Source organism: Acipenser ruthenus, chromosome 4 (genome assembly GCF_902713425.1).
Source record: "Acipenser ruthenus chromosome 4, fAciRut3.2 maternal haplotype, whole genome shotgun sequence".
Classification (NCBI taxonomy): Eukaryota; Metazoa; Chordata; class Actinopteri; order Acipenseriformes; family Acipenseridae; genus Acipenser; species Acipenser ruthenus.
Window position 1 is genome coordinate 61,354,561 of NC_081192.1, and position 530,203 is coordinate 61,884,763.

General features: G+C 38.6%; 3 protein-coding genes across 4 annotated transcripts in view; 2 read left to right on the forward strand and 1 right to left on the reverse strand.

Annotated features, from left to right (window-relative positions):
- LOC117399781 (forkhead box protein F2-like) overlaps positions 1–1,591 on the forward strand; it is a 4,872-nt gene extending 3,281 nt beyond the window's left edge. The window contains exon 2 of the mRNA XM_033999154.3: positions 1–1,591. This exon is cut by the window's left edge and continues 294 nt beyond it. The gene's annotated coding sequence lies outside the window, so the exon portion shown is untranslated.
- Positions 1,592–61,851: 60,260 nt separating this feature from the next.
- LOC117399906 (forkhead box C1-A-like) lies at positions 61,852–63,996 on the forward strand. Its single transcript, XM_033999341.3, has one exon. It carries the CDS (start codon positions 62,122–62,124, stop codon positions 63,535–63,537), a length of 1,416 nt encoding a protein of 471 aa, XP_033855232.1. The 5' UTR covers positions 61,852–62,121; the 3' UTR covers positions 63,538–63,996.
- A 9,670-nt stretch (positions 63,997–73,666) lies between these two features.
- On the reverse strand, positions 73,667–486,634 carry gmds (GDP-mannose 4,6-dehydratase). Of its 2 annotated transcripts, XM_033999922.3 has the most exons (12): positions 486,415–486,634; positions 476,525–476,632; positions 418,889–418,933; positions 407,168–407,255; positions 402,784–402,893; positions 323,862–324,054; positions 322,985–323,089; positions 294,168–294,295; positions 142,102–142,220; positions 138,689–138,785; positions 74,651–74,719; positions 73,667–74,265 (listed from the first exon to the last, which is right to left on the reverse strand). In XM_033999922.3, exons 1-12 carry the CDS (start codon positions 486,511–486,513, stop codon positions 74,203–74,205), a joined length of 1,224 nt encoding a protein of 407 aa, XP_033855813.3. In that variant the 5' UTR covers positions 486,514–486,634; the 3' UTR covers positions 73,667–74,202. The 2 variants fall into 2 exon arrangements, with proteins under 2 accessions (XP_033855813.3, XP_033855814.3); XM_033999923.3 differs by lacking the exon at positions 476,525–476,632.
- Between the last annotated feature and the right edge of the window lie 43,569 nt (positions 486,635–530,203).

The following is a 530,203-nucleotide window of genomic DNA, read 5'->3' on the forward strand; positions in this document are numbered from 1 at the left end:
AAATCATCTACAGACACTTTTACTAGAAAGCGAACAACCACTCTTTAATATCAATATGAATGGTTTTATTAGTATAGGGTTTTCAAAACCCCGACAACATTCCTTTGACTGTTTTTGTAGCTGACATGAGCTACAATAGACAATGTGGCTATCTATTGCAGCTCTGGAAACATAATTTTGTTCTTGTCTGTATCCTTATTATATGAATAGGATTTCAATTGCTATACACATAAAAAAAAAAACTAAAACAAAAAAACACAACATATTCAATGTTTTTTTTTAATTATTATTATTATTTTTTATTTTTACACAACTGCAATATTTCACATTAACTGTTTAAAGTAATACCGTATTAAGTACAGGTTATAAGAAACATTTAAGTTCAAGAAAAACAACTATAGCCGCTAGAACTTTTTCTTTGCCTGCAAACCACAAAAGTCAATACAATGTTATGTAGCCATTTATTTTTATTTTTTCTGAAATAACTATAATGTATGTACGCCTACTCCTTTTCTGAGGTATATAGAATGTTTAGTTCCAATGATATATTTTTTTTGCGGATGACTAAGGGAAGGAAGGCCAGGTAGGTCACACATATACGCTCACACTACGTTTTTATTAAACAACATTTGGAAATATTTGCACTTATTGTATACTCGCTAAGTTTGCCAAAATATTCTGATGTAAAGTATTGCAATACAATCTATATGTTGAAAATGTATGTGTAGAATTAACATATGTAGAATTGCCTTAAGAATATGTTTATTTTAGTTAATATACATTCTAGCGTGTTTTTTAAACCACCGGCAAAATTAACAGGAAGCAAACATACAGATACAGGCCAATAAACGAACAAAAGGAAGAAAAAAAACTTTAAATTTTCGTGGTTTATATGGCAATAACAGCAACCCCAATATTATTCACTAAATCAACGCTGCTGTACAGGGCAAGTTAACTACCCTTTGGGTTAGGCTGCCAAAAAGCGCACAGCAATGCTTGTTAATAAACAATAAAACAAAAAAGTATTCGGTTTAGGCCATAACTGTGTTGTTTAATGGAGGGTAACAATTCAAATCACGTTGAAATAATCTTTAGCTAAACTATACTCTTCTTTAAAAAACCATTAAACCAATAGGAGTAAACAAATTAGCAAACAGAACAAGAATGTGTTATAATTAGCAACAACAAACTACTCTGTTACAACACATCTGGTTTTGTATTACAATGATCACCGTGGATGACGTTACGCAATCCCCTCCGCAGTATTGTTGAATCACACCTGGGAGAAAATATCAGTCGGGTTAATAAAAATCTGCTGCTGTCTAAATAAATAACACATTTCCAGTCTGTGTCAGATATTTAAAATACAAAAACTGCTTTCCTTATTGGAACACATTTTAAGTGTGTTTCAGTATCAGCAGGGGAATGCACTTTATTGTACCATAAATCTTAGATTTTCAAATTGTGCAAAATAAGCACTGGATTTCAAAACAGATTTCTACTAGTAGCCTATTAGCATTATTTTAAAAGGATGCATACAATTTGGTTTGTTGTAAACTTCTTGTGAAAATAATAAATAACCACTCTGAAATCTAAGATCTTTGTTATTACTTCTTAATAATAGTCTGCCATTTTTTCCATTCAGAATAAGTTGAAGTTATTGGCATGATTTGATGATTGGACCTCAAGTCCAAGTATTATATCAAATATTTAATACTGCAGAAGTCCTTTTAGCATCTAGCACCTTCTGTGATAAGGCGTACTATTGTAAGGATATATATAGTGGCCTAATATATATATATATATATATATATATATATATATATATATATATATATATATATATATATATATATATATATATTAGGCCACTATATTTTTTTCTTATTTCTGGGAAAATTAACAGATTAACAAATGTACTCAAATTAACTCTGTGGCCCTATTTTGAAGAGGAACATTTTTATTAAAGAATATTGTAACTTTTACTAGGGGAAAAAACATTTGTGTTAAAGGACATGATCTTTGTTAAAACTAAAACACTTGTTATTCCATGTAGTTAATAGTCACTGTGGGTCTTTGTTATAATCCAAAAATGGCCTATCGCAAAAAACCTGTGGTGCACAATAAAAAGAATGACATTTTAAAAAGAAAGAATGAAATGACTACACAAGTTGTGTTTCATAACGATATTGTTTATGTTTCTATTAATACTGTATAAGCTGGTACACAACTACACAGACACACATAATTACATCAAGGGCACTTCTTCTTCTTCTTCTTCTTCTTCTTCTTCTTCTTCTTCTTTTAAACTTTTCTTTTCAGGCTCCTAGCCAGTCTAACATACATTTTTAATGTCTCAGCTGCAAACTTTGCTTAACCACAGTCATGTGTTTACATTCTTGTTCCATGCGAGCCTGTGGTTGTGTATAATTTATATCCCAAACACTTAAATACAACCTGTTTACGCGAGCAAGTTAAAGCGCCATCTAGTGATTATTTAAAATTAGTTCCAGAAATCATTTCTATAGCACACAGGGCCTCATTTACGAAAGGGCACTAAGTGTAGCTGTAACATGCACCATAAATCTACATTTACTGTCACATTTACTGACAGAGAATGCATTAATTTAGGTGTACACTATTTAGTTCATTTACATACCATAGCGTGCACACTACATGTATTAATTTAATTAATGTCCAAGACTTAACCATGACCACCGTGATATAAAAAGCCCCAGCAGCCCAGGCGTATCTTTTGGTCAGTGGCTTATTGTGAAAGGTGGAGGTGGCTTACATTGACCACAATAAGGCAGAGGGAACGCAAACTAAAACTGCACACTGAGGAGTTAGAAACTATATTGGGGGAGGTTGTATTGAATTATAATACCTTGTTTGGTCCAGTGCTTTACTGAACCATTCTATTGTTTGTACTACTGTAATGAACTATAAAATAATATAACCTGTTATTTACAGGTAATTTTCACTGCTCTATATGAAAACTTTAATGCAAGTAATGCCTCCTTGATGCCAAATAGATTTCAGCCCAGAAAAATAGGTTTAAATACTGTGCCTGGTTTCCAAACTAACTAAGTATTGCTCACTTTAAGGTGCGCACTACAATTATTGCCCTTTATTATTTATTTCTTAGCAGACACCCTTATCCAGGGCAACGTACAATTGTTACAAGATATCACATTATTTTTACATACAACTACATTATTTTTTCACACATTATTTTTACATACAATTACCCATTTATACAGTTGGGTTTTTACTGGAGCAATCTTGGTAAAGTACCTTGCTCAAGGGTACAGCAGCAGTGTCCCCCACCTGGGATTGAACCCACGACCCTCCGGTCAAGAGCCCAGAGCCCTAACCACTACTCCACACTGCTGCCCTTTAGTATATATGGTGTCTCATTTAAATACATTATCAGTCATTACCTTACACTTGGATTATATAGTGCTTTCAAAAGTATCACAAAGCACTGTACAGTATATAGTGCAAAAAAAGAACAGACCTCCATACATGTGTATAGTATGTCACACATACAACTGCCACAATCAGACCATTTAAATAACCGATTTAAATAACAGTATACACACAATAATACAAAAGCAGCCATTCTAAAGTTACATTTAAACCTACTAAGATAAGAACGCCATTTATAAAATCACATATTCATTCTGATTACCATAATGTGGCACAATACAATCAGTGTGCGCCATAATATTCCCACTGCTTCGCACGTGAATGAATACAATTGCAATAGTAAATACAGAAATCATCATCGTGCACACTAATTGCAGTGATGGTGCACTATAATGTTTAGTGCCCTTTTGTAAATTAGGCCCACATGGCTCTATCCTCACTTTGTTTATGCGCTATTTAAAGCCCATCTTCCAGCGCGTAAATACCGCATAAACCAAATGACTAACAATATTGGAATCATATACATTTGACAGTGGATATAATAAACTCAGCGGACCACACGAACAACAAGAACCCCAAGATACGATTGCAGGCTTTTTATTTTTATTTTATTTTATTATTTGTAGCCGTTAGCAATAGCTTGAAAAAGTAGCACATACGACCATTTCCCTTCCCTTGTTTTTTTTGTGTCGCTTTAAATACCTACCTACCTGACACCTTACTCACAGGATACATTTTGCCAGTATATTGTCGAGTTGCTGTACTTAAATGTGTTCCATGTTCTTGTTTTCACCGTTTTCTTCTAGGTACACTATTAGTACATTTATATCACTCAACGTCTTTTTTTTCTTGTGGCCGCATTTTCCTGATTTTCAATGAACGCGTCTCTGTCTTCATCAGTTATATTATAAAATCTGTTTGTCATTTTTATTAAACTGCCAGTTTTGTGTGCTGTGGTAAAGTCACAAGAGTTATGCCTATGATCTGTACATAATAAACCTGTAAACACCCGGTAATTATTTTTTTATACACACACACACACACACACACACACACACACACACTTGGAACTTGGAACGTAACTGCAAATTTTGATGGCACCTGAATAAAATACGATTATGTTTTTTCTTTTAGTAACTGCTTAAAAAGGACAACCCGTTTTAATTTGTATTCATAATTTATTTCTTTATTGGTAAACAAATATATAACATCGTTACATTAATATATTTTACATGGTGCATAAATACAGTCAAAGGAAATACTTAATACTTAAAAAAAAAACATCTTTGCTCGATTTTTACAAGAATGGATATAAGACAGGTCAGTAGACAAAACATAACCGTGCTAGTTTGGTTTAATAACTAGCAAGGAACAACCGGTATGCACGAATGATCGCTTAAATTAACTTCCTGGGTTGTTTATTTGAAAAAAAAGATGCATACTAATTTAAATGTGAACAGAGCCCTCGGTATTTCTAGTACGGTGATACTGTTTGTTTAAATAGTGATCCATTAATCAGTTTTGCCATCATGACTCGGGGCTTAAACAATATGAGGTACATACCTCGCTCTTAGAAAATGGCTTAGTGCTTTGTTTCTTTCGGGATTTCTACATAACCCTTTTAAAGGTGCTGCCTATAAAACATTATCATACGTGAAAACAGAACTATACAAGTTAAAATGCAATGCTTCACATTTCAAACCCGTATGGGTTCCTAATATGAAGGAAAACCGCAAATGTGAGCAGGCTATACAGATACCATGGTTTTAGGGAAACGAAACTATCTACTGGTGGTCTATGTGACTTTTTGCATATATCTTTGAACCTGGTAAGACAAAAAAAAAAAAAAAAATTGCCTTTATATTTTCATTTAATAATAATAATAATAATAATAATAATAATAATAATAATAATAAATAATCGGTAAAGTTTACAAAGAGGCATGGATTAGCATTATTTAAAATTAATGACTACATATCGACATGATCTAAAAATTTAAGGCACTATTGGTCTGGGCTGTTTACACAGGTTCCCACTACTTCAGAGGCGTTATTGGGCTTGATCAGCTTCGATAAAGTATACAAGAGCTCCATCTTGTGGATCCATGGTTAGTTGCTACATACAATATGGTAGGCTACTCAGGGGCTAGTTTCTATATACCAATACGATGTCGTATCTGGCTAGTACGACGCCGGTACCACAATATACCAGTGGCCACTGGTACGTACTGAGAGTTCTTTAAACGATAGGATTCCTCAAAACACAATGCTCTGTCAATCGCACCATCGTAATGTATCAATCACAGTGAAATGAGAAGTTATCATGCAGTGCTCCAGACTGCGACTAAAATGGTTACAAATGCAAATGCAAATGCAAAAAAACAAAAAACAAAACAAAACAAAAAACATTTTGGCAACTGTTTTTTAGAGGTTAGGCACAAACATGCTGCATCTCCCTTTAAAAACAAGTGCCAATATTTATGAATGCGACATGACGTCGGTCTGTATAAAAACAAAAAAACTCATAACACATGTTTTAATAAACTGAAATGCGAGAAGGACGGGGTAACATTTTTATCGAATAAAAATGCTTGAAAGTGCAGAGGTGTGCTGTATTAACACCAGCAGAATACGGGAACCCATTTCTTGAAAAAAGTTGTGATGGTGACCAAACATGTTACTGTTGTGTAAAAAGTAGCTTAAAAGTGCATTTAAGAAACGCAGAACAAGAACAGCAACAAATACAAATACACTTAAGGTTTGTGTATTGCACACGTGCCATTAACAAAATGCCCTGGAAACTTTAAATAAAGAAAATAATTAATGAAAGGTTGTAATGCAGCAAAAAGCGCAAGAATTAAACAAACAATGAAAGGTTACCGTACCAAGCTGAAAAAAGTTGTCTTTCTGAACCAAAAAAACAACGTTATCTTTCGCCAGTCAAATCGTACAGTGTCTAAATAACGTTTTGAGTCAACACAAATTGATTTTTTCCGTCTGTTGCGTCTTGCATCCCAGATTAATAGATTTAGTTACATTGTTTACCGTCAGGAGTTTAAGTATGATTTAATTGCACAAGATTCCATAGTTAGACGATGAGCTGATAATATCTCTTCAGCCAAAGAAGCAGGAACAGTAATCTTATGTGAAACAGTATGTAGCGTGAGTTTTGTACTAAAGCAGGGTCAGCTGTTGCAGGGAAAGTTTATTTCTCAAACTGACCATTTAAAAAATGTGAAAGCAGAACACACAGAAATACTTGGGACTGTAATTAGGAAGTGTACTATGTACTGCATCTTACTTGATTGTACAAACAAACAAAACAAATATTTACTAAATTTAGCTCTCAGATTGTGCTAATGAAAATGTATGACAATGTGCTTGCTGTGGTGTATTTAATATGTAGATATAGCAGAACAAACTCACTAAAATTTAAACTTGTTTTTACTGAAAAATAAACGGTATGTAAATCATACAAGCTGTCTGTGTTACATGCTGTCAGATCAGGACTTGACTAACACTGAGCATGGGAGCTGCAGCACGCTATTCCCTATATTATAACTGAACACGATTACATTTGCGGTCACCATTTCAATATACAACATATGCAAAACATTTAAAATATAAATATGCTGAGTTCATTGCAGTCATCAGCTGCATAGATTAACCATTCAGCAGAATGAGGCAACAAACAAGTGAGTACAGACACAACAAACCTGGTTGTAGTGGGGTAGGTCTCGGTTTTCAACAGCAATTTAAGATTGCACATAGTTACTGGTACACCTGGTGATCACATAGAAATACTGGCACTTGAGATGAAAAGGTTGGAAACCACTGCAATATACGATACAGGTATCGTTTCTGTATAACGTTGCTCACACTACTTGGTCATATTACCTGTCGTATTTCACCGACACCAATGTACTTGGCGTATAAATACGCCAGGAGTACCACAGTCATTTCCCTCATTGAACATATGGATCACATTAGTTTACTGTAAAGCTACGTCTTAGTTGGTGCTTATCTTGGCGAGAGCCGAGCTCAAATCAGCATGAAGTTTTAACATCTACTCTCGTGTAATGGAAATCATGAAACAGTTCTGCTCTAATTTATGCTGTGTATTTAAGACTGAGAATTACAGCGACAGAGGGCATCAGAATATGTGTGCGTAGTATGTGTGACATTGTTTCTTTTTTATTATTATGTAGCTTGTTATTTTGTAATATTTACTAGTGATTAAGACTGTAGACTCCTTTCTGTTTTAACCGACATGTTAAGCGCTTTGACATGCTGTGGTATGAAAGACGCTTTAAATAACTAAATCGAAAATGTAAATTGATCAAGAAATTACACCGTGTAACCATTTTTTTTATTTTTTTTATTTTTTTGGTTCCTTGGTAGTAAGTGTTATTTCCTAATTGCTTATGCCTCAAAAGTATAGAAAATGGCTATTATTCCCCACAAACTTTGCTTTTGTGACTAGGACAGTGATATTTTGAAATGTACCTATTTTCCAGAACATTCCAGATAGATTCAGTGCTGAGTAAACTTGGAGTAACTTCTAGAACGTTCTAGAACTTTCCAGTAATATAAATAGTAGTATAAATACAGGGGCCTTAAGCCCACCAGTTCAGTTTAGTTCCAGCTGCCTAAGTGGATACATATCTGTATTTTTCTGAGATGGCATCAAGGTCATAGGAGACTTCAAAATGGTGGCATTCCTGATGGGTCTCCAAGGTGGTTTTACCTAGTTTCCCTGCTATCTTTGCCTTTGGGACAGCAGGGACACCAAGGCGCACTACCACAGGCCGGACTGGCCACAGCGGACCGAGTTCTCTGTGGGGAGGAACAACGTCAAGTGGGAGCCACTGGTGGACCACCGGAAGGTGCTGATGCCACCACTGCACATGAAATTGGGCCTTATGAAACAATTTGTCAGAGCTCTAGATAAGGAGTCGGCAGCCTTCAAGTACCTTCAAGACTTCTTCCCTAAGCTTTCTGAGGCAAAGGTCAAAGACGGTGTCTTCGTTGGACCACAGATAAAGAAGATCCTGGAGTGCAATGAATTCCCCAAGAAGCTCACTAGTAAGGAGAAAGTGGCTTGGAACAGCTTTGTCACAGTGGTTCGGGGCTTCCTGGGCAATCACAAGGCCAAAAAACTATGTGGAGCTGGTTGAAACTCTGGTGAAGAACTACGGCACAATGGGCTGTAGTATGTCCCTCAAAGTCCATATCCTTGATGCTCATCTTGATAAATTCAAGGAGAACATGGGAGCGTACTCGGAGGAGCAAGGCGAGCGCTTCCACCAGGATATACTGGACTTTGAACGCCGCTACCAAGGACAGTATAACGAGAACATGATGGGAGACTACATTTGGGGGCTGATTCGTGAAAGTGATTTACAGTATAATCGTAAATCTCGAAAGACTACTCACTTCTAAATCTTTTGTAGTCATTTTTGTATTACTTTATGTAAACGAAAAGACACAAATTCGCCTGTTTTCTCATTGGAAATAGGTAAATTTCAAAATATCACTTTCCTGGTCACAAAAGCAAAGTTTGTGGGGAATAATAGCCATTTTCTATACTTTTGAGGCATAAGCATAAATCTGTCTCCTAACACAACCCACAATTCCCCTTAATAATTAGGCTCATTATATATATGTGTCACATGTGTTCTAACATGTTTAATAATTATTTAGTGAAATATTAAATTCTACTTGTTAAGTAACTATGTCACACTTATGGTTGTAGCCGATTACTCCACCTGAAATTATCTCCAGAATAACTGTGACTCTCAGGTTCGAATTCAGTATGTGACCACTAGGGAGCAGACGAATGAAATAACCTACCCAGGAGAAGGACATACATGCAAGCAAAATTGTATATAACACATTTATTTTTAAAAAATAGGTTCTCAATGCAATGAAGACAATATGTAACAGATTTTCTAAAATAAAAAAAACACCCACTGATTGGCTAGAGTGTAAAGTAGCAAGCCAAATACAGAAGTAAAAAAAAAACGCCTGGCAGACACCAGTTGCTCCATATCAGTATCTTGTCTGCTCTGTAGAATACCAGTTATTTACCTTGCACTCAAGACAGCCCAGGAATTCCTGTCAGTAGTCACCATCTACCCCCACTAGATGCAGACAAAGAAAAATTAAAAAAACAAAGCACAAAATAGCAGTAAAATAATAAACATTCCTTTCTGTTGTTCCCTCAATTATTACCTGCCCTCTAATCACTTCCTAGCCTAGCCAATTGTACAAAATTGTTTAAAATGTATTTTAAAAAACAAGAGATCTTTTTCTATCATACACACCAATGCACAAACAGGCAGAAGTAAAAAAAAACAAAAAAAAAAAAACACCACTTCCTCAGAGCAGGAGAATAGGTAGTTAGCAGCACTGTATATAGTTAGAATCAATAACAATTAGAACATAACTTGCACACATCAATTAAAACAAGAGGGCTCTCTGTATCATACACACCAATGTACGAACAGGCAGGAATAAAATAAAAAAAACACTACTTCCTCACAGCAGAATAGGTAGTTAGCAGCAGTGTATGTAGTTAAAAACAATTAGAACATGACTTGCACACTGCAATTTACTTCCAGCTGCCGGTCCAGTCCAGGTAAGCCAATCAGCACAGTGTTCCTTCCTCAGTGCTTCTTACTGCCAGTGTTGCCTCGTCAGCTGGGTTTGCTCTACGTCTTCACCCGACTGCAATATCCCCTTATCTGCACCCCGTCAGCTCCGGTACTCAGTTTTTGTTTTGCCACGTTCCCGTCTCTCCTGCTCAGTCCTTCTATTCCGTGTTGCTCTCTCCGGTTCACTCCACTTTATTTGTCCTATCCACCCTGCTCGCTCCCCTCGGACAGTAGTCCACCTACTAGCCGTCTCCACTTATCTGTAGGTTTAAAATAAAATGGGTACGCTGTCTGACCAATGCCCAGTTTCTTCTTATCCTCTACTTGTAGCTAGTACTGTCGCACGCCAATGACCTCAGCGTCAATCACTTCCCCACTGCAAGCAACACTTGTGAAAGGTAAACAAAAAAAATAAAAACATAATCAAATCATAAGTGTTTACACACACACACACACACACACACATATAACAAAATGTGCAATAAATCAGAAATGTAATATTTAAAGTAAATAATTCTTAGTGCAAAAAAATAAATAAATCCACACGTGTGTACAAAATATTAACAGTGTGTTGCAGGGGTTCACAATTCATCGCCTTGTGACACATTCCCCGACTTTGTCCGATTCCCGTCCCGGGAATGACATCTGTGACTCAAGGTCTGGCAAAAAAGGAGGGCAATTCGGTCAGGGTACTCACTCTCGATAACGCACTGGGGGTCTTCTCCGAGTCTCTCTTTTAGAATGGCACACAACTTCCGCTTTTTCGTCAAGGATAGCAGCACCTGCGAGGCAATAGGAACTTCCAAACAACATCAATAAAGGGTTTAGTGCCTCCGGGGTTCGAGTCAGCTCGCCTGGGGTTCGGGTCAGCTCATCTGGGGCTCAGGTCCATCCCACTGGGGGGTCCTCTTGAGGCTGAAAAGTGCAATGCGCAGCCTATTTCGATGAATAGTTTTTATGGGTTTGTCTTTACCTTCCAGTCGAATCTGATAAGTCAGCATACCAGGTCGCGTTTGTCTGACAACATCCCACAGACGATGATCCCACCGATCTGCCAACTTCCCTCGTCCTGTTGTCGCGAACCAACACTCGCTCACCTGGCAGAAGAGGCAGGTCCTTGGTGCCATGGTTGTACCAGACCATATCGCGATTAGTTGCTTTTAGGGAGTGCTTACTTGCCTTATTATAGGCCAGAGCCAACCGCTCGTGGTGGGACTGTACCCATTTTTCTGTGGTCACTTCCTCTTGACCAACCCCGGTGCCTAAGGTCACCTCTACTGGAAGCCGTGCATTCCTGCCAAACATCAAATAAAAGGGGGTATATCTGGTGGCAGGATGTGCAGTGTTGTTGTAAGCCTGAACTCTCTCAGGTAAGTGCTGCACCCACCGACTCTGCTGCTCCACCTCTAAGGTACCCAGCATATTCAAGAGTGTCTGATTAAACCTTTTGCAAGTACCATTCCATTGAGGGTGGTAGGGTGTGGTACGACTTTTTCTGCAGCCGTAGTAATGACACAGCTCTGCCAACAAAGCCGACTCAAAATTGGGCCCCTGATCTGAATGAAACCGTTCAGGGCACCCAAATGGTTGGATAATGTGTTGCCACAAAGCTTTCACAGTGGTGCGTGCGGTCTGGTCATACGCTGGGATCGCCCAAGCATACCTGGTGAACAGATTAGTAGCAACTAAAATATACTGGAAGTTATCATTAGACCGAGTCAGGGTGAAAAAGTCTATAGCAATCACTTCTAAGGGAACTAGACAATAGGTGTTCTACCTTAAGCCCTGCCTTTCTGCAAGATACACCGCTTGCAAGCTGTCAACCACTGTGCCGCATCCTTCTCCATCCCAGGCCAGTAGAAACCGCATCACAACACAGACATTGTCTTATCAGCCCCCAGATGGCCTGACTTCTCATGGTAGGCCTCCCATGTCATCCGCCTCTGCTGTTGGGGGACAAGTACCTGACAATGCAACTCCTGGGTCCCTGGATCCTGAAAGTGACGCACAAGCACAAAGGTCCAGCCGCTTCCACTGGGCCAAGAGCCGGAGCACTTCTGGGGGTTTTTCCTTCTATTCTGCTATGGTGGGGACCTCCCTGTGCCCCACGTAGTGCCACACCCTCGACAGTATGGAGTCGGCCTGCTGAAGCCCTGCCCAACGTTTAGGATCCCATGAGGATTGTTGTACCCCAGCACAAACAGCTTCAACCGACAAAGTGGTCTCCACACTCGGTTCAGGCAATGCAGCACATTTCTCCTCCTGTAAAGTCAATCTGGATAGCTCATCAGTGTTTACATTAACCCTACCAGGTCGGTACTTGATCTCATACTAATAGTTTACAAGTTGGGTCTCCCAGCGCTGCTCAGTCACTCCTAAGAAGTTTGCAAATGCACCAGTGGATTATTATCAGTGTACACCATAAATTTACAGCCCCACAAATAATCCTTAAACTTTTCAGGTATGGCCCACTTAAGGGCCAATAGCTCAAGTTTAAAATAACTAGGATTAGAATCATTCTGCTCTGTAGGGTGGAGACTACGGCTAGCATAAGCCATGACCCTCTCCTGGCCATCCTGAACCTGAGCCAGCACCGCACCCAAACCTACCTTGCTAGCATCAGTGTACAGTATAAAAGGCTGTGCAAACTCAGCAAAAGCTAATAAGGGTGCTTCGGTCAAGTTTCATTTTAGCCCCTGGAATGCTTGCTCACATTCACCATTCCAGACAATGGGAACCACACGTTTACTCTTCTTTGGGACACCAGTTAGTAAGGCATGGAGTGGCTTTGCGATATCTGTAAAACCCTGAATAAAACACAGGTAATACCCCACGAACCCCAGGAATGATCTCACCTGCCGTACTGTCTGTGGTACAGCCCACCCCTGCACACTGGATACCTTCTCTGGGTCCGGAGAAACTCCTAACCACATGCCCCAAGAATTTAACTTGTTTCTGGAACAGCTGACACTTCCAAGGCTTCAGCTTCAGGCCATACTTGGATAGCCGCTCAAACACAGTCTCCAGGTCTCAGAAATGCGCTTCTAAGTCTATGGAATACACAATTACATCGTCCAAATACACCATTAGACTCTCAGTTACCAAACCTCCCAAACAATTCTGGATTAACCATTGGAATGTCGCTGGGGCGTTGCAGAGCCCGAAGGGCATTTGATTAAACTCATAAAGACCTAGTGGGGTGATGAAGGCAGTCTTCTCCCGATCACGGGGGTCAACCTCCACCTGCCAATACCCGCTAGCCAAATCGAGAGTAGAATAGCAGGTTGCTTTGGAGAGGGTGGTCAACACCTCCTCTATTCTGGGCAAGGGATAGGCGTCCTTATGTGTTACCACATTTAACTTGCAGTAGTCAACACAGAACCTCCAAGAATGATCTTTTTTCTGACCAGCACGATAGGCGTGGCACATGGACTTGTACTGCCCTGTATGACCCCAATCTGCAACATCCCTTCCAACAAGGAGTGCATTTCATTATACAGGGTTTGCGGTATAGGCCGGTAATGCTCACGGATAGGGGCAGCCTCCCCTATATTTATCTGGTCGCATATCACCCCAGTACACCCATAATCATTATCATGAGCCACAAAGCCACCCTTCCATTTCTCAAGATGAGAACACAGCTCCCCCTGCTTGGCTCCAGTGAGCCCTACTCCCCCCAAAGCTAAGGCTTTTAAAGCATCTGGCTGACCTGTCTGTAGGCTGACCTGTTGCACCCCTACTTCCAGTACACCAGGATTTATTTCAGTCAACACCAAGTCCTTAGGCCCCTGTACTTCCAAGGAGTCACACATCAGGGTTGCTATATGCTGGTAACGGCATAGAGAAATGGGAAATATATTTGAATTTCTCACCCTTACTGGAATATGTCCTCACTGCACTGCCCCTATTGTCCGGGTGGCACACACAGCACCTGCCCCATCAAGTGGTTCCACCAATGCACACTGGCCCCCTTTTACTCCAGAGGGGACCCGGGCCCACAGCACCACCTCACTCTAGACTGGTACTCTTACCAGGTGTCGACACTCCACATACTACAGCACTGGCAGTCTGCGCCTGGACACGCTGGAAATCAATGAAGGCAGTCTCCCAGGTCCTACGGAGAGTCTTCTCTCGCTGTGTAGACAAGAAATTAGCTTTTGCCAGGGGGTTAGAAAACAGGACGTCCCAACAAGCAGCAATGACATCATTCTGCCCTCAGTCTTTAGCTATCACAACCCCTATCTTAGGAAGTTTAACATCCCCGACTTGTACGTCCAGCAATGCATAACTTGCATAGGGGAGTTCCAGACCATTAGCAGCCCTCTATGTTAACCAATTTACATCTCCTCTTGAACCCAACCCCCTCTCGGGAAACAATCTACAGTAATAACTTTCAGTCATCAGAGAGACTTGTGATCCTGTGTCAAGTAAACAACGTACATGTTTCCCTGCAAAAAGTACATCCACTTGAGCACATGGCCCAACAAAACTAGTTTGCTCTACCTGAGGAGGGCCCAAGGTAGGGTGCTTAGTCACTCGACCCACAGTGACCGACCTTTCTAGTTTAAAGGCTGTGACAAAGCATTTCTAGCATTGCAATACCGGGCTATATGTCCCCCTCCCCCACATTTATTACATAAAGGGCGGCCTTGAATGTCCCATTGATATGTTGGTCTCCTGGCTGCAGCTAGGTGGCAATTCTCTCTTCTCACCTCTGGTGTCTCATCTTGCACTCTCACCTGCTCAGGTGCCTCTTGTGGTCTATATCCCAAGGTCAGTGGTGGGGGTGCTGGAGGTGCATAAGCTGGTCTTAACTCTCTACTGAGGGCCTTACCTAGGTCATGGATCTCTTCTCTAAGCGCCTTCTTCCAGTCCACCTTCTTGGCTGCTGGCAGCTTTTTCCAGTCATCAATGGCAGAGCATGCATCGGCCACCACTCACCTTGCTGGTTTTCTTCATGGCACAGAGCTTCTTGCCACAACACGTTGAAAGTGAGATCATCATCTCAGCCCACCTGACGTCGCAGCTCTTGACGAAGTCCCCCCCCCTCTCAGGCCCAAAAGGAATTGATCCTTTAGGATCCAGTCTGTGTCCGCAAAGGCGTCCGGGTCCTGTTGTTTCAGCTGCTGTAGTAGCTCCCGTAACCTCAGGGTAAATGCTCGAACTGCCTCTCCCGGTTTCTGCCTGCACTCAAAAAAAAATACAGCGTAATAGTGCCACAGAAGTCTTGTCACCAAACAGTTCCTTCAAATATTTAAAAATACTTTCAGGGGTGGACCTTTCTGCATTTTCTAAAATTATTACTTCACGTCTGGCCTCACCTTCCAATGCCCCATATAACAAAGTCACATTGTTGTTCCACTGACCAGATCTGAGCCTTCAGCATAGCTTGCATCTGGGCTTGCCATTCCCCAAACGTCATATCAGAACCAGACCCTTGAAACTTTAGAACTCAACGGCCCCTAGGAAAAATGGTGCAGCCATTCCAGTAGGCCTTGCCTGTGCCCCCTCCCCAGGCATGCTGTCCACAATCTACTCCTTCTTAAACTGGTCACAATTCCTGCTGACTGTGCCAGGAAAGGAGGTGCGTGTCACACTTACATTTGTAGCCGATTACGAAGACAAACCCGTGCACCTGCCTAAATCCAAAGAAAAATGAGCATAGTGAAGTTAGCAAGCGGTTTGCAGTTTGCAGTTCACTATTCCAGCTCACTATTCCAGCCTGCAGTTCGCTATTCCAGCTTGCTATTCATTTTTCCAGCTTGCTATTCGTTTCTACAGCTTACTATTGATTTTTACAGCTTGCTATTCCATTTTTTTTGCATTTTTGCAAATAAAAAAAAAACATTAATGTGGAGTTTTACTGCGGTTTGATATTTGCTTTTTTGCCTTCAATTTTCGAATTGTAGATAAAAAAACTGAAAAATGAAAAGAACAAACAATATTTTCAGTTTTCCAATTTCTGAAAACAGTAAAAAAAATAAAAAAAATGAATTGGGGGAAAATGTAATGCGCTGATATCTATAAAGCACATGGTAAAATAAATCTATGGTGCAAATATTAGGAACACTTGATTTTGCTTAAGTTTACAATTATTGTGCACAGAAATAAATATACATCGTGTATAGCTAGTTAGTAACTTGCCTGTCACTGCGGCTGCAGACCGCGCAGCCCCCTGATCAGTCACTGGCAGCTCAAACCGCTGTTTCCACACCAGACAGCCAATAAGAAGGCTCCCTGACTGCTTGCAGGAATCACAAGCTTTCCTATTGGCAAAATGCACAGGATCTGAGGGCACCAGTTAACTACTCACTATCTGCAGCGCCCAATCATAAGAAAAGTAGACACATCTAGGATAACAATATAAAAACATATATAATATATTGTCCTTGATCTACGGGAGGCTTTTTAGGTTTGCTACAGCCCACATCACCATGGAACGTAGTTCCGCCCGGGGTATTTGCACTGCCTACTTCCTGACCATCTTGCTATTTATTGCTGTGGTACCTATAGCGACGCTGCTGTGAATAGCGAACAGAATAGCTGACTGGCTTTTTTGACCTACTTCCCGACCACCTAGGACCACCAAACTTGGTATCTGAGATGTACTCGAGGTCACCTACAACTATAAATAGGTTTTATCTTAACTTGCTGCATCTTATCTTGTATTTATTTTATACCTTGCACATCCCGTAAACTTACTGCATTTAAATATTGTTCTTGTATTGCCCTTTAACACTTGTAAGTTGTCTTGGATGAAGGTGTTGGCCAAATAATAATAATAATATTAATAATAATAATAATAATAATAATAATAATAATAATAATAATAATAATAATAATAATAATAATAATAATAATAATAATATTTTTAAACCACTGAGGTCAACCATAAGTTATGCAAATCTATACATAAAACCAGTTTGTCTTCAGGAAGACAAGCACTTTAAAACCTGTATACAACAAAAAAAAAAAAAATGAAAAAAAACTTGTGCAAATAAATGTTACGGATAATTATGTTAATACCATATCTATTTGACCAGCTAAGCAAATACATTATTAATAATAATAATAATAATAATAATAATAATAATAATAATAATAATAATAATAATAATAATAATAACTTAAAGAAGGAGCTTCAATTACATGAAAGATCGTAATGACTAAAAACTTGCCCAAACCTATCGGTTATATTCATGGAATCAGTATATTACATAGGTGGGGCAGGAAGAATAGAGCCAGGGGGAGCTACACTACAAACTACACAGCAAACAACAAAGTGCAACCAAATTGTTCATAAACTGAAATGCCTATATTTAAATGCAAGAAGCATTAGAAATACATTTCTAGAATTAGAAGCCGTCAATGTGGATAGCTATGATATTATAGGGATAACAGAATCCTGGTTAACTCCAAATGATGGAGGTGAGTTTAACATGGAAGGATATAGGTTAGTTAGGAAAGATAGACATGATAAAAGAGGGCCAGGGGTCACAATGTACAATAAAAACGACTTAGAATGGGAAAGACTGGAAAGTAATGGTAACAACAATGAATCAATATGGATTAAATTAAACAAAATCAAATCTAAAGGCTTAATATTGGGAGTCTCTTATGGCCCCCAAGTTCTGATGAATCACTAAATGAAAACTTATATCCAGGCATCAAAAAAATAAGTAAGGAAGGGGACACCCTGATTATAGGAGAGTTTAACTTCCCAAACATAAACTGGGCTCACGTGACTTCAGACAACAGTTCAGACATGGGAATGATAGAGTTAGTGTAAGATTGTTTGTTATCACAAATGGTGACTGCCCTGACTAGATACCATTCATGTCTACATTTGGTATTAACAAACAAAGAAGCAAGGATACACAACTTACAAGTAATAGAACCACTAGGAATAAGTGACCATAATATGACAGTTTGTGGCAAATAAATCAAGGGCAGTACATAAATCAAAGACAATGGTTTACAATTTCAGGAGAGCAGATTACAAAGGAATGTGTCAGGAGCTTCTAAATACTGACTGGGATAGAATACTAATAGATAATGAAGTTGAATACAATTGGATTACATTTAGGGATAGTGTGTTAGAAATGCAGGATACATTTATTCCAAAAATGAGAAAAGGTAAACTTAAGAAAAATAAACCACGATGGGTAAATCGATTTATTAAGATGGGTATTAAAAATTTACAGCCTCACAAATACATTACAGAGGCCTGTAGTGAGCTTAAAAAGCAGACTAGGAGAGTGAAAAGGGAATTAGAGACACAAGTGGCATCAGATAGTAAACTTAATCCAAAAGGGTTTTTTTCAATATGTTAATGCTAAAAGGAAACTGAAAGAGGAAGTCAGTAGATTACGTGACAGCAGTGGTAATTTAGTGACTAAAGACAACCAAATCGCAGCATACTTAATCAATATTTTGTACAACTATTTACAAAGGAGGATTTATGCAATATACCAAGTTTAACAGAATGTACACAAACATCATTACCAGAGTTTGTTATAGAAGAGAATGAAGCACTAAGGGAGCTAGCAGTGCTCAAAACAAACAAATCCTCAGGGCACGATGGAATCTGTCCAGGAGTCCTTATGGAAACTAGAGAACAGATTTTTAAACCAATATGTTATATATTCAATAAATCTATAAATAATGGAGCCATCCCACTGGACTGGAAAATTGGCAATGTTGTTCCTATATTTAAAAAGGGAGATAAATTTGACTCTGGTAACTAAAGACCAATAAGTTTAACATCATATGTAAAGTCATGTAAACTATAATAAGAACTAAAATGGAGGAATATTTATATAGTAACAACATATTATAAGTGACAGCCAAAATGGTTTTAGGAAGGGTAGATCTTGTTAAATTTACTAGATTTCTTTCAGGAGGTGACTACTAGAGTGGACAAGGATAGTGCGTATGACATCATCTACTTTTGACAAAGTTCAGGACGAAAGACTATACCTAAAGATTAAATCAGGAAGAATAAATGGTAAAGTAGCAGCATGGATTCATAACTGGTTACAAGATAGGAAGCAGAGACATAATTAGAGGCCTGGCTTCAAACTGGAGTAATGTAACAAGTGGGGTACCACAGGGATCAGTATTGGCACCATTGCTATTCTTCATCTATATAAATGACTTGGACCAAGACATAATCAATAAACTAATTTGCAGATGACACACAACTGGGAGGGGTAGCCAACTCCCAATCAGCAACTTTAATAATACAAAGAGATTTAGACAAGATTCAAGCTTGGGCTGACACATGGCAGATGAAATTTAATGTGAATAAATGCAAAGTCTTGCACATAGGGCTCAAAAACATTACAGGCAAGTACAGCATGAATAGTAACGAAACAGAGGAGGCTCTGTATGAAAAGGACTTGGGAGTAGTAGTGGATGAATCTCTTAAGCCAACTAGACAGTGAGGAGAAGCTATAAAAAAGGTAAGTAGAATTATAGGTTTCATAGTCAAGCCAGTTGAATTCAAATCTAGAGAAGTTATATTAAAATTATACAATGTACTGGTATGACCACACTATTGTGTATATTGTGTCCAGTTGTGGTCTCCATATCATAAGAAAGACATTAAGGCAATGGAGAGAGTAGAAGAGAGCAACATGATTAATTCCAGGATTGAAGGGCATGTCATATGACGACAAACTGAAAGAGAAGAATCTGTATAGCCTAAAAAGAAGGAGAGCCAGAGGCAACTTAATAGAGGTATTTAAAATTGTCAAGGGGTTTAACAAAGTAACTGTCCCACATGTACTTGCGTGTGTGTGTAATGCACGTGGTAATTGGGTCCCTGTGTTACTGTTGCAATACTCCTCTTCCCCAGGGCTCTGGAACATTATTCTGATATAAGAATTTAAAAAAAAAGAATAGAGGTGCTTGTATATAACGATTTGATAGTGGATTTTACTGTAACAATTTTTAAGTAATAGTCATTGGTTTCGCATTCTAATAGAAAAAAAGTCAGCTTGCTATTCGTTGCAGCGCCCCTATAGGTGGCACAACAATATGGTACCGAAATGTATGTGACGTCAAGTACATCTCACATACCAAGTTTGGTGGTCCTAGGTGGTCGGGAAGTAGGTCAAAAAAGCCAGTTAGCTATTGAGTTAGCTATTTGCTGCAGCCCCCCTATAGGTGGCACAGCAATATGAATAGTATCAAAATTTAGGTGACCTCGAGTACATCTCACATGCCAAGTTTGGTGGTCCTTGGTGGTCAGGAAGTAAGTCAAAAAAGCCAGTTAGCTATTCCGTTCACTATTCACAGCAGCATCGCTATAGGTGCCACAACAATGAATAGCAATCTGGAAACACTAATAGCAAGATGGTCAGGAAGTAGGCAGTGTAAATATCCCGGGCAGAACTCCCTAGATCAAGGATAATACATTATATATGTCTACTTTTTTGTGATTGGGCGCTGCAGATAGTGAGTAGTTTATTGGTGCCCTCAAATCCTGTGCATTTAGCCAATAGGAAAGCTTGTGATTCCTGGAAGCAGACAGGGAGCCTTCTTATTGGCTGCTGGTGTGGAAACAGCGGTAAGAGCTGCCAGTGACTGATCAGGGGGCTGCGCGGTCTGCAGCCTCAGTGACAGGCTAGTTACTAACTAGCTTCACTAATGTAGAAAAATGACAGTGCCACGGTAAACTTTCATGAGAACAGTTATGTCACAAGGAAGGTCTTATGTTTATGGTCAAGATTCAGCTTAAATGTTTGACAAGGACACAGTTCAAAATAGTTTTGATTTCATTATGTTCAATCAGTACACATGGCTTACATTTTTCAGTTAAAATAAACAACTTTAACCAGCAGGAAAATGAATGGAATGATCTGTGTCAGCAACAATCACCGCCCCCCCCCCCCCCCCCCTTCTTACATAAAATAAATAAATAAATACAAAAATACTAAAACATTGAGTGGACCATATTTAATATATAGATTTAAAAAATTTGATATTCACAAATCTGTGCTAGACTGTTGTTGAGTTCCTTAAAAACAGTCAAAAGAAAATTCATGCAAACACAACTGTATTATTTCCATATGTATGCATAAAAACATAGTTTATATACCATTTTTTAAACTGTGTTTTAACCAAACATTCCGACTTTGCTGGTGATAACTTAATGATAATGAGATATTTGCATTTTGTAATGTAGGGAGTAATTAGTTTTCTTTCTATTCATGTGAAATTATCATACTTCAGTAGTATTGCTTTAAAAATATACACATAGACGGATTGAGCACTTGTTTGTTATAAAATCGTATATATATATATACTGTATATATATATATATATATATATATATATATATATATATATATATATATATATATATATAGTAATTTTGATTATTGTGTAAAAATAGACTATATTAAAGTACATACATTAGTAAGTATAACATATATCCCAGTCTGGATTTGGTTATTATGTAATGTAAAGTTATTACAAAACTGATTACTTAGTTGTAAATGTGTTGCACTATTATCCTATGTCTTGTTACGGTTTTGACTTTAAATGGTATAACATATAAAAGCATTCCGAGGATGCCAAATGGGCCACATTGTAAGAAAACCACAATAAAACGCACCCTACACGATCATTGATTTGACCCATCAGTATTACAATAGCTAACATTAGCAGCTTCTAAAGTAGTGAGTGCAAGAAGCAGGGGGACAGGTAAATTGAGACAAGTAAAACACAATTATTAAATATTATAAAATTATTGAATCAATAGTTTTTCAGAATAACAGAAACCTGTTTTTACTTTAATGAAGTATATATTGTATCGTAAACCAATGCTGCCATGTCAAGTATTTTGAACTGCTATTTATGCCTACCTTAAAGAACATTTACCATTAAGAACATTTTTGGTTATTTCTGTTTGTTTAGCAGTTACCTTCTTTACCACGTCGGTTCCCGGGCTCAGTATGATGAACACATACAACTAATCGTAAAAACGTACCACTACATTTGTCAAAACAACCTTCTGAGAATTTTGCCCTCTGTGATCATTTTAACAAATACCTTTTTAAGAGTTGTTCAGTTCTAAAAACACTTGACCCATCTTTAATTCTAACAGTATTAACACCAAAATACTGCTTTTATTTAAATGATTAATAAAGGGCCCACTGTTATGGAAATCAAACTTTCAACAGTGCATGTACATTTGTTTTTAATGCCTGTAAAAATAATGATTTAAATGATGGTGACATTTCGCTCTACCGCCGTTTAGACTAATTGAAAAGACCCCTACATGTGTTATGTTGGCTACATTTTGATAAGACAAATACAGTAACTTGTTTAAATATAGTGCATTTACTCTTCAATAAACAAAACTGTGCAACAGTGCCCTCTGCAGGTACATGAGCAGACAATATTTTTTCAAAATAATGTTTAATTAATAAAAATAAAAATGCCATAACCTATTTTGATATTTTATTTTGCAGGCCTAGTATTTAGAATTTTAAGAAACATTACTATATGTACCTACCATGAAACAGAGTGAATCCCAAGGGATTAGAAAGCCTTATTAGATGCTTTTGATTTTAAATTTACAAATGCCATTTAAATAGTTTTTTTGCCTGCAGGAGCCCCAAATCCTCTGTCCAGAGTGCTGAAATTCGATTTTCGCCTCCAAGACTGCTGAATTCACATGTTTAAATTCTTCAATTACGTTTAGTCACAGTATTATCCTTTACAAAATTACTAAAGTGAATAAATACATGATTCAAATGACTTCCTTGTCTGCTGGTTGGTGTACGTGAAGACAACACTTTGTACATTGCTGTGACATGGGAGAGTAAACATCAGTCCCAAGATTCTTTCTGTTGGCACTGGATGGCATGGCTTGAGAAGAAAGCAATCTAGTAAATACACGGTATGCAGAGATATTATCAGCATCTGCCATGCTCCTTTGGGACTTGGCCAGCATTTTGATTGTAGCTGCTTCACTCAACCTTTTAATATTGAAGTAACTGTAGAGCTATATGGATACGAAAATTGTACTATTCATTTTAAAAATTGGTCTAGAACTATCAATAATAGGCATCCATTACAGAAAAGAAAACAGTTTACCCTCTTCCATGAGCATTTGGATATTTTTTATTAAAGGGGTTATTTAACCCTCCCTCAATGGCAATAATAGGGTTCACACAAAAGGCGGAAAGGTATGCAAATGCATCCCAAGAACATAAACGCAGTTAACATAATTTAAAGCAAAAAACCACTTCTCCAGACTGTCGCTGATAAAACCACAGAAATCTCAGCAGCAAGCCGCTCAATTATAATACAGCCTTAGCTTGAATTGAATCAGGCTGTTGGAAAGTATGTTAATGCAAAATGTATTTTTTACATTTTTTACCAGACGCATTGTGTTTCATGTACAGTGAAGCTATTCTGATGGTTGCATTGCAGAGTAGGAGGGTGTGGTAGGGCTGAGGCCCTGAACATGGAAAGGCGAGTTTGGCGGCAGGATCCTCACGACTGTGTGTGTTAATCAGGGTGAGTGTTGGAAAACATGGAACAAGAATTGCGTAGTAGTTTGCTATGCATGTGGACTGGCACAGCTACACTCATATTGTTTTCTGAAAAGCAACTGACACTGGTGATAATAGACTGCTAGTTCCAAAATGCATGTACTGCTGAAAATTGATGAGGGCCAGAGTCATAGATTCTGGGCCTACAGCTCACTTATTTATTGACTGCAAGCAGGAAATATATAACAACACTATGGGCTGGAAAGTGCCCAGGCACTAAGGAGATTTTTAGACTGCAATGCTTCATCAGACAATGAATAGTAGTGCTACTAGACTGCCAGGACCCCAAGTAGGGAAGAGAGTCACGGAGGATTCACTCTAAAGAGATAACAGAGCGTTGGACCCGAAGGGGCCGCAGTGCTTTAAAGATGACTGGAGAACACATCTAGCCTAATTTAGCAAAAAGCCAGAAAGGTCAAATGCAAGTTCAGAGTTAGTTACACTACAAGCTACACACACGACACTACTCACACGGCACATGGACCCTGAAACAGCTATAAATCAGCCGGGTGTAGTTTTGGGTGATTGGCCCACGATCAGGACGGGGGGGCGGGGGGGGGGCGGGTGCGATATTGGACTACAGAGAAACCCGTTTGCCCAGCCTGAATCCCCTGCACAGGACCAGGACGAAGTGGACGGATGGAGGCTGTTTCTACTTTTGGCCCAGATAGTGTGAGTGGGATCTTGGACCAGGACTTTAGCTTGAACCAATAATCATGTACATTTGTGAGTGAAATAAATGTTTTTTGGGGTTTTTTTTTTGCAGTTTTGGTACATTAGTCAAAAATAATTGACAGCTGAATTATTGGTGTACGGACTGCTGGGAGTTAAGCACGAAACAGTACCTCTGAACTCTTTTGTAGTGGTTTTTGGTATATTAGTAATTAAGTAAAAAAAATAATTGACTGCTGAACTCCTTTGTAGTGGTTATGTGTTATTTGTTGTTTGTATTGTTTAGTGTTGTGTTTTGTAGGGAGTCTGATTAACTCCAAATATGTCAGAAGATAATGTTGAGGGACATCAAGTTGATGACTAGAGAATATGGGGTTTAAACTATGTTTTAAAACATGGCAAAGTGGAGCCTATGTACAGAACAGTAATTAACTTGTTAGTGTAATAGGTCAGGAGTGTGTGTCTCAAAAAAAAAAATTGCGAAAGGAAGTAAAAAGATTGGAAAATGTTACTGGGGCATCGATGGCTGAGAGACAGCTGACAGCAACCCAGCAAATGGAGTTGAGCAAAGAGAATGCAGCACAATTAAGGCAGCTGCAGGACATGGCTAAATAAAACAGCCAAAGTAGAGAGCAATTTGAAAAAGGCTCAGAAATCCTATCAAGAGCAATGGAAGGTGTTAGAGCAAAGACAGACAGGTAGTGAAGGAAGTGAGGGGAGTAAAGAAAAAGACACAGGGAAAGCAAGACTGGTAGAGATAGGGACACACCTTTGAACTAAAACAATAACACAAATATACAAAGCAACAATTAAATGGTTTGTTCAGGATTATATTGATAAACATGAGGAGCATTTTGTTTTTCTGATAGAGGGTTAACTAGAAAAGAAAGTGGCAGGATTGTTTTGGGAATCCATGCAGGGTCTGTCTCATTGTCTTGCAGATTCAGGTAGAAAAAAAGCTAGCATACCACATATGGGCATAGAGAGAATGTACAGAGAGAGTGAGAAGAGATCACTGTTTGTTAGATTGTTTGAAAAAACTTTTAGAAAGAAAACAAATGTTTTGTGGAGATCTATAAATCTGAAACAAATTAAATGATTGACTTGGAAATATTTTATTAAACATATTTTCATGAATGAATGTTAAGTGTTTGTTTGCGTGTGGGTTTTATGTTGTTAAGGCACGGGTGAATTTAATATCACCTATGAATCATTATATTTGAGACCACAGATCACATGAGTGATAGAGGTTTGTGGCAAAGTGGTTTGCAGTGCGCAGGTTTGGGGGTGATGCAGTGCTCAAGACAATGATAGACAACAAAGTACTGGTGAAATGGAGGTTTATTTTTGTAATCCAAAGTCTGATTACAAAACAGTAAACAATAATGATAACAGACAATACAAAATGGATTGCGTATTGCTCTGTTTATTCCACGGGTTGGCCCCAAAATAATAGTCTGAATTGCCTGGCCATCCAGTCCAGGCACTCTGTTCCCTTTACATAGTGCCCTCACAGATCAGGAGGGAGATTTATCACCAAGAATCATTCTGTCTCTGTCACAAAGTTGTATTATTGATTTACCTAAAAAGGACAGGGGAAAGAGCCAAATGGAGTGCTGCATGCATTTTTGACTGTCACAATGTTTTTTGCTAATATTAGTCATTACGTTGTTATCATTGAAGTAATTATGGCTTTCCTTCAGAGGAGGATAGTGCAGATTACACTGTGAAAATTTAGAGTATAATTATGCGTAAATTTAATTTTGTTTAAAACAATTTAAGGAAAATTTAAAGGTATTCTCGAAGTATCAGAAGATACGTGTTGGTGTCAGATCCATGGGTTTTGTGTTTATCACAATTAATGTTTTATGGAGCTTCTTGTGATTTTTCAGTAGGTCAAACGCAGTAGCGGCATAAACAGGAGAGGTGATGATAAGTAGAGTAATGTGATAATTGAACCACATATAAGATCAAAAATGAAATGGGAGTGTTGAGGGATTGGCAGTGCAGTACAGGACTGCAGGCTTGGTGGATTGTGGTACTGGTATGAGCCAGTCTGTTGGTTAGTGTTTGTTTGTCTGTAAATATAGGGTATAAATACCCTCTTGTGGAAGTACAGCACAGGACACTGAGCTAATGGCAATATTGTGATGCGTAACAAAATAAAGCCAACCTTTCACTAATTAATACAGAACGAACAGCCGCAGTAGCAAAAGTAATGCTGCAATCACAAAATAAAAATGTATCGATCACGATTGGCCATGGGGAAACGCCAGTGTAAATTAATTACATAAAGAACACATTCACTGTCTTAAGCATGAAGCACCTTAGTGCCCTGGTTGGCATGGAGCAGTGATCCCACATCCTCTGCCACCCAAAGAGCTCTGGGTTGGTGGAGCTTGTGGACCACATTCTAAAAGGAAGCATCACAAACAGGTGCTGCAATATGATTATTGCGGGACAGCATGTCTGACCCAGGTGCTCATCAAGGTCAGGTTTACTTACACACACATTTTCTTTTTCTTATTGGACTATTTTTATAATAGGTCCTGATTTATTTTGATCTGCGAAATTGCATGCTGTTATTATTGGCAGCAAGAATAGGCAATACTCTTATTTCTGTATGCGCTATTGAGAAACATTGAATAATTTTCTTTGTAAACTTTCTTTTCAACTCTTATTGTGATATGTGCTCTGGACGTCTTGCCAAGAAGGGAGAGATCAATGTATGACTAACATCTTACAGAATTGTTCTCAACCAGGTAACATCATGTAGCATGTGGACAACATACTGTTGCAGCAGGAACTGTGGAGAAGCACAACCTGTTGCTGGAGGAGGTCCTGGATCTCATGGAGTACGCTGCCCTGAAATTAAACCTAAAGAAAGATACATTTATGAAATCATCTGTTTGCTTCCTAGGAGTACATGTGGAAGCTGGAGGACGCACACTTGACCCAGAAAAGAAAAAGTTGATTCAAAATCTTCCCCGCCCACACACAGTCACCGCACTTAGATTATTTATTTATTTCTTAGCAGACGCCCTTATCCAGGGCAACTTACAATTGTTACAAGATATCACATTATTTTTACATACAATTATCCACTTATACAGTTGGGTTTCTACTGGAGCAATCTAGGTAAAGTACCTTGCTCAAGGGTACAGCAGCAGTGTCCCCCCACCGGGGATTGAACCCACGACCCTCCGGTCAAGAGTCCAGAGCCCTAACCACTACTCCACACTGCTGTCCTTTTGGGCATACACACATAGGGTCTCCTTTCAAATTTAAAGAAAAAAAATGGGGGGGTTGGAAGGCCGATTGGAAAGGTCCATAGAGATAGTGGACAAACTGGGAGAAACCAATTTGAAATTGGCAATACAAAAATGAGGGAGTGAAAACTGGCTTGGAAACTAGTCTCACTGATAAGCAAACCTAAATGCACCTAAGTGCACTGATGCAGTTAGTTTAGAGTGGTAATTGTGAGCAAGAAGGAGATGTTTTAGATATAGAGATTTGGAGTTACTTTCGGAGTACAGACGTTGGAACTGATATTTTATACTATGTTCACAATATGGGGTGGACATAGGCTCTGAGAAAAATACAAGACAGAATTAAGACATTCTAGTGGCGATTCTTAGAATTTCAATAACATTATTAATGAAGATGAAAAAAAGAAAATTCAAGGAGAGAATTAACCCTTTTGAATTTTGAAATGAAATCAGATATTACACCGTGTAACAATTTTTTTTTTTTTTTTTTGTTCCTGGGTAGTAAGTGTTATTTCCTAATTGCTTATGCCTCAAAAGTATAGAAAATGGCTATTATTCCCCACAAACTTTGCTTTTGTGACCAGGACAGTGATATTTTGAAATTTACCTATTTTCCAGAACATTCCAGATAGATTCAGTGCTGAGTAAACTTGGAGTAACTTCTAGAACTTTCTAGAACTTTCCAGTAATATAAATAGTAGTATAAACACAGGGGCCTTAAGCCCACCAGTTCAGTTTAGTTCCAGCTGCCTAAGTGGATACATATCTGCATTTTTCTGAGATGGCATCAAGGTCATAGGAGACTTCAAAATTGTGGCATTCCTGATGGGTCTCCAAGGCGGTTTTACCAAGTTTCCCTGCTATCTTTGCCTTTGGGACAGCAGGGACAAGGCAAGCGGACTGAGTTCTCTGTGGGGAGGAACAACGTCAAGTGGGAGCCACTGGTGGACCCCCGGAAGGTGCTGATGCCACCACTGCACATCAAATTGGGCCTTATGAAACAATTTGTCAGAGCTCTAGATAAGGAGTCGGCAGCCTTCAAGTACCTTCAAGACTTCTTCCCTAAGCTGTCTGAGGCAAAGGTCAAAGCCGGTGTCTTCGTCGGACCACAGATAAAGAAGATCCTGGAGTGCAATGAATTCCCCAAGAAGCTCACTAGTAACGAGAAAGCGGCTTGGAACAGCTTTGTCGCAGTGGTTCGGGGCTTCCTGGGCAATCACAAGGCCGAAAACTATGTGGAGCTGGTTGAGACTCTGGTGAAGAACTACGGCACAATGGGCTGTAGGATGTCCCTCAAAGTCCATATCCTTGATGCTCATCTTGATAAATTCATGGAGAACATGGGAGCGTACTCGGAGGAGCAAGGCGTGCGCTTCCACCAGGATATACTGGACTTTGAACGCCGCTACCGAGGACTGTATAACGAGAACATGATGGGAGACTACATTTGGGGGCTGATTTGTGAAAGTGATTTACAGTATAATCGTAAATCTCGAAAACTACTCACTTCTAAATCTTTTGTAGTCATTTTTGTATTACTTTAGTATAAATACATGTTAATTTGGATTCATATGTTGTTTTTTTCTGACTTTTATGTGAACGAAAAGACACAAATTCACCTGTTTTCTCATTGGAAATAGGTACATTTCAAAATATCACTGTCCTGGTCACAAAAGCAAAGTTTGTGGGGAATAATAGCCATTTTCTATACTTTTGAGGCATAAGCAATTAGGAAATAACACTTACTACCCAGGAACAAAAATTGTGTTACATAGTGTTATCAAAAGAATAAATACTGCACTTGTTCTCCACAGGTCCTGAGATAACATTGATGGCGTTTATGTGGATTGGAAGCACGGTGCTGTTCATCGGAACTGAGTGGACCATTCCAGAATTGTTCAGGCAGCCAGTTCCAGTACGCTTGTCCATGATATATGTAGTAACCAAGCTCTACCATGTATCTGGAACAAAAGTGTAAGTTGCTGAGAGACTATCATGAGGAAGTATCTGAAACCACAAAGGACATTTATACATATGGGGAACCATTTCGGTCTGCATATCAAAAGAAGAAAAAAGGTTTATGATGGCGTTAAAGTGACATTTTTGGGGACTGTTAATTTAACTATATAGTGGAGCAGTTTAACACTTTGAATGGCATCTTACAGAAGGTGGCTAACCAGTCAGTTAATATACCTGATAATGAAACTACGTATTATAAACATGGGGTACAGATTTATGAGTAATATAAAGGATTGGTTAAAAGATTTGGCTCAGTTTAATATACCAAAGGTAATATGTCAGAGATCGTGGAGTGCAGAGATAGGAAGGTATCATGTAATCCATTATTAATTACACTTAGTGAAATAATGAAAACTGCAAGGGTGATACCATTGTCCTCTAGAGACACTGGCAGTATAGAATTTGTGTTAGTTCATGACACTTAAAGGTGACATTGTTAAGACATTGTATCTACCATCCATCTTAGGGAGGCAAAATGGTCAATGACTTACAATGGATCATTTGGAGTGTTGGTAAGGACATAATACTGTATTAATGTGTACCTGTAAGGTAATGGAACAGCCTGTGTTAAAAGAAAGTACCAGATGTGATGACAATAGGAACTCAGATGGAAGCTGTTAGCACACAATGTGAAAGACAATTGCCATGGTGGAAAGATGGCTTAATCTGCCAGAGGTGCAATGATTAAAGCTAGTAGTGTGGTTTCGATCAAGAAGATGGGGATCCATGGCTGGAACATAGGGTTCATTCTAAGAGTACTGCTGTTTAAAGATATTGGGATGGTACAAGGCGGAAAAGTACTTACAGACCCAACACTGCATCGCGTAACTAAAGAATAGGACAGGTGGGTGAAACTGGGAGGCATAGATTGCTGTAGGGAATTAAGTATGTGAGTAATTTGCACTTGTTCCATGCGGGGTGATCCACTCTCTAGAAACAGGGCAGTAAACCGTACTATTGAGGTAAAATCACTATGAAAGTATGTAGAGGGGGCAAAAGCCTGAAGTAGTACTGGGATTACTTTGAATATGGGAGACAATTGTGTCCAGTTACTAATGTTTCTTTCTGTATACAGGCTGAACATGAAATTATCATGATGTTTAGGGGATTATGTATGTTGATGATTGCAACATTTCTGTCAACTGTTTTAATGTTCTGTTATTTGAAGTGTCTAATTAAGGGCTATCACTCAGAACTGAAGTATATTAGACTCCAGAGAATGATTGAATATGTGCCACTAACATCCACAAAGACAAGCAGAATAGACAGAGTTGAGGGTTGTGAGACTTCAATTTTTTTCTTTTTTATTAGCTTGAAATGCATGAACACGTTTAGAGTAGATACCTCACACATAGTATAAAGATGTAGTTTGAGTGAAGTTTGAATAAGAGTGCTTGGGGTAGCTCAGCAACACTGATGCCAGGTACGAACCAGTGAGGAGGACATCTGAGGGCTCGGGATCATGTGATCAACCCCCTCCATCTTATATTTTAAAAATAGGGTATGTTGGAAAACATGGAACAAGAATTGTGTAGCAGTTTGCTATGCATGTGGACTGGCAGAGCTACACTCCTGTTATTTTCTGAAAAGCGACTGACACTGGAGATAGCAGACTGCTAGTTCCAAAATGCATGTACTGCTGACAATTGATGAGGGCCAGAGTCATAGATTCTGGGCCTACAGCTCACTTGCCCAGCATTGACTGCAAGCAGGCAATAAATAGCAGCACTATGGGCTGGAAAGTGCCCAGGGACTAAGGTTTTTAGAATGCAAGGCTTCAGCAGACAATGAATAGCAGTGCTACTGAACTTCCAGGTGCCATTATTAAGATTTATTGTATTATTTTGTATTTGTATTATGATTTCTGTAAATATATATGACGGTGAGATGCCACTGCCATTATTGTTTTGTATTATTATAAATTACCTTGTGAGAATGCATGACTGTCAGCTACTGATTATTTAACTGGCTGGCAGTCACGCACAGTAAACCTGCGCAGACTATGGCCAAGGGGTAATAAGATAATTAAAAGTTAGTTAACCCCTTGGCCAGAATATAAAAGACATGCAGTTTGGCTGCACGGGGAAGGGTGTTCGAGAGTGGAGAATGAGTGTGGAGATGAGGTCATTATTTAACTAACACTTGCTAAACATGCTGGGTCTAAACCGGCACGATACTTGTTATTGTTTGTTTGTTTTGGCCAACGTGCCTTTTGCTTTGTTTTTTTTGTTTTGTTTAAATCTTTTGTTTTATTATTTAATAAAACACAGAGTGCCATAGCAGCAGTGTGGAGTAGTGGTTAGGGCTCTGGACTCTTGACCGGAGGGTTGTGGGTTCAGTCCCTGGTAAGGGATACTGCTGCTGTACCCTTGAGCAAGGAACTTTACCTAGATTGCTCCAGTAAAAACCCAACTGTATAAATGGGTGATTGTATGTAAAAATAATGTGATACCTTGTAACAATTGTAAATCGCCCTGGATAAGGGTGTCTGCTAAGAAATTAAAAATAATAATCTGAGTTTCGCCCTGCAGTTATCTGTGTTTCGGTTTAATTTCTCTAGTCTGACGTCACCCTTGCAACCATCCTTGTCACAAGCCCCCAGAATATGGGTTAGTGTAGGGCCCCACATCCTTTAATCCGGCCCTGCTTTGGTAGTCTTCTTCATTGCATTTTTATAGCACATCATTTATTTATTTTAAACAGATGAATGTCAATGTTTGAAGTCCAAATACATTTCTTTTGGGATGGGTAAAACCATACATTTGTGTGCTTTTTCTTTTGCATTACTTGCAGTACTCAACACATGCCTAGATTTAAAAAGTAAGCGGTATACATCCCCACGTGTTGCTACAACTGTTTAAATAACATACATGTAATGTTTCTTTTAATTTTTACAATTCTAAGTTTAAAGTCTGTTTCAAAGGCATTTTAAAGATGTCAGCTCTAATGCACTCGGGTTTGAGATCAGCGGAGGAAGAGTGATTCAAAAAAATAAAATACAAGCGCTCTGGCTTTGTGTTCCATGTGACATCATGGGTCGCTATTGCTATGTTACCTGTTTGGCAATGTGGGCAATCATCCTTACACTTAAAGTGACCAATCGTCCTGTTTTGGATGGGACAGTCCCACTTTTGGAATACTTGTCCTAGTGTCCCCATTGGGATGCTCATTTCGTCCCGTTTTTTTTCCAGAGCATCACCGCGCCGGTAACAGAATATTGTATTTTATTGTATCTTCATGCAGGCTGCTGTGTTACTGCAATAGATAAGTTGTTGTGACTAAAGGGAAGGTTGAACTAAACAGTGGCAGTACAGCATCGTGCAAACCTGGATAATTACTGAAGGGTGTAATGTTAGGTTTGTTTATTTCTCAAAAATAATAATTCCAGTCCTTCAATAAAAACAGTTTAATTCTGAGACAAAAAGGAAATCCAATGATACACAGTACAGAACGTAACCACATATGAACTGCACGGACAAATCTTCAAACAAAACAATACCGATATTGTAGGTTTAACCCTACAGGACCTTTCAGTGCCGCCAGGTGAGCTTGATGAAAGAGTAACAAATCAACTTGTGCATAATAAAGGGGTTCTCAGCCCTAGGTAACAACCGCTCTCTAGATAATAAAATAACCAGTTTCTTATCTTGTCTATGTGATAGAAGCAGGCACCAGACCAAGGTGTCTGTGGTAACAATACTTACAAAACAAAAGGTCCTTTGAACCATTGAAATAACTCAATCTTATCCAGGCAGACCTTTTGGCTGTGTGCGAGGGGAGGGATAATTAAGGAACAAGAGAACTGTAAAATGATTAATACAGTATATAAAATCTTACAACAGTCAACATTCGTATTTGCAATCAATCACAGAGAATTGCTGGTAGGTTTATCCACTGAATGTTGCTAAAACGAGCTGGAGGCTACTTGTCTGATTCATCACTCTCGCTGCCTGAAGAGGTTAGACTAGGGTAGTCTAACATTAACATCTCAGACAGGTATCATTGTATTGTGTTGGAATTATTCTCTTCATCCATAATATTTGTATATTTGATTGCAAACCACTTTGTTTCGTGTGTAGCTATGAACAACAATTGTGGAAATCAACGCTGTCATGTCACTGTATATGTGTACAATGCAGTCCACTGAATCTTGTCTTGGTTTGAACACTTAAAATGCATTAAAATAGCCAATCACAACAATAGAAGGGGCTGTAAAATATGACAAAATTATTTTGAAACTTATTTTCTATTGAAATAAGTCTATATAAACTTTCACCACAGATGCCCTCTAAGAAACGTATTGTAGCGAACAGGCAGTGCGTCTCCTCATCCCAGCATGTTGCTGCCCTCTGGCTGCAGCCAGAACCTTCATTTGCACGCCGCAGGAACTGCATTCTGGGACCTAATTAGCATATATCTGGAGCGGGGCATTCTGGGACTGAGCAACTGGACTTTCTATAGGATCCGAAGGGCAAGTGGACTGTTCTGTTCCCCTTTTCGGACGTTAACCCTTGTGTTATTGTTTGCCCTTGTGTGTACCACCATCCTGTCCTGTCTGGGGTAAGTATGATGTGTTATCATATAATGTGTGTGTGAGTCATTTGGTGTGACTCCCTTGTCTCTCCACACTGTGTATTGAATTTCCTGATCTGTGTTATGCTTTGCAGTTGTATGGGTTGGATGAATAAAAGTTGGGGTGCAGGATGCTGAAGCTTGCTCCTGGAAGATGTTTTCCCCCCTGGTGGATAGCGAGTTTACATCCAAGAACATGCCCACTCCTCAGTGGCAGTCAAAGCTTCTAGCCAAGAGCATGCACGCTCTTCAGCAGCAGTAAGAGAACCCATCCGAAAGCATGCACGCTCTCCACCGGCAGCCAATGCCTCCAGCCAGGAGCACGCTCGCTCCCCACCAGCAGTTAGTGCTCCCATCACACTTGCTCGCCAGTCACAGCCAGTCACAGCTTATCTCTACAGAAGTCACCTCTGTGCTGTAGAGCTGGGTCAGGGGGTTGATGGTTCGGGACGGCATCAAGCCTCCCTCTGCCCCGGTCAAGCCCCTTTCTATGCCCGGCCCCCAGCTCCGATTCCTCAAGGCAGGCAAGTACAACGGCTCCTCTGAGTGGGAGATGTACTTTACCAAGTTCAGTGATTGCCAAGGTGAATAGGTGGTCTATGCTGGAGAAAGCAGCCCACCTAGTTGCCATACTAGAGGGCCATGCCGAGCAAGCCTTGCACTGCACCACACTACACCGCCGGTTTGGGATAAGCCCACCCACACTTGAATTGAGGGATCGATTGTATGTCCGGAAATGAGAGCCAAGGGAAAAACCATAAGCCCTAGCCGCAAACATTGAGTACCTATCCCGGCAGGCATTCCAGGACTGGCCCTGGACATTTTCATTCATGGGTACGCACCCAGTGAGCTCCTCCACCACATCCATCCAGCACGACCCGCCAGCCTGGCGTAGGTGCTTGATCAAGCAGAAGAGAAGGAAGCCGTGATCATGGAAGAAGCCCGGTCACACAGCCGCCAAGCTGTGCAGAGCTTACTTTGGACCCCGACAGCGGTACTGAGACTGAGGACCAGCCGACTGCCCAGAAGGAAGAGGCGGTGGAAAGACGGGTGTGGCGGCGGAACAAGAAATCCACTGGGAGACAACCAATTCCAGTCACTTCCGGAACCGCCCCCTCAACCTAGCAGCCATCGGAAAACGACAAGGAGGACTCACCAACCCCCCCCCCCCCGCCCCGCCCCGCCCCGCCCCGCCCCACTTGCTTGCAGTAGTGGGGCGACTGGGACAAGGGCTTTGTTCCGGGCACTGGTAGATACTGGGTCCACCGTCAGCCTGGTGAGGCCTTGGATCCTACCAGCTGACGGCGGCAATCCCAGTGACTGGCAGCCCACAGCCACATGGATATAAACTGTGACCGGAGACGTGGCCCCGATCCGCAGCAAGCAGACCCTCCATGTCCAAATAGGGAACTGCTTTCTGAAGCACCTGTTCTGGCCCGCAGAGATTGGGGATCTCTGGGCTGGACTTACTGCGGAGGCACAACTCGACCTTACCAAGCCTACAATGGAAGTTGGAAACCAGAGGCTCCAGCTCGGCATGGCACTGGGGACCAGCCTGGCCACCACCACATCACCACCCTGTCACAGAGCCCCGCTCATATCATATTTCCTACTTGCCTTGGCCAGCCACAAGCCGCATCGCACCACCCCAACACTTCACTGGGGCACTCGACCAATACATTGTCTTGCTTCCGCAGGGAGGCGGCTGCCCTCTTCTTCCTCACTTGGGGGCAGACTTAGAAGACGCCATCGAAGAGCTTTGGCAGCGGAACCGAGAAGGGCTCACTGTCGAGGAGCAACAGCGTCTGCAGTCCCTCCTGGTTAAGTTCCGGGACATCTTCTTGGCGACACCCCAGGACTGTGGTTGGACCGAGACTTCCACCATTGGCAGCTCTTGGTTCCCTGGAGCCTGAGGGATATCGTGCTGCAAGCCATGCAAGGTGTCCCCGGCATCGGACACTTTGTCATGGCCAAGACACTGGCTCGCCTCCGCTCCCGATTCTATTGGGGCTGCTGTCGGGCCAATGTGGAGATGCACTGCTGCCGTTGTGACGTTTGCACTGCGAAGAAGGGCCCGCTGGACCACGGCTATGCTGCAACTCTTCCAAGTGTGGGGTCCTATGGAGAGAGTGGGGGTGGATGTGATGGATTATTTCACCAAGTAGCCCGAAGCATATACCCTCCCAGACCAGTGCTCCTGCCTGCACTGACGCAATCCTGGAGGGGATGTTCACCCATTTCGGTCCGCCAGAGCTGCATAGCGACCAAGGGCAGAATTTTGAGACCAAGGTGCTCCAGGAGGTCCGCCACCACCTGGGGATCCAGAAGACCCGCTCGACTTCACTCCACTACGAGAATGACAGGCTCATCCAGCGTTTCAATCGGACCCTGGAGACACAGCAGGCAATCCTGACCTCCAGTCACCAGATAGACTGGGACCTCCACTTACGCTTGTACTCATGTCCTACCAGACGGCGACCCAGGAGTCCACAGGCTGCACTCCCACCACTCTGATGTTTGGCCACGAACTCCGAATCCCTGTGGAGCTGGTGCCCCACAGCAGCCGGAAGTCCCAGGCTTCCTAGGACCGGAGTACATGGCCAATCTACAACAGAGGCTGAAGGCTGCCCATGAGTTTGCCAGTTAGCACCTGGATGGGGCCGGAGCACTCCATAAATAGGCATCTGATGTCTGAGCAAGGGGATGGGAGTTCAGAGGCGGCAACCTGGTCTGGGTCTACCACCCCCGGAGGGGGTTCAGCCCGAAGCTGCAGAGTGTGTGGGAGGGACCCTGCTAAGTACTGGAGAGGATCTCAGAGGTCGTCTATCGGGTGCATCTGCGCCACCTTGCCCGGGCATTGCCGGGCTCCAACTTCAACCAGAAAGGCTCCCGCTCGCCACCAGCTGAACCTTCTTCCACCCAGCAGCTTCCCTATGGTCTGCCTACCTCAGTTTCCTTGCCGAGTCCTCCCAGTGGCCAGCCTCCCTGGGCAGAGGCCCACCACGCTACTTGGGGATGGACTCATCACCCTCTCTTCGGTCGAGAGCATCCTGTCAGGGGGCCGGCCACTACGCTGGGCGGGGGAGGCTCCAGCCAATGAACTGTCTCAGGTCCGTAAGAGCTGCCAGGCCACGGAATTTGGGGAACCAGCGATGCTCCCATTGCAGATCCTGTTGTCCAGCCAGCGCCACTACGCTGGGACCCTTATACACCACTGAGGAGGGTTCTGTTTCTCCAATCGCCGGCTGCCGACGCAGTTTCTGTTCCCTGGAGACCAGAGTGGGCCATGCTGCAGATGGATCATCTCTCTTACCCTGCCGGGTCGGTAGGCATACAAGTGGGGCAGTGTAGCGAACAGGCAGTGTGTCTCCCCATCCCAGCATGCTGCTGCCCTCTGGTGGCAGCCGAAACCTTCATTAGCATGCTGCAGGAACTGCACCCTGGGACCTAATTTGCATATGGCTGGAGTGGGGCATGCTGGGACCAAGCAACTGGACTGGTCTGTTCCCCTTTTTGGATGTTAACCCTTGTATTATTGTCTCCCATTGTGTTATTGTTTTCCCTTGTGTCTACCACCATTCTGTCCTGTCCAGGGTAAGTGTGATGTGTTACCGTATAGTGTGTGTGAGTCATTTGGCGTGACCCTCTCTGTCCCCAGTGTTTGTGAAATGTCCTGACCTGTGTTATGCTCTGCAGATGTATGGGTTTGTGACAAGCAGGGTGTAGTGGTGACGTCAGACCCAGAAGAAACACACAGTACAGCGAAGGGAAATGTAAATTGCGCCATTGCGTGTTTAATACTGACCAAAATAAAAGGTTGTAAACAAAAAAAACAGCACACGGCACAAAATAAATAGATGAACAAAACGACAAAACAGTGCACAAACAGACAAACAAACACAGTGAGTCAGAGAAACTTTACTTTTCTTGTCTTTACTTTTTGTCCTTCCTCACACCCGTTCTCCACTCACCGAACACACAACCCCGAGTGAGTGCTTTGTGCATCTATATATACTGTTGTGCCGGGATTCAATTACTAATTAATTATTCACTTGAATCCCAGCACATGAACTAATCTGTGAAAACCCTGTGCACATATTATCACATATTATTAAATACTTTAAATGCACGTGAAGTGAAGTGCAATCCCTGTGCCTAAATACAATTATACATTTTAAATAACTCGTGCTGCACACACCCATTTATATCCCGTGCAGCAATATCTATACACCAACATTAACACACCACACGCAACATATAATACAGAAATGCACACAGAGGCAGGTCACATTGCCACAGGGTTGGATGAATAAAAATTGTTTGATTGAACTCTGTTGACTCTGTCATCACTTCCGGGTAGAACGCACATGTAGCAGTATTGTTACAGTATGTTAGTGAATAATAAAATATAATTTGTGAACTAGTTGTTTTCACATTTGTCAAATTCATGTTGTAAAAATATTTTAAAAGTTTCAGAACATTTTTATGTTTCTTTTAAGTATACGTTTTATGTTGTTTTTAACAGTAATTAAATACAATAGTTTCAGGTCTCCATGTGACCATTTAAATGTATTTAAATTAATAGCTGAGTACTGTATATGATACAAATAGTTTAAAACAATAATAAAAAAAGGATCAGGTCCTCATTTAATTTGACCTTTCATCTTTAAAAATACCTAAATAAGCTGACTTAGAGGCAGGATAAATCTCTTTTTAATTTGGCGACCCCTTATTTGTATTTATGTATTATAGAAGTAGTATATTTTATCCTGCAGTTTAAGAAAAAATAGAGACAGTAGAGTACTTGTATTTAAGATTAATTCTATCTGTTGCATAAAGTGTGATAACTAAATAAGGTATTTTACTTTATCACTGTTATTAGTTTAATAGAAAAAAAACAACACATTGGCTCAAATTACTGTGGGGCTGGGGGTGGAGTCGATCCTTTTAAGTTTCTTCAAATAGTTCCATTTCCAAATGTCCCTTTTAATATGTTTCAAGGACAGGTATCACTTAAAACAGAAAGGAACCTGTTAAATACATGTTAATTGTATCAAAAGATAGGATAATTAACACATTTCATCACCTTTAAGGTTTCACCACATAATATAAAATGTATGAGTCTTATTTAATAGTAGAAGGTGGCTGGAAAGAAAATCCTAGTATCTATTAATCACGGCACACTAATGATCCATGCAGAAACTGCAATGGGAAACAAATAGGCCTATACAGAACAATACCATGTCATATTAAATTGAAAGAAATTAAATATTTTGAAAAAAATAGATTCTATGAAGTAACTATTTAATAAATAGAAATATTGTGATATGGAATGTTTTCATACAGGAAGGGGCTGGTTTGCAGATTGGACACTGGAGGATATCATAGATAGAGATAGACAAAGAGACGGAGATAGAGATAGAGATAGAGAGATAAAGAGATAGAGATAGACAAAGAGATAGAGATAGAGATAGACAAAGAGATAGAGATAAATATAGAGAAAGAGACAGAGAAAGAGATAGACAAAGAGATAGAGAAAGAGATATAGAGATAGCAAGAGATAGAGATAGATAGAGATAGAGAAAGAGAAAGAGAAAGAAAGAGATAGAGATAGAGATAGACAGAGATAGAGAAAGAGAAGGAGACGATGCAGTTTCTTAGGCAAAAAAAGGACTAGATTAGCAGCAGTAATTAGCAATAAAATTTTTTTTTTGTGAATTGAGAATCTCGGAATTTGATATTATTGAATTGCTACTATCTAATGTAATAAATATACTTGTTGTGTAGAAATTAAATTACAACAACTAAGATAATTTATTCACAAAAACATTTTTTGAAAGTAAAAGATTCCACTCTGAATATCACTGTGGGTCTCTGCATTCACTTTCAATATGATATTAGATCAAACATTGTCAAAGTGAAAATAAAAACCCTAGAGCTTCCCTGTAGCCTGGAAGTTGGAAGTTACTCACAATATTTCAATACTGTCCCAGTTTAAGGACTTAAAAATGTGGCCACCTTACTTACACTATCAATAAAAATAGTAATTATTATTATTATTGATTTGTTTCTTTGTTTGTTTACTGTACAAACATTACAATGTCTGCAAACAAGCAAAACCAGCTTTGTAAAACATATAAATGCATTCATTTTATCTGAACATTAGACTCAATGAAGTCTAATTTATCAGACAGATTTTTTAAACGTTGCTTCAGTACCAGTGTAGTGTTATTTTGAGGTATGTGGGTAAAAAGTGGTACGCAGCACACTGCGCTTGCTCGTGCATACCTAAACAACTTCTAAATAACTTCTGCTAAGAAAACACGGAAGTGCCCATTCAAATCTGGTACGTTATGCTTTTTTAATTGAATTTATCATATTTTTGCACCATATTAAGTGAATATTTGTCATATGCAATACATTGGGTCTTGTACATTTTTTTTTTACTTCTGCAACTTTGCGGTGGACTTCTCATTTTGTCTTGTTCGTCGTGAATTTTTTTTTTCTTCTTTTTAGAGAAATTGATTGACTGTTTCCAGTTTAAGTTTGCAAAAAAATAATGTATAATTAACGGTTTGCAAAAAAAATATGTATAATTAATGGTAAATGTACCTCTGTTTGACAATAGGAAAACACATCACATCGCAACTGATTGCATCCGCACCAAAATCTCACAGCGTACCACTTTCTAACATTGTACGGGTCAAGTTTTGGTACGCGTACCACATTGTGATGATGTACCACTTTTTAACACTACACCGATAACTTATAACACTCAAGAAAAGTTAAGTGCTGAACTAGTAAAAACTTTTTAAAACATGCACACATTTTGACGTCTTCAGCATAAGACTAAAGTCAAAAGGTTTGTTGTTTTATGAAGTTTTTACTACCTCTACAGCTTTTTGATATGGAAGACACAAATAATAACGAGACAAGAGTAATTAATTAATCGGCATCCTGCCTGGGTTAAAAAAAAAAAAAAAAAACACCACAGAGAGCAGTGAATTTATGTACAACGTTGTACTGTATTAATTAGGCTACAGTTATTATTGTTTACAGTTGTCTGTCTGCTGCATTTTGTACTGTTGTGGCTCAGAATTTCACAAAAAAAATTACAATTTAGATTCCTCCCATCAAATCTTTTTTTTTAATTTACTGAATTGTGTTTTGTGTCTATTTTATGAAGTTTTTGTTACATATTTTGTTACAGGTTTAATAACAACACTTCGGTTGAATCCAAACCTTTTATTTAAACAGTATGTAATTGTGAAAAAGAATCGATCTGTAATGACTTTTTTTTACCATTCAATTGAACACACAGAGCGTATTTTTTTGGCTTACTCCAACACTCACTCTTCTTTTCCGGCCTATCTCGATCCCCAAGTGCCCGGTCTTGCAGTGACGCCTTCTGGCAGGATTTAAATCACTTTTATGCCATACATTACCATACTGGTTTTAACCTTCTCCAGGGTCCTACACTCTCCCCCAGTTTAATAAATGTTGTCCCATTTGGACACAATATCACTAGCCTGATGGTAACTATTTACCAATTATTACAGTTAAGCTGCCTTTCCTAGGTAGAGCCATTGCTTGTGTTGCAGGATAAAAAATCACAAACTTACAAAACACATATTTTGTTGTAGGCCTGGTGGCTGATTAGTTCCACTAGCGCCTCTGTACTAAATGCTAACAACATCTAACAGTAATGTAATGATAGAATATTTTTAAAGTAACACATTTCCATATAGTAGGACATGCAAGCTCTCCATTCTTATGTAATCCCCATCTTGAGTTACTGGTTTCAATAAACACTGATGTGATTAACCCTGAGATAACTATCTAATCAATTTCACTACATTTACATTTCTTTTCACAACAAGACTAGGTACCCTTTTTTATATATATATTATTGTATCGAGTAGTGGTTAGGGCTCTGCACTCTTGACCGGAGGGTTGTGGGTTCAATCCCAGGTGGGGGACACTGCTGCTGTACCCTTGAGCAAGGTACTTTACCTAGATTGCTCCAGTAAAAACCCAACTGTATAAATGGGTAATTGTATGTAAAAATAATGTGATCTTGTAACAATTATAAGTTGCCCTGGATAAAGGTGTCTGCTAAGAAATAAATAATAATAATATACTATTGACAAGATTTGAGTGATGTGGGTAAAGATTCAATGTCCACAACAGCAGGCATATTTACAAATAGTCCTGTTTTTATTTAGAAATTATCCCCTTTACCATCAATGGCACTGGGGAATCCAACTGTTGCTTTTGCAGTTCCAAACAATAATAAAACAATAAACAATAAATACACGTCCAGGGTACAGGTCCGTCAAGGGTGCAGATCCGTGCTCCGTGGTGCTGTATTACGTTTGCAGTGCTGTGATAGTACAGGTGCTCAGGGTGGTAGTGCTGGCTCAGTAGGTTCAGCTCCAGTGGTCTCCATCTGCCAAATTACAACACAAAACAACAAAAACAAGCAGCGCTCCAGGGTCTTTACTGTACATCAGCTTAAGTTGCTTTACTCATGTAGCTGCGTCCCCTTTATACTGCTATACTCCCTGTGTTCACACAGCTGATCACAATAGAGCCGCTGTCCTTACAAAGGTACCACCTGTCAGGACACTGCACTCTGATTGGTTATCATATTATTGTTACTAAAACAATGAATAATCCTCTCCCTACACAGAAACCCTAAATCTAAGGTCAGTATCCTATACTGCAGCCATTACACATCTAAAGTAGTTCATGTTTGGTATGTTTGTTACTTTAAAAAAAAGTGACCGGAGGTGCTGACTTCCTCAGTTGTCCTGACAGGAACATTTCGTGGTACCTTTGTAGGCACTGCCAATAGAGCCGGTCAGCAGTCTTACAGCCGCCTTCCGGTTCCGTCCTACCATCGAGTCGATCCATCCCTGTGAAGGCGTTCCACCAACCTTACTTAGCACCCTTCCTGGTCGGGAAATAGATTTGCAGTTCAGATTCCTTCTCTCCTGTTCACAATTATATGTGTACATGTATAATAGGTTTATAATAAATAAATATGCAGTAAAAAAAATTAGAAAATAATACAAGGATAGTACACCGCGCTTTCTTATGGGTTTTTTTTTTGCATGTATATAATGCTATCTCGTTTTTATTTTCTTTCTCGTAGTTTTTTAATTAAATTTGCTTCAACACAAACTAAAACTAAAAACCCAGTTTAACAAAGCTGTACGATAGCAGCAGTTGCGCAAGGCCAAATTGGAACTTCTCTGGCTAAAAGAAAACTACAGGGAAACACATACTGTCTGAAAGGTACTACCAAAATAGAGTGAGAAAAAGGTGAGACTTATTTTTCTTTTTCCATGGAAACTGCCCCATTGTCACTTATCTATACAGCACCATAGTTTTTGGTCTCCAGCAACTTTTTTGTTCATTCTCCTTTCCCAAGAAGTTTTAACCAGGATGTGATTTGACAAGGGGGATGGAGGAGGGGGGAAGGGGCTCTTTCTCTGGCTGTGCTTTTTTTATCAGGCTCTGTACTTTCAACTTTCATAACCCCTCAGCTCCAAGCTAGTGCCCTGTCACTTTTTAATGCCAGTTTGGTTTGGACTATGTGGTACTTTAGCCTCACCAAAGTGGCCATAAGCAATGCTCAAATGCATGACAAATGCAATTTCAAAAATCTGCCAAAAACCCCAAATCCGTAGATACCAAAATGTTTTGCTTGATTCTTGTAGATCTTATGAACACCTATCCAAAAATATATTTTGATTTTTTTGGGAACCAGCAAATACACCGACAAGGCTGTTTTTTTTTTTTTTTTTTTTTTTTTTTTTTTTTTTTTTATTTAGTCGTTGCCAATTATTTTTTATTATTTTCTCCCCAATTTGGAATGGATAATTATTTTTAGGCTCAGCTCACCGCTATCACCCCTGCGCTGACTCGGGAGGGCGAAGACGAACACATGGTGTCCTCCGAAGCGTGTGCCGTCAGCCGAGCGCTTTATTTCACACTGCGAATCACCATGCAGCCACCCAAGAGCTACAGCGTCAGAGGACAACACAGCTCTCGGGCAGCTTACAGGCAAACCTGCAGGCGCCCGGCTAGACTACGGTGAGCCGAGGACACCCTGGCCGACCTAACCCTCCCTCTCCCTGGGCGGCGCTTCTCATTGAGAGCCGCTCCCTGGAAGCTCCCGTCCTCGGTTGGCAAAGGAATAGCCTGGACTCGAACTTGCGACGTCCAGACTATAGGGCACATCCTGCACTCCACGTGGAGCGCCTTTACTGGATGCGCCACTCGGGAGCCCGACAAGGCTGTTTTTAAGGGGAGTAAAGCCAATGAATCTCAAGATTGACTTTGTTGTCATTGCTATGCTCAAAACACTCTTTTTTCAAGCTCTTGAATGTGTACGAAGAGCAAATAGACCAGCGCTGAATCTTTAAAAAATAGTAAAGTTAGAAAAATGAAAAGAAGCAACTAGAATTTTTTTTTTTAAACAATTGTGAGACAGAAAACAAGTAATGTGTTTTGGTTGAACTATGTGTCTCCACCTTTAAATGAAAGGTTTGAATGAATGTACATTTGCATTTGGACAATTACGGTTCCCATATATTGACTGAGGGTTGACCTTTATGTAGGGGAGCCAGGAAGTGAGAATGAGAGAGAAACATGAGTGAGACTTGTAAGCAAGACTAAACAGCTGCACTGTCCCTTTTGCTCTGTACACCTCCTCATACCATGTACTCTCCTGGGACAGGGAGAGCCCTGCTGCTGGTCCTTACATGGATGTGTGTAGCTGGGACACTCAACAGGAGATGCGCTGTTAGGCATCCAATTGAGCAGTTACGGTCGGCCGGCGCTGAGTTGAGTAAGTTTAGCATGGTTGGTTGGTATGGAACATAAAATATCACAGGGCAGTTAAAAATATCTACATTCCATGCTCAGTTATTCTAGAGGTAAAAATATACTTCATACAGGAGCAAGTTATCAAGGAGGTTATTGTCCTGAGTGCTTTTTAAAAAAAAATATTTATTTTTTGGATTGATTGTAATGTTGTTATTGCCTTTTAGCTATTGAGGATAATATAATACTAATAATAAAAGCCTGAAATGACTATAACTGCATTTGCATGGTGGCAGATGTTGTATGTATCAGCATGGTGTATCTTTACTATAAGCTTTCCTACTGTTTTGTAGTTTGTAGTCCCTGCTGTAGTCTCCATTTAACACACCCAAATATTAAACTTTCTCTTCAAAGGACTACTTGCTCCCCAAATATTACCCCAGGAAGCCATTAATAATTTATCTCAGGATCTCAATATTACCTTTCCCAGGATCTCGAGAAAACAGAAGTCATTACTTCAGTTTTTCTGGGATCATTTAGCTCAGGATTTTGACAGTACAAGTTGTTTTGCAGAGATCATGAGATAAATTATCTTGTGATCTTGACATAACAAAGAATATTTTTTCAATGGCCTCAACGTGCATTTTATTTAAGAAATCCTGTGTATTAGATAAAACTAATAAAAAATGACAAAATAAATAAATAAATACATAAATAAATAAACCCTGAAAACTGGGAATCTCAAATGTATCTGGGTCACTAATGGAATGACTAACCAAGCTTTAGTTTATTTTGTTTACTCTGTTCTGCTCTATCCTCTCCATTTAAGTGCTGCATTTACTTTTGATTGGGGATACTAATCCCACAATGCCTTGCTACAACTTCAAGAAAGTGCTTTGTCCGCCCACAAATTCATATAAATTTAAGGGATATAGTTACAGATTTTACTTTAAAGTAGCAGTCCTTCACTCAGATATAAGTTATATTATTCATGACTAAAGTCACACTGCTTTCTTTGGTAGACCATACTTGAATTTCAACGTTGCTAACATACCCTTCCTCTGAGAAACTTAAGAAAAAGTTAAGCTATTACTGTAACAGCCTTCTTTTGCTCATTTCACTTTGTCATGGTAAAATCTGTAATACAACTATCATTGTTATGATATTCATTACTCTGATATCCGCTAATTCATTTTTATAAGAAATATATTGCCAAAGGTGAACTTCTCAGTTCGGTTAAATAGAAATTTAGCACAACAAAACGTCATAACATTAATGTGAAAATCCTCACTAATTCCTACAATGTTTATTTAAAAAAAAAAAAAAAAAAAACCCCACTTATTTCCATGTACTTTAATCTGTCAAATGCATGATAAAGGAAAATGCAATTCTCTCCCTCCACCCCTGGAGGGCAGCAACATAAAGTTATTTGTTGCATTTGCTCCAACAAGGGACAGATAAAGAAATGCAGAATAACTGTGATGAGGCTTATTGCCCCACCAGACCCATTACTTATTATAGAGATAGGTATTCCTGTATCCTCCCCTCTTTACATAATATTTTAATGAAAAAACTGTCCATCACAAGATTTAATAATAATAATAATAATAATAATAATAATAATAATAATAATAACTTTAATTTGATATAGCACCCTTCACACCAAGGTGTCTCAAGGTGTTACACAAATATATTAAAAACAGGTCAAATAGAAATAAAAAACAATTCCTAAGATCATAAAACATTAAGTTTTAGCAATAAGTCCACAGGATCACTTTAAAAAAGCTGCTGAGAACAAATGTGTCTTACTGATGTGGAGTCTCAAATGCAGCCAGGCACAGAATTCCAGAGAGAAGGGGCAGCACAGCTAAAACTACACCCCCCAAGAGCAACACATCTTGGAATCAAAGGCTTTAGAAGTCCAGAGTTTGATGATCTAAGCTGTCTTCCAGGAATGTAAGGGCTGAGAAGGTCCATAATGTAACTAGGACCCTGACCTTGCAAAGTCTTATATGTCAGCAACAGAATCTTGAAGGCAACATGAGAATGAACAGGAAGCCAGTGCAAACACATAAGGACCAGGGTGATATGTTCTGCCCGCCTAGTGCCTGTTAAGACCCTTGCCGCTGCTTTTTGCACCATCTGAAGACGATTCAGAGAACGAGTAAGAAGACCATCAAAAAGAGCATTGCAGTAATCCAATCGAGAGGTTACAAAGGCATGCATGAGGATCTCTGCATCCCTGGGAGACAGAAAACGACAAACAGAGATTTTCTTTACGTGATAAAACCCTTCCTTAACCACAGTAGAAATATGGTTTTCAGATGATAGCCCAGGGTCTAAGTGGACAGCTAAACTGCAGACAACCAAAGAGGCACCAACAGTGAAGTCACCAAAAGAGCAAGAAAACCTAAGAAAAGAATAGAGCTGGGTTTTAGATCCCATTACCAACAGCTCAGTTTAGCTTGCATTTAATTTCAGATGTGATTTAATTGTAATTTAATTGAAGCTGTGATATAATTTCTATGTGATGTAATTGCTCAAGGCATCAGCGGCATTCATTCATTTTTGATTGATAGTTCATCATCCAGTGATCATATCGACAACACAAAATTACAACTGCATTCTATTATTTCTATAATAATATAATTTTATTGACATCATGATGAGTCAAAGGGAAATGTTGGATATGTTTGTCACAGCAGGTAGAAACTAAACAGAGCGACAAGGGGTTGTGTGGTCCAATGGTTAAAGAAAAGTGACTTGTAACCAGGAGGTCCCCGGTTCGAATCCCAGCTTAGCTCCTTGTGCTCTGTCTTTCGGGTGAGACGTTGTTGTAAATGACTCTGCAGCTGATGCATAGTTCACACCAGGGGTGAAATTCTCAACAAAAAAGTGCAGGTACTCATATGCACAGCTGGGTGTAAACATTTAAAAAATGTAGACAATTTGAGTGCCAATGAATAAATACTTTAAAAATGTATACAAATTGGCACACAATACATTTATAAATATTAAATAAGCCTTAAAAAATAACTGATCAATTATAACCAATTCACCATAAACAATGAAACTGAAAATACTGAAAGCGTTGTACCCTCTGCTTGTATCACTCAATCATGTACTGTAATAAAACGCTTGTTAAACCTTAAATTACAAGCATTAAGAAATATTACACTATGAAGTAACTGCTGTAGAGAGGGAGTTTTGTTTCAAAATATCCTAAGAAAGGGATAGTGTATCCTAAAAAAGTGTAGAAAAAAACAACTGTGCTATGAAAAAATGATACAAAAAGGTATAAATCAAACAATGCACAATAAGGGCTAAAATACCCCTCACATGTATTATGTAACAGGCACTACTACTATTAATGATGCCATTTTAATCTCCATAGTATTCTCTGAAGTTGTCCCCATAATTTCCAGACCCTGGGTACTCAGCTACAACAGGACCTGGCCATGCTACAATATAATAGCCTTGGATTAGAACATATATCCCTGTCTCTTTTATTTATTTTGTACTTATTACTTATCTTACAATAATATGTTCTGTGTGCTTCTCTGTTGTGTTTCTGTGTAGATTAATTACCACAATCTATTCCAGAAAAAAAGATTTTTCAGGCAGAAACAGTATAAAAGTAGACTTTTTTTTATTTGTATTTTATCCACAAGAAATAAAGTGGCAAAAACCTTTTTTATTACTGTGGTTTACTTATGCCTTTTTTTAGATGTACACACAAGTGAAAACTCAAGTTTAACTTAAATAAAATGTTTAAGAAAAGGGGGCATTATACAAAGAAAAAACACCTCACTGTTTTGATTGTTGTTTATAACAGTCCTCATAACAGAAAACATTAGGATCAAAACAAAATAAAACATTGATTGTTATGCTTAACATGTACCTTACAAGTTGGGCCCCGTGTTTGAAAAGTGTGAAGCACGCCTCCATCTCCCGATTCTGACTCGTTTACCAAGGTGCTGCTTATTAATGTCTTATAAATATATAATATATACTTTATAACTATGTTATGGAGTGTCAATAATGCATTATATATGGTTTATAACCATACAATAGCCATAGACAGGATTATGTTTTAAACATCCCAAAGTACAATAGGTGGTGAAAAACTGTCCCCTTTATAAAAATGTAATTCCGTCTAAGGCTATTGCATGGTTAAACATCCCGAAGTAGAATAGGTGGCTAGAAACTGTCCCCTTTATAAAACTGTAATTCTGTCTATGGCTATTGCATGGTTATAAACTATCTACACTGTTTTATTAACACTCTATAACATACTTATTAAGCATATATTATATATTTATAAAACATTAATAAGCAGCACCTTAATATAAAGTGTTACCATTATTTCTAATATTTATTAACTATGTAATTTATGGCGAACACTGACGTGGATTTTTGATTTCAAATTCATGTGCAGCAATGTTCGTTTCAGATATTTCAGATAGTTTCTCTGACACACTAAAGAAAATAATTGTTACATCATAATAATGATAATTACTCCATACCACTGTTTTCACGTTCTACTGCTAAAGTCTTCTCTCGTTGATCAACCAATGAGCACTGACACAAAGCGAAATGGGCAGAGATTTGTGACTCATGCTAAAATGAAATCTGATCAGAATGAAAGCTTGGCCAATCAACATGCAGTGATTGTACTGACGTTAATGGTGGCCAATAGCACCTAACAGAAACTGAAGCAGTATGAGGAAACAATGCAAGCAGCACTAACTGTGATGAATGAAAGCGCATTTGAGAAACGCTGAGCTAGTGGACTGTGTGAGTGGATGGAATGCATCCGCGTTGGATGAAAAGCAGATGAAATAAGTCCCGGTACCCAGTACTGGCATTAAAATAAGTCCCGTACAGAGTACCGGTGAGTACCAGCAGAATTTCACCCCTGGTTCACACACCCTAGTCGCTGTAAATCGCCTTGGATAAAGGCATCTGTTAAGTAAACAAATAATAAAAAGAGGGATTCACTTGCAGAAGAAACTCTTAACATTGCTTATGCCCAGGTACAATTATTTATGCATGCTCTAAAGAAAAGGTACCATAGATTTGAAAACGAGATTCAGGATCATGTGTAGGTCTGTGTAGGGCGTTTTCGGGTTTACATAGCAGCTTTATAACCTTATAGTTATCTTTTTCACAGTGGATCAGAAGAAAATAACATTTAAGGTGGTACACTACAGTATTAGATACATTCTGGTAGGCAATGTTATACATGAAAATCAATGCACTACATTACTTTTTTCGAGTTCCTTATAAACCAGTGCCGTGCTTTAAAAATACTTACATTGCACATTTTGTACAATTTATTTTAAGAATAAGAACAATGTTGACAAAGCGCAGCACGCTATCTCATTGTAAACTGGCCCAATTACTGCCTGTTTTTCCTCATTCATGATGCTATTTGGGACAGTGAATGTGCAATGTCGACACAACTTTGCCCCCCCAGAATTCTTCTGAAGTGACACCCCTGATGTTTGTTATAAACATTTGCAAATGATTTATTAAGAGATGCGTTTTCGAGACCCGAACAGTCGAAATATTATTATTAATTTCTTAGCAGATGCCCTTATCCAGGGTGACTTACAATTGTTACAAGATATCACATTATTTTTACATACAATTACCCATTTGGGTTGGGTTTTTACTGGAGCAATCTAGGTAAAGTACCTTGCTCAAGGGTACAGCAGCAGTGTCCCCCACCTGGGATTGAACCCACGATCCTCTGATCAAGAGTCCAGAGCCCTAACCACTACTCCACACTGCTGCCCTCTATATCACTACTCTCTCCCTCCATTGTGCAGCATGTGTACAAACAGGCAGTGTGTGCCGAGGTGGATGGGTGAGTCTGGACAGATAGACAGACAGACAGCTCCACCCACCCCACCCTCAGATTTTCATATCTTAAAAAATATATATTTACAATTTTCATCACAAAGCAGAGAAACGCTGTCATTTACAATCTCTGGCAAGTAAAATGTAAAAGATAAGGGGGGTGATCTAAGTATAGGCATTATTTTGCACTGCGCCCTATGTAAGCTTAAGAGCAATGCAAATTACTCAACACGCATAAATTTGATCCGCAGTTATGATAATGAGGGTCTCAGTGATCATATTGGTCTGTTTAGCGTACTTGCAGAGTTAGGCGGACAGAGAGCAGTAGGAGCCATATGACATTTTTAGAGCACGAAAATACAAGCCAAAAAATAATATATGTCAGACAAAGGGCAGAAAAGTCCTCTTGACGCACAGAAAAGAAAAGAAAAGTTTTCTGAGAATGAGCTGAGATTTCTTATGGCTGAGTCCACTCAGCATGAAACAAAGTTGTTTGGAAAAGCCTCAGCCAGCATCAGTTTATGTTAGTATCCTTAGGAAATCAGCTATTAGGTCTAGGATGACCTGCGGAGTCAGACCATAATGCTTAACTCTGCATCCCCCAGCATCCCAAACAAAGTGACCCTGGGATTGAATATGCAGGGTCGTCTTCGTCTTGCCCTTCTCCTCCGTACGTGTCTCTCCTCAAGAGCCAAGTGTCACCGCATCAGGAAGTGTACCACAGCAGCCATCCTGAAGCCAATGACAGGTCTCTGCAAGTGTGTGCTTTTATACTGCTCTTAATTACTCACTTACAATGGTTTGCACCTTGTAAGAAGAGGTGTAAAGCTTTTGGAGGGTCAGCAATTGCCTAAGTGCAAGGCAAAATCCTTACATCACATTATAATGATTGCGCCCGCTTAGTATCCAGATCCCGACAAATTCCATGCTCTTTTCTACGTTTGAATACATTTAAATACAATTTGAATGGATTAATGATGGCAATGTGCAAATTTAATAGCGGTGCAAAACGCCAGGTGAACACAATTCTTTATGTACGCCACATTTTTAGCGACCAGTAAAATCAGACTTTCCAGCAGGATTATGGGGGTTTTGCACCCGCAAATCACTTTGCTCATATCCATACATCACCCCGAATGTCTAGTCTGCACGTAGGCAAAATAAAATATCAGTTGTTATACTGTAGCCTTAATAATAAAACACATTTATAAAAAAAAGAGAAAAAAGAAAAAAGAAACAAACAAAAAAGAAAGAAAAAAGTGAAATACAGAAAGCTACTTTTAGGAACATTTTTCAAGCATGGTTGATATTTAAATAATTCATATGTGTGTTTGTAAGTCTTCTTATCTATTATTACAACTTTACCTTAACATAAAGAATGAATAGATGAATAAATAGTCTACGCAAAATGCCAGAATGACAGTTCAGAATGCCCAGGCATCTGGTTAGGAACAGGGAGATAACAACTAGTTCTGACCTCAGCACACACCAAGGAAAACTCCAGTTAGTGGACATATAATTTTGCTCCACATACTTTAAGGGACGCTTTTGAAATAAAGTACCTATTATCATCCTCTCAGAGTTTGTTCTAAGTGGCGTGCACCTGATCCACGAGCTTATCAAGACATGCCACAGAGACATTGATAGGCAGATATTGTATGCTGTACCTAAACAAAGGATTATCATACAAAAGATGAGTATACCTTTAGAGAATATTCCAGAACAGCTGGATATTTTCTAAATGTTCCACATTATGCCTGTCATCATTTTGGCAGTTTGGCAGCATGTATAGGCCAAGATTGTGACAAGCGATACCTTCTCTGGAGTACCTGTACCTAGAAGAACAGGAATTGTGAACTTTCTGGTTGGTTTTTTATAAGAGCACATTGGTTTGACTGGATTTACCTTTTCCATATAAACAGAGATAGCTAAAAATGTGCTGAGGTAATATGTGTCCCACAAGAGATCGGGTAATGTCACCCTCATTCTCTTTGAAGTTGTAGTGGACACACAGGATGACAACATGCTTTTCTGTCCCCTGAGGATGTTAACCTTTCATGAATGCTAAACTGTATTTTATTTGTGACAAAAGACTTAAGACTGAAGTAACTTTAAGAAACATATTTAACTTTAGGTAAAATCTATATGAATAGGACCTATTAAGTGCATTTCCACAGTCATGTGTGCTGAGCTAAAACTTTTATTACGGCATATTTACCATGGCTGTTTTATTATTACCTGTAATGTGATATTCTGTAATGTGATACTTTACAATGTGATATTTTGTAATGTGTTATTTTATACTGTGATATTTTGTAACAATTGTAAGTCACCTTGGATAAGGTTGTCTGCTAATTAATAAATTAATAAATTAATAATAATAATAATAATAATAATAATAATAATAATAATAATAATAATAATAATAATAATAATGCTTTCTAAGTATTTTGGTATTAATGATTAAAAGTAGCATGTATGTGTGGTTTTTACCATTAACACTGCATTAAAGTGATTATGTAGTTATTTGTTTTATTTAATTATCACATGTTATCACGTTAGAATAAACACATGTAGTTACTGTGAAACTAGTTTGATATTTTCCAAGTGAACACTATAAAACTCAATCACAAGGTGAAGCAGGTCCCCCTTTTGTAAACACGCAGTCCCAGAAAGTGTAGCCCTATTAGTGTTTATACAAGTTAGTGTTTAGGAACTGAATTTAAACTAGTACCGGTACATAAAAAATACAATTAACTTTAAAATATTGTTATAGCTAAACCCAGCTGCTGTTTTGAATAAGGAATTTAAATGAGCACAGAGGTATAGATCCATTTGTGTAATAAATTAAGCCTCAAGTCATAATTTTTGGTTACCCTGCGGTATAAGTGAAACAATTCATATTATAAAAGTCGTATTTAATACTTGTTTTTAGGCTCTTTACAAATGATTCACAAAATATGGTAAGGCTTTACCTACAGACAACTTATGGCAAAACATATTTTCAGAAAGCTAACTGGCAAACTAACTGTGGTCAAAATTTAACACAGTGCACTTATCCCATAGATGAAATGTGACCTATTTATTTAGAAAATTATAAAATTACTCAGATGCATTGTAATGTTTTAACTTCAAGTTGTACACCCAGTGGGCTGTGGATGATGAATGAGTGGGACAGCCTAAAATGTTTTATTTTATTTTTATTTTTTTGATTTGTCTTGACAATACAAGATTATAAAAGGCATAATGTATTGGTTGCAAATTAAATTAAATTAAATACGATTAATAGAATACGTGCTTTTTACTTTAATTAATGTGCTTAAATGTAGCCTATAGGCAACTGTAAACTTACATAGACCTACAATATTTTTCATGCATATGGCAATTATTCGAATAATGGGTTTAACTATTTCACTTCCCCAGTGCTACGTTATCTGCCTTATTTAACAAGTAGGTTATTCAATAACAAACGCTATTGAAATCTAACTGAAGCAGATTTTTTTTTTTTTTTTTTTTTTTTTTTTTTTACATTCAAAGAACCATACTATGATAATCTGTCAGATTCTGTTTAATTTTTGTAATATTATAGGGTAGGCTACTATAGCCTTAATTGTACATTATAACAAGCAGTAACCTCAACATTCCCGTTTATAAATAAATCGTAAATAAACGCCGTTTGGGTTTCTGTTTGGTATCTATTTGTTTATGGGATTTTAAAACGGTAGCGTCCCAGCTTTTTCCCAAATCAGCGACTACATTTTATTACGATGATTCAACCAGTATGACGAAATTTAAAAAAAAACAAACTTGACGAATGTTATTGCAAAGAGGTCACATTCTATATGCCGCCAACACCAAAGAAGATTGGGGATAATTAATGTCTTTACAGGCACCTTACAATGTTAAATGCAAAGACCACCGACTGTTTTCCAAACAGTTCAATTTAGACAGACGGTTTTTCGTTTCTTTCATTTGTTTATTTTAGCCCCCTGCGGCACATTTAAGGTCTTGCGATAGCAGAGGTCTCGGGAGAAATATAAATTCAATACTGAAACTTTTCGTTTGCCAGATTTAAAAATGCTTCTAGATTATTCAGTCGCCTCGTTTAACTTGTTGTCTGAGGAATTTAACCTAATTGTTGTTGCTGTTTCCATTTATTATTTTCAACCCAAGCAATGATGATGATGATGATGATGAATAATAATAATAATAATAATAATAATAATAATAATAATAATAATATGTATTTATTTATTTTGGAGGTGGTGGGCGTCTTTATGCGTTGAATGTGTTTATATATATATATATATATATATATATATATATATATACACACACACACACACACACACACACATTCACAGGTACAAATTAATTATTGCCACCCTACACTTAATATAAAATAATTTGAGATAATATGTTAATTACAAGCATTTAGTGAACATTTGAACATTTGCCATTAATTAATCTGATTCAACAAACAATCTTATATATATATATATATATATATATATATATATATATATATATATATATATATATATATATATATATATATATATATATAATTTAAAAAGCCCTTAGCCATTTCAAATATATGTTCACTACAAAAGTATTGGCACCTTTACATTAAAAGTCTGTAAAAATGTGAACTCATTAAAAATATATATTAATTGATTGAAAATAATTACACAATAAATAAACTGCATTATAAAGTCAATAGCCAGAAAAGGAGATCTTTATTTCCAACATCTGTTGAAGTAGAATGTTTTGGTAATACATCAGATGATGGTCAAGACAAAGGAGTTAGATTCGCGCTTGAGAAAAAAACACTAGTAGCAAACTACAACAAAGGAAATGGCTACAGAACAGTATCAAAGAAATATGGAATACCAAAATCCACAATCAGAGTAATAATCAAGAAGTACCACAGAACAAATTCAACTGAAACACAAAAGAAGAGGACGCCCGAACACCATTACGGGTAGATTAGAGAATCGTCCGAGCAGCTAAAACAAATCAAAGATTAACAGCCAAGCACCAAGAACGATGTACAAGCATCAGGCATAACAGATAACGAAAGAACTGGAAAAAAACATGAACACAATAGAGTTGGATGCACGTAGATCTCGCTGCAAACCACATTTCATGAAAATTCATAAAACAAACGAAATCTAAAATGTTTCTAGAAATAGGAACAGGAATCTGGAGCATTCTTAAACTCATTTCCCTGGTCCAATTATACTAAAATATAATTTTTCACCAAAAAAAATCGCAGGCTGGTTGGCAGACAGTTTATCTCCCGACATGAAAACGGCCCAAAGCATACGGCTAAGTCAATTATGTAATTCTTGAAGAAAGCGAAGATAAATGTTCTTGAAGCACCTTCGCACTTACCAGATCTCAATCCAACAGAAAATATTTGGGCTGGTCTGAAAAAAGCCGTAGCCAAGCACTGTGTATCCACTCTGTCTGAGCCAATCCGTCTGGTTTGGTGGTCTAGTGGTTAAAGAAAGGGGCTCCTTCCTTCGGATGAACGAGGGCTTGGTGGTCCAGTGGTTAAAGAAAGGGGTTCCTTCCTTCGGATGAACGAGGGCTTGGTGGTCCAGTGGTTAAAGAAAGGGGCTCCTTCCTTCGGATGAACGAGGGCTTGGTGGTCCAGTGGTTAAAGAAAGGGGCTCCTTCCTTCGGATGAGACGTCGATACTTTTTTCTTTTTTTTTTATAAACACTATTTGTTAATTACTAGAAATTGTGTATTTTTCTTTTTGTTTTATTATACACACACATATATATATATATACTTGTGTACATTTATTGTTATTTTGTCTATTTCAATTCTAAAAACATTTTCGTTAATATACACTTGGATAACTTATTAATCTTACAGAAGCCTACTTTTAAGCAACTTATCCCGACTTTGTACACCTTGTATGACACTTAAATATATCTAAATTGTTTAATTATAATAGAAGAAGAAGAAGAAGAAGAAGAAGAAGAAGAAGAAGAAGAAGAAGAAGAAGAAGAAGAAGAAGAATAATGTTATATTGACAAGTTGTGTAATAGTTTATATTATTTTACAGGGGACTTCGATTTCGTAAAAGTCGGGATACTTACAAAACTATTTCGTTGTAACAAATGTACCCTTTGATTTAGATAACGTTTTTATTTGATTTGTTCAAACATGACATATACATAAATAAATAAAATAAATACTCAGTCATGATAATAATAGCAAGTTAAATACAACATTACATTTTCAAAGATATTTTAATATTTTTTGAATGAAGCCGGTTGTTTTACGACAGAACAAAAAAAACGGGCTGATGAAGTCCACGAATTAGCCTGACCTGTCTCCTTTGCTAGTTTCCACTTTCAGAGACCCAGAGATGACTTTTCCTCTGCCTCTAGCTGTTTACACTACTGAGAACTCGACTTCTAACTTACAGTTTGTCCAGGCTTCACAGAAAAGCACTTTCACAAGCCCTGCAATGCATTCACTTTTTCGTGTGAAGTATGACGTATTAATACGTTTATTGTAGTATATTGATTGCAAAGGACACATTATTTTAATTATCTCAGTACTGATAAACGTTAATTTTATTAAATGAGAAATAAAATAATATTTAAAAAGTCAGCGATACCTGCAGTTGTATGTATGTTTTAGGCATTCATTTTATTTTTTGTTAGAAAACGAGTAATCGGATCTGTCAACGCGCCTAATATTTTAGCAATAGGCTAATTATTGTAAGAATTACTACAGTGTGGATATTGTTTCCTTTTAAAAGACATGAGCAATGCACATCCGAAATACTTACCGCTTATGATTTGCAATACAATGTAACAATATAACCTGGCACACATTTATAGTCACTTTTTAACATGAGTCTTGGCAGAGCAAGTTTTTTTCTACCTCACGTGCACATCAGGATTTATGTGTGCCGTTGATCTGAACACGTGGTTGTTGTGCTGAAAAAAATGTGATGGGAAGTTTCTAACAAATGTGATGCATTACATACATTCGTCATAGAAATACATCTTAATACATAAGCACCTGCAAAAGAACCAAAACACAATCCTATGATTGACTTGTGACATAAAATGATCAACGCCATGTTCGGTTAATGGGACGTATACTATAGAGAGGACACAGTTGTATTTAATATATTTAAATTAAAAATACTCAAACGAAAGGTAAACAAAATCCAATTTCTATGCATAATTAGTGTAGTATATGCTGTTTTATGTTTTACTTTTTCAATACATTGCATTGTTTAAAAAACCATTAACAGAATTACGCTTTGTATAGCTTTCTTGACTGGTAGTGTGAACTTAGTTTATAAACCATATATCAAGAAATACAGACAAACAGACCACCCTGAAACACATTGGCCCGTCCACAAATCCACATGGATTCGGAATTGGGCAGTAGAGGGCGCTGCTCGCACACTGAGAAACCCAGTTGTACAAGCAGGTGGATTGCAACTTCACTAAACCCGAGCACTTACTGCCCTTTCGACAATCTCACACTACATTATCATATTTTGTTGGAACCAAAGAAGCCGTGTTTTTTTTATTATTTTAACAACATCACTAAATCGTGTATTTTCGTAGTGTTTAAAGTTATCTATACTAAAACATGTGGTAGCCTAATCATTTTAATTTATATATATATATATATATATATATATATATATATATATATATATATATATATATATATATATATATAATATCTCATCTTCAGTTTTAGAAAACACACAAAAAAATAAAACATGCGAGTAAAACTTCAATCGAAAGTGGACAGGCACAGGTATATTTCATTCGTTTCCTTATCGGTATTAATAAAATTCAATTTTAGATTCAAATGAAATATTCAAACTATTATAACACCGCATTACGCTTGATCTTTTTAGTTTCGGCATTGTCAATTGGGGTTCTGTATTTAAAACTAGTATATTTAATTGAAGCTCGCCGAAAGAAAAAGAAAATGCTTAAATTAGTATGGCAGGTGACCTGTGCTGATTGATTTGCCTAACTTACAGCAACATGTTTATTTTCTGTTTGAACACTCATCGCTACCAACTTTCACATTGTCTCTGCATTTTGTGACAGTCGTTTCGCTCTAGCCAGTTAAAGCAAAATAAACACGAGTTCAAGAAAGAGCCAACGCTGGGGACAACATTTTAACCAGAAGCAGAACTGCTTCTTCATGTGTGTCCTATATGGAAATGTATCAGTCATTCCTAACACACTCCCTAAAGACTCGAATAAAACTATACACAGTTTGTAGTAAAGAACAAGAGTGTTTGCATGGCCACTAAACCATGGGAGAGACCAACATAAAATAACTGTACTATTGTTCTTGCAGTTTCTGCGCACTTTTTATTTAAATAGGCTATCAGTGTTTAAAAATATTATATGTTAATAATAACAAACCAAATGATGCTAATATAATAAATACTGTAAACAGTCTTTCACATTTTAAATATATTATGCATAAAATAATAGCCTATATTTCTCTATGACTCAATGAATCACATCACATATTCAATATACTTTTAGCTCACTGAAATAATGAATAACAACATATATCTTTGAATAGGGTGTGTTCTGACGTTTTTATTTCTCAGTTAATTGTGATTAAAGGATTAATATCCACACTGTAGTAATTCTTACAATAATTACCCTATTGCTAAAATATTAGGCGCGTTGACAGATCCGATTACTCGTTTTCTAACAAAAAATAAAATGAATGCCTAAAACATACATACAACTGCAGGTATCGCTGACTTTTTAAATATTATTTTATTTCTTATTTAATAAAATTAACGTTAATCAGTACTGAGATAATTAAAATAATGTATCCTTTGCAATTAATATACTACAAGAAACGTATTAATACGTCATACTTCACACGAAAAAGTGAATGCATTGCAGGGCTTGTGAAAGTGCTTTTCTGTGAAGCCTGGACAAACTGTAAGTTAGAAGTCGAGTTCTCAGTAGTGTAAACAGCTAGAGGCAGAGGAAAGGTCATCTCTGGGTCTCTGAAAGTGGAAACTAGCAAAGGAGACAGGTCAGGCTAATTCGTGGACTTCATCAGCCCGTTTTTGTTTTTTTTTTGTTCTGTCGTAAAACAATCGGCTTCATTCAAAAAATATTAAAATATCTTTGAAAATGTAATGTTGTATTTAACTTGCTATTATTATTATGACTGAGTATTTATTTTATTTATTTATGTATATGTCATGTTTGAACAAATCAAATAAAAACGTTATCTAAATCAAAAGGTAAATTTGTTACAACGAAATAGTTGTGTACTTTTACGAAACCTAAGTCCCCTGTAAAATAATATAAACTATTACACAACTTGTCAATATAACATTCTTCTTCTTCTTCTTCTTCTTCTTCTTCTTCTTCTATTATAATTAAACAATTTAGATATATTTAAGTGTCATACAAGGTGTACAAAGTCGGGATAAGTTGCTTAAAAAGTAGGCTTCTGTAAGATTAATAAGTAAACCAAGTATATATTAACGAAAATGTTTTTAGAATTGAGATAGACATAATAACAATAAATGTACACAATTATATATATATATATATATATATATATATATATATATATGTGTGTGTGTGTGTGTGTGTGTGTGTGTGTGTGTGTGTGTGTGTGTGTGTGTGTTGCTAGATATCCTTAACATTGTTAGACATCATGTTCAATTTATGCAAGAATGTTGTTGGGTGGATGCACAATAGAAATAAAAAATGGTTTACAATTTTATTTTAAAAATGCGACATGCAAGTAGCTTGCCCGATAAAATGCTCTTCTCGAAGAGCTGAACACATACTTGTCAGATTACACTACAATGAGTTATTAAAACATGTAATGCCCACTTACAAAGTATTTCCGATGCGTTTAAATTTGTAGTACAATATCAATTTCTAACCCTTTTTGGTTAGGTGCAGATCACAAGTGGTAGCATGTACATACATACATGCATAAATATACGTGTGTGTTTGTGTGTGTATGTATGTATGTATGTATGTGTGTGTATATATATATATATATATATATATATATATATATATATATATATATATATGTAAAGACCAGAAAACAGAAATTCAGAATAAAGGGATTTTAAATGACAGTGAACACCTCTCGACTATGGAGCTGTGAGAATAACACTTTCACTGCTGGAATGCTGGGAGCCGTTTGGTTTCTAAAAGAGAAAATCCACTTCACACATTCACAAACGTTCACACCTAATGTTTTTTGTACCAAATGATCTTAATTAACAGTCACTTGATTTCTATTTCCACCTACTGCTGTTTTCACCGAATGATTCTTGAAATATTTACGCCACCGTTTAAGGTTAATCAACCCTTTACGTTTACAATAATGTTTACCTATTTATCCTATATTACTAAAAGGTAAATATCACTAAAATGTAAACACATTAGACTAAAGGGTTATATTATAGTACTATTATTATAACGGTGTTGCATTACATGTAATATTATATAGGGTCAAATACATGTTAACAACTAACATCATAAAATGAGCAACATAAAAACGTGTGTTGGAAAGGTCGAACTGTTTTAAAGCCTCTCTCTCTCTCTCTCTCTCTCTCTCTCTCTCTCTCTCTCTATATATATATATATATATATATATATATATATATATATATATATGTGTGTGTGTGTGTGTGTGTGTGTGTGCGTGCGTTGCTAGATCTTAGAATTATTAGACTCATTAGATTTAAATAAAATATGTTATCTTTCCTTAAGTAGTAACTGAAATGGTGATTGCCTTTTAAAGAGCTGCTTGTACTTGACTGAAGGTCTCTTATTTTCTGACATTGGTGTGAGCTCAGTGGGTTGGGAGATTCTAACGCCTCCTCTTGTGTGTGTGGTCAGGAGAAGCAGTCACTGACAGACTCAGCCTTCAATTGGATGCCAGAGGCGAGGGGAGGAGGTACCCTTGCCAGCAAAACCAGAAACAAATGTAACTGCGTAAAAGAACTCCTATCTAGTGACGGATGCTCAAAGTTCAGAAGTTTTCAATGTACGATTAAGCAAGCAGAAGCGGCAAGTACCGAAATCAGACTTAGATCAAAAAATACGCTGACAAAACCGGAGTCTGATTTACATACAACCCAAAACACTGGAGGTGAAATAGTGCTACGAACTTTGGGAAGTTTGTTGATCGGGAGCAGTGTGGAACAGAAGAAATGCAGGCGCGCTATTCTGTATCGAGTCCTAACTCTTTGGGCGTAGTGCCCTACATTAGCAGCGATCAGAGCTATTACAGGGCCACGAGTGGTGGATACACTGGGATGCCGGCCCCAATGAGCATGTACTCCCATCCGGCCCACGACCAGTATCCAGCTAACATGGCCCGAGCCTATGGACCTTACACCCCGCAACCTCAGCCCAAGGACTTGGTTAAGCCTCCTTACAGCTACATCGCTCTCATCACCATGGCAATCCAGAACTCTCCAGACAAGAAGATCACCCTGAATGGGATCTATCAGTTCATTATGGAGAGATTTCCTTTCTACAGAGATAATAAGCAGGGTTGGCAGAATAGTATTAGGCATAACTTGTCTCTTAATGAGTGTTTTGTCAAAGTGCCCCGCGACGACAAGAAGCCTGGCAAGGGCAGCTACTGGACCCTGGACCCAGACTCTTACAACATGTTTGAAAACGGCAGCTTCTTAAGACGAAGGAGGCGGTTCAAGAGAAAGGACGCGTTAAAGGACAAGGAGGACAGGCAGATGAAGGACCCACTATCCCGACAGGCTCGCGATCAAGAGCAGTCCGCGCAGGGCTCCCAGCCGGTGAGGATTCAGGACATTAAGACTGAGAATGGGACTTCAACACCTCCACAGGCTGCCTCCCCTACCCTCAGCACAGTGCCAAAGACGGAGAGTCCCGACAGTAGCAGCAGCATGTCCACCGGGAGCCCCCGTAGCATCCCATCCAACAGATCAATTAACCTGGATACCTCTGATCATCACCATAGCCAGGCCCCTGTCCAGGGATTCAGCGTGGACAACATCATAACCCTCAGAGGGTCCCCCCAGGGCGCTACAGAACTCAATCCTACCCTGATCGCCTCCAGGACAGGTATTACACCTTGTTTATCGCTAAGCTACTCTCCTAGCCAAAGTTCTATCTACAGTTCGCCCTGCAGCCAAAATGCCAACTCCACTAATGCTAATACCAGTGGAACGACCTACCATTGCAACATGCAAGCGATGAGTTTATATGCTGGAGACCGGTCGGGCCACCTTGCCCCCACCACCACTATGGACGAAACACTGTCAGATTATTCTGTTACCACCACCACTTCATCATTGAACCAGGGCAGTCTAAGCTCAGGACAAGATGGGCACCACCCTCACCAAGGGCGCCTGGCTTCATGGTACCTTAACCAGGCAGGAGATCTGAGCCACTTGGCTAGCGCCACATACCCCGGACAACAACAGAACTTCCATTCAGTGCGAGAGATTTTTGAATCTCAAAGAATTGGCTTAAATAACTCGCCAGTGAATGGAAATAGTAGTTGTCAGATGTCCTTTCCTTCCAGTCAGTCACTCTACCGCACTTCAGGCGCTTTTGTGTATGACTGCAGCAAATTCTGACCAAAACACTTGCTTATTTCTTTGTTTCCTAAAGATTTTTACATACCGACGTAAAAAAAGACACCAAATATATTCAGACAGAAAAACATTTCTTGGTTTGTAAAGGACAGTGTTACTCCAAATAACACGTAAGTTTCTTCTTGTTTTTGAGAACTGTGTTTATAAGGTGTGTTTAAAAAAAAAAAAAAGTCAATCTTTCACGTACTTTTTTTTAAATGTAAGTAGCATATAGTAATTTATTTTTTAATTTTGTAATCGGGTGTTGTGGACCAAAAACCAAAAGCGTTCTAAATTGAACTGCCTGAACTATTAAAAAACAAAACAAAAAAAAATCTGTTCCATTATAAAAGACGGAACCTGTATAACGCCTTATCTTTTCGATTTTCTTTATATTTTGCTGAGAGTACTCTGAAGACATTGCATTGTTTGTTGATTAATAAATTGCCATTTTATTTGAAACGTAAGCAAGTCTGATTTCTTAGAACCTTCTCTAGACGTTAAACGTGTGGAGATAAACTTTTTTTTTGTTTTATATATATGTATAAGAATACCTGTACGAGTTATTTTCAACCCCATTGCACGACAGCCTTTTTATGCGCATTGCAAATACTTTTTTTTTGTATACCTTATATAGCTAAATCCGATATTATCACAAAGGATTAACATTTGGAAATATAAAAAGAGAAGGATTTGCAAAGATAAGTATATTTATTTAGTGGAGAGGTTTAATCCATGATTGATACATATCAAATAACACCGGAGCAATGAGCTTTAAACTACACGTTACACATCACCACAAACCAGTGTACTCACAAATGTCATGCTTTTGCTAGTTTAATTACTTTAATGTTTTTTTTGGAACAGTTTTTTCTGAGATTGTCGCAGTAAACAATTTACATAGTAAGGGACAGACACGTTTTCAGAATACTCTGTACTGCAAACTGTCAGGTTAATGTCGCCTTCTGTTTAAAGTTTCCTTTCAGATAAATATTTCTGCTAATCACCTAAAAATTCCCCAACACAACCCATGCGTTATATTAACTTTCAATAATTATATTAACATTTTGACCACCAATAAGTGTATTATTTTTCAGCTATAGCCTTTCTATGAAAATATATGTATTTTTATAGAATTATTAAATGTTTATGTATTTATTTAGATTTTAATTAATTAACTAAGTGATTATATTTGTAATTTTGCAGTAAATGTATATTAAAAGAGGTATACCCAAACACCATGGCATTTTCGCCTAACCTATAATAACGTTTGCTAAAGTAGGCCTGAAATTCATTACCATATTCCCAGGAAGCAATAATGGAATCATTTAGTCAAAAACATTATGTTGATGAATAGGCTACACTTTTTTTTTTGGGAAGACAAACTTTACAAAAAAGCTCCACTCAAACCTCTCCAGCATGTTTACAGTAAATAACATAAAATAATACATGTTTGTTTGTTTGTTTGTTTATACCTTTAATATTTTGCTTAGTTGTCCACAATGAATTATTGCATCGTTTGTGTTTAAATCGTATTCATATTAACTATTTCGAAATCATATTTAATTGCATTAATTTGCTTACTTATTTTAGTATTATTTTAAAGGTGAGTCATATGAATCTTTGGGTAATGGAATTTTCAACATCAGACTGTCTGAATTTTATTCGGGGGCCCAAATATTAGTTTAATCGTTTAATCGAGACTGGATCTGTTATGAATTTAAGTACATGTTTATAATTTACATAGGTAAATATGTCACATACATTAATTACAAGGACATCTGGGATAACTGAAGTCAACATTTACAGCTCCTTACCTGATATGGATCGTAGCGACTGCATTTGGTGTATTGGCAAAATGTATTGCAAACAATTCTATTTCATAGCTCTAAGGGTCTGTGCTCAATAATATGACCCAGTGACCAGGTTAAATTTATATATATATATATATATATATATATATATATATATATACGTTTTGTTTTATTATTATTATTGAGTTTCCCCGAATTATTTTTCTTTCTTTAGCTGCAATACTTAAAAAAAAGTTTAAGGTTTTTTTTTTTTGTATTATTTCTTTTTATTAAATGCTTTTAACCTAAGAACACAAATGTACATGCTCGTTAACTGCCGTGCATCTTTTCCCATACAATTTCTATTCCAAATAAACAGCATCTAGAAAACGTTTACCATATCGCATTCGCAAAATCTATACAGAATATAGACTACAGTTATAATATTATTTAATATGAAATTGTTTTAATACGTTTGATAACAAATCGAAATAATTTCATGTTTATCAATGTGACGGCAATGGAAAATATATTTATTGATTACAGTGAGAAAATATATTGCCTTAGCCTTTTTCTATTAACCAGATAGCCTACAACGTACTTTCTGCTATATGCTATTGCCATGCCATGAACAATACAACATATGACTAGGCCTGTACCTACAGCATTTCTATTTTTAAATACAGTAGTTTATATATATATATATATATATATATATATATATATATATATATATATATATATATATATATCACCACATAACTATAGACATCTGTAGGTCTAATTCGTTTGTTGAATTATAATATAGTATATAATATAGTCATATTTTACCTTCCCTGTCAAATTATATAGCCTCAAATATTCGGATAATCGCTTTAATAGGACAATATATAGCCTAATGTGTTCAATTCCCAGTTTACAACAAATACCAACAACATGTAATACACTATACGATGGACATGCGCATAGAAATATAAAACTCTTACAAACATATTACAATTCTGGCATTTGTTTAAAAAAAATCTGTTTGTGCAAGCATTTTATAAACACACGTTTAAATACATATGAAAACACATGCATAAATTACATTTGGGAATAACATTTTGCTTTTTATGCAATGTGGACGAATCACGCGCGTGTGCGAGGTGGCTATACTCAGTTTCTATACTTATAATTGTAATCAGGCTCATAAAAAGTAATCAAATTATTTCCCATGTAATAAACAAATGTCGTGTTGCCTAAGATTGATGGTGTTCATGTAGTAAGGCCGGGCCAGCTCAGGAAGGAATAAAATTCAATCAAAGTGCAGAATAATTTTTCATTAGACGGAAAAGGCAGAGAAGGAGACGGGGGTCAATGGGGAGGATGTCAGATTTCACAGCACTGTCAACAAAGTATAGAGCAGGGAAACTGGGTAGGAGTGCTCAAGTGGCAGAAGTGCTAGATAATTCCGAGTCATCAGTTAACCCAGCAGTGTAGGGGATGGGCATCATCCGGTACGCTACTTCGGATGTTTCGAGGCATGAGCACTGGATTCGTATTCGTCATCAGTTAAACGACATATACCCATGTCTGTTTTTATTTTTTTTATTTGTATAAATATTTGTATTACAGTAACCAATATAAAGTGAACTGAACGGTGTAAGGGTTTGCGGTATTTTATCGTAACTGTTGTATCTAAATGGGTAGTTTACACTAAGGTTGTGAGAAAACTGCAATACACACAGGAAAGTGCGAGGCTCAGTATGATGGAGCTGAGATTGTCCAAGTAAAAGGCCTGAAGGCCTGTGGCCTCATTTGAAGTTAGCAAATTACCAGACACTATTTTTGGTACACATCTGGTCATTTTGTAAAACTTGCAATATCCTTTCTATCTATATTTCTATCAGTCAGTCACTCAGTCAGTCAGATCATCAATCTTCCTCCCAATAATCGTACCACGACGATCAAGAGAAAGGCTATTGAGTGACAATCCACGAGTGTTTGCAAACACTTATTTAGCAGACTTTTTTAGGTTCGTGTTTTTTCCTACACAAATTCAACATAGCTCTTTAAACTGAAAAACGTTCACCGCAGTGGGCTAAAAAAAAAAAAAAAAAAACTGGTGTGCATATTTGCGTGCATGATGACATTAAATAACTGCAAAGTAAATATAGGGCCTCTATATATTGAATAGTATGATCACAGTTCTCAATTTTATTATTTCCAGATTAAGCTAAATTATTTAATACCTACATAATCTAACATGAAATAGAGTATATTTATTAAAACATTTTTAATAAGTCAGATTTACAAAACATAGTGTCCCTAAAAAAGTACAAATATCGGTTTTTTTTGTTTTAAATCCCTCCAACACAAATATAAAAATGTTTGGTATATAGCCTATTGAACGCGCAGTTTATTTTATTTTCCACGGGACCTGGCAATCTATTGAGAAGCAAAACAATCTCTCTCTCTCTCTCTCTCTCTCTCTCTTAATTTAACATTTGAAAAAGGAAAACTGCTGTGTAACCCCCCCCCCCCCCCCATAAAAGTAATGTAGGTACACAGAAATATAAATAATTGACAAACAAACAAAAACATCTATTGTATCAGGACGTTTCAAACTACAAGACCTTTAGCTGGATGGACACATTTAAGGTCAAATTTTATAGCTATACCCTACCAATTATAACAATTTTCTACTTTTTGTCTGTACCCTTCCCAATGTCACAACGAAATAAAAATTATAGATAGCAAATACAATAATTTAAATGTATTTAATTTTTATTTATGTGTTTTATATATGAATAATAACGCTTTGCTTCAATATTCATTAATATACTGAATAACAATAACATTCATACATCGATGGAAGTCTAGAATTGTAAACAAATAATGCACTCGTAACTTTGCTGTGCTTTGGCCTTGCTTTCCCAGAGTGCAACATCTTTGGATCTCCTGCCTCGAACTTTCACTGCTTCATTGACCTGCAGTGGTGAAAAATAAACTTCTACTGCAGAGGCTTGGCGCCCAGGTCTGATGGTAGCTGCGTACTAGGTTGGGTGGTCGACAATTTCGCCCCTAAATAAACACAACTTGGTTCGACCTGGGTGGGCACAACACAGTATTTGTTTCATGTACAGCGACCAGCACGCGAACACATCAGCACGGGAGGAATACCTGCAGTTTTTCACGTAGCCTACTCTTTTTTCAGTCAGAAATACAAGACTACCAAAGTAACTGGGGTTCCTGAATATTAAAATTACTTTTTTTTTTTTTTTTTTTTTAAAAACAGTGTTTTGAAAGCATTTCAACTACAAAGAGAAAAGGGAAAGGGACCCTTTGAGAGAAGACAGGAAAATCAGTTCATTTGTAATTAACTCATTTATTGCAGATGTGTCTAAACAAAACCAAACATCAAGGCTATTTTTCCCCATCAAACTCAGTCATTTTGGCTTAGTGTAGTTTTATTTACCAATGTGTGTTTATGCAAACAACACAGCACATAACATTACAGATAGGACTAATATACGGGTTTTGGTAGGAAGCTGTAAAACGTTCAATAGACTCCAGACAAGAACACGCAACAGACGTCCATAGACAAGAACATGGCTTATAATTTTAACACAATTTATCGATAGAAACAAACCAACTTCTATAAACCTAGCAAGAACCACCATTTGCAAGAAGCAGCAGTTTCATAAAAAAGTGGCAATTTGTCTTATGATACATGTTGTTCATCCGAGGTCTAACAAAAAAAGTGTTTTTCTTCATCGAACACGCTCTCTGTTCATTGACAGATACGATTGCACTCGGTTTCATGTGAGCATATATTTTTTTCAGTAAACACATTCTAGCATACTGTATGTAACAGTCCATTTGGCCAATCCGTTGTTTTAATTCAACGAAGCATTTTTCCTATTTCATCGAATTATCAACATGCCCCCCCCCCCTTGCTAAATAACTAACATATCTTATATCTTTTATCTTTTAAGATATATTTTTATATATAATATAGTTGCCTAATATATTCAACTTGAAATTCATTCATTTATCAAAAATGAGAAAAAAATGTTAAATGGAAAAAAAAAAAAACAGTGCTTGTGGCGATTTAATGATCAACTTTGTCTCGAGCGCAAAATGTAAAGGAAAAGCCGTTTTAAACATAAGATACAACTTTGAATCAAACATATATACATACATTTTGAGCTTCAGTAGCATACATTATGACAAAATATACCATAGGCCTGTAACAAATCTTAGAAAACATTCTGATAATAATTTAGGGAGAACACGTTTTCATTTAAAAATGCTTACTCGTGCAATTTGAGCCATTGTTTAAAACAATATTCAAAAACATTAATTAAAAATGACCAGTAGGCCCTAGGCCTACAAACAATGCATAGGAATGAAAGGGAAGCAAAAAAAAAGTGTTTTAATGGCCTATGGTTATTTTATGCTGATTATTATTATTATTATTATTATTATTATTATTATTATTATTATTATTATTATTATTATTAATAATAATAATAATTTATTTATTTATTTATTTATTTATTTATTTATTTATTTCTTAGCAGACGCCGTTATCCAGGGCGACTTACAATTGTTAGAAGATATCAGATTTTTTTTTTTACATACAATTACCCATTTATGCAGTTGGGTTTTTACTGGAGCAATCTATGTAAAGTACCTTGCTTAAGGGTACAGCAGCAGTGTCGCCCACTGGGGATTGAACCCACGACCCTCCGGTCAAGAGTAGAAAAATAAAAGCATTTTTCTTTTTTTCTCTTCTTTTTATTCTAATTGAAACTGCAGGTTTCTCAAAACGCGTGCTCAATTATTTAATGTATGTTCCCAGCTTTAAGGGTAAAACAAACAAAACAAGTTTTCAAACCAACATCATTCACTCCCAGTATCCAGCGGTTTTTAAACCTAAGTCATATTACGCCGTTTTTCAAAGTTTTCTTTGTTGATTGTGTAGCCAAGAACCAGGTTTCTTTCATTCTACACCCCTTTAAGTTACTTACAAAAACTATTTTTGATTTATCACCAATCACATATATCGCAGCATTTCATTATGTACCCAACAATTTGTATTTATATCATAAACAAAACATGTTCCGTCGTAATCGAGATATTCGTGATTTGAAGAGTTGATATTTAAGAAGATACATTAAAGTAGGCTATATTGTTAATCTAAACTAAAGCATTACAGTAATCGATGTTTATTTATTATGGAGCTACATTATTTTAAAAATCAAAACATACTTTTGTTCACGGTATTATGAAGCACATTTATTTTTAAATTAATGTATTTCCTCAAATTATGTACAATAATCTGCACTACCAGCGGCTTTGTATATTTGTGTTCCCGAGTAAATCAATTCCTCATCAATAACCGCTTAATTCAATGCCGCAAAAATGAAGACACAACAGCTGAGGAGATTTAAATTGTGTTGCTGCTGGTGCTTTTCTGTTCTCACCACAGTCTTGTACTGACAAGTCATAAGCCCCAAAATGGCCTGAAGACAAGACATGATGAATCGCAAGAAATAAGTCCATGTCTGGGTAGGATGCGTTTATTGTAGTTTGTCAGCCCTACACCCCTAAGTAATCAGAAGACGTTCCATTTAACATTTTACGGAATAAGCTATGGGTCGGTACCTCAAGGCATGTCTTGTGAAATTATTGTGAATTTTTTTCTTCATATGTTTGAATGCTTATATTTTTCCTGCTTTGACTATACTGATTTCTAGATTTAGCAATGGGTTATTTGTTTCCTTAGCTATAACATACCATTCTCACTCATATTATTATTATATTTAGTGTCGGTCTCAGTTGCTGTTTTTGAACTTCTAATCACTACAATCACAAGAATCTCGAACTATGATACTCCCAACATAACTGAGATGAAAAATTAAACATGTAACCAATAAACACACAAATATAGGCCATTTCTTTTCTAGTACATGCAACCTGCAACATTTGCTGTTATTTTAATAACATGTTCTGTACTTAGATTGTGTTAGTTAGTTTTTCACGCATGCTAAAATGAATTAAAACACAACTCTATCTCATTTTGCTTTCACTCCCAAGTTTTCGATTGCATGGGCCTAAGTATATATTTTATTTATTGATTTATTTATTTATTGCAATTTTTGCAATCTGTGAAGAACCTTTCCAAAATAAATCCACAATGCACAAAAAAGGAACGAAGCATTAAAGAAGCTGGAACGTTTTATTGTTTAGTTATCCGAAAAGCATGAGTCCTTGCAGTGACATTCTGCGGGATGGGATCATTTCTCTGTCATGGCAAACTCTTCAGTCGCGTTTCATTGTTTTCTTTTTCTTGTTTTGGTTGTGCATTTTTTAATATTTAAACCATGGCCTTTTACGGAGTGCCTAGCCTGGTATAGCCGATTAGGCCCATCTGCTGTGCTTTTACACCTGATCTAAATATAGAACAATTTTTAAAAAATAATGTAGAACGTGTAAACTATGTTAAAAATAAAAATCTTAAAAAAACCATACATATACATATATATCAGGCTTTCTGAATTCTGAATTATAGAAACATACTACTACTACTCATTATTATTATTAATAATAATAATAATAATAATAATAATAAAATACCAATTTAAATGTTGGTTTTGACCAGCACAATGTTAATTTCTAGTTAGGTATGTAAAACAAATGAATTTCAATATGATGAAATTTTAAATTCAACTCAAATGTCATCTCTGCCATAGTATGAAAAAAAGTTAAATACTAGAAAAACAATAAACTGGCTACTTTAAAGTCATTTCAGAAGTTTCAAACCCCTTAAAACAATTATTCTCAGCAACACATTGAATTGTAAGAAGGATTTGTAAAATAAAAAAGGTTGCGTTTTTCTGCACCAGACATATATCCAATACCTATTCAAATCCACAGAGTAAACATTTTCCCTGTTAGAAATGGTAGATCCCTTTATTACTGGAGGGACTTTGTTTTAACTGATTAAGTGTAGCCTACAAACCCCAATGTAAAAATGTGCATTTGGATGTAGAGTGTGCACCTGTATGGTACTGATCCAAGTGAAGTGGAAGCTGCTGTGGTTTTGCTCAGAGCCTGTCCAGGGTCAACCTCAAAGAGCCATCTGTTTCCAGTTAAACTGCACATAGACTCGGGCTCTGTCTGACCGTCGAACTGGGCCTTTAATTCACAAAGTGTCCTCTCAAAGCAAAGCAAACCTACCCTGTTCCCACTGTTTAAACCTGATCAAAAACCCACAACTTTCCATGTGGCTTTCCCTTGAAAAGAAAGCCCTCTTGTTTTTCAACAAAAATATGGAAACTGAACTTAGATTCTCGTCTACGTCCCAAATATTTCTCTTTTTATAGCCTTCTAAAATTGCAGTGCATTCCTTTAAGATTCCAACTACTTGTTTATATAGGATCTGGGATTGTGTAGCTTTGGGTGTATGGCTCACACTGTACAGTAATTCATAACGGATTAAAACAGTTCATAATGAGATTACAGGAGTTTAACATTTAGTTGGAATTTGTATACTTTGTTAGGTTTCATTAGTGTAAAATGCTGTTGTGTAAGTTATTGACCTCCCCACCCCAAAAAAACAGACTGGTTGATAGATGTTGAGTTATGTGCGCTCAGTTGTGTGTGCAAAATTATTATTATTATTATTATTATTATTATTATTATTATTATTATTATTATTATTATTATTATTATTATTATTATTATATGACAGACAATTAGAATTTAAAAGACACACAAATAAACAAAAGTGAATCTTTTCCTGTGTAGTTTTTTGGTAGTTAGACATGGGTTAATATAATAACAAAAGCAGTGTTCATTGCTATGCAGCGAGGTGTTTTACAAGCACAGACTTATTGTTTTATATTCTATCCTAAGGTGAGTCGGACTACTTCACATGTAACCTATCCAAACTCGTTCTAGCACTTCTGTGTATACATTTTCCTATGAGATAAAGTAGAGATTGCTGAGTGCAATATCCAGACCAAGGGAAACTGAAAAGCTCACAACCTTTGGATAACCTGGGACCCTTGGCACGAAAGACTCAAACAACATTGCTTTGCCTTGAGGTTTTACAATTTGCCCTTAAAACTACCTTCATAACATTTGCCCGTGTTGGTCTAATTATAGAAACTTTACATAACATGGTCTCGATTCTCTCAGATTTGACGCTGGAAACATAGAGGTTTTAATATTACCCGCTTCCAGATTATGGCACCAAACTGGAACTTTCTATAGACATAACCTGTTTAACAAGGTTTTAAAGAACTTAATTTACCTGGAAGATAACTCAATAACATTTGTTACAGATGTGCAGGAGACGCGTTTAATGTTTTAAATTCCAAAACACATTGACACAACACATTAATTCTACTGTGAAAAGAAAATTATCTAGAGAGTATTGCAAGGTAACCGAAAGGTATAGTATCTAAATCTGCATGTCAAAAAGTTCTGTCATCTGAAATGATTTAGCTGTGCATTATACAAAAAAGAACAAAACACAACAAATACAAAATCACATTTCTTACAAATCCCAGCCTTAATATAGAAAAAAGCAATCACAGAATTATGTCTTCTGGTCCAAGAATTATTATTGGTTTTGCACAATACTTACTCATTTTAAAAAGAAGATTTAAGATCATAGTAGTTTTTCCTCAACCAAGATAAACTAAACTATATTTTTTGAAACCCCACTTTAATACATTTGAAAATGAATAAATGATTTGAGAATCAGGATTACTTCTGTAACATATTGCAATTATGAAGTCCACGTAGAGTGGAGAAGAAGGAGGAGTGTGTATTCTGGTGGCGGTCTTCATTTTAGAAATGGTGATATTGTCAGGTATTATTAAGCATTTGGATTATTCTTCATGAGATCAACATCTGCATCTACCATCTCATTCACGAGCTCCTAGAGTAAGGGAAGAAAATGGACATGTTTTTTTTTTCTTAAAAAAAAAAAGTTATGACCTTAGATTAACTTAATCAGGGCTATAGAAATATTTTAAACTATGGTTGGGATGCACCAACAAGAAATACAATTCTAAAAATGACACGGCATACAGTATGTGCAACAAGAGGAAGAGAGACAACAGACAATGTGATTAATATACTTAAGCAGCATATTGTGCTGGTGTCAACTCTAAAGAAATCATCAGGAAGGTTTACAAGACAGGGACACTTTCTTTCAAGTTGCAGTATCATGGCACCCAAGACTGTCAATATGTATAAGTAATTGTTTTAACCTTTCAAGAATTATCAAGATACTATGTACACCTGACACAATTAGAACTTACTTCAAAAGAAACTTTGGCTTTCCACCCCAGCTTGTTGTTTGCCTTGCTGCAGTCCCCTTGCAGAAAATCCTTTAAAAGAAAAAACAATAATACAAATGTTATACAACTCAGAGGTACGACTATGTAATAATCATATACATTTCTGAAAAAAACAATGTTTTAAATATAATAAATTACTGAAAACAACTGAACAAATGGTGATCCCTGTATGGTTTGTTATTTTGTTTTCAAACAAACCAGTCCAAAATTGCTTCAGACTGCTATACCTTGAGTGTTATTACTGTGTGAATTGTTTTTCATTAGGCTATCCTGCTCTGGATGGCTATCATATATCCATCGGAGAAGGGTTGTGTGAATGGATAGGCTTAAAAGCATGTCACTCTTCTTAGTTAACCACCCCACTATCCAACAGCTGTTTAAGGATATGTGTAAGTTAGGGAGTCATTAAGAGTAGGCTTACATTATAAAAGTAATAATAGTAATACACTACTAAATAATAGAGAGAGAAGAAAACATGTTTAGGCTAGCATATTTTTGTATATATATATATATATATATATATATATATATATATATATATATATATATATATATACATATTTTTGTGTATATATATATATATATTTATAGATACATATTTTTGTGTGTGTATATATATATATATATATATATATATATATATATATATATATATATATATATATATATATATATATATATATATTATTACAAGTAAAAAAATATATATATAATTTTATTTTTTACTTGTAATAAATGGTGCAAATTTGAACTGAATTTTCCACTCATATAAATTAAACAATGCATTCTTTTCACTCATACAGTGCTAGGTAAAAGCTACAGGTAATTACAGTCTTTCCAAAATAACCCCAGGTCCAGGTAAGTGTGGATCACTATTTCCAAACCAGAGGTGGCACTGATGAGCAGATTGAAATCGTGCTCTTCAAGCTGACAGCTGGAATGGAGTAGTTTAATGTAATCGCTAATTCAAAAAAGCAAGACATACAAGTAGCTTTACACCAGTTTGTAAATGTTTGCAAACCAAGACTTTGAAAAGAATATGACACAGCCTGTGTGTGAATAAAAAGTACAACTTAAATCTGTTCAAAAAGTCAACACATAATGAGCTAAAATGTCACAATTGAGTTTTATCTATCTAGAATTCAGAATGAAAAACAGCTTTTGAAGACTTAATAATAATAAATTGTACAAGTATAACCCTGACCCAGTATTATATCATTATACCATACTTGTAGATCAGTGCATTGTTTTTTTTTTTTTTTTTTATTAATACAATGCTAAATAACCTAAATAAAGGAACAATGAATAAAGTAAAATAAAAACACTACTCATATACTTGTAACAACAAGAGCTATTGTTACAGGATGACTTTTGTTTAAGTCATTCAAACATATTTCTGGTCAGATTATGATCAGTCTGTGACAGAATACCAGGAAGTATGGGACATGCTTCTAAAGCATAATCCGATATAAACATAAATATCCTTTCCAACAAATTGCTTTGCTCTGACAACACGTGCTATGGTTGTTATGAGGTTTTCAAATATTGTATATGCTAAAAAGGTACTTGTGTAAATAGCCTGGCTCTTTGAAGCTCTGCAAGGATTCCTGTGGCTGGAGCAGAAGCAGATATGGGCTCTGAGACACTACACATTTGAGAAAAGTGCACCGGGAATGATGGTATTGTAAGGTTCACTGAAAACACTTCAATGCATTTGGTTTTAGTCTTGTTTTTTTCAGTTTAAGAATAAAGCAAAATGGCATGAATATAAATGTAACACACATTTAAAAATGAATCACTTAATTAGTTCAGCGAACAAAAGAAGACATATTATATAGCTGACAAAAAGAGATGAAATGTCTTCCTGACATTTAATGCCATTCAAATATATACACTAAGAAGAAAACATCAATAATTACAACTCCAAATTTGCAGTATATGCTGCTATCAACATATGTGTGTTCAAAGTTCAACTGTGTGCTATCTAGAATTGTATGGATGTACAGTTAGTCAAATAAATATTTACCACTATGTAAATGAAATAACATGAATCATCAAACTATTCAAACTATGATCAATCACATGCTTTCTTGGAGCAACTTCAAAAAACACAAACTGAATTTGTTTACTGGTAATTATTTTTTTCACTGTTTATGATGCCATGTTCTTAATCATCATTTATTATTGTTTTTTCCCTTGTGGATATTTGGCATGTTTGGTTACCGGCATATTTTCCCTTTGGGGCTGTCTCTGAGCAAGTCTAAGCTAGGTAGAATCTGTAATGATAAAAGTAGAAAATGACTTGCACTAGGTCATTTTAGAACACTGTGTAGTGGGTGGAAGAAATTATCAGTGCAGACAACAAGTGCGCCCCTAGTGGTCATTTATATACTGCCTTCATTACAGAAAATACACCTTGCTCAGGCTTGCTCAGGCTTGCTCAGAGACACTCAAAGGTATTTTGCAAGAGCCAACATATCGGCAGAATAAGAGAATAAACATTATAAGGGCTACATTTGTACCACCAATAGCACAGCAAAGGACATTAATACAGACAAAAATATATCAGAAATATCACCTTGCCTTAATTGTGAAAAACGGTTGATGGGAGTTTTTATTACTCTTGCCATTTTGTCATTAATGCAGGTTTTCCTTGGTTCAGCTTCATTCATTTCCATAAAGGAGGAAGCGACCTGTTTATTGTCTTTAATTGCTTAGAAACAGGTAGACAGCCATCACAAACACAGGAGTTAGTATTTTACAGTTACTTAATAATTTAGATATATTTACTTTACTGTCAAAATATTTTGATTCAAGGAAAGCTCTTATTCACTTAAAACAACTAACCCTTCAGTTGGCCAAAAAAATCTCAAAAGTAATAAATCTCCTGTTGTGCTGGAGGCTACCTGCAGGAACACACCTAGTAGTATATCATTATCCATGTGAAACAGAGTTCAACGTCTTCTTTTTTGACAGACACTGTTTTCAGATATATATATATATATATATATATATATATATATATATATATATATATATATATATATATATATATATATATATCCTTGCAGTTAAAAGTCCCTAACAATTAGTCTTGATAGTTCTAAAATATTTCCTCAGCTTTGAGAACCACAGGAACACGGTAAATGCCAACAATACAGTTTTCATATTGTAATTTTAATTACAGCTCCTTTACTGTTCTGACAACATACTTCAACAACACCCCTCTAGGGCAGCCTTTGCTGCTTGCTTCACTCACACACTACATCCCAATCACAATTCCCCCAGCGTATTTATTCACTTTCCTGTTGTTTTGTCTTAAAGACACAGTACCTCAAATGATATTAAAATTAGTTGTCACATATTACAGAAAAATCCCATTACCCATGTTAACATGGCATGGGTGTCTATAGTGTACCTGTATAGTTAACAAACTGGAAAGGCCTGCTTTTTGATTAATCTGATTGTACAGCCGTGGAAGATATATTAATCAGGCACTAAGGAATACAACCCTAACTACAATCTGCACTTGTAAAATAATAATAAAAAAAACTGCTGATTTATTGTAACATATTATCCACTAGAGATGATTTTTATAACAGTTGATTTTGAACTTCTGAAAAGCCATAATGCAATCCATTACAGATCTTGCCATTATATTCCTATTCCCCCTGAAGTCACACACCCACTCTCGTAGCAAATGCTCTTTTCCAGGAATGGCTGAACTCCCAGACAAACGTCCCTCAAAGGAAACATTTTCACAACTCACAAAAGAGGAATTATACACAAAGATGATTCGGATGTGGTTAAAAAAGGCAGTTAACATTGTTTCTGGAATTTCTATAGGCAAGACAATTAAAGACATTCGAAGACATCAAAAATACCCTGGAGAATCTTAACAATACTAAGACTTGACTGCCAAACTTTTGTTCTTTAAAAGAGATGAATAAAACAGATATGAGACAGATATATAATAAATAATCAAGTAATTTATAAACCGTCACAGAAACCCGAGATGGAATTGTTTTCCTGTAACTCACTGAAGCACATCTATTATTTTTTTTATAATACATGGATACCCTTGTGATGCTAATATTAAAGAAGACAAGGTTCAGCAGCACATTTGGGTTTTTTTTTTAAACGTAGTGTTTCAGTGCTGTACAGATATTCTATGTCGTTATCCGTTATCCTTGTTTTAATTTCCCATTCCTCTCCAGTTTCTCTGAGATACGAAGGTACCAGCATTACATCTTTTTTTTTTTTTTTTTTTTAACATATTCAGATTTTGTTGATCATTAACGAACATTTCTGTACTGTGGGTGTTGTCGAGTGATTTAAAACGAGACATTTTGTATTTGAATTGAAAGTGATGGTCTCGAGGAGTCGAATGGGTCAAAGTTCAAGTAAAATTATCACTTTTTGATGTCACTACTGTGGTATTATGCCTTTTTTTCGAATGGCTCAGGATGCAAATATAGCCTTCATCCATGTATTATATATATATATATATATATATATATATATATATATATATATATATATATATATATATACAGACGTGCTCAAATTTGTTGGTACCCTTACAGCTCATTGAAATAATGCTTCATTCCTCCTGAAAAGTGATGAAATTAAAAGCTATTTTATCATGTATACTTGCATGCCTTTGGTATGTCATAGAATAAAGCAAAGAAGCTGTGAAAAGAGATGAATTATTGCTTATTCTACAAAGATATTCTAAAATGGCCTGGACACATTTGTTGGTACCCCTTAGAAAAGATAATAAATAATTGGATTATAGTGATATTTCAAACTAATTAGTTTCTTTAATTAGTATCACACATGTCTCCAATCTTGTAATCAGTCATTCAGCCAATTTAAATGGAGAAAAGTAGTCACTGTGCTGTTTGGTATCATTGTGTACACCACACTGAACATGGACCAGAGAAAGCAAAGGAGAGAGTTGTCTGAGGAGATCAGAAAGAAAATAATAGACAAGCATGGTAAAGGTAAAGGCTACAAGACCATCTCCAAGCAGCTTGATGTTCCTGTGACAACAGTTGCAAATGTTATTAAGAAGTTTAAGGTCCATGGAACTGTAGCCAACCTCCCTGGGCGCGGCCGCAAGAGGAAAATCGACCCCAGATTGAACAGAAGGATAGTGCGAATGGTAGAAAAAGAACCAAGGATAACTGCCAAAGAGATACAAGCTGAACTCCAAGGTGAAGGTACGTCAGTTTCTGATTGCACCATCCGTCGCTTTTTGAGCGAAAGTGGCCTCCATGGAACAAGACCCAGGAGGACTCCACTTTTGAAAGAAAAACATAAAAAAGCCAGACTGGAATTTGCTAAAATGCATATTGACAAGCCACAATCCTTCTGGGAGAATGTCCTTTGGACAGATGAGTCATAACTGGAGCTTTTTGGCAAGTCACATCAGCTCTATGTTCAGACAAAAAAATGAAGCTTTCAAAGAAAAGAACACCATACCGACAATGAAACATGGAGGAGGCTCGGTTATGTTTTGGGGCTGCTTTGCTGCGCCTGGCACAGGGTGCCTTGAATCTGTGCAGGGCACAATGAAATCTCAAGACTATCAAGGCATTCTGGAGCGAAACGTACTGCCCAGTGTCAGAAAGCTCTGTCTCAGTCGCAGGTCATGGGTCCTCCAACAGGATAATGACCCAAAACACACAGCTAAAAGCACCCAAGAATGGATAAGAACAAAACATTGGACTATTCTGAAGTGGCCTTCTATGAGTCCTGATATGAATCCTATCGAACATCTATGGAAAGAGCTGAAACTTACAGTCTGGAGAAGGCACCCATCAAACCTGAGACAACTGGAGCAGTTTGCTCAGGAAGAGTGGGCCAAACTACCTGTTAACAGGTGCAGAAGTCTCATTGAGAGCTACAAAAAACGTTTGATTGCAGTGATTGCCTCTAAAGGTTGTGCAACAAAATATTAGGTTAGCAGTCCCATCATTTTTGTCCATGCCATTTTCATTTGTTTTATTATTTACAATATTATGTTGAATAAAAAATCAAAAGCAAAGTCTGATTTCTATTAAATATGGAATAAACAATGGTGGATGCCAATTACTTTTGTCAGTTTCAAGTTATTTCAGAGAAAATTGTGCATTCTTCGTTTTTTTGTGGAGGGGTACCAACAAATTTGAGCACGTCTGTATATAGTGCCGTGAAAAAGTATTTGCCCCCTGTCTGATTTTCTGCATTTTTGATATTTTTGACACTGAATGTTATCAGATCTTCAACCAACACCTAATATTAGATAAAAGGGACCCTGAGTGAACAAATAACACAGAAATTTGATACATATTTAATTTATTTATTAAAGAAAGTTATGCAACACCCAATTTATTACTGTCCAGAGTAATAAAATTATATGGTTATGCCTAATGTTTTTAGATGCCTAAAATTGGATTCTTCATCTTAAGTGGTAAAGGATTGCTAACATGGACATGTTAATCCCTTATGCTAGGCTTCAAGCTGGAAGTCTATGTTCTGACTAAAAGTCTAAGAGAAGCCTGAGAAAAATGTGAAGAATTAGTATGTAAATATTTAATCTCCTGAGCTCCTTTCCTGAATTTCTTTTTGCTGCATGTCTTTCATTCGCAGTTCCCTAATACACCAGGGAGCATTTCAGCACTGTATACAATTAAATATTCCTTTAATCTGTTAGTACCTAACTATGGAAACCATGAATGGTTGACGGTGAAGTAACGTAATCTTCAAAACCAGTGTGTAAAGTAAGGTCTTAAGTTATTTCATTATAATTACCCAGCATCTTTTCTTAGGCTTCTGAATTTGTAGTTGTTGAAGTTGTCAAGACTTTTACATCAAGGAAAACATTTAAGTATGATAGCAGATATTCTTCATGCATTAACAAAAATCATAGATAAATTGAAAATATGGTGGTAAGTGCAGAACAGCATTCCATTTGTACAATGATTACTTAACAGAGATGTACCACAACTTCTAAAAGCTGGTAGTCTTGGCAGTCACTATTGCACTGGTGTAAAATGAAGAACAAATATTCCACACAGTAATTTTGCATTGGTAGTGGATCACATTTGAGGGTAACAATGCACTTGTGAGACGCCTTGATTATTAAAATATTTTACCAAATTTTAAATAAGAGAATGTTAGGGATACCAAAATATTTACTGAATAAATGTCCTAAGCCAGTCACCAAAATTCATAGAATATTTTTTGGGGTACCGCTGCACTTATTCACCTGTATAGAAATCTAGGTAAGATAACTCCCCTCAAAACTGCAGACCACTCTTGAGTTCAGGAAACATAATGTTAACTTCTAAATTAGTCTAGGTCAGTAAAGATTACCTTGACTTGATTGAGTACACCCTCTCGAGACAACATTACCCACTGGCGAATTGAGAATGGCTGTTGTCGACTGACAATCCACCATCTTAAAAATGTTTACACATTTTATGCACAGTAATCTCAGTTTTCTTATGCTTTCCCAGTACGTATTTACCATGTTTTAGTATGGTTTGCTATGATTTACCATACCTCACTGATATTTACAATCCTTAACTATGTTTTGTTACTCTTTGCTATACTTTTATAAGAAATCCTCAATTCACCAGTCAACTTCATGCACACATATGCTACTACTTAAATACTCTTCATAGATGCTCATTAGAATATGCAGCAAGTTATAAACAGCCACTACCGCATTTACAAATGCTTTATAAATACAGTGCACTGATGGAATTTTATATGAAGTTCAGATTTTTACTGTGGGACGTATGTATCCTACAAAAAAATCCCTGGAGGTAACTGTGGGTTGCATGTCTGATGTCTGGTGACAGAAGATAAAAAGGAGTCTGTTGCACTGAATGGAAGGCTGAGCATGAATATGGAATTGATAACAGCCTTTCCCCACAATGTCCTGTTTTCAGGTCAGTGAAGCTCAGAATACCAGCAAAACTGTGTGAAGATAATAGTATTAAATGGGTGTCATGTATTTCACTGCTGCTTTCAAACTTTTGACTGGGAGCTCAAACTAGAAAAAAGATTTTTGAACTTCAACATTTTATTTAGTTGAAAGAAAGTACCAGCTTTACATCATCATCGCCAGTGGTCTGTGACAATAACAATCTAGAAAAAGGGATCAGAATTCATCTTATCCACATTCATCCTCGGTATGATCCACAAACCAGTACGGAGTGAAGCATTTTTGTAATACTTGCCATCACTCTCCAGGATGGGGAAAACTACTGACAATTAAAATGTCAACTTTGTTTTTTTCTTGCTGTTAAAAAAAAAATACAAATGTTTTGGCATGGAAGTTGGTGTTTCTGAAGGTTAGCAGCTAAAGTTACAGGAAACATGAGCCCTCGTTTGAACACACAGAACAGGTACAGGAGAGGATGGGTCTGTATTGACCTTTCCACCATTGTTTCTTCAATGCGGGTGATAAAACAGAAGTCGTTCCCCATGCTCACTCAACCCATAGCCTCTTTTAAGCAAAGCGTGTCTGACCATCTAGCTGTATCATGGATTTCTGCAACAGACTAAACTGTCACTTTCTGATGGGCTGAGGATTTAGCTAAGAAACTGTTTATGCTTGTTCTGCAAAACACATTACACTACCTAATAGACTGCAAATATAGTCTTAAATAAAATACACTTTTAACAGACATATCATCATTGAACAGGTTTGTCACTACTGATTACATGACCAATGCTACTGCTTGTGGCAGGGCTGAGGCCCTGCACGTGTAAATAATCTGTTTTTGTTTAGTTAGAAATAAAATGTGTTTAATTAGAAAATTATATTTGTGCTAGATATAGCAGGACTGAGAGGTTAAACTTTCCTCCCTGCCTAATTCAAATCCATGTGCAGCAGGTGGCCAGGTGTTCTGACTAATTGATTATCAATTAACCCTGGCCACAGGCCTTTACAAAGGAGCTAGAAAGCCAGTCCTATGTTCCGGTTCTTCGTTTACCAACGTGAGGACTCATGCCTGTGTGGATCAGATGTGTGACCGGCGTGTGTTTGACCGGGGTTGTGGTCCTCCTTTATAAACTAGGGGAGTAGCGCTCAACCACTGTTGGGTCGACTTTTATTTTCTAGTTGTTTTGCATTTTTGTATTTATTACACTGTGTTTGTGTATGTGCTCCAGCACTAGGACTACCATTGCTGGTACCCTAGTGGCAGCCAGATATCACTGAAACAACTGTAAATCTTGTCAATAAAACCTGGACGCCTGAGCGGTGTTTCAACTTCAACCTCTGTGTCTCTCCTGTCATGCAGCGGATGCCCACACACGTAACTACACCCCTGTAACACTGCTCCATAATAAAACAATGTTAATATCAAAGTCGCTATGCTACGGTACCAAAATAAACAACATTGGCATCGAGAGTTTTAGTTTTATGGTAGAGAATAAAAATGATGCAGGTAACAACATCATTGCAAGTGTTCATAGTGCATTACTGGACTTTGTTGTTTTCACCTGCATCCATCACACACCTGTTTCTACTGCCTCCGATTAAGGATTGCTACTGATTGATCTTCCCTGTCGGTGTGAGCGGCAGCATGTGCGGCAATCGTGCAAGAACATCGGGAAAGAACCCTGTCTGTTCTGGGGCTGTTCCTGTGTTGTTATGTTATGTTATTTTATTAGTTAGTTAGTTGTGTATTTGAAATATTTATAATTCTTCATTTGCTTTTATATGTCTGCTATGTCTTTCCATCTGCCATTTCCCTCTGTATCTTTCAATTTAAGACTAAGTTCCATATTGTTATATTTTGTTCAATTTCTTTAAGTTGCTTTGGTTAAAAGCATCTGCTAAATAATTAAATGATAATGAGTTACATTCATTTGAATAATTGAACTAAAATAATTTAAACTAAATAACTTACATTTGTTAATAATAATAATAATAATAATAATAATAATAATAATAATAATAATAATAATAATAATAATATAATTATTAACAAGATAAAACGCTGAATATGTATTTGTTTTAAATAGCAATACATAAATGAATACCATGACATCATTCTCAAATATCCATCAAAGTTAAATACTAATCATATTGTTAATAAACACAATATTATGTACCATATTTATTATCACGCTATATTTGTATAGAACAATACCTATTATCAACTGCACTTTTTATCTAGTCTCAGACACCTTCAGACACTGCTCCCCTTTTTCCTGTAATTATCAGTACTAGAGGCCCTTTTAAAGTGGCAGCCTAAGCAGCAAGTTAAGGAATGCATCACCCTTTTATGAAGTTTTTGATTTACATTTTCTCTAGTGTTTTCCAGGTGAAGGACAATGTGTGCAGTCCAGAGGCCTCTCGGACTGAAATAGTGCCAGTAATTACTCTTCTTTTATTTCTCTAGCCTTGCTCCTTTTGGCATCTAGATTGCATGGCTTCACCGGGGCACGCCTGGACCTCATTAGCTAGCAATTTCTTTGTCTTTATTACTGCTTCAGAGTAAAACAAACTAACCATTTTATTTAACTGGACTCGTGACCTGTACAATTACATTATATAGCCCACATTCTTGACACAGTAATAATTTTCTTTATATATATATATATATATATATATATATATATATCCAACATTCCATCTTAATAAAAAGTTTCTTGAAAAATACTATACCTCATGTACACAAATAAATCCTTACATCATCATTCTGAGATTTAATAAATAACTTTCCAAACCTTTTTCTCTTATCAGCCAGTTTTGTCACCCAGTGAATCCACCCGTAATTACAACTTCTGGCAGCCCTTCAAAGGTGACGGCTGATGGCTCTTAGCTGTTGCGCAATTGTAAACAGCCGTCTCTTCTGAGAGGAGTTGCTTTTTACTGCAGCCAGCTCTAATGGGACAGGGTTATATTAAAACAACCACAGCATAAAATAAAATTATAAGGGGTTAAGTGACTCTGGTGTTTTATTTAGAAAGTAAAATATAATCATGTGCAGTGCCACTATCAGCTTCAATAACAACATATTTAGCTGGCGTCCGCTCCTACAAGTAAGATTTGTGTTCTCCGAAAGTGTTCCTAGGCACTGTGAATGTATATGAATCTTATCTAAACCAAATACAGAGGCATAAAAGTAAAACATGCCTGTGGGAAAACTAATGAGGCTTTGGAAGTGGAAGGGTTAAAAAAAACTAAGGAAAAAAAAGAGAGAGTGGAAGCAATGAGTAGCATTAGCTCCTAATTTTTTTTTTAGAAAAGCAAGAAGTGGAACAGTTTTGGTACCAGGGGAATGAAAGAATGCTGCCGATTTTCGCACACGATTTAGATCTCCGCATTCGAGTGGCATGAGCGGGCATGCTCCAGCTCTTGGGTCAATGCTTATTTTTAGTGCACCATGTTATTTACTAGGGAGTTGCAAAGACACAGAGGAAGGCAAATGCATAAATAGCACATACTTGTAAAGAAAGAATAGCTTTCGAGTAAAATCTTAAGTGAAAATCAGATCAGATAGGCATTTCCTCTTCCACCACCAATCTGGAGAAGTTACTGCAACATTCTTATCTTATCAGCGCAATAATCTCACATTTCATCGTGCCCAAACAGGGAGAGAAACTCATAATAAAAATGTGATTTCACCCTCTTCCCTTCCTATGGCTCTATATCAGCACAAAATGAAGTAGAAAACAGGGCCCTGTTTAATGACAGGGGGTGATAAGAGACGAGAAGAAAACAGTGAGCTGTCTAGTCTGCTCAGGAAGTGGCGAATTAATGGTACTGTCCATCAGCGGGGGCCAACAGAATGCCGTCAGTCCGAAAACAATGCTTAAACTCTACTTCGGGGAAATTGAGTCAGTCAGCACTGGCTCTGACAGCCTAACTGACACAGGAGATAAAATGGCAAAAATAAAGCAAAAGCAAGCCGGGCTATGCGGCATACTGGTGTGAACATGGTACTTAACCCATTGTTGGCTCATTTATAATATTTCTTCCCATCACTGATCTGAAGGAACTAATCTGATACCACAGCTCCTGCCAAAAGTAGATGCACTAAAACTGTTTTGCGTGTGCCCATAATTTAAAACAAATGTTAACACAATTGCCCTGCTGTTTACAGCACTTCAACAGAGTATACACAAACCATGACATGGAAAGCCATAAGAATTAATTACTCAATCAAGATAAACTAGCATAAAAAGGTAGGAAAAACCATTAGGGATGGTAAGACTCTGTTAACCCCATCTCTTCAATATAAATGCAAATAAAATAGAGGCCTTCCCTTTGAAATATACCAGCTGTCTGCAGCTGGAGAACAGAAACAGCCACCAGAAGCTCTGCTCAGATGCTGCCATTATGGGTAGCTACAATCAGTGGCGACATTGAGTAATTGTTGTGGGATAAATAGAGTACAGTATAGCAAAGGTGCTTAAAGGGTTATATTTTAAGTTTGCTCCCACTAACAATTTCATAGGCAGTAACTTGTGATTATGTAGAACAAGGGAGGAGGAAAAAAGGTATGTAAATAACATATATTTAGCATTTCATAACAAATGGCAATTTAGAGTTTAATTAAAACCAAGCAAGTGTTTCCCAAGATATAGCTTCAATTAGCTCAGCCAATTAGGCATCAGTACATTGAAAAGGTAAGTTACAGCAAACAGCAAAGTTACAGAACAGAAAACAAATAATTTGAAAACAGGAGCTTTTGAAGTAACATCCAAATTATTTGAAGCTGGTTAACATTTTGTTTTCTTTTTAGTTAAAAAAAAAAAAAAAAAGGTTTTAACTTAGCACAGTGGTAAAGCTTTGTGAATATAACCCACCATTTGTAAATTACTTTTTAAAATCACTTTTCTAATAAATATCCATGCAACGTTTCCTCTGCTGCTTACGTCAGTCATGTGTATATGTGCATTTTTAAAATTGATTTCCCCCAGGCCCTCTTTAAAGGTCTACAGGGTTGAATGATTTAAAAGGAGATCACAGTAGTTACATTACACAAACATCATCTTTTGAACATACAACATAAAAGACACATCTTGTTTAAGTATTTGCCTACTTTTGAACTAAGTTTCTTTTTTTAGTAAAGCTCAACATCTAAGAATATCTCACCTGGTTAAAGCAAATGCAAGAACTAAGTGGTTGACTGGAAGAAACAACAAATATCCTGCAACCGGGAAGTTTAGTTCAAAGACCATAATTTAAATCATAATAAATCTGAATAGCATCTAAACAAAAGGAGTTAAAAATAATTCCACAGATGTTTAAAATAGAACATGTGATGATAGGAGGCTACAATATGATCATGTAGTCCTAAACACAGGTTTCATTAGTTTGCGTTGTCTCATGCTCACAAAGAAGTTTTTCACATACTGTAGCACAAGTGGAATACATTGTTAAAATAACACAGCTTGCTATGTCAGTTTACCAACTTAACAGAAATTGTTATCTTTTTCCTTTTTTTAAAACTGTAACTTTACTTCTGTACTACTTGCAAATGTTGTAAAATGGAAGGGCACACACACACACAGTTGTAGTCGTCAAATATTTACATACCCTAATGGAAATGTATAATTTCTAGAGATTTCTCGAAAACAAAGAATTTTAGGACAGATCTTTTGTAGCAAATGTTTTGCTTTTATGGATGAGGAAGAAAAAGTTACAAGAAATAGATGTCTACAATTATTTATTTCAGCAATTTGTTTACAAAACTCAAAAATGCTAATTTAAAAGTATTCATACCCTTTGATACTATGAAAGTATTGTCTAAAAGGTACTAAAAATTTCAATATGATGATGGAGAACCTAATTCTAGAAAAGTCTAAAAAATGCTGGCTTGTAGGTGCAAATTCTGAGAGAGTCATTACCAATAAGTCAATAAGGGAAAAAAATAAAGAGCTATCTGAAGACCTTAGGCAGAAAATTATTTATTGTCATAAAGCTGATTGTTTAATAGAGGTTTTTATTGCTTAAGGTGCCTCAACTACCTATTAATTTCATTTTCCTTGTCAGGGTATGAATACTTTTGAATTAGCATTAGCACAACTTTTGAATTAATTTTGTTTTTTTTTTACTTATTTATTTAAATGTTATACAATATATATATAAAGCATTTTTGAAAGACATACAAATATAAACAGTATAATAACAAAATACAAACAAATAAATGACAGGAAGTGTTTGATCTGATAGGGATTGGGGATCTGATGGGGATTTCTTCATCAGATCGTCTCAATGGAGCTCTATAGATTTACACTACAATCTCGCCACATCAGACCTGGGATAAATATTGATTTTATTTAAATATTTAAAATGTATGTTATATGATTCTAAATAATTAAACATTTTAAATACTGTTAATATTCAAATATTTAAATTTCTGTTTCAAATATATTTATAATTGTTTTACAATGACGTAAAACATAACACATTAAGTTTTATATGAACATCTATTTAGTATTATCACATTCATATTATCCAGTATTCAGCATGCATATTTACAATTTCAAAACAGCTATAACTTGAATCATAACATGATAGAACTACACTCATTAAAATGTCATCTGCTATGTTCAGTATAGTGTATTGTTTTCCACTGTGTGTTTTAAAGACTGTAACAGGATACCGTCAGGAATGAAACAAGAAAACATTAGGTTATTATTATAACCCTGGTTCCTTCAAATAGAAATCTGACCATTAATGGGTGATTACCTCCTAAAGACCCTGAAACCTGAATAGATATATCAAAGCTGCTCATCAGAGCCTGTGACACAGTCATGCCCACCCCGAGGACATATAAGGACTGCATGCACAGATCTCGTCATCATTTTTCCTTCAAGCCTGCTGCAATCATGAATGCAACGTCCTTGAAGGTTAATGGTTACATTTCTATTTCAGGGAACAAGGGCTATAATAATAACCTAACATGCCCTATAAAGAACCAAATGTAACCATTACCTAATGGGTGAGTATACCCAAGCCGTCGCAAGGCAATATTGCAGAATGACTGGAATGCTACAAGGCTAAGTCAAAGGCTACCTTGCGCGTTACCATTAGGAATCCCAGTACAAGTAGGTAGGGCTAAAAAAATGAGGGAGAAACTCACCTCTATGTTGTAAGGGTAGATGCGGAAGCCACCCTTTATACTCAAGTTCCAAAGCCAGGATTTTCAGTCTATAGAACCTCATAAAGGTAAACCATTGCATTGCAAATATCTTTGACCGATGCACCCTGGAATAAAGCCCAGGAAGTTGCCATGCTCCTGGTGGAATGGGCAGTGAGCTGGAGGGGGGCAAGATGGATTGCTCATAGGCAGTCCTAACCATATCTGTTATCCATTTGGATAGCCTCTGTTTAGACAGGGCTTGAACGTGGGACTTCGCCCCGTAACAGACAAAAAACTGTTTGGACTACCTCCAACTTTTTGTCCTGTAAACATAATACGTTAGTGCCTGCACAAGGCAGAGCGTATGGAGCTGCCACTCCATCAGACTGGAAAGGAGGTGAATCGAAAGTCTTCAATTCCACAGACTGTTTTTTTTGTCAAAAAAAGCAGGATTGGTACAAAGCATAACCTTTGTCCTGGCTTCTGCAAAAATGAAGCAGGCTTTCACAATTGAAAATGCCTGCATCTCACTCACCCGCTTTGCGGAGGTGATTGCAAACAAGAAAGCCGATTTTTAGAGCGCCCCAACCGAGGCTGGCTTTGTCCACCATGAGAGCACCTTTAGACAGTGGCAAGGCTGTCACTAGGCAGTCACAGTTCAACACAGGCTGAAAAACCATGCTGTTGAACCAGGCTTGGAGAGGGCGCATGCGCAGGAGACACAATGGAAGGGTCTGGGAAGCTGCTGCCATCAAGCCCAGAAGACTCTGGAACGTCACTACTGTAAGTATCCATTGAGCGGAAAAAACTCCAGACAGGCGGCTATTCTCTGCACTGACATCCGACAGAGTGGACAGCATGGACCTGGAGTCCAAGCACACTCCCAGATAGGAGGCTGTCTGTGAAGGTGTGAGCTGGCTCTTTGCACGATACACTGACAGGCCCAACCGATGAAGGTGTCCAGTGACAAGCTCCTTGTGGGCATCTACATGTGCTGGAGACTAGGCACAAATGAGCCAGTCATTCAGATAATTGAGCACTGATGCCTTTGAGTCTCAATGGGGCCAGAATAGCTTCCATGCACTTTGAAAAGATACAGGGAGAGAGGCCAAATGGCAGGACACGGAACTTGTACGCAGGTACCTCCTGTGCACTGGTCTTTGGGGATGTGGAAATAAGCATCCTTTAGGTCCACCGTCACCTGGCCTAACTGACTGCAACAGCTGTTACATGGTCAACATTTTGAACCTCCTTCGACTCAGATACAGTTTGACCTGTGATTGGAGGATTGGTCTGAGGCCACCATCCCGCTTGGGCAACAAGAAGTGCCTGGAGTAGAACCCTTCCATCAAGTGGAGAGGGTGTACCATGCAGGACCAAAAGGTATGCCCTGGTGTAATGGGGGCATCTAACAGCAGTGCTTTATCCACATCAGACACGCATGCCTGGGAAAGCCAAAGTTTACTTGCGACTATCAAAGCAGCCAAATTTTTGCCCGCAGCCTGCCCGTTCAATTTGGAGACACAGAGTGGGTTTTTGTTCACCAAACACAGCTCCTCCAGCTGCTGTGGTGAAGGTCTGTGGTTCTCCGAAAGCGACTTCAACAACCAGTACGCTGTTGTAGTTACCCAGCCTTGCGACGAACACAACGGTTGAGTAAGCATGCTTCACAATCACTTCCGAAACCTGATATTGTTTGTTAGGGCAGTGTGGCGTTCTTGCGTGTTGTTCCCGCACTGAAGCTGGCAGACAGGCAGGTGAGAGCCAGAATGGAGGCATGGAGACACAGGTGCAATGAAACACGCCAGCACGGTGCTCAGTATTTATTAACACATAAAACAAAGAAAAACCAAACAATAATGTCATATGACGCTACCAGCGATGGTAGCGCACAGAGGACGGTACAAGACTGTAAACGACACTAAAAATAAAACACAATACAACAAACTATAAATCAAAGGTGCCGTGAAAATGGCAGGCCTTGCAGCAACCTCTATGTTTTTATACTGATGCTCCGCTGAGACACGCCCACCTGCCTGCCGGAACAGCTGATTGCTTTCAGCTGCTGCTCCATGCAGACAAGTAATCGTCCCCGGCGGAGCGCCACAGCAGTTAAACAATTAATTGAATCAATTTACAACAAATAACGCAAAAATATACAATAAAACTACATAATTCCCATGTGCAGGGCTTCCGCCCTGCCACAGGCAGCTACCATCCTTGGTCAGGAGCGCTAGTTTAGGCGCCTGTACCAGTGTGGCAATTGAAGCCTCTACCAGTGGAAAGTGGGCCAAACCCAGCTTCTCCACGTCATGAAGGCTATACAATGCGTCCATCGACCGTGAAACAGCCGGAGCTGTAGCTGGGTGATCCCAGGAGGATTGTATCTCAAAAAGAAAATCTGGGTGCACTGGGTAGGGCAAGGGAGATGCAGCAGGCCCATCATCAAAAATTGACTGCCTCATCTCATCTATAGGCCAGGGCACTGCAAAACCACAGTGGCCCTCTTAATGAGTGGCAAAAGCTCTGCTGACAGCAAGGGCTTAACCGCAGGGGATATGCCGTCTTACTCCACCCCCTCAGAGGGGAACGCCAGCTCCTGTTCGCCCACTTCCTCAGAGGCAGCGATGGACAGCTTATCATCCTGCTACCAGTCTGTGCTTGTAGCCCCTTGGAGCCCCAAGGGCGCAGGGAGGGCAGGCGGAGCCACACGCTCATGCAGCAGCTCTGCAAGCACCGTTCCCTGATGGGGAACAGCTGCCCAGAGTTTCTCCAGCTGTTTTGAGTCTGCCGATCTTTTGGATCGGTGATTCTTTTTCTTCCTCTTCCTTGGAGAAGGAGAAGGAGAGGCAGAGGCGGATGAGGAAGACTGTGAAGATGACTTCCTATGTGGGTTTTTTCTTCAGGCATGTCGCTTACTCTCCCTTGACAGAGCTAAGTGGAGAGAATGCAACCACCGCTGTGACAGAGGGTGATGGTGAAGCGTGCTGTCCTGGTGTAATGGACACTGATCACTCTGTAGAGCTGTGAGACACAAGTTTCTCCAGCGTGCACAAAACCCGCACAAACTAGAGCTAGTGAGTGCCTCTTTGGCCTGCTCTGGCCCCAGGCAAGAAGAGCACCTGCCGTGCTTATCCTCAACTGGGAGACTGGCCTTGCATATGTCACAGGCATAAAACCCAGACATGATGCAAGCAGCAACGCAGTGTACAGTAGTGTGTAACTGCTGCCTCAGTCTGCTCAAGCAGCAATGCCTCTGTACAGTAATGTAACAGTAATGTATCAAGACCTGAACAGAGTCCTCTGGTATCGTGGTTGGGAACCGGTTTGGTGACTTTGCTCTGAGTTGGTGTGGTACAGCATGGTATCGGGAAGGAACCGGGCGGTACTGGGACAGTGCCAGGTCGGTCCAGTACCAGTTTGGTGCCTTAGCGCCGGGTTGGTATGGTACGGTACGGTACCGAGTTTGGAACTGGAATGTTACTGGTCGGTTCAGTACCTGTACGGTGCCTTAGCACCAGTTCGGTATGGTACCAAGGTTTGGACCGGTTGGTACGGTGCCCAAGCACCGGTTCGGTGCGGTACGGCACCCTCAGTACAGTACGTGAACAGGAGTGGTACCAGGGCGGTAACCGGTCGGTTCGGTACCTGTTCGGTACTGGTGTCGTAACCTTGTTCCCTTTTCGGTACGGGTACCGGGTCGGTGATTTACAGGTCTACTCGGTTTGTGTTACCGCAGGAAGCCGTATACAGGGATGCCCACCTGCATAAGCTTCTGGCAAACCCACACAGTCTGCATAAATACGAGACTGATGGAAGCCTGCTGTTAGAGCCCTAACAGTCTTCGTAATGGTGATGCAAGCAGTCACCAAGACAGCAACGAGATACTGTGGCAGAGACTGCAAGCAATCTCAGCCGAAGTGCGTATCTCGGTCAAAGCAGAGCTGCTGAACCCAGCAACTGTGCCCGTGTTTTTCTTCAAAAAAAGACAGAAAAATGCACAATAGAAAGAAACTAGAAAACAGTAATACAACAGTTACAGTTCAAATAATAATAGAATAGTTTAAAAACAAAACTTTTATTTTTAACTCCAGCCAGAACTAAGCAGCCTGTGAGGAGAGCACAAGTCAGCCGTCTCAGGTTGCTTGGCCCCCTGTGAAGGGGCGACACGAGCCGCTGGCTTCACGCGGGGCACAAGGCCGCTGCAGGACGTAACAAACAACAGGCTGTGTTCAAAAATTATGTGTAAATAGAAAACTAATACAACTGAACGTCACTAATAGTGAATATAAAATGCAGATACAAGTATTCATCTGTCAATGGCTCTCCCGTCACATTCAGTCCTCTGAAAGGAAAAATGACGACAAGATCTGTGTGTGCAGTCCGTATATGCCCTTGGGGGCAAGCATGACTGCGTCACAGGCTCAGCAGAGCAGCTTTGATATATCTATTCACGTTTCAGGGTCTTTAGGAGGTAAACACCCATTAGGTAATGGTTACATTTCGTACTTGATAGGGAAGCTGAAGTTTAAGTGCTGATGAGCACTTCTAATAGCCATAACCACACAGGAATAAACAAAGAAGGCACAGTGGCCAAAATAAAAGGTTTAAACAAAACAATACTAGCTACAAACACTAATGTCACGCTGGCCATTTGCCTTCATTGACCAACACCAAATACAGAGCACACAGTAAAACTCACCTACACAGCAACCCCCCTACAAAGGATTTTCTCCTCCTTAAATACCATTAATCATTCAATTAAGGCTCTAACCACATTCTAACATGTTTTATGGCAGGGGGGATTTTAACCCCCTCCCTGCCAAACCTATATTCCCAACACCCACACATTCTTTACATTTAGTGCTTTCTCCCTGCCACACACACCCCCTCATGTGCGCAGCACACATGGCCGCAATCGGCCACCTCCCGCCTTAAAACACCAACCTCCTCCCCCCTCATGTCCATCTTTTCCTGTCTGGATTCTTGTGGGTGGGTTGGAGGGTGGGTTGGTCCCAGCTGTGGTGGAGGTGGTCCCATCATCTCTTCATTCGACAAGGTGGTCCTGGGTCTTCTGTAAGGGGTGCCCATTTAACCCCTCCTGTGACACCTGGGCTTTTGTAAGGGGGTTCCCATTTAACCCCCTTGGTGTCCCCTGAGCTTCTGCGAGGAGGCGAAGGTTTAACCCCCTTTCTACCCCCTAAGCCTGAGTGACTCGTCCCCTTTTGGGAGTCTTCTACAACGCTGGCAGCGGTGTTGGGCCTTCCGGTGGTGGTGCAGTGCATTCCGACAGTGGCAACGCTGGGCACTCTGGTAGTGGCAAAGCTGCCAGCGGCGCGGGGTACTCTGGCAGTGTCAATGCTTTAACTACACTCAGAGGCGGTGCTGGCAATAGCGATGCTGGACCATCCGGATGTGCAGCAGGAGACGACAACGGCTCTTCCCCTTTTGGCACTGGAAATGGCAACGGCTCCTCCTTCTCTGGTCTTTCAGGCAGGTGGCAACTCCCCTTAATCCTGAAGGGGGCAACACACCGTAAGGTGCCCTAACTTTCCACAGGCGAGGCACCAACCTTGGTCCTCCAGGCCTGCAAAGTGGGCGTACAAACTACCGACCCAGGTGGCTTGGGAGACAGAGGGGCCCTTCTCAGGCTTTCGGGCAGGCAGTTGATCTTGAGTTTTTAGGCTTTTAGAGCTATTCATCAGGGGACTCGACCTCATCCCTGTGATATGCCTCCATGAAGCAGGGATCTTCTCAGGGGCACTCTCCCTTGAGGTGCCTAAACTCCCCGCAGGCTTCGCACCACAGAACCCCTTCAGCTTCTCGCCACCGTTGCTCAGCATGCCAGTCTTTATTTAGGTCCATGATGATTTAAAAAAAAATCTGCAGTCCTGCTCTGAGCCTCCTAGGGGGCGCTATCCCACTCTGACACCAAATTGTAAAAGTATAGCATCAGTAATGAGACTCAGAGCCATGTGGCTGGAGCCTAATTAACCATTATCCATTCAATTAAGGATCCAGCCACATTCTCACATGTTTTATGGCAGGGAGGATTTTAACCCCCACCCTGGCAAACCTATATTCCCAACACCCACACACTATTTACAATTAGGGCTTTCGCCCTGCCACAAAGACCATCAAGAATGTTTATGTGATTGTGTAACAAGCACTTACCCTGAGATGCACAGTAAGGTGAGGTAGATTTCACTGACGTGCAAACGTGTTGTTTAAAATACTTACAAGTGGCTTTGAATGTATTTGAGTGCATTGTCTGGTGTAAGGAAAAGCAAAGCAGCCTCAGAGCTAGGCAATGAGACATTGGTAACATAAGCAAGTACACGTGAGTGGACTTGAACTTGAACTGAAGACAGGCAGCCTATATATACCAAGTCCCCTTGATTGGCTTGTAACAGATGTTTGAGAATGTTTTCAAATAAGGAAACTATTAGTTTATACAATCTCAAAGTATTCCAATTACCCAGTGAAGAGACAAAAGCTATAAAGTGAGGAGTTAAACCATTCTGTTACTGTTTGACAATGACTGATCAAAGACACATTATTTGTTTGATTATAGGGTTCCCTTGAGATTTACTTAACTTTGGAAGTGTTATTTGTACAAAATTTGAAAATCATTTGAAAAGTTTAACCAATATTACAATTATTTCAAATAAATATTTGAGCACAGACAAAATATTTTATATTCAGAAATGAAATCTCAAATATAAATATATTTGTCTCAGGTCTGCTGCACAAATACCATTATGCCAGGATTCTGGTTAGTTTACCACTGCAAAAATCAGCTACAGAATACTAGTTGTAGTTTTAGACACTACACACTGGATAACTTTTACTATTCACTCAGCAATAATCGGTTTACAAACTGAGCTGTCTAATCTTCATCAATAAACTGATACGGAAGATAAGCAAGATAAATTATGAAAATAAATAAAATGCCCTCTATCACAGATTGGATACAGTAAAATATATGATTTGAGATGAGCTAGTACATAAATGGTTTTGATTATGAATCTTGCAGCTTAATAATTTTTCTCACACTTGATAAATTTACTGCCAAAAAGATGGCATATTGATTCACCATGGATTTATATACTTGTGATGCAAACTCCATGTCAAAAGATGGGTATCTTTGCCAGGCATGTGAGATGCACAAGAAGGCTACAGCACCAGTCTGGAAAGTTCCACTACTTCCACACAGAATGAGTAATACAGTAACATATCAAATGCCAATGCACAATTTCACAAATTTGGACAACCATATACATTCAATAGTTGTAGCAGTCTGACACTTTTAGTGGTTACATATCCTAGTCTACCTCACCTGGATACAGCAAATGTCAATGCTGATGGGCTGCCCAAATTATGTCATTCTGTAGATTCACCATGAATTTATAAACTTTAATGCAACCTCCATGTGAAAAGATGGATAGATTTGCTAAGAATGCAAGTTATGGGGGCTCGAGTGGTGCATCCAGTAAAGGCACTCTGTATGGAGTGCAGGATGCCCTATAGCCTGGACCCGAACCAGCAATTTCACTGCTGGCTGTGGACGGGAGTTCCCAGGTGGCGGCACATAATTGTCCGAGCGCCGCCCGGAGTGGGGAGGGCTTAGGTCGGCCAGGGTGTCCTCGGCTCACCACCACCAGCGACCCCTGTAGACTGGCTGGGCACCTGCAAGCCCAGAGCTGAGTGGTCCTCCGACGCTGTAGCGCTGAAGGTAGCTGCATGGCGGGCTTACAGAGTGAAAAAAAGTGGACGGCTGACGGCACACATTTTGGAGAACGTGTGTGCTCGTCTTCGTCTCTCCTGAGTCAGCGCGGGGGTTATAGCAGTGAGCCAGGCTTAAAAAGAATTGGGCATTTCAAATTGGGAGAAAATGGGGTAAAAAACAATTGGCGATTCCAAATTAAAAATCTAAATCAAAATAAAAGAATGCAAGATACAACAAGAACGCAAAATGTAATCAAATTCAAGCAAACTGCTTCTTAACAACAGGGTTTCATATTAAATTCACATGAAGTAAATTTGTTGATAAAAGTTTTTTTTTTTAATATTGCTAAATATTGTACTGTAGTATTGTGTGTTTTTATGTTATGGATGAACTACATAAATTCATCACTTAACATCAATGTCACAACACTGAAACATATGTTATTTGTTTACCAGACTTGTGACTAAATGGATGTTTTGCACCTACTGTAAATCAAGAACTATAAAGAGTTAAAAGCCATACTAGGAACCACCTCACTGGCCAAGGGTGTTGAGAGTGCATCCTTCAGCATTCTCCAAAAGAAGGAAGTCCAACCAGCAGCCTTTCACATGACATCATAAAAGCCTCATTTATCACCAGCCACCAAACATCGAGAAAATCATAACATCCTTTCAGGAAAATCATGTGGAAAATAATCATATTTGCTTTGATGAAAGCTTTCCGCATCAGAGTCCAAGTCCAGTGCTCTTTCTGTAACCCTTTGCAAGTGTTGTTTTTATGAACAAGTGCAGAGTTTGGCAGGCCACCGTGGAATGAGTACTTCATACTGCCTTCACAGAAAAAGGGTGGCACCCAGTCAGGGTACAAGGAACTCCTTTTTATTACTTACAACAGGCATAAAGATACTGGAAGACAACCACTCTGTATAAACAGTGTACCACTCCACACAATCTTCCTGCTGAAAATTCCAGTTGTAATTGGAAACACTGGTCACTTACTGGGTATTCAGGAAGTGTTTAAAAAGCAGTACAGTGCTCCCCCTTTATAAGGCGGCCCTTTATACTGTGGAACAGGTTATAAGGTGGTACGGTCATTGCTCCCATTTGGCCCATAATGCCATTACACTAACACTAGTATTCTCGCTATAAGGCGGAACGCAAATAGCATGGTCTCTTAACTATGGCTCCCGACTACAGTTACTTGAACCAGTTGTTCAACCACAGCCCAGGCCAGCATGACCAGTTAAAAATAATTGCCGGAGTGTCCTTCAGAGTTAATAATATGTGCCACTGCAAAAGCATATGCAAAGGCTATTGCAAGTATTCAAAGTATTTAAAGAACATCATAACATAAAACTAGCAAATAACTCCTTACAGTAGGTTTTAATTCTAATTATTGTACCTTTTTTAAAAAAAAAATATTTAAAAAAACACATCAAACAACAACTGTGTTAAAGATAACTTATGATGTTAAATACACACTATTTTGTTTTCTTTTTTCACCTTTAAAGCCATGTACCATGTTGGATTAAATTTTATTCCACAATCCCTTTTGCTACTTTTGGTCCTCTTTGAATGGGGATTACCAAAGTTGTGTCATAGCAGGTTGCTCTGTGTGAGAAAGGAAATGTTTGTCTTGCAGTGTCAGTTTCAAAGAAACAATAAATAAAATAAGAGAACACTAGATTACCGTAACTGCTCTATAAGAATAATAATGTAAAAATAAATACACAAAGATGATTTGCAATATTCAAAAGGTCAGAATAGTGCTGGCCGCTTTTGAATGTCCTTCACTCAAAAACTTTGCACACAGAGAAACTATCCATCCATCCATCCATTATCATTAACCGCTTACTCCTTTACAGGGTCGCGGTGAGCCGGAGCCTAACCCGGCATACACAGGGCGCAAGGCGAGACTACACCCTGGACGGGACGCCAGTCCATCGCAGGGCACCACATACACACTCACTCACACACTCACTCAATTTAGAGTACCAATCAACCTGGACAGCATGTCTTTGGACTGTGGGAGGAAACTGGAGTACCCGGAGAAAACCTACGCGAACACGGGGAGAACATGCAAACTTCACACAGACAGTACCCTAGGCCGGATTCGAACCTAGGACCCTTGCGCTATGAAGCAGCAGCGCTAACCACTACTATCACCGTGCCGCCCCAGACAGAGAAGCCTGATACATCATAATAAATCTTGCAAATTATTCCTGCTTGATGGATAGCATTTTTAAATATCCCCCTTTGTGAAGGTGTGGAGGGAAGGAAATTAGTCCCTGACGCAGTACAGAGCTGTTCATATGGTCGAATATACTTGCTTTAACCGAGGGGAAAATGTTGACTACAGTATGTGGATGGAAGCCAAAATGAAAGGAAGGGGAAGTCTAAAAAGCAGATCCAGAGCCAACACTAAGGAAGTTGCCCAAAGTCCTGGCACGAAAAGAAAGAGCTGGCAAGCAAACTAGAAAGACTGGTCAAGAGCTGTCTTTTAGGATCTGGTGTTGAACAGACATATGCCACACACTATTACATTGTGTGGTGCTCATACATATAGTATTGCCACTCTCAACAGAAACAAACTTGAAACCTGAGTATGGTTACCTTAAATACAGAAATCAACAACTGATTGAAAAGTAATTGCTTACTATATTGTAAATGTGGATTTGAAATCAAGCTTGAAAGTATGCAATAACAAGTAAAATACTTGAAAAGTAATGACATGTTTCTACACCTTATGCCATGCAAATAAATATATATATATATATATATATACTACCTTTTTAAGTACCTGAAATATCCTTTTCTTTTTTCTTATATATATATATATATATATATATACTGTATATATATATATATATATATATATATATATATATATAAAAAAAAAATATATATATATATATATATATATATATATATATATATATATATATATATATATATATATACCGTGCCTTGCGAAAGTATTCGGCCCCCTTGAACTTTGCGACCTTTTGCCACATTTCAGGCTTCAAACATAAAGATATGAAACTGTAATTTTTTGTGAAGAATCAACAACAAGTGGGACACAATCATGAAGTCGAACGAAATTTATTGGATATTTCAAACTTTTTTAACAAATAAAAAACTGAAAAATTGGGCGTGCAAAATTATTCAGGCCCCTTAAGTTAATACTTTGTAGTGCCACCTTTTGCTGCGATTACAGCTGTAAGTCGCTTGGGGTATGTCTCTATCAGTTTTGCACATCGAGAGACTGAAATTTTTGCCCATTCCTCCTTGCAAAACAGCTTGAGCTCAGTGAGGTTGGATGGAGAGCATTTGTGAACAGCAGTTTTCAGTTCTTTCCACAGATTCTCAATTGGATTCAGGTCTGGACTTTGACTTGGCCATTCTAACACCTGGATATGTTTATTTGTGAACCATTCCATTGTAGATTTTGCTTTATGTTTTGGATCATTGTCTTGTTGGAAGACAAATCTCCGTCCCAGTCTCAGGTCTTTTGCAGACTCAATCAGGTTCTTCCAGAATGGTCCTGTATTTGGCTCCATCCATCTTCCCATCAATTTTAACCATCTTCCCTGTCCCTGCTGAAGAAAAGCAGGCCCAAACCATGATGCTGCCACCACCATGTTTGACAGTGGGGATGGTGTGTTCAGGGTGATGAGCTGTGTTGCTTTTACGCCAAACATAACGTTTTGCATTGTTGCCAAAAAGTTCGATTTTGGTTTCATCTGACCAGAGCACCTTCTTCCACATGTTTGGTGTGTCTCCCAGGTGGCTTGTGGCAAACTGTAAACGACACTTTTTATGGATATCTTTAAGAAATGGCTTTCTTCTTGCCACTCTTCCATAAAGGCCAGATTTGTGCAGTATACGACTGATTGTTGTCCTATGGACAGAGTCTCCCACCTCAGCTGTAGATCTCTGCAGTTCATCCAAAGTGATCATGGGCCTCTTGGCTGCATCTCTGATCAGTCTTCTCCTTGTATGAGCTGAAAGTTTAGAGGGACGGCCAGGTCTTGGTAGATTTGTAGTGGTCTGATACTCCTTCCATTTCAATATTATCGCTTGCACAGTGCTCCTTGGGATGTTTAAAGCTTGGGAAATCTTTTTGTATCCAAATCCGGCTTTAAACTTCTCCACAACAGTATCTCGGACCTGCCTGGTGTGTTCCTTGTTCTTCATGATGCTCTCTGCGCTTTAAACGGACCTCTGAGACTATCACAGTGCAGGTGCATTTATACGGAGACTTGATTACACACAGGTGGATTCTATTTATCATCATTAGTCATTTAGGTCAACATTGGATCATTCAGAGATCCTCACTGAACTTCTGGAGAGAGTTTGCTGCACTGAAAGTAAAGGGGCTGAATAATTTTGCACGCCCAATTTTTCAGTTTTTTATTTGTTAAAAAAGTTTGAAATATCCAATAAATTTCGTTCCACTTCATGATTGTGTCCCACTTGTTGTTGATTCTTCACAAAAAATTACAGTTTCATATCTTTATGTTTGAAGCCTGAAATGTGGCAAAAGGTCGCAAAGTTCAAGGGGGCCGAATACTTTCGCAAGGCACTGTATATATACATATATATATATAAGAAAACAATATATATATACTATATATAATATATATATACTATATATAGTTTGAGAAAAAGGAAAACTGCTGTGTACCAAAATGATCAATAAGAAAAAAGAAAAAAGAGAAAAGGATATTTCAGGTACTTAAAAAGGTAGAATAATTGATTACAAATCAATTATAAGTCCTTCATCGGCTGAATACAAAAAAACTGCTTTAAGAAGTTGATAAAAAACAAACAAGTTGTCTTTTAAACAAAATTCCAGAATGTTGTTGATGATGATGATGATGATGATGACCTCAGAATAGAATGTTTAATGTAAAAACTGATAATTGATTTGTAATCAATTATTCTACCTTTTTAAGTACCTGAAATATCCTTTTCTCTTTTTTCTTTTATAAACTGCAAATAATCTTGTGCCTTTAATAATGGCTTTGATTCCCTTCAAAATGTGTGTTTAATATGGTTAGACTGGTCACACTGTGCTAGCTAATGGACTAATTGAGGTAGAAAGACATGCAACACAAACGTAAACATTATTTTCTACAATTCTCTGCATCTCTTATCAACCTCTGTTTTATAACTGGTCTGCTTCTAATGACTGGCACTCACTCGAAGTTAGACAGGCTACAGTGATCATAGTATGCATGTATTTGCTTACAGCAGAGAGGGGAGTATATTATGATTACTATATTAGGTTAAGGACAGACATTTTTATGTTTGCACCTCTGAGGTTCACCTCATTTTTACCTTATGCTGCCAAGACCTAGACATGCTCTGATTTTGCACGCAAGTTATGGCCAGCAGTGTGCTGTTACATCTGCGTTGCTATACAATTTATTTTAACGCAGGACGTTACAGAACCGGATGTCAGCATTGCTGAGGAGGACCATGATGCGATTTCGATCGCGGCCTCATGGGAAAGTACTTCCTTCAGAAGCAGCCCCTACCTCCCCTGACCATTCCTTTGGACCAGTGGTTGAGGAATTGCTGCAGTGTTCTTACCGAGAACACAAGGCGTCTCGAGAGGTAGCCTCAATGCTCCCCTTCTGTACTCTGGTAAGGGAGAGAATGAGACGCTGGCGCCGCCGTACTCACCAGGTTGTCCGGCGAATGGGTTAGCACAGTGGACCAAAAGGACGCGTATTCCACATCCCTATTCGTCCAGCGCACAGGAAGTATCTCCGCTTCACCTTTCAGGGGAGTGTCTGAGTTTTCCATGCTGCTATTCAGCCCCTCCTTAGCCCCCACACGTTTTCAAAGTGCATGGATGCCATCCTAGCACCCTTGCGGCTGTAAGGGATCAGGGTGATGAACTACCTCAATGACTGGTTGATTTGTCCAAGTCTCAGGAAGCAGCAGTGGCCCACACAGCCAGTTAATACCGGTGCAAAGTACGGTCTACTTGGGTCTCCGGTTGGATTGCCTTACGATGTGAGCCTACCTGTTAGACGACAGAGTAGCTGCCATTCACAACTGTCTGGCCCTGTTCAACAAGGGTTCACAGTATAATTGGTGTTGTGTCTGATGGCCGCAGCTTCATCAGCCACCCAACCAGGGTTACTCCACATGATCCAGGTGTGGCTCAGTGCCTTTTGGCTGCACCCCAAGCATGACAGAAACCGACGGCTGACCGTGTCTTGCCTATGCTGGGAAGCTCTACGCTGGTGGAGGCAAGCCACATAGGCAAGACACGGTCAAGCCACATTGTTCAATAAGACTTAACTAGTTATCAGTCTATGGGTTTGCATTATTTTGTTTAGTAATTTGCATAAAGGAGTACCGGTAGTGCTTGACGTAGATTAATGTATAAGAAACATTTCCCTACAAAACAAGCACTATTATATGGTGAAGAGGAAAAGGTCATTGTGTTTTTGGAGCTGTCCTGATGTATTCCTGGAAGAAAAGATGCTCCCAGACCATTTCTCATCGTTTTTGTATGGTGGTTAAATCTCTGGGCTTAGATGTGCTTGATACTCATTTTGCGCCCAGTCTCGACCAATGCACCTAGCCTTCTTATCCCATGATCCCCATGCCTGTGGACTAACCACTGGAGTCTGTCAGATAGCTTCCGAATGATTGAGGAGTCTCGACTAATACAGAATAGGAAGAATCTGTTTTTGCAGGAGTCAGAGTTGTGAAATTCCACGCTCAGGACAGAGAATTTAAATTTTCTGAAGGCAGTTAGTCTTTCCCTGTATATCTATCAGACTCCAGCCTTAAGCCTTGAAGCTTTTTATTCTTGAGCCAGCAAGGCCAGCAATTATTAGTCCACTGTGTAATGTTCTTTCAGTCATTATTGTGGGACATGAAATCATCAAAACTAGGGCTCAGAGCCAAAATCCCACGATGTAGTTATAGAGATTGCATAGCTCTTATCATCATACTTTTATTCAGAAAGTTCCACAGCTTACATTCTTTTGCTCAGACCAGATACAAGAATATGAATTTCCAGATCTACAGTATATACATGCAAACACATTTGAAAATCAAGTACATAAAGTTTGGTAGACAAGCAGCTGGTATATCTTTCAATACACACGCACGTAAAAATGCAATGTTGTAGACGTATAGTACATACGCCACTTTTAAATGAATAAAAATACTGCTGTAATGAGACTGGCAGTAACTCAGGCTAAAATCGTTTCCCACAAAAAAAAAAAAAACAGTGTTATGTTACACAGTAAAAGAGCACAGGCTTCAATTGCATTCTTGTTAAAGATATTTAGATATTCTAGCCTACATTTATTTTCAGCAATTATCTACAGTCAGCCTTGTGGATAGCAAACAAGGCTTTCTAGCTACTTGGTCCTGTTCTTTAAGCAACACATAACACATAAAACTGAGAATACACTAATAAACCCTCTCTAAAACAGTTGAAATTGGGTGTCTTGAACTTAGTAGGGCCCTGTGTTGCTTGTTGGGCGTCACTCTCTACTTAAAACACATTGTCCAAGGAAATGAAATTGTCATTTGATGACTGAAAGGCTTTTGCATTATTAATATACCTTTTTCCAATACAGGAATATACAAGGTTGATTGAAAACACTGGCACAGAGTACGGTTTGAGCAGTTTATTTCTGGATCTGAGGACACCAGATTTAAAAAGGTTGATTGAGTTCAGGGTATCTGCATCCACAGACTGCAGATTCACCAAATAGCCAGTGTTGGGCACGTTAATGAAAAAAGGTAACTTTACTGTTACTCGTTTCTTCAGAAAAAAAACAACTGATAATTACTTTCTATTTAATAAAAAAAACTAGCGTGTTATATTACTCGTTATATTTCTTTCTCTTGTCTTGCCCTGCGAAACAGTTGTTGTGAATATCGTTTACTATTTAACTGTATGTCTGGTAATTCATTTATTAAATGTGTCAAACAGGTTTTTAATATGTTTGTAGTATAACAAACAAACAACTCTTAACTGACTGGATATAGCAACTTGTAATCATTACAATACATGTGACTTTGTACAAGTCATAAGGAGTGAAAATAAAAAAAGAAACAAGTTACATAAAGGATTTTTATAAGAGAATTGCAAGCGTTAGTTGGGAAAAAACAGACATAATATATTGTGAACAAGGTGTGTTCTATAATTAATGTGGTAGCCGAATGTGTCTTCCAGAGAATTAATGCGGACAGCAGATTCAATGAAAAGGCAAGTTTAATTTTATCAAATAATCATTTTCAGCATCCAAAATAACAAACAAAAAGAAAACCTGACGGTCCCGGCACTAACTATACCTTTTCTTTTTGTCCCTTACTAACCCTGCAGAAGCTTGCCTTCCACATGTACAATAATGCAGTTGAAGTGGGTCTTCCGCAATAGTGCAGTATCTGTAGTTATTTACTACATAATACTGCAGACCTTTCTTTTGGCAGTCTCGGCCCTTCTGGCAGTATTCCACGGTCACACCCAGGTAAGTCATGTATCTTCAGCAGTGTGCATCTACACTCCCCACTATGTGTAATCCACTGAACTTTGCTTGTTCTTTCACACGTCTCGTCCACCAACAGGTATCACGGTAACTTCCCAGCCAGCGTTCCCTCCTGCTACTCAGGTGTCACTAAGGATTGTAGTTCTCTATTTTATATCCACAAGTGAGCTCTGCTCTCCCTTGATAATCTTCCTTTGAGATTTCTCTTTTAGGTGGAACAGTGCCACTCCTGGAACAGACAATTTACTTCAGCACTGAAGTAATTCACCCAGTATACTGCTGTACAATAATACAGCCACACCAAATAAAACAGTTTAAATTAAATGCAAATGTGTGGTCTTCTCTTTTACTTCATGCAGTTCTACAGTGTTCCCTTTTTATTTTTTATCAGCACAGTCCAAAGGGATAATATACTGCCTAAAACTAAATCAAAACAAACGTCTTGTATCACGTAGTTTCTAGGCCCGCTGTGCCAGCCTGTTTAATAACACAGGCCTTTGGTTCATGGTTAAAAACAAAACCCACTCACTTGTTGCACAGTGGTTGATACTCCTTAGTTTTACTTGATTCTCAACACGGGTACTTTGATGCAATTCCATTTCCTATTCACAATATCGCTGACCCAGTGTAGGCACTCTGCTTCAGCAAGATTAATTTTATCACCGTCCTGGCTACTCCGTCTGTTTACCACAACATGATGATATGCACTCCAGCGCTCCACAAACCAACACAGGTAAGTAATTTTTGTAACAATAATGAGAGCTGGTATTCACTGGCTCTACTCTTCAGGTAGACAAACAGGTTTCTTCGTTGACTGTTTAATAGTGTTGTTGCCATTCACGTTCTAAAGGAAACGACATGCTGATTCCCATTCATACTCCTTATAAGCATTCAGAGTTTTTTTTTTTTTTTTTTTTTTAATTCTGTTGCCTGCAACAAGTTCCTGAAATCGTGCCTCCTCTCAGCCCTAGACCATTAATAATCCATGAAATTACAGCCTATCTGTTCACCTGTTTCTCTCATCCCTGCAGACTTCTGGGAAATGAAGTTTTTATTTTCTGTTCTCTGGCTGCTATTAACAAACGTTTGAGTATGTATTTTATGATGTGAGGAGAACGTATCAGTAACCTCACGTTTTTTATTCCTTTCCCTCACATCATCCCGTATACTTTTACAGTATATAAAACATTGTGTTAGATACATTACTTAACAAAATAGATACACATGCATTTTGTAGATACATACTTATACATTAAGTATACTGTAGTATTTTTCGTATGCATGCAATTTGAGATTCTCAAAGCATAAATTCAGTCAAAGTATTTTAAACGTTTTGTTTATAAATATAAACGGTCCTTGCTGTATCGCATCAAAAGGAGCTTAGGTTACTGAAGAAGAAGCTGTTTATGTACCTGTCGGGATCTCTGTTATTACTTTTTTTTAGCTCCATACTCAAGCCAGTTGATCCTGATTGTGCGCACGCATGCAATGAAAACTGTGTTTAGGGTTTCCATGTGTTCAACGAAAATAGTAGTTGTCTTAGGGACTGCCGTAAGCCGAGTTGTTAGTATTGTCATGCTGACTGTAAATACAACAAAGAGCAGTCCACGTTAGCAATTACAACTGAACTGAAATGAAGCATTACACTTCAGCCATTAACACCAGACAGAAGGATATCTACATCATCATATGGAAGGAAACGTAAATGGATGGAGACACATATGGATCACATTAGTTTACTGTAAAGCTACGTCTTAGTTGGTGCTTATCTTGGCGAGAGCCGAGTTCAAATCAGCATGAAGTTTTAACATCTACTCTCGTGTAATGGAAATCATGAAGATCTGGATACGTCCAGTGACTGCTGTGAATAGTGCAGCTGGCAACAAGGGAAAGACCTTGTGACAGCCTGGAGAGACAGCTGACAGGAGGAAAGAGACCCCATTGGGGCTGGTAAGGGTTAGCTACCCTTGTCGGCAGAATCCAGCTCTGTGTTTACAGGATGCTGGAGACACCCGCCCAAGGCTTCTAAGAAATTAAAGAGAAAAATACCCCTAGAGTCTGCGAGAGCGGGGGCGGAAGATGACTCAACGTTGGACAACACGGTTAACGACTTAGGAACGGAAACGGATATGAGTATGGAGAGTACTTCACAAAAGACTAGTTCAAGATCTGCAGTTAACAAAGACATAGAACTCCAGGTTTGTGTCTGCGGCTGGAGCAAGGCGACAACGGTCAGGGGTTTGAAGATTCATCAAGGGAGAATGAAATGCTTGAGGAAGAAGGGACAAGGGCCTCGCATTGATCAGTACTTCTTACGAAGTCAGTCAAGTCAGTCGAATGAAATCCAGCGACAGGAAGCAAACCACAGTTCGCAGGATATCAGCACCCCTGTCATAGATGTGAGGAGGACTTGCATGGACACAGTTAGTGATGAACCTAATGATCCTTGTGAACCCGGTCAGACAAACCAGCATAAGAGAGAAAAGAACCTCAACGGGCACAAGCCTGGAGTTAAATGGCCAAGAGCTTGTGAGAAAACTGCATGGGACACAGTAAACACAGATCTCTGCGTTGCATTGGAAAGATTAAGTGGAACAGTTGAAAAGAAGCTGGATAAATTTGGGGACATCATCTACGCATATGGAAGTGAGAGGTTTGGAGTTGAAAAAAGGAAGGAAAAAGTACAAACTATTCCTGGAAAGTCTAGACGGCAGCAGGAGATTGAACGCTTAGTTAGAGAAAGGAGACAGCTGAGGAACCAATGGAGAAGAGCAGAACAAAGTCAGAAGGAGGGACTCAATCTCTTACAAAGGGTCATAAAAGATAAGCTTGCAACATTGCGCAGAGCTGAGCGCCTACGGAAACGCTACAAAAAGAAGGAGCGTGCGAGAGCTAACTTTTATAAAGACCCATTCAAATTTGTAAAGAAGTTATTCACCAGTGAGAAGAATGGCACACTAAAAGCATCTAAGGTTGAGCTGGAGAGATATTTGGAGGAAACACATACAGATTCAAAAAGGCAGGAGCCTATGTCAATTCCGTCAGACATCCCACCTATCAATCCACCAGAATACCAAATGGAGGACTGTGCACCTAAGTGGAAAGAAATAGAGCAAGCTGTGAAAAAAGCAAGGGCTTCATCATCTCCAGGGCCTAATGGAGTTCCGTACAGAGTGTACAAGAGTGCTTCAGGAGTTCTACGAATTCTGTGGAAATTGATGAAAGTGGCATGGGAAAAACAGGTTGTACCAAGAGCATGGCGCCGAGCAGGTGGAGTCTTTATACCTAAAGAAAAAGATTCTACAAGCATCAGTCAGTTTCGTCCCATTTCCCTATTAAACGTAGAAGGCAAGATTTTCTTCAGCATTATTGCTCAGAGATTGTCAGCTTACCTATTAAAGAACTGCTTCATTGACACTTCAATACAAAAAGCGGGCATTCCAGGTTTCCCAGGTTGCTTAGAACACATCAATGTGATCTGGCAACAAATTCAATCAGCTAAAAAGGAGAGGAAGGAGCTCCATGTGACATTCCTGGATTTGGCTAATGCATATGGTTCAGTGCCACATGAACTACTTTGGGCAGCATTTGATTTTTTCAGTGTACCGATGACAATAACAAATTTAGTGAAAGCCTATTTTGGAGATTTGCAATTCAGTTTTTCAACTTCAGAATTCAGCACTACATGGCAATGCCTAGAGGTTGGAATAATGGCAGGATGCACCATTTCTCCACTGGCTTTTACCATGGCAATGGAAGTAATCATTAGGGCATCAAAATGGGTAGTAGGAGGAGAGCGCTTGGCTTCTGGAATGCGACTACCACCAATTCGAGCATACATGGATGACATGACAACCATGACTACAACAGTAGCCTGCACTAATCGATTATTGGGCAAATTAACCAATAACATTGAATGGGCACGAATGCAATTCAAGCCCACTAAATCAAGGAGCATCTCTATAATTAAAGGCAAAGTAGTAGATAAAACATTCTTCATTAATGGTGAGGCAATACCAACAGTGTCTGAGAAGCCAGTGAAGAGTCTTGGGAGATGGTACGACGGGGATCTAAAGGACACAGTTCGTGTGGGAGAAGTTAGACAACAAGCAGTGGAAGGGTTGAAGAGCATAGACAGCTGCGCACTACCAGGTAAACTAAAACTCTGGTGCTTTCAGTTTGGTCTACTGCCGAGGTTGCTGTGGCCACTGACTGTGTACGAGGTTTCTTTGACAACAGTAGAGAAGCTGGAAGCTTTAATCAGTTCATACATCAGGAAATGGTTGGGAGTTCCACGCTGCCTCAGCAGAGTGGGACTTTATGGTAAAGGAATACTGCAGCTACCAGTCTCTGCTCTAACCGAGGAGTTTAAGTGCGCCAAGGTCAGACTGGAAATGACATTAGTAGAGTCACGCGATAAATGCGTAAGGGAGGCAGCACCTGTGTTGAAAACTGGAAGAAAGTGGGCGGCAAAGAAAGCTGTGGAAGATGCAAAGGCTGCCCTTCGAATTGGTGATATCATGGGGCAAGTTCAGCATGGAAGAGGGGGTCTTGGTTTCAGTTCAACTCCTCCTACATGGCACAAGGCGGCCCCAGCTCAAAGAAGGAAGCTGGTAGTCAACGAGGTGCAGAAGCAGGAGGAGAGGATGAGGTGTATAAAGGCCATTTCCCAGGCCAAACAGGGAGAATGGATGAGATGGGAGAGTGTGGAACAACGCAAGATTGGCTGGCAAGACCTATGGTCAATGGAACAGAGCAGGATCAGTTTCCTCATCAGGTCAACATATGATGTTCTCCCATCACCACAGAACCTAAACCTCTGGGTAGGAGAGGATCCCTCATGTCCTTTGTGTTCATCACCTGCAACATTAAGGCACATTTTGACAGGATGTAAGGTGGCTCTTAGCCAAGGACGGTTTACTTGGCGCCATGACCAGGTGCTGCGATGTTTGGCCTTAGCATTGGAAGACAAGCGTAACATGACCAATAAGTTGCCACCTGTTCCATCAAAACATTACACACAAAAGACAACATTCCTCCGCCCAGGAGAGCAACCACCAAGAAAAGGTGTTAAAACCAATCCTCGCCCAGGACAACTGGAAGCTGCTAGAGACTGGAATATGCTGGCAGATGTTGGTCAACGGCTTATTTTTCCACCTGAGATTGCCACCACTAACCTTCGACCAGATATTGTCTTGTGGCCTGGATCAGCACGCCTTGTTCACCTGGTAGAGTTAACAGTGCCATGGGAGGACGCTGTAGATGAGGCGTATGAGAGGAAGAAACTGCGGTATGCTCAACTAGCCACTGAAGCGGAACAGCGAGGATGGAGAGTTCGGGTTTACCCAGTGGAAGTGGGTTGTCGAGGATTTGTGGCACACTCTACAACCCGGTTTCTCAGAGACGTCGGATTCAGTGGCCAAGAGTTGCGTCGCACAGTGAAGAACTTATCTGAAGCAGCAGAGAGGAGCAGCAACTGGCTGTGGTTGAGACGGAAAGATTCTGGCTGGGGACAGGTAAGTAAGCTGGGCTGAGTTGAGTGGGGGACGGAGGGGGGTGATGCTGGGACGCCAGAATCACCGTCGAGCCCTCTTGAGGTGTCGTGGGCTAGTCGACGAAACACTGAGGATGGAAGGTGCCCACTTGAAAACCCCAGAGATGTACCCTACTTAGCTCAATCCAGACGGTTGTCATGCTGATGCGCTGGGGAGGCCGCACTTTGGTTGATCCCCGGAGCCAGCATCGCAGCCGTCGTGTGTGCTGATGCGCCAGGGAGGCAAAATAAGCTGATCCCTGGAGCCAGCATTACACTTCAGCCATTAACACCAGACAGAAGGATATCTACATCATCATATGGAAGGAAACGTAAATGGATGGAGACACATATGGATCACATTAGTTTACTGTAAAGCTACGTCTTAGTTGGTGCTTATCTTGGCGAGAGCCGAGTTCAAATCAGCATGAAGTTTTAACATCTACTCTCGTGTAATGGAAATCATGCTTTGGCTTAAAAAAAAGAAAAGACCACCAATGTAGGTGTATAACAGAGAAATGGTAACGAGACAAGCTTGTTTATTTTTTGCAGAAAGTAACTAATATTATTACTCCCATTAAACATCTAATGTGTTACATTACCTTGTTATTGACAAAAGTAATATTATTACAGTAAAGTGTTACTTAAATAATATGTTACCTCCAAACTGTGCAAATATGAAAACACTACTGGCTTTGTAAAAACACATTTGGGCCGAATTACATTATTTTTAAGAACCTTACCAAAAAAGCACTCTGACCTTCTAGTTGATCAATTCTGAGAAATTCCAGCAGCTTTCAAATTAAAAAGTAACCTCTTTGGTGTCATTGAATATACAACAAGTTTGCCATTTGTTTTAAAGTTAATAATGCACCAATATAAGTGCTCTTTAACTTCCCCACCAGTACCCTTTGCAGTGATTACATATAAGCAAACCTTCTTGTGAAATAGTCTTCCTCATGCACACTATGTATCCCGAACTTTAATGTTGGACTCCTTTATAAATGACTTGCTCCTCTTTTATTGCTGTTTGGAGTGATACAAATCATCCCCACTTTGCTCCAATGCACTTAATCTTTAAACACTGAATCCTAAATTCAGAAAAAAGGATTGAAACATGTACAAAAATATGCGCTCGAGGCACGTGAGGGACATAATGGACCTCAAGGCACAGATGGCCCAAGTTCTAGAGTTATTGACGCGGCAGCAGGCACCTGCTGTTCCGGCCGCAGCTCCGCCGCTGCCATTGCCTGCCCAAGTACCAGTTCCTGTCTCCCCCAGGGGAGCTCAGGGTGAGCGGGAATCGCCTACAGTGATGGCAGAGGAGGACGCACTTTCGATAGTGGCCTCCTGGGGTGAGGGCTCTTTCCCCACCGAGATGGAGGGAGAGGAGTCTGCGCTCTCTGCTGAGGCAGAGCCTAGTTTCGAAATTGCCTTGGAAGCTAGTGTGCCCCCGCTTTCGAGCTCCATGTCGGCACGGCGTGGACACTATCCTGGCCCCCTTGCGGTTGCAGGGGATCAGAGTATTTAACTACCACGACTATTAGTTGATTTGTTCCCAGTCACGAGAGGGAGCAGTGGCCCACACGGCGATTGTGACAGAGCATCTGGCGAAGCTGGGCCTTACCATCAACGATGCAAAGAGTCGGCTTACACCGGTACAGTGCACAACAACTTGGGGCTCCAGCTGGACTCAAGTGCGATGCATGCATACTTGTCAGACGACAGGGTAGCAGCTTTTCAAGATTGCCTCTCCCTGTTTCGGAAGGGATCGGAGGTTACCTAGTTGTTGTGTCAAAAAATATTGGGTCTCATGGCCGCTGCCATATCAGCCATTGAGCTGGGCTTACTTTGTATACGTCCGCTGCAAGTGTGGCTCAATGCATTCCACTTGCATCCAAGGCACGACAGACACTGTCGGCTGACAGTGTCTCGCTCGTATTCGGCAGCCCTGTGCTGGTGGAGGCGGACCTCTCACCTGCGCGAAGGCATGCGGATGGGAGCAGTGGTAAACCCTCAGGTGGTGACGACGGACACATCCAACTTGGGTTGGGGGGCAGTCTGGGAAGGCAGAGGAGTCAGTGGCACCTGGTCGGGCCGTTGGACATCCCTTCACATAAACATGCTGGAGCTGCAGGCGGTTTACCTTGCTCTCCAGAACTTTCTCCCAGTGCTCCAAGGGGCACATATGTTGGTCCGGCCTTTGGTCCCCGGGGTTGCACCGCATTGCTTACCGGCTCCTGACTTGGGCAAAACGGAACCTGCTGTTCCTACGGGTTACGCATCTTTCCGGAGTGGCGAACTGGGCAGCAGTCCTCCTCTTGAGGGAGGGTACACATCCGTCGGAGTGGCAGCTCCACCCTCAGGTGGTGGAACACATTTGGGAACGGTTCGGGAAGGCGCTGGTCGATGTCTTCACCTTGGCGGAGACGACACACTGCCCCTGTGGTATTCCCTCCACCGCTTAGGTGGTCCACTCAGAATTGACGCCCTAGCTCACGAGTGGCCCAGGGCACTCCTTTACGCGTTTCCACCAATACCGCTACTCCAGGCCTTCCTAGAGAAGGTCAGGTTACTGAAGGTGACAGTTCTCCTACTGGCCCCCAAGTGGCCCAGGAGAATCTGGTTTTCAACCCTGTGCCAGCTCCTATAAGGCCAGCCCCTCTTCACCTGGATCTCCTCAGTCAGGCGAAAGGCACTCTCTGGCAACCGGAACCAGGCAGGTTCCAATTATGGGTCTGGCCCATGAACGGGACCACTGGTCAGCCCTAGGGCTATCTGACACGGTCGAGGGCATGTTGCAGAATGCTAGGGCAGGCTCCACTAGGTCTTTACACAGCTATAAGTGGAAATATTTTCAGAACTGGTGTCTAAGTAGAGTTCATGACCCAGTATCTTGCCTTATGCCAGTTATCTTGCAGTTTCTGCAAGAACTGCTGGATGCCTGTAGGTCACCTTCTACTTTGAAGGTGTATTTGGCGACCATTGATTCTGTATCTCTGGGTGTGCATTTCTTGGCAACTCATTTTCTCAAGGGTGCTCGGCAATTATGCCCTCCATGGAGGGATGTTCTTCCCAAATGGAGCCTTGATATTGTACAGGAGGGTCTCGTGAAGGCCCCGTTTGAGCCCATACACTCCATAGAGTTGAAGTATCTGTCTTTGAAGACAGCCTTCCTCTTGGCTATCACCTCTGCAAAGCGGGTCAGTGAGCTACAGGCGCTGTCAGTTCACAGCTCCTGTATGCGCATTTGGGATGATGGCAACAGGGTGTCGCTACGTACAAACCCTGCTTTCCTCCCTAAGGTGATCACAGCCTTCCACGTGAACCAGATTTAACTCCCTCTGCCCAATGCAGGCATTGAGGTGGTATGTAGATAGGACAAGAGCTCTGCGTCATTCTTACCAGCTCTTTGTCTGTCACGGAATATGAACCCTAGGACAGGCCCTCTCGAAGCAGCGACTGTCACACTGGATTGCGGACACAGTCTCAACTGCATATGACAATGCCGGCTTGCCCCCACCTGGGAGGGTAGCCGCACACTCTACCAGAGGGTTGGCTACATCTTTGGCCCTCTTCAGAGGGTCCTCGCTATGTGATATTTGTACTGTGGCTAGCTGGGCTACGCTGCATACTTTCTCCAGGTTCTACCGCCTTAATGTGGTAGATCCTTCCCTGCGTTCATTAGGCACGAGGGTCTTTGAGGTTGCAAGCTCACACCACTAACTCTAGGGTTTTGCGGTTCTGATGCGCCCCTCACATGCTGCCGTTCCTTCTCCCTCGCGAGTGCTCTGGTATACTTTCCCATAAGTTGGTGGTCGTCTTCGAATTGAAAGGGAACGTTAGGTTACTTACCGTAACCCTGGTTCCCTGAAAGAGAAGACGACCACCAACCAGTGAGGTCACATCAGTTGCCCTCACGGGTTCGATGCAAAAGAGAAAATGGTCTCCGCGGGTTGACTGTTTAATCCCTCGGTAGGCAGGACCGAGGACATCACCCCACGGAGGGGCCTATCGGCAGCTCTGATATAAAATGCTCAGTGAATACCTACCTATGGCAGGCATATCCCATAAGTATGTTGGTGGTCGTCTTTTCTTTCAGGAAACAAGGGTTACGGTAAGTAACCTAACGTTCTGATCTATACAGAAAGTGATAGCTGAGTTGATATGCAGGTAAATTAGTTTTGATTCAGCAGTTTCTTACAAGATCCAGTCACCCATTGTATTGTACCATATTTTAAATGATGCTCTCCAGAATAGTTAATATACAGCCTTACCTACAACTGAATATGGCATCAGTATTTTTGTGAGTGGGTCATTTATCTCTGTATGTCCACATACTGCAGTTACTTTGTTTCATAAATAATGTATTTTACACAACACTGCTATTTGGAACAGTCGTCTTAGTGTTCAGAAACTAAAGAAAAACAAAAGCTTCTAGAGGTGATCCACTGCTTCAAGAAGCAGTGGATTGTTACCTCTGTTTGAAGACATTTGACAATTAAGAATTCAGGCGCATACAAAGTCAAACATATTTTTCAATTGTTTTCCAACAACATTATTTGTCTTTTAGTATGTAGCCAAAGCAGGATAATGTATACTTCAAAATAAATAAAAAAAATATGCAATTATGGACATTTTAGAGCAAGGTTTTATATTGGCACTAAAATAAAAATGTATAACAAAAAACATTACACAAGTTATATTTTAACCAGATACTATAGTTCATCCACACCACAAATTCACAAAGGTCTAATTGACCTGATTAATGTGACTGTAGTGAGTGCTTCTCTGTACTGTCTGTCACCTGAGCTGCCATGACCTTAGACCTGTGAAGTGTACATCATAGATATCTCCAAGGTCCAGGAGTGGACTTCGCTGAGGCCTTGCTGATGACCTGGTCATGGCTACGTCTACACACACACACACCCCTGGCTGATTAACTGCCATTAAGAAAGCTAAAGTCTGGTGTTCCCTAAACTCAGTAAAGGACTTTGGCAGGTACTAAATTGGTCCGCTAGCCTTGCTTGGACACTCTTGTGGAGCCTGATCTTGACATTCTCCTCCTTATCTGTACCATATGCTAATTTAGAAATGAAAATGCCTGCTTGCTCCTTCCTACCATTATGGAGTTCAATCACTTATTACACGCACACACACAATTCATGTGCCAGCAGCCAGATGTTATCATCATGGGCCTTCTTTATAAATTGCTGCTGAAACCTGAGCGGTTGATGAGGCTACATAAGCAGTTGTACCTTTGACCTTACTGCATTAAACTTGCCCAATCAATTTGGGCTTAGTATAAACACTATTTCCCAGAGTCCCTTATGGCTGTGGTGAGAAGAAGTTGACTAAGCCTAAACATTTCTTAGCTGCAATCTTGTCTTACAACACAGAGGGGATTTGAAGTGCATTGAGGGACTCGGAAAAACAGACGAACATGTGGAATGAATTAGTCCTGTGAGAAGAAAAATCTACACTGACAGTCCAATTAGAATACAAGCATTTATCAAATTTAGTAAATCTGAAAAAAGTAATTAATTATAATTAATTAATTAATTAATTAATTAATTCATAAGGAGTTATAAAACCCTAACACATTTTTAAAATGCTTGAAATTCACAAAATGAAATTGATACTCTAAAACCCAAGAAAAGGTTAACAACATTTAGATAGATACCATACAAATGTTCAAAACATTAGCACCAAATTGAATGCTATCTGCAGCACAATATGGGAAATGCAGTTTGCGTGTAGCCCATATACTGATGTAGACAAGCTTGGCAGCCAGGACCACATGTTATTAGAAACCACAGTGAAGTTTCAAAGCTCCACTCCGCATTTATAAGTTATTCTTATTCATTCATAAGCACTTTATCATTGCACATCAAAAAACACAGAACCTTTCACCTTTCAATATACATTATTAAAAAATATATATTCCAGGAAATAATTACATTGCAGCTAATTTATAATTAACTGACCTACTCAGGGAATCAGAGAATATATTTGAAAATAACTGGCTTCCAATCATGCTTTAAAATGTAAATTATTTTAAAATATTAGGAAACAATTTAGAAATTTGCATTCATATCTCTAGAACGCTATTGGAATAAAAAAAAAAAATATTTAAAAAAAAATACAAATATGGCCTGCCAAGATTTAAGAAACAATTGCTAACAATTTTTATAACAGGCCAAGAACAATAATATAACCATAACTGAACTGAAAGCATACTTAAAACGTTATTAAGTCTACAAGCTGCTGTGTAAAATGCTTTATCGACATATTTACTTTTCATTTGGTGTTGCATGCCTCAGTACGCATATAAACATGGATTAGCACAAACACATCACGACAATAACACTGATAAAAGTAAAAGTAAATATCCACTGTATTAAACTGCCTGCTGTGCTCATTGTTAATAGTTCACTGATACAATGTAACCACGCTTCATGTACTGCTCTGTATTAGCTACATACAGCAAGCCCTCTCTAGACTTGCATGGCACAGCTTTGAGTCACTGGCAGGTCATGCTGTAGCCTGAGGACGCAGCTTGGCAATTCCCCATTTTCACCTCGGCTGCAACCTTATCAAACCTCATCCCGAAACAGGGGTTAGGTTTCCGAAAGCCCCGCCTTTGACCCCCACAGCCTCTCCTGCAGAGTGCCTGACTACCACAGCACAGCTGCAGGGCTTTCCGAAACTGTAGACAAGAGGGGCCGTTTCCATGTAACTCTTCACAACAAACACAGAGGCTTTCAGTACAATCCTTTGCATCAAGACTGCATAATTTGCCAGAAAAACTTTTCTGCAATCTCCAGCAAACCGCCCTAAGCTTAAGAGTACAATGCAAACCACAGCAGTGTCAATCAACAGACAACAGTTTATTCCTCCAAGCAACCCATGGCCTTGCAAATATGTCAGTCTGTCTTATATTGGTGACAGTTTTATCACTTTCCATTGGCAAGATATCTGTTTCCCCAACAACTGTATGCAAAGTACAGAGGGCAAGCAAAAGTAAATGGCTGCCAAATAGCTAACACCATTCCAATTGAAACCTACTTATCCACCGTTCTTCCATTATACAACTTCAACGCATGCTGGCCACCAACATTATTGCCCATGTGATCACTGAAGGTATTTCTCTCTATTGCTTTACTCACTAGGCTTAAGCTGCTGTCTGTGTATACGTGTGTCTCACTACCTAATGTCACCTAAAATATTCTCCACTGTTAAAACACAGTAACCTCCATCAAGAACAGTGACTGGGTAAATGATAGGAGATTGTGGACAGGGGCAAGGTCAGCTTCCAAAAGAAGACAATAAGGGTCATGTTTATGATAAATAATAGGGGGTGAAAACTAAATTATTTTATTGAAAATGTGTTCTATTCTTATCACTTCAAACATCATGGAATGTCTCAACCAATTAATTCAAAACAGTGGCAATTAAGCAACAGAACTCAAAGAAGAGGTCCTCGCCTTAGGCTCTGGAATTTTACCAGACAGTAAAGCCCTCTTTTGAGGGTTCTATTGCTATTAGAAAACGGCTGCGTTAAAAAAATATACATCATTTAAAGTTTTTCTGTTTGTTTGTTTTTTCCGTTATTTTATGAGCATTAGTTTTTGTTGCTAATGAATACAAACATTTTCCTCAATATTCCATGAGTAATGCAATTTGCTCAGAATTCCACTTGTGGTCAGGCTTCAGTATTCCAGCGGTGGATTTCCAATGCCCTAAATAATAACCCAATAGTATAAAACATATCAAACATGTAACAGAATAAAAGTACCGGTAACATTATATTTTTCAATTAGAATTTGAATGTACGTTCATGTGTTTGCACAAGTTTCAGTATTTAAGTTACCGTTAGGTCTTAAAATATATTTGAAAAAGTTTATAAAAAATAAGTCATTAAAAATATCTAGTAGCCTACATGTGTTAAGGCTGATCATATTGTTTGTTCAGTAACTTGCTTACAGTGTGTGTAATAAAGTATATTCAAAGCCTCCTGGAAGAGGGCACAGTGCTGTTATGATTATATTCTGAAATAAAGTTGCTGAAAGTAATCAGTCTGCATCCAATGATTTCATTTCCACAACTTGTCATTCAAACTGGAAACCAGTTGCCATTGCTGTTGTGGTAACTGTATTATCACTCACAGCATTTATTTTAACTTGCTATACCAATTTTAAATAGATAGATTGAACATATAGGACAATGAGGAAGCAGACTTAGTCTACTAGGTGAGCCACTCACAGACCCCCCAGAACTCTCATTATACAATACTGTTGGTTTGAAGCTCTCTACCTCAATTAAGTACAAAGAAAAGACTAAGAAGGATCTAATGTTTAAATTCTAAATTACTTGAATGACCTTAAGTTCTTTTCACACTGTCCCTCTTTTGTGGTTTGGCTCAACCATTCATTTTTTTTCAAAATGTACAAAACTATACAGCTGGCCTCATATTATTGGTAGAAGTATACAAAGATACTGTATAGTTTTAAACCTTGCAAGGTGTCCAATATACAGTATGTGTGTTATGGCAAAAGTCAGAATCTGGCAAATCTTAAGTTTTAACGGGAACTGTCAGCATTTACCAAGTAAGGAGGTAAATGTCTGGAATTATGAAGAAATATATTGCGTTTCGGACATTTACCAAAGCTTATTGGTAAAGGCACTTGGTTATTCTTGAGATTTACCAGTAAATGTCAGAAGGAAAAAGTTATGTTTATTTTTGACATTTATCGCTTTACTCTGTAAATGTCGACATTTACCAGTAAATTTAAGATTTTACTGTAACATATGCACTAAACATATATATGGTAAGCCAAGTCATAAATCTAAAAAGAGACTTTGCCACAGGGTGTCTAGACTACATTGCTTGAGGTCTCTGTGAAATGCATAATCCCAGTTTTGTTTGGTTTTGTTTTTTTTAAACTACTTTCTAAAGTTCATACCAGAGCCTGTTTCAAATATGTCACCCACAGAATGTTGACATAAGATGTCTCAAGGATTTGAAATTTTGCAATCAAGGGTTGAGTGACCATGATGAGGTACTGCAAGTAATATCACTGAGACGCTTGCATTAAGATTCACAAATAAATAAGTTAACACGTGTGTGGGTTGTCTCTTGAAGGTTTGGGCAACATGTTCTGGCTACTCAAACTGATCAAAATTACATTATAATAAGATACACCACACAAATGACTAATTACCTTATAAATAATAATAAAAAACAATCTTACTCTTGAACTGCTATTAAAGAATTGTGCTGTATGTTCTATGAATATGATGACATCTGTACACAGGATACGATATATTGTAATTGGCTGATTTCTTATACGTGATTATTAATATTGAAAAAAGCTCAATGTAATATTGCTACCTGATTTTTTTTTTTCAGTCTACTTGCCAGATTGCTGTTAGTTGATCTTTTTATGTTTGTTTGAAGTACAACTTAGATGTTTTATTAGATTTAAACAAGCCAAGAAAAGCTGAGGATGAATTTTAATACAGATCTCCAAGTAAGTCAACATGTAGCAACAGGATGACACATTTCTTAAACCAGCTTTCCTAAACATTTAGCATGGGATATCATATATTATGTATATGGTATCCATGAAATCTGTTGGTATTCTATAATTAAAAAGCTCTTGCTGCAAGTCAGTTTCAGTGTCAATCTGCAAGACATCAGATCTGATGGACTTTCATAGAGGGATTATAGTATTCAAGGTCTTTAATGCAGATTCAAATGTGCCGCCAATAGGGAATCACTGATTGTGGCAGGTGTTCATCATTTTCTGTCAAACCCCTGTACATGTACTGTACAAACACAACAACTTACAGTACGTGCATGCGTGCACATATGAATTATTTGTATGTATATACAATAATGAATAGAGCTGTAGCTAGAGTGGGTCAAATGTCTAATTTCTACACTGGGTCAAATTTGTTATTAGGAGCTTTTGAAGCAATATAGTAAGGCAGAGGCAAAAGTGAGGGATACAATTTTGAGTTCTGTTTGACAGGTGCAGATGAAGGATGTGTGTTTGTTCACGGAAGGCAGTAAAATGACATTCACAATTAAGGAATGCATGTTATTTATCTGTTAATGGCAAAGTACTGTCACAAAACACATTGAAATGTAGCCAACAAGTTCAATGTAATCTCTCACTTTTAATATTCTATGAAATTAAAACAGATTTTGTCAATAAACTCAAAGAACCAGAACACGTGATTATGACACCTGTTGGCGCACAGTGAAGGGAAGCATATAGATGGTATCTTGAAAGGAAACCTTCAAAGTCAGCTTTAATTAATTCTAAGCAGAAAGTCAACCAACCTAATAGTAGGACATTTTAGATTGTTTGCCAGAATTGATCAAATATCATTCATTCAACCCCAGAAGTTTTTAAAATTGTAAATAAAAACTATCGCAGAGACTTAAAGAGTAAGTAGCGGGGTTCAGAAAAATATAGAAGTATACGTCCCCACGTGTTGCTACAGCTGTGTAAAAAATGAACCTGTAATTTTACTTTTCATTGTTAACATCCTGACAACTTTTTACACTTAGAACTTTAAAGTCTGTTTCAAAGCTCTTTTCAAAATGGCCGTTCTAGTGCACTGGGGTTTGAGATGTCTTCTAATCACTTGAAACACACTTTAATGTTATAAGTGTACAAAGTTGTCAGGATTTTAACAATGAAAATTAAAATTACAGATACATTATTAGTAACACCGTAGTAGTAACACCTGGGGGCGTATAATGCAACATTTTTTGGAACCCCGCTACTTACTCTTTAAACAAATACAGATTACTAAAATCTAGCAACGAAGTCCTTAAATTAGCTTTTGATAAAAAAATAAAAAAAATACAAAAAATGTTTTACTTGTATTTGAAAGTCAGGCACCTATTGCTGCCACAAATTAATGTGAGAAATGAACATGTGCAAAACTGAGGTACTTTACAAACTTTAGTTGGTATAGAAGTAAAATAATAACTGGTTCTTAAATGAAAAAAGAATAAAGCTGGTTCTTAAACGATTGCACCAAATTAAATGAATCTGTATCTATTTTAACTTTATTTCGTAAACATTTGCTTAGCTGATTAAACTTACACTGAGCTTGACAATGAGGCAGTGAACACTCAACAGTTATTTGCTTGCTGGCCAACATGTTGGCTTGCTTGTTCTCTAGAATTCACAAACAACATCTTGGTGTCTGTGCTGAAATGTGCAATAGTCTCCTCTCTTCTAGTCCTTGCACAACCCTAGCTCTTTTCTCCTCTGATTATTATTTCTGTCCATTAGGGAAAGTGGAAAATCAATTCATACATGTCAACCACATAAACTGATAATCCTAATGATATACTATTAGACTGATATTAGTAAGACTCCTGAGGAAGTTTGGCACACGTCAGTCAGGTATTGTGGTATTTAACTATGTTTCCATGTAGTATATTGTTCAATTGAAAAAAAAAAAAAAACATACAGCTATTTGAATGACAGTGAAGGACCAATAACTGACAGCAAGATCACATTTGATAGAAACAATATGCCTCCCAAATGATTGAAAATAAAGTCCTACTCTTCTCAAGCCTTTATGATTAATATTAAATAAAATATCATGTTTGCATGTATTTTGATCACATAAAGCAGTTGATTAAATACAACTTTATATACCTGTAGGTGAAATAGCAATATGTGGTTTGATTCAATTAACTACTGATTCCTTTATGTATTTTTCACTTCTATTCACAAGTTTGAAGCTTGTGATTTTGACCATCAGATATGACAAACTGTACATTTCTTATTTCTATTCCAGTTTTTCCTATTTGAAAATCTGTATCTTCTTCTGTTATATGTTACGGTGAAAGTCTGAATCTGGTAAATGCCTGGAGTTATGAAGAAATATATTGCTTTTCAGACATTTACCAAAGCTTATTGGTAAAGGCACTTGGTTATTCTTGAGATTTACTGGTAAATGTCAAGTTTTACTTGGTAAATGTTGACATTAACTGGTAAATGTTGAGATCTGCCAATATTTGGACTTTTACCGTAACATATATATTATAAATACAGATATGGCCAAAAGTTTTGCATCACCTAGAATTTTAGGACTGAGACAATGTAATAGAAAATGATACAGCAAAAGTCTACCGGAAGCTATAATAGTAGTACAGTATTTCATGTTAGATTTAAAAATGTCTATTTTTTTAATTTTTGTCAGTTTTTTCATTAAGTATATGGCAAACTATAAAGTGGTGTGTGATTCAATATGTTAACAGCAGGTTTCATTCAATTTTATGAAGCAAAATTAGTAAATTGTTTAGGGTGATGCAAAACTTATGTCCACACACACACACACACACATATATACATATATATATATATATATATATATATATATATATATATATATATATATATACACACACACACATATAGATATACATAGATAGGTGTCAGAATTATTGGCACCCCTAAAGATTCTTCTAAATAAAATCAAACAAAATTAAATCTGCATTAACATTCTACTTTAAGTTCATCTCAGTCTTATGGAACTGTATTGTGGCCTTCCATGGCTTCCTGTTTTACTGGGGTATAAAAATGAGGTAACACGCATATGAAATTCGTTTGTCATCCATCACCATGGGGAAAGGCAAAGAACTCACAAATGAAAAGAGACAAATGGTTGTTGACCTTTATAAATAAGGCAATGGGTACAAAGCAATAGCTAAAAAACTAAATATGCCACTTACCACTATTAGGGCAATAATTAAAAGTTCAAAACCACTGGAAAAGTGGTAAACTTGCCTGGTAGAGGACGCAAGTGTATCTTGCCCCCCACGCACAGAGAGGCAGATGGTTCGGGAGGCAAAGGGAAATCCAAGGGCCACAGTTGGTGAATTACAGAACTTGGTTGCATCTTGGGGTCACCAAGTCTCCAAATCTACAATTAGACGCCATCTCCATGCCAATAGACTATTTGGAAGGATTGCCAGAAAAAAGCCTTTATTGAGAGCAACCAACAAACGTAAGCACCTGGAGTTTGCTAAACGGCATTGGCATTTCGATTGGAACCGGGTACTATGGTCAGATGAGACGAAAATAGAGCTCTTTGGCCACGCACACCAGCGGTGGGTTTTGTGTCGAAAGAAGGATGCGTGTGCAGAAAAGAACCTCATACCTACTGTAAAATATGGTGGTGGATCTTTGATGTTATGGGGCTGTTTTGCTTCCACTGGTCCTGGGGCCCTTGTTAAGGTCAACGGCATCATGAACTCTACCCAGTACCAGGACATTTTAGCCAAAAACCTGGTTGGTTCTGCCAGGAGGCTGAAACTTGGCCACAAGTGGATCTTTGAGCAAGACAATGACCCCAAGCACACATCAAAAAAACCTGTGTTTTCAATTGAAGAGGGCAGTCCATAAGCACAGACCGAAGGATATCAAGGATCTGGAAAGATTCTGTATGGAGGAATGGTCTAAGATCCCTCCCAATGTGTTCTCCAATCTCACTAAACATTATAGAAAAAGACTCAGTGCTGTTATCCTTGCAAGGGGAGGGTGCACAAAGTACTGATAACAAGGGTGCCAATAATTGTGACACTTCATTTTTTTTGGAAATAAATGTATAATTTGAGAAATGTGTAATTTTGGTTGATTCCATTGAATCATTAATAAAGTCAAATATATTCCATTGTATTGTTGGAAAATTATAATATAGCTCAGTACTGGTATTATTTATTTTATACAGTCATTTTTGCTCATCTCTATCAAGGGTGCCAATAATTTTGGAGGCGATTGTGTGTGTGTGTGTATATATATATATATATATATATATATATATATATATATATATATATATATATATATATATATATATATATATATATATATATATAGTGGCAGACTAGGGGGAGGAGGGGTTAAAGGACTACATCTCCAAGAATGCCACAGAAGCGAGCCAGGAGGCAGTACACCTGGTTCCCATCAGGGTAATGAGGCCCTGCATAAAAGGGCTGTCTGGCAGGCTGAGGGAAGCCATGTGTTCCTGTGTGGTGTAATCAAAGTTAGTTTGTAAACCTTTTTGCTTGTGTTGTGCAAACCGGGTTAAAGTGTTTTGGACTGGTAAACGGCTTAAACGTCTACTATTTAGTTTAAGAAACTGCAAAAGTTTAGTTAATGCTCCAAGAAGAGTTAGATTTTGTTTTGTTTTTATTTATTTTTGTTATTGTAAATAATAAAAAAGCATAAACGCTCAGAAAACTTAAATCCTGTGTCTTAATGTATAAAAGGGGCTAATGAGCTTGAGTGAGCGTGGCTTTCTTACATTATATATATATATATACATATACATATACATATACATATACATATACATATACACACACACACACACACAGTACACCCTCGCTATAACGTCTTTCATTATAACGAAACTTCAGCTATAACGAATCTGGCCCCTGGACCCCAAATAAATAATAAAAAAAGATAATATTTTAATGTATGCGAGGTCTGTGAAGTGCAGGAATGCTTGCAGTAGTGATTGGCCGTGGAGTGGGATGAGGCGGGACTAATTGGGGCTAAAGACCAGTGACAGGGGGGAGTGTTTGTTGTTGTTGTGAAGCAGACAGAGAAGTGAATAAACAGACAGAGTAGTTCCACCCCGAGATTCCTTTTAAAAATTAATTCGTTTTTGCAGCGTAGGTCGTGGCCCACAGCGACGTGTTAATTGTTAGTTAACAATTGGCAGATTGTCTTTGATCATTTATTAGTGTAATAAATATCGAGATTGGACCTGAAACGACTTATAGCCTTAAGGATTGTTGTTACCATATACACACACTGTCAACATCCCGGTCTGTACGCACAGGATGCCACCTCCGCAGTGATGAAGTCAACTCTTTTGTCTTAAGAAGTGCACGCTGTGTAACTGCCTCTGAAACTAAAATAATTTTATGTTGCAACAAAGCTAGAAACTATACTGATTCTGTTGTGAATATAGATTGTCAAAAAGCACTCCATGCGGCAAAGCAAAATTGATTCAAGAAAGAACGAAAAAACAAAACTTGAGGATCTGATTAACTTTTCATGTCAAACTTTCCATGTCGTTTGATTTGGAATAAAAGCTCAGTTTGGTATTCTTGTATGTAAAAATAATGTGTAAAAAAATAATGTAATTGTATGTAAAAATAATGTGATATCTTGTAACAATTGTAAGTCGCCCTGGATAAGGGCGTCTGCTAAGAAATAAATAATAATAATAATAATAATAATAATAATAATAATAATAATAATAATAATAATAATAATAATGTAGGATTAAGATTTGGTGCACTTTGAAACGATTCATGTCAGATTGATTATGAATAAAAGTTTAGCTTCAATTCGGGATTTTTGCTTTTTGTACTGCATTTTAATTCTTTAATGAACTGGATAAAACAAAGGCAGAATACTGCAAACATGAAATGGACAGGTACATGTAATTCTACTTTTATTCACAATATCATCTCATTTAACTTACTCCAACAGTTTATCGTTCATTTTGATTGTCCCTTTGCTATAACTTATCCCTCGATATAATGAACAAAAGGCTTGGACCCAAACAGGTTAATTATAGTGAGGGTGTACTGTATGAGTGTGTGTATGTATATATTAATGCATCAGTTTAACCCTAACTCTGCATTCCCTCCCAGCCCCTTACAAGCAGTGGAAGGGGCAAGGCAGCACAAGCAACCACAGACAGCCATCATCAGTTAAGACCAACAACATACAACTCTCTGCAGATAACACAAGAGACATCCCATCTGCACTGTATAAGGATGGATATTTACAAAACGCACGTGTGTGCTATCTGCCAACATAGTCCTAAAACACTGGAGAATACAGAACATACTGGTATTACAGCACAAGGCATTGATCATGGCAGTGGAATTCACAGAGGTACAGTGTGATGTTGGTGCCACTGCTATGCATCTGTCTCCTATAAGCAGTGCCCACATATACATGACCCCCCAACACACTGGCATGGCAGTAGACCTCATACACCTAGTGGAACATGATGATGGATGTCTCTTGTGTTGTCTGCAGAGAGTATGTTGTTTGTCTTAACTGATGATGGCTGTCTGTGGTTGCTTGTGTTGCCTTGCCCCTTCCACTGCTTGTAAGGGAGTGGGAAGGAATGCAGAGTTAGGGTTAAAAACCCTAACATCGCATTTCCCTACCTTTGTCATTTTAATATCAACCCTAACTGATGCATTAACAAAGTTTTTTGCAAAGAATGTCCTTCCTTTTTGAGAATACATTTATAGCTAGAAAGCCTGTATATTCTATTATAGAGCACAAAAAGTAAAACTGACTATATTTGTAAACTATGTGTATATATGTCAAACACTTACACAGGTTTACACATAATACAAATGATTCGTTTTTCTTCACCAATTCACACAAAGTGTTTAGTGATTTTAGCCCCACCCCCCACCCAGTACCGACGCTACGATTTATTGCAGCACAACCTAAAGAAAACCTTTTGAAAATTAATACATCAGCAGCAAAATCTAATGCATTAATTTTTCAACAAAACATATTCTAGCATTATTTTAAGATGACTGTGACCAAGACAGTAATCACTCAAATAACAGTATATCAAGATTTTAATAAATCAATTGTGTAACAAGATGAATCAATTTGATTAATAACTCAATTTAATTAATATTGAAACATATTAATAGGTTCCAATTAGTCACAAAACGTATTCAAACGTATTAATCATAGGCATAAACTGGATTTTTAAATGAACGTTATCAAGTATAAAAGTTAGTACGAAAACATTTCTATAAAAAAACAAAAAAAAAAACCAAACACATGTGCATGTCAAAACCTAGCCCACACTACAAATGCATTTGTTACAACTCATAAGCGAAAACATCATTCTATGAACAAACTTAAAAAATTAATATCCCAAAAGCGTGTATTTTCTTTTTTTTGACCACCCGTTAGTAATACTCAAAGTTGATGGAGATTTTATTTTGACAAAAAATTGCAAGCAAAAACTAAAACATTAATATTATGGGTCAAATAAATAAACACAATTCACTATACAGTACAGACCATTGTAAATCGAGGCTATGTTTATTGTATTTTGCCAGTATTGCATGTACAGTTGTAATTTATCTATTAGAATACAGTGAATTAGCAGTACAGCTATGACCAAAAGTTTTGCATCTCCCTATATAATTAAATCATTCTGGTTCACGGAGTCGAATGAAGCCTGTGGAATAATGCTACGTTAACATACTGAATTGCATACCGCTTTGTAGTTTTCCATACTTAAGAAAAACTGTGACATTTAGAAATGTGACATTTCGAAACCAACATGCCTTAAATACTACTGTACAACTATTGTGGCTTCCGGTAGACTTTTGCGATATCGTTCTGTAGTTTCTCTGATTACATGATGTTACAAAAACATCTAAAATTATGTTAATCCCTCCCAGCATACTGTAATTAATTTCCTGCTGCACTATTTTAATATACTCGAGTGCATGCAAAGTGCAGTCGCCGTTGGTTAGCCACAGAACTGTATTATGGAGCAAAGCACTAAAAGTGAAGGACTTATGAATGGGAAGTTTTTTTGTTTTTTTTTACTTTCTAACAGTTCATGGCTAGAAAGACTCTTGCTTGTATCTGTTAGTTCCAGTATCACAGAATGCATCTAGTCTACTGTATCACCTCTGTGCCGTAAACATGCCTTCACTTCTCAAAATACACTTTCTAACAGGATTTCTGCAAGTCTGTGAATCAAGCTACATCATGTCAGCACAATACAGGGTGTCCCACTTGAAAGTAGCCCCGGCTTAAGTATTTCAGTTAGATGTTGGCATTCAATCCATGTCCACGTTGGGAGTGACACTGCTGTATAAGCTGAGTTTGTAATAACGAGGATTCCTACTTTCAGTGGGACACCCTTTATAACCAATGCTTTTGCAAAGTAGATAGCTACCGTTTTATTTTGAAATATATTGTTTACAATTAAGGAACATGTAACCGTTACTCAGTGAAACTTTGTTTTATTTAGTTATTTTCAAATTATAAAACATAATTTAATACCCTTTTAAAAGAAAACGTAAGAAAATATACTGTTTAATTTTAAATGCAGTGAGATGAATAATAAACTGACTCAGTTGTGATTGCGCAGTTGGTTCAAACAATTTAACAGCAAATGCTTTTTCAGCAAATTAGTTTTTCTGTATAATTCTGTGTAAATAAATATAAAACCATTAGTGATGAGCGATTAATCTAAAATACAGTTAATTTTCGATTATTAAATTAAACACCGAAACCGACAAAAGCGGCGGATATTAAATTATATAAATGTAGGGTCAGTCCATGTCAGATCAATCACCCTCGAAACCGAAGCGAAGGTTCATGGATGTTGATATAAATATGTATTTATAAGTGAGTTACCCAAAGTCATTTTATTTTTTACTGGGACTTTTACTTGCATGTATCTGTTATTGCTGACTCGGTTTCTCATTTTAGTTTGGTCAGTGAGGCAAGTCAAGAAATTACATTTTTTTAAAATAATAAACAAATGTTTTAAATAACTATTTCTTGTATTATGTTTAATTTAATAATTAGTAATCATAAAATGTTAAATACTCTATCCTGATTGGTCAAAATGGGTCACATGGGGGTGTTGATATAAAAGCATATCACCATGGGTCAGCACTTCTGCAAATCACTTGTAGATATCCACACACCACTAGAATTTTGAAGACGAAAAACACAGACATATTACAATTTATCGCAATAAACATGACTGAGGAGATTTATGTAAATGTTGACCTTTTGGGAAACCGAAGTGTACATGAGATATTGAATGAGTCTGAATCGGACACCAATAACTAATTACAGTAGTGAAAAAAGGTTAAAGTATTCAAATCAATTCAAAACTCGCCATTCTGATCACTCTGCTCTGTCTCCCTGAACTACAGCATTTTCGTATCCCTTGTTGAAAATAAACAGTTTAAAAAAATATGTTAAACTTTCAACTTTTTACAAAAGATTTGGGTCACTCTTAAAAGAGCCTTTGGTGGTTAAATGGATGTTTTGTTGCCGTTGCTCCTTGTCAGTGTGTTCTTCTCCTCTGGTCAGTCTGCCTGCCTGCCTGCTGCCACTGGACCCTCCTGTGCAGCTGTGCGATCGGATGCAAAATATTTAAAAATTCATGATAATGATAAGTAACCATACATATTAATGTCTTTCTCACCACTGTGAAGATGTATAACAAATCTGTATGGATCCTTCCTGTTACTTACCCCCAATAACAAAGGACGATTAAAAAAAAACATCACTCTCACCTGATACTGTTACAGGTCTTGTGAGGATGGGTCTGTGTGATTTAAAGGCAGACTCATTTGTGCTCTGTCATGATGAAAATGGGCAGTAATATTTTACTTTAAAATGTAATTTAATTGTTTCAGGTTGACATTCTTTCTAGTATTAAGTTATATTTAATGAATTAATTAAGCTGCCAGCCATATATTATTATTATTATTATTATTGACTTCAATATGTCTCATCTACTAGCTGCATAGCCAGCAAATAGAGTCATTGCAGCTACTTTTCACTGAATTAGCCTTTTTTTGTCTTTAGTGCCTAAAGCAAGCAGATTGCAAAGTAAGATAAGAGGCTGAGTAGTAGGGGTGGCATGTCATATTTAACATTCTTATTGGAGACAGACTGGTAATAAATCCTAGACACTAATAACACACCGAGTTATAATTGCAGTGCTAGGAAGAGCATGACCTCCAGAATCAAACATCACTTAGCTCAACAGGGACACCCACGTTTTCCTTCTAAAAAGCAAAACTGGTTTTCCCGTTGGCTTGTAATGAATCTCCTCCTAGCTGCTGATGAGTTGATAATACTGACATCAGCATAAGACACGTACTAACCTCTCGACTACAGAGCTTGCTCTTTAGTTGAATGGTAAGGCGTTTGTCATTTAACCTTGCCTCTCAATTAAAAAAAAAATGCTTTTGAGTGGGGTACAGTAGTCGTAAGGTGGACAGGTATGTCTTGTTCTGTAACTATGGGTTATGTCTTACCTGAAGCATGTACATGTATTGCTAAAAAGCTATACTTGCCCAAAACCTATAATGATACTCCATAGTTTTTACGCCACGTAGTGCTGTCTTTATTACATTATAAGAAATGTAATCTCATGTAGCTTAAGATCTGGCTGCTCAAACTGTGAAATTATTTCTGTTCTAAAAAAAAGAAAGAAAAAAAGGCTACACAGAAAATATGAACTTATTGTAAATCACTGCAATGAAGATTGTAAAGCTTAGGAGAAGGTGTGGAAGGTATGCTGTCTTTTAACACATCATTTGTCTTTTCGTTGCCCAAAGGTCAGATTACTGTCATAAAAGTTACTCATCAGTACTGTCTGTTAATAAGGCCAATCCTCCAGAATGAAGCAACAATTATACCTCAAATGATGCCCCCCCCCCCCAAAGCAAATACTTTTGTAACATGTTGAGGAAAAGGATGTGTAAAGCTCATTAACATTAAACAAAAAATGACAGGAACAATAAAAGATGACAAGGCGTTAGAAGATGACACAACGGAGCACCTGGGGTGTGATGTGGACCAAGACCAGAGGCATTGTGCCTCATTCCTAGAAACAAAATCCCTTTCTTGATTTATAAAACTGTGTAGGTATTAGTGCAACTGTACTGAGCTAAGACAAGGGATTTTTACCCATAGTAGTGATTTTTTATTTTATTTTGAAGTACATTTGCATTGCATTAGATCTATATTTGGGTATACATACCCACCATTTTAAAATGTACCTTGCAGGTCACACACACCACATTTCTGTATAGATTTCATCAATAGAAATAAAATTGTTTTTACGCGGTTAAAAAATATCAGTAAACAACAAAGATATGATGTATTTTGTGTGGTGTACATATGAAAAGGTAAACACACATGGCGACTGCCACTGAAAACGTTGAAGATGAAGTCGAAGACCCAATTAATTTTAGGGAACAGGTGCCACAACCCTACATTTTTGAACCACCGGTGAGGCAGCGGGATCCCACTGATCAACAGAGGCGGTGACTAAATGGGGATTGACAAGAAATATCTGTGGCAGATCGGCAACACTGCATGGTGAGTGTAATTTCCTAAATTGTAATGGGTTTGATTACACTATGTAACACAATTTTTGTTCCAGGGTAGTAAGTGTTATTTCCTAATTGCTTATGCCTCAAAAGTATAGAAAATGGCTATTATTCCCCACAAACTTTGCTTTTGTGACCAGGACAGTGATATTTTGAAATTTACCTATTTCCAATGAGAAAACGGGCGAATTTGTGTCTTTTCGTTCACATAAAGTCAGAAAAAAACAACATATGAATCCAAATTAACATGTATTTATACTAAAGTAATACAAAAATGACTACAAAAGATTTAGAAGTGAGTAGTTTTTCGAGATTTACGATTATACTGTAAATCACTTTCACGAATCAGCCCCCAAATGTAGTCTCCCATCATGTTCTCGTTATACTGTCCTTGGTAGCGGCATTCAAAGTCCAGTATATCCTGGTGGAAGCGCTCGCCTTGCTACTCCGAGTACGCTCCCATGTTCTATTGTGCCGTAGTTCTTCACCAGAGTCTCAACCAGCTCCACATAGTTTTCGGCCTTGTGATTGCCCAGGAAGCCCCAAACCACTGCGACAAAGCTGTTCCAAGCCGCTTTCTCCTTACTAGTGAGCTTCTTGGGGAATTCATTGCACTCCAGGATCTTCTTTATCTGTGGTCCAACGAAGACACCGACTTTGACCTTTGCCTCAGACAGCTTAGGGAAGAAGTCTTGAAGGTACTTGAAGGCTGCCGACTTCTTATCTAGAGCTCTGACAAATTGTTTCATAAGGCCCAATTTGATGTGCAGTGGTGGCATCAGCACCTTCCGGGAGTCCACCAGTGGCTCCCACTTGACGTTGTTCCTCCCCACAGAGAACTCGGTCCGCTGTGGCCAGTCCCGCCTGTGGTAGTGCGCCTTGGTGTCCCTGCTGTCCCAAAGGCCATTTCCTTGATGCTCATCTTGATAAATTCAAGGAGAACATGGGAGCGTACTCGGAGGAGCAAGGCGAGCGCTTCCACCAGGACATACTGGACTTTGAACGCCGCTACCAAGGACAGTATAACGAGAACATGATGGGAGACTACATTTGGGGGCTGATTCGTGAAAGTGATTTACAGTATAATCGTAAATCTCGAAAAACTACTCACTTCTAAATCTTTTGTAGTCATTTTTGTATTACTTTAGTATAAATACATGTTAATTTGGATTCATATGTTGTTTTTTTCTGACTTTATGTGAACGAAAAGACACAAATTCGCCCGTTTTCTCATTGGAAATAGGTAAATTTCAAAATATCACTGTCCTGGTCACAAAAGCAAAGTTTGTGGGGAATAATACCCATTTTCTACTTTTGAGGCATAAGCAATTAGGAAATAACACTTACTACCCAGGAACAAAAAAAAAAAAAAAATGTTACACGGTGTTACCAATAATATACGCTTCAGCATCTATACTCTGTATTTAGTTTAGCGATTGTCTGTTATAGCCTATAATACCCATTTTTGTCATTTTGTCTGTGATCACAGGCCACAGACTGAAAAAGAACAGCAGACCACTGTTAGTGACTGTCACAAAGATGGCCGGAGTGGGTGGCGTCAGACCAGATGCAGGAAATACACAGCATTTAATAACAGAACAGAAAATAAAAGGTTGGAACAGACAAAAACACAGGACACGGCACTGGAGCCAAAATAAACAGGTAAACAAAACGCACTAACATACAAAACAAGTGGACGAACGTTAAACAAGTACCGTGCTGGCACTTCCAGCACGCTGTAGCAATTGTTATTTTAAACTTTTATTTCTCCTTCTCTCTCTCACCCGTTCTCCACTCTCGAACACCCAACCCTGAGTGAATGCTACGTGTCTCTATATATACTGTTGTGCTGGGATTCAATTACTAATTAATTATTCACTTGAATCCCAGCATGTGAATTAATTCTGTGCAACCCCGTGCTCACATATTACATTTAACCAGCACGTGAAGTGATTTGTGCCCTCCTCGTGCCTAAATACAAATCTACCTTTTTAAATCACACGTGAAACACAGACCCGTTTATATCCCGTGTACCAATGACTATACACCAACATTAACACACGCACGCAACATACAACATATAACACACAAATGCACACAGGGGCGGGGCACATTGCCACAGTGACACTGTGAAATCTTTTCAAAGACGATAAATTACAAACATTACAATAATGTACAGTAGACATAAGGATTGATAAGATTGCATTATATAAAGCAGATAAGACAACTTCAGCAATGAATATGGAAAGATAAACATTTCTTTACTGACCACTACGTCAGTGGTACACATTTTCTAATGCAGTAAAGTTCGGATAGTTGTTTGTAATCCAGAAATACAGGTTATATTCCAATATGGTAATGACATAACAACTATTTACATGTTTTGTATCCTGATGATACACACACAATAATTAAAGTCTCTATATAATTTTAAAAGTGAGTGCCGATATTGATCGTAGGTTTCTGTCAAAAATAGTAATGTAACTGAAATACTTACTCTTTAGGTAAGCAAGGACATTAAGAAACCGACAACCGTCCACAAAACGATTTCCTCCGAGTGGGCGTTCAATAGCAGCGGTTTTGTCCCGGCCTGTGTTGTTTTAGGTGATACAAATTTCTCAGCAGCACGATAACTGCTGGATGAATCAGCTTTTCTGATAACCACTATCTTAAAAATTGCATCATAACTTCTTTGGAATCCTTTTGATACTTGAGCCCTTTTCAATCCACTCTTATCCACATGAGCACTGCAGCTAGTTTTATTCATATTAATTATTGTATACTGTACTTAATACGCACTTTCGCAACAGCCTTGACTTGTGAAGGTGAATTGTATTTTTCAATAGACGACAGAATTCTTTTGGTGAACGGATTTTGCGGTGAAGTCCTCTCTTTTGACTTGTACAAACCGCACCCAGAGCAAAATACGGCACTCTTTTTCCCTGGAAAGGCGTGCACCCCTGCACATGCAAGTATTCACCATATTATTATTACTATTATATATATATTTTTTATCTCACAAACCTGTAGGCCAGACATACAGGCCGAGACTTGTTTCCCTTTTGATACGTCACACGTGACCTGGTACAAAAAGGTTGTGTTCGTGGTAGGCGTGGTCCGTGATCCGTGATCCACATTAACCTCATTTTAGTGGCCTATAAAATGTTTTTTTTTGTTTTTTTTAAATAATAATGCTAATATTCTTAATAAACACTACTGCATCCATTTCAATGATAAAACCCTGCAAGACACACTTTAAGAACAGGTACATAGTGACTCAGGCAAAAAACTTCTGCGGCCTATACTTTTTTAAATTGTAAAATTGTTTATACTATGTTTAGAGCACACAGAGTTATTGAATGCTGCCAACTTTCTCTTGCATGGGCCCCGGATGCCACCAGAGGCAGTTTGTGGTGACATGACTTGACATAAAAGAGGGTGTGGTTGGGGATTTGTTGCCTAGATACCAACAGGGTCCCACAAAACATACCTGGTCACATCACTCACCTAAACTTTCTCTAATCCCTGACACTTTTCCAATGTTTACAGTTCAGAGAGCCAAAAAAAACTGTTAAATCCCTGAACACATAGAAACTGAATCTAGGATCAAGATAGCTATAGATCAAAGTTGTTTATTTTTATTTTTTTTCTGTTCCTCAATCTGTTGTTTGATAAACTTGATCTAGACTCTTTACAAATGCAGAGCCCCTTATCCTCACCTTTATCAGAGTGTGTGAAATGGCCTCATCATCTCTGTCCAGGTAGACAGAAAGGTGTATTTTACAATAAAAAGAAGCTCTGCAGCTTGCAGACAGTACTGCATCTCCTTAAAGAGTAAGTAGCAGGGTTCCAAAAAAGATAGCATTACACATCCCCACGAGCTGCTACAACTGTTTAAATAACGTACCTGTAATTTCTCTTTTCATTGTTAACCTTCTGACAACTTTTTACACTTATAACTTTAAAGTGTTTCAAAGCTCTTTTCAAAATGTCCGCTTTAGTGCACTGATAGTGTAAGGATTATTGACCACATTGTCAAACAGGTAACACAGCAATAGCGATCCATGATGTGGTACGGAACAGAAAAGACAGTGCACTATGTTTTTTTTTTCTTTTAATCGCTCTTTCTGCAGTGATTTAAAGAACATATCTGAAACCCCAGTGCATTAGAGCAGACATTTTGAAAAGAGCTTTGAAACAGACTTTAACATTATATAAGTGTATAAAGTTGTCAGGGTGTTAACAATGAAAAGAAAAATGACAAGTATGTTATTTAAACAGTTGTAGAAACATGTGGGAAAGTGTAACCCTGTATTTTTTGAAACCACGCTACTTACTCTTTAAGTAAACAGGTGATATGTGAATTGAAAGAATTCAGTAGGGAAATGGCAGTATTACTGGTATTACTGTTTTTATTTGTATTATTACTGGTATTATTGCCATTTGTGGCACGATTTATAAGTTTAAATGATTAAGTCATTTTGGTCGACTAAAGATCATTTTACAAATGTTATATGTTGAATGTTGAATGCACACTGTATTCCCTATTTTCAAGCACGTGCAAATGTGCAGGCCCATTTTCAGAGATTAATAAAATAATGTCAGCTTTTTGTGTGATATCAGTTTCATTCACATGGCCACTGATTTGATCATAAACAGGAATCAATATCTGCTCTTTTTATTGACAACGTAGTCTGAAACAAATTGACTTATTAGCCTGAAATTGTAAATTGCCTGTAAACACAATTGCTTTCTAAAACTCACAGCTGTGCATGAGACCACCTCAAAGAGCAGCTGACAGGTTAATAGTGAGTGTCACAGGAAGTGGGTGTTGCATGCTGTCTGGAGCTGGGCATGTAAATAAACAGATGATAATACCAACAATAAACTCAAAATAGTTTTTTTACTACAGTTAATGACTGATATGACAGCAATTGGGGCCCTGGGCTTTACCTTATGTTATTAACCTTAACCTAACTGTGCAGCATTAAGTACAGTACTGTATTAGCATTATTAGCTCCCTCCCTATCAGCACTAGCACTGGTTGCACTTCAGGGTTTCCTATTGACAAGGTTATCAGTCCAAGGAAGCACTTTATCCCCCAATTGTAAACAGAACCTCCCCAGCTCAAATGGGTGGGATTCTTTTTTTCATAGTAAGGTTGTGATATTAAGATTTTTGAACAAAGCCTTTGAAGGTAGGTGGCCCTTTCCTGTGACGAGAAGTCCCCATGTTTGGTGGTCAATTTCCTATGGCAACACCAATGCCACAGATATTAATTGGCTAGAATAAAATTTTAATTTTTTCACATACATTGTGCAGAGGTAATAATAATCAGTTAACTACAGTGCTGCAAGAACCAGTTGATTTAAAATTGTAAAGGGTTGACCAAATCACCAACACCTCTGATAACCTTTTTGTCCTTACAATGTACATTGCCTCAGGCGCAAGGATTAATTTAGATCAAAATCATGGACGTGCATCATCACCTTGTATCTTTAAGTGTAGGACATCACATAATCTCTTTTGTGTCTCACTGTTTTTTTCTTTTTTTATTATTATTTCTTCTCACATTAAAATGTATTTATTCAAACTGCAACACTTATCCTCAACTTGGTGGCTTTACGAGGGGAGAAGTTAATTATCAAATGGTATTCAGATTTGTGGCCAAAGTAAAACATTAAGCTGACGTCTCCACTGTTAGCCATTGCTGAGTAAGAAACTACTGTCCAGTTGTCATGGCAACATAATTGGTTACCCATACTGTCTGTGAAACTGAAGGCTCAGCAGCAGGAGTTTAATTAGACCACTTTCACAGACAACGGGCCAAATGCAACAATTAACCGGGTGAGTGGTTTGTTAAGTCGTCATCAATTTCACAGGTAGTCTTTCACTTACCACTTCAGTGGGCCTGTAGTACTTGAGATCAACCCTCACATGAATCACTCCTGTCTCATTGCAACGGCCAACTTCATTCTCGTTTTTACCTTCCCACCTAGAAAGAGGAAAACAGCAAATCAAAAATCCCTGTCTAAGTTTATCACTGTTATGGAACTTAGATACAAATCTACAATTCAGTTGGCAGGATTATTTTTTGAACTTTCAGAATAACATATTTTTATATAACGGATTCTGCGGAGTCAACGCCCAGGGGGCCTAAAGTTGTCGTTAAGGCAAAAGTGTGTGTGTGGGTGGGGGGGGGGGGGGGTGGGGGGGTGGGGTGGGGGGGGGGGGTTGTAAATTGCAGGCATTATTTACATTAGGTATATAGATTACATGCGAAAGAATCAAGAAGTGCAGTTCAAATATTTTCACAGAATAAACATTAAACTTTAAAGCTGAATTGTCTAGTGCAAAAAACACAAAACCACATTTGTATGTGAAAAACACGTGCCAGTTTTTTCTATTCACGTGAGCTGTGATATTTCCCCTCAGGCATTATTTTCTCAAGGGGGGGGGGGTCGTTCAAACCGGGGTGTTAACGCTACAGAATCTGGTATATTACATATTTCTGTAAAGAACAATATTTCACCAGTGGGAGGGTTCAGTGGATGGAATGTATTAATCAGTTTTACCTTAAATTAGGCTGCAAAAATGGGGGTCCCTCAAAAGACAAAATAACATCTCTTACAGTCTGAAGACAGCAAAGTTTTGCTGGCTGCACATCAAATGCTTTACAGTGACTTGCAGGTTAATAAAACTCATAACTATTTACCTGCTTGAAAAAATCCCTTCATTATTTAAGTTTAAAATAAGCTGATTTAATATCTTCAATAACATGCTTTTATCCTTTTAATAATAGGGGTAAAGCAGAGGGATAATAAAACCGGTCCTCCTTTTTTTGTATCAAAGATTAGCAGTAACACGATTGTTATTATTCCACGCTTTAGCTAGTCATGTACACACAAAGGAAAAGTACTGTGTAAACGTTATCAATTATATCAATAAAAACTATAACAGTTAGTGCTCTGAGCTTTTCTGTCAACACATGAGATTACCGTACATATATCCTCAACCCCTATTTGCCTATAATCAAGATACCTAACAAACCGATATTAGGAGCTATGAGTACATTATACCAGTCGCTATACAGCACAATAGTCATGTGACACATCTTTAAGGTCTTACAGAAAACAAGGGTGGAATGGCAATACCTTATCTATGTTACACACGCCTATGCATGGCCTTATCATTGTTATGTGGTCTTAAAACGTGTGTAACTAATATTCACATATTTAATAGATGTAGTAAAATTTTGAGGTAGAGTCAGTGCTGAAATGTAAAACAACACCATTTGCACATTGATTACGTTTTTTACACCACTTTCTTCTCCAACTGTATTAGAAACTAATCTCTGACCATAATTGATATGCCAAGATATAGATCGATAAAGTTCACAATCTAAAGAATGCTTACTTGCAATGTACACATTTTAGTGACTCTTTTAAACAACTATTTTCTGGAGAGGTGTTGTGGTGGCAAAGGCTTTTAAAGAAAAAAATAGATTTACCAGTATATTACTTTAAGTAAAAATACAGTTTATGAAGTCATTAAAATATATAAAAACAAAATACCTGAAACTTAAACATGTGTCAGAATATTGTTATATTGCTTTCTGCTGTTGAAGATAATGACACCATAATGCAATGGTATGAGAAAGTAAACATGACTGTTACTTAATATGGGGAATCTGTGATCTGAAGAAGCCTTTTGTGCAAAGGGAATCATTTTGCAAAATCAAGGTGACCTTAGGGCATTAAGAGTTAATCTGTTTGTCTATGTGTGCATTAGACATCAAAGGTGTGTTTTATACAGGTTTGGCTTTTGAATTCCAGGTGGATTACCACACAGCATTTGGTAGAAAAGACAATGAAGGTGATTCAAACAGGGCACAGTCTAAGGAGGAGGAGGAAGAAATGCCATGGGATATTAAAAACTTTATAAAACAGATTTCACTTTCAAAATGAGTTTCTTTAAGTTTATAGTGACAAAATGTAGTAATTGGTATAATTATCAAATATAGTTGTCAAACTAAATAGTGTTTTCAAAAATCTCAATATATATATATATATATATATATATATATATATATATATATATATATATATATATATATATATATGTGGCGGAGTGTCCCGCCCCTATGTATTTATTTATTATTATTTGTATTTGTTTGCGGCGCGGATAAAGGCGCCGCGTCTTTTGTTATTCTTTTTATAATTTAAAGCCCTATGAGGATGTGTGGCTGATCAGCTACTGATTATTTAACTAGCTGACAGTCACGCATCCTTACCAAACGCGTGCAGACTATGGCCGAGGGGTAATAAGATAATTAACAGCTAGTTAACCCCTCGGCCAGAGTATAAGAACCTGCAGCTGTCCGTGCTGCAGTGTTGAGTGTACAGAGGAGAGTACGGGGAGCGAAGAGAGCGAGGGAAAAAAAAAACTAGATTTAAAAACGACTGCTAAACGCGTATTTGTTTATTCGTTTGGCCCTCATGCCCTTTTGTTTTGTGTTGTTTGTTTAAATCTTTTGTTTTGGTTATTTAGTTAATAAAATCAGCTGAACGCCATTGCGTTCAGTTTCACCCGCCCATCCATTGTTTTGATTCAGTTACTTCCTGGTCCGTGACGTCACCACACCTCACCACTGCAAGCCATCTTGCCACTATATATATATATATATATATATATATATATATATATATATATATTTATGAGAGCCTACTGCCAATAGTAACAATGGTAGTGTAAATAGAATAGTAGTATGTTGGTGACCAGTCTGGAGCTAGATGCTCTGGGCACATTCACACTTAACAATCTACCCATAACCTTAAATAATAATACAAATAATTTGACCCCAAAGTTTTAACCTAATCCTTAACCTAAAGGTTACAATAAGATTGAAAAATGTAATTTCAGTTCTGATTAAAATATTACAACAGAAGCTTTTCAAAACGTTGCTAGAGCATTTAGCACTGAACAAATCCACAACTTTAGTACGTAAAATGGTAGGAGAAAAATCTGTAAACTTATTTCCAATATGAGCTTTTCATACAGTTTAAATTGATTTTTCGGATATTTTGTACAAGAAGCCAGTCACGCTTTCCTCAAATCATTGCACCATAATTTTTAGGAATGCAGCAATATACACTTGTCGACATTTCAAATTTCAAAGCCATTACTCAGCATCAGAGGAATTCGTAAGACCAATATACATCAATGCAATTATGAGACAAATCCCTTTATAATTGAAAATGGAACATGAGTCAGAGAAATGGCAAGCTCACCATTCATTGCAGCATACTTACACAATGTTTTTTCCAATGTGCTTGAATGCCTTTTCCACAAACTCTCGGACACTATGGACCTCTCCAGTCGCTATAACAAAGTCTTCCGGCTCATCCTGCTGCAGCATCAGCCACATAGCCTGCAGGGAAACAAAGCACATGATGGGCTGTGAATATTGGCAGTAACCACAGAACATAACCTGAGACCTCTGAGTGTACTCTGGACACTTCCTGTTTCTCTGTACTCAGGGACCAAATGACAATAGATCAGTCAACGTACAGTAGTCAGTGTTATGAATGCTGTTAAGTAAGTGCCAGTTTTACCCCATGATGCGAAACCATGAGTTGCTGTACTGCGGATCCAAATACAAAATTATATATAGAGAGCTCTTAGTTTAGTATGCATGTATTAAGCGAATACATACAAAAGTGAGACATTATACTAAAATAAGACAAATATGTTTTTAAGGGCATAGGTTATCTATTTGAAAATTACACCCCTTTTTTCATTGAAATACTGCACAAAGACTTATAATAAAAAAGAAACCAAGAAAATGTTCTGCCGATGAGTGCTTGTCCAGTTCCTGGTATATGATTCATCCCAAAACTTGGATCTTAAGCATCAATAACATGGCTGTGTAACCCATTCTATACATTCACCACTCTGCTTAAAAAAGGGTCTCCTACCCTTTGTCCTAAGTCTGTCTCTACTTAATTTTCAAATGTATCGTCATTGTCTCTGTGCTTTAAGTATTGGGTACAGTTAACTATGTCACCTCCTTTTAAGTTTTAAAAAACTTCAGTCAAGTCTCCCCTAATCCTTTTTTTATTCTATTCTATATAGATTTAGTTCCCTCAGGTTATCTACATAATACAAGAAAAAGCATCCCTTGCATTACAGCGAGCAGGTTATATGATATTTTAACAAGTATCTTCATAGTCAAGCTTTCACTCATGAGAATAAAAACAAATACCCTGTGTGGTGGGGTGCTCCGCCCCTGTGCGTATCTTTATGTTTTATGTGGGGTGTTATTGTGGTGTGTATGTATTGGTGCATGGGGTATAATGTGGGCTATGTAGCACAAGTGATTTAAAATGTATATTTGTATTTAGGCACAGGGAGTGCACAAAGTAGTTCATGTGCAGACTGTGCTGAGATTCAATTGAATGATTGATAAGCAATTGAGTCTCGGTACACCTGCATAAAAAAGTCAGTGTTTCACGGACACGGGGTTGGTGTTCAGGGAGAAAAAACGGGAGAAAGTCAGGAGAGAACTTAGGAAAAAAATAACAATTGGAGGACCAGCACGATACTTGCTGTGGGTTAGTTCACTGGATTTTGTTTGTCTGTTTGGCTATCGTGCCGTTTTGTTTGTTCAGTGTTTTGTTTTCTGTTTAAGCATTTTATTTTTACTAAACCGGCACAACAGCACATTCACTGTACCATTCTGTGTCCATACCCTTCCTGGTCTGACGTCACCACAAAGCCATCTTGTCACACATTGCAAAGAAGAAAATGTACAAAAAATGTATGCAACTGTCAGTAAATCTGCACTTCTCAAGGGCAGCTACAGAAAGCCTAACAGACTTGATAACACTTAATTTCATTACTAACATATTTACTCCCCCCCACCAAAAAAATAGAAGGAAATGCTGTGATTACACTTCCAACAGCCATACAAAAAAAATCCTTCAATCTGTAATTTTTCACCAACAAGCCTTATTTAACCAGGGTTAGTTGAAATAGCCAGTGAAGACAGTACACTTGAAAAACACAGATAAGCTCTGAAGATAAATCACAAATCCCCCTGCTTCTACCTGCAGCAGAAGAGGGATGAACTATATTTGTAAGCTTATAGGCGCAAAACTAAATTCTCCTTTTCCTTTGTTCACATTTGCGATAACATTTTACAAGAAACACCAATAGTGTAGCTAATATTTTCATCATGATTTTATGAAGTAACAACCATCTTTAATGTGTAAATATATATATATATATATATATATATATATATATATATATATATATATATATATATATATAACCAATATGGGGGCCTGCTGATTATAACAGTTTCCAGCAAAGATATTGAAGAACATGTTTCTCTGTATATCCTCTTTTGCTCCTTTTGGACTGATGCACTGGGTTTACAAATGCTACACTGGAGGATTACAGCCATTCCAGAAAGGGCCCTTATTACTTACTAGTATTTCATTTGATCTATGGGAAAGACTAAAAAAAGGAGATCCAAGTGCTTTTTTTTTTTTTTTTTTTAATTAAAGATAAACAACTACTTGATGTATCAGTCAAAAGTGATATAGGGAGAATTCATTCTGTAAATCTACCAAAGCAAAAGACCACGTGAAAAGAAGAGGACTACCAAGAATAATCCAAGGGTATCATTTTAGAGTTGCCAAGTACTATCAAATATGGACTACTTGATGTTTATTGCATCTATTTTTGGTCTCTGGACAGTTGAGCTAACTAGATCACTTTCAGAAATAGATTTCAATTTGTACACAAATAGCAGTCCCATGCTATTGCTATCCCGGCTCGCTAGAGAGTGGATTAAAATATGAAGACTAATTTGATAGCCTTATATACCTTGTGCTTAGGATATTGCTAGTATCAAAGAAAGTATTCTACTGAGGATTTTTTCTAAAAATAACTTAACATAGCTTCCTTTTAAATATACATCTGACAACTGCATCCATTCCATATGGCAGTGATTTTCAAATGCTGTTATTTAATATATGATATTTTCTTAGTATATGAAGGTGCCCTGATTGGATAGTAATTGTGCAGATGCATGAAGAATTTTATGTGAATCTAGCCAGGTAGAAGTACGTCATTTGGAAACTGGGTAACGTTTAACAGCCCAATTTATTTGGCTAAAAGAGCCATGTTTCACATTTAAACACGTTTTTTTGTGATCCTTTGAAAAATCCTACAGAACAGCAATTACATCAGGTATGTTTTTTGTCCCTATGTGAGTCAGCCCTGTGTGTTGCTGAGGTCCTTTTAACTCCTGTGTAACTGATCCAGACTAGGACACCACAGTAAGTAAAGGGAGTTATTTATGAGAGCGTGCTTGCAGTCAGACACTTTGGAGATATTGGCAGATTGTGCAGAAACTTCCCTGCATATTTATATCCACTCTGCTAATGAGTTAATAGGTTATTACATACGAATGAAAGAACTCTGTTCTGTACTGCTTGTTGGTGTGAGGGCCTTTGTTCCTCCACATAATACACTTTATTCAGCAGCAATTTTGTATCATTAATAAAACAAGCAGTGTAAAAAAACCTGTTCAAACTGGAAACAGGGAGACCCTTCTTATAAAAGTAAATCAAGAGGAAAACAGCAGCAGCTCTTGACAAATATAGCTCTCCAACACAGCGCTGCTTTAGTAATACTAAAAAAAGAAGACAAAAAAAAGACCACATAGTACAATCAATTGGCATCTTGTGAGATGTTACATTTCTTTACTGTAACACGCAGGGCTGTTTGCATTAACCTTTTAACATCACATTTAAAGAAAACAATTTTAGCAGGTCCCCAGATGCTTGTGGATACTCTGCAAATCAGATTAATAAAAGCTGTGGGACAGCTCAGTTTCTCATACTTAATACCACCTGAAATTGGTTCAGTTCAGGGCTCTGAGGTTGGCTCATGCAGAAAAATCAAAACACTGGGCAGTCTTCTGCAATGCAAGTTAATTCTTCATGACTTTGTACTGAAGTTTGGGGGTGGGGGTTATTATTTTCACTCTGAAAATTAAGACACAGCACAAAACCCCCCATGCTCCAATGACCCTCCCTTTATTTTTTTGGAAAGAAGAATCTATAGGAGAAAGCTGGAACTTCGACATGACCTTGACATTAATGGTGCTCCAGGGATGAGGCATGCTGGGTGGGACAACATGAGCAGCTGCCAGATTTTTCCTCCCTAGAGCACTACTTTCCAGCCACAACAGTGCGACCACTGTATTACGAGGGTGAAGGCAACCCAATGTGACGTCTCTGCCTTCATTTTTGGAAACTTACTTCTCATGGAAACTGCTTACTGCTTAATGATCATTTAAAAGCAAATAATTATGCATTACTGTACTTGCTTTAAATTAAAACAGTCTAGTGTTCTGTTCCAGAAGTGTGGGATGACCCATACACTAAAAATCTGTTACCTGATCCACTCCAGAATTGTTGCTTATAACATAGGACAAGGATAACCTATTGACCAAAAGGTCCATGTCTGTTTGGCTAGGAAAATAGATCATTTTGCTTAGCTGCAATGATGTCACTCATGTTCCACAAGCCCATGACAAATGCATTCTATTTTGTATTTAGGCAATCAATGAATTAATGACTGAAAGAAAAAGTTGGAGCCTAAAAGATTAGAATTATTATTAGAAGTAGTTTTTGGTGCCTTTTTCAGTGCTTGAGCTCACGTTTGAAATCTTTAATCTATACTGAGCATTTCTTGAGAAATAACAAACTAGCAAGTATCAACTTTATGAGACTGCTTGATTTAGTTTCCAACATTTTGTCCATCTTATAACAGTAATTATACCCCCAAAATTGAGAATTTAGGAGGACATAGCTTGAAGTTAGTAAAGACTCATAGGTAAAAACATTTGATCTATGTATAATTTCCAAAAATCGGAATGTATTTTGGGCAGTACTGACATTCATACCAGCAATGAGTCATCTTATACAAACAATAACAATAATTTTGTGCCTGCTTGTGGCAAGGTGCCCGCCCGTTTTATTATTTATGTATGATTGTTTTTGCTATTATTATTATTATTATTATTATTATTATTATTATTATTATAATTACATATATTGTGTTTGTGTGCGGGCGGATAACAGCCGTCCGACATTGTTATTTATTGTTTGAGACCGGCGGAAACTCAGGTATAGGCTTTGGGAGATGAATGGGCCTGACACCTTGGGAGATCTTCCATGCTTTTGTTGACTTCCATGCCAAGGCATGTCAAAGCTGTTATAGCTGCAGGAGGTAGCCCCTCTTTCTACTAGTACTGTACTCTACATATGTATAGACTGATTAACGTATAACAAATGGAGAGATATTAGATGTGTGTGTGTATCTTTAATGGCAGCTGCTTACAAGTCGACATATCCTGGAAGTTATTTAAGAATCAGAAACCTTATGTGTGTGTATATGAATGACTATTTGTCTAAAAAAAATGTATCCCCATAATGAACAGAAATATTTGAGCTACACAGTTATTAAAATGTATTTTAAAGGCTTAAACTGTCGAACAAGTTCATTTTTTAAAAGTTAGTTCACAGTATGCCCTTTGGGCTCACAACAAAACTGCAAGACTATCAGGGTACGCAAAACATCATTCATATTGTTATAGCCACAGGCTACCAGACTGCTTGAAATGTTAAGCCTGCAAAGAGCAGAGCGATTCCAGAGACGTGACTGAATCCATGCAAGTTTAACCTGTTTAAAAACGACATAAACTGTGTGTTAAAGTAATTGTAGCTAACAAAATAATTCCATAAATCTTATCAGTTTTTCACTCCCATTAGCTACAGGTCTCAAATGTGTAGTTTTTAATAAGTAGGAGCTATAGCAAACATATTTTTAAATTTTAAAACATTGCATCTGGTACTACACTAGGTTAAAGAAAGTTTGCTTTGCTTTCCAGTCTTTTCAGTCTTTTACTGGTTTACTTCCTTGGTCATTTCATCCCAGCAGTGTATTCTGGGTCGCAGCATGTTACTGGCTGAAAGCATGTCAGTAAATAAGGGAAGCAGCTGATTGGTTAATGACACAAAAGGAGCCAGTGAAGGGGTTAAATGACCCAGGAAGTGCAAAATACTCTACACTCAGATTTATTTAACCAAGTGTAGTACCCGACATCATGTTTCAAAATGAAAATACATGTTTGCTATAACATGTGTGTTCTTTAAAAACTGCACATTTCTGCCTTATTTAATGAATGAATGTGCATGGTGGAGAAAATATACAGAACTATTTGTTAGCTACCAATTTAATTAAGTGGTTTTTGAAAACACAGTGGTAGATTTTTTTTTAGCAGGTCTCCTTCCTAGCTGTGTTAATAGTTCACTTAGAGCATAGTGAGGCCCCCTGAGGTATGAAAAAAAAATAACTGCGCCTCCTGAATAAAAAAGTAGAAGGGATTTGATCAATATAGAGCAGTATGAGTTTCAGAAGTATTAATTCAAAAACAGTACAAATGGAAGCAGCTAAAATCATTTTTTTTGTCCTGTTAACTTTCTTATCTTAGTGGGTTTTAATGTAACTTCAAAATTGCTGCTTTTGTATTATTATGTGTATACTGTTATTTAAATGGTCTGATTGTTGCAGTTGTATGTGTGACATGCTATACAAATGTAGTGTGGTTTGTTCTTTTTTTCTGCTATGTACTGTACAGTGAATTGATACTTTTGTATAAAAAGCACTATATAAATGCAATAAATAAATAAACTCATTGCGCTTCCTGTGAAAAAACTTTACGGGTTTAGATACTAAGGTAGGGTTGTCGTGTTTCGAGACGCTGGCGTAGCTTGCATGGCTGCATACTGTGGTTTGCTTGTATTTCGCCGCACATTTGAGGCCTCGGTGCACCGCTGGACCTGCTCCATGTAAAGCCCAGTTTTAAATATGCTTCGCTATATTTTCGGCTTCTGCTTTTTGCTGGAACCTCCGCTGCTGCCCTCACTTCGGTTTGTGTTGTACGTTTTTCTCCCTTTGTCACGAAAAGATCCATTTCTCATTAAAGCTGTTTCTCACTGTAAGCGCGCTGCTGATACTGTTTTTAAGTTTACTTTGGGGGGTGGGGAGGGGGGAACCACGTAACGCACATGTGACGTATCACAGTTGCTAAGGAACATTAGCACGTTAAACAAAAGCTTTTTGCATTATTTTATTTTAGTTATTTTTAAATATAATACATTTAAATTATATAATAATTTGTAATTTTTTTCAAATCATCCAACCTCTCCAAAAAAAAAAAGACACACAGCTTGCGCCTCCCTTGACACGCCTCCCTTGGGAGGCGCACCCCATAGTTTGAGAACCGCTGACTTAGAGTAATGTCTGTTCACTTTGAGTAATGCCAGTATTCACTTGTTTATTTATTTTTAAATCCTTGCTTTTCTGCAGTCTGTTTAATGATGTAGCGTCATTACAAAAAATACCGTACATTTGTTTTAAAATATAATTGAATGTACCATTACTCAGTCTTGGCACTGGTGCCAAACTAATCTGACCGGGCTCTTTCCGTTGCTGAGCCAAAGTGCAGGCTGTCTGGTTAAGGGAAAGCTTAAAGCAATGAAATTTTGTGATGTCAACACTTACTCCTCCAGGCAGTTTCGTTCTGCAACAAGCAGTGAAATTAGTTTGCAACTGGAGAGCCACAACATGGTAATAGTACAATGCTGAAAAATCAGATACAACTGTTGTTCTGTTTTACAATAGAAGTACAAATGCACTGCATGAGGCAGCAATGGTAAGTAATGAATTTATGAAGAAAACAAAAGAAACCCTCATGATTCTGAAATGCTTTAATGATTAGATGGGGATCAAAGACTGATCTTCTAAATTCCATCTAAGCCCTCCCAATGACATCAGTTCAATGTTACCCAATAGGAATGGACAGAATTCTTCTCTTCTCTGTGCATCAAGACTCAGAGGCTCAATCAATAAGGTGTGGGGTAAAGCTGTGTACTCTTTCCCAGAGCTTGGCTGAGCAACACACTGTTCCTTTTACAACAGGCCCAAGCCTGGCCTCTCAGGCCCTTGACCTACCAATTCCTAGGCATTTCCTCTCTCTCTCTCTCTTACTCACTCACTCACTCACTCTCCCTCTCTCTCTCTTTCTTGAGTTCACAGTGTCCTAGGGCTGCAGGCTGGGAAAAAAGGCAGGGTGGGGGCAAGACTCAAGGTTTATTTATTGAATGGTTTACTGGTTTTAACAGAGAGGGAAAGATTTGTTTAAAGTTCCACAGAGTATAATTAATGGTTATTGACTAGTAAATGAAGAACAGGTGACACCCCAAATTAGAAGATAAATGATCTTCTGTTGTAGCGTGATAATGGCTTAGTAATTGCTACAGCCTTGCTGCCGTCCCATCGTAATGCTAGATCATGTCCACAGCACAAAGGCCCCTGTGTGAGAGGCATTGAGCCGTTCACCTACTTACCCAGCTGCACAGTTGATTTGGTCCATTTATTCTCTGATGGACTGCCCAACTGAGGCAAAAGTTCACCCGCTCTCACCTTCCTGTTCACATGCAGAGCCACGTGACCCCTGCAGGCAATATCCAGGCAACTGTCTCTGGTAACATGTACTGACTAAAATGTTCATTTAGAAACTGGGCTACCTATCTATTTTAATATAAATGCTACTGTATCAATATCCTCACGATGATATGTACAGTATTCGTTTACATAGCCATCTTGGGTTATCACATAATCTTAAACTTAAATATCTCAAATTACATAACATGTCAGACCTTACATGTTTAAGGGATATTAATTCCTTTATACTCCTTGGTCATGGAAACATATTCTGCCATCGGGGCTTAATCAAGAACATACAGTATGAATTGGACTGAACAAGAGGTTGCTTATTTCCGAGCAAGACCACTTTTGACCCAACACATATGTTGATGTAAAAGTTTCCTTTAGTGCAATTCATTTACAATATTCATGAGACATTAGTGGTTTAAACAAATGGATTAAACAGAAACAAACAATAATAATGTCAAGTCTTCAACAAACTGAGTTTTCAGGCTTCTACAAAAAACGAATAGACCAGACAGCTTGGTTTCAGGTAAAAAAATAAAAAATAACCTTTCAAAACAGACATGAGAATGTTATCTATGTATTTTGAAAAATCAAATCTTTTAATTTAATGCTCAGGATTGGAAATGTCATAATGATTCCACTGACTGAATATAATCGTGCCAACTAAGGGAAGCGAACACTTACATTGTGAGTGATTGCAGAGACCTTGGCAAGGGGCTCTGTTAAAGGAATTTCTGTAATTTACCATGACTGTGTAAATAATATATATCATATATATGCTTTAATGCTGTAGACATTGGTAATGCCCTAAAGTAAACACATAATCAAGCTTTGATTAGGGACAAAAAGAGATTGTATTATTAGGATAATCAGGCCTTCCTCTTTTTTGTTTTCAATCATGCCAGCATTGTTTCTTAATGTAGAAAACCTGCAGAACAAGTTTTAGTATGAATGACGGAGTACACCCCCTGTGTGTGAACATCTATAGTAGTAATGACTAATACAGCAACGCTAAGTGTGAAACAATTTTCTTACTGCACAAGAGTAGTACAGATTTAGAATCAGTTAAATACCTTCAAGCAATACTACATTCAAAATTCATTAAACAATCTAATTGAAACACATCCCATGAGATACCCTGCTGGTTTACAATCTTCACGTTTAAAGTGCATTGAGATAACAAAATAACCTAGTAAACCTGACCTAATATTTATAACCATCACCTTTCCTTTATGAAAGACGTACACATTATGTGTATTTGAGTTTCAGATGACTGGAAGTGTAGCAATGAATTAACTGCAAGGTGAGATTTCTTCACTAACAGCTTCAAATAATAGCTCCATAATCTGTGCATGTTTTATATAGGAATGTGAGATGAAATGATGGAAATATATATTAGTTGCATTTCACTTTTGTTTACATAATATCATCAAAAGTTCCTTTCACAGGGATAATAACAAGAACTAGACTCCTTCACATAAAACTGGGATTTGTTCTGCAGTAAATGTCATTCATTTCTTTTCAATATGTATTGTCTTTTATTATTTATTAATAAAGCACAATCCAAGATATTAACATACTTTCATCTGCTAAAAGAAGTTACATTCTGGAAGGAAATTCTACTTCATGTTCACTGGAGACAGGCAACGTGCAATGTTAAATATACAAAGAAAAAAACTTCCATGTACAAACATGCATATTTATTTATTTAAGAATATTTGATGACCACACTGTATATCTATTATTTCTTAATAGATTCATGTTGCAGTGTAGTGGGAAAATACTTTTTGAATCATACTTGTACAGTTTGTACAATGACAACTTTGTAAGGGACTGGTAAACAGTTTTATGCTATTTAAAGGTTTTCATAATTGCCAAACCATTCCAGATACCGTCGCTTTTTGGATGAGTTTTCTGAACCTACAGGGAAAATAAATAGTTTAGGCCAGGAATTTCCAAGGATGTAACTACTTTATTGCTGCAGTAACAAGATCTCAGACTTTCAAATCTGTCTTGCAGTATACAGCTATTGACAAAATTTTGTATCACCTAGCATTTTAGAACTGAGACATCATTTACAAAAAAAAACAAAAAACAAAAAAAATAAAAATAAAACTATATGAACATAATTTGGGTCTTTTATTTAACATCATGTAATCAAAGAAACAACAAAATGATATTGCAAAAGTCCCAAAGCCATAATAGTAGTACTGTATTTCATGTTAGGTTTTCATTTGTCAGTTTTTCATTAAGTATACGGAAAACTACAAAGCAGTATGTAATTCAATATGTTAACGTAACATTATTCAGCAGGTTTCATTCGACTTTATGAAGCAAAATTAGTTAATTCTATTAGGTGATGCAAAACCTTTGGCTGTAGCTATAGTTTTCCCTTTATAAAATCAACACATTGTTTGTAGCATTGATATAAGATGTCAATCAATAATTACCTACAAAAGTGAATAAATAAATACATAAATAAATAAATAATAATAAATCTGTGAAATACTTTATATGAATACTGATACTTCAAAACATGATGTTGTGGCCTTACATGGTCTATTAACTCATTATGCTGTTATATGTCACTCTCTACCCCTGGTAACGGCTGGATTTGTTTACCCCAAGTAAAAGTATTTCCTACATGTGAAGTCTACTTAAGATCTACAAGTTGAAGAGGTTCAGTGCATCCTCTACTGATAAATGTACAGGTAGAAGCACACCTAGCAAAACAACCTTCATATGGTTGAAAGCTTTAATACAAAATAATCTGATTTATTACAGAGTGAAATTAATCAAATGTAAAACTTCACAGTGAAATCAATTAGGGGAAAGACATCTTTAAAATTCCATTGTACTTTTTTGTTCTGTTGTAGTTATCCAATAACTTTTTTTTGGGACACCTTGAAAGATTATATGTGATGTATAACGCATACAGTAAGTGCCTATTAAAGTTAATGTGTATAATACAGAATCAGAGTAAGTAACAGAGTTCTAAAAGGTAACAGAGTAGGTAATAGAGTTCTAAAAGAAGGGTTGAGCTTTGACCCTAGTAGATTAACTGGGAAGCTCTGCATAATAATGAATTATTACTCCTTACGGAAACAAAATGCATAGCAATAAATTATAAAAAAATAAAATATGAATTAAAAGTATAGTGTATACTGCCAAAGGGTGAGATGATGATGAAAGCAATAATTCATCTGAAAAAAAAAGATAATTTCAGACTAAATCACTGGTGGCAGGGAGCAGCAAATAAACAATTACTGTAACACCATAGTACATTTTTTTGTTTTGTTTTTAGTTAGGCAATTTCCACAACTTCTCCATGAACACTACCAGTTGTTAACTGAGCTAACTAATCAGACTATGGCGGTGACTGATCTGTTTCCTTCAGGCATGGTCATATTTTTTTTTTCATTTTATTATAATTATTTATACTTAGTTGTTTTTTTTTTTTTTTTTTTTTTTTTTACATTTCCTTGTCTAATTCACAAAGATTTTAAAAGCAGTGTCAGATAAGCCACTGACTGACAGGTTCATAACTTCTTCTGAGGCATACTTAATCCAGATCTTTTGTTCACTATTTCTGTCCAATACTACATATTTAATTCATTTCCTCAGGTCCTGATGTAAATATCCCAGAATATGTAAAGCATTTCAGAAGGCACTAACGTGTGAGGCACCTTCTCAATAGCTTTTTATTCCCATTGTCTGCATCAATATCATCCTTACAGTCATATTTCAAATTATAACTTGCCAGAAAAACACTTCCTTGGATGACTACATTACAACTCTGGGAAGGCCAGTGGCAATATTTTTTGTATTGTTAAAAAGACTACTACTCCAGTAACAGATAATCTTTAAAATTAATGTATCTCTAATAAGCAATTACACACAGGGTGTGCAATAAAGCTAAATCAATGCACGCTTCAGGTGTGTTGTGAGGCATACTGGGAATGTAGTTAAGCAACTTCTGCAAAAACCTACAGCCACTGTAAGAAATTTCTCATAATTCCTGTGCTGTACTAAGCTTAAATAGGTATTTTATGAACTAGTAGCTGAGTATATCTTCTTGGCTCTTTCTCTTGTGTGTCCTTTCTAACAGAACTGTCATTTGGAAATTACCAAAAAAAAAAAACAGGACTGTCAAGTACAGTAGAGTGCAGAGAAGTCTTAACTATGGAAGAATAGTAAACAGACACCTTTTTTAAACTATAAGAGAGTAGTTGGATACTGTAGTATTACTACATACACTTCATCATGGGTGGCAGCAGTGGTGGCTGGTGGCCAACATTTTTGGGTGTTCACACCTCAGATGCAGGTAAGGGGGTGGAGTCCAGGGGGCCAAACATTAGAAATGTTTGAACTGTTTCCTCTAGTACACCGTCCGGGAAAGCTACCTGATATTCATCAAAACGGTCACTCTGCAGCAACTTTGCAGAGACAAGGTGCTTTTGAAGGCAAACCGTTCCTTTGCGTGAGAGATGATGATGTCACAAATTTGCAAGGCACCTATGTCATAATCTTTTGTGGTATTTGGGCCCCTTTGTCTTTTTGGCATTGGTGGCAGGTTCTCAGGGAGGCTGGATTCCATTGTTCTAGCAGATGCTTGGATGTTCTGAATGCTTTAAACAAACTGACTTACCCGTTCATTTGCATCAACAGATATAATATTCCCTGCCTGGAGTTTCCCATACAAAATATCCACCTTCATCATTATCTTTTGAAACAAGTACAGGAAGTACAGAAACTCTCTGTCCAAAAGGTTATGGCAAAAACCATTAGCTTCTCTGTGTCACTGTCAAAGTCTCCTGAATCACTAATTGTTTGAAAACACTCTAACAGGTGATTGCGCTGTTCAAACTCAATCCTCACTGCTCCACTACCAAAATTCCACCTTGTTTGAGGAGAAATTGGTATTTTCTTTAAAACTTCATCTAAAACAGCAGGTTTCTTTGGAGAGCGAGAGAAAAAACGTTGAACAACTAAAGAGGGTCTGGAATATAATTTGAGCCTCTGAAACCTGACTTCGTGTCCCATTATTATATTTAGATGATGGGCATAGCAATGGACATCATGTGCCTTTGGATATTTTTCCCTTACAAACATCTGGACCCCACTGGTCTTGCCACGCATTAAACTAGCTCCATCGTAGCTCTGTGCAATTACTTTAGCCTTTTCACTTTCTTCTGTGAATATGGCATTTAGCTGTTGCACAATGGCAGTGGAAATAGCTTCAGCATTTCCACGTTGCAACTCAGTAAACCCCAAATATCGCTCAACAACACGTCCATTGTTTTGGGAACAATGTACCTAAAAACTAGTACACTTTGGGAACTATTTGCAATGTCACTGGTTTCATCAACTTGAATAGCGACATAATCAGTCTTTTTCAGTTTTTTCACAATATTTTCCCTGCAAACCTCATGCAGTCTAGAAGTTCATTTTGAACTGTCTTAGAGGTGGCCTTCCTCAAGTGTGTTTCCATTGCCTGATCAAGCTTTGAAACAAAATCTACCAGCCCAAGAAACTTGGAAGATGTTGACGATTCATCATGTCCTATTCAAAAGGCCAATTCAAAAGCTCCACAGAACTTTATGCATTCAATGATGCGTGTATGTGTCGGTTTTTAGACACTTCATTGTGCTTCTTTATGGCATTTCGGTAAGCAGCGCTAAGCTGGATGGCAATATTCACTCTACCTAACATACCAAGACGCATTTCACATGTCTTATGTACTCTTGAGTTCTCATGTTTTTTTATTTTTTTATTTAGAGGAGAGATGTTGCAGGTCTGTAACTCCGGTTCTGGACCATGCTGCATCAGTGTCACCCCAAGCTTTAGAAAGCAAAACAGTGCATTGTTGTTTTCACTTGCACAACCCCATGGCCTAAGCTTATACCACGACTGGTTAAAAGTTTGAGTGTATGCCCGTCCTCTGTCACTATTCACCTGCACTAATGTTTTGGAGGTCCACTGGGTCCCAACCTTTTGATCTGCAGTTTATGCACTTCCTCCATTGTAGCAAAATTATTAGCAAGCAAAAATTCTACTGTATTAGGCTATGTCTTCTTTTTTTGATTAACTATATTAAAATATTAAAACCTGGCAATATATATAAAAAAAGAAACATTAAAAAACTGAAACACACCAAATGTATTCAAATTTAAATTTAAAAAGTTATCTCTGAATCTAAATCAATCCGAAGTTCAAAGAGCAAGAACAGGAAAAAATAAGATTTTTTTAGGAACCAGTAGATAATTTATAGACCTAATAAAAAACTGATCAGCTACAAAAAAACAGTAAAAAAAATAGTAAATTAAAAACAGCTAGAAAAAAAAGCCTGATGTAGCTATCAACAAGATAAAACAAAATATAAAATATACGGTACAGTATATTTAATAACTGATTACCCCAAACAGGCAGCAATGGTCGGTAATAACAAAAAAAAAAAGAAAGAAAAAAGAACAATTGCCTAACACAGCAAGATGTTACTGAGCTTAAAGGATACACAAGGACAGTTTTATTTTATTGTGTTATGTAACTGAGATGGATTTACCAGTGAGCAGGATGATGGGAAATGTAGTTCTGAGAGGTCCATGCAGGTACATGTGAAGCCATCTTGAGGCAAGGAATGCAATTTAAAAATTTAAAAACGTGGTCAATGTAACAAGAAAAAACAAAAAAACAATACACACACCTTACGTAAACAGTTGTAGCAACACATGGAAACATGTAACACAATAAAATAAAAAGGTCCTTATGTACCCTTTAAGTTAAAGCACTGCTGAAGAACAGCAGCCTCGGGAGAATGAGGGAAGGGACAGATGGCGCAAAATAAAAGCACATTAAAACTATGAAAAAAACGAAGTTGAAAAATAAGAGTATTCATAAACATTAATTTAAAGTTAGACGAAGTTAGATAAAGATTATTAGACTTGTGAATTTTATTTTAATATTTAAATAGCTTAAATGTTTTCTGTCTTTCTGCAAAGTAACACACCATGCAAGACTGAGAAGAGACAAAGTCGTGCTGCTCATATTTATAGTCTTTGTTGTCTTGGCACATGCACGCTGATCACCTGATCACCGTGTTCGCTAACCGGCTGTGCTTCATCCAGATATTTTTAAGCCAATCCTAGCCAGTCCTGGCTGCCGGCTGGCTGCACTGCAACTTTGGTTGCTCACATTTCTGAGCAAGCACAGCCCAGCTTCAGCCCATTAAACAGATGGGCCAGTGTCATGTGAGAGGGGGGAAACGAAACGCACATCACCCAGAAGAACTGAAGCGCAATTCATTAATAAGACTGGGGGTTCAGCGAGCAAGCGAACACTGTTAACCCGCCGTCCCTGGTTGGCAGTAAGGCCTAGTGGTTAAACATGAGGCTGGGGAGCTGGGAGACCCTGGGACTGAATACCAGCTCCATCCCTGCCTAACTGTTAAACCAGGGGAAGCCATTTTTCCTAGTTAGCCCACCCAGCTACAGCACTGCATATACTCCCTCTGGAAACAGATTAGGTTATCCTGAACAATTCTTAAGAAAAACACACTGGAACCACACTGCAATTATGAAAAACATACAATTGTACCGTCGTGATGAGAATATATGTAACTAGATAGTTTTAAAGCAGGACATCTGGAAAAAAAGTGAAAAGTGGTTTAATAGAGTTATTTAACTTTTGTATAAATCAAATCAAATGTGTGCCGGTTCTGACTTAATCTTTGACAACACGGTGAAAGTGATGTGTCAGTTGTTTATTAGTCCATCAACTTCACACAAATAAAGGCAAGGGAACAGAGACTTTGTTGTGTTAATGGCCTCTAATGCATGGGCTATATTTATAGAGTTCATTCGGCACCTGTCAAAACCACAATACAGCCTCATCCCTTTGCAGTGCTGCCAGTTTACTGTTATTATCCACAAAGGAAACATAATGAGCAACAGCATGCTTGGGAGTTGCCAGACCTGCACAATGGGGTTGTCTTATTTTTTTCTTTATTTTTTTTTTAAATGTTTCCTTTGGAGACTGTGCAACATTTAATTTTACAATTTGTAAATCATTTTAATGGGTATTCTGAACAACGTTTGTCACCTATACCCCAGGTTTGTTCCGAAGAATGGAATCTCAAAACTAGTCTTACACATGCTATTACTGTCCTTTGGCAGTTATCAGTATTATCAGATATGAAATTTTTTTTTTTTTATTTCAAGCTTTAAAAAAAACAATATATATATATATATATATATATATATATATATATATATATATATATATATATATATATATATATATAAAAATCAAGAATTTGGTTTTGGTTAAATGTCTCAGTCAATACAAACTATATCAATCTATATCACTGGAGCAGGTTGGTGTTATCTTGCTGCATTTTTTTTCTTTCTTAAAGTTGAGCTTAGACTTAATGGAAAGCAACAACCTGAATTCATACAAGCACTTGAAAGCAGACAAGAAAAAAAAAAAACAAGCACAAAATAGCAATCCATAAATGCCTAACTTTTAACTAACTAAGCAAACAAACTGACTACAAATTGTTCTCATAAAATGGGCTTTGCATTGCTACGTCTTCTGGATGCAAACTCACTTGGCATTCATTTGAGCTGAACACACATCCAGATCAATGACACTAAAATAAATCAGTATCTCACAGATCTTTGTTTTTTTTCAGTTAAAAAGATTAGCTGCAATTTCTCACCAAGTCTGCTTTGTAATAATCCCTGCCAGAAGGAAAATGTGTTCCTGTGCAATGGTCACAACCCCTCTGTAGTATAAGAGGAAGCTCGTTAGTTAAACCACAGCAAAACAAGCAACAGAAAACACCTTAAATGGTCAAATTAGTTTTGTTATTTCCCTATGCTAATAGACCACAATGTTTTTCAGATTCATTGCAGGTAGTGGAACAATGTCCTCATTATTATTTTTTTTCTCTTTGTCAAGTCGTGTCAAAATATTGCACTCTGGCAGAATAGGTTCTGCTTGTACAGCCACCACTACCGGTAATCTTAACAGGTTTGCCAGAGGCTAATTCTCCAGTCTACAGACAAATAGGGAAACATCAGTATGTCTGTCTGCTTGACAGTGTCATTCAAGAGCCTTGAACAGTGTCTCAACACTGTCAGAGATTTAGAGGGATTTACAGTGTGCCACATTGAAGTATTTACTTGGCTGCTCTCAGAGAAATGGAATTTCTCTTGATTCAAACACAAAATATGTAACCCCCAAGTATGACTGAAGCATGTCAATGTTTTAAAATATTCTATCACTAGTAAGATCAGGTCTCGACATGAAATTGTAATTGAATGTATTTTCTAAAATTACATTTTAAATCTTGAAAACTAGGTCTCTGTACCGATGAGTACTAAAATAAGCATTTATAATTGATTTGGGATATATATACTGAAGCACAATCAGGGGTCGGCAACTTTTCCATACACAGACACGCATGTCCGTGGCAAGAGTTATCAGTGTCTGTGGCGGTGAATACGTCTAACACGCACACACATGTAATTGTATATAACTTCCGTTTTGTTTACCCGTGTTTGGTGCTGACTGCTGTGCACAATGAAAACACAACCGTCTAAGTTTTACATCAATAGCTCATTGGGCACATACATAATGTTATTTACATTTTAAATAGTGAGCAGGCAGGTTTGTTGATTGTTTGAGTAGTACTGTTCTTTGGGTTAACAAAATACTGAGCTCAAGTCATGTGATTTCATAAAAACGCCGGGTGCTCAATGTTTGGTATTTGAGTTGAGTTAAAATTGCCAAAATGTTCCAGTGGTTTTGTACTTCTTAATTATTACCCTAATAGTGGTAAGTGCTACATTTCGATTTTTAGCTGTTGTTTTGTAACCATTGCCTGATTTATGAAGGTCAACAACCATTTGTCTCTTTTCATGTGTGAGTTCTTTGCCTTTCCCCATGGTGATGGATGACAAATGGATTTCATATGCATGTTACCTCATTTTTATACCCCAGTGAAACAGGAAGCCATGGAAGGTCACAACACAGTTCCTTAAGACTGAGATGAACTTAAAGAAGTAGAATGTTAATGCAGATTTAATTTTGTTTGATTTTATTTATAAGAATCTATAGGGGTGCCAATAATTATGACACGTATCTTTTTGAGATTTTTTTTTATTACTTGTTAATAAAAAACTTTTTCTCTGAGCAATTGTATTAGAATAAAAGAATATGGTTTTCCCATATATTTGAGCATAAAATATAGCTCATTACCTGTGTTGTTTATTTTATACAGCCGTTTTTGCTCATCTTTATCAAGGGTGCCAATAATTTTGGAGGTGACTGTATGTATGTATATATATATATATATATATATATATATATATATATATATATATATATATATATATATATACACACACTTACACACACACATACATATTGTAATACGACCTTATGGCTCGGGTTCATTTTCTGCCTTTCAGGGTTTTTTTTTATTATTAACAGAAATAAAAGAAACAAACAAAACAAAAACCTAACTCCAGCAAGGAGTGCTAAACTAAACTTTTTCTTCAAGGTTCTAACTAAATCGGACAACTAAGCCATTTACCAATGTCCAAACACTTTACAAACACACACAAAAAGGTTTACACACTACCCTTTCTTCCCCCTGACTTCTTTTCTCTTTCATGGACAGCCTCTTGCCTTCCCACAGACTGCAGACTGCCCTGAACAAACATTTTGTCCATGCTAGATGCCTGCCTGCTAATCCCCAGCAAGTGTCCCTCATTAATTACACCGTGTAACAATTATTATTATTTTTTTTTGTTCCTGGGTAGTAAGTGTTATTTCCTAATTGCTTATGGCTCAAAAGTATAGAAAATGGCTATTATTCCCCACAAACTTTGCTTTTGTGACCAGGACAGTGATATTTTGAAATTTACCTATTTTCCAGAACATTCCAGATAGATTCAGTGCTGAGTAAACTTGGAGTAACTTCTAGAACTTTCCAGTAATATAAATAGTAGTATAAATACAGGGGCCTTAAGCCCACCAGTTCAGTTTAGTTCCAGCTGCTTTTTCCAGCTTCTTCACCCGTCAAGATGGGCTCTGCTTCTGCCACAATGTGACCAGTCTGTTTGAGGCAATCGGAATCACCAGTAACCAGAATGAGTGGCGCCTCTTCATTGACAGCTCATCCAGGAGCCTCAAAGCCGTGCTGCTCCATAATGGTAACAAGTACCCGTCTCTTCCCTTGGCTCACTCGGTGCACCTCAAAGAGGATTACAATAGCATCAAGACCTTGCTGGACGCCTTGAAGTATGATGAGTACGGCTGGGCGGTCATAGGTGACTTCAAAATGGTGGCATTCTTGATGGGTCTCCAAGGCGGTTTTACCAAGTTTCCCTGCTATCTTTGCCTTTGGGACAGCAGGGACACCAAGGCGCACTACCACAGGCGGGACTGGCCACAGCGGACCGAGTTCTCTGTGGGGAGGAACAACGTCAAGTGGGAGCCACTGGTGGACCCCCGGAAGGTGCTGATGCCACCACTGCACATCAAATTGGGCCTTATGAAACAATTTGTCAGAGCTCTAGATAAGGAGTCGGCAGCCCTCAAGTACCTTCAAGACTTCTTCCCTAAGCTGTCTGAGGCAAAGGTCAAAGCCGGTGTCTTCGTCGGACCACAGATAAAGAAGATCCTGGAGGGCAATGAATTCCCCAAGAAGCTCACTAGTAAGGAGAAAGCGGCTTGGAACAGCTTTGTCGCAGTGGTTCGGGGCTTCCTGGGCAATCACAAGGCCGAAAACTATGTGGAGCTGTTTGAGACTCTGGTGAAGAACTACGGCACAATGGGCTGTAGGATGTCCCTCAAAGTCCATATCCTTGATGCCCATCTTGATAAATTCAAGGAGAACATGGGAGCGTACTCGGAGGAGAAAGGCGAGCGCTTCCACCAGGATATACTGGACTTTGAACATCGCTACCAAGGACAATATAACGAGAACATGATGGGAGACTACATTTGGGGGCTGATTCGTGAAAGTGATTTACAGTATAATCGTAAATCTCGAAAAACTACTCACTTCTAAATCTTTTGTAATCATTTTTGTATTTCTTTAGTATAAATACCTGTTAATTTGGATTCATATGTTGTTTTTTTCTGACTTTATGTGAACGAAAAGACACAAATTCACCCGTTTTCTCATTGGAAATAGGTAAATTTCAAAATATCACTGTCCTGGTCACAAAAGCAAAGTTTGTGGGGAATAATAGCCATTTTCTATACTTTTGAGGCATAAGCAATTAGGAAATAACACTTACTACCCAGGAACAAAAATTGTGTTACATAGTGTTATTAGAGCCAGGTGAAATGTATCCTGGTTCCCTCCCATGGCATTCTGGGGGATGTAGTCCTTTAACCCCTCCTGGACTACATTTTTGCTCCTCCTCCCACTAGTCTGCCACAATATATATATATATATATATATATATATATACACACACACACACACAGTTGTATCAAAGGTTTACATACCCCAATGGAAATGCATAACTTCTAGAAATATCTCGCAAACAAATAATTATTGGAAAAATCTTTTGTAGCAAAAGTTTTGCTTTTGTGGAAGAGAAAAAAAGTTGCAAGAAATAGATGTCTACAATTATTTAGTTCAGCAATTTTTTTTCAAAACTCCAAAAATGTTAATTGAAACCGCAGGCAGGACCTTCAGTATCGTCTTGGCCTACATCTACATCAGTATCACCCCATACCCCTCAAAATCTAAAAGGAGATCATCACAGAGTAGCCCACCATCATGGTTTAAGAAATACAACAAAATTATAAATGAATAGAAACAGGTAATAAACAATTGGATATATTAAATGAAAGGACTAATTTGCTGAGGGAATTTACCAGAATGTTGAAGGATAACCTTTTGCCCATAGTACAATACTGTCTTGGGGATCCTAGAGGTGGCAATAAGGTGAGCAGTAACTGCTAAGTGGATAAACAGAGGGCTCAAGTCTCGTGTGCGCCAAGAGAAATATGCAAATGTGTTGCTCACTACCCAACCAGATACCACCCACTACGAGAACCATAAAACAAATGCTATCATTCCAAAGCAAGTAAAATGTTGGCCGGGGTTATTACAAATTTTCATAGGATACGCCTCCATGCCCTGTACGTTTATGAAGGATTTTCACTCATCCGCACAATATTTCATAAGAGCCCCCATATTGGAAGGATGCAAACACATGTTACAAATACTTCAGTTCCAATTTGCATACAAGACTTGTATTAAGTCACATATGATTCTCAAATTCTGGAAATTGGCCCACTGCGACAGTGTTTTATTTGCTGTGTTTTAATAGCGTTTTTATTATTATTATTAACTGTGACATACCCTAATATTCTGCCTCACAGGTCCATCCTCTCTGAAAGTATCCATTCCCTATTTACATTTGCTTTACTCACCTTGCTTCTTTCATTGACTATGTTTAAGAAAGGGGTGGGAGAGCTTCCATTTTTCTTACAATTTTATTGAAAAGCTTGGGTTCTCTTTCTGGAGAATTCATTGAATGTTTTATGTGGTTACTGCATCATTCTGTGTTTATTTCCGTTACGCAATGCTGTGTTTTAGTTTACAAACCAGCAACTATAATCCAGCAAATAAGTAAGTTAGCTATAAAAGGAAGAAAAATGATACATGTAATAAAGCATTACTGAATTCCTTTGCATTGCAAAACATGTATCATTGTTTTTTTGTTATTAAATCCTCCTCCTCATCAAGAATGGTCCATTTCTACACCCAAGTTGTTTATTATTTAAAAATATAAAATGGCCATTATTTTGCAAGGTATAATGCTGATCCAAACACACATTTATTTCTTGACCTCAAGTTTTTTTTATTTGTATTTTTTATCTTCCTTTACCTTGGACCTGGTGGAACTAAAATTTAAAATCCACAGTCATGCAACAGTCCTCTCCTGTTTTTGACGGCTTTAGGTTGGCACATTACACGCACCACCGATTACTCTCAAACCTCCACCTCTTTACTTGTCAGTAAATAAAAATAACCATGTTCACAAGGCTTTATGCCTGGCATGCCGGTTTACATGTGAAAATCAGGCCCTTTCCTGGCCACTTCTTTCAGCATACATCCACAAACCATCTCATATCATTCACATGTATCTTTTCTGGGCACGAAACACAAAGTATAGAGTTTCCCAGGCCCCACCTAGTTAAACATTCTAAAACCAGATGGCTGTGATTTTTAGAAGGATATTTTTTTTTTCTTTTCAATGCTATTTTTTGCATCCATTGAAAGTTACAATGCACCCCCTTCCTCACAATTTTGACCAAGACGGCCCTAATTTGCAGAGATTGCTCCCTAAAATACTGCAGGGCTGGAACAAGGTTGCAGTTAGGGCAGTAAGGCAAAAACACACAGCAGCAGAGAGGGAGATAACAGATGTATATTGTTTCTTCTCAATCTTAACATCAATGCTTGAGCCAAATGCTAAAAATGAAAGGTAAATGATGACTAATAACTTCTTTGATACAAAAGGAGGATAATTCCAGCTGTTTGTTAGAGACCAGGATTCAACTGATAGGAATTAGGTGTCTTTGCAACAAAACATTTTGGTGGTCTTTGCCCAGTTTCCAGTTGACCGCTGTCCATATCACATATCACCACTGTATCTAGCAAAATTACAACACGACTAGTCATGGAATCTGACAGAGATGGTGAAAGGCTGAAACACACTTCAATGTGCTGAAGAGTTACACCAAGGTGCTACCACTTTATCTTTAATTTATGAATCTATCAATGAGATCATTAGGTCATATATCATAACCCTTGAAATAGAAATGTTATTCATTACCAATTGAGATTAGGATGACCAGGGTGCTGAATGAAGATATATGCATTTGCGCCCACCACCGTGCACACTTTACGCACTGTGCGTACCTTTGATTTGCAAAATGTTGTCTTCATAAGTGTGGACTCGCATGCAGCTGTTTTTACACCCAAAAAAATGTGAACAGCAATTTTGCTACACAGCTTGCCTGCCTCCTCTAAAACTTTCACTAACAACTACATCTCCCAGAACACAATGTTTTCAGTTACTAGGAAACTGTGCACAATAAAAACCTGCCCAACAAAACTTTATCCAATCTCTGGCTAGCTCTGTTGGGCAGAGCATGTGGAGCTTCCTCTCCCTGTCAGATTGAAAAGGTGGTGGATTAAAAGCCTCCAACTCCACTGATTGGTTTACATGAAAAGCAGAGATGCTTCTAGGGAGGAAAGCAGGGTCATCTGATCCAAAACATCAACTCCGTATTTTCTTGCGTTGTAAAACTCCACGGTCTCTGGTATTTATTTTCACTAGTCCCAATGCTAATTGACTGGCTGATTGAAAAACATTAGACTGTCAGTCATTCACTCAGGCAGAGAGTAGAGACTAATCTAATTACAGCTAAACACATTGCGGACTGGTAAATAAAAATAATAAAGTAGAATACCGCTCTGTATAATCACAATACAATTTTTTTCTGTGTGGCGGTCAATGTAACTGCTCCCGGGGCTTTTAGGTATAATTCAATATATCTCCTTTATTTCTGCACTCCCGCATTTCATGCTTTGTGAGAATATTTAATACATACAGACAGAAGGTACATGAACGCACAGCCCCATATGTGTTACACGACTGGAGAAAATTACATTTTAAAACCAAAAACCGCCAAAATGATTGCGGTCCTATGACGGACCAGGTCCAACATTACAATTTTCTCTTTCCGATCCGATGTCGGACCCTGTCCAAAAGACCAAAAAGACGTAAAGCACAGGTCTCTATCGTTTTTTCTCCGGAAAATGCAGAGAAAACCATTCAATGCCGAGTGAGACCGATAGAAGCCGAGAGAAGCTTGGAAAAAAAAGGGGGCGGATCTGAGCAATACACATAGCTCCGGCACCACAGAGATAACATGGCTATAAACAAACAAGATAGCTGCTTCTGCATCCAGCGCTCAAACAATATCACAGACATTTGCAGAGCTTTTTGAGATGTTATAGTAATAAAATAATGACTTGGATCACATTATTAAGGTGATTGGTGATAAAACGAGTGATCAGGAGATGATTTATCAGTATGCAAGACTATGAAGAGGTATGTGAAAAATACAGCAAACAAGGGGTGGGGTGGGGCTGGAGATGCAGTACTGAGTGTCCTGTTCATGTGCAGTGTCTTTTAAACCTTTTTTTACTGTGAAAAAAATACTTTTAAACAGCGCATGTGAAAATAAATTGGACCTGACACGGCTGAGGTGCGCTGAATAAATGGACTGCTAAGGGTTAAGAGTAGAGGGAGATTTCCACTTGTTAAAAAGGACCGGAAAAATTGCTGTAGGGCTGCTATGGGTCAAGTGATGGAGTCCAATCCACAAAACAGTCTGGAAAACTCCCCATTTAAACCCATACTAGACATTCTGAAAGGTTGCAATAACCTCATCCGAAAGACTAAGCTGGCTTAGTTGCAGCTGCTCAGGGGCCAGACCCACAGCTGCAGGCTCACTGGGTCAGGATGCCACAAGGTCTCCTGCACCTGACTGAGCAGGTCGTGACATGCAGGCATCTCCCAAGGCTGGCCATCCAGGAGTTGGACCAGTGCAGAGAACCAGATTCTCCTGGGCCAATTCAGGGCTACCAGGTGCACCTGAGCCTGTTCTTGTGTGATTTTCTCCTGGCACAGCAAAAGCTTGGGCCTTGGACTACTCGTGCATAGAAAACCAGAGGGGGCAGTGAGTGGATTCCTGGGTCACGAAGAGGTCTACTTTGTGTGCCTGAATCTCTCCCAGACGAGGTTGACAACCTCCGGGTGAAGACACCACTCCAAACGGTGGGTCTCACCTCTTAAGAGGAGGTTTGCTGTCCAGTTCCTCATGCCCGGCAGATGAACTGCCTTTAGGGACAGGAGGTTTTCATGGGCCCAGAGCAGAAGCTTGTGGTCGACATGATGGAGGTTGGGGGACCAGAGACCGCCTTGGTGATTTACCATGTTGTAGGGCAGCAGTGTGGAGTAGTGGTTAGGGCGCTGGACTCTTGACCAGAGGGTCGTGGGTTCAATCCCAGGTGGGGACACTGCTGCTGTACCCTTGAGCAAGGTACTTTACCTAGATTGCTCCAGTAAAAAAAAACAACTGTATAAATGGGTAATTGTATGTAAAAATATCTTGTAATAATTGTAAGTCGCCCTGGATAAGGGCGTCTGCTAAGAAATAAATAAATAAATAATAATAATAATAATAATAATAATAATAATAATAATAATAATAATAATAATAATAATAATAATAATAATAATGTTGTCTGTGCAAACCACCCAAGAAAAATGTATGCAGGTCCAGGTGTACTGCCCACAGTTCCAAAAGATTGATGTGGAGACTCTCCCATGGAGGTTTCCACACCACCCAGCCCAGGTTGGATGCGTCTGCAGTAATGAACTCTCCTTGTGGTGCTGCAGACAGCTGCTCCCAAGCACAGGTGAGCTGGGTGTTTCCACCATAAGAGGGTTTTCACACAGTGATAAGACACTGTGAGCAGGTTGTGTTGTTCTACAGCAGGTTGAAAAACTCTGCAATTGAACCAGGCCTGGAGAGTGTGCATGTGGAGGAGCCCCAAGGGAAGGATTTAGAAGCTGCTGCCATCAGGTCCAGAAGATTTTGGAAGGTGACAACCTTCAGTGCCACGTTGGGCTGGAACAGCTTCAAGCAGGCAGTTAGCCTCTGGACTGTTGTCCGACAAAGTGGCGATCATGGACCTGTACAAATACACCACCACCAGATAGATGGTTGTCTGGGAAGGTCAGCTGACTTTTGAGGCAGTTCAAACACTGAGAACCGAAGTCGTTGCTGGTGACCAGTGACCAGCTCTTTGTGTAACGCTGCCTGTTTGGGTGACTCAGCACATATTAGCGGGCCAGATAATTGAGAACTCTGATGCCTTTGAGTCTCAGAGAGGCCAGACGTCAACCATGGAGAGTCCAAATGGCAGGACGTGGAACTTGTAAGAGGTTCCCTGAAAAGCAACCTGCAAGTACTTCCTGTGGCCGGGTCTTATGGGGATGTGGAAACAGGCGTCCTTGAGGTCCACTGTGGTGAACTAGTCGCAAGGCTTCACTGTCTGCAATAGCACCATCTTGAATTTCCGTCACCTCAAAAATAGGTTGAGCTGTCTGAGGTCAAGGATCGGCCTGTGGCAGCCATCCTGGTTTGGCACCAGAAAGTACCTGGAGTAAAAACCCTCCCTCTTTCTGAGAGGGTGTACAATGGAGATGGCCTGTTTTTGTAACAGGGCTGACACCTCCTGAAACACTAAGATAGCATCTTGTGGATTCATGACTGTTGTTGTGGTCACATCCTGAAAGGGGGGTGGGGGGTGCATGTCGACCCTTGAGGCTTATGAGCTAGGGTCCTCTGTTTAAGAAGGTGGCGATCCACAGCAGGCCCGACCATGTGCCCTGGTGTAACTGGGGCATCAAGCAAAGATGAGGGAGCCAGAGCTGCCTCCGGGCAGCCACCAGTGCTGAGGTGTTCCTGCCCAAATCTTGCCAGCTGTATTTTGACGAGTTTAAGTGAGGGCCTGTGGTCCGCTGACAATGACTGCAGCAGCGTAGACTGGTAAGCTACCAGTAGGCTGCTGTAGTTGCTCAGGCACGTGGCAAATGCAGTAAGCAGCACTTCAGTGACGCGACATTGCTTGTTAGGGCAAGAGAGTCCTTAGAAAGCAACACCAGGTTGGGCATCTGGACCAGCGAGGCAAGGCCCAGCATCACCGCATCATGCACCCCATAAAGGTTGAAAATCGCTCGGGAGACAGCAGGGGCCTGTGGCCCCAGGACTGCACCTCCAGCAAAAAGTCTGCCAGTACCGGGGGCAGTCGTGACTCTGTCAAAGAGGGAATATCTGGATTCCATTTCCGGTGCACATAAGCTGCATAATCGGGGTCCCTCAAAGCCCTGTTTTGATCCTTTCTGTTCGCGGCACTTTATGTCCTCGGGAACAGGGACTCCATGCCTGATGAGGAGGGGGCTCTTTGAGCAGCTTTGACATATGTGCTCGTGTAAATCAGGCTACACAGAGGTATATCTCAATCGGTAATAGAATAATATTTCATACTTGTAAGGGAAACAGTACTATGAATATGTACATATGTAAAATTACATTATTAACAATAACATAAAATCGACTATTTTATTTTTTTTTTTTTTAAATGTGTCCAATTATTATTTTACCCCTGATTTTTTCCCTTCACCGCAGCAATTCCCCACATGGTTCAGTGGGCAACCTCCAATCCCACGACCAAGCCAGCTTCCTTTTTCATCTGGGAACTCGAAAGCAGATGTCAGCGAGCTACCAGCCTCTGAAGGACAGGGTTCGCTGTAGCGCGATGAGGAGAAACAGTTCATTGTGTCTTTGCCTCCCTAACCCTTTGGAGTCCCAGCGAAGACTGGCCTAATTTGCACTGCCAGGTTGCGAACCTGCACTGTATAGTGCGGCTGCGCCTCTTCAGGTGAGCCACTCGGGGACCCCTGCAATGGACTGTAACTATATATACTTTTCTCAGCCCTGGGTTTACTGCAGATTCATTTTTTCTCCAATCTTGTCTATTCAGCTAGATTTACCAATCTGTTAATTCATATCAATGTCAGTCTTAATCCCTTTGATACATAACAACACATATTTCGCTATTAATGTTTACAGGATGGTGGGGTGTTGGGGACCAGTAGCAAAGCTATACAGTGGGATACAGTTACACAAACACAAAGAAACAATAATTACTAAATAAATAGTACCTAAGCATGTGCTGCTGTATCTGTAATGTTTATATTTAATTATGTAACTGTACAAACCACCGATCTCCAAAATGACAACGTATCTAAAGTACCAAACCCTACAAATGGGCATGAGCTAGCATGCAAACAAGCATGAGTTAACATGTGCCAAATTAAGTGTTAAGAAAAAAGAGGAGACAAAAACATAAAAAAAGCTTGCAGGCAGGAATATAGATAATACAACTATCAGTCAAACTATAAATGGTGTAATTACAGTATGACATATTCAGCAATTATTAAATGAGCACCAGAAGCCCAACGGATGTCAACATGCACAATACAAAACTAATAAGGTTGTTACTAGTACAACTGTATTATTGAATAAAACCAAATAAAATGTGTGCCCATACAACAGTCAAATGGTAAATAGTACACACAAAACAAATAATTGTTCTCGTTCAAATTGTGCATGTCATCCGGAAATCAGTGATTTGATTTTTTCTTCTCAGAGTAATAGGGATTTGGAAATGTGCAGAGGATGCATCTACAGCTAAAGAGGAAGAGCTCCAAACCTGTGGTTGAAAACAAGATGGAATACTAACAGTTACAAGGCACAGGATGATGAGTGATGGCAAATAGTTGTCTCATTGACCAGGTTAATGGCTGCTATTTGGTGGAGGGCAAAAATGAACTGTAGCATTATTTTAATGCTACCCTGAATTTAAAAGTATAAATAAATAAGTGGCAACAAAAAAAGTCATTTGGCAAAAATGAGTGAAAGAATTCAGTGCAGTCTGGAATAGGCCATAGTAGGGGTTGCTCTGTGTTAAAATCATGCCTGCCTGCTTGCCCAACATGTTTTTTGTTTTATTTTATTATTTTTTTGCTGCAATTTGAAGTATGGGATATTAACATATTAAAGATGCTACTTACACAGCACGAATGACCCAACATGTAATGCTCCTTATTTAATGCCAACAAAGCAGACCAACCCTAGATCTACATTAAAAACCAAGTCACTCATATAAATGCTCCATTATTCACACAGCACACAACACAAATGTTTGGAAATACAGCACCAGTACATAATTGATCAAGCATCAATGTTATGTTCTTTGTCATGTGACTCAAACCACGACAGGATTTTGAAATAATGACAGAGGCCTAAGAAGTTGATTTAAGAGCAATTGATATTGGTTCATGTAGGGTACAAATTGCATACATATCACTATATGTCATTTTGGGTAGTCAACTTGTGTTGATTCTTTCCCAGTGTTTAAATGTTTAAGTTTAAATGAGATGAATGGAAATATGACAAGGCCTGAGAAGTTGCTTTAAGTAAATGGTGATTCTTATTGCTTCAGCTGCTGCTTGTATAAAAAGTGCCTTCTTTGCTTTAAAACATGGGTTAAAAAATAATTGCACTCAACCCAGTTAATAAAGGTCATGTTTTGGGTTCAGGAGAAGAACGTCTTTTGCCAGAGATAGGGTCAACTATTTTATCCACCTTCACCTTCAGCCACACTGAGCACCACACACTTACTGTTAATAAATAGATGGGGAGTAGCCAGGTTTCTTCCTTTGCAAAAGGTGAACTTGTGACATGAAGGCCCTGGGGCTATTAAATAGAATAGCTAACAATTTATAATGCAAGGTTTTAACATAAAATGACAACCTTGTCTTCTCTTTCTGGCACCTTTAACCTTGTCTCACTTATCAATGTTTTCAGGCATTGGCAAGTATCGAAGAGAATGACAACTTTCAATGACATACTGTACAAATAATGCTGGCTACAGAACTTTCAAAAATGGTAGTACAGTAGATGGCTCTGTAGTACTGACTAGCTCAAAAACATACCATTGTAAACTTTAAAGTGGTTAAGCTTACCCTGGTTTTCTTGTTACTCCACTCAAAGTCACTGTCGTATGTATTTCCAATTTCCACCATTTTAAGAAGTATCTCTTATGTTTAAAGGGAGCGTGGGGATGGACTAACAAAGAAATCAAACTACTTGTCACACTCAGTAAACAACCTATTTCAGCTGATACATACACAACATATGATCATTATTATTTGTATTTCATCCTGAGCTGAGGCATTTAAAATATAGGGTATGAAAATGATGCAGCACATAATGCTATCTACACCTTCTCTCCCATTTCTGCCTGCCCTTAAGCTTAGCTTAGGAACTCCTAAATCATTAGGAATCCCGAAGACCTCCTCGTCAACTGTCTTTCTACTCCAGCTGCTGCCTTTGCAGTGGTGTCCTGGAGGACAGACCGAGGTGACTGGTGAATTACCATCAAGGCAGTGCTTTTAATTTAAAAGCAATGATGGGGACTCAGGCCTCTGGCAGCTGCTCTGGACTCTGCATTCCCTCTCTGGGGGCTGTGTCTCTTGCAATTTCTCAGGAATGTTTAATTCTCTACCTCCCTATGCAGAGTCCCTGAGGAAGCCGGGGGTGAGGGGGATTTGGGGGGTGGGGGGGTCATGAATCTCTGTGACATCTACGGGAAGCTACTGGCTAACTAAATTAACATGAGATAACTCTGGCCCCTTCATACAAATACACAAATACAAGGGGAGAATTTCATTAAAAGTATCTGAGTTAATCCAATACCCTGAGCTGCAGAGTTTGGTTTTCAACTTGGCACTCAGGGTCAACACTAAGAGTTCACCAGTGTAAGGCTGAGGAAAACAAGACGCAGTGCATAAAATGCATACCTTGACCTCGTTCAACTTGAGATCTCACTATGATTATCAGATAAAAACCTTCCACCACCTCCTTTTTTGCAGAAAAGTGGCTAATTACCAAATAACTGGCAGGGTCATTTGTTTGTCACTTAATCTGCTGCTTTAGATTAGATGCATAAAGATACCCCCTGTTGGACAAGTTAACTCTGAATGCTGCTACAGAATAGGGGCTGTGGTGAACATATATCACCACTGCCTTAGATGTTGGAGTAATTTCCTTGTATATCAGGGGGGAACAAATCAATGCTGCATAACACTGTAAATGAACAGACAGACTCCTGTTACTTTATAGGAAGACAAGTGGGCTGCATATAGAGTAAAGACTCTGCTGACACCTTAGTTCACTTCAGCTGCAATCAGAGGGCTAAAGGAAACTCTTAAATTCCAATGCATGGGTATCAGTAAAGGTTCCTGTTAAACAGCTCTTCTTGGTTCTCTATGGTATTATAGATGAGGGTCATAGCAGGAGAACCGTGCAAGTATTCCTGAACATAAAGAGACAACAAGCTAAATTATTCACTATGGAATAATAATAATAATAATAATAATAATAATAATAATAATAATAATAATAATAATAATAATAATAATAATAAATCATAACTAGAACTGCCAGGCAGTTTTACGGCTCCCAAGCTCAGTACCAGTTTTGGCAAGCTGTAGCATTGCAGCACAAGTGTCAGCAACAGATCAGTTTTATGGAGCAATTTCAATTCAAAATATTGCATTAGTTCATTATCTCACAATGCTTTATAACTTTAAACACCATAATAACCATGACCCTATCTACACACTGTAAGAAGTTATAAGCTAATTTTACATTTAACCTTAAGGAGAGGTCAAAGGTCACAAAATATGGGTTCCTATCTGTGTTCTATAGTAACCATTAACCCATATACACTTTGTAAGGAGTTATAAGCTAGTTTTACATTTGACCAAAGATTTCAAAAGTTTTTTAAAGAAATGCATCAGGCGGCCATATTGGTTTACGCACAAACACAATTTTTGAAAAAAGTCAATTGTATTGACACAGGGATGATGCTTGTCAGCTTTGGAGTTAATCAAATAAACCATTTTTCAACTGAAGCGGTTTTAAATTGAAGAATGAAACATAGGTCTGGCTGCCATCTTGTTTTACGAAAGAACACAATTTTTGCCATATTTGAATTCCATTGTCCTCAGGATGATGCCTACCATGTTAAGAGTTAATTAATTAAACGTTTTGCAAACAGAAGCAGTTTGATGTTGGGGTGCGTTTTGGCGAATTTGGTGGCAGCCATTTTGATAGTAAAATTTATCGCAGCAAACTTCTGCTTCGCAAACTTGAAGCGGGTTTGGTTGATGATGACGTATGCAAAGTTTCAGATCAATCGGTTCACCGCTTGGAAGCCTAATAATATCATTCATGGTTTAGTAGCTTAAAACAGTGATGAAAGCATTACCCAAACTACAGCTATGGCCAAATGTTTTGCATCACCATATAGAATTAACACATTTTGCTTCATAAAGTCGAATGAAACCTGTTGAATAATGTTACGTTAACATATTGAATTAAATACCACTTGTAGTTTTCCAATAGAAGTAATGAAAAACTGACAACAATTGAAAAATGTGACATTTCGAAATCTAACATGAAATACTGTATTACTATTATGGCTTCTAGTAGAATTTTGCGATATTATTGTGTAGTTTCTTTGATTACACAATGTTAAATAAAAGATCAAAATGATGTGCATATAGTTAAAAAAAAAAAAAAAGATGTCTCAATCATAATATTTTAGGTGATGCAAAACTTTTGACCACAGCTGTGCGTAGTCATTGATGACTCTACAAGATCTGAATAGATGATGCTTTTTATATTCCATATTTCTGGAACATGTGTTTAAAACAAGAAGTTATTGACTGGTAATAGTTTCTTATTAATGTATTTCTTATTTCATGAATGAGTTCTTCACATGTCAAGCCTATAATTCTGCAGTGGAACAGTTTATGTTGTTTTTCCTCCTGTTTATTTATTTATTTTACAGTAATAAATCAACCATTATGTATTATTTCCTTTCTGGAGAATACTCCACCCTGGTACACCCTGGTAATGCCAGTCTCCTGTCCTAATTAAACCTCTATTTTGTTTTTCCTTTAAAATCCAAGGAACACATGCATTATCCATAGTTTGATTTGAGTGCAGCATTGTTACAAAAGGATATTGCTCATCATAGTGGCAATGCATTCCCAAGTACTTCACTACATCTGGCTGCCTGAGGTGCCTTAAGTCAAAGGAGGACTAGAAAACCTTGATGGAAACTGACGGTCAACTCCCACAAGTTACAGCAGCAGGGCACACATGTTTGTGTTTCTTTACCCACACATAAAGGCAGAAATACTTATTTCACCATTTATGGACTTCTGTCTTACAATTTTCAGAGACAGAAAGAGGTTTTCTGGTAAGACCTAACAGATGGAAAAGAAGAATGGAAATTTCAATAAAGTTCCACAAAAGAACATTTGTAGGCACGGGGTAATCTCTTTACATAAAAAAAGAGAGAGAAAAGTGAAAAATTTAATTTTGTTATATTTTGAAAAGGGAGCCAGAACGGTTCTGCATTCTTTTAAAAGTTGAATAAGGGATCGAGTTAAACTGCCTTTTCTCAACACTTCTACAAAGGCCCCCTTGGGCCTCATTTAGCTTGGATGACTATTTATATGACAGGTAAGGGAGTTGTTTGGGGATATTTAGTTACACTAGACCTCTGACCTCTGGGTTGAAAAAGCAAATGCAAAAGTGACAATGTGGATAATTGGCTGCTAAAGATAATGGCCTACTGATTGAGATCAATTACTTTTCAGAGACCTGAAGGTTCAAGTGAGCTGACACTAAAGCGCCCAGCTAAAACTGTAGACAATACAGTACAGGCTGTATAGGAGTAGGCATGCAGGCATACCAGAGTCAAGACTCTAATCTGTACTGGTGCTGAAGCTAGCAGAAACTTCTAAAGGTCTGCATCTCGTGATTAACTGAAATGTACTGCTGACTTAAGACATGGTGTTCATACTTGGGTTTAAAGATTAAGTAGCGGGGTTCTGAAAAATATAGTGTTACATGTCGCCACGTGTTTCTACAACTGTAAACAACATACCTATCATTTTTCTTTTCATGGATAACATCCTGACAACTTTTTACACTTATAACTTTAATGTCTGTTTCAAAACTATTTTCAAAATGGCCGCTTTAGTGCACTGACTGTGCAAGGATTATTGCCCACATTGTAAAACAGTCAACACAGCAATAACGATGTGGTACGTTTTGAAAAGAGATTTGAAACAGAAATAAAGTTATACAGTACAGTCTCGCTATAATGAACCTGTTGGGGTCCAAGCCTTTTGTTATTTATATCGAGGGGTTTGTTATAACGAAAGGACAATCAAAATGAACGATAAACTGTTGGAGTAACTTAAAGAGAAATATCCAGACCGCTTCTATTATTGTTATTAGCTATAACATCTAGATCAGCGGTTTTCAAACTGGGGTATGCAAGCTCTCGTCAGGAGGTATGCAAGAAAAATTCAGTAATGGTGGATAATGCTTTTTTTTTTTTTTTACCACATTTTAGTACTTTGCGACTTAACAATTGAATCAACAATGTTGAATCTCCTTTCAAATAAAACCACAGCAATACTGGTGAACGTTTTCCTTTCTGTTGGGCGAGGCAGCTGCTGACAGTGAGTGAGTGTTGAGCGCATACATGGCTAATTCACATATTTAAATAGCTGTGCGGTGGTTCTGCAGTCTGTGGGCTAAAAAAAAAAAAAACTCAAAGATTGTCATTGTATGATGTTGCTTCTTTTAAAAATGTGTAGTATTTACTCGGTACGTTTACTTTCTGAACTTTAAATGCTCAGTGTTAGTAGTTTAATCAGTTCAGTATTTTATCTACCTATGTTTTTAAATAACACTTACTGAGTTGAGCAGGCAGCTGGGCCGCCCTACTTAGACAGTGCAATCACTCACTTGTTCTGTGCTGGAGCTGGAGCGACACGACTGTTATCTTTACTTGCAATGCTTTTATGTGTTTTTTCATTATTCATGAATTTATTGAAGAACTCCTTTGTCATGTGAGTGCATTACCCTATGCCTCCATACCAGTAATTATTAATAAAAGCAAAATCACAATATTATTACTATTAAAAAAATAAATAAATAAATAAAAATCAAAATCCTTAAATCCTGGAATTGGGAAGTGTCCAGAATTGGGTCCCCTAACCCTGACCTGTTGAGTGTGTTCATATCATACGAGTCCCCATCAACAAGCTTTAATTGCCTTACAGCTGATTAACACAAACAGACTATTATTATTATTATTATTATTATTATTATTATTATTTATTTCTTAGCAGACGCCCTTATCCAGGGCGACTTACAATCGTAAGCAAAAACATTTCAAGCGTTACAATACAAGTAATACAATAAGAGCAAGAAATACAATAAAACAAGTAAAGTACAAGTTTGACAAACCACAATTCAATAATACAGCAGGTAATAGTGATAGCTAATATTACTTTGTGTGTGTGTGTGTGTGTATATATATATATATATACACTATAGACTATTGCACTAAACACTTTAATATGTAAGTTTTGCTTAAAGTAATTTTTGATTGCATGATATAAATATCCCTGTTCTACTTCCAACAGATTAGTTTTTGGAAATATTCACTTCAAAACAATGTGCTTATGTCCCTGCTCAAGTGTTCAACGATAAAATTTGAGTTATGTTTTTTTTTTTTAAATATCTATATTTGTAACTTTTTAAAATGTTTTTATGCAAACTGCCCCATCTGTATTCTCTCTACACTTCTGCACCTGTTGGAAGAAATGCATGACTTTTGTTGAGAATTGCTTTGTGATTTTGTTTTAAATTGGAACCTTAGTTTTGTTTTTCAAAAGCATAACCTGTTTTTGGACTCTTAATTTGGACTTGCTGCAGCATACTTATTGGAGTCTGGATTTTGAAATAATTGTACATAGCATTTTTAGTTGGTGCATTTGCACTGTTGCCAACTAATTTTATTTTATTTGGTTAATTTTTAACAGCAGTTTTCCATTTACAGTACCTACAGTACTTGGCTGAACTCTAGCCCATCCTCCTTCCCTATATGCCTTCTGAGCCGCAAATTGATACCCTTTTTTTTGTTTGTTTGTTTTTTAAATGACCCGCTTAAAGCTTTTTGTAACTTAAAGTTCTATTGGTTCATTTTTAAATACAGAATTACATACTGTATTGTTTAGTAATCAAGGCTTAGTTTTACTGAATCTGCCCGGCAACACATGACAAATCTGAAACCGAAATACAGTATTGGCTTGCGCTGCGGTCTAATTGTCCTCATTCTAACAAGCCGTTATCGGCTTCTGGTGTCTAGAGTTAAGAGGTTTTGCAAGTACTTAATCTAGTAATTAAAAAAGACCATTTTTTTCCTGTTTTCATAGGTATATTATGATGCTCAGATGGGGGTACACGGTAGACTAGATTATTTGGAAAGGCGTACGAGGCCTAAAAAGTTTGGAAACCACTGATCTAGATGGTACAGCACTATTGCAGTTGCCATAGCTACTGCGCGGACTGAATAGTGTATGATGGAGAACACATGTGTGTGTGTGTGTTCCATTTTTTGAAAGCGGTTGTACCACCCGCTACGAGATTCGGTGTAAAGTGAATATGGCGTTTTCATGCAAGTTGTGTTGTTGTTTTTTTTTTCACAAAGTTGAGCCAACACAGAGTAAGTATGACCTTGCTGTGCAACAAGGAACGTATGCATATCATACCATTAAACATAATCACAGTTTCAGAGCAATGGACTGTACTTTCAATTTAAATAACAAATTCAGCAACCCAAGCTTAAAGGGAAGTGATAGGCCTTGGATGTCCTGCTCACATCGTTCACAGCTGAAGTGAGAAAACTACTTAAAGAACTTGAAGAAACGGGGGTCGTGACACTTCAGTGCTATCTTAATGTCAAGAAATGCCTAAATGTGACAATTAACAATGATGCACTGTTTGCCGAAGTAATGTGGCAGATGGGATGAAGTAATCAAGCATTTTAGGGAATCCTCAGTACCACACGCATATATAGAACTGATCCTGTGCCTGCCTGGCTGTAATGCTTCAGTTGGTGTTTTCTGTCATGAATGACCTGGGACAGCAGAAAAATCCTGATACAAGGTTGAAACTGTGAAAGCCATTCCCATCGTTAAAACAAATGTCACTTGGCCCTGTCTTGAGTTCTTAAACAAACTGAGAAAGTACATTACAATCCTAAAACAGATACACTCATCAGAGAAATACAGCTATTAATCCAGCAAGCTTTTCTCACGCTGCCAGCATCAGGTATACTGGCAAGTACAATTTTTTATGTGTGCATCCCCAGACTTGGTTTACAAAATATGGTCACCTTCGTTTAACACTATATTCTTCGGAAACCCCGCTTACTCTTTAATGCATAGTGTAGGGTGAGAACAGTGGTCTAGCTACAATCAGGCCATGTACCTGTAGAGCAACTACTGAGACAAATTCAAAGAACCACCGATATTACATTCTGACTTCCAATTACAAACACAGATTGTCCCTATTAAATGTGAAAATATATTTGAGTTCAGCAGCATTAAATTCAGTTTGCATCTTGTGCCAAGGTTTGATTTACAATGTAATTAATAATAATAGAATCTAAATTATTTAAAGGGTTGTTCATTAGGTGCAAAAAAAGCAGCACTCTGCTGCTAAAGAGATTGTGTGAGAGACAGAGATTATGAGAGAGAGAAAGAAAGAAAGAAAGAAAGAAAGAGAGAGAGAGAGAGAAAGAAAGAAAGAGAGAGATTGTTCTAACTTTCTGTTCATACTGTATATCACAGATTTCTGATAACATCATTTAAACTGAGAGCATTTGTAAGCGTTGGTAGCTTGACTGGTTTCAGAGACATTTTAACGTGTTTCTCAGTACTGTTTGGTGTATGCATGGCAAAAATATTTCAAAGCCAAGAGGTACATCTCGATTGACAAGTGATGTCACTGCATTGAGAAACATTTTTTTTACTTATTGCACTAAATATTTATTGCACTCACACACAAATACTCCCCACCCAATGCATAACAATAATAACAAAGTTGTAGGCCAACACTTCTCTCAGCAGTCCTTATTTGGAATTCAATAAGTAAATAGCTTTTCACGGTTTACAAAACGTAGAGGCCTACTACACAGTTCAATACAACATTTCCACAAACCCATTCATTCAGTTCTAATTCATTATATTAGCAGTTCAAAAATAAAGATGCTATATTATTTTTTTTCTGAAATGACAAAAGTTTTGGACCGCTAATAATTAGTAGGAATTATCAATAATTAACTGCAATACCAATATAACTATTATACTTCCAGAAGTAGTATAGCATAAACAGAATCAGATGCAATGCATTGCATTTCAGAACAGATAAAGTATTATCAAACACTTTACACGTCAAGTTAGTCCTAACCATAATTTATGTGCAATTACGCTTTCCATCACATAAATTAAGTATTTCACAACTAAGAATGCACTAGTGCTTAATAATGTTAGTTAAATTAGCATTGACTATACATGACCAACTGAAAAACAACCACAGACAGAGACAGAGACAATGAACAGTTAAACAATTAATATTTTCCAGTAACAGCATATTTTCCCCAATTCAAGCATGGGTCCCATTAAGTGTAGGATTCTTTTAAAGGCCCAATGTATACAAATCTGTCAATGCCAATAACTGTGATCTGCAATAAATGCTGAAAGCAGAAATCTGGAGGTCTACTCTGTAAGGAACTTACAACTAAATTCAATAGAATATGAATACTTTGTTTCCTTATGGGTATACATTTTTATATTATACAATAATCTTGAGATCTAATCAATCGTAAACACGAGGAAGCAGAAGAAACTCCCGAGAGTAAATGCAAATCTTATCCAAAATACTCCCGAATAGCCAAACACAAAAATGCTATTTTATCTCCTATCAATCATTAGAAGTAATCTGCACTTGAAGCACCGTTTGTGAAATGTTTTCTATTGCGTCATGTTTCTAGTGTGTAACTTGAAGAAATTAATGTCTCACACCAGGAAAATAATCACTCAAAGTCAGGCTGTGCAATGCAGACACAACAGTAACTTAAGAAATAAGCCATATCCTGTTCAGTTCCTTTGTGCTTTTTTTCGATAAATATTCTGAAAATATTTAAACTTCTCACTGCCTTACATGTCTTAATAACAACATAAAAAACACAATAATACTTTAATCATCTAAAGCATTAACAAAAAAAAAGAAAAAAATTCCATTATTGCATTGTGGAACTACTTTTTGATAGATACATTTAATAAAAAGAGTATTACATCCAAGACCTTTTGTTTTCTTACACTGCTTTCTTCTGGAATGGGCCATTTTATAATGGCAAATTAACCCCTCCCTGATAGTACAAGGATAGTTGTATTATTAGAATGAAATAGATAGCAAAAATCTAGCACTTGGGGGTGAATAACTAGGACTGCACAGATACAGGGGGTGCTGAAAAGCCTCTTGCAATGTTGAAAGGTTACTAAGTCTGTCCTTAAAGAAAAGGAGTTGAAGAGTGTTAAGTGAGCAGCACTGAGTGTAAACATACAAGGAGACGTTCACCTGGGGCACAGAAACCTGGTGAGTCGGAGAGTCAGAGCAGGCCTTTTAAGGTATGGCAGCCATATCTGTGTAGGCATGTTGAATTGGTTTGTTTTTGATAGCGCTGATTTGTTACCAAGGTGGGCTGATAAACAGGACATTTTGTCTCTTCAATTTACTGCTAGAGGTAAAATGAGGTGTGTTTAGTTGTCCGGAATTAGAAAGTCTAAACAGCGAGTTAACAAAAAGAGTGAACGGCATTTGATTGCTTCTTTTGAATATTAACTTTTTCATCACAATACTATTGAATTATTTCATAAATATTTTTCTTTAGGTGTGAGGATGAGACCCTCAATGTAACATTGAATTGCTTTTTTTTGTGATTATTATCGTGACTGTTATTCTACTGGCGATAGAGCCGTGGTTTATTATGTATTGTGCATGGTGTTAATCAAGTATGTTTGATATATGACGGTGTATTGCTGTATTTAGATTAGGGAGCTTCCCTTAATGAAGTTGCCGTAGTTATACATGTGGAACAAGGGTTTTGTTACAGCCATATGTTCGGTAATCTTCCAATAGAATGGGTAATGCTAATTTTCAGTCTTTACTGGTAATAGTTAAGGACTAAAGAATAATAGTGACAGACAATAACAATAAGTAAACAATATAATATATCGATTGTGTTTGTAAAGAAGGACTGTATTCATGCAGGTTAAACAAATACATATAAATGAGAAGAAACATGTTAAACGTAAAATATACGAATATTTTACTGTAAAAGTATGCAGTTAAATAATAGTTTATTTTTGTATAAAATCAATTTGTAAAGTGTTTATTGAATAATTAATTCTGTTAGGAGTAGGCGGGGCTGGGGATTATAAAATTATTTGTCTTTTCTTAGGAGAGTGTATTATTAAATCAGTCGTGATCTTGTCTGGGGAATGTAAGTCATTGAAGGTACAACCTGCTAGACAATGGCAAGCCAAATTATCATTTAGATAGATATGTAAATCAATTTAAGATATCTCTTAATGTATTTAAAGATATCTCTAAATATTTTAAACCATTTTAAGATATCTAAAATACATCTAGAGATATCATAAATTGATTTACAGATCTCTAAATGGAGCTTTAAATGAGATATAAAATGCATTTTGAGATATCTTTAAATCATTTAACGATATCTGAAATTCAATTCAAGGTATCTTAAAATGACTTCCTGTTCATTTAGAGATATCTCTAAATAATTTTAGCTATCAAAATAACTTCCTGTTCATTAGAGGTGTCTCTAAATGGCACCACATACCTAACAGGATCTAAATCTGAAATGATGCTGTAAAATATAATCTGCACTCTTTATTGTAACAGTTTCAACGGTAATATTAAAATACTGATACGTTTAATACCGTCAGTAAGCACTTTAAATGACATTATCACAATACACTGCTGCAAACAGTCCACACATTTTGTAGTTGCTGCACAAGCCTATACAGTAATATATAGAACAGTGCCTTTTTCATACACATTAGAAAAAGCAGATATGACATCATTAGAGGACTGACCCAGTTATCATTTATCAAAGATTGCATATAGTTGATGTTTGTCAAAAAAAACAAACTTAGTTGCAGCTTTTCACACCAACTTCCCTGAAGGATTTAGAGGCAGCATTCATTGAGGAATAATCACTACCACCCACCCCCCGAGAACAATTTGAATCCCTGGTAGTCTTGACAGTGTCAGTAATACTGTTGATACCAGATTCTTCTGTAGAAGCAAATGCGCATATTTTAACTTGAGAAGTCAAGTTTCTGTAGTGCCTGTGTACACCAGGCAATATAAACGTACCGTACTACATTAAGTGCACAGAAGCCAAAATTGTGTTTTTTTTTAAAAATTAATTTTATTGTTTTAATATAAAGCATATTAATGAGAAGTTGAAACTGCTGACTTGGGCAAAACCACCACCACCCCTACCTGAATTGCCTAGCCAGACATTTCTAAAAACTCACCACCATGGCCAAACTAGCACTAAGAGAACTGCTGTGCTAGAAATGCATGAAGCATGTGATTTATTTCACTGCCTTTTGTGTATTTCTTTCGTGTGAAACTGAATTTTTATTATTTTTTGGGTTATATTCAATAAACAGATTGTGCCAAAATGAGAAAGCTTTTGATGCAGTTCAAAATATGTAATGTTAATTTCAAAAGGGTAAAAAAAAAACAAAAAAAAACGAAGATTAAAAGCCAAGTTATTTTAATATAGAGTATACTTTGTATATTATTACAATGTACTTCAGAATTAATGTCCGAAGCAGATAACTGACTGCAACAACAGTTAGGTGTTCTGAGAAGTTTACCAACATTAAACCAAATACATGTTTAGGTTATAGTTTGTAATGGATCTTTTTGCCGTAGAAAGTGAGTGTTAAGATTCTTAAGTTACTTTTTAGAATAAATTGCCCTCATGTTTTTTTTTTATATTACAGTCTAGTCTCTATGTATATTTTTATTAGCAATAATTGTTAGTAAGCTACTTGTTAACAGTTAAAAATATAACCCTTAAATTAAAAGAGAATGCCAGCTCTTGATAGGTTTATTTCTTCATTACCATTTTTTTAAACCTGTGGGTTAACCTACCATGAGATAAGTGCATCTGGACCTTTGAGTCAGCCTTTGCCTCAATCAGGCATACACACACATAACTTATCTTAGCAGCATAGTCACTAAGGCTTTCCGTATACAGCATGTTTTTTTTTTTTTTAAAGCTATGATGTCAATCAGCACTACCTGACAAAACAATCTGGCTTTGCAGTGAAGCAAATCCTATGCAAACCACCACAACGTTGCTATGCAAAAATCACAAATACCTTCTATTCTGTAAAAAAAGATTCAATATCAATCTGTATCAGTCAATTTGACCTCCAAATCCACTGGGATTTGTATGCCCCTACCTTGAATCTGCTTGTTCAGCAAATTAAATAGCAGACTAACTGCCACCCATTTGTTTCATTGCGGCTTGAACCAGGCTTGATGAGAGTTTTGATGATATATTGACATTTGTTTAAAATACAAGAGAGGCACATAGACACTTGTTTTTACAGCCATGTGGACACAGTTTGTACAGTAAATTACAGGAAACACTTTGTTTTACTCTGGAATAGCCTCCCCACAGTCTATCATTAGCTCAGTTTAAAAGGAAACTCAATAAGCACTTGTTCGGTAACCCACTTCATTTGTAAATATGACCCTCTGGAACTAATCCTGGTACTGTGTTTGCTTCAGGTTTCACCTGCATTCGGAAATGCGGTGTTTCATTTCAATCCACTGTGGTTAACGTTGTGTGTACAATGGAATTAATGTGTGTACTGTGACACGTGCCTGTTCACTCAGCATTTGCTAACAATAACTGCTAGAAACACCATTTAGAACCAAAGGCTTTCAGTAATGGACCAGACTTCTTAAGACAAAGATAAAACACAGACAGAAATTGTAAAACAGTCACCAGGTATAATGAATAGTAATAAGATATTTGGTTTACAGACAGCATGGTTTACTTGCTCCTATAATATGTAAGGTTAAGACACAGAATATGTAGCCTTTAATGGTTCTGGATTAGAATAGTGAAATTCATTACAGGCTTGAGTTTCAATTAAACAATCATCTTCCACTGTTTAATGAAGTTTATTTAGGTACTTAAATCCAATGCATAAACTGATGTTACACTTATTTTAATGACAAAATGTGACTATGCTTCCAACCATTTTGAACCAAATTCGCACCCATGTCATGCTTACTCAATTTAAATGTTAACTAAATATTCAGATACAGTAATATTGGGTTTGAACAAAAATTATAATATTCATCAGCTATAGAAAGTACAGTGTAGGCATGTCTTATTTTGTATATCAGTACATAAGGGTGGCCACCAGGTTACGAATGGCAACCCAAAAATACACTGGGGGATTTAAAGATGATGAATAATGACCTAATTGGCAAGTCTAAGCAGGTGAGTTAGTTTCATAATAAAGGAACCAAAATGGAGACAAAAATGGCTTCATAAATGGGTGCAAATTTGGTGCTAGATACCTCATATTGTGCCAGCAACATTAAAGTCTGGCGCCAGTAAACATGTTTAAATTATATATTTTATTATTCCTTAGCAATCATAGATGATGATAGTTTGTCATTGGGCCAGGACTACTCACATGACCCACCCACAGTCCTCCACATACACAGGAGAGAAGGTTTGTGTCGTGTGGGAAGTTTAACTGCAGAAACTGATTGCAAGCATGTCTTCGCAGCACACTTTTACCCAATTCTAACATTAAAAACTCTTGATTAGTGGGGAGGGGGACTTGATTGGGGGGGGGGGGGGGGGGGATTTTTCACCAGTGGGCTCTCTGTTGCTAAACTTTCAAAACAGTTTAGCCCCAATTTTCTAAATGATTTGCACCACTGATAAAAGGGCAGGTAAATACATTGGAGGTGCTTGTTAAAAACGTAGTTTATAATTAGTAATGACTATAACTTATCTTGCCCACTACTCAATTACCAATCATCTAAAGCATGTACATATTCAACACCAACCACAAGAAAATTAATGAGTGAATAAACAATAAGGCAAGTCAGCCATTCTAAATCTCTCACAGCACTGACAAAATAGACACCCTAATGTACTGCACAACATTATGTAATGTAACACCGCAGACAGAACACTCAAAGCACTTAACAGATGTACTGGTATTTATGTACTGTATACACATACAAATCAGATTACCCATAGCTGTTCTCTAGCGTGAATTGGTCAATATCCTCCTGAATTCAATCAGTCACCTTGTTTCCATGGACAGCCAACTTGAGTCGACTCGAGTGCGCTTGAATTGGTCTGAATTCTCCCAGAACTCGAGTTGATGAAAAAGGAGGCGTTTCCATGCTTTTCTGAGTTATCACGTGAGTTGGGGGGGGGGGGGGGGGGGGGGTCTACTCTAGCACGTACCCGGGTTATGTGGTTCATGGAAACGTGGTTTTATTGGACTGACCTGTAGAATCCAAACTGCCACAGGAAAATATTTATTCATCATATGGTCAACATTGCACTCCTGAACTAAAATACCAAGCCGATATTAAGTGTTTTTTAATACTGAGATTAAATTTAGAGTAAATATGTCACACTTCTGTTAGACTGTAGTGGATCAGCCTCTTTAGCTAAACAGCATTTATTTTTGACTATAAGACCGATGGTTTAAATGTCCCCGCTACACTACTGTGTAATAACTCAGTACTAACTGTCTGGACCCAGAGGTGCTTTCTAACACTGGGTTCTTTTAGTGAAAAACTGGCTGCTACTGTGAGCTCCTGAAAACTGAAAAACTTCTAGATCATATTATCAGTCTCCTCAGGTAATATGATACAGTATTTTAAGTCTAAATCCCAGAATTGCCAAATAACGAATGCAGTTGTATTTCCATTATACATTTTTCTTAAATGCTAGGGATTTTATATATTTGTGTGTGTAATCAAATGTTTGGATAAAACAAACAGAAAAAAAAAAAAAACATGTACACGGTTATACCTCATATGAGTGATTACTTTGTTATGCATGACATCTCAGACGTACTCAATAATAAAGGTGCCTCCCCTGGTTGAAAGTCAGTTTCTGCGACAATGGGCAGTACATCATGTGTCACAGATTCTGAAAGAGGCGTTGGCAAAACTGCTTAACTTACAAATGTTTTACAAGGAATAATCTCAAAAGAAGGACTGTATGGACCATTTGGAAAACAAAGACTCCTGTGTTAAACATTGAAGTATGGTCATCACTTGCCCCTCCAAAACAATGTAACACCTGCAGACTTGTCATATAAAATCTGTGCTGTCCTGGCTATTATACACCCCACACTCTGTTAACAGTGTCTTGGTAGGTTTGTCACATTTTTTGCCCAACCCTTGTACAATGTTAATGCTAAAGGCTATTTCAAGGTTGTTCTCTCCCATGGTACGATGGAAAAAAGATATTCAGAATTTTAGAAGGGTTTTTAATATATATATATATATATATATATATATATATATATATATATATATATATATATAACTAAAGTAGTAAATTGTACTATTTTGATCTAAAATAAAAAAATAATAAATAAAACTAAATCCCAAGTGTTGTTGAACATTGACCAACATCAGAGTAGGTCTGGAAGAACACACGTTACAGGGAGGGGGGAGGGGGGAGGAGGTGGTGTGGTGGTGGGGAGCTTGAGCTGAATGAACTTACTGTTACCCTTTATAAAAGAAGTCTTCTTTTCCTGATACTGTCTGGATTTGAAACATCTAATTTAATCCGTAGAAGGGCCCAGTCTTCCTTTTATTTCCTGTCTGTACTGGAGCAGTCGCCTGTTTCAATTATGGCCCTCTCCATCTCCTACAATATTCAAGCTCCAGCTGGCTCATTCCGCACTTCCTTGGAAGGTAAAATGCGCTAACTGTGCTGATCAGAGACTGATAGCTCATAAGGCCACAACATTTAATAGCTTGACCCGATAAGAAACAACCCTCCCCCTTGGTGGAAATAGAAAGAAGTGTAAATGTTCCCACAAAAAAAGAGAAAAAAAAGGTTTTGTGAAAGGAATTCCTGAATGAAATAATGAAAACAAATCTAAAAATCATGAATAATACATATGTACAGCAATGCTGGGGAATTGGCCGAGTTTTAGGAATTTGCATGTAAAATCCACTTCCTGCCTTTTTTGTTGATGGCCAAAATGATTTGGAGCATGTCACAGTACACTTATTTTGATGCAAGGCATTATGGGATACATGTTGCCTCCTTCTGTTTTAGTTCCTGCTCTGCTTAGTTGGGGGAAAGAAACAAAAGAAAAAAGAAAAAGAACATCAGTTACCGAGATGTAAACACTAGTCGATGTGGTTTTTAAGTTTCATGAAAACCAGAAATCTCTCCTTGTTTTTAGCAGATCGTTTAATTACAGTCAGGCCTTTACAGATTGAACCCTAGGGACCAGCTAAAAAGGCTTTTATTGCCCATGGTTTATTTACCATGGTTATCATCTACCTTTGGCTCTGGGGCAGTGTGGCAGGGTGAAAGCCCTAAATGTAAAAAGTGTGTGGGTGTTGGGAATAGGTTTGGCAGGAATGGGTTAATTTGTATCTCTGCCAGCAATCACAGGTGTGGCCATTCTCCAGTTAGTGCTAAACAGTGATAATTGGTGAGGCCATCTGTATAAAAAAACAACCAGAAATCCTTTGTTTGGGAAAGGGTGTAGATGAGTGTTTTTTCTATGTTTGTTTTTTTATCTTATCTTATCTGTGTGTTGCTGTGTGGTTTGCAAAGTTCAGAGAAGGCTCTGCCCAGCCTGGACAGTTTGTTTTGTGTTTTGTTTGAACTTTTTGTTTTGGCCCTTGTTCCTATTATTGTGTTATTTGTGCTTGTTATTAAAGGTGTGCAACAGTGCTAAACTGCAACTCCAAGGCTCTGAGTCTCTAGGGGCGCTTCCCACTTCTGACAACAAATGTAGCAGGGTAGCGTCAGAGAGAACTTTGTTGGAATGGCCAGTGTGCTATGCTCTATCTGTAAATAATGAACATTTGCCGCTAAATAACTTCCTTTTCATTTACAGATATCTCTAAATCATTTTAAAATATCTCAAAATAACTTCCTGTTCATTTAGAGATATCTTGAAATAACTTCTTGTTCATTTGGAGATCTCTCTAAATGGCCAGGAAGTGCATTCAGAAATGGCTTCCTGTTGATTTGAAGATATCTTCAAATGATTTAGAGATATCGCTAAATCAGCAGGAAGTTGTTTAGAGATATCTTTAAATGATTTAGAGACATCTCTAAATGAACAGGAAGTTATTTAGATAAGATGACCAGACATTCCGTTTTGGACGGGACAGTCACACTTTTGGAACACTGGGCCCAGTGTCCCCAGAACCTTTTCTTGGGACGCTCATTTCATCCCTTTTTCCCCCAGAGCATCGTCATGCTGGTAACAGAAATTACAGAATATTGTATTTTCATGCAGGCTGCTGTGTTTCTACCATATCTAACTTATTACAGTACAACACTTGATGTGACTAAAGACGGTTGAACGACCAGTGGCATTAAAAAGCAGCTGTACAACTGCAAATTTGAAGAATTACTGAACAGTCAACGTTTATATTTGCAACCAATCACAGAGAATTGTGGGTGATTTATCCACTGACTGCTGCTAAAATGATCTGGCGGCTATCCTCGTCTGACTCATCACTCTTGCTGTGTGAAGCGGTTAGACTACTGTAGTCTACAATAACCGCTCATACAGGTACTACTGTATTGTGTTGGAACTATTCTCTTAAACCATGATATTTGTATATCTGCGTGCAAACGACTTTGCTTCCTGTGTAGCTATAAGTGACAATTGCGGAAATCAACGCTGTCCTGTCACATGACCATGCCATGTTTACAACTCAAGTGAAGCTTGTCGTGGTTTGGACACTTCTTTGTGCATCACAATAGCCCATCACAATAGGAGGGCTGTAAAATATGACAAATGTATTTGGAAACATATTTTCTATTGGAATAAGCCTATATTCACTTTCATTTCACCACAGGTAACCCTCTAAGAAACATATGTTAGTGAATAATACAAAGTAATGTATTAACTACTTATTTTCACATCTGTGAAATTCATGTTCAGAACATTTCTTTAAGTATACATTTTATGTTTTTAGCAATAATGAAATACAATAGTTTCCCATTTCAGGTGCCCATTTAATTTCTTTAAAAAAATGTACATTGATAGTTGAGTACTGTATACGACACAAATAGCTTAAAACAAATAGAAAAAAAAGAATAACGCCCTTGTTTCATTTGACCTTTCTTCTTTAAAAAATATCTAAATAAGCTGCCTGAGGCAGGATAAATCTTTTTTAATTTGGTGACCCCTTATTTTTATTTCTGTGTTTTTTATCCTGCAAAGTTCAAGAAAAATAGACAATGGATTACTCATATTTAAGATTAATGCTATCTGTTGCATATGTGTGATAGCTATATAAGGTATTTTACTTTATCACAGCTATTAGTTTAATAGAAGAAAAACAACACATTGATAAAAAGAGGCAAATGTCAGGGCTCAAATTACTGGGGGGCTGGAGGGCTAGTTTTATTTTCAAATTTCCTATTTAACATGTTTTAAGCTGACAGGTATCATTTAAAACAGAAATGAGCGTGTTAAAAATGTGTTAATTGTATGATGACATTTCCTGCTTGTCTATGCAGTTTTTTAGGACCAATCAGTGATACGTTTTTCAGTACCAATCAATGATAATGAGAAAACAGCTCCTGACAATCTTCCCTGTGCATTTTACATAATATAAGCACAAGCATTAGCCTAAGGAAGATTAAATAGTATTCCTTTCGTAAGTAAAGAAGTGACAATATTTCATTTGATCAGAAAAGGAATATGATTTAAAATAAACAGCCAGGATCAGTAAATAAATTAGCCTTCATAAAATGCATAGTTATCTAATTTAGATTGTCAGAAGACTCTTTCTCATGATCAGTGATTGGTACTGAAAAATGGAATAGGCAGGACATTTCATCATGCAATTAACAAGTTTTTAACAGGTTCCTATCCGTTTTACATGATGTCTGTCAGCTTACAGCATGTTAAAGGGGGGATATGGAAATACAAGTATTTGGAGAAACTTAAAGGGTTTGCCTATGTGGATTACTATTTACCAGACTTAATAAATACTTCAGAAGGAAATTCCTTTTTCTGCAACCAGGCAGCTTCTAAACAAAATTCAGAAAAGCTGATTAGTGGGCTTCACTTGTTGCACACAGTCAAAAGATAGGATATTTAACACATTTCATCACCTAGTAATAGTTTAATAGTAGAAAGTGGCTAAAAAGTTCCTAGTAACTATTAATCATGGCACAGTAATGATCCAACCAGAAACTACAATAAAATACATTTATACAGAACAAATACCACGTCATATTAAATGGTAAGAAATTAAATATTTTGAAAAGGATTCTATAAAGTAACCCTTTATAAATTGAAATATTGTTTTCATACAGGAAGGGTCTGGTTTGCAGATTGGACACTGCTGGATAGCTAGAGATATAGAGCGAGATGGAAAGTGGAAATCAAAGAGAGAAGATGCAGTTTCTTAGGCAGTAAAGGGACTAGATTTGCAGCAGTAATCAGCAATAAAATAGAATCTCGGAATTTGGTATGTTTGAATTGCTACTGTGTAATGTATTGACTACCTGTTGTGTAGAAATTACATTACAAAGGCAATAAGATTTATTTATTCACAAACAATGTTTTTTGAAAGTAAAAGATTCCACTCTGAATATCACCATTAGTCTCTGCATTCACTTTCAATTTGATATTAAATCAAACTTTGCCAAAGTGAAAATAAAAACCTGAGAATTTCCTCGTAGCTTTGACGTTGGAAGTTCACAATATTTCCATACTGTCCCAGTTTAAGGACTTAAACCTTATATTTAGAGATGAAAATGAAAATGATGTTTTTTCGAGATATCTTCCAATGATTTAGAGATATCTCTAAATAAAAAGGAAATCACTTAGAGATATCTTCAAATGACTTAGAGATTTCTTTTTAAGATCTCTCTAAATTATAGTTTGGTATACCATGCTAGCAAAATCCACATGGTTTCCATAGCATTTAAATCAATTTGAGATATCTTTATTTCATTTTTAGATATCTCAAATTGATGTACAGATATCTTAAAAACTGCACAATTAAAGATATCTGTAATTCAGTTTTTGTGATATCTCAACATGACTTAGAGATAGCTTTAAATATTCTAAGATAACTTAAAATGCAATTTGAGATATCTCGAAATGATAATTTGGCTTGCCGTAAGTGGGAGGATATGTGGCAGGGCAAATCCCTGCCTGTAAAAAATGAGTTGGTGGTTGGCAGGGATAGGGTTAATTTCTGTCCCTGCCAGTAATTAGCAGGCAGGTATTTAACAGGAACCAAATGTTTGTACTGGGCAGTCTGTGTGAAGGCAAGAGGCTGCCGGGAAAGAGAACACAGTACTGTGTGAACCTGTGGGTTATAAGTGTTTGTTATTGCTAAACAGTTTAGCAATCCAGTTATAGTTAGTTGAAGAAAACAAAGTATAGTTTAGTACTCCATGTGGGAGCTAGATTTTGTTTTGTTTATGTGAAAATAAAAGTGCATGAAAGTGCTTAACTGCAAGTTCTGTGTCTGGGTCTGCTGCTTCAGGGTGCAAGCAAGCCAAGTACAGAGAGGCTACTTTAAATATATACTATATATATATATATATATATATATATATATATATATATATACACACACACATACACACTTAGAGTGCCTATAAAAAGTCTACACCCCCTTGAACTTTTTTCACATTTTGTTGTGTCAGTGCCTCAGAGTTTTATGCATTTAAATTGGGTTTTTTTTCCACTTATCTACACACCATACTCCACACTGTTAAGGGGAAAAAAATTATATATTAAAAATACAAAACTAAAAGATTATAATTGGATAAGTCTCCACCCCCCTGAGTTAATACTTGATGGAAGCAACTTTGGCAGCAATTACAGCTGTGAGTCTGTTGGGATAGGTCTCTACCAACTTTGCACACCTAGATTTGGCAATATTTGACCATTCTTCTTTACAAAACTGTTCAAGCTCTGTCATGTTCCTTGGGGAGCGTTGATGGACAGCAATCTTCAAGTCATGCCACAAATTTTCGATTGGATTTAGGTCGGAACTCTGACTGGGCCACTCAAGGACATTTACCTTTTTGTTCCTTAGCCACTCCAGTGTAGTTTTGGCTGTGTGCTATGGGTCGTTGTCATGCTGAAAGGTGAACTTCCATCCCAGTTTTAGCTTTCTTGCAGAGGGCAGCAGGTTTTCCTCAAGGACTTCTCTGTACTTTGCTCCATTCATGTTCCCTTCTATCCTGACAAGTGCCCAAGTCCCTGCTGATGAGAAACATCCCCATAACATGATGCTGCCACCACCATGCTTCACAGTAGGGATGATGTTCTTTGGGTGATGCGCTGTGTTGGGTTTGCGCCAAAAATAACGCTTTGCATTTAGGCCAGAAAGTTCCATTTTAGTTTTGTCAGACCACAAAACTTTTTGCCACATGGCTCCTGAGTGTTTTTTTTTGCATACTTCAAACAGGATTCAAGGTGGGCTTATACAGGCCATACAGGCCAGATTTGTGGAGTGCTTGGGATATTGTTGTCACATGCACACTTTGACCAGTCTTGGCCATAAAAGTCTCTAGCTCTTGCAAAGTTGCCATTGGCCTCTTGGTAGCCTCTCTGATCAGTCTCCTTCTTGCTCGGTCATCCAGTTTCGAGGGACGGACTGATCTAGGCAGGGTCTTGGTGGTGCCATACACCTTCCACTTCTTAATAAATCGTCTTGACCGTGCTCCAAGGGATATTCAAGGCCTTTGGTATTTTTTTTATACCCATCCCCTGATCTGTCCCTTTCAACAACTTGGTTGAGTCTTTGCTTTGAAATGCACTACCCAGCAGAGGGAACCACAGGAACTGCTAAATTTATCCTGAAATCATGTGAATCACTACAATTTAACACAGGTGTAGGCCACTTAACTTGGTGTGTAATTTTGAAGGCGATTGGTTACACCTGAGCTAATTTAGGATTGCTATTACAAGGGGGGTGGACACTTACCCAACCAAGCTATTTCAGTTTTTATTTTAAAATTAATTTTCTACAAATTTCTAGAATATTTTTTTCACTTGGAAGTTGTGAAAAAAAAATTAATGTATTTTAACTCCAGACTATAAGGCAACAAAAGGTGAAAATTTTGAAAGGGGGTGTAGACTTTCTATAGACTATCACCTGGCCTGATATATTTCGTTTAATTGACAGTAAAAGCCTTGTTTACTGCACCACAGAGGTTTCTTTCTCACTGTGAGACCTAAAGCCGAATTCAGCAGGAAAAGTGACATATTTCTCCAAAGCAAGAACAAACACAGCAAGGGGAAAAGATGCCAACATACCAAGAAGGACACACCCACTGCCGAGCTGCACTCTTACACAAATATTTAACAGTTTGAAGGTACAATTACTGTTCAAGTACTATAAATAATGGCTGCTGATTCTAATTGCTATTAATACCACGAGTATTATAATAAATCCCAAAAGCTGAACTCTGTTTGGTCAAGTTTCTGGGGGTTAGCCAAAGCAGTACAGTGGGTTTTAGTCACAGACAAGTCAAAAATTGTCCAAATGACTTGTTTAGTTCCAAAGTTAGATATGCTTACAATCTGGACGGAACAGGCTCAACCTGATTTTTTTAATACTGACAGAAACTTGGCTTAGGGAGACTATCCCTGACAGTACAGTTACTCTACCTGGTTATGCAGTACTAAAGGTGGGGGTGTATCCATTTATCGCAAGGAGAGATTCAATGTTAGAGCTGTTGTTGCTTTGTCCTGTCCTAAGCAGTATGAATTGTTGTTTGCAAAATAATTATTTCCAAATTCAAAACCTTTTATAATTTCAGCTTGGTATCGCCATTGGGGGCAATTTCCCCTTTTAAGAGTAAACAGTGTGGCGGGCCCCGCCCCTGTGCGTATTGTTGTGTTTTATGTTTTATGTGGCGTGTTAATGTTGTCTGTTATATGTATTATTGTAGTGACGCACAGAGTGTGGGTTATGTAGCACAGGTGATGTAAAATGTATAATTGTATTTAGGCACAGGGATTTCAGAATCACTTCAAGTGCAGATTAAAATGGGTATTTGTATCGGGGCATGGGAAGTGCAAAATTAGTCCACGTGCAGTCTGTGCTGAGATTCAAGTGAATGATTGAGTCTCGGCACAGCTGTATAAAAGAATGAATGTTTCACGCACATGGGGTTGGGTGTTCAGTGTGGATCAAACGGGAGAGAGGAGAAAGAATAATAAAAATAATATAAACAAATGGTATTCATGTGGGAGGACTCGCACGATACTTCTTTTGGGTTTCATCCATGGTCTGTTTTGGCCACCGTGCTGTTTTGTTTTGTATATCACTGTTTGTTTTCTTCAACTGTTTTATTTGTTCATTTATAATAAACCGGCACATCAGCACATTCCCTTCATTAAACTCTCAGTGCTGTGTGTTTCTTCCGGGTCTTACGTCAGAGGGATAACAGCGCTCCCACAGATGCAGGCCAGGAACGGTACTGCGGGTGAATAGTTTTTGAAGAACATTTTTTTGTGTTGTGTGTGGAAAATGGGAAGGAAAAGCTGCAGGACCAGCAGCACCAACAACAGCTCCAGGACGCCTTCCTATACCTTTGTAAAACAATGGAATGGATTTATTGACCCTGTACAAGGTGCTTCATAGTACCAGTAGCAGAGCAGTGGTGGTTTTAAGGTATGGTTACACCCTATACATATGTGTAGTTCTGTCTTCATGCAAGTCAGATTAAGTCATGACTATGACTATAATTAGGCTTGCTACTTTTCGATATTAATTGGTAAAGGTTGTTTAACGTCGAGTTCGACTGAAATAAATTTATATAGGATAAACGTTAGTACGACCACTATTTTTTCTTATGAAAAATAATCATTTAGAAATCATCTCTAGTCTGTGTATTTTTTATACTTGCTGTCTGTGCCTTCTCTGTTCCGCTCTGAATGGCTGGGGGTCACTGTCAGTCAACTCAGTGGTCGCTTAATAGGTCAGTGTAGTTTCACCATCAGTCATTTCATCCTGTCCTGACAGATCTCGTTGGCTGAAGCAGCTCTAGAATGCTCTCATTCGTTTAAATGACTGTCAATCATCAGACCGACAGTGCACTTTCAGCTGCAGTGCCTGTCATTCAAAGTGCCTACTTTGAAATTAACGGGTTGCGTGTTAAGGTGTAGGTAAGCTTTTGCTATTATAGGTATATACAGTGACAGTTACTAGTTTGATTTGAAAATGGGGTGCAAGAGGAAAACACTTAATGAGTATTGTGCACAATACCCTGATCGAGGGCTGAAGTCTCCGTGGCAGGACGAAGCGGGCCAGTCTGCCTTGCCTCCAGTGACTCTGAGTCCAGCTGTGCTTAAGCAGGAGAGGGATGGAGCTCAGAATAATGCGTTAGTTCTGTTCAACTATCTAATGTTTTGTTCTGTGCATTATTATTTTTACTTGTAAATGTATGTTATAAAGGTCTGTGTAATAAACTTTATATGCTGCGTTTTTACGGTTTATTTGAGACATTTTGTTTAATTTGTGTAGGAACTTTAGCTTTACAAGATATAGCTTTGCTGTGACCAAACATGTTGGTAACCATGGTTTTGTTGCATGTTGAATATGATAAAGGGGGTTTCTCTTTAAATGATACGTTTCTCAATGGCATAAAAAGTATTTTTTTTTTTAAAAGCATAAAGGTCAGTTTTCACCCATGGTCTGCTTGAATTGAAAAATAAAGATTGAAAAAAAAACATGAATTCTTTCAAAAATAAACGTTGATATTAATCGTCGATTTGTCAAAAAAAAAAAAAAAATCGAATAGTAGTAAGCCTAACTGATACAGGGCTGGTACTATAGAGAATGGATTGCACTGTGGATTTCCAAACTTCACTTTCATCCCATTATCCTGCCAGACTAATTTAATAATAGAAAACTTCAATTTAGGGATACAACGGTTATGATTTTTCCAAACCGAAACCGAACCGAAACTGACATTTTCATTAAAAACGACAGTTTTGGACATTGAAAAAGCATTGACAGTCTCAGCACTAAGCTGATTTATTTTTAGGTTTCTAAACTGGTTTGTTGATGAAAGGTGCTGGTGCTAGTACTAGCAGGCATACGCAAAAACTCAGCTGACGTACTCTAACTTAAACTTTTGATAAAAAAAAAAAAAAAAAAAAAAAATAATGCATCCAAAGAAGCAGGTAGTTTAAAAAAAAAAAGTCTGTTGCATAAACCTAATTTAGACTAAATAACAAATTAAATAATGATGCTAAACTGACAAACAGTCAAGTACAGAATTAGTGAAAAAAATGTAATGTGTGTTGAAGTCTTGAACCACTGTGCAGCTGGAATAAGCAGTAAACTGGGCAAAGCTGCAAAACAAGCAAAAGGGCTGCATGATACAGTAATCGTAGTGGTCGTAAGCAGTAGATGTTGATTTGCCAACCACCCACTGCAATAATGGAGTTACCAGCAAAAATTAGAAAAAAGAAAGTCTCTTAATACATTATTTTATTCTGTATATATACATTGGGCCCTATTTAGCAACGTTCGTAAACCCTTAAGGCAATCGCAAAACACTTTTGTGGACAGTTAGCGCACCAGAATCAGGCACACGTGTGGGCAAACAGACTTTGTCCACCTATGATATAGCAACCGTGTTTTAGTGCCCAACCAGGCAAGTCATCGTTAGAGCTGGACATGGGCTGAACTTTAGAGGAGTGTCCTAATTTACATACAAAGGTTGCGATTTAGCAAACCATCAACAATGTTTCAGTTGACTTGTGAAAACCAGGTCTAAACTGTGTGCAAATACACAGGTGGCAGCTGCGTTTCAGCGGGATGACAGTCTGAGAGGCTGGTTGATAGGGGACAGAGGGTATCCACTGAAGCGGTGGCTAGTGACACCGCTGCTCAACCCCATGACCCCTGCTGAACAGAGGTATAACCGTACCTTTAAATGTGCTTGTACTGTAATTGAGCGAACATCTGGAATCCCCCTCCCCCCATCACTCACTTGCTCAGTGAAACAGAAGTGAAACAGAAACAAAAATGTATGTAACTTTAATTTTGCTTATACATCACTTTTTAAAATTTCGGATTCACTCTCCTCCTCCAGGCTGCTAAAAAAAGTAGCCTTGCTTGAGGGGTTTGGTCGTCCTCCTCACTTGGGCTGTTGGACATTAAAAAAATTGTGCGTTTGTCTTCCTTCTTTTTGGTTTCAAAATACCCTCAGTTCGCTATCGCAGACGCACAGGTGCCCTTAAAGGGAATGTTGAATCCTTATTGGTTGTAACCTTACTCCCCCCCACTGTGCTTTGATTGGCTGGGCTCATGATTCACTATTTGATGTGCGTTAGTCCACGCATGAGACCCGACTTTTAAATGCACATATTTGCTAAATAGGGCCCATTGTATTGTATGAGTGATTCAATAACATTGTACTTCGCTTATTTGCCATAGTTAAAAACATGTGTGTAGTAATGCCGTTTCCCATTTTGCTGCGCAAATTCAGTCCATCTTTTTGGTTTCAAACTTTCATTTAGATTTTACTGAAAACTGATAGGACATTAAAAACAGCTGAACGAGTTGATTAAAAACTGAACCGATCATAAGCGACTTGCATCCCTACTCAAATTGACTCATTATTATAGCTTTACGTAACATGATCAAAATGAGCAGACCAAAACAGTGTGGCTTGTTACGGTTGAACAACAATGCATAATCTAGTTAGTGTCAGAGCCGCGCTTGGTCACTAATGAGATGGAGGTGCATTCTAAAGAGAAAGGTAATTTATGATCACTAACTTTTACATGGTTGCACTAAACAATTCCGGCATTGTCATTATCTTCAGGGAGCACAGAACTGAAGTAGATGTGTTTGCCTTTGAAGCACTGTACTGTCACACCATGGAAAGCTAAGGCTGATTTCTGAAAGTTGCATTGTGGTATTCATGTGTCTGCTGTGTTTACACTTGTATTCAGCAATAATGCGGAAGATGACAAGCTGTCTTGTTGTGACAACATGTACTTCAAGGAGCGTTCACAGTAGCCTTTTGTATTCTGGAATCAGGTTCTACAGGATGACAATTCTCACTACCTAACACTATTACTTGTACTACAGCTGCAATAACATAATCCACAGCCAATTCAAGTGACTTGTACAAGGTCAAAAACAGAAAGAATTCCATACATCCATGCTAAGGGATCATTTGTATGTTATGGCTCTAAGGATCTCCTTAGTAGATAAGCTGAAATAGAGAGCACTAGCCCCCATGACCGTAAGACCAGTAAAAAAATTACAGTGCTGTAGAAGAGTGGTTCCCCGGTTGTGGTGAGTTTGGGCACACAGTGGCCATCTGCCCCTCCCAGTATGAGAAAGAGGAGTGGGCTACCCGAACAAAATGGAACCAGGTGCCCTAGAGAAACCAGGAAGAGGAGAGTCCAGTCGGCATGCCGTGGGAGCAGAAGGACATGGAGTCTTCGGGACTTCGGGCTGGAGGAGCCAGACTGGGAACCATTAATGGCTCCGCTGTCAGGTGGGAAGCTGCCGGCATTGCCACCAGCAACATAAGAGTGGCAGGAGTATACCATCCCTGACAGCCTTACTACCTGTGGGCCCCTTGAAGCCTCCGTTTCTGGCCCAGGACTTTGTGCAGGACTTTTGGGCTTTTAAGGGGGAAATATGTGGCGGGGTGCCCTGCACCTGTGCCTATTTTTGTGTTATATGTTGTATGTGCCATGTTATTGTTGGTGCATATATTGGTGCATGGGATATAATGTGGGGTTAAGTAGCACAAGTAATTTAAAATGTAAGTATTTAGACACAAGGATTGCACAATCACTTCATGTGCAGTACGTGGGCGTGGGGACTGCACAAATGAGTTCACATGCTGGGATTCAAGTGAATGATTAATTAGTAATTGAATCCTGGCACAAATGTATATATATATATATATATAGAGGCACGGATTACTCACTCGGTTGTTGGGTGTTCAGGGCATGCTACTCATGCTGGAGGACCAGCATGATACTTGTTTGTTTGTTTCGTCCACTGTTTGTTACTATCTGTTCGTTTGGCCATTGTGCCATTTTGTTTGTTCAGTGTTTGTGTTTTGTTAAATCATTTTATTTATTAAAACGCGCAAGCAAGTGCATTCACATTTCACTCGCAGTGCTGTGTGTGTTTCTTCCGGGTCTGACGTCACCGCTCAGGCCAGCTTGCCACAGTGAGCTATACATTGTTGGAGATTTTAATTTAGATTGGGGTTCAAACAAAAGGTTTAAAGTACTGATATACTGTGGGGAACATGGTTTTAGACATTACAATTTTCCCTTTCCTGTCCGATGTTGGACCCTGTCCGACATCATCAAAAAGACGTAAAACACGGGTCTCCAGTCGTTTTTTCTCCAGAAGCAGCCGAGAAAACCATTCAATGGCCAAGTGAGACCAATAGAAGCCAAAAAAAAAAAGGGGCGGATCTGAGCAATACACATAGCCTCGGCACCACAGAGATAACATGGACATAAACAAACAAGATAGCTGCTTCTGCATCCCGCGCTCAAAGAACATCACAGACATTTTGCAGAGCTTTTTGAGATGTTATTGTAATGAAATAATGACTTGGATCACATTATTGAGGAGTTTGGTGATAAAACGAGTGATCAGGAGATGATTTATCGGTATGCACGACTATGAAGAGGTATGTGAAAAATACAGCGAACAAGGGGTGGGGTGGGGCTGGAGATGCAGTACTGAGTGTCCTGTTGATATGCAGTGCCTTTTAAACCTGTTTTACTGTGAAAAAAATACTTTTGAACAGTGCGTGTAAAATAAACTGCGCGTGTGAAAATAAATTGGACCTGACACGCCCGACACACCTGAATAAATGGACCGCAAAGGGTTAACATATCTACTAGGTGTAATTCTAAAGATCCTCAAAAAGCAATAACAATTGATCTTATTTTGACAAACACACCAAGAAAAGTCTGCTTAGCGGGCTTGGTATCTAGCTAATTGAGTGATGATGAGGTTATTTTTTTGCATCAGAAATTGTAAAATTCCTAAACTGAAACCCAGGATAACTGAGAGGAGACAACTTAAACATTTTAATGAGCAGGCTTTCCTACAGGACTTGAATATGCTGAATTGGAACAGAATAGAGCTTGTCCCATCAATTGGGACAAGCTCTAAAAACAACAACAACAAAAAAGAAAAAAAACCTCAGGTGCGTAGTCAGTGTTCTCCATGGATTACCATGGAGTTAATTGCTCTTTGAGTCCAGAGATCCAGCCTGGAAGAAGGCACAAATGAGTGATCATACTAAGAACTGGGTGCACTATATAAAACTTAGAAACCAGTGTACTTTGGTAACGAAAAAATGCAAGTCTAAATATTTTAATACTCTCCTAGAGGAAAACCTAAAAAATCCACAAAAATGTTGGTCTGTGGTTCGGGATATTGGTGGTACCAACAGAACTTAACACTGGAACTAAACAAGTTCAGGGTCTGGGAAATATTATTAATGCCTTCAACCAGTATTTTATACAAGCTAGTAATGCATTTAATGATAATTTAATGGAGGCAGTGTGGTCCAGTTCTTGTAACTAGAAGGTCACCTTTTTTCAAATCCCACCTCTGCCATTGACTGACACACTGTGTTACCCTGAGCAAGTCACTTAACCTCCTTGTGCTCCATCCTGTGGATGAGATGTTAAATCAATGTCCTATTGTAAGTGACTCTGCATATAATGCACAGTTCACAGCCTATCTCTGTAAAGCGCTTTGTGATGGTGGTCCACTATGACAGGCGCTATATAAAAATATAAAATGCAACAGGATGATCCACCTCAGCCCTCAATACATTTGTCTTCTTTTAATAGACAAGAAACGTCTGCTACTGTTAAATTTGATTAAGAATGTGACATCATCCACTGACTGTATGTGCATTATTACTAGGTTTGGATACTTCAAAGGAGGCTGGAGCTGATCAATTTAAGCCTTTCTTTCAAAAATTATTTAGTATCCTCTGACACATTTGTTTACTCTATCCTTAAATACTGGAACCATACCAACATTGTGGAAGCTTGCACATGTGGTACCAGTATATAAGGGAGGCTCTCAAATGGAGGTCGCCAATTACAGACCAATATCATTGTTACTTAATAATGAACCATAAATCACCTTTTTTTACGTAAAAAATATCTGAAGTATGTTTAAGCCTCATTACAAACCCACATTATTTCTGTAGTGCTTACAGTATATGGCAATTATTTGCTCTTGTCACTGACTGTTTTTCAAAGTGTTACAGTATGTTTCCTCATCCCCATCACTCTAATCTGGAATGATGGGAAAGTTGGTGAAAGTCAGGTTGCACAAAATTTGAAAGTATAAAAAACTCACAATGCTCTCTCTGTGGCAGAAACAGGAAATTGTTGCAGCAAAGGTCATACATTTTTACTTATACAAGTAAGAAATAAAAGAATTGTGACATCCCTGACGGACAAACTATATCAGACTATCATAGTATATTCCCTGGTGGACCCTGCAAATTGCTATGTGTCAGAAAGCAACAGTAGACAACCTATAGTCACAATCTGGTATAACTTAACCTTCACAGGACCTTGGAGGTGGGTGGCAGAACCCCATTACAATGTACATACTAGACTAAAATTAATCTCTATCTAAAAAATTAATATACTAACAGCCACAACAGAGACCACCAGTGCAATGTAATCATCTGTACAACTCAAATGTCTGCATTGTAAATACACTCCAGTGGCCAGTAAAACATTTTAATCACGTTTTTTTTTAAAGAGAGCAGTTTATATAAACTATATTAGGGTTTGTGAGAAAATGAACGAGGTAATTGTTCACATTCCAACAGTTTCAATATATAAACTATGTGACCATCAGCCATGAATACTCCAGCTGTTAACAATTTTTGTTGCAGATAATAATCAAGCTTCATGCAAAATAGCGTTCCTCCAATAGACATTGGGTTAGAGCGTCTCATGCTACATAACATCCATGACATTTAAAATAATAAAACAGTATCTTACAGTATATAAAAAATGAATTATGACAAAAAATAACCTATATTGCTAAAGTTAACTGTCTCATTAAAAAAATTGACATGTAAGATGTCTGAAGCCACCTAATACAACATAAAATCAATTAGTTTAATCTTTGCAAGATTTCTGGACTTACTGAACTTTCTGTAAGAGCTAGTTGGTCTTATATCGATAGCTAGCATGTATATGAATAAGCACCCCTTTGACTGTTTCCTTGTTGGAGTTGCTTTGTTTTCTAAAGTGAAGCCTCTGCAGTTTTTACTGCAGGTTTACGTGAGCATAATACTTAGATGCATCAACCTAATTAGTATTGTAACACTAAGTTTACTGTCCAGTTCTTGTATTTATTAGATTGTATATGGAATAACAGACAGAATCTGATTATTATTTTTTATTTTTTATTCCAGAGAAATTTTTGTTTAAGTCTGTGTGACTTCACTTTAGGGTCAAGCTAAAGTGAAACTACTGGTAGCCACGGAGTGTCTACATCACTTACTGGAACAAGCAACTCTAAGACAAATTAGAACTTCCGGAAACTTTGGTGAGGAGCTGACCTTTCAAAACAGCTCAAAGCTCTCAGGTTGTACAAAAACAAAAGAATAAAACGCAATATTTGAGCAACGTCACTCAATTATTCAGAATGATTGCAAAAAAATGTAATTTGACGGTACTGTAAAACTTTTCTTTGCAAATTGTTCCATCAGTTATTATTTTCAAATGTCTTGGTGCTTATTCACATCATGATGTAGGTGGTTAGTGACAAGCTCTGTGTGCTCGTGTGTCTGTGCTGGAGACTTGGCGCAAATCGTCCAGGTAGTTGAAGACCCTAATGCCTGAGTCTCAATGGGGCCATTATAGCCTCCATGCATTTCGTAAATACGCATGGCGCTAGGGAGAGACCGAACAGCAGAACACAGAACTGGTATACTATTCCCTGAAAAGCGACCCTCAGGTATTTCCTGTGCGCTGGTTTTATGGGGATGTAAAAATAGGCATCCCTTAGGTCCACCATGGTGAACCAATCGCCTAGCCTGATAGACTGCAACAGCCGTTGCAAAGTCAGCATCTTGAACCATCTCCGACTCGGGTACAAGTTTACCTGTCTGAGATCGAGGATTGGTCTGAGGCTGCATCCCATTTTGGCACCAGAAAGTACTTGGAATACAGCCCCCCGTTCTTGTTGTAGGGGTCTACTATGCAAATGGACCGCTTTAACAGCATAGCTGCTACCTCCTGAGTGGCAGCTTGTTGGTCCATGACAGTAGGTATTGTTACGCCCCGAAAGGAAGGTGGGCCATGTTGGAATTGATGAGAGTAACCAGTTTTAACAGTAGTGAGCACCCAGGCGTGCGTTAAAAGCACTAGCAGCATAAGCCTTCTTAAGACCTCTGACACCTTGCACTGCTTGTTTGGGCACACAGCATCTAGGACATCAAGGACAGGTTGGTTGGCTGAACAAGAGCTGCAATGGGTGCCCCTACTGGCGGAAATGGGGTCAGACCCAGTTTGTCCGCTTCGAACACTTTATAGAGAGAGTCCACCAAACAGGAAACAGCTGTAGCCGTAGCTGTAGCTGGGTGTCCCCATGTGGACTGCAGTTTGAATAGAAAATTCAGGTGAACCGGAGGGGCAGCGGAAGCAACAGTAGGCTGCTCATCATAAATACAGCACCTCTCTTCTTTTGCCACAAGCCAGGGTACCTGCAGAACTGGTATGAGAGGTATAAGCTCAGTTGATAAGGACAGCTGTGCCACCGGAAAGCTATCCGATTCCGCATCATGAGAAGCGACGATAGACAGCATATCAGCTTCCATATCATAAACCTCCATCTGCAAAGGTGCAGGTGGGGTGGGAGGAAGAGTAACCGATGGTACCGGTGGGGCTGAACGCTCTTGCAGCAGGTCAGCAAGGATAGCCTGGTGGCATGACACGGCTTCCCATATCTTATTCAACTGTCCCCTGTCTGTCGAACGTGAGTGGCAAGCTTTCTTCCTTCTCCACTTGGGAGGAGGTGAAGGAGAAGGGGAACTGTAGGAAGACACTGAGGAGGAAGATGAGGAGCATGGCTTCTCGACTGGACTCGCTCGAATGCCATGCGTCACACTGCTGTGACAAGGTCTTTGGTATAAAGCTTCAGGTGTCTTAAAGGGAAAACACCCAATTGTAATGGTTAATTTTCCCTACTTGAAAGGGAACAAGTATTTTGGAAAAAGCTGTTTTAATACATTTGTTTTGTTGTTAATCAAAACCAGTCTTGGGTCCTCAATCTGCCCTTGGCCTCGAGGCCGTCTTGAGGACATTTTTTCAGGTCTCGTCCTTGACCTTGCCCTAAGGGGTGTGGCCTCGGTTGTCCTCGGTTTGAGGACTTGGGAGTTGGGAGTTTCAAACTGGTCACGTGTAATTTCTCATAAGACTGGTTGCTATTTACTTGAAAAAAAATAAACAGTTTTCCCCAAATTAATGTGTGAGGGGCTTAATTAGATGTCATTTATCAGTTTTGTTTGAAAGTATTTGGCAGTTTACTGCAACGCACACAAGCTTTGCTCACTGTAGCTAATCAGCACACGATATGTAAAAAAAAAACGGCGATTGACACTGGGCATAACCAATTAACCTAAATCTTTATTTTGTCGCAGACTAAATATATGCTACTACATTCATGTATAAATATTTATATTCCTGCTATGGATATGCCACACTGGACTAGCAAACAACTGTGGTATAAAGTATTGCAGTTATTTGTATTATTTGTTTTTTGATAATGTCCGCTGAAACCAAAATTGTTACATTTGCGTGTTAAAAATAATCTCCATTGAAGCAAACAAATATAGTGCAAAATGTGTAAAATGCAAGAAGATAGTTGAGACCAAAGGGACTACATCTGGATTTAATAAGTATTTTGTTTAATCTCCTGTTATATAAAATGTATAAACATGGCTTCAATAAGTAGTCAACAGCTAAAAAAAAAACACGTCCACACATTAACCTTCGGAAGGATGGCAATATTGAAGGTATTTTGAAAAACAATTCCCGTGTAGTAATTCTGATATGACAAGGGATGTGCTCAGAGATAGCTGACATAGTTAATCTTCATAGTTAAATATTAGATGAAGGATTAGGATTGTTTTCATAGTACTACACAACAAGTAATATATTGAATATATATTCAAAATATGTTTGAAATTTGGCACGTCTTTTCTAGGTATTATTATTAATAATAATAATAATAATAATAATAATAATAATAATAATAATAATAATAATAATAATAATAATAATGAGCAAAGACGCCAGACCGTGGGGAATGCTTCACCTACATTAACACAGCACATTGTGCAGAACTACTTGGATGACATCAGTTCCCAAACACAAGGCACATTTTCAGGGACTGACCACCGTGGTTCAGCACAGGAACAAAATGGTTTACATAACAGTGTTGCCTTTGTTGGAAAATATATTCTAGCCACATCAGCTCCTGTTAAGAGGGTATTTAGTCAGAGTGGACTGCTAATATGATCGCACAGACCAAGAACGGGAGACAAGCTTTTCTCTTAGCTGGTGTTTTTAAAGTGCAACTGAAAGTAAAATACGTAAAACACAAGTTTTTCTTGTGTGCAACATCATGAGATTAGTTGCTGTGCTGTAAACTGTGATTACCCTTGTATATGATAAAGTGGTTCTGAATGAATGTCTAACTGGTCAACAGATAGTAAATAGTGAAATATGAACACAGGGTATGAAAATATGTTTTGCAAAATGACCTGTGAAGCATAAAAAAGTGAATAGGTATTTGTTGTGTAGTATCCCAGTTTTAAATAATTGAGTTAATATTGTTCAAACAGTGACTCCTGACTTATTGCTTATACGTTTTATTCGTTTTACATTAGATTTTATGACTGAATAAAGTGACAGATCAACTACCTTTGAAAACTTACTGCTAGGACTCTGCATCAGTATAGTTAAACTGAAAAAAGTTCCCAATTAATTTGGACCTAGTTTTCTACTCTGATGGAGTAAAGTGTTTACATTTACTGTGTTTTTCTGATTCTTTTCCAGAACACAATTGAAAAACTGTTTTGTAAAACGTATATATTTTTTGTTGCCAGTAACACATGAACTGAAATTGTTTCAACCTTTTTTTTTTTTTTAGTACCATTCTAATAGTATATTCTGTACCAGATGCGAACCTTATCTCAGTTTTGACCAGAAATGGACTGTTGTTCTTGGAAAACAGCTTTATAATTTACAGTTTACAATTGTATGAAGTTGATAAAAACTGTCTACATTTACCCCAACTTATCCCAATTAATAAAACTGCATGTTTGACTGTGGCCTTGTCTTTTAAAATTCTTGTCATTGACCTTGACTGGCCTTGACCTAAAAGGCTCCCGGCCTTGGCATCGGCTTGGCCTTGTGGCTCCTGGCCTCGACCTCGTGTGTCCCGGCCTTGAATCCAAGACTGATCAAAACCATAACCATACACATACTTTTCAAGTGTACAAGTCTAACCAATAGCTGTTTGTTACAGATCCCTGGGACGGGTTCAGTCTGAATATTGACAAATTAATGGCTCGGGAGGGTGGGAATAAGGAAATTCATAGATGGACAGCTATTGTGTAAACAGTGAAGCAGTGTAGCTGTGACCTTTTCATATTCCGAAGATTGCTAACTTTAACTACTATTTTTATTTTCTCCACATACATGCATCTGGGTCGAGATGAGGTTTATCAAGAGTCTGCAAGCTTGTGTTTAACATTCAAAATGACTGAGAGTAACTAATTAAAACTTTTAATTGGAACAGTGGTTTTGTGTGTCTACTCAGCAACATGACCTAAATGCCGTAGATCCTGAAAAACCAAATCGGGTTGTTGACAGTTAAGTTTGTGTGAGCCATAACCGTGGCTGTAGTAATCCCATTGTGGGACTGGTACAGTAGTTTAATATTAAACACACCGACGCATACATTGCACCGGAGTATTAGTCGCTCCCCCCTTTTATGGGCCCCTCAAAAATGCCTAAAAAATCGAGTTATACAACATTTTTTACGGTAAATATGTACAGTATAATTGTGCATGGTGTCACTGAGCAGTTAACGCTGTTCAAAACTTAATGTTAATAAATTAATCAATAACAGTCCAGAACCAAATAATAATCTATCAACATATGCTTTCAGTTAAAGTTCAGTGCACAGGGCACATTATTTATATTATTTAAAAATAGTATATCCTCAATTAGCTATTGTAAAAAAAGCTATTTCGATAAAGGTCACTAAGAAAATGATAATCTATATTTGGCACCATACTATAAAAACTAAATAAATATGCTTCATTATAGCCCTAAACGTATTTGTTAAAGGTGTAAAAGACAATGCACTATATGTGTACTTGCTGCTGTACAGTATGTGCCACTGATTACACAGAACGCCAGCAGCAATACACGTATGGGTTAGAGTCTAACCGTTAGACCAACCAATTCATGAAACAGTGTGGTTAAGATGTAAAGTTCTATGTAACTGATGACAAACAATGGATTTATTTACGTTTCTTCAAGAAGTGACCCAATGTGTTAATGAAAGCAATTATGGGGAAAAAAAGCAAAAGCATACAAACATCACATTGACTTTTTTTGTAACAGCTAAAGAAATTGACTCTTTTTGAACATCTGTTTCCAGTACTGTGTTGGTATGCAAACTATTGTCTATTGGAAGTGTGTTGTAGTAATGTTTGCCAGGGTTAAAGACTAGGTCAATTTGATCAAGAAGCTAAAATTAGCTCCTGTGTGTTTCCTGAAGAAAAAAAAAAACTGTTCCACCTTTGTTTTCCATTGAAATGCTGCTTAGTGCTCTTCTAAAAACGTTATTCCGAAGCTTGCTCTACTGTGCTTTTTAAACTAAACATTACTGGTAGATAAAATAAACCTTCATTAAACCTTCAGACAATTTGAAATTACACATTGAAAGCAATATTTACAAATTGATATCAGTATACTTTAATATTATGAGCCATATTGATATATTCAAATATGAGAGCTGAAGGTATTTCCTGTGAAATTTCATTCAATACGTGAAAAAGGGCAATTCTGTTTTTTTTTTTTTTCCTTCCTGAGCTATAACATGTAGAGTTTAAAGATCTAATACTCCTTCTCCACTGGCACATCCAACCGGTGAGGGCTTGGTACGGTATGGGTACGGGTGGTTCTCCACTGGCTATTTGTCGAGCCGAGTTAGAACCAAACTGTGACCTCATAAGACATCTGAATCTGGCTGCGAGCCGAGCCGAGCCAGGGGCGGGGTTAAGGATTTTCGTCATTATGTTGGATCAGTCAGAACACTCCAGAAAGAAAAACAACAAACATGATGGGAAGCGAGTATGATGAGAAAAAGTACAGCCTTGGGACACTGAGGAAGTGCATGATGTAGTTTCTCTGTGGGCAGATAGAAGTGTTTAAAATGAGAATTATGCCCGAATTTCTGACGATTTGAAGCAAATGGACATAAACCGTGGGTACGGTACACTTAACTAATACATTCAAAAACACAAAATTCTACCAGATTTCTCATCATTGACCTTTATTATATCAATATAAAGAAAAGTGAAAATAAAACAATTCTAAATTTATTTACAAAAATGTTGTAAAAAAAAAATACAACTACGGTTCTCATTGCACAAGTGCAGCTTTTTTTTTTTTAAGCACCCAAACAAAAAACAACTAGAAAAAACAACAACTATCCTTAAAACTGGATATCTTTGGCATATTTCCCCTTCAACAGAACTAACTGAACTTTAATAAGTCGATATAATCAGTAAAATTTGTGGATTACAAAGACATTCCTAAATATATTTACAAAATATAGCGATACAAGATATAGCTGTAGTGTTGTTCTATTAATTTTTGAACACCATTTGCGCATCTTTTAATTGTTAATTAATAACAATACTTAATAACAACTGTCTTTTGTTGCGTGCGTCAGTAGCACGCTCGGCTCTGTAGTGGAAAAACAACGCAGGCTCCCCTTAACCGCACTGTGAGGGCTCGGTACGGCCCTGGCACGGCTCGGGTGTACAGTGGAAAAACAACGCAGGCTCCCCTTAACCGCACTGTGAGGGCTCGGTACGGCCCTGGCACGGCTCGGTTGTGGAAAAGAGGCATAACTCATAAAATGTAACTACTGCTGCAATAAAAGCAAGAGAGTTACAGTTGGCTTTAAAAATGTAATCAGAAGGCTGGTTTCAAGGGGCAGGGCACTTCAGTTCTGGCAGCTGCATTTAGGGAGAGTAAACAAGCTCTCATTTGTAGGTAAGAATGCAGTTAACAGAAACTAAACTTTATTTTTTTTTTATAGAATTAAAAATTGCTGGAATTATCTTTGATCAAAAGCACCAGGATGCCTGACAACATCTAAATCACCAGAGTGCTGCTTGATGACAGTTCTGTCAACATTAGTGCTCTGTTGTCATTTCTATTCAGGATCAGTTGCTGCAGTATTTAATTATATGTGGATGTTTTCTTTTCTTTTTTATTAATATTACTGACACACTTTTCTACAAGATGTAGGAAAAAAACAGACAGAAAACAAAGGGTAAAAAAATGCACCGATAAGTCAACATAAGCCGCTCTTTAGGCTCTTGGGAATGTGGCAGTCATTTGAATGTAATGGTGGCTTATCAAAGTGCATCTAAATAGAAATGGCGCCCAAATTAGAGTGTGACAGGAAATGACAGACCCTTCACAAACACACACACACACACACAGTACATACAGAGGGCTCTAGTGAAGTGAGCAGCCCTAGTTCAACAACCCAGGCTGCAATTATCCAACAAAAGCAAAAACAATCTGAAGGATCTCATAGCACTGTGCGCAAAACAACAAACGGCCCTGTTCCTAATGACACCTTTGAGGTTAAGTGCAGGCGGACTGAGGAGATGTTATCACAGTCCCTGAACGTGTCTAAAGGCGTAGCTGGGATAACAATATAAGCAAATCCACAATCCCCACTCGGTGTGTCTTTTGTTATCTGCACTGGCATTTAAGCTGCCTTGGCAAAGCTTCAGCTGGAAGACAACTCAGTCTGACGCCTGCGATGTGAGAATGCATCCCAGCCCTCATTTAACAGTATTGCAAGTGTTTCCCACAGAAATCACAGCCTGCAAGCGCACACCAACCCCAGTTTTTGGAAGACTGAAATAAATGTTACTTGCTTCTCACAACAAAATTCACCAACACTATGTTCCTTTTTTATTTATTATGTATTACTGTATTAATTTATGAAGTCATTTTGACTGAGCATCATATCATTTGTATTATTAATCATGGGGTTTAAAATTATCATCATTACCATTATAATTATTACAGTATTACTGTGTGTTGCACTGTGTGAGCACATTGTTTGAATATTTAAGAATATCACTGGGTGCAAAATGAAATATACAATAATCAAACAGAGTGACATCCCCTTTGCTGTGGTATTTGATCCCTGTCAGGAATGCTCTTCTTGGCCATGTTAAGGAAACTGAATCTGATGTTGTTGTTGATGTTTGTTTTACTGGGAAGAAATGGGTATAAGCTTGTGTTTACAAGAAAGATGTAACCCTTTTGTAGAAATTGTCAAAATACTTAAACAACAGTAGTTTTAGAACATGTGCAGTAAATAACTCCTTTGGCTGCTTAGTAGAGGCTACAGTCGTAGTGCAGGATGATTTACAGATTTGGGTAAGTTAGCCAATGTAAGTTTATTACATAATTTTGGATGACAATGTTGATCATAGGCTCATAGTGGCTATTTAAAAATGCAACAAATATTATCAAAAAAACAACTGATAAAGCTCTAATGGTTTTGCCCATTATGTAGTGTTAGTATTGCATACTAGTTTTTGTCATTTTATACTTTAAGAAATTACCTGTAAGCACAGCAGCATCATAATTCAAATGTAGTCTTAGGGTAAATTATGGGATTTCAAATGTAATTTTAAAAGAAACTTGACCCCCTTATAAAAGTATGTTAATTGATCAGTGGTGGAAAGTGATTTCATAATTATAATTGAGTGTCTGCTCATCGGCAATCACTGGGTGTTTAAAGTCCCACTGGAAACTAACTCGCCATTACCAAAGTTTCTTAATGACGTATAGAAAGGACCGCAGTACTCCAATGGAGCGCCTAATTAAAAATAATAACATTATTTTTAATTATGTCAAATTTTTTAAAAAGGTAGATTTTTAGTACTGTTTGAATAACAAAAATAGTACAATGTATGGCAAAAGTAAACATCAGGACCCCACTCAGCTTATTAACAATGTACCTGTGTCCAGTCAATGGATAAATATCAAACTTTAATGTATATATACATTAATAATTTATTGTAATAAAGTCATTCAAGGGCACTATATAAGCTTGAGGATGGAAAATGCTTTATGCCCTGTGCTTTGATTTCACTGTGCAACCACTAGAGGTCTCGGCCTGACTGCAAGGGAGTCAGGAAAAAACGATATTGCCCAGAAGAACACAGGGTTTGGCTTGATGACCATGTAATTGATTTACTGTTGGCAGGTGGGCTTAAACCAAATAATTAAGAGCCCTTTAAAAAGGGACAGGTTCAACCCGTCTCTGAGAGGTGTATGGAAGGAGGGTACATATGTGTGAAGTTGGAGAGAAACTAAAGAGAGCAGATGCATTAGTGAAGAAGTTTAACATTTGTTTTTGTTATGGGTAAACGGCTAGCTGTCCCTTGGTCAGACAGGGCCACCTGACAAAAGCTAAGTTAGCACTCCTTGCCAGAGTTAGGCTTTTGTTTTGTTTGTTCGTTTTGTTATAACAAATCTACAAAAATAAAGAACGCCAAGAGTGTTGTTGAACTGCAATTCAAGTCTCCTACCTGTGTTTTACTACATGACCTACTACACCACAGGATTAGGTCATCACAACTTGGTGGCAGCGGTGGGATGAGAACACCCCATACAGACGTGGAGTATTAATTGCAGAAAACAAAAAACGTATTATGGAATACGTGGTAAAAGCACTGCTGCAAGCTATGGCTGCGCAGCAGGATACCAACCGACAGGTCACTGCCCAAGTAACTGCACAAGAAAAGACACCAGGAACAGATTGCTGTGCAGCAAGCGGCTACCCTGGTGTTACAAGAGCAGCACAACAGTTGTTGGCCCAGTTGGTAAGAGCACAGGAAGAGCGTTAAGACCTGACACAACAACTTCCTGCATGTGAGGCTTACCAACCCTTGATCAACCCCATAAGACCCAGCCACCTCTTGTCCAAAATAACCCAGCAAGATGATGTGGAAGCATACCTTCTGTCATTTGAAAGGATCACCAACAGAGAAGGTTGGCCCAAAAACCAATGGGCTGGAAGTCTGGCACCGTTCCTGATTGGTGACGCACAGAAAGCCTACTTTGACTTGGGCACCCCCACTGGTGAGGATTACGACCAACACAAGGCTGAGATTTTGGCAGGGGCAGGAGTGATGGCCGCCGTCAGAGCACAGCGGTTCCATGCTTGGACATATAATCTGGAGCGAGCTTCACACTTGCAAATATTGGATTTGGTGCATCTGGTTAAGCACTGGCTACAGCCGGATGTTAACTCGGCTAGCCGGGTTGTGGAGGTCCTTGTAATGGACCGGTTTTTGAGATCCTTATCCGGATCCCTCAAGAAGTGGGTAAGACAAGGTGACCCATCCTCCCTTGATGACTTTGTGACCTTGCTGGAGCGACAGATCACCTCAGAGGAACTGGCACGAGGCCCATCAGCAACGTTCCCCAGGAGCAACCAGCAAACACCTCCTCTGAAACAACACCCTGGACAGAACTAAAATCTAACTGAGGAGAGGGTTGCTGAAGAGCGGTCAAGGACCGTGAAGGGACTGGGGGAAAGAGGGGTGATGCAGGATTTGAATAGTGGTCAAATGTGAACCAGTACCTGAATTGTGTGTTACTGTCGTAATGAGTATGGCCATATTGCAGTACAGTGCCCAAATGAACAGACACCTATGGAATGCAATGTGGAGAATTATTAAGTATTGTAGGGTTAACCAGCATCATGGGTGCTGCTATAGGGGGCCACCAGTGCATGCTGCCTGTGAGTGTAAATGGGAAACCAGCCCAGGGTCTTGCAGATTCAGGCAGTGCTATTACCCTTATTGCACAAAGATTTGTGAAATACAGCCGACTGGATCAGGGTCTCAGGGAGACACTCATTGCTATCCTACCTGTCAGGTGAATCTAAGCTTTAATGGGGTAGAATGTAGTGTCCGAGTGGGGGTCTTATTAAAGCTGTATTGGTAAGGGAGAGTTCAGAGAGGGTTGGAAAAGGGGGGAGTACCCAGTGCAACTCTCAGGAAATAATAGATGAAACAGGTAGTAACACATAACCACGAGTGAACTAGAACTAGTGGTTATTAGAACAGTGGCGTATACCAGTCTCACAGTTTGGAAGGGAACAGGCAAATGATCCTGCTCTGGTCATGTCTGGAAAGATGTGGTTGAGGAAAATGGGGTACCAATAGAGGGAAAAACCAAAGGTGATGATGACTGTTTTATTGTCAAGAATGACCTGCAATGGGGAGGATGTGGAGGATGTGGTAGAACAACTCCTGGTGTCAGTCTGCTATAGGAATTTGGTGTTATGCCTGTCACAGTCATCTATTTGGAGCACATTTGGGAATTGAAAAAAAACACACACGTATTCTTAAAAGGTTCTTTTGGACTGGTGTGTATAAGGAAGTGGAAAAGTTCTGTAATGGTTGTCCTGACTGCCAAAGGACCAGTCCCTGCAATAAGTTCAGAGCTCCCCTAGTGCTGCTTCCCATTATAGATGTGTCATTCGAATGCATCGCTGCTGACCTGGTCGGGCCGCTGCCACAGTCAGCTCGGGGACATAAGCATGTGCTGGTAATACTAGATTACACCACCAGGTATCCGGAAGTGATTCCCCTGAGGAACACTGCATCTAAAACAATCGCTAAAGAGTTGGTGTAGGTGTTTCTCGTAATGGTATCCCTAAGGAGATCTTAGCCGACCAAGGTACCCCGTTTGTCTCTAATTTAATGAAGGAGCTGTGTGTCCTGTTAAGGGACACCCCAATAAGAACCTTGATTTATCATCCCCGAACTGATGGCTTTGTAGAAAGGTTCAATAAAACATTCAAATGTATGCTTAAGAAGGTTATCGCTAAAGACAGGAAAGACTGGCATATGCTGCTGCCTTATTTAATGTTCACCATAAGGGACGTCCCTCAGTCATCGACAGGTTTTTCTCCCTTTGAATTGTTGTATGTGAGATGGCCCCATGGTATACTGGACATCGCTAAAGAGATCTGGGAGGGATCAATTATTTGCACGGTGGCAAGGGCCTTACGGGGTAATTGAGGCAGTGGGGCCCGTAAATTACAAGGTTAACCAGCCGGACTGCAAAAGAAGAAGCAGATTTATCATATAAATCTGATAAAGCCCTGGAAAGATAGGGAGACGGTACTTGCTGCAGAGGAGGCAGAGACTGATGAGGTTAAACTCACAACTTCGAAAGTCAATATTGGCTCAGCTTTAGATTCAGTCCAATGCCAACAAGTCAAGAAGGTGATTGAAAGAAATCTCAATATATTTCCAGCATTACCAGGGAGAACAAACGTAATTAAACATAATATTGTAACTAAACCCGGGGTCAAAGTAAAGTTACGACCCTATCGAGTCCCTGAGGTCAAAAGAGCAGAGATAAAAGCAGAGCTAGAGAAGATGCTCCAACTAGGGGTGATTGAGGTATCGAGCAGTGATTGGACTAGTCCAATAGCATTGGTGCCAAAGCCCAATGGTACTTGCCGTTTTTGCAGTGATTTCCGTAAGGTTGAATTAAGTTTCACAATTTGACACCTACCCTATGCCTAGGGTAGACAAATTTATTGAAAAGCTAGGAAAAGCAAAATACTTGTCTACCCTGGTCCTCACCAAGGGTTACTGGCAAATACCCCTAACTGAGAGTGCCAAAGAAAACACAGCTTTTGTTACTACATCAGGGTTATACCAGTACAAGGTAATGCCATTTGGGCTGCATGGTGCACCGGCTACTTTCCAGCGCCTTATGGATAAGATCTTGAAAACTCATGCCAATTACGCGACAACCTTTCTAGATGATATAATGATTTCTAGTGAAACCTGGGAAGGGCATTTACAAAGGGTGGAAGCTGTCTTGGGTAGCCTCAGGACAGCCAGATTAACTGCAAACCCTGAAGAATGTCATGTGGGTCTAACAGAGGCTCACTATTTGGGTTATGTGGTAGGGAATGGACTAGTAAAGCCCCAGCTAAACAAAGTGGAGGCCATTAAGAACTGGCCTTGACCTGTTAATAAGAAGCAGGTTAGAGCCTTTCTAGGTATCGTGGGGTACTATAGGAGGTCAATTCCAAATTAACCCGCAGTAGGAGTCCAAACATGGTGAGGTGGACACATCAGGCAGATGAGGCATTCAGGGCCTTAGCAGATATTCACTATAAGGGCCCAATATTAGTTGTGCTTGACTTTAAACAGCACTTTATCCTTCAGACCGATGCCTCCGAGGTTGGTATTGGTGCAGTGTTGTCGCAGAAGGTAGACAAGGAAGAGCACCTCGTCTTGTATCTGAGTAGAAAGCTGCTTCCCAGAGAGCGTAATTGCGCTATTGTGGAAAGAGTGCCTGGCGATAAAGTGGGCCATACACTTCCTTAGATACTATCTTTTGGGGAGAGAGTTCACTCTGGTTACTGACCATGCACTCCTAAAATGGATGAAAACCAATCAGGTGAAAAACTCCAGTTACCAGGTGTTTTTTGTCCTTAAATAGGTTCTCTATTGAACATCGCAGTGGGAAGCGAAATGGTAATGCAGATTGTTTGTCATGGGTCAACTGTTTTTCAGACAGTTACGCTCCAACCCATGGGTTTGAGCTGAGGGGAGGAGTATGTAATAAAGTCATTCAAGGGCACTATATAAGCTTGAGGATGGAAAGATCTTTATGCCCTGTGATTTCACTGTGCAACCACTAGCGGTCTTGGCTTGACTACAAGGGAGTCATTAAAAAACTACATTGCCCAGAAGACCAAAGGTTTTGGCTTGATGGCCCACTTAATTGATTTATTGTTGGCAGGTGGGCTTAAACCAAGTAATTAAGAGCCCTTTAAAAAGGAACAGGTTCAACCTGTCTCTGAGAGGTGTATGGAAGGAGGGTACATGTGTGTGGAGTTGGAGAGAGAAGCTAAAGAGAGCAAACACATTATTGAAGAACTTAAGTTTAACATTTGTTTTTGTTAGCTGTCCCGTGGTTAGACAGGGCCACCTGACGAAAGCCAAGTTAGCGTTCCTTGCTGGAATAAGGCAAGAGTGTTGTTGAACTGCAATTCAAGTATCCTACCTGTGTTTTACTACAAGACCTACTACATCTCGGGGTCATGTCATGACAATATATATGGTGTGTGTGTGTGTGTGTGTGTGTGTGTGTGTGTGTGTGTGTGTGTGTGTGTATATCAGCAAGGATTTTATGTTCTTAACCTCTCATTTCTGACATTTCTCTTTAAGAGAATGTAGGACTTACAAATGTATTTCTGTATGAAATTTGACTTTCGCAATATTGTAGCTGAGAAGTGGAGGTTAAACATCAACAGAAAAAAAAAAACATTGTGAAAAACGACACCTTTGGGGGGAAAAGTGCAGTACCTCAGCTGACGCCTGCTAGTAACACTGTCAAACTGACACTGATTGCTGTCCGCAAAGGCAGGAAAATAGGAAGGAAGCTTGTGAAGATGACATAGCTGGAGAGAGTGAGGCCGTTGGCAACTCTAGCAGCACCAGGCACTGGCTGGCCCTACACAAAGAACGGAAAATTGCTGGCGCCACTCAGGCATCAGGTCTGGGTCACGCCACAGCTGAACACATGAAACACTATGCCATGATCGCGAAAGACTGGGAGATAGATGAGGGGTGGTATGAGCCCCTGCAAGCATCAATCATAAGGGAAGAGACCGAAGGCAGCCTCATGCTGGCTTTCACAGCCCAGGCTGCTCCACAGATTGACTTCTTTGTTAAGAGGGAGGCGCCAGAAAAACATGAAAGGCATCAAATGTCCTCCCTGCCTGGAGATGGAGAGCTCATCTAGGAGGTGTCAGAGTGAAACATGAGAGCTGCAGATGCACTCCGAGACAAAGAGGAGTAATTCACAATTTAACAGCTCGAATAGGAGTGCTTTAAAAAAAAAAAACTTGAAGGTGAGAGGTCTGTGAAACACGACACTAAATGAGCAACTTTGAGGACAGAAAGTGAGTGGTCTTGACTATTTTGTTTATCTCTTCACCTTGGAATGTTTAAAAAGCATACACACAGCACATAAAAAACAAACAAACTATTAAACATTTATTCCTTATAAAAGTTTACGAAGGTATTATTACAGTTTTACCATGCTTTTCCCATGGTTATATTATGTATATCCCATACTTTACCCTTGTTTGCCATGTTTATTAATATACTTTATTATACCTCACAATCATCAAATTGCTTCACCATGCTTTCACTATGCTTTTTAGGTAAACTTTTATAAGGGTTAGCACATGGAGTTCTGAAAACACAGAAAGCCAAACTCCAATTATTAAGAAAAATGAAATATTGTTAGAAATCCAGTTTACCAATCTTTTTTGTATATATCAAATGTTTAGACAACTCTCTTTTTTGCACATGTTTTTTTGTCATAGCTGATTGTCAATCCAAATGCAAACCATGGCATCAACATGCCCATACAGTACCTTTAAAATGTAAATGTGTGTATACAGCAACCCTAGTTTACATTTACTCTTGGAGAAGACAACATTCACAAACTTGCCTCATGTGCAGTCCAATGGATTCTGCTTGCCATAAATAGAAACTTTCTTTAGTCAATTTCACAAATGTGAATATGTATATGAAAATGCAATTTTATTTTATTTTAATAAACTGTATTTTTTGTGTAGCACCCACATTGATGAGCCCAATGTTGAAACCCTCCGAGTTTAAGTTAGTGGATCACACTTGTATTTACGCTTGAGGACAGTTTTGATTAAGCAAGGGGAAATGTAAAGTGTAATGTATCTCCTCCTAGTGGCTGCTGTAATAATAGTGACAAAACCATTAGACACATACTTCCCCTTTGACTAGAGAGATTGTTCTTTAGTAGAATAGTAGATGTTCGTTTTTTAACTGTGAGGTTAGCGGTTTGTGTCCAGCCCTTGCCTCTACATCCAATTCAATGCCATTACATTACATACATACAGTACATCTATTGCAGTGGACCACTGCAGTCCTAAACATGGCGTGCATTATGAATATTACCCATAATATTACCCAACACATACATTTATTGTACACATTTTAGGAGAATGTTAGCGTTATATGTGCGATGTACTTGTCATATTATATGGTGTTTATGATAGGGTTTTTTACAATAAAAGATATGCACATTTTAAAGGAGGTGCATTTTATACAAGAAATGCAACACCAAGGCCACTCAGTCATCCGTATGATATTCAGGGTGCATGTTAATACAATACCTACATGTTTGTTTGATTGGAAAACATTCACTACAAATGATACAAGAACATAAGAACAAGTTTACAAACGAGAGGAGGCCATTCGGCCATCTTGCTCGTTTGGTTGTTAGTAGCTTATTGATCCTCATCAAGCAGCTTCTTGAAGAATCCCAGGGTGTCGGCTTCAACTACATTACTGGGGAGTTGGTTCCAGACCCTCACAATTCTCTGTGTAAAAAAGTGCCTCCTATTTTCTGTTCTGAATGCCCCTTTATCTAATCTCCATTTGTGACCCCTGGTCCTTGTTTCTTTTTTCAGGTCGAAAAATTCCCCTGGGTCGACATTGTCAATACCTTTTAGAATTTTGAATGTTTGAATCAGATCACCACATAGACTTCTTTGTTCAAGACTGAACAGATTCATTTCTTTGAGCCTGTCTGTATACGACGTGCCTTTTAAACCCGAGATAGTTCTGGTCGCTCTTCTTTGCACTCTTTCTAGAGCAGCAATATCCTTTTTGTAACAAAGTGACCAGAACTGAACACAATATTCTAGATGAGGTCTTACTAATGCATTGTAAAGTTTTAACATTACTTCCCTTGATTTAAATTCAACACTTTTCCCTATATATCTAAGCTTCTTGTTAGCCTTTTTTATAGCTTCCCCACATTGTCTAGAGGAAGACATTTCTGAGTCAACATAAACTCCTAGGTCTTTTTCATAGATTCCTTCTTCAATTTCAGTATCTCCCATATGATATTTATAATGCACATTTGTATTGCCTGCATGCAGTACCTTACACTTTTCTTTATTAAATGTCATTTGCCATGTGTCTGCCCAGTTCTGAATGCTGTCTAGATCATTCTGAATGACCTTTGCTGCTGCAACAGTGTTTGCCACTCCTCCTATTTTTGTGTTGTCGGCAAATTTAACAAGTTTGCTTACTATACCAGAATCATAAATGTAAATTAGGAAGAGCAGAGGACCTAATATTGATCCCTGTGGTACACCACTGGTTACCTTGCTCCATTTTGAGGTTTCTCCTCTAATCAGTACTTTCTGTTTTTTACATGTTAACCACCCCCTAATCCATGTGCATGCATTTCCTTGAATCCCTACTGTGTTCAGTTTGAGAATTAATCTTTAATGCGGGACTTTGTCAAAAGCTTTCTGGAAATCTAAATAAACCATGTCATATGCTTTGCAATTATCCATTGTCGATGTTGCTTCCTCAAAAATATCAAGCAGGTTAGTTAGACACGATCTCCCTTTCCTAAAACCATGCTGACTGTCTCCCAGGATACTGTTACCATATAAGTAATTTTCCATTTTGGATCTTATTATAGTTTCCATAAGTTTACGTATAATAGAAGTCAGGCTTCTTGGTCTGTAGTTACCTGGTTTGGTTTTGTCTCCCTTTTTGTGGAAAGTATATACTTTATAACAGTTTGTAGTTTACTTGCATCTAGTAATAGTAAACCATTATTTAATCGCTGGCATCTGAAAAAAAAAGCTGGGTGGGTTGGTTATAATATTGGTTGGTTATAATATTATAATATAATATTGTAGCATGCACGGGGGGAGGCAGCAGCAGGTCTGGTAGGTGACGTAATCACACACGAAGATATAAGCCCGATATACACTCCTTGCAGCTCTTTTGTACAGCGGTATCGGCGCTATGCTTTATTGTGAGAGGTTCCGGGTTCACGCCCGCCCTCTGCCTGTGTGTGGATTGCCTTGCCCTCTGTGATGAGCTTGCCTGCGTTAACTGATTTCGCTACAATATTATTTTGCCATTTTCATAGAGCTGCAAAAAAAGCCTTATGAGATAGCAGTAGGAAATAGCAAGTTAAATCAATGCCATGCAACCTGGCAAAAAAGACAAAGCTCTCCTATGTAAACTAAAGACCTCCTGACTGAGTTCATGGCCTGCAGCAGAGCAGGATGAGTTTGGATCGTTACGTGCATTTTTTTCTCAATAACAAAAAGAAATATGCAAATTCCATTTTTCTTTTTCTTACCTGGAGGTTTTCAATTAAACCCCATTGGAAATGTACATTGTAATACCACTGCATGCAAATAACTCCCATAGTTTACAGAAGCCAAGTTCTAATTTTATGGATGATGAGAAATTAAGTTCTAGAAACTTTTTTTTTTGATCTGATGCCAGAAATGTTATTGTAGCTGGTCATCTGGTTTAGTTTTCCTTTACAGACAAATAGTGAAGTAAAACCGGCCTTTTTACATTTATTTTTTAATTAAGATGTTAGAGAAACCCTTATTGTGTTTTAGTAAAGGGCATTTGCTTTGTTTTGTTTTGCTATTTGTTTAAACTTTCCCCTTCCCACCCACGATATATTTATGGGCCTACAGCACTTCATTGCTAAGGCCTCAGGAGACGGGGGACTGGGGACGGGGGACAGGGGATGGCTAACCCAGTATCAGAGGTAACAGGCTAGGAGTTCCACAATATCTGGTCAGTCTACTCGTTGTTGGGGGTTAGACCATTGACTGGAGGGCCTCAGTAGTTATAACTCATTGCTTCGTGTATCAACAATGTTTTTCACTCTTCCCATCATTTAGACTAAGTGATACATTTACCCCATCTTGCAGGTTTAAAGAAGCAGCTTCAATTTTCCTGAGGCATGAAGAATCTACCTAAACGTGGGTTTCTTTTATTACTGACATTTTATAATCAGTTTAAAGTCATAGATAATCATGAAGTTTATATTTTTAGGGTATTTGTCAGATATCTCATTTTGCATACCATGTACAGATCCCCATTATTTTACTGTATTGCTATTGTTCTATTTATTTTTCTAACTTTTTGCTAACTTGCTTGCCCTTTGCCTCAAATCACTGTACTGCATCAAAGACCTTCAAACAGAACCATCGATATGATCTACACAACCATTAAAATGAAATGTCATAATTAGGCACTTTTGATTTTAAGTTTGGTCTTTGCAGTCATGCACACAACTACTATTAGTCCTGTTTTCACTTGAAAGAGCATCACCTGTATCGCATAAATCTATAACAAACTGCAGTATGTAACTTTTTTTAATAACGCTCGTGAAAAGAGTAAATGAAAAATAATGGCTACTGTACAGTGCAGTAATGAGAGCCAGCTGTTGCTAGATGTTACTGTACACTATTAGGACTTTAGTTCAGTGTACCTGAAGCACATGTTATTTAGGGCCTCCCTGTGTGCTGTGGAAAAGTTGGCAGACAGATACTAAATCCAGTTCTTTGACGTTGCAGTCTGCAACTAGCAAATCATGTTTTTTTTTTTTTGCTGATTAGCAGATGTAATTCTTTTCTAACACACAGTACATGTCTTGGCGGATTGTATAGAATTGTGCTGAGATGAATCTGCAGGTGTAAGTAGCAACCAGGATCTTTTTTTGGTGTTTTTAAATTGTGTATTTGATTCTCTGAGGTAGGGAGCTGTCAGAACTACACAGTCATATCCATGATACAACAATGCTACAACAAATCTTGAACAGAGTTATTAAACAATTCATATAACAAAGCAAAAATGTACACATCCACGTTTAGTTCCTAGCAATTCATTTAAAATTAAAAACAATAACAAATTAACTTTTTAACATCACATCAGGTACTACCACACAGTAATGTGTCACAAAATGGAACACTCAGACTTAAAAGATACAAACGTCCCAATGCCTTTTAAGAAATTGTCCATTCACTAACCCTACGGTTTTTGGACCACGTGGAGTCAGACATGACAGATCGGGGTCAATATTTAGCTAATGTGTTCTGTTGTTCTGTTGCTCTTAGGCTTCAACCACAACATGAATGATTTGAAATGAAACATAGTTTCTGGGTTTATATGGCAATAAAACCCTGATTAGTGGCCATTACTTCGGTAGTTGACCTTATCAGTTCCCGACATTTCCAGAACGGTCAAACATCAGAAGGCAGTCAGATTTTCAAAGTTCTATTGTTTAAGCTATCCAAAGTTAATTAGAACTAACATGGAAGGTTACATAACCATGCAAATTATTTATAGCTTATTACTTAAAGTAAAATACAATTTTAACAATATCGTCGATGAATTAAAAAAAATCCAGGTGTGTACTGTACTGTGCTAGTAATAGGCTATGTATTTTTAATGCAAGCTCAAGGATCTAATGGTATAGTGGGCTAGCGGATCCAAAGACTTTCAAGGGGTTAAAGGGTTAAATGCAAGAAGCGGTCCTCTGTAGATTGTGTGAAACCTTCCTGTTGGGAGTTCCTTTGAGAATGAGTGGGAAAGGAACAGTATTAATAGCTGATACTTTTTCTGAATTTCCCACAGGTCTGGGCAGGATCCACAGCACAGTTCAGAAAGGGTGACCTGGATCTACAGCAGACTTTGGAAACTAAGGGCCCCACACAGAGGAAACAGGAGGGCTTGAGACACAGACTCATGGTGAAGCCACAGGCTAAGATCCCCTGCTGTACGACTACCCTCTCGCATCCGAACTAAAAAGAGAAAGACGGCCTGAATCCACATCAGACACGTGAAACAAGTGGGGCCCCACGCAGAGGAAAACAGAGACACGTGATACAGGATAAAATGAAGATCCCAACCAAAATATCTTCATTCTAATTAACTATGTAAGGAAAGTGGGGGTGAAATATGACTTTGGAGGTGAAAAGGAAGTAAGTGTCAAAACACATTTTCATGGCAGGGAAGGGTTTTTCACCTAGGAGGGGGGTCAGATTTGAGAAATTAAATAAAAGGTATTGTGTATTACTTGACAATTATTTACTACTAGGCTACCAGGTCGTATACCATTTTTCATCAACCCTTCCTGAGTTGGGAAGCAGGGATTTCCTAGATTTTGGAATTTAAAGAGAAGCCACCCAGAACTGTATAACTTCCTGTTAATAAAGAAAGTACTGTAGTCATTCACTGGTAGTATCATCCTGTAGTAGAATCCACTTAAACTTTTCAATTTTTGTTATTAGAAACTCCTCAAAGGAATCTATCTATGCAAGGCCATAGCCAGCTATGTGGCACCCGAGGCATAGGCCTCGGTTAAAATCATACTAATTATTTATTTAGGCTCTCTTACACATTGCTTTGCCAGAAAATGAAATGCATTTCATCCCTCGTTGTGTGTATACATGAATTCAAGTCCCGCTGATATCTACAGCCTCTGTGCTCTTAAAAATCTTTTACTGTCACAGACTACAGCGACACCATATGGCTCAGTTCATACCACCATAGCCGTTTTAGTTAAACGTGGTCGAATGGCTTCAAAACGACCAAGGCTTGTTGGCAACTTTTTTGCAAGGCAAGGCAAAGTAATAATGTTGATTAGAAAAAAGTACTAATAACACCGTGTGACAAATTTTTTATTTTTTTTGGTTCCTGGGTAGTAAGTGTTATTTCCTAATTGCTTATGGCTCAAAAGTATAGAAAATGGCTATTATTCCCCACAAACTTTGCTTTTGTGACCAGGACAGTGATATTTTGAAATGTACCTATTTACAGCCGCTTATTCTGGATATTTTTATTTTCCCCGAGGCGCCCCGATAAAGCGGTGCTGTCTGTATACATAAATATGCCTATACATATAGGGCATTCTGCGGTGTCGCCACAGCTGGGTCCAGAGACCCAAACATTGGGCTCCATGAATAGACCAATACGCAGTGGAAATTGGGTGTATAAATGGTTTCGTGTTAAGTCAAGCAGTGTGCAGCTTGACATACTGTACACTTACATTGTGTCTATTTAATTATGTGAAGTCTCTGTATATAGTCCCCAATTCTCTCCTTTCGTGAGTGGCAGGTAGTGTATATAGACAGCTTTGATTGATGTGGTTAGTACTGTCTGTATTTCAATGTAATATTGGTATTTAAATTATATCTAGAGTTTGTTATTTTTTATTTATTTTTTTGCGATGAATGTACCTGACTTTAAATATGTTTTTTGCAGACTATTTTTATTAAAAAGTGAAACGAGACGATTAACTAACTTGTTTCTACTCCAGCAAATAATGTGCAGAATAAAGGCGGTGGAATAAAATTAATTGCTCTAAATTTTAAGGAACGCTCTTCTAATGCAAACACATAATTAATCATTGCAATTATTATTAATTAATTGAAGTAGGTGGGATACTTCAAGATTTATTTCAGACAGTGCTCTATGTTCAGAAAAGCTTGGTACAATACAAATATACAAATACAGCCTTGTCAGGGGTAAAGATTTTATCTGGGCCTATGTGAGAAATAATTGTGCACACAGACCCAGCAGGCAAGTGTTTCCCAAGATGCAACATAGTCAAAAGCTACTAAAACATTATATTACATTTAATATATCCTGTATAACAGATAGACTAATATTATAAAACGTACAAAGGTAAGGAAACAAATGTCGATGTACATAAAACACTTGATGATGTGTAGCATCCTCACCGGTGGTGTAGCTAGGGGGGTGGTTTTTGGTGTAAAAAGGGTTGTGGCTACCTGTGACAGAAATAAAACGATTCTTGGTGGTAAACCTCCCTCCTGACCTGTGAGGGCTCTAAGCAGCGAGAACAGAGTTCCCTGGACAGTTTTTTCCCAGGGTTCAAGGGAAGTCGACCAACTAGGAAGGGGGCGAGACTCCATTGCAATAACACATTGACCCGGAAGGGAAACGACGTGGCAGCCGCAGATTGGAGAGGCGGTTGCACTCGTTTACCAAGGGGTCATGTGTGACGGCATAAAAGGGTATGGAGAATCGCAATCTGTTCCTTCGCATTGGTCTGAAATACTAAGAACCGAGAAGGACTGTGAGAGACCCGTGAACTAAAAAGTGTATTGTGAGTGTAGTGTTTAGTTTGTTTGTAATTGTCTTGTATGTTACTAGACAGCTAACACAGTTCCGGAGCTGTCGCCAAGGGCCAGCACTAACCCGGAACAGCACTTCACCACTGTCACAAATATAAACTTGTATCACCCACCACAAGCACTACTGCACGCATCCAGGTCTGGTGATCGTGTATGGGACGGATATTGTTTATTATTTGGGACTGCATTTCCTCTGTTATTTACCCCATGCAGTACACATTGGTGTGTATTGCCGGGGATTATTGTTTCGTCGCCAGATCTGGAATATAAATAAAATTACACTTCTGCAGTCATTTCTAAAGAAAAATGCATTTGAGTACATTTTAAAACTTTTTTTTTTCCATTCAAACTAGGTAAAATATTAGACTCTCAACTGTTTAGAAAGATACAGACGTGCTCAAATTTGTTGGTACCCCTCCACAAAAAACGAAGAATGCACAATTTTCTCTGAAATAACTTGAAACTGACAAAAGTAATTGGCATCCACCAATGTTTATTCCATATTTAATAGAAATCAGACTTTGCTTTTGATTTTTTATTCAACATAATATTGTAAATAATAAAACAAATGAAAATGGCATGGACAAAAATGATGGGACTGCTAACCTAATATTTTGTTGCACAACCTTTAGAGGCAATCACTGCAATCAAATGTTTTCTGTAGCTCTCAATGAGACTTCTGCACCTGTTAACAGGTAGTTTGGCCCACTCTTCCTGAGCAAACTGCTCCAGCTGTCTCAGGTTTGATGGATGCCTTCTCCAGACTGCAAGTTTCAGCTCTTTCCATAGATGTTCGATAGGATTCAGATCAGGACTCATAGAAGGCCACTTCAGAATAGTCCAATGTTTTGTTCTTATCCATTCTTGGGTGCTTTTAGCTGTGTGTTTTGGGTCATTATCCTCTTGGAGGACCCATGACCTGCGACTGAGACAGAGCTTTCTGACACTGGGCAGTACGTTTCGCTCCAGAATGCCTTGATAGTCTTGAGATTTCATTGTGCCCTGTACTGATTCAAGGCACCCTGTGCCAGGCGCAGCAAAGCAGCCCCAAAACATAACCGAGCCTCCTCCATGTTTCACTGTAGGTATGGTGTTCTTTTCTTTGAAAGCTTCATTTTTTCTTCTGTGAACATAGAGCTGATGTGACTTGCCAAAAAGCTCCAGTTTTGACTCATCTGTCCAAAGGACATTCTCCCAGAAGGATTGTGGCTTGTCAATATGCATTTTAGCAAATTCCAGTCTGGCTTTTTTATGTTTTTCTTTCAAAAGTGGAGTCCTACTGGGTCTTCTTCCATGGAGCCCACTTTCGCTCAAAAAGCGACGGATGGTGTGATCAGAAACTGACGTACCTTCACCTTGGAGTTCAGCTTGTATCTCTTTGGCAGTTATCCTTGGTTCTTTTTCTACCATTCGCACTATCCTTCTGTTCAATCTGGGGTCGATTTTCCTCTTGCGGCCGCACCCAGGGTGGTTGGCTACAGTTCCATGGACCTTAAACTTCTTAATATTTGCAACTGTTGTCACAGGAACATCAAACTGCTTGGAGATGGTCTTGTAGCCTTTACCTTTACCACGCTTGTCTATTATTTTCTTTCTGATCTCCTCAGACAACTCTCTCCTTTGCTTTCTCTGGTCCATGTTCAGTGTGGTGCACACAATGATACCAAACAGAACAGTGACTACTATTCTCCATTTAAATAGGCTGAATGACTGATTACAAGATTGGAGACATGTGTGATACTAATTAAAGAAACTAATTAGTTTGAAATATCACTATAATCCAATTATTTATTATCTTTTCTAAGGGGTACCAACAAATATGTCCAGGCCATTTTAGAATATCTTTGTAGAATAAGCAATAATTCATCTCTTTTCACAGCTTCTTTGCTTTATTCTATGACATACCAAAGGCATGCAAGTATACATGATAAAATAGCTTTTAATTTCATCACTTTTCAGGAGGAATGAAGCATTATTTCAATGAGCTGTAAGGGTACCAACAAATTTGAGCACGTCTGTATAATACAGTATACTTTACGTCAATATTTGTCCTGATACACAAGCAGAAAGTCACGTTATGTCAGTCAGATCTCAAACAGGTAGAATGTTCACTGGAGCGGAAGGGTTAAGATGAAAGAGTTGCAGCTTGCTGCAATATTTCAAACCATAATGGGGATTTTGGATCAGAAACTAAAAGGCATCTTTTAAGAGATGAAAATTGATAAGATAAGAAGTACCAATATAAATCAGGTGCTTTTAGGCCATCCAAAATATGTTGATAAAATAACTTTTTTAATTTGATCCTTGGCTTTTTGTGTGACCATATACATTTTGAAAATATTGAATTTATATGTTTGAAGATGGACATAGATATTGTCAAAGGAAGCATAGCCAGCATGTATGTCAATTGGGGGACTACAATCATTTTAAGGACTTCTAATCTGCCCCATAGCAGAAGGGGAAAGTTATTCCAACTATCTAGTTTAATTTCAATGTTTTGAATTAAAGGTTTGAGATTAGTATTGACCATTTCTTTCATGTTATTTTGGATACTAACCCCTAAATAATTAAGACATGTTTTAGGCCATTTAAATGGGTATTTACTAAAATCAGAGTGAAAACAAGTTTTGGAAATTGGAAGAGCTTCAGATTTTGCCCAGGTAATTTCAGATCCTGACTTTATGCTATAGGAATTCACTAGGATTAACACGTTAGGAATACGTCATCTGCATAGAGCATCATTTTTGATTACTGTCTCCGTTGCCCAACTCCTTGACCATCATCAAATTGATACATTTGTCAAGTCAGTGGCTCAATTGCAATATTAAACATTAATGGTGAAAGAGGGCAACCCTGTTTTGTGCCATGTGTCATTTTAAAGGGCAAAGATATAGCATTCCCATTGTATACTGAAGCTTCTGGATTAGAATATAACATTTTAATCCAATTAAGAAAATTACAACCAAAGCCCATTTTATCTGCATCTAACAAAAGAGCCATTGCTGGGACCAGTGTATCTTTATGAATATCTAATACTGATAGTAGTTGTCTAATCAACAGCAAATCTATTAAAAAACAACAACTTTTGATCGTCATGAATAAGCTTACCGATATTTATGGTTAATCGATTAGTAAGGACTTTTGCTAGGATTTTACAATCTGTTTGCAATAAGGAAATTGGTCTGTAGCTTTGACATTCTTGTGGATCTTTATTAGGTTTAAGAAGTATTGATATGATTGCTGGAATGAACTTTGACTTCTTATGTGTTCCTGCCTTCATCCACAAGTGTGTGCACCTCATACTTTCATAATGTACTATGAGTAACAGCAATACATCTGTGTCACGTGCAGACACCACAATGGTATTACAACTTGCATTCACACAGTGAAGCACAAGCCTAGTGTCTGCCTCCTCATGGAAACCTTCAAGATGTGTGGCATTAATGTTAGGGTCATTGCTGGTCCCTGCTTTGATTAAATCCTGATTATACCTGTAAAAAACAACGTCAATGTGAGCATATCCTGAACCGGAATGGTAGACCGATCACGTAAAAGCATCTGCAAAGTCACTAAATGTTTTTGCATTATTTGGCCTCCCCAGAGCAATGACCAGTGCTTGCTCATCTATTATGTGTGTGGCACCATTGGGGTTTTCAATTGTTGCTGGACAATTGATGCCCTTGGTCAGCTCATCAACAAGCAGTGATTTCTGCCCAGTGCAGAGACTTCCATTCAACTCTGCTAACGACAGTGGGACCGGAAGAAGCTCATGCTTTAGTATTTCATCTAAATCAACACTTCTGCCTGCTCATATGCAATGACACGTCTTTGTAGGATGGACCTGTCTGCTTTTAATATTTTGCCTTTTTGATCAGATACTTTGGGAAAAAGTGAGAGGCTTGTTCTTTGGCAAGGGATCGGAGAACCTTTTTGGTGGACTTGCATTTTCAAATAGAATACGTCTGTCCCTAACAAATTCTTCAACCTGCCTCTGGCCAAAGTCTTTTCCTTTAAGAAGCACATTTGTTATGTCCATTGTTGCTTAATCTTTTGTCACAATGTTTTCCAGTGTCTCACCCTGCATTCTTTGTTCTATCAACATGCCAAATCTCTTAAAGAGTTGAGCAACTTGTTCTTCAGCTGCAGAGTCTTTGTGTCTACAGCTCATGCTTGCTTCCTTGTGAGTCAGGGAGTCATCTAAAGTCAAACTATAAAGTTGTCTTGTGTCAGTCGCAATTTGTGCTCGCAGGTTGACAGACAGAGCCCATCTACTCAATGCAGATACAGTCTTTGTTATTCCTACTACTCCTCCTCCTTTTTTGCCTGTTCCATTTAACCATTCCTGTCCCTGAGAAGTATCTGCCACATAGCTTGGACTGTGATTTTGTGTGCTCTTATTGTTTTCTCATAGCCTTTGCCAGCCAATTTATTTTCTGCTGTTTTCTGTTCTAGCAGGCCACTCTGAGTTCAGATGTCCTGTGGACTGCAAATGCTGGCCTATTGCCTTCATGAAGACCACCAAGTCTAGGGATCAGAAACTCTTGATAATCTACTTGCCCATTTAAGTTGCATCAACTTGCAGAACAAGGCTTCATCCACAGTAATAACTACATACTTCTCGCTGTACGTAAATGCCTAGATAATCAATATTTGTATGGCCGCCATTATTAAAACTACTTTGACCATACCTAGGAACCCCTTTAAGACATGTTCATATAGTTTTAATTTTAATTTTAATGGATTTGTGGATGCCTAAAATGTAGAAAAAGACACCTAGATCATCATTCTATTTCAGAAGTTATAAAGGTATACAGTACATCTGGCGGCCATTTAGTTTTTTCTGATATCTACATCATCATATGGAAGAAAACGCAAATGGATGGAGACACAGATGGATCACACTAGTTTATTGTAAAGCTACGTCTTAGTTGGTGCTTATCTTGGCGACAGCCGAGTTCAAATCAGCATGAAGTTTTAACATCTACTCTCATGTAATGGAAATCTTGAGGGTCAAGAACACACATTTCAGCTTGGTATGCAGCATTTTTGGATTCAACAGGTCAAAATCATTAGGAATCCATTGTATACCACATTTTAACACAAAATGCCCAATAACCCATTTTCCAGACCTCTTTTTAAGATTTGGGACCAGACTATTACCAGTCAACTCTGTTACATGATTAGAGTAACATCGTTTACTTAAGATAACTGTGTTGATCTATCTATCAATCTATATATATATATATATATTACAATGAACGCTTTTTCAAGAGTTTTAAATGGAGTCTGCTCAAAATATCTTTAAAAGAACATCACGTGACCGAAAATAAAAAAAAATAAATAGCCCTAGTTATAAGGTAAGCTCTGTGTTTTTGGTGAGATTTTTGTTGTTTTAAAAGTTAATTAAAAACCACAAATATCTTTATTTCCAGGTAGACTTGGATCAATGACACTGTTGCAGAAAAACAACGACGCTACCGTGCACACCGTGATGCAGCTACAGAATTACTTAATCAAACCCTTAATTGAACTAATAATTTGCCTAATCAGTGCATTTCAATTATTTCTTCAATGGATATTTCAAGTTACATATAAAATTGTATAAGGAACTTGAAATCTCCAACTGATAGCCCATAAATCACTGCACTCTGTCTACACTCTATTATAAGTCACTAATTTTTCAAAGAAATTAATTGTTACCCCAATATACATTGAAAATGGATCGCAGAACACGCAGGACAGCAAAGCAGTGTTTGGAATTACTGCAAAGTTTACCAAACAATGATTCTGATGCAGCAGAGACGGACAATGACGAATCTGGTTCAGAAGCAGACTGAGTTTGCAAACATTAATCTTCCAGCAGCAGTGACACCGAGGGCGCAGGAGAGCCTGTGGGAGAAGAAGAAATCCTGTGGCAGCCCCTGCAAGGACGCCAGCCACTTCACCTGCATCAGCCCCTTCACCTGATCCAGCCGCTACTTCACCTGAGGCAGCTGCTTATCCAGTGGTAGCACCAGCACCACCTGGCACTCAAGAGGCTGGTAATGATGTCACTGTTCGGAACACTATGAATCCTGGTGTTGAAGCTGCAGGTGAACATTGCAACATTGACCGCATTGAGTGCTTTTCGCTTATTCATTGACATACGCTTCACCAGAAGCCCACCGACAACTACAAGATGATTCCTGGTCAATGCCCTTGGAGGAATTAGTAGCTTTCACTGCACTAGTATATGCCCATGGAGCATTTGGTGCCAGAAGCCTGGATTAGCTGTGCCAAATGCGCAAAGACAGTCTGCGGTAAGTGCACTGCATATTTTGAAAAGCGCAGGATCTGTGTGATTTGTGCCAGCACTTAGACTTTGTCTGTGTATAAACGCATAGCTTCTGTTGTGTATATGTGTTTTGTTACGTAGGCAACATAAACTCATTCATTTAAACTTATTTTTATTCTTATTTATACTGTTTCAGTTGTACAGTTTTGTATGTATATGATACACCTGTATATACATAGTATTTAACTTTGTAAACGATTGTAAATAAAGCACATTGTTCAAATGTTTATTTATTCATGTAATTTCTATTATAGTATGTCTGTATATAAACGCACAGCTTCGGTTGCATATATGCGCTTTATTATGTAGTGTAACGTAGCGGGTTGTGAGAGACAGCAGGGAGGGGGTTAAAACCTCCCTGCGAGAGAGACGCACTGTTTTGATTTGTGTTGCTTTATTGTTTCATTTTATTTTCTTAATTGTATTATTGTTTAGTTTAATTGTTTTATTATTAATGATCATCCGCACCTGGGCATTGTTGGAGAATTAGACCCAGGTGCGGAGTTTAAAAGGAGAGCACGCAGTCTGCTCGGGGCTGCTAAGGAGAAGGAGGCAGAAAGGAGTGCTCTGCTTCCTGGCAGTCCCGAGGAAAAAGGTATAGTGCAAACCTGTGTGGTTAAGTTTTGTGGAACAGGGAAACGGCTTAGCCGTCCTGTGGTAGTTAGGTTCCTGCGTGTGTAGTTAGTGCTCAGAAAGAGCTAGGTGTTTATTTTGTGTTTTGTTTTATTGTGTTATTAAAAAAATAGCGCGTCAGCGCTGAAAATCCAATTTCTGTGTGCTGGGTCAGATTCTTAAAGGGGCAACGAACGCAAGTGAGTGCAATCTTTTCACAGTAGGCAATGTAAACACATTTATTAAAAAAAAATATTGATACTTATTTACATCATTTCAGTTGTACAGTTTTGTATGTATATGATATACCTGTATATACACAAATTTATTTTCAAATATTTGTTATTTCATTTTTTACCATATTTTGAGGTTGCGCGTTATGTATATAAACACATTTCTGTTCAAATGTCCATTTATTTACAATGCTTTGTTTGTGTAGATGCTTTATATGACGTTCCTGAATAAAACTATGACTTATATTCAATTGTTTGTCCTTTCATTATAATATTTATGTTGTTTTTAATACGCCGGTCAAATTGATCAGTCGTGGTTTTTCTAGGTATGACTATAAATGTGGTCGTTCTAGTGTTAAATGATAAACAACTCCTAATGGGGGCTCCTTTGTATTACGGCCTCTCGCTATGACACATCACGTGACCTCACTATCATCACTTTTTCACACACACACACAGAAACATGTGCATATGTTATCGCTCTTCCTCAGCTATGTTAACGATTGTAAACCACCTACAATTACTAGTATGATCTCTAACCCCTGAAAGGTGGTAATTCAGAATTGGTTGTAAGCTGTCAAACCTATTTCCCTTAGGTGAAATATGTCTTGGGCTCAATTAAGAGTCATTCACAATGGTTTATGAGCTGAAACTTGGCAAGGCACATTTGACATTTAACCCCTGACCCTTAAATATTTACCAGCTATTAAACTGGTAATTTAATATTATCCAATCATGTGCACAGCTCAAACGACTACATTAGGTAATTCGAGAACAGAGAATATACCTGTGTATAGGAAAACAAGTGAAACAGAATTGAGAGCTGAATACAGGATGGTTACAGACAGTATACTACTCTAGTACAGGAATCATTTATAAAGACTGCTCAGTAACAGTCTCTAAACACCACCAGTTCCTCTTGGTAGATGCACACAGGGTAGATTTTTCACACAGAGCCATATGGTTTCTCAGACTGTAGTATGTCTGCTCACATACTTAAGTATTTCTATGTAACAGAACTGTGTCACCTGAGACAGATGTATGGTCAGGCCAATGTGTCTCACAGAGGAGTAATGTGGAAAAAGCACCTCTATGCCATATAGGACAGGGATGGGTTTATATAAAATGTCAGGATAATGTCTTCAATTTTTAAGTCATTTTGAAAAATATAAGTTAACCCAGAATATTCTGCATTTACAAAAGCGAGTAATTTGTTTAAGATCTAAAGTCTTTTATTCTGTCATGCTCATTTTCAGTGTTCGTTCAGCTTTAATGTTTGCAAATGTAGCGCTGATAAAGTACTGGGATTTTTAAATTAAAGATACTAAAACAAAACCTGGAACTCCATACGCCACATTAGAAGCTTAAATAGAGGCTTGGATGAAACATCTGTTAAATGTACTTGATTCTGTTCATGTTAGCAATGGCGCTGGCAAACTTGGCTTTGGTCATATCCTCCCTATAGTTCAAATTAATAAGCATGTCAATGAAAACCAGTGACTAAAAACAGCTTTTTCATTTCCAAACCAGGACATTTAACATACAAAGTATCACCTGAATGAGTTTTTTAGCATAATGAACTTTGAAATAACCTACCATACACCTGTTAATTCAGCCACAGGGCAAACAGCTAAAAACTGCAGCTATTTCCATAGTTTGGTTGGAAATCAAGAGACATACGGGCTGACAGAATCTCTATATTCAATCCTTGGGGTTTCATTGACTCCAGAAACAGACAAGGGTCAGGTTAGAAGGCTCATAGGCTAACAGGCTGAGACCATAGAGCAAAAACTCAGAGCCAGGCAAGAGTTCAGTTAATTTATCCAGGCAATCTATTCCAGACGTGGTAAATGAAACATTATTGGATCCAGACCTGCAATGGCTTTGTATATATTACGTTACGAAGACCAACCTCACTTAAGTATCATTACCTTCCCTCCAGAAATATAGTTATTACTCAGACCTGTTCACAGAGTGTGCTTTACTCAGCTGGCATTCAACCGACTTTTGTTCTCCCTGCACCCCTCCTAATTCCCTTCTCCACTGTGGGAATTATTAAGCATAACAACTAACATGCTGACCGCAGAACACCCAAGTTGATCCTTCTGAAAAGGGATTTTCAAGCGCATACTGAACACAAAGTGCAGTCCCAAAGATAACGACACAATAAGCACTGGTAAATGTGTGAACTTAACAGGCAGGGCAAATGACCAGACTTGGCTCAAGAAATGCTGCTTAGCAGTGGTATCAATCAAAGAGGCAACTGCCAAGGTAGCTGGAAACGAGGTATTTTCTTTAAACAAAAAATAAAATCATTAAGTCACCAGCTTAAAAGTATTTGTTTTTCTTGCTGGTTGTCCTTTAATGACAGGGTCTGTGGCTTTTGTGAAAATATCATTATGGCTCTTATCACCCATTCAGCAGCCAAGCCTCTATCGCCAAAAAGAAGTCAACTTGTGGAGAGGAGTAGTACTGTGTTTACCTGACAGAGTGCTTAGCAGAATTCAGCATAGGGAACTGTCTCATCACTAATGTTTATCAAAACACCTGGACTTTTTTGTGTAAAAAAGTATCTACGGTTTCCATTAAAAATATTTAAAGAAAACCAGGTTTCCAATTAATCGAACTCTGCTACTTTGCAAATGCATGTTTATTACCTTCTCCTCTTAGAAAGTGGTACATTTAACATTGTTTTATTTGAGAGTCATGGAAATACAATATGTGGCTACTCTTTTTTTGCAAGCTGTTAAAAAAACACCTACATTAAACATAAATGAGTATATACCTCTGCTAAGGCTTAAGCTATATTCTCTCTTGGAAACTGATATGACAAGAAAGGTTCTACCTTAGATATGACAGTTATTCTCAGCTGGGAAACATCAAAGCGATCCCAAAATCTGTTTCTGAAGATTATTTTGCAGAGATGTTGAAACTCATAATTGTAGGTTGTTCTGTAGGTTATTATAACCAGGGGAAAGTTAAAGTTCTTTGAAAAATTAGATAAAACTAGTAAACTCCCACTCTAAATGAACTTTGATAAGTAATTAACACTGTTCTATGTATTTTTCAGAAGAAAAACAATGGGAATATGTTATAAATATATAGTATACATTTCATTAGTCGTTTTGAATGGTGTTATCTTTGCCACACTGTACAGCAGTCTTTCTTTACAGTACTTCTTCACTGTGAAAGTTAAGGACCTCCCTACTTGACAATCAGATATACACTCACAGCATTGACTATCTTTATAATTATTTAACAAATTGTCTGAACACTTCCTATCTGCTGCTGATTGACTGTTGAAATTCCAACCACAGATCGTATGCCACTGTAACCCCCGCTTGTGATCTTCATGTACATACAGCACTTGCTAGTTTATTTTTTAAACCAAAAAAAGTAGGGTTGCAACCTTTATAAAATAATTAATAAGTAACACTTTATTACTTGCAACTTTTTCTCCCCACAATGCCTTTCTAACATTTATTCCCCTGGTCCCACCCCAAGTTGTTGAAAATAAATACTAGTTTTCTCCAAAACTAAACATTCCTCAAATAAATACTAACGTCTGGTTGGGTGAACGTATCTTTGAAAACTGTAGGTTTATCTGCTTTCTAGTCTTATTTTCTGTCATATTTTTCAGAAATTATTCTGAAGCAAGATGCTCGACTTGCAGGTTATGCAACTACCATCACCAAGTACATTACTTCTCAAAATCTACTGCTACCAGGTCATGTGTCCTGTTTATACTGTATGGACAGGACAGGCTTCACTCCCAGCTGCGTGGTATAATCAAATTACAAATGTTACTATTTTCCGTCTCGCAAGCATTGAGGTGGCAAACCTATATACATGTGTGTCTCAAGCACCCTCGTCACCTATCAGACCACAGTCAGTCAAGAGGAATCTGAATAGGCTGGAAACATATTCACCATGGAGCAATCACAACTCCAAAGCTCTGGTATGTGGTATATTGTTAAGTAAAATCACATACTGCACATACATAGGTTTTTATTAAACAATGGGTTCTTAAGATAGCACAGTGACAGTGTAATAGATCTATTCAGTTTCCGTGGCAAATGTTAACACATTCTGTGAAAGAATGACTATTAGAAAGAAGGAATTCAACAAAGTAAACATTATTTTTTACTAGTGTGATGGAAATATTGTGAAAGGCAAAAATGTGATACAAGCTCCATCAACTTTTAAAATTAAACTGAAAAACTCCCTCATTTAGATTTTAAAAAATCTATTTATATTCTATAGATGAAAGGCAGAGAGGAGTGTCAAGCCAGTAACATCTAAATTGCAAGATACAACAAGACATGTACTCTACAGCAAGTATGTTCTTGACAGCAAGGTAAACTACTTTATTCCAGTCCCATGGTGCCCATAATTAATACAGATACTTTTATCTGGAAGGCAGGGTCCAAATGGCAAGGCCTAGTCACATACCAGTAGAATGCTTTCATCGCAAGAAGTCAACAGAGATATTTAGCCCCCATTAATACTGGCAAGGAACAGAAAAATAAAATAAAAAATCATGTGCTAACGTAACAGAGAAGCCTTTGGAGAACCCATAGAGTAATAGGACTGCTACACTCATCTTGTCACAAGGCCTCCATTAGTCACGGTCTCTGTGCATAGGTTTGCAACCTTTTTCTTGTTTCACTGTCATTGCTCTGCCAGCATGGGACATGCAAACCCATCTGACACAGCTCACTGCTTTTTCCTGGTTATTAATCTGGCTTTGGTTTCATTTACTAAATGAACACATATGGTTTTATCATTTTACTCATCCCCATTCTATTGCGCAATTGGCTTTTAGAGGTAATACTAGACTGCATTAAACACTCCACACCCCTTACATGCTTTTAAGTACATGTATTTTGAAAATTGAAATTTTCATACAAATGTAAAAAAAAAATCTTCAGAATAAGCATTATAAAAGTTGTTCTATTATTAAGAAGATCACAACCATTCCTTAAAAATAGATTTGGGCAACCTGAATATACAATTTGATGTAAGAAATGGAGGGGTTGTTTGATTTTTATACATTCCTAAAATGAAGTATTTTCTTTCTTTGTCTGATGCTGAGAAGTACATTAATGCTATTTGTTTTATCTAGAATATCTTATTTGTTGGGTTTCCGCGTCATGCCGTATCACACTTGCGGCTTGTTCAGAATGCAGCTGATAGGGTTCTCAGTAGAACATAACTGCTGTGTTGGTCTCACTCCACTGGCTTCCAGTCTGTTTCAGAATTGATTTTAAAATCTTACTATTGACATATAAAGCACTAAATGGTTTGGCACCAGATTACCTAAGAGAAAATCTGTCCCCATTTAAACCCCTGCACACTTTAAGGTCAGCTAACGTTGTTCTTTTGTGCCACCCAAAGGTAAGTTTGAAATGGACAGGAGAAAGTGCATGTAGTTACAATGCTCCTAGATTGTGGAACTCATTGCCCTTTTCTAGTTGAGATGCTGCTCCGGTCAATATTTTTAAGTCAAGATTAAAAACGTATTTTTATAGGTTAACCTTATTAACCTAACTTACACATAGAACTATTTTATTTGCTTATTTTTGCAATTTTGTGTTTTATCTATCATTCTTTTTCATTTCTGGTTTCCTTAATTTGTTTTATTTAGATTTGTTTTAAATTATTATTTAATGTTATTATTATTAGGGGTCCAAGCAACGAAGTTGCTGTGGAACCCTATTGTTATTGTTAAGATTATCTTTATTATTATTATTATTATTATTATTATTATTATTATTATTATTATTATTATTATTATTATTACTCTATTTTTTTCAACATTGTTTAAAAAAATAGTACATTTGTATGTTTTATAAGTATTATTTATTTTTAATATTTTTTGGGAGGCGTGGCTTATATGTGAAAAAATATAACACATCCCACAACCAAATATATTATATCATTGGGAAGGTCTACTTAATGTCTTTCTGTTGATATATTGGGTTTTAATTTCTGATTGACGGTTACCAAACTACAAGCGCTAACACAAAGTTGTCATATATTCACGCCCAAATAAGGCGGCAAAGGGTTAATGGCATTGGGAAGAAGACAGCATGGCAAGTCTGGCAAACTTATGATGCGGTGACGGGCACCTTCCTTAACCTCTTTAGAAGTTAGAGGAAAAGTTTTCTAAAAGTATCCTTTTTCACTTTCTGTATTAAACACATGACATTGTATTTTCATAAAAATGGTTTAAAAGATGCATATTTTTTAGAATGCATGACTTTTAAATAGACCCTTTGAGCAAATATAACATTACTTTGGTCTCTTTTATCACTTCAAGTGCCAAGATGAATAGTTTGACTTCTTCATTGAGATGCGCTATATGTATACCAAACACGTGTGGTGGCCAAAAAACCTATCTACATATTTTTTTTCAAAATACCTCCATATCCATTTCTTATTCATATGTAAAAAACTATTATTCTGCCAAGTTTCATACTTGCAGCAAAAAGTGCACAACTGTTTCACATATCCGCTGGACTATGCAAAAATATCCTATTTTAACCACTTGTACTAGGTTTGTGCATCTGTAATTTCTGCCCCCTATACAACTGTATTTCTATAAAGAAAAGAAAATAAAAAAAACACAGATGGACTTTGTAGTTACAGCAATAGGCAATGTTGGTACATGCTTGCATTACACGTTCTAATAGCAGTAGTATATATATTTGGCACATATATATATATATCCGGTACAGAATCAAACACAGTGATATTATTTTACTTGAACTCCACCTACAGTACAATTATATTAATCCATTTATCAAAACATACAGACGCAAGCAATTCTGGAGGTTGAATACATTAGGCTAATTTTCTTAATGAATGCCATGTGTTTTTTTCCAGTTACATGCTACACTGGTTTCTAAGACTGGAGCATCATTGTGTTCGCTGTGGGCAGCTTTGTAACTACAGTAATTGCTACTCAATACATTTAAGGGGGTTCATGCCTTCTTCCATGTTGTTAGATTTTTCAGTGGGGCCTATCACAGCAAGCTATGGTTGATAGTCTCTGAATTTCCTTTCCCTCAAGCCCATGTGCGAAATAGACATTTAGGGCAGCTTGATCAGGCATGTCATGGCTCATTGGCAGTGATTAATTGACCGACATGCTTTCACATTATCCTTTTTGACATCTAGACACAGCACTCGCCTTGGAAAGTTAAGAGTGGATGATGACAGTGCATCTGAGAAACGACAAGGCTCAAGTAACCTGTTGGTATTTTCAGTCACAACATTTCTAGACAACCGTGCTTTATAGTGTAGAACAGTAGGTGTTTAGAGCTGTTGATGAAGGCTCTACCAGCTGCAATGGGAGTTACTCTATGCATGCTGAGGTGAAAGCATTAGGTTATTATCATAACCCCGGTTCCCTGAAATACAAATGTAACCATTACCGTATGGGTGTTTACCTTTGAAATACCCGAAACCTGAAGAAGATACATCAGAGCTACTCGACAAGCCTGTGGCGCAGTCACGGTCCACCCCCGAGAACATAAAACCACTGCGCTCACAGACCTCAATTTTTCGTAATTCGTAATTTCGTAATTTTTCCTTCAAGTCTGCTGCAATCATGGACATTGCAACCTTGAAGGTTAATGGTTACATTTCTATTTCAGGGAACCAGGGTTACGATAATAAACTAAGGTTCCCTTTCAAGTACGAAACTTAACCATTACCATATGGGTGAGTGTACCAAAGCCCTCGCAAAGGCAAGATTGCAAAACAACTGGAATACTACAAGGCTAAGCAGAGAGGCTGCCCATGCATTACCATACGGAATCCCAGAAACACGTAGCTAGGGCTAAAAAATGGAGAGAGAAAATCACCTCTATGCCTGTGTTGTAAAGGACGACTGAGAAGCCACCCATAATACTCTAGTTCCAAAACCAGGACTTTGAGGATCCATGACATTAAGTCTGTAGAACCAAGTAAAAGGTATGGGGAGTAGCCCACACTGCCGCATTGCATATGTCCTTGATAGATGCACCCTGGAATAAAACCCACAAAGTTGCCATGACCCTGGTGGAATGGGCAGTGAGCTTTTCTGGAGGGGTCAAGTTGGCCAGTTCATAGGCAATCCTGACCATGTATGCTATCCATTTGGACAGCCCAAATGGCTGCCAGGTAGACCTTAACGAGGAGGGGGATTTCAACCTTGTCAAAAAGGACCTGCAAAAATTGCAGTATAAACTGCCATGGGATAGGTGGTTGGGTCGAACCCACGAGGCAGACACCACGTCTGAAAAACACCCCACTTGTACCCGTACTGGGAACGCGTGGACGATGCTCTGGCATACTGCAGGGTGTCAATGACCCTAGAAAGCCCCAGACGGCTCAAGTGCAGCTGTTCAGGGGCCAGACCCAGAGCTGCAGGCTTGATGGGTCAGGGCGACATAAGGTCCCCTGTGCCTGACTGAGCAGGTTGCTCAGGAGCTGCATTGGGTTGAAAACCAGTCTCCTGGGCCACTAAGGGGCTACTAGGAGCACCTTGGCCCAGTCCTGCCTGATTTTTTCCAGACACAGCGGGAGCACAGTGAATGATGCAAAGGCATATAACAGTTGCCTCGGCCATTGGTGTGCCAAGGCATCTATTGCCAGTGGGTCCCCGCCTCCTATTATGGAGAACTAGACGGGACAGTGGATTGATTCCTGGGAGGCAAAGAGATCTAATCTCTGCTCTCCCAAACCTCTCTGAAATGAGGCTCACCATCTTAGGTTGAAGCCCCCACTCTGAGGCGCTGGGGACTCTCTTTGAGAGGTCCGCCGACCAGTTTGTCATCCTGGGCAGATGTACTGCCCACAGTGACAAGAGGTCCTCGTGTGCCCACAAAGCTTGCGGGCCACCCGATGGAGACTGGCCGCCCTGGTGGGTGATGTAAGCCACCAATGTTGTGTTGTCTGTACAGACAAGCACAAGTCTCCCTTGAACCTCCTGCAAAAAATTCTGCATGGCCAGATAACCTGCAGCTCTAAAACATTGATGTGGAGACCCTGCCAAGGGGGGTTCCACAAACCTTGCGCACCTCTCCCATTCCACACAGCGACCCAGCCAGCCAGGATGCGTCCATGGTGAAGACCTCCCTTCTGGTGACACTGCCCAGCGCTACGCCGAGGCGTAGATGGGCAGGCTGTTTCCACCAAGAGAGCGCCTTTAGACAATGACAAGACATTGTCAGTAGGCAGTCGCTGTTCAACTTAGGCTGAAAAACCCTGCTGTTGAACCAGGTCTGCAGAGGGCGCATGCGCAGGAGACCCAATGGAAGAGTCTGGGAAGCTGCTGCCATCAAGCCCATAAGTCTCTGGAACGTCACTACCGTGAGCTCTCTGTTGAGCTGAAAGAGCGCCAAACAGGCGGCTATTCTCTGTACTCTGCCGTCCGACACAGTGGACACCACGGGGAGCTAGGGAGAAGCCAAATGGCAAGACACGGGACACATACTCTGTTCCCTGAAAAGTGAACTGCAGGTACTTCCTGTGCGTTGGTTTTATGGGGATGTGGAAAAAGGAGTCTTTGAGGTCCACCGTGGTGAACCAGTCGCAAGGCCTGATTAACTGCAACAGCTGAACCTCCTTCGACTCACATTAGGGGTAGAACAACTACTAATTTTATAGAGTCGAATAGTTAAGGGTAAACTAGTCGACTAGTTGGGATGTAGCACATAAAGAAAAAAAAAACAACACATCACTGTTTAATTTTTTTAAGTAGCTCTCTGATGCATCAGAGATTAATAATCTTATATAAAATCTCCTCTTTACCAGAAAAGATTTCTTTTATTTTGATGATTAAAACAGAGAGAACTGAAGTAAACATGTAGTTATGTAACAAACTAATTTGTGCGTCATTGTAAAACCAACCGGTAGAAAAGACCGGTAGTACTGCATGGCCATAGCGAAAAGCAACAAAGGCAACATGTAAAAAGAAAATCAAACGCATTGCTGTTTAACTACTGTTTTTTGTAGAATTATTTAGCCTATGATCAGAATTATTGAGTTATTATCATGAGTTCAGGCAATATGCTTATGTGTTACAGTAAACAACAGAAACACTCATATGCAATAGCATAGCCTACCATGGAAAATAATAAAAAAATAAATATATAAAAACTTACCCTGGTGATTTTAACTTGGGTAACAAAATCAAAGCCTTTCATATAAGAAACATTATATTGCTGGCATTAAACTTACAAACAAAATAAGTTTTTTTTCCAGCGTGTAGTAAACTGTCAATATCGATCTTTACACAGACTCATCAGATACATCATTCCTTGGTGTCAGTTCCTTTTCACTTGTTTTTAAATTAAGGAACACAAGGACATCAACATGAGCTGGGTGGAGACTTGATCCATGTTGGTTGACAGTATTTCCAGCAAGAGAAAATATTCTCTCGCTCGGAGTGCTCGTGCAGGGGGGAGCAAGATATTTTCTCGCTAAAGCTGCCAGACGGGGATATCGGTCTTTCCTTTTCTTCCACAGTAACGGGTTGTCCATTGTTGGAATGTGAGAGGTCAACTTGAGGTAATCATTTATTTTGCTGTCATCTCTTGATGACCGTGGTTTTCTTCCTTCCTCGATGTGACGTCCAAACATTTCTGCATAGTCCATTTCAATTTTAGACTTTTTTGTTTGAGGCTCCGCGTCTGCGGCAGCACTGTCTGAGGCATCACCATCACAGGGCCGGCAGGTGGCAGCAGCAGAATCACAGGATCTTGACTGGTTCAGATTCAGAACCAATTCTGAAAGATGATGTTTGGCTGCCTCTCTCACATCATTCTGTAGAAACTGCAGGTGCTTGAAATGTGGGTCCAACAGGCATGCATGATGGGAAGTGTTTCCGCAAGTCATTGCTGACCCAGTTTGAATCGTTTCGTTAGTTGCTTGCTGACTTCTGCCTAAAGACTTGTGTAGCTCCCATGTCACTGTCTGTTGGCTTGAGGTTGCTGTCCAATAAATTTATAATGACAGGGTAAATTAAAGAAAGCCCCACATGCTGTTCTGCACACATAATAGTGGTTGCTTTTGCCAGGGTCTTAGTACAGGTAACAACTGCTCTATCAGGTCCCAGGCGTTACTTTTCAACAACAGTGACTTGCGAGCGGCTGCTTTTGTGACAGTTTCATCAGTTAGGACAGTCTGAACAGCCAGTCGTTGCTCCAACATGAAGAACGTAGAGTTCCACCTTGTGGTGCAGTCGTTCAGAAGCTTATTTGTTTGTAGTCAGTGGAACTTGCTATTTTTTTTTAGCTCTCTAGTGGCCAATGCAGAGCGACTTAAACACCCCACAACCTGACTTGCTGCTTCTACTGCTTTGGAGATGTCAGGAAGACTTAAACCTGCCTTGATCGCTAATTGAAGTGTATGGCCGGAACAGCCCAGGTCATTCGGGAACTGATCTCAGATCTCCATTGCCAGATTCATATTGCTGGCATTGTCATGAACCGTACAAAAAACAGCAATGCCCCACTCCTGCACAATATTGTTCATACGTTGAACACAGAAATATTTACAGCAGTGTGTCTTTCAGACATAATTGCAGTTTGCAATACTTTAGACTTCAGCTGCCATGATTCCGCTATGTAATGTGCAGTTACAGTAATATAAGCATCCATTGTGACCGATGTCCAGAGATCAGTTGTGAGAGAAATGCTGTGTTTTAAGTTCTGCGGCAAGCTGGCTTTTTACGTTGTCATACTCACATTGAATTTGTTTTCAGACACTAGCGCGGGATGGAATTGTGTACCCGGGTTCAAAAAAATGGATTAGATCCTGGAATCCCAGCCCATGAATTGCTGAAATTGGACGTACATCTTTCACAATGAATGCTATTAGAATGCTATTGGACGCTTTGAAAATTCAAAAATTTTTGACTGCCTTTTCTGCGTGACTAGTTGACCATTTGGTGCTACCGTTAACTCACATACAGGTTGACCTGTCCGAGGTCAGGGATTGGTCTGAGGCCATCATCCTGCTTGGGCACTAGGAAGTACCTGGAGTAGAACCCTTCCTCCAACTGGAGAGGGTCTATCATGCGAATAGCTCAATAGCAGAGCTGCTACCTCCTGAGACACCACTGCAGCGTCCTATGGGTCCATGACTGAAGTTACAGTCAAGCCCCGAAAGGGAGGGGCACAGTGCTTGAACTGCAGTAAGTAGCCGGTCTGAACTGTACTGTTCCCAGATATCCATGGTGCACTGATGCCAATACTCCAGATGGCTCCCTGAGAAGGGGCCCTGGGCCTGTGGCAGCAAACTCCTAGGTCTGCTGCAAGGCTTGTAGCTTGGCCTGAGGCTTCTGTCTCTGCACTGGGTGGCAGAACCTATTAAAGCCTCCGCGGCGAGCAACCCTGGGCCGATTCTGAACACCACCTCTGGCAGCAGGCTGTGCCGGTCTTTTAGGCTGCAGGGGCCTAGGGTGCCAGTTTGCTGCTGGTTTGCGCACTGGGAGCGGACGCTTAGGAAGCAAGTGAACTAGCTCCTTCACGGATTCCCTCGTCCACTGCGGGATCAAACGTATGCCCTGGTGTAATAGGCACATCCAACAGCGGTGCTTTGTCACCATCAGGCATGTGTGCCTAGGAAATCCAAATCTGCCTACATGCAGCTACCAGTGCAGTCAGGTGCCTGCCTACAGCCTGCCTGTTAAGTTTTGACATATGGAGCAGGTTCTTATTAACAAGGCACAGCTCCTCCAGCTGTTGTAGTGACGGCCTCAGAAAATAGGACTGGTAGGCTATCAGACTACTATCACATGGGTGAAAGTGGCCAATGATCATTTTGACTGAAACTCCTAGGGCAAAATAAATCTTTTGTCCGGTGGTCTGGGGGCCACCTAGGCCCCCCAAAGCTCTGGGGTTGTACATGCTTTTAGATACTATGCCATTTTGGACCACTTTGCACTTGACTTTGTAGAAAAAGAAATTCAGAAATTACTTCATTTTAACAGATGTATCAACCTGATAAATCTCACACGAGGCTAGTTAACCAACATCGTTTTTGAAATGTTACTCATTAAACCTTTTACATGTGTGCCCAATTCACATAATAGACATTTTATAAAATCTCAGCTGCAAAACCATATACAATATTTGATTAACTCAATCAGATGTCGTAAATACAGGGTTCATACAGTTTTTCTGATACAAATTTCAAGGAATTTTCACTTACAGCTGCCAAAAAAAACACAGCAGAATTATTCAGATTTTTCTTCTATTTCGTCAGAAAGGGCTGGAGATCCTGTCTATTGAGCAGCTAAAAACTTTTATTGTATTCATTTCAATTGCACGTTATTACAATGCCTTAAAAGCAAGTATCAAAGTACTGAAACATTTTGCTGAAGTTTAATGATTCATAAAGTTCTGCAATTTGTCAAAGTTGTACTGAATTGTATTCTTTGATGATTTTCAAAGAAACATTTAATTACAGCATTTAATTATCTTATCTGTAGGTGTTAAGTTTTACTGAATTTTATCAATTTAATTATTTGTAAAGCTTTGTAATTTTGAATGCTTAATGTGATAGAATAGGTTACTAGCTATATATCATTTTGGCACAGTCATTTTTAGTACATTACACGGGCGAGGTGCGGCCAAAAAATACGGAAGGTTCACCAAATAATGTAGTTTTAGCTACATCAACATGCACAAGAGCTTTTAAATAGTACACCAAAACCAATAATATAAGTCTCCGACCCTGTGCGAAAAATCAAAATGATGTAATCTACAATTTTGCAACATGCATCTTTTTTTTTTTTTTTTTTTTCTTAGCAGACGCCCTTATCCAGGGCGACTTACAATTGTTACAAGATATCACATTATACATTATTTCACATTATACAGATATCACCTTATTTTTTTTTACACACAATTACCCATTTATACAGTTGGGTTTTTACTGGAGCAATCTAGGTAAAGTACCTTGCTCAAGGGTACAGCAGCATTGTACCCCACCTGGGATTGAACCCATGATCCTCCGGTCGAGAGTCCAGAGCCCTAACCGCTACTCCACACTGCTGCCCTTCTGAAACAAACAGCATGTTGTAAGACAGCCTCTGTAAGTTAGTAAACTTCTGTTATCTGATGCATTTGCTCTTCTGTCTTTCCAGAAAACAGCTCACTCAATTTTTTTACATTTTAGTACATTTATTATTGAACAGAGAAGATTAGTTCAGTGATTGTTGATCCCACCAAAGTTTTCGTACACTGTATTGTATGTACTCTGTGCACTACCATTGGTAGTGTCACTTGAGCTGGTCAGTGTGTTGATATGTAAATAAATCCAGTTCACCTGCGGGGTGTATCAGCTTCAACCTCCGTCTCGATCTCCTGCCTGTCACTCAGCAGCGAATGCACACGCCCACACGGCAGATGGCTACCCTGTCATAAGCATTAATACCCTGTATCTTTCTAAACAAGGGATTTAGGGGAGCTCCCTAATAAAAGCTGACTCTCAAAACAATAGTTGTGTGAATATAGTAATTGTTACAGCTGTCTAATTTATCTGACTTTTTACATATCTGCCCTTACTCTGGTCCCACTGCAGGCAGATGCGCGACAGACTTCTGTACTCCTTTTGAAGGTAAGTATTCCCTAAGTAAGACAGTTCAAAATACTTGCCATGTAAGAAGAAGTACTGGTTTACTAAAAAAAAAACTTCATTCTGAAGCAGATGCAAAGTTTTTTGTTTTTTTTTTGCTGAATAAAACAAATTTATATATTTAACTGTATAAATTTAGTTGCAGGACGGACCAGTCAAGAATTTTCTTGTTTTATACCATTAAAAAGATATTATTCCTCTAAGAAATTGTGTCTATGCTTGCTTCTAAATATGGTCCATTGAGTTAGGGGGCAAAGTCTGTCCATAATAAAAATAACTTAAAACAATAATGTAACTGCTGCTCCTGCAACAAAGTAATTTCTTGCTAGTTATAAAATTGCTTCAGATCAGGTACATTATTATATATATATTTAACAAGGGTTGACAGTGCACAGAATGACGGGGAGTAATATAAACAAAAATATTTTAATTACCTTACAATTTCAGGTATGTGCCTTTAAAAGTAAGATGACACTGGCTGTGAAAGGACTGCAACTCTATTGTCATTTTTTAACACAAATAAGCTTACTTGACTTGAAAAATGTCTTAAACAATGCAAGCAAATTCCTACTTGGTTTGACTGAATGAGTAGTACACAGCAAGCTCCAATATGAAAACTGAAAATATATTTCAATAATGAACAATGACAAGTTTTTTTAATTTTGAAATACCACTACTTCAAATTATTACTAGTGCTTAATAACAGTAACAACATTTTACTTAAAGTTGGTGTTGAACTTATACTCGTTAATGGCCTCTAAGCAACATGAACCTACTAACTTCTATATTTAAATAAATAAATAAATAAATATTGCAATGCTAGTTCTTACATGTGTCATAGGGATAAAACCCAGGCATGATGCAAGAAACAAGCAATGCAGTGTACAGTATACAGGTGCTGCCTCAATCTGCTTATAGACAGCAACCAGGCAGGTCAAAACCTGAACAAGACCAGTTTGGTACTGGATTGGGGGCGTGAGCACCAGTCCATCGCGGGCCGTGTAGGACTAGGTAGAAACCTGGTCGGTATTGGGTTGGTTCGGTGACTTTTGCACCGGGTCGGAACCGGGACGGCACCTGTTCGGAACTGGGATGGCACCGTGTTGGTTTGGGGACTTTACAACACTTTTTGTAAAACCCCATGATTTCGGACTACTGGTTTCTTTAAAATTCACCTTAAGGGGCCAACCAGTTTTCCAAGGCCTTGCAGTTGAGGTATGTCAACTGTGTACACAATTAAGTAATTAAAAATAAATAAATAAATAAAGACAGCGACAGGTCATAAAGATTGTCTTCTCCATCAAACAAACAACTGCAATCCCAGGTTTTAGTTTTAAAACAATAACCTTTTCCAGAGACTTTTGGAAAGAAATAAGATACAGTCCAGTTATTATTTTCACCTGCCAGAACAAGGCTGGGAACTCTACGTATACAAATAAAATTGATAAATATTTTCAAAAAATATATATACAATTCAATTTCTTGCAAATGTTTGCTGATTTAGTTAGCTAACAATTCCTATCTTTTTAAAAAAAATTCCAGCTTTTGTGTTTAAAACTATGTTCATAATTTACATGTGCAAAATAAATAATTATTATTATTATTATTTATTTCTTAGCAGACGCCCTTATCCAGGGCGACTTACAATCGTAAGCAAAAACATTTCAAGCGTTACAATACAAGTTTGAAGTGATTTGTACAGTATGTCTATTGATCTGTCTGCTACATACAGTACACATACGGTACTTACACTAAAATGTCAAATAAAGCATGCAATATTTATGTACTTTAGTGCACACATGTTGGTTTGTAATTAATACTGCAGAGCAGTTTACTGCTGGTCAAGTTTTTTTTTTTTTTTATGATGGCCATTTAAGGTTTAATTGCCCATGACACAGACATTTCTTGCTATTATATGCTTTTTATATCATATGTCAAAAACTTTTTTTTTTTAACTTTTGGCTTGCCTAATCATTTGGTGTCTTTGGCCCAGATTACCTTATGCCTGCCCCACGTCATTAAGCTAAATTCAAAGTGGGACCTGGGAAAAAACAACTTCGGATGTCAGTCAGTAGGTTTCTTGTCTCTGGTGTGATGAATTACCTCTGTATTTATCCTTCTTTTGGTGACAGACTGTCCAGAAAAAAAAGTACAAATGTTTTTTTATGGCTGTTACCAAGCCTTAAGCAAATACAAATCTGTGTGCTTGTTACTGATTCAGATTTTTTTTTTAATTCAAAATAAATATTATATATCTTAATTAATGTCAGCCTTAACCATACATTTTTTGGTCCAATTCTAAAAAGAATAATGCAGAGTGGGCCTCGTACAAAGGATGCTAAGAGGTAGCCTTGTGATGCATATAAAAGTATTACAAGTCACACTGCAAGCAACAGAACGCCATATGTAAAGAAAAGTTTTAAGCAAATAAAACGGTAAAAAATAGAAGATACTTGTTTTTATCTAATACAGTATCTACAGCATGTTATTTGGTTTCATTTCATGTTACATACAGCTACTGTAGCTTTTCTTGACTGAAGTCTCTGGAAGAATGAAGATTTTAACTAAAGTTTATGTTTTCCAGTTGGCATTTATGTTACCAGTAAGTTAAGGAATTGTTTAAAAATGTATTTATGTATTCATGCACAAGAGCTCTTGACAGATTTATAAGTATAGTTTCTACTGATTCTTGTTGAATCATATGAATACGACTATTGCCACCAATAATTTATTAATAATGTATTTATTTTTTAATCTGAATTAGTTCTGAATCATTAATTCCTGATACATTTTACTGTTCAGATATTCATATGAACTGTTTCTAAGTGTTACCAAATATAAATAGACAAAGTACACAGATAAAGAGTGGATTAAATGAGGAACATTTTTAAGATAACAAATTACCACCTAACACAGACAATCCTGCTGCTATTATGACAAGTATTTAACATACATACAGCTGATAAAATAATGCAAGTAAATGGCCAACACTTCGAAGGTCTCACATTTTCCAGTATAAAAGTTTGACACATTACTGTAAATGTGTATTTTAAAAGCTATTACATAAACAAATTGTACTGATAATCCTTGAATATATTTCAACACTCCACTTCTCGCATTCAACTTCAGGACAAGCAGCACTTGGTTACAGAATGGAGAATGAAAGCCAAAGTGTGAGACTTCTGGGAGTTTGATTAGTTTTACATCTTTGAACTGATGGCAATGCAGACTTGGTAAATTGTACTAAAATGCTTTTGTTAGATAAGGTTAAATTAAATAATATTTTCAGCTGGTAAGACATACAAGTACACACGTGTTTTATTCAGAATTCTGTCTTCAGTTTAGCTTAGTTTCCATGACAGTGTTTGATTAAAGAATTTATGAAGTATGTATTTTAGCTTATACAATGTAATAAGATCTACGAGTACTGAGTTTACACCCCCATGGTATTTGTGAATGCTACATGGTATTCACTTATTTTATTCTGCTAAGAATACAATAAGGGCCTGCCAGCTTTGTTGAAATCTCTCATGCATATCTGTACACAAGCTGTTTGTCCACATAAAAATGTGAGGCCCCATTTACTTTTCATTGAAAGATAAACTATCTCTTCCTTTTCTTGTGTTTACAGTGAAAAAGAAGTGACGAAAAAATATTATGGGACAAAAGAGAGCAATAGGTGAAGACAGAAATATTAAGCATAGAAGACGTGAACCTTCACCTTCACTTTGCCATGAAGACCACAGCCAGGCCTGTCACTTTATTCTGACAAATAGGAAATTTGAGCTCCACCATGGCCACAACATGGAAGTCCCTCAACTATAACATTTGCTTGTTATGACCTGAGTTATTTCATTTTTTATTCATCTTACTCTAGAGGCACGAGCCCCTGCAATTCATAAGAAACAGCACATAATTCATGTTAGCTTAACTATAGTTGAGGGTGATAGCTGCCTTGTAAAAGTATTAAGGCTGAAAGGGATTTCATTTCATATATATATATTAATGTACAGTCTATTATACTGTGCATGTATACATTTTTGTTTTTAATTAAACAGAAAAGTAGCTGCACATTTCAGTGTTCGGTATGCTATATTTTGCTGCTGTATTTCAATACTGTACAGCTACTTATATAGATCACTGTGTAACAATTTTTTTTTTTTTTTTTGGTTCCTGGGTAGTAAGTGTTATTTCCTAATTGCTTATGCCTCAAAAGTATAGAAAATGGCTATTATTCCTCACAAACTTTGCTTTTGTGACCAGGACAGTGATATTTTGAAATTTACCCGTTTTCCAGAACATTCCAGATAGATGCAGTGCTGAGTAAACTTGGAGTAACTTCTAGAACTTTCTAGAATTTTCCAGTAATATAAATAGTAGTATAAATACAGGGGCCTTAAGCCCACCAGTTCAGTTTAGTTCCAGCTGCCTAAGTGGATACATATCTGCATTTTTCTGAGATGGCATCAAGAGGCTGCAAGCATCCGGCAGACGCATTTTGCTATGTCTGCGGCCAATTTATCAAGACAAGAGTGAAAAAGTACTCCGTGGAAGCATCTGCTAAGATGTGTGAGGCCTACAAGGCATATTTCGGCATGCCTGTCAGGGATCAAGACAAACCCTGGGCACCTCATTTCACCTGCGAGCACTGCAAAAAAACTCTGAAGGTAAGATGGACAATTGTTGCTTGGAATTTTATGTTCTCTGTGGGGAGGAACAACGTCAAGTGGGAGCCACTGGTGGACCCCCGGAAGGTGCTGATGCCACCACTGCACATCAAATTGGGCCTTATGAAACAATTTGTCAGAGCTCTAGATAAGGAGTCGGCAGCCTTCAAGTACCTTCAAGTCTTCTTCCCTAAGCTGTCTGAGGCAAAGGTCAAAGCCGGTGTCTTCGTCAGACCACAGATAAAGAAGATCCTGGAGTGCAATGAATTCCCCAAGAAGCTCACTAGTAAGGAGAAAGCGGCTTGGAACAGCTTTGTCGCAGTGGTTCGGGGCTTCCTGGGCAATCACAAGGCCGAAAACTATATGGAGCTGGTTGAGACTCTGGTGAAGAACTACGGCACAATGGGCTGTAGGATGTCCCTCAAAGTCCATATCCTTGATGCTCATCTTGATAAATTCAAGGAGAACATGGGAGCGTACTCGGAGGAGCAAGGCGAGCGCTTCCACCAGGATATACTGGACTTTGAACGCCGCTACCAAGGACAGTATAACGAGAACATGATGGGAGACTACATTTGGGGGCTGATTTACAGTATAATCGTAAATCTCACTTCTAAATCTTTTGTGTCTTTATGTGAACGAAAAGACACAAATTCGCCCGTTTTCTCATTGGAAATAGGTAAATTTCAAAATATCACTTTCCTGGTCACAAAAGCAAAGTTTGTGGGGAATAATAGCCATTTTCTATACTTTTGAGGCATAAGCAATTAGGAAATAACACTTACTACCCAGGAACAAACCCAAAGTGGTGGTAGAAATCAGTTGTATGCTGTATGACTGTTACGTGTGAGTGATATTAACCAAAGTTATATTATCAGGAGCTTGTCTCTATTGACTAATTATATTCAATTCTGGCCAATTCAGTTCAGTATATGATGACACTGATATAAAGCAGGTTTGACTAAATTAAACTGTATTGAACATTTGTTTTTAAAGTTTCATGTTTTATGTATTTGTTATGGTGCAATAACTGATTCTCACAACAGGACGTTTATTGTGTAGTTCTTCACTGTTCAAGGAACATGGTGTCCCACTGACGTAACGCACAACTCACACTGCCTTACGGCATCGTACCTTAGCAACACGAGCACTACACACACTCACAACTCAAAACACAAGCAGGGTGCTGCTGAGCGCTTAACAACCGAACATAACAGTATTAACACTGCTAGTCTCTTTCCTATGTGGGGCCTAAGTTTTATTAAGGCTGTCGGAAACATTAGTTTTGTGTTTAGTCCTTGTCACAAAACCACCACAGTAGTTGGTACAGACTGGTCAGGAAGGCCAGGCCTGAACAGAATAAACAATGGTCTCTCAGGTCACAGCTAGGGTGGATTGAGAGCTCTGAGGGTACACAACAAGCACAAAATCCCCAAAACCAAAGATGAGACTGTAGTAGAAGGGTAGAAATAATACATTGTCCCTAGCATATTGAAGACAAATCCCCATGTTGTTTCCCAGATATCTCTTTAGTCATTAGCCAGCAATCCATCATTACGTGGCCATCGAGGAAAGGCTGACACCATAACTATTCCAATTATTGAATTACTTGTTCCCAGTGCAATGCCAGAAACTTGGAGAGAGTAGAAAATCTGATAAGAAAAAAATGCAAAAACAACACACAAAAATAAAGCTACACTGGCCAAGAGACATGAACCTAGATTCCTCCCCACTCCAGCCCAAGGAGGCAGGGTCTGCCAGCAAAACAGAGTCCTCATTGTTTTCAATGGAAGCTACAAGAAGCTGCTTTATATCGACACAGACCACAGACCCAGCGCCCTATGACTAGAAGGAGAGAGCTGGGCCGAAGGTGTGCCATCCGTCCACCCAAAAGCCCTTCTAATTTACAGGTCCGGTGCAGACAGTGATGGGGGGGCTGATGAATTATTTATTACTGGAAAGGGTTGCTTTATGTGGGATTTTTTGTTCTATTTCAACAGTGTTCTGACCAAGGATTGATCAGGCAATGGCTTCAAAGAGCCGCATTGACTTACTCAGTGATTTAGCAGACACATGCTGCATTCTAATAGGATATTTTTCCACACCTATATTCACTTGTTGCACAGTAATTTTGGGATAGAGGCCATTTTAAGACACATACACGCAAACAAAAGATAAGTATATTTGTCTGCTGATGTATTTTTTTAAATTTTATTAAGTTTGTATTACGCAACATGTCAGAACATCTTTGATCAAAAAAATCTATATTTGAATTTTTCTAGTATTTTAAATTTTGTAAACTAGATTCATTTTTAAAATGTTCTTTTCTTTATAGACAATGAATGAAAAAAAAAAAATGAAATTGGTGTATAGCCAATAAACAACGGAAAACACCAGAAAAACTGTAGAAATGGTTAATCAATTCACACTGACTTTACCCTTTTCCCATTTAAAAATAAAACCTACTACAAAAATAATAATAAATACATTTCCCACTGCTGTTGGGCAATGTCCCGCCTTCCTGACTTGTATCTATTGTTGATTCGTTCTGAACACTTTAAACCCGCCCCAACTACTGAGTGACAGCACATTCCTACATTTCTATTGGAGACTCCGCTTGCGAGATTTAAAACGGGATTACAATCAGGAATGGAGGTTTGTTAGCAGGATTTAAAGCTACAGTTAAGATTCAGAGGATTTAAAATAGAATTGTGGCGAAATGTAAAAAAATGCCTACACACAAAAACCCCAGAAGAATGTGCCCGTGACCATAGGGATTTCGTTGTGGAAGACAGCAAAGGAAAGAAGGTACAACTTAAGTGTGCAAGTACTGTCGAGTTACTATACATATTCTGACAGAAAAAAAAACACTCAAGCATTTTGGAAAGTAACCGAAAACACTAATTTCATACAGTATATCAAAAACAAATGCCCCAAAAAAAACAATTTACATAAAACTCGAAAATAGATTAAAAAAAATATGCACCGAAATTAACGCCTCACTCAGATATGAGCTTTTTAATAGACGCCGTCCTCGAATAAACGCCGCTCTCAATAAAGAAACGTAAATGTATTTTTTTTCTACTCCAGCTCAAAAAATAAAGAAACGTGCAACTCTGCCTATGTACGACACCCCCAAAGAGACTGCAACCTCAATACAGCATGTAATACAAACTAATGTACACCCACCTTAGTAAACAAATGTTATTTTATAGTACAGTCCCGACAGACAACCCAAGATGAACTACTTACAGCACAGCAGTCCTTCACATCCCTTTTTTCCCCAGCAGAGTTCAATGCCAACACAGCAGGGGATAAACCAAGGGCTGTCTGTTTACCTCGTCGTCAGCTTGGATGGTGAAAACTTAAACTCAGAGGAACTTAGAGCTTTGCCGGTCACTCTAAGCGCTATCCGAAAGCTGGCTGAAGATATCTTCTTGTAGGGGGTTTAGTTGTTTTGTTTTTTATTCAATTGGAATTTTACTCAGTCCTGTACAATTATATATATATATATATATATATAACTTACTTACTATCTATGAGAAGATTTAGTTTTGGTTTCTCTTACAGAGGAATTACAAACAAGCAGGTAAATTACAGTGAGAAAAAAAAATAACCAAGTAGGATATATTTTAGTTTTAACAGAAATCAAACTGATATTCAGAGGTGATATTTTTCATTTAAGAAAAACAACTTTTGCTCATGTTCCCTCTCCTCTTCTTGTCCCGCCCCATAGCAACCAATACACACTCCTGATTCGCTGGTACAGTACTCCCCTGACCTCCCAACTCCCACCTAATAGGCTCTCGTTAACTGTCAGTAAATGTACTGTATTCAAGCCCCCAAAACACACAAGAATATAGTGCTGCAGATCAGAGCCTCTCATGGTGCCATTTCTAAAATGCCTTAAATCATTTAATAAAATATTGCAGCGTTTGTAAAGCATAGTATTAAAGGCTGCCCTTGTATAATTGCCACCCTTGTTTAAGGGCCGCCGTCATTTTTATCAATTTAAAATAAACGCCGCAGCGCCAAATTGAAGTAATGCGGTGATTCTGTTGCAAACCACACGCAGGTCTCTGGAACAATGCGTTTGAAGTAGCTGTCTGCGTTTCAGTGGGTAACTACAGTAGAGTCAGTTTCACTTGTCCCACAGTCATGCTGTATAAACAGAACTTACAACTTTAAAGCAGACGGTTATGACAAACGATTTCTCTTGATTGACTACTCTGCACTTACATGGGTTTTGATTATCAAACCTGAGGAATAATGTGATATCTGTATAATGTGAAATAATGTATAATGTGATATCTTGTAACAATTGTAAGTCGCCCTGGATAAGGGCGTCTGCTAAGAAATAAATAATAATAATAATAATAATAATAATAATAATAATAATAATAATAATAATAGTATCTACAATCTGAAATCAGTATAGAAGTAGTATATTTTGAGTAACAACCCTCTACATATTTGTACTCCTTATGCCTTTTCCTTAATTCTGATACATCTTTTAAAAACAGCAGTACAAACATTTCAAGTTTTAAGGCAAAGACATTGATAGGATTTTCATACTTGGCCCCTTATATTATTTTACTTCATATAGAATGCATTAGATACACATTGTATAGCAAGTTATGAACTACAGTTCCTGTAGGGTTAAAAGAAGAAAAAAAAATGAAGGTCATTTGAATCCTGCAACACCACACTAAAATATCCCTGGTTTGAGGTCACTTAAATGTATTTAAATTATGTCCAGATGACAATATAAATGGTTATGATAGGGGACTGACATTTAAAATGTTAACATCATTGAAAACACCTATTTTTGCATGTGCAATGAGAACTGGCAGAATAGATATTTTATAATGTGTGGAAGTGATGACAGGCACATTTAATAAATACTTTTTTTTTTCTGTAACAATGTATTTTTTAGGAAATGAATCATGTCCTAGATGCACCCACAGTCCACCTATTACACTGTAATGACTCACTAGCCATGAACATTTGCAAGGCGGAATTATTGTAGATAGCTTGATTTACCATTATATATGACCTCACTAAATGAAAAAAAATACAAAATATAGAGTTTATTAAATGCACACATGTATTGGAACACTAACAATGTTCCAGTGACAACAATGTAAAAACATTTATAGTTGGCAGACCGTCTGGGATTGCTTTGGATACATTAGAAATCAAGCTTGAAGGCACTGAAGATAGAATACAATATAACGTGTATTTTAATGGTGTGGTTAATCCTTAATGAAAAACTGAAGTAACCTTGGGCCACCTTAAACAACTTCAGAACAGGACATGAATTATAAATGCTATCAAAACGATTCATTAAAAAGTTATTTTTCAGCCTTTAATTTGCACTATCATCACTACTATTGGTCCACTTGTATGTAGAAGATCAGTTGTTTAATTTCTGTCTATCTATCTATCTATCTATACATCCCAGGAAATGGCAGTTAAAAGGTTTGATCAATAGTGTTGTATTTGAAAAACTCATATATCCTAAAAATGTGTAGAACCTAAATATCTTCAGCATAAGAGTGGGGTGGGGGTGGGGCTAACTGAGAACTGCTAGTAAGTGGTAAGAGAATGTGAGATATAAAGGGGGTTAATTATTAACTTGCTTTACTATAAATGTACTGTAATTCTTGCCATTTGTGATCCACAAACTGGAAATCCATTTTAGATATATTATACCACTTCTTGTGCTCTATTAGAGACACGTTCCCTACTAATCAAGCTTGTAAAGTGTTTATCACGATATATTTACATGTGACATTCTTTTTTCATAAAAAAGGTTTTTCTCTCGGCCAGATTTCCAAATATGTGAAAACATTAGATTAACTTTTGTAATTTTATTCTTATGTTTTTCTTCTTGCTAAATTTGGGTGGCTCTGTTTATTAATTGTCAAAGAAAATAAGTGGTACGCTCACATGGAGAGTGTTTTTCTCTGTAATAAACCACACAGAACGCTGTCCACTCTCTTGGACACCGAGTAAGTGACACTGCAGAGATCAAATGTATTTAATTAAAATGGGAGGCCTGGACAGAAAAAGAAACATTTCACCTTGAAAATATAAACATGGCCAAATCAACTTTGAGGCTGTAATTTATTTCAGAAAAGCTCATTGGTTCACTAATTTCACTAAATTATACCATACTGTTAATCGCTGACAGTTTGTGCAAAGCTAAATCCAAGGATTCTGATTACATATCAGTCAGAGCTTTAAATCAGGTCTCCTTTCCTGTGAAGAATATATGCACTGAATGGATGCCCCCTCATAGTTTGAGGGTTTGGGAGGAAATGTCCACATCTCCTAACTATCCATAACTGTTGGGGGCTAGTAGAGAGTTGGTTAACATACCATAGATAACATTTTTTTCAACATTTTGACCATAGGCATGTAGTTCTTTATAAACTGAACTGTATAAGCAATAAAGCCCAAAGAAGAGGGTTTTACCATTGTGCCGTTAAACTAAACATAACAAGAAGGGACTTACAAGAGAGTAAAGCCCTCTTATAAGGGTCATATTGTTATTAGAAAATGGATACGTTGAAAAAAATGTTTTTCTTGTGATTTTACGCAGCACTAGTTTTTGTTTCTAATGAATACAAACATTTCCTCATTATTCCATGAGTAATGCGGTTTGCTCAGAATTCCATCTGTGGTCATGTTGCCTTCAGGCTTCAGTATTCCAGTGGTGGACGATGTTGTGTCATGTGTATTCCCAATAGCCTAAATAATACCTCAATACTAAAAAACAAACATATTTTCTTTAGTTCAGATACCTTGTACACAAACGTTTTAGTAATTAAAATATCTAGTAGCCTACATGTGTTAATGCTGATCATGGTGTTTGTGCAGTAATTTGTTCACAGTGTGGCGTTGTGAGAGAAGAGAGAACAGTGCCTTTGTTGTTGTTATGATACTGTATGCTGCAATAAAGTTGCTGAAAGTAATCAGTCTGCATCCCAGTTTGATTTCTTCAACTTGTCATTCAAACCGGAGACAAGTTGCTGTTGTTGTTGTGGCTACTGTATTGCCGCTGACAACAAAAACTATTCTTGATTATTATTATTTTTTTGTTTTATTTTATTTGCTATACTAAATTTAAATAGATAGATTGCAAGTTTAGGACAGCAAAGAAGAAGACTTTGTACACTTAAAGGCAACATTCAGAGGGTGCGTACTAGAAGAAAGATTTTCTTTCATCAAGCAGAAAAAGGTAAAATACAGCAATGAATACTGTACTTACATATTTACCAGAGATTAGGGATTGCATATTGACCAATCAGGGTAAAGAAAATCTCAGATCCATTTTCCAATAAATATTGTAGCGAATTTTGTTTCCATTATTCAAATATTGAGAGCACAGTTGTTAGAACACATCTTTTTTCTTGGGTACTTACTCAAAATGCCCTAATCGTGTCTGTCTGTCTGTCTGTCTCACACTCTGTATAGTAAGCACATCACTCTTCTCCAGTTTTATCATTGTCTCCAAACCGCCTACAGACATGTGCATGCACTAGTGGTAAATGTAATTGTGTTAACAGGAGGGATGTCTGCATGGGAATATTTGCCAAAGACGAATAAAGGAAACAAAATATTAATAGGCCGGAAATCTGGTAAGATGATTTTCAAACATTCAGACCTACACTTTGATTCAGGTCTCTCACAACTTATTAAGCCACTTATTTATGACGGTGTGTCATTACTGGTGACTTCAAGCCTAGTTTATACAGTATTTTACAACACACACACACATCTTTAACCAGGAGTTTATATAAAATAAATAGTACAAGATTTCTCCATTCTCTGCAATAAGGAGCTACTGATTCAAGTAATTTTGCTTATCACTAATGTGACAGACATGAGCAACAAATACGATTCATTTTTACAATTTTAGACACCCTAAAGAAAATAAAAGTTAATCACTCTGGCTAAAAAGTCATAAACAAACTCTTGAGTTTAAATAAAAAAATGTAAAAAATGACAGATACTTTCTTATTAGGATATATATGTATAACTTAATAAAGCAGTAAACATGTCAAAGCTAAGAGAAAAAAAGGCTTATCTCTGGGATATATTGGTCTTGTTAAGAATGGTAAAAGAGCTTTAAATGCATAACTACAAAATGACAGCACACAAATGGGGCAGACCTTTACTTCAAACACAATCTCAGTGACTGGACGGTCAGGTTATTTATTGAGACCCACACATTTGATAAATTATTTAGTTCAGTGACTCCTATTAAGCCAAAGTTCAACAATTAGCTCCCCATGTATGGGGGCCTAGGGAAGCTTTATACAACAATTTATGGATGCTCTCAAGCTGTCACTGCAGTTCAAAGCACCCATTGGAAACACTACAATGACTCTTTGGATTTGACAAATATTAAAGAACACACATGGCTGCTATAAATTTAACAGCCAACTTTGTTAAACAAGGACTTCTTACAGCTGTTTGTGTTTTTTGGAAAACTGTCTTCACTCCCCAACTCCTCCTGAGTTTCTAACATTGCAGACTTGAAGTGTCTTTTGAGAGTCATACACAGCAGAGAACTACTAAGTGGCTTTGGGTCACTTCAGTTTGGTTATATTCAGAATGTCACTGGAGCAAACAAGACACTTATCCAAAGGGCCACTGATTCCAATTGTTCTATAACCTCTGGTAACAGACATGAGCATTTTGGAAGGTAACGTGTTTTTCTTTTTCCTTTTTTAAAATAATGGTATATGTTAACCTGACCGTTTGAGCCTTTGTTTCCCCACCTTTTACTTTTATATATTCCATTTAATGACATAACCTGAGGACAGGCTTCTCTGCACATTAAGAAATGCAATGCATGCTCCATTGCACGGTTTGTCCTCTTGTTTACATTGCGTATCTATATGGAGGATGGGCTGGTAGAACTGTCTTCAAAAGCCACTTCTGGATAGACATGAAATTACATTTCACTCATGAGTGAAATGAGTTTGGCGGTCTCAACACTGTTGCCCACATCATATGAAACCAGTATACAATTTGGCTATACTTTAAGCAGCCTTTAGCAAAAAAGAACTGAAGCATGTTTACTGTATTTACCTCCCCTCAGCCCTGGACAGGGTTACCCCACAGTTCCTGGATAGCCAGTAGGGTTCAGTCATGCAACTGGGTAAATACTGGATTGACAGAAAACTTTACAACTCCAAAGACTCTCAGCTTGCATAATCAGTAAATCAATTACCAATGTTTTTTAGGTAAAATAATACAAAATCAAATTGTGGCTCAGCTCTAATACTTTCTCTATGAAGGGAATCATCTTGGTTTAAACATCCTATAATGTGAGGGGTTTTACTTTTCCAGCACATCAAGCTTTTGTAAATCACTGAACTGCAGTGTTCTCTGTGTTTGCTTGCCCTTACAATTTAAATGTTTGTATTTTTCTTCAAATATAAAAACATGTATGTCAGTAACATACTGTGCCAAAGCTGTAAATTCAATATTAGAGATCTATAGTTCTCCAGACATATGCAGGTGCAGCATAGAGACGGATGGATGTACACACAGACAGACAACTCCATACAGTATCCCAAGAATCTAACACTGTCAGTAACTTCTGCTAAATAATGTTGATACCAATTTTCATGATAATTGGATATTAGGTTTTCCAGATATGTGCAAAAATGTAAATGTGACACACAGATGGACACATGGACAGACAGACGCTTATCCCAAGAATTGAATACTCTTGATATCATATGCTTAATAATGTTAATACCAATTTCCATCACAACTGGATAAGCGGTGTTCCAGATATATGGAAAAATGTGTGACATACGTGCGACCGCCTCCACTACAGTACATTCCCGTTGCCGGGTGATTTCATCCACAGCAGGTGGTAATAGGGTTCTGATATTACTGATAATAATAACACCAATATTTGGGATGTACCCTGGGATGATTCAACATAAAGGGTACTATACTATTTTATACATTTATATTTGTGTTGCATTATATTTGTGTTCTATTACATCGTATTGTACAGTACCAATATTTTAGTCATACAATATGTTAACAATAGGGTACCGTAGCTATGCCAACACATTGTACATATGCCACAAACACACAATACACATATACAAGATTCCACATATCCTATAGTACCAAACTGGATTTCTGAGGCCTTTTGAAATAAATAATATAGTGTTGTCTTTACTTGTTTGACACTTGGCAGTTAAAGATAAGTACAGTCCCTCTGAGCAAGCTTCTCTTTGAAATAGTGGTGTGGACTCGCAGAAATCCCTGCTAGGTCAATCTGAAAGCTAAGGGTTCAGATTACACAATATGAGAGAAAGCATCTGCTTTCATCTTTAACCCAGCAGGAATAAGACAAGAACTGTCTGAGTCTCTTGGAATCAAACAATCAATCTTTATTTTTTATAAATCACCTCAAAGTGCTTTACAGATAAACATTTAAAAAATATACAAAACAAATTTAAGAAATAGTGAAAGATACGTATGTTGGATACATAAAAATAACAAAATATTTTTCATCTTACTTTAAAAAGCAGTGACAAAATGTGCATAATTTATCAAAAAAAGAAATAGTATAAACAGGATGATATATTTTCCCTTTAATAAGTGCTAAATTATATTTTACATTACTTTAAAAGCAGCGAGAGATGGTGTCTCCGCCTCCCTTATAAAACGCGGCACATCATTTTACAACATAGAGGCTCTAAAGCTGAAAGCTCTGCCACCTGCCTTCTTTCTCTGTATCCATGGAATACTGAGTAGACCTTCATCTTGTGATCTAAGAGAGTGACTAGGGACGTGTGGGATCAACAAAATGTTCTATTAGATATAGGAGAGCAAAGCCATTTAAAAGTTTAAGTTAGAAGCACTGAACTGTACAGGAATCCAATGTAAGGCTGCTAAGACAGGGGTAATGTGTTCTTGTTAAAACTCTGGCAGCAGCATTTTGCACAAGCTGCAATTGAGATAAAACACAACTTGAAATACCAGAGAAGCATTACAATAATCAATGTCTCTCAGCATCCGGCAGAGAAAGATTACATCTCAGTTTGGAAATATGTCTTCAATAAAAAGGCACTTTAGTAGTATTCCTAATGTGTGGCTCTAATGAAATATCTGGATCAAAAATGACATCCACATTTCTTATTTCAGCCTTCAACTGGAGGAGAAATGACCAAATGTGAAATCAGATAGATTATTTAGTTGATTCTGTGATCCCAAAACCAGCATCTCTGCTTTAACATTAAAAAAATAAATAAAATTGACATCCATTGCTTAATGTCAGCAAGACAGGTAGTCAGAATATTTTCAAATGAGGTGTCACCCCATTTCAGAGATAAATATAATTGACTATCATCAGCATAACAATGAAAATGTACCTCATGTCTCTGAACAATATCGCCCAAAGGAAGCATATACAAACAAAACAAAATCGGACCAAGAATGGAAACCTGTGGGACACCACATGCAACCTCAGATAAAAAAGAGGTTTCTTCCTTAACTTTAACAAATTGAAACCTATTTGAAAGATAAGATTAAAACCAAGAAAGGACACAACCTGATTAGATTCTCAAGATGATCAATCAAAATATGATGATCAATAGGGTTCTTATTCTTCTTATTCTTACTGTTTGGCTACAAAGACAACAGGGCTACCCAGAAATTGGATAATGTTTGTTTGGTTGGTTTTTTCTTGTTAGTTTCCTAGTAGAGAGTGACATGAAGACAGGACTCCCACGGGATTCCCGCGGTAAGGGAAAAAAATTGTGTTAAATTTTGCGGGACGGGATGGTACAGGAGTGAAGCTTACGGGTACGGGTGGGACCGGGAAATTTAAAAAAAAAAAAAAACTTCTCAGGACGGGCAAGAACGGGATTTAAGCTTCTGGGAATGGGAAGGAACGGGACTACTCTGCCACCAGCAGACAGGAAGAGTGTGTTTTTGCTCTTTAAAGTCGAAAAAAGGCTATGACATGGAACTCGACTGTTACCATAAACAAACAAAATAATATTAACAGGTCTCACTTGAACATATAATCACATAAATTTTACCAAATTATGTTTAATCGCGCTACAATGAATCAAATAATACTCGGAAATACATAGAGGGCGATCTCCATTTCCTGGTGTGGGGCCAGGAGACTGACCTCAGGCTCCTTGCATCTGCCAGTATGGATGACAGCGACAGTAAAAGTGAGAGTAGCCTAATTTTATCAGTTTCAGACACCTCTTATGAATGTGAATTATGTAGTGAGACCAACGCGGACGGACCAGTGGGACAGCAGATGTCCGCAGAGAATCAGCGTCTTGGCAACACGGAATGGTTAATAAAAACCCTTACGTTTAACATATTGATACTTTCATATTACCCATAATTGTATAGTTATGTCAGTCTTTTAGTTAACAATAGTGATCCATGAATTATTGATACTAGCAGAATAACCGAACGCTGTGGATTGCTACTGGCATGTATTTAACATATCTCTCTATATATACAGTGCCTTGCGAAAGTATTCGGCCCCCTTGAACTTTGCGACCTTTTGCCACATTTCAGGCTTCAAACATGAAGATATGAAACTGTAATTTTTTGTGAAGAATCAACAACAAGTGGGACACAATCATGAAGTGGAACGAAATTTATTGGATATTTCAAACTTTTTTAACAAATAAAAAACTGAAAAATTGGACGTGCAAAATTATTCAGCCCCTTTACTTTCAGTGCAGCAAACTCTCTCCAGAAGTTCAGTGAGGATCTCTGAATGATCCAATGTTGACCTAAATGACTAATGATGATAAATAGAATCCACCTGTGTGTAATCAAGTCTCCGTATAAATGCACCTGCACTGTGATAGTCTCAGAGGTCCGTTTAAAGCGCAGAGAGCATCATGAAGAACAAGGAACACACCAGGCAGGTCCGAGATACTGTTGTGGAGAAGTTTAAAGCCGGATTTGGATACAAAAAGATTTCCCAAGCTTTAAACATCCCAAGGAGCACTGTGCAAGCGATAATATTGAAATGGAAGGAGTATCAGACCACTGCAAATCTACCAAGACCTGGCCGTCCCTCTAAACTTTCAGCTCATACAAGGAGAAGACTGATCAGAGATGCAGCCAAGAGGCCCATGATCACTCTGGATGAACTGCAGAGATCTACAGCTGAGGTGGGAGACTCTGTCCATAGGACAACAATCAGTCGTATACTGCACAAATCTGGCCTTTATGGAAGAGTGGCAAGAAGAAAGCCATTTCTTAAAGATATCCATAAAAAGTGTCGTTTACAGTTTGCCACAAGCCACCTGGGAGACACACCAAACATGTGGAAGAAGGTGCTCTGGTCAGATGAAACCAAAATCGAACTTTTTGGCAACAATGCAAAACGTTATGTTTGGCGTAAAAGCAACACAGCTCATCACCCTGAACACACCATCCCCACTGTCAAACATGGTGGTGGCAGCATCATGGTTTGGGCCTGCTTTTCTTCAGCAGGGACAGGGAAGATGGTTAAAATTGATGGGAAGATGGATGGAGCCAAATACAGGACCATTCTGGAAGAAAACCTGATGGAGTCTGCAAAAGACCTGAGACTGGGACGGAGATTTGTCTTCCAACAAGACAATGATCCAAAACATAAAGCAAAATCTACAATGGAATGGTTCACAAATAAACATATCCAGGTGTTAGAATGGCCAAGTCAAAGTCCAGACCTGACTCCAATCGAGAATCTGTGGAAAGAACTGAAAACTGCTGTTCACAAATGCTCTCCATCCAACCTCACTGAGCTCGAGCTGTTTTGCAAGGAGGAATGGGCAAAAATTTCAGTCTCTCGATGTGCAAAACTGATAGAGACATACCCCAAGCGACTTACAGCTGTAATCGCAGCAAAAGGTGGCGCTACAAAGTATTAACTTAAGGGGGCTGAATAATTTTGCACGCCCAATTTTTCAGTTTTTTATTTGTTAAAAAAGTTTGAAATATCCAATAAATTTCGTTCCACTTCATGATAGTTATACTTGTTGTTGATTCTTCACAAAAAATTACAGTTTCATATCTTTATGTTTGAAGCCTGAAATGTGGCAAAAGGTCGCAAAGTTCAAGGGGGCCGAATACTTTCGCAAGGCACTGTACATATGTACAGGATATTAAGGATGTGCAAATCATAATGCAGAGATGTCAAAGGCTACGATTTAGCCGTAGCAGCTACTATTTTTTGGAGGTACTGCTTCAGCGCTACGTTGAAGGGGTATGTAAAATACTACGATTTTTAATAAATAAATACATGATGGATACTCCATGAACGTTTATGAAATATTATTTCAATACCATGTTTTTTGTTGTTTATTTTTTAATTAATTAATGGTTCGTAATACTGTATTTCACTGACAGTTTATTGTGACATTGACATACTAAAATCTCTAAACAGTTGGTTTTATATTACCAAATTTATATATTACATAATTATATTGCACATTGTGCTTATAAAGACCCTGTACTTGCACTGTATTTTTTTTCTGAAAAAACAAAAACTAAAAACAAATTACTAGTAGTATACCGGTAGTGTTTAATGCAAAACCCTATAAACCCTAATTTTATACATGAATACGAAAATATCTGTACCTCCAAAAAATAGTTGATCTCTGTTTATCACGGGATGGGATGGGACGGGATATTTTTGACAGGACAGGATGGGAATTTTTTTGGATAGGACAGGATGGGACAGGATTGGAAATGATGACTCTTTCATGGGATGGGATGGGACAGGAACATTTTTGACAGGACAGGATGGGACAGGACTGAAGTTTCATCCCCGTGTCACTCTCTATTTCCTAGTAACTGAAGACATTGTATTCTGGGAGATGTAGTTGTTAGTGGAAGTTATAGGGGAAGCAGGAGGGGAGGCAGACAAGTTGTTCAGCAAAATTGTTATGCGTATTCTTACGCATACAGTTTAAATTTAGTGTGTATTTTGGATTTTTTAACATGTAAAAAGGGCAGGAATGCAGCTTATCTGGACTGCTGGTTATATCCTTTTTAAGCAACAATCCCGATTATCAGTATGCCGATTAGGCGGCGCCAAGTGTACAACTACTATTCAGAGAAACTTAAAGGGTTTGCCTACATGGATTACTATTTACCAGACTTAATAGCTACTTCATAAGGAAATTCCTGTTTCTGCAATCAGGGCAGCTTCTAAACAAAACTCAGAAAAGCTAATTAGTGGGCTTCATTTATTGCACACAGTCAAAAGATAGTAAGTGTATTTAACACATTTCATCACCTTTAATAGTTATAGATTAATAGTAGAAAGTGGCTGAAAAAATTCCTAGTATCTATTAATCATAGCACACTAATGATACAAGCAGAAAACAATAGAAAAAAAATATCCAGAACAAATACCATGTCATATTAAATGGTAAGAAATTAAATATTTTGAGAAAAAAAATCGATTCTATGAAGTAACCATTTAATTAATAGACATATTTAAATATGAAATGTTTTCATACAGGAAGGGCCTGGTTTACAGATTGGACACTGGAGCATGACACAGATAGAGCAAGATGGAAAGTTGAAATCAAAGAGAGATTTCTTGGGCAGAAAAGGGACTAGATTTGCAGCACTAATTAGCAATAAAATAGAATCTCGGAATTTGATATTATTGAATTGCTACTGTGTAATATAACAACTATACCTGTGTAGCTATCTGATTTCTTATATCAATGTGCTATGTGTGGAGCTATTCTGAATTACCTTGTTACCTAAATAGTTTTTTTTGTTTGTTTTGTGTTTTTAACAAGGTGGTAAAAATTTACTAAAATATGTATATAGTGTATCATTTATATAGTACAAGTATTTTTTTTGACAATTAGATTGCCCCTATAGGCTTAAACACTCAATTTGCCAAATATGGTAATTGAAAAAAAAAAAAAAAGTGCGTTTTTAAGTCTAATATAACACAGCCCTCAGCCTTGCCATAATTGCCTATGTCTGTTAAGTGATAACTTAAGCAATGGCATGCAAATAAATCAAAAGGTTCAGGTTCATGCACATTTGTTAATAATGTTCCCAATCCCCTACAGCTCCTGGTACATTACTGAAAGGCTGAGAGACACAATCTGTGGCAAATTTCTTCAAATATGTTAAATTGTGAGAGTAGGAGTCAGCAATGATTTACTTGTTAAAAAAAAAAGAATACATTCAACTCAAATGCCCAGAGTTACTTGACCCAAAAGGCTGGTTGGTACTAAATTGCTTGAGTTTAAATTAGCCATATACTCATTGGCATCAACTCAATAAAGATGTGTTCAGTGCATAGGTTACCATGTACTATATCTGGAAAAAAAATAAAAAGTGTAAATGCCAAAGCAGCAGACACTACAAAAGGTGGGAAAAACTGAAAAAGAACAAAACCATGATAATGAAATTAAACAGATATTCAAGTTTGCCTTCCCGAAATCTAAAATTAAAAATACACATTAATTTAATGAAGAAATGTTAGAGGTTACAGCCTCAGGTGTAATACTTGGCATGTCACAACAAAAACATGGACATCTGCTATGCTGTCATAAACAAAAAGACATTGTAACTACTGTACCATGTAAAGAATTATAAAAAACAATTTAAACAATATCTTATTTTATTCTGTAAAAGGTGGGTGATCAAGAGGTGATGGGGTTAGTCAGTATTGTTCCATCCTGTTTAAAAATGAGTCAGTGTTATTTTTGCTGTAAATAACGCCAATAACAAGATGGCACAACTACTGAATATGCCTCTCATGATTCCTCTTTAAGGATGGGTATTTTAACTCTATCATTCCTGCTGGTGTTCCCCCCCACAGGTAATGTATTAACCACCTCATTAAAGACTAAATAGCGGGGTTCTGAAAAATAGAGTGTTATACTTCCCCACGTGTTGCTACAACTGTTTAAATAACAAATAAAGCTCTTTTGACAATGGCCACTCTAGTGCAGTGATAGTGTAAGGATTATTGCCCATATTGCCAAACAGGTAACAGTAATAACGACCCACGTTGTGGTACGGAACAGAAATGCCAGAGCACTTGTTATGCTTTTTTTTTTTTTTTTTAATCACTCTTCCTGCAGTGATTTAGAGAACAGATCTCAAATCCTAGTGCACTAGAGTGGCCATTTTGAAAAGAGCTTTGAAACAGACTTTAAAGTTAAGTGTAAAAAGTTGTCAGCATGTTAACAATGAAAAGAACAATTACAGCTACGTTATTTAAACAGTTGTAGAATCACGTGGGGATGTATAACGCTATATATTTTGGAACCCCGCTACTTACTCTTAAACATCAATAAACCAAAAAAAAAAAAATAGTACAAAATAAAATAAAATTACAGACGAAAGCGGTTTGTAAAATATCAGGTTTATACGTTGTACGATCAGGTATAAAGATCCACCACTGTTTGCACCATTAAAATAGACCCTGGTCTACTGGTGCACACAAATGTGCTCTGCAGGCAAAAATGGCAGACACAAATTCCAGTAGTGACACGGACTAAAGGAATTTGAAAAAAAAAGACTATTCTCATGTCAGAACTAAGGCTGCCTGCCTAATGTATTAACTTCTGTGATCAGTCTTAAACATTGCTTACATACTACAGGCCCAATTTAGATGGCACAAAACAGACAAAAGTCGCTCTGCACAGTATGTTACTTTCACCAGTGAGCTATTAACCTATCACATTAAATCAGTGCATTATCAGATTCCCAGCAGTTATGCTAGTTCTTATTCATTACAATGCTAAAAAAAAAAAAAAAAAAAAAAAAACAGCAATATTTGGGCAAATTCACTGCTTATATAGTGGATATTAAGACTTAGAGGCAGACAACAGATACAAAACAAATATTGAAAAAATGGGTTCATACCATTTCTGGGACAGTAATGGTCCAGAGTGTATTTAACAAATCTACAGCTTTACAGGAATTTGGAATGCCATGTTTTACGGGAATAAAGACCAATTGACCTAATTCAATTGTGTTTAGAATTATTGTCCTAAATCCAGACCCATAATTACCAGTAAATGATTTAAACGATTAAAGGAAAATGTTTAGATAATAAGCTATGTTCCTTTCAAAATTATTTTGGAAGCAACATCCTGTTACCTGTATTGTTATAAAAAAGTAACTTCCTGTTTCCTACAAGACTGTAAACGGAACATCCTGTCACCGTGTCTCTGTGTTTCCCTGCAATCTTTTGGAGATGCCCAGCCAACTGAAGAGTGGTCACCCACTCAAAGGGCATCTTCAACCAAGGTAGAACAAAGCAAACTAAATCCAAACTGAAAATATTTTTGACTCCACATTCCTTTTCTTTCAATAAAACAGCTATGGGAGTTTAAAAACAGTGCTTAAAAAACACTCTTCATAAATTGAGTGCTGATGAATTAAGATAGGCACTCCAGAGGACCAAACTATAAAAGTTACCATTGATAAGGTAAGTTTTCTGTTCCCTGAAGGCTTACCGCATGTGTAAATATATCACTTGATATATTAGAAGTAGACACAAGTTAGTCCTCTGAGGAAATTAAAAAAAAGAAGTTATATTATGAGGAAGAATGCTGAGAGATCAAAGGGGATCTGTTTGAAAATAATACAAACCATAAAAAATTAGGAACTATGGGCCAGATGTATCAAGGTCTCAACACCAAATTGCAATTTGCACCATTTTTTGTCACAAGTTACATTTAAAGATTTATTTGTGACAAACAACTTAGGCATACCTTTGAATACTATGTGTTATTTTATTATTTGTTTTGAAACATTACCAGTTTTACATGGTGCAAATTATATTTTGTGTAAAGACCTTAACAAAAAGCTGCTTCTTTATGGTATATAGTGTCAGTGAATTGGACCACATTCTTTGTGCCTATCATTTCTGCCAAAATATACTCTTGTTACTGTAACAGGGGTCTTGCTACCCATGATGTAAAGAGTACTTGATTTCTCTGGATGAGGTGCATGCATGTTCGATACTTGATTGACAGGAGATGGAGACAGAAGGTGGGGATTGACACGCCCCGCAGGCACGCAGGTTTATTTACAGACACAAGAACCTCATGTGACGCTACCAACAATGGTAGCTTCACGTGGGACATATGGCCCAGCATAAAAAAAGCAAAACAAACACTGTACAAAAAATATCAAAATAAAGATACCATGAAAAACAGCTCACACTACTAACAAAATGGAGGTCCCGCTTCCACACCTGTCTGCTATACTGGGTGGGTTCTACTATCCCGAAACTAACTCCCTGTCCCTCGGGCAGTTTACCCAACTCCAACCAAGGCTTTGTTTCCTGATCCCAGTCGTTCAGCAGCACAGACTGACCGATGCTTAGGCAAGAGCAGCGTTCTGACCCCTATGGCTTACAGCAGCCCCGATCTTTATAAATCGGGACCCTTTTATCCCTGGCGCTCTGCTGCACCACGCCCACCTGCTGATTAGAAGCTCCCAGCTGGTAAACACACACACACTGCTTGTTCACGCAACTAAACAGCAGGCAGGCTGCTACACGCAGAGCGTCAGGTTCCCCATTTAAAAAACAATCCCACTATTACTTATTTCTACAATCACGACACTCATATTTACTATAAACAACCACAGAAGCCTCCTCTTTATATGCATGACCCCAGCCCTGCTACACCTACCAGAAAACATGGCTGGTGGGTTTCTTTATTGGTGACTGTCAAGAAACCAATTTTTGGTGGTAAAATTTAGAACAAACATACAATCCAGTTTTTCTGGATGATTATCTATTTAATAAATAAGTGATCTGAGTGGGGTAAAACAAAGAACACATACCCTACTCTTCCAGCACAGATTTTTATAGTTGTGGTTGGCAAGGGTATATACTGTACTGCACAGTAACATTGTTGATAATTGTTCAAGGTTCACAGGAAAAAGGTAATTTAATAGAGCTGCCATATGAGAAATGGGTGTGAAATACTGCAAAGGAATCACTGATAATGAAACAAAATCCCTAGCTGTCCACTGCAAACATCTGTAACAAATTGATCTGAAAAGCATCTGTAAAAAAGATGTCCAGTGAAGCAATTTTCATGTCAGGAGTACCTATGAGAAACTCCGGAGAAGACCGACTGCAGATAAATTTTCCAGACAATTAAATGTCTTGAGTATCAAATACTATTGTGTAAGCTGAGGAATGGGGGCCAATATAAGCACTGAAAGGACACATTTTACTTCAAATATACACATATATAGCCATACACACTGAACTAGGGTGACTTCATTGGTATATGGTGAAAATTCATACTGACAGACACAGGTAAATTTTGACAGCACAGAGACAGATCATAAGTTTGTCATTACTTTTTTAGTCATCCATAACATCAGAACTCTAAGGTTAAACTTTAAGTCAAGTAGACACGACAGCTAGCCATAATAACAACTTACGACTTAGGCTGTAGCATCAAAAGCCTTTCACATGGATGAACTCTTTGTTTCTAGACATACTAACAGCTAAGGGCCTGGCTTTCAAAACTTGGTAAGTAGATGGTAAGGACTTTTACTTACTTTTTATCAATTTCAAAACTATATTTTGTATTTTGATTTTACTCCAAGTGACACACAATATGGTTAAATTCATTTGCATAACAGTTTCATGAATCATGTTTAGTTCCTCATAATTCCTAATTGTCTGCCTTTTCTATCAACAATATTTACACTTTATATACATTTTTAAAACTGTTATAAATATTACCTTTTGCTTTTCTATTGTATTTTAAATGCTGAGAAATATGTATTATTGTCAACAAAAATGACTATTGTATTAAATGACAATAAGTGACAGGTAGATGGATGAATGGCAAGGTGACCTGTATGGTTGTAGAACTATTCTTGTTTTCAGCCCTGGGAAGAAATGCATTCTCTTTGTTTCAACTTGCGGACTCATTTTTCAGTAACAACGTCCTAGATTATTTAAACACCTACTCTACACTTGCAGGTGTTTACACCCCTTTCCAATTTACATTGAAACTCCTTAAATGGTGTTCTTTAATGCTATTTAAAAAAAAAAAAAGTACTTGACTTAATTAATCCACTGTACATTCATGCTCACATTTCTATTTTTCATGGGATTTAATCCAGTTTTTAAAAATAACTTTATTAAATCAATACATTAAAATATGAATTAATGGATTCACTTTGTAGATATTTTTTATAAATAGTATTAAATTAGCTTGTTTCTTTTTTTGACAAAGGGTATTTGTTCTTGTATATATAAATACTGTTAAGAGAGAGCTTAGATAAACACTTATATATCATGAAAATTCTCATTCTGAGTTCTTACCACAGCCGATCTACTCAAAACAAAGGCTTGAGTGGCAGAAACTGGCATAATGATATTTCACTCATGTTCCTAATAAAATAAATGTCACTCTTCCTGACATCTTCCAAGGCACACTCAACTTCTCTCTACACAGACCTCTGAAGGGGATTGCACGACTGCACGCCAACTGGGAAGCATACTGCAGCTGACTTCTTACCACAGCCGATCTACTCAAAACAAAGGCTTGAGTGGCAGAAACTGGCATTCCTTTCTCTCTTGCTTTCAGTGTGTACGAGCATTCGACTCCCTGCCCTCCTGCGATTAGGCATGCATTATCATTGTACAGCAGCAGGACACTTTGTTTTTCTGATGCCACAGGTCCCTGATAAAACCATGCTTTTCTGCTTCACTGCTAAACTCGATCCCTGTCTGCATTGCCAGTTCAAGCTCCAGTTGCCTATACAGAGTTCCACACTAACCCCCTTGTTTATATCAGTGTTGTAATTAAGCCCCAGCCAAGCATTGAAGTCCCACAGAGGGTGGCAAAAGTGCAAGGCTGTTAACCAGATTTCATACCCCACCTTTTAGTGGCCATTTCAGGAGACTAGGAGATCTGGGATTGAAGCTCCGTACTGGCTTCTAAAAGGATTATGCATGTTAGTTCATAATCTAGTCTGGGTGGACCTGCTACTGCAGCTAGACAGCTTTATGGCTGGATGATTTAATAAGAAAAGGTAGTGTGTAGAAGTTACTGCATATGGAGGTTAAAATGGACTTTGTAAAAAAAACCCTAATGAACAATGAAATGAAATTAGCTCACCCCTGCCATTAAAGACAGGCTAAATACCCTTGTCCTGAACTACTTAAACAAGAATTGTACTAAGGGGAACAAATATCCTCATATGACTGTCCTTTATTAACTGTTTAAACACCAGAAGCTGTGTGTTATCTAATACAGATCAGGTTCCCCTAATGGCACTGGCAATGCTCTAATGTGCTTGTTCTATGACTGACTAAACATAGATGGCTTATTGTCAATATTTACATTATTCTTATGCACAAGTGTAGCAATAATAGAATAAATGTGTAGTGCCCCCATAAATTTTAATATAAGCTTTGTTAGAGAGTCATGTAAAATTGTAGGCTTCTGGACCTTCCTTGATAATAACAGTGATCATAATAATAATAATAATAATAATAATAATAATAATAATAATAATCGAACTTTTTTTGTCACTACGGGATTTACAGTATATGTTAGTTTTAACACAATTGTCTATGCTATTCTACTTTCAATTAGTATAATCCTGCCATAACCAGAGACATTTAATGATGCATTTTGTTAAGACAAAAATGTTCAATGGGGAAATCAAGTTGTCTCATATACAGACAGAAATCACTTCCACCACATGTGTGGTCTGACAACCCATGGGACAGATCTTACCAGACTAGTGGAAATAAAAACAGTGGTTTAGTAAAAGCCGCTAAACTATAACACAGGACACTAACTAGTCATTGAGCAAAATCTACAATGCTTCAGCATAGATACCTATTGTAATGTTACTGAACATCTACTTTTTTTTTTATTCCCTACCAGGCAGTAGATTTTGTTAAATCAATATAACAGGTTAAGAAATACTGTATGTAAAAGTAGAGTCCAAAACAAATAATGACAATACCAATACCAGTTAGCAATATAAATGTTATCACTGAAATCCTGATAGCTGCTGTACAGTTTATTCATTAAAAATCATAATTTTCACTTGTACGCCAATTAAATGTTCTGTTATTTTAGGAAAGCACATTAAATCAGTACTGCTTGAGGACAAAATGAAACAATAATAATGTACAGCAATCTGACGGAAAGAATAAATCAGCAATCAAGGCTTGAAGGATGCCTTTTTTTTTTTTTTTTAAAGAAAGGTGTTGGGATGCAATATTGGTGCCTATTTCTGTTGAGACAATTTTTCCCATCATCCAGTCAACAGTCAAAATGTAAGTATCACCAAGCCTGAAGACTTTGGACAAATCCAACCTTTGGATCGAGAACTGCCTATTAGGCAAAATAACTCTTGTCCTCTCCCATAATTCCTTAAAAAGAGTAAGTAGCGTGGTTCCAAAAAATATAGTGTTGTACATCACCCCACATGTTGCTACAACTGTTTAAATAACATACCTGTAATTTTTCTTTTCATTGTTAACATCCTGACAACTTTTTACACTTAACTTTAAAGTCTAAAAAAAAAAACCTTAAGTGCTCTGGCTTTTCTTTTCCATACAACATCATGGATCATTATTGCTGTGTTACCTGTTTGACAATAATTCTAACAATATCACCAAATATTACCAAAATGCACTAGAGCGGCCATTTTGAAAAGAGCTTTGAAACAGAGTTTAAAGGCATAAGTGTAAAAAGTTATTCATAGATTTAACATTTTACGCAATCTTTCAATACAAGCTTTTATTTTTGAAGGGCATCAGCTTTACATAAGAGATGTCTATGGACCACATCAGGGTATATTTTCAAATCATTTCCCAATCTACATTAATGCTAAAAAACAGTTTGTTTTGTATAGAGAGGGTTACCGTAGAGTAGTAGGTTCCTGGAGCAGTTCCTTTTAGTTGGACTAGCGCTTGCCATTTTTGTGTGGCGACCCACACATGTAAAACATCACCCTGTTACAGACTCACATTATATTACTTTGTTGTTTGCTTCTTGTTTTGTAAAATGTGTGTTTTTTTTATTTAAGAGATAAAAATATACAAAACCTTGGCATATATTTTAAATTCTATGTATATGTTAGGTTTTTAGACAGCAGCCAAAATGTTTGTCTACTTGTTTCTTTTAGGTTTTACCTTATATTTTGATTGAGTGTTTTAAAGTTTTGGATGAACAGTCAAAATTAAACAATGTACTATATATATATATATATATATATATATATATATATATATATATATATATATGGGAAAAACATCGTGCCAATGAGAGATAAGAAATGATTTTATTGGTAAAAGAAAGTCTTTAATATTGAAGACAGGTCTTGTCATTTACTGTTGGTTCTACTTGTCCAGTGAAGTAAGGTCTTGATGTATTGTTAAAGATATCCATTGTAGCAACCTACAAAAAAATGAAGAGGGGTCTCTATATAACTCATACTCTACCTCTGGTTTGTAGTAGGTTTAAAATACAGAGAGGGAATTTTACGTGCAATTTCTGCTTTGAGGGTATTTTTTCCTATATTGAATGTGTTATATACTTTTATTGTAAGCAACTGTGATTTCACAATGCTGTTTCTAAAACTGAAGATACAGACACAAACTCTCGAGTTGCTACAGGTTTCTAATATCCTGTCCAAAAATCTAATATTTATGACTGCACTAAGGTTTTTGCTTTGAGCACTTATTTAATTATACATTGACCTACTCTCCAAACAGGTAAACCAAATGTATACAAATTAAACGTCAAACACATTTTAGTATTTATATACCATAACATTGTTTATTTTGGTAACACTAGTGTTTTTTGTGAACCTAAAGCATATTCTCCAACAATTAAAATGAACACTAATAAGTGTTTCAAATCTGTTGCATAACATTTATGATTCATTCTTAAACATGTTTTACACTGTATAGTGGTCATTTTTGTGAATTAAACCAAAACACTAACCCAAAAGTGATGGCCCAGAAGTCTTCATTTACATTTAGATAATTTAAATGCTAATTAGTGGTTAGGGCTCTGGACTCTTGACCAGAGGGTCGTGGTTTCAATCCCTGGTGGGGACACTGCTGCTGTACCCTTGAGCAAGGTACTTTACCTAGATTGCTCCAGTAAAAACCCAACTGTATAAATGGGTAATTGTATGTAAAAATAATGTGATATTGTAAGTCGCCCTGGATAAGGGCGTCTGCTAAGAAATAAATAATAATAATAATAATAATAATAATAATAATAATAATAATAATAATAATAATATCTTTATTTTTATATAGCGCCTTTCATAGTGGACCACCATTATAAAGCGCTTTACAGAGGTAGGCTGTGAACTGTGAATATGCAGAGTCACTTACAATAGGACATTGATTTAACATCTCATCTGCAGAATGGAGCACAAGGAGGTTAAGTGACTTGCTCAGGGTTACACAGTGAGTTAGTCAGTGGCAGAGGTGGGATTTGTCGAAGAATGTTTAAAATCTTGGCAAAAGGAGAAGTAACAAGTAATTGTAAAATGAAACCAAACTATCTTTTACTCATTTATTGTAACAAGATGATTCATATGAACTCTCAGAGTGCAAATGAAAATATTCAATAAATGAACAAATACAGTAGATGCTGTATGGTACAAAACAATATCCTTCAGGCAGAAAATAAAGAAGGAAATACAGATGGCTGCTGTAATGGTGAACTGTGTAAAATAAATAAATAAATACATCAAAATAAAAAAAAAACCCACAACAACCCTGCAAAAAAGGACACTTAAAACCAATGTCAGTAAAAAGACCTGCCAGGTAGCAACAGAGAATTACTGACAGCCCCCTCATTCTAAATACATTGTATCAGCATAGCAAAACTGGCATCTGACAGCACATGTAATTAAGCAACAGAAAACAGCTGGCATTTCTCAAAAGGATGCAGTTTCTAAGTGTGTTTGAGGAGGGTGTATATAATATAAATGTATCTTTAAAATAAAATATAAAAAGTTCTAGTACTACCCTTTGCATGATGCACTGAATAAGCTAATCCAGGTGCTGAAAAAAGCTAAATTAAAAAAAGAAAACAAGAGAGGCGCAAGCTTGACTCCTTCCACGTTAGCCTCCTCCCCTGAGCTGCTGGGTGGGCAGTTTCATGGGGAGAGTGAGTTTCCAGCACAGTCACTACGAGGCTGTTTGCTGTTCTGCTCAAGCACATCTGGGCTTTATATCAGACCTTAATTAATCCTCAGTGAAAGCCAAGCTGTGTCAGTTTGACTGGGCAGGCTCCAATTCTGGACAGGTCTTGATTTATTGCGACTGAGCCCCGACCAACATTGATTTATTTCGGCTTTGGGGAGGAGGACTAGCATTAAACAGAAAAGGCACTGTTGGATTTGGGGGTTTGGAGAGGAACAGGATGGGGGACGTATATGCAAAAGGAAGCACCTCCTGATTTCCTCATACCCAGCTGAATAATGTCAGTGACATACATGACCACCAATAAAATCAGATAAACTTTTTTTTTTTTTTTTTTTTTTGTGTAACTCTAATAAATCCAGCCTGAACATCAAGGACTTGTCTTACTAACGGCCACCGATAAATAACTGTAGCCAGGCAAGACACTTCACAGGATTTCATTTCAGCCCTTATATGTCAGTCAAGGAAGCTCATCAAGCCTTATCTCCTGGCAAACAATAAATCCCTGTCCACTCATTAGGGTTAATCATGACAGTCATCTGCACTCTGTAAGACACAGGAAAACAGGACTGGGGACTTTTTTTCTGGACTGCAGCAAAAGAAAAGGATGTGCTTATAATTATCTCATACTCCATCAAGGGCAGATCTCCTTTAAAAAAAAAAAAAAAAAGCAGCCTTCAGCAGTATAAGAAATCCCCATGGATGATTAAACATCTATAATGCAATGTTGTGGCCCTGGCGCTGATAGTAGAATTGGGGTTGATTTATGTGTTGTTTACAGGAAATGTTGTATACTAATATGTAACTAAATACCTGCAGAATCGCATGTTAATATCTATTTGATTGTCTGTTTGTCTCTGTCTATTTATCAGCTACTTCAGTTTGTTTTGATGCTTTTTTTGTTGTTCTTTTGTTCAGGTTTTACACTAGAATTAAACTGCAGAGCATGGCATTCGTCTGAAAGTCACAGGCTCCCCTGTGGTAAACAGAATTAGAATTATTTATGTATTTATTGCTGAATCAATATTTACTCCAATAGGGCAAGTGAGAAACATAAATACGAAACACTACTCACAATTCCCTAAATTAAATGTCTCAGTTTTTTATTTTTGGTTTGGTAACTTTCTTGGGTACGTTTCTTACAATATGAAAAAAATGTGCTAGTAATGAGTAGTTAGCTAGAATTTAGCCTACAGTATCTAATAAAACATGTTTTGTTTATGTTATTTTATTGTATCTATAAACTAATATAATAGTTGCTTCAACTATAAAGAAATAAATAATAAAAACTAAACAGTATGACAAAACATAAACTGAAAAGGAAGTGAAGGGAATTACAATATAATTTTAACCAACAGGACAATCACATCTCTCATTCTACAAGTGTGTATGCAAATACGGCTTATAAAGTAAATAGAAAGGTAGAATATTCAGTATGCAACATTTAGGTTTTTGAGTTGAAGTTCTAGGCCAAAACGTGTTTATTATAATTCTGTTAAAAATCATTATGGCAAATTGGTGACTTCACTTTTAAACTAATCTAAAAAACTAAAAACTAAAAAACTAAACTCAAATCCATCACCTTTGTCACCATTAAAATGATTTCCATGACCAGCGAAGGGTGTGTAAACCATGTCTGGAATAACTTCCACCTGACTGTGTTGCACCTGGATATTAATGTCTCCTCAATGTAACTATTCCCCCAGCCATTTGTGGGAGCCGTTTGCTGGTCTACCTATTTCCACATCTGCCCCCAGTTTTAAGACCACATCCTAACTTATCATACTTCTCCAGGAAGTGTAATTTGGATAATTAGACTGCATAACAACACAAATATTATTGGTTTTTAGATTAAGTATCAAACTTGTAATGCCAGTATCACATCCTATGTGGTTTTATTATTTTATCAAATAACCACATGAAACTGCCATGTTTTTGCTGGCTCATGATAAACTTTTGGTGTAATCATTTTTGGGGGGTAAAAGCTGAATTAGAAGACAGCATAACCTTAAACGATACAGGGGTCTTTTTAAATGATCTAAACCATGATGGACCATAATATTGTCTCCTGAAATGTATAAACCAGATTTTTATAAACCTCACAAAATAGTGTCTGGTCTTTCACATTTTATTAGATTTTGTTATTTTATACTCTATATCATTTTTTTGCAATTTAAGCAACTGTAGATAATGTGAACCTTCAATAGTTCCCTATGAAAGCACTAAAGTATTTTGCTAGGACACCAATGACACATTTGTAATATGTATCATAATGTGCTTTGTGCTTATAAATGTGTGTGCAAATAAATGTTTAATCCCAAACTTCCTAAACAGATTCACATTATTTCGAAACTTCATGCACAGGCTTCTTTTGTGAGTCGGTTTGCTCATAATAAGATGACGCATGGATGAGACGTTAGCTTGTGACAGATAAACTACCAAGAGAGATTAATAAGTATTGCTTTGGACTTGCAGAACCTACGTCTTTAAAAGAGATTACCAGATCATTTGAAGGAAAAAGAAAATGTATTAAGGGCACAGCCTCAAGTTTTTCATCCGAGGAGGAAATCCAAATAACTGCAGTGACAAGCTAGGGGAACCGCGAGGTTCAACATGATCTGCTCCAGCTCCATAAATTCAGTCTGGTAGCGAGTTCAGGCTGTCCTCAGAGAGTACATGGACTGGCTGCCAAATGAAGCTGAATCAAAAGTTCAGCTGGTCTAACTTTGGATAACTGGTTGGTTGTTAGGTCAGGCTAGATCCCAAAACACCTACAGCTGAAAACTCTTGTGTTTTAACCAGAAAGTGGCATGTTAAGTGCACCCTGTAGAAACAGAGAATGTACCCTTATTTTTCTGCAAAAACAGACAAGATTTTCTTTTTTATTATTATAATTACCAACACAAATCTGCTTTTTATCAATAAAACTCCTATAAACTTATATGGTTTATTAAGATTACATTTTATTTACAGTTAAGTAAACCTCCCCACCCCATCGAACTGCAAGTACATGAGGACTTTCATTGAGCAATTTACTACATTTTTCTTTCTAAGTGTGTGGTAGGTAAAAAGTCATTTCACTATAAAAAGCCTGTCTTTCACTAAATCCTCACAATATACAGTAACATATATAATTCCCACAACCTTGCATTATTCAAAAGAGTATGTATGTACTGTATTTGTATACAGAACTTAACAGCATCAGTTTTGCTAAAACTATACCGGAAACTTTTTTTTTCTTGGTCCATGCCAGGTGGTGGCCGCTTATCATCTAAAAATAAATTATTGCATTACTTGTTTAAAGAGTGTCCAAGTGGTAACAAAGTCATGTGTTTTCCAGTGATTTATGGAACTCTCATTTGCAATTACATAGCATACCATTTACTTTTAAGGAAAAGTAAATGGTATGCTATATAAAACAAATAAAAAAATATATATATATATATAAAGATATGTGCAAAAGTCTTAGACATGTTGCATTTTTCTACTCTGATGCATTATGAGCATCAACAATTTACTCAAAGCCTCCACTAGTGTTTTCTACTATTATAACAACCTTGACTTGCATAAAGAAGGAAAAACATTGATGAACTAGCTCCCATCACTCGATTTTCAAGGTGTGCTATCCAAAGCATAATCAACAAGTACAGAGAAACATAATCTGTAATTGACAAACCCAGGACTGGCAGACCCAAAAAGCTGTCTAACAAGGAAGTGCAATACTTGAAGATAATATCCTTGGAATAGAAAGAAGACAAGTGTTGAATTGACAACAGAACTGGCAGAAGGCACACGTGCCATTGCCCATTAAATCAACAGTACGAAGGTCATTCTTGAATTCAGGACTTAAAGGATGTATTGCAGTAAGAATACCTCTGTTAAGAAAGGGAACCAGACTAAAAGGCTAAAATATGTACAAGAACACAGAAATTGGACTATGGAACAATGGTCAAAGGTGCTTTGGACTGTTGATGGATGGACGACGACACCTGTGCCTACATTTGGTTTCTCTGGAAAATGTTATACTTCAAGGCCCTCTACAACGAAACACGCCCATCATTCCTCTTTATTACTGAGACCACCAGTGTAAAAGCACCATTTAGAGCTACAACAAGGGTGGGCCTAATAACAATGTAAATGTAAGTGCTGGAGCACAGGAAGCTACACCAGACAGCTTTTGCTGAGAATAGCACTTTTCAATGTATACAGCCAAAAAAACAATGACAGCCCATTTGAACAAATAAATGTGGCTATGGTTAACTTCTGAGTGAAGACATGGATCAAAACTAAACCTCTTAACGAATTGATTTCAATCCAATACACAACTCACTTATAGGAGGTCGCAGAAGAACAAAGGTCACTTCAAAAGGGATCTTACATGCTGTACATAAATTCCAGCTACAACAATCCTCAAATTAACACTGTATAATTCCACATAATCTATAAAGCAACAAGTTTTTTTAATGAAAGAATAAACCCTGAAGTCTATGCAAACAATAAATTGTGAAAAATGTATAAAACTGACCAGCCTAGTTTATTATGATAGATCATACTCAGAACTAATGGGTTAATGGACTTTGTAATCTAAACAGGGTTGCTGATTGACTCAGCCTTTCTGTAGTAATATATTTGACAGTTTAACGTCTTTCTTTTAACAGCATGTTCACTACAAGGTGGTGTCTGCTCTGGTGTTTTTATAAGGGCTATAAATCACTGAACTCTTGATAGAAATAAAGACACATAGGCCTAGATTCATAAAGAAGTATCTTTTTTTCTTCTGTACCATTTTGTAGAAGAAAAATAAAACTGTTAATATTATATAACAGGTAAACCTAGGTACATTTTGAGTCCATAAATTAAGTTTAAGGGAGATTTGTTATTTGTTTAGTAAGATTAACACTTTTGAAGCAGATTGGATTTTGGTGTAAAGACCATGATGAAATCAGGGCAGACCCTCTGGAGCAGATTTGATAAAAGCGCAGAGAGACTGTGATGAAATCCCAGGGTCCATCTTCCTGGACGCTGATCTCCCACTCCTGGGAGAGGAAGTATTCTGTGCAGTAATAAAAAACAGTGCAACCCATAGGATTTACCCCAGTAAACCCATAGGATTTTCTTCTTTATTCATTTTTATTTTTAAATAATCTACTTTTTTGATGATTTTGCTGTACATGTTTTAACATGAGGCAAATTCGATTTCTAACTTTGGAATCAGACTTGACCACCTTGGAACTGGAAATTATAATTTAAAATTGTTGCAAATCCTAGTCATTTCCGCTTTTGTATTGATCTGATGTTAAATGTAGTTCAATTGATGTGATTAACACCCTAATATCCCAGCTCATTGTAACCATAGTTCTGTCATGACTGACACCCAACTGACTTGGGATTTCAGACTTCATGTTATTTTATTAGGCAACGGCATGGGGAGCTCTATTTACAACTAGGTTTATTGCACCGCAGCTTAAGCCCGTCTAAGGTTTCACTTGAAATTAATTGCAGTGGCCCCCTGTGACTCGGAGGTGAAACGGGCTCTAGCTCCACAGCTGCCTGCTGTTTATTTATACTTCTCAAAGATGCCAGGAAAACATTGGCGTGGAGCAATGAAAGATGTTACTAAACTCAACCCATCTGCAAAGCTTCCCAGGGGAGAACTTTCTCAAGCCCACCCATTCCCACACCTGACATTCTCAAATGAGTGCCCTACAGTGTGTTTCCAGGAACTGGGATATTACTGGGACTGGATTTAAAAAATAAATAAATAAATAGAAGATTGGTTAAAGGCATTGGAAGTCGATTCAGTTGTAATTCTTGTTTACTTCTGTTAAATCTGATGAATATGTCTTATTAAAAGCTTTATTTTTTAAATATAAGCACATACCATATTATTTTAATTTGATTTGATATGTGATCATTGGACATGAGGGACAAAAGTCCTCTTTTATTTTTCATTGCACCTGACATGAACGATCGCCCCTGCTATTCAGTCCTTGAACACAGAGAACTAAGCTGTCCCCCACCCCGCCTCATTTCACTGAAGTCATGTTTAAATCCAGGCCTCTACTTGTCTACCTGTAGAGCAATATCTCACTGCATAAAGCAAGATGTACGCTCTACCTTTTATGAAGATCATTCATAACATACTGTGGGAAACAACGGGGAAATTAAATCTAATGATGCTTATAACCTCAGAAGACCCCTGAAGCATTTTACATAAATCCAGAAGTATTTTCCAAAGGTATAGTTTTATTTTTTATTTGCCATGAAGTTATTGTGAAGGTCTGGGGATGATCAAATTCAGATGATCTGTGCATTATGCAACTGTCACAGTATGGTGTGTTGTGCATCACTATTTTGATGGTAAAACTTTCTGTGATTTAAAAAAATTGAAATGGGAATGCTGCAAAATATTAAATAATGCAAAATAATATTGTATAATAACTACACTGTCAACAATGTCTGTGTTTCATTTATACTGAAGTGCACAGAACTAAGGACAAATATAGTAAACAGACACCACCAAAGAAAACTGAAAATGATTGTGGATACTGTAGATTAACTTCCTTTAATGTGCCCAAGCACATGGATATTGTGACTGAGACCACATGCTATAGTATTATTATTTAAAACAGTTGGGACCCTGATGATGTCTGTCTGTTACACTCTAAATGCTGAACACAATAACTGCCTTGATTTTACACCAGCCTTTACAAACTTTTATCCTACACTCTTAGCCTCTTATCCCAAAACTCAATTCTATACACGATTTTTGACCAAATATAGTAATCTATTTTTTTTTTACCTAGTTATTTCCCAACTCCCCACTTATTCATGCTTTTCTAAAATACAGGTAATTGCTAAATGGACAAAATAAAATATATTTAAAGTTTCTTTACATAGGTTTCTTTTTACTGACATTACACATCTGCACATACAGCAGCCACCACTCAAACAAATTAAAACAAAATGCCTATTCCCAGTATAACGTTTCATCATGTTGTGGAATATTATTAAGAAAAAGAATAGCCTTGGCTGAGTTAAATATTTAAACACATTTAAACCATTTCATCTTAATTAAATAACGTAAAATGTAATGCAAATGAATAAAAGACTAAACAAAAGGTCTCCTAAGCAACAAAGTAATCAGTGGTGCTTGTCTTGAGGAGCTTCAGCTGTACTCTGAGCTACACTGTTCCTTATCTAAGTGATCTTCTCACATTATCAGCCATCACAGAACAGGATCAGCCCATCTATCACAGACAATTGCATCTGATTTAAAGGTCAGATTGACCAATTAGTCTCATCTGTAACTTTTAGTGCTAAGACTGCTGACAAAAACCATGTGAGTGCGATGTCAATTCACAATGCATAAAAAAAATAACTTTTTGACACCTTTTTGACTGTTTGACAACCATGTCACATCTAAAGATGATTAAAGATGATTATATATAAGCAAAATAAAATAAAATAAAAATGATGGTTTAAAATTAAAATAAGACAATATTTGTATTTATTTAAAAGTGTTTTGTCCTCCTTTTGTGATTCTCAGATACCAGTATTGATTTAAGATTGTCAGCATTTGTATGAGATGCTTCAAAATCTCACTCTACACATGTTAAATGAAATATATTTCTGTTATATTCTAACTTTTTTACAGGTACACAACACCCATAAGCAGCTCACACACACACACATCTCTCTACTTTGGCAGCATTATAAAATGCTGCTATAGGACTATTACTCAAATACCAGAGCTTTTTACTCAAGTCATCCCTTTGGCTTTGCTTCACCCCCAGGTTGCACTCACTGGTCATTTTGGTATAACACATGAAAAATAGCCACATTTATCTAATATTAGCAAGTGATTAGCAACTATTGTGTTATAAAACTGCTAAATACTACTACTACTAATGCTACTATTAATATACCTATAAATATTGCAAATGTCACAAGAACACAAAAAATACCAGACTAGAGTAAATTACAGACTGGTTCAAACTTTTCAATTACGTAAAAACCTAATTTGCGGAAAACAGTGTGGTAATTTGTTTTATCGTACTGTATAATTGCAGCCAAGAACAAAATGAGTTGAAAAGAGTTCTATAAATGCAGCAGGAATGGGAGGCATCCATGAAAGGATGCTGTAAGGAAACATACCAAGACATGGACCACTGTGGCCTAGAAGACAGCAAAAGGCATTAAAACATTCTGAGAAAGCAATGAAGCAGAACCAGACAGAACTGGGGCCAACAGTTCAGCAGGCCAAAATGTTCAGCATTTCCAAACAACATGTTTAACCGCAAACTGTGGTGTATTCAAGGGTATATGCAGGTAAACGGCGTTTACCCACTTTTAATTTGGCAATATAGCGTTTACCCACTTCTCATATAAGGGATACAGAGTTTACTCACTTCTACACTCCTGTGATATGCAAATCCTGGGTTAAAGACAAGATATTTTAACAGTGAGCGTCTGTGTTGTGTTGCTGGGCGCGAGACTGACAGCAGAGAGCTCTCAGTTAGAAATGTGGAATGAGCGTGGGGGGGGGGCAGCATGGCCACAGGACTGCGTGTTCTGTGTGTGTGTGTGTGTGTGTGTGTGAGAGTGAATATGATTGGTTGTTTATGTTCTGTTAATGTTATGTTGTTAGGCACACTGGACCTGCAGGGCGGTGCTAATAGCCTTCATCCTAGCCCGTGAAAAGACGCTCACAGAATTGTTCAGTGAAGCGCACGATTGGCTCTGTGACTGTTCACATGAATAGCACCTGAAAGGGAAAAGGACTGTATGGGTGGCTGTGGTTGGCTGAGGGCCAATAGCAATGTATCTGTTCAATCTATCTGTTCAACTCTACCAAACAGGGCAGTTACTTTTTTATTTACCACTGCACCACTGACCGCAACCAAACATATGCCCATGTAAAGAATAAGTATCTTACTGGTAAATGTACTCGGCTTAGATTGTATTCTATCTTTTTGTGCTTTTTAGAAATGGCATACATAATTATAAAGCTAATATACCATTAGTAACAGCAATTCTGATCACAGTCATAGAGAACACAAATCTTTGCAAGGGTTATTCTAGGATTTTTACAGAACTATTGTTTTCTTTTTGGGTAAAACATCACTCAGACAAATTACTTTATACCTCTTAGGAAATGCAGCACCCTTGAGTTGGTAAATGTTTTACAAAGCATTGCTATATAACACTGTTAAAACAGCTGCTTCCAGTGCTTTGTATGGTGACATTTGAGATGATGTAGTACTGGAAAGAAAAACAAAAAGGGGTGCTAATCTGCAGTCTCTTGATCTAAGGGTTGTTTCATTAAAAGCCAGAAGCAATTGTATATGCATGTGTGTGGCCCTTTAGATTCAACTCTTGAAAAATCAGCCTCAACTGAAAATAGTTGACAGTCTGTCAACTTTAAATTTACTTGGAAATTCCTTAAAGTTTATTACTAACGAGAAAGGCACTGTGTCGTATTTTACTATTCAACTTGTACCATATTCCATTTCCCTTTTAAATATAACACATATCATTTATTGAGTCAGATGAACTGTAAAAAAAAAATACACATGGTACATAAACTCTCACATCACACAGACATTTGTAGTGGCCATTGAATTAAAAGAATGATGTATAACGTGCCTGTCATGCCATTCAAAATATATTTAGAAGCAATTAGGAACAATTTTGATGTCAAGACCATACATCAGTGCACCAGGGCATATGGTTCTGTTTATGTAGAAATAGTTAGATTATGTCATTTTAACAGTGGCATGTTTTAATAACGTCACTGAAAACACCACAGGCCCAGTAATTAAACTTTGCACGTAATGTATCAATTAGTTCAGCTCTGTGTAATTTCGACAGCATATGTGCAATGCATGTTATTAACAATTTGGAAAATTGTAATAATTCCTCCACAAATTCATAGTAATAATAAAAACATGTACGTAGAATATGTGCTTAATGTTCAAGAATGTAAACATGTCAAATATACACTGGTGGTCAAAATAATGGTGTCACCAGCCTTAAAACAGAAGGATTTTATCATATGCATACTCCTAGCCTACTACACATTTTGCATCCTTAAACAGCTAATCATCTCCTCTTTAAATCTGAGCAATATATTTTAATGATCAAGTAATCACACAAGTGCAGTACTGTCCAAACTGCTTTGCATTTTTAGGAATGTAGAACTAAGGCTGGGGCTATTTTATCACCCAATTTCCCCACTTAGACCCCTTACTAAATATCTTGGTAACCCTATATATGTATATGTGTGTATATATATATATATATATATATATATATATATATATATATATATATATATATATATATATATATATATATATATATATTAGTCTTCTCTTTAAGTATATGAAAAAGATTTTAATAAAAATCTCTCCCACAAATATTATATATTTGGTACCATAGAGTGAATGTGTGGGACAATTGCTCTTCATTTTACCTGAACACAACTGTGACTGCCAAGACTGGTACAAAATTCAAAGTAGACCACGGAGTTGCCGCTGTCAGTCGTAGTTGGTAAATGCCAAGCTAAGCCATAAAATACTAGAACCTCTGCAAGGCCAACCACCGCCAATCTCTGAAAACTGACGCGGACTGTGCTGCTACTGGTTGATTCTACATATCGATTGGCCTTCACACCGAAAGAAGATTTCCCTGAAACACGACACGTCTTTTTGTTGTCCAATTACTGCTGATAGCAGCCGATATTCGGGTTCATTTGTGCCACACCACACGGGATCTTTGGAACTAAAGACCCTGTGTTATACTGTAATTGTGTACTGTTTGGGTTATTTTGGTGTGCTCTTTAAATGATAAGTAGACTCTCTTTAAGCATACTGATGAAAACAAATATAATACCGTATACCTTCAAATGAACTCCACAGCGTTTATTTTAAATTACCTAAAACAGCTGCGTCGTTAATTAAAGGGCCATGTTTATTGGAAGTAGTACGGTTTTTGAAGGCGGTGACCTTGTTTTCGAGGGTGCCATTTATTGGAAGTAGTACGGTTTTCGAAGGTGTTCAAAGAACCTTCTATGACTTATATATGGTAGCCAAAGGTGCAGGCATAGCATGATAAGCATGACAAAGTCATCATACAGCTTATGTTTCAATTTGAAAACTATTGAGCTCGCAGATAAGAAGGGCAATCGAGCTGCTGCTTGAGAACTTTAAGTTGATGAACGTTGCGTTAGGTAATGGAGAAAGTAAGTACCTCAGCTACAAGAAGTGTTGACATTTTCACAGGGTAAACGGAAAAGGTTTTGTGGTGGCAGACGTTGCCCTGCTGATCCCAACATGGAAGAGCAACTAGTCAACTGGATATGGCATCAGAGACAAAACCAGTTAAGAGTAACATGAAAATCAATTGCATTGAAGGCAATATCGATGTCCACAAGCTCCAGCTAAGGCAAGCCGTGGTTGGGTTGGAAATGCGTGGCTCCAGATATCATCCATTGCACAAAGAGAGGAGAAGTAGCCAAGTGTGCACTGGAATTCCCATTATTACCGGTACACCCAATGGCGACGCAAACAAAGAGGATCTAAGCATCCATTCAGATGAGGAAAGTAAAGAAAAGGACAATGAATCGGAAGAAGTTGTTTTTGACTTTGACTTTTTTTTTCTTTTGAATAACATGTGTCCAATATGGTAAATCTGTTTCCTGTTTATTTGTTTGTTGTTGAGTGTGGCATTTATTTGAGGGCAGCGTCTATTAGAAATCTGGTAAATGAGTGCAGCATTTATTCAAAGGCGCTGTTTATTCCAAAAATAATTAAAATAATATTATATTCATATGTGTTTTGCTGTTTAATTCTGTTGCATTGTCACATCTAAGGTGACAAAGTCAATTGAAAATCTTCAGCTAAGTTGAAGGTTAGCCAGTCACAATGTCTTCAAGTCATTCATAAACCTAAATTCAACTGACTCTGGGGTCTAATTCAAAGCAACATTTTGAACATTTTTTGAGGTACTACTGCACTTAAGATTTGATTGATCAGTAAAATCCTTTGCATATTTTTAGAGGAGACGTTTAGCTATTCACAGACACCAAGATATTTAATAAGTAAGGGGTCTGAGTAGGTGTGGCAGGGCGGACACCCTACACACCCTACACCCTACACATGAGAAATATGTAGTTTTATTGTGTATTTTTGGGTTAATTGTTATAAATTGATTTAATTAATTGTTTAACTGCTGTGGCGCTCCGCCGGGGACGATTACCTGTCTGCATGGAGCAGCAGCTGAAAGCAATCAGCTGTTCCGGCAGGCAGGTGGGCGTGTCTCAGCGGAGCATCAGTATAAAAACATAGCATTCACTATGATTGGGGCTGCTGCAAGGCCTACCGTTTTCACGGCACCTTTGATTTATAGTTTGTTGTATTGTGTTTTAGTGTTTTTTACAGGTCTTGTACCGTTGCTGGTAGCGTCACATGGCATTATTGTTTGGTTTTTCTTTGTTTTATGTGTTAATAAATACTGAGTGCCGTGCTGGCGTGTTTCACTGCACTTCTGTGTCTCCGTGCCTCCATTCTGGCTCTCACCTGCCTGTCTGCCTGCTTCAGTGCGGGAACAACACGCAAGAATGCCACAGTAGGATAAAAGGGAAAATAAATGTACCACCGTCAGTCAGCAAGACTGGTTATATCATAATTTTGACTGCTAGTATATATATATATATATATATATATATATATATATATAATTTCAATATGCTTCAATCAATAAAACATGAACCTTCTTTTACAAATGTGTTACGCAGGGGACTGTTACAAATTATGTTGAAGATAATTACGGTTTATGAAAAACTTGCATATACTTTTTATTAAGACTAGCAAGATCTACTTCTTAACCACTTGGTGAACCTTGAAAAAATGTGTTCTTGATCTTCAATGCTACACAACAGGCATATACAATAACTGGCCTTTCATGGATTCTTCTAGAAGTTAACAGATCCTTGCTGTAACCAAACTACGGTGTTTTCTTTAATGATTAGGGATTACAATTTTGACAGTGTAGTTACTTTTTAATTTTTATTAATTTAAATATCAAGCCAAGCATCAGTTGCTGTTTCAGACCCAAAAAATGAGACTGTTCAAGCTGGGTGTACTTCAATTCTGCACAATAGCTTTAATTTTGGGAACAATTAGGCAAGGTTCTCTTTCTGCAAACCGATAATTAACCCTTACAATAATCAAGTGTTACCCTGCTTAATCAGGCGGGTTTGTGACAGATCATGCAGTAAAATGCTAAGCACAAACAAAAAATCAATGTGGCACCACTGTAAATTAATAGTAGCTGTAGTTACAAATAGTCACAGCCATTAACTGCCAAAATAATTTACCTTTCAACAACACCTGCTCAAGTTGGGTTAAAGATATTCCAGTGCGGTAGGTACAACAGAGGCAATTCTTTTTTAACACTAGCAATGAAAAAAAATACAGTAAGTACCGTTTTTCATTTATTAGTGGTAGACTAATAAATTGATTTATTTTTTTCCCCACAAGCATGATATAAAACCCACATGCATTGTTCAAGTAATCACATACGTTTGCAGAATCGCTTCTTTTAAAGATGTCAGTGGGTTTACTTTTTCATGTTTTTTTTTTATTTTTTTAGCTTCTGCTTAAATTGCATAAATGTCTGTGGAAGCCAGAGTCTGCATCCCAGGGATGTATGATTCAAGTGGACAGAAATAGTATTGTAAGCACAGGAAACCTGCTAGGATCTAACCGAGGGAAATTGACTAGCCAGGTCCAAACACTTTTTTTTTTGTACTTTGCTGCTGTCTAGTGCAGTAAAACTCTGTCTACAAGAAATGTTTAAATGTGGTATAATGAAATTATAATACAATATTCCCATTGAGAAGAGGCAAACGTAAAAAAACACTGCAGAATGTCAGTGAGTTTAGCAGTGAAGCACCATGTTTGTTTAACTGAAGATTATTCTCCTACCTTGTGGTACTCATGTACTGGTATGTTTGCAGGCTGTATACCATATTTCCTATGATACCTCATTTCAGAGAAATCTGGCTGTTTGTCAGTAAGTATGTTTTCTTATCGCTGGGCATTTTTTCGGGTTTTAGAGGGAACTCTTCTTACGAGTAAAAATTTCCATTAGTTATAACATGTGGATATCATATCAGCCCTCATTGTATATTTTCTAATGAATTGTGAAAATACTGAAATGAATTTAATTCTAAATGAATTCATAAGTACATTATTTTTTGCTGTGTTAACAACATGCATATTGCACGGAGTCACAACTTTGTTCCTTGGGATTCCCATACCCCTTTGTGTCTTGCTGACCACTGGCAACTATATATATTAAACAGACAGCTATTTTGCTATCATGAGACATAAGATCAGTCATGTCTGTCCTTTTTTTTTAAAACCTCAAACTGTAAGCAGCCTTCTCCGCTACTAAATTCTGGGAAATCTTATACAGTCTGCAGTGTCCCAGCAGTGGTCCACTCCTTCCTGGCACCAGTTCACAAGAGACTCCATGCAGATCAAATATTTCTGTTTGATATGAAATAGGAAAACATACCCCACAAGGCAAAAAAAGGATGTGTGTGTGTCTGTTTTCAACAACCCCAAAGAGCTCTTCCATAACTTACCTCAACATAGTCCTTGGCATGACCCCAGTCTCTCTTGGAATCAAGATTGCCCAGGCTGAAGCATTCCAGCTGTCCAAGATGAATCTTAGCCACGGATCGGCTAATTTTCCGAGTCACAAAATTAGCCCCTGTAACAATAAAAATAAATTATATCATGCCACCACGCAGACCAGACAATACAGTGCCGTGAAAAAGTATTTGCCCCTGTCTGATTTTCTGCATTTCTGTACATTTGTCACATTGTATTTGGTCAGATTTTTTTTGTGGGTTGTAGTAATACATAGAGGGAGTCTGAGAGAAAAAATGACACCAAAGTTGGTGCTTCTTTCATTTGTTTGGTGTGCAAGGTAATCAAACATGCAATCTCCAGGTGTGAAAAAGTTATTGCCCCCCCTAGTTAACTCAACCCAATTAAATGGATGATTAGGGTCAGCTGTTTGAGTACTTTGGTTAACAACTACCATCAGAGTGAAGTTGTCAGCACACAGGTTCTAGAGGCACATCAAACAAAAGAAATTCCTGAAGACCTCCGGAAAAAAAGTTGTTGATGCCTATCAGTCTGGAAAGGGTTACAAAGCCATTTCTAAGGCTCTGGGGCTCCACCGAACCACAGTCAGAGCCATATTGTCCAAATGGAGAACGTTTGGGACAGTAGTGAATCTTCCCAGGAGTGGCTGTCCTGCCAAAATCTCTCCAAGAGCAAGGCGTATTGAATATTTTGATTTCTAGATAAAAGTTTAAATGAATACAATGTAGATCTGTAAAAAGTCTTACAGAACTAATCAGAATGGAACTTTACATGATTCAACCAGAATTAGCTTATGTGATGCTGACACGGCACACCCATCAGAAAAATAGGCACAGCTATCAAACAAACAATAAATGCCCTATATTGGCATTTTATTGAAATACAACTGTGACCGAGCCATGTAGAAGGAGTTTTCATGTTGGTTTGCAGCAGGGTCAGACTCCAAAACTTCTGAACCCACTGCTGTGTTTATTGTTTGTTTAAAATGGCAACAGGCAGCACAATTTTTATAATTTTATATTTTCATAAAACGCAATTCCTTATTATTATTATTATTATTATTATTATTATTACTACAGCTATACCCATACAATTCCAATAACTAACTACCCACATATGATGTGCTTTTGTTCTAGCTATCAAGAACACTTTACACTATTATGGACCTAAGCCTTAACGCTTACTTTTTATTAACATAACAACATTCTTTATTCTAACAATTTTTCCCTGGCCAACCACTATACCGCACACAGAGAACTACTGCTATGGCCAAAAGTTTTGTATCATCTAGAATTTTAGAATTGAGACAATAAAATATATAAAATTATATTATATATATATATATATATATATATATATATATATATATATATATATATATATATAATTTATTTAACATCATGTGATAAGATGTGTCATCAATTGTCTTCATTAATTTGTAGGACTAGTCATAAAACAAAAGTACAATTTCATATAAGTTCAACTTCTACCTAATCATTCGGGGGTATAATGTTACTCATTTGTAATAGTAATGTTAAACAAAATGAATGTAAGCTCTATTTTGTTAAACTTCCACACCTATAAATATTCATTTTAAGTACAACCTTCATAAAATGTATTTAACACAGTGACCTAAAATGATATACCAAATGATCAGTCACCTTTCAAAAATTATTGTCCAATGACTGTATAGTACAAACCAGAATTTTGTTTTATCCATTTGACTGCATCATTTATTAAACTAAAAGACAAAAGTTTGTCTGGCAACTACTGTTTCAGAAATTCCATCCAGAAATCTATATATTTTATCAACAACTGTAATAGAATAATGTAAAATTGAACAGATTTGAGCACCAACATTCTATCTGCATGCCAGTCAAAAGTATATTTGTTTTCCAGACCCTGCATTAATGTAGACAGTTGTTTACTGTAACATAAATGATAGATGTAACCTTAATTACATTACATACTAAATGCAAAATAACACTGGTAACTAATATCAATATGGCTAAATTAGCTGCCCATTTCTGTTGTATGGGCCTTGAATCTGATGTCGTAAAGTACCTGACTAAAAATGATCCACATAAACAGGTGGTTTTGCAATTTAACGACATCAGTGAAATGTAGTCTGATGCGAACCATCCGTTTATTTTTATCTCAGACATCTGGATCGCCTGAAAAATTTCAAACTCGGGCGTCCTGTGTCATTTTACTCCAGAGATGCCAACTTATGAAAGCAGTAGCATGTGCCGAGCAAAGTGAGGCGGAATTTTTGCTGCTAGCCCTCAGAAATTAAAAGGTTCTTAGGCTCTGTTTTTTGAATTTTTGCTGTTCAATCTATAATTTTGGTAATTGTAAACACACAGCATTTAGAAATTAAAAAAAATATACATTTAAATATTAGTAATGAAGAGCGTTTTAGAATCTCAAGTGCTATCAAACCTGGACTGAAATATTCAACCTCAAAACTTTCTAAAAATAACTATCAAAATAACAACACCTCAAGAAAGATTTAACATAATGGGCTCTATTCTGATGAAATGAGTGCAATTGCAAATGCAGTGGTTAAAGTCAACCGCGTCTGCCCCACAGGGAGTGGCTTCTCCAAAAGTATGATTCTGATGAAATTAAAAATCCAGCACAAGCGTGTTTAGTGGCGCACTGAAAGCGCCCAGCCAATCAATGCTGAGTAGGTTGGGGAATCTGCTATCCAATCAGGGCCAGGCAACAATCCCTTTAAGAGACAGAATGCACTTGCGTCACCGCAAGGCTCTGATTTTGAATGTAGACGTGGCGATCATGTCGAGCGGCAGTAGCACAGAGCAAGAACAACCAGCGCAAGTCAACCAGCAAACAGCAAGTGGCAGGTCACTCGCAGAGAGAATACGTAAACCATGCTTCACGACACACAAGATTGCTATATTAACATCTGTTAACATTCATTCCTCCACTACTTCTGGTCCTGGCTATTACCTGTGCCTTACATTATTGCTTTATGTCTGTTTCCCAATTTTTTCTTTTGGTTCTGTGTCATATGTGTGGTTTATGTATTCTCTCCCAATGGCCTGTCCTTGTATGTGCTGACTAGGTCCACATGCTGTATATTTTCTTTATGTCCCATACTTTTTGTTTCAATAAACCAAATTTAGCCTAACTATGTTGTTTCTTTTGTAATGCATTAATGAAAATAATATTATATACCTGATATACCCTTCCTCTCAAGGGATGAAATTATAGTAATAGCAAGCATATCATCCATGATTATTAGGGGTCTACTGAAATCATTTACATACAGAATTTACATATTTTTTTCCCGGGTAGGTTATGGAATAAAATTAGGATTTCGTGGACATTTTGCAGACCTGTTTAAACATTAAATAAACCCGAGTAGATAATATTTCAGAGCACTATAAAAGAATACAAATAGTGGTACTTGCTTCCTTATTAAAGTGGAGTGCTGTCATTTGTTAAAGGCAAGCACTCAAAATCCCCCAGCAGTTGCTGCCGACATTCTCTGTTACTGTGTTGTGAAGACTTGTCCATACATTGAGACTGAGCGTTCTGCATCCACTGAATTGGTTGGAAGTGTAAAGTAATGCTTTGCCAAGTTATACAGATGTGGAAATCGATTAGAAACCATCCCAAAACTCGGTTACCCTCAAGGACATCTGGTATTCTTTAATAAAGGCTATATATGCAGCACGTTCATTGTCACGTTGTTTGTCCCATCAAGGAATTCATTTTATTAGTACCTGTTTAGCAGCCTCTGTAGTAGCCTTTCGTTTAACACTAGAACTGCCATGGTAGTTATTTTGACAGGTTTGGATTTAAAATGTAAACAAATCTGCGTACTGTCAATGCAATGCGGTTGTCCTTTTTTTCTTTTGTTATTTTCTTTCTTGCTTTTTTTTTTTTTTTTTTAACGGACAACTGCATTGCATTGACAGTACGCAGATTCGTTTACATTTTAAATCTCATTAATCCTGCAGCGGTTCTAGTGTTAATATGTGATTCAGGGCAGCAGTGTGGAGTAGTGGTTAGGGCTTTGGACTCTTGACCGGAGGGTTGTGGGTTCAATCCCAGGTGGAGGACACTGCTGCTGTACCCTTGAGCAAGGTACTTTACCTAGATTGCTCCAGTAAAAACCCAACTGTATAAATGGGTAATTGTATGTAAAAATAATGTGATATCTTGTAACAATTATAAGTCACCCTGGATAAGAGCCGTCTCTTTCTTCTTTTTAGTTCTTTTTCTCTCTAGCTCTTTCTGTCTTTAGCTAATTTTCTTTGTTCTGTTCTCCTTCTTTCAGTCCGACCCTGGTATCCAGCTCCCACTCCCTTTTATAAGGGAGCTGGAGGGAAGCAGTGCCCGCTCCAGCCAATCCGGAGCTAGATACCTCACCTGGCTGGAAAGTCCCAGGCTGGAAAGTCCCATTCTGTTAAGTCCTAGGCTGGCAGCTGTGGGGAAATTCCCCAGCCCAGGGATCCATAACCTTCTAAAAGGGAGGGGTCGGGGGCCATAGCCTGACTGCGGGTAACCTTGCTGGGTGGAAAAGTACAGGCTCTCCTGTTCACTCCAGCGTGCTGACCACGCCCCCGATCCACGGGGCGCCCACTTCCTGGTTGGTGACGATCAGTCAGTGCGCTTGGCCCCGCCCCTCTCACCAGCCTGCCTCGGGACCCGCTGTTATAATACTTTTTTTTTTTTTGCTTTGTTGTCCATTTTTGGTATTTTACTTCCAGCTGAAAACTGGATTTTAGCAACCTAAATCAAAATAACAATGCACCACTGACTTTTAAAAAAAAAATGTTCTTTGATTTCCTTTTTCTGTGTCAGTCCAAACTACAGAGTGACAAGGGAATGAAATGTGAGTTTTGTCCCATCCTGTCTCATAATATGTCCAACTTGATCTCCAATAAATTTAATTAATCCAATTATTTGCTGAGGTTTTACTGTAAAATTTAATGTTAGTTGCAATCAACGATAGCAAGATGCAGTGGGGTTAGGGTTCCCACCTCTGATTTACAAAAAACCGATTTACAAATAAATAAATAAATAAATAAATCATATACTTTGATGACATTTAATGTCCCGGGAATTCTTACAGATTCCCCAGGACAGCTACCTCAAAAAGAGAACAATCTAGGCAAAACCACAACAGGTGGCAACCCTAAGTGGGGTTGAATTGAATGGGTGGGCCAGTGACATCACTAAATGGGGTGTGTCAATTAAAATGAGTGTCATTGATACGAGGGTTATCGTGTGTCTTGGTAAATATATGAATACCCAGAAGTCTGAGTATGAATTTGATTGATTTCATTTTACAACATCTCATATTGATTGGTTTAATATTACAATAACTAAAGTTCTTGTAGCTCGTCTGACTAACTAAAGTTTGGTACTGCTCTTCCCACAGCCTTCTGTCTTGCACCCACTCATTCCCAGCGCATTCAGTTCCACTCCCATCCCTTCCCATGAGATGTAAAACTCATTCCCGGTCCCACCCGTTCCTGCCAGTTTAATTTCCATTTCCATCCATTCCAGCAAACGAAGATAAATGTATTCCCGTACCATGGGAATCCCGCACGAATCCCGTCCTAATGTCACTCCCAAATGCAAGCAGTTGCTACTTAGGACTGCTTTGCTTTTTATAGTGTGTTCAATTGTTAAAGTTCCTGATTGCGCCACTAAATAAAACTGGTTTCAGCGGGTCTTAACGCAGTGCTCAGTCTATTTGGGACCCCATTGCACTGTCATCAGAATCGCTTCGGATTTGCGCATTTGCGCTGTGATCAGAATACAGCCCAATGTTTTTTATTTAAATTTTTACTACTCTGCAACTGTCAAAACAAAAATGCTGTGTAGTATCCAATAATTAATTATTTAAAGTGAGTTAAACCTCAAAACCCATTTGCACAAACATACAGTAATGGGAGTGTCAGATTTTGCGTATTGCTGGTGCTTCTTCGTGCCCACGTGAGTGATACATGACGCCCACCATGTTTCACAGAGAAGTCTGTCTGGCAGTATTCACAGTAGACGTGAGATTCAAACACTCCACTTCTTCTAATGCATGACCATTCTCTGGTAAATTCCTCTCAATATTTCTGACAAGCCAACCTCGATCTTTTAGATGCAGGAGAGTGATATTTTTTGTTTGATTTGCGATTCCTATTTTAATAACTGATAAGTAACCAAGTAAACATTTGGTTGACAATGATAGCAAGGCGACATTTGCACAGCAGTTTCTGAAGGACCCCTAAACTGCTTACCAATCAAGCTAGCTCAGAGCTTTAGTATGTCAGTTAAAATGCCACTGAAACTGTCAGTGAAATACAGTATTAAAACAATTCATTCATTAAAATAAATAAACAGGAAAACACACACAAGGTATTGAAATAGCATTACATAAACGATCAAGGTGTATCCACCTGTGGCGGAGTGTCCCGCCCCTTTGTTTATTATTTATTTATATAATGATTTTTATATGTTTTATATTACGGCGAAGTGCCGCGTATTTGTTGTTGTTTTATATTTATATTTTAAAAACCTTGTGAGGATGCGTGACTGATCAGCTACTGATTATTTAACTAGCTGACAGTCACGCATCCTTATTAAACTTGTGCAGACTATGGCTGAAGGGTAATAAGATAATCAATAGCTAGTGTTTTGGTGTTTGTTTTGTTTAAACCTTTTGTTTTGTTTATTTAATAAAATAGCTGAGCGTCGTAGCGCTGCAGTTTCACCACCGCCATTCCTTGTTTTGGTTTCTGTTCCTGGTCCGTGACGTCACCACCCACCGGCCACTCAACAACTCGGACACACCATCATGTACTTATTTATTTAATAAAAATCATAGTATTATACCCCAGTAGCTGCTGCGGCCAAGTAGCTGTTGGCATTGTTACTCCCGTGCGAATCGACCATGTCAGTGTGAGGTATGAGGTATTCGCCTCAAAGTAACATCAGACTTTACAATTAATCATAATATAATATTAAAATTGGAACGAGAGATTCTACAGTTCAGTAAAACGCAACAATTGGGCATAACCAAATTGGGGATCAGGGGAAAATACTTAAAAAACGGATGCTTTGAATGGTGCATTTGAAGATATGTGTGGAAATACATATCACTCAAGGGACGAAATGGTTATTATAGCCTTTGGAAAAGAAGGTACAACAAAATTAGTTATTGGTTCATTGTTTACAAATCATGCACAAAAGCATCTTCTCTGTCCTCCACTTTCGACCAACTCTGAGGACACCTGATTTTTAGTCCTGTGCGAATCATGCTTATGTATATTGTGGTTGGTTTTAAGAACGCCACATCAGATGAAAAGGTAAATTACTATACTATATACTTACTATATAAGGCAATTGAATGTACTATGAGAACTTGATGTGGTTTAATCACACCCTTGTAATTGTAGTTTTATTATTCGATAAGACTATAGTTGTATACATGTACTGTGAAGCCACCAGAACTAAGCTGTCTCAAACCCCTTGCCGTACTCAAGCCATGTCAGTGGATATTTTCCTAAACGTTAACAAAAATTAATCACCATTGTATCCTTCCAACTTAATTGTAAACACTAATCATTTAGTGAAAACATGCTTACAGTTATCTATAGATACAGCAACACGAAAATGCAGTGTTCTTTACACAATTTTCTAGTGTAAAACACCACATCATCGTGACAGTCTGGGTATTCAATTACACAGAGAACAAGCAGAAATATATTGTTGAAAAAATGTAACCACAATTATGTAAAACTTTGCATCATCAAAAATTCCTTTAAACATAAAATGCTACTTGCAGAACTGTTCTAGAAAAATAAACGTATATTTCTGTCGCACAAGCAAAGCATTGACCTTTTTTTAAAGGTGTATCAGGTTGAAAAGTAAATTACATTTTTTTTGAAGATGAAGCATTGTCCCATATGCAACCAGTTCTGAAGTCAAATGAGGCAACAATAGTGTAATACAATAAAACTTAACATAACCAATAAAATGAGTTGGGTTGCTTTTCTTCTTTTTTAATACGTCTGCCTTTGAAGCTTTCTGCTGTGACAAAGACCCTCTTGTCTCCAGAAACACTGGCAATAAGATGTGGGGATTTCTCTTCGTAGCTGGTTTCCAAGACTCTTGGCATGTAATTCCAGCTTGTTAAAACATATACATGTTTCATTTACTAAAAGAAGAAAAAAAATCTTTATTTTTAGTGACATGTGAGTTGATGAAGCCGCGCCACAGACAAAGAGCCTATTATGGACCTTTTTGAACCTTAAAAGATAAATGCAGAAACACAGCTGACATGTATTACTGGATTTAAAGCAGGTGTCTGTCCCTGTTTTGATACTGCCAGAAACGGAAATCTAGAACTAGAAATAGTTTATATTATAGATTCATATCCGGTTCGTTATTTATATTAACCCTTAGGTCCTCGCCAACAACGTTTGGCGTTCTCTGAATTAAGGAATCTTCAAGGAATTTGACTTAATAAAAATAAATAAATAAAATAAAAAACTCCAACTTTCCAAAAATTCAGAGGAAAATATTTTAGCCCTAAGTGAAGTTAAATGTACTGCAATAGTTGTATTACCGAGAGTTCCAGTTAGAAGAAATAAGCGTGTATGAGGAATATGTTGTCTTTTTTACACAAACATATGGAAAATATTTTAGTGAGCCAACCATCTCCCAAAACGTAATCAGTTTTCTATGAAGTTAATGAAAGTTTAATGAAACATGGAGGTTACCATTGCAAAGACTTCTTTCTTGGGCAGGAAAATGAAGAGGCCTACCGCTGCTTTTGTTGGACAGATTACTTTTTTAATATGCATGTATCTGAAGAACGGTTTTATCAATTCAGGGATAACAAGATACAAGGGATTTGAGAGGGGTAAAACAGGCAACACATTTCACACTCAATCCCAGCCAATACTTGTCGGGTGGTAGTATATACACACACTCCAACTCAACAACAAAGAAGCCATTGAGGCATGCCATCATTGTCATCGGTTGATGGGTTTCTTCTCCCTACTCTGAACCCCATATGAACCACAGGCTGGCGGGTGCAATCCTCCAGCAGACCGCCATCTGCTGTTCCAGTAAACATGGTGATCTTTGACACCCCCTCAGAGGGTTGCCTGGGCCATGGCTCTCGCACAGACAGGGTGTAGAAAGGAAGGACACTATGAATGCCATGGCTGACAAACCAGACTACAGAGATCAGAGAGATTATGCCTCATTTGCTCACCGAGCACTGCCAAAAGCAACACCATTTAACTGCAGGTACTCAAAACCCAAGAGGATTTTTTTTTTTCTTGTTCAGGAATCTGAGGCTTAAAAGAGGGCTATTCATAATGTAAATTTGGTGGGGAGAACTAGCACCTTTTGTCTCTTTTTTTCTTCTTTTACTCCAGCTCAGAGGGCTAAAGGACACATTCCACTGGAATTATGAGGAACAGGCTTCCAGGTGCTTACAAACGTTTCCCTGATGTGTGCTGCAGCAGAAGTAAGGTTAAAAGGCTACTGATCTTGGGTTATAGTTGTGTTACATGGGGAGCTTATGTTAAGGGCATGTTAGCAACAAGACCACCTGTTTAAAGAAAATATATGTCTGGTGTTACGCTACCTTTTTTTATCTCAGGTTATCAGATATGTGCACACCAGTCTGTTTAATGACAGTGTAGTTAAAAATATAATTTTTGAATTTATTTTTAAACTTGTCAGTCTGTAATGTGGATCATAACCACTGTACTTCCTGGCTCCAGTACCTGCAACATGTGTGTAACAGAGCTTAACAGCCTTCCTCTGCACTGTGCTGGTAGAGAAATATATATACATACATACATACACACACACACATACATACACACTTTTCATTTGTTTCATTTTTGTACACTGCAGTTATACCTCCTTTTTCCTTTCAAAAATTAAAAGACACAGTAAAAATGATAACTTGAAATTACACTACATTTAGAATGACATTTGTATAAAACAACTGATGAATCAGCCATGAACATGTTTATTTACATACTACTCCAGATGCGATATCACTAACGCCTATAATAGATTGTCTGTTAAACAGTGTATACCAAATTAAGGGGCTATAGCTCTACCCCCTTGTATTACATACCTCTAACAAACCTAAACCAGCAGATTGTAAAGAACGACCAGTGTGTACAGTTGGCGCTCCAACCTATTTGTAAAAACTTACAGGTCTGCAAATCCACCCTAGCTTCCTAATACCCTATCCAATTATTTGCTGCTTTGACACTGCCCATTGTAAATGGATGGCAACTCACTGATGAGTGTTTAGTGATTTAAAATTAGGCTAGAAACACTAGAAATATGTATAGGGTAGAGTGGCTTTTCAGCATGTGATTAAGTATGGTGCATAGGTAGCGCATTTCAGTTAAAAATAACCATTTAAAAAAACACATTAAAAAAGTAGAAATTAAATGTGCACTCATGTTAACATCAAATGCATTGCACATGCCTGAATCCCCTGGTCTAATTGGGATCCGGACTGCTGTACATGGCTAATTAAAGCTCCTACAAAGCCCATTTCTTATAAAAATTGGTGCTAATTTGTTTCTTTTATGGGCATAGCTAGACACATGGCTTAATCTCTGTGGTATTTAAGAAGTGTAAATCTAACAACTGCAGCTATTTAACCTTCAAACCCCCCAATGGAAAGCTCAATACATTGTGTAAAAAAAAAAAAGCAGTATGTGGTTTAAATAAAAAAATAAAAAAACATGAGAATGGGTAACAAGCCAGTTCAATCGCATCAGTGTCTTGTTACTGGAAGCCAAAGTTTCAGATCAGGACTTCCTCGACAGTTATGGTGGACAAGGCGACATAACTATAAAACTAGATTTCCTATTGTTATAAAGCCTTTTTTTGGCAACCTTGATTAAATGAATCTCTATTTTCAGTTATTCTGCATTGTTGTAGTAAAATTATCCAAAGTTGAATTCTTAAAAAAAATAATAAATAATAAATAATTCAGTTAAAAAGTTTAACTTTTTGCTCTAAAAAGATGCTGCTACTTGTTTGCAGTCTGTCATGTTTCAACTAGTCATAAGAAAATCAATTTAGATATTGAACAGATAAAAAAAGTTATGAGCGGCCACTGTTGAATGTATGTACTAAGAGTCGCCATGGAAACAGCTGGAATGATTACGAATTTGTAGGCCCGTCAGTACCAAAATACTACCAGTAGTTTGTCCCAAGTAGAATAAAGAGGCTTAACAGAGGCTCTAGAGTAAGTACCCCCATGCGGGTCCTGTTCTGTTCTGTTCCTTCCTTCCTTCCTTTAAATGAGCAACGCATGTTCTCTTGCGTAACAGACTCAATTAATTCAGTATTTGGTAGCACTGAGTAACACTGCAATCTGAATAGAAAAATCTGATCAATTGGTGAACTCTTCTGACACTGAATGGTGTCATCAGTGCTTGTTCTGAAGGACTAATGATTTTTAATTGCAGCACTGTTCAGCTTTTTTCTGGTTTCTGAAGCACCCTGGAATGCTTGTAAATGAAGGACACTATCCATTGCACATGTGACTAGAATGGAGACAGAGGCACTATATTTCTTACACAAATAAGAAATATAACCCAATAAAATGGCCAGTGGTTGTCTTAACAGTCTTAGTGACTACAGTGTTTAGGTAAACAAATGGAGAGAAAAACTTGGCAGGATTGCTTCAGCTGCCAATTGATACTTGCAACTCTTTCCCACAAGTATGCAGATACCGGCACAGAGAACCTAGTGCTGCATGTCATTCCCCAGGAGTCCCACTTACCTGCTCTTTTATCAGCCAAGAAAAATGAAAAAAATAAACAAATACCCACCGGATGTCATTAGTGCTGCTAAAATGGTATTTTAATTCATTCAGATTCTTGGTTTCCAAGACAACCAGGTAATACAAATACAGGTGTGGAGAATGCTCTGTATTCAAGTACAGTTAAACAACGCTGTTTAACCCGGTACAAAAACGCTGCTGATTGCAGTAACACACTAACTGGCCAAAGAATTATAATGGCCTGCTACCAAAGCCCACAAAACATAGCTGCCAGCGTATTGTGTGAATTTTTTTTTTAAATTAGTAGTCGCCAGTTGTTTTTATTTATTTTTTTATCATTTTCTCCCAATTTAGAATAGACAATTATTTTTAGGCTCAGCTCACCGCTATCACCCCCACACTGACTAGGGAGCGGTGAAGGCGAACATACGCTGTCCTGTGCTCCCATCCACGGTTGGCAGTGGAATAGCCTGGACTCGAACCAGCGACGCCCAGGCTATAGGGCGCATCCTGCACTCCACGTGGAGTGCATTTACCGGATGAGTCACTCGGGAGCTCCATATTGTTTGAATAACCACAGATTTGGACCACCATAGCATGACTTGCACATCCTGAAGACTAGAATATGACCACAAACATTTACATACACTGCAATATACATGTATGGGATTTTCTAAGTTGACTTACAGTACATTCTCTAATTCTTTGTAGAGGCTTGCTAATAATGTTGATGTAACATCACCTTCCTAGGCGTGAAGTCTTGGCAATTGTACAGCAATGATTTATGTTACAGCTTTTGAATTTTAATATAGTTTGTGATTGTTTTATGTGTTGATTTTCATTTTGTCTGCTGGAATACTTGGATGCATGCGCTCATGTCTGGGAGAGTTTAAGCAGAAAACAGATATAACCAAAAACTATGGTATAAACAAACATTAATAAGAAGCCCTCTGTCTTTACACTTTGCTGCGATATGCAATGTTTTACTATTCACCAATATACAAACAGTATTTTTTGTTTTTGAACTTTTTTTATACATTGCATTTTGTGGTCAATTATCAAAAGTGTTGCTGTTTATGCATTTGATTCTGTACCGTCTGTGATCCATTGCATAAGACTCATTTCATCGAATGCTCTTAGAGCTCCTCTTCTCAATTAACAAATCATCAAAAATGTAATTAAAAAACAAACAGTGCAACAAAAAATAAAAACCTGTCTATTAAATTACTATTTAATAGGCCTTTTTTAGTACATAACGACACTTACAAGTCATTATCCAAATTAAAACACTCTAAAGTACCCACTTCAAATCCCTTTAAACAGAAACCGACTTCTGCTACTCACCAGTTTTAGGATTTATTGAAGAGTGCAAAGCTGTGGGAGAAGATTTTACTTAAAGAGTAAGTAGCGGGTTCTGAAAAATATAGCATTATTCATTCCCACATGTTGCTACAACTGTTTAAATAACATACCTGGAATTTTTCTTTTCATCCAGACAACTTTTTACACTTCAGTTTAAACAATTTCAAAATGTCTACCCTAGTGCACTGATAGTGTAAGGATTATTGTCAAACAGGTAACACAGCAATAACAATCCATGATGTGATATGGAACAGAAAAGCCAGAGCACTTGCTGTTCTATATATATATATTTTTAAATCCTCTTCCTGCAGTGATTTAGAGCAGTGGTTCCCAAGCCTGGTCCTGGACCCCCCTGTGTCTGCTGGTCTTCATTCCAACTCTCAATTACTTAACTAGACCCTGAAATGAACAGATCATTTGCTTAATTAAAACTTTTTAATTGTTTTCAGCTCTTAAACAGTTGCAGATTTCAAGTTAGTTATAAAATTGTATAGTTAACTTGAAATCTCCAACGGTTTAAAAGCCTATGACTATGGCTTTAAAGCAGCTGAATTAAAATCTTACTCTTGATCACTTTAAATTTGTTTGTCAGAAAAGCATGGAGTTATTGTTTATACTTTTTAACACCCTCTGGTGTAAAAAGAGTTTGTTCTATTTCAGCCTACACCTCAGGACAGATGACTAAACTTACCTGAGCTCAATTAACTTCCATTCACCGGAACTGTCAACATCTGTTAACACAATAGGGCCTTGGCTGATTACACAATGAATGAGAATTAGAGTTGAGACATATGTAGGATGGTCTCCTGTTCTAGAGCTGTAGGCTCACTGTTACATCACCATGGAGAATTTCAGCTGTGTCACTACATGCCTTTTGGACCAGTGCATGGGCAGGAGAATCCATTCTCTTCCAACCCTTTGCACACAACCTGGTTTATTTCATCCCCACAGACAAGACAAAATGCACCACTGAACATCTTGGTAATTCTTGTGCCTTCCCACTGCATGCTAAAGACCTGTCCAAACTGTGCTACTCAAATTAGAATGGAGCTCAAAATGCCAATTAAAGTACTAATTTTATACATATTATTTATCAAAATATCCTCCTTTGGCTATAGTCTTATAATGAGGTCAGCTTCAGATCATCAGAAGATGTTATGTCACGATAAATGGTCTTTACTGGCTTGTAATTTTTAGTCAGGCATTTAACTGTTGTCTATGTAACTGACTGCACTCAGGCATATGCTGTTCTTAGTGGATAGTACTTTGGAAGGTAAACAACAGCTGCAGTCGTAATAGTATGTTCCTCATTAGGCTAGCCCTGAAATGTAGGGTACTTATACACACCAATAGAGCTGTGTTTCAGCTCTGGAAGCACATCATTATATATATATATATGAGATGTCTACAGTCACTCAGTACTGTCGGACAAACTGAAAAACCTACCATCAGTACTACTAGTAGAGCTATTATTTTTATTATTATTTGTTTATTTAGCAGACGCCTTTATCCAAGGCGACTTACAGAGACTAGGGTGTGTGAACTATGCATCAGCTGCAGACTCACTTACAATTACGTCCCACCTGAAAGACGGAGCACAAGGAGGTTAAGTGACTTGCTCAGAGTCACACAGTGAGTCAGTGGCTGAGGTGGGATTTGAACCGGGGACCTCCTGGTTACAAGCCCTTTTCTTTAACCACTGGACCACACAGCCTCCCAAGTGGCTAGACATGGGCGTGTTACCAAACAGTGACTTGATTTAATTGAAAGAGAAAGAACTGAAAAAAATACCAGAAAACAAACAGCTTGGGCAATTAATATTTTTTGAGTTAAAGGAAAAGAATTTTGAAGAAAACACTTGCCAGAGAATTTTATGCAAACGTCAAAAATAAAGAGGCATATCGAGTTATATTTCTTTGAGAGCTGAAATATTCAAATCAATTACCAAGGAAAAGACTAATTATTATTATTATTATTATTATTATTATTATTATTACTACTACAATTGCACAATCTTTTTTTCCAAACTTCGTCCTCAGTTTATTTTCACGGAAGCATTTTTAAAAACGCTTTTTTGTGTACTCATTTTATAGAGAAGATCGTTGTTATGGAGGACTATATTTATAGAACGTTCATTTTAGAGTGCTTATGTGGAAGGATATGTAAAAAAAAAAAAAAAAAAAAAAAGGAAAGCAGTTGTGCCTATTTGCTTGGTGCTCCCCAAGGTTGCCCCAATTGTTTCTACTAAGTTGACTTGTGTTTTTGATGCAAGTTTGATCCGCTTTTATTGTGCCTGAAAAACACAAGCCAAGTTAGTAGAAACAATTGAGGCAACCTTGACCGCCACCACTTTTACAGTTGTACCTATTTGCTGATGACTAGGTTCATCAGGACCTGCCGAAGGGATACTGGCCGAAAGGATACTGGCTGAAGGGGTCCCCTAACCCGCAGCTCTAGAGAGAAAATTGCATTTTCAACTCTTGATGGTCTGTTCCACTTTATAACCATGCCGTTTGGGATACATGATGCGCCCGCTGCCTTTCAGAGACTGATGGACTGGGTCTTACATCCACATCGTGAGTATGCGGCAGCGTATATTGACGATGTGGTTATTTACAGCTCCCCCTGGCGAGTGCATCTGGCTAGGATTACAGCCGTCCTTCAGTCTCTAAGGGTAGCCCGGCTGACAGCCAACTTGAGAAAATGTGAATTTGCCAAAACAGAAACTCAATATTTGGGATTTATTATGGGAAATGGACGGGTGAAACCTGTTGTCACCAAAGTCCAGGCTTTGATGGACGCGGCAATCCCCAAAACCAAGGCTCAGGTGAGGTCTCTACTGGGGTTGGCCGGTTATTACCAAAGATTCATCCCCAAGTATGCCACAGTGGTCAATCCCTTAGTTCAGGGGTTCCCAAAATGTTTTTACCCGAGGCCCACCTGTTCAGCTGCATTAGGCACTGCGGCCCACTATTAGCTCTCCTTGGGAAAATGTCAAATTAAAAACATTTTATATACCGAGCATCAAAAGAAAATGATCAGTATTTTAACACATATTTTCGAACAAAAAATAAGGTATATAAATGATGGACATTGACTAAATGTTTTTGGTTTCTTTTTAATCAGTCGATCATTCATCCTTGACCATGACACGCTTGAGTGACTATGACTGAAGCATATTTACTTAATCACCTAATTAGTGAGACCTAATTATTGATATAGATATGCAGTAATTTGAGCCATTGAATTGCATGCTTGAATAACAGCAATAAAGAAAATCACAGAAAAAAAACAATATGCCACGTCTGACAAGAGAGCAGCGCCTTCCTGCAATCGGCATGTTGGAGGCGGGACGAGGGCAGCGTACTGTGACTCACCGTCTTGGGTGCTCACAGCCAGCAATTTCAAACCTGGTGAGACGGTATAACCAGACACACTCTGTCAATGACAAGCCACGAACTGGGAGACCAAGAGTCACAACACCTGCCCAAGATCGACAGATCATTTTGCAGCATCTTCTTGATGTCAGTTGTTAATCAGCACAATAAAAAGTCACCGCATCTGCTCTAAAACAGAGTTTGTCATTTTTCGATCACATCTAGTGACTTTTATCCAAATACAAGTGATACATTTCTTTTGATGCTCAGTACATGTTTAAACCTGTAACATTATAAATAAACCTTTAAATTAGGCACCTTTGTATAACTGAAAATTTTAGAAATGCAGTTATTTTTTTGGTCATCAAACAAGAAAGAAGTGCATGTCTCTAATTATTCCCATTCATAAACACCTGAACAGGAATCACTTTGAGTAAACCAGTACACTGTGCACAAAAACATAACTTAAATCCTAGTTTCTGAACACTGTGTAATTAAAACGATCAACCGTTACCTCTCACGCTGAACTGTCATGCACAAAAAAGACGAATGTGCACAAAACAGAGGGAAACGAGAGCCTTGCAGAAGTTACTTTTTTCACCACTATTCTATGCAACTTGCAAAATTACATTTCAGATGGCTTGCAACACCCCCCCCCCACAAAAAAAAAAAAATAATAATAATCCGAGCGCAGCTGCACCACTTAACCAAAAGAAAACAAGATTTATGGCTTTGATTAATAACTTGATTTAGTTACTACTGAAACATATATCAAAGTTTTAAAAAACATACTCAATATTTTAAATGTTAATAGCTATTTAGTCACAAAAATGTATTCATCACAGGCATCAATTGAATTTTTTAATGAATGTCATCAAGTACAAAAGTTAATATGAAAATGTTTCTACAAAAGAAAAAAAAAAAAGAAAACATTCCAGCATCTCAAAACTGAGCCCACGGTACAAATGCATTCAAACTCCTGTTGCTGACTTCTGTGTTCTTTAAACTTTGCAAAATATATTCTTTGGTAGCGGATTAGACATATTGTAATTTTATTAATACTGAACACACTTTTTATATCTGCCAGCAGAGCGATCACATGACCTTAACACTGCCCTATTGTCAGAGCTCTCGCTCTACATCCCGCCTACAGTTAGGCAATCTGTTAGCTTTGATTTGTGAATTTCTGCAATCGATTGACAGTCCACCAAGGCTCCCTTGCTACACTTTATTTTTCTACAGTTACAGCTGTCGCCGGCGCCTGCTTTTCCCTATTAATAGAAATAAATACATAGAATGTCACTGGACCACAGTTTGGGAACCCCTGCCCAAGTATATTTCCATGTTGACAAAACAAGTTCATTGTCATTGTCATTAAAACTCGTATTTTATTTTATTTTATTTTTTTTGTGCGATGCGTGCGACTAGTCAATTTTAAAATATCAATAAATCGTTTAATACAGAGGACACAGACGTCAAAATAAATGTGTTCCCTAGTATATTTCCATGTTGACAAAACAAGTTAATTGTCATTGTAATATATACATATGCGTGGATAAAAGTGCCTGGGGTCTGCAAAAAAATACATTGGGAGAAAAAGGAGGAGGACATTTTTACCTTACTTTGGCGACATATTTCTCTTACTATATGAAAGGTATTTACTTTTTTTTTTCTGCAGTGTTGGTAACTACAAATTAAAAGTGAATACCCTGAAAACACGTAAACTATCCTTGATGTATAGAGAGTCTGGCAGTTCTCGTGCTTCGCTGACAACTTTGAACGAGGAACTACCGTTTCCCTGAAAGAGAAAATAACCATCAAGGTATGGGATATCGCCGTCAGGCAGTAGGGATTGGCTGAGCTTTATAGCAAAGCTGCCGATAGGCCTCTGCGCGAGCTGACGTGTGAGCCCGCCCCCCTGGAAGCTTACATTAAGCAGTGCGCAGGACATTGAGCTGGTAATTTTTTCACTGATTGTACTCGTCAGCCTTGAGCTTGAGATGCTGGCTACTGCCCCTTCTCTGAGTTGATTCAGTGTTTGCTCTGTTGAGCATTAAATACATATACAGTGCCTTGCAAAAGTATTCAGACCCCTGACCAATTCTCTCATATTACTGAATTACAAATGGTACATTGAAATTTCGTTCTGTTTGATATTTTATTTTAAAACACTGAAACTCAAAATCAATTATTGTAAGGTGACATTGGTTTTAAAATAAAATATCAAACAGAATGAAATTTCAATTATATATATATATATATATATATATATATATATATATATATATATATATATATATATATTGTAATAGAATCACCCTCACCGCGGTTCGTTGCCCCTTTAAAAACACTGACCCAACACACACAAATGGATTTTTGAAAGCGCGGTCGCGCTATTTTTAATGAAAACACAAAAGCAAAATAAACAAAACAAACACCTAGCTCTCTTTGAGCAATAACTAAACAAAACAGGAACCTAAACTAAAAGACAGGACAGCTAAGCTGTTTACCTGTAACACAAAATAAACAAAACAGCACACACAAAAAGGCTCTACACTACCTTTTCCTTTTAAATTACGGCTGTACCCACACACCAGCACAGTCGGGCTTCTACACACTTCAGCAGCCGCCCAGAGCAGATGTTTTTTTCTGCAGGGAGGTTTTAACCCCCTCCCTGCTGTCTTACAATATACAGTACTGTGCAAAAGTTTTAGGCAGGTGTGAAAAAATGCTGTAAAGTAAGAATACTTTCAAAAATAGACATGTTAATAGTTTAAATTTATCAATTAACAAAATGCAAAGTGAGTGAACAGAAGAAAAATCTACATCAAATCAATATTTGGTGTGACCACCCTTTGCCTTCAAAACAGCATCAATTCTTCTAGGTACACTTGCACACAGTTTTTGAAGGAACTCGGCAGGTAGGTTGGCCCAAACATCTTGGAGAACTAACCACAGTTCTTCTGTGGATTTAGGCAGCCTCAGTTGCTTCTCTCTCTTCATGTAATCCCAGACAGACTCGATGATGTTGAGATCAGGGCTCTGTGGGGGCCATACCATCACTTCCAGGACTCCTTGATCCCAAACCTGCTGGGAAGTGCTACGCTGGTGGAAAGTTCCATCGAACATCCGCCAGGGCATACGCTTGGGTCCCATCTTCCGGAGGGAGGTCATCACGACCGACGCTTCCAACTAAGGTTGGGGAGCAGTCTGGAACGGGGACCCGTGGAGTGTGGTCAGGACACTGGAGGTCAGCCCACATCAATGCTCTGGAACTCAGAGCGGTGGACCTAGCCCTTCGGCACTTCTTGCCAGTGCTTCTAGACAAGCACGTGTTAGTGCGGTCAGACAACACCACGGTAGTGTCGTATATCAACCGCCAGGGCGGTCAACGGTCCCCCGGTCTTCACCGGATGGTAGCACGGTTGTTGCTATGGGCACAACCGCAGTTAACCTTTCTTCGAGCGGTTCATCTACCGGGCAGAGCCAACCACACAGCGGATCTCCTATCCAGAGGAGGCCCCCTTGCATGCGAATGGCGTCTCCACCCTCAGGTGGTACAGCGCATCTGGGAATGGTTTGGCACAGTGCAGGTAGATCTCTTCGCTTCGCGAGTGACCACGCACTGCCCCCTATGGTTCTCGGTGAAGGACCTCGACAGCCCCCTAGGAGTCGATGAATGGCCGCCAGGGCTCCTATATGCATTTCCACCAATTCCGATGCTCCCAGCCTTCTCAGAGAAGGTGAGGGTAGAGCAAGCCACAGTAATCCTGATCGCGCCTCGGTGGCCTCAGAGAATATGGTTCCCGAGTCTAGTGCAGCTGTTGCACGGTTGCCCGAGGGAACTCCCTCTGTGAGTGGACCTATTGTCCCAAGCCCAAGGAGGGCTATGGCACCCGAACCCCAAGCTCATGCAGCTATGGGCTTGGCCCCTGAGCGGGAGCGCCTGTCAACCTTAGGGCTTTCGACGGCGGTGATTTCGACCATTCAGAGTGCCAGAGCACTCTGAAGATTGCAGTCCATCGACGATCCCCAACAAATTTATCAGAACCAGAGCAATTTTCCCGTGAAGAATGGGCAAAAATGTCACCATCCTACTGTGAAAAGCTAGTAGAGACCTATTCAAAAAGATAGAAGTAATTGCTGCAAAAGGTGCTTCTACCAAGTACTGATTTAAGGGGCTGAATACTTATGCAACCAGTAAATTTCATTTTGTACATTTTATTTGTAAGATTTGCTGACATTTAACCTCCTCGTCACATAATAGTGTTCAGTTTAACCACTACAGCTTTGAATAAAAAAAGTTTTTTTGAAAAACTGTGCATACATTATTTATAATTCAACAAAATGTGACATTATTGGCAGGGGGTGAATACTTCTGCAAACCACTGTATAATGAAATGACAGAAGAATCTGCCAGCTTTCTATCTTTATCCACATACGAGACTTGATCCAACCTATATGCCTGATAAAAAAAATATCTGGTATACTTGCAGGCCATTAGGTCACTGATATTTTTTTTTAAAAAAACACTGTTTTGTTGATTTCATTTTATTGAGAAGCTCATTTGCAGCATTGTTATAATGGAGGACTACATTTTGTAGAATGTTCATTTTAGAGTGTGTAGGTATGTGGACGGATACGTAACAAAAAAGAAAAAAGTTAAAATAATTATTTCCATTACATGAGAGTAGATGTTAAAACTTCATGCTGATTTGAACTTGGCTCTCGCAAAGATAAGGACCAACTAAGAGGTAGCTTTACAGTAAACTAATGTGATCCATCTTCATATCCATCCATTTGCCTTTCTTTCCATCTGATGATGTAGATATCCTCCTGCTTGGTGTTGATGGCTGAAGTGTAATGCTGGTTCCAGGGATCAGCTTATTTTGCCTCCCCAGTGCATCAGCACACACAACGGCTGCGATGCTGGCTCCAGGGATCAACCACAGTGCGGTCTCCCGAGCGCATCATGATGACAACAGTCTGGATAGAGCTAAGTAGGGTGCATCTCTGGGGTCTTCAAGTAATAAATAAAAATGATTATTAATTGTGCTGTAACATTGAAGTATAAATGCAATAAGAACCTCAACATCAGGAATTACGAGGCATTATTGACCGTTTGGTTGTAATAGCATCCTCGACTAACACAAAATTAATTTTTCTCTACTTCACAATACTTGATGCCTATTGGCATCACACATTTCACCTATTCCTATAGCAGGAGTGGCATAGTGACAAGTTTCCAAACCTGCTTAGGTCACAAAGAACATGCTGTTTAAGGTCATTGTAAAAGGCATGTACTGTTTCCCTAACACCAGGGCACACTGCACACCCTTCGGGAGTTGATGACATCATGCAGTTTCCAGTCTAGGTGGGTGTTTGTGTTTGAAAGCTGGCACCGTCCTGTTGTCAAGACAATTATGTCATACTAATAAAAACCCCTACCCCAAAAATATATGTGAAGCAATAACCAGGTATTTCCTTCCACCAAAGACCCAGGTGTTAATGAGTGGATTGCTAAAGAGCTTTGTGGAAAGCCTGCATTTATTTTTTAAGTGTATTGTGAATATTGTAAGCAACCATCATAGCACAAAAAAGTCTAGGGGAAGAATGGCCAGGTTACAGTTCATTTTTGTGTTCACTGTCTTTTGTCAAACCTTAACAGAACTGTGATTGGTCAGAAGCTATATCAGAACACCTGGTTGCATTTCCACAAAAATCCTGCCACAGAAGTCTACATGCCTGAGGTTACAGTACATACAGTAAGGCTTATAACCTCTAGTCTGCTCACATCTCCCCATTACACTGTGGTAGTCATTCTTTCATCACAGCTTTCCAATATGTATCATAATATTTCATACTGTAGATGTAATGTAAAACATTTTCCAAACCAAAATCATTACCTGCTGTTTAATAAAATTCCAGTCACGGCAACTATCTGTGCACTACAGTATGTTTAGTCTTTCAGAATCAGAAAAATCTAATTTAACAGTGTATGAAACTTTGAGAGCTGGTGACCTAGGATAGATTTGTCTAATTTGGCCAAGATTAGTGACTATGCTTATAATAAAAACAGAGATGTCACAAACTGCTAAGCAATAGTAGCCTAACTTGGAAATAACAACTGTTTCAAAACCACCGATATCAGCATTTTTGCACCTTTTTAACAATAGAACGGCCAGATTTTCGAACTACCTAGAACAGCCACGTGGGTCACTGTGACCCATACATTTTTAAACTGCTTCGTTATGAAAATTAAAGATATAATATCAGATACAACTGAAAAGTTGTATTCATGAACATCATATCTAACATTTGCATCACAGAAACACTGTATTTAAATGGAAAATTAAACATAAAAGGCTTTATATACAGCACGAATACAAAGTGAAAAAATATAATAAAATACACTTTTCAAAAGAAACGGGTATGTACATATACCTGTGTACAGGTAGAAATGGGTACATGTACACACAAAAATATAAATCATTGTTTCTAATAATACATAAAAAGAAAATATAACACTACTGCCGGTATGACGACTGCATTGTACTCTATGGAGGAGCGTACGCATCTCTGCCAGCTGACATGCATTTCATATTAGGCACATGAGTTGTTATCCGACCTGCCATTTCAGTTTGCTGTGTGCAAACTGGAATACAGTAGCTTGCCGTATTCCAATCAAAATGACTACTTTCAAGATTAAATATTTTGAAATTACAAAATGAAGGATTTATGTCTCCCAGGTACATTGAAAAATAAGCAATAGGCTTTCACTGAGTTGGCATCTTGACAAGTCCACAATCGTAGCAATCTCTATCTCATAGTCAGTCTACAAAAAAAGTCTTGAAAAAAAAAACAAAAAACGTGTGTACTAGGAGGAGGGGGCGTGTCTTGTTTGTTGTATTTACAAAAAAAAATAGCTTACGTTATATTAAAAAAAAGACATGTATTGTAACGCATGGGTCACATTGTCCTATTATATCCACATCAACATGCAATGCGTGGCCTAGTGGTTTTTTGTCCATGGGGACTTTTCTCATATTATACAAACACTTCCAAATTACATTTACGTAAAATACATTTTACTGTATTTTTTGTATTTGTTCTAAATCAAACTCGACAGTAATTTAGGAATATCATCTTGACCTTAAAGTACTAAAATTCTTAATATTTCCAACAAAACACTGAAAAATTTGATCTCAAGGTAACTGTCATCTAAAACAGGGCAGTGTTGCAAGAGACATTGGAAGCAATCAGTCTTAGCAATGTATATCTGGAATAGCAAACAAAGCTTGAAGTGCTGGAGTATTAACAGTACACTATCATTTGACTAAACAATCACTAAACATAGTTTGCTAAGCTGTTTATAGTTAATTATGGCTTCATTATACTAAATTATGACTAGATTACATTGACTTACTGTAAAGAAACGTTGTATAAGTTGATTTTCTAGGTATTTTTGTGGGGCCCTTAAAAAGGGGGAGTGACTAATACACCGGTGCGACGTATGCGTCGGCGTGTTTAATATTAAACTACTGTACCAGTCCCACAATGGGATTACAACAGCCACGGTTATGGCTCACACAAACTTAGCTGTCAACAACCTCATTTATTCTTTTCAGGATCTACAGCATTCAGGTCATGTTGCTAGGTAGAAACACAAAAGCACTGTTCTAATTAAAAGTTTTAATTTGTTACTCTCAATACCCTTAGTCATTTTGAATGTTAAAACGGAAGCTTTCAGACTCTTGACTGACCTCCTCTCGATACCGTCACAGCTATATTATTATTATGTATTTATTTATTTATTTATTTATTTATTTATTTATTTATTTATTTCTTAGCTGACGCCCTTATCCAGGGCGACTTACAATTGTTACAAGATATCACATTATTTTTACATACAATTACCCATTTATACAGTTGGGTTTTTACTGGAGCAATCTAGGTAAAGTACCTTGCTCAAGGGTACAGCAGCAGTGTCCCCCATCTGGGATTGACCCTCGACCCTCCAATCAAGAGTCCAGAGCCCTAACCACTACTCCACACTGTTTACACAATAGCTGTCAGTCTCTATGAATTTCCTTATTCCCACCCTCCCGAGCCACTGATTTGTCAACATTGACTGAACCCAACCCTGGGATCCGTAGGAAACAGCTATTGGTTAGAAAGCCGAATAGTAAACTTCAAGTCTTCCGTTCATTGTAACTGCAATGCTATAATAATGCAGGTCGCTTTGAGACTGGATAAAGTAAGACAGTCAGACAAAAAACAAAAGTGCTACTCAACAGGTTTGAAATTGCGCGTTGTTGAATTTACCGAAATATATGTTAATTGCAATGCTGAAAAAACAGTATGAAACAGACAAACTTAAAATGGTGAAAGAAAAACAAGCTGATAGATGAGGAAAGTGTTTATGGCCCGATGTAGAAAACATTTTGTTTTGAATGGAGTACTTTGAATGACTTTAATACATACTGTAACTTGTTCTACATGTCAGTGCAATGCAGTGGTACACTTGTAAAGTATGTGTATGGTTATGGTTCTGACTAACAAAACAAAATTAATGTATTTGTACAGCTGGAAATGTAATGCAATTGTACTGCACCGTGTGCAACACTAAGATGTTTTGTTTACTGGTTATTAGATGGTGCACTGTTTAGTTTATTGTTTTTTTTTTTTACTTTTTTAACTGATGCAAGCAGCACTGTTTAATACTTTTCTTTTAAATTTTAATTAATACAACAAATTTGTAAAAGCCAATGCAGCTGGAACTACTGTCTAAGTATGGTTTTGGAAAAAATCTTCTGTAAAGCAAAGAAGATATGTTCTTCAACTTGTATGGGTAAGCTAAAATAAAATAGGATGTATAACTTGATTTTACGCTCTGTTAATACTTTTTAAATGTTAGAAATTTTGAAAAATGTTTCTAGCAGTTTAACTAAACGAAAAACACTGTAAAATTTTTAATGGAATATAATGTTGCATACAAGGTTATTTTGAAACTAAACCTGTGTATCTTTCTTTATTTATGGGTGTTGTGCATGTAGAAGAAAAGAATCAATTGTAAAAAAAAAGTATTTTAAACACAAAAAAAGGTGTTTTCCTGAAATTGAAGTCTCAAAAAGGGGGGAGCGACTTTTATGCCAGTGGGAACTATAAAATTATTTTTACAGTACAATGACTTCCTTGTACAGCCACTTATGTATAGTCTTTGTTCTGGTAAAGCTGTGCAATTAAAACAATTTAATAACTGCTGATGTACAATTCACTACAAAAGAGGGCTTGAAGTGGGTTAAGTATATGAGGACTTTTCCATATGGATCAAGATCAAGTTTTTAAACTTCATATGTTTATGCTGCAAAATGGTTCTGTTTTAATTATTTAAAATCGATAGAAGAACTCAACAACTCAACAAAATAAACCTCTTATACCATCCTCATTTCACTGTAGTTGTATTCAGTTTAGTTCTGCTACAGCAGTGTGGAGTAGTGGTTAGTGCTCTGGACTCTTGACCAGAGGGTCGTGGGTTCAATCCCGGGTGGGGGACACTTCTGCTGTACCCTTGAGCAAGGTACTTTACCTAGATTGCTCCTGTAAAAACCCAACTGTATAAATGGGTAATTGTATGTAAAAATAATGTGTAAAAAAGAATGTAATTATATGTAAAAAATAATGTGATATCTTGTAACAATTGTAAGTCGCCCTGGATAAGGGCGTCTGCTAAGAAATAAATAATAATAATAATAATAATAATAATAATAATAATAATAATAATAATAATAATAATAATAATAATAACAATAAATCATTTTTAAAATAATTCAAATAGAGTTAAAGGGCGGTTTTGGATTCTCCGGTTCAGGTCATTAAGTTGTGCTATGTTGACTATCTTTTTTGTTCTGGTTTCCAGACTTCCAGACAATTTCGGCAGACAGCAATTTGTCTTAACCAACCCTCATACCTCCCAGTGACCCCTGAAACTCAGACAACATTTTTCTCAGTCTGTCCATCAGTGCCGAAGGTTAGTAGCAGCTGATTAAGAACGCATATGCTGCATAATATTGCCAGAGTTGATGTATGTGATTTCTGTAATGGTGTTTGATATCACAAAATGTCTGTGCTTGACCTCATCATTAAAGCTCACCACCGAGGTGCGAATGTTTTCCAAAAATAGTGGTATTATAACTACTTATAGTAAGAAATAAACATCACCATACTGGACAAGGGAATTCTAACAACCAATTTCTAAAATGATTTACTAAAAATGATTTACTGATAGGCTGTCTGTCTATCACTGAATTGGGTGACGTATCCCTCTCCCACTGTCCTATTGCAGTCATGAGTTGACACATTTTTAACCCTTTGCCTACTTTGAAAATTCGACCTTTTAGAGGTCTGACTGACTTTACGGTTTGTATCAGGGCAAATATCCACAGAAGGCATACCATAGTATACCTTATATTATCTAAACAGCTGAGAGTCTGCAGATTATTAAGAGAATAACGTTTTCACTCTATGATAAATACACCCTACGATTACCTAGTTTAAATGTAAAAGAATAAGTTTTAAAATGTACTCAAATTATTTTTTCTTAGAAATATCTTCTTAAGTGTAATTCAGTGATCTCCTACCTAAAAACTGTAAAATTAACAGTGGTGCCACAACCCTCAGCAACTGGAATCAGAAAGAATTTTATAAATACTGTGTATAGTTTTGATTTACACCAAATTGTTTGACGGGTGCGCAGGCTCGTCTATTTCAGATTATTCACTCTGTCAACCCATCTTCTGTTAAAAAAATATTTTTTTCTTTCGGGTTGGTATGTATTCTTAGTTACGTAGAGAGATTTAGTATGCTTTGTGCTCTTTGAAGCCTTGGTATATGGTAATTGAATCTATAGCTACTGAAATGCTGCGCCGCATACATCTCTATTGGCTTGGGGTTTTAGTGAAATGCTATACAAGTTCCAATGTTTTCGGCTGCGCACATGTTTATTTTGTCAAAAAGTGAGGGGTCATGGCCCATCTGCCCCCCCCCCCCACCCCTCACACGCCCCTGTGTCAGCTGCCTTCATTCTATATGTGATAATACAGCAACAAAACCTCACACAGCGTGCCACGATAGAGCTTGCTTCATGACTTAATTACAAATAATTACATAGTACCTGAACATACTCCATATTTTAGTCTTCTAGGCACATCCAAAAAAATCAGACCAATTTGTTTTAGTTTTTTGTTATTTACATTGTCTATATTCCCAACATGCAGTAAAGTCACTGATTACTTCCTTGTTGTGTCAGCATACCATCAAAAAATCTTCAAAATGTAATGTAATCCTATGTTTTACAGTATTTACTTCATGTCCCCTCTTCCATCTATTGTAATGTTTGGATACATTGCGATTCATGGGGTATTAAAAGGAGCTAAAGGCATATTTCAGAACTGAAGATTTTCTTGTTTCATATTCTGAGAAGCAGTTTGCAAGTAATAGCTTTAAAAGTGCAACCAATCCAGGTGTCATCACCACAATACATGTTTTTATATCTATGGAAGCAGTGCTGCCATATTTATAAAAAAGTGTCAAACACCATTTAATTATCTTTGACTGGTTTGTACATTTGGATTAGGGTCCAAAACAGCATAGGGAATTTTCAGCATATAAAACAAATCTGACACGTAAGTCAATACAATCATTAGTTGGAGATGCAAAGTATTTGGTATTATTTTGGAGGCTTTTAATGTCTATGCTGAAATATTGTAACCCTTTGCTGCCCAGTGTCCAATATATTTGACATTGAGTACATATGCATTAAATAGTTATGGGCACATACACCAGGCAGTAAAGAGTTAAAAAGAAGATGACTTGGCCAAGTCAGTCTAGTTCACAGTTAGGCAAATTATTGCTCTTATCGGAGCAGGGCAAATGGCTAATAAACAATGAACAAGTTAAGAAATGCTAGGCATAGCTAGATTTATCTGCTGGTACTTAAAGTTAAAGTACACCCATGAGAAACAAGCCCTATATAAAAAAAGTACATGATAATGCACAGCAGGATTTCCAGAAAATCTGGTTAGATGATATACACATAATACGTGCACCCCTTCATTCCCACAAGGACAGACCCGTCACATCGGCTCATTTGAATCTTCTATTATGATAATTTATGGTGGCTCCAGTGTTCCTGAAGGGTGTAAAGTGTTTAGTAATACATGGTTTAGGGTTTCCTTACCTCGTCTTGGGCTCTCGTGGTTGAAAAGAATGCCATTGACGGCAAAAAGGTTGTAGGCCTCTCTAAAGTTCACAACGATCCAATAAGCATAAAGTTTGGCTGCCCCTGAGGGGAAGAGGAGAAAATAATAAATAACAACCACAGCAGAGTCAATGGCAGTCGTGTGCAAAATAGAAATGCAATTAGCTCTGAACTGTTGAACGGTGTCAGCTGATAATATTTCACAAGCAAGGAGATCGGCCTTGGATAATAGGCCACCGGCCAAAATGGATAAAGGATTCTTATCTGTGCGGGCAGTGTCTGCAGGAAGTACAAATGCTTCTTGAGTTTGTTTTCTTATGACTAATAAAGTGCCCGACTACTTCAAAATATATTAACACATAGGAAGGGGGTGTGCTTAAAATATGACATACTGCTGACCTTTAATTAAGACGCGGTGGCTTGTAAAAGTGCAAAGGCTTGCCTGTAGGCCCCCCCTTATTGAAGGAAACTCTATCACTCCAACTTACCCTTCAAACTACATTACTAAGTGTGTCACACATTTCAAACCCAGCCTTTGGGAGACACAGCTCTTTAGGAGACTTTTCATTTAGGAAACAAAGAATATGAAACCTTATCACTTTCTATACTCTCTCCAAAAGCGTCAGTCACCAGCCTTGTATGATATCAAGAGCTCTATACTGATGTTAAAGAAATCAATATGCTTCTCTATTTTTTCTGTTCAATCTGTGAAGATGGTAATTACCCATCCCTTAGGCAAAATTATATATATATATATATATATATATATATATATATATATATATATATACACACATACATATATATATATATGTATAATATAAGCTCAGAAAGGAAGCTGGAGTGGAGGTCTTACCATACGGGGATCGGGGGTAGAAGGGTGTGGTCTCCTTCTGGGGAGTCTCTTGCACCTTGCCAAAGAGCTCACTCGTGGACGCTTGGTAAAAACGCACGCTGTTAGTCAGACCACAGGTCTTGATGGCATCCAGGAGACGTAGTGTGCCAACTCCGTCCACATCTGCAGTGTATTCAGCCAAATCAAAGGAAATCTAGAGAAATAAATATAAAAAACTTGGTTCTTTCTCCCCAGTGAAATATACAATAATATGAAAATATACACATTACCTTGTTGTTATAACAAGAAAGACATTGACAACACCTTCTAAATGAAGGTATGAGCCATTGCTAGGGTTAAAAGGATTTGGACTAGTCAAACAGTCTTACAACAGAATAGATTATCATTCACAGACGAATAGGGTTGAGGGGGCAACTTAGTTGCCTGCGGGGGGGTGGGGGTGCAGTTGATCTGGAATCTAATGCTTATAACTCCATTAAACCATAAAAACACTGTGAGCATGACCCTATTTAAGTAAGCCCATAGAACAGCATATTACATACATCGTGATGTACTGTATGCCACAGACAGAGGCATATCTCAGCATCATTAAACATCAATCGGCTCCAGACATCGTATCTGTGCTCACACAAACTACCATAATCTTGAGTGCAGTATAGCATTTCTAAAAGGTGGGGTGTTTGACAGTTAAGAAATGGTTGCAGTTTAAACTGGGGGTAGGGAATGTGGACATCCAACTGCTTACTTTGTATTCCAAGTTTAGTGTTTTGGACATTTTGTGTCTTGATATGCTGCCTTGATTAATGGAGTATAAAAGATAAATGGTAAAGTAAATAAATGAATTACCACTAAGACCATTGCTACTGACATTCTGTATAGAAACTAATGCTAATGGTTATGGTTGGACTGAAGTAATGTGGGGTTTGATTTTCAAGTGGTAATTCTCCAGTCTCATGTTCTTCATAACTAGTTAGTCCCCCACACCTTCAAAAAGCTGTAAGCAGATTTTGAATTTTTTTTTTTTTTAAACAACAACCATACTTAAAAAAAAAAAAAAAGATCTTTGCACATTAGACGCATAACTAGAAAACGACAAATCAAAAGCAGTAGTCTAAACATTCTGCAAAACTGGACTGTTGAAAGAACCAAGTCTATCAGCTGTCCTGTGTTAAACTACTGTTTTTCATTTCTTTTTTTGTTTGTGTTTATTGTTGCTGTAATCATATTACATTACTTCTGAGCATGCCAAGCATAGTCATTCCAGCCAATCAAGTCACAAAGTGTTCAACTTGCTTCGTCTGCAGACCCTGAAATTAACATGGCCTGCTATCCTGCACCTTTTGAAGCTACCACCCAAGACTGTTTTGGTCTATTTTTTTGATCCATTAAATGTAACTTAAAAAACAGGCGAAAAATAAATAATAAAAAATAAATATGTCTAACCATTTCAATGCTTAATAACTTTACTAACCCCAGGTTAACATATTAGAAGATTAGCAAACTGGACTGCTGTTTTGAAGGGAGGGGTCTTTCCTGTAGTACCTAAATCAATCTGTAGATTTGAGTGAGGTTATCTTTCTTATCCAGTATACTGGCCTGCAGTGCTGAAAGGCTTAAACTGGAACGGGGTATTTTCTTTGCACAAAAACAAAGCATATCAGCCATCATAATGCACAGGGAATGCTTCCCTGAAAGAATGGTTAGAAACCTTAGATAAAGTTAATGAAATGGTTAGGTGAGTACAATTAGCCGTGGTTGTAAAATACAGAACTGAAATATAGTGAGAGGTATAAATTCCTGTGACCACAACATGGTTAATTTTTATTGGACACCAATAATCAAAGGTGAATACACTATCTCATGTGTCTGTAGCAATGAAAGAGCCAGAAGTTTACAAAATATGAAGACACTATCTCAAAGTTTTTCTCTATTAGTAAAAACATAAAAAATATGACCTCAAAATGGCAGCCATGTCAAGGTCAATGTCAAGTTCACCATCTAAACGATGAAGTCAGAGATGAGTTCGTAAAATTCCTGCCACCAAAGGGTTGATTTTTCTTGCAATATACTAACTGGCCTACAAAATCATAGAGTACACTACTGAATATAAAACAAATCTCTCAAAGCATTTAGTCTATTTGTCCAACAATATACTTAAATACTCCCCCCACCTCTCTTACTCTTTCCAGCTGAAGACTTCATTAATGGAATGTACAGATAGAGCTGATAAGAGAGCAGAGAAGAGGAGGAGGAATGGGAGAGATACAACTGCTCATGAGAATCAGCACAACCATAAAACTGTGTCAGAAAAATGTAACCTCCCCATTCTTTTTTTTTTTTTTCTCTTATCTCACTGTCCATTTATTATTAATTTGATGGGGTGGGTGAGATGTCAGTGTGCTGTGGTGAGTTTCTCCAGTTTCCATATGTCAAATGAGAAAGCAGGAGCAAGAAGAGCAGTCAAAAGAAGTCTCTGAAGCCCCTTCCAAAAGATCAAACGTTTATTTCCTTAAACATTATGGCACCATAATGGTTTTACGGAGTCAGAAAGGCCTTTCAGCTTGAAATGTTGTAACTTGAATGATTAGTGACACTATATTACTTGGAAAGTTTGCTTACACAGAGAGATCCAGCTGTGCCAGAAGCTTTAAAAAGAAAAAAATAGGCATCGCGGAGCCACTAGAGAGTATTAGTATGGAGATCTAAAAAGATAACCAATTCATTTTTTCCCCTTTTATATGTGCTCTGGTAAAAGAAGACTGAGAACAAAATGTGGGAGGGAGAGAATGTGACTTTTAGTTTTAAATAAATACTCTTACAATTTTAACTTGTTCCCAAAAATGTCCAAGAGAACACTACTAAGAAGACTATATCAAATAATAATAATAAAAATAATAATAATAATAATAATAATAATAATAATAATAATAATAATAATAATAATAATAATAATAATAATAATAATGATAAAAGTTTAAAGCACCACAGACGCCCAACACAATCATATGATTGTCCCAAATAGAGCATGGGGGCGATAAATCCATCAATGAAATTGAGAAAGCATGGCAATTAATAACGATGAATCGATTCATTGGGTCATCTCTACATGGTTTCTACTTAAACATCTGCTGTATATTTGAAATATTGGCAAATTCATTAATCAAATCACAGCTGTAAACTATGTCAGCAAACAAAGATTACTGGTAACATTTCAACTTTTTTTTTTAATTTAAGAGTTAATTTATAATCCTAAGAAGTGACTAATGATGTGGAACAACCTCCTACCAGGGAAGGTGGCCTGAGATTAACAAACTGCTGCCTCACATTCTTTACCTGCTGGTTTAGACACAACAGCTGTAATGTAATCCTGAAATATTGGGGTAACTGTTCCTCCACAGTCCTCTCCACCTTGTAAATGCTCCCCTTGTCTGAAGCAAACATGGTTGATTTAAAAAAAAAAAAAAGGTCTGTCCCTCACACGTGATTAATTTGGTATATAAATGACAGCCTTGCTGTGTACTGTACATAAATCTGAATATTTTTGTAATGAATGTCAGTTCTGTATCCAAGAATCCACAAACTAATAATGCTGAATGTGCAACAGCCTCAAAAGTGAGGACTGTGGGTTAATCTGGCGAAGAAACTACAGATTTAAAACTACATTCTCTGAAGTTGTACTATATGTGGTAGTAATCATTGAGGAATGGTCATAGAGCATCACAGAATCACTGTCCAATTACTGTTGTCCTAGCTGTCTACTAGCTATACCCTATTGACAGTTACAGTAGTTTAAAATGCATTGTTCAACCCCGGTACACAAATCATTGATAAACCCATTATATTTTAGATCCATAAAATTGAGGAGGTAAAACATATTTCTGTGGCAGGACATAGAGCAAATGTACTGTAGAGTTATGGGTGTACAGTAGGGACACAAGCCGCTTCCCTAATTTAGTATTATCGCAGGGGAGAAGTTAATGGATTCACCCTGGTGTACCTGCTGAACTTTGAGTTGATGATACCAATGTGGAGTAAGCCTTATTTCATAACACAAAATGAACATTTACACACCGCATTAATGTAACATGTTTTATTTGACATTTTCATGAGCACTTTATACTTTGCTTGATATAGAAACTCTTAACCCCTAGAAATGCCAGGAATTATAAAAAAAAAAAATAATAATAATGGATAAGATACTAACATTGTGGCATTTCCACACCACTGCAAACGGCACTAAATTAAATTGTCCTTGATACTGACGGTGTTGCAAAATGCTTAACTTCCAACTAGACCTAAAATGGATTCCTTTTAGCTACCTGATACAACAAAGCACATACCACAGTGAATTTCTATTACAACCCTATACTGTAAGGTTCTGTCTTTGATTTGCCAAAGACTTCAATACTGTGGGTATTTTAGCACAGCCAGCAATGGACAGCCACCATTTTGTTCCAGTATAAAGTTAAACACAATCAATTACTTACTTTTATTTCATTCTCACATAAGAACAGATTGCATATAGGGAGTAGAGATGACTATTCCTGCCTAAATTGCATGATAACAGATACAAATAGCTGTCCATCATAATAAAACAAGAACGTTATTGAGTATATACTAGAGTACTGTACTATTGGCAGTTATTGGACTACAGTAAGCTTAAATTGAATAAAGAGTGTAATTTACCCAGGTCAGGAACAACTTCATCTTTCACGCACTATACCGGATTATGTGTCATTCCTGCCCGAACACCCACCAGAGATAAATGCATGGAACTTAATTACAAGCTGAGCAGCATATAGTACAGTCAGAGTGAAACTAGAAAGCAATCAGTTCAGTGCTTGGGATTTTTTAGAAGGTAGAAAGAATAAAAGCCACAGTGGGGATGAAAAACAGTGGAGTAGCTGGATCCAGAAAGGTTTGACAAGTTAAATCAAACAAATTGTTCTAACGCTTACATTCTTTGTAATTATGTAACTATTGTTATTTCACCAGCACTGCTGAAGTTTAAAGAGGCTGGATCCAAAGCCTGGGGCCCTTAGGTCAGGTTCTGGCAGATATTGTTCTTTACTTGGCTGTCTGGGAACTTTGCCAAGTCTTGTCAGTATTGGGGGTCCACAGCCAATTAAATACAAAAAAAAAAAAGTTACGTGTATACATGTATTTTTATTACAAAGTTTTCTGTGATCTACACTTGGGACTCAGAGGAGACATCATGAGCTACAAACTATTTTTTTGGGTGGGGTGGTGGTAAGCTAGCCTTACATTTGTACTTAAAGTTGTAAAGCACAACAGAAATGTGTTTTAATCCTTCATTTCAGGTGTAGTTTTCTTTCTGAGTTTAACACATTCAAAAGGTTGAGACCCTAAATGTAAAATACTATAGTATTCTACAGTACTGTTTAAATGTAGGATTGTTGGCAATATGTTTGTATAATTAGGGCTTCTGATTTTCGGTTTTAACTCATAAAACACCCCAGATACAAAAAAAAAATAAACACCGGAAAAACTGTGGAAATGGTTAATCAATTCACGTTTACTTTACCCTTTTCCCATTAAAAAATAAAACCTACTACAAAAATAATAATAAATACATTTCCCAGTGCTGCTGGGCAATGTCCCGCCTTCCTGACTTGTATCTATCATTGATTCGTTCTAAATACTTTAAACCCGCCCCAACTACTGAGTGACAGCAGATTCCTACATTTCTAGTGGAGACCCTGCGTAAGATTTAAAACGAGATTACAAATCAGGAATGACGGCTTTAGCGGGATTTAAAGATGTATTACAGTTAAGATATGGGGGATTTAAAACAGAATTGTGGCGAAATGTAAAAAAAATTCCTATACCCAAAAACCCCAGAAGAATGTGCCCATGCCCATGACCATAGGAGGGTTTCGTTGTGGAAGACAGCAAATGAAAGAATGTACAACTTAAGTGTGCAAGTATTGTCGAGTTACTACTATACATATTTTGACAGAAAAAAAAATGCTTAAGTATTTTGGAAAGTAACCCGAAAACATTAATTTCATACAGTATATCAAAAACGAAAGCCCCGAAAAAAAAAAAAAAATGATTTACATAAAACTCAAAAATAGCTAAAAATAAATACCAAAAAATATAATTAATAAAAACTGAAAAACAGAAGCCCTATGTATAATATTGTTTTAGTTTGTCTTTGTTTCATACATGAGTAAAGCATGACACATCATCTATACCAGTTAAAGACAAATAATTAATTCCGGAAAATAAAAGTAAAAGCCAAATATTATTAATTGCATTTTACCAAACTAATTAGTAAAATATGTTACCTTTATTCATATATTTCACACTATGTTCCAAAAGAAAATGGACTGACCCTTTCCAGAAGTACAGTAAGTTGCTGCTGACCCCGCCCCTTACCTGTCAACCACTCTCCAAGATGGCTTCTACATAGAAACTAATTATCTCCCTGGTGTGGGTCAGTTTGCTTTAAAACAAAAGCATGGACAATGTATACTACAGGTAATCAATTAAATCCCTTTACTTCCCTTTAAAAAACTAGTTTCCTTCTCTTTCCTTTTTAAATGTCTCTCAAAGTTATAATTTAAGAAATAAAAGATTTCAAAAGATTATTTAATTGTTTGAGGAAATTAGGCAGCGTATTTCTCAGATGTGCACCTTTCCATTGAAATAGCATCTGCACTCACTTTGCATCCAAGTCAGGTAATAACATTTCCACTTCTTAACCAAACCCGATCTACACATTTTCCCCAAAAGACATTCAACTTTTTTCACGTAGTGTAACCAGTTATTTCATATTAAAAACATCAGTTTGTTTAATAGCATCCATACAATAGGGATGGTATTTTATCCACCACACTCAGTAAAACCATTTGTAACTTCTTTATTCAGACCACTTGAATAAATGGATACATTTGTTTAACTGATCCATTAAATGTCAGTGAGCCATCTATATTTCTTTCATTTTTAATTGCTTTACATGTTTGTTATTGTTACTTCATCCAGCATCTCAGCTGTTTTCCAGACAGCAAATTTATTATAGATTGAGATCAATTTGGGTTGGTTTGTCTAGTCTAGACCCCAACACATTTTCCCAGTGGGTGGCAAGCTGAAAAATTAAGAAACAACAATGTATCAGAAAGCATGTGTGGCACTTCCTTCACAAGAAACTATAACAAACAAGTAATTAAATAAAAAAGTACAAAAAATCCCTGTATTTCTGTTTAATAATGTAATCTAAATAGATTTTATGACAAATAAGAAGTGTATTTGGTTTTTCAATCAAGGCGCAAAGTGCTAGGACACAAACACAGCTTAGACAATATATGGCAATATGGGGTCAGCCAAGAAAAGCCACCCCCAAAGGACATCTTTGTGATGGATGAATTGCAGCATTCACTTGTTATAAACCATTTACTGTCTCAACCTTTCAAGTAGTAAGGTTGAAGTGATTTAAAGTGTTGACGAATTAACTGAGAGCACTGAGCCTCGACTAACAGTCAGTTTCCACCCAGATCATTTAACCAATGTGATGTTCTTTCTACAGCGACCCAGAGTCTAGTTTAATAGATCAGGTTCATTCAGTCTGTCAGGCCACGGCTAGTCACTTTTCTCACTTCACTGTTCACCCTTTGCAGGCCAATGTGTTATGAGTGGCTTCACTTACAATGTGCTGTACTGTACATATCAGAGGAACCAACATGCGCATGCAGTACAGGCATAAAACAAATCCTTATTGTATATATATATATATATATATATATATATATATATATATATATATATATATATATATATATGTTTGTTGAAACACCACCAAATTGAAAAATTATAAAACGGGTTCCATTAGATTAACCTACTCTATAAAGCACCACAAAACATCTCTGCTAAGGCACTAAATATGTAAGCAAAATTGACATTTGAAAACACTGTTTCCTCTTGTACAATAATTGCACTCTGGACCTTAATTATTATTATTTTTTGTTCCTCCAAACGTGCTGTATGCGTGCGTCTCTTCTCAACGCTACTTTAACTTTTCCAGTCTCCCAGACGGTTAGTGGTGCAGAATGTCACTCATATTAGGCAACCTGAACAAAACTGCTCATTATAATACACACTTACTTTTTATACCACACTTGAAAAAATGAACCTAGGTTTCATATTTTCAAGATCTTGAGATTTTAAAGAAAATAAATGCAAAGAAATTGATTATAATTTTAATTTTTTTATGATTCTATTTATTTTCTGTTAGTGTTTGACTATTAAAAAGTATATAAAAATGCTGAATATCTAAGTGGCCTGAAGTCCTTAACTGCCAGTATGGTGGTGAGAAGGTTAAGGTTTTGATCCAGGCACACATTGATCTTCAGAGGTGATTCATGCTCACTGCACAGTCATTTAATTTTGCTCAGCCAATCCCAGTGTTTTATTTATCTAAGCCATTTTATAAATAATTTGACTATGAGGATCATGAAAGTAAATGACCATGATCTACATACATATAGTAAACATAGGGTTAGACGCCTCCATATATCACAGATTTGATACTCTCAATGGGATATGTGATTCTCTCAATATACAGTATGTCAAAAAGTGTGACCTACTGTACAGATGTACATGAGGATGGACAGACAGACCCCATGTACCCCCAGATTTTGATATTCTCAAAAACTTTTCCTAAACAATGTAATTACTGGATTCCATCACAATTGGTTAAGTGGTTGTGTAGATATATGTAAACACAAGTGTGTGTCAATGCTAGATTTGGGCTAAAGAAGACATTGAGCCAAATCCACAGTACTTTCCATTGCCAGTATTGTGTATTTTAAGATAATTTCTGAAACAAATACAAAGATGTGATGTCATGCTTTCTTTTAGTATATCTGAATTAAAATACAATTAAAAAACTCAAATAGGTTTAAAATAATCACTTGAAGCTAGGTAATGTTTATCAGTCAAATAAGATTTTGTGGTCAAGCTAATTTTAGTTGTGCTATGAGTATTAACTACTACGTACAACAAACAATTTACTGATATGGTTACAATGATTTTATTAACGTATTCTCGATGTTCTTAATCTTACCTCTAGTGGTGAATTACAACACATTTATAATAACAAGCAGGCAATTCAGTGTAAATCACAATGCAAATCACTCCACACTAGGGTTTCCACCCAGACTTACTGTAACTTAGTCATACTAGGTGTACAGGCCAACAGTTCATGGTTCAGCAATTTGCAGCCTGTCAATGAAACAATTAATACATGTTTGCTCGGCACTTCTTATTTAAAACACTATTGTTAAGCCTCAACTGAATGTTTTATTGAACATACCAGAGCACCCTTACAAACTCAAATAAATATTACATTTATTTCCTTGTATTGCCAGACACTTTTTGTTTTGTTTTTTTTGTTTTATCAGAAACTCCTTTACATTCATGTCACAACCACTACAAAGTTCAAAGAGGTCAGTAGCAACCCATTGGTTGTTAATATAGTCTTGAGCCAGGTGCTGTGATTCATCCTGTTTGGTTTTGAAGTCTTTTACTCCTACCTAACCAACAACCAAGTCAGAGTGCCATAAAAAGTCAAGCAAATGAAGGGCCTTAATGACAACATGACTGTACCAAATGTTTGTAATGGAGTACATTTCTTATAATTACAATTGCATATAAACATAATCATATATGTTCACTGGTTGAATGAACTACAGTATTCCCTCCAGTCTATAACTTTATTAGAGACAAAAAGCAAAATATGAACCCATTACGACTGTATATGTGACAAAACTGTACTATTGATACTAATGTTTTTTTTTTTTTTTTCTTATTTCCCCTGGTAAGTACCTGGATTACAGTTTTAGCAAACTCAGTTGATTTGATCATCTTATACCCGTCTGAAATACACCTCAGATGGATTTTAAGAGCATTGCTTTACACTGAGAAAATCGCCCTGGATTGATTCAACCACATATTCTTTGTTGTCACATCATTACAAATAAAAATAAGTGGTTGGTGCAATTCAGGGGGATTCCCTACTTTCAATAATGCCTTAATGACAATACCGAGGTGTGACAGAAATAGAATGATTCTTGGTGGTAAATCTCTCTCCCGGCCTAAGAGGGCACTAAGTAACAGGAACAGAGTACCCTGGACTGGTTGGCCTGGCATTTCATTCCCAGGGTTAAAAGGAAGTCGGTCATCTAGAAAGGGGGCGGAGCTTCGGTGCACTAACTCATCAACCCGGAAGGGAAATGATGTGGCAGCCATGGATTGGAGGAGCGGCTGCAATCGTTTACCAAGGGGTCATGTGTGACTGTACAAATAGGTGTCGAAGCGACATAATCTTGTTTTGGTTAAGAAACAACCCAGAAGGACCTGTGTTTACTTATTGTGAAATATATTGTGAGTGTTTTGTTTGTTTTGTCTTGTCTAGAAATACTGTTTGTTATTGTTTAGACGGCTAACATGATCCAGAGCTGTCGCCAAAGGCCAGCACCAACCCAGACAACATCACTGCACTTTGTTTCATTAAGGACTGTATATTCACTACGAGCACTCACTGTGTGTTTCTGTTTCTGTTATGTGTTACATGTGGATGAATAAGAACGGGACTGTTTATTATTTGGGAAGCAACCGTGGATTTAAACAGAGCAATACACGCCGCTGTATTGCCTGTTAACATTGTTTATTATTTACTGTTGTTACGTCATCAGGCAATTGGATTACAAACCATTAAACAACATTGCACCTGGATTATAATCGTCTGTCTGTTTATTGATCACCTGCACACTGTTAACCACTTTGTCACAGGAGGTTTCTGTTGTATCATATAATGTACGATTCAATGTTTTATGTTACAGACATAGCAACAGATTCCATTTTTTATACATTCGTAATTCTTAATGCGGTTTATATCTGTAAAAAAAATACTAGTTATAACACAAACACACACACACACACACATTTCAGTCAATCAGTATGTACAAAAAGCTGATATACTGTTTCAAGCTAAATACAATAGATATGCAGTATATGAACCTTTGTATTGAATTGGCAAAGATTTTCAAATTACAAGTGCATTGTAACCAAAGAGTTCTATATGTGAGCCAAATTAAGAAGGGCTAGGGATTAACTAGTCATCCTAATGCCACCTGTTTGCAAAATTAAGGATTTTTGGAAATGTATCAGCTTGCAATTACAAAACAGACAGAGCTATAAAATTGCACACAAAGACAGCTGGAAGCAACTGTTAATTCTGAAGATTCTCTCCCTACAGCACAAAAAAGGGTTTAATGTTTTGCCCATGTTTTACACAAGCACAATTGTCAGTCTGTCCAAGACTAAATAACAAAGATGGCCATGAGCATCTTTCAAGAGCCATACATACATGCACACATCCATCTATATAAATTCTGTTGGGCAGAACATTTAATTTTTTGACAGGATCATCGCTAAAAATAGGGCAGTTGTAGAAATCCAGGGTGATTGCCCATTGCTGCAAAATGCTCTACAAAAAATACAGATGTGGTATTTGTGAGTGGTATACTGTGGGGTATAGGCTGATAAAATCAACCCCTATGTCAAGTAGACAATAATTTTGGCCCAGAGCCTAGGGAAGTATTTAAGAGTTAAATGTTTTGTGATAAGGCTCATTATCTGATGTTTTATTCTTGCTTTAAGCCTCCCACTGGAGGAATGGGTTAATTAAAATGACAACATTTCAACCCCTGTTGGATATGTTTTGTTTCATAGCAGTGTTATCACAAGTTCTATTTTCCAGTAGCGGCAGAAGTCCAGACAGCTGAAAACCATCGTGATTGCATTAGATTAGAGGCGCTGAGCAAACAAGATATTTACATTGCACATGATATCCTCTACAGAACATTCGTGCCGTAGTGCAATCCATCAAGCAACAGCATTTTGTTTTCTAGCAACCAGTTATTTCATAGAGTAATGTTTATGGTGTCTCCATCACTTATGGTTTCAATTTGGTATCCCGCCCAAAATTATACGTTAATTGCTCTCCTGAGTACACCTTTAATGGAAAGTGGTGCTCATGATGTTTTAACCCACATAATCCCATTTTGCGTGTAAACACTATATTTTTTACCTATAAGAACGAACAATGTTTCTAACCATAACAAGTTGTGTTCTGCTGGAATTATTACAAGCACCTGTTACAAACAGCTCCTATTTGTCCCTTTCAATAGTATTTCTCCTGCCCACCTCTCTTGCCAGGCCAAGTTTGTAGGCTGGAAACTAATATTTCATGGGATAATTTATAACAGTTCATTTTACATTTGCAACTCACTCTTAAGCAGTTATTGAAAGGTTTTGGTAATAATTAAACACCCACGTAATCTGCATTCCAGTTACTTTTCCTGATCTTGCTGCCAAAAAGGGTGTCAACAAATAACCAGGAGATGTTTACGCCAAGATATTCAGATGTCTAACTGCCATGGACTTGAAGTACAATTTTAGCACAGCGTTTAATATATATATATATATATATATATATATATATATATATATATATATATATATATACACACACACACACACACACAGAATGCCATGGGAGTGAGCCAGAATGAGTTTCACCTGGCCCTAATGAAATGAGGGACACTTGCCTGTGATTAAACAGGCAGGTATAAAAGAAAGGGCACAAATATTTGGGCCGTCGCCTGTGTGGAAGCCAAAATCAGTGTGAAGGCTGAGACCTGTGTGGTCGGAAGTAAGGTACTGTGATGTATTGTATTTTGTGTGTTTGGTTTGGTTTAAATATTTATTTTGCTCTGTGTGCGTTGTTTTTGATTATTTTTATTTAAATAAATACACGTACACCAGCGCTTTCAACCCCGCAAGTACCTGCCTCTGTGTCAGCTTCAGGGTCTGGGCACATCACACTCAAGCCATCCTGTCACATGCCCAAACATTTGTGACCTCTCTTTTATCCTGCCTGTTTAATCACAGTATAGTAAATCTGGGAAGTCAGTTACTAGTATTAGAACCTGCATCTTCGCAACTTTATTTACACTTTTTATGACTGCCACAAGTATGATATTATTTTAATCCCCTCATAGGCATGGTTTAAACACATGCTACAGGGAACTACATGTTGCTGTTGTTTCTTTATTATTATTTTAACAAGTGCTATACCAAACAAAATGTTTCTTTTAATGCAATACTGCATCCTATTTCTGACCAAACAGACTTTCATTTTTAATACAGTGCTCCTTCGCTATAACACGGGTCTCGGGGGACACACAATATGAGCGTTATAACCGAAGAGCGTTATAAACTGGAGAGAGGGTGGGGGGCGCCGCGGGACACACAACACGCATCTGACTAAAATACAAAATAAAATAACTCCCTCTCTATAATGCATATATAGTGATGCAAACATTTAACTTTCTGTGAATTAACCATGCATAAAGCACCATGTAATCAACGCTATATTTTTTACAAAAAAAAAAAAAAGACATTCCCACTCGTGGATCATTTTAATAGCTGTTTTTAAACTATAAATAGCCTGGCTAAATGGCGGTGGGGAGTTCAGTTCGAAGCGACAGACATGCAAACCAAGTGCGAGAATGAGAGCGGGTCAGGAGAGGGGAAGAGGGAATGGGCTCACCCCAGGTTCGGCTGCCGGAGTGAAGCTGAAGCGATTATTGCGACGCAGATGTAAAGCCGCCACCATTATTTGTTATTGTTTTGTATTTTTGATTTTTAAAACCTCGTGAGGATGCGCTACTGATTATTTAACTAACTGACAGTCACGCATCCTTATTAAACTCGTGCAGACTATGGCAGAGGGGTAATAAGATAATTAATAGCTAGCTTTCTTTGTTCAGGGAAGGGTGCAGAGTGGAGAACGTGTGTGGAGAGGAGGTAGTAAACACAGCGAAATAACAATTGCTAATCGTGCTGGTTAATAAACCAGCACGATACTTGTTATTGTTTATTGTTTGTTTGCGTGGCCAACGTGCCCTTTTCTATTGTGTAGTTTTGTTTAAAGTCTTTTGTTTTATTATTCAATAAAATAACTGAACGCCGTAGCATTTCAGTTTTGCCCCACTACTTACTCGAGTTGAGTCTGTGTTTCTGGTCTGACATCACCCCTGCAGCCACCCTGTTCACAATACACATATAAATAAATACATAAATAAATAAATAAATAAATAAATAAATAAAACACCTTTACAACTGTAAGAGGACTTTCTCATTAAAATCATTGAATACATTTACGAACGGCCAAGATATTTAGTACACAACAAAGCCAGCTTTTCTCTTTTTTTTGGTAGGCCCCGTTATGTACGCATGTAGACAAAGTAAAATGAAGTCTAACCACTTCCGAGAGGTCAGTATTCAGGGTAAGCCCTTATCAACTGCAGATCTGGATAACAAGCAGGAGCCCAGCACTGCTGTGGCCTCTCTTCCCATCACCTCTGAACCCCCCAGCTGAGCCCAGCACAGAGCTTCCTCCCAGCTCCCAGCTGTTCCTGCTACATTTGGCTTCAATCAGGTGCAGGGCAGGAACTCAACATCCTGTTGCATTGCTCTGATTAGGAGGAGTCAAATTCAACAAATTGGCAGATTCCTTCTCCCAGGGTTCGCCATTTAATGAATCGTTTGGTTCAAAGTGTTTTAAAAAAAGGAGTAAGGGGAACAAGACCTGCAGCTCAGCATGTTCCTTTTTCACCATCACTAGACCATTCGCAAACCTGCCTTTGTTACCAAAACTTTTATTTATCTGATATTTGCCAGCCAAAAAATGCACTTAATTACTGTTTTTACATCAAAATGTGATGCATACTTTTTTGAAAAACTTAAAAGTAAAATAAGTAAATAGCATCTAATTAAAATATGCCCAGGCAGGAAGTATAAACCAGATACATTTGCAAACTGTGCAGTTGGGTAGGAACATTGTTTAGTTATCGCTGCTTTCTCAGTTGAATCTTTATTACAAGTTTGTTCAAAGCCACAGACTGAGAGCCTGGTGTGACACCCTAACTGCCAGTTATATTAGGCCTGTTTACACTTCGCTTTCCTCTACTGTGTACTCTGCTGTGCAACACTTACATTGCTGTACTCTAGTGTAACCCTGGTGTTGTAAATGCAGAGATACATCTATTCAAAGAGGACAATGCTATTCAGCACACTTGACACTGTTATTTTTATTGTATTATTTCTAATTTAAACACAAAGGACCAAGGCAATCCTATAATAGGGTCATTATGTGATAAATCACAGCAAAAAAAGTATTTAAAGTCCTACCATTACACCAAACTCGGTTCTTAAGGTTGTTTCAAGCAGTAAAAAATAAAACACATTTATGTTTTTAGACTAATCAGGTTATTTTTTTTTATTTTTTCACAACAAACCAAAGATATTTACTTCCTGAAATGTTGCACATGAGAAGCAGAGACCTTGACCTTTCCATGGTATTTTTTTTTTGAGATTTTTCATTTTGGGGTTGAACCTTAAGGTCAAAGGTCAAAAACTTTGTTAAGGTGTAACTTCCTTTGGTTGTCTTCCAAACATTTTGACCTATCTATAACTTTTTACCCCTTGACCTGATCAGACTAAAAACTTTAATTTGTGGGTTTTTTTGTTGCTTGAAACAACCCTAAGAACGGAGTTTGGTGTAAATTGGAGATGGTAGGATGTTGCCTGTTGGGTGATTTGTCATGGAGTGACCCAATAATTAAGTGATGTATTGAGGAAGGCTTTTTTATTCATAGGATATATTTTTCCAAAATGATCCGCTATTACCAGTAATATTAGGATTAACACTAAGGGGTAGGTAGATGTACTAAAGTGTTGTGGCTGTCGCAAAACAAGTCCGAATTCTAGGGTGAAATGTACTAAACATGCTCAATGCTGTTAGTGACTTTTTAGGGAATGCTTTGTGGCAGCAGTTTTGCTTTGTGGTTCAGCGTTAGATAAATATGTAATTATGGGCATTCCTGCATAAAAAAAAATGCGGACTTCCATATTGTTTTTAAGACGCAAATGCATACTGTCAGTACATTTTAACAGGAAAGCACATTTCATATAGGCAGCGAGGTTGCATATTATCTGCCTGTGACCCATACCTGCCTAACCTCCCGATTTTCTATTGAGTCTCAAGGTCTCTGGGATCTGTCAACGATCTCTGGGTAACTGAGCTTATTATCGCTGATCATAATTAAAAAACAGTCCCATATTTCACTTAAAGCTGGAGGGTTCCAATTCACTAAAAAGTCCATCCCTGCTGGTGCTATCATTGGCTGCTTCAGGGTTTTATAAAAAATTGACAGCAATAGGTGGAATCACTCCAGTTAATAACATTAATCATTTACTTTTAATGGACACTTGAAGCAACCAATGATAGCAGGGCTCTCAGTTTAGCTGTCCATTCAGAGAACAGGGATGTAGTTATGGGGAGTGGTTCTCAGTCCTACTGAGCTCTCTGGACTCTTGACCGGAGAGTCATGGGTTCAATCCCTGGTGGGGGGCACTGCTGCTGTACCCTTGAGCAAGGTACTTTACCTAGATTGATCCAGTAAAAACCCAACTGTATAAATGGGTAATTGTATGTAAAAGTAATGTGTAAAAAATAAATAAATGTTATTGTATGTAAAAAAATAATGTGATATCTTAACAATTGTAAGTTGCCCTGGATAAGGGCGTCTGCTGAGAAATAAATAATAATAAAGTAAAAAGAAAGTCTTATGGTTTTCATGTTATATAATTTGAATTAATCAATAGGTCTCAAAAGTGCCTTTGACTTTGCTTTGGGATTGCTTCACTGCCCTAATGTCTTTAGACCTTTTACAAGTACCTTGGTATTTTATTGTACATGTTCTTGCTGAAGAAAACCAAGATACATTGTCCCTTGCTCCAGTATTTCCGCTGCACAGACCAACAACAGCCCAAGAAGAAAAAACAGGAAATAGGCAGGAGTGCAACCCAGCTTGCTGTTCCCATGAGCTTCTCAACATATTTTGAATCCCCAACAGCACAATACAGTGACATGTTTTTGTTTGGTTGGCGGCTTGGTTGCTATATACTAATTCCCAGCTCTCTAGATACGTTTTTGAGTCATTAATAATTCACTCTCCAATTTAGACACTATGTGAGTAAAATGTATTTATGGTGAGTAAAATACAACATTACCTTGAAGTCATGAGTATTTTTAAATAAATACTATACATACTTTAGTGCTAACTTATGCGATATGCTTTGCCTACAGCCTTATATTTTAACTGTAATGTTACTTTGAACAACAATTTAATTTACAATCGTTCTGCATGTAGACACTGGGCTTTCCTTATTTTGCACCTGAAAAAATCCAACAATGTCTTTTACGCTGCCATTTAGTCCTGCCTTATTATTATTATTATTATTATTATTATTATTATTATTATTATTATTTTTAATAGTGACTACTGTACTCTCAATGTAGTTAGCTACTGTGTTCACCAAGTCTCCTCCCACTAGTACTAATCTGTTACAGTTTTTATAGTTGTTTTCTGTAAATCTTCCTTTCTCAGTCTCTTGTGCTCTCCCTCTTTCCAAGTCGACAGACACACGCTAAAAATGTAAAAACAAAACAAAAAACGTTCACAAATAGTTTTTAAAAACTGTACCAATACTGCACTAATGCAAATAAAGAAACAATAATATTATATTCTTTATTGATTGCCTTACTATAGCAATATAAATCATCCCCACTCTCTCCAAACACAGAATACTGCATGTATTATATAGAATTACCTTCCAAAAATGTGGTTGACAGATAGGTAAATTGGTATCTTAGGCTGAGGGGGACTAAGACAGCACTGAGAAATCCTAGGGTTCAAGAACCCAGTCGCTTATTCACAGTCACAATTTGTTTAATTGAAAACCCAAACTTACTGGTCACGTTTCTGGCCATTCCCAGGCAGGCTATAATTAGCTGTCCTGGCATTTCTACGATCCATTCTCTAGCTACCGCATGCAGTATATTCACAACTGACCATTGATACGTCAGGAACCAACGAAGTACAAGAAAGTGAATAACTTAACATGCAAACTCAAGCTGTGCAGCAAAATTGCTATGCATGTTCGTTACACATTAAGTTTAAATATCATACAGAACATTTCTTCAATGCGTAAAACACCTAGTACACATTTTATCTGGAGTTCTGCACATGCCCATTTATTTTTTGTAAAGTAGAAACTATGTTCCTTGCTACAAATTATACACAAACTAAAATCACTATCTTTAATAAGTGCACCGAAGTATATATTAAACATTTCAGCTCGAGTCTTCATCGGGTCATATCGATGTATTCACAGTTAATAGAAAACAGATGTAACTGAGCAGAGAAAAACAATTTAATAGCATTGTGACTCGTATTTTTTTTTTTTGAATGCTGAGTGCACATACAAACAGTAAAGTCTTTGAGACCACTCTGTGTAAGAGGGAGTGAACTGCCTCTCCCTTCACCCCACTCACTCTCGCTCAAGAAGAACAGGATGGGTCTTCCCATCCGCTGCGCTGCATGTCACCCTGCCAACTGTGAGGCCGCGCTGACTGACAGGGTACTGGGGGAAGGTCTTGCACAGACTCTGCTGTCACATGTCCAGCTAACACAGAACGGTGTCACTGCCTGGCTGAGCATGCAGGGATTTCCTACTGGATAGGGGGAGGATGGCTGATCCTTTATCTCACCTGGTTCTTGTCCAGAATACAACGGCATAAAAATAATACTCACTATATTGCTGAATGAGGGCTGAGGCAGACATCACCAAGCTACGTGCCACCATTATGCAAGGTCTAGAATGACTTTAGAAATTATAAAACTGAGATACAAACTCTTGTTAATTCTCCCGTCTCTAAAGTTGTACCAAATGTAGGGATTGAATATGCAGGCAAGCAGAGGCAGGTCGAAAGCCACACAAGAAGGGCATCTTGAGTTTATTTACACTGCAGATGGTAAGGCATAGGTTAGCTGTATTTTGACCATATTACATGAATCAAAACTATATGGGTGCAAGTTATTTTCAATCTGTATTTTACTGTTTTGTTCACAGCTGATTTGCTAGTGCGCATCATAGCAAATCAATACTCAGAAAATGCTGTAAGAAAAAGTAACCTGAAGGAAGAATAATTCAGTTTTGGACTCTTGCACTCAATCCTTGATTCATGAAAAATGAACAGAAATATGAATCACTTTAGTTTCATTTAGAGTCTCCACAGCATGGCACACCATTTAAAAGAATGATAAAACTGATGATTCAGATTCTTCTATTAGTGCCAACGTTTTCCTATTTCCTATAAGCAGTCTTAGGGTTTACCGTATTTGGTTAAAACAGCACACCTTCTCTTTACCTTGGTGGTTATTTGGATACAAATGTCTATTTGAGAGCAGGCGCTAATTGACCACAGTGAAATATCGATGAATGAATGACCAACCAAATTCAATCATAATATGTGTTCCAAAAATACTAAAATCAAAAAATAGAACTCGCCTGCCTAAACAAGCCTACAGATTTTTTTTTTTATTATTTGCAGCCACTGGCAACAAGCCACGTATGATGTCATGCAAAGTACTTGTCCTTTCTCTTCTTGTATAACACTGATAGCTTAGCATTTAACAGAAAAATCACTACCATTAAACATAGACCAATTTTATACAGATATCCTCTGGAAGATTTAACACAAATTTCTTCTTTATGAAAACATGATGGGATGGCCAGTGAGAAACAGCATTTTTCCCAGTCTGTGAAGCTAAATGGTTCTAAAATCTACATAATTTCTGCCATGCACTTCAAAACCTCCTATATTGCTATTGTGTTTAATGTAGTGATTTTACCAGTCCTGCCACAGAAGGGACACGGTTACTGAGTAGTTGAAGCACTCAGCGTAGGTTAATGTAAACAAGCATACACTTTTCTAAATGGGAAAAGAATGAAATCGTTAACATGAATCATCATTTTATCTATCGATATTAAAATATTAGCAACCCTCTTTGTCATTTATTGCTGATGTTGTTTGATGACACTAGTTTATATTGAAGTGATGACCACCACAGTATAAAGAAGCGTTGGAGTTTTAAAGGCTCCTACAGCATTAGAAGAGAGAAATTTCCTTTGGATGAGACATAAAACCAAGTTCCTACTGTAAGTGACTGCAGCAGCAGTTGTTCATGCATAGTTTACCCCCTAGTCTCTGTAAGTCCCTTTCCATAAAAGCGTCTGCTAAATGACCAATTAATAATAATAATAATAATAATAATAATAATAATAATAATAATAATTTCCCTGACAGTAGTGTCGTTGAACAAACTGTTATTGATATTTCAGTCATATACACTCCTGCATGAGTCAAGTAAAAATACAGGACTACACACAACACATGAAAATCAGCATAAAAAAAAAAAAACTTGTACAACACAACAGAGCAGTGTAGTTACATTGTCTGTAGCTGCATTGTGGGATTCTAGCTAAACTCGCTTGTTTTGTTATTAAAAGCACTGTGTGTTGTGTATATATGTTGTATAACATAAACATGTCCCTTTGAAATGTATATGTATTGCATTACAATGTATTGTCATAATGCTGCCCTGTAACATTTCAACAATTGTTACTGGATTAAGAATGTTTTAGTAAATCTTAACACAAACAGAAAAAAAAAACAACCCAACTGAAGACAAGAGAGGTGAGTCAGTTCTTGCTCTCGTTCAGAGAAGTCAATTGCTTACTTTCAAGCTTTTTATGCTATTTAAATAAATATTTTAAGATACTGAAAAAATAAAATTAGTGGAGTGGGCACTTTGGAGTGTAGGTGCTTATTAACCATTTGCCAGTAAAACTGAAGAAGGGTGGACAGTTGAATAATATAAATAAGGGTGGACAGTTGAGACTCGGCGCTATATTCAGTATATACAGTATATTCTTATGAATTATAAAGTCATAGTTAAAAGACCCAGCTACCACCCACCCTAACTGCTGGTCCTCTCTTGGAATCAAGTAGAAGCTTTCCTTTTTTAAAACTGTGATAACAGGCACTTCAAACTACTACCTGGGGTGCATCGACAGGATTCCACAGGATGCCACGAATAAATTCTTCACTAAATTCCTTAAGCCCACCCTGCAATCAATTCACACCTTGGTGACAGCACATGCCACAGCTGTCCCTAACTTAAGGTGACGACCAGCAGAGGGTCGAGAGGGCTACCACCTGGTCTGTATTAGGGACAAGCCTCCAGCTGTGCATCCACCCCTACTCACACACACTGACGCACGCACGCACACACACCTCTCTGCCTCTGTTTCACTCACTAGGTGAGGTGCATGATTGGTCTCATCAACTTTTGTTTTCGCACATCACCGGAGGGGGGGGGGGGCAGGTGGGGGGCGCCAGATTGCAGTTTGTTCTTTCAGAGACCCCCTGTGAGACTATTTCACAGCTCTTATCTAAATATCTTTTGCAGCATAAATGTGACAAATTGAATTTGCACTAATACCCACATAATGGGCTTAATGAAGTGGAAAGTAAAAACTGCTGAGGCTCTTTTCAATGGCAAACTAATCTTCAAATTTCGAGTCACACATGTCAGAGGAAAATGTTTGTTTTGTGTGAAGCTCTACAATGAAGATTAAAGCTACACCATTACAGAGAAGCAGAATCCACAAGTGCCCTTTTCTGGTTGATGCTAAGAAAACCAACTAAAATAAACAATCAGAATTCATGAAAGGCAACTCTGTAAAGTTTACCAGTCACTGCCTTCCTGAGACAGTAGTATTTTATAGCTACACTCTGGAGTTAACACAATGCAGTTTTTATGAAAGTACACAATCACAGACAGAATTTTTTACACTTTCTGCAGTATTTCCTTTTCATTTCCTCCCAGAAGGCTCTGTCTGCAGAATTTGTGGAATATGTTTTCCCATGGAAGAGTGGCCAGAACTTATGTGCCTTGATTGTCAGATTCCTGAATGCCTTGCCAAAGGACAGCTATTATCTGCACCCTAGTCTGCAGTGCAATAGAAATACTCTTAAAAAAAGGTTCCCAACCTCTTAATCCCATTGCACTGTATGTACAGGAAAAGTTTAACCCCCCAAATATTGCTTGAAAACCTTTTTTACACTATATCTTATGGTCAGAATAATTGGCATTTACATATAATTATGAATTTGCCAAGATAAGTGTGTTGTAAGTATAATAATAATAATAATAATAATAATAATAATAATAATAATAATAAAAAGATTAAGAAGATAGCAATGGATACCACAGTCCCACATATGTAGGGATCTTAGTTTTCAGTTTTTATATTTGGTCACAGGATGCCCTTTAAAGTTATACTGACTGTTTCTTAATTAAGTTCTTGGAAAAGCGCTGATTGTGAAACAAGATCACTTTTGTTTTTTCTCCCCACACGAGAGACTGAGTAAAGCTTGTTAGACGTACTAACAGCTTTTGCAATGGTGATGCAAGATACTGTGGATGAGACTGCAAGCAATCACAACCAAAGCATGTATCTTGGTCCTGCGCTGCTGAGCCCAGCAGCTGTGCATATAGTATCTGTAACAAACACAGAAATATACACACCAGAGAACATTTTCTCCACAAAAAAACAGTAATTAGACAATTACAGATACTAATATAAAGTCTCGTATTTTAACATAGAAATTAATTGACTCCAGCCAGAGCTATGCAGCCTGGGGGGAGAGCACAAATTCAGCCGACTTATGTTGCTGGATTCCTGGGAAGTGGGACGTAACAAGCAACAGCCTGTAGTGCACAATATACGCAAGATTAGTAATACTAACACAGCATATAATATCGCTTAACATTTGAGTAAACACAATCATTTTAAGAGGTAAATATGCATACACAAATGGTTACATTTCGTACTTGAAAGGGAACTACAATAACTAACAATGACAAACCTTTTATGAAAGCCACCATAAAATTACCCAAAGGGACTCGGTATGACTTTCTGTGGCTTTGCACTTTCTGTAGACTTGTGTTTTCTTCCTTAATTTTTCTATTGCTGTTACTAAAATGCAGCAGTGCCTAAAAAAACAAAAAAGTATGGAGCATTTATATTTTAAAAAATGAAGAAAGATTGTGCTTCATTGATTAGCATTCAATTATACAATGAGTTGAAAACTGCAGACTGTAACCTTTCAGCTGCTAAACAAAATGAAATATTTATGCAAGTGGTTTAGCGATAATATATTATACCGTTAAAAAAATGAAATCAAGATGATTATTTTATTTGTGCATTTCTGAGTCTTCCTCTATAACCTTCAGAAGTACCCCCCAGTGGCACTCGTACCCCTGGTTGAAACCCCCTGGGCTATGTAATTGTGACAGAAATATAATGAATCTTGGTTGTAAATCTCCCTCCCAGCCTGTGAGGGCGCTAAGCAGCGAAAGTAGAGTTCTTTGGATGGGCTGGCCTGACAGTTCTTTCTCAGGACCGGGAAGTTGGTCAGTCTGGAAGAAGGTGAGACTCCGCTACAGGAACACATTGACCCGGAAGGGAAACGGCGTAGCAGCTGCAGATTGTAGAGACAGCTGCACTCGTTTACCAAGGGGTCATGCATGAAAGCATAAAATGGGACTGAGAATCGCAATCTACGCCTTTGCTTGGTTTTGATATAGAAACTGGAAGGACCGGGAGAGACCCAGAGAAACATAGAACGTATTCGTGAGTGTTTTTTGTTTGTTTGTCAGTGCTAGTAATTGTCTTTGTTTGTGAATCACTAGACGGCTAACACGTATCCGGAGCTGTCGCCTAGGGTCAGCGCTACCCGGAACAACACTACACCACAGTCACTTCATAAATTGTTATCACCCACCACGAGCACTACTGCACGCACCCAGACTGGTGACCATGTACAGTATTATTGTGAGGCAGATAACGTGTGTGCAGCAGTGTGGAGTAGTGGTTAGGACTCTTAACCGGAGGGTTGTGGGTTCAATCCCTGGTGGGGGACACTGCTGCTGTACCCTTGAGCAAGGTACTTTACCTAGATTGCTCCAGTAAAAACCCAACTGTAGAAATGGGTAATTGTATGTAAAAATAATGTGATATCTTGTAACAATTGTAAGTCACCCTAGATAAGGGTGTCTGCTAAATAAATAAATAATAATAATTATTATTATTATTATTATTTGGGCTGCAACCCATTATTATTGAAAGACCCCTTTTTCCAAAACGGATTACAGTTTCCTGGTTGTGATGATTTCTGCACTGCATCACCTCTGCACCTGTTCTCACTCAGAAGCCACTTTGCCACAGTAATACAAACAATTTTGCTTTTATTCATTTTTTTTGTGTATAACCTAAATTAATAGCTATATGTAGTAAAATGTAATTAATGTAGCCTACTTATTTTATAATATGTATTGTTTTGCACGTGTAGCCTACTTAACAGGCTAATCAACACATCTATAAATTGTTTGGTCACTGATTCAAACATTACCACATTGCAACATAAACTGAATACATTTATGTGACAGGCTGATCTGATCTCCGTACTAAACATTTAAATCGGGTCAGTTCACGCAGCTTATAACCCTTCTGCAAGACTCCTATGTGATATGGGCCGGACAGGATTACCCCCGCTTAATTCCTCCTCTCTGACACCTTCTATGTAACCAAAGAATGGCAGCCTCTTCCTACAACTCCAGTGTATAAGAATGGGGTTAATAGAGTAAATACCTCATTTTTTTCATGGTTTTAATAAAACTTCATTGCAAAGGTGCTCCACCCTTAATTAACAGACAAATTTACAGAAAGCTACCAGTAAACTATTGGTTGCACTGGTGTATTTTTAAATAACTTGATGTAACTTTCCTTTGAGTATACTATTGATTGTTTGAAGGTAGGTTTAATACATTTGCAGTATAATAATTATGGCAATCTAATATGCCATCAAATTAAACACCACATAACAATCTTGCAGCCCACACAACAATACAATAGAGTAGCATTTGGCAGGAGGGCCATTTAAAGGGCCGTGCCTTTAACAGTTTACAAAGATGGGGTCTTCACTCCTTTATTAAAAAAAGGAAGCGTTAATCAGTAAAGGAAGGATACCCACTTTAAATTAGGAAATGAGTTTGCAGGATGTCCAAATGCTGCTTTCTATTAATGATAAGACTGGCCCACAGAGCACTCTTACAGACGTCTCTCATCATTTCGTTTGGTAAACTTATGGCATATTACCTGAACAAAAACAAACTCCTTAACAGTTTTACTCCATCCTGCATGGAATGACGTCATCATGATGATTGTTACTAAATGCTTACTGGGTGTTCTGCTCTAGTTAAACACTGGAATTATAGCTTTACTTCAAGATTTGGTGCCAAGCAAAGTGATGGGGCACCATTACCAGTCTGTCTTTGTCCCTACGTCTTTCATTTGTACAAATCTGTAACCATTACGGCACTTTTACTCGGTGTGGGTTAATGAAACCAAACAGTTAATTTACCCAAGTTTAATTCGATTTGCACGATTATATGGAAATATATTTACCGATAATCACATTTATTTTTTTAAATGACATTCGAAGCTACATGGTCTGTAACAATCCAGAGTGATATAAATAAAAAATATATATAAAACCCCTTTTAAGGCATCTGTTTAGTGTCTGCTACGTGCCAGGGTAACGTGACCCATGTCACGCACAAATTTGAATAAAGTAGATATCTACTGTATAATCTACCCTACTAGCTTGTGCATCACTACTACAGTATAACTTGAGCAACCATCCTGTAGCACACTTAGTCATGTTTAAAATCAAGATTAATCCTTCTCTTGTGCAGCTACTAAACACCAACAACAAAACACAAAACAGTCAACAGGAAAAATGCAACGAGAAAAGGACCCTTACATAAAATACAAACGGATTGAGGTTCACTTATGCTAGCAGTCCCTGTTCAGTATGCTAGCAGCCCCTGTATTTACAAATCTACTAACTGAAGCTGGCATTGGCGTAAAGTGAAATTAACGTTTTCAGAATGTTTACATTGTAAAAAAGAAATGCTCTACATTTAGCATGGTGGAGATCAGTAGGATAAATAGGCAGTTATTAAAGACAGAATGATGTGCAACAGCATTCCACTAGAGGGTGGTTCCACAAGTGCCTGCAACAGGATCAAAAATGTGAGAGGGACTGTAGACACGCCTTTTTCATCTTTTACCCCATAGAAATGAGACAATGAGGTAATTAAACAAAAGACATGTAATTTGACTTACAACTTTTTGTTATGAAATGTATGTACAGTAGAATACCCTTAATGTACTGGAAATATGCATGAGATAGCAAGACTGTACAAAGGCCCTAGAAATAAGAAAATAATGAAACTATGTTCTACACTATTCTACTGTTGGCAATACATTTTCAGTCACAGAAACACCTGGCAATAACAGTAACACGGTCAGGTGATATAAATAGAGTTTAACACCATCTACTGGAAATGTAAAAATCTTATTTGAGGACCACAAAAACAGGAGTGTTACCTATAGGGTACTGTACAGCTCAATCCCAATTTTCAGGTCTCACGGACAACAAGGCCATATAATCGTGCAATTTTTGTACATTTGCAAGGCTTGTGAATACAGAGCTTATTTGTTTTGTTGAGACCGGGTGGCTATCCTTATCAAACTGACTGCAGTGGTTGGGTCTGTTCAGAAAATGTTATTGCTATTGAAGAAAAACTAAAAAAGGATTACCATGGATCCCAAATCAAATTAAAATGAAACAGCTTCTTTGTGAAATAAACATTAAAAACCACATTTGGTTAAATGCATTTTGAAATATAGGCTACAACAATAGTTATTCTTGTCTTTTGGAAATGTATATTTTCTAGACACACTAAAGGCAGATTTCAGTTTGATAAGGTTGGTTTGACAAGGGCCTGCTGTGCCATAGTTATCATAGGGAGAGTCAGTATTTGAGTGGAGGGAGTTACTACAGTACAGTATTTGATAAGTTCAAGTTACTCCACCAGACACTGACCTGTAACATTGCACACTGAGATAATGAGAAATATAATGCACTGATCTGCAGTTGACCCCACAGAGTTCACAGGAGTCTATCTATGTGGCACTACAGACATGGTGTCCTCTGTGAGAAGTGGTAAGAACATCAGGAGTGGGCTTCACAATGTGATTTGTGGATAAAAATAAGGAAGCTGGCTTTATATCTACTTTTAATTACGGCTCTTTTTTTTTCTACAATGTGCCACCGTGCTCAATGAAGAGTAAGTACCCTCCTTGCCTCCTCATACCTCCCACCTAAATCCTAATCAAAGAAAACAAAGATTACTAATTGAACAGTGGAAGACACTTGATGGATTTAATGACCAAGTTGTGAAAAAATAAAACCATTAAGATAAAAAGGTGTTAATGTAATTAATAGCTGGGGAGATAAGACTGCACTGAATCAAAGTGAGAGAAGGTGTGTCTTTAAGTCAATATTTACTTTATTTTTATTTTGTTTTTATTATTTGGTTAACATGTTTTAAGATTTTTAAGTATCAACGCAACGGTCTCTATAAACACTACCACAGTGTGGATTCTGCCAAGAATTTCTTTATTTCTGTGGGTTGCATTTTTTCAACGCTGTGTAATTTTCTCACTACCTGGAGCTATCATCATTACACCTCCTTATTCCCAACCACATCAAAATGGAAAGGCAGGTTAAAAGCAGGGGTATGTTTTATTTAATGGAAGAAATTGGAAGTGAAGTGTATACACAGTCCAAATTTCTTGGGTGAAAGGTCTCTAGTATATAGCAGGGTGTGCTGATTAATGGGCTGTTTATCAGTGTAACTGATTATCAAACTGTAGTGGTACGTAGATGGCTGAGTTCCTCACTTCAGAAACAACCCAACACCTGCATGGGACCACTAGCACAAGACAACATGTTTCAACAGCGCAGACAATTACAGTGGACCTTAGTTCCAGTTCATTCTGGTCTTTCAGAGCTAGTGCTCATGACATGGGTAGAAACAACAAAACTGTAATCCAATTTCAAACATCAATTATTTCAATACAGATTTCAACACTTTATGCCACTTTGAGTCTATTACATATTTCTAAATTGGACACCCTTGAAACCAAGCTAGTCCAGCTGAAATTGTTTATCTGAAACTCCTTTAAAAAGCTTGTTTATAAGTTAATGGTTCTTATTGGTTCGTTGAAAGGTTTCTAGTACTGTGGTTTCTTTGACAAATCCAATTTTAATAAAAAGGTTTAATTGAATAGTATAGATATTCAGGTTACAAGATTCAATAAAAAATGGTCTCAGCCCCAAATGACTCATCAAAAAAAGCATTTGGCTGTGTAGGTGACAACATAGATTACTCAATTTGTATCTTGTCTAGTTTATATTTTCAAGACACACCAAGGCTGTTTTTGGTTTGATACAAATGTAACTACAATTGGGAAAAAGGTACCTTCCAACACCACAAACATAATTCTTCCACACATCAGATTAAAAAATGTATTGCTTTTATGTTCTTACAAGCATTCATATTTGTAAAAATGCTAAACCGTGCTTTAATGTTGCTTAAAAGGATTTAGCTGTTGAAGATGTAAGGTGTTCCCCTCCCCCCGGTTACTTCTTTATGGGGCAGTCTGTGAAGTACTATTTTCTCGTTTTTCTTAAGATTGACATGCATCACTGTCCAATTGTTAGCCGATTTTTATTTGTAATGTGCTATAAGTAGTAAAAAATAATATGCCTTTTACTGTTACCATTACCACTGATTTAATGAATGCATCATTCAATTAACTAAATTAACTCCTGTATCATGTGGCAATAATATGAAGCAGTAAATAGGCCAGCCTGAAGCAGCCACACCTCTTTGAAAACTAGGTTGTGAAATTGGGGGTGGGGTGGGGGGTCTTTTAATTAGTTATTAAAGTTCTGCTAAAAGCACTTTATTCCTGACCCTTTAAGGACCACTCCCAAGTAGCTAGTGGAAAATGTGCTTAACTATAGCTTAGGTTTTGTGAGGTGAGGCTTTTGTCATTGAGGGAAGGAATTGCATTCAAACCCAGACTCCCAAAAGCGAAAGTATTACTCACTATAGTTACTTGCCACTGACCTTCGGAAATATGAGAGGCCTGACTGTCTGGGAGCATTCAGTAGGCAGTTATGATGCATTTATTTATTTTGCATCCATTTCTTTAGTAAAAAATGTGTAACATGTACATATATCATCAGGGAACACTGTGATCTTATCAAATAGTTCATCTTAATCTCAGGATTCAATGCAGCCCTTTCTTTTATTGAATTTTAATCTTTTATCCAAGAATAAATCATTCATTTGGGCAGCGAGCAACAAGCAGCCTAGTGTTGAGGCTGTGCCTTTGCTCCCCTGCTTACCTGCGACACAAAGCTGGTTTTGTCAGCGGTGGCTGCAAGCTCCCCCGCCACTGTTGCTGCTGCTGCAGCACACAGTGTACATATTGAAAAACAGCCGTTTGCTGACAGACCGCTAGCTGGGAAGTAAAAGCTGAGTGAAGTGGTTAACCCACATGCCTTCCCCACTGATAAAGTGCTTTGATAAGCAGGCTATACTGGTGAAAGCTGGCAGGTCGGCCAGGGCGAAGGCTCTTAGCAATGAATGCGTGGCTTGTCTGGAGGTGGCGGCCCTCGGCTCCTGCGTAGGATTCCCCGCATTTCTGATCATTCTGATGGCTTGCGTGATGGATGCTTTGATCCTTCAAAGAAAGTGAGGTCCTCTGAATGTGGTAAATACAGAAACCGAACCAACTTTTCCCCAGATTTATTTAAAATAATTAATATATATATATATATATATATATATATATATATATATATATATATATATATATATATATATATATATATATATATATATATATATATCTTTATGTAATCTATATTTGTTTGTCATTTTAAGTGTTAGGAATTAAAATTCCACTTTATATATATATATATATATATATATATATATATATATATATATATATATATATATATGGTTCAGAATAATAAAACATAAAAATACTAAGCCGTTCTGCATTCCATAAACAGAGGATTTTCAATTTTTCTAAACAGCAGCAGATCTAAATTCTATTATAATTTATTTCAGTAAAAATAATTAATTTATATTTAAATGATTGAACGGATCCACCACTGTTTAGATTAACTGAATATATCACATCATCACATACATTTGAACAGAGCAGAGAACCTTTCTGGAATTCTATTTCCTTACCATTATAAAACTCAGGAAAGCTTACTCATTTTCAAAAACAGAATCCTGTCCTAGATTTAGCCTTTCTTTGATATTTTTACAAAAGACAGTCAAGCTTTTTTGTGTTCGTAATATTCTAGCACAACAAATATTTGATTAATATATTTTCTTACCACTTGTACAAAATATATACATACTTCTGGTCTATGCACTGAATGCATGTGATTTTGATCAACTTGAGCATCTTTACTCTTTTAATGCTACTTGTGTCTTCTTGCAACAACAACAACAAAAAAGAACTTGGCGACTAGCAGTTAGGATTAAATGTACTGCATGTATTATTTACTGATGGCCTCTCTAAATAATATAGTAATTTTGTTATTTAATTTGAAGAATATGCATTAACATATCTGACCCTAACTACAAGCTCCTCCTTCTTACAAGTTGGCCCATGGTTTGGTGGTTGAAAAACAGTTCTTAAATCAGTACTGAAATAAGTTTAGCTGTAGGGTACTTATTATTCTGTATCACCTGGCTGTTACAAACAGCATTGTAGAAATATAAGCCATCTTCTCCTCGTTGTCTTGTATCATTAAAGTAGGATAATAGCAATAGACTACTGGGGCAGAGTACATAATAAAATTGATAATAAAATACTGCTGCAGGCTTTCAGAACTCTTACCATGATCATATTCCATAGATTAGTTTCACAGTAGCATGTACAAATACCACCTAATCAGAATATCTGATTGGGATCTATTTTAATGGTCTTAAACAGTAACAGATTTTAATACCTCCTAATATTCATAAACCTAATGATCAATGCATTAATCTAGTGTAGCACAGCGGGGAGGGGGTTGAAATCCTCCCCGCAGTAAAATGTGTAGTTTTGTTAATTGGGGAAGGGTTTTGTTAATTGTTTTATTATTAATTATCCCCTGCACCTGGTAGCCATTGTTAAATTAGAACCAGGTGCAGGGTATTTAAGAGAGGCAGTCAGTTTGCTCAGGGCTGCTGTGTGGAGAGCCCGCTTGGTTGTGTGTACAAGTGTAGGAAGAAGAAAGGTAGAGTAAACCTGTGTGGTTTGTTTTGTATCGGTAAGCAGCTTAGCTGCCCGATGGTCAGTCAGGGACTGTATTCTGTTTAGTTAGTACTCCTTTGAGGAGTTAGGATTTTGTTTGTTTGTTTGGGGTGCTTATGAATAAATATACAGGCCCTGTCCTGTTTAAATAACATCTGTGGTCCAGTAAAAGTTTATTTTTCATACAAGAAGGTCCCGAATTGTAGCAAGGCAACCCCACTTTGTTACACTAGTAATGTTCATCAACCCTGAGGGAACAATCCCATTTGGGTTAACGTGGTGGCACATTTAAATACTGCTGCTATTTACCTCTGTTTAGATCACTCAAAATGCAAAATACACCTAAGCACAGCATTGGAGAGCACGAAACTCGTGATGACAAAATCCAACACAATCAACATAGAAATGCTCCAGAAGCAAAGCCTGGTGTTTCAACTGGAACTGAAGAATAGATTCAGCGCTCTTCAAGATCTGCAAAAAGATGAAGCAATCGAGGTAAACAAAATCTATGAGGAAGTGACGCAAGTAATTGTAGAAACAAAATACCTCATGAAGAAAATAAGGGAAATGAAACAAACAGCAGCTCTGAAGTCAAAGATTGAAAACATTGAGCTCTGCAAGACAGTAAGAAAGCGCATTACTGAGGATATACGGTCGTTCAACTGTAGGTTAGTAGAGAAAACTACTGAAAACAAACGAAGCATGAAGAAAGCAAAACAAAGACTAATCGTCAGGAAAGAAACAGATTTTAGCATTTTATTATTTTATTATTATTATTACTTATTTCTTAGCAGATGCCCTTATCCAGGGCGACTTACAATTGTTACAAGATACCATATTATTTTTACATACAATTACCCATTCATACAGTTGGGTTTTTACTGGAGCAATGTAGGTAAAGTACCTTGCTCAAGGGTACAGCAGCAGTGTCCCCACCGGGGATTGAACCCACAACCCTCCGGTCAAGAGTCCAGAGCCCTAACCACTACTGCCCGCAATCAAATAAGTTTGATTGCGGGCAACAGTGCTCCACACTGCTGCCCGCAATCAAATAAGAGGACGGGACTGTCATCAAGAACCACGAATTGATTTTGAAGAGAGTCAAAGACTTTTACAGAAAATTATATCAAGATGAAAAGAGCAACATAGCAGATGATGAAGATGAGACGAAAAAAACGCAACCTGAGGAAGAAATTCCAGACGTTCTACCAGAAGTGAAATGGCATAACGATTGAGGTGAAGAACTGACAAAAATATTTTACAGAAATTTTTAAGCAAAAGAAAGTGCCAAATGACTGGAACAACGCATCGGTGATACTTTTACATAAGAACGGAGATAAAGGAGACCTCAAGAACTACAGACCTATTAGCTTACTTCCTATAATCTACAACATTTTTACCAAGATACTCACCAACAGACTTCAAGATAAATTCAGCACAATCAAATGAGCAAGCAGGATTCAGGAGTGGATTTCGTACAATGGATCATCTTCAAGTTGTACAGCAAGTGATTCAATCAGCAACAGGTATGAACTACCACTTTGATTAGGATTCATCGACTATGAAAAATCCTTTCATTATGTTTACACAAGATCTGAATTAAGCTCTCTGAAAAAACAAGGAATTGAGAAAGCTAATTGAGACTTGATCAGCACCATATACAAGAATGCAACATCCACAGTAAGACTCCATAAAAACATCGACAAAATCAAGATTTTAAAAAGGAGTTCGTCAAGCTCTTCACGGCCACCCTAGAAGACATTTTCAAAACACTGAAGATCAATGGAGCCTACTTGAATCACCTACAATTTGCTGACGACATCCTCATATTTACAACATGCTCAGAAGAATTACAAACAAGAATACAAGAACTACAAGAGGCAAACATCAAAGCGAGTTTGAAAATGAACCTGAAGAAGACTCAAGTCATGTTCAATAAATATACCACTTCACAGGTAACTGAAGTCAATGGCCTCAAGCTTGAAGTAGTCAATAACTACACTTAGGACAGTTAGCTTTGGCAACGGAAAAACCAAATGTGCGAAATCAACAGAAGAGCAAAAATGGGCTGGAGTGTCTTTGGAAGATTAAGCATGGTTCTAAAAGGGAAACTATCCTTATGCCTCATGAGGAAAGTCTTTGACCAATGTGTGCTGCCAGTGCTAACTTACGGATGCGAGACCTAGACCCTCAATGCAAAAATTACAAATGACTCAACGGAGTATGGAAAGATGCATGCTGGGAATAACAAGAAGAGACAGGAAAAGGAAGGAATGGATAAGAGCGCAAACAACAGTATGCAATGTTATTATAAGAGCGAAAAAACCGAAATGGCAGTGGGCCGGATATGTAGCAAGAAGAAAAAACCATCCCAAGAGATATAAAGCGACCAAGAAGACCTCCAGGAAGATGGCAAGGTGAAATTAGGACACACGCTGGAGCAATGTGGATGAGGCAGCAGACAGGCTTTTGTGGAAGAATCTTGGGGAGGCCTTTATCCAGCAGTGGATTGAAAAAGGCTGAAGAAGATGATCACGATGATGATGATGATGATGATAATGATGATTATATATATATATATATATATATATATATATATATATATATATATATATATATATATATATATATAATTAGCCTTTGTGGTGTTTGAAATGCCAGAGACACCAACAAGCCTGTTTTTTTTCTCCTTCAAAACTGTTCTTTAAACAACAACATTATTATTATTATTATTATTAAGTAAATATTGGAGGGATTGCATTTTTATTATGCTGTCGCTAGTGCCTATAAATAAGTGCTAAATAACAAAAGTAACAAAAACTGAGAAAGAAAATGCATGTTTTGGCAGTTTAGCAGTTTTACAGTAGCAAAACATAATTATAACATCTTCATTAGTTTTTGTTGTTTGGCATTTATGTCCAGCTATAATACGTATACATTTTGCTTAATTGTAGAGTATATTTGTTGCCAATGGATTCTTAGACCAAGGTATTCTAAGAATTTCAGAGTTAAATAAAGCTTGTCTAGACCGTGGGTCATACACTAAGGTGCGTTCTATCCTAAAACAGTCAGTTTTATGTTGCCTGGCTAACCAATCTTCAGCTGTATTCCTTCTACTCTAGACAACCTGTTCAAGAAGTTAACCGTGAAAGACATTTTCATTTTACCTAAGGGTGCATTTAGAAAAACAATTACAATCCAATGTTTGCCAAAAGCATATGAAAGAGGGAAAAAATGAAACTTCTGGGGGAAAAATAAATTAGGAATATAAGGAGGTCCAAGAAATGAATATTTGAAACACTTACGCCATCCGCCAAAGCAGGGTGCCATGTGTTTACTTTAACTAATAAGACAATTACCCATTATTAATCTTCTGCAATTGTGTAATTTTGAAGGAATGCTGATACTGTGAAGTGTTGTAGATTAAGGACCATTTCCTGATAGATAGGAAAGAAAACAGCAGAGCTGTTCCCACAACATGGATTAGACCCCAGAAGCCCTTTTTTTAAAAAAAAACTATATCTGCTCTAGTGGTGCTCAGTGCTAGAGATAACATCAGGATTGTGCATTTGGATCTCCTTCTCAATGCCAGTAACCGATAAAATTGAGAAACGTGAGATGAATGTGTATTTTCTTACCATCCCGACACAATGCACGGCGGCTGAACCCAATATTGGGTTATGTGTGACCAAGTCTTGAACTGTTTTACAGCTCCTTTGTGGGATCCGTTTACCCCCAAATACAGTATTATACTAACCCCATAATCCATCTGACCGAAGACAACCCCATTTGGAAAGAGAGACGGTTACATCCCACGGTATGAACAAGCCAGAGCATCTTAACCTGTTTTTTTTTTTCATTTTCCCTGGAGCAATTAGTCAGTCATGGTGGTTGTGACAAGTACCAGACACAGGTACCACATTCAGTGCACTTGTTTGTAATATGTGACTGCTTGGTAAAATATGACACACCCAAAAAAAAAACCAAATCAAATCTACGGCACCCAGGCGACAGAATTATAAATTTTATAAATCAGAGGTCGCTAGCGATCATAAACATTTTATTTGTTGCATCTGACATGCTCTCACTTGATAACATTTTTTGTCTGTTGGTTCAGGCCCAGTACCAGCCTGGAAAGACCAGCTTATCAGAGCAGATCTGAATTACTTTGTGGCTGTATACAGCAGAGATATGAATCGACTCACAACATAAAGTGAATCAAAAAGAATCCTTTAATAACTGTAGTACAATGTTTTACTGTAAAAGTTAACAGAGGAATCCTAGTATGGTTAAAACTGATAAAAGCAAATTATGTGATTGATATCAATAGATATTGGCTAAATTTTGAAGTAATCAGTTTCACCATAACCAACCAGTGTACCTGCAATTTCTTATTTTAAAATGCTGGTGTATAATTCTCTTATTTTTTTCTGCTATTTTGTTATAAAATATGTAAGTGATTGTTTTATAGAGAACGTCATCAGCTCACACGTCAGTCAGAATGCTGTCCACACTTGAGTGGTTACAGAAAACAAAAGATACTACTTCTAAATATTACTCCAACTATTACTTTTAACAATATTTAAGCAAATGCTAAGTGACAATGTTAACTGCTGCAGAAAGAAACTACTAAACAGGAGCTCTTAGATGAAATTATTTAGCTATTTATTGGAATCTTTGAAACATACATGTTTTGTAATGCTTTATTTAAGTTAGCACTTAGCAATGCTTTGTTAGCATGGTCCCAGGAATAATTTCAAACTCTCTAGTAACATGGCAGCACACATGAGACCACTGCAGAAAGTCAACATCAAATAGCATAAAAAAAACATGCACTGTATGCTACTACTTGGTGGGAAACAATAGCTGGACAGTCATCCTTTTTTAGGAAGTTTACCAGGACTTTTAGAGCTATAACACTCACTTAAATAAGCTATTAAAAACCGGGGAAATGTTCCTTAGCCATATATTAAAAGTGGCATTTCTTTCTGACCTCACCATTAACTTAATCACTAAATAATATGCCCATTAATCTTTGGGTATGTTGGGTAATATTTTGCTTATTCAGTTTAAATAAAAGTGCATTTTTAATTAAGAAGCATTTTAAATACCTTTCCTAATGACAGTTTAATTATTATAATTAATCTCCATTATGGGATTTAAAGTTGAAGGCACTGGACTGCGCAAAAAGAATGACCAATCTTGGAATAAAAACTTCAAGCTCTCCAGCTGAGCCCCCTAGTTAATCTGTTCAAGTCATACTCCAGCCAAAGTGCAGGCCAAGTGCGCTGCAGCTCTTTTCATAAAATACACAGCAAAGAAGAAAAAGATCCAAGTCTGTCTCCCACTGAACTCCTCCGATGCAGTTAAAATCAATCAGTGCTCAAATTCCAGCCACCTTAGGTGGTCCTCTCAAATTTGAAACTGCCTCAGTGATGTAAGTCTGACGGCACTGAACATTCCTGAGTCGGACCATAAACTGTGAACAGACAAAAACACTGTAAATTACATACAACTATCACTGGATTCTGTAATTTAAGCCAGTGAACTCTAACTGTCACTTGGCACATTTCAGGTCAACATGCACTCTCCTGCGACACAGTAACTCGCAGGTATTCATTTAGTTAGCTCTGCCGGGCAGCACAAGCTCCAGTCAACAACTTTTGGAAAGGGGTGCGAGCAAAGAAAGCTGTATAATAAGAGGCTACGCTGTGTTTTTATCACCAAATTAAAGACAGGACACCGAAATCAACCGATTAAGAAATCCGTCCCCCAATACTGTTACCATGGTTATAGCGGAACACACATTTTGAAAGTTATAGTAAATAGCTTCAATGGCATTTACATTTTTTAAAATGTTTTTTAAGCACTCAAGGATTGCAAACACAATTCAAATCATTACAATGTCATTTTATAATGTTTAATGGTTTTGTTTTTCCATAAAATATTACAGATAATTAAAACCCTGTCTATACGACCAGGTTGATATTATTAATAATATTAACAGTTATTTATAGAAACCCCTTGCCATTTCAAAATATGTTTTTGTTGTTTCCCATTATTAATTGATTTTATTTATACACATTTCAAATTCATATGAATGAGATCATTAATTATGAAACACACACTATTTTTCTATTCTTTTCCTTATAAACCCACATGGTTCTTTCTTTTTCAAACCCATAAAGAAAGGAAAGGCTTACTGTACAAATTGCAGTACCCCCAGCAAATTGCTACTGTCTGGGGAAAATGAAAGAATAAATAAAAATGTGGTTTTTAAAAAAAAAAACAGCAATTTACAACTCAATGTATTTTAATAATCAATTACAATTGGAAAAGAAAGCAGCACAATACCTGCAAGATAGAGTTAATAAAAAATATAATTGCACTGGAATCAGACTTTCTGCCTTAGTTGCTTTTACCTACTTATTTTTCTCTGGAAAATGTGAAACAAGATGACCTTTCAGCAGAGAGTAGAGACTGGCACTGCTTATTCACTCTCGTGGTTTTCACAACTGTTTTCCTAGCCGTCCTTTGATACCATTAGGAAGCTACAAGACATAATACTGCCGTCCAGAAGTAAAGGCCAAAAAAAATATTGAGGTAAAATAATTAAATAAATAACTAAATGAGACAGTTTCCCCTCTAACATTTTTCCTTTTTTGCATATTTGATAAATGGTTGTTGCATAATTTACATTTTCCTTCTAGTGTGGCCCAGTCATTCAATTTTATTTGGATTTGGCCCAATTCAATTCAGTTAGGGGAGCATTTCAAATTTATAAGCATTTCAAGAACATGTAAATTCATGCAAAAAAAATAAAGATGTGGATGAATGCTTCGTTCATCATGGTTTATCATCGATGATGTGTTAATCACAAAATTTGCGCTGCTTCTACTTGTATTTATATATTCCTAAAGTGCTTTTCCTCAGCTAAAATGCATTTGGTCAAAATGTACTACACTGGTAATAGCTATTCATAATGAAAATATAAATCAGAGAATATTATAATTATCAAAAAAAAAAAAAAAAATCAGCTCACGAACACACAGTTGTAATGCTGTTTTTAACTATCAAATATGCTCTACAAGAATGCACTTTTAACACTGTTTGTGTTATGAAAATACTCTTTCTGACCTGAGGGAGAAGTTTATCATATAGAAGCTTTACTGTTTGTATAAAAGGACAGTGCCTGATTGAAACTCTAGTAGAAATACAAAAATATTGAGCTATGGTATACGAGCATTCCCTCCATGAACATTCTGTATCCACCCACAATCATTCCCAACACATAACCTTTCTGTTTCCCAGCCTTTTGAGTAACTGTGAGACACTGAAACAAAATAATGTGGGAGAGTTCCCTGCAGTGAATAAAGTGAGAACAGGTCAAAAGTGTTCTCTTGACAGATGTATTACGTTGTTGTCTGCCACAGGAGGTATATAAAAACAATTTCTAATTATCATTCACTATGTTTTTGTTTATTACACAACAAGGGTGGTAACTGTAACTGATGAATAAAATAGTGTTTCAATGGATGTTTTTGTAAAATGTGTAAAATACACTTACCAGCACTTAGACTTTACAAACTTTTAAGCTGCCCTTATGTTTGTTTGGATTACATTTCAGAGCTTATCAAAATATTAATAGCTATTAATGTTTTGGGTTTTTTTTGGTGATTAAATGACGTTTTAGGCTGGTATGACAAACATGCTAAGGCTTGCCATAAGTACTCCTCTAAACATGAGACTGACATCACAAGAATGTTCTAGTTAAAAGCGATTTTATATAATACATGGATGAGTGATTGAAGGAATTGTAATTTGATATTTTAGAAGACATATGAGAAACGCATTAATTCTCACATAAAGCGTAAAGGGTTTAAATTACACTTTTAATGTTTTTTATTAAGATCCAATCAATCATTTTCCCCTATAGAGTAGAACCTGAGAAAAAAATCACAGTGGACTTCTAAGTGGCTAATCAGGTGATCCTGTGACCTTTGAAACCTGATGAAGGGCACGGACGTGCTGAAACGCGTTGTTTGTTTGTTCTTTTTAAGTTTTTTATATAAATAAAAGGAACTAAATTTTAAAGATAACATGGGTCATGTTCGTCTTTTAAATGACATGCTGAGTGTGCGTCTGATAATACACATTTTGATATGATCCAAAATATGTTGATTACTGTATGTTTGCACCATGGTATAGCACAGTACAAAACAGATGGCGCCAACACAGTTCAAAGGTCAAAGCATATATATATTTATTTTTAAATAGCAGCTTATTGTTAAGTTAGACGAAAGCTGCTATAGTTTGAGTTAAAATGGTTACATCTCAATATTGAGTAACATCATAATAAAACCACTCAGAACAACTTATAACAATGGCAAGGATCACAAAGCAGTAAGGCAAAATATTACAAACACATTTAAAAAATATTACAATATATTTTGAAGCCTTCATTTTTACATGCACACGTCTCCCCTCGTTGACCCTGTAGCAACACACAACAATGACTATCTTTGACACTGTAGAGTCAATGCATACCTGGCACCAGCTCTAAAAGCCCAGTTACTCCACATAACATGACTCCCAAAATTGGTCATTGCAGCCTTCCAGACATAAACAGTATACATAGCAAATCAGAAGCCACAGTAAATGTTTTTCAACAGCTACTTAATACCATTAGACTCAACATGCCTGTTGCAGTGGCAGGGGTTAAGACATCTGATTTTTAATACCAACCTAATCCTGTATTCAATCTTTCCACATGATTGTTTCCCATTTGCCAGCACCAGGGAGACAAATGCAACTAGTCTGTTTTGGAGTGATAACTCCTTGGCCCAATACCTCTGGAAACTTCCTGTTTCACAAGGCCCTTCGAAGGACCTGATTATGTTTCAGTTGTTTATTATACTGTTAATGCTATTCAAACATTTGCTTAGTAATTAGTGAATTAAGTATATAGTTAGTCTTCAGAACAGTAGCAAGTAGAGTTTCAGAGGTATTGGGCCAAAGCGACACTGCTCCTCCCCCTTGGGTTTTACAATTTGTAACAATCATGTTATTGTCACACGGTCCTCTGTGCATTGTATAACTGATTTCTTCAAACAATCCTGCTGCATGCTGTCATGTCTGGGCATAATAGCTCTGGTATTTTGTGCTGTTTAAAATCCAAACTCAGGGATGACAGATTTTTTTTTTCTCTTTTCTTTTTAATCCCTACAATTTCAGAATAGTGCAATGACTTCATGGCCCTCAGATAGCGGCTGTCAGTGTTACGGGGGGCCAGCTGGAAGGTGCTGAAAGTGATTCACGTAGAAACAGCCTCTACAGGTGTCTCCTTGCAGAATAACATCATATACTGATTAATACAGGCCTGTAAACAGCACATAAAGACTGCCTTCAGTCAGCAATAACATATAAACAATGTTTCGCTTTTAGAAGGAATAACCCTGTCTTGTTCTAGGTATCTGTAAAGGATTATGCATATTAGCAATTGAAATGGTGGAGGGGGGGGGTGCATTTCATGTGGTAGTGCCTTTTCTAGATGAGGCACTATGTAGAGTTTTTAATGACTAATTACAATAAAGAAAATGTGTCTGTACATTATGTGAGATATAGCAAAAAAGATTGAAATCCACAATCCATCTCACTATCCTCAAAATACTGTATGTGATCATATATGTCTGAGTGAAATAGTACTAACAATTTTGACAAACGTTTCAACTAGATTTTTTTTTTTTTTTTTTTTTTTTTTTTTAAACCCATACCTTGTTATGTTGTTTGCAATCATTTTTTTTTTTAAGTCTTTGTTAAGGTGCTTTGACTTTGAGTTCTGGGTCTGCTCTTCAGTTCTAGTTGTGTGCCTTAGACATATTTGATGTAGACAATATCAGCCAAAGTGTCTCTATTAAGCCCCTTTCACACTGGCATGCTGGCTACGAGATTTCACACTGCTTTTGAAGAAGCAGGGTTAACCTGGGTGACAGAAGCAAATACACAACGCGCATATCAATGCCCCAGAAGCAGCTTGTTACAGACGCTTCCATCCAAGCTTCTCTTGATTGAACCGTCGGCCCAAATGTTGATTAGAGCAAATGTTTCTTCTTTCCTACTGCAATCTGGCTCATGGTGTGCCTCAAATCAACAAAAATATGGCTAAACAGAATAAACAGAAATGTTCCTTGTGGAAGTGAAGACCTCACGCAGGCGTGGCTGTTTGTTATTTTGTTGGATTACATCTAGAGCACATATGTTAACTGCCAGCATAACTAAAGGAACCCCCTGCACCCCTCCCCCGTTTCTCCCTGTGTTGACCCAGAAGAGTGTGACACACAGAATGACGGACACGAGCAGTGTACAAGGGTCCACATTTTTGGAATGAGGACACTAAACAAAATGTACAGTACTGTATATGGTATTGGAAAAACTATTTACAGCTATTACAGTAGCAACACAGGTAACATTTAAACGATTACAGAATAGCCTACAGGAAAGAGATCATTTTCATAGTCTAGCCATCTTTGTTTATGATGAATGACATTCATTCAAAAGGGTAATGGAGACACTAATCTAAATCTTGTTCACAGTGACATAAATGTTGTGTACACATGTATTGAATAAATGTCTCTCTCAGTATTAGGAAACTGGATATGCTGAAGACAAAGAATGGATTCAAATTTCAATTTAGACTAAGTTTATTACACCCAGTAATAATTAAGTTACAGTTTAACACAATATACATTAAGCAGCTTCATACAAACAGGTTTAGAAAAAGACACTTTGCAACACCACTGAAGTACAGTATAATCCACGAATCATAATATGATTCAGATATACAATATACTATGTATGTTAACCTAATACATCAAACTAATACATTAGAAATTGACAGAACTGACTTTTCAATAGTAGCCACAGGATTATAGGATTCAATATGTAGGCTGTATTAATCTGTTTACTGTATTCATCTTTTTACTGTGTTTGTAAATGGTGTAGGCTCTTCAATGAAAGCTGCTGGTCAATAAACTGACATGCCATAATACATACAATAGCGTTCTAATGAAAAACAAATGTTCCAAAATCGAACCATTTCTCGAGACTACCTCTTGCCAACATTCTCATTAAATGTCAGCTTTGAATTCCAGGCTGTCTCTGCGAGTTCTTACTTCTCACCTGCATGTCTGAAATAAAACTGAGATATGATGCTTTTTTTCTTTAAGGTCTAGCAGGGGATATTTTTTCCTGCTGGAGTATCCTACAGCAAATGTATCCTACATCCTACAGTAAATGTATCCTACATCCTACAGTAAATGTGAATGGCAAAGCAGTACAATAGGAAAGTTTAAATGTGTGCATTGAAAAATAAATATCTGATCTCATCATTTTAGGCTTAACTGTATTCAATATTGGTTTCGCGTGACACTTTTCAATTATTATTATTATTATTATTATTATTATTATTATTATTATTATTATTATTATTATTATTATTGCATGGTTTTCCTTACTTGTGTTTTAATGTATTTTGTAATGTATCTAAGGCCATAATGCTATAAAAAAGAGACGCAGGGGTCTATCCAACTGGTCTAAACAGTGGTGGATCCAAACACCACCATCTTTTAAAATCACTAGAAAAGATCCTCTCTGCCATTTTAAATATTTTTGCAACCAGAAATGCACATGCACTCTTAGTTGTTTGCGTTTCATAATCATGGTACAGAAATTAATATTTATTATCTTACTAACAGTATATAGATGTGCTACTGTCTCGATCAACAGAACATACCCGATATTGCGCCAATTGATTTCCTGTGCTGAAGCAATATCGATCTTACTTTGTATAAAAAAAAAATCATATTAATAATAATCATTTTATATACTGTACTTTTTGTGTGTAATTTTTGATGAAAATCTCTCTGGTATTAAATCTGCCATAGCTTTCTTACATCTAATATAATACAAAGCTGTATTTTAAAGTGTAATGCTAGGCTTGTTCTGAGTTTAATACAGGACATTAATGCTACGATGGCAGACAGAAACATGCAAGTCAAAACACAATCTAAAGCAAACAAAGCACCCATAGATCCCAAAATGTCAGCAGCTCTAAATAATATCCCACATGTCATCATGTCAAACAGTATGGCGCGTCTCCATAATAAGACAAAGGTCACCTTTGTTTGTGCAGTGCATTTGCTTAAATCAAGTAAAGAGGTGCTTTCTGTAGCAAAAGCAGATATTCTTAAACTAGAAAACAAGGCTACTTTATATTTATGTTCTTTCACATACAAGCTAATGTTTAACAGCTGCAGCTTAGTCAAACTGTAAAATATGTTTTAATACCTTTTCCCCAAAAGTAGACACCAGCGTTCCCTCCAAGGCTAAAAAGTAAAGTGTGTGTATACTTTTCTGGAAATGTCTGATCCAAGCCTTTCAGAGTTGTCATTCGACAACAAACAAAACAAATGCTTCTGGTCGTTGAGAATTGCTCTCTATATTATTATTATTATTATTATTATTATTATTATTATTATTATCATCATCATCATCCCATTTTATATTGTATATATATATATATATATATATATATATATATATATATATATATATATATATATATATATATATATATATATATATTGCATTGAGACTGTGTGCCATCTCCAAAGCCAAACATCTGCACATGCATACCTGCCAGGTCTCCCGATTTTGGTCGGGAGACTCCAGATATAGAGGTGTGACCTCTCGTGTCTCCCAGTGATACTCAAGAAACTCCAGATAATTTAGATTGCCAATTGTAATGCATTATTACCTTAAGTACATTTTCTCTAACAATTGCACTGCAGTATAAAAAAAACAAATCAGAGTTTGCTTTGAATGCTGCAGTTGTATCATCCTTAAAGCTTCTTCACTACAGACCAGTATACCAGCTGCATCCCAAAGAACAATTTAAAATATTAAGGACTATTTTTTTTATTTTTTTTTAAACTAAACAGTTCCTAGCAAGATCTTTAATAAAGCTGATAAAAACAGCAACCTTGGTGGTTTTTGGCAAAATAAAAAACCCACAGATACATATGAAAATTCACAACATTTCTCTAAGAAAAAGAAGATGAATACATTGGGGAAAAAAACGAAACAAAACAAAAAAGTAGTTTTTAGGGCTTCCAAGTGGCGCAACCAGTAAAGGCACTCCTCGTGGAGTGCAGGATGTGCCCTATAGTCTGGAGGTCACGAGTTCGAGTCCAGGCTATTCCTTTGCCGACCGAGGACGGGAGCTCCCAGGGGGTGGCACTCAATTGGCCGAGTGCTGCCCGGGAGGAGGGAGGGCTAGGTCTGCCAGGGTGTCCTCGGCTCACTGCGCACCAGCGACCCCTGTGGTCTGGCCGGGCGCCTGCGGGCTTGCCTGTAAGCTGCCCAAGGCTGCGTTGTCCTCCAACTCTGTAACTCTGGGTCAATGCATTGTGAGTCTACAGTGTGTAAAAAAGCGGTCGGCTGATGGCACACGCTTCGGAGGACAATGAGTGTTCGTCTTTGCCGCTCCCGAGTCAGTGCGGGAGTGGTAGCGGTGGGCTGAGCCTAAAAATAATTGGACATTACTAAATTGGGGAGAAAATAATAAAAAATAATTGGCGACCACTACATTTAAAAATTTATTATTATTATTTTTTTTTTTTTTGGTCTTTTTTTTTAGCATATTACCATGCAAATGGGCCCGAGACATGCCCAGCATGGCTGTTATGACTTACTGTGGTCTAACTCTGTTATAATTTTGTTGGCAGGGATAACAAACTGCCAACTATGAAGAAGAAACTAAACACTGATAGAAGTAGAATTTAGTAGCACAATATCCTTTTTTACTGTTAATATCACATTGAACTCAATGTGAGACGTATCTCAATTTTAAGAAAAGAAAAGAATGGACAAAACCATCTTTATACATTTTAATGATTAACAAACATGAATCACCAGCATATTTTACCTTTGGGACCACATCTGGGCAAAGCTGATCAATATGGAATTTCTCTTATGAGGCTAAGCAAAAAATGACCAGAAGTGGCGTGCAGCAGTAATTTCTTCTGCCCTGAGCGGGAGTTTGTTAAGAGTTTGCAGTGGAATGCATAACAAACTTACTGTTTCAAGGTATAAGAAAAGAACATGTACACACCTCTAGTGGTAAATTGGTCCTGTCCTTATTACAGATATTCCACCTTGCTCAACTTGCTAAACGTTAAATATGCTGGTGGCTTTAATAACCATGACAAACAGTAATAAATGGTGATTAAGAATGCCTAACACACATTTAGAATGTATTGAGTATTTCTTTAGAAGTGCAAACCTTCACAGTTAAGATGGTGTATTATTAGATCACTCTACCTCTTCTTTAAACATTTTTGTTAAGTTCCAGTTTTGTGCACACAGTAGCGTACACGACTTACCTGGAGTAAAACCACATTACCACAGAAATCTTTAACAGTAATCCAGCATATAAAATTATAAGAACAAATCCAAGTGCTGTACAATAGGTAGATCCCCTAGGCAAGCAGCAAGAATGATTTAACGTACCCCAAGCACACTGTAATAGTGTATCAGATACAGGGGGCCCTATTTACAAAACATTTAGGAAAACTTTAATTACTGTTTTTTAAACTCATTTTGGTAGTAAAGCAGACGTTGGCAGATCATGAAACCCTCTTAGATGATTTAGGCATCTCATCTGCCGTTCACAGCTGCCAAGTGGAGATTTCTGTTTTCATTTGGCACTACACATTCCTCCACGTACACGTCTCAGATGTATTTAATATTAATGCCAAAATAGACTCTGCTGGTGAATAATACAGCGTTCCAGGAGCATACCGCAGAGGGAGTGCCACAACAGTCAATGTAAAGCGACCTGACAAACATCACCTTTCCCACGCAATTCAAATTTGCAATACTGGTAATGTTTCCAGGTTCCCTGTGTGACTGAGTCAGTGTGTCGTTGCCTTTGTGCATTGACCTGCTTTGGGTTTTAGAAGCTGTGCCTTGCTGTTCCATAGAGAGTTTATTCATACTCCCCTACTGTAATTATAATGTGTCCCTATGTTGTATGGCCAAGTCAAAATGATTTCCTGGTGAAAGTTATTAGACAGTATTTTTTTTTTCTAGTAAAGCTGTCTGACATATTTATAACTGCTTTATATTTCTGATTTATATAGAGCTCGAAGAACCAACCCTTGTTACTTTAATGTATGGTTCAAGTTAGACTGCATGACGTCAATATGTGTACCTCTTCTTACAGTCTTTTTGGACTTCCATTTTTTTCTGCCAAATGTTCTACAATGGTTCTCAAACATTTTCTAGATGGGACTCCTTTTTAAGCGATCTGGGTTGCCATGGCACAAAAATAACTGCCATCTATCTATCAATCAATCAATCAATCAATCATAGAAATGCAATTACATGTCCATTTTTACAGTAATTAGAAAGCAAACAAAAAACTACAGCACTGTATAATATGCCCAATTGACTGAGCAGGTAGAAGAAAAAAAATGGTCTGTTTGAAAGCTTTCTGTAACCACTAGTTTGAAAATTTCTGTTATATATCAATATCAAAAACACATCCCAATGTAGCCTTTGCAAATTGATGAAATGCTAGAAGTTACAGCTCATAATACTGTATATCACTGTATGCCTGTCACAGGATGGCTTTGTGGATGACGTCAGACCAGGAAATCAATTCACAACACATGTATGATGTATGAAAAGCGCATGTGGCGCATTTATTAATAAATAAAAGGTTTAAACAAAACAAAAGACTTTCCAAAACAAAAGGCGCAATGGCCAAAAGAAACAGACAATACAGCAAACAAACACTGAACAAAACAAGTATGGTGCTGGTCCAAATTCTGTTTTTAATAAATTAAATCAATCAGTCTGGAGACGGTCACATTCTGAATGGTGTTAGCATGGATGGGGAAGTTTAACCCCGTCCATGCTGCAAAAACAACAACAAAACGTCAGTTTATACAAATTTAAACATGACGTTTTTAAATAATAATACAACAAATACAAAACATAATATGCACAGGGGCAGGGTGTACCCCGTCACAATGCCCGTTTCTTAATTTCACTTCAGTTACTGGGTCAGCAATTTCAGTCTTTACTGTACTATTTTTATTAAAAGTACAAGATAACTTTCATTAGAGTTAACACTGTTAAGTATTTTAAACTGACATGTCCTTAAATGTCCAAATAAACAGTAATCTACAGATTTAAATATGTCTGAAGTGTGTTCCTGTAATGGTAACACTGGTGTTCAGACTTTACACTATCCTAAAGGCAATACAGGATGTTTTTTTACAATTACAGGAGGCATTTAGGATTTGTATTGCAAATGTAATGTGATGAATCACAGTTCACACATCAAATAACAAAATCCATAGAGCCATCTTTTACATCATACATTGTGGAGAAAGTTAAACACATCCAACTATGTTATTGTTTATCAAACTTTTCAACAATGTATTGAACTGTTACTGAGTATTCTATTCAACAGAATATATATATATATATATATATATATATATATATATATATATATATATATATATATATATATATATATATATATATATTGTGTGAATCCACAGCAGTATTGAATATGGGGTCTGAGAATTGTCCCAAAAAAATCTAAATAAAAAAAAATCTCCTAAGTGAAATAGAACTCTGGTTGTAAATTGGATACCCTTTTAACACATCCAGAAATAAGTATATAAATGTAGCAACAAAAAATGTAAAGCACTTTTCATCTCTAGGTAATATTAATGGGTTTAATCCTTCTGATTTCATATATTATATTTGTTGTTAGGCTTTTATGAATGCAATATCTATATCTATATGGGGCAGCAGTGTGGAGTAGTGGTTAGGGCTCTGGACTTTTGACCGGAAGGGTTGTGGGTTCAATCGCCAGTGGGGGACACTGCTGTTGTACCCTTCAGCAAGGTACTTTACCTAGATTGCTCCAGTAAAAACCCAACTGTATAAATGGGTAATTGTATGTAAAAATAATGTAACAATTGTAAGTCGCCCTGGATAAGGGTGTCTGCTAAGAAATAAATAATAATAATAATAATAATAATAATAATAATAATAATAATAATAATAATAATAATAATAATAATAATAATAATAATAATAATATAGATAGATAGATAGATAGATAGATAGATAGATAGATAGATAGATAGATAGATAGATAGATAGATATAGATAGATAGATAGATAGATAGATATAGATAGATAGATATTATTGGCTAAAGACAATTATCATGTAATATCTGATATGGAGGCTAAAAAAGTGATCTACAATATATCCAAGATATTGTATTTCCCTTTAAAATGGTTTCAGTAATCCTTCAGTGAAAATCTCCCAATAAAACTCTGGTCCAAATGTTCATTATTTTCTGACAGTTGATTTAATTTAATACTACGTATGTACAAGGTATAAAAATGTAATAATGAAACAAAATAAGAAGTGAAAGTAAACATTTCAGATAAGACATTTCAGGCATGCCTTAAACCTAGGCAGTTATTTCAATTAATCCATAATTCCATCATTGACTGTCAATTTATTTTTAAAAGCGTGTTTGTTAGAACACTGCATGTCTTTGGAGTCCAGTGGAGGTTTCTTGTTAACCTATTTTTCTGCAGTTCTCAAAGTAGGGTTACAATGTTTGAAACCTAGATTCAAAGAATCAGTTAGCAGAAGAAAGTTAAAAGGGGTCAAAAGTGGATTTCATTAAGTACTTAAAAAAAAAAAAATAAGCATTTAATGTTATGCTTTTTCTGAAACGTTTGTCAAGAAGTTTACCAAGTTTCAATATCTTAAAACAAAAATATGGTATGCGCCTAACTAAACCGTGGACTGAGCAGTAGTTTGAAACCAGGCAAACTGTCTGTTTCAATCTTTAAATTAATTTTATTTTTATAATAATATACAGTATATACATGAACAATTCCCAGTTGTATTGCTTTAAAACTTCATTACAGTCAAGCATTTTTCAGCAGTGCTGGGTAAAGTGCTGTCAATCTACTTCTGGCTTTAGTGGTTTTTATAAAAAAAAAAAAAACACACAGTAGATAGCCATCAGTTTACTGACCGTGTTGTGCATTTTGCTACCCAGCAGCTTTCTCTTTTTTAAAAAAAGGGGAAAGAGTGCAATTGTACAAGCATTTCCGTCCAGACGACAGACTAAACAAATGTGCCTGCTGAGGGGAAAACTCAAAATTATCTTGGTTTATGAGCTCGGAAGTATGAAGGCAAGAGTGTTTCAGATAAGAAATTTTATTTAACTTCAACAATTAAGACTCTATTTTACTTTTTGAAAAATATTTAAATCAATTAGGTGCAAAGTTATACAGAAAATATTCAAGTACTTGATGATACTTAAATACACTTTAATAATGATGTAGTCCTACTGGTAAAAAAAAAAAAAAAGCCAAGAATAAGAATATTTATTTGTATTTCTATAATCTTTTTAGAAAAATAAATATGTATATTGGTCAATTGGTATATATATATATATATATATATATATATATATATGTATATATGTAGATAGATAGATAGATAGATAGATAGATAGATAGATATAGATAGATAGATAGATAGATAGATAGATAGATAGATAGATAGATAGATAGATAAAATATTACCTATTAAACCAAATCACACAATATTTGTTATCATGTTAGTAAGATAGCTATGAACAGTAAGAAAGTGCCCCTTAAAATAATGCAGGACCAAAAGTTACTAGCACTTTTAAAATGCACACGTTTTAATTACAACTTAAAACGTGTGTTTTTTTTTTTTTTTAGTTAACAGTCACGAGAAATGACAGCTCCATGGAGAGACATTATTGCTCTTGACTTTTGCACATTGTACGCCATAAATAAAAACACATTTCCAAGTATTAAAGTGAAACGAGAAAATCCAGTAATACAACAGGCATTTGCAACCTCGCAACATAATAAAAATCACACATTTATATGTCATGTTGTGCTAAGAGCTGCAGGTTTTACAAAAACAAAAGTTTAAGCTTAGAGCTGCAGATGTGAGCAGAAAGTTTACATACTATTGCCACATAGCTTAAAAAATCGTTTTTTTTTTTCTTTCTAAGTACACAACAAAAGAAATCAAGGTAATTTGGAAATGTGTCCTACTCTACTTTCAAGGCACAATATATTTGCTATAAAAGTGCCTTAGTATGGAAGTGTATAGCTGCCATGTAGAGCAAAAAAAATGAAATCATCACATAAAACATAATAATTATTTCCATTTTCATGAGGTAATTATTATGTTATTACATAATAATTATCTCGTGAAAATGCAAACAAAACCAGTGCCAGGCCCAAATCTCCACGTACTCGCTTGGGACACCCCATTCTTAATTTAACAGCCTCCATAAACTAATTTTCTACTTCTGCCGGATCACTGTTCCGTATGTATGCTTCTAACCAAATTACGTATCTAGAATATCCATCATTTGCACTTGTAATGCATATTCCATAGGGTTTCAGTTTATTGTAGGAATCAAGATGCCATAGAAATCAGGGCCTTTTGTGGTATGTTCTGCATCTCAATCAATTTCTACACCTAAATTGAATACCTTGGGAGTCAATAATATTAAACAACTGTCAACCGGTATTCTGGCTAAAAACAAATCCTTCTCGAATGCATTTCAACTGCATTAATCTGTATCCATGTAATTGTCCAGAGTGTTCAATTTCTTGCATTAAATACAGTGCCATGTCTAGTACATCAGGCTTGTGCTTACGACTAAGTGTTCTACTGCAGAACAATTGCATCCAAATGCGCTAAACATTCCAACATGTCCTTATGTTTCAGGCCTAATCCAAAATAGAAATCACATTTTGTTTACTACATCAGCCGTGACCGTCTCTCCTGATTTGTGAATTTACTTGTGCTAGTGAGATATTGCATTATGTATGTATGTATGTATGTATTTATTTATTTATCCAAGGCGACTTACTGTTACAGGGCAGTAGAGGGTTACAATGCAAGCTTAATATTTAAATACAGTATAGTTTACAGTAAGTGCAAAATAAATAATACTACTAAAATACAATATGAACTAGGATGCAACAAGCTAGGTATAACAAGTTATGTCTATAATGACATATTAGTAGTGCATTAGTCTGTGTGATGTTCTGAAGCCTGATAAATTGCAATTTGCTTCAGTTTTCCCAAGATAATTATCACGTTTAATGTAATAACGATCTGTGAAAACTGGAATAATTATTATGTTATAACGTAATAATTATCTAATGAAATCGGAAATCATGGTTTGTTTTTTTGCTTTACATGGCAGCTATATGCTTCCATACCTTAGAAACTTTATTTAAATAGCATTTGAAAACAATTGAAAAAATAAAAATCAGTTAGTGAATCAGTTAGTGTGGACTTCCTTTTGTCTGGGGCTTCGTAAATGTGTACAGTAATCTGTACGTAAGATATTAAAATACACCTCTCTGAAATTTCCACAAATAATATAAATGAATTCTTCGTTTTTCAAGGTCTGATCAATCACAATATATTAACACACCTTGTATTCTCTACAGCAGCAGAAAAATAAAACAGACAAGCTCACAATCATTAATATTTCTAAAAAATCACTTTCCAATGGACTACGCTGGTAAATGTGTGCTGCAAAAGCTGTCAGACTTAACATAGGAAATTTTTTTTTTTGTTCCATATTGAAGCTGTTTGAGATGAGCGAGTTTAGTATGAGTGTCAAACAGAATTTGTGCTGCCTGGTTAAGCAGAAAACCTGCTGCTTTTCTAGGAATGAAAGACAGCAGCTCACAGAAGGAAACATTGAGGAATGAAAAAGACAGACAGAAGCATTAGCCTCCACTGCATTTTATGCATGTCACCTTTTTGATTGAATTACTCCATAACTTCATTGGGCAGTAGGCAAGGGGATCACATGAACGTTTTTCTCTTTAGAGCTGACTAAAATGACCTGACTTGAACCATCTGCTCCAACACAATCTCCCAGCAGCTCGCTCTCTCCCAATCCCCTTTGAACAGGCCACGGCAATCACAGAGGTGCCAGCAGAAACAAATGGCTATGTTGTAAGAAAATGTAAATTAATCAAATAAACACATAGTAAGCGATTGGTGATCTGTGACAGCTTTAATTCAGCTTCTGGACACACTTGTATATCCCCATTCCACCTGAGACTAACAGGGTCCAAGTAAACAGCGTATCACTTCCAGGAATGTCATCCTCAAGATGGGGTGTAAGCAACATTGTCGGGGCAAAGCACAAGCTCACTGCCAACCTGTTTTCTTAACCTTGGTAACTGCTTTAGTGCCAAAGTAGCATTTTCAGTCATATTTCTGTTGAATCTGTGTTTGATTGCTTTAATCTCAGTGCCCTGCATCAAATGAGCAATTATTGGTATATTTGCTATATAAACAACTGATGTATTAGTGGTTTATATTATATGAGTGTATCTGGAATGGGTATGTTTAACAGGGGTGTGCAATTTTTGAAAGAAAAAAAAAGCTTGAAAAATCTACTTGCCCTCTCCGTCACACAAAACACACACAAAAAAGTACAATATAATTTGTAGGATTTTGGTTTTATTTAGCAGTGAACACAATCAATCAATTAGTGATTAATAGGGGTGGATCTAGCCTTGTAGCTTGACGGGTTCACTAAATTCTTCAAGATACACAAAAGGTTCCCTGTGACCCCACCTCACCTCAAAAAATGTACAACACACTTTAAGGAAATGTTCCTTTCAGTGCAGTTTGGAACACATTTGCTAGTAAATTTAAGTAACATACTAAGAGTACAACTGTAATAAGCAATACTTGGGAGTTATTCAAATATAAAAATACCTTCTGCCTGTTTTTTTTTTTCCATTCATTATCTATAAACTGAATCCAACTCCTGATGTACATGTGCTTTAGTTTCTTGCATCACAGATACAAAATAATTGCCAACTGTTACTGCTGCTTTGTGGAATTTTGATTTTTCTTGATGTTCTTTCAGTTTTGTAACCGCTGAACCTCTGATTTTTAAAGGGCTGGTGTATAACCTGTCAGGTTTCTCTGCATTTTGTACTGTTTTTCTACCAAAATGCACACTATTTACAGCAGGCTCCATCAAATTCTGCAAAGACAAAATATGTTTTTTTCTTTTATTTATTTCTATTATATACTTATTTTTTTAAACAGTGTACAACATTTTACAGCTATTTTTCCTCATCTAACGTCTTTCCCATGATGGCTAACTGGAACACTGCTGCAGCAGGGGGATCCTGGTTTCATACCATGGCTTTTTGTTGTTGTTGTTGTTTTTCTTTTGGGAGGACAACATTCTTTCTCTGCACTACTCTCACTGAAAAAATAAATACTTCAATGAATTAATACATAAACACACTGCCATGAGATCTACAGTCTGTATTTTTTAAAAAATAATAAAATATTGTACAGATAATCTCATATATAAGCATTTAATTGATATCATTGTAAACATATTTGTCAATCTTCATGTTTTAATAGCTTCACAAATTGATGGATTGTGCACGTCCAATAAATAACTAATATTGCTTTGTTCAAACCTAGTAATTTTTTTTTTATTTTTTTTTTTTAAGTATAGCATTTAAATCTAAACAAAAAATGTAAATATGGTAAATAGCAAACTAGGTTAGCAATACTAAAATTGAAATGCTTAACAACCCAACAATGAAGTACACACTTGACCACGAAGTATTATAAATTACACATTTAAATTAAACATTTTTTTTTTCTAATCCGATAATACCTTAGTAGTGACTATGGTTTTTATTTATTTTTTTATTTTTTTAACTATACTAGCTTGCTGCATTTAAATGTCAGGTTCATGTATTAAGAAAGCAGTATCACTTATTTGCTCATTTACAAAAAACGTAAATGATACCTTAAATTTAAAAGATAAGTCTGTGCGTTGCCAGAAGCTCCCAAGCAGCCATTTCTGGGTTTCTTTGTAACCAATAGAAGATCAGCTCCTTCCACAGCTAGCCAATCAGAAATGCTAGGGGTGGGACATAAACACTTCCACAATTCAGAATTTCAGAAACTTGCGTGTCACTCTATAAATATACCTGGAGTGTCTTTCTAGCAACAGAACGAACATAGGGAAAATAAATAAATAAAAACTACTTGTCCGACAGGCAAAGTATAATGGCACACAAATCTTGCTGTCCCGGGCATTAAACGATACGAATTGCACACCCCTGAATGTTTGAAAATGTATCTGGAATGGTTATCTGTGAAACAGTGCACTACTATATATAACTCTGTAGTCTCTCTTGTTTTTTTGCAGATAACATATACTGCATATCAATCTGTATATTTCAATATATAGATGAATGCACTTTTTCAGAACTTTATTATTATTATTATTATTATTATTATTATTATTATTATTATTATTATTATTAACCAAATTACACTCACTTAAACATTTGACACCTGTGGTTAAAACTCATACTTTGTCACCTTCTCCAAAACAAACTGAACATAATGAGCATTGTTCCAGCCTGGCCCACATGACATCACCACACAACGACTGTAAAGGTCTGGACCATTCTACACACTGCTTTAACGGCTGTTTACAAAAAGTCCTATTCTGCCGATTCCTTTTCACAATGAGATTAATAAAAGATTAGCCCAAGGCTTGACAGGTTCATGCCTGTTTTAGAACAAAATAAAATAAACTTGAACCAGACACTGCAAATTAAGATGTGCTATTTTTGAGCAAACAAATTTACATTTAATCTAAATCTACTTTTAGACTTTGGCAAAACATAAGTTCATACAAGGTAAATCTAAACATTTTAAGTTAGCCAAAGATTTTACAATTTAAACAATTCATGTTTCTCTTTTTACTTTTTGTTTTTATTCATTGATACTTTAAGTCAGAAGCACATGACCAAAATTGTATAATTTACTTGACATCGATTACCTGTATTAAGCATTCCAAAGGAGTTCATTGGAATTATACATTTACTACACTTTGACGAATCACTCTCAGGGTACAACTTTAACTGGTTCAGCACTGAAATGAAGAACCTTTGTTCTAAAAAAAATAATACAGTAATAATATTATTAATAATAACAATAACAATAATGATGAGTTGCATTGAGCAGTTCTAATCACATGTTTCATTCAGTTTTCTTCTTACTGTTAGATTCTTTTCTTTTTTTGGTTTTCCTTGAAGACACATGCTGATGTACGTTATTTGTGTAGGTTAACAACAATTAAATAATAAATGATACTGAAAAAAATACACATGTTCTGCTATATAGAGGGCAACACATGCATGTGGTATTTGTTGTAATTAGTAATTTTAAAACAGGAAACAAAAAAACTAAACTTTAATAACACAATACAGTTCATAGTGCTTCAAGGAAAGTGTGGGTTTGGGTAAGAGTAGTGATTATTGAATGTCAATTTACAAAACCACATTTATAATTCATTTTACAAGAGCAGGGTAAGAGTGGTTAAAACAAATAGGTACAGCCTAATTGTGTTGAAATATAACACTTGTCATGCTTCTAATACTGTAGCTCTAACCCTTCTTTAATAATTACCTTTACCTCATTTGGTATTTACTGTTTATTGTAAGGCACTGTACCTTTGCTGCTGGCTACATGTTAAATTCAATGTTTAGGCGTCAATAATTGGCAAATCAGTCTGATATCTACCTTGTGGGAACTTGAAAGTCTTAAATTAGTACAGTAGCCACATGTTTCTTGAACCTAAGCTTTATTTTGTACCAAACTAAACTGGCACTCGTACACAGTTTTAAAATGTACACAATGCCCCATTAGTGAATAGACTTTGAACATGTCGATGGATTATGAGCAAAGAAAAAAAAAATATCTTGTACCTAAACAAACAGTATCCTCTAGTATGAGAAGACTTCACCTCTGGCTTCATGTAAAGCTAGTTATCTACAAACTGAAGTCACTCCATTGGTTACAAACGTGGTTCATTATATTCTTTTAAAGAAAATATTAGAAGAATTACTGTACAAGAGCAAGTCTTATTTATTTAATGCTTGCATTCTCAGAACTACACCTTGCATTCATTTATTTATTACAGATGTTGTACTGCTGTTAAACTGTGTGGATTTTTTTATTTTTTTTTGTTACCTGATCTAATGAATGGCTTATCTTGATACTTTGTGTGGTGGTGCCAGTCTGGCTGCCACACCATGACCGGGTTCTTTGCGGAAAGTTTTCCAAAAAAAATTGTGGATTGGAAAAAACAATACACAAACAATTAACCCTATAACATGTAGCATCACCTCCAAAATCCAATTTTATGTTACTGTCACAGTAAATTTAATGTTTTATTTTCCAACTACATTTTTAACTCATTTGGAATAAGCAAAAAAGTGACTTAGATATAGTAAAAAAAAAATCAAATCAAAACACAATAATAGGCAAGTATACAAAACAATATTCAGCAGAATTAGCAAATCAAAATTAAAGACTTTTTAACTATGATATGTAAGCATACAGTACATGAGCAAAAGTCAGTTTATTTTCTGACAAAATAAGGGTGAAACTAGTAATTCACAGGTAATTGCACTGAAAAGCTAAAATAGCAGGCAATCCTGAACTGTAACTAAAAAATAGGTGTCTTTGTTGCTTAGTCAGTTCTTGTGTTGCTGAGTCTACAAACTCTTTATGAACACTTCTTATAGAGTCAGTGCATCGATGCACTAACTGCATGACCAAAAGTAGGAACCAGATATCTGTGACAACATGCATAAATACAAGCCATTCTTCCACTTTCTTCCACTGTCAAAACAGAGGAAAAAAGATGACAACCTTCTCTTGTTCGCACTTATTACTGAGGAACACCATGTGACCCCCACACCCATCTTCCAAACTTAATATGAATTATTCTTTATTCTGTAAATAGACATTGTGATTTATTATGCTGTGTATAGGTGTGTTTAATGAGAATGCTAACCAACTTTTATCTCCACATCCTGCACTGCACGCATGACCTCATTACAGTTGGAAACAGTACTGTACATTCTATTATACTCATAACAACATATATTAGGCTTCCTTGAGCCAAATTAAAAATGTAGTAAATAAAGTGAAAAAACACTCAGAAGCTCAGAATACCACCTCCCTTACCATATCCCAGGAGGTCCATTCAGGATACCTGGAATAAAAAAGTTATTTGGTTTCACAAAATTACAAATTCCTTTGTGCTGACTTTTGACAGCCTAGAATCCTCTCGATCATGGAACTCACTAAGATGGCGCTATTGTGGTATGTAACAGTAAACAATATTTTTAAAGACCCTTCTAACAAAACAGTTTGTGAGAGGAAACGGAAAACAACATTGTCAGTGGAGTATTAAAAACAAAAAAGAGTAAACAACAAGTAATTAAAATAATATGGTATAATAATTACAATTAGTTTAAATTACAACATAATTCAATTGAATATTCATGTAAAGCTTTGAAAAAAAGAGAAGGTATAGCTAACAAAAGGCCTTTAAAACAATTTGCATTGCCTTCTGTTCAACGGTTTAATGGCCTGTACCTGACACAAGCATTTGCAATACATAATTCAAGATGACTATAAGCAGTAACCTCCGTCTGCCACAGCATAGCCTTTTATATGTAGGAGCTATGCAACGCCTATAAAAATGCCACTTTTTTAAAAAAAAATTATTATTACTACTATTAATGATCAATATGAGACATGCATGACAGTAAATAATTAAATCCGATCTTTCCTATGTAGTTGTTTTAAACATTCCAAGTTAAATGCCCCATGGGAATCCACAGTTACAGCCTCATGCAACACTACCCAAATATTTATTATAATACTTAGCTACTGTGCTGTCTCTTCAACCTATCCTCTCAATCTCCATTTAAAATGATGCTGCTGCATTTGTTTATGCATTAAGACTTCGGAGACAAGACTCCACTAATAACACACCATGCCACCTTAAATCATTCGGCAGTGCCACAACATTATGGGGTGTACTGCTGCTCCGCTTCAGAAAACGCTGACATTTGAGCAAAGCCCAACAAACTTTCCCAGGACACGCTCGCCTGATTCATGAACTGACATTTCCTCCCTGAAACCTGCTTGACTGAAAAGCAGACATGCAGGTCAAGTCCTCAACTGAGCTGAGGCACCGCTCCTGCACTATTTCAGTAACAAACGGCATCCTGTAAAATGGTTTAGTCTCGCACCGACTCAACCTGAAAAACATGCAGAGCACCCCCCCCCCCCCCCCCCCCTCCATTTTAAGTTTAATGCAGGGTGACTAACATACCTGAGAGACCACAAGAGACACCTTGCCTGGAACTTTGTTCCCCTCTTTGTGCCCTCCCGGTTCCACTCCAGTCTTCCAGGCCTTGTCATTCTAATCAGTTTTCTGTCTTATGTTTTTAAAAGTATAGAATTAGTGCAGCTGGAAGCAGTAAGATTGAAAAGTTACTTGCCTTTCCTTGCCATCAGAGGAACAGACTTGTCCAGGGTATGTGGCACTTTGCTGCCACCTATCTGTGTGAATCTTACAATCAAGACATGCTGTAATTTATGGTTCAGTACTTAAATCTAGTTTGGTAGGGCTTTAGTTTAAAAAAAAAATACTTGCAGTAGACACTCATTTTGCTTTTATAGAGCAGCCTTTTAAAAAGTCAGCTTTCAGGCTAGACTAACAAAATGGCCCCAAGTAAATTTTGGCCTTAGGGTAAAAATTAGCTGATTCATCATCAGCAAGGAATATAACTTTGTGCTATCATTATATGGTGTTGTACAGAATCACTTAAGAGTGATGATTACAAAGCAAGATCTGAATTGTCAAAGCTGTCTCTTTGCAGAACTTGTATCTGAAGAAACATTGGAACACTATCAAGTTGGAAAGTCTCCAAGGTATGCATTTGAACAGTGCAGCAGTGTGGAGTAGTGGTTAGGGCTTTGGACTCTTGACCGGAGGGTCGTGGGTTCAATCCCAGGTGGGGGACACTGCTGCTGAACCGTTGAGCAAGGTACTTTACCTAGATTGTTCCAGGAAAAACCAAACTGTATAAATGGGTAATTGTATGTAAAAATAATGTGATATCTTGTAACAATTGTAAGTCGCCCTGGATAAGGACGTCTGCTAAGAAATGAACAATAACAAATTCATTACATTAACAGTTTACTGTGAAACTGTTTGATATATATGCCCTCAAATTAAACATGTTGCTTTTTACAATATATTTTGATACTACAAGTAAATACAGATTACAGCAAGCACTGTGCATCCTCAAAACCTACTTGAATAGGCAGCAGACAATCTGGTTTTCATGGCAATAGGAGCCATAGAAAAAGCTGACAATCATGATATTTTGTGGTTGGTTTCTATTGTGGGAAATGCCCCACTGGAGACTGTGTCAAGACCACGAAACTAATTGAGGAAAAAAGATATGTCACACAGTGCACACTAACTAAACATGACCACAGTCACAGGAAACCTTTACTGGAGCTGGTCTACAAGGTTTCAGGGGTTGAGCAACACTGTATTTTCCTTCGTAAATAATAGCCCATTCTTGGTAAAGTGTTGGTCCCTAACATAGTTTTAGCTTACATAATTTTATATTTTACAATTTGACCACTTCACAATTCATAACATTTACAGCTTGTAAATGAAATAAAAATAAAACTTATGAAGCTATTTGTTTAAATCTACTTTGACTCAAAGTTTACTATTTTCAAGAAATATTAAAATATACAAAATACAGAAGATACAGATATGTAACAATGGAAGTGTAATATATGAACATACACAGACAGACACAAAAGCACCTCCGTATATCCCAAAGTTTTGAAACTATCAATAACTAGTTCCAAAAATGTCTTAGCCAACTTACCACATCATTTGAAAGAAGTTTTCTAAATATATGCAAGCGTACATATATACAATTACACTGCGTTAATTAATACATTAATATAAACCTAATTAAACAAGTTGAAAAGATTTTTGATGGGAACTATTCAGGGACTAAACCTAAAATGAAAAAAATAATGATTAGTCAGAATTAGAGGTAGAAAATCCGGAACCGGGTACCCGCCATGAAAAATATCCGGGTACCCGGATCTTTTTCAGGTAATGATTAATTTTTTTTTTTTTTTTTTTTTTAACCATGTATTAATGTTTTAAGTGCATGACACATATTTAAATTCTATATACTACACATACATTTATGTTATGTTCAGTTTTAAAACTAATGCAGTAGTACAGCATTGCTGGGTTTTGACGGCAGTCGCAAGAGAGACATGTGCATCTGTTTGCTTAACAATGAAGTGCCGTTCCTGATCATCACTAAATTCTGTCTTGTGAATACATAACAATGGCAACCAAGCAAAGCACTGGGTGGAATTTCTTTACCAAGCAGGAGAAAATGGAAAACCAAGGAGATATAATGCAAAAGCTTGTTTTAATGTTGTCTATTACGCCAACCAGAGACCCGTGCTTACAACATCATCTTTAAATTCTCAAATTAATAAATCAAAACCCAGGCAGTAAAAAGAGACCTGGGTAGCGTCCGGTAATTTAAAACCTGACGGGTACCCGGGTTTTCGGGTACCCGTGCCAACCTCTAGTCAGAATGGTTGTTTACTTTTATCTTGCAATACCTTTTCTTTCATACTTTTCTCAACAAGTAGTAAAGCTGACAAATGTTTTACATGAATATGTTTTAGCTCAGAATGTATGACTTTGTGTTTGAAGTTGAATCTACTGCAAATTGTGTATCATTCTTTTAAAGCATGATTTATTTTTCTTACTTGTAAAAGAAATGCACCTTGTCAACTTATCAGTGGCAACATGTCAAACAGTAACAATTCATTTAAATATTTCCACTGTTGTTTTCTGTCAAGTTATTTCTGTTTACGGGAGTGGAAATTTAGGCGTTTAATCCAATGAAAATGCAAAGTGGTCTGTCCCTACTCACTCCTCAGGACGTACTGGTCTGTTTGAATTTCAAGATATTCAAAGAATCAAACAGATATTACCCCAGCAAGGAGGCTGTGTGGTCCAGTGGTTAAAGAAACGGGCTTGTAACCAAGAGGTCCCCGGTTCAAATCCCACCTCAGCCACTGGCTCATTGTGTGACCTTGAGTAAGTCACTTAACCTCCTTGTGCGTCAGACGTAATTGTAAATGACTCTGCAACTGATGCACAGTTCACACACCCTAGTCTCTGTAAGTCGCCTTGGATAAAAGGCGTCTGCTAAATAAACAAATAATGAATCTATAACTATACCATATAGTAAATCACTTAAACCATCTCTCTGCATGTGTTGTTACATTATTTTTATGTATCCATTTAAAACAGAAAATTGTTATGATATTATTGCCTTTTGAGTTTTTCTAGAGAAAGATTATTTCAAATTATACATACATCCTCTGGCAGAAATCCTTACTCTGCACATCACTGATTGCTACACAATAATAGAGCTTTCTCATTGGCTCACACTTGCCTTTCTGACTTGCACGTAACGCAAGATTTTTTTTCATACCAGGCATCAGTGAAAAGGTAATCATGAGAGAGGCACCAGCCTCATTTTTGTCAACACATTTACAGTAAATAATGTCAGAGGAACTTCAAGTTATTTCTGAGTTTATTTTATTTGAAAATAAAAATAAGGCAGTTCAACTTGTTTGAAAAGTGTCCTGTATTATTATTATTATTATTATTTATTTTTACACATTATTTTTACATACAATTACCAATTTATACAGTTGGGTTTTTACTGGAGCAATCTAGGTAAACTATCTTGCTTAAGGGTACAGCAGCAGTGTCCCGCACCTGGGATTGAACCCACGACCCTCCGGTCAAGAGTCCAGAGCCCAAACCTCTACTCCACACTGCTACCCACCTCCTACGTGTGTTCAGGATTTTGGCAGACTGACGAAATAAAACAATGCACATATGAATAAAATGCAAGTGTAAAAAAATGTTTTACTAACAGCTGAAATGATCCCCTGCAAGCGATTACACTTTTTAAAAATAAATTAGCTTACATTCAGCATGTAGTGTACATAACGAAAATATTTACACTGACTGTTCGCATGAAACATAGCAATTGCAATAATTGTAATTTCGTTATCTGTTTAGAGGATGAAAGGCAAGTGACACCAAATTGCTTCAAAGGTTTTTTGTTTTTTTTACATGTTTTACTGATAGTATACATGAGATTCAAATGACTGATTGGATTGTTTGTGCAAAATCCAACAATCATACCTTTGCGTGGTCTGCCAATTACAAGCAACATTCCGATCTTTATTTACTGGTGTCAAAACAGAACCCCGCCTAACCCAGTAACACAAAAACAGTTCCAATTGAAATCTGTTACAACAAGAACAGAATTGTGATTACTTTGTATGTGTTTGCTTTATTTTTTATTCTCTGTTGGAAACACACACACAGACACACTCGCTCTAAAATTAGATGTAGCCTTTGTGTTTGTCAGTTATCAGGCTCTGTACAATTTACAGTAAATAACAGAACAGTAGACTGACATTAATATTGAAAAAGCACTATTTTCTATGCTTTTATCTGTGGCGTAGCATCCCTGGCAAGGCTGGTCTGCATCCTTGAAATATTAGATCCAGACACAGAAACTGCAAGTTAAGTGCTTTTCGCACACATAGTAAGAACAAAACATGCAGACAAAATAAAGGTTTGAACAAAACACTACAAACCCAAAACACAATACAACACCCAAGCACGGTGCTCTCTTTTTATTCTTTCTCCCTCTTTTCACTCTGCTCCACACTCCTACTCACTTGCACAAACAAACACTCCTTTTGTCCTTTTATACCTTGTGGCCAGTCGTTGATTGACAATCAATGAATCAAACAGTCACTTGCCACACTGTTGGTTATGCCAACAATGGCCGTCTTGGCCCCTTCACCAACATAGCCACCAGCCAACACACACAAACACACTCACGTGGGCACCCCCATGTGCAGAGCCTACGCTCTGTCACAGTATCAAGAGTTGGATCTACACTACCCTTCAACAAATATTGAGACAGATGCATAAATGCACTACTACTACTAGGGCAGGGAATTTGTTGCTTCTTTTTTCATATTTAAATCCCCGCTCACTATATCTTGTTATCCCTAAGTAAATGATAGTCTGACCCATGGCTCCAAGAACTCTATGACATTTTGTAGCACTTGCCCCACCTGCTTCAATTGCTGAGGTTGTTCAATGTTTTGTATCCCAATACTACAGCACAGTTTGTATGTTATTGTGCTTTGAACACTGAATCGTCTTTCAAAATATACAGAGAATAAAAACAGTTAGGAGTTTAAAAGACCTACAGATAATTCCAAGAAAATTAGTTGGGAAATAAGCGATGTGTGACTACATTGCTTAATTATAACTTTTTTTTTTATTTCGTATGGGCTCAGTTGCAATTACAGTTCTTATCCATACGTTATACATAGATACCTCATTCTCAACAACTTAAAAACAATTGAAAACACATGAGTGACATTATTTTATTAAGGCAAACATTTAATAATTTGATGAACTTGAAAATAACCCGGGACATTATAAACTTATGTTTGCCAGAATATTACAAAACATATAGAATTAAATAAATAAATAAATAAATAAATAAATAAATACATACACCAATACAATCTTAGATCAGAGTAATTCATACTTCTGACTGGAGACAGACTTTGGGAATCTCTGCAATAAGGTCCAAATTAAAAAATAAAAACCAATTCCTCTGCATCTTTTTTGAAGATATAGTTTTAAAATGTTCGTAGTTGTGCATTAGGATTAACTAAATTGTGTACCAAATAAAAACTAAACAAGAATCTTGGGGACACGCTTCATTGTGCAAGCTCTGGTCTAACCTTCAAATGCAAATATGAAGTCACTAACTCAAATTATTTTCAAGATACAAGGCTCAGAGTACAGTATGTGTACCAAGCATGAAGCAATTTTCTCAAGTGTTAGGTCTTTGTCATCCTGAGAGCAAAACGTCACTCCCCTGATATTATTATTATTATTATTATTTATTTCTTAGCAGACGCCCTTATCCAGGGCGACTTACAATCGCAAGCAAATACAAATACATTCAAGTGTTACAATATAAGTCATACAATAAGAACAAGAAATACAATAATTCTCAAGTGTGACAAACCACAATTCAATAATACAGCAGATAATAGTGAAAGTTACATCAGGATATAGCAGCCTTATGAGGTCACAGGTCAAAATGAAGGATGCCATTATATTTTGCACAAGGTGTTTCCATAACACTGAAAATATGAAACTGAAACTTATCTGCTGTAGAAGCTGCAGTGGAGGCAGTATATTTAAAAATGCATACCATATCTTTGAACACCGATTCATTAATACTCTATTCTACTAGTTAAGACTACAAGCCAGAGCATACCTATTCACATCAAGCTTGCCTAGTAATTGTTTAACTACCTTGTAATATTTTGACTGAAAACAAATTAAATGTGTTTGAATTAGCCTGGCAGATTAGTGAAAGAAAAAGTCTGTGTCTGTTATTTAAGTCATGAAGACTGACTACTTCAACAAACACTTCAGAAATCTTTCAGCTTTGAACTAGAATAATACAGTAGGCTACTCAGACTTTCGTGTAGTTACATAGTTTAAACTTCCCAAAGAAATGTACACTTAAATGGTAAATGTTCAGTAAGGCAGTTATAGTGTATTTGTTAGGCTTCCAAGCCGTAGGCTGGGGAAGCCTATTGATTTTGTTAGGATTATTATTTATTTTTTATTTTTTTTCTACCAAAAACTCACGAAATTCGGTATACTGGTAGATGTCTATGGGGGATAGTCGGTGATATTCAGCAAATTTGCGCAAGTCACATGGTTCGGCAGCCATATTGGATTTTGCGGAATTTGTTAAAACATATCGGAAACCGCTTACTGCAGAGTTCTGAAAATTGCTATACATGTTGAGGGATAGTCCATGATTAACTGTTGTTAATATGAAGCTGATTGGTTCTGTGGTTTGGCAACCACATTGATTAAGGACATAAAATTACCATACAAATATAAAATCATCAAAATTCAAACATCTTCTTCTCTGATACCGCTTATCCGATTGAAACAAAAATTGAAATAAAACATCTCAGTATGGGCATCTGTTACGCTTGTTCAAGGGAAGTTGCTACTGTGAAAATCATGGCGTCCACGCTGCATGACATCATCAACATACGCAACTGGCTATAAAACTGCGTATAACTTCTTATCGGCTGCACCAAAACGCACAAAATTTGACATAGATGTAGAGGACTATGGGATGTTGTGTCGTGGTCAATATGGCGGCCTTTGGTCTAATGGTGTGGCAGCCATCTTGGATTTAATGAAAAGTTTGGACAATATTCAAAAGTCTTCTCATGAACGGTAAATAGTACAGCTGTGAAAAATGTTGTACATAGTGCGCTCATGTCCACGACTTATTCTACTTAAGGAAAAATGGATCGGTCACATGGTGTGGCAGCTATGTTGGATTTTGTGTAAAACACTTAAACAACAACTGCTCATGAGCCCTTTGGCTGATTTACATAAATCTTGGGTATACGTTACTGTCCTCTAAAAAAGTTACTCAGAAAAAGTTCCTACATCAACAAAGATGACCGCCATGAGCCAATCAATATGGGTGACATGCTGGTTTTGCAAATTTTTCACCCTGAAATGACACATTCCCACCAATGGGGACAGCTGTTAACATGGAAAAGTCTGCAAGGTATAGAAAAAATATAGCAAGGCATAGCAAGCTATAGAAAAAAATATGTTTGTAATTTATTAGATGTGACTTTTGTTGTTTTACAAAAATGGTGTGTTTATAATGTGTAATGCATAAATAGTTTTATGCATTACAGTAAGGGCAGCAGTGTGGAGTAGTGGTTAGGGCTCTGCACTCTTGACCGGAGGGTCATGGGTTCAATCCCAGCTGGGGGACACTGCTGCTGTACCCTTCAGCAAGGTACTTTACCTAGATTGCTCCAGTAAAAACCCAACTGCATGAATGGGTAATTATATGTTAAAAAAAAAAAAGTGATATCATTATAATGTGAAATAATGTATAATGTGATATCTTGTAACAATTGTAAGCTAAGAAATAAATAATAATAACAATAATAATGTGTAATGCATAAATAGTTTTATATAGTATGGTTAAGTTCTGCTAAAGGTCAAATTTAAAGCTGGCTGTAAAACCTCCAATAATTTCTTATTGATTGCAGATGGTTGTTATATAACATGCAGAGTTCTGATTGAAGCCAAAATGAGCATAAATTATGTAAGTATGATTATCTTTTATGGTTGTTCAAGGGAAGTTGCTACAGTACAAAACATGGCTGCTGTGGGCCAATGAGATTTCAGCATTGATCATCTAACCACTGATTCCAATATTTTGGCCATAATTGACACAGTCAGCTGTGTCCAAAATGATTTGTGATGATAACGTTTCATCTGTAACAACCAATGCGCTTCAATTTCACACTAACTGCTTGGATGCCGTAAAGTTGCTCGCAATTCTAGTTTTACTTTATTTTTTTAATTATTTCAATTGTATGTTGTCTGTGTGTGTGTGTGTGTGTGTGTGTGTTACGTTCATGTGTAAAATCAGCAAATCTACAAATTAACAGGTAAATGTGTAGATTTACCAGCTCAGCAGTTAATCTATAAAATAACCTGTATATGTGTAGATTTACCAGCTCATAACAACACAAAATAATGTTTTGCTGGCAAAATGACGTAGCATACTGTATGATTCTCACTGAAATGCAAAACCTGCATGCACTTAGGTTATGTTTTTTTTCTAAATTAGTTCAATATAATAATCCTAAATCACACTTAGTAGAGGCAGAGTTTTGTTGAAGAGATTTAATTATTAATATAATTGTTACCATGCCTAAAGTTTGCCCTATGCTAAATTTTGATTATAAATAAAAATCGGGAAAGTGCTTTTATATATATATATATATATATATATATATACATATTGCGAAAGACAATGGGGATAAAATCGTTAGAAATAAAACCAGAAATCTGTCTCTAATCATGTCTGCATGTAGGATAAAACATTAATACATGGTCTTTGCTAAATACATACATTATTATTATTATTATTATTATTATTATTATTATTATTATTATTATTAATTATTATTATTATTATTTAAATAATATTTTTTGCATTTTGGAGTTTAAGAAAAATAAATAATAAATTAGTTGATTTACCCACGTACGTAACAGATCTTAGAGAAATCTTTTTTTTGTCATTAAGCTCTCTGACATTACTTTATTTCTGAATTCACCTCAAATGCTGTAACAATAACTACCTCCATAGTTATTTTATACATTGACCGCTGAGCTGGTAAATCTACACATTTACAGGTTAACCTATAGATTTACTGTTGATTGTTTGAGTAGTATTGTTCCTTGGGATTACAAAATACTGAGCTCAATTCATGTGATTTCATAAAAATGCCAGGTGCTCAGTGTTTGGTATTTGAGTTCAGTTAAAATTGCCCAAATAAGAATCTGTATAAATAGCCATTTGAAAAGACATGATTTTAATTAACGCAAGAATAGCGATTACAATTGCACGACTTCAAGAAAACAAATGTCTAGGTCTTGCCATGGCCAGCTTTTTCTCCTGACCTGAGTCCAATAGAACATCTGTGGGACCAAATCGCCAGTGCCATCCACAGGAGACAACCGCAAACAGCCAACCTTCACCAGCTGGCTGCAGCTGCACATGAAGAGTGGTGGAACATCCCACAGCAGTCTATCCAGAGGCTGATCAGGTCTGTGTGTCAACGCTGCCAGGATTGTGTTAATGCTCAGGGAGGTCATACCCGATACTAACTTTGTAATGTTTTCATTTTGACAGTGTGTCACGTTTCATACTGAAAACTTATGATTCTTTGATCTGTTTTTTTGTTCACATTTTCTGTGATTTTGTTTGATATCTATGTTTAAAATATTTGATTAAATCCATTAGACCCGAGTGTTACTTTTCTTTTGTGCATCAGTATATATATTAGTCAGCACTCGGATATACGACACTCAGATACAAATCAGTCGCATTTTAAGAAATAAATCAATTCGCAATATATGTGATTTCATTTTGCTGTTGGGTCATTAAATGGGGAATTTTCCATACTGCTACAATATGTACCAGATTTAAAAGTACAAGGAGGCAGTGTGGTCCAGGGCGTGTAACCAGAAGATCACCGGTTCAAATCCCAATTCTGCCACTGACTGACTGACTCACTGTGTGACCCTGAGCAAGTCACTTAACCTCCTTTACTCCATCCTGCAGATGAGATGTTAAATCAATGTCCTATTGTAAGTGACTCTGCATATAATGCATTTCACAGCCTACCTCTGTAAAGCACTTTGTGATGGTGGTCCATTAGGCGCTATATAAAAATTATGATATTACTGTATTACAGTCCACGTGTCGTCTCTTTTGGCAAGTCATATTTCCAGAATCATATTATGAATTAAAATACTACTTCTGTTGAAAATATAGTACTGTACCAACAAAACCAAGTACAGTACATCTAAATGGAAGCCTACTTATTTTAAAGCACAGTCTACGTATTTTTGACATTGTATCTTTTCTGTATTCCCTGAAAAATGGACAAGGGTTGGAACAGGCCAAAATGAAACAAACAGATATGTGTCACACTCGTTTAACCGTCACTGAAGTCAAAATTTTATAGGGTTGGATATGCGAGTGCTGACATACATCTGCAGAGAGTTGTATGTTGTTCATCTGAACTGACCATGACTGTCTGTGGTTGCTTGTGTTGCCTTGCCCCTTCCACTGCTTGTAAGGGCGTGATGGAATTTTGTGTGGCAGGAAGACTCCGATAAATTCAGCTTGTTCGATGTGGATGCTGTTTGTGCATTGTGGAGATTTTGTTTAGACAAAACATTCCAAGTAGTTACAGTATATTACATGTAATAAACTATAACATTCATATTATGGGTCAAATATATAAAAAACATCTTGCTATACAGCAGTTTATAATATAAGTTTATTATATTTTGCCAGTATTGCATAGACAGTTGTAATTTATCTATTAGAATACAGTGAATAAGCAGTACAGCTATGGCCAAAAGTTTACATCTCCCTATATAATTAAATCATTTTGCATCACAGATTTGAATGAAGCCTGTGGAATAATGCTACGTTAACATACTGAATTGAATACCACTTCCAGCAGACTTTTGCAATATCGTTCTGTAGTTTCTTTGATTCAAGATGTTAAATAAAATTATGTTAATTGTCTCAATCCAAAAAGCAAATGTATGTCATACAAAAAGTTGTGGCTATAGCTGTACCATCTCTCTCAGCAAATAAATAAATAAAAAATGTAAAAACTTAATAGGTGATAGTTTTCAAGTGAGCACGTTTAATTTTACTACAGTGTAAAATGTAACTCTGAATTAACTATGCATAAAGCACCATGTAATCAACGCTATTTTTTTTATAAAAAATAAATAACATTCCCACTCGTGGATCATTTTAATTAGCAGTTTTTAAACTATAAATAGCCTGGATAAACAGCAGTTGGGAGTTCAGTTAGAAGCGACAGACAAACAAACCAAATGCGAGAAGGAGAGCGGGTTGGGAGAGGGGAAGAGGGAATAGGCTCGCCCCAGGTTCGGCTGCCGGAGCGGGGCTGAAGCAAAGCTGAAGAGTCTCGTCTCCCGGAGAAAGCCGCAGCTCCTCTCGCAGCCAAAAAAGTAAATACTTTAGGAAAGATAACCACATAATAGGCCTAATATTTATTTAGTTATAAAACAAATGCTGAATAAGATGTCTGTGTTATAAAGTGCCAGTGCAGCTTTTCTTCAGTTCAGATACTGTATCACAAGGGAGAGAAAAACAGGAGTTAGACTGAGAAGCTGTTTACAGTTTGAACCGGTACTGTATTTACTGTAAAAATATTGCATAAATCACTAGTATAGGGAATTGGGGGACATGCTGTAGAAGCGTTATATCCGAAGTGCGTTATAACCGAGAGCCTTATAGCGAAAATGTAATACACTTAGCATTTTGGATGTTTACACTCATGAACAAAAACTAATACATTATGTTAGTATAAAAGTATAATTAATATATATATAAAAAAAGATATTTTTCGTTTTAGGCAAACGTGCCAACCTCTACACTACAGGCTCCAGCTTTATTCCCGTCTCTTATTATTAGCCAAGGACCCGGAGGCGGTTAATGGTTGTTCATTCAGTTTTCACTGGAAAAACCAAACAAACCAGTTCCATATTCCAGTAGGGGGAGAGCAGAGGAACAAAATCAGGGGTCTTGTCAGAGGCTGAGATATCAGCAATTAAAATGTAAGGGAGGTATCTTACACTGCTGCCCTGGGAAGTGCTGTCTGTTTCGGGCAAATCTCTCCCGAGGACTCGGCGGTGGCTGTCCGCATTCTTTTTTCGCGAGAACGAAAGAACCTCACCAAAGAAGATCCCCCTCACGAGAAAATAAATTACATTCTAAATTCTTTTTCGCCAGAGTACTTCTATTTTCACCAAAAGAGCTGCTCTTTTCGTGATAAGAATTCCTTTTTTATGAGACGTGTGACGAAAAAAGATTTTAAAAAATAAGAAAACACTTACTCCCACTCACAAAATGAAAAGACAATGTTAGTCAATCTTATGGAGTCCCAATGACATATAGATATGTCATGGTTTACTAAAGATATATGATTTTCAGGCGGTTTCAGGTTTTTTTGGGGTTTTTTTAAACTGAAAAAAATAAATAAATAAATGTCCGCCTCACGAACAAAGATTTTTTTTCTGCCTAAAGATTAGACCCTCGAGAAAGTATATTTTGTCATAAGGCCAATTCATTTTTTGAGAAAACATCATTTCAAATCCATATAACCTCAGGAACAGATGAATATTTTTTCACCAAACCAGAAAAAGGCACTATTCTGGGCCAGTCCCCTTTTTTCACTATCCGGATCTCGGCATCCACATATCCGAGCAGAACGAAATGGCCCACATCAAGAGATCTAACCAAAGGCACCACACATCCAAATTTTTGCACAAATCCATTGAACGGGTTAAAAGTTATTAAATTATAAAAATTGGGTTTTAACATTAAAACTGCTTGCTCAACCCTAACTATAGTAGTGATAGATATATAGATAGATAGATGAGCCATGGCATTACCATGAATATTAGAGAACTTACACGTTTACAGTATTTACAAGATTATTTTTAGTTAATGTCCTTAAGAAAACACCCCTTTGGTGTTAATACAATGATAAAGGCACTAGCCAAAACATTTTTTATTGTAATGAATGAACATATATTCCTACATATTATGACATATGTACAAAATCAGGGCTTCAGTATCATGAAAATAGCTCACAAATGACCTACATCCACCGTATGTACATCTGTATAACGTGTGACATGCAGATGACAGACAGGCACCTCCATGCTCTTTTCTCCCAGATTCTAATACTCTGCTAAAGACTGTCCTAAGATTAAGGAAAGGCATTGTCTTCAAGATGATCTACACATTTGGAAGCAGTAATATTTTACAGGGTCAACTAAGGACATGAATATCTTACTGTGGCAATGTGCCCCGCCCCTGTGTGCATATTATGTGTTGTATGTTGTGTGCGTGTGTTAATGTTGGTGTATAGATTGTTACACGGGATATAAACGGGTCTGTGTTTCACGTGTGATTTTAAAAAGTGTAGATTTGTATTTAGGCACGAGGAGGGCACAAATCACTTCACGTGCTGGTTAAATGTAATATGTGAGCACGGGGTTGCACAGAATTAATTCACGTGCTGGGATTCAAGTGAATAATTAATTAGTAATTGAATCCCAGCACAACAGTATATATAGACACATTTTCTTTCACTCAGGGTTGGGTGTTCGAGAGTGGAGAACGGGAGAGAGAGAAGGAGAAAGAAAAGCAAAATAAAACGTAAAGTGTTTGTTCTCACCGTGTTTGTCTCTTCGTGCACCGTTTGTTAAGTGTTTAGTACGTTTTTGTTTGTCTATTTATTTTGGCGCAAGTGCCGTGTCCTGTGTTTTTGTTTCAAACCTTTTATTTTCTGTGCTGTTTATTAAATGCTGAGTGAAAGCATTCGCTCAGCTCCACCAAACCACATCTCTCTCTGTTTATTTATTTCCTGGCTCTGGTCTGACGCCACCCACTCCGGCTGTCTTTGTGACACTTACCCATAATTTACTTATCACAAACCTGGAAAAATCTGCCTTTTCTAAGAAATCAGACACTGTAATAGGGCTTTTTATTGCAGGATAACAATTGGTATTCCATTAACAGTTTGGTGTACAAGCAAATTCGTATATATTTTACAATCAAGTAGCAGTCCATTGTATGTACATCTTACAAATCCCTCTGTGGAATGTAGTGCAGTAGATTAAAATAATGTCATGCCACACAATGACGTTTTACAAGGCCTTTCAATGTCTTGTAATCTGGCAAAAGCCAGATTCAAAAGCTACGTTTACACCATGTCTATAACGTAAATAGCATTTCCATCAACCAAATCTGCTGCAAATCAGGAACAGACACTAGCTAACATTTTCCAGTTTCTAACTGCCACATTTAGTCAAGTGATGACTAATAGAGGGGCCTGCACCATTAGAATTCAAACACACATGTCCTTAAATATTTAACTATGGATCTGACTTCAGGCATGCTAAGAGGACTGGCAAGAAGGTGTCCAATGGTTTTAACTTATAAAACCAATGGCTTTTTTTCAGCATTACTTTTTAGGGTCCCTTATGCAGTCTGTCTCTCTGTCTGTCTGTCTGTCTGTCTGATGCGATCTTTCAGTCGCATTGGGCTGTGTGTTATGCTTTGCGATGAGATTTTACAGGATCGGCCGATCGATTTCAGTCGGCTCGCAAAATGTAAACATGTTTAATATGTTGCGATGCAGTGTGTTATGCGATGGTCGCATCAGGCAGTGTATACCGAGCTTTAGTCTGTCAGTCTACTCATTTTTTACTTTCATTAATGTGATTATGGGGAACCACACAGTACGTGTGTCCATTGTATTACCTGTTTTGATTTTGTAACCGTTATGCTTGCATTATAAAATCTAGTGAAATATTTCCGCAAAACATTCTCAAGGAAGAAGGCAGCTACATTTTAAGTGCAACTAGCTCAAACATGCCAAAAATAAACAAGTGAGCCATGCAGAGTGGCATGTAATAATTAGCACAGCCTCCAGCTTGCTCAGATATGTAGTCTGCTAGGTTATGTTTGGTATCATCAGGAGTTTGAATGGTGATACAGCCATAACATGTCCCTGGACTATTCACAGAAACATTAAAATGAAACTGTCATGCTGAAGCACAAACTTTACTAAATTTAAGTTTTCTCTTTCACTATGTACCCTTTGGAGTATGAAATGTCTGTATACCTGGTAAGTGGTTACTCTATTAACCTACCTGTAAAATATGTTTGCGTTTTAAAATGTATCCTGCTAGGGTAATAATATGTCATGAACATAAGACCACCTCTGTTAAACGAGGCAGTCCCATCACACATAATCACATATGCAATGCACATTCTTATTATTATTATTTTATTATTATTTATTTCTTAGCAGACGCCCTTATCCAGGGCGACTTACAATTGTTACAAGATATCACATTTACATTATTTCACATTATACAGATACCACATTCTTTTTACATACAATTACCCATTTATACAGCTGGGTTTTTACTGGAGCAATCTAGGTAAAGTACCTTGCTCAAGGGTACAACAGCAGTGTCCCCCACTGGGGATTGAACCCACAACCCTCCGGTCAAGAGTCCAGAGCCCTAACCACTACTCCACACTGCTGCCCCACATTCTTAGTTGCAATGATTCTGACAGTAAGAGTTTTGACTACGGATTCAGGAGAATGAAGCACTGTAAGATATGGCAAAACCAACATCACCACTATCCGTGCAGCAGCTGCAAAAATGTATTGTATAATACCCTCAAATCGCATTTCACCTAGACAATCATAAAAATCAAGCTGATTACCAAGGATGAAACCAGTATCTAAAAGTGCAAGGTCTTTATCACCCACTTAAAGTCGATGAAGTAGCCGCAGCGGTGGCATGATTTTCAGTTGCAAATACAGTAAGCATTCCCAAGATAAACTATAAGGTTTTGGAGAGAACAATACTGTAGTTGTTTTATGGACAGTGTTTTCCAAGTAGTTCAAGCCTGTACCAACTCACTTGATAGGAATTCTCTTGATGAAAGGGCATCCCTCAGTTGTTGTGACAGTCTGTAGTAGTGATCCCAAGCATTCAGTTATTAACAAATAGGTGATAACACACACTACAGACAGCACCGCTTTATCGGGACGCCTCGGGTGAAGGAACAATATCCCGAATAAGCGGCTGTCCCAATTAAACAAGAGGCAGTCGAGACAACCTTAGTCATACTTTTTTGATTCTTAATTAAACGAAAGAGAATGAAATCACATCACATTATGATTAAATGTTAAATATATCATTTAATATACAATAATATTTCTTTGTAACAGCAGCCTGAGAAACCAAAGGAGACTCCTCCTTCTTCAACAGTTCAACGTGGTTTATGCAATTTACTCAAGTCACAGCGTACATACTCACTGCACTGTGCTACGCAAACCTGTCTTGCTCTGAAAAGCGATCTCCGGTCATCATTTGGAAACACTGTTTCCCAAATAAACGAAGTGACGTCCCAATTAAACGACATAAATAGCATTGGGAAGAACCGTCACCCAGAGTTGTATCCCATTTAAGTAGCAATCCCGATTATCAGTATCCTGATTAGGTAGCCGACTGTATTGCTAATTTTATCTGCCAACTATCCAACTTCACCAGGAACATGCACTCCAGCCAAAATGTGATCCACATCTGCTATCGTTATAATACGAATTATATTAAACCTTGTTCAATTATTGATGTTATTTATACAATATGCCTACAATTCATGTCACTTGATATGTGTTTTTTGTTAATACAAACTGTACATTACATTTTATGTTACATTTTCCCTGCTCTAGCATGCTTGACTGATATTATACAATAGCTTTGCCATACTTATAATTCACATTGCTGCTTTGTTCATTCTTTATTATGCAGAATTACAGTATAAATAAGTGAAACAGTGAACGACTAGCAGCAGATATGTCAAAGTACATCATATAGAAATATATTACTTGTAATAAGGCCATTTCTCAGTTTCATAATGAAAGATACTGTAAATTAACATGTCACAAATTTAATCAAGGATGAAAATAAAGATTTGATTCTGTTAAACTGATGCTTCAAAAAAGTTTACTTTCCGTTTTAATTCTAGTTAATAAAACACGTGCAAGAACATGACATAAGAAATGTGCTTTGGTCACATTAAGCTGACCCAGAACAATGAAATGGAGTTTTAAGCACTGGTGCTATTTTTAATAAACACAAAAATCAAACAAAATACACAAAATAAACACCTAACTCCTCTTGGAGCACTAACTCAACTCTCAGGAACACCCTGACTAACGCGGGACAGCTACGCTGTTTTCCCGTCCTTCCCAAAACCACAAACTTCAACACACAGGTTTGACACCGCACTTACTTTTTCTCTCTGGCTACTCGGAGACAGAGCACCTCTTCTGCCTCCTTCTACTCAGCAGCCTCGAGCAGACTGCCTGCTCTCCTTTTAAATCCCGCACCTGGACCTAATTTTTAATAACGTCCAGGTGCGGATGATAATTAACAATAAAACAATTAAACTAAACAATAAAACAATTAACAAACTAAATGAAACAATAAAGCAATACAACACGGTGCATTCTCACATGTTTTTTCTTTGCAGGGAGGTTTTAACCCCCTCCCTGCCGTCTCTCACAACCCGCTATATTACAATATATATACACACACACACACACACACACACACACACCACACAGAAGGCACTATTGCTATGAGACAACTTTTTTCTCATTATTTTCTTTAAAACAATACTTTAAAACCTAGGTTTACTTGAACTTGTAATACTTCGTTAGGTACCCTTCCACTGAGAAATGTTTTAGGAAAATAGTCCTGAAAATGTTCATAAAGGATAACTTACATAAGGAAAGAAAAACAAACAAACAGCTAACTTTTTACTTGTCAAAGTTGTTTATAGTTTATCTGGACAGTGCCAGATACCCGAATGGAGCAATATTACGGAACTGTCTGTGTCTCAGTTTCTTCTTGTTAAAAGATACTGAGCTCCAGTTGAGCTGACATGCACTGGGTTAGCTGATGTGGCAATAGCAGTGGCAGGTACAGGGCTGGTTGCTTTCATACTTGTTAAGTATCGATTGGCTGGTGAATTGTGTCTTTGTTTAGTATTTGCTGTCCAAATGTATGTGAACTGAGCTTTCATTACAGCAAGTCAAAATAAAAAACCTGGTAATTGCATGGATTGATTTTAAATTTGATTCACAGCTGATGTAGTGATGTAGCAGCAAGCATCTACCATAGAAGCCTGTAAGAGCTGGACTGGCTGATGGTACTGAAGTGTGTTCTCATATATATTAGTTGTATTGTCCTAGGTTTGTCAAGGTGCCCTTCTTAGTTAATTAAACACTTGAAAATGCTTCACAAGTGAAGAAAAAGTCTGTGTAACCCTATGAAATAGTGTATTGGAAGAAGTGCTGTGGGAGTAACAACTGTTTACAATGTGGTTCCTTTTACTGTGTACTGAACTCGCCCAGAAAATGTCAAAAAAACAATTCCATCTTCATTGGTTTCCTGCAGGAAAATAAACCAGCTTCCTATAATTTTGTTCTCTTACTTTCAGCATAGCCCACGTGTATTTGTATGGAAGGGTGATAGAGGGATTTATTTTGTGGAAAACATAGTCAAAACAACACCCATGCGGAGGGTATATTGCATTGCTATGTATTGCTGAAATACAAAAACAAGAGAACATGTCTATGTATAGCAGTGCATGGCATCTACATGATGCATATAACTGATAACATTCTGAATATTCTTTAAAAAATGTAATGAGTCTCAGTCAAGATTTATTCATAGAAATAACAGTATCCTGTGTCACTAATTTATCATTATCAATGAATTTAGTAACATCAACATTTTACTTTTATGAAATTACTTTCATAAAATAGAGATGTTCTCTTGGGACCCACAGTTCCCTATTTTCTTAGTCATTGCAGACAATATTACATGACACGTGCAATAAACATGAACACCCACTCTGCATTTCAGTGAAAGCTGGAACCTCTGACTTAAGATCTGCTGACCATTTTATGGTGTACTAATGCCAACTTTTAGAATGATAAAAAATATATCATATCGGATATGAACATTGCCACCCTTCATTTATTTCTAAAGATTACCAGAAAGTCAAGCCTGCACTGATAAAAGACAATAGCCAAAAATGTACTTGAAGAATAAATTCAGTATTCGCCAACAGTGAACGTCCGCTTATGATGCCACTGATTAAAACTAGTATTTCAAAGTGCGAACTGTATAAATATTGTAACATAACAGCCTACCCCATAATCTTGGGAAAGAAGCCCACACTGTGTGTGGCATTTTTTTAATATATTTTTTTAAAGAAATTATTCAGAAAGGGAGATGAGGTGTAGAAATCATCCCAAAGACGCAATTGAGTCACACAAAGAGACCACAGAGGATGTGTGATTTAACAGAAAAAAACTTCTTCCATAAGGTAGACACAGCATCACCGCTTGGCAAGCTACTAGGGGATTATCCATTTCCTTAAACTGTACTGCTCTTATCTTGGGTTTTTTATGGACAATCCTGTGGGTAGTTACAGCAGGTCATCTACTGTGGGCAGAATAAAGGGCTTACAGATGTTATGCTGGGTTTCCTGTCTCTGTCATTGGTGGCCCAAAGAAGCCAGTGCACTCCAAATCTCTATTAATACAGTTTTGGAAAAGTGAAGCCTCAAGTCTATGAACAAATCTCCACATAATGGAAAATTAAAGCATACAACTACATTTTATTCAAAAGAAGTGTTACTAAAATATAAATACGGGCCCTTTTGTAATTTATATCCACAATTTCAAACATTTATAACAATTAGCCTACTACTAAAAAATTCTTAGTAGTCTAAACTACAGAAAGTTCTCCACTTAAAATATATCACTAATTGTTTAGTAATATTGGTTTCGAAGAACATCGGGTCTGGTTCCATGATGATGTCTAATGTAAAAAAATATATATCTGAAAATATATGTTTGAGCATTAGAGGTGGTTCCAATAAGCTGGAGGGTACCATTCTAATACTGTGGCATGCCGTGGTCCTTTAAGAAGGCAATTAACAAAGCATTAGGGGTAGGCAAATTGTTCTCTTTGCTACCACTACTGATTCCTTGAAAGGTCCAGGTGTTTTTGTTATGTGACAGAGAGAAAGCATGATTGCACATATGGGTGGAATAAAAAATGATTTCTAGACTTACCTTGACATGGCTCTGTGCGCCAAGATTGAAGACCTCTGAAGGCTTCACTTCATTGATAATCTTCACCATGCAGGTACTGTCGGTGAGATCTCCATAGTGCAACTTCATATCTAAATAAATAAAGAAATAATGGAACTTGTTCTTGTGTGTCACTGATGAAGAACACTAAACCTTTGTGGCTATTTGTTCACTTGGAAACTTGCAACAGTTCAAGTGTATGAACATGGAAATGCCTCTGCAAGTAACACAAATAATTCAATTTATACCTGGGACAGAAATACAGTGATTCTTGGTGGTAAATCTCCCTCCCGACCTGTGAGGGCTCCAAGTAGCGAGAACAGAGTACCTCGGACGGGTTGGACAGTTATTTCCCAGGGTTCAAAGGAAGTCGGCCAGCTAGAAAGGGGGCGGAACTCTAATTTGGATCTCCTATCACCTACCCTACTTTTCTGGGTGTTAGTACAGCAATTCTTTTATTTATTTATTTTTTTTGGCATTGAGAAAAGAGATAACAAGCCCTTAATTTGAAAAGAACTGAATTTCCGGAACCATCAATGGCATTAAATAAACTACTTTATTTTTATTTTGTGAAAACTGGGGTCAGAGAGTCTGTTATCCAAAAAATTAAATAAAAAGTGTCAGATTTTAAAGGAGAAATATACAAAAGGTATGGCTTTCACAGGGCTTTGGAGCTGAGATCAGAAGTACCAAAACCATGTGTGTATGTGTGTTACTTGTTCTGATTTAGACAGTTTCGTATTTGAAAATGAAATAAGCCATCAACACAAGGCTACCTCTCATCAAATGTAAATCAGATTGTCAAAATTCTAGGTGATATTTCTTGCAAATGTATTTAAGAATTACAAGTACATCCACTAGAGGCAGAGTGCTGCAGGGCAAGGACGGGTACCGGATGTACTGGGTGGTTAGACAAGATTCTGAGGGTTAGATTGAGGCCACATAGATGTTTTAACTTGTAGGCTTAAAAGTCACCAGGAAGTGATGACTGAATATATCATACTCATACATAGTTTTTTTTTTTTTTTTTTTTTTTTTTTTTTTTAAATACTGTACAAAAATGCCCAAAGCAGTTTTAAAGTGTGGACCAACCTAGAGCTTCCTACAGATCACAACCAGTATGGGACCAAAAAAATGCATTTGTATATGACAAATTGAACTGGAATATTTTGAAATTGTGGAAATGCGTAGATGAACCTCTGGAATATAGTTAAGATCTAAAACAATATGTGTCTAAAATGGAGGCCACTTCAGGAAGATCTCACTACAGGTTTTGAGTGTCAGCTAAGTAACCAAGACAATGAAACAGGTGTGCTGCTTGGATTTTACACATGATAGAAGAAAAAGTAATCATGCTAACAATACACAATACAGTATGTGTACAAAATTCAGCTCAGTAGCTGAAAAAACGGTTATTATCATAACCCTGGTTCCCTGAAATAGAAATGTAAACATTACCTAATGTGTATTTATCCCTAAAGACACTGTAACCTGAACAGATATAACAAAAACTGCTCATCAGAGCCTGGGATACAGTTGTGCCTGTCACCAAGGGCATATATCAACTACACACAGATCTCGTCATCATTTTTCCTTCAAGGCTGCTGCAATCATAGATGCAACGACCTTGAAGGTTAATGGTTACATTTCTATTTCAGGGAACCAGGATTATGATAATAACCTAACGTTCCCCATCAAGTACGAAATGTACTTGATAGGGAACACCAGTACAACAAGCTAGGGTTAAAAATTTGAGGGAGAACTCACCTCTGTTTATGTTGTAAGGTGCTCTTAACACTCTCATTCCAAAGCCACGGTTTTGTGGATCTACAACATTCAATTGATAGAACCGTGTAAAAGTATGGGGAGTAGCCCACACCGCTGCATTGCAAATGTCTCTGACAAATACACCCTGGAACAAAGCCCACGAAGTTGCCATGCCCCTGGTAGCATGGGCAGTGAGCTTTTCTGGAGGGGGCAAGTTGGGGGCAAGCTCATAGGCAGTCTTGACTGTGTCTGTGATCCATTTGGATAGTCTCTGCTTAGACATGGCTTTACCATGGGACTTGGCCCTATTACAGACGCAAAATTGTTCACACTGTCTCCAACTCTGTGTTCTGTCCACACCGGGCAAAGCGTATGGAGCTGCCGTTCCCTGTCCGACTAGAAAGGAGGCAGATGGAAAGTCTCCAATTCCACAGTCTGGTTAATGTGGAATGCCGAGGAAAATCAGGATTGGTATGAAGCATAACCTTTGTCATGGCTTCTGCAAAAATTGAACAGGCTTTCACAAATTGAAAATACTTGCATCTCACCCACCGCTTAGCGGATGTGATTGCAAACAAGAAAGCCATTTTCAAAGATAAATATTTCAGCTCAGCTGAATGCAAGGGCTCAAAGGGCTCATAAGTGCTTCAAGCACCACGTTAAGCCTCCAGGGAGGGACAACATTCTTCATGGGTGGCCGAAGCCGCCAAGCTCCTTTTAAGAAAAATTGCACCACAAGGAAGCTGTGCTCCTGGGGAGGCTGAATCAATTTTGATATGGCAAGCTGAATAGCTGCCAATTAGACCTTTAATGTAGAGGGGGATTCCCCTTATCAACAGGTCCTGCAAAAGAATTGCAGTGTAACTGCCATAGGACAGGTCGTGGGGTCAACACCCTTAGGTAAGCACCATGTCTGAAAACAGCCCACTTGTACCCATACAGGGAATATGTGGACGCTGCTCTGGCATTCTGCAGGGTGTCAGTAACCCTGTCGGAAAGCCCCGGACGGCTCAAATGTTGCCGTTCAGGGGCCAGACCCAGAGTCACAGGCTCGATGGATTGGGATGTCACAATGTCCCCCGCACCTGACTGAGCAGGTCACGATGTTTGGGCAGGCTCCAGGGCTGGACGCTCAGTAGCTGCATCAGAACTGAAAACCAAGTCTCCTGGGCCAGTAAGGAGCTACTAATAGCACCCTGGCCCAGACCTCTGTAATTTTCTCCAGACACAGCAGGAGCATGGCGAGTGGTGGGAAGGCATACAGCAGCTGCCTCGGCCACTGGTGTGCCAAGGCATCTATCGCCAGTGGGTCCACGGCTCCTGTTATGGAGAACCAGTGGGGACAATGTCTCAATGGGGCCAGCATAGCTTCCCTGCATCTCTAAAAGGCATGGGGAGCTAGAGAGAGGCCAAACGGCAAAACTTGAACTTGTACACTGTTCCCTAAAAGCAAACCGCAGGTATTCAAGTTTGCCGATCTTTATGGGGATATAGAAATAGGCGTCTTTGAGGTACACAGTGGTGAACTAGTCGTCTGGCCTGATTGACTGCACCAGTTGTTGCATCGTCAACATTTTTAACCTCCTTTGGCTCAGATACAGGTTGACCTGTCTGAGGTCGAGGATCGGTCTGAGGCCACCATCCCGCTTGGGCACTAAGCAGTACCTGGAGTAGAACATTTCCTCCAACTGGAGGTGTATCATATGAATAGCCTGTTTATGCAGCATAACTGCTACCTCCTGAGACACCACAGTGCGTCCTGTGGGTCGGTGACTGATGCCGCAGTCTCACCCCGAAAGGGAGAGGGACTGTGCTTGAACTGCAGTGAGTAGCCGGTTTGAACGGCAGTAAGCACCCAGATGTCTGTGGTGCACGGACGCCAATACTCTAGATGGTCCCCTGAAAAGGGGCCCTGGGCCTATGGCAGCAAACTCCTAGGGCTACTGCTCAGCTTGCGGCTTAGCCTGAAGCTTCTGTCTCTGCACAGGGTGGCAGAACCTAAAGCCTCTGCGGCCCGGTTCTGACCATCATCTCTTGCAGCCGCAGTGGGCGCAGCCGGCTGTGCCGGTCTTTGAGGCTGCTGGGGCCTAGGGCGCCAGTTTTCCACTGGTTTGCGCGCTGGAGGTAGTCGCATAGGCACCAGGCAAATCAGCTCCTTCGTGGATTCCCACACACAGTGACAGTGCTGCAGCTTCTCGTTCACCGTGGGACCAAACGTAAGAATATTGTTTAATATTTGTGTAAACACAAGAATTGCGAGAAAAAAAATAGATAGGCAATATTTATCTGAACCAGGCTCTCCTGTCAGGTCAGTCTTGAAAGGAAAAATGGCCCTGAGATCTGTGAGTGCAGTCCTTCTGTGCCCTCTGGGGCGGCTCATGACTGTCACAGGTTCTGCGAGCAGCTTTGACATCTTATTCAGGTTTTGGGTCTTTAAGAGGTAAATACCCATATGGTAATGTTTACATTTCGTACTTAAAAGGGAACAAAAGGTATTTTTTTGTTACATGCTTTGGCATCAATAATGAACATAAACCCTCTGAACTGAAAGATCCCAGCTTTTCATGGCGCTTGGGCTAAGAATTAAACAATGACTTACTTCCTTCTGTATGTGTCTGAGGATTTTTGTAGAGGTGTTCAATCCTGCCTGTGTTGAAAGAGCTGGATCTACGTACAATACCGTGCACCTGTGTAAAAACAAAAATACAAGCCTATGAATCAAGAATGTTAGGAATATGTCTTTCTTTCAGGGTTAATTCATTTCAGTACCTCAAACCGCTCATAATTGACAGGAAATTTCCATCACCCCTGCTCTCCCCTATATCCCAGGAGAGATGCAATAAAAGAGACCTGGTAATACTTCAATACATATATAATAGTAAGTGATCCCATGGGCTCTAGATTAGTAAAAAGGGTACTCTTTCTGACCCAGGACCGCCAGACAGAATGCAGGTGCAGACAAAAAGTTTAAAAAATAACAAAAACACACACTTTTCAGGACTTTACCAAAAAGTTTGACGAAAAAAGAAAGATGTTCACAGAGATTCGACACAAGTGCATCAACCAAGGCTACAGATACTCTCTGCTCTACCCGGCTGTGTTCAGAGTCACAACTGGGGAAGAGATCCACATCTCTGAACCATCGTAAGAGGCAAAGGCATTCGTCATGGCAGCTAAATCGAAATAAAAGAAAAACCAAGGTACAGCATTTACAGTGGATCATCACCATACGATTTACCATGACAAAATAGCACAAAACACGGATAACATACAGTACACAAGACAGCAGTACCCGGTATGGGAAAGATAAAATCAACTCCTGCTAAATGAAACAGTTTGGCTGAAAATGTAAACTTTAAAATAGACTGTCTTGAATTGGTGTTGGGAGGAGACTATAATGAAGTTATGGATGCATTTTGTTTCTAACTTCTTGGCGATTGTAAAACAAGGTGCATTGTACCAAAGCTTCATTGAACAATATTCCGATGCACGTCATTGCCCCTAGCACCCAAACCGACGTGTGAACGTAGAGACGTTAACGTGATTCAGATGTTATTTGTTCTCGCTAGCGATCGGTTGTGTTAAGTTTGGACAACAACTTAGCGTTTATTAAAATGTGAAGTTGAGGATATTGGTCCAGATGAAGGAGCAGGTAAAGTCAGGCAAAAAAAGAACAGCAATACCAACCCTTGGACTTGGGATTTACATGTATTGGTTCTGACGAACATCAGCGACCACAGTGTGTTGTTTGTGCGACTGTTCTTTGCCAATGATAGAATGAAACCTGGAGACCAAACATCCTGCCCTCAAAGATAAGCCATGAGATTTTTTTGAACGAAAGCTCTTTCAACTCAAAGGACAAGGAGGTTAATCGAAAAAAGCAGCACTACACCTGCCAAAGCACTTGAAGCATCGTACGCGGTCTCCTACCAAATAGCAAGAAGTGGAAAAGCTCATGGGTTATGCCTGTTGATCAGTTCTGGCTCTCAATTCGAAGAGAGTTCTCTGAATTGTCACAAACAGCCATTAAAATACTTGAACAAATACAGAAATCGCTTGAATGTAGAGACAGATCTGAGGTTGAAACTCAAGCCGAGATACCACAAACAGGCTCATCCTACTCACTGAGGTAAATATGACTCATTAGGTGTTCTTTTACATTCAAGTTTATGAAGTATTTAAATAGTGGTACTGTGCTATGTTGCGTTCTGTCTTCAGAAAAATGTTGTTATACAGTATGTTGGGTAAATCATCTTTTTCTAAATATTGTATTGTTTATTAGCAGGGGAAAGTGCGCATGGGGCATGCATCTCGGAAGGGGGGTGTTGCGAAAAAGGTTTGTGAACCTCTGCTTTAGACTCAGAACCGTTAATTTCAACCTGGTTAGTCAAGTCATCGAAATATATAAAACATACAGTTGTAGTCAAAAGTTTACATGCTTTTGTGGATGAGGAAAAGAAGTCACAAGAAACAGATGTCTACAATTATTTATCTCAGCAATTTTTTTGCAAAACCCTTTGATGCTATCTAACCAGATATAAAACAGGTTTTCTAGGAAATTACAATTGATTTTATCAGGGTTATGAAAACTAGGACAAATGGACAATTAACCAAGTGATAAGACATTTGTGTCTTTTTCCGATTGGTTTAAGGAAAAATCATGATGTTATTGAGAGACTGCATTTAAACTGAGAATACTGTAATGTTCCTGGCATTGCTCTGATCTGTGCTTGGAAAGAGGATACCTGCAAACTGTTGTCACCATGTAACCTTTAAGATTGGTTGTAACTTTGCAACTCAGAACTTTTATCTTCAATAAACTATACTTATCTGGACTCGAAAAGAAGCAGCTTCTCTTTCCTTTCTTTTCTTTCTCTTTCCTCTCTTTTATTTCTTATCTCAGCATTTAGCAGTTAAGGATAAACACACTCATTAACATTTACACTTGGCGTGGTTTTCCCGTGTGTTTCGTCATTTACACGAGTAAATGAGATTTACCCTGTCCCTCTCTTTGGCCGTTTTTTTCGGCCACAAACCTGATTTACCCAAGTAATTCTAGCAAACGTGCATCGCCATTTCACGTGTAAATTGACCCGCATGGAAACCCCATGAAACATGCAGTTTCCCAAAGACAGTGACACACCCTCACAGAAACTTGAGCTGTGTCACAAAGATTCACAGACAGCATCTCTGCTACAGCAAGGGAGTTTAGCAGTTAACAACCCAGAGTTGCCAGTTAAGAAACCGGACGGTTTATGGCAATTAAATTCTGATAACAGTCAATTGGATAAGAATACTGAACTCAGTGTTGCTGCATTAATAACAAGTGGCCCATATATGAAGTCTGATTTGCAGGAATGCTTAGTCGTACAACGCTATTAATGATATTGATGATTTTTTGTTTCAAGCAAATACCACAGAAGAACAGGAGTTGCTGGAAAGAGCCAGGTTAAAGCTTAACCCCAAAAATGCAAAGCTAATGAAACATTCTGTTTGTTTTCCAGATGTTCAGATCGAGGCAGAGAAACTGTCTCAAATCAAATTGCAGCTTGGGCAAACACTGCAACAAGCAGACAGAGCAATGTACTCTTTTCTGAGAAAGAGTGATACGAGAGGACATTACATAGCTACACACACACACTTTACATGTTAGTTAACTTGCTCTGGCAGAAACGAGGATTCTGCATTGAAGGCGGCAAACTAATTATTCAACAAAATCAGTTAATAGATATGGGCAATGAGAGATAGAGAGACAATAATAAATTGATATATTACATTGAGCTAGCTAAATATAACACACCTCACATTAAAATCAGCAGGAAAGTTGTGTTGGTTCCTTAGAAGGAAAAGCTAGTGTTAGAGGGAATTCTGTATTGTACTACCCACAGCTATTCTGGGTAGACTCCCCCAATGCAGGCACTGCAGAGCAAACTTGTAGTTGCTGTTAACCAGGACACAGCATGCAGACACAGACACAAAAAACACTGAACGCAGATCTGAACTCAGAACCCACAGGGATCATTTACAAATTGAGGATTTAAAAAAAAAAAAGAAAGAAAGAAAGTGGGGGGTTCAGAATGTGAACTAGAATGCAAGCCAGGTGTGCATGAAATGATGGACAACATTTGGGGAAACCAGTCTGAAATTGATAATACAAAGTGTGAAAGCGCACAGTTTTGATATAAGGTGATCGGTGTACAAATGATACTCTCCGCTCTAAAAGAGATGTTTAAGTGCACCAAGGTCCGACTTGAAATGAAATTAGTAGAGTTAAGCGACAAATGCGCAACGGAGGCAGCACCTAACTGGAAGAAAGTGGGCGGCAAAGAAAGCCGTGGAAGATGCAAAGGCTGCCCTTCGAATCGGTGATATCATGGGGCAAGTTCAGCATGGAAGAGGGGGTCTTGGTCTCAGTTCAGCTCCTCCTACATGGCACAAAGCAGCCCCAGCTCAACAGAGGAAGCTGGTAGTCAACGAGGTGCAAAAGCAGGAGGAGAGGATGAGGTGTATAAAGGCCATTTCCCAGGCCAAGCAGGGAGAATAGATGAGATGGGAGAGTGTGGAACAATGCAAGATCAGTTGGAAAGACCTATGGACAATGGAACAGAGCAGGATTAGTTTCCTCATCAGGTCAACATATGATGTTCTCCCATCACCACATAACCTAAACCTCTGGGTAGGACAGGATCTCTCATGTCCTTTGTGTTCATCACCTGCAACATTAAGGCACATTTTGACAGGATGTAAGGTGGCTCTTAGCCAAGGACTGTTTTCTTGGTGCCATGACCAGGTGCTGAGATGTTTGGCCTTAGCATTGGAAGACAAGCGTAACATAACCAATAAGTTTCCACCAGTTCCATCAAAACATTACACACAAAAGACAACATTCCTCCGCCCCAGAGAGCAACCGCCAAGAAAAGGTGTTAAAACCAAGCCTTGCCCAGGACAACTATAAGCTGCTAGAGACTGGAAAATGCTGGCAGATGTTGGTCAACGGCTTATTTTTCCACGTGAAATATCCACCACTAACCTTCGACCAGATATTGTCTTGTGGTCTGGATCAGCACGCTTTGTTCACCTGGTAGAGTTAACAGTGCCATGGGAGGATGCTGTAGATGAGGCGTATGAGAGGAAGAAACTGCGGTATGCTCAGCTAGCCGCTGAAGCGGAACACCGAGGATGGAGAGTCCAGGTTTACCCAGTGGAGGTGGGTTGTCGGGGATTTGTGGCACACTCTACAACCTGGTTTCTCAGAGACGTTGGATTCAGTGCCAAAGAGTTGCGTCACACAGTGAAGAACTTATCTGAAGCAGCAGAGAGGAGCAGCTGGTTGATCTCAAGCACAAGAAAAGAAAGAAACGCTGATGTACGGGTAAGTAAGCTGGGCTGAGTTGAGTGGGGGACGGAGGGGGGTGATGCTGGAACGCCAGAATCACCATCGAGCCCTTTGAGGTGTCGTGGGCTAGTCGACGAAACACCGAGGATGGAAGGTGCTCACTTGAAGACCCCAGAGATGTACCTTACTTAGCTCAATCCAGACGGTTGTCATGTTGATGCACTGGGGAGACCGCACTGTGGTTGATCCCCGGAGCCAGCATCGCAGCCACTATGTGTGCTGATGCGCTAGGGAGGCAAAATAAGCTGATCCCTGGAGCCAGCATTACACTTCAGCCATCAACACCAGGCAGAAGGATATCTACATCATCATATGGAAGGAAACACAAATGGATGGAGACACAGATGGATCACATTAGTTTACTGTAAAGCTACGTCTTAGTTGGTGCTTATCTTGGCGAGAGCCGAGTTCAAATCAGCATGAAGTTTTAAAATCTACTCTCATGTAATGGAAATCATAAGATCCCTGCATGGATTCTGCTGTAATGACTGTACACAGCAGCTTCTGCAGCTGTTGCTAGCCAGTCATGAAACAGCTTCTGGAACTATGGCACCAGCGAACTTTGTGTGTGTGAACTGAAATAAAATAATGTATATAGCAAGTGCTAAAAGAAGTAATCCAAACTTGGGTAACATTGAAATTAGAAAGGTCATTTAACGTTATGATGAATATAAAGACGTACTAAATGTTAAGCAGAACAACACAGTGACTAATAAGAAAAGGCAAGTTGGAAAGGAGTTATTTTTTAACTCTGGACTGCAGTTCAATGTAAAACATCTACTGTTGACTTTCTGTGAATTGATGGAGTAATGTCAACATTTGCACTGACCATTAAAATTACAACCAAGTATCCTTGTTTTGAATTATTTACAGGTTATTGAATAAACAAAGTAACTTGACTTAAATTCATCTGATGTCAGTACTTGATAGCTAGTTGTAATTAGTAATGTTAAACTATTGTAATGTTGGAATGTATTTTCTATTGTTTTGGCTAGGTTACAATATTTACACTATTAAGATTACTTTATAAATATTATTTGTTAGAATTAAACAGATATATAATATTTAGGTCGCTATATGACAGGTGTTATCTTATTCTGAATACACTACAGCAAAAATTATTATTTGGTGGTTTGCGCAATATTATGCTACTATTGCTTTAATTGGAAGAGATACACACTGTGACGTTGCTGCTCATCAAGTTCTGTATTTTAATTCAGAAATAGGGTATTGAACAAAGAAATCTGGTCTTGGACATTGTTTGTACGCTTTGTAAACCTGGCTCAACTTTACCAGCTTACACTGTTATGCTGTCTGCTTTACACACACATTTGCCTTTTATTCTTGGTAGCGTAAGGGACCAGAGAGAGTTCGGGTAATCGAATACACAAAAATGTTGCACCCTGTGTATTCAAATTCCCATCCCAAATCCTAATAATAAACAATATTAAAACAATATTCATAATACAAAATAATAACAATCCTTCTCAGAGCGTTGTCACTTTTGTAGCCTCTCCCAAGTCAGCGCCAATCTTGCTGAGTGATATCAACGAGTCCTGGAAAGATTGTGAATGGCATTTTTGACCTGAACACATCGGATCCCAAATAAAAAAGTTAGAGGATTCGATCGCGTATCTGGGTGTCGATCGGGACATCTTACTGTGAGACTGGATATGATGTAAATGAAATGTTGAATTCACAACAAATAAAGCTGCTGCAAGTCTGGGAAACTGACGCCAAACAAGGCAGAAAGTTACTTTTTTTTCACTGTCATAATGAAGCCAGATGAAGCCTCCACTCTAAATGTTCGTCTTCATTTTTTTTCATAATTACTTTATTTATGATTTATTGATTTCAGCACTTTCCTTTTGGCTTATTGTTTGCTAAAGTTGTAGAAAACCCGATTTGTAAAAGATTTGCCATGTCACGGGAACGAGTACCAACACAGCACTTCAGTACGCCGTTTCAGAGTCTGACTGTAAAACAAATATGACGTGCGGCGGGAAAGTTAGGATTAGTTTGTAGTTATGTTTATAAAAAATGGTTTGTAAATTCATTTTAAGCTTTTTGGCACACTGGCCCATTTTCCTGGAATCGTGAAACGGAAGCCATGTGCACTATATATATATATATATATATATTATACTAGTTAAATGTAACCTACCCAGTCGGGCCTGTGGTACTTGTGGGGAGGCGAGGCGAGGCAAGGCGAGGCAGGAGCCTTGCAGAGCCTGTTCTGCTAAAACAAACATGTGCAATTATGAATTTTTTTTTTCCCAATTTTGTAGGCCCGGCAGCTGCCTTTTTTGACCCGACGTGCAGCCGGGCCTGTAGAATGGTAGGGGAACCACCGGATATGGTTCAATCTATTGAAATGGAATAACACCTCATTAGGAGAGATAGGAAAAAAAGGGTGGTGTAGATTGAAAATGATTAATAATGGAAATTATTAACAGTGCATTCTCAGCGATCGCACAGAACTTTTATATGGTAAATACAGGTGAAAAGCACCCCCTGATTTTCTGTTTTGCATTAGCGCACATTGTTCAGATGAGATACATTAAGTTACCAATAAGTCAATATGGAAAAAAGTAAAGAGCTATCTGAAGACCTCAGGCAGAAAATGGTTTATTGTCATAAAGCTGGATAAGGATACAAGAAGATTTCTAAGCATTTGAGTATCCCAATTTCAACTATTGTTTGTATTATCAAGAAGTACACGACTCATGGTACTGTCACAACACTCCCTCGGTCTGAAATAAAGAAGGTTCTTGTCACCAAGAACATGTAGAAGAATTGTGAGGAAGGTTAATAACAATCCTAGATTGACTGTCAAAGATATTCAAAGTGAATTGGCTGCAAGTGGGACTGGGGTTTCCTTTTCAACCATAGCTCGAGTATTGCATGGTGAAGGTCTCAATGGTCTCAGGCCAAGGAAAAAGCCACTCTTAGGAAAATGTCACAAGGACACTCACTTAAAGTTTGCAAAACGGCATTTGAATGATGGATATGAGTTCTGGTCAAAGGTTTTGTGGAGTGATGAAACAAAACTATCAGCTATTTGGTCATGCTGATAGTCGTTACGTTTGGAGAAAGTCTGGTGAGGCATACAAAAGAAAAGAACACCATACCTACTGTCAAGCATGGAGGTGGTAATATCCTTCTATGGGGCTGTTTTACCTCTAATGGCACAGGGAATTTAGTTCCATTACATGGTAAAATGGATTCCATAGCAAACCAAAATATATTGGTCAATCATCTGAAACCCTCCACTACAAAACTTTAAAGCTCAACTGGTTAAAGACGAATAAAGCCAAGGTTCTGGAATGGCCCAGTCAAAGTCCCGATCTAAATCTGATTGAGCATCTTTGGTATGAGTTGAAGGCGGCTGTGCACAAGTCCTCAGAATTTGAATGAAATGGAACAATTTTGCATTGAAGAATGGTCAAAAATTAATAAAGAATCATGCCATTAGCTAATTGACAAACATCCTAATAGGTTATTATTGCTAAAGGTGCCTCAACTAGCTATTAAATTAATTTTCCTTGTCAGGGTATGAATACTTTTGAATTAGCATTTTTGCTAAAAAATTGCTAAAATAAATAATTGTAGACATCTATTTCTTGTAACTTTTTTTCCTCATCCACAAAAGCAAAACTTTTGCTACAAAAGATTTTTCTTATAATTATTTGTTTGAGAAATTTCTAGAAATTATACATTACCATTCGGGTATGTAAACTTTTGACTATAACTGTATATATTTTTTTAAAGACAGTAAGACCATTAAAACATAAGATTTACTTCAAGCTTTACAGGCGATAATTATTATTATTTTTTTAAATGCCCCCACAACTCTTCAAATACCTTGGAGCAAAGGAGCAAATTGTTGGCAAGACAGCTCTGCAGAGTTGCAGAGACACATGCTGTGGACTCTCCCATAGGAAACACTGTAGAAAATAGATAATTGCAGGAGTCTGTAGTAGTGTACAACAGGTCACTGTGCCCTGCCCTTCTTTCCTCTATTCACTGTAGCATCCTGCCCCTTGATTGGATTTTAATGATTGTTAATGTGTTGCCAGTGGAATACTGCCTTCCTGTCACAAGTTTCCCGAAGAAAATAAAAAAAGAATCCAAAAGACGTAGGAGAAAATTTGTCTTGAGAAGAAAAAAAAAAAATTGGTATACCAACAGGACTGCCCGAAAGTCTACAATCACACATCCTTAATTTCATACAGCAGATTAAAATAAAAGTAGAAAGGAGCATTATTACAAGTGTAACAACTGATAATGACAGCAAGCCAGCCAACAGCTTATCTGCCCAACAGAAGCCTGTTGACGGAGGCTGTCGGCTCTCAAATATTTGATCTTTCATTTGTCTTTCAGGCATGTGCAAAACCGCAGAGCGATGGTCAAAGACAACGAACTTAAGCTCTGCTGACAGACCATACTTGATGGAGCTTTAGCTGTAAGCTTATACATTAGGAGAGTTAATATTTGCCCACTGAGGTGTGCGCTCACTTCTCAGTTAAGAAGACAGGGAAAGCAAGAACAATGTACCTATTTTGTTTTGGGTGAGAAAGACATGCAGAGCACTTAATCCATGACAGAAAGTAACACTGTAATCAATGATGAAAGTTCATAAAATGTAACATTTCACCTGTCTGTGTAAACCCAATAATCTAGTTAAAAATGTAGGATTAGTGGATTCTGTTCACAGGGAGTTCATATTATTTATTAATTTTTTTTCTTGAACCTGACCTGGAGGAGAATGATCAGCTTCTGATCTAAGGGACTGTGCAGTAATAGCAATAATAAAAAATAGTACTAACAATACAAATGTTGTGCGCTGGCATGAACTGTGAAATGCAAAGTAACTATTAACAGGAGTGGAAAACTGAGTTTTATACCAGTATACTGCATTATACTGTTTATTGTAGTAATGCCTCAAATACACCTTTCTTTTGTACTGGGTTTCTATTTTTTTTTTTTTTTTTTTTTGTCCAACCCCAGTTCTGTATGTACTGTATCAGGTTCTTAACAACAACAATCCAAATAACTCCCAAGTATTGCTTATTATAGTTGTACTCTTAGTATGTTGCTTCAATTTACAAGCAAATGGATTCCAAACTGCATTGAAAAGAACATTTCCTAAAGTATGTTATCCATTTGTTGAGGTGAGGTGGGGTCACAGGGAGCCTTTTGTGTATCTTGAAGAATTTAGTGAACTAGTCAAGCTACAGGCTAGATCCACCCGTTAATCACTAATTGATTGGTTGTGTTCACGGCTAAATAAAACCAAAATCCTACAAGTTATGTGGAGCAGGGAGGAGAAGTAGATTTTTAAGAAGGACAAGTCGATTTTTCTAGCATTTTGTCCCTTGGACAACAAGTGGTTTTTTTTTTTATTTTTTATTTTTTTTTAAGTTTACACCCCTAAGTAGACAACTTTGTCTGAGACTCTTTTAAACCTATTTCTAAATGAAAGTTTGATAACTATTGACAACTTATTGAATTTCTTGGTGCACAGAACTTTTGTAACATTGAAATAAACAAGAGTAATTATATGGTATAAACATAACTGTTCCAGACATATAGACACATCAGAAACCCCCATTGTTCTAATTAAACCATCCTTATTCTGCATGATTGCTATTCAAATAGGATTATGTATTATTTCATTTTATAAAATGAGTTGTCACATCTCTTTTTTGCCTTCATCCCTTTGATTAGTCCAGTGGTGCGCAAAGTAGGGGGCACGGAGAGTCAGTAAGGGGGACGCGACTATGACTAGAGGGCTTCAAATGAGCCGTTGACTATCACTCTTGTTGAACTGGAGAAATCATGTTTTAAGTGGTGTCAGTATAACTGCAGTAAACAAAGCCGAAATGGTGGCTTCCATATTTCTAGATTTACTAGAAATACAAAAATGTTAACAAACACATTCTTAAGTCAGAGTGTGGCAGCTCTGCAGCAATGCCAAACCAAACGCGTCAATGGGCGTGGGCTTGCATGTTAGCTTCAGATATACCAGTAACTGGCAATGATTTTTTTTTGTTTTTGTTTGTGAAAACACAGATTTATTTTCTTAGATTTACTGCTGAACGATAATGTTTTTCAGATTTATCTGTCAGGCAAATGTTGAAATCGGCAAGTTTTAAAAAAGTATTTATTCACAGATTTATTTGTTAGAAACCCAGATTTAACATATCTGATAAATGTTCACTCGCTGAGTGTAAAATAAAAGAAAAAAAAGGAAGATGCATTGACTGATTTTGATTTTCTGATATGCTTATGCATTTAGCTAAATCTGGACTTTTGTGGTTACATCTTGGAAAAGATAAGTGATTTATATTAAATCCAGAAAAAAAAACACCTGTTAAAATATAAAGTTAAGTTCTAACGTTTTTATATCTGTGTCACGGGGGGGGGGGGGGGGGGGGGGGGCATCATATACAAAGTTTGCGTACCACTGGATTAGTCTACAGTGACAAATATGGTCTTCTGTGAAAAATCTCCACTGTTATTGTAACTTTATTGCTCACTGCAATTTCCGAATCTGACATGATCTCATTTGTGGTTTATGTGGTGGTTTGCATCATAAATTATCCTCTTTATTCCCTGCAGCATTCATTTTGCAAAGGCTGGTGCTTATCTGGCCACTTTGGGGAAGCGTGTGAGTGTGGGATAACTACCCCCCTCCCCTGCCCCCGTACAGAAAACAGCCGCAAATGGAGAGAATTCAACAGCAAAGAGATAACGAAGACAATCAGCTTGCTTCAATACTGCCAGGCAGAAAGTTTTTCTCTAGAGACAAGATTACGTATCTGGGTTTCCCTGAAAAAACAGAGAGAAGCACAAGGGACAGTCATGGGGGAAGCCAGGACAACCCTGGTCTGATGAATCCATCAGTCTGCACTTGCTCACCTCATAGCCCTTTTCCAGCAGGAACTCAGCCAAATACGAGCCATCCTGAAAAGACAAAAGAAAGAGAGTGCATTACCCAGATGCACCAATAAGATAGTAGGGTTATGGTATTAGAGTTATCATAGACAAACTGAGGACTGCAAAAGAGGCCATTAGTGGTGTGAAGTTTAAACATGTACAAACTTCAGTTACTGCTAAACGTTTAGCTATTCACCAAGGGCTGTTTGCTGTATGAGCTACTTTCCTTTGCAGAAGTTCTTCGTAATACCGGTAGCTCTACTAGTCTCTACTAAACTACATTCAAAGATATCAGTCGCTAAATTAAATCACTCCTTCAGTTACTCATTTGCTTTGTTGTACAGTAATTTCATCAGTTTATTCTAGTAAACTCTTTAATGCTTATTAAATGAGTAGCATTGTTGTAAGCAATGAAGAGTTTATTCACAGAACTTCTGAATGTTGGTTTTGTTTTTGTATTGAGTTGGTCCCTAGATTGTGCTGCTTGTGAATCTCATGACTAAAGTAGAAACAGTACAGTTTAGTTTACTGCAGATAGATATTCCCCTTCTTTACTGGTGGATTGAAGTGCATTGAAGGAAAAGGAACTCACATATATATTTTGTTTTTAATTTACAGCTCTCAGTACCATAGAAGCTAAAGGAAAATTGGCAGCTACAGTATGTACAGGGCAGTCCAGGTTATTTTTGGAGATTGTTAGTATTTACTTAAGTTAGCAGCATATAAAACAAACAGCACTGAATCATTCAGTTTTAGCAGAGCAAATACCTGTATCCTTTTACATGGGATTTTTCAGAATAAAAACTACTTTTATGGTTTGTATATTTTTTCCATGAGTGCTACAGCATACTGGTCAGTTTTGACCCCAATGCAAAGTATGACTCAGTGTGGACTAGCCCTTGGTCCATAAAGGGTGGAGGTGACTGCACGAAACGTTATGCTTCTGATGCTGCTTATAATGGTTCCTATTGAGCAATTTAGCAAGGCAATAACTATTAATGCCAAACCCCAGATGGAATAGAATATTGTAGGCATGTTGTTCAGCTTACAATCTGTGGTTTACTTAATAGTCTAGTAGCTCAGCTAACACGTGTATGACATTATTTTTGAAGGAATAATGATGAAATATTGCACAAGATTTTCTCTTACAACACACTACATGACACGCACATGCGTGATTCCCAGCTACCAGTAGAAACCAGACAAGAAAAAAAATGTCATAGGCTTAACTTAAACCACAACAAGCCACTGCTTCAATGCCACCACAAACGGAAATGTTAGAGAGAGCCATAGCCCATAAAATCAGCAGGTGTGAATGAGGCTCTCTAGAAAAAAAAATGCATTCGCATTATAATATTTGCACTTATAAAAAGGACTCTGGAAAGTATGATATTTTTAAACCAGGCTTGGGTAATTTTATATTTTATTTCTAACAATTTCTTAAAGGTGAATAAAAAATCCTCTGTGTTCTCCTATGATTGCATAACCTGTTTCGGAAAAAAGGATATAAATATATATTATATATATATATATATATATAAAATAAAAAAAAAGCCAGGACGTAGGAGCCCCTGGGCAAAAAAAAAGCACTACTCATACAGAAAGTTGATGCAAACCAGACCTAACCAGGATTGAACCCTGTCAATAAGGTCTTGTTCTTCTCACCCAGGCCATTTCTCAAAGTTTCCAACCACACTGGAACATTCTGAACCAGCAGAGGCATTTACTAACTCTGCACTTCCTTTCCAAGCCTATCAAGTATGCAGTACTGGTTCCTGGCAATGTCTTAACTGAGCTGATTCCCTTCTCCGATGGCTCACACAATACATTTTGACATGCTGCTGTGTTAGTTTCTTTTTTTCTTGAAACATCCTAGCAGTGGACGTGTGACAGGGCTTTAACTTGTGCCCAAAGTCACCACAGTGATTACAGTAACTAAAAGCAGGTGATGTGTTAAGATAGCTAAGGGTTGCTGCAATGGAGTGCAGTTTCTGTATGTTCTGCCGCTCCCGTTAAAAGTTTGGGTGGCTTGAAATATCACGTTTCCCAGTCGCTTCTTGATAACTGAGCTAAAAAGTATTAAAAACCCTCCACCCTGATTGTATCCAGAATCCAGGACTTTTGCAATATTTCTAACAAGGCACTGGCTGCAACAGAGCAATAAATAAATCAATTAATAAACCAATAAAAGTACATGGGCTGATTTTTTTTATGACATTAAAGTCAAACTGAACTGCCCTGTTGGCAATATACACACTGAGTGGGGCATGGGCAGGCAAAGTACAGCAGTTAATTAGTATTACTGGATGAAGGCTTGAACCTGCACCAAAATCATAACACTTAGCAAGTCGTCCCCCACCCTCCCACCCATATCCCGAAATAAAGGTCAACCAAACCCAGGACACCTTGTTTTTGGCCACAAACTATTATAGAATTATAATAATGTGATTGCCAGAGGCCTCCCGGAACTAGTTTGGCAACATCACCCCTAATTAAAACCACCAGAAACAGACAGAATGGAAACTTGTGTCCATTTAGCATGAAAAAAAAACAAAATTGACGGCCGAAGGAAGTGCTATAGATGTAGCTCAAAACAAATGGACTTGTAGTACACTGAATTGCAAAGCACACAAAGCATGTGCCAGCATGATCCAAGCAAGGTTTATACATGTATTAGGCCTTATTTGTTGTCAACACACGCAGTGTTATTAATGCTTGTACAGTAATCATTACAGGTTAAGCATTGTTTGTGTTCTCCTACGGTTTTGACAGTGGCCTGGTAAACATGGATGTGTGTCAAAGTTTTACTTACAACTAACTGAAATGGAGGCTTAAATATTTATGTAATTATCTTATTTATGCTCCTTACTTCTGGTAAATGTAGCAGTAGTGGTAACATTTTAGTTAAATGACAAGGTATAAAGGATGTCATAGCAATACTTAACCGTACTATAAGAAAATGCTAAAGCTGCATCCACACTGAACACAGCGACGTGAACGAATGTCAATCCACACCAGACGCAACTTGGAAACAATCCAAAAGACTGGAAATAAATACATGGGGGGGGGGGGGGGGGGCAAATTCAACTGAGAACCAAATCATCCTTTCAGGGCTTTCCTATTATGGATCCGCTGTTTGAGCTTCAAAATCGGACAATTCAGAGAACTTCCAGCCCGGGCAGCCAAACCATTTTGTGCGTGCCCTCCTCCGAGCCGGTCCAACCCCGCTCCAGGCCTCCCTCCCACTATCTTCCTAGCTTGACGGTGCACCACCTAGGCCAAAGCAGATGCTCTCTCAGCAGAGGCCCAAAACACTATTATTCAAGGATTGGCCTTTTCCTAAACTCCTTAAGGCCTTGTTTGACATTTGCGATAGATTTGGCCGAACACTGGGTATGATCACGTTATCCCCTATGAGGACAGTGCATGTGAATCGTGAATGCAGCAGTTTTGAAATCGATGTAAGATTATCCCAGTACTGTGCCGACCCATAAAACAATAACAGTGGGGCTGGAAAAACTTAAAGAAAATCATGCTGCAGCTGTTCATACAAAACTTTCAAAGGGAGAAAAAGTTGCAATTACCACAGACTTGTGGACCCCATTCCCCAGTCTTCCCATAAGTGGAAGGCTTTTTTCACCTGAAATTGTTCTGTTAGCTTTTGGACCAAATGGCTGTTTATGTTTAGTACAGTTTTTATTTGTATGTTGGAATTACTGCACTAAAGTAAAGGACCTCTGAGACACACTTCAAAGAGGTAAGCCAGGCATCACTTTTTACAATTTCATGTAAAGTTGTGTAGATACGTGAATTTGAATACTTTATTTAGTAATACTTGACCATATACAATTAACTGCAGAAGGCGGCAAACATTATATTAATTACTTAATATATTACTTAATTGTCTGTTAATTTGGCATTTAAAATAGGACTTGTGGCAATGTTTGGGATGTTTATGTATACTAGTATAGTATGTAGAGGAGAGTGCCTTTTGATATTAGTACTCATCTCGAGCAACAATAGATCTCAAAAATCCCACCGCTACTATCAAAGACCGCAAACTTTTAAATCTCTGAGGCAGACTTTTTAATATCAGTCACAGTGCACTTTAAAATTCCAAAATATTGTGCTATTTTATCCCTATTAATTACCTTTTCCAGAAGTGAATGTATTTGCAACTTTTTTTCAATTGTAAGCACAACTCGCTTTTGCTTTCGTGGTTGATGTTCGTCTCTTTTTTTAATTTTAAACCATATCATTTTGGGAAAAGTAATAGGTTCCTGTTTTTTTGTTGTTAAATGAACCTTTAAGAAACACACTATTCTAAAAACATTACAATCCGAAAATGTGTTCAATATGTATATAGTATAAAGTTATATCTTCACTAGCAACTTTGGTTTGGTTTGTTTGCTCAGTTCACCATCATTCAGACTCAGTTAAAAAGGCACCTGCTTGGTTTAAAACAGTGGTACCGTCCCTGTATCATACTGTACAGCTGCGTTGCTGCTTGCGCAGTCTGAGACAGCGGGTAGTTGTTACTGAAGCAACAGTTTTTACAGTACTGTACACTGTAGACACGTCCTGTCTCGACTGGGGCGCTGTCTAGAATGGCAGGGGGTGCAGGGGATGTGTAACCCCCAATTGTGCACTAACGTACCTACCAAGTGCTACAGGCACCGAACCGATACCAAATCACCCCCTGTACCATTGCGGTACATGTCTAGTACCAAACAGGCCTTGTTGACAGTCCACTTACTGTCTTTAGCACGCTGAAAATGGCAACTGTACATTCTTAAGGTACATTGCTTGCTATTTGCATAATGACTGGGTTTTATTCCTGTGACAAATGCAAACCCAGCCTGCCTGTGGACAAGCAGATGCGCTTCCTGCCTGAGGCAGCAGCACGCAAAGGAGGCACTGGTAAACCGCATTTTCTGCGAGTTTTGTGTGCATTCTTCAAGCATATGCTGGAGAAACGTTCCTCCTGCAACTCTACAGAGTACTCTGCGTCCCTCACCTGCACAGCGCTCTTCCCCATCACCCTCTCAATAGAGAGGTGGCTGCGTCCTCACCCCATGGCTCTGTGCCAAGGGAGAGCCACGCACCCAGGAATACAGAAGCTCTGAGCAACAGTTTTCCACAGTTTGCTCCATTCCGTCCCACTACCAACTGGTGTTTACATCCCAGTCTTGTACCACGTAGGCCTTGTTGACAGTCCTATGGCTGTCTTTAGCAGCTGAGGCAACTGTACATATTTACTGTACATTGCTTGCCATTTGCATAACTCCTGGGTTTTATCGCTGTGCCAGCAGCCTCAGGGACCAGCAGAGCCAGCTGCGCCTGCAGCCAGACCACCGCCCAGCGCAGGGGCAAGAGCCTCAGACAAAGCCACAAGGTAAGCAGCGGCCCTAGGGGTTTGCTGCCACAGCCCCAGGGCCCGTTCTCAGGGAGCATTGGAGTGCTGGCGTCAGTGCAACACAGACATCTGGGTGCTTACTACCATTCAGACCGGCTACTCACTGCAGTTCAAGCACGGTCCCTCTCCCTTTCTGGGTGAGACTGCAGCATCAGTCACTGACCCACAGGACGCACTGTGGTGTCTCAGGAGGTAGCAGTTCTGCTGTATAAACAGGCAATTCATATGGTACACCCTCTACAGTTGGAGGACGGGTTCTGCTCCATGCCCAAGCGGGATGGTGGCCTCAGACCAATCCTCAACCTCAGACAGGTCAACCTGTATCTGAGCCGAAGGAGATTCAAAATGTTGACGACACAACAGCTGTTGCAGTCATTCAGGCCAGGCGACTGATTCACCACTGTGGAACCTCAGGGATGCCTAATTCATTTTGCTAGCCTAATGCCCTTACTAGCTCCCCATGCCTTTTCGAAGCGCAAGGAAGCTACACTGGCCCCATTGAGACTCAAAGGTATCAGAGTACTCTATAATTTAGATGACTGGTTCATTGTGCCCAGTCTCCAGCTCAGGTATATGCTCACACTCAAGCGACTGTTTGCTTTCTATCACCTTCGCAAAGTGGGTGAGCGAGATGCAGGGGTTCTCCTTAGTGAGAACCTTTTTAATTTTTACAGAGGCCAGGACAAGGGTTACGCTCCATACCGATCCTGCCTTTTGACGAACGCTATCTCAGCACTCCATGTCAACCAGTCTGTGGATTTGGAGGCTTCTTTCCACCTCCTTCCAGTCTGACAGGGAGCTGCAGTTCCATACGCTCTGCCCAGTGTGGGCCCTGGCATGCTGCATTGACAGGACGATGTGTTGTCTGCTCTGGGACGAAGTCCCATGGTCAAGCCCTGTCTATGTAGAGGCTATCCAAATGGATAGCAGACACATGCAGAACTGCCTATAAGCTGGCCAACTTGCCCCTTCCAGAAAGTTTGCTGCCAATTCCTTCAAGAGCGTGGCAACTTTGTGAGGTTTATTCCAGGGTGCATCTGTCAATGACATTTGCAATGCAGCGTTGTGTACTACTACCAATACCTTTACTAGGTTCTACAGACTTAGGGTCGTGGACCCACAAAAACCCTGGCTTAGGAACTAGAGTAGTAAAGGCAACTTCTGGGTCAACCCTTACAAATAGACAAAGAGATGAGTTTCTCCCTCAATTGTTAGCCCTAGCTACTTGTCCTGGGGTTCCTCATGGTAACGCTCAAGGTGGCCTTGGCCAAGCCTTGTGGCATTCCAGTTGATCTGTAATACTGCCTTGTGACAGCTTTGTTATTTCTACCCATGAGGTAATGGTTACATTTCATACTTGATAGGGAACATTAGGTTATTATCATTAACCTTCAAGGTCGCTGCATCCATGATTGCAGCAGTCCTGAAGGAAAAATGATGATGAGATCTGTGTGTACAATCTATATGTGCCCTTGGGGGCAGGCACAACTGCGTCACAGGCTCTGATGAGCAGTCATTGTTATATCTATTCAGGTTACAGAGTCTTTATGGATAAATACCCATGAGGTAATGGTTACATTTCTGTTTCATGGAACCAGGTTTATGATAATAACCTAACAATTTCTGTGCACTCTGAACTGTTAGATAAAATTTTACCAGTCAAATTTGGTTTTCTTGGTTTACATTTTCTTATTGACTAATAAAAGTTTTTCAAGCATCAGTGTCAGCTGGGTGTTAAATCGGGACAAGTTGATCTTGATCGACAGAGAAAGGATACTCGTGCAATGAGATTTTTTGACATCACTTTTTTAGCATGGGACAGTGTAAATATAGTTACTATCTATGTTATATAAATAATTATGTTCCACATTTCCTTTGCTTAGTCTCAGTCATCTTTATGGGCCTAATATATCAGAAGTATTTCCTGTTTCTGCTGTACAATCTGCTGCTGCTTAATACCTTTTTTATGTTGTCATTTGAAGATGTAGGTATACAATTCAAAGCAGTTTTAAAACAATAGATGGTCACAGTTTAGGTATGGCACATATACAAGGCTGTGGTTACAATTACATCTAAAACCATGTTTGTATTTGTCAGCATCCCTTTAAGTGTTAAACATTCATCCCCACTACAGTTGTAGATACAAAATATCTAATATGAAAAAGTAGCTCTCCATGGCCTACTCCACAGTACATACATGTACGTGTGAGAAGCAGGTTCTTTCAGGACTCCCCAGAATGTCCTTACCACAGTTTAACACAACTGAATATGCTCATCTCAAGATGCAGTAGGTACATACAGACAGATGGACACTTCCTTATAATTCAGTGCACTGCTACTTCTAACAATTTATGACAAAAAAATAGCCTAACCAAGGCTGACTCCATCTCTGTTTCAAGTCCAGAATGCACCATTAAATGTAGAACTTAAATGTCATTCCAGTAGGTCAGTTATCCACTGGATAAGTGGTTCTCTAGATATAGGTCAAATAAAACTAATGGTGCGATGTCTATCACCAGCAGGGATAATCAGCCAAAACAAGGTTTATTTTCTTAGAACGTGCGGAATGCTGCTGTTGTCATATTGCATAGTCAACAGTTGGGGTAATTGTTTGGTCAGTAAAGTGGATTGGAACTCTTGCCTCCAGGTGGTACAGTAAAAGACTGGTGTCTCAACCAAGCCCTGTAACATTTGAGATTAATTTCCAAAATAAAAACTAGCATGAAAGCACAGTATGGATTAAGAAAGAGAATAAGTATCTGTCAGTTGCTGACACCACCACTCTATTATATATTAGCATATATTAGCATATGGATTTTTATTCACTGTACTGTATATCCCCAAGCATACCTTTTCAAAAAAAAAAAAAAAAAACTATTATAAAACTAAGGTCTTAAATTTTATCATGAAGAACTGCATAATTTTTTATAGCTTTTAAAAACTATTGTAGACAAAAAAAATAGCATTCAATTATTTCCATTTCTTAATGGCGCTTCAATTCGTATCATGTAAAAGCCATTAGGCTTAAAAAAAAACAACAACAACAACAACAACAACAACAACAACAACATGCACAAACATATTTGATAAAAAACCAAAAAACTCTCCAACCCCCTTTCGAAATTACAGAAAACAATTTTCTGTTGTGGGGTGAAGTTACGCAAATTGTATTTCTCTTTTATCCAGCAACTGAAAATTCATCAACGTGAACTTGTCATCATGATTAGTGTAGGGAGTTTAATCATTTGAAAAAAATGTGGTAAATAATCCAGTAAATATGTCTATGTTACAAAACAACTGTTATTTGTATTTTGTATTTTTTTTTTATTGAAATGGTTAAAATCACATGTGTGTGTTTTAGTAAATATGTTTACATAAAGGTCATACCAATCCCAAGCACCAAATGGTGGTTTACTGCCCCCTTAGCCTTTCATGATGTCTGTAATGACTCTGAGTGGTTCTTATTGTAATTACTGGTTTTGTTTTGGTTTTTGCTTCCAGTTCAGTAGCTGCTCTTCAGTTCTAGTTGGCTTCCACAGATACAGGTATGTAACATCAGCCAAAGTGTATTTAAAAAAGTAAAAGCCAGCGCCAATTCAGATTTACCATACATTTCATATGCTAGGGTAGGCAGCTAGAACTACAGAGCAACACCTGAACTCAAAGTAAAAGCACCTAACAAAGACTTACCAAACTAGAGACTGAGGAGGATATACAGAATATTGTAGATATTTGTGTACAGTTATCAAAATGACTTTGGCTCAGTCCATCAGCCAGTGCAGTTACAACTGTTCAATAACAGGAGATTGCAGATTTTCTTTTTTTTAGTTTAAGAAATGACTGGGGCTTCTGAATGTACCATAAAGTCAATTCCTTTTTGATAAACGAGGCTTATCTACAGTGAGCTGAATTGAGAGACCTGTTTCCCTCAGATTACATTAACAGACAGGAAAAAGTACTGGAGGAGCTGAGAAACTTCAATAAGGGCAGACCTTTTCACTAATTTGCCAATTGATAAAGAAACTGAAAACAAATGGAAACGTTCCAAGAAAGAACTGAGCTTCCACAATTTGTAGTTGAAGGCAATTAAAACCAGGGTGGATGTCCTATGTTAGAAAACACTTTAGTGCCTGTCTACAACTCACTCTTGTGCTCCCCCACCTAAATGACTCCCTCAGCATTTGAAAGGAAGCATCTTATTTCCTCAACTCCAGTACATGGTGCACTAGGTTTGACATCTCACCTGAGCTCACATTACTTACTGTGAGCAGCAAGCAACACGCCTGTTTCCACTAAAAAACATTAATTCATTTAATTTGCCCATTCTTGACAGTGATGCAGTTAAAAAGAAAATGAGGACTAGTCAATTTTTAAATACAGTACACCCTTGCTATAACAAACCTGTTGGGGTCCAAGCCTTTTGTTCGTTATATCGAGGGGTTCATTATAGCGAAGGGACAATCAAAATGAACAATAAACTGTTGGAGTAAGTTAATGAGATGAGATTGTTAATAAAAGTAGAATTACATGTACCTGTTCGTCTCATGTATGCAGAATACTGACTTTGCCTTATCCAATTAATTAATGAATTAAAACGCTGTACAAAAAGCAAAAATCCTAAATTGAAGCTAAACTTTTATTCAAAATCAATCTGACATGAATCATTTCAAAGTGCACCAACTCTTAATCCAACATGCAAGAATCCCAAACCGAGTTTTTATTCCAAATCAACCTGACATGAAAAGTTCATTAGACGTTCAAAATCCCAGGGGTCCAGGGGCCAGGTTTGTTATAGCCGAAGGTTCGTTATAATGAAGGGTGTTATAGCGAGGGTGCACTGTAGTATAAAACATGATAAGGCCTCACTCTTTTTGTTCATTCTTTTCTTCTGTGATATGGTATTCAACGGTTTGATCTCATTGAAGACTTTACAAATACATGTATATATACCAGTATAAATTTGAAACTCTTTCCCCTACTGGCAGAAGCGAGGGGTGGACTGACACCGGTTGCTGACCGGGAAAATGTCAGGAGGATGTAGAGGGTCTGCCTCTACCTCGGGCAAAGCCACGGAAGGATCCGTATAGCTTGGAGCATTGTCCCCTTTGGAACCTGCTCTGTGCTACATAGGAATCCAAAACAAATCCAGGTTTTAATTATGTGGCAACACCACAGATAATATAAAAAAGAATAAAGAAATCTACCATGCTCTTCTAAGTTTATTTTAGATCTTCAAAACAAGTCCTGGGGAGATGTTCCAGTGTAAAACCTCTCTCAATTAAAGTGGTGATTCACAATTGTTTCTCCGATAGTAACTGTAACAAAAACAAACCATAGCCCAAAAACCACATCAATGGCCTGTTTACTCCTGAGAGCAATGAGTTCTGCTATGTGCATCCCCCAAACTGCATTTTCTTACCCCTCCTTCACACCCCCATTCAACCGCTGTAACTCTCCAAAGTGGGAATTATAGTATCATCCAATCAAACTATTGTTTACTGAACAAAAAATAAATAAATAAATAATTGATCCAGTTCTGCTCTTACTTTAAATTTTTGGTACATTTCCTGGCTGGAATAAAAAAAAAGATTATAAACTAATAAGTAGTGGCAAGTGTGCATAGGATAATCCTTCATAAACACAATTTGCCTCAGATTTTATGATTGAGTCTTTTGAAGCTAAAGTCATGTACCAATATTTCGTTTTAAAGTTAGCAGATCAAATAAAGTGTAGCCTACAGTTTGCGTTGTATGTAACAAACACACTTCATTTTGAAAGTACCGCAGCCTTGTGAGATTGTTTGTACTACAATTCTTTTCCAAGAACACCCAGATGAGGTGTCACATTTTGTTTCCAGTGAGCCAACAGTGGCTAAGTTGCATGGAGATCAAGTGACCCAACAGAGCCCCCTCAAAAAGTCCATGTTGTGTACTAAATATGAAAAAAATTTAGTCTGGTGCACATTGAATCATTCACAGCAGGGGTGTGCAATTCGTATCGCCCGACACCCGGGACAACAAGATTTGTGTGAGGGACAACAAGTTTTGCCGTTATACGTTGCTCAGCAGACAAGTAGTTTTTATTTATTTATTTTTCCTATGTTTGTTCTGTTGCTAGAAAGACGATCTGGGTATATTTCTAGAGAGCTGCGCAAGTTTCTGAAAACTTAATTGCGGGGGAAAAAATATATATATATCACCTAAGCACAAACATTTTAAAAAGTGTTTACGTCACACCCATCTCACATCTGATTGGCTAACTGTGGAAGAAGCTGATCTTGTATTGGTTACAAAGAAACCCAGAAATAGCTGCCTGAGAGCCTATGGCAATGCAGACTAATCTTATAAACTTAAGGTATTATTTACTTTTTTTGTAAATGAGCAAATAAGTGAAACTGCTTTCTTAATACATGAACCTGACATTTAAATGAAGCAATCTAATAAAAGTTACAATAAAACAAACACCACCATAGGTCGTTAAGGTATTAGCAGGTTAGAAAAAACGGTGTTGTGTAATTTAACACTCTTTGTGGTCAAGTGTGTACTTATTGGGATGTTAAAAAAAAAAAGAGAAAGTTTACTGTTTAGAAGCATTTCAAGACAACCTTTCCCTGGCAAAAAAATGTAATGCTTTTTTTTTTCTTTAGATTTTAGTGTTGCTAACCCATTTACAGTATTTAATTTTTTTTTTATATATATATATATATATATATATATATATATTTAGATGCTATATTAAAAAAAAACACTTTTTTTTACTAGACTTGAACAGAAGAGATATTAGTTATTTATTGGACATGCACAATCCATTGATTTGTGAAACTTGACAAATATGTTTTTAACGATAGAAATGAAATGCTTATATATAAGATTATCTGTACAATATGTATTTTTATTTTTAATAAAACAGACTGTAAATCTCATGGCAGTGTGTTTATGTATTCATTAATTTATGTATTTATTTTTCAGTGAGAGTAGTGCAGGGAAAGAATGTTGCCCTCCCAAAAGAAAAACAAACAAACAAAAAAAAAAAAAAGCCATCGGGGTATGAAACCAGGATCCCTCGGTTGCAGCAGTGTTCCAGTTAGCCATCATGAGACCAGGTGTTAAATAAGTATATAATAGAAATAAACAAAAGAAAAAACATATTTTGTCTTTGCAGAATTTGATGGAGCCTACTGTAAATAGTGTGCATTTTGGTAGAAAAACCGTACAAAATGCAGGGAAACTTGACAGGTTATACACGACTCTTAAAAATCAGGGGTTCAGCGGTTACGAAACTAAAAGAGCGTCAAGAAAAATCAGAGTTCCACAAAGCAGCAGTAATAGTTGGCAATGATTTCATATCTGTGATGCAACAAACTAAAACACCTGTACATCAGGAGTTGGATTCAGCTTATAGATAAATGGGAAAAATACACAGAAGCTATTTTTATTACTATTATTATTATTTATTTATTAGCAGACGCCCTTATCCAGAGTGACTTACAATTGTTACAAGATATCACATTATTTTTACATACAATTACCCCTTTATACAGATGGGTTTTTACTGGAGCAATCTAGGTAAAGTACCTTGCTTAAGGGTACAGCAGCAGTGTCCCCCACCTGGGATTGAACCCAGGACCCTCCGGTCAAGAGTCCAGAGCCCTAACCACTACTCCACACTGCTGCCCTTTATATATGAATAACTCCAAATGTGTCCAAATTGCACTGAAAGGAACATTTCCTTAATGTTGTACATTTTTTGAGGTTAGGTGGGGTCTCAGGGAACTTTTTGTGTATCTTGAAGAATTGAGTGAGCCCGTCAAGCTACATGGCTAGATTCGCCCCTATTAACCACTAATTGATTGATTGTGTTCACTGTTAAATAAAACCAAAATCCTATAAGTTATATTCTACTTTTTTGTGTGTGTTTTGTGCGACAGGGAGGGGGCAAACATATTTTTAAGAAGGTCAAGTAGATTTTACTAGCATTTTGTCCAACAGTGTTGGTGATAATGTGCACTGGTAAGCAGCACATTAACACTATTATATATGGGATCTTATGTTTGTAAGATTACCTGGATAATAAGAAGGGCTGAAAAGAGGAAGATGGATGTACTTAAGAAATTCAACTACTGGAGCGACGAGCTATTCCAAGTAGACTGATAAGCACTTTAACAAGTGGGCACTGAACCAAGGGTACACACGAAGGTCCTTCCTCCCTGACATCCTGTAAAGGAAGCTGTGGTACTCCGGCCACATAACGAGAACCCACAGAGGGTCTTCAGAGGGTTATCTGAGTAGGGCTTCTTGGAAACTAAAATCAGAAAACCAAGACACTTTTTTTTTTTTTTTTAAGCACACGAATGTAGGCATTTAGAAACAGATGTACAACTAAAAACAACAATTTAATATGCTCAAAAGGCAAAAATCTAAGGAAAAGAATTTGTATTTATTTATTTTAAAAATTAACAGACTGCTATAACCTTTACAAAGTACAGAATTACTCTAAACTATGTGTGATGTATGTCCTTGGACATTTATTGCAAATAAATATATTGTTGCTTGTGTAAGAGTAATTCATCAGAAGGTTGCCATCGTAACCTGTTCCTGCACATTATTTTGTAGAAGTCAAATTGATTAGCAGGTACTGTTGCAAGCCACCACCACTGAGTTTCTTCCACCACTTGGATTCACTATTTTTCATAGACAAGATATGTACCCACAAAGCAGGGTACTAAAATACTTGGTTTTAGAAAAGGCGTCAACCAAAAATTAAATAAAATCAAAGCAACGACTACAACCTACGCTTAGTCTTGTTTGTTTCATACGCTGAATTATTATTAACAACTGTGTTATCCAAGCTGAACTAACAATATTACTCAGCAGGGGTTCCCCAGCCAAAACCACCACAATTAAACCCACAGAAGCACTACCCTGTTACAGTTACAGACCAGTGCACACCTCTCTGATCTTCTCTACCTTTGGCTCGGTTTATAGTATGAATGCAGACTACTGAGCATGGTTTTTCAGTAGTAATGGTACTCCAAAAATGACATACTACTTATAAAAATAAAAATAATTAAAAAGTGTAATTTTAGACCCAGATTAGCACTAATCTTGGACTACTTTAACGTTGGGTACAGTAATCCAAAATTAGGGTTAATCAAGTCTGTGAAACTAGCTCTGCATGTGTACATCTAAGATGTTTTAAACCAGTACAAAAAGATACTATTTTATAAAACTAATATTATACTGTAGCTACATACTTTCTATATTGGAGAACGTTAATTTACTGTAAAGGTTAATATGTCATGTATTTTGTGACAATTTTCCAAGACACAGATGCTTTTAACTATTTGTAACTAAATCCAACATATACAGTACTGTAAAGAGATCTGGAGTACTGACAGATGCATTTATTATTTATAATATGCACTTGTAATTTGGCTCAGTTTGGAACCCCACAGGCTGCCTCCAAGCATTTCCAGCAGATTACAATGATTCCCATTTTACACGACTCCCAAATAAACATTGTTCCCTCCACCTACACAAAGTCACTTATCAAGATGTTGTTGTAAAAAAAGAACCACCAAGGCTAAAGCATGCACTTACAGTACTGTACCTTGACTATTGATACAAAATATCTGTTTGACAAAAATAATGAATGAGAAAAACACTATTGGGCAAGTTGCAACATGTATTTAAAATATCAAGCACAACACTTTCTTCAGACTTGTCTGCAAAGGTGTGTGCAAAGAAAGCTCCCAAAACATGTGCTGTACCTTACTTGTGTATCAAGGTTATATCTTTGTTCCGGGACTTTCTGATTGCTAACTGGCACACTGCGGAGTGAGGGGCGTAGCTGGCCTATCTTGTTGGTTTTCTCTGGGACAGACTCGCTCTCTGGAACCTGCGCGTCGATAGGAAGAGATCACGGAATCCTCAGCTCTTCGCGAGAGGGCCGCCCAATACAAGCGCTACAAGCTGGAATCGGAACTCATCCACAATCCAACTGTTCACAACACGACTCGTACCCTCCCCACGGTAGGCCGAACCCATTCCAACAGATAGCTAGCCCAGACCTGACTGTCGTTATTATTTTTGAATATTGGTTAATAAAAAAAACAAGAAAAGAAGCAAAAGAAGAAGTCTTGATGGTTTATTTTGTGTAAGACTTGAGAAAAACTGTGTGGTTACACGTGTCAGTCACTCAGGTAGGTGTGTATTGAAATAATGTCATGGCATGGAAGCTATGATAAAGTTATCCATGTAGGAATGACACAAGCTGCCTTAACGGTAGGCACTTTTAGTCTATTAACTTGAAACAGTCACAGCGAGTGGAATTTAACAAATACTGGAATCAAAGCCTTCAATTCATAATTCACAAATTTGAAGAGGGCGTGAAAGTTTTAGGCATTTAGGAGAAACACGCCTCTACCAATACGCAAAACAAAACAAATTTGTTCTTACAGTTTAATCAATCCATGGACAGATTTGTATGTCCTAGTATGACTATAAAAGATATCACAACCTCGCATCTATATGTACAGTATCTGTTTCTGAAAAATGAATAGGTCTGGCAATTGGCACTACCTGGATCCCTCTGCTGGTATTCTGGCATTACTACAGAGTGCAATTGCTATAAACCTTTGAAACCCTGAAGGCAATCACACTTGTCCTTAGAAGTTTAGTTACTTTCCTTTTTTTATTAAATGAGGTCTGGTTTCCATGGCAATAAGTCAATTGAAGACACAGTGAAAGTAAACCACATTGTTTGAACAATTCTTAGTTTAATCATTTGCAGTATTTTTCTTTAACATGCAAACAGTCAAGTTTCTAAGGGTCTGTCAGTCAAGTCCAAATAAAAACAGCATACTGAATTGAACTGTGATAAAATCAAGACAACAAAAGAGACTTTGTGGTAGATGTACTAAAGTGTTGCGTCTGTCACAATTGTTGCAAACCAGAAGGAAGTGTAGCGTGAAACATATTAAAACAAAACGCAACGCTGCTCCTCTTTGCTCTTTAGCCTTAAATGAATATGTAACTTTAGGCGTTCCTGCAGAAATTTGCAAAAACAGGGTGGAGATAATGCAAATGAGGGATCAGAAATATTCTAATGTGATGTACTAAAGCTACTGGCAATTGCAACACTTACATTTGCATCAATTTGTTATGAACTTTTGAAAGTATGTTTTAAACAGTCGCAATTGTTGCTGGCATTTCCCAGTCTGCTTTTTCTCGTGTGTTGCCAGTTGTGCTCAATGTATTTGAGATGAACACCCAAGTACCTAATTTTCACTAAAGCCAGGGTGTACTTACAAGCTTTGAAAACAAATTTCTATGACATTTCTGGTTTTCCCAGTGTGTTGGGAGCAATAGACTGCATACATGTGCCATCTGTATAGGACCATGATCTAATATGTGTTAATTGTCTAGGCTACCAATCAGACCAAGTTAAAAACAATAATAATTAAAATAAAAAATAAAAACCCGACACCTCCTTATGTCGGACAAACATGTCCGGTTTAGCGAGGGGCTACTGTCTGATTATAAAAAGCTTTTGCGGGGTGAAGGTTGGGGCCCCACTATAGAATCTGATGGGATTAAACTGCCTTTCATTTTTTATATATATAACAGTATTAAAATAGGTCTAATGAAGACGGAAGAGAATGCATTGTACAGATGACATTTACATTAAACAAAAATAATGTTATTTTGATTCTTGCACCCTTGCATGCATAGACGTTATCCTTCAGGCACTCTCTGCTGCAGCAAACCACAACTCAACTGCCGCTATTTTATTTGAAAAAATGATGCAAATAATATTTATATTAGTATACTGCTGCTCTCTTCATTAACATATTTTTCTTGGTACATACGACAAAATGTGCACTTTGCGAATTGTCGTGCTGCGACAGGCCCATATTAGTACATCTACCCCTTAGTTGTAAACAAAGTGAAAACTAGAACCCTGGACCTCTCAGTCTATCAAATCCCATCTGAGCTGCTGTGTGACCCCAGTCAAGTCACTTGACCTCTGTGTGTCTCAGTTACCTCAGCTATAAAAACAAGACTCCAAAAGAAAAAAAATGCCAAAGGTAATATCTTCCTCAAATTATAAAGGAAAAGGAGATACAGTTTTAGTGTGTAGAACTAAAATATTACACCAAACGAATGATATACACACATTTAAGACTTTTCCTAAAGGTATTTTAAAACACTCTTGTCAGTCTCATGTGAGTGAGCAAGCAAGATGAGCACCCATACATTGCTCAATGGAATGGAACTCCAGCTCAGTGGTATAGAATTTGCAAAAGGAGACCCACTGCACTCTCTTCCTAAAATCAAAATGAAAAAATGGAAAACTGAATACATCTGACGAATGTTTCCAAGAATTGCAGCTAAAAATAGTCTTGTTGGTTAAAATGTATCACTGTGTGAAAGCCACATTCAATTATTAGTCATGCAGTTAAACATTAGTTTTTGCCATAACAAAAAAAACGTTGTCTCTCCCTCTCTCTCGTTTTTTGCACCTCTTTAAAATACAAGTAATTTAGGTTTTAGTAAATACTGATCATTTAGCTTTTAGTTCACAACATTACAGACATACTAAAGATTCTCATTTCACTGGAAAAGATGGAGACTGCAGAAAGCATCTTTTAATTCGCTAGCGCAATGGTGGGATGTGAGAAAGGTACAGATCAGATTGTTGCTAACATCATAAAGAGGATGACTGAGACTCTGGAAGAGCTGGAAGAGCTGGAGAGGGACGTGTTGGAGCTTCAGGGAGCCCTGCAGTCCAATCTAAATAATAGGTCAATTCAAGACCTCGAAAGTACGCTGAGCTGCTGAATGTCAAAGTACAATGGGCGCTGGTGAGGTCACAGGTACAGAATATCAGCGAGATCGACGCACCCACACAGTTCTTCTTCAGTCTAGAGAACAAGAGTACACAGCAGAAGATCATACACTACTTAGACACCAGAAGAGAAGAGGTGAGGGAGCCTGGAGAGACCAAGCGCTTTGTTACAAGTTTTTATTCGGAGCTGTTTACAGCGAAGGCTAGAGAGCAGCCTGAAGAAATTATACACTTCCGGAAGGCTCTACCGAAGATCTCTGAAGACACACAAAAGGATCTGGATGGTCCCCTAACTGTGCAGGAGCTCTCTGATGCGTTCCAGGGGCTGAAAGGGGGTAAAACCCCTGGAATAGACAGGCAGCCAGTTGAATTCTTTAAAGGATTCTGGACACTGCTAGAATATGATCTGCATGCAGTGTTCACTGAAAGTTTGGATAAAGGAGAACTGCCCCTGAGTTGCAGGAGAGCTGTTATAACCCTATTACCAAATAAAGATGATCTGTGCAGTATCAAAAACTAGAGGCCTGTGTCGTTGCTGAGTACAGATTATAAAATAATAGCTAGATCCCTGGCTAATAGACTGAGTACTGCGATGGGCAACATCGTACGCCGTGACCAAACCCACTGCATCCCAGAGGTGCATTTTTGACAATATCTTTTTAATTTGGGATGTTTTGGCTGCCTCCAAGCTCTTTGGTTTCCCTGCTGGTCTTATCTCCCTTGACCAGGAGAAGGCCTTTAACAGAGTCGATCAAAATTACTTATGGAAAGTATCTGAAGCTTTCGGACTTGGCCCAGGTTTTACTGCCCAAATACAGGTCCTGTAATGTAACATTTTCAGTTTGCTGAAAATCAGTGGGGGGCTGAGTACACCTTTCCCAGTCCTCAGGGGTATTAAAACAGGGCTGCCCACCTTCTTGGATGCTCTATTCCCTTTCTATTGAGCCCTTAACCAACAGACTCAGACAAGTGCTGACTGGAATATCCATTCCTGGAAGTCTGTCACAACCTATAAAAATGTCTGCTTATGCAGATGATCTGTTTTATAACAAACCAGCAGGATGTTAGCAATATTTGTTAAAGTCAGAAAATGTTTGAAAAAATCCCCTCTGCAAAAATAAACTGGCAAAAAAGTGAGGTTTTACTAATAGGAGAATGGAAAGATGCGGGAGCCCCAGTCTTTCCAAATGAATTACTGTGGAACAGGGATGAGGTCAAATGCCTGGGAGTCTTTCTGGGGAAAGAACTGGGAGGGGGTACTGGAGAAGGTGAGAGGGGGCGTCTTCAGAAGTGGAGATGGATATTACCAAAGCTGTCCTTCAGGGGAAGAGTCCTCGTTGTCAACAACCTAGCAGCCTCCTCACTTCGGCACAAAGTTATATGTGTTGAACCGCAACAGACCTTTCTGAAAGAAATCTGGAAGGAATTCCTGAGTTTCTTCTGGGATGAACTGCACTGGGCAGAGTGGCAGAGTGTTCTTTACCTGCCTTTAGCGGAGGGCGGACAGGGGCTCATTCAGCTGTCTAGCAGAACTGCAGCTTTAGGCTGCAGACAGTAAAGAAGATGATGTACAGTGCAGAGAAACCTGTCTGGACAGAGCTGGCAATGCTGTTCTTGCAGCAGGCCGGTGGGCTGGGGCTGGATAACCAACTCTTTTTAATGAACACTACTCAGGTTGATTTTAGTTGCTTCCCATATTTTTAGCACAGTCTGCTGAGAGCATGGCAGAAGCTGAGTGGGGCTAAGCAAGGGAGCTCTTGACTTTTATTGGCTTTTAGAAAATCCTTTGCTTTTTAACCCTATTTTGAAAGCGGAACTGACTGATTCTCAAACTGTCTCAAATTTGATGGTGAAGGCGGGGGTCACAAAGCTCCACCACGTACACTGGACATTTTTAACTAGAGGAGCCCGCAGAGATTGTCCTCAGCTTTGGGGATGCACTCAAGAGAGAGTTGTTGGGAGGTTACTCACACAGCCATGCCTAGAAATATTGAAAAGAGCTTTTACTGAACGCATCCAGCCCCCTCCAGAAAGTCCTTTGCCTTTCCTATCAATCTCCCCAAACATCAGTCAGGATGAAGAGGAACATGGACCATTACTAAAAGTAAAACACTTGACAGATCTCCTTCTGTCAAGTACAAATGTTGACAGTTTATATGAAATTTGTACAAAGCCTAGTTGCAGGGATTTCCACACACACACTGGAGGGGGCGGCTGGGGGTAGAGGATCAGGCAAAACCGGCCTAAAGATCTCTCTACAAGCCCCCACTGCCCAACAGATCGGGAGATCTGCAGTGGAGGCTGCTGCATACAATCCTTGCTGTTAACTCCTACCTCTGTATCACTGACCCTATAATAAATGACCAATGTCCTTTCTGTGCTGCTAGGGAAACCGTTTTCCATTGTTCTAATGTGTGCAATAGACTACTCCCTCTTTTTAGACTGATGAAAGGTATTTTGAATCAGTTGGGATTAGATTTTTATGAAAGTGTTTTTATTTTTGGCGTACAGTACACAAGAAAAAAGAAATATCTGTGCCAGTTAGCTAATTTCTTGTTAGGACAAGCTAAATTGTCTATTTTAAAAACTAGGAAAGCTAAAGTAACTGGAGTGGAAGATTATTATTGTTTTTTAGAATGCTGGTCATTATCTAATCTATCTACACACACGCACACAGAGTTTTCAATGAGTTAAGGTATGTGGCACACACACATGATAGTAGGGGGCACCGATCTCACTGTAGAGTGTAGTGCCAATAGGACATTTTTGAAAAATGGGATTAAAATGGTGCATTCTTGCACAATTTTGGATGGTTTTAGACTAGTAGTGGTCTGCTTGTAATGTCTGACAAAGTACTCCATTAGTGCAGTGAAGGGGTTTTATTTCAGCTCACAGCAAGCCAGGATCAACAAGAAGAAAAATTTACTTTTGGACCATCAAGACCCCTGAAATACAAGACCGGCTGAAAATGTGTGTGGAATTGGTGTCCGCACCATTAAATTGTGTAGAGTAATATGGGAAACAGCATGCTGCAGCTCCCATGCTCAATGTTATGTCAAGTACTGATCTGACAGCACGTAAACACAAAGGACATGTTACCGTTTAGTCTTCAGTAAAAAAAAAAAAAAAAGTTGCAGTGCGTTAGTTCTGTTTTTTTTTTTATATTAAATACACTACATTGTCATATTGTAGATATTTTCATTTGCACAATCCGAGAGCTACTAGTGAACGGTAGTTTATTTTACTGCAGTACATTTCATTTTTAATTGCCTACATTTTTTTTTTTTTATCAGCAGTACACTTCCTAATTACAGTCGCAAGTATTTCTATGCGTTCTTTTTTTCACCTTTCTGGTCAGTGTGAGAAATAAACTTTGCTTTCCCTGCGACAGCTGACCCTGCTTTAGTACAAAACTCACGCTACAATACTGTTTTTCATTATGGTAACGTCTTAAATTACCGTACTTGCTTATTTGGCTGAGGAGATATTATCTGCTCATCATCTAACTAGGGAATCTGCTGCACAATTAAATCATCCTTAAACTCCTGACGGTAAGCAATGTTGCGGCTGTTGAAGAAGTTGCAACAGACGAAAAAAATATGTTCTTGGGACTCAAAAAAACTTTAGGCACTCTACAATTTTACTGCCGAAAGATAAGGTTTGTTTATTGGAGTTCACAAAAAAAAAAAAACTTTTTTTCAGTTTGTTATGATAACCTTTTCATCGGACGGGTGCCGACATTCTTTGGAAATAAACAATAAACACTCCAACGCATTATGCAAGTACTAGTACAGTTGTGTGCAATTTAACTTCTGTCTTCTACTTTTCAGTTTTAGTCTTTTGAATTTATTTGAGCAAATGAAAACAACCTGTATATTTTTTGTTTCATTTGTTTTATTGTAAACCGGCAATGCACTTGTAAATTACCCCACAATAATGCACATCTGTAGAGCAGTAATAGGCCTACTGAGTATCTTTCTGAACAATGGGTTTATATTTAAACAGAGATCTTTTCAATGCTGAAACAGGAGTTACTAGAAATAAAATAACACAAGATTTCGGAATTGCAATGCGTCGCTGTGACAGATAAAAAAAAAAAAGTCTACATCAGAGATAGTATACAGTGAGTACCGTATACATTTATATACTGTATATAAACAAAGTTCCCCTGCTTGGAACCCCCGGTCCTGGGCTCGGTGGTCGTATGCACGCTTCTGGCGGAGCCAGGCCCCCTGCAGATGGTCACGTGCGAACGCATGGGCGCTTTCCAGGTGCTCCTGTAGCGCAGTCAGGTACTCCTCTGGGTCCGGGGGCCCCCTCAACTCCGCTTGGGGTGGTTTCACAAACAGCAGTTCCACCAGGGTGCGCAGCTCCTGACCAAACATGAGCACTGCAGGGGTGCACCAGGGGGACTCTTATATCGCTGACCAGTACGCCATGCCATGAGGACCAGAGGCAGATGCACGTCCCAGTCGCACTGGTGGCTGGAGGTTAGGCACACAAACTGGGTGGAAAGCGTCCTGTTAAAACACTCTACCAGGCCGTCACTTTGGGGGTGAAGAGGCGTTGCCCGGGTCTTCTGAATCCCGAGGCGACTGCAAACCTCGCGAAGGATCTGGGACTCAAAGTTCCTCCCTTGGTCGCTGTGCAGTTCCTCGGGGGCCCAGAACTGGTAGAACATCCCCTCCAGGAAGGCGTTGGCGCAGGTGGTAGCGCTCTGGTAGGGTTTCCACAGACCAAACCCGGACACATTTCTCAAGTCAGCCTTGGTCTATCAACACTGCAGTATACTGTAATACAGTTTAACACAATTACGCAGGTTGGTGATTCCCAGTCCTTACATAAAACATGCCTTTACCGTTATCAGAATGCATTATTCTACATGTACTATTTTACCTAACTAATATGAAGTAACAGAAACATCATTAATAACATATTTAAAAAGTACAATAATTGCAAATAGCATCCATCTACCTCTAATTTTAGGCAACCTGAAAACTGAACAGAAGTCTCCTTGTCTTATCTTAACCATTTAGCTGTCACTCGCTGAAGCTGATTTTACAAGAAATATACAGATTCTAGTTACTGATGCTTCATAGAACAATCTTATACCAAATATGCTATATACATTGTTTTAATTGCGAGTCTATTTAACGAAAGATGTTACACTTTTATATACGAACAACACAGAAACTGTATTTTGTAACAAATTTTTGAAAATTTATTTTTTCTTAATAACATGTACCGGTAAGTACATTTTCATAGAAGGAAAAAATAATCTTGGTCAAATCACGTCAAAGTGTGCTCGCTCACCGGTGGTGCACACTCAAGGTCACACATTCCAAGTATCTGGCACATTATAAATGATATCTTTGTAATTCCTGTGACGGAAGGTATAAGAAGAATCCTCAGAATATCGACAGTATGTAGCCTGCTGGGGCCTGCTCGGGTCACGTGACTGCAACTTGGATTGTTTACATCACGTGGATATGTTCGTTGTCTTCAGCATTATTCAAATGCTGGGGACAACGTAGAATATACAGATCAGTACTAAACAGTACATTTTTCTAAATAAGATAGTGGAAATCGTTTAAGCAACTAATGTATGTCAAAGAAAAGGAGACGGTGTTGAATTTTCAAATGCTGTGCAACCTCCGTAAACAACAACACACAGTCTCCCCATTCACTAACGGCGTGACCCGTCCCGTTCCCCTTACAATACATGTAACATAGACAGGCGAGACCAACTGAACAGACAACAAATCCTGCAACAAAGCAATTGCCCGGGTCATTACAATATTTTTTAATTTGAAAGTAAAAATATATGAAAGCATGACGACCTTTGTTTACAAAAATCTTCACTAATATAACACTGAACAAGAACTGTTGAATATTTATTTTCGTTTCATACAGTATTAAATGTCATTGTTTATGATAGTGAAAAATAAATATCAAGATAAATACATAAATGTCTATGTATGCATTTATTTCAATATTTATATTAATGTATTTATTTATTTATGTTTTATTTTTTACCAAATATATAGGGTATCCTTCAGCATAGCTAATTCTCAGAAATTGTTCCTTTTTTGTCCAGCGGGGACAACAAATAGCGTTACTCTCATTGACCAGTATAGAGACAGGAAATCATACCTCCTTGTGCCAAAAGGGACCATAATGAGCGTTACACTCACAGGAAACCAAAAATTTTCAGAGCTCCAGCTAAAATCTCAAAATGAGAATTGATGAAGACGGATTATGGCTCGAAAAATCTCAAAAATATAACAGTCCGGAGACTTCATCTTTCAAAATACTGCTTGTCTCAAATGTGTACCACTGACATTTAACACAAGACGCTTGCAAACTGAATGTTGTAGGTTCAAATCCCACGTATACCAGACCTTTTTTTATTTCGGTTTTTTTTTTTGCAAGCAAATGTTCTATTTTAATACAAAACTAAGTAAATTATTATAAATGATATAGACGTCACAATAAGCATGTTCCTGTGTATATTTCCATGTTGACATATGTTAATTGTATATGTATATGTATGTATATTAAAAGGACTCTGATGTCCTTTAATATACATATGCCATGGCTAAAAGTGCCTGGGTTCTGCAAAAAAAAAAAAAATGTCAGAAGGAGGAGGAGGAGATGGACATTTTTACCTTCCTTTGGCGACTTATTTCTCTTACTGTATGACAGGTATTCACTTTTTTTCAACATTTCACGTAAGAGTGTTGGGAACTACATATTAAATGTGGAATGGTGCTTTTGACTGATTTACTTTAGCTGCACCAATACCCTGAAAACACGGAAACTATCCGTGCTGCATAGATAGTCACTGGCAGTTCTCACGTTTCACTGTAACTTGTAACTACCGTTCCTCTCGATTATATACAATATATACACACAGGCTAACTTCACTACAACAAACCCTTCTTATAACAAACGTCCGTTTTTAACGATCCCAACAGCAAGAACCCATTTTTTCAATGCAAATTAGCCCTGTTAGAATGATCTCGTACAGGATCGACCCGGATACAACGATCTCAGTACTTACTGACACTGAACTTTCTCTAGTGTCAAGTGTGTTATTCTCTCAGTGAAAACAAAGACCATGGTTGAATAATTCAAAGATAACACAAATTCAAAGATTACCCATTGTAGCACGAATCATGCATGACAAATGCCATCGTTGCCTGTCCGTCATCTTCACATAAACTGCAACCAGGCAATGGGCGTGAGGAGCAATCTACACTGGATAGGTTTTTCAAGAGAAAGGGCATGTAATTGCTGTATTCAGCATGTAATTGTACATTCTTTCCTTTTTCATTTCTTTACTGTTTTCTTTAAACATACCTGTAGCAGGGCAATTGCCCTGCACCGGGGGAGATTAGTGTTGGTGTAATTTATATGTGGAAACGGGTTTGTTTTGGGTGCTTTTTGGAGTTGTTATGTTTGATCAAATGATTGTTTATAAATGGGTGCTTGATTGAGACTTGCTGCCTGCCTGTCTTCTGTGTCCTCTGTGCGTTACCATCGTTGGTAGCGTCACATGACCCGTCTGTTTACTTTCTGTTTTGTGTTAAATAAATCCTGCGCGCCTGTGCCGAGGTTTCAACTCCAAGTCATATGTCTCTCTGTCTTGCAATGCGGTTACCCACACATGTGACACAAGTACCTTGTCACAATACCGTTTCAATGTTGATCAGTGTGAAGGAATCTTCATAAAAGTAATATATATTGATGTTCAACTCAAATTTACCATTTTGTCATTATTCTGATACAGAAAAATGCCAAACCCTATAGTGAACACCCTGATATAAACGAACATTTCTCCAGGTCCCATGGGGGTTCGTCATAGTGAAATTAGGCTGTGTGTGTGTATTTGTGTGTATATATACATAAAATATATATAAAAACACAAAAAATAAACAGAACTGTGCAAAGTTTTTTTTTTTTATTTTATTTTTTTTTTTTTATATAAAAACAAACACTGTCTGAGGCCAATAAAAAAAAATGGATCTGGGTGGCAATACTGCTGTACCTGTTGGTATTTTGTACAAATCATGTGGACTGTGTGTGATGACAGATAGTTCCAAAACGAATTGTCTCCATATCTTCAATGCTGACATCTGATATGACAAAGTCAATCTGAAACAAGGAGGATTTTATTTCAAGTGGTCATCAGTCAAGACCTATTGAAGTTTGTTATTCCTGTTCTGATTTGCGAGCGAGGTATAATGAAACAGCTGGACAGGACATGTTTCTGGGTGTTTACCAAGTTCTGCAGAGTACAGGTAACACATGATGGAACTTCAACAGTCTGCAAAAACAGTACTTTCTGTGGAAGCCTGACAAGGTCAAGGTTGAATATGTAATGTAGATTAAAACATCCCTTTTTCTTTAAATATGCCTCACTGTGAAAGAACTGCATCTAGAGTAACCGACTGAGAAATACACAGCATGTACATGTGAATGTGTCAATCTGTACTAAATGTCATGTGTGCCTAGGTACTATATATGGAAAATAACATTTTAAATTGTATTGTAGAACAAATAAACAACTGGAGATAAAAAAGAAATCATGGAATCGTTTTGTTTAACAAAATTTAATCGAAATTTTTGACTCATCAAAGTAGCCACCTTTTGCAGATATAACAGCCGAACACACTCGTGGCATTCTTTCTACAATGGAAATCAAATATTGTTCAGAAAGTTCTTCCCAACACTGTTGCAGAAGTTCCCACAAATGTGTTGCACTTGTAGGTTGCTTTGCTTTCACCCTTCTGTCCAGTTCATCCCAAACCAGCTCGATGGGGTTTAAGTCTGGAGACTGTGCTGGCCATGCCATGATTTGAAGCTACCGTCTTGTTCTTTTCTTCTAAGGTAGTTCTGACATAGCCTGGAGGTATGTTTTGGGTCATTATCTTGCTGTAGGATGAACCCCTGACCAACTAGGCGTATACCAGAGGGTATTGCATGGCGCTGCAAAATGCTGTGGTAGCAGTTTTGGTTCAGGGTGCCACTCACTCTGTGCAAGTCACCGACTCTGGATCCAGCAAAAGAGCCCCAGACCATCACGCTTCCTCCTCCATGTTTGACAGTTGGTGTCACACACACCGAGGAACCATCCTTTCGCCTACTCGACGGCGTACAAAAACCCTGCGTGATGAACCGAAGATTTCAAATTTTTATTCATCGGTCCATAAGACCTTCTTCCAGTCTTCAGTAGTCCACTGGCGGTGCTTCATGGCCCAGGCAAGCCTCTTTTTCTTATTTTGCCATCTTAGCAATGGCTTTCTTACTGCCACTCGACCTGTCAAACCTGCAGCTCGAAGTCTTCTCTTCACTGTTGAAACTGAGACTTGCTTACTTCAACCAGTGTTAAGCTGTGCTTGAAGCTGTTGTCCTGTGAGCCACCTATCACGCAAGCTGTTGACTCTCAGAAACTTGTCTTCTGATTCTGTTGTGGCTTTGGGTCTGCCAGACCTCTTCCTGTCAGAGTTTCCTCCAGTTTCCAAGTGCCTTTTGATAGTGTAGGAAACTGTACTCACTGACACCTTGGCCTTCTTTGCAATTTCTCTAAAGGAAAGACCTACACTTTTAAGGGTTATAATGGTCTGCCTGTCTTCCTTTGTTAATTGCCTTTTTCTCGCCATTATGAGAGCAATATACTACTTCCTGCAGTACAATACTGTCCAAATAATGCTTAAGAGGGTGTAGTAACACAGTCTGTTCCAACACTGCTTTTATACAGACATAGGGTTTGTAAGTAATCAACAAAAGTTGGGACACCTGTAGGAATTGTTAGCATCAACTTTCAAGGCTTAATTTACTTCCATTGCTGCAGAACAGCTGTAAGTTGTTAACCCATTACTTGTTCCCTGAAAAAGGCCTTTTTGTATAACTCTGAAATGTACATTATTTTTCAGTTTTTGGTAACCTAAACTTTTTTTTTTAAACCTCTGGCAGTTTACCGCTTACCTTTGTACCATTTCAGGTTATTCACTGGACTTGAACTGCTTAAATTAAAATAAAAACTGGAAAAATGGGGGTGTTCTAAAACTTTTGACCGGTAGTGTATATATTAGCATACTCATATATACAAAATGCAAACACTATGCCTACTATGAAGGTACACACTGAGGGAAAAAAATACATTTGTATGCAAGCCTCTGATTAGGGGTTTGGCTGTCTGCTCCAAATCAAGCCCGACCTGCCAGAGCACAACTCCAAAAGTGCAATCATTCCTCAGCTGTGCAATCAAAGCCGACTGCCGGCTGTGCTGCAACTCCAAGCTCGGAACACATTGGGAAGGTCTGTTCAGGCTGCATCCCTGCCCTCCACTAAATGTTCCAGAAGTTCCCTCCCAACCGCAGCCAAGGCAACACAGGAAAGAGATGTCAGACAGACACAGTCGCTCCATTAAGATGACAAGTCCATTTATCAACAGAGTGCGACTGTACTGGAGTAATTGCTACCGATTTGCATCCGGCCCACCTGAGAAATCTCCAATCTAGGACTAGTATCAGACAGAGTTTGTCAGTAGCCTGAGCGAGGAAAAAAAAAAAAAAAAAAAGCAGCCAGCAGTCTAGACACTGCATTTAAATAACAGAAACTCGACCTTAATCTCACACTGACCAGAGAGGTTTTTATCAGAACTTTTGGGGGCTTAAACAATATTTTATTCATTTATGTAAATAAGAAATGACTGTTTAGTCTCACTCTTAAATGTGCAATGAACTGTAACTGCTAATCGTGCACTATAAGGTTTCCTGTCTTTTCAGTCTTTCCAGTCTTTCCAACAGCAAATACACTTCCAGAAAGTTACTGCAACTCATCTTTAAACAATACCTCCCTGACTCAGAACCATCCCCACCCAGTATGGTTTACACCGTTGGGGAAGCCACTGGACACATAACACACATCTGGCTAAAACACTAAATAAAATAACTCCCTCTCTATAATGCTCATATAGTGAAGCAAAAATGTAACTCCGTGAATTAACCATGCATAAAGCACCATGTAATCAACGCTATATTTTTTACCAAAAAAAATAAATAAATAATATTCCCACTCATGGAATATTCCCACTCATGGATCATTTTAATTAGCAGTTTTTAAACTATAAACAGCCTAGTTAAACAGTGGTCGAAGTTCAGTTCAAAAGGGACAGACAAGCAAACCAAGTGCGAGAAGGAGAGCGGGTCGGGAGAGGGGAAGAGGGAATGGGCTCGCCCCAGGTTCGGCTGCCGGAGCAGAGCTGAAGCGAAGCGTCTCATCTCCCAGAGAAAGCCGCATCTCCTCATGTAGCAAAAAAAGTAAATACATTAGGAAAGATAACCACGTAATAGGCTTAATATTTATTTAGTTATAAAACAAATGCTGAATAAGATGTCTGTGTTATAAAGCGCCAGCGCAGCTTTTCTTCAGTTCAGATCTGTATCAAAAGGGAGAGACATAAACGGAAGTTAGACTGAGAAGCGGTTTACAGTTTGAACACCGGTACTGTATTTACTGTAGAAATATTGCATGAATCACCAGTACAGAGAATTGGGGGACATGTTGTAGGAGCGTTATATCCGAGGCTCATTATAACCGAGAGCTTTATAGCGAGGGAGTACTGTATCGATAGAGTATATTAGTGTTGTAAATCGAATCCTGATGTTGACATCGATTATCGTGCAAATTCTAACAACGATTATCAATCATTAGAGTTAAAATGCTTAAAAAACACACACACACACACACACACACACACACACACACACACCACTTCTCACAGTAACAATTTAAAGGAACAATAAGTGCTCTTTTTATAGAGCATGGTATAAAAAACTCATTCAAACAAAGCCCAATGTTTTAAGACACTTTTGATAAATACATTGGCATTTAAAAATTGCTGCCACCATTAGCCTTTGCCTTTGACACATTCAGTGTAACTTAACGGTAAATTAAGAAAATAAATAAATAAAAAATAAAAATAAACCCCGCTATCCAAAGGAGAAATAAAACATTTTATTTTATTTTTTTTATTTGCTGTTGGTTACAATTTCTGAATTACGTGACCCCGCTTCTGCTAGCGAAAGCAGCCGTCCCTTCCAGTGTGCCGCGGCTGCACAGATGCATTTCACTTTTTCCTGCCATATTTTAACCAAAACTTTACATAGCCACTTAGATTTGCATTATCTTCTGTGAATACAACTATATCATTAGAGGTAGCCTCCCCTTTCCTACAACAGAACTTTCGACAGCGACAACTCTGGTTGATAATTTTATTTTGCGTCTCCATACTTGAATATGTACAATATCTCTTTCATACATGTATGTGGATTTCTTATTAATTGACTTACTGCCCACATTGCAACCAAGATATGTAGAATATCTCTTTCATACATGTATAGGCCCAATCAATCTACATACCACGTCGCAACCAAAAATGCGTCACATACTGGAGTGCTCAGAGAAGCATTTCGCCCTCGTGGATTCGCTTACACTTATACAGTACATTACTAAGGCCCTACCTATTTCACGGTCGTGAAAAACTATCAAGCAATACAAAAATAGCCAAATGATTGGAAGTGGAAGTTATAAGCAAAGCCAGGTTTAATCCACAATTTCTTACAGTTCCTGTACATTGAAATGTGTATGACCTTGTGTGACAATGGCTTCTATGTTTGTGTGATAGAGAGTGTTGAGGGCAGCTTGACAGACAGAAAGTATAATGTACTACACCTCAATTATGTGGCTGCTGGCTATTTCACATTATGCAAGCTTCTTTTTCAAAAACGTGGCAAAGATTAAATATAATTATAAAAAAATAATAATTATTAACAAGGACGCCTTCTTAAAAGAACATGTTGAAAAAATTACTTTGTTAAAAAAAGGAGAGAAAAAAGGTCCCTAAACATGAAAACCTGTCATCATTGTTATCACTGTGTTGATGTTTACTGTTTTTGGCAGAAGCACAGCAATGCTGCTTTCTGTTAACAAACGTACAGTCCTATCTCATTTCAACAGGAAGCACTGGTTGGGTTTATGTAAGTGTTCAAACAGAACGATCCACTGGTTTGATGCCCTCATAAAAAACAATGACAGTAATAAAACTAGGATACTGAAAATATATGAATGTAAAATATATGAATAATGTCCACTACAAAATACGGTACTGCATTAGTATACATTTTTTATGGTAAGGGATCAAATAAATAGTGGAAATGTGATGATTAAGTCAGCAAGGCAACTAACATGACCGTAGACACAGAGGGACGAAATAGTATCAGTTAAAATTAAACAAAAGTAGATAAAGTTTCTGCTAGTGCTTGCTTTCATCAGTGTAGTGACAACTTGAAAATACATATGTATTTATTTATTTAAAATAACTAAGTATTTTCTGCCTAACTAACAACCGGGTAGCACATTAATGTTTTGATGTGATTTTTCAACAGATTTAGTGATTATGAAGAATTTTCTCTCACAATCTGACCATAAAATTATGGAAAATATTGCAGATTTTGAAATGACTAATACATACTTTTTTAGGGTATCAAGTCCAGTACGTGACACAATACAACAAACAATAAAATAACTTTAAAAAAATGTATACCAGCTGCTTCCATAAAACTAAAACACAGTAGTACACACAGTTCCCATCTAGTTGTGAGCAGGCCTTGTGAATTTCACACCCCTTTAAAATTACACTTTAATATAACATAATAATTATAATGTAAACATTCTATTAGGACAAATTAAACAAAATCTCTCCACATCAATCCAAACAGATTTCTGAATTAGGTATTTGTAATATGGGTCATGAATTGTATTAACTGAAAACTCCTTGGCCCATCACTCTGAAAATTGTTTGGGGGGTGAGGCAGGGCATGAGCCCCACACATGAAGAGTGGGTTTTGTGTGTATACCATTGTAAATAGTATTGTGTAAAATGTGTGTAATTAATTAATGAAGTATCTGACACTCCTGGGAGAGTCTGCCTGCTGTGTGCGATTACCAGGTGTGGAATCTAATCAGCAGTTAGGTGTGTTCCAGCGAGGTGTCAGGTATAAAAAAAATGTCCTGTTTATTCACCTCAGAACATCGTCCACACTACACAGACAAAGAGCAAAACATCTTGCTGAAAGCCTCCAATCGCTGTCAGGGTAAACTGGGGTCGGAGCCAAAGAAAGAAACAGAAACCGCCAACGGCCAGATGAGTATCCAGAGTTTGTTTATTGAGCAGAGAAGATTAGTTCAGGGATTGTAGATCCTACCAAAGTATAGGAGAGCGAGGTGAATAAGCAGGATCTCCATGCATGTCGTTTTCACGGCACCTTTTATTTTATAGTTTTTGTACAGTGTTGTATTTTTGTTCAGGTACATTCCCCTGTTTGTCCTCAGTTTGTTACCTTTGCTGGTAGTGTCACATGAGCTGTAGTCTGGATCTATATAAATAAAACCTGTTTGCCTGCAGGGCATATCAACTACAACCTACAAGGCAGATGGCAGGAGCGCCAGGTACTTCATTAATTAATAATTAATTACAATAATTCCACACAATACTATTTACAATATATACACACAAAACCTACTCTTTTGCAGGGTCCCTGCCTTGCCACAGGGGTCTACAGCACCAAAACGTGCAGATAACAAAACATCCATGGCTTGCAGCATAGCATGCCAAAGCACGAGTTAGACTGGGGATGGCTATCAAAAACAGAAATGTCTCCCAATTGATGGGGTAGATATCATTTAAGTTGAAGATATTTGGGCCATCGCAACTGGAGGTCCTGTGAAAAGTACTGCAAAATTTTCTTACAGCAGCAGGGTTCGAAATGTTTCATCATGTCTTTTCCCCACCTAATGCAAAAAAAAAAAAAAAAAAAAAAAAGTCTGTACCTCACTAAAACTGTAAGCTCAGGGGTTACTGTACAAATTAAGGTGCTGGAAATACTAAAGCGACTAAAGCGATGGCAAAGCTGCTACTTCTTTAATCTGCTCAGAACTTCAAATCTCATTACGATGAGGAATCCATCTTCGTAAATTAATATAGACAGATTATTTTTTGAGTTATTATTTCTGGCAAACAATGCACACACTGTATTGTACAGCAGTGACCAGAGGTCTATACCCAGATGGTGTTAGTAGCGCAACAGGCCGTACAACAAATGCCTCTTTAAAACTCAAACTGTAGCACACACATTGGATTGGAGCAGATTCCAATGAACATTAAACTTGTTCTCCGATTTTTTTAAAATTACTCCAGACTGTGGAATACAGCATCAAACAACTGTCACAGCTGCATTTTATATTATTGATGCATAGCAAAACAACAAATTATGTAGCAATACTGCCTAAAAAATTAAACAACGTTCACATTAAAACATTTATAAGGTTATCCAAGAAGCGTTCGGTATTCGTAGTTATTGTTAACCTGAAATTGATACATATAATTGGCTTATCAAAGTCTACACTACCTGTATAGACCAGGACAATGTATCAGCAGCAACTACAATTCTAAATATGTTGTGTATTGTCACAAATATTTAATACAATTCTAAACACACAAAACTGTAGGAGATCTGTTTTTATGACTGATGAACTAAAATAGGCATGTGGCCATAAAAAATAGATATGATCCCAAAACAAAACTACAGCTGTTTGCAGATCAGTAATACCCAACAGACAGCCTACTGAATCTTATATAGTCTAAGAAAACAAATGTCAAATTTTAAAGCCCCCCCCCCATATCAACTGCAGCAGGACTTAGCAGTACTGTTCTAACAGTCTATCAACTGCTTTGTTTACCTGTTCAAACCTGTTATGAGATCAGTCATACAGCTCTTGCAGAGCTTTATAAATGTTTAAAACTCCTTCCTACATTTATGTGTATGTGTGTGTGTGTGTGTGTGTGTGTGTGTTTATGCTGAATGTTTTGCACATAGGGCTTCTGATGTTCAGTTTTAACCGATAAAACCCGATAAAACACCCCCGATACCAGAAAAATGAAAATAGGTGGATAGCCAATAAACACCAGAAAAACTGTGGAAATGGTTCATCAATTCACGTTGACTTTACCCTTTTCCCATTAAAAAAATAAAACACATATGTTTCCCAGTGCTGCTGGCCAATGTCCCGCCTTCCTGACTTGTATCTGTATCATCGATTGGTTATGAATACTTTAAACCCTCCCCAACTGTTGAGTGACAGCACATTCCTACATTTCTATTGGAGACTCCGCTTGCAAGATTTAAAACAAGATTACAATCAGGAATGCAGGTTTGTTTGCGGGATTTAAAACTGTATTACAGTTAAGATACGGGGGATTTAAAACAGAATTGTGGCAAAATATAAAAAAATGCCTACACACAAAAACCCCAAAAGAATGTGCCCGTGATCACAGGGGATTTCGTTGTGGAAGACAGCAAAAGAAAGAAGGTACAACTTAAGTGTTCAAGTATTGTCAAGTTACTACTATACATATTTTGACAGAAAAAAAATGCTCAAGCATTTTGGAAAGCAACCGAAAACACTAATTTCATACAGTATATCAAAAACGAAAGCCCCGAAAAAAAACAATTTACATAAAATTCAAAAACAGCTGAAAATAAGCACCGAAAAAATACAATTAATAAAAAACAAAAAACAGAAGCCCTAAACATGTTGTAAATGTTTTTCCTGTTCCTGGATGATGTGTTATTATCTACATGCAATGGACCGATACGTTTCATTAACTGTGTTACGTCAAACATAGTTGACATCCATTTCTATATTAAAGTTACCTGTTTTAAACTTACTTTAATGTGATGTTTATGAATCTAAAAAAAATAGGTGTGTGTTTGTATTGTGATACAAGTCCAAAAGCACAGCATAGCCCACTGTTGTTCCCCAAATGGTTCTTGAATGAAATAGAAATGCGTTTTATAGCTGGTATGGATACATACTCTCCCTATCCCATTCATTTTTGTCTTATAACGAAATAACCTGTGATAAATCCGGATATAAAAACATAAAACGATAACCATTCATTCATGTATTCTATTGGTTTCTGTAGCATAATAAATTAAAATGATAAATTAAAAGGGCACATTATATAGACACACACACACACACACACACACACACACACACACACACACACACACATATATACACAGCTGTCATTAAAAGTTAACTTACCCTCTATTTGCAACAATGTTATTTACCAATGTATTAAGTGTTATAAATATTGTTTGATACACTATACTTAAACGTCAATGATACCTCTTGTGAGTGTTTAATACATTCATCTTACCAAGTGGTAGTTAAAAATCTGGTGAATTGAGTTAAGGCCAGGGTACAAATATTTATGACTCCAACTCTATGAAAGTCAAAGGAGTTAATTCGTAAATATTCGTACCCTTTGCCTTAACTCAGTTAATTCACCAGATTTTTAACTACCACTTGGTAAGATGAATGTGTTAAACACACTCACAAGAGGTATCATTGCCGTGTAAGTATAGTGTATCAAACAATATTTATAATGTTACTATAGAAATTCCAGTTTTACGGATGCAATACAACATACATTGTGAGTATACAGTACACAAAAAATGGTGTTCTATTTTGTGTAACTATTCTGAATAACTGTTGAATTGTGTAGCAAGCAAGCATTACTTTCAAACCATAATATTTGGAGCATCTACTAAAGCTGTTGCAATAAGTCTGTAGATATTACAGTCGGGCTCAATTAGGATCAAATGTGCTTCAAAGTGTTTTGCTGTGGACTACAGAAACTGTGCCATTAAAAAAAGCTGAAAATGTACAAGTCTAGAAACAAGTAGTGTTCAGTATTCCTCAGACAGCTCTCACGTAAAGCTCCCACACTGAACCTACTGTACTATGTCTAGTAAAACTTGGCATTTCATCTAGAAAAAGTCAATAACAGGAACTCAATCATAAATGCCCTGGGTTTCCGGTAAGTGCTGCATTTTCAGCTGCCTGGCTTGACAAGGTTGTTGCATGCAAGTCTAAATAACAGCTGGAAAATCCAATTTGGCAAAGAAGTTGCCAGCTCCAGCCATTTGTACCTTTTAGTAGTGGTTTGTTATTTATACTTGAAATATTGGTAATAAAAAAATAAAAATAAAAAATAAAACATTCTTCACATAGTCCAAGTTACTAAAGTAAGTAATAGTTAAAATTCTGAGACAGTTCATGACCGCAAGTGGGTATTTAATATAAATAGGAAACACTTTCTAGCCATTCGGTCAGATAGAGAAGTGCCCTTCTGGGACCAGCTCATTGTGTTCTATTTAAAAGACAGCTCTTACAACAAGATGTTTGTTTGTTGTTGTTTGCTTCCCTTGTGAGTGGAGTGTCTGCTAGCTGCCTGGCAGAGTGTGTCAGTCAACGTCTGCTCTTGGATTAGCAAAAAGAGAGTGTCTGGCGTAAAGCTTAAAAGTCATCGAGCTTCCATTTTCCATTCGCCAGGGACTTGAATGTCGTACCTGTCTTGGCAGTCACCATTGCAGAAACACATTTTGTGGAAAAAACATCTACCCCAGTCATTCTGCAATGGTAAAAATAAATAATCATTTTGTGTTCCACCCGTCTTTCTGCATTTATTCACTATTCATTTTGAAAGGTGGTGTACACAGAATTACTTATTTATGTATTTATGTATTTATTTATTTGATACCCACAAAAAAGTTAACACACTATTCAAGACACTGATCAAATTATCACTTGTTTTGTTTATGTTCTGAAATTACTTTGAATTTAAAAATGGAACAAAGCAATTTATCTCTGATACTGCAATAAGGTTACATCCTCAAAAAACACTACTACAAGGTGTGTGGATAAATGCCATCAGATTGATTCGCTGTACAGCATCTGGAAATGCAGCAAGACTGATCCAGCTGAAATGCTTGGCAAACTAAAACTTTAATTCAAGTGGACGACTTTCCCTGTCAAGTTAACTGGACCTAGGCAGCCCAAGCCAAAAGCAATAAATAAAGCAGAGGAATGACCCCAGAGAGTTACCGTACAGCATAAATTACACAGTCAGATGACAAAATCATTATACCCCCAGCAATACAAAGAATTCTGCCCTTTCTATTTGAGCAACAGGAAAAATATGTTGTTTAAATATGAACAGCATTAATACACAATCTGCTTTTTAATACTTTATTTGGTGGCATGTGCTTTTTTAAGGTCCAATAGACTTACTGTAGCTATATCACAAACACAAATATGAACAGAGACACTGCATACCTTTGTCCTTTGGTTTAACATACTTACCGATAATTCTTATGTGACTAAATTAATAGTACATTTTACTATGGGAGTATAATGTATAAGAGTAATGTAGTAATACTAATTATGTATAGATTTTATTTTCAGTTTTATCATTCGGTACTGAACAATTACAAAGACAGCTGATAGGAACATAAAATAGTATTAGAATAAAACTTAATAATACTTATTTACCTGTAAGTCGCCCTGGATAAGGGCGTCTGCTAAGAAATAAATAATAATAATAATAATAATAATAATAATAATAATAATAATACACCCATTTATTTTTATTGTGTTATTGTATCTATCATTTCTGTTCATGTGCCCTGTTTCTTATGTGAAGTAAGGAGATTTCACACAGGACATTATACAGGCACCACCTGCAGGCTGACCTGAATCATTACATCAGTTATTCAAGTCCAGAAAATGTAGTTATGGAGGTAGTAGAGTCTATACAGTTGATTTAAACAGTGCTGGATCCAAATACAGCCATCACCTAAACTATTAAAATGGGATCATCCATGGCATTTTACATCCAGATATAAACTAAAGAGGTTTTAAACTAAAATACGTTTGATTATATGTAACCTTTATACTGTCACAAAGATCCTGCTTTGTATTACGTAAACAGTTGTGATATTTAGACCACCAATGGAGTAAACCCCAGTTTCTAATAATGATGAAATATATCATCATTTGTATTGTATTATAATTATATAAATGTTGCAGGGGTTATTGAATAATTTCAGGAAATAGATTTGTAATATTATCCAGAGGATGTTTTCATAGTTTAAGATTATTTTAAGTCACCTTGACCTACAAGTGCAAACAGATAACCCAAGAATAATGGCACAGAAACTGAGTTTCCTTTCATCTAAAGTAGCATCAAATACCATGTATTAATTAGAATACATGTGTGCTAAAGTTGCACATTTCAGACCTAAGTAGCTAATGGACCTCCTTTGATTTGTGATTAACATTTCTATGCATGTTTGCCTTTGGGAGAAATGGTTAAGTGTAAATTTTAGGCCTGAGTGACATCCCGTTCATGAGATACTGCTCATCAAAGTTGACCCATTTTGGTCCCCCCACCCAACCTTTCCATGGTCATAATTTCCTCCATAATTGAAACAAAGGTAGTTTTGTTGTCATTTTAAAGCTCTCGAATAGCACTATCGTCTCATTCTATGAAAGCTTCTGTGAAGTGTAAGATAAAAAAAGTTGTGTGATTCTGTGACCTTTGACCTCACCCAGGTCAAATCGTGTAACCTTGGATTTTGGGTCTGCCGTTAGTTGAGCACAGCACAGAGTTGAATGCAGAGTGTCAGGTGAATCTTCTCAGGCACGTCAGGTCCAATTTATTTTCAAACAAACTGTTTATTTTACATGTGCTGTTTAAAAGTAATTTTATTCACAGTAAAACAGGTTTAAAAGGCACTGCATATCAGAAGGACACTCAGTACTGCAGTGTATATACCTTGACCAAATCCAGACACCAATTGTACAGGTTTGCAAAAGACAACATTCCTGCTCTTGAAGTAGAATAATTCACGATAGCACAATGGCAAGCTGAGCAAGACTTGCTGGAGCAATGATTCCTCAAGGTAAGAACTGTGCCTCGCACACAGCATCACCACTTCTTTCAACCAGTTTCCAAAACAAAAGTCCTTTACGAGATTTCTCCCAGTCAACAAAACAAAGAGAAGAATCAACCGCAGTTGAAGAGGATGTCCGACCATTTGACCAAGTGAAAAGATATGTTACTGTTCAGTATGACAGTCACTGGTGGCTCGGGCTGGTGGTGTCTACTGATCAGAAGAAACGGGAGGCTGAAATTAACTTCTTGCCCCCGAATGGACCAGCATGATCATTCTGTTTCCCACGCTGTCCAGATCAGTTTATTGTAGACATCTCTCCCTACACCCCCACTCGACCTCTCCGCTCCGCCTGCACTAGAAGACTGGCTCTACCTCCGCTACGCTCCCCTGCCTCCAGAGCCCGCTCTTTCTCCACCCTTGCTCCGCAGTGGTGGAACGACCTTCCTACAGATGTCAGGACTGTCCAGTCCCTGACCACATTCCGGCGCCTCCTTAAGACTCACCTCTTCAAACAGCACCTGTAGAACTCCTCTGTTGTATCCTGGGACACTATCACCCTTCATTTAAATGCGCTTTATTTTGCTCTTATCTGCCCCCTATTTTACTGCATTTAATCCTGTACTTCAGAATATTGTAATCTGCCAAGTGTTTAACCTGTAGTATTTTGTACTTAATCATATCCTGATGTAACTATCACTATTATCTGCTGTATTATTGAATTGTGGTTTGTCACACTTGAACACAAATTATTGTATTTCTTGCTCTTATTGTATTACTTGTATTGTAACACTTGAAATGTATTTGCTTGCGATTGTAAGTCGCCCTGGATAAGGGCGTCTGCTAAGAAATAAATAAATAATAATAATAATAATAATAATAATAATAATAATAATAATAATAATAATAATAATAATCAGTGGAGCCAACAACTGCAACAGGAAGGACATACACCCTGAGACACAAGGAGATGGCTAAAGCATCAAAAGCCTTGACAGAGTGGCTACACAGGAAAAGGGCAAGCATAGTTGAATGGTAAATTGTGTTGCGTGCAGAAATATAAGGACAGGAGACTTGAAAATGAAATATCTACATTTCCACCACTTCTAACAATACATTTTCTTTTCCAGGCTCAGTGATTCACTGGATTTGAACAGCGGAAATTTCAGTTCCTGGAGAAGCAACACTTAAAATACCAAAACATGCGCTGACAGAAGTACCACTGGTGGGGACAAAATTAAACGTGCACAGTTCAGTATGGATTTATATTCAATTCACCTGTATTTGCTTGTTTTAGCCAATTGAAAAAGATTTGTTTTTAATTGTGTAAAATTCTTGAAAAATCCAATATGGCTGCCAAACCATGTGACCTATTACCCTCATTTTCGGGCTGGCACTTCCCACAGGCCTCTACCATTGTGTGAAGTTTCATGAGTTTTCGTGCACCGGTGTTGATTTTACAGACATTTCAAGAACTGGCGGAGTAAAAATAATAATAATAATCTTAATAACAATAGGTGTAAAGCAACTTCGTTGCTTGGCCCCCTAATAATAATAATAATAATAATAATAATAATAATAATAATAATAATAATAATAATAATAATAATAGATATAGCATCAGTAATAAAATAAACAAAATTAGATGGATGCAGTAATTGTATCAATTACATATGGGAGATTAAAACCAAGATTAACAAAGATTAAAAGAATTAAAATCGCTTGACAGCCCTAATACATATACATACATATATGTGTAAGGTATAAACCATGACGGGCCGTGCGGTTCTCATGATATATACCACGCCTGAAGTAGTGATACGCCTTTAACCACCCCAGAAGTGGTGTATATATCATCAGAACCGCAGAGCCCGAAGTGGTTTATACCGCTTACAACACGGCTACCTGTCATTTGTGGGAAGAAAAATAATAAAAATAATTAAAACACATTTAAATTAAGACAAAACCAGAAACTTTTATTGTGTATACATCCGCGGTGTAATATAGTCCAAAATTTAATTTCATTTAATAGTTCACTTATTAAAAATACATTGCACACGTTAGTTTATTGTGATTTCTGCATCGAAAGCCATCTCACTAGAACCTGGAGGACTGGATACAAGCTGTGATGGACGATCAAATGACACTAAGGAAGTAAGGAGAGCAGCTGCGATGGAGACTGAAGCCAGTGAGTTTGTGAACTTGTTATATGCGAGGCACACATATTCTAGTACATTTTGCCTCAAACCTCTATCCAAATTGTAACTCCAGAATCCTCTTTTATTCATTATTTTTACTTAAACTGTAAATAATTGGTTGGAAAATATGTAATTTCCCCACTGGGGGTGTGCAACTTATTTAAGTAACTGTGAATCTGTAAAAAGAAAAAAGTCAATTTACCAACTTACAGTTGCAGAGGGTGAAGACATTATAATTGCACACTCACAGCTTGAGAGAACCTCCTAGTATCAAACCCCTCTCTTTAACCACTGCACCACCAAGCCTTCTTGTATAGCAACGCATACTGTATCAGAATCCCTGTTGCATAGGGAAAAAAAAACACTTTCATTTTCAGGGTCCTCATTTAAATAGTGCTTGTTTTTGTCTTTTGGCGTTCGGTCTGCCTGGGAACCCTATGTGTGTGCACTGGTTAATGACCACTTCATGGCATAAAGTGCAAATAGCAAAACGTATTCTGATCTGTTAGACTTCTAAGCAACAGAACAACATTGAGATCACGTTGATGCTATCTGTAATGTACTGTGTTGTCTGTTTCAAGTCATAAAGGGGCTGTTGGTGGCGACACATAGACACCCACTGCACCTTTTTTTTTTTTTTTTTTTTTTTTTTTTTTTAATTAATTGACCAATGCTAAATGCTAATTCTCACAGATCAGCATGAGATGCTACAATGCCTGGCAAACACATTTTCCAGCCTGGGATCATTAGGTTAGTCCAAGGCTGCGAGAGGCCTCACTATGCTCAGTACTCTCAGGGCTGTCAGTATATCAATGCCAAACTCCATTAGTCTCGTTTAAAATGCTCCCTACAAGTTACCCTTTGTAGAAAGCAGCATGGCAGTTACTTTTTTATTTTATTTTTTTAAAGCATTCTATTGCTGACAACCTTTTAATATGTAGAACACAGTAAATGCGCATGCAATTAATTTCTCAGAAGAATGTGTAATCATGTATTAAATATTGTGAATGCTAACATATCTCAGCAATTAATCTGTAATAAACTCTTGCTGCTAATTTGTAGCTGCTAAAGCCAAACCATGGGGACTATGTTGCATTGGTGGAAGGATACATTTAACACTAGAAGGACCGGAGATATACTCATACCTAGAAGCCCCGCAGCAGTCTTTCTGATGGCTGTATTCAAAACACTGTAAATAGTATAACGAAAGGAGAAACAGTCTGATGTAATTAGTCTTTTTTTTTTAGCACAAGAAGTTATTAAAAAAAGTCTAATTTATTTTTCTTTTTTTGGACAAAAGGGTATTCCTTTACCTTGATTCAAAGGCTGTTCACAATCAACACAGATAATGTGCTTCTCCACGCCGCCTTTCTGCACAGGGCACAGCTGTCCGAAGTTTTATTTTTATTGCACTTGCCAACCTGGCATTGGCACCTCTTGCTGCTCTCAGCGGGGTTAACAGCTTCAGTTGTGGGTACATGCTTGGCAGTCTCCCTCTGTTACAAATGCTTCTTGCGAAGTTCCTGTGCTAACTGTAAAATATATTCTCTCCTTGGTAAATTCTTCTCCATGCATTCTTTGTAAAGTACCCAGGAGCTGATGGCTGCTAGGTCCAATACATTGTAAAACACCTGAACGAGCCACCGTCGGGAGCCAGCTTTCACGGAATACTTCCGTGCCATCTGATCAAAACATCAACTCCATATTTTGTTACATTGTATAACTCCACGGTCTCTGGTATTTATTTTCACTAGTCCCGATGCTAATTGACTGACCAAAGCAATGCAGCTGGCAAGCAGGCACCAGCCTTCAAAAGGCTGATTGAAAACAATAGACTGTCAGTCATTCACTCAGGCAGAGAGTAGAGACTAATCTGATTACAGCTAAACACATTGCGGACTGGTAAATAAAAATAATAAAGTAGAATACTGTTCTGTATAATCAAAATACAATTGTTTTCTGTGTGGCCGTCAATGTGACGGTGGGGCTTTTAGGAATAATATAATATATCTCCTTTATTTCTGCACTCCCGCGTTTCATGCTTTGTGGGAATATTTAATACATACAGACAGAAAGGTACATGAACGCACAGCCCCATATGTGTTACACGACTGGAGAAAATTACATTTTAAAACCAAAAACCGCCAAAATGACCACCGCGGGGCTTCTAGTGTTAATAAAAGTTATTTTAAAGTGTATATCTAGTGTTGTTTTTTTTTTTTGCTTTTGTTTTTTGTTTTTTCCAAAATAAAACACCTTGTGTTGTAATTGCAATAACACACTCCAGGGTGTGCATTAAGCTATAACAACACATTTATCTGGTGCTGAAGATACTCAGCTTTGTCTTACAATGCATCCAGGGCATGCCTTGATTTACCTTAATGCCCACCCAGTCATGTGCTATTGCTTACATATTCAGGTTTCTCAATTTTTGCTGCTTTGAATTGTTATCTACAGTATCTTAAATAAAGTATCCCTCTTTTTATTGTATTTGATATATTATCAAGCCAAGATAAGGTTAAGTAACTTTGATTTGAGTTCGCTTTTATGTGAAGTAGACTTTCAAATTAATTTGTAATATTAAATTTACAACATATGTACTGCAGGCTCGCTGTACTATTTTATTGCTCTATGTCTGTTCTTTTGTTACAAGTAAATCAGCAGAAGTTGAGAAAATGAGAAACTAGAGTCCCAGTGGGCATCTAGTTTGGCAGGATAACCACATGTTTTGCAAGTTTCTTTGGCTACTTCCATTGTGGGATGTGAAAATTCTTATTGGGCCTCTTTCTAAGAGTACAATAAAAGGGCAGGTACAGTAATCTAAATAACTAAACTTTATTTCCTTTCTATTTTTCTTTTGGAAATCAAATACCTTTCATGTGCATTCCATTAAAAAGACACAAATGCATGTATGCACGGTTCGCCGATAGCTGGTCTACTTGATCTGTTTCTAGTTCATTTATTTCCCTGCTTTAGCTGTTTATTAAATGTAATTTAAAACATTTTGGGGAAATGCAAAATCAAAACCAGCGAGCAGTGGTTTCTGTTGATAATCTACCCCTACGAAAAACTGCTTTCTTGACTTAAGTATGCCTTAAGAAAAAAAAAAAAAACATTTTCAGTTAGCAGCATTCGTCCATGGCAGATGGAGACTTGTAGAATTTAAGGATAAAATAAAATGCAATACACTTCAACAAGGAATTACATTAGTTCCATTACTTAGTTGAACACAAGGTGGTTTCAATAAATACTTTCTGATTTAAATATAGGCCTACTATGTGATAGTTTGGGATATTCAGTCTATTTAAAAACAGTAGGTATGTGTTTATTTTTTACATATCAATTATTAGTCAAATAAACCGCTACCAAATAAGACCATTTTGCTACCTATTTTCCAGGCAGGTATCAAATCCTCACTACTGCCTTAAAAAGTTAAATTCTAGCCCTGGTTCAAGTACAAAATGTAACTATTACCATATAGGTATGTGTACCAAAGCCATCGCAACGGCAAGATTGCAGAGCGGCTGACCGCTCAGGAGCTGCAACAGTCAAAACCCAGGTTCTCCTGGGCCAGTATGGGGCTACTAAGAGCACCTTGACCCGGTTCTGCCCGATCTCCTTCAGACACATCAGGAGCAACGCAAACAATAGGAAGGTATATAACAGATGCCTCAGCCACTGGTGTGCCAAGACATCTATTCCCAGCGGTTCCTCGCCACCTAATCTGGAAAAACAGAGGGGACAGCGGGTTGATCTGCCTCGGGGTGAAGCCTCCACTCTGAGCTGCTGGGTACTCCCCTTCAAAAGGGGGTCCACAGTCCATTTCATCACCCAGGTAGATAAACTTCCCAAAGTCAAATGAGGTTCTCATGCAGCCACAGCAAAGTTAGTGAGCCATGCGATTGACACTGGGTGACTGCAGACTGGGTGACTAGGTACATGCTATCGGACTCCACGTCTTCAGACAGGAACACCAGTTCCTGTTCGCCCAACTCCTCAGAGGTGGCGATAGACAGTATGTCGTGTGGCCAATCAGCGCTCGCAGTCCCATGGGGCCCCAAGGTGACAGGCAGGGCAGGTGGTGCCGCACGTTCCCACAGTAATGTAGCGAGAATGGTTCCTTGGTGGGAAACAGCTGCCCAAAGCCTTAACATCTGCTCAGAGTCTGCCGATCGCCTGGAATCACGACTGTTCTTCCTCTTCCGAGGGGGAGGGGGAAAGAGAGGCAGAGCTCAAGGAAGATGAAGGAGACCGTGAGGACGGTTCCCTGCCTGGGCTACTTTCCAGGTCGTCTAGTCTCCCTTGGCACAGAGCAATGGGGTAAGGATGCAGCCACCTTCCTAAAAGAGGGTGATGGGGAAGAGCGCTGAGCAGGAGTAAGGTACGCAGAGTTCTTAAAGCTGTGGGAAGCCGTTTCTCAAGTGTGTGCTTGGAGAAAGGGGCACAAAACTTGCAGAAGCTGCAATTAGCCAGTGCCTCCTTGGCCTCCCTGCATGTCTCACAGGGATAGAACCCCGGCATGATGTAAGGAGCAAGCAATGCAGTGTAGAGATACAGTTGTACAGGTGCTGCCTCAATCTTCTTACAGATAGATATCGACCGGGCGGGTGAAGACTCTAGTGGGACTGGTTTGGTACCAGACTGGTGACCTAAGCATCAGTTGGTAGCGGGCTGGATCAGGGCAAGTACCTGGAAGGTACCAGGTCAGTTCAGTACCTTTAAGACACTGCAAGAGCTTGTAACTCAGGCACCATTTTTTTGTATTGAACATTTAAATGCTATAGTGCTACTTTGGATGTGAATGTATTATTTTGTGTTGTGTTTTCACACTGGACTGCAATTTTATACTTGCAGAGATTATGCAAAGCCCTTTATTTTAGTGGACCGAAAATGTCACATGTTTACTGCAGTATTATTTTGTTACGCAAAAAAAAATAAAAAATAGTCTGTTGACACATGCACAGACTACATGGAGGCTGAGTCACTCACATGGTCTGGGGATGTGGCATATTACAATTCTCTATGACCACGTGAACTTGAAGAAGAAAGTGCTATTCAGGCAGTAAATGCAAGAATTAAATCATGACTTCAACATCAGAGACACAGTTACCAAACCAACAACTGGCTGCTTTTATTAATTTGAATTACTGGTTCCAGGAGGGATCATGAAGTAGTAGCTACACTGCTGCAGGAAACATGGAGTCAGTTCACTTACTATTCCTAGGTCTACAGTCCTTCATGATCCAGGGCACTAGACAGGAACATAATGAACACCTAGGACTTTAAGTAGTAAAACACTAGGACAAAGTCACTGTAAATACTAGTGCTGGGACGAACACAGGATTTTCATGTTCGGATATTCGCTCATAATTTAAATATTAGTTTGGCTATTCGTTCATTTTTAAAAAGTAATAGAAGCCATTATATTGCTCAGAACACAGGCAGACAGCATAGCAGCAGGTAGGTGTGGCCCCTGTGTGTGTGCCTTTATTTTACAGCAATACGTTACAATATGTAACATGTTAAAGTAGAAAGAATACATTGTGTAGGCCTTACTTTACCCCAGTGAATTAACTACAAAACAAAGGATGACAAATAGCAGTTCAAGTTAAACGCTGTTTTGTTTATTCCCAAAATATATAAAGTACATAAAGTTGACACCGCATTTTATTTGTTTACTTTTTTCATTCCTTGCCATTGTCGTTTCTTCGCATTAAACAGTGGCCTAGACACCTTTTTATAAAGTAATAACATGAGGTTTACTTGTGCCTTTTTGTAGCTGAACAACCAAATGAAAAGTTGCCAATCTTCGCTGGGGATTCCAGAGGGAGCTTCGCATTGGCTATAGAGCATCCACAGTTTAGGAAAGGAAACTGTCAGCTACTTTCTCTCATCGCGTTACAGTCACCTGCAGGGCTGCTGTTTTTCCTCCAGAGGCCAGTAGCTTGCCAACATCCTCTCTCCAGCTCCTTGGTGTAAAGAGGCAATTGGCATGGTTGTGGGATCAGAGGATACACTCTCACCTTCCTTCAGTTCTGCCAAGTTGTTGTGGGGAATTTCTGTGTTATACTGGAATAGGAAATTCTAAATTGGGAAGAAATATCTGGGGTAAAATAGTTGGGTACACTAAATGACCACCTGAATAGCACTAGCTTTACAAGATTTCTGGTAACTAGCGCATACTCTCAGTTACTGTCTATTGCCCTGAGGAATTACTCATAAAACAAGCTTTTCCTGGATAATAATATTAATACATTAAATAAAGGCACCGACATGGAGACTCTCCTCCCTGTTCTGAAAAACATGTTCACTCAGGCAAACCCTACAATGAGTTATTTATAAAAGTACTGCCTGGTTATTTTACTGGCCAGTAGTGGTTTTAGATGTGATTTACTAGCACAGATTGTTACCGAGGGATTTTACCTAACCAATTGAGGTATACAAATGAGCCGTGTCCCCTGCTTAAGACGTCAGTGGCATACACTGTCTGTTTACTCCGTCACGTTATGGCTACGGAACATGTCTGGAGACAGGCAGGTTGTCAAAAATATTGAGATGTCAGTTTTGAAAATAATAATAATAATAATAATAATAATAATAATAATAATAATAATAATAATAATAATAATAATAATAATAATAGCACAGACAGGTGCTGGACGCGACAGAGGTTAGGGTATGTGCAGTATACACTTTTTTAATAAAATAAAATTATAATTTTGTATACAGCTTATTTGCACATGCCTTCCTGAAAAAGAACTGTAACCACCAGAAATGTAATGTGTTGTCACAGTTCATGATTGAATTTTGGTTGACAAAAAAAGGATCCTCTCATGTTAGCGCACAAGAAAGTATAGAAGGCACTACAGCATCAGCAAGCTCTGGTTATTTTTCTCATAGTATTTTGTTTAAAACTTTTTTTTGAATGACAAATGGCACAGAAAAACAGTTACATTAAAATACAATTGTTAAATGGCAGAAAAATCGCCTATGCTTTTGTTACTGTATTCCCTCAGTTTGAAAATACCTGTACAATTCATTCAAATACAACACCTCGAATCTGTTTCTCATACTGTACACCTTACCATACAAAAAGCTTCTTTAAAACTAAAATAAATAAAGCTTGAAAAACTGTCGCACAATACTACTCGGTTTCATAATTGGAAATTGGATTAGAAAACACTACATATTTCTTGCAATTTATTTGTAGTGTGAAAGATTTCACTGAATTTAAGGTTTGTTTGCCCCATTTACACAGACCCAGACACAGAAATTGAAGTTTTTAAAGCATGTTCGTGCATTTTATTATTTTACAGAAATATAAGAAAAATAATCAAAACAAAAACCTAACTCCCACATGGAGTACTAACTAAACTTTGCACAGTCTTTAAACTAATAAACTGGACAGCTAACAGTCACAAAACATTTATTTTAATGTTACAACACAAACAAAAAGGTTTACACACTATCTTTTCTATTAACCACATAGGTCTCTCTACACCGATAGCCTCTTTCCTTCTCACAGACTGCCCTTAACAAACACTGTATCCTGTTTATATACCGACCTGTTAATCCCAGGCAGATGGCACTATTAAATAAACTAATTACACCTGTGGCTTTGCAAACACAGACACACACACACACACACACACACACACACACACACACGGATAGGAATTAACCCCATTCTTGCCAACACATTTTACAGGCAGGCATTTGCCCTGCCACAGTAGTTACTAAATGCAACTTCTTGAACTAACAATCCTATTAGACAAATATTTATTTCAGTATACAGCTATGGCCCAAAGTTTTAGCATTGAGACAATAAAAAAAGAAAACGACAATTTATTTCTTTTTTTTTTTTTAACATCATGTAATAAAAAAAAGTCAACCAAAAGCCATAATAGTAGTACAGTATTTCATGTTAGATTTTATGACAGTTTTTCACCAAGTATATGGAAAACTGCAAAGCGGTATGTAATTCAATATTTTAACGTAATAATATTCAGCAGGTTTCATTCGACTATAAAAACAAAATTAGTTCATTCTATAGGGTGATGCAAAATGTTTGGCCATAGCTGTAAATAGTAAACACATGTACGTGTTGTGGGGAGTAATAAAATATAATTTACTTTAAAATGAATTGAGCTGCCTCCATCGGTAGATGGAATGATATGAAAAATATGTAAAGCTAAGTAGCCTACTAGTTTTCTGCGCATGGCAGTGATGAATACACCTGCAAAACTCGCCAACATCAGAATCTTAATCATGCAGTTTGACTCTTCAGTAAATGTTAGTTCTCCAAAAAGGTGAATAATTGTGCTCCTGTTAAATCGATACCTGCTAAGAATCACATTATCAGAGTAATACAGAGCAAGTCGCAGTGCAAATCTGCAGGGTCTTCTCACTCTTCTGGGAGCATCATGTTATTTTATTATTTGTTTATTTTTAGCAGACACCTTTATCCAAGGCGACTTACAGAGACTAGGGTGTGTGAACTATGCATCAGCTGCAGAGTCACTTACACTTACGTCTCACCCAAAAGACGGAGCACAAGGAGGTTAAGTGACTTGCACAGGGTCACACAATGAGTCAGTGGCTGAGGAGGGATTTGAACCGGGGACCTCCTGGTTACAAGCCCTTTTCTTTAACCACTGGACCACACAGACCACAAAAGGTCATCTTTATATATATATATATATATATATATATATATATATATATATATATATATATATATATATATATATATATATCTCAATTACCTTTTGTGCCTCCAAAAGGTAATTGATAACTATTGTACTGTATAGTATTTATCAGGAAATAAATATATATAAGCATAAGTTTCTCAATAGAAAAGTGGGAAGGACAGGGTATTTTTTCAATGCAAAAGTGACAAGTAAAGGACTTCGCCAGTGAAGTAACTATTTCCTTCACTTTTTCAATTAAATAATAACCCCATCCTCTACACTTTTCCACTAAAAGTCTTTCACTTTAAAAACAAGAAAAACCTGTACTTCACACTTTAATAGATGTCCTTCAGTTTAGTAGCACCCAGTTATCCAACATGACACAAGGAAGTCTGCTCCCAGAACACATCAGATATCCTGCCATGGCTGTAATAAGAGCTATAAATAACCTGCACATCTGTCTAAGTTCAGCATCTGTCTGCAAGACATGACTTAATTTGCTCTGAGATTCTGATACTCTCAATTGTACACCCAGCCCAAGTTTCATTAGAACAAAAAACAAAAAATTACTGTCACATACTGTGACAAAGAGAGAGTGAATTCTTGTTTTATATCTCCCTTCCGACCGGTGAGGGCACTGGGGACGAGGAGCAGGCGGAGCCGCGGTGCGCAACGTCACAGACCCGGTCGGGAAGCGCAGTGGCAATCACGCATTGGCTGACGGCAGTTGCCCTCGCTGACCAATGGGGACGGGACGGGGCGTACAAAAGGGGGCGTGGCCCGGTGTTCTGTTCCTTCTGGCAAGGTACAGTGCGTGAGAGAGAAGGAGAGAGACAGAGAGATACAAACACAAACAGGGAATTAAAGAGTGAGACGGGAAACAAGGAAGCGGGTGGTTGTGATTGCGCATACCTGCTAACCCGTGTCTTTTTTTGTGTATTTTATAGAGCACTAACGGGACGCTCCGTGAACACGTCGGAGGAGCGAGAACCCGGAAGTGCTGGATTTTTACCCCGTGGTTTTCATTCCCGGATCAAAGGGAAGGATTGTCTTTATTTTTTTGTGTTTCTCCTTGTTTGGGACTGCAACCCTCGTTATTGTTATTTTGTCAGGTTACATTGCTGTGTACCCCGGCTTCCCTTTATTTTGTTTATTCTCCTTGACTGTTTGGTGCCCATCTGACGTGGGTTTTACGTTTAATAAAACCCGGGGCTTGTTAAGGAAACCTGATTACTTTTTGTCATTCTTTTACACAACATACTGCCATCCTGGTCACACATACATATAGAGAGACAGTAAGTCAGTCATACAGGCTCCAAATGCCCCCAGATTATGATACACTTGACAACTGGTGCTATGTCCTTGGAAAGTTTCATCCATATTTGACATGGGGTAAATAAAAGAATATAGGTGTATCATTCAGAGACTGACAGCCCCCATAGACCCCCAAGATTATGAAATACTACAGTAAGTACACAAAGTTTCTTAGCAAGTGTTGTCACAATTTGACAAAATTCAAGTGTGACATACAGTACAGATGGAGAGTCGGATCAAAAAATTTGAGCCCTATGTTCTGATACTTTCAATAACATTTGCAAGCTTCATCACAGTTGGACAAGCTATTCTATAAATACTGTATGTAAAAATGTTAGTCTGACATACAGTACAGATAGGTCAAAGGACAGTCAGTTACAGCAGCTTGCATGTACTGCTATTCTGATATAATCAATACCTGTGCTAAAGAAAAGTAATAATCTGGTTAAGGATTAGCATGTATTTGGGTTGTTTTCAAATGTGCTCTTGACCGAACAGAAAATGTGTGCAACTGTGTGACGGGGGTGTAATAGGGTCCCGCTATAATCCGCCCTCCCGATCTCTTGTGGCGTTGCATAGGGCAGCACGAAGTCGGGGCGAACGGCCTGAAAATGATCATACCAGGAGTTCTGGTGTGGTCGGTCATTTTGCCCTGACACGGAACCTCGCGGTCGCCGAACTCGCTTTCTACAATCAGCTGTGCTGCGTCTGCCGGTTGGCTGAGGCAGGGGCATTAGCTGATTGCAGAGGCGGGGTTGGACAGTATTTAGGCTGCGCTGTTTCTGTATTTTCAGTATTTAGGCTGTGCTGTTGTATGTGTGTTGCTACTTTGTACTGATCCCGTTCCAGACTCCTGAACAGGCAGCTGCCTGCGACCCGACTCCTACCTTTCTCCTTCTATTCCCGAGTGTGTGCTTCAGAGGTATCCGGACGTCTCGTCTCCACCCAGGGCAGTGAGTGCTGCAGTGTGCCGTAGCCAGTGTTGGAAGGAACCAACTGCCGACACAGCGCCACCACCACCAACGCAGCCGTTTAGAGAACGGCAGCTACTGTTTGTTTTGTGTTCTGTATTATTGTGTGCGGGACTTGTTTGTTTATTCTTTTATTTTTAACCTGGTTCTACCATAGCTGGTAATACCAGGGTTTTTTGTGTTTATTTTTGTAATACCTGCTACCCTACCTGGGAGCTGACTGTGGCTTCGGACCCTTTTTTTGTTTTAAAGAAAAGGGCTTGTAACCAGGAGGTCCCTGGTTAAAATCCCACCTCAGCCACTGACTCATTGTGTGACCCTGAGCAAGTCACTTAACCTCCTTGTGCTCCGTCTTTCTGGTGAGACATAATTGTAAGTGACTCTGCAGCTGATGCATAGTTCACACACCCTAGTCTCTGTAAGTCGCCTTGGATAATAATAATAATTAATAAACCACCACTCAGTCGCCAGGTGTGGCACTGAGTTTTGCCTTCAAGCTTCCTGTGTGTGTGATGTCATTGCTGGTCCTCCCAAAAACAACAACTACTACAAACTGTTTTTAAATTCCAACAAACCTGTTCAGGTTCTCACATGCAGGTGTACTGTAGCACCTCTTAGCATGTATACTCAGTTTGGATACATTTATCATTCACGTCCTGAATAACATATTTTGAAAGATGATTTTTTTAATTCAGTTTTTTGGGGAATTGCCAGTTTGTGTATGGTTCTAAATGTGCCAAAGTAAACTTCAGAAAATGGGTAAATGGCATACATTGATGGGGAAAGCATAACTGATGTCATCAAGGCAGGCTGAATCTGAATAAAAGTGACAAGTGGGCTGGCACTGGGAATAATTCATTTTCTTACACATTATTTGTTTGTTCTTAATTGTATGTAAACTTTCTCCAAGATTCAAGTCTGAATTGTATTGTTTTTTGTACCCATAGAAAAAGATGACTGTGCAGAAGTTCAGTCATGGCTCATTCCAGTTCAAGGTGTGGTTCATGTGCAGGGGTTCAAAGAGAAGGTGTCTTCTGTAGGCAAAAGAAAAACTGTAACTAATGCCCACATGGTGTGGACATGTCTGAAGGTGATAAAAACAGCCATTTAGAAAAATCGCCACACTTCTCTTCATATTGGGGATGACCTAAACCAATAATGTAATGCAAGTATAATTTTAAAGCTTTTTTTGAAAGGGCTTTTGAACAAAAAATAATTAGCTGACGAAAGGGGTCGAATTACTGTAACCCCTTTATCAAATTATCAATAACAAGCATGTCAGTGACAGTCCTCCCCCTCCAAGGCTGTACAAAAGTGCATTTAAAAGTTGATCACCGTGACCTATATCCAGTGCATGCACATTTAAATATGTAAGCGACTGATTGAACAGAATGTCCAAACCAAGTTTCGTCACAACTGAATAAGCGCTTCTCTGGTTAAAAGTAAAAAGACAGTGTGGCCTGCAAGACCCCTACATTCTGTTACGCTTAATAACTTGTGTTGTGTCAAAGAACAACCTTGTGCAGTTTCACCACAATTAGATTTAGTGGTTCTCTAGAGACACGTATTTATAAATGTGACAAAGATGAACAGACTACACCCAGAATGTTACACTCAGTAATATGCTAAACCAGTGGTACTCAATTCCATTCTCTGGCGGGCCAGATAAGGCAATGTCCAAATCTTGGGGGGTCACAGGCAGCTCAAGATGTGCGTAGTGGTGTGGGGGGGGGGGGGGGGTGTTTAAATGGTCATGAAAATCTGACTATCCAATCACACTTTACATACAGTAACAAAACGTTGCAACACTGCACTTGCACCAATCAACTAATACATCTCAGATATAACTACTTACAATGATACAATGTTTGATCGCCATTAATAATAAAAAATAGAAAGCAAATATAATTTCCTGACCAGTATTCAAATAACAATAAACAGAAGTGAAAATAATATTCAGTGCATGTCCACCGTGCCATCTTTGAGAGGCGTGCCGCAGGTGCATTTATTACTGTTGCCAAACAGGTTTTTTTTAAATAAAAGATCTTTGACAGGCTCGGTTTCTTCGGCCAATTTCCTGTGCCTGAACACTTATTGGTGGCCGCATTGCTAATTTTCCTAACAATACTTAGTTTATCACATATGCAAAATATAGCAAATAGACATATGCACTTAAGTTTTTTCATGCATTTCTATAATAAAATCAAACTGTTTCTCATTTTAAGGTAATCAATCATATAACTTAATACAATACCTAAGTACATTACTAACATATTTAAGTTAAATAAATACAAAAACTACTTTCACTTTCCTGTTCCAATCACATGCTGCACAATTCCCAGCTAAATCTTACAAAATTAAAGCAATTTCCAATAATATTAATCCTAAAATATGGATGTCAAACTTAAAATTATACACATTTCACGTGTGTATTTCAGGCAGAAACAGTACATAAGTAGACATCGCTTTTTTTCTTTTTCATTTCTTTTTTTTATCCCTGACATTGTAGTTTCTTCGCAATAAACTAAGTGGCAAATGAAACATTTTCATAAAATAATAGCATTACTGGGATTTACTGAAAATAACTGTGAAAGCTTATAATACAAAGCAAAATTTGTTTAATATCATATCAGTGTTTAAAAAGCCACCTGTTTTTAGTAGGCTATAAGATAAAGCCTTCTGTTCTTTATTTTATTGCATACATTTTGTCGCGTTTATTTTTTTCACCTGCTATTTTGTCAGATTTTTAATGTGTTTTTTTATGCATTTTATTGCTTGTTTCTTATTTCTGTGATGTGTGATGTCTGTATAGACTTTATATATTTTTTTATTGTAAAAGAGCTTTGGGATACCATATTGTGTGTAGAAAAGGGCACATGTTAGGCTAATATACCCCTTCTCCACTATCACATCCGACCCATTAAGGCTCGATATGGTACAGGTATGAGTGGTTCTCCACTGGCTGTCTGTCGAGACAAGCGAGAACCAACCCGTGAAACTCCAGCCTCACGAGAAATCTGAATCTGGCTCTGAGCCAACCCAGGCCAAGGGCAGGGTTCAGGATTTTCGTCATTACATTACACCAGTCAGTACACTCCAGAAAGACAAACAGCAAACATGACGGGCAGCGAGTGTGATGAGAGAAAAGTACAACCTTGGGATGCTGAGGAAGTGCAGGCTGTAGTTTGCCTGTGGGCAGATAGAAGTGTTCAGGATGATCTGCAGTCGTGCATCAGAAATGAGAATGTTTGTGCCCAAATTTCTGACGATTTGAAGCAAATGGGCATAAACCGTGGGTACAGTACACTTCTCACAAAATACTACAAAATTTCACATCCTTGACCATTATATTAAAATACAGAAAATAAAATGCAGAGAATACATTCTAAACATATTTACAAAAAATATAGTAAAACAAAATACAGCTGTACCATGCATAGAACTATGGCTCTCGAGCTTGTGCAGCTTCTTTTTTTAAGCACCCAAACACAAAACAACAATCATTAAACGGGATATCTTTGGCAAATCATATTTTTAAAACCTTTTTCCCCTTCAACAAACTAATTGAACTTTATTAAAACCATGTAATCAGTAAGATTTGTGGATAATTCCTAAATATATTTACAAAATATAACGATACAAGATACAGCTGTACCGTTGGTCTATTAATTTTTGAACGTCATTTGTTTGCGCATCTTTTGGCAAACTGAGTTAATTAATAACAACTGACTTTCATTGCATGTGACAGTAGCACAGCTCGGCTCTCCTTAACCGCACCGTGAGGGCTCGGTACGGCCCTCGCGGTCCGGTTTTTGCTTTCGTTTTTATTTGCAACCTTTTTTAAGGCTTACCGTGCAGAATCATATTTATTCGATTGGACGTATGCTATTAGTGTGTATGCTACATTGTGGTCATTTTGAGGACTTGTCTTATTTGAAAGAACTGCGAATTCCTTTGCTATATTGTATTGTGACTGACTGTGCTGTGTCAAAGGACAACAGGGTCATTCCGTGGGGGGGAGGGGGGGCAGGGGGGAGTCATACTTGAAACGCGTCTCATTTTGGAGTGATTTTGAGGATCTAAAAATGGTATTTAAATGTCAGTAGCCCTATGAATGCTTCTGTACAGATAGGCAGGTAGGTCTTGTGTAGAATTCATGAAAACAAGTACCACCGCTTCAGTATTCGTGTGTTGCTGGCTGAGTTGACACGAAATGACCCAACAGTGTGTCATTTTGAGAGATGTCCTGCAGTGCTCTGATGCCAAGCTTGTTCTATTCTGTGGATGAAATATCTCTGTTCTCCAGTTTTGTCTTATCCTAAAAAAATGTAAACATTATACCAAACATTTAGTGTATGCAAAACAGCTGTTTTTTATTTTTTTTTTTTTTTTTTATTTTTTTATTTTAAATGCTTATAAACATGTTTTTTGGGACCAGTTAGAAGTGAATAGTCAGATTATTTTCCAAATGGTTTCATGTGGTTACATCCGGTATTAACATTTTTGAAAATCCAGTATTGAACCAAATATAGCTTTGCTGCCAAATAACAGCCCTCCCAGTTTAGAGAGTGAGTCTCCTTTTCTTTAGTTTGGGCTGGGTACCTTCCATAGAAAATCTACCCAAACAGAGAGATTGGCAGCATTTTCCAGTTCAGCATCTTCACCTATTAATTCTAATTATTATACTGATTATAGGTAACCTAAAACTTCGTTCCAATCTTAACATAATATAATGATTTACATGTAAATAAATATTTTCTCATCCAACAAACAGTATTGTTTTTCATGGACCCAGGCTCCCCAAAAAATATCTACAGACTAATTTCGTCATCGTTTAGGTGTAAAAACCCTTGCGCTTCAGAAAACGTGCACCGTTGCTCCCTCACATTTTTCTGTAGAAGTCTAACCCTAACTACATTACTATGAAGTTGTTTCTGAACATTACATTGTAACCTAATATCACTGTAGTTACTGAACTTAAACCTGCACAAGGGATAGATGTTATCGGTATTATAATTGTATGTGGCAAAACTTGTGAACTTGAGCTCAGGCAAACGTATTTTGAAAGTGCGTATTGTTGTTTTCTAATCACAATACGTAGCACTAATAATGCTCATCTACATTAACACAGTACACATAAGGCTACTGTTTTATTTTAAATAAAATATTGCTAAACAAGCCAAGCTATATTTCCAGGAGGCTTCAGGAAATGTGAATTAGTAAAATGCTACATGCAAGACGTGTGATGTAACTGCTTGGACAGTGCGGTACCCTACGGTCCGTATGAATAAATTGTGCACTGCTTACCTGTCCCGTGATGCCAGTGATGAGAGCAACCTTCCTAGTTTCATTCTGCTGTTCATTCATATCAGTGCTGCAAGCAACTTGTTCTGCACACAGCGCCATTGTCTCTTCCTAGATTTCAAACGACTCGTGTTAATGTTTCCAATACAGATTATATAATTTGCATCCTTCCTTACTGCAGTGACAAAGTCGGGTTAGAGTTGCAGTAAATGCGTGTTAAATTGAAACCGGGGGTCTTCCAGCCAATCAGAGACAATCCAGGAAATGCAGATTCTCTGTGAACAGACGTACACACAAGAAAGAGAGGCTACTTTTAAGAAAAAAACGTTTTACTCACATTTCACAGCGCCAACTAAAGGCGAGTAAAGTCTGGGGGTGTTGACTTAAATTAACAAAATCTTCTATTACTGACGTGATGTACCAGCATGTATTGGTGTACTAATTTTCTTACTGGTGAAGTTTGCCAAATGAGAACGCCCTTTTTAAAAATAACGACTTATATTCATATTACAACCAACTAGTAAGCCTGTCTAACAGGCACAACATTAAAACACCTAGGAATGCATCGCAAAAAGTACTTCTACAACTACTAGGACTACCACTGAGAGGTCACGCGTTTGTGAAGCTCCTCAGCAACCAATTTAAAAACAGTTATTGAAACTTTTTATTTTTCAAATAATTTTATAACTTTATTTTTCTAAAGTAGTAGGTCACCTTTTGATTTAAAAATATTTTGATTTGGTTCTTTTATTTTTAAATAAAACACCTTATTAGTCTCCCTGCAAAAACAAGTGCAGGAGAGATGTTGCGCAAGCCCGCCTTCTTACGTGTGTGCACAAGTGTATAAAAAACAGCCTCATGGTGGGAGTCTATGGGAGGGCAAAGGAGGGCCCCCCAAAACAAAAGCAACTGCCTCGGCTTCCCCCCTCCACCAGCAACAAGGGTCCTGGCCCTTGCGCAGCCACGGATGAGGAAAAGGATCCATCCCCCGAGGCGGTACAGGGCTGACATAGCGGAGCCTATGCAAGTGACTTCCACCGAGGGGCCAGAGAGAGAGGAAGAACACGGGGGGGGGGGGGGGGCAGGTAGCGCCCTTGGGGTAGATCCCCTCCCTGATTCACAACAGGGCCAACAGAGCGGTCCCGAGCATTCCACAGAAGAGAAGACAGCAACAGAGTTTACTGAGGGGGCGCAGGAGGGGACCATAAAAGACCACCTGCCTCAGGCTTCCCTCTCTGACGAGGATGGGGAGACAGAACCAGCTCCTGAGGCATGCACGGGCTCCGCCGACAACGCAGGGCCCATGCAAGTAGACTCCGCAGAGGGACTGGTAGGGGGGGAAGAAGAGCCCCCAGAACAAGAGCCGCCTCAGGTTTCCCTCTCCGGTGGCGACGGGGATCCCGGCCCTCATGCTGCCGAGGAGGGGGAATCAGAATCATCCCCTGAGGCAGACCTGGGCTCCGCAGAAAAGGCAGAACCCATGTAAACAACGTCCGCCGAGGCATCGAAGAGAGGGCAAGAACCAAAGAGGGCGGAAGGAGGTGGTGCCCTCGAGGTAGATCCCCTCCCCGACACGCAACAGGGCCATGAAACCGGTCCCCAACCCACCACTGAGGGGCCGTTTCTAGTCACAGTCACTGAGGAGGAGCCCCCGAAACAGCAACCGCCTCAGGCTACCCCCTCTGGCGGTGACAAGGGTCTCAGCCCTGGTGCTGACGTTGAGGGGGAAACCGCAACATCGCCTGAGGGAGGGGAAGAACCCGAGAGGGTAGATCCCCTCCCTCCGAGGACTGAAGACAGGCCTGAAACCGTGCCTCGGTCCTGCAAAAAGGGGCCCAAACTGGGGCCGAGACCATCTGGCTTGGCAATGTACACCTAGCGCCCGTCTGCGCTCCCTAAATCGAGGGTACAGACAGTCCCCATGAGGGTCCCTCCACCAGTCTCTCCCGCCACGTCCCCTGGGGGTGGGGCACAGGGAGAGATGGTGAAGTTAAAGATAAGGCGCAATGAGCTTACGCAACAATGTGAGTGTGTTGTTCTTCTCCATCATGAGGGAGGCGATGGAGAGCCGGAGTAGAGGGAGGAGGACTCAGAGTCCACGTGCAGCGTGGGCTCGGAGAATCTGTCCGCCCCTCCTCCGGACATCCCTGCGGCGGATCTCCTGGAGTTCTTGGAGGCCACTATCTACCGCAGGGATAAGGTACAGCTGGCCCTGGACAAATGGTGGGATTTCCAGAGGATTCTAAACTCTATGAGATCCTTCCTCAGGGCCAGCCACGCCAATAAAACTTCGGGCTCGAACAAGCTATTCTATAAATACTGTATGTAAAAATGTTAGTCTGACATACAGTACAGATAGGTCAAAGGACAGTCAGTTACAGCAGCTTGCATGTACTGCTATTCTGATATAATCAATACCTGTGCTAAAGAAAAGTAATAATCTGGTTAAGGATTAGCATGTATTTGGGTTGTTTTCAAATGTGCTCTTGACCGAACAGAAAATGTGTGCAACTGTGTGACGGGGGTGTAATAGGTTCCCGTTATAATCCGCCCTCCCGATCTCTTGTGGCATTGCATAGGGCAGCCCGAAGTCGGGGCAAACGGCCTGAAAATGATCATACCAGGAGTTCTGGTGTGGTCGGTCATTTTGCCCTGACACGGAACCTCGCGGTCGCCGAACTCGCTTTCTGCAATCAGCTGTGCTGCGTCTGCCGGTTGGCTGAGGCGGGGGCATTAGCTGATTGCAGAGGCGGGGTTGGACAGTATTTAGGCTGCGCTGTTTCTGTATTTTCAGTATTTAGGCTGTGCTGTTGTATGTGTGTTGCTACTTTGTACTGATCCCGTTCCAGACTCCTGAACAGGCAGCTGCCTGCGACCCGACTCCTACCTTTCTCCTTCTATTCCCGAGTGTGTGCTTCGGAGGTATCCGGACGTCTCGTCTCCACCCAGGGCAGTGAGTGCTGCAGTGTGCCGTAGCCAGTGTTGGAAGGAACCAACTGCCGACACAGCACCACCACCACCAACGCAGCCGTTTAGAGAACAGCAGCTACTGTTTGTTTTCTGTTCTGTATTATTGTGTGCGGGACTTGTTTGTTTATTCTTTTATTTTTAACCTGGTTCTACCATAGCTGGTAATACCAGGGTTTTTTGTGTTTATTTTTGTAATACCTGCTACCCTACCTGAGTGCTGACTGTGGCTTCGGACCCTTTTTTTGTTTTAAAGAAAAGGGCTTGTAACCAGGAGGTCCCTGGTTAAAATCCCACCTCAGCCACTGACTCATTGTGTGACCCTGAGCAAGTCACTTAACCTCCTTGTGCTCCGTCTTTCTGGTGAGACATAATTGTAAGTGACTCTGCAGCTGATGCATACTTCACACACCCTAGTCTCTGTAAGTCGCCTTGGATAATAATAATAATTAATAAACCACCACTCAGTCGCCAGGTGTGGCACTGAGTTTTGCCTTCAAGCTTCCTGTGTGTGTGATGTCATTGCTGGTCCTCCCAAAAACAACAACTACTACAAACTGTTTTTAAATTCCAACAAACCTGTTCAGGTTCTCACATGCAGGTGTACTGTAGCACCTCTTAGCATGTATACTCAGTTTGGATACATTTATCATTCACGTCCTGAATAACATATTTTGAAAGATGATTTTTTTAATTCAGTTTTTTTGGGAGTTGCCAGTTTGTGTATGGTTCTAAATGCGCCAAAGTAAACTTCAGAAAATGGGTAAATGGCATACATTGATGGGGAAAGCATAACTGATGTCATCAAGGCAGGCTGAATCTGAATAAAAGTGACAAGTGGGCTGGCACTGGGAATAATTCATTTTCTTACACATTATTTGTTTGTTCTTAATTGTATGTAAATTTTCTCCAAGATTCAAGTCTGAATTTTATTGTTTTTTGTACCCATAGAAAAAGATGACTGTGCAGCAGTCATGGCTCATTCCAGTTCAAGGTGTGGTTCATGTGCAGGGGTTCAAAGAGAAGGTGTCTTCTGTAGGCAAAAGAAAAACTGTAACTAACGCCCACATGGTGTGGACATGTCTGAAGGTGATAAAAACAGCCATTTAGAAAAATCGCCACACTTCTCTTCATATTGGGGATGACCTAAACCAATAATGTAATGCAAGTATAATTTTAAAGCTTTTTTTGAAAGGGCTTTTGAACAAAAAATAATTAGCTGACGAAAGGGGTCGAATTACTGTAACCCCTTTATCAAATTATCAATAACAAGCATGTCAGTGACAGTCCTCCCCCTCCAAGGCTGTACAAAAGTGCATTTAAAAGTTGATCACCGTGACCTATATCCAGTGCATGCACATTTAAATATGTAAGCGACATGCAGACAAGTTCTCATGATTGATTGAACAGAATGTCCAAACCAAGTTTCGTCACAACTGAATAAGCGCTTCTCTGGTTAAAAGTAAAAAGACAGTGTGGCCTGCAAGACCGCTACATTCTGTTACGCTTAATAACTTGTGTTGTGGCAAAGAACAACCTTGTGCAGTTTCACCACAATTAGATTGAGTGGTTCTCTAGAGACACGTATTTGTAAATGTGACAAAGAAGAATAGACTACACCCAGAATGTTACACTCAAAAATATGCTAATTGGACAAGTGGTTCTGTACATGACAATGTGACTATGACATACACAAAGCCAGTTGGGCAGACAGACTGTCTTTATGTATCCCCAGATTATTTAACACTTAATATTTTGTGCTAAAGAAAGACCTAAGCGAGTTCCATCACAACTGGATTTGGCAGTTCTCTTGATATAGGCAAAAGACAGACACATACTGTAGCCTCTGAGAATGATATAACTTAACTAAAAGAGGCCATTAGCATGTTTTTTTCACAAATGGACAAGCAGTTTTAAATCCCTAGGCGGGGGTGTGCAACCCTGATGGGAGAAACACACATTTCAGACTTATGAATACTGTTAATGCTCTTTGTGTTTGTAGCTTAGTGTTCTACTGATTAGGAGTTAATCTGACTGACACACATTGTTTCTTTGCTTTTTTATCATACACGGGAGAAACCAGTCAGAACTCCAAAAGTGCATACTGTAGCAAGTTGGTCTTAAGAGCAAAACTAGGCTAATTTGAAACTCACTTAAAAGCACCCTTGCACGAGTGCCCTCAGGATTGGAAGCACATGCAAGCACTACAATATATTTCTAAAGCACAATTTCATTCCAATTAATAGCAATATCCTTTTTGTAATGAGGTGACCAGAACGGAACACAATAGTCTAGATGAATTCTTACTAATGCATTGTAAAGTTTTAACATTACTTCCCTTGATTTAAATTCAACACTTTTCACAATATATCCAAGCATCTTGTTGGCCTTTTTTATAGCTTCCCCACATTGTCTAGATGAAGACATTTACGAGTCAACATAAACTCCTAGGTCTTTTTCATAGATTCCTTCTTCAATTTCAGTCTCTCAGTCTCATATGATATTTATAATGCACATTTTTATTGCCTGCATGCAATACCTTACACTTTCCTCTATTAAATGTCATTTGCCATGTGTCTGCCCAGTTTTGAATGCTGTCTAGATCATTTTGAATGACCTTTGCTGCTGCAACAGTGTTTGCCACTCCTATTTTTGTGTCGTCTGCAAATTTAACAAGTTTGCTTACTATACCAGAATCTAAATCATTAATGTAGATTAGGAATAGCAGAAAACTTAATACTGATCCCTGTGGTACACCACTGGTTACCTCGCTCCATTTTGAGGTTTCTCCTCTAATCAGTACTTTCTGTTTTCTATGTTAACCACTCCCTAAAGAACCTTGTAAAACACGTATGTGGTTGTACAGTAGTTCAAAGTAACACTGCAGTTCAAATGAAAGGTTCTTTTTTAAAACCTACCTCATTACCATTAAAGATGGTACAGTATTTATCGAGATTACTCATGACTTCAAAGTAATGTTGCATTTTACCCCCTGAAAATACATTTTACTCTCTCAGTGTTAAAATTAGAAGGTAAGTTACTCCCAGACCCAAAACCTTATCTGGAGCGCTGGATACAGCCAATGGTTCAGATCTCATTTCATTCAACTCAAATAACAGTTCAATATCCATACACCAAAAAGTTATTTTGTAACACAATAACACACTTGATGGCATGGGTTGTTCTGTGTGTTACTGCTTATGCTTGTTCTATTAGTAATTAAAGTAATTCAGGTCCAGTGTGTAGTGGTTCATGCCGTTATGATATCATGGACATTCTACCAATGGCTCATACATTATCTGCCCTGTTGCTACAGTACAGTATACTGATGTTGTCCTTAAGTATGAATCCACTACATTCAGTGTTAGACTCGGGTGTGGACACTGTCCACCCACTATTTGTGGTGAAACAGCATTTTTCACACTCCATCTTCATTCTGAGAGCTCTGTCTGAACAGTACTGAAATTGATGTGACAACTGGTTTTTAGAGGGCGTATACATTTTTATTTTTATTTTTTTAAAGAATGTTATCACATAATAATAACATGTGTTGATTCAGTTAAAACAATTATAAAATAAACTGAAAACTTGTATAATATCTGACCTTTTTTTCTTCCAAAACTAACAAACTAAACACTGTCCAGCAGATTTGATGAAAAACAGCATAAAACAGGAACTGCATCCCTCATCGATCCTGCGTTCCTAGCAAGATCTCTCGATTTGCTGAAAATAACAGTGAAAGCTTATAATACAAAGCAAAATTTGTTTAATATCATATCAGTGTTTAAAAAGCCACCTGTTTTTACTAGGCTATAAGATAAAGCCTCCTGTTCTTTATTTTATTGCATACATTTTGTCGCGTTTATCTCTGACCTGCTATTTTGGTTTTTTATGCATTTTATTGCTTGTTTCTTATTTCTGTGATGTGTGATGTCTGTATAGACTTTATATATTTTTTTTTTATTGTAAAAGAGCTTTGGGATACCATATTGTGTGTAAAAAAGTGCACGTGTTAGGCTAATATACCCCTTCTCCACTATCACATCCGACCCATTAAGGCTCGATATGGTACAGGTATGAGTGGTTCTCCACTGTCTGTCTGTCGAGACAAGCGAGAACCAACCCGTGAAACTCCAGCCTCACGAGAAATCTGAATCTGGCTCTGAGCCAACCCAGGCCAAGGGCATGGTTCAGGATTTTTGACATTACATTAAGAACTTAAGAAAGTTTACAAACGAGAGGCGGCCATTCAGCCCATCTTGCTCATTTGGTTGTTAGTAGCTTATCTCATCAAGCAGCTTCTTGAAAGATCCCAGGGTGTCAGCTTCAACAACATTGCTGGGGAGTTGGTTCCAGACCCTCACAATTCTCTGTGTAAAAAAGTGCCTCCTATTTTATGTTCTGAATGCCCCTTTATCTACTCTCCATTTGTGACCCCTTTCTTTTTTCAGGTCAAAAAAGTCCCCTGGGTCGACATTATCTTTTGAATACTTGAATCAGATCACATGACGGGCAGCGAGTGCGATGAGAGAAAAGTACAACCTTGGGATTCCGAGGAAGTGCAGGCTGTAGTTTGCCTGTGGGCAGATAGAAGTGTTCAGGATGATCTGCAGTCGTGCATCAGAAATGAGAATGTTTATGCCCAAATTTCTGATGATTTGAAGCAAATGGGCATAAACGTGGGTACGGTACACTTCTCACAAAATTCTACAAAATTTCTCATCCTTGACCATTATTATATTAATATACAGAAAATAAAATGCAGAGAATAAATTCTAAACGTATTTATACTTTTGGAGTGATTTTGAGGATCTAAAAATGGTATTTAAATGTCAGTAATCAGTATTAACATTTTTGAAAATCCAGTATTGAACCAAATATAGCTTTGCTGCCAAATAATAGCCCTCCCAGTTTTGAGAGTGAGTCTCCTTTTCTTTAGTCTGGGCTGGGTACCTTCCATAGAAAATCTACCCAAACAGAGAGATTGGCAGCATTTTCCAGTTCAGCATCTTCACCTATTAATTCTAATTATTATACTGATTATAGGTAACCTAAAACTTCGTTCCAATCTTCACATAATATAATGATATACATGCAAATAAACATTTTCTCATCCAGCTAACAGTATTGTTTTTCATGGACCCAGGCTCCCCAAAAAATATCTACAGATTAATTTCGTCATCGTTTTAGGTGTAAAACCCCTTGCGCTTCAGCAAACGTGCACCGTTGCTGCTCTCACTTTTTTCTGTAGAATTCTAATCCCTGACTACATTACTATGAAGTTGTTTCTGAACATTACATTGTAACCTAATATCACTAGTGTTGTTGTAACGGATGTGCAATGGATGTATTGTTTATTTTTTTGAATGTAATAAGATTGAGTTTTATTGTGTGATTTTTATTATTTTTACTGTTGCACTGTCCTTTTAAACCCCAGGGAGACTACTGGTCTCCATAGTAATTGCAGTGCTAATTCGTAATGGGGCCAGCTGTATAAAAACAGGTGGGATTAATCAGTGGGAGAGCGACCGGGTTTGAGAGATTTGTGAGCTGAGAGCACGGGTCCAGGTCCGGGTCCGGGTCCGGGTCCGGGAACTACTGTTTGGTAAGGATTGTTACTTTTCAAGTGTAATACTGAGGCGCTGTGAATTGGCTGAAGCGCTAGAAGTTAATGGTAAACTACTACTATTCATATTGAATAGTTTGGTCCGCTCTATATTGGAGTGAAGTATCCCCCGTGCTCTTAGACGTCGGTCACAATTGTATGGGGTTGATTACAAAAGAGAATGTGCATTGTCTGTATTCTGAGTTGGTAATTACGATCCTGTGAATTTTGATGTAATATTTGAGCGCTGCATACGAACTTCTTTTCTGCGTTATTGGTTGTTTTAGACTTTGAGTAGCGTCTTTGTCCTGATTATCCTAACTGTAATTGTGTATGTGTTTACAATGTATAGTTATAAAAGGCCTGTTCACTTTTGATTGCACACCTGCACTTTATCCACCTGTGTATTAACTAAAATAGAGGCTATTGGAGGGTTTAAGCATTAGGCATTTTTAGGTTGCATGACGTTTTCTGTTTTTCTATGAAAATCACTGATTATTAGTTGTTGTTTTTTTTTTTTTAAGTGTGTTATTTAAGGTTTGTTTTATTGTTTGGAATTGTGTTTGTGGAAACCACTATTTGCTTTGAAGGTTGTTATTTAAAAGTGTTATTGTGCTGTGAATTATTATCTTTTTATTTAGAAGTGTTGGTGTGACATTATTTAGTTTAAAGTATCCTAGTGCTTAGGGTCTGGTGGGATCGCTCTTGGTTAAAAATCTGCTGCTATAGTTTAAAGGGTGCTGCTATAGGTAAAAGCTGTGATATTTTGTTTAAATAAAATTCTTGTTGTCCTCACTTTACACACTGTGCTGTCTTGATTTTTAAAGAACCTGTTATTTATTTGGAGTTATATTAGCTTCAAATTGGCGTAGTCATTAATTCTACTTTAATTGGTTATTTAAGATGGTCAATTTAATTATAGGGATAACCGAGGGGGTTATCCTTGGTTAACTATTGAACGGTGCATTGGAGGGGGGCGCTACATTGTTACTGAACTTGAACCTACACAAGGGATAGATGTGGTATAATAATTGTATGTGGCAAAATTTGTGAACTTAGCTCAGGCAAACGTATTTTGAAAGTGCGTTTTGTTGTTTTCTAATCACAATATGTAACACTAACAATGCTCATCTACATTAACACTGTACAAATAAGGCTACTGTTTTATTTTAAATAAAATATTGCTAAACAAGCCAAGCTATATTTCCAGGAGGCTTCAGGGAATGTGAATTAGTAAAATGCTACATGCAAGACGTGTTGATGTAATGCTTGGACAGTGCGGTACCCTACGGTCCGTATGTATAAATTGTGCACTGCTTACCTGTCCCGTGATGCCAGTGATGAGAGCAACCTTCCTCTTTTTATTCTGCTGTACATTCATATCGGTGCTGCAAGCAACTTGTTCTCCATACAGCGCCATTGTCTCTTCCTAGATTTCAAACGACTCGTGTTAATGTTTCCAATACAGATTATATAATTTGTGCACTTCCTTACAGCAGTGACAAAGCCGGGTTAAAGCAACAGTGTATACTTGCAAGACGGGCGTCACACCCCAAGCCTGGTACCCTTATAACTCCGCCTCTAACTCCACCTCTAAAGTGAACCCAGGTGAAGTCGTTTTTCTTGTTTTTGTTTACGGAATATACTTTTCTCTGTATTGTCAATGTCGTAACATGTAATATGCCCATTTTATTTATGTTTTTCAAATAATGAATACATCGGCATTGCGTTCTAAATAAACCATTAATTAATGCGCTTACGTTTCCATATAATATATACAAAAGAAGTAATCGTTAACTATTTTGCGGCATGTAATGTATGTAAAAAAAAAAAAAAAGACAATCTGCAAGCATTGTTGGGAATGGTCTTGATGTCAGCGTATTTTGAAAATATTGCTTGATACTCTGATTAATACTGCCCTCCGCTTCTTTGGAAACTGTTAAATTATCCGTTTCTTTCTATTGCAACAATACTGTTAGAACGGAACCCTATAAAAATGTACCACTGGACTTTGGAACAAGGTACGACCTTATCTGTGAAAGTACAATTGTATTGTATAATTTATTATTTGTTTATTTAGCAGACGCCTTTATCCAAGGCGACTTCCAAAGAAAAGGGTGTATGAACTATGCAGCAGCTGCAGAGTCACTTACAATTACACCTCACCCAAAAGACACACACGGAGTCAGTGGCTGAGGTAGGATTTGAACTGGGGACTTCCTGGTTATAAGCCATTGTCTTTAACCACTGGACCACACAGCCTCCTAGCTAATGTGAAATTTAGAAAACACTGATGTATATTGGTACAGTGAGGTCTATTGAAGTAATGACAATGGCCTCTACTCAAAGCATGTTTTGCTAATTTTGTATTGGCATTTTTTTTAGAGCTGTAAATGTTGACATAAAATGCAAGTTATGAAGTAGGATTTCCTCATACACAACATCTATACATATTAAGCATATGTGCTGTGACTTCTTACATTTTATTCCTTTTAGAAAAAGTGCCAATAGAAAATTTGTGTAAAATGCTTTGAGTAGAGAGACCAATATTTCTGTAATTAATGCATTGTTAGGGTGTCTTATATATATATATATATATATATAATTAATATATATTACATTACAATGCAAAATGGAAGTTTTTTACGTTTTGTTTTCTGGGGACACAATGCTGGTGTAACCTGAGCTGTTGCAGTCAGATCAAGACAGTACAAACTAGTTTATGCAGGGAGTGCTTGGCTAGATGAAAAACTGGTCCTGCAGATTTTGGATTCTCCATTTCAGGCTGCATAGTTGTCACAACTATCTTTTCAAACACACTTCTTAAAGTTTGAGCCTTGTTTACTTCTGATCATTTATAGTAGGGAAGTCAAGAGAAAATATAGATTTTTAGATATAGAAGTTTTATTTCCAGGTATGTTTAAATTCGATGAAAACTGTGTAAGTCAGTTTGTTTTTTGTTTCATTTCATATAGGGTAATTAGGAAAATTGGGAGTGGATTATGAGATAGCTACTCCTGATAAGAAAAAGGAGCAAATCTGGCATGTGAATCAAAGCATTGGTGCTGACCGAAGGGTGTGAATTTCGTAGCAGCACTATCTGTTTGAGAGGGATACATTGGATATGGAGTTTGATAATTTGGGGACACTGTTTGTACTTGAGTTAAGTGACAAACCTGTTATAATTAGTTCTGAACTGTCTATGGTTCAATGGGCAGAAATGGATTCCCTTTTGAAATCGTATACTGATGTGATAATATGTAAGCCTGGGAGAACCACTGTAATTGAACATCACATAGACACGGGTAACCTAAATACAATTCGTCGAAAACCCTACAGAGTACCTGAATGTGATGGGGAGACTCAACAAATGCTGGAAACTGGGGTTATTGAAGTTTCACAGAGTGAATGGGCTTCTCCCATAGTTCTTGCAACAAAAAAAGATGATAGTACTAGACTTTGTGTAGATTTCCGTAAAATTAACCAAGGGTCCAGATTTGATGCCTATCCAATTGTCACGGGTGACCCCGAACCAGTTATGTGTAGTAAGAAATTGGATTCCTTTGCATGGAGAATTTCAGTGGCTAGAGTTCACGGCTCCTCGATTGATTCAGTTGTATTAAGTCTGCCCACTAATAATGTAGAGCAAAATAGGTATTGTGGTGTTTGCAGAGCCGACCCGAGCTGAACCCAAGACAGAAGTGGAGTCCTGCTGGGAACGAGCTGAAACATTGGACATGGACTGGATGATTTAAAAATGAAATGTATTAATGAGATGATATGTGTTGTAACCATTTGTAATGTTTGAATAATCTTTAGTCTGTAACGAATACTGTAAAGTGCTCTCTCTCTGTAAGACCGTATAACAGAATCTGGTACAACTTGATACACTGGTCAGCCTTGAGCAGTCTCTTATTAAAATTGGGACGATTCCCAGAATTTAGTGCTAAAATCTCTGTTAACACTTTTCAGCCTGAATACAGAATAATGCTATACTACTAAATACATGTTAATATGCTTGTTTTAAATGGTATAGATTGTTGTGGTAACATGTAATCATAGGTAGTGGTAATTATTGTTAGTTTAAATAATAGTGTACTATGAACAATTTTTATGTATCAGATCATATGATTCACTTTGCTTAATATGATAGCATACCTGAAGCTGTTTTCTATTAAGATAAGGTGATGTAAGGTGGCTCTTAGCCAAGGACGGTTTACTTGGCGCCATGACCAGGTGCTGCGATGTTTGGCCTTAGCATTGGAAGACAAGCGTAACATGACCAATAAGTTGTCACCTGTTCCATCAAAACATTACACACAAAAGACAACATTCCTCCTCCCAGGAGAGCAACCACCAAAAAAAGGTGTTAAAACCAATCCTCGCCCAGGACAACTGGAAGCTGCTAGAGACTGGAAAATGCTGGCAGATGTTGGTCAACGGCTTATTTTTCCACCTGAGATTGCCACCACTAACCTTCGACCAGATATTGTCTTGTGGTCTGGATCAGCACGCCTTGTTCACCTGGTAGAGTTAACAGTACCATGGGAGGATGCTGTAGATGAGGCAAGCGACTGCGGTATGCTCAACTAGCCACTGAAGCGGAACAGCGAGGATGGAGAGTTCGGGTTTACCCAGTGGAGGTGGGTTGTCGAGGATTTGTGGCACACTCTACAACCCGGTTTCTCAGAGACGTCTGATTCAGTGGCCAAGAGTTGCGTCGCACAGTGAAGAACTTATCTGAAGCAGCAGAGAGGAGCAGCAACTGGCTGTGGTTGAGACGGAAAGATTCTGGCTGGGGATCTCAAGCACCATAGAAAGAAAGAAACGCTGATGTACAGGTAAGTAAGCTGGGCTGAGTTGAGTGGGGGACGGAGGGGGGGGTGATGCTGGGACGCCAGAATCACCATCGAGCCCTCTTGAGGTGTCGTGGGCTAGTCGACGAAACACTGAGGATGGAAGGTGCCCACTTGAAAACCCCAGAGATGTACCCTACTTAGCTCAGTCCAGACGGTTGTCATGCTGATGCGCTGGGGAGGCCGCACTGTGGTTGATCCCCGGAGCCAGCATCGCAGCCGTTGTGTGTGCTGATGCGCCAGGGAGGCAAAATAAGCTGATCCCTGGAGCCAGCATTACACTTCAGCCAATAACACCAGACAGAACGATATCTACATCATCATATGGAAGGAAACGTAAATGGATGGAGACACATATATGAATTAACCACAGATGACAAATGAATACACATTTAATATATGAAAAGTGTATATATTTTTATGCAAAATTGTACAACTTAAACAACGTAACCAAATGAACATTATAAAAATGAAAGTTAAATCATTGGTGTAACTTCCAATGTACCTCATGCTAACCTGAAACTTTGTTACTTTTAAGTGGAAAACAATATATCAATTTTTCCATTGTTTTCGGTAAATTAGCATTTTTGATTGCCCAATGTACCTAAGTCTATGCCGATAGTTAGGATTACAAAGATAAAAGTTAGCAAACAAAGATAGTTGAAAAAGTGTGTAGGCCTAATTGGAATTTTTCCTTTATGTATTATTATTATTTATTTCTTAGCAGATGCCCTTATCCAGAACAACTTATAGTTGTTACACAATATCACATTATTTTTACATACAATTACCCATTTATACAGTTGGGTTTTTACTGGAGCAATCTCGGTAAAGTACCTTGCTCAAAGGTACAGCAGCAGTGTCCCCCACCTGGGATTGAACCCACAACCCTCTGGTTAAGAGTCCAGAGCCCTAACCATTACTCCACATTTGTTATAACTAGCATTAATTATAAAAAGTATTTGAAAATAAATCACATTTTAAAAAAAATGTAATTTCAGTGGACACTAACAAATGTTTCTAATGTATATAGACAGAAGTTAGTTACACACACATTATAAATTTATATATATATTTTTTTTATTATTACTCACGGATAATTAAATACAAAGACAAATTTAAGAAGTTAAACATACCTTGTGTGTCCTCTTCTGTCAAAATTTCAATGCAACTGTGTTTGCAACAACCGTGCATGTGTTTCTCCTTCTCAAATATGACACCTTTCTTTTTGCGTCACTGTAGAGGTGTAAGAGGCAGAGTTATAAGGGTACCAGGCTTGGGGTGTGAGGCGTGTCGGATTGAAACCGGGGGTCTTCCAGCCAATCAGAGACAATCCAGGAAATGCAGAATCTCTGTGAACAGACGTACACACAAGAAAGAGAGGCTACTTTTAAGAAAAAACGTTTTACTCACATTTCACAGCGCCAACTAAAGGCGAGTAAAGTCTGGGGGCGTTGACTTCAATTAACGAAATCTTCTATTACTGATGTGCTGTACCAGCATGTATTGGTGTACCAATTTTCTTACTGGTGAAGTTTGCCAAATGAGAACACCCTTTTGAAAAATAACGACTTATATTCATATTACAACCAACTAGTAAGCCTGTCTAACAGGCACAACATTAAATCACCTAGGAATGCATCGCAAAAAATACTTCTACAACTACTAGGACTACCACTGAGAGGTCACACGTTTGTGAAGCTCCTCAGCAACCAATTTAAAAACAGTTATTGAAACTTTTTATTTTTCAAATAATTTTATAACTTAATTTTTCTAAAGTAGTAGGTCACCTTTTGATTTAAAAATATTTTGATTTGGTTCTTTTATTTTTAAATAAAACACCTTATTAGTCTCCCTGCAAAAACAAGTGCAGGAGAGATGTTTCCTCTCCAGTGGCATTAGGGGGTAGAGGAAGGCGCAAGCCCGCCTTCTTACGTGTGTGCACAAGTGTATAAAAAACGGCCTCATGATGGGAGTCTATGGGAGGGCAAAGGAGGCCCCGCCAAAACAAAAGCAACTGCCTCGGCTTCCCCCCTCCACCAGCAACAAGGGTCCTGGCCCTTGCGCAGCCACGGATGAGGAAAAGGATCCATCCCCCGAGGCGGTACAGGGCTCCGCTGACATAGCGGAGCCTATGCAAGTGACTTCCACTGAGGGGCCAGAGGGAGAGGAAGAACCCGGGGGGGGGCAGGTAGCGCCCTTGGGGTAGATCCCCTCCCTGATTCACAACAGGGCCAACAGAGCGGTCCCGAGCATGCCACAGAAGAGAAGACAGCAACAGAGTTTACTGAGGGGGCGCAGGAGGGGACCATAAAAGACCACCTGCCTCAGGCTTCCCTCTCCGACGAGGATGGGGAGACAGAACCAGCTCCTGAGGCATGCACGGGCTCCGCCGACAACGCAGGGCCCATGCAAGTGGACTCCGCAGAGGGACTGGTAGGGGGGGAACAAGATCCCCCAGAACAAGAGCTGCCTCAGGTTTCCCTCTCCGGTGGCGACGGGGATCCCGGCCCTCGTGCTGCCGAGGAGGGGAAATCAGAATCGTCCCCTGAGGCAGACCTGGGCTCCGCAGAAAAGGCAGAGCCCATGTAAACAACGTCCGCCGAGGCGTTGAAGGGAGGGCAAGAACCAAAGAGGGTGGAAGGAGGTGGTGCCCTCGAGGTAGATCCCCGACACGCAACAGGGCCATGAAACCGGTCCCCAACCCACCACTGAGGGGCCGTTTCTAGTCACAGTCACTGAGGAGGAGGCCCTGAAACAGCAACCGCCTCAGGCTACCCCCTCTGGTGGTGACAAGGGTCTCAGCCCTGGTGCTGCCGCTGAGGGGGAAACCGCAACATTGCCTGAGGGAGGGGAATAACCCGAGAGGATAGATCCCCTCCCTCCGAGGACCCAAGACAGGCCTGAAACCGTGCCTCGGTCCTGCAAAAAGGGGCCCAAACTGGGGCCGAGACCATCTTGCTTGGCAATGTACACCGAGCGCCCATCTGCGCCCCCTAAATCGAGGGTACAGACAGTCCCCATGAGGGTCCCTCCACCAGTCTCTCCCGCCACGTCCCCTGGGGGTGGGGCACAGGGAGAGATGGTGAAGTTAAAGATAAGGCGCAATGAGCTCACGCAACAATGTGAGTGCGTTGTGCTTCTCCATCATGAGGGAGGCGATGGGGAGCCGGAGGAAAGGGAGGAGGACTCAGAGTCCACGTGCAGCGTGGGCCCGGAGAGTCTGTCCACCCCTCCTCCGGGCATCCCTGCGGCGGAGCTCCTGGAGTTCTTGGAGGCCTCTATTTACCGCAGGGAAAAGGTACAGCTGGCCCTGGACAAATGGGGCGATTTCCAGAGGATTCTAAACTCTGTGAGATCCTTCCTCAGGGCCAGCCATGCCAATAAAACTTTGGGCTCGAACATGCACATTAAAAGCCGGTAAGTTACACAACACTGACAGAGGATCATGTATCACATCGTTACTGTGAACGTCAATGGATGTAAGGACCATTTCCGCAGGGCCCAGGTAATCTCCTTCATGAAAAAAGGAGGTCACTCTGTGTTCTTCCTGCAGGAAACCCACACGACTCCAGAGGCCGAAGCCAACTGGCTTCTGGAGTGGGGGGGAGCGTGTCGTTCAGCCACCTCACTGAATCATCTTGTGGAGTGGCAACGCTCTTCTCCGTGTCCTTCATTCCCACAGTATTCGATGTGGGAAACGTTATGCTGAGCCGTCTGTTACACCACCGGATCCAGGACAGAGACAGTATCGTTCACCTCTTGAACGTGTACGCTCCATCCTCGGGTCCGGCGAGGGTGCAGTTTTTTCGCCGGATGTCGACCAACGTGACCAACATCAGTGCCGTCGAGCTTGTGGTCCTCGGGGGGGGATGATGTTAACTACACCCTCGAGGCCACGGACAGTGTGGGGTAAGAACCCTATCCACTCTCATCGGCAGCTCTGAGGGAGCTGATCGCTCTGCTCTCTCTGGTTGACATCTGGTGGTGGCAACATCTGGACGCCTCGGCCTTCACCTATACCAGGGTGAGGGAGGGGCGGGTGTGTCAGTACCGGATCGACAGTTTCTACGTCTCGCGGAACCACGCTCATTGCGTTCACTCTTCCGACATAAGGTCGGCGCTGTTCACGGACCACAACCTGGTGGCCCTGACGGTGGCCCTGGTGCCAGCTAGGCACGTCTCCGCCTACTGGCACTTTAACAATGCTTTGTTGGAGGACGAGTGCTTAGAGTGGTCTTTCTGAGGCTTTTGGACGGTCTGGCACAGCAGGCAATCTCGCTGCCCCACGTGGCATCAGTGTGGTTGGACATGGGGAAGGCACAGATCAAGATCTTCTGTCAGGTTTACACGAGGGGCGTGAGCAGGCGGAGGGACTCGCGGATTGAGCGGCTGGAGAGGGAGCTGCTCGATCTGGAGAGCCGTCTGACTCGCGGGGACCAACTCGAGCACAGCGCGCACGAGGAGAAGAAGAGCTCCTTGCGGGATATCCATTGCAATATCCATATTGCAAGAGGCTGTGATTTTCTCCTTTCTTTGACACTCCATTTAAAACAACAAAAACTATGCTACGGTACATCCTCCAATGAAATGCACTAGACTCTGTTCATTTAGTGTCTGTATGCACAGAGGGTGCTGACCAATCACAAGCGGGCTCTCTCACTCTCTGCGTGGCATGCACATGCTAACCAATCACAAGCATCCCCACAGAGTGCGCTTTTAGAAGCTGATGATGAGGAACAAAGAGAAAGGGCTTGTCGGAAAAATGAGCTGCTGAGGAGAGTGTTGATTTGGTGGCCAAGAAGGGCGCATTCTCTATTGTATGGCAGTATTTCGGCTTCAAACCAACTGATGTTACCCAAACACAAGTCTTGTGCAAAAAGTGCCTACGAGTTGTTGCGACAACTAGAGGCAACACAACTAATTTATTCAATGAGAGAGGCTTTAGCCACCTGAGGCCTGAGGAGAAGCAAGTTTGCATCACTACTGATAACGGGGCAAACGTGGTCAAGGCTATCGCATTGAATGACTGGACAGGCTCCAATGTTTTGACCACAGACTGCAGCTTGCAATCGGTAAGTGTTAGGCACATGTTTTTAAGGCACTTTTATAATTTCAATTATAATAATAATTGAGCCTACTCATACATAATTAATTACACAATCATAAGCGTCCTATTCCATCTGCAGCCTATGGCTGCCTGAATAATATTATCTTAGGTTATTTAAGAACTCAACTCATAATAGTAATAGAAAATAGGAACTCATAATGTTATTAATTAATTAATGTTTAAACCCTTTGCAGTCCATTTATTCAGCGCGTGTCAGGTTAAATGTACTTTCACACACAGTTTATTTTAGACACGCTGTTTAAAAGTATTTTTTTTCAGAGTAAAACATGTTTAAAAGGCACTGCATATCAACAGGACACTCAGTACTGCATCTCCAGCCCCACCCCACCCCTTGTTCGCTATATTTCACATATGCCAATAAATAATAATAATAATAATAATAATAATAATAATAATAATCATCCATACCGATAAATCATCTCCTGATCACTCGTTTTATCACCAAACTCCTCAATAATGCGATCCAAGTCATTATTTTATTACTATAACATCTCAAAAAGCTCTGCAAATGTCTGTGATATTCTCTGAAGTTCAGGGGCAGTCAAAACAAACGTTTGACTAACCAGGAGCTGGTTTACATTATTTTGATAAGAAATTAAATAAAACAATGTTGGAAAAGATTTGGTTTTGTATTCAGTTAGCACAGTATGTATTTATTCCTATGATCTCATTTTAGAAGCAATGTTCTCTACCCTGACACTTCTTTGAATCATGTCTGGCGTTCTACTCTGCCTTCTTCTCTCTGGATCCTGTGTGCAGTGTTCTGTGGGATGGGCTTCCCACAGTTTTGCGAGGTTTAAGTTTACACTTATATTTTAAGTTTACACTTAAGATTAGTGTAAACTTAAAAATTGACCAGCAGGGGACACGAGTACAAGTGGGTTTGTGTGCTAAGTTGTCAGTGCCGGTAGTTCTGAGGTGGGACTGCGAGCAGTTCAAAGATTGGTTTGCTGCTGTGACAGCCCCGTCTTCCCTATTGGCTAAGAAAGAGGAAGTAATTGGAGAGATCCTCCATTTTCGCGACACGGCATGGTATTGCCATAGATTTAAACCCTGAAAAGCTAAATGGGAACACCGGGCCGCTAAGAATGAGGACTGGCAATGGAGGGATTCCGAGAGGTTTCAAGTGGGGGCGATTGGGTAAGAGTCTGGGGGGGGAGGCCGCGGAGCCAGCACAGGAGTCTGGCTCGGCTGCCTCTGCTTGGGACCGACCCGATCCCGAGGTGGAAGCCATGGGCGCTGATCTTTTGTCTTGCTCCTGTGACTTCTGAGTCGAGCAAGGGCGTGCCGACGTGCTGGGCAGGCTCCTTGACCAAGCAGCAGTGATTAATGGTCGGGTGGTTGAGACTAGACGCGCCACCACCTACCCTCACTTTGAAATTACTCAAGATCTCTTGTACTGGGTTAAAAGTGTGTCATTAGGTGCTCAATCCGCAGCCTTTTAAAGAGGATTTGTTGCAACTGGCTCACACTATTCCCTTGTCTGGTCATTTGGGAAAGGACAAGACCAAAGCGAGGCTCGTGACATGGTTCTTTTGGTTGGGGCTGGATGATGATGTCCGGCGTTTTTGCAAACATTGCGGGGTGTGCCAGAAGGCCAGCGGGATACACGCGCCTATTGGTCATGTTGGATTACGCTATGCGTTATCCTGAGGTCATTCCCCCCCACTCGGCATCTGCTAAATCTGTTGCCAATGAGCTCATGAAGGTTTTTTCCTGGGTCGGGATTCTTAAGGAGATACTGACTGACCAAGGTACTAACTTTATGTCCTGGCTAGTCCGCGGAACATGTAAACTTTTGGGGATTAAGACCATTAGCACATCGGTTGACCATCCTCAGACCGATGGTCTTGTGGAGCGTTTTAATAAGACCCTCAAAAACATGTTGCGCAGATTTATTACTAGTGACGTGCATTACTGGGACTAGCTGATTTTCCCCCCCTTCTCTTTGCTATCAGAGAGGTGCCCCAGGCTTCCACTGGGTTTTCTCCATTCGAGCTGCTGTATGGCTGGAGACCCCGGGGTGTGCTTGATCTTTTCAGAGAGATGTGGGAGGAGCAGCAGGATAATTCGACCAATGCTGTCCGGTTTGTGTTGGACCTACGCAAACGTCTTGAGTCTGTGGGAAAGTGTGCACATGACAATTTGCAGCAGGCTCAGGACAGACAGGAGACACAGTACAACAGAGGAGCTCGGTTATGCACATTTCACCCAGGGGATAAAGTGCTTCTATTATTGCCCAGCTCGGATTCTAAACATCTGGCAAAGTGGCAAGGACCTTTTGAGGTTACACGCCAGATTGGGACGGTGGACTATGAGATCTGCCGGCCAGAGCAACGGAGAGAAAAACACATTTATCACGTAAACCTCTTGAAGCCCTATTTGAAACATGAGGCCTTGTTAGTGGCTCATGAAGATGACGTCACAGACCTGGGACCTGATCTTTCATGGTTGGTAAAAACAGGGTCGGTACAGATTGCAGACAATCTGACACCAACAGAGAAATGTCAGGCCCCGGCTCTGGTGGCGGAATTTCCTGACGTGTTTTCTCCTGTTCCGGGGCAGACTCAAGTAGCTCACCATCACATTGAAGTTGAGCCGGGAGATCCAGTTCGCCAGAGGCCGTACCGCATACCTAAACACAAATGACAGGTAGTCAAAGCAGACATTGATGAAATGGTAAGCTGGAGGTAATTGAAGAGTCCCAAAGTGACTGGAAGAGTCCAATTGTTTTAGTGGATAAGCCAAATGGGTCAACTCGATTTTGCATTAACTTCAACAAGAAATGAGAAATCGAAGTTTGATGTGGGTAGATGAATTGCTGGAGCGTCTAGGCATGGCTCATTTTATGACAACACTGGATTTAACAAAGGGGTACTGGCAAATAATCCTAACCCCGGAATCCAGAGAGATAACTGTGTTTTCGACTCCCTTCGGGTTATATCAATTTAGGACCATGCCCATTGGGATGCACGGAGCACAAGCCACTTTCCAGCGAAAGATGGATCGCATTTTGTGGCCCCATCAACAGTACACCGCTGCTTATATAGATGACGTGGTTATCCATAGTGAGGATTGGCCGAGTCATCTGGGCAAGGTAGCGGCTGTACTGCAATGCTTGCGGGAGGCTGGGCTCACTGCTAACCAAAAGGGAGTGGCCAGATCAGACCGCTGATTGCAAAGGTGAAAGCCGATCCCTACGACTAAAATCCAGGTGTGCTCCTCCTTGGGACTAGCTGGCTATTACAGGAAGTTCATCCCGAACTTTGCCTTGCTCGCTACTCCTTTGATGGACCTCACCAGGAAGGCTGTCCCAAATACGGTCTAGTGCGTGGAGCCATGCCAGAAGGCCTTTCTTGCATTAAAGCGAAAGCTGTGTAGCAAATCAGTGCTGTGCAGTTCTGATTTCAGCATGCGGTTCATCTTGCAGACGGATGCATCAGAGACAGGTCTCGGGGCAGTGTTGTTTCAGGAGGTGCGGGGGAGCGAGCACCCAGTCTTGTACATCAGCGAGAAAAACTATAGTACCATCGAGAAGGAGTGTCTCCGCGGTAAAGCGGACAGTCGAGGCACTCCAGTACTACCTCCTGGGGCGACACTTGACCCTAGTGACAGATCATGCCCCCTTAGCATGGCTTCACCGGATGAAGGACAGCAATGCCAGGATCACAAGGTGATAGCCCTATGCCTTCAGGGTAGTCCACCAAGTGGCAAAACTGCATATAAACGCATATTTTTTCTCTCGGGAAGGCATGGGGTTGTAGGATTTTCGAATGGACCGGTGGTGCCATTCTGAGGGAAATCTGCACTGCTAATCAAGATCATGCAACAGTCTCTTGACACAGGGGTTGTACCAATTGGAAAATTGCAAACGTAATACCGATCCACAAAAAGGGAGACAAAACCGAACCAGGTAACTACAGACCAGTAAACCTGACTTCTATTATATGTAAACTTATGGAAACTATAATAAGATCCAAAATGGAAAATTACCTATATGGTAACAGTATCCTGGGAGACAGTCAGCATGGTTTTATGAAGGGGAGATCATGTCTAACTAACCTGCTTGATTTTTTTGAGGATGCAACATCGACAATGTATAATTGCAAAGCATACAACATGGTTTATTTAGATTTCCAGAAAGCTTCTGACAAAGTCCCTCATAAAAGATTAATTCTCAAACTGAACGCAGTAGGGATTAAAGGAAATGCATGCACATGGATTAGGGAGTGGTTAACATGCAGAAAACAGAAATTACTGATTAGAGGAGAAACCTCAACATGGAGCGAGGTAACCAGTGGTGTACCACAGGGATCAGTATTAGGTCCTCGGCTATTCCTAATCTACATTCATGATTTAGATTCTGGTATAGTAAGCAAACTTGTTAAATTTGCAGACGACACAAAAATAGGAGGAGTGACAAACACTGTTGCAGCAGCAAAGGTCATTCAAAATGAGCTCGACAGCATTCAGAACTGGGCAGACGCATGGCAAATGACATTTATAAATATCATATGGGAGAGACTGAAATTGAAGAAGGAATCTATGAAAAAGACCTAGGAGTTTATGTTGACTCAGAAATGTCTTCATCTAGACAATGTGGGGAAGCTATGAAAAAAGGCCAACAAGATGCTCGGATATATGTGAATTAAAATCAAGGGAAGTAATGTTAAATGCATTAGTAAGACCTCACCTAGAGTATTGTGTTCAGTTCTGGTCACCTTGTTACAAAAAGGATTTTGCTGCTCTAGAAAGAGTGCAAAGAAGAGCAACCAAAATTATCCCAGGTTTAAAAGGCATGTCATATGCAGACAGGCTAAAAGAATTTAATCTATTCAGTCTTGAACAAAGAAGACTACGCGGTGATGTGATTCAAGCATTCAAAATCCTACAGTGTCGACCCAGGGGACTTTTTTGACCTAAAAAAAGAAAGAAGGACCAGGGGTCACAAATGGAGATTAGATAAAGGGGCATTCAGAACAGAAAATAGGAGGCACTTTTTACACAGAATTGTGAGGCTCTGGAACCAACTCCCCAGTAATGTTGTTGAAGCTGACACCCTGGGATCATTCAAGAAGTTGCTTGATGAGATTCTGGGATCAATAAGCTACCAACAACCAAATGAGCAAGATGGGTTGAATGGCCTCCTCTTGTTTGTAAACTTTCTTATGTTCTTCTTATGTTCTTATGTACTGACTGTCTGTGCATGATCCTGCAGGAGCTCTGGAGCCCAGTGGGATCTACCTGTCGTTCATGGCAGTGACACAGGGAGGTTGGGTGAGGGTGTGTTGCCTCTCCCTCTCTCTGAGTGGTCAGGAGGCAGGCCATGGGGGTGGGTTCGCTCCACCAATAAAATAATGCTTTCTCTACTCACTCGCTCTTGCGGCTGGAGAGAGAATAAATCAAGCAAGCAACGCACAGTTATTTATTTACGTACCCAAGGAGGGACGTGGAGATGTATGGGGAAACCTGGGCAATCCTATAAGTGTTTAGAGAGGGAATAGAAAGGCATAGCCTGAAGACCCGAGCCGACCAGTGTAGCGGCGATGGGGGCGTGCAGGATGCAGCCACTTCATTTTGTAGTTTTGTTAAGTGTTTTATTTTCTTTTTCTTTTCGCCTTTTGTTTGTATTATTTGAAGCATCTGTGTGTGTATATTAAATATTCTGCTCCTCCTTTACCATCGTTGGTATTGGAGTAAACCAGCAGCACAGTGCCATCTAGTGGCGATATAAATAAAGTGCACCCCCGAGGTGTTTCAATTACACCTTCTGTTTTATGTGTCAGTGAATTTCTCACACCCCACCAAAAAAAAAGAAAAATTTTGTTCTACGAAGTGTCAGTAACTCGACTATATAGATTTCCTGTAAAATCAACTTCAGTGACAGCTAAATGGTTAAGATAAGGAGACTGTACTAAAGAACTATGCTGTGCAAAAAGGAGCACAGCATTAACAATATGTAAGGTACATGCATAATGGTTTTCAAGTCACCTAAAATTACAGGTAGATGAATGCTGTGTTCATTATTGTGCATTTAAATATAATTAGAAATGATGATGTTTCTGTGATTTCATATTGAAGTTCAGTAGAATAATTAATGTAGCATAATGCATTCTGTTAACGGTAAAGACATATTTTATGTAAGGACTGGGAATCACCAACCTGCTTAATTGTGTTAAACTGTATTGCAGTATACTGCAGGGTTTTTTTATTTTTTTTTATTTAGTAGTCGGTGAAGACTAACACCCACTGTCCTACGAAGCGTGTGCCATCAGCTGGCTGCTTCTTTTCACTCTGCAGGCCCACCATGCAGCCACCTCAGAACTACAGCGTCAGAGGACAATGCAGCTCAGGGCAGCTTACAGGAAAGCCCACAGGCACTCGGTCAGTCCACAGGGGTCGCTGGTGTGCTGTGAGCCGAGGACACCCTGGCCAACCTAAGCCCTCCCCACCCAGGCGATGCCCGGCCAATTGTGCACCGCCCCTTGGGAGCTCTCATCCACAGTCCGCAATGGAATAGCCTGGACTCGAACTGGCGACCTCCAGGCTATAGGGCACATTTTGTGCTCCACGCGGAGCGCCTTTAGCGGATGTGCCACTTGGAAGCCCCCAGTATACTGCAGTTTTGATAGACGAAGGCTGACTGAGAAATATGTCTGGGTTTGGTCTGTGGAAAAGGTGGCAATCCTACTTGACTGTACTACATCAGTACCATACTTTGTATTAGTTATATGTGATTTATTTATTTCCCTCCCAATTTATGTTATAGTGAGGTGTTGAATGTACAGCCACTGTACAATCACTGCAACTGCACACTGTTTAGTTTCTGGCTGGACAGGGTTGAAACCACTGAACTATATCAGGCATTAGTGCCAGTGGTTAGCATAACCTTTGGGGTGTGGCCTCATTTGCATGTTAACTTTGAGTGATTTCAATGATGTGGGTGACTGCATTTCAAACTAATGTTAGGTTACAGTTGTAACACCTGGTTCCCTGAAAAATAAACGTCAACCATTACGAGTTGGGAAATAACCCTCATGTCACATGACCTGAACACATATTTAAAAGCTGCCTGATAGACCCATTGTGACCACTTATTTGTATACTGGGAACAAACCTTAGCTATTTGATTCCGAAATGGTAATGAAGTCGAGCTAGCGACCTCGCAAAATTAATGGTTGACATTTATTTTTCAGGGAACCAGGGTTACAACTGTAACCTAATGTTCCCTTTCAATCTCGACGTGTCAACCATTACGAGTTGGGAAATGTATACCCCAGAGCAAGCAGCCTCAAGGGCTCTGGAACCCACAGAAGGTACCACTGAACCAGCAACATTCAATCGGCAAAACCTTATGAACGTATGTGGTGTGGCCCATGCCACATTGTTACATATGTGTGGCAGGGATGCCCCAAGAAACACTGCACAAGACGTCATAGTCCCTCTAGTCGAGTGAGCTGTAACATTACCTGGAGAGGGTAAGTTAGCCAGTTCATATGTCAACTGTATCGTATCCACAATCTAATGTGACAACCATTGCTTGGAAAGTGACTGACCCTCAGTACGCGACTGTGGCAAAGTGCCCCGCCCCTGTGTGCATTTGTGTGTTCTGTGTTGTATATATGCGTGCGTATGTTAATGTTGGTGTATAGATTGGTACACGGGATATAAACGGGTCTGTGTTTCACGTGTGTTTAAATTGTATATTTGTATTTAGGCACGGGATTGCACATCACGCACGTGCATTTAAAATATAATATGTGAACACGGGGTTTCACGTAATGAATTCACGTGCTGGGATTCAAGTGAGTAATTAATTAGTAATTGAATCCCAGCACAACAGTATATATAGATGCACGTTTCTGTCACTCGGGGTTAGGTGTTCGGTGAGTGGAGAACGAGTGTGGAGAAGGAGGTAAAAAGAATGATAATAAGAATAATAATAATAATAATAATAATGATAATAATAAGGAAAGAACTGTCTCACTCACCGTGTTTCGTTTGTCTGTCTGTCTGTTTACTGTCTAGTCTGTTTTGTTTGTCTTTTTATTTTGGCATGTAGTGCCGTGTCCTGTGTTTTTGTTGTTGCAAACCTTTTATTTGTTAATAAACGCTGAGTGCAGCCATTGCACTCAGCTCATCACAACCACTGTCTGTGTCTGTGAATTCCTGCTTCTGGTCTGACGCCACCCACTCCGTCCGTCTTTGTGACACGTGGTGTCTTCGTGGGATAGCCGCGCCTCCAAGCGTCAGACCAGGAGGGGTCTGGATTTAAAAAAAAAAAAAAAAAAAAAAAAAAATATATATAAAGGATTACAAATATTGTTTTGGGGGGGAAAAAAAAAGAGAAAAAAAAGTCAATGGCAGAAGACGCCATCAAACTGCGGGGCTGGTTCCTGGAGAATGCTGGGCCCAGTCTCTGCCCATAGTCGTCCGGGCCCTGTGGATGATGGACAGTGAGAGATGGGAGGCCTATCAGGAGGAACACACCCCAAACACCTTGGAGGAAGGTGTGGAGTTTGTCCTCAGCTACCTGGAGGCAACCATAAATGGAACAGCAGCCCAGGTAGCAGGACCACCAGCAGAGGAGTACCTGCTGTCCCCATCTCCACCAGCAGAGGGTGAGTACCTGCTGTCCCCATCTCCACCAGCAGAGGGTGAGTACCTGCTGTCCCCATCTCCACCAGCAGAGGGTGAATGCCTGCTGGTTTTGCCTTCACAGCCCAAGCGGGAGGCAGAGACGGATAAAGAGGTGAAGGACAGGGAGGAGGAGTGCCGCCTAAGGGCCAGGCATCCACGGCGATGTAACAAGCCATCGCCGGGGTGCCTCCTCTGCGACCAGGATCACCTGTTCGCCCACTGTCCCTTCCGCAGTTATGGGGAGGAGCCTGAGCGTCCACAGCCCAAGCGGGAGGAGCCTGAGCGTCCACAGCCCAAATGGGAGGAGCCTGAACGTCCTACGCCTGAGTGGAAGGAGCCCGAACATCCTACGCCTGAGTGGGAGGAGCCCGAACATCCTACGCCTGAGTGGGAGGAGCCCGAACGTCCTACGCCTGAGTGGGAGGAGCCCGAACGTCCTACGCCTGAGTGGGGGGAGCCCGAACGTCCACAGCCCAAGAGGGGGGAGTCGGTGCGTCCACAGCCCAAAAGGGAGGAGTCGGTGCGTCCACAGCCCAAAAGGGAGGAGTCGGTGCGTCCACAGCCCAAAGGGAGGCAAGTCGGGGCTTCCACAGCCCTGGGACCCAAGCCACCAGCAGAGGGAAAATGCCTGCTGGTTCAGCCCCAAGAGCCGGAAGGGGAGGGGTTACAGGCTCAACTCCCTGAAAATTTTTTGGGGGGAGAAGGGCAGGGTGCTGGTGTCCCCCAGCAGCCTCTAGCTATGCTGCTGAAGGCAGCACGGCGCGCACATGCCCAGCCGCCACAGCAGAGGGAGGCAGCACCGCCAGGAGCAGAGGAGCTGGAGCTGCCTCTGCCTCCACCACCGCCAGGAGCAGAGGAGCTGGAGCTGCCTCTGCCTCCACCACCGCCAGGAGCAGAGGAGCTGGAGCTGCCTCTGCCTCCACCACCGCCAGGAGCAGAGGAGCTGGAGCTGCCTCTGCCTCCACCACCGCCAGGAGCAGAGGAGCTGGAGCTGCCTCTGCCTCCGCCACCGCCAGGAGCAGAGGAGCTGGAGCTGCCTCTGCCTCCGCCACCGCCCGGAGCAGAGGAGCAGGAGCTGCCTCTGCTGCCCGTACCTCCGCAGGGAGTACGGTGGCCGAAGGGGGGACGAGGTCTGGAGACCACTTTCCCCAGCAGCAGTTTCGCTGCAGGAGTTCTTGTGGCCGGAGCCCCACAGGAGGGAGCTGCCGGCTACGAAGAAGGGGGAGGTCGGGGGACCACCTGCCCCCGCAGCTTTTTCGCTGCAGGACGGGACCAGCATGCTGTCAGCCGTGCCACTACCGGCAGGGGAGCTGACAGCATTTCCAGCCATGGGCCCACTGAAGCCTCCCTTCCCAGCCCGAGACTTTGTCCTGGACTGCTGGGTTTTTAAGGGGGGAGGTGGCCGTTGAGGCCATGTGTGCTGCGCACAAGGGGGGGTATATGTGGCAAAGTGCCCCGCCCCTGTGTGCATTTGTGTGTTCTGTGTTGTATATATGCGTGCGTATGTTAATGTTGGTGTATAGATTGGTACACGGGATATAAACGGGTCTGTGTTTCACGTGTGTTTAAATTGTATATTTGTATTTAGGCACGGGATTGCACATCACGCACGTGCATTTAAAATATAATATGTGAACACGGGGTTTCACGTAATGAATTCACGTGCTGGGATTCAAGTGAGTAATTAATTAGTAATTGAATCCCAGCACAACAGTATATATAGATGCACGTTTCTGTCACTCGGGGTTAGGTGTTCGGTGAGTGGAGAACGAGTGTGGAGAAGGAGGTAAAAAGAATGATAATAAGAATAATAATAATAATAATAATAATAATGATAATAATAAGGAAAGAACTGTCTCACTCACCGTGTTTCGTTTGTCTGTCTGTCTGTTTACTGTCTAGTCTGTTTTGTTTGTCTTTTTATTTTGGCATGTAGTGCCGTGTCCTGTGTTTTTGTTGTTGCAAACCTTTTATTTGTTAATAAACGCTGAGTGCAGCCATTGCACTCAGCTCATCACAACCACTGTCTGTGTCTGTGAATTCCTGCTTCTGGTCTGACGCCACCCACTCCGTCCGTCTTTGTGACACGTGGTGTCTTCGTGGGATAGCCGCGCCTCCAAGCGTCAGACCAGGAGGGGTCTGGATTTAAAAAAAAAAAAAAAAAAAAAAAAAAATATATATAAAGGATTACAAATATTGTTTTGGGGGGGAAAAAAAAAGAGAAAAAAAAGTCAATGGCAGAAGACGCCATCAAACTGCGGGGCTGGTTCCTGGAGAATGCTGGGCCCAGTCTCTGCCCATAGTCGTCCGGGCCCTGTGGATGATGGACAGTGAGAGATGGGAGGCCTATCAGGAGGAACACACCCCAAACACCTTGGAGGAAGGTGTGGAGTTTGTCCTCAGCTACCTGGAGGCAACCATAAATGGAACAGCAGCCCAGGTAGCAGGACCACCAGCAGAGGAGTACCTGCTGTCCCCATCTCCACCAGCAGAGGGTGAGTACCTGCTGTCCCCATCTCCACCAGCAGAGGGTGAGTACCTGCTGTCCCCATCTCCACCAGCAGAGGGTGAATGCCTGCTGGTTTTGCCTTCACAGCCCAAGCGGGAGGCAGAGACGGATAAAGAGGTGAAGGACAGGGAGGAGGAGTGCCGCCTAAGGGCCAGGCATCCACGGTGATGTAACAAGCCATCGCCGGGGTGCCTCCTCTGCGACCAGGATCACCTGTTCGCCCACTGTCCCTTCCGCAGTTATGGGGAGGAGCCTGAGCGTCCACAGCCCAAGCGGGAGGAGCCTGAGCGTCCACAGCCCAAATGGGAGGAGCCTGAACGTCCTACGCCTGAGTGGAAGGAGCCCGAACATCCTACGCCTGAGTGGGAGGAGCCCGAACATCCTACGCCTGAGTGGGAGGAGCCCGAACGTCCTACGCCTGAGTGGGAGGAGCCCGAACGTCCTACGCCTGAGTGGGGGGAGCCCGAACGTCCACAGCCCAAGAGGGGGGAGTCGGTGCGTCCACAGCCCAAAAGGGAGGAGTCGGTGCGTCCACAGCCCAAAAGGGAGGAGTCGGTGCGTCCACAGCCCAAAGGGAGGCAAGTCGGGGCTTCCACAGCCCTGGGACCCAAGCCACCAGCAGAGGGAAAATGCCTGCTGGTTCAGCCCCAAGAGCCGGAAGGGGAGGGGTTACAGGCTCAACCCCCTGAAAATTTTTTTGGGGGAGAAGGGCAGGATGCTGGTGTCCCCCAGCAGCCTCTAGCTATGCTGCTGAAGGCAGCACGGCGCGCACATGCCCAGCCGCCACAGCAGAGGGAGCCAGCACCGCCAGGAGCAGAGGAGCTGGAGCTGCCTCTGCCTCCACCACCACCAGGAGCAGAGGAGCTGGAGCTGCCTCTGCCTCCACCACCGCCAGGAGCAGAGGAGCTGGAGCTGCCTCTGCCTCCACCACCGCCAGGAGCAGAGGAGCTGGAGCTGCCTCTGCCTCCGCCACCGCCAGGAGCAGAGGAGCTGGAGCTGCCTCTGCCTCCGCCACCGCCAGGAGCAGAGGAGCTGGAGCTGCCTCTGCCTCCGCCACCGCCCGGAGCAGAGGAGCAGGAGCTGCCTCTGCTGCCCGTACCTCCGCAGGGAGTACGGTGGCCGGAGCCCCAGAAAGGGGAGCTGCCGGCCACGAAGAAGGGGGACGAGGTCTGGAGACCACTTTCCCCAGCAGCAGTTTCGCTGCAGGAGTTCTTGTGGCCGGAGCCCCACAGGAGGGAGCTGCCGGCTACGAAGAAGGGGGAGGTCGGGGGACCACCTGCCCCCGCAGCTTTTTCGCTGCAGGACGGGACCAGCATGCTGTCAGCCGTGCCACTACCGGCAGGGGAGCTGACAGCATTTCCAGCCATGGGCCCACTGAAGCCTCCCTTCCCAGCCCGAGACTTTGTCCTGGACTGCTGGGTTTTTAAGGGGGGAGGTGGCCGTTGAGGCCATGTGTGCTGCGCACAAGGGGGGGTATATGTGGCAAAGTGCCCCGCCCCTGTGTGCATTTGTGTGTTCTGTGTTGTATATATGCGTGCGTATGTTAATGTTGGTGTATAGATTGGTACACGGGATATAAACGGGTCTGTGTTTCACGTGTGTTTAAATTGTATATTTGTATTTAGGCACGGGATTGCACATCACGCACGTGCATTTAAAATATAATATGTGAACACAGGGTTTCACGTAATGAATTCACGTGCTGGGATTCAAGTGAGTAATTAATTAGTAATTGAATCCCAGCACAACAGTATATATAGATGCACGTTTCTGTCACTCGGGGTTAGGTGTTCGGTGAGTGGAGAACGAGTGTGGAGAAGGAGGTAAAAAGAATGATAATAAGAATAATAATAATAATAATAATAATGATAATAATAAGGAAAGAACTGTCTCACTCACCGTGTTTCGTTTGTCTGTCTGTCTGTTTACTGTCTAGTCCGTTTTGTTTGTCTTTTTATTTTGGCGTGTAGTGCCGTGTCCTGTGTTTTTGTTGTTGCAAACCTTTTATTTGTTAATAAACGCTGAGTGCAGCCATTGCACTCAGCTCATCACAACCACTGTCTGTGTCTGTGAATTCCTGCTTCTGGTCTGACGCCACCCACTGCGGCCTTCTTTGTGACAGCGACCCATAACATACTAGTAACTGGGCTGTTTGTCGCCATGATTTAGACCTATCCATGTAACACCTCAGCACCCTAACAGGGCAGAGTGTGTTAAGTCTTTGATCTTCTTTAGAAGCGAAAGGGTGTGGATGGAATGGCTCCAATTCCACCAACTGGTTCAGGTGAAACTGCAAAACAACCTTAGGCGGAAAAGCTGAGTACATGAGCAAAGTAACCTTATCACCACTGCTAGCAAAGCACAAACAGGAATCCTCTATCGAGCGAGCCTGTAACTCACTGAAACACTTTTGCTGATGTGACAGCCAGGAGAAACGCAGTCTTTAAGGACAAAATTTAGGTTCCACAGAATGCAGGTTCAAAGCGAGCCTTCATGAGAGCCTCTGGGACCAAGTCCAGATGCCAGGATGGAACGGGTTTAAGGGGAGGGCAAACTGCACTGCCAAAAAATGAGCTCCGGGAGACACAGTCAATTTTAACGTGGCACACAGATATAGCAGCCAGGTACAACTTCAACGAAGTGGGGAACTTACCCTCCTCTAGTAGGTCCTGTAAAAACTGCAAAATAACTGGCATGGGGTAGGAAGTGGGGTTATGGTCTGTCTCCAAGCACCACTCCTGGAAAATCTTCCATTTATATGAATATTGAGACCTTGTTGAAGAGGCTGGGAGCCAGAGACCGTAGGGCAGAACGCAGAACTCATACACGCTCCCCTGAAAGTCAAAGCAGAGGTATTTTCTGTGGCCCGGACGTATCGGGATGTGAAAGTAGACGTCTCAAAGGTCCACGGTCGTGAACCATTCGCCTGGCCAGGCGGACTGGAGAATGTGACGGGTAGTGAGCATCTTGAAATTCCTTTCCTTCAAGAATTTGTTCAAGCTTCTGAGATCCAAAATAGGGCAGAACTGGTCATCCTGTTTTTTCACCAGAAAACACCTTGAATAAAAACACAACCCTCCTGTTGACATGGAGGATCGACAAGGTGAATTGCACACTTTGCGTGCAAAGTGGCGAATTCTCGTGCAAGAACAGAGGCTTGTGAGGAGTCAGACATCAAGGTGTTCACGAGCCCTTGGAAGGGAGGAGGTCCGGCATGAAACTGAAGGGAGTAGCCGGAGTGGACGGTTGCATGCCCCCCCGGGTCAGTGATGCATTGTTTCCATGCCAGAAGGTGGTGTTGGCTGAACGGGTACAGGGCCTGTGGCCAAAGCCTTTCAGGGTTGTTGCTGCTCTTGATGAGCCTGTTGTGCTGCTTTCGGCTGGTGCTGCCTGTATTGAGGGTGTTGCTGGGGTCTCTGCCTGGTACTGCCCGTTGCTGCCGAGGGTCAATTGTAGGGATACTGCCTACCTGGCATAGGTGGAGAAGCCACTGGGACAGTGCGCACAATGGCCTGGGGTGCAGCAGCTCTGGGTTTCCATTGCAGTTGCCCCTGACGATGAGCATATCCAGGATGCGGAAGCAGCTCTGCAAGCTGTTTTGACATCTCCCTCGCCTGCTGAGACCGCTGCAGCATCTCCTCCATTGCTTGCCTGAAGGTATAGCCGGGGGAGATGGGCACGTTGAGCAGCGACGCCTTGTCTGCGTCCGAGACCCTAGCCTGGGAAAGCCAAAGCTGACGCCGTGCAACTACAAGGGCCCCCAAGTTGGGTCCTATAGCTTGTCCACTGTGCCTAGCTATGCACAGCAGCTGGTTGCTCACTAACCTCAGCTCATCAATATGAGGTGAAGGCAGAGCAGACAGGTCCCGTAGCAGATGTATCTCGTACACGGTCAGCAGACTAGTAGTGTTTCCTAGTCTTGCTGCCAGTCCCCCGGCGCTGTACGCCCTCTTTAAATGTGTCTCCGTGACCCTGCACTGTTTATTTGGGCAGGAGAAGTCACGGGACAGCGTTGATATTGTCGGTGTCTGCACCAAGACAGCCACCGAGGAATCTGTTGCATTTGCTGAGCGTTACGTAGGTTCTCTTGAGCCAATCGACCAACCAATTCCAGGCGGTCTCGGAGCAGGAGCACATATTTCACTATATTTTTTGAAGAATTTGTCTGCTCCTCCCAACCCTCACGCACTAGATTGAGGATGCCTCGGGGTTGTCTCCCGTACAGCAGCTCGAACAGGAACCGCGCCCAATGCTTCTGTTCCTGATCTACAAAACGCTTCAACATCTGCTTTAAAGTCTGATTTAAAGTGCTCCACCAGTCCATCTGTCTCAGGATGGTACACATACGTCCTGATGGGGCGAATTTTTAGAATTTGATACACCTTTTTCAAGTTGTCTGACATAAAGTTGGTTCCCTGGTCCGTCAGAATCTCTTTGTGGATCCCTACTCTTGTCATAATCTGTACGTTCTTTCGCTATAGCGACGGCACTAGTGGACCGGAGCGGCACCGACTCTGGATATTGCGTAGCATAATTCACCACTACTAGAATGTGCGTATATCCAGAGTAGACGGGTTGCACCAGCCCCACTATGTCCATCTCTATTCGTTCGAAGGGGGTTCCCACAAGGGGCAGTGGGACCAGCGGAGACGGGCGAACTTGGGCCGGTGCCACCCTCTGGCACTCGGGACACTCCACCACATATCTCCTCACATCATCATGCAGTCCCATCCAATAAAACCGGGCCAATATCCGTTCCAGGGACTTTTCCCGACCCAGATGGCCTGAAAATGGAATGGCATGCGCTAGTCGCATGACCTCTCTGCGAAAAGACCCTGTTACCAATAATTGTGTTACAGGCTGTCCCGTGCTCGGGGCTTGGGATACCCTATATAGTAGGTGCCCAGCCACGACGAAGTGAGGAAATGTGAGCGGCCCGCAACCTTCCTTCCCCTCAACAGACCGGACCCGCCCCCGGATGTGCCCCCAGAGTGGGGTCGTTAGCTTGCTCCCACTCTAGGTCCACATCCCAGTCCCAGACTTGCAGCATGTTGAGCGGAGGTTCGGTAGCTTTTGCCCTAGACTCCTCAGTAGCCAGTTCCCGCTGGTCACACTGAACACCCACCCCCTTCAGTTTCCATTTGGTAAGCTGAGGAGACTCTCCCACAAGCCCCCAGCCTTGCCTCGATACTGCCCACTACAGTTTCTCGGCCCTTCGCTATCGTTTAGTTTTACAGGGCCGTAACTTAGCGGGAAACATATCGGCTTTCAGCGGAAAGATCTGGCCAATTGAATCTCCCGCCGAGTTCACCCCTTCTCCAGTCGGTGGCTGGGTCATCCTAGCCTTAAGCTCTTAGTAATAAGGCCAGTCTCGACCCAAAATTATAGGGTACGGAACCCACTTCGCGATGGCCACAGCTACGACTACATGGCACGTCCGACCATCTATGGTCAATCTAACTTTAGTGGTTGGGTATGGCTTGGTGTCCTCATGGATACATAAAATTGCCACAGCTCCCTGTGGCCGCCCAGCCACCCCCTCCATGAGAGCTTCACGAATTATGGTGTGGTTGCACCCCAAGTCCACTAAAGCGTGGGTGCTCACTTTTCCAATAACCACAGACACAATGCAAGGCCCCTCCCATCCCTTTCCTCGATACTCGCGCTCCGGTGCAGCTGGATAGCGAGAGGCCACATCACATTCCATGGCGGCTGGACACATCCTGGCAATATGCCCCACCTCGTAGCACCGGAAACAGATGAGGGCGGGTGGCTTGTTCCCTACCCACCACTTGGTGGGGTCCAGGGAGATGATCTAGCCCAGCTGGGGGCTAACCTCACTCTCCACTTGTGAGGCGAGGCGCCCGATGGGTCGATGGAAGCCACCGGCTTCGGTGGGGGACGGGGGGCTGGAGTGGGGGGCTTCGGTTTCACTGGAGCCAGGCTGGGGTCCTGTCAAAGGGCTGCATCTTCATATGCCTCCGCCAGTTCCACTGCTCACTCCATGGTGTCTGGGTTTTCCTGGCCACCCATTCCCGGGTTCCTGGTTCCAACACCGACAGGAAGTCGACAGCCACCGACTCCATCAACTGTCGTTTGGTACGCTCCCCGGGTCGCAGCCAGTGAGTGAGGTGGTCCCAGAGCTGTTGAGCGATGATGCGTGGGCGAGCTCCTTTCGGCTGGACATATTGTTGGAATTGACGGCAGTGTGACTCGGGTGATATTCAGCCATTGTAGTATGGCTACCTTCACTTGCTGATAGTCCCTGGTGGATTCACTGCTCAGGACCCGGTAGGCCGCCTGTGCTTCTACCGACAGACACGGGGCAAGCTGCGCCGCCCAACACTTGACCGGCCAAGACGACGCTCCGGCGACCTGTTCAAACGTCATGAGGAACGCTTCCGGGTGTTCATCTTTTGAAGCCGAATCTTAGGCGACGGCTGCCCCGTTGGTGGTTTTACCACGGGCACCTGAGTCCGCGCTAGTACCAGGGACTGCACCGCTTGGCACATAGCCGCCATCTTCTCTGTGATTTCCAACATGTGGGCCGTCCTCTCAACATCTCGCTGCGCATCTCGCTCCTCTCGTCGCCGCTCCACACTGTCCGGGTGTCGCCCCTGGTCCTGTAGGAGGGCCTTCAGGGTGTGCTGGTCCAAAGACATCCCACTCTGACACCACGTGTTAGAGGGTAGTAGGTGTTGTCTTTGGGAGGACCAGCAATGATGTCACACACACAGGAAGCTTGTGGGCAAAACTCAGTGCCACCTGGCGACTGAGTGGTGGTTTATAAATTAAAAACAAACAAACAAAAAACAAAAGGGCCGAAGCCACAGTCAGCACCCAGGTAGGGTAGCAGGTATTACAAAAATAAACACAAAAAAAACCTGGTAATACCAACTATGGTAGAACCGGGTTAAAATAAAAAGAACAAACAAGTCCCGCACACAATAATATAGAACACAAAAAATAGTAGCACCACGTTAGTGGTGGTGGCGCTGTGTCTGCAGTTGGCTCCTTCCAACACTGGCTGCGGCACACTGCAGCACTCACTGCCCTGGGTGGATACGAGACTTCCGGGTACTTCCGAAGCACACACTCGGGAATAGAAGGAGAAAGGTAGGAGTCGGGACATAGTCAGCCGCCTGTTCAGGGGTCTGGAACGGGAGCAGTAGAAAGTAGCAACATACATACAACAGCACAGCGTACTCCTGTTGCTAACCCAGGACAGAGAGCCCGAATGCTGAAACAGCACAGCCTAAATACTGCCCAACCCCGCCTCTGCAATCAGCTAATGCCTCAACCAACCGGCGGACACAGCACAGCTGATTGCAGAAAGCAAGCTTGGCGACCGCAAGGTTCCGTGTCAGGGCAAAATGACCGACCACACCGGAACTCCTGGTATGATCATTTTCAGGCCGTTCGCCCCTACTTCGAGCTGCCCTATGCAACGCCACAAGAGATCGGGAGGGCGGATTACAGTGGGACCCTATTACACCCCCGTCACACAGACGCACCCAGCACTGGTTGGTGGGGGCGGTCTGGGCAGGTAGAGGAGTTTGTGGACCCTGGTTGGATTACTAGACATCCCTGCACATAAATGTGTGGGAGCTGAGAGCAGCCCACGTGTGGCCCAAAGAGTTTTTGTACGCTTTCATGCCTATACCGCTGCTCCCGGCTTTTCAAGAAAAAGTCTGGTTAGAGAAAGCATCAGTTCTCCTAGTGGCTCCCAAGTGGCCCAGGAGAATGTGGTTTTCGACCCTGTGCCAGCTGTTGCATAGCCAGCCCTGGGAGATTCCACATCGTTTGGATCTCCTCAGTCAGGCGAAAGGCTCTCTTTGGCACCCGGAACCAGGCAGGTTCCAGCTATGGGTCTGGCCTCTGTAAGGGACCGCTGGCTAGCCCTAGGGCTATCGGACGTGGTTGTGGATACGATGCAGAGCGCTAAGGCGGACTCCACTAGGTCTTTGTATACCTATAAGTGGAAGTATTTTCAAGCTTGGTGTCTGGCTAGAAACCATGACCCCATCACTTGCCCTATGCCAGTCATATTGCAGTTCCTGCAAGAACTGCTTGATGCTGGAAGATCACCTTCCACCTTGAAGGCTATCTCTGCTTGCCATGCCCCACGTAGATTCCGGGTGCGTATTTTTTGGCTACCCATTTCCTTAAAGGCGCATGGCAATTACGCCCTCCTAGGAGGACTGTTCTCCCCAAATGGAGCCTTAATATTGAACTAGAGGCTCTCACGAAGGCTCCGTTTGAGTCTTTACACTTCATAGAGCTGAAGTACCTGTCTATGAAGACAGCTACCTCTTAGCTATCACCTCTGTTAAGCGGATCAGTGAGCTGCGGGCGCTGTCTGTGCACAGCTCCTGCATGCGTATTTGGGAGGATGGCAGCAGGGTATCGCTGCGCACCAACCCCGCTTTCCTCCCCAAGGTGATTACAGCTTTCCACATTAACCAGTCTGTGGAACTGGAGTCTTTTCATCCACCTCCATTGGTTTCAATGGAGGATGAGAGATTGAATTTCCGCTGCCCAGTGCTGGCATTGAAATGTTACGTGCTTAGGACAAGAGCTCTGCGTCAATCTGACCAGCTCTTCGTCTAATGGAACACGGACTCTACGACAGCCCCTTTCTAAGCAGCGTCTGTCACACTGGATTGTGGACACAGTCTCGACTGCATATAATGGTGCTGGCTTGCCCCACCCGGTAGGGTAGCCGCACACTCAACTAGAGGGTTGGCTACATCTTGGGCCCTTTTCAAAGGTGCCTCGATGTCTGACATTTGTACTGCAGCTAGCTGGGCTATGTCGCATACTTTCTCCAGGTTCTACCGTATTAATGTGGTAGACCCTGCTTTGCCTTCTGTAGGCACAAGGGTCCTTGAGGGTGTAAGTTCACACCGCTAACCTCTGGGTTAGGCAGTGCTTGTGCGTCCCTCATATGCTGCCGTTCCTTCTCCCTTGCGACGGCTCTGGTATACATTATCCCATACATAATGTTGGTGGTCATCTTCGAATTGAAAGGGAACGTAACCCTGGTTCCCTGAAAAAGAAGACGACCACCAACCACGAGGTCGTGTCAGTCGCCCTCACGGGTTCGATGGAAAAAGAGGGAGATCTTCCTGTGAGTGACGGTTTTATACCCTCGGTGGGCAGGACCGAGTGCGTCATCCCACGAAGGGGCCTTTGGCAGCTCTGGTATAGAGAGCTCAGCATTACCTACCTCAAGGGCAGGAATATCCCATACATAATATTGGTGATCGTCTTCTCTTTCAGGGAACCAGGGTTACAGTAAGTAACCTAACGATATATGCCATTCACACCAAAACTGATCTAAAAGCAGGATCATTCATCTCACAGTGCCTACTTTCTGATGTTCAATGTCCTTTGTCCTCAAAACACGATATACACCATGTTAAATACAACTCAAATGATATTTTTTCCATAACTTGCTATACCTAATTTAGCAAAATCCGACATATCCACGGACCCAACTGGTATGCAGTATCACAGTCCTGTGACCCTATTGGCAGTGCCCAGGAGGTGTAGTAGAGTATTTAATCTTGTAAATTGTGATTTTATGATTAAATGAATCATTTTTAAAAAATGCAACGTCAATTTTCTAACAGGGTATAGCAATGGTGAATAAGCATTCACAAATAATGCTTAGAAAACTGTCACTCGATCCGAACTATGAAACCTCCCTTCATCAATGCCAACCCCACGTAATGGTGTTTTACGTTTGTGTTCTCCCTCTACGCGGGATGCAAAGTTTATCATTTTAATTTACTGAAACGCGTTGCATCTTTAGAAGTAAGTGTAAAGTCTTTTTACAAAAATGTAGAGATTTATACATGGTTACGACCCTGACTAAAGATGTAATTAGCAAAGGGGGCAGGTGTAGCATGATAAACTGCATCCCATGAGATAGTGCGGGCCTGTACAATCATGTGACCAAACGTGTCATTGAACAACAGAGTATGATGTACTGCATCCCCTTCCTTTATCAACAGAAAGGTGGAAACAAAACTTCTCGTGTTTAAAATCAAAATACCTCATATGTACTATTAACGTATTAAATAGCAATTCAGTCCCTTTATTTTGATGCAATTCATGTCCCGATCTGACATAACAAAAGGAAAATCGAATACGGTACATGAGTACGGCGAGTGCACATCTTTCCGTTGTACGTGTTTAACGATTATATTTGTGTGAAATTGATGGGTTATTACTATTATTATTTCAGCATGCATTAAAAAATAAAAATGTGAATTTTATGTGCATATGTAGTACTTAATATACTTCATAAGGTACAGTTGAGTTCAATTTTAGGGACACATTGTGAGTCAATGTAAAGTAATATTTAGTCATTGTTCAAGGCTGTAGCCAGCTATGGCACCAGAGGCACGGGCCTCGGTAAAAAAAAAAGCATAGTAATAATTATTTATCTAGGCTCTTTTCAACGTTGCTTTGCCGCAAAATAAAATGCATTGAATCCGTCGTTGTGTGCATACATGAACCCCTGAGTCCCGCTGTGCTTTTCAACATCTTTGCTATTTACTTATAATGTGTGTTTGATGTGTGTAGTAGGCTACTGTCTTTCAATTTAATATTGTTTTTTATTTATTTTTCGCTATTTTGTCTGACGATGTACCTGCTTTTAAATAAGTTTTAAAAATTAAAATAAGCCGATTAACTTTTAAGACTTCTTTCACTCCAGCGAATAACTTAACATGCAGAATAAAGGTGGCGAAATAAAATGAATTGCTCTGCATTTTAAGTAGTGCTCTTATAGTGTAGTGCAAGATTGACAGTTGGAAGTTTGTTGGGAAGTTTGCAGGGAAGTTCGTCTGGTTGATTGGAAATTTGCAGGTCAAGCGCCTTCTGTGTTAATGAATTGACAAATTAATTAGTGAAATATTAGATCAATTAACAAAAAAGTTTATGAATTTACTGTATGACTTGACTCATTTATGGACGAACTGCTGGACAAATGGACCAATTCATGAACTGACAAACAAATTGACAAATTAATTGACAAATTAATGGCTGGATAGTTTTGGCACAAATGGTGCTCCATAAAATACAAAACAATTAATCAGGGATGGTTCCAAGATGAAAATTGCTGCCATGAATTTCCGAGTATTGTTGTCAGGTATTGGAATTTTGATGTTAAAACAGAAGTATAATGGCCTCCGAATTCTAATAAACACGCAGTGTTATCCTTCAGACTATCACAAAACTTAGAGAATCAGGGTTCAAGTCACTTCCTATGGCAGTGTTGTGTGCAGAGCAGTAGTAATTCAGTCACAAGCAGTAATTCAGTTCAGAATCTTATCCAGACACAAACAGTGAGCAAACGTGCTAAAAACTAACATAGTTCGAGATTATAGTAGATTGCAATATTTTAAAACAACAAAAGCGCAAACGTGCTACAGCTTCTACATATGGACTCAAGGTTACGTTCAGCAACCATCTTCCTTTTATTTACCCACTTGACCTCTGACCTCTTCCCAAGTGAATAAACATTTACCAGACATTTAATAATATATTTACCTGTCAGTATTTCATACATGTTATACACAAATTACATTTTAAAAACACACGTTAAAAATCAAAGCAGGCAATTAAATAAATGGGTGTGTTCATTATCTCCAACCGGCTAAACTGTCACATTCCTCTCCTTCTTCCCCAGTTGAAGCATATTCAAACACAGTGCTTATGCTTTAACTGCTTGACTCTCCTGTGCCCATATACAGCCAAGATAAGGCATCAGCATTGGCATTGGCCTTACCAGCTCTATACTGTATTTCAAAGCAAAAGGGTTGTAAGGAGAGACTCCAACGAGTCAGCTGGACATTCTTGTCCTTCATTTGATCCAACCATCTCAAAGGGTTATGGTCGGTCTCAACTACAAACTTTCGACCGAATAAGTAGTACCGTAGGCACTCAACGGCCCACTTACGTGCCAGACACTCTTTCTCAATAGTGGAATAATTTCTTTCTCTGGATAACAACTTCCAACTGATGTATTTGATCTGGTGTTCCTGCCCCCCCCCCTGTTCTTCACTCAAAACAGCACCAATACCGCTGTCTGATGCATCTGTTTGGACAGTAAAAGGGAGAGAGAAATCCGGACTAGCCAAAATTGGCTCGGAGCATAACACAAGTTTCAGCTGATTGAACGCTTCAGTACAATATTCAGTCCAATTAACCTTCTTAGGCTCTTTCTTTTTGAGCAGCTCTGTAAGAGGCTCTGCTATCTTAGAAAAATTTGGCACAAACTTACGGTAATAACCAGTCAGTCCTAAAAATGCCCTTACCTGTGTTTTTGTTTCTGGTCTAGGGTAATCGCGCACTGCCTGTATCTTACTCTTTTCAGTCTTTATAGTGCCCCTTCCAAGTACATGTCCAAGGTAATGCACCTCTACCATACGAAATGCACATTTCCCAGGATTTACAGTCAACCCAGCATTTCTCAAGGAATTTAACACTTTGCGTACCTGGTCTACATGGCTCTCCCAATCCACACTAAAAATGACCAGATCATTGAGGTATGCAGCTGCAAAGCCCTCAGCACCCAGCAACAGTCGATCTACCATTTGCTGAAAAGTGGCAGGAGCACCATGCAGACCAAATGGCATGACAGTAAATTGGTACAGACCAAAAGGTGTTATAAAAGCATCTCTTTTCTTAGAACTTTCAGACAGTGGAACTTGCCAGTTTCCACAATACAGATCCAGTGTTGTAATAAATTTAGCCTTTCCCAGTTTCTCTATTATATCATCGATTCTGGGCATTGGATAGGCATCAAATCTAGACCCTTGGTTAATTTTACGAAAATCTACACAAAGTCTAGTACTATCATCTTTTTTTGTTGCAAGAACTATGGGAGAAGCCCATTCACTCTGTGAAACTTCAATAACCCCAGTTTCCAGCATTTGTTGAGTCTCCCTATCACATTCAGGTACTCTGTAGGGTTTTCGACGAATTGTATTTAGGTTACCTGTGTCTATGTGATGTTCAATTACAGTGGTTCTCCCAGGCTTACATATTATCACATCAGTATACGATTTCAAAAGGGAATCCATTTCTGCCCATTGAACCATAGACAGTTCAGAACTAATTATAACAGGTTTGTCACTTAACTCAAGTACAAACAGCATCCCCAAATTATCAAACTCCATATCCAATGTATCCCTCTCATAAACAGATAGTGCTGCTGCTGCTACGACATTCACACCCTTCGGTCGGCACCAATGCTTTGATTCACATGCCAGATTTGCTCCTTTTTCTTATCAGGAGTAGCGATCTCATAATCCACTCCCAATTTTCCTAATTACCCTATATGGGCCTTGCCAATGGGCCAACAACTTATTCTCAGAGCTGGGTAATAGCAGCAATACCTCTGAGCCCAGCTCAAAATCCCTATCTTTTGCTCTATGATCATACTAAGTTTTCTGTTTTGTTTGACATATTCTCTTTCACAATATCTGTCATACTAGCCCGTTTCTCTCTCATTTTAATCAAATAGGAAACCACACTCTCTGTGGTTGCAATTGCATTCTCCCATGTTTCTTTTAACACATCTAGAGGGCCTCTTGGCTGACGACCATAGAGCAATTCAAAAGGTGCAAAACCTGTTGAGTCCTTTGGCACCTCCCTATAAGCAAATAACAGGTAAGGCAGATATTTGTCCCAATCTTTAACATCATCCTGAACAAACTTTTTAAGCATACAAATTAATCTGCCATTAAATCTATCCACAAGACCATCGGACTGTGGATGGTAAGGGCTAGTTTTAATCCGTTTTTATACCCAGCATGTTGTACATTTCCTGCAATAAACTAAAGTTTGTACCTTGGTCCCTCAATATTTCGGATGGGATTCCTAACTGAGAAAAGACATGTACCAATTCTTGAGCAATGTGTTTTGCATCCATAGACTTCAGAGGGATTGCTTCTGGATACCGCGTGGCATAATCGCAAATAACTAAGATGTATTTGTAACCAGACCTATTGCAATCCAAAGGGCCCATGACACACATAGCAATCCTACTGAAGGGTTCAGTAATCACAGGTAATGGAATTAATTTAGCTCTATCAGTTATCTTGTTTACAGAGTTTTCCTGACACAATTCACATGATCGACAATATAGCTTTACATCAGCGTACAGTCCGGTCAGTAAAATTTTGAAGTCACTCTACTCACAGTCTTGTTGCTGCCCAAATGGCCAGCCAAAGGAATACTGTGTGCTAGCTCCACGATCAATGGTCTGCATTCTTGAGGCACCACCAACTGCTCACCACTATCTCCAGTAGTCGGGTCGAACCGCTGCCTATAGAGTAGGCCCTCCTTCAACAAAAACTCACCCTGACTGTCCTCTGGCTGCAGGGTGTGAAACAAAGGTTGCAAAGTGGTGTCCTGATGTTGCAGTTCTCCAATGTCCTGACTGGTCAACTGATGAATATCCAGCTCCATAACATCACTCTCTGCTGATGGAAGAGGGGTCCCCTGAACTTGTTCCTGGATCCTCCTTGTCCCATGAGTCTTTTCTGCTCTACGCTGCCTCCAAGTTTTATATAGTTTGTGTGGTACTGTAAACAAGTCATCTTGAAAATATTTAAAAGGGTATTCCTCTAGTTCACTTGCCTGTTGGGCTTGTGCTCTCGTAGTTACACATACAGTTTTAGTTAAACACATCGCCATTAACTTCTGGAATATAGGACTGTCCTGTCCAGTTACAACTGGTCTTGGTAAGGTCGGCACCACAGTGAAAGTGAAAAAGAGCAAAGTGGAGAAACTTCATCTCAATCTACCGGAGATGAGCTGATCCCTAAGAAAGGAGCATCTTCAGTGGTTTGGTGTTTTTTCGGATTCAAATCAACAGATACTGAGCAAAGTACCACAATTTGTAATATATGTTTGAAGGCCGTGGCAGCGAAAGAAGGCAACACGTCCAATCTATTTCATCACCTAAAGCAACGACATTCTATTGAATACAGTAAATGCAATGAGAAAAAGTTGCAACCTGAAAAGCCTACTAAATCAGCTGCCAAAAAAGGCGAAATACAAACCTCTACCTCAGAATCATTTTCAAATGTTGTGCCATATGAACCAAGCAGTAAACGATGGAAACAAATCACTGACACAGTAATGCATCACATTGTGAAAGATATGGTTCCTATCTACACTGTAGAAAAAGAAGGCTTTATTAAGTTGTTGAAAACGATCGACAATAAATACCAACTCCCAAGTCGCAAGTATTTTTCACAAACAGCTTTGCCAAAATTGTACAATGACTGTCATAGGCAAGTAACCGAAGAGTTAACCAGTATATACATTTTTTTAAGTACCACTGAACTGTGGTCAAGCCGAACCAGTGAGCCATTGTGGCAAAGTGCCGCCCCTGTGTGTATTTATGTGTTAAATATTGTGTGTGGTGTGTTAATGTTGGTTTATAGGTATTGGTGCATGGGATATAAATGGGTTTGTGTAACACGAGTGATTTAAAATAGATAGTTGTATTTAGGCACGGTGATTGCTCACTTCACTTGCATTTAAAGTATGTAATAGTATGTGAGCACGGGATTGCACAAATTAGTACACGTGCCGAGATTCAAGTGAATGATTAGTAATTTGAATCTCGGCACAGCTGTATATATAAAGGCACGAAGCACTCACTCTGGGTTAGTGTGTTCGTGAGTGGAGAACGGGTGTGGAGATATATATTTTTTGTATCCACGACAATACGATAAAATATTTTTTTTCAGTCTGCTCATGGCCCTACGTTAATGCTGTTAGAAAGAAAACCATGTTGTGTTTTGCAAACGATTTAAAAAGAATTAGGAAAGTTTGGGACTGCTTTTAAAAGTTAATAATAAGCAGGTTAAACTAACTATATACGATAAAGAAATGTACTGTTTTGCATACATTTTCTGCAATAATATTAATTGAGTTGAATTAAAAGCAGGAGGAAATTGCATCTGTTTTTATTATTATTTTACTTTTAATGGGATAAAAGAAATATCTGTGTCAATTTATTTAATAAGCAGATTTACTAGCTGGTTGTCATTTCTTTTATATTTCTTTTGCACACAGCTGGATTCGCATGCCTAGATTACAGCTTTATTTTTATATAAATTATTGATTACATTTTTGTTCTTCTTTTTAAATAGAAAACAGCGTTAAAGGGGGCCCTGGGGAAGAAGGTTAGGATAAGAGAAAGGCGTATAGATTAGATCCTTGCTGAGGCTAAAGCGCACAAGCTGCGAAAGAACAGGTGTGGCCAGGAGTCCCCTCTCACCTACGAAGAACCTGAGCGGCATAGCCAGGCCCGGCCGGGGGAGTGGGACTTAATTTCCCCCCCAAAGGATGGACCTCCAGCTTCCCGCAGAACTGCACCCCTAGGACAGGAAAAAGAAAAAAGACTGTGGCAAAGTGCCCCGCCCCTGTGTGCATTTGTGTGTTTTGTGTATGTATGCGTGCGTATGTTAATGTTGGTGTATAGATTGGTACACGGGATATAAACGGGTCTGTGTTTCACGTATATTTAAAAAGTGTAGATTTGTATGTAGGCACGAGGAGGGCACAAATCACTTCACGTGCTGGTTAAATGTAATATGTGAGCACGGGGTTGCACAGAATTAATTCACGTGCTGGGATTCAAGTGAATAATTAATTAGTAATTGAATCCCAGCACAACAGTATAAATAGGCACATTTTCAGTCAGTCAGGGTTGGTGTTCGGTGAGTGGAGAACGAGTGTGGAGAAGGAGAAACTAAATAGTGAAAGAACGTAAATATTAGTGTTATCTGCTCACCGTGTTTTGTTCGTTCGTCTGTCTGTGCACTGTCTAGTCCGTTTTGTCTGTCTGTTTATTTTGGCGTCAAGTGCCGTGTCCTGTTTTGTATTCCGTTGTTTAAACCTTTTATTTTGTTATTAAACGCTGAGTGCAGCCATTGCACTCAGCTCATCATCACCACCGTCTCTGTCTGTGTTTGAATTCCTTCCTGCTTCCGGTCTGACGCCACCCACTCTGGCCGTCTTTGTGACACGTGGTGTCATCGTGGGATAGCCGCGCCTCCAAGCGTCAGACCAGGAGGGGTCTGGATTACAAAAAAAAAAAAAAAAAAAAAAAAAAAAAGAGCAAGAAGAGGGATGGGGAGAAAGAGCTGCAGGAAGCAGCAGAAGCAGCGGTCACCCCAACCAGCAGTAGCCACCCCACTGCCACCAGGTTCCCCACCGTCCCGAGAAATATGGGACTGGTTAGTGCACCCCGAGGGGAAAATGGAAGGCTGGAGAGACGGCTGCCGGGACCTGGAGGACCTCCTCAGGGGCCTCGAAGACCAAGGCTGGTGCATGGCCTGTGGGGTCCAAGGACACACGGTGGCGATCTGCCCCTTCCAAGGTGAGGAGGAGGAGGAACAGCAGCCCGGGTGTTACTGCTGTGCTGAGCCTGGGCATTCCCGCACCAACTGCCCCTGGTACCCCCTCGGACAGCTACCCCAACGATGCCCCATCTGCGGAGGTGAGCACTTCGTGGCCCACTGCCCTGTCCATCAGGAGAGGGAGGAGCAGGGGTCGCCTCAGTCTCCACCACCAGCAGGGGGAGGTAGACTGCTGCTCCCACCGCCCCAACCACAACTGCAACAGCGGCCAGAGGAGCCAGAGAACCTGTTCCCCTGGTGCACCTGGTGCGGAGAGGTGGATCACCGCTGGAGGGACTGCTCCGAGGTGCCACCGAGCTGGTGCGGGCGATGTGAGGAAGGGGGACATGACTGGTCAGGATGCCCCTATGCCAGCTCGCCAGTGCCCAAGCGGAAGGAGCCTGAACGTCCTACGCCTGAGTGGGAGGAGCCCGAACGTCCTATGCCTGAGTGGGAGGAGCCCGAACGTCCTACACCTGAGTGGGAGGAGCCCGAACGTCCTACGCCTGAGTGGGGGGAGCCCGAACGTCCACAGCCCAAGAGGGGGGAGTCGGTGCGTCCACAGCCCAAAAGGGAGGAGTCGGTGCGTCCACAGCCCAAAAGGGAGGAGTCGGTGCGTCCACAGCCCAAAAGGGAGGAGTCGGTGCGTCCACAGCCCAAAGGGAGGCAAGTCGGGGCTTCCACAGCTCTGGGACCCAAGCCACCAGCAGAGGGAAAATGCCTGCTGGTTCAGCCCCAAGAGCCGGAAGGGGAGGGGTTACAGGCCCAACCCCCTGGAAATTTTTGGGGGGGAGAGGGGCAGGAGGCTGGTGTCCCCCAGCAGCCTCTATTCATGCTGCTGAAGGCAGCACGGCGCGCACCAGCCCAGCCGCCACAGTGGAGGGAGCCAGCGCCGCCAGGAGCAGAGGAGCTGCCTCTGCCTCCGCCACCTCCACCGCTTCCTCCACTAGGAGCAGAGGAGCAGGAGCTGCCTCTGCCTCCACCACCACCAGGAGCAGAGGAGCAGGAGCTGCCTCTGCCTCCACCACCGCCAGGAGCAGAGGAGCAGGAGCTGCCTCTGCCTCCACCACTTCCAGGAGCAGAGGAGCAGGAGCTGCCTCTGCCTCCACCACCGCCAGGAGCAGAGGAGCAGGAGCTGCCTCTGCCTCCACCACTTCCAGGAGCAGAGGAGCAGGAGCTGCCTCTGCCTCCACCACCTCCAGGAGCAGAGGAGCAGGAGCTGCCTCTGCCTCCACCACCTCCAGGAGCAGAGGAGCAGGAGCTGCCTCTGCCTCCACCACCTCCAGGAGCAGAGGAGCAGGAGCTGCCTCTGCTGCCCGTACCTCCGCAGGGAGTACGGTGGCCGGAGCCCCAGAAAGGGGAGCTGCAGGCCACGAAGAAGGGGGAGGAGGTCTGGAGACCACTTTCCCCAGCAGCAGTTTCGCTGCAGGAGTTCTTGTGGCCGGAGCCCCACAGGAGGGAGCTGCCGGCTACGAAGAAGGGGGAGGTCGGGGGACCACCTGCCCCCGCAGCTTTTTCGCTGCAGGACGGGACAAACAGGCTGTCAGCCGTGCCACTACCGGCAGGGGTGCTGACAGCATTGCCAGTCAAGGGCCCACTGAAGCCTCCCTTCCCAGCCCGAGACTTTGTCCTGGACTGCTGGGTTTTTAAGGGGGGAGGTGGCCGTTGAGGCCATGTGTGCTGCGCACAAGGGGGGGGTATATGTGGCAAAGTGCCCCGCCCCTGTGTGCATTTGTGTGTTTTGTGTATGTATGCGTGCGTATGTTAATGTTGGTGTATAGATTGGTACACGGGATATAAACGGGTCTGTGTTTCACGTATATTTAAAAAGTGTAGATTTGTATGTAGGCACGAGGAGGGCACAAATCACTTCACGTGCAGGTTAAATGTAATATGTGAGCACGGGGTTGCACAGAATTAATTCACGTGCTGGGATTCAAGTGAATAATTAATTAGTAATTGAATCCCAGCACAACAGTATAAATAGGCACATTTTTAGTCAGTCAGGGTTGGTGTTCGGTGAGTGGAGAACGAGTGTGGAGAAGGAGAAACTAAATAGTGAAAGAACGTAAATATTAGTGTTATCTGCTCACCGTGTTTTGTTCGTTCGTCTGTCTGTGCACTGTCTAGTCCGTTTTGTCTGTCTGTTTATTTTGGCGTCAAGTGCCGTGTCCTGTTTTGTATTCCGTTGTTTAAACCTTTTATTTTGTTATTAAACGCTGAGTGCAGCCATTGCACTCAGCTCATCATCACCACCGTCTCTGTCTGTGTTTGAATTCCTTCCTACTTCCGGTCTGACGCCACCCACTCTGGCCGTCTTTGTGACAAAGACACACAAACGCAAGCTGGAAAACAGAAAGTTAGTAGGGACAGGGTGTGGATTAGAGGAACCCCCCCCCCCAGAGGGAGGAAACCTCGGGTAGACCTGGCAGAGAGGGCACCCCCACTCCGGGCATGCTAACCAAGGATTGTTAGGCATCTGCAATGTCCAGTGAAGAGGTTCTGATGTAGGACTCTACGGCAGAAGAAGACCAACATCACAGGGATTTAATGGTGTGTTGATTAACCCCTGCTCGTGCAACTGAGGTGGCAGCTCCAATCTGGAAGGATGGATCAGCAGTTTGCTACTATCATGTCTGTTTGGAATGGAAAAGGTGAACTCACATTCAGAGATATGGGTTTCACAACTCCAACCATTCTCCTAAAAGTGGAACTCCTTAACTCATAATCAAGACAGATTTCCAGTCTCGTACCACGTCTCTCACCATGTATTAAAGCTTGTAGGACTGAAAAGGAAGTCTGACTCTTGACAGGAGGGAGGAGAGGTGGGAAGAGAATCAGTGACTGAAGATAATAGTCCCTGAGTGGTCTGAGAAGAGAGGATCTGAAGGAAGAAGAGAGCTCTTGTCAGTGAGATATCTGGTTAAAGCTGAGCTGGGGCAGAGAGAGGAGTGAATCTTTGATAGCTGGATGAACTGACCTCTATGGAGTTGATCCGTCATGAGAAGAACGAAGTGACCACCAGGAAGCTGGGATAGGTCAGAGCATTGCAAGCCAAGCGCTGGAAAGCTGGTTGGAGAAGGAACAGAGAACTCCAAACAGCAGAGGATGCCAAAGAAAGCACATACGCACAGTACCTCCATGGTGAGGTCATCCAACTGACCTAAGCGTGGAGATCAGAAGTCGAAGGACGTCCGAGGAGATTGATAGCCTGGAAGACGCTGCTGCAGGGAGAGCTCTTTCCATGCCGCGTAGAGTCAGGCGGATAGCCGGGATGGACAGGAGCTGTGGTGCAGGGATAGACAGAAGATGGAACTGATGTTTAATGCCGGAGAAGTAGGATCTGATAGATGAAGGGAGGAAGTTCAAGGAGACCCACAGGTAGTTAATGAATGTGAGGAAGTGGTCCAGGTTGAAGACTGAATATGAGATCCGGTGCAGAATAGGAGGAATGCTGACCAGGTGGTAGAGTAGGCGAAACGGGTGGAAGGAGCTAAAGCCTCAGACGTGAACTGTCGTGCTGTGCAGAGGAGACCAGAGAGGGTAAGGTTCAGACGAAAGCCAGGTCCTTGAAGGGGGAACTGGGGGCAAGAGAGTCTGCGTTGGGAACCAGGCTCCGGAACTTGAGGACCAATTGCTCCTTTAATGCAGCTAACGTCACTTCCAAGCGCTACTCCTCAGAGTAGCTAGCCAGCATTCCTCCTCTCTCTGGGACGACAGTGAAGACATCTCTTGGTCCATTTCCAAAGCTTCTTGCACCAAGTGTGACTGCTTCACGTTAAGCAGATGTAGCTCTTGGAATCCAGCAAGAGCTGCCTGTAGCCTTTCCCTGACCCTGCAGCGGTCAATCCCTACCGTCGCGGTTAACAGTGCGGATCCTGAGCTTAGTTTTCTGTTCTGCATGTCTGATGGAAACCTTGGAACATTGTCTGATGTCTAGAGAGATGAGATGCCAACCATCCTGTGTGTTAGTTAAGACGGGATCGATCAGCGGTTTGCTCATGTCTGCTTGGAATGGAACAGGTGAACTCACATTCAGAGATTTGGGTTTCACAACTCCAGCCATTCTCCTAATAGTGGAACTTCTTAACTCATAATCAAGACAGATTTCCACTCTTGTACCACGTCTCTCACCATGCATTAATGCGTGTAGTATTTGAGAGGATGAGCAGATATATTAGATGGGATTAGCGTTAGCCTTGACTGCGGAAATGGCAGCTACGATCCAAATATTGGAGGAAAGCTAGAGCTCTGGAGGAGTGTTTCTTGCTTCTGAAAGATATTTTATGTGAGAATCTATGCAGAACTGCACTTGAAAATGTTTCTTTTCAGAAAAATAAAATGAGCTTGGAAAATAGCTTTGAGAATCTAGCCATCCATGTTGCACAAATATCAAAAGTAAAAACCATATGTGGTCGCTGGACTTGATTTCTGACTCCAGGCACTTGCTGTGGACCATTGAGAGCGACTGATGCCCAGTTGCAGATCGGAAGGTCAGCTGTGGGGACCAGAAGTGCTGAACCTGGAGATGGTAGCCATGTTTGGAGTGGCGAGAACTGATGAACTAACGGAGAAGCTGAGAACTGCAGCTTGTCCTGGAACTCTGTGCGAGCGAGTTTGCTGAAGCGCACTTGAGAGAAGGAGGCAACGTGGATGAAGCAGATATAAAAGGTACATTTAATATTGAGCAATGCCATACGCTTGCTTCCAGTCGAGATGTTGATATTGTTGTCGTGCAGGGTTTTTAAAAAGTTTGGCGAGTGGCCGATTGTGACCAGGTGGCTTTGCAGAGGGTGACGTCAGACCAGAGGCAGACTCAAAACAAGTAATGGCGGGGCAAACTGAAACGCTACGGTGCCCAACTTTTATTAAACAAAACAAAACAAAACACTCAGAAAACAAATGGCACGGGGGCCAAAGTAAAACAAAACAAAACACAAGTAATCTTCTAGAACGAGTACCTACAAGGTCTCACAGTTGGCAGCAATCGTCTTTCTTGTACTCACAGTATTGTTTCACCTTCCTCCTCTTAGCTCTCTCCACTGACAAAGGCTCTCTCCTGACTTTTATAGTTTGTGGCTGTGGTTTGTGACATTCTCACATGTATTTTGGCAGGGAGGAATTTAACCCCCTTCCTGCCGATCCAAAACACACAAACGCAAACTTATATTAATAATAAAAGGAACATACATATATACATAAAAACAGTAATAAATCATAACAGTACAAAAATATAAATTAATAAGGGGCGGGCACCCCGTCACACCGAACCTTAAAAAATACTGCTCTGGAAGGCTGAGCCTGCTGGCGGGGGCATTTTGATCTCCGTAGTGCCGGGGGGAGCAGGTCTGGTTGCTGGGAAGACGTCTCTATTAAAAGCAGACAGTCCATCAGAGAAATGAAAAATATTTGAGGAGAATGCGGCCAGGAGGTTCCTGCAACGTATGCAAAAAAACAAAACACACAACGCAAAACAAAAGATAAGAGCAGGAAGTAGTGCACAGCTTAAATAGAGTAGAGAGAGATTGACAGATGGGACAGCCATTGGAAGCAGCTCAGATGACAGAGAGCAGGCTGAGTCATCCTGCAGATGAGTGCCTCCTACGGCGCCCCCCGAACTACGCTATAAAGGCTACATGTAATGAAGATGCCAGTCAGGAATGCATTTTACACAACAGGCTCTTTATTACACTCCCTTTCTCTGGAACCGACGACAAAACCCACAACCAGTTGACCGCGACATAAAAATAATTAACATTTGGATACATTTCTTCAAATATAAGGCACTGAAGATAACTGATACAAACACACAGATGATAAAAACTACTTTTTTGTATTGCAGTCTACTTAGTACACAATTAACAGAATATAGAATACAGAAATAATCATTTTTAAATGTACATAGAACATTTGAACAGTGTGCTTATTGCAGTGCTTTTAAATTTTTTATTTTGTATTCTTTTCCTTCTGTTTTTGACATCCAGATTTGTGTTTCTTTTTATTTAGGTTCCACAGGTTTGGCATGTTTCATTTTTAATGGTTTAAAATCATATAATTATAGTAGGCGTTTAGGCGTTATAATAACAGGTGGTCACAGAACCCGTGCATTATAATTAGTGGGGCTTGAAAGCAAGAGTCCCCACTTTAAATCTTCGACATACTTCTTCTTCTTCTTTGGCACGCTACTCCTCTTACACCGTTTAAGCTACAAACGCCGTTCAAACTTTAAAATGTGTAGACCGGTCTGGAATAGTGTGCTTGTATACAACTTTTTGATATCTTTTATACTTTTTAAACTATTAAGCTTTTTGTTCTTTTTTTGTCCATCTTCATTCACTTTAATGGGACTTTTTTCAACATTCTAAAGCTTCCCATTGTTTAAAAACTCCCAGACTTCCAACATTCTATTTACTGTAAACGATGTAACTTTTGACACAAATCAGCTACTTTGACCACTTTCCCAACAAAACAAAAAGTTAGAGAATATGGAATCTTCCTCTACTTCTCTGCTATTCAAATCTGAAATCAAAACAGAAATA

Coding starts and splice junctions, on each gene's coding strand:
- LOC117399906 (XM_033999341.3), top strand. CDS start 62,122: ATGCAGGCGCGCTATTCTGTATCGAGTCCTAACTCTTTGGGCGTAGTG.
- gmds (XM_033999922.3), bottom strand. CDS start 486,513: ATGGCGCTGTATGGAGAACAAGTTGCTTGCAGCACCGATATGAATGTA. Junction 418,934..476,524: donor TCACTGGCATCACGGGACAG/GTAAGCAGTGCA, acceptor TTGTCTTTTCAG/GATGGCTCGTATTTGGCTGA. Junction 324,055..402,783: donor GCGCACAGAGCCATGTCAAG/GTAAGTCTAGAA, acceptor TTATTTCTCTAG/ATTTCCTTTGATTTGGCTGA.